The 544,789-nt window shown below is 42.3% G+C and overlaps 1 protein-coding gene across 1 annotated transcript; it reads right to left on the reverse strand.

Annotated features, from left to right (window-relative positions):
- Positions 1 to 78,763: 78,763 nt before the first annotated feature.
- Positions 78,764 to 380,655, reverse strand: LOC126470803 (coiled-coil domain-containing protein 63). The gene is made up of 8 exons (XM_050098816.1): positions 380,507 to 380,655; positions 367,959 to 368,127; positions 287,693 to 287,833; positions 212,593 to 212,774; positions 153,221 to 153,408; positions 145,249 to 145,418; positions 127,613 to 127,871; positions 78,764 to 78,882 (listed from the first exon to the last, which is right to left on the reverse strand). Exons 1-8 carry the CDS (start codon positions 380,653 to 380,655, stop codon positions 78,764 to 78,766), a joined length of 1,377 nt encoding a protein of 458 aa, XP_049954773.1.
- Between the last annotated feature and the right edge of the window lie 164,134 nt (positions 380,656 to 544,789).

Consider the following 544,789-nt stretch of genomic DNA (forward strand, 5'->3'; position numbering starts at 1 on the left):
ACCCCGCGCCTCCTCTCCGTATCTTCCTATGACACAAGCACGGGATTCTCCTCGCATACCGTTACAGAGCTGTTCCTAGCACAGCTCAGAATTGGCAACATTACGGAACAATGTGACAGTGCAATCGCTTCCGCGTATGGTACTGAACTGACTCGCTAAATTCACTTGATATTCCCTTTCCATTTGTATGACTCGTACTATATAATCCTCATGTAAACTAAGACACTGAGACAGAAAATTCAATTTTTTGCCTAAAGAAATGCTATTCTTCACATATGTGACAACTTTTATTATCTTTCACAATGCGTTATGAGGCTGAGCGACAAATATGATGATGAGAGCGGCGCACAGGCAGCAGTGTATCCGTAGTCCGGTGGTACCGCTCGCGTCTCGGGTCAGAACGGCTGAATTAGTCGTCAGTTCTAACCGTCATAGAGGCCAGCGGTTGCGAGCTTTTTTTTCTGATATATTTCATGGAGCTGCGAATTTCCAGAAAAAATTCTGCATCGAAATCGGAAGAAAACCTTTACACATCAAATCCTCTTGGTAGCACGACTCAGTAAGTTGTGTTAATAGTCATAGATCTTGGCTTTCTGACTGCCAAGCTGCTTCGCAGTACCAGCGTCTCTGAAAAAATTCGAATCGACCATCAGCGATACGAATTTCAATATTTTTCTTCACTTAAGACTCACATGCCAGGATGGTAAGTATAAAGGAAATGAACCTCTTGATTACTATAGGGCCTCTAAGCTAAATTTCCACAGTAGCAATTAGGAACTCACTGCAGACATTTGCTAACAGCGGCTCTAGCAACTTACTTTTTCTCTGGGTACCTTCAAATATGGGCAATTTTGTCGCCTTAGATCCAATTGAATATTTTAAATATCACTTTTGAACAGCGTTCACTTCTCCATTAATTAAGATATAGACCTCAAAACAAGCCATTTGCCTGAGTAGCTATAGAGTAGGTTCTGATAGGTATTGACACAATCTTTTGCATCCATTTACCATAGAGAATCAGAGAAAGAAACCAAACATATTACATTGCATTTACTCGTTGTGCCTTGACTAACACATATGAATCCATTACAATAATAAATTATTAGAGGAACCTCCCGTGAAAGGAAAAGGAACAGAATGTGACGCTTTAATTGTAGTGCACTTCATCAGAAACAATGAAATTAATTCTGTGGCACACTGATGTATTGCATTCTAGTGCAATAAAATAATCATCAAATAAAAACGGTTTTGTGCCTTCTTTGCTATCAAGAGTGAAACACAAATCGTAGACAGATTTTATGGGTCACCACTCAACAACATTAAGGCATTTTACATGGTCGAGAGTGCGGAGTGGAGCAGACGTTGTCGGTAGAAGGCGAGACAATGCAGTGCCTCAGCCCCCGCCGGTAGGCAGTAAACGAGTCCCAGAGTACTCAGATGCATGCGGTGTTCAGAGGCAGATGGTCGGCAAAGAAATCTTTCGCTAGAACATTGTTGGACCAAACTATTATTACCAGTGTGACAGAAAGCGAAATCTGTTGTAGGTTCGATTGAATTACACTCATAGCTTCAGCATCGAGAGGAAAGGAGCGATAAAGACTATGTCGACATGTGCTTTTAGTTACCAGACGTCGTATTAGTTAGTCTCGCGTTTTTCATCAAGACTACGGTCGTAGTCAAGAAGAAATTACTAAGACTGAAGTTAAGACTTCCTCTGGGAAGTGCCGTAGTGTATAATGTTGACAGGACGAGCATATTGCCGGACATAGGATTCTTAGAGGAGCACGACTATATTGCCCACCTTACGTGAAAGACTCGGCGGTCAATTTTTTGCTCTAAGACTGTATCTACAACACATATTGCACGCTGAAGACCCAGAAGAATTAAAAAACAAAAGTAGTTTATGAGAGCAACGTTAACTATAGCGTTCGAAGTATTCATAGTATTGTATACGTGTGTGTAAACGCCTTCCAATGCCCACTCAAGGAAGACAAGGATACACAGTCTAGCTTCAATATTATAAATTCGCCTCAGTTTGCGGATGAACTCAGACTTAGGTTGATAATCATGTTGAATATTTAGCAGTACTGTACCCATTGGTGTTAAACTCGTTTTCAACCAATGTTTCCCACAGCTACAGGAACAATACTTGTGATACCTCATAGACAAAATACTTTCGCAGTGGTATCAGACGAACAGATCAACCTGACACAAATTGTGGGAAGTTTGTTTTACAACGTTCGTACCTCGATAATGAGCTTTTTCCTATTTGAGATGTCTGTGAACGTTGCTGCGTGAGACGATTTAACACGAAACTAAATTCCTTCAGCAACGACAGTGTTTAAATAAATCGTCTTAACGGCACTAAATCGTGGTTTGTGAATCGTTTACCGTCCGTACTCTCCCGCATTTCGCTGGCTGGAATGCAAAAAGCTTACTGACAAATTTCACACAAGAAAAAGGGGATCGAAATGTCTCCCACTGGAAGGTCATGCTTTATTTGAATGATTACAAAATCAGGTAAAACGAAAAGTCAGGTTGTCAGTATAAGCACATTACTGTTGTCAGTATGATGTTGCACTGCCCAGGGACTGTAATGATGGGCCCGTTTAGGTCAGGCATACTGTATACAGAAGTGGAAGAGAGAGCACCACTAAATTCTAATTCGTATGCATTGCTTGCACACAGAAATTACTGTTACAGTGTACTTATGGAGCCCGGTGAGTAAATTGCGTATTTTCCGGTGAGAAAGAGCACTGGCAAACAGTCTTCGCTACATTAGGTTACTTAAACTGGTGTCACTCTGAGCTAGAATTTATGGGCAGCGACTAAGTGTAAGGTCAATGAGTCGGATGCGAGTTTTGCAACTGCGAAATACTTTCCTACATTATAGAAGCGAATATTAAATTTGAAATAATATTGCGAAAATTTTGTACTTGGATAGCTTAGACTGAAAATCTTTCTGTTTATTGCAAAGGAAAATAATTGATTTTTTAAAACATTGTCTGTCATACACAACTTGAAACAGGGCATGTCGACCAAATCATATGGAAGAACTGAGAGTGACGTATATAGGAAGGCAGTAAGTCTCTTGTCTTTTGGCAACACACATTCTTTTTTTATTTTTATTTGTTTGTTGTGCTCGACTATCGGCGAGGCACGAAAACGTCTGTGAATGAATTTCTTAGTTTTGAGTACACTTACGAAAGAAATATAAAAACAACTATGAGAGTTACTGATTTATGATACTTAGTTTGCAGTCAGTTCTGAGTATTATTAGTAACTACGCTCCAGTCCCTAAACCTAGTTACAGAAACGCGAATCAGACGCATTACGTATTCCAGGCCGTAGCAGCCGCGACTGGGAGACACGAGCTATGGTCACTTCCCAACCCGCTGTAAGATCACATCTGTTTGTCTTCTTCCTGCTGGTATTGTAACTGAGATTTGGCAACAACGCAAGGTATGTTTGGCAACTCTGTGATCGACGAGTTACTTCCTGGTGTGCACGGAATTACGCCTAAAAGTTCACTTGATTTTACCTTTCATTTCCATTGAATAATCTAGGTTATTATCGCTTGAGGTTTAACCACAGATTGTAAATTTACGGTTTCCAGCACAGGAAAGTCGTTGCACGTGGAAATCGCAACTAATATCGTCCTTCAAAAAGCGATTTACGAGTTGTAGCCACTATTGCTCTCGTAAGAGGAAGCCATGGTACATACTTCTTCGCCAGCTCTGTGGTAACGTGCTACTCTATGAAAAAGCGCCTGTTATGGTTCGCACTTCCAGTCTCACTGAGTGTAGCGGTTTTATCCCTTCTGTGAAAGAGCTACAAGCAGTCAGATCAAACATCGATAAGGAAATCGCAAGAAAATACTCTGGCTCATAGTGCAATGGTGAAAAACTTACAATGCTGCATAACAGGTAACGCCTCTTTCCGCTGCTGACAAGCAAATTTTGGGTTTCTAGGAATACATAATTTTATTTATGAAATGCCAAATTTGCATACCTCTTCAGTATGACACAGCATACCAATTAAAAACAGACCCAATCAAAATCGAAGTGAGTAGTATTTTACGAATTCGTGGCAATAGAGGCACGCTTTTGTACAGATATTCAGTTTTATTAAAACAGACTTTCGTCGTTAGGTTATCGTGGGTAGTTTTATTTCATTTTTTGTAATACAGTTCACAATTTTCGTAATGTTTCCTTTAATGTTGTTAAAACAATAGTAAACATGAGAGAGAAATTAATCATCATCGATATATGCGATATCTCTGATGTTATCTATAACAGTCTGACAATGCACATGCAGTTTATTGATTACATGCATGTAGAAAACATCTTGTGAGTTAAAGCTCTCAAACAAGGTTTGAAGAAGAATAAAATGCCACTACCAGACGACAGCTAATGTAGAAAATACTTTTCCGACGTATTTTGGCACGATGCGCTCTACCCATACATAACACAAAAGTTTCCAGATGCATCTACTGTCTGGCTGTCTATTAAACCTTAAATGAACAAAATGTCGCAGAAGGTAGCCCTTTTTCCACCTACGACTATATTGGGTTGAGAAATGAAGGGAATTATGTTACAAGTTCCATTAGATTGATGACTTTAGCAGGCAGCAGAATTGCGTTTTAAAATATATAGCAATGGATGTACTCGAACTCGCGACATCTTATCTACCGTGCGCGACACTTATCACTCCGCTAGTAGCTGACACAGAAATGCAACAGCTCCACAACTGAGAACCAATCCCTCCAGAACTTCTGCATTCCACAGCGCTGTGAGATAATGCATGTGGCCAGGTTTACAATTCTGAGAGACAAACAGTTACACCTTTTCTTTTGCACTGCATGATGTTTTCAACAAACAGATAGCGCAATAGAGTAGCTCAAGTGGAAAGGAACACTTCCTATTAAAATTTTTCCATCCTGTACTGTTGACAGTTCTGTGTTGGTGGCAGTTACATGAGTTTATTTTGGTGATTACAAAATAACGCTGAATGTATGCACTGGGTAGCCGAGGCAGCTAGTTCATGGTGATTCGGTCAACCAAGTAATTGAATTTACTGAACATGCTGCAAATTGATACAGGGAGCCCGTGTGTCAATTCTCAACCAGTGCGGCACCACGGCGTTATGATAGAATAATGAGCCACTCCGAAGAGGAGTTGGTGGTCTGTTGGGCTGATGATAGGTCCATAGATCTGTGGTCTGCGTTCGATTCCACCTTCGGTCAATGATTTTAGATAGGGGGAGACAGATTCCATTCTCTTCTGGCTACACCAGGTGAAGAAGATAGAACAGCATTGTGGTCTGAAATTCACATTAAATATGATATTCCTTCTTTACCAAGTAGACGTTAGGTTGAACCACAATAAAGTCTGGAGTGGCGACATGTAGAAACTCTATCACCAGTAACCTTTCTTATACTAGTTATTTACTTCTAGTGACGAAACAAACGCTATGTAGGCTCACAGGACACTTATTGCATCTTTTATCTGATCTTCTGTATGTCGATAAAATTGGTTCTGAACTGGGAATGCAACTCAGACCGCCCTTAACGCGGAATTTGTTCGCTTCGTGACAATACAGCTCGGCTACAATTTGTTGTTTGTTCAAAACTGCAGCTTCCTCAACATCTCCACATATTGCGCGTGAATGGGTTCGAATCCTGGCCCGGCACTAAAGATTTCATTATGTATTATCAAGATCTAGCATGAGAACACCTATCTGCTGGGCGATTATAATTTCGATTTTTAATGTATTTTCATTCGTTGTCAACACTAACAATATTTGACGTTTTTGTCTCCCAGTGAGACACAGAACTATTTGCGAGATCACTGTAAGTTCAAGATGTTATTCCGAGCTGCTGGTGGAGAAAAATTTGGTAGCTGACATCTCTTTGTGTGTAGTCAACAACGATATGTGTGGAGCTCTATTCCCAGTCAGCACTGAACTCTTCGTGTTACTATTTCTAGTTCAAACACGCTCACATGTCGCTGCTGGTGCAGCCATCCCATTTTTAACGTTCGTTTTCTTTAGAATATAACAACCATAGGTGCCTGGTTGGAGTCCTGGGAAGGAAAAAATTAATGTTTCGTCTCGTCATTTCAGTTGAAACATCTAGCTACTGCCGAGAAAATCCGATATGTCACAGTTGATTGTGCTTCGATATCTATCCGATTAGGTTCTGGGTTCGAATCCCTGTCCAACACAAAGCTTCACCTCACGAAATTTCAAATACTTTACTTGTTAAGAAGCAATATTTAACATCTCTCGTAGTTCGTTAACAGGGATAATGGGTACTGGGTCGGAATTCGCGTCCGTTAAAAATGTTGGCGTTATGTAATTTAAAGTTGGTATTTGCTAATTAGAACATTCTAAAATCGAGGTATATCACTCTCTGTATGCCTAATCAGGAATAACCGTTAGTTTCCGTCAGTCACGAAATCTTTGCTTAGTCTGCATGACCTGGGTTTGAATCCATATGCAGAACGAGACGGTTCGTCGTGTCATTTGAAGTTCATACATATTCTCAACTAGCTGCTCGTGAATAACTTAAATTTTTAATGTCATTTTGTGTTAAATAATTTGCACGGTATGTTAGTTTGAAGAGGATATCATGAATACGACGAACTTACTGCGTGCATTACCCATCTGATGTAATAATGGGAGTGGTAACATTTCAGGTGTGTCATTTATTGTAATAAATGTGAGCTTACATGCCTTACGGACAGTCTTACCTGTGATAAGGTGTTCCCTGAAATTCGTAGTATCGTAGTATTGCTTTACATCTTGAGTTATTGCGATACAGAGCAGTGTTTTCTAGTGGTGACTTGGTGGAACCATTCTCAATAGTCAAACGACTGTACCAAGGAGCGCTTAGAGGACCTGGTAGACAGCTGCGTTATGTGGGTTGCATGCGAATCAGGCGAAATGCAATTCAGGTCGTTCGGATACTTTTGAGTATGACTGTACATGTACATACATTTTACACGGTTATGATTAAATTACTTTTGACCAAAACTGGGCCATTTCCAGTGCATTTTCTGTAGCTTGTTGAAGGTCATCTTGTGTACACAAGCGACACCGAAGCATGTGCCTGACTGTCTGTTCTTCTCCACAGTCACACCGAATATCATTTTGATCAGTGTATCCTCATTTTGCCAGGTTAACTTTTGATCTTCCAACTCCGGATTTCAGCCTATTCAGGGACGGCCTGAAGGTAAAGCTTCAACAACTCTTTTCCAACCAGGGGGGAAGGTAGGTCGTAGCTCTCCATAGTTGTAACCGAGCTTTTTCAGCAGTGGTTCTAAGTTCCTTTGATGTCCTAAGGGAACTCTTCCTTGATTTCGCTCGTTGCGGATGCGGTTCATGTCCATACAGAGGATGAGTAATTTCCTGTTCCACAGCCTTTCTTTCCTTGTTCGCAGCTATCTCTCTTCAAACAGATGGTAGTGCTATTCCTCCGAGGTGGTAAAGCCATTCGACTGGAGTGGGTTTCTAGCAACCTGTTATAATTATGCAGGTTTCGTTGAGAGCCACATCCACCTGTTTGGCATGAGTTGAATTATACCAGACAGGACAGGCATACTTTGCCGCAGATTAGCTTAGTGCCTTTGCAGATGTTCGGATTGTTTCAGGTTGACTGCCCCACTGTGGTTACTGACAGTGTGAGATAGTGGTTGCTTTCCCCCTCCTATTGCATTGTCCGTTGTGTTTGGTTGTTAATTAGAGATGTAAATAAGTAATTGAGTAAATAAGTTTTCTGGCCACCTCTCAATAATTATCAACAGCAAATATTGAATCAGAGAGAGTAGCATGAGTGTTAGCCACTATAGAAACTTTAATGTCCACCGTCAGGCAACTTCATATACTATTCTATGCACAATTAAGTCACGTCAGTATAATTCAGCCCATGCAGAAGTAAAAGTAACAAAACCGGTAGGCTTTCAACGTAAAATTTACCACTGTCTAGAGTTCATGACTGAATGCCGAAGATGGAACATTACTCATCATAGGAACATTAAAATGTGTCTCACATATGTGTCGTAGCCACATACAATACCGGAAGTGCCGGATAGGTTTCACGTCAAGCGTCATCCGGGAAACAGTCACTGGCGTGGATAGCCAAGAGCGCTGGTCGGGATGTTAGATAAAGTAGAAAAGAGAGTTTTTTCATGTGGGAGATGCACTTTCAGAAAACACCCATCACATTACCTGTGAAATGTGCGCTTAGAAGCATACAACGCTGACATACTTGTGGTGCAGCAATCCTACTATCGTACACAACGATTCAAACCCTGGGGTCAAATGATTCTGAGTCTAGAATCCTGACGTGCTAGGTACATTGTCAAACTTAGTAAATAAATTAAGTAATTGATATTCTTTAACAAATTTTGATTAATTTTAATAGATAATCGGTTTCATCTTTATCACATATCTATAAGAGTGCATAAATAAAAAGGTATGTAATAACACACGCAACATAAACATGAATTTACACGGAGAATAGATTAGCTATTTACCTCAGAAAGAGCAGCGACGCATAGGACGTATGATTATATAATGAACTCATTAATCGGACGCGAAATATGTAAATAATGGGAAAAATTTACAAATCTTGGCTCTGGCGACGCTGTAGGGAGGAAGGGTGACAGACTTTTAATAAGTAAATATATATGTGTGACCAGATTCAGAGAAAGAATAATCAAAATTAAGATTAATGCATTAGCCAAATATTACAGTTTAGTAAAATATATTCAATGTTCGAAAATGTCCTGAAACTGTAAATTTCTGAATTTAACGAATGAGAATGATTTAGTTGCATAGAAAATCGTACTGACATATTAAAAGTAGCAGCAGTAATGTAAAATATGCCAAAAGGGACAAAAGATAAGAAACAATGTTTTCAAAAGGAACAAACATAAGTAAGGTGAGGAGCGGTTGTGCAAGCTGATGTTAGCAACCGTGTCACTGCGTAGCAGTCCATCAGACGTATGCAGAGAGCGCAGCAGCAGTAGCGTTGGCAGTGGCGCTGGCAGTTCATCAATTTGCAGTGTACCTGGAACCACGAGCGCCTGTCGATAGCAGTGGGTTGTGTGGATTTCCTCGTTTCCGGCAGACACCTCACAGCATAAGAACACTGGCTCATACTCTGTTATAGCTAGCCCTTAAAAGATATAGACGTAAGCGCTGTGCCGAAATTCATACATCCAAATTTTTGTGAAACCACGATTCGAATGATTACCATTTGTCGTGATTTCGTCGAAAGATTTACTAATGCGATCAATTCCAGTACGTAATTTTAATGGGGGAAAAGCGGGGAAATAGCCAAAAATGTTGAAATTTCAATTGTCGCTCCTTTATCTTGGACGTGAAAAGTTAAATTACTGTAAAGAGTAGTTTATGTTGGAGCCTATCACAGTTACAGTCACCCCTTGCCACATGATTCTTAGAAGTAGGGGAACCCAATAGCTAATTTTAATACGGAATTACACCGATGAGCACAAATGCGAGGGTTATTTGGAAAGTATGGCCCGGTCAGTCACAAAATGGGAACCACAGTGATAATCAAAAATGTTTTATTTGCAACAGTTAGGTACACCTTCCACCTACTTCTCTTCATAGTCACCGCTCCGACTTAGACATTTAACGTAGTGTCGTTCAGACTTTCCGATACCCTCTGTGCTGTTCTGCAGCTCGTTGGCCTTGCCATAATGTTGTATTCACAGCCAGCGGTTCAGGAAGAGCATCTTCATTGCCCCTGCAGAGTGCGGCCGACAATTGTCATGAAGAAGGAAATGCATGACAGTTACACTAAGGGGGTTTCATGAAATCAGGCTAAATCTCTTAACAGGCACTCGTACTTGGTGTGACACACTATTTTTTTGGCATTTTTTCATGCTCACTGTGGGCTCAGAACAGAAAAGAGCGACGTGACTCGATCGGCGGGCATACTAGAGAAGTCGACTGACACATCTGTGCAAAGCTTCATTGGATTTTCACTCATCATCATCATCATCATCATCATCATCATCATCATTTGACTGATGACTATCAGCGCTCAGTCTAGAGCATAGTCCCCCTTATAAAATTCCTCCATGATCCCCAATTCAGTGCTAGCATTGGTGCCTCTTCTGATGTTGAGCCTATTACTTCAAAATCATTCTTAACTGAATCCAGGTACCTTCTCCTTGGTCTGCCCCGATTCCTCCTACCCTCTACTGCTGAACCCATGAGTCTCCTGGGTAACCTTGCTTCTCCCATGCGTGTAACATGACCCCACCATCTAAGCCTGTTCGACCTGACTGCTACATCTATAGAGTTCATTCCCAGTTTTTCTTTGATTCCTCATTGTGGACACCCTCCTGCCATTGTTCCCATCTACTAGTACCTGCAATCATCCTAGCTACTTTCAAATCCGTAACCTCAACCTTATTGATAAGGTAACCTGAATCCACCCAGCTTTCGCTCCCATACAACAAAGCTGGTCGAAAGATTGAACGGTGCACGGATAACTTAGTCTTGGTACTGACTTCCTTCTTTCAGAAGAGAGTAGATCGTAGCTGAGCACTCACTGCATTAACTTTGCTACACCTCGCTTCCATTTCTTTGACTATGTAGCCATCCTGTGAGAATATGCATCCTAAGTACTTGAAACCGTCCACCTGGTCTAACTTTGTTCCTCCTATTTGGCACTCAATCCGTTTATATCTCTTTCCAACTGACATTACTTTCGTTTAGGAGATGCTAATCTTCATACCATAGTCCTTACATTTCTGATCTAGCTCTGAAATATTACTTTGCAAACTTTCAATCGAATCTGCCATCACAACTAAGTCATCCGCATATGCAAGACTGCTTATTTTGTGTTCACATATCTTAATCTCACCCAGCCAGTCTATTGTTTTCAACATATGATCCATAAATAATATGAACAACAGTGGAGACAGGTTGCAGCCTTGTCTTACCCTTGAAACTACTCTGAACCATGAACTCAGTTTACCGTCAACTCTAACTGCTGCCTGACTATCCATGTAAAGACCTTTAATTGCTTGCAAAAGTTTGCCTCCTATTCCATAATCTCGTAGAAGAGACAATAACTTCCTCCTAGGAACACGGTCATATGCCTTTTCTAGATCTATAAAGCATAAATACAATTTCCTGATCCACTCATAACACTTCTCCATTATTTGCCGTAAGCTAAAGATCTAGTCCTGACAGCCTCTAAGAGGCCTAAGCCCACTCTGATTTTCATCCAATTTGTCCTCAACTAATACTCGCACTTTCCTTTCAACAATAGCTGAGAAGATTTTACTCACAACGCTGGTTAGAGAGGTACCTCTGTTGTTGTTACAATCTTTTCTGTTTCCATGTTTAAAGATTGGTGTGATTACTGCTTTTGTCCAGTGTGATGGGACCTGTCCCGACTCCCAGGCCATTTCAGTTATCCTGTAGCCATTTAAGACCTGACATTCCACTGTATTTGATGAGTGCCGACTTAATTTCATCCACCCCAGCTGCTTTATTGCACTGCAATCTATTGACCATTTTCTCCACTTCCTCAAATGTGATCCTATTTCCATCATCATTCCTATCCCATTGTACATCGAAATCTGAAATATTGCTGATCGTATTTTCACCTATATTGAGCAACTCTTCAAAATATTCCCTCCATCTGCCCAAGGAATCCACAGGATGCACCAGCAGTTTTCCTGACCTGTCCAAAATACTTGTCATTTCCTTCTTACCTCCCTTTCGAAGACTGCTAATTACACTCCAGAATGGTTTTTCAGCAGCTTGACCCAAAGTCTCCAACCTGTTTCCAAAGTCTTCCCAAGATTTCTTCTTGGATGCTGCAGTTATCTGTTTGGCTTTGTTTCTTTCTTCAACATAACTTTCTCTGTCTACCTGAGTTCTAGTATGTAGCCATTTTTGATACGCCTACTTTTTCCTTTTACAGGCTGCCTTGACTGTGTCATTCCACCAACTGTTTGCTTCATCCTACCTTTACACACTACTGTTCTAAGACATTCTTTAGCCGCTTCTAGTACTGTGTTCCTGTAACTTGGCCATTCCTTTTCCAATGACTGTAGTTGACTACATTCAACTAACTGGTACCTTTCTGAGATCACTGTTATGTACTTGTGCCTGGTTTCCTTATCCTGAAGTTTCTCCACTCTTATCCTCCTACATGTGGACCTGACCTCCTGCATTTTCGGCGTCACAATACCAATTTCACTGTAGATTAAATAATGATCAGTGTCATCAAAGAATCCCCTGAATACACGTGTGTCCCTCACAGCCTTCCTGAATTCCTGATCTGTTACTATATATTCAATGACAGATCTGGTTCCCCTGCCTTCCCAAGTATACCGGTGAATGTTCTTATGTTTAAAAAAGGAGTTTGTGATTACTAAGCCCATACTGGCACAGAAATCCAAGAGTTGTTTCCCGTTCCTATTGGCCTCCATATCCTCTCCAAATTTACCCATAACCTTTTCATACCCTTCTGTTCGATTTCCAATCCTAGCATTAAAATCACCCATGAGCAGAACACTGTCCTTGTCCTTTACTCTAACAACTACATCACTGAGTGCATCATAAAAACTATCCATCTTATCTTGATCTGTCCCTTCACAATGCGAATATACTCACACAATCCTAATTTTCTTGCTAGACACTGTCAAATATATCCACATCAGTCATTCGTTTACATACCTTATTGCAACTACGATGGGTTCCATTTCTTTCCTGATGTAAAGCCCTACACCCCATTGTGCTATTCCTGCTTTGACTCCTGACAGGTATACCTTGTATTCTCCCACTTCCTCTTCTTTCTCACCCCTTACCCGAATGTCACTAACAGTTAAAACGTCCAGCTCCATCTTGCTTGCAGCCTCTGCCAGCCCTATCGTCTTCCCAGAGTAGCCCCCATTGATATTAATAGCTCCCCATCTCATTACCATTTGTTTGCCAAGTCGTATCTTAGGAGTCCCTGGTTTGTCAGAGGTGGGACTCCGTCACCTCCAAAGGTCCGAGGCATTTTGCTCTGATTGTTGCCAACATCAAATTTAAAGTTGCAGGGAAGCAGGTTGCTAGCCTTACATGCCCCGAGTCCCATTGGGTTTTACCCCTAACGGTTGAGAGACTAACCGGTGGATTTGGTAGTCTTTGCCGTATGAGCACAAAGGTGACCACGACTCAGAATATGTTCGAGATGTCCTGCCTTATTCCAAAGTAACTGGTATCACGACTATCGGAACCACTTACCAACCGAGCAGACTTACTTTCCGAATAACCCTCGTATCATTATAACTGCACACTGTGAAACTGAATGCCATCTGGTTTCACTGCGGGCACATGATATGAGGTTAAGAAGAGTATCTAAAGAGAAATAGATGGATGGGGAATTATTTTTGCGACGATGCTAGTCGTAATTAGGGAAACCGACTGGCGTAAGCCACGTTGACAAAAAGCGGATTGTTATGGCCCAGCGCTTCGGAACGAGTATCTTGGAAACCGCGGAGCTGGTCGGCTATTCGCATGCAGTTGTCGTGAGCATCTACCGAGACTGAGTGAAGGACGGTGAATCCACAAGTAGGCGACATGTTGTTCAGACAGTGAAGGTGGGAGGCTTGGGCGCTCTGTAAAACAGCACAGGTGGCGATCTTTAGCATCTGCCTATAAAGTATAACGCTGGTGGAGGCACAAGTATTTCGGAGCACATCGTTCAGCACACGGTGGCGAACATGGGGCTACGCAGCAAATGATCACTTTGTTTCTAAGTTGACCCAACCACAACGTCAGTCACGACTGCAGTGGGCACGGGATGATGAAGATTGGGCCATGGTTCAATGGACACGTGTAGCTTGGTCATACGTGTTCCGGCGTAACGACAAGCGCCGACACGAAAATCAAGAAAGTAACCGCAGAGATGGCTGTGAGTCGACGTCGCTCAATTGTAAGCTGACTAGGACCGCACCATGACAAGAGCGGCCTCTATCTGAAGAGAATATAAGCGCCGCTCCTGCCAGCCACGTCCGGATAGTAGAAGAGAGGCACTAGCAGTGATTGGATTCAAGAGTTCCTAGATAACAGAACGGTGTATGACATTCTCAATGGAGAGAAGTCTTCTGAAGTAAGAGGGATTTCAGGTGTGCTGCAGGGGAGTGTCGTAGGACCGTGGCTATTCACATTATAAACGACTTTGTGGACAACATCTGAAGTTCACTGAGGCTATTTGCGGATGATGCTGTAGTATATCGAGAGGCTGTAACACTGGAAAATTGTACTGAAATGCAGTAGGATCTGCAACGAATTGACCCATGGTGCAGGGAATAGCAATTGAATTTCAGTGTAGACAAGTGTAATGTGCAGCGAATACGTAGAAAGAAGAATCTTTTATCATTTAGCTACAATATAGCAGGTCAGCAACTGGAAACAGTTAATTCCATGAATTACATGGGAGTAGGCATTAGGAGTGATTTAAAATGGAATTACCATATAAAATTAATCGTCGGTAAAGCAGATGCTAACTGAGATTCATTGGGAGAATCCTAAGGAAATGCATTCCGAAAACAAAGGAAGTAGGTTACAGTACACCTGTTCGCCCACTGCTTGAATACTGCTCACCGGTGTGGGATCCGTACCAGATAGGGTTGATAGAAGAGATAGAGATGATCCAACGCAGAGCAGCGCGCTTCGTTACAGGATCATTTAGTAATCGAAAAAGCGTTACGGAGATGATAGATAAACTCCAGTGGAAGACTCTGCAAGAGAGACGCTCAGTAGTTCGGTACGGGATTTTGTCGAAGTTATGAGAACATACCTTCACCCAGGAGTCAAGCAGTATATTGCTCCCTCCTACGTATATCTTACGAAGAGACCATGGGGATAAAATCAGAGAGATTAGAGCCCACACAGAGGCATACCGACAATCTTTCTTTCCACGAACAATATGAGACTGGAATAGAAGGGAGAACCGATAGAGGTGCTCAAGGTACCCTCCGCCACACACCGTCAGGTGGCTTGCGGGGTATGGATATAGATGTAGATGCGTACGCATACTAGTAGACCTGGACGCTGGAAGAGAGGATTGAGCCGTTACTTGTGATCCATATGAACTTGTGTGATTTATTTGCGTGAACATTGTATATAGCGAAGGATACTGATTATTTGCATGTCGCCGATTGCTTTCAGCCCAAAGTTAAGTATTGTTAATCCACTTTACTGTAATAAAAACCATTAATGTGATTTGCTTGAATTGTTGTTTAGCTACCCAAGAAAGCAGCATCCTTTAGGCACCCTATAAGAGACGAGTGGGCAGGACACGACAATATGAATCACGTTTGTAGCCACCCCATGTCGATGGTCGTGTCCAGACAATGTCATCCAGGCGAACGGTTGCTCAAAACATGTACCACGCCACGGACGCAAGCTGATGAGCGCAATATTATGCTGTGGGAAACATTCACTTGAGTTTCCATTGTAGCCGTTCTACGAGCAATGGAAGGTACTGTGGCAGCTGTGGGCTACATGATCATTACGGCGGTCCACCTGCATCTCTTCATTCTTTATGTCTATCCCTACAGCTTGGCTTTTTCCAGCGCTATAACTATTGATATCACAAGGCCAGAATCATTCTTCACAAATAGAAGGAGCATGATACTGAACTGACTTAAACGTCGTGGCCACCAAATTCTTCTGATCTGAATCAGATTAAACACAATCTCTTACATATCGTTCTCATAGGGACCGAAAAGATAAATTACATTAATTACAGCGCGCACAGAGGCGTTTAAGCAATCATTCACACCGTTTATCTGCACGGTAGTGAAACGGGAAAAGCCTTACTGGATGCTAAAATGAAACGTACCTCCGCCATACACTACATAGAGTTGTATAGTATCGATGTAGATGCACATGTAAGAGCAGAAAACAAAGATATGAAATGTTTGCATCTTGAACAGACTTCTTCGAAAGTCTTCACAGACCCATTCTTACTTCCCAAAACATTTAACATAATGGTCTTTGGTAACCATAGTATAACTAACTTCCAGTGTACTGTGACTCACAAGATCACAAAGAAAGACACAACACTATATTAGTGAAAATTGCTCCTATCTTAAGCATACTGAATATATACCAGCCTTCTGCCACTACCAGCTTAATATCTACATGTCATGTTCATATTTGTATTTATGTGTGTGAAATAGTTAGCTACTTTGGGAACAAAAAGACAAAATTTGCCTTCAGGAGGTGTAACGTGCGATATTGCTGATAGAAACAAGCAAATCAGCTTAGCATCCATAACTAATAGTTCCTTCGTCAGGCTAGAGAGAGGGGTATTCTGGTAGGGTTAAAAAGGAATGGCAAGTCATACACACCCCAATGTGATAGGAACCCACCTGTAGTGAGAACATGGGAAGTAGAACTATCCAGAACCAAAAACGGCGCCCAGTGACTGCAAGAGAGCACAGGTCACCCCTGTCTGCAAAAAGGGAACAGGAAGAGATCCACAACTATCTTCTATCTAATTGATACCTGTCTGTTGTAGAATCCTAGAACATACTCTGGGCTCGAACAGAATGATCTCCACCATGCCAACCAGCACTGATTCGGAAAATATCGATCACGCGAAACACAGCTAGTACATTGCTCACGAGATCCTAAAAAGCCATGGATCAAAGCAGTCAGGTGGATGTTGTATTTCTTGACTTCCAAAATGTGTTCCACTTCTTGCACATCAAGGATTTTTATCAAGCGTAACATAATGTGGAGTATCAAGAGCTGTAGCATAAACAGTAGCATATCTATTTTTTGTAAGTATGTATTCTTGTTATATGACATGTTCTACATTCTTGAGGATCTCCACGCTGTGGATGTTTGGAACAAAAAGTACATCTTATCTAATCTAACAACAAAATTTATGAATGGATTGAGGCTTTCCTCGGAGAGAGGAGAGGAAGCGGTACGTTATCTTTGATGGGAAGTCATCGACAGAAGTAGAAGTGTCTTCCAGCGTGCACCAGAGAAGCGTGTTGAGACCCCTGTTGTTCATACTGTATATTAATGACCTGACAGACAATTTTAGTCATAATCTCAGACTTTTTGCTGTTGGTGCAAATTACTATAATGATGTACTACTTGAAGAAAACTGCACAAATATCCAGTCAGAGCTACATATAATTCCAAATTGGTATAAATATTGGAAATTTTACACTCCATGAAACTTCATCAGTGAATCACAATTGGAATTAGCTGACTTGTACAAACATCTGGGTGTAAGAATTTGCTAGAATCCTCCTTTCCTTTTCGGTACACTATTTCCAGCCAACACCAGAACGGGATTGGCATGGTGCATCTCCAACATTCGTGGAGAACAAACCATGTTTTTTTATACGCTGTTACTACGGTGGGGTCGCCACTCCCAAAGAGAGTTTACAAGCTACTGCCGGCACCCTGGGAAGTTATCTGTGTACTTTTCAGTCTGCGACTACAGTTCATTGCATGTCGTTGGTCAAAGTGTTTGCGCACTATGTAACTGCGATGGGACGTGGGGACTAGCTCAATATGTACCTAGGTGAATGTGTAAATTTACCTAAAAGCACGGACAGGCTAGCCTAAACACAAGCTCCCGTCGTTAATCCACGAGACTGATTCGATCTGGGGCCGGCACGTCTCCTCATGTCCCGGAAGGCACTCGGGTATCCGGGGAGAATAATTTGTAGGCATATGAAATCGAAAAATAATGTAAGCTCAGTCATGATAAGGCAGGCGGTAGACATCAATTCATTGGCAGGATACTGGGAAAACTTTAAGCTCTCTACAAAGAAGACTGGTTACGAATGATCTGTGCGTCCCATCTTAGGTTGCCGATAAAGTGCGTGGAACCCATGCAAAATAGGATTAAGAGGACACATTGAATGACTGCCAAGAAGAGTTGCACAAATTATCACACGATAGTATGACTCATTGTAGAGAGTAACAGAAATGCTGAAAACCCCGAAATTGCAAAGCTTGAAGATGGATGACTCACAAAGGTTCGACAACCACTGTCGTTCCCATACGAATTGTGAAGACAATATTAAACTAATTACAGCGCACAATGAGCGTTTAAGCAATCATTCTCCACACAAATTACTATTGGAACGGGAAGGAACCGTAACATGTGGTATCGTGCTAAGTACTCTCAGTATGCTCTTCACAGTTGTTTGCAGAATATGTATGTAAATACAGATGTGGATCTAGGTCTAGGATGCTGTCAGGTGCTTGCTCCGCACCCACTGACAACCTGTATGTAATTTTCGGAAATTTCGTGTTCTGAACGTCTGGTGCCACACGTCTCCGGCAAGTTACCAATGACTTGTCGATCGATTCCAATGCAGAACTGCTGCTGTATTGTGTTCGAAAGTTGGACCAAAATGCTATTAACAGATGGTCATAATGTTTCGGCTCATCACTGCAGCTCTGAGTTCTGCAGTGCATAGCTGTGAACTAAAATACCGAATCCTGCCTCGGGCATGTATGTGTGTGATGTCCTTAGGATAGTTAGGTTTAAGTAGTTCTAAGTTCTAGGGGAATGATGACCTCAACTGTTAAGTCCCATAGTGCTCAGAGCCATTTGAACCATTTTTTAAAATACCGAGAATAATGATTCCAAAAGATCCCAACGAAGGATCGTCAATCATTGCATTGTGAACGTAACATCATTTGAAATAAGCTGATGTCGAGTAAAGTCTTTATATCTGTTGAACATAATTTCCTTCAGAGTTGGCATGTGACTAGCGCCATGGAAATATTCACATCTGGTAATATAGTAGTAGCATTAGGAGTAGGAGGAGGAGGAGTGGCTGGCGAACGTGGTGGTGGTTTGCAAGTTTTTTATCACTGTCCCTTCATATTGTAGTGCAAGGTTTCTTCTTTTTTAGTATTTTTGTACTTACCCTTGACGTAACTAAGACGAAGTTTGATAGACGTTCTTTCATATGTCTTGTAAATATACCTGAATGTTGTATTTCATTATTTTTTATAACTGTTATCTCTCTACGAAGTTTTATATTTCTGTTAGTTACGTACATTTCTAACCTCAATAGCTGCGTTGTAACAGGTTTTTCCATATTCTTCGTGCATGCTACGATTACTTACGGGGACATAAATTCATTTTCTCAGTTCGTATTTATATTTCGACGTCTTCACACATAACAGATGCACGCTGATTATCTCGTGAGACGCAAAATATTCGCAGTCAAAACTGTTTGTTTCATTTATGTCACTTTCTATTTTCAGTAATTTGTTAGAGGTATCTCTTTTGCATTTATTTGTAACGTAACATATACTCATATCAGAGAACCAAAAATGGGTGCCGACAGTTAGTTTATTGATATATTACATTTTATTTTCTTAGCCTCCTCGTGCAAACCCCCACTTACTGCAAGAAACCGATATTTCGGAGTTTACACATAATTTACGCCAAGGTGCGAGGGGCGACAATAAGTAAGGCAAGTTTTCTTTGTTTGATCGGCCAATTCCGATTGGAAATAAATGTAGAATTTGTTGTGGAACATAGTGGAATATTACCGCTTCAGCTCCTATAGTTTCGTGAAGTTGCGATTGGTAGATGCACTGTACGTAGCCTTCAAAATGGCGTCTAACAGAGAGCTGTCGTTGACTTCCTTTTGGCGGAAAACCAGAGTATCGCAGATATTCATAGGCACTAGCAGAATGTCCATGGATACCTGGCAGTGAAAGAAAATACGGTATGTCGTTTGACGAGGCATCTGTCATCTTCGCAATAAGGTCGCATAAACCTGTCCCGTCTCTCACGTGCTGTCCGGCCGCACACAGCTGTGACCGCTGCAATGTTGGAACGTTAGAAAACTCTCATTCGAGGTGATAGACGGATCACAATCAAACACCTCACTGCTCAGCTGGACGTCTCTGTTGGTAGTGCTGACAAACTCGTCCACCATTTGGGGTGCTCAAAGCTATGTGCCTATTGTATTCCTCAACGCCTAACAGAAGACTATAAAGAACAGCGAAGGACCGTCAGTGCGGGAATGATTGTGCGTTACGTGGCTGATCTTGACCATTTTTTTAGTAGAATATCGTCACAGACCACGAAACGTGGGCTCATCTCACAGAACCGGAAAGAAAACGCTAATCCATGGAATTGGGTGACATGATTCTTCGAGGACTCTGAATTGGTTATTCTGTTTGATATCCTCCCTCATAGTGCAACGATCAACTCTGAAGTATATTGTGCTACCTATAGGAAACTAATGAAACTAACTTCAGCATGTTCATTGCCACAAATATGCATGCGGACGTCTCCTTTTCCATGACAACGCAGGGCCTCACACAAGTCTATGAACCGGAGAGGACTTAACATAACATAATTGGTCTGTTCTTCCTGATCCAACCTACAGCCCAGATCTCGCACCTTTTGACTTCCATTTGTTTGGTCCAGTGAAGGATGTACTCCACGGGAAGCAGCACGTGAATGATGGAGAGGTTATTGATGCAATAAGACGTTTGCTCCGACGTCGACCAAGATGGCTAAGGCCGACGCATTGAACGAAGATTATGTTGAAAAATAGGGTTTTTAGCCGAAAGAGTTGGGAATAATATGGCGTACTGGACTCCTGATTAAAACCAACCTGCTTTCAGAAAAAAATGTGCTGCTTTACTTACTTAACGCCCCTCGTGTAACAGCCATAGCCGGCACGTTCGTAACGTAGATTTGATGCACAACCATGTTATTGATTGCGTTACTTGACAAACAAGAGCGCTGTATCAAAATCTTAATTTTTCCACTATTTTATTTATATGTTGTAATTTGGGATGATAAAGCAGTTGACTCATTTGCCACATAATATTTATAATGTGTGAAATATGCTTAGACTATTTATCAGCTTCGATCAATTTTTTTCTACTTTACATTCCCTTTTCTAAAGAAGACCTGTTACGGTTGCGTTTTTACACAGAGGAAAGACTAAAAATAAATTTCTGAACATTTAACAACTGGAAACTGAAGTGACAGGAATTTTGAAGAGTTGTTTTAAACGTAATCACTGCGCCGCTGACAAACAGAAATTATGCCAAATGAAAGCAACTGTCAAAAGGTCAATGAGAGATTCTTTTAACAAATTTGAAAGCAATATTTCATCTGCTGATTCTAAAAATAGCCCCAAAAAATTTTGGTCGTACATAACATCTATGTCCGCAGCTCGTGGTCGTGCGGTAGCGTTCTCGCTTCCCACGCCCGGGTTCCCGGGTTCGATTCCCGGCGGGTTCAGGGATTTTCTCTGCCTCGTGATAACTGGGTGTTGTGTGCTGTCCTTAGGTTAGTTAGGTTTAAGTAGTTCTAGGGGACTGATGACCATAGATGTTAAGTCCCGTAGTGCTCAGAGCCATTTGAACCATAACATCTATGAACGCTACAAATAATTCAATACCTTATCTTGCTCACAGTATGGGTAATGTAACGGATGATGATAAACAGAAGGCCGGAATTCTAAACCTAGCTTTCAAAAACTCGTTTACGGTAGAGGACTGCAGCACCATTCCCCCTTTCAGTTATAGAACAAACGTAAGGATGGCTGACAGTGTTTAGTGTATGTGGGATTGTAAAACAGTTAAGATCCTTAGACGCCAGGAAGGTATCTGCCCCAGAGATAAGATTTTATGTTGACTATACTACAAATATAGCAAGATTATTATCCATCATCTATCAGAGTCAATTGGAACAGCGGAAAGTTCCACGGAACTGGAAGAAGGCACAGGTCATAGCAATCTATAAAAAGGATGGAAAATCGTATGCACATAATTAATGGCCAATATCACTGACATCGATTTGTTGTAGATTCATGGAACATATTTTGTGTTCAGACATAATGACCTTTCTAGACTTTGAGGAGCTCATCTGCAGAAACAAGCACAGTTTTAGGAAACAGCGGTGATTCCAGACACAGCTGGCCCTCTGTGTGCATGATATTCATCAGGCTCTAGATACCGGCTCCCAGGATGGTGCCATATTCCTCGACTTTCTAAAGGCGTTCGACTCTGTTCCGCACTGTCGCTTGCTCCAAAAAGTCCTCGCTTACGGTCTATCCGATCACATATGGGGTTGAATACAAAGTTTTCTAACAGACAGAGAGCAGTATGTCGTCCTGAATGGGGAGACTTCCACAGAAATAAGCGTAACATCAGTTGTGCCAGAGAGCAGCGCAATAGGTCTGCTGCTTTTTACGATTTACTTAAACGAACTGGTTGATGGTATTGACAGCGGCATTAGACTGTTTGCCGATGATGCTGTAGTCTACAGGAAAGTAGTATCACACGAAAGTTGTGAACAAATCAGTGAGGATTTGCAGAAAATAAATGCGTGGTGTAATGACTGGTAAGAAGGGGCTGCTCACTAAATTCCAAAATCCGATCTTCGTCGATGCTGTAGAGCAGATATTGTTACCACCAACTTTCAAATCTCGCAATGATCACCATTCAAAGATAAGAGAAATTAGAGCTTGTACTGAGGCGTTCAGACAGTCGTTTTTCCCTCGCGCGATCCGCGTGTGGAATATTAGCAAGTGTAACCTGCTGCGTATAACAAGGCGAAAATACCTATTAATGTGCGAGTACAAAATAAATGCCCAGTCTTTGGAAGCGGTAACATCCTTCAAGTATCTGGGTGTCGCTATTCGAAATGATCTCAAATGGGCCGGCCAGAGTGGCCGAGCGGCTCTAGGCGCTACAGTCTGGAACCGCACGACCACTACGGTCGCAAGTTCGAATCCTGCCTCGGGCATGGATGTGTGTGATGTCCTTAGGTTAGTTAGTTTTAAGTAGTTCTAAGTTCTAGGGAACTGATGACCTCAGCAGTTAAGTCCCATAGTGCTCAGAGGCATTTGAACCATTTGATCTTAAATTGAACGATCAGATTACACAAGTAACGGGTAAGGCGAGCTCTATATTGCGGTGTATTGGTAGAAGCCTGAAGCGATGCAGTCCTTCAACAAAGGAAATTGCTTACAATACTTCAGTTCGTACGGTCTTAGAATACTGTTCGTCTGTATGGGACCCTTATCAGTTGGGTCTGGTTCAAGTGATTGAGAAGATCCAAAGAAGAGCGGCAAGATTCGTGACTGGTACATTTAGCCATCACGAGAGCTTTACAAATCTCATAGAAAGTTTGAAGTGGGACACACTTGCAGATAGACGACGCGCTAAGCGGAAGGGGCTGCTCACTAAATTTCAAAATCCGATCTTCGCCGAGGATGTGGAGCATATATTATTACCACCAACTTTCAAATCGCGCAATGATCACCATTCAAAGATAAGGGAAATTAGAGCTCATACTGAGGCGTTCAGACAGTAGTTTTTCCCTCGCGCGATCCGCGAGTGGTACAGAGGGGGGGAGGGGGAGGGGAGGGAGGGGATATATTACTTTGGCGCGAATAGTGCCCGCCGCCACACACCGCCTGGTGGCTGGCGGAGTATATATGTAGATATGTAGATGTAGATGTTGACTGGAGGTTATTCTAGAAAATGTATCGAACGCAAATGAGTTGTTTAATCCAGTTCAGGAATTGACTCTCATAGACGTATGAAACAATCGTGTCATTAAATCAGAATAACAGAAACGAGACGAATGTGAAATCAACATTAATAGCGATAAAAATTTCATTTTCGGAACGACTGCGCGTTACAACGCCGCTTCAAGGTTTCCGGAAAGCTCACAGCTCCGAATCGAATCCACCATATTTGAATGTGGTTTTTCGGCAGGTTCCCACAACCGAAAATGTGAATTCTTGGCTGGTATCCACTGCTCGCTTCAGCTGAATGATTCACAAACACTTCGAAAACGTTCTCACACTTTCAGGTGGGATAATACTAGACGCAGACAGATGGGGTACACAAATTCTGGTTCAGAAGCTACTGCCAATGGCATTCCCAAATCCAGGTTAACGTGATGACCCCGTGAAGATACGATATAAGGCCAGGATAAAGAAGTTCCACTGACACCCACCCAGAGAGTGTGTACCGTAATGAAACAATACTAACATTAAACACATTTGCAACGTAATGAATCCTGTAGACGGCTTCTAAAATAATATTTTTATTCAGTTTACTCATCTTTTTTCTCTATCCGTAATGCAGTAATTAACTTTAAATTTTAACATTTTGCTCACGTCGAACTGATTAAAGACGGTGATATTTTTGTGTGCATGCCTCTGGGTTTTATCTTTGTGCAGACTGTTTGATGCAATATTTACAAGCAAACCTCTGTAAAAAATGCTCCACTGGTAATTAAATTTCTCTTTTCACACGGAAAATCAATATGTATCGTTACACATCTCTGATGCAACCTACAGCGCAATAAACACGGTTTAAACTGCAGTGGAACATTACTATGCGTTTGACTAAATACGAGCCATTATCTGTGATGGCATTTAAACACATCAGCAACACTGAAGGATAGGTAACAGTCTGCTCAATAGCCAAAGCTGCGGCAGTGGCCAACAGTGCTGTAGCAGGATAACTGTAGGAGCTACAGCGTGTGCACTGATCCCGGATTATTGGAATTATTGCAGCTGACGGACGATCCTGTGTACCCAAGTGGATTTCTGCCTGTCGCGAGCTACTGTGATGAACGCGTTTCTCCGGTTCATGGCATGCAGCAGGCAGTGCAATAACTTATAGACATACGTCACGGCAGGACTCTGTAGTGACAGAGATACAACTGCTTCTGGTTTAAATGAAGGATTTGTCGAAAAGTTTGACTTGGTGAAGCACATACTGTAAAAAATGCCGAATCCGTAGAGTTCAAATGTATAGCTGATATTTAGTGTCCCTTTGATGTGTTCTTAATTTTTCTACGGTTTACAGTCCCTTGGTGATTATGCAATTTACCTCCTACAAAGTTCATTTAGAAAAAGCAGCATGAAAAACAAAAATGAACGAAGTATGTGAAACACTGTAATCAGCGTTACCAATAACTTAACTTATGTTTTATGATTCTGCGTAAAATAAAGAAACTTCTGAACTGAAGGGGCTGATGAAACTGTGTTAAGTCTTTCTGACCACAGCTTCCCCACACGCACCTCTATCACAGCACCAATGCCAGTATGAACCGAAATGTGACGCTACAGCTAATCCATTTCTGGATCATCGATTTTTTTGGCCGGCGCGAACTCATTCGTACACTGATTTGCGCTCTCTAACGACGACAGTGCACAGGGGCAATTTCTGTCACTGCTCTATTTCGTTTGACGACCCTCTAGTGCATGAGCTTTATGTAACTCGATCTCAACAGCCACAAAAGAGAGAGCGCTACTGGGCTTACGAGTGGCCAGTTTTTCCTCCTGCTATACCCTGAAGTTATTTATAGTTTAACAGTTCCTACAGTGTTTTAAATTCTCACAAACGTTAGTGTGTATGAAAACTTAGTAGATTTTTTGAGTTACTAGTATCTAACGCATTATTTTTCGACGTAATTTTGTGCACACTCAGGCTCCCATATCAGTCCAGCAGCAGTTTATCCCAACTCACTGTCAAATACAAGGGTTGGACAACATGAGGAAAGACTACGAGAAATGTATACCTGAACATAAATGCAGACGTTTGCCAACTCCGCAGGTTGCGCTGTTGTATCTGACCACGAACAGAATCTGTGCAATGTCCTCAATACGTTGTAAGTGTCAGTCGTGGTCAGAACAGAGTTCTGTGTAGTTGTAAATGCATTAGGCCAGTTAAGTGAATTAGAGTGTTGGCAAATTGTTGGTGCTCATATGGTGGGTGCTTTCGTAACTGTGGTAGCCGAGCTGTTTGGTGTTTCAAGAGGTGACGTATTGAAGATTAATCCCGCATACAGGGAAAGTGGAGAAAGACCATCCGCTATGTCACAACGCTGACGAAAATGTAGCTTAAGTGTCTTTGAACTAGATTATGACGAAAAATAAGAGGACGACAGCTAAAGTCACTGCAGAATTGTATTTCACAGCCGCGAACACAGTCAGCACCAAGACAACACGAAGCTAGCTCCCTAAACAGGGTGAGTTGCAGAAACAATCATCAGTGATGCAAATGCTCGTAAATGAAAAACATCGTGCAGAATGAACTGTGGATTGATCGAAGAAAGTCATTTGGTAGGCTGAGCCTTGTTGCACATTTTTCCCATCTTCTAGTTTTCGTCTCAAGAGTGAAAATTGGCAAGGGCTCGGTGATGATTTAGACAGTCATATCGTGGTATTCCATGGGCTCCGTGTTTACTCAGTAAGGTTGCATTACTATCAAGGATCATGTGATCATAGTAGCTGGCCAGTTCCTTCCCATGGTACCCACCCCTCCTCAAAGGCGATGCTGTGTCCCTAGACGACAGAGCCTCTGTTCACACACCTCACATTGTCCAAGACTGGTTTTGTGAGGTCGAGGATGCTTGTCGCATCTCCCCTGGCCTTCACTGTCACCAGATCTCAATATTATTGTGCATTTGTTGCGTAATTTGGAGAGTATGCTGCCATTCACCTCCGTCACCGTTACATGAACTTACCGCCATTTTGAAGGAAAAAGGTTATAAGAGACCATCGAAAGGCGTATAGGGCCTGCATTTAACCATTCCAAGACGTGTGGAAGCCATTCTGAACGCTAACGGCTTCCCTACAGCGTATCAGTCGTAATAATATGTTTAATATGTTGTGTTGTCGGTGTTTCCATACTTTTATCACCCCTCCCTCTGTATTCACGACTTTGATCTTCAAGGACATTCCCGCCTGGAGAACCGAACCACAACAGTTCTCTAGTATTCGGCATTGAATTACCTTTAGTGCTTCAGAGACATAGGTGCAGTGCTCTATTTTAGAAAAACTGATCGATACATGCTCGGTAAAACGTATCCAGTGCATATTATTGGATATCAAACCTTTTTGCCTAATCCTACAAAATCACAACATACGCTTTCCATTGACGTCATATGTCCTACAGACGCCCATGTTTATATCACGTATGCTACTGCAGTCATATTTAATTGGCAAGGAGAGAAAATCTGGTGGCGTTATATCTCTGGTCACCAGACTGTGCGTCATTGCTCTTCGATAAATTTCAGCTGTTCCGCGGCATTTTTTGAAATTAGGTGGTCAAATTCCGTTAAAGGGAAGATTTCACTTGGTTGTTTCGTAGGTTTCATAGGTTTTATTCGAAATAAGTAACCTTCAAGTGAGCTCCGAATTTCATCCCACTCCTCCTCGATGTCGATGTCAACAACACAAATGCGATACTAGAAACTAGAAGCGTTCTTTACATACAGTCACATCAAACACTGACACGTGAGACCAACAGTTACACTTAGTAAACAAAGGACCAATAATCCTGGTGTTAGAAGTACCTTCCCGATTACCCAAATGGACAACAGTCCCCCAGCCTGTTACGGTATGCAACTTTCTTTCTTAGGTAGTAATCCGAGCTCAGTGCTTCACAGCATGCGTTCATTTCCTATCTTTTGCCGAGGTGCCTTAAATTGTGCGGGAGAATTAGATGCTGCTTCCTCGAAAGAATAAAGTGGCTTCCTGATGCATAACAATACTCAGTTATTTGTGTATCCACTTTAATAGTCCGGGAAACTAAGCTGGACCAACTACGTTAAACACTAGGCCAAATGTTGTGTAATGTAGTGAATAATATAATGTCGCTAGGAACGATCATTCGGCAGTGAGTTTTGAAAGATACCTTCTTCTGGGAGCTTTGCAATGTTATAGGTCTGCAGTGCAGGAAAATACTTTTTGGATTTAGTAATGCAACACGCCTGGTGACAGGGTTAACATCGTAATTACGAGCACGTGTTAGATAAGGATAGCGTTTGAACTGCCGATGTATCACGCCTCAATCATGGCATAGCATTAGTGTGGACATAGCACTCGTAATACACCGATTCACATACGATAATTTAACCGCTTTAAACGAAGCAAAAAATGAATTTTCAAATTTGATGCGATCATTTATATAAGAGATACAGGAGAGACCCGTCCAGCTGCTGCACCTGTTAGGATAGTAGCTTCAAGTGATGACTATTTCTCGTAGTTATAATCTGTGAATGGGTAGTATTGCAAAGTTTCGGGTGATTTAGATTCTTCATCGACATCTACATCTATATCTACATAGATACTCTGCAATCAAGCGTACGAGGCGTGGAGGAGGGTACGCCGTACCACTGCTATTCATTTCCTTTCCTTCTCCACTCTCAAACAGAGCTAGGGAAAAACGATTTCTATATGCATCCGTATGACACCAGTATCGTGTAACATATCGAGGTAAAACGGTCAAGAACATTTCAAGATTTTTGCGAACAACTTCTCCCCTTTACATACTATGTATACATTTATTTACCACATATATTTAAATAAATAGGTAACCTGTGTCTGTTCAAACGTACCATCTAAAAATCTTAAGTAAATCGACAAAGAACTTTTTGAGATTTTTGCTAAAAATGCTTCCCTTTTACGTATAATATATACATTTATGTACTACAAATGTCAAGGAATTATCTAGCTTATATCCATTCGAAAGTATGTTGCAGTATAATATAAAAATTCGAAATTAATCGGGAAGCACTTATCAAGATTTTTGGTAAAATATAAACAGATACACATAGATAGCAGATATACAAGTATAGATAGATACTTATCACTTATATATTTTCTAAAAACATACAGCCTGAGTCCATTCGAACGTTTATTAGACCATCGTGTGAAAATATGAAGTTAATCGGGGAAGAAATTTGCGAAAATTTTTGTAACTAATTTTAACCCTGTCCGTCCGTACGTTTATCAGTATCTCACGTTAAAATTTGAAGTAAATCGGTCAAGAAGTTTCCGAGATTTTTACTAAAAACCTTTCCCCTTCATATAGACTATGTATATTTAAGTAAGACATATGTTTAAAAAATGTGTATCCAGTGACCGTCTGAATGTTTATTCGGGTACCGTGTATAAATTTTAAGAAAATCGGTCAATAACTATTCGAGATTTTTGGTAACATCGATAAACAACGACTTATTTTTAAATTTACATTAGATTTTTAATCTAGAATAGATATTGTTTTTATATACCATATATTTAAAACATATGTAATCAATTTCAGTACGAACGTTTATTAGAGTATCATATAAAAATTGGAATTTGCCTTGCTGCTAGCACAACAGGTACATAGATGTGTTTGAGTTACTGTAAATTGTCAATTAGTATGTAAAATAATCACATACAATATACACATTTCTGGACATACCATGGTATTATGCTTCTATGAAGAAGATATTGATATGTGCTAAACCAATACTAAGCTTCTGAAGATGATAAATTAACTTGTCGAAACAGGTAAAGGAAAACAAAATTTATTTGCAACTGATAACTCAATATTATCCTGGAAAAATCCGTTCTTCTGAAAGTATATCAGTGCAGAGTGTAAAAATTTGAAGTAATTTCGTCAAGACCTTTTCGAGATTTTTGTTGCGAACCTTTCCCACTTATATACTGTACATGCAGTTATATACCGTATGTATTTTTAACAAATGTGTAACCTATGTCCGTCCAAACGGCTATTACAGTATCATGTAAAGATTTGAAGTAAATCGGTCGCGAAGTTATCGATATTTTTGGCAATAGCATCAAACTACAACTTTTCTTTGTCTCGGATATCTCTCCTAAGAGCCGTCAAGCACTTTTTCCTCTGTTAGTAACGCAGATATTTGAAATTTTGTTTTTGCACTATGTAGCCGGATCCAGACCAAAAAATTTGTGTTCGTCGCATCATTCGTGCGACGCCCAGTGTCAACAGGAAGTGTTGGTCTGTATCCCATTACGAACAAAATTATTTTTAAACCAGAATTTTACGCGTCCATCCGATAGAGAGCTCCAAAATTAGTCTAATCTGGTATCCAAATTACGATGTGTATTAACAATGACAGTAAGACACGAAGAATAAATAGCAACCCAGCAATAACTCAGTAGCGCTGCATGCTTGATGGTAGCAGTCAGCGTGGATCAGGACATTTCTGTCGCTGCTGAAGTACCGGTTATTCTTCGACTTTTACTGTCTCTGTTAGTACATATGAATAAAACTAATGTTCGGCTGGACTAATCTGGGACAGCTCCATTGAATGGGCACGTGAAATACCGCTTCAAAAATCATTTTGTTCGAGACGGAAAACAAACTGACGCTTTCCGTCGACACGGGGCGTCTCATGTAAGACGTGATGAGCACTATTTGCTTGGGCTGACTCCAGCTACTCGACGCTGACACGAAGTTGCGAATATCTGCCGAGACATCAGAGGAAGTGCGCCTGACGACTCTTAGGAGAGACACCCTGTATAGTATCTTGAAGCTACATTTTGTCAACGTTGTTATAGTGAAAGACAGATTGAACGTGCGTTGCGCTATCGACCAGCTGTGCGTCGGGTGATTCATGATAATACTGAGTCGACACATAAGTCTGCTGCCTTTTTGCCTTACGTAGGAAGCACTTCCAACAAGGTCGGTCGTATTTTACAGAAATACGGTGTGAAAAGTGGTTTCCGACGTCCATCAACAATTAGAGTCCTTTCGGGTTCTGTTAATGATGATCTTGGCTTGCGTAAGGCGGGTGTATATCGCATTCCTTGTAGCTGTGGCACGGCATATATTAGTCAGACTATCAGGACCGTGGAGGACCGATGTACTGAACATAAACGGCACACACGATTACAGCAGCCAAGTATATCTGTTATTGCCGATCATTGAATACTGGTCACCCTATGTTATATAACAATACCGGGATATTGGCATGCACGTACAGCTATTGGGACAGTGTTTTTAAAGAGGCTGTTGAGATTAAATTAGAGAGCAACCTTGTAAACAGGTATGCAGGCTTTTGTTTAAACTCTGCTTGGAATCCTGCTCTCTTCCTTGTCAAAAAAACAGAGGGACAGAGTCAATGTTACCTCACTTGCTAGTTCGTAGTCTTTCATTACCGGTACCTTTGACTTTGGTCATCTTTGGTGGCACTAGTGTTCAGTGTGTGTGTATTATTTTTCTTGAATTACTCCAAGAACCGAGGTTTTAAATTTGCCTCTACATCGCCGGTCCGTTGCAGTTTTTGCCTTGAAAATGGCGGGGTGTACTCCTGCCGATACATCGGTGGTCGCTGTAAATACTCCGTGGCTGAATTCCCGTAAGTATACCTTCTATAGTACTATAGATTGGCGATAATTGCCACACGAACGGGTATGACTTCAAGCGAAGCGCAATGTATACCACATATAAACTAAAATGGTTTACCATTAAATATGTACACATTAGCTCTGACTGGGAACACAATACTGACTGAAGCCCCATGTATTGCACTCTGAGTCTACAAGCATTGTGGCATAGACTGATTGAAGGCTCGTATATGTTACTCAGGTATTTCCCTCCAGCAAATTTGTGCGCATGAACGTAAAGCAGTAAAAGTAACTTTGCGCTCCGTAACGAATGAGTTGCTGACCAATCATAAACCAGACATGTTCGATGGCTGACGAGTCAGGTGGACGTGGAAAATAAGGTACGAGAGGTACCCGCCGTTCTTCGAGAAATGCTTCCATATTACTTGAGCTTGTGACAGGGTATTTTCATGCTGAAATATGGAATCTAGGTTTACCTGAAGGGGAGGGGGGGGGGGGGAGAGGGTACTGCCCTGGGCTCCAAACCGTCCATAATGTAGTGTTTGCTATTCAGATGCCTCTAAGTACACAAGAGTCACGCACACATGTTAAATACTATTGTATACTTGATCGTAGTTTTTCCGCTTGCGAGCTAACATCCCAAAGATGTTCGGGCTCACATGCGGTTCTCTTCGTCGAAATGTCTTGGCTCAAACTCGTCTAGCGGTTGAACCGCACGTGTCGCGTTACATGCCCTAAATCAGACACTTGTGACCCTTTGGTTAAATTTTCTGGCTGATGGCAAGTTTGCGAAATACAAAATTAACGTAACACATAATAACAGTAATAATAACAACGGGAACTAAATTAACGACCCATAAATTTTGTAGGCCACACAGTTGCGATTTGGTTAGAATAATGTTTATTAGGAAAGCAAACTATTAGCGAAAGTGCTCGTATTTAGAGTTGCTGTTATACTTGAGCGCATGTCCATTTGACACAGCTCGATCATTCACAATCTCATCGCGAAATACAAATTATCTACGCGAAAAGTTAGAGTTCACACCAGGCGCGCGGCTGCTCCCCGCTCAGAGACTAAGTCCCGCGATACCACACAACGCGAAATTTTCTAAGCCGTTTCACTTCCTAGCTGCATAAAGACCGACTGTCCGCTTTCGCGTCAAAATCCGAACTGTTCTCTTTGGTGTCTCCAGCCGAACTGTCAGCTTTCGTGTCTGCACCAGCGCTGACTCTCTGCCCGTCCCCTGCCGCGTTTCACGCGCGCCGCATATCCTCACTCAACTGACTAGGGCAGTTCCCGTTCCTGAAGCCGTCCATCTGATTGGCTACAGCTAATTCTACATTATTTTACATTTTAACATATTTAAATAATCAAAGCTTGACCACCTTCACGTTCTAAATAAAGTAACAATAATATCCATTACATAATAAACGTTAAATTCGTTTACATAAAACCAATACTATTTCCTTTTTAACTTTGAATTTCACGGCCAGTAGTCTTGCACCAATGTGCTTTCTGATAAATAAATAAAGAACAAAAGTAACTAATATGCACTAAACTTAACAACAAATATTATATAACCTAGTGATTCAATAAGATGTCATGCTGTCATCGTTCAGTGTGTTTTGTGTGGAGGAAATGATGATCTGATGCTTAATTGAAAATACTGATAATATAAATTTACTATATCTTTAAAAAAATAAATTTACAGAGTCGATATTTACAATGTTTGTCATTTTAATGATGCTCTTCTATATGAAATATTGATCGTTAAGATCGACTAAAGCGTTCAGGTTTTAGCATTCAGGCCTTTGTTACAAAACTTAATTTCACTTTTATGGTAAATCCTAAACTATTATTGATATGATAAATATTCAGGTTTTATTGGGATCAGAATTAAATTTTATGATAGTTGGTAGATTAAAATTGCTGTGGTTTCATTCCCTGACATACTATAGAATTAAGTATTTTTCATAAATATTTCCCTGTATGGCCGATCTTAGGTCAGCCATATTTAACACTGCTACATTTACTGGGCCACAAATGGTTTCTACGGAGTTTCTCTATGACGTAGGTTGTCGTCTGTCTCACTCGCACACTACAGAGCTTAGGTCTCAATAGACAATAGACGCCTGTGAGTTTCCCCATCTCGTGGAGAATCTGCGCCCTTTGTGGCACGCGGTCCTGGACGACAGGGTTCGCTTCACGATTCCTGTAGGCTGACTCTTTCGGCCATATACTTAGATGAGAGCGCAATGCTCGTTAACTCACACGCTATTCTGACGAGAGCTTTACGTTGGAAAAATTACTATGGTACTTTCTACCACGCGTACTATGATCACTCTAGGATAGGGTCATGTGAGGCTCGTCTGAAAACATTACATTTTGCAACCCAGCACACCAATGAATATGTCTTTCTAGCAACTGCAGCTTGAGACGTATTAGGTTTCTGGGTAATGGAAGCTAACACAATGGCAAAAGTACAGCCAACAGCAGCAGGCGTCGATCCGGTGACGCAGACATGTCCATACCCGGTGCAGTTCCAACTCTGTGTAGGATGTTGCACATTCCGTCACGGCCAAACGCAAAATATGACAGTTATCCCGCTGCTTAGCCTTCCCTCAGTAATCAATCTCACTTATTACTGATATGCTATTTAGCTCATCCTATAAGATTCTATTTCATAAACGTTGATGTAAATAAATATCCAAATATTAATTATTTTACCAGTGTATCTACGACCTCCAGCTGGTGTTAATTAGACGTATAGAATCATATCACGTTAGTAGCTAATATCGTATTTATCTTGAACAGGTGAGGATTCGATTGCCTTCCGGGCGTGTGGAATTTGCCTCCCGTTACTTTCTAGACTGCTTCATAGGATCTCCGCGTGGTACCACGTGCTTCCATTTTCACGATACTCTGCAGAAAGACAGGGCTCCGTCTCTACAGACCTAAATACGGGGAGACGATTAATTCCAACCTTTCTAGTTGGATAATTTGCATCATGTGACCAAAACGAGGTTCAAAGGAACATTTAATAAGATAAAAATTATTTCAGGGAGTGAATGCATTATTCTAAATTAACTTTTGCATTATGACGTAGCACACTGTATTCTGATCTAGGTTAGTGTTCCACCTATACACTCACAAACAGGGCTGAAATTGGCATGCTGGTAGATGCAGGGTGACAGTTATTGAAATATGTGAAACAAAATCGTCAGAACTTCTGAGCGGTTTGCGTTAGGACGTTCAAACTAAACACTTGGGCGCTGGGCGTAATGGGAAATAGTACGGTTTGGTTTACCGAAAAATCACACTTTCATTTGGATCGGTTCGTCAATAGGCAAATGTGGCACATTTGGGAGACTGAGAATCCGCATTTCGCGATCGAGAAGTCTCTTCATCCTCAACGGGTTACTGTGTGGTGTGCAGTGCCCTGCCACGGAATAAACGGTGCGACATTCCTGATGCCACGGTGAGTGCCGAACGGCACGTGAAGATTTTGGAAGAAGATTTCATCCTTGATTTCGACAAGATGTGGTTCATGCAACATGGAGCTCGATCCCATCGAAGCAGGAGAGTGTTTGATGTCCTGGAGGAGCACTTTGGGGACTGCATTCTGGCTCTGAGGTACCGAGAGACCACTGGCATAGGCCTCGATTGGCCGCCGTATTCTCCGGATCTGAAAACATGCGACTCCTTTTTGTGGGGCTATATCAAAGGAAAGATGTACAGCAATAATCCCAAAACCATTGCTGAGCTGAAAGCAGCCATTCAGAAGGTCATCAACAGCATCGATGCTCCGACACTTCAGTGGGTCATGCAGAAGATCGCTATTCGTCTGTGCCACATCGTCGCCAATAATGGGAGGCACGTCGAACATGCCATAACTCAAATCCGAATATCTACCGTAACGTTTACATGTTGAATAAAGTGTGTGCACGCGAGAGTTTTTAATTCCTTTACCAGTCGTTTAATGTAGTTCAATAATTGACACCCTGCATTTACAATACATGTCACCACACTCCACGGCTTTGCGAAGACTACACAACACCACGCATTAATCACGGGTTGACATCTTGAAAGCGATTAAAACTTTTTATCCCTTAGCAACAATCGTGGAAAATGTAATAAGTTGTCGTTTCCTATTAATCTCTAGTCCACTGAAATCACGTTTCTTAGATGGAGAGCAAGAGGGCGGTCGCCTTGTAACTAGACGGTCCACAATACTGTTGTGTATGCAGTGTGAGCTAAGCTAGGTGACGGTACTGTTCTGTGTGCTACAACTGTAACCAAGCGATAACCGGCCTGGCGATTTCCCAAAATGCAGGCACTTAATTATTTATTAAATATTATCCGCATGAAAGAGGCAAAGACACTGACATAAAACTCTAGTGTTAATGTTTAAATTACATTGTTGTTGTTGTTGTTGTTGTGGTCTACAGTCCTGAGACTGGTTTGATGCAGCTCTCCACGCTAATCTATCCTGTGCAAGCTCCTTCATCTCCCAGTACCTACTGCAACCTACATCCTTCTGAATCTGCTTAGTGTATTCATCCCTTGGTCTCTCTCTACGATTTTTACCCTCCACGCTGCCCTCCAATACTAAATTGGTGATCCCTTGATGCCTCAGGACATGTCCTACCAACCGATCCCTTCTTCTAGTCAAGTTGTGCCACAAACTTCTCTTCTCCCCAGTCCTATTCAGTACGTCCTCATTAGTTACGTGATCTACCCATCTAATCTTCAACATTTTTCTGTTGCACCACATTTCGGAAGCTTCTATTCTCTTCTTGTCCAAACTATTTAGTGTCCATGTTTCACTTCCATACATGGCTACACTCCATACAAATACTTTCAGAAACGACTTCCTGACACTTAAATCTATACTCGATGTTAACAAATTTCTCTTCTTCAGAAATGCTTTCCTTGCCATTGCCAGTCTACATTTTATATCCTCTCTACTTCGAGCATCATCAGTTATTTTGCTCCCCAAATAGCAAAACTCCTTTACTACTTTAAGTGTCTTATTTCCTAATCTAATTCCCTCAGCATCACCCGATTTAATTTGACTACATTCCATTATCCTTGTTTTGCTTTTGTTGATGTTCATCTTATATCCTCCTTTCAAGACACTGTACCTTCCATTCAACTGCTCTTCCAATTCCTTTGCTGTTTCTGACGGAATTACAATGTCATCGGCGAACCTCAAAGTTTTTATTTCTTCTCCATGCATTTTAACACCTACTCCGAATTTTTCTTTTGTTTCCTTCACTGCTTGCTCAATATACAGATTGAATAACATCGGGGAGAGGCTGCAACCCTGTCTCACTCCCTTCCCAACCACTGATTCTCTTTCATGTCCCTCGACTCTTATAACTGCCATCTGGTTTCTGTACAAATTGTAAATAGCCTTTCGCTCCCTGTATTTTACCCCTGCTGCCTTTAGAATTTGAAAGAGAGTATTCCAGTCAACATTGTCAAAAGCTTTCTCTGAGTCTACAAATGCTAGAAACGTAAGGTTGCCTTTCCTTAATCTTTCTTCTAAGATAAGTCGTAAGGTCAGTATTGCCTCACGTGTTCCAACATTTCTACGGAATCCAAACTGATCTTCCCCGAGGTCGGCTTCTACCAGTTTTTCCATTCGTCTGTAAATAATTCGTTTTAGTATTTTGCAGCTGTGATTTATTAAACTGATTGTTCGGTAATTTTCACATCTGTCAACACCTGCTTTCTTTGGGATTGGAATTATTATATTCTTCTTGAAGTCTGAGGGTATTTCGCCTGTCTCTTACATCTTGCTCACCAGATGGTAGAGTTTTGTCAGGACTGGCTCTCCCGAGGCCATCAGTAGTTCTAATGGAATGTTGTCTACTCCTAGGGCCTTGTTTCGACTCAGGTCTTTCAGTGCTGTGTCAAACTCTTCACGCAGTATCGTATCTCCCATTTCATCTTCATCTACATCCTCTTCCATTTCCATAATATTGTCCTCAAGTACATCGCCCTTGTATGGACCCTCTATATACTCCTTCCACCTTTCTGCTTTCCCCTCTTTGCTTAGAACTGGGTTTCCATCTGAGCTCTTGATATTCATACAAGTGGCTCTCTTTTCTCCAAAGGTCTCTTTAATTTTCCTGTAGGCTGTATCTATCTTACCCCTAGTGAGATAAGACTCCACATTCTTACATTTGTCCTCTAGCCATGCCTGCTTAGCCATTTTGCACTTCCTGTCGATCTCATTTTTGAGACGTTTGTATTCCTTTTTGCCTGCTTCATTTACTGCATTTTTATATTTTCTCCTTTCATCAATTAAATTCAATATTTCTTCTGTTACCCAAGGATTTCTACTAGCCCTCGTCTTTTTACCTACTTGATCCTCTGCTGCCTTCACTACTTCATCCCTCAGAGCTACCCATTCGTCTTCTACTGTATTTATTTCCCCCATTCCTTTCAATTGTTCCCTTATGCTCTCCCTGAAACTCTGTACAACCTCTGGTTTAGTCAGTTTATCTAAATTACATTAGTTTTAAAATAAGAGCTACCTGGTTACAGAATTTGTTTACTGTCTGAGAAACCCACCTTCATTTATGCACAAATGTGACATTGGAATTACCAGCGTGCATTCTCACACCCTATAGCGTATTGAGATTAGTTTGAACACTTAGCCACTTCTCCCAGCTTCTCTTGACTTCTCTGCGATGGAGGTCAGAACCGTGACGCACAGCGTTGAAAATGCGCGGTTTTGTTACGAGTGGCTGAAGAAACCATTTCAGACACACTGCCGCACATAAACTAAGCGGAAAGGCATCAGGAGATGGCACAAAAGGCGTCAATCGAACCACCCCTCCACTTTGGAGTGTAGCGTGACCATAGTTTTTGCAGTGCTATGCAGCGTGGAACCACTTAAGACCGTTAAAAAACATTGACATATGCATGAATAAAATGTCAAAGACTTCCTCTAAAACACCACCCACCCTCGTTCAGCATCACCCTCGGTGCCATCCACGCAACATTGTTGAGCACATTAGAAATGTGCCTGCACAGACACAAACTTTGACCTATTTTTAGGAGCCTGCAAGCCTTTCTGTACTCCTCAGACTCCTATGGCTGCAAGCAGGCTGTACAGCAGCAACGTAACGCCTGTCAGCTAAGGGAACTTTTGTTCTATCAGATTTCCCTCATTACTGCCAGCCTTGACATGATGTCATACTCGATGGTATCCCAAATCGTGACACCAGGTGTAACACTGCTGCACCTGCTAATTACATTGCAAGGATGGGATCTCTGTCCATTTCGTCGGGATATTCATCGAAAATAGTCATCCAGAGTAGTCTGTAACATAAATAAATCGCTGAAGGAATGTGATGCCATCAGCAGACCCTGCCTTACTCACACGGCACCAGTTCAACTGCAGTCGTTTGTGTTGAGGTGTTAACTGTAGAGTGCTTTTGTAACGATAAGTTCTTAGTTCGGCTGCTGCTTGTCTCCAACCAATGGTGCCTAATGACGAATGTTGTGGGGAGTCCATTACTTGTTCTCGGGTGACCGGGAAGATCTGAAGGGGTTATAGTGCACCTGGCGCACAATATGGTGATCCAATCTTGTGATGATCAGATGTGGTAGACCGAAACTTTGATGATGAGTATGCCTATCCTCAGGTTCCCATGCTGTCCAATACTGGTCGCGTCCAATGCCATGTCCAGACATGGATATTGTACAGTTCGACAGCAGGCCAAATGGAGACCCACAATGAGGCCACTTTCGACATCTGTCAGGTGCTGATAACGATGCATCATACGAGTACCCGGCATATCTGTGTCATTCACAGAGATATCTCTGACGCTGTTAACACCCCTTGTGTCCCTAACCGGAACTGTAAGAACACAAAACACGAAAAACTCTAATGAACTCTGGTGACTGGTCTAACACAGAACTGCATCTGTAATGAATCATTGTGAGGAATTCTGTACTTGTATAAAGTTCCATTCACATCTGACCATGTCTTCTGGGTGCTTCATTTTACTTCTCGTGTATAGGGGGCAGTCAAATCAAAACTAGAAATATGGAAAAAATAAATGTATTGTTTATTATTTCAAAATTAACTGCTGTAACTGATAATACATTTGTCCAACTGTGTGACGAGACGATAAACGCATTCATGGAAAAATGTTTCCAGTTGGCTACGGAACCATGATTGTACCCAGACATGCACCTCTTCGTCCGAAGCAAATCGATGGCCGTAAACGTCTTTCTTCAAGACTCCAAAACTATGGAAGTGGCGTGGGGACAGACCGGGACTGTGTGGAGGCTGTGAAAAGGCTTCCCAGCAAAACGTCTGCAGTGTAATCCAAACAATAGTGGCAACTTATGTTTCCACCAATATGTTGCCAATGTTGTTTCAAGTACGCTAGAGAAGTATCACTGGGAAGCACTTTCACAGCCCCCATGCAGTCATGACGCCTCATCAGACCAGTTCCAAATTTTTGGAGCCAACAGAGTAAATATCAGCAGCGATCGACTTTCTTTGGAATAAGAGGAGCCTGGGTACAATCATGGCTCTATAGAAAACGACAAACACTTTTCTATCAAAGCATTGGCCATATTGTCTGAGAATGGGCTAAATGTATTAACAGTTATGAGCATTACTTTTGAAATACTAAGCCGTTTAGTAACTTTTTCTTTTCGTTTGACTGAGAGAGAGACGGGAGCGGTAAGAGATAGAGAGAGAGTGAGAGAGTGAGACAGAGAGAAAGAGAGAAAGAGAGAAGAACTTTGCGAATGTATACTCCTTCATACTTTTCGCATATGCATAAACAGCTACCAGAACATAAGCATAGAAAGAGATGTATGTGTGTTACACTGGTGGAAATAAGCAATACTACAATACTAGTGTTTTCTACAGGCTAATTAGAAGAGAATAAATAATTCTTTATAACACGCTATAGCAGTAGTACAGGGTGACAATTATTCAACTATGAAAAGAAACGAAAATTAGTTAAAAACTAACAACACATGTATACATCACTATAGATATTGAGATGTTGGTTATCACATGTTCCATATCCCTTCCATCTTTGGCGATGATGTGGCACAGACGAATAGCGAAATTCTGCATGACCCGTTGAAGTGATGGAACATTGATGATGTCGATGACCTCCTGAATGGCTGTTTTCATCTCAGAAATGGTTTTGAGGTTATTGCTGTATACCTTGTCTTTAATATAGCCCCTCGAAAAGGAGTCGCATGTGTTCAGATTGGGACAATATAGCCTCCAATCAAGGCCCATGCCAGTGGCTTCTGGTTACACCAGAACCAGAACCAGAACCAAAGTGCTCTTCCAGGACATCAAGCACTCCTTTAATTCGATGGAGTCGAGCTCCATCTTGCATGAACTTGATGAAATCAGGGACACTTTGGATAATGGGGTTGAAATAATCTTCCAAAACCTCCACATACCATTCGGTAATCATTGTACCATCGAGGAATATCGCACCCATTCGTCCGTGACTGGACATTGCACAACACACTGCCACAAGCTAAGGGTGAAGAGAGTTCTCGATAGCGAAGGCATAGTGCTTCAATGCTGTTACAGATAAAGCTCACAGGAGAATGATTCCGATGGTCTGCGTTGGCCGCTTTTATACTGAGCGCATGACCTTGATTACATAAGAGCGCTGATAACCGACTTAGCCGCTGCGAGGGCCGACGCGGGCGTGCTATCCCGTACGTGTGCTGTGGTCTCTTTAGCAGTACGCGTACCCGCGGGCTGAACGGCCCAAGCGGGTTGCATCATGCAGCCTCGCAGGCGCTCAGCGTCCAACGCTGCACTATGTTTTCGATTTTTTTCAAATTGTTGCATTCTTGAGCCCCCGTTCACCAGATGTACGTCTAGCGATTGGTGGCTCACGCTACAGATCACACTTTAATAATAATTGTAACACAGGGTTACATCACCAGTTACAGTTATATTCTCAGCCAGTACAACAAGTCCTTTCATCCATACACGTATTTTCTCATCATTACTAACTTTACGACAGGAGCTGGTATACAATGTAAAGGGCGTATTACTATATACGTAACTAGATCTAGATTGAGTCTTAGCATCTATCCCACAATGCCAGGTCTTGTAAGCGATGACATCTCGGTTGGCGAATGATTCCAATACAGGTAGCGAGGCATTCTCACATTGGACGATAGCGAGAGTAAACCATCCACTTCCAGTACTCCCTGTTGCAACGTCAAGACTGAAATTAACTCGACATCCATGGAAAAAAATCGGTCAATTCAATATGACACTTTGTGCATTTCCATTTGTGCCAAGTTTATTCTCCAGGCTTATTATATGTTTGTAGACTGGCATGTGATGGCTACGTTGACGATACACACGTCGGTGAGGCGTAGTGCTTAAATGCTGTTGTAGATAGAGCTCACAGCGGAATGATTCCGCTGGTCTGCGTTGGCCGCTTTTATACTGAGCGCATGACCTTGATTACATAAGAGCGCTGATAACCGACTTAGCCGCTGCGAGGGCCGACGCGGGCGTGCTATCCCGTACGTGTGCTGTGGTCTCTTTAGCAGTACGCGTACCCGCGGGCTGCCGGCCCATGCGGGTTGCATCATGCAGCCTCGCAGGCGCTCAGCGGCCAACGCGTATGTTTTAGATTGTTTTCAAATTGTTGCATCCTTGAGTCCCCGTTCACCAGATGTACGTCTAGCGATTGGCGGCTCACGCTACAGATCGCACTTTATTAGTGATTATAGTACAGGGTTACATCACCAGTTGCAGTTACATTTGGCTGCTGATTTTTTTCCGTGGATGTCGAGTTAATTTCAGTCTTGACGTTGCCACAGGGAGTACTGGAAGTGGATGGTTTACTGTCGCTATCGTCCGATGTGAGAATGCCTCTCTACCTGGATTGGAATCATTCGCCGACCGAGATGTCATCGCTTACAAGACCTGGCATTCTGGGATAGATGCTAAGACCCAATCTGGACACCCGCTCCTGTCGTAAAGTTAGTAATGATGAGAAAATACATGTATGGATGAAAGGACCTGGTGTACTTGCTGAGAATGTAACTGTAACTGGTGATGTAACCTTGTATTATAATTATTGATAAAGTGTGATCTGTAGCGTGAGCCGCCAATCGCTAGACTTACAACTGGTGAACGGGGGCTCAAGGATGCAACAATTTGAAATTACTTTCAGCACACTGCAAATCAGATCACAGAGAGGTAATCAATCAATCCATAGCTCATGAAGGAAATGTGCACGCAACATTAAAACACCTGCAACTACAGTGTGTTTAAAGATTCAAATCCCCCTCAGATTCATTTAGTAAAAATGTAAACTAATAGTATGTATGTATTCCCTTGCATTACTTAATACAAATAAATGAGATATTATTCTGAATTTCATACCATAGTCCAGCTTTGCCTAAAATGCCTCGTCAGGTTTTGGCAGATAAGAGAAAGACAAGGTTCAGCAAATGTTCACTTCAACTGTCCATCAGACATGCTCCTCAGAGATATGGACGACTATTTCGATGGATTACAGACTGCGACGTTAAAATTACTTATTAAGTTGTTAAATATTTACTTCAAAGATCCACAGCGTTAGCAAGCGTGGCAAGCCTGTCGAACTTCAATCGTAAACAAGTGCTGCTTAACTAAAAGTTATTATCAGAAGCACCATTATGCAAGAAATGACTATTTTAATAAGTCATACAGACATTTAGACATTGCAAAATACACTCCTGGAAATGGAAAAAAGAACACATTGACACCGGTGTGTCAGACCCACCATACTTGCTCCGGACACTGCGAGAGGGCTGTACAAGCAATGATCACACGCACGGCACAGCGGACACACCAGGAACCGCGGTGTTGGCCGTCGAATGGCGCTAGCTGCGCAGCATTTGTGCACCGCCACCGTCAGTGTCAGCCAGTTTGCCGTGGCATACGGAGCTCCATCGCAGTCTTTAACACTGGTAGCATGCCGCGACAGCGTGGACGTGAACCGTATGTGCAGTTGACGGACTTTGAGCGAGGGCGTATAGTGGGCATGCGGGAGGCCGGGTGGACGTACTGCCGAATTGCTCAACACGTGGGGCGTGAGGTCTCCACAGTACATCGATGTTGTCGCCAGTGGTCGGCGGAAGGTGCAAGTGCCCGTCGACCTGGGACCGGACCGCAGCGACGCACGGATGCACGCCAAGATCGTAGGATCCTACGCAGTGCCGTAGGGGACCACACCGCCACTTCCCAGCAAATTAGGGACACTGTTGCTCCTGGGGTATCGGCGAGGACCATTCGCAACCGTCTCCATGAAGCTGGGCTACGGTCCCGCACACCGTTAGGCCGTCTTCCGCTCACGCCCCAACATCGTGCAACGCGCCTCCAGTGATGTCGCGACAGGCGTGAATGGAGGGACGAATGGAGACGTGTCGTCTTCAGCGATGAGAGTCGCTTCTGCCTTGGTGCCAATGATGGTCGTATGCGTGTTTGGCGCCGTGCAGGTGAGCGCCACAATCAGGACTGCATACGACCGAGGCACACAGGGCCAACACCCGGCATCATGGTGTGGGGAGCGATCTCCTACACTGGCCGTACACCAGTGGTGATCGTCGAGGGGACACTGAATAGTGCACGGTACATCCAAACCGTCATCGAACCCATCGTTCTACCATTCCTAGACCGGCAAGGGAACTTGCTGTTCCAACAGGACAATGCACGTCCGCATGTATCCCGTGCCACCCAACGTGCTCTAGAAGGTGTAAGTCAACTACCCTGGCCAACAAGATCTCCGGATCTGTCCCCCATTGAGCATGTTTGGGACTGGATGAAGCGTCGTCTCACGCGGTCTGCACGTCCAGCACGAACGCTGGTCCAACTGAGGCGGCAGGTGGAAATGGCATGGCAAGCCGTTCCACAGGACTACATCCAGCATCTCTACGATCGTCTCCATGGGAGAATAGCAGCCTGCACTGCTGCGAAAGGTGGATATACACTGTACTAGTGCCGACATTGTGCATACTCTGTTGCCTGTGTCTATGTGCCTGTGGGTCTGTCAGTGTGATCATGTGATGTATCTGACCCCAGGAATGTGTCAATAAAGTTTCCCCTTCCTGGGACAATGAATTCACGGTGTTCTTATTTCAATTTCCAGGAGTGTATATTTGAAGCTTCATTGCGCTTGCGAATTAATATAATACCACAGATTGTAAATAATTTTATTTATTTTCGAGATAACGACTCTGATATTAGCTTTGTAGATGTATTTCTTTGATAAATAAGTCAGGTCATTACGATACTTCTGATCACAGCCCAAATGGACTTCATTGTAATTGACCGTTGCCTTTTAATACAATGTTTTGATTGGAGGAGAGAAAAGAAAGAGAGATGTAACACTATGCAGTGTATGTGTGTGCGCACGAGAACTTACATATACGGTGGATATGTTTGAACCTGCAGTAAGTTTTGTATTACGTCAGAGATATATATGTGTGTAAATAAATAATGTAATTTGACAGTTTTTTTACGTCAGAGGTGAATGTCTTTCAGTAGTAACGAATATCTTTTACTTTAATCTGATGGTTAGTAATTTTTGCGTCATATTTGGCACTGTTTCCAATACTACGCTGAGATTGGTTGGTGATAGGGAAGTGTACGTCAGACGTATTGAAATCTGACACCGTTTTTAAACATCCTATAAATACTGAGTTCCGGCTCGTTGGAAACAGAAGGAGGCATGTAGTATAACACACACAATTGGTCGATTTCGATCAACTTGGATTTTAACACTGCAGTGTGATTGACTGGAATTATGAGAGTGAGGGGCTTTTAATTTCACATTAACACAATTGGGCCATTTCTACCATGTTGGATTTATTTAATAACGCTCTGGAGAAAAGCAGTACCGCACTTTCTTTGGCTGGAGACGCGGGCAGTAGACGAATGGAGGGGAGTTGGCAGGGAGGGGGACATAGTGCTTCTAATTTACAATTTTTGTTGATTGATTGATTTATGACATCATGAGTTCAAGGCCATCGATGGTGTCAATCATGGTCTAGAAAAAGACAATGACTGAGTCCAAAGTCAATGTCCAAGTAGTGTGTCTATAAGGGTTCCAGCTGTGCTGATTAGTTAGGAGACACACTACTGTACTTAAACCGTTAGTAATAGATGTTATAAATCAGTTTATTAACAACTGGTTGCTTAATAAAGTAGCCATAAATGTAGAAACATAAAAGCAGTGGTCTTGAATTGTGCAGTGTGATTCAATCCCTAGTCAGCTATCGTGAATGTAACTTCCTTAAACCACCTAAGGTGAATGCCTGTATAGATTCTTCAGCAAGGTCACTACAGGCTACTACCATACTTGTCCAAATGAGCTTTCAGATGTCACCTAATAAGGTCCTGGTAAACTACAACCCATTAACAATGCTAAAAAGTTCAATGTACAAATTACATTTTTTGTTTGTACAAAACTGCATATTAAATGTCGTTCCAAATTATTTCATGAGAAAATTTACTTCCGCTATTTCTACAACTACTTCTATTACTGCTGCTAACACTTTCAAAATACATGTACATTTCTACAACGATTTAAAAGGTTCGAGGAACCACTGTGTTGCCATTGATCCGTAGCCGCTCTATCTTCTGTCCACCAACAAATCATTCCAGAATAGTCAGTGTGTATCAAACATTTACAGAGTAACGACATATTTTTGTTAAACATGAGAAGAGGAATTATATTTTGTGTCTGACTGCATGTCGGATTAATATGACCATATTTTACGGGTCTCTGTCAGGTAACGCTTCAATTTTAATGTGAGCTAAAAGCAGCCGTGCGTGTTTTAACTTATACCGTGTAAAACTCATATCGTTGCCAAACTGTCAGGTATTACACTTCATAAAGCAGCAGCAAAAATAATAGAGCGTCGCCAGCTTTGAATCTTTTTATTCTGGAAATGGTGATACGCGACCATTTATACAACGTTAAAACTCTGTGTCGGATTAAAATTTGAACACAGGCGCTCAACTTCTGTGTGTAGTACTCTTCTGACGCCTCTCAGGAAATGAATGTCCAACAGTTGTAGGATGACATCACCATAGGCATCGTACACCACATTCGTGAGTACACTGAGGTGACAAAAGCCATGGGATAGTGATATGCACATATACAGACTCATTTATACTAGGATGATTCATGTCAAAAGGTTTCCAGCGTGGTTATGGCAGCAAATGTGGAATTGCGGTTGGAGCTAGGCGCATGGGACGTTTCATTTCGGAAATCGTTAGGAAATTCAATATTCCGAGATACATAGTGTCAAGAGCGTGCCGAGAATACCAAATTTTAGGCATTAAGTTTCATCACGGAGAACTCTGTAGCCGACGGCCTTCACTTAACGACCGAGAGCAGCGGCGTTTGTGTAGAGCTGTCAGTGCTAACAGACAGGAAAAAGTGCGTGAAACGGCCGCAGAAATCAATTTAGGGCGTACGATGAGCGAATCCGTTATAGAAGTGAGGCGAAATCTGGCGTTAACGGGCTATGGCAACAGACGATCGACGCGGGTACCTTTGTTAACAGTACGACATCGTATGTGCTCGTGACCATATCGGTTGGATCTTAGGCGACTGGAAAACCTGGTCAGATGAATCCCGACGTCAGTTGGTAAGAGCTGATGGTAGGGTTCAAATGTGGCGCACACTCCACGAAGCCATGAACTCAACTTGTGAACAAGGCACTGTGCAAGCTGGCGGTGACTCAGTAATGGTGTGGGATATGTTTACATGGAATGAATTAGGTCCACTGGTCTAACTGACAAGAGTTATTGACTGGAAATATTTGTGGTCGGATACTTGGAGATCGTGTGCAGCCATTCATTGACTTCGAGTTCCCAAACAAAGATGGACTTTTTATGGATAGCAATGGGCCATGTCAGCGGGCGACATTTGTTTGCTATTGCTTGAAAAACAATCAGGACAAATCGAGAGAATTATTTCGCCGCCCAGAGCGCCCAACTTGAATCCCATTGAACCTTTATGGGACATAACTGAAAGGTCATTTCGTGCACAGAATCCTGCACCACCAAACATTCGCAGTTATGGACGGTCATGACGGCAGCACAGTTCAATTCATCTGCAGGGGACGTCCAATGACTTGTTGAATCCAAGTCACGTCAAGTTGTTGCACTGCGCCGGGTGAAAGGAAACCCGACACGATATTAGGAGGTATGCCATGACTTTTTTTACCTTCACGTAATTTCTCCGCAGAGGATACTCTACAATTTACAATCAGTGTGGCCAATAAGTACAAAGACTCACCCTATTAATGAACTCTGCTGAAACAATTCAAATTTAAGGGAATTAACGCAGCGCAACAGGGCATCAAACTGTTTTTGTAAGGGAGATCAGCAGTTTCTGTTCGAAAGCCCCCTTGCCTATAGGTCAGTGCTTATGTACCCGCATCGCAGTAGTGTTCGGTTGCATATACCCTGCATCTGTGCCGGAAAACGGAAACGATTTGATCACCCCTTGTACTTTTATTACCAAGCGTTGTTCCTGAGGCTTTGCTCCAACTTCAGATGACGGTTTCGGTGTTTAGACCGGCATCATTGATTCCGGGATGTCGTAATAACTGCATTTCAATGAATCTGTGCTGCTTAATTTTCTGGATAGCTCTGCATTCGATCGTTACACTCTCGCTTTTCAGAAACAGAGGACATTATGGCTCAAGTACCAAGTCTCACGGCGAGACCACGTGTAAATAGCAATCAACACTATGTGATCAAAAGTATCTGGACACCCACAAAAACATACGTTTTTCATATTGGGTGCATTGTGCTGCCACCTACTGCCAGGTACTCCATATCAGCGACCTCAGTAGTCATTAGACATCGTGAGAGAGCAGAATGAGGCGCTCTGCGGAACTCACGGGCTTCGAACGTGCTCAGATGATGGGGTGTCACTTGTGCTATACGTCTGTACGCGAGATTTCCACACTCCTAAACATCCCTACGTCCACTGTTTCCGATGTGATAGTGAAGTGGAAACGTGAATGGGCACGTGCAGCACAAAAGCGTACAGGCCGACCACGTCTGCTGAATGACAGAGGCCGCCGACTGTTGAAGGGAGTCGTAATGTGTAATAGGCAGACATCTATCCAGACCATCATACAGGAATTCCAAACTGCATCAGGATCCACTGCAAGTAATATGACAGTTATGCCGGAGGTGAGAAAACTTGGAATTCATGGTTGAGCGGCTGCTCCTAAGCCATACATCACGCCGGTAAATGCCAAACGACGCCTCGCTTGGTGTAAGGAGCGTAAACACTGGACGATTGAACAGTGGAATAACGTTGTGTGGAGTGACGAATCACGATACACAATGTAGCGATCCGATGGCAGGGTGTGGGTATGGCAAATGCCCGGTGAACGTCATCTGCCAGCGTGTGTAGCGCCAACAGTGAAATCCGGAGGCGGTGGTGTTACGGTGTGATCGTGGTTTTCATGGAGGAGGCTTGCACCCCTTGTCGTTTTGCGTGGCACTATCACAGCACAGGCCTACATTGATGTTTTAAGCCCTTCTTGCTTCCCATTGTTCAATAGAAATTCGGGGATGGCGATTGCATCTTTCATCACGATCGAGCGCGGCCTGTGGCGGAGTGGTTACACGACAATAAGGTTCCTGTAATGGACTGGCCTGTACATAGTCTTGACCTGAATCCTACGGAACACCTTTGGGATGTTTTGGAACGCCGACTTCGTGTCATTCCCCAAGAAACCTTCCAGCACCTGACTGAACGTATGCCTGCGAGCGTGGAAGCTGTCATCAAAGCTAAGGGTGGGCCAACACCATATTGAATTCCAGCATTATCGATGGAGGGCACCACGACCTTGTATGTCATTTTCAGCCAGGTGTACGGATACTTTTGATCACATAGTGTACGTATGACATCAAATAAACACCATCATTTCCCACCACTTCAAGTAATTATTTTGCCTGCCGTGCGGGATTAGCCGAGCGGTCTGAGGCACTGCAGACGTGGACTATGTGGCTGGACCCAGCGGAGGTTCGAGTCCTCCCTCGGGCATGGGTGTGTGTATTTGTCCTTAGGATAATTTCGGTTAAGTAGTGTGTAAGCTTTGGGACTGATAACCTTAGCAGTTAAGTCCCATAAGATTTCACACACATTTGAACATTTGATTTTTTGAATTATTTTGCCCATTCTCAAATTATGCTGTCGACCATCAAATAACAAAAACTTAAATATATCTTTTGTAGTTGACCTTTCACTTATGCTCTTTCCAGCATCAGCCATTCTTTACAAAACCATTTTCACGGTCATCCGCTCTACCATTGTACTGTTCTAATTTACAACTGTATAGGATTGCCGATTCTTAACACAACTAATATTAGCCATTTAGGCAGTGATTTAGCTTTTTTTCTCGTTTATCATCTTACCCTGCACGATTCGGCTGAGTACGCTTCAGTAATATCATACTGTAAGCGTTTGGTGTCTGCTTGTTCGAATTACAATCTAACCTTATCATGATGATTTCTGTACCCCTCACACTACGAAGAAAGAATGTGAGCTAATTTACTTCCCCTCAGCTGCTCACGCCTCTCACTGTTTATTGCAAGCTGTATATCGCGTATTTAATTCATCATTGTATTAACTAGTTTACTGTGTATTTATTTTTGTTGTGCATTTGTTGATTTCTATATTTGTTTTCGTTAATTTTTCTACTGTACACTTGTTTACACCTAGTATTTTGTACACCCTACATTAACAACTCTACATTTTTTGGGTGCTTTAAAAACTAGAATTTTTCTACTCTTACTCAGTATTTAATTCACTATAACCAGTAATTAAGAGTATATTGTTATCACTCATACATATCGCAGTATTTTTGAAATGTCAAAGAAACTACGTGACTAACTATGCTGAAAACATTAAGTGTAACGCCAAACATTAGCCAGAAGGAGTCTGCCCTTACTCATCTAGCCTGCTTTTTCCTCTCAAAGGAATAAATGTGTGGTACAAAAATCAAAAAGAATATCTCTATACCTTGCCAGAAGATGACCTGTTTCTTTGAAGATTTTGTTTGGTTGGAAAGCCGAGAACTTTATATTAATTCAAACTTCAGGGAGAGTCAACATGCACATATTAATTGCTACACGGGATTTCCCCTTTATCCTGACTACCCCAAATAATATTTGTCGAGATGAAACATGAAAAACGTATCAATAAAATGTAATTTAGCTACCAACGTGACATTAACCAGCTTGAATACATTTATTATATCTTATTTCCTTAAACAGCTCTCTGTCCTTTTTATTCGGTACACCACTTTCTCTTGTCAATATTTATTTAAAAACGTATCACAGTATACCACTCATTTAAATATGACGCTATTGTAAACGAAACACAAAACTGACATTTACTCTCCTGGGGCAACGTAATTAGTCCACTTGCTAAAGTCTATAGTAAACGAATGGAAATTACTCATAGACCTCCTCCACCTGATTAACATCACGTCTAGCCTCAACCGCAATAAAAGAAAGCACTTAGGATGCATTTTTCAATCAAGGACTGCCTTACTGTGCAGAACCTCCCGCTTGAAAGTACTGCAGTGCTTAACTGATACTGTCCATAGAAGAGTAGAATATACAACCTCTCGTTGTTGATATAAACTGTACCAACACAAACTTGCTTGTCAAAAAAGATGTACTGCGCTTAATATATTCGCAGGAACGAGGTTACAAGGAAAGCATTCACGCCCGGTGGTGTCTTCCTGTTAGCTAAACAACATTTTCTCGACAAAATTTTAAATTTTTTTCTGGATGAAAAGTTATTTCGGACGGTCAAAAGACGTGGGAAACACTGTAAATTATTCAGCGTTGCTTCTCATGGTCACGTTCGTTTTATGCGTGTAACGTGCTTTATGCATGTATTTCACAGAGATTAAAAAAATGCACCTTCAAAGAGCCAATGTATATAGTTAGTAAACTTTTAGTTTTCTCACTACTCACCTGGGGAAGGAAAGGTACTGACGAAAAGAACTGGCGGCAGACGCTTAATAGGGTAATTAATGAATTATGAATGAGATAGACAACACTGGTGTAATATATTCCAACTTTTATCAGGAGTTAACCAAGTTGTTACAGATGACATAAGGTTAGCTCTGAAACTTGTCTCAGACAAAATTATTTCCGTTTCAGTGGCAGGATATACAAACGGTTGGATTGTCTAGCTAAGGGATCCCTCTCAGACCAGTCCTTGCTGAAATTTTCAGGGAAAATTAAACCTACTTTTCAGGTACTTTGTGATGTGGTGTGCTTATGGACATCTGCTACCAGACAACTTCAAAAATTCCCCAAGCAAATAATTTCTAAACACAACAGTATAAATTTCAAAATGGACTTTTGGGGGTAACTGCATAAATTATTTAGATCCAACCATCGACATCAGCAACAATACCCATAGTTTCAATATTTATGGGAAACCTACCACCATAGATATGGTAACTTCGGCGAATTCCCAACACCCAGTGCCGTTCACTCAATGATACATCGCCTAACACACTACCGGCGCCGGCCGAAGTGGCCGTGCGGTTAAAGGCGCTGCAGTCTGGAACCGCAAGACCGCTACGGTCGCAGGTTCGAATCCTGCCTCGGGCATGGATGTTTGTGATGTCCTTAGGTTAGTTAGGTTTAACTAGTTCTAAGTTCTAGGGGACTAATGACCTCAGCAGTTGAGTCCCATAGTGCTCAGAGCCATTTTGAACACTACCGGCCATTAAAATTGCTACACCACGAAGATGAGGTGCTACAAACGCGAAATTTAACCGACAGGAAGAAATGCTGCGATATACAAATGATTATCTTTTCAGAGCATTCACTTAAGGTTGGCGCCGGTGGTGACACCTACAACGTGCTGACATGAGGAAAGTTTCCAACCGATTTCTCATACACAAACAGCAGTTGACCAGCGTTGCCTGGTGAAACGTTGTTGTGATGCCTCGTGTAAGGAGGAGAAATGCTACCATCACATTTCCGACTTTGATAAAGGTCGGATTGTAGCCTATCGCGATTGCGGTTTATCGTATCGCGACATTGCTGCTCGCCTTGGTCGAGATCCAATGACTGTTAGCAGAATATGGAATCGGTGCTGGATCCCAACGGCCTCGTATCACTAGCAGTCGAGATGACAGGTATCTCACCCGCATGGCTGTAACGGATCGTGCAGCCACGTCTCAATCCATGAGTCAACAAATGGTGACGTTTGCAAGACAACAACCATCTGCACGAACAGTTCGATGACGTTTGCAGCAGTATGGACTATCAGCTCGGAGACCATGGCTGCAGTTACCCATGACGCTGCATCACAGACGGGAGCGCCTGCGATGGTGTACTCAACGACGAACCTGGGTTCACGAATGGCAAAACGTCATTTTTTCGGATGAATCCAGGTTCTGTTTATAGCATCATGATGGTCGCATCCGTGTTTGGCGACATCGCGTTGAATGCACATTGGAAGCGTGTATTCGTCATCGCCATACTGGCGTATCACCCGGCCTGTTGGTATGAGGTGCCATTGGTTACACGTCTCGGTCACTTCTTGTTCGCATTGACGGCACTTTGAACAGTGGACGTTACATTTCAGATGTGTTACGACCCGTGGCTCTACCCTTTATTCGATCCCTGCGAAACCCTACAGTTCAACAGGATAATGCACGACCACATGTTGCAGGTCCTGTACGGGCCTTCCTGGATACAGAAAATGTTCGACTGCTGCCCTGGCCAGCACATTCTCCAGATCTCTCACCAACTGAAAACGTCTGGTCAAAGGTGGCCGAGCAACTGCGTCGTCACAATACGCCAGTCACTACTCTTGATGAACTGTGGTATCGTGTGGAAACTCCATGGGCAGCTGTACCTGTACACGCCACCCAAGCTCTGTTTGTTTCAAATGCCTCTGAGTACTATGGGACTTAACATCTGAGGCCATCAGTCCCCTAGAACTTAGAACTACTTAAACCTAACTAACCTAAGAACATCACACACATCCATGCCCGAGGCCGGACTCGAACCTGCGACCGTAGCAGTCTCGCTGTTCCGGACTGAAGCGCCTAGAAGCGCACGGCCACCGCGGCCGGTCAAGCTCTGTTTGACTCAATGCCCAGGCGTATCAAGGCCGTTATTCCGGCCAGAGGTGGTTGTTCTGTGTACTGAGTTCTCAGGATCTATGCACCCAAACTGCGTGAAAATTTAATCACATGTCAGTTCTAGTATAATATATTTGTCCAATGAATACCCGTTTATCTTCTGCATTTCTTCTTGGTGTAGCAGTTTTAATGGCCAGTAGTGTATCTATCCCCATGAGTGAAGGCAACTCCCACGTGAAATTAAACGTAATCAAACAAATAGCATCAAACAATGGCTATCCTCCTCGCCTATTGGCTCCATAATGCACAAAATGCGGAAATAATCGGTATACTCTCTTTTTTTACCCTGTCTTTAACACCTAAAGAACGTAATAAATGGTGGAAAGTCTCACTGGATATAGCCAGAAATCTTAAATCCGGGAACGTAAATACATCATTTTACGTACGCATGTTGGATATTTTAAGTCCAATGGTAAGACAGCACGCCAGCTTTAGAAAAGAATGGGTTACGTAAAACTAGCTGGAGTACCCGGCATCGCTCAGGCAGTTGATATGAGATCTTGTGGTAGCTGGAATAAAAGGATAAACTTTAAAGCATAAGAGGTAAAAAAATTTTGAAAACATATTCTAACTATTGACAATACTTGTTTATAAATAAAATTTTTCATCTTGTCATCCGGGGTATATATGTACACATTTTTCGAATTTCCTGCTCGAGAGCAGGCCACTTATAGTTGACCGTGAGAGAAGCGGGAGTCTTTGAGATTGGTGGCACAATATTTTAAAGTTTGTCGTTGAACTGTGTTAACTGTAAAACTGTGGGATAATTTGTTTGGAAACTGTAGTCTTTTAAATTGGAATGGCAGTTCAGTAGAGCTCAATGGTATTCTGGGAATAAATAAGAGGTGTCCTCTGTATTTTCCAGTTGTAAGTTCGACTTAGATGATGTTATTCGATAGCTGTTTTACGATCATCCTTGTTCCATTACATAGTTTTGGTGAGTTGAGATTTCTGCGTAGTATGATCGGAGACGCAGTTTTACGTCGAAGGCTGTGTAATGGCTGCAAGGAGTTTAGAAATAATGTAAGGAAGGTCGCACTTTCTTCGCCGTTTACCATTGTGTCGATCGATTTGTAGATTCTCCCTTCACTGGAAATTTTCTTTTGAATGTTAAACTTGATATCGCCCACAGTATTATTTTTAATTGTCAGAATTGGCCTTTCAAATAGCCGTTGGTCGATTAATTCGTTTTCACCAGTGGATATGTTGCAGAAATCACTGTTGAGTATAATGAGACCGGTCGTCTGGTCAGTAGGGTATGTTCCACATCCTATTAGTAAAAGTTGCTGAGCAAAATGTGCTGTTGTTTCGTCTTTTGATTGTTCAGATCTCATATTTTTTGTTAGCCGCAGTATTCGTATATGTGGCCAGAGACGTCATTTTCTTAAGCATGCATTGACCTCGTCTGCTGGTGTTGACTCCGTGATAACTGGAAGTTTTTGTCGAAAATCTCCCGAGACTACGAGTAGAGCTCCTCCCATTACTTCAGAGTTTCCTCGCAAGTCTTGTATTGTTCGGTCCATGTCTTCGAGTGATTTCTTATGTGCCATTGTGCATCCCAGCAGACAATCTCAGCCTGCTTTAGCAGTTTGCCTCATCCAGAGCTCTTGAGATTTTACATACCAGGAATTGTTCTTCGGCTATATCCAGCGATAGTTGTAGGGCAGAATGTGCAATTCGTCCTCCTTCCATAAGTGTGGCTGCAGTGTCGGATGTTCCAATGTAAGCGCAATGTGTTGCTTAGTACGTATTTTCGCCAGCGATAGACGTATCAGAAACGTTTTCCCGGTGCCGCCTAGTGCGCCCAAGTAAATAATTCCGCAAGTGTTGTTGTCGATCCGGTCCATGATAACGTTGTAAATTTTCTTTTGATCGTCATTGAGGAGTGGATTGTCGTGATCAATGTAATGAAGAAGTTCATTGTGTTATAGCTTTTTTCCTTTGTAATTACGAATTTTAGCACAGTGATAGCATCTGCTCGTGGTGCTTGCATCCCAGGCTGTCAGTTCTGGGTAAGCCTGTTGGATTTGGTACAGTACGTTATAACTTATATACTCTTTGAAGGAATCCCATAGCGGTTTTGGAGTCGATCAGTTACATGTTGTTAGAATTGTGACGAATATGTCTCTCATTTGTTCAGCTGAGGCTGTGAGTGAGGCTTCTCGTATTGATAATTCCCAGTGGTTGTCGTTTTCCAGAAGTCCTAAGCGTTTCCATGCTTCCCTATATGTCTGTCATAGATAAACGTCAACAGTCTAGAGATCTGTGAAACGTGTTGGTATCCGTATTTCGTGCAGCAACATCCGGAGATAGAAATATGTGGCGTTGTTCTGATGTACGGTGTATACTCGGCATAGTTCACCAGTTTTCATGATTCCTGGACGATCTACTACTGGAATTGCTTCTTTTCGTCGTTGAGAGAAGGTAGGGACGTCGACATATAGGAATATTTCCACGAATGGATCCGTTTGGCACAGTTGATGAAAAGCTGTAAATGTTGTGTTCTGAGGTGGTTCGCTTGCAGTTTTTCTGGCGGTGTCTATTGTGAAGCGTACTCTCTGTCGGTTCTCCAAATGTACTGCTAGATGTTGCACAGTTGATTCACGTTCAAATGTAGGAAAACCAAAAACTTAGCCACGCTGCTTCGTTACTGTTGATGCATCTTCCCATTCGGTACATGAGGATTTCATCGTTTGTATTTTGTTGTTCGCTGTCTTTTGCTATTTGAAATGCTGCCACGCCACTGCCTTTTATCACACACTTTAAATCAAATCAACATTTTCTATCAGATACACTAAGTACACTTTACACACTTTTCCCACTTTATTGTCGCTTTATATTCAGTCACTGTATCAGATCAACTACTCACACTTCACTGTTTATTTTTATTTACTCACTACACTACTTTTTCGGTTCCTCCCTTCCTCACTAATAACAAACTGACGTTCGAACCCACGAGAGGTCTTTATCAATGTGTAACTCCACCAGTGGCGAATTCCAGAAACATACTAAACAGGCTTCGAATGGTCCACAATTTTCCAAACATTTCACAATATTACTGAGTGTTCTGGAATGTTCCACAATGATCTGAGATACTCCGGGATATTTATAAAAATCGTGGAACTTATCAAAATGTTCCAGACTATTCTCGAACGTTCCAGAACATCCTGGAAAATTGTGGAACATTCCGAAACATTCTGGAATGTTGTGGAATGCTCTAGAATACCCTAGTATTTTCTGGAATGTTCTCGAATACTCTCAAATGTTGTGGCATGTTCTAGAAATTTCTAGAAGGCAAAACTTCCCAGCCATTACATCTTCAAAACTGGGCCCTTATGGTAAAAACTGGAACCTTCTTCATGGGCGGGGGATAGAGGACCATCACACATTGATCGTACCGGGACTCGTTTCTGAGTTCTAGCGGCACGCACACTGTACACTTACTTTTCTAATACCACTTCTAACTGCAGATATACTCATAATTCCATCCAGGCCATGTTGTAAATTACCCCTCTTACTCATATGCCCCATTTTCAGTAACTATGATTTCTCTCGTTGTGTTAAAAAAAATTTACTTCGTATAATCACAGCTCCTTCACTCACCTGCTTATTATTTCTATTACATCTTATCTGTTTATAATTTAGGACCTATGAAAGACAACGTTATTTTGTTCAGCCATATCTTTGGAATATGCCACCAACGTTTATTGTTCAATTATATTCTCCTATGCAGAACTGTTGTAAATTGTCTATGCTTCATTAGTTAATATCACATATTTTATCTTAGTTAAATAATCTTACATCGCGTTTAAACTGAACTAATGCTTCTTATTATATTCCTTACATTAACATTTTCATCTCTGGAAATCGAGATACTCTGTAGATGCACTAGTTTTTAGTTTTTGATCCAACAAAATTTGTCTGCACCACATATTTATCTTTGTACCTGATGATGGTGCAACAGTCGAAAACCGGTTCGTATAACAGATAACAAATATTGTGTAATATTACACCAGTGTTGTGTGCGTTTCAATCACAGTGTATAAAATATTCTACCAAAAACCGACGTAACAGTCAATCAATGTAAATACTTCCTGGACAAAATACCAAAATAAAACAATGATGATTCCAGACAAGTTATTTTTGTGCGACGTATTCAACGACTACAGCTACGTCCGTGAGAGTGACAGTGTAAAATTACTGTCCTGTCTCTGCGACAGAAGTAAAGCTCCTCCTTTCTGTTACTTAAGTTATTTTGAGGCTATATGACTCGAGTGCAAAGTCCTTAAACAGAGAACACGATCCGTTGCGATATAAACCTGACCATGTGCCTAATACGAACACGGTCTCTTATACTTTTCTAATATTAAAGTTGTTCAGTTGAGAAATGGAAAATATCACTCTGAAATAACAGCAGTAGACTTCAAATTACTTTCTATAATTGTCCCTTAGCACGTAACACACTTCCCTAACAACGCCTAACATACCCAGCCTCGTTTCACATTCGTACTGAAGTAACCATTGCCATGTTGCGTTTCCATGTTCATTAATGAGGTAACAACAGATCATCGAAGCCTTTTCATTTGCGTTCTATCAATATGTTTCTCCAAAAATGTTACTGATGAACAAAAAACGATACTGTTTAAACCAAGAGTAGCGTAACAAATCACGCGCGCCTGTGCTCGAAGTGACTGAATTACCCAAACACTTTTCTCCTAGGAATTGACGTAACACTTTTAACTCTTAAATATACTTTCTAGCAAATTAGTCACACAATTTATCCACGACGTGGCTGCGCGCCACCGCTCCGTGCTGAAGCTCAAATACGACGTAATTCGGCGGGCGACCAGTGAAGCTGGAAAGGAGATTCTCCCTCCTCAGAAGTGGCGCGCTCTGCTTCGAAAACTTCTGAACACAGCGTACGTAAAGTGTGCGATATTGCTACATCAAACATAGCAGTACTCTTTACGTTAAGAAGATGAATATGAACATTAGAGGTAAAGAAAGGAGGCACAATCACATACTAAAATCAAAAAATATTTTCTTCCAGTTAATCGTTTCAGGGACTGCATGATTTCTACAAATCATAATTTTCCTATAAATTTCATTATTTTAATTATATAATTACTGATGCGCCAAACAGCAAGTCTTTATGTCTGATATTGGGAGCGAGAGCTAAACATTTAACGAAATTCATTGCAAGTACTCCACAAGTTTTACTACCGGTTTCAATCAATCAGCTTGCTCAGATATTTAATTGTCATGTTGATAAAATTAATCTTACTACATCAGTGCCATTCACAGTGGTTTAGTCACGTTCTAGTCCCAATATCGTTGGCATGGATGCTTTTGATTTAATCGGTTATATACACTCCTGGAAATTGAAATAAGAACACCGTGAATTCATTGTCCCAGGAAGGGGAAACTTTATTGACACATTCCTGGGGTCAGATACATCACATGATCACACTGACAGAACCACAGGCACATAGACACAGGCAACAGAGCATGCACAATGTCGGCACTAGTACAGTGTATATCCACCTTTCGCAGCAATGCAGGCTGCTATTCTCCCATGGAGACGATCGTAGAGATGCTGGATGTAGTCCTGTGGAACGGCTTGCCATGCCATTTCCACCTGCCGCCTCAGTTGGACCAGCGTTCGTGCTGGACGTGCAGACCGCGTGAGACGACGCTTCATCCAGTCCCAAACATGCTCAATGGGGGACAGATCCGGAGATCTTGCTGGCCAGGGTAGTTGACTTACACCTTCTAGAGCACGTTGGGTGGCACGGGATACATGCGGACGTGCATTGTCCTGTTGGAACAGCAAGTTCCCTTGCCGGTCTAGGAATGGTAGAACGATGGGTTCGATGACGGTTTGGATGTACCGTGCACTATTCAGTGTCCCCTCGACGATCACCAGTGGTGTACGGCCAGTGTAGGAGATCGCTCCCTACACCATGATGCCGGGTGTTGGCCCTGTGTGCCTCGGTCGTATGCAGTCCTGATTGTGGCGCTCACCTGCACGGCGCCAAACACGCATACGACCATCATTGGCACCAAGGCAGAAGCGACTCTCATCGCTGAAGACGACACGTCTCCATTCGTCCCTCCATTCACGCCTGTCGCGACATCACTGGAGGCGCGTTGCACGATGTTGGGGCGTGAGCGGAAGACGGCCTAACGGTGTGCGGGACCGTAGCCCAGCTTCATGGAGACGGTTGCGAATGGTCCTCGCCGATACCCCAGGAGCAACAGTGTCCCTAATTTGCTGGGAAGTGGCGGTGTGGTCCCCTACGGCACTGCGTAGGATCCTACGATCTTGGCGTGCATCCGTGCGTCGCTGCGGTCCGGTCCCAGGTCGACGGGCACTTGCACCTTCCGCCGACCACTGGCGACAACATCGATGTACTGTGGAGACCTCACGCCCCACGTGTTGAGCAATTCGGCAGTACGTCCACCCGGCCTCCCGCATGCCCACTATACGCCCTCGCTCAAAGTCCGTCAACTGCACATACGGTTCACGTCCACGCTGTCGCGGCATGCTACCAGTGTTAAAGACTGCGATGGAGCTCCGTATGCCACGGCAAACTGGCTGACACTGACGGTGGCGGTGCACAAATGCTGCGCAGCTAGCGCCATTCGACGGCCAACACCGCGGTTCCTGGTGTGTCCGCTGTGCCGTGCGTGTGATCATTGCTTGTACAGCCCTCTCGCAGTGTCCGGAGCAAGTATGGTGGGCCTGACACACCGGTGTCAATGTGTTCTTTTTTCCATTTCCAGGAGTGTATTTAGGACAATGTGCATGCTCTTGATATGCAGCTTTCCCATGCCAGTAATCATGAGTTGTATGAAATTTATGGATATTTGTTCGACGGCATGCGAAGAATATTCACGCGCATATTATGCTCAAGAACAATGCAACACTTAAGTTTTACTGCTCTCATCCAGAAGCTCACGCCATTCGCGATGAATCTGGCTTCTGAGCTCGGCAGATTAGAACAAATCAGAGTTCCGAAACCCATTTCTGTAAGCCAGTGGGCATCCCCTCTTGTGATCACAAGAAAAGTGAACAGGATGTTCAGAGTTTAGGCATACTTTCAAACTATAGTTAACGATAAAACAGATGTTTATTCCTTCCCACTTCCACGTATTATCGAGCCTATGCATCACTCAGCAGTTGGACGATTAGTTTCAAAAGTTGACTTTTCTTATGTTTCTCTTCAAATTTCCCTGGATGACAAAACAAAAAATTTTATGGTGGTTAACTAGCGCATCGGGTTGTATCAATACCAGCACCTTTCCCTCGGAAGAATCTCTGCACCAGGGTTATTTCAACCCTTTTTTTAACAAGGGATGTCGAAAGTTCTGTCCTGTTCAAATTATTTAGATGATATCAATGTCTCTGGACAAACACCGGAATAGTGCCTCAAATTTTTTAAGTTTCTTTTCCAAATATTAACTTCAACAGGACTCAAGAGTAGTTAAAGAAATGTTCATTTTTCAATGCTGAATTTGAGTATTTGGGACAGATTATTGACGCCCTCGGCGCTTATAGTTAGACTAAGCATTTAGAGTCCATACGGAGATTACCGTCACCTACAAACGTATGAGAACTCCAGGCTTTTCTATGCAAACTAACATGCTACATCAAATACATTGCGGACGCGCCGCAAATAGCCACTTCTTTGCATTACCTCTGGCATAAAAATATTTCTTTTAAATAGACTGGAGAAGGCAATCAAACTTTTCAGAACTGGAAACATGCATTGATTAGTCGCCTATGTTTTCTGAGTTTCGCTCCACAATAAACATAGCGCTTGTAGTTGACGTATTATCACACTGAATAAGGCCAGTTTGATCTCGCAAGTTTCGCAATACGGAACACTCTGGAGACGTTCAACAATGCTATAGTCAACTACAGTCAGCTGGGAAAAGAAGATTTAGACATATTTTACTGTGTCACAAATTTTCACCAGTAGCTGGAGGATAGGAAATTATTTCTTGTAACTGATCATAAGCCGCTGACTGCTCTTATTCATGCGCAAAGGATATATCTTATTGTACAGCACAGAAGCTGCAACGTTGGCTGCTAGTTGTTTCCAGTTGCCATTACGAAATTTCTTATCGTTCTATTGCACAGCACGCAAGTGCAGATATGTGTCGCTTATCTATGGGAAATGATCCGGATTTCGACGCATGGGATGTTTGTCTTCAAATTGGCAAAGCTTTTCCCATTGATTCTCAGCGGTTCGCATAGGCTACTGCACTAGATTAATCACCACGTTTGATCAAGTACTACAATTGGATAGGTTGGATGCATAATCCGAAATCAATCTCAATTGTAGTGGTTCGCAGATACAACGCACAGCGCAACAGCATTTCTGTCCAGTTCGGTGTAATTTTATTACATTCTCGTAATGAACAAATGTGAGTCCTGATTCCTACATATGTGCAACAATTGGTGTAGGAAATAGTACATGGAGGGCAATGGGGTATCGTCAGAAGTAAGCAGCTGGAGCACCAGCATTGTACATGGCTCAGGCTGGATTAAAAAATAGAAGAAATGGCCGCTCGTTGCCGTGTTCAAATGGTTCAAATGGCTCTGAGCACTATGGGACTTAACATCTGTGGTCATCAGTCCCCTAGAACTTAGAACTACTTAAACTTAACTAATCTAATGACATCACACACATCCATGCCCGAGGCAGGATTCGAACCTGCGACCGTAGCGGTCACGCAGTTCTAGACTGAAGCGCCTAGAACCGCACGGCCTCACTGGTCGGCGTTGCCGTGTCCCACCACGAATTTTTCAATTGGCCACTAACTGATGGTCGTTGGCAGTGCATTCATATTGATTTTTTGGTTCTTTCTGGATCATAAGACGTCTCATTATCGTTGATGTACAGAGAAAATATCCTTTTGTCATTTGAATGTACTCGTCTACTAGCGCTATTACTGTCGAAGTACTCGCTTCTGTCTTTTGCTTAAGTTTACCACAAACTACTGTTTCAAACAATGGTCCGCAGTTTGTTTCATTGTAAGTTTCAAATGTTCAAATGTGTGTGAAATCTTATGGGACCCAACTGCTAAGGTCATCAGTCCCTAAGCTTACACACTACTTAACCTGAATTATCCTAAAGACAATCACACACACCCATGCCCGAGGGAGGGCTCCAACCTCCGCCGGGACCAGCCACACACTCCATGACTACAGCGTCCTAGACCGCTCGGCTAATCCCGCGCGGCCATCATAATTTTAACAATTTGGCTAACAAAATAGAATTCAAAATATCCGAATAGCACCGTTCTCTCCTCAATGGGAGACATGCGTGGAAAAACGGGCTAACCCTCAAGTTTAAAAGTTTACAATAAATGTTCTCATCTGTTTCTGGGTACGGCAACTATCAGAATTGGCTTTGGTCTCACCCCTAACTGACACTTTGTTGATGGTACTGAGCATCAATCGCACTACACATGCTCACGAAGCTTCAGAACTCTTATATGTTCGTCACCGACGCTCTCTGCTGCATTTCTTTCACCGTCGCCACCCTGATTCCGCCGCTAACTTCGCAACGAAGTTTCACACGAAGGAAAAAGTTTTTTATTAAGTTATAACAAGCCTCATAACTGAGAATCCGGAATCGTCACACAGACGTCTGGACGTGTTCATTATAGTGTTCACGACGCACTGAGCACCCATCGACGATACCAAAACCAACTTCGTTTCTGTAATTCGCAGCGACGGCAGTCTCGGATATCGAACCTGCACCAGCTGTACAGTCTTCTGCGTCCTCAGCAGTGCCAATGCAGCAGCCATCGGTGCCGTTGGATGTACATCTTATCTCTGGTCTCTGGACAGATATTCTCATTGTTTCGCAAGACGAATGTCGGGACGCGACATGGTAGTCGCCATATGCCATCGCGTCACAGCCACCCCGTCAGCAGCACCATGGCACGGAACTTCCCTCGTCGCCACAACACACACACACTATGCAACGATGGTGCGCAATTTTGAGGGGGAGGGGGGTATGAGGTATCGACAGCATTTTCGTAGAACATCTCACAGCTGCGCAAGATATGTCACTTTCAAACTTCCCGCCAGTGCGGCCCCAGGCGAGAATCGCCATCTCATCGCTTGCTGTTCTCCGTCGGGTGGCGCCACATATATACGTCAACACAGAACGCGGAATTGAAAAGTTGTCTCTGCGTGCAACTCTGATTGGTCGACTCGTATTTTTAAGCAGTTTCAACCCTGAGCTTCACCAGGAATTTATAGCATCTACAGATTTATTAACTTTAGTGTGGAAGACTGCTGCAAGTACACCGTTGTAGCACGACGCTACAAATCAGTACTAATAATCAGGGACTTGTATACGTGTTCAGTGTTCAAACCTATTTGTTACTATCAAGAACTTTAGTCTCTTCGTAGGTGATAGTTACAATTAACATGCAACAACTCACGGAGGTCCAATGTGTTTTAACTATCGTATGACAGTGAAACTTTGTAGATATATTAACGCGTTAATATGGAAGCTGATGTGTAGGTCGATGGCAGCATGTCCTGACCTCACACAAATGGAGGATGCTTTTCGATCGGTACCCCTGGGATCTGCAGTGGGATGATAGAGGTTAGAACAAGTGGGGTGGTTTTAGGAATCTGGAACATTCTATAATAATTGGTTCTGGAATACCTTAGTAGCCGGCCGCTGTGACCGAGCGGCTCTAGGCGCTTCAGTCCGGAACGGCGCTGCTGCTACGGTCGCAGGTTCGAATCCTGTCTCGAGCATGTGCCTTTGTGAGTAGCTGCTCTTCAATTACGAAGAGCCGGTATTTAACTCAGCACCGCAGGAGAACCTACAGCACTTCAAAGCTGTGCATAACTCATTTTACAAGTGTACACAGTGTGAATATGTCAGTAAACTTATTGATCTGTTACACTCTTGTGGATGTCTGTTTGTGTTAATTGGTCACCTCCACTACCGACACAGCACGAGCGTAATCAGTTATCACTACAACATCAACATGCTGGGATTCAGTTGACTGGGAATCGACCGGTGATGAGGAACAGGAGCTATTAACGGTGAATATAAACAGTAGTACAAAAACTGATAATGACCATATTGTAAACGGTGTACCTCATTTATAAGAAACGGAGAGAGAAATAGCATGCCAAGAGGATAAAGCACCACTGATAACACCAACAGTGGTACCTAAGGCAGATGACATATATAGGACAGGAAAATCATTGGGTTTCCACCATGTGAGTCATTTGCAATTGTATAAAGGGTAAGCAAAAGAAAAGAGAATTACTCCACACGAGAGTTTAGTTGTATTAAATGTCCAGAAATCAAAGAGTATGAAAGACAACAAAATACACACAGATAAAACTTTTAACTTGTACTTTTCTCAGTTAAATAAATAAAACAAATTTCGTAGGATCGTAAAAGGATATTGTGAAGAAAAGACAGGGAAGTAACAACTAAAGTAACTCTTCTACAAACGAAATGTGTTCTAGGGAAAGAGTAGAAAGCAAGGTGGAAGATAGAGATCAGCATGTGGGTAGTTCGACGATATAGTAGTAGATTCTCTCTTAATGACGTACTGTAAAGGAGAAGGAAGGTAATTTTTGTGGACGAAAGGAAGTTAAGAATTAGATAAGAAGGAGATAGTCGTTTCTAATTTGTTCCGTCGAGGACGGTGAACAAATAATTGAGGAGATATTTTGGGGGAATGTGTGAAGCATATATGATTTGTGGAAGGTACCACAAACTGATACTGAAAAAAAGTTATGAGGGAAATAAATATAATAAGTGGTTAGGAGGTAATAATTCGAAAAGATAATTTAATTATTAAGCTAAGCAAGAAACATGCTATTTCGTGGAAGGAGGTAAACAGTAGGAAGTGAGATAAACCCAGAAAAGATTTCAATAAGGAAGAGTATGAGGGGAACGGAAGGAACATAAAAGGTCACTATCGATAAAAAGGAGAAAGGGATAAGTGCAACTGAGAAGAAACTTTTTAAGCTTTAAAGCACTGCAATAGAACAACTGAGAAACTTTTTGAAAAGGAAGGGAAAAGAGGAGAGATATATATTATATTTTGAAGTTCTGTTACAGCTAACACCAAAAAGAAGAGATTGCAGACAAAAATACGCGGGAGTCGGAGTCGAGGCGCGAAGTTTTCAAAAATAATATGAAGTACTTGTAGTAAAAATAGTAATTCGTTAACTTACTAACCGTCATCACCATCAATTTCACTCTTACTATCCATCGTGACAGAGATGGGGAAATCATGACCTGTATATTAAGAAAATCAAGTAGAATGGGGAGAAGAGATGAATAAATAAAAACAGTGATAAGAAAAACATTTTTATAGAGTAAATGATAACTTTTGTAAAGTTTATTAAAATTTTAATGTTTATAAAGTTGTAGCGTAATTTAGGGGGGTAAGGGTTATAATAAAATAGATAATGATATCATGTGAAATAGAGAATAGGTAGGGATGTAATAGCAGTAAGATAATCAGATCAGGGACAAACATTGTATTAGATATGAAGTCAGCAGACAAGGTACAGCATCATTGCGGCCAGATCGACGGCATAACTGAGGAGAGATGTTAGGCGTGAGAGGCAGGGACACCGAGTGTGAGTGCCTGGTATGTCACCTTACGACATGACGAAAAAAGAGGCCGTGGTGGAAGCAACGGTCCAAGAAGATAACTCCTCTGGGGAAAGGTTTGGAGAGCTACGACGCATCCTGGATGCAAGCAAGATGTACCCTGACGTGAGCTTTATTCATACGAAAGCCACATACAAGCGTTATAACAATGGTTTTGGGAAAGTGTTAGATACTTGGTACTTCTATCGCGAACTGTTTAAAGCAGCAAATGGAGAGATGATGGACGTCCACCGAACCGGAACGGAGACGGACATATTATAACAAGCACGAGCAGGTTTTTAAATTCACTACAGGAAGAAGAAGAGACGCGTTTCTGTAACTCAACGTGCAGCATAGCTGAAACTGTTATCAGACCATACGGAATTCAACAACTGCAAAAGAACCCCTGAATAGTCATGGGACTAAGCAAGAAAACGATAGAAGGCTGTCCAATCTATCTAGATGAACAACCGAATACAATAAAAGAATACACAACACTTTCAAAGAAGACACCATAAGAACGGATTGAACGATAACGAGATTAAACACGTCTTCAATCCCAATTCACGGTCCAGAAAAGAACGAAGACACAAGTGAGAAGACGGCAAGATGCACCAAGAACAGAAGACACCATGTAGAAGATTTGGAAGAAGAAAGAGTGTGGACCACAAGAGATCAAGAAACCTTTTCAAATCCCTTTCCGTACACGACCATTATTGGATTTAACTAACAAAGAGAATCCAATTTAACTGTTTTAGCAGTATAAATATCCGATATTCCTTATGCCACATGGCAACATCCTCAGATGTCATACCTAGAAATAGGACTACTCATATGAATACCTAGAGACGAATAGACCAACGATGAACCAACAAAGATTCGACGAATGAAGAAGAAAAGTTTTATACTGCCAAAAACGGATCTCCAATACAACGTCACCACGGGCACATGAAAAATGGAACAAAGGCAACCACGCATTCACAACACACTCAGATCTTCGGCAACCTTTCTCTCTGCCGACATTCACTCCATGCTCAGCAGAAACGAGGCGAGGCGCATGCCAATCGTCATTCCATGCTCAATGGAGAGATAAAGTGAAAAATATTTAAAAAGGACAGGATAATATTAAATGAAGGTGTCCTCAACTTCCATACATATCGATCATCATTTAACATAACTTAGGTAATCGAAAACCAGAGCAGTCTCAAAGTTAAAATTTTGGGGATGATACAAATTTATAGATATGCTCAAATTGTTTGAATTTAAATTACAATTAAAAGGTAGACTACTATATGAAATAAAAGGACCTTAGATTAGTTAAAAATCAGAAAATTAGAAAGAATGTTAAATTTTGAGTGAAACACTACACACCGAAAACACACATATGTTGATCACCAAATGGAAAAATGGAAATTTGTGTAAGTTCTCAGGGACCAAACAGCTGAGGTCAACGGTCCCTGGCCTTACTCACTACTTACTCTAACTTAAGTTAACTTACGCTCAGGACAACAACATACCCATGCGCGAGAGAGGACTCGAACCTCCGACAGAGGGAGCTGCGCGAACCGTGGCAAGATGCCCGAGACCCCGCGGATTCCTCCCGCGGCTCACCAAATGGAAGTGAAAGTGTAACATGTGATGTGACAAATGTCTTTAAGCAACGCCAGAAAACGGGCAAGTTGGAATATGAATACCAACAAATACATCGGTAGGAAAACATACATGTGTTAACAGCACTGGAAATCGTAAGTAAAATCGAACGATACATTCACAATACGGAACTTGTGATACAAAAGTTGCTTCTAACTTAAAAACTAAGAGAAAAACGCGGCAAAATGTAATATACCAGCATATTATGTCTATCAAATAATACGTTTTTGTGTAAAAAGAAACATGTATTTCAAGCCACTGACGATGCTTCCCAAATACATGAAGTGAAACGCGTATGGCAACAAGGCAACAAACAAGTTGCCTACATTTAGCTGCATAAATCATACATACTTCCACGTATTTAGAGCAACCAAGGGAAAGATGGAAAACAGATAAAAATTACGACCTTCAGACATTTTTTGATGCAATGACTTAAATTCTCGATTGAAATTTTCAGACAGTTTTTGATGTGATGATATTTGATGCCAGTATAATCCGCCTTGGAATTCTCTCACGAAATCTTCAAACGGCGTTTGATATTTTGATACGTGAAGCCACTATAATTTGTCTTGAAACTCTCTAATGAAATCTTCAGGTTTTCTGCTTCCATGCTATTGCATACAAGTCTAATCTATCTTTGAATTCTCTGATGAAATCCTCAGATATTTCCCGATTATATGATATTTCATCCAAGTCTACTCTATCTTGAGATTCTTTGATGAAATCTACAGACACCTTTTTTTTTTCTTTATTGTAATTTTAATCACCTCATACAAAGCGGGCTGTCAGCAGCATATTACGCTGCTCTTCAGCCTTGAGTGGTACAATGATATGACATATAGGTGGCACAGATAAGACAATAAAAACGGCGGGCAAAACATGTAGACACGAAAAACAATAAACATGAAGCCGTTCACGCTGGACGAGAAAAAACACTAACACTTGTTGACACGGCGCACATAACACTGATGACTGCGACGGCACACGTGAACAGTGGTGGCGTGACGGCGAAAGAACACTAAACACAAAAACGAAGGCACACACACGAGACACTGATGGCGATGATCTCCGGCGCGCGAAAGTCTACTGAGCGTGTACGAATCCGGGGACCTGCCAAGCGAGGAGGAGGGGGGGGGCGGGTGGGAGAGGGAGAGGGGAGAGCAGAGATGCCACAGGCAGGGGAGATAGGGGGAAGGGAGGAAGGGAGAGGTGAAGCCCGGGGGAAGAGGGGTGGAGGAAAGGGGATGGGAGGAAAAGGAGAGAGAAGGGATAGAGGGCGCCTAAAGGAAAGGACACAGGAAGTGGGGGGGGGGGAGGATCAAAGTTGATAGGAGGGGTAGATGGAGGGGAGGAGGACATCATCAGGGAAGGGGAGCTGGTGGAGGCCACCTTGGGAGAGGGTAAGGAGGGTGGAGAGATGGAGACCAGGTGGGACGTGGGAATACAGGTGCGGCAGTGGGCGGGGGTGGGAGAGGATGGGCGAGACAAGTGGGTGAGGAGGATTGAGTTTACAGGAGGTGTACAGGATCTGTATCCTTTCAAGGAAAAGGAGGAGGTGCGGAAACGGAATGAGATCGTAGAGGATCCGCATGGGGGAGGGGAGACGGTTGCGATAGGCGAGGCGGAGAGCATGACGTTCAAGGATTTGTAGGGATTTATAAAAGGTAGGGGGGGGGGCGGAGATCCAGGCCGGATGGGCGCAACAAAGGATAGGGCGGATGAGGGATTTATAGGTGTGGAGGATGGTGGATGGGTCCAGACCCCAAATACGGCCGGAAAGGAGCTTGAGGAGATGGAGTCGGGAGCATGCTTTGGCTTGGATTGTCCGGAGATGGGGGGTTCAGGAGAGGCGACGGTCAAGGGTGACGCCAAGCTACTTAAGGGTGGGGGTGAGGGCGATAGGACGGCCATAGATGGTGAGATAGAAATCAAGGAGGCGGAAGGAAGGGGTGCTTTTGCCTACAATGGTCGCCTGGGTTTTTGTACAGACACCATTTTGTTATTTGATATATGAAGGGCTTCTTTCACTAGTGGTACAAGTCCATTTTAGTTCATTCTGAGATACAAAGCGCTGAGAAACCGGCAGTTGAGATACCAGAAATATTCAAGTATATATACTTGAATTCAAATATACAGGGTGGTCCATTGATCGTGACCGGGCCAAATATCTCAATAAACAAGCATCAAACGAAAAAACTACAAAGAACGAAACTTGTCTAGCTTGAAGGGGGAAACCAGATGGCGCCATCTTGCAGGCCAACCAAAGTGCCATCTGGTTTTCCACTTCAAGCTAGACGAGTTTCATTCTTCGTAGTTTTTTCGTTTAGTGCTTATTTCGTGAGATACTTGGCCTGGCCACTATCCATGGACCACCCTGTATATACTTGAATATTTCTGGTATCTCAACTGCAAATTTTTCAGCGTTTTTTAACTTTAGGACTCTGTATCTCAGAATGAACACAAATGGACTTGTACCACTATTGAAATAAGCCCTTCATATGAACCAAGTCTAAACTGTCTTGGAATTCTCTCATGATATCTTCAGACTTTTTTGATTATATGATATCTGTCTTGAAACTTTCTCATAAAATCTTCACAAATATTTTGGATACATGATATTTCAGTCCAGTCTAATTTGTCTTGGAAGTCTCTCATGAAATATTCAGATAGTTTTTCTCATCTTGTTATAGATCTCCATCTGGCACGTTTAAATGGATTTTCTTTTTTTATATAATCAGCAATTATTGCAGCGTATATTTCACTTGTTAAATAAAATTCGTATAATTGTTCAAATTTTGAAAATCTACTCATTTGTTTAATCATCTGAATAAGTTTCTGTTGTTCAGTCAGTGGCTGAATATGTTCTTCTTCTTCTTCTTCTCTTCTTCTTGCCGTTTTTCATTCACTTGATAATTATTAATAAGGTCAGTATGTTGCTGCTTTTTCAGATCTGAATAACCTCTGGAACCCATTTTTTTCGCTTCATCTTTTAGTTCTTGCATAGCAAAATTATTCAATCTATATCCTTTCTTAGCCGTTTTATTACATACATACATAAAATATTTAAATAACGCAATTCAATTTTCATATAAGACAGCTCACCAGTTGCTGCTCACCGGTGACTGGCTGGGACCGATTGGAAGTCGCAGAAAGCGGCTGCCAAAAAGTGCTCCCAAGAAAGTGGTCGCACAAAAAGGGGTTCCCAAACAGTCGTTCCAGAAAAAGGGATGGCCAAAAAGTGCTTGCCAAAAAGTGGACGCCGTAAAGTCGCCACAAAAAAGCGTCTACCATAGAGGCACCAACGTTTGGACGACCGACTTAAAATCGCCAAGGTTTCCCAAAAAAAGCGCCCGCCAAAAAGTGCTCGCCATCTTTTGGTCAAAAAGATCCGGGTTTGTCCTCAGCCACCGCCCTTACTTAAAGTCGCCCTAATTTCTGCAAAAAAAGCGACTGCCAAACAGTGCTCACCATCTTTTGTCCAAAAAGATGCGGGTTTGTTGTCAACCGTAGCCCTTACTTAACGTCGCCAACATTTCGCCAAAAGGAGCTCGCAAAAAAGTGGCCGCCATCTTTTGCGCAAAAAGATGCGGGTTCAGGGAGGCGGCAACTTTTGCGCAAAATGTTGGAGGTTTCCTCCCATACCGACCCATATACTACTGATACTTTATACTCCTACTTAGTTTTAAAAACAGCTGGTTATCCAACTCCTGTCACAACCGTAATCTCATTTGCAAACTTGTCTCCTACTTCACTGTAAGTACTCCCATTCACTGTAAGTACTCCCATTCACTTTTTTCCTTAGCCACACAGCCTTCCTCAAGTTTAGTCTGCCTTCTCTTTCACAATATCCAAAACCAGCAATTACAACTTAACTTTCTCTGTCATGGTTTTTTAATGCGGTATCCAAAACCAGCAATTACAACTTAACTTTCTCTGTCATGGTTTTTTAATGCGGTATTAATGTGGTATTAACATGGTTTTTAAAATAACGAGGTCATCAATACACTCCAAGACAAAGAATACTAGTTACCCAAAAGGGACGGAAATCGGTAGATGTTGTGCACTCGTACAGACAAAAAATTATTACAGTTGTAGAGAAGTTGGTTCACTGATTCAAGAGAAAGAGCTCCCGAGAGCGAGCAAGTAAATAAGTTGTTGGTCCACCTCTAGCCCTTATACAAGCTGGATATTCTCTGGAGGGATATCGTGCCAAATTAACTGCAATTGACGCGCTAGCTTGTTAGAATCCCTACATAGTTGGACGTCACTGCCCATAATGCTCCAAATGTTCTCAATTGGGGCGAGATCCGGCGACCTCGGTGACCAATGTAGGGTGTAACAAGAACAAAGACAAGCAGTAGAAACTCTCGCCGTGTGCAAGCGGGCATTATCTTGCTGAAATGTAAGCCCAGGGTGTTTTTCCATGACGTACAATAAAACGGGGTGTAGAATATCGTCGACGAACCGCTGTGCTGTAAGGGTGGCACGGAAGACAACCAAACTTGTCCTGCTATGAAAAGAAATGGCCCGCTAGATAACCACTCCTGGTTGTCGGACCCCACGGCGAACTGTCTCCAGACACGTCTTGGGCCTGGAATCTCATTGACTAGAGTAGAATTGTATTCAGTACTGAAGCCCGTTTCGAACTGAGCCCCGATGACAACCTGTTTTGTTGCCCTTCATGGCAAGCCATCCTGGGATTACATTTAACGATCTAACGCGCCAGCTAGATTGAATTTGGCCCGACATCCCTCAGAATGACTTCCAACAATTATTTCAGTCAATGCCAAGCCGAATAATTGATTCCGAAAGGGCCAAGAGATAGAAGAGCAGCCGCGCGGGCTTGGGTGTCTTGTCACGGTCCGCGCGGTCACCCCCGTCGGAGGCTCGAGTTCTCCCTCGGGCATGTGTGTCTGTTGTCCATAGCGTAAGTTAGTTTAAGTTAGAATAAGTAGTTTGTAAGCTTAGGGACCGAAGACCTAAGCAGTTTGGCCCCAGAAGACTTTACTTTTTTTTTTTTTTGCCAGAAGAGCGCGTTAAGCTCTTTCTCTTGAATAAACCATCTACCTATTCTGTCGTGTTGATTATGTGCTATGTCCATTCGGGTTTTCAGCATTACAGTTACTATTGATCTCTTTGACTAATACTACACTGAAGAGCAAAGGAAACTGATACACATGCTTAATATCGTGTAGGGCCCCAGCGAGCACGCAGAAGTGGCCAGCAGCGGAAGTGTTTAAACTAAGAAGAGCGCCCTGGAGCCCCTCTGTAGCAATTCTGGAATTGTGTGGTGTCGCATGGTCCTGCTGGAATTGCCCAAATCCATCGGAATGCACAATGTACATGAATGGATGCAGGAGATTAGACAGGATGCTTACGTACGTGTCACCTGTGATAGTCTAGACCAGGGCCGCACAAGGTGCATGCACCGGTGCATCGCACAGTGCAGAAGACGGCTGCGCTATGTTGACGACGGTGCAGACCCCCCACTCCTCGGCTTTGCGCAACATCGCTGCCTCTCACTTCCTTAGCTTGTCTTCATCATTGCCAAATACTAATGTACACTAGGTGGAGAGCTTTGTTTGGTGCACCGGTACAAAAGAGATTTATATAATAACTGTAATGGTAGCAATTTTAAATTTGGCTTCAACGCAAATGTATCTTCCTATGTGCTCTTTATTTTATTTGCAATTATGCTACTAAGATCTGGAACAAGAGACTGGCTGACAGCAATTCTGAGAGAATTTTTTAAATCACAATTAGAAATACACGCACGCAATCTAGTTTTTGTACAAGACAAAACAGAAAAATACCTTGTACATACACAAGTGGAACCAAACAGAAATAATCTTCGCTGCTTCTCTGTGTAACTTGGGAAATTCTTCCTGCGGCAAATTCTTGTAGAATTGGAGCAAACCTTTTGTATTGTAAAACTCATCATTTCGGTGAACATCGCTTTGCTAATCAATTAGTTCGAAATGTAAATCTGAAGGTGCACTTTCAATATGCATAGAAAAAGGTTTCACAATAACATCGAGAATTGGCTGCAGGTAGGTTATTTCCTGAAATAATAACAAAGCCAATATTAATAAATGAAAGTAATGTAAGCCGTTGTTTCGACGTACTAAAATGCTATAGACTTTAATAAACATGTAATGTGTACTATTGGTTTTAATGTAATGTTACACTTGCATATGTAAAGCAATCCCCCTTATTTAGCTGTGTGTCATATACCGGCACATTACCTGGAATCGGTCGTTAAACGCATTTTCAAGGGATTGTAGCACCTCGACGTATTTTTCAAAGCGTGCTCCTTCCTGCACAGATGCTGTCAAACAAAAACATAGTACCGTTTTGATTAGAGCGGCTATAATAATCAGGCTGTTTTAATAAAGGTACAATTTATATCTCGCTTACCTAGTTCAGGAAAGTGTTGTGTATTTTTCTCTGAAAGGTTGTTTTTGAGGAGCTTCAGTTTATACTGGAAAGCGTTTATTTTGCTGATCATATCGTTGATGAGATTGTTTTCTTTTTGGAGTTTCAGACTTAACTCATTTAGGAGAGACATAATGTCTGCTAAAAATCCTAAATCAGCTACCCATTCAGGGTCATGAAAAAGTGGCTCCGGACGTCCTTTGCTCTCCAAAAACTGAGCCACAGTGTGGCGTAGTCGAAAAAATCGGTAAATCACTTACCCTTTGCTCAGCCAGCGCACCTCAGCGTGGTAGGGAATATCTGGATACTCCTCTTCAAAGGAAATCAAAAATTCTTTGAATTGATGATGAGCGAGTCCATGAGAACGAATGTAGTTCACGATACGCACCACTACCTTCATCACATCTTGAAGACCGATAATTTTCGCACAAAGAGCCTCTTGGTGTGCAAAACAATGAACGGAAGGTAAATTCGGCATGTTAAGTTTTTTCCGCAGTAGGCCAATAAACCCTATTGCTTTACCGCACATTGCTGGTGCCCCGTCTGTGGTTACGGGAAACAGCTTTTCCCAAGGGAGTCCAATTCCTTCAGCTGCCATTTCAACAGCTGCTAAAATATCCGCCCCTGTAACAGTGTCCTTCAACGAAATCATATCCAGGAGCTCTTCCGTTACATGTAGGTCGTCGTCCACGCCACGCAAAAATATTGCTAACTGAGCCGTGTCGTTAATATCCGTGGAGCCCGCATCTCGTGGTCGTGCGGTAGCGTTCTCGCTTCCCACGCCCGGGTTCCCGGGTTCGATTCCCGGCGGGGCCAGGGATTTTCTCTGCCTCGTGATGGCTGGGTGTTGTGTGATGTCCTTAGGTTAGTTAGGTTTAAGTAGTTCTAAGTTCTAGGGGACTGATGACCATAGATGTTAAGTCCCATAGTGCTCAGAGCCATTTGAACCATTTAATATCCGTGGACTCATCAAGTGCGATGGAGTACGCTAGGAAGTTTTCAATTTTGGCTGCCAGTTGTTCATGTAAATTCTCAGCAATGCCGTTGATTCTCCGATGTATTGTCATTCTGGAAAGTGGTATTCTGCTGTACGCGGGTAATGTGGGATTCATTGTCTCTACTACGTTCAACATAATGTTTTTTTTTTATTGATGACCCGTCCATAAATGGTCTCCCAGCTCTTGCTAAACGTAGAGCAACTTTGTAACTAGCTCTGAGAGTCCTCTCGCAACACCCCTCATCTTCTTCACCTTAAAGTAGAGTAAAAAAGATACGTTAGAAATAATTTATGCGAAAACGAAAACTAATGAATCCAAACAAAGGTTATTTCGTTTCGCATGACCTTTAACCAAAATATACATGCTAAAGTACTTGCAACAAACCTCGTTTGTAGATACAGAATTCTCTTCTGCAAGAGTTTGCAACTTCCGTAATTCTTCCTCTCTGGCATCCCCTGTTATATCACTATACTCTTCTGAATGCAATTTGCTGTAGTGCCTTTCAGTAGACGATTTTCTGACACACGTAATTAGTGTACCGCAGATTAGACATTTGGCTTTATCGTCACAACGCACAAAAAAGTAGGAGAGTTCCCATTCCGGTTTAAATTGACTTTCGGCAATTTTCCCTTTTTTTGGAGCAGATGGTTCCATTATTCCGGTAATTGTCTTGCGCTTACGTATTCCAATGTTGACTAAGCCGTCTGGCAGCGCATTCGGCAGCGCACAGCGTCGGCCTCACCTAGCAAGCAGAGTTGAGGCGAAATATGCCGAGTTGAACCGATGCACTGTGCAGGCACTCGCTGCACCTCGCTTTGCACTCGTACGGTTTTCCGTGTTTGTGCGGCCCTGGTCTAGACCCATCAGGGGTCCCATATCACTCCATCTGCACTCGCCGCATGTCATTACAGACCCTCCACCAGCTTGAACAGTCGCCTGCTGACATGTCTTATGTAGGTGTTGCCGGCCTCAGTGCCGTATTCTGCCTGTTTACATATCTGTGTATTTCAATACGCATGCCTATACCAGTTTCTTTGGCGCTTCAGTGTATAACAACAGTTGTTATCTCCGTCATGAAAACTATTATTCATGTTGTAATTATAGCTGTCATTGAGAGTGTTACTATAATGCTTAGAAAAATTTAAGTCAGACACAAGGATGAACTAGAACTTGAGATATGGTACTTTCTATGTGTTTCATACGTTCTGCTATGGGTCCATTGTAAGAAGATGGTTCTAACCTGCTCAGACTAAACAAACCACAAAAAAATATGTTAGGTGTGTTTCTTTAAAAACAGCTGAGCGCCAGCATTTTTTCGGACCTGAATCTGGACTTTATTGGACCTACCTGCTGATGTGTGCGTTTTATTTCCGCTCAGAAATTAGTTTGATTTTTAAACTGTTTTCAGTAATTTAGTATCTACATCATCCATCATTAGGATAATTTCTTGTGATGCACAAAATATTACGGCAAGTAAAAAAGAGAAGGGGAGAGCAATGTTGATAAATGCGCGAGTGTGATAAAACCCTCCCCTCGAAAACTTCTCTCCTTCATACGTCCCCTGTGTTACCATAGATGATGTGTCACTCATCTTACTTGTACTAATATTGCAGTACATGCGAGGTGCCTATTTGCTTCCACCGCCTTGAGTGGAATGCATAAGTTATAATAAATGTTCACCAACCACCAATCTTATTTAATTGTTGCCCTTGAGCAGAAAACAGCACGTAGGTCGTGAATCCGTTATCTTGAGACTGTAACAAACTCTTAGCGAGGAACTGATATTACGCGAATAGTGAAACTTTCAATTTTTTTGTGTATACGGAATGCCATTCACTTTTAATTAGCAGAAAACGAGAAACTACACAGTTACATTCCACTTTAGAGTCGCAAGTAATTTCCATTCTTGAACAAAATAATGAACTGCGTGTTTTACTAATTACTGTCACACTGCTCTCAACTATATGTCGAAATAACCATCAGTGATCTTACAGCCGAACCACTTCGCCCGCAATCCAAGTTAGGTGCGATCCGAAGATTGCCGAAGTGCTTCGTCTGTCTTTTCGTTTAGCCGTTGTTTATTATTCAGCTTGTTAGTAATACTTCTGAAATAATGGAATGATAGCACGCTATTGAGAGATGCTTTAAAGCCGGCCGGTGTGACCGAGCGGTTCAAAAAAATGGCTCTGAGCACTATGGGACTTAACTGCTACGGTCATCAGTCCCCTAGAACTTAGAACTACTTAAACCTAACTAACCTAAGGACAGCACACAACACCAAGCCATCACGAGGCAGAGAAAATCCCTGACCCCGCCGGGAATCGAACCCGGGAACCCGGGCGTGGGAAGCGAGAACGCTACCGCACGACCACGAGATGCGGGCTCCGAGCGGTTCTAGGCGCTTCAGTCTGAAACCGAGTGACCGCTAAGGTCGCAGGTTCGAATCCTGCCTCGGGCATGGATGTGTGTGATGTCCTTAGGTTAGTTAGGTTTAAGTAGTTCTACGTTCTAGGGGACTGATGACCTCAGATGTTAAGTCCCATAGTGCTCAGAGCCATTTTTGGATGCTTTAATATGAAATGCAAGTAAATACGCTCATTAGTTTTTCTAAAATTAGTAACAAGATTATTGTTTTGGCGGGCAACTTCGGAACGCAGCAGCCAGTCACGGAGAAGGACCACAATTTAGGCGGTCTTTCTCACGATAACCGTACCGAGCAAGCCGTCTGTCATCGGTACCTCACACCAAATTATGTCATCTTGTCCCTGCTGCCTTCTCAACCGCTCTAAGAGCTTCTTGTAGCAGAATATGATGGCTGTAAAGCCAGAAACGTTACACCTTGTCGCGATTTTTTAAAGAGAAAACGAGAATTTCTGTACCTGTAAACGCGAAAAGATATCCCTCCCCGGGGAGTGTATTTCATTCCCTGTTGTGGAAAAAAGAAGAAGATAAAAAGAAGTAGAATGAATCCCTGTGGCTTCAGTGAATCAGAAGAAGAGCGCCTTTGAGATCCCATTAGAGGCTCTCTGCTGTGAAGTGATTTGCGCGCCGGGAAACGGAACGGCAGTGTGCTGGCGAAGTCGGCTGCTCGTCGCTCTCTACTTACCGACCCACGTTTCCTCCCTTTCTGTTGCGATCGCTGAAAGGAAAAACTCCACGTATTCAAAATGACAAATTATTCTCACTGATTGAAAAATTACATGCTGTGAGCCTCTGAATAAATTAATATTGCAAACCATAAAGGAATTTACTTTATTTTTTACCTGTACCTCAGTCACGCGGTCTGTTAGAGGAAAACAACATGAAACATAGCGCAGTTTTCAGTTTTTAACTTTTTCAGTAATTATCACACAACTTCATTTGCAAGTTAGTCAGGACACTACTTTATTATCATAAACTTTTCGTATGAATTCTCAGTTCAACAATAGTAAAGTAACACGCTTTACGACTAGTAATGTATTGTGAAACGATACGCTGATGCATTTCAAACACCAAATGCCTGTAGGAGAGAAGATATTCAATAAGGCTTTATTGTTAGGAAGAATGTAGTAGAAAACATTAGTTACAGTGAAAGGAAGCTCATGACACTGTGTTTGCATCCTGATCATTATTTAAGCTGTTAGCCAGATCGTTGCAACACCTTTCTATTATGCCAAGATAGAGCATAACATTGTGCGTCGTCACTCGTGTCTCCTCACCTGTAACACGGAGAAACAAAACAATACGTTACGTTACAGCTAGTACAACAGAGAAAATAATTGTATATTACTCGTATGTGTTACGACTAACATGTGAGCCACTCAATCAGTCTTCTGGCTAAACGGATTTTATACGTTTAGTTAGGATATATCCGCGACGTGCATGGTACAAAACGTTATTAACACCAATCTAACGTTGAAAATAGCGGCTTACATTCCTCGTATTTTTTATAATTATTGCAACATTGTCTATATCCTGAGAAAGCGGTACGAAAAACGTTTATAACTAGCCAGTTGTAAATCGTTCCTCCAAATTGTGTGATTCACCGCTGGAAGGTGTGCTTTTCCTCGTTCGTTCGGCAGAATTCCGTTTCTCCTAAGTTTCTCTATGAGTGGAACAAACTGCTGATGCTACGATTACTTTAGCGATCGTACTAGGAACATAGTTGTAAGTTCACGGTATATTGATAATTTTTACTTATGGACCGTCTGACAGCAACTGAATAAAGCACAATTTTAGTGCCATATGCGTTTCGCCTTTATTTTCTGCAAGGCATCATCAGTGGCAGGTTGCGTGTACAATTTCTTACATATTACGCTCCTGTTGCATGTTTGGTGTTGTTCTTCTTCTTATGAATGCCAATTTGCGGTTTTTTCCCACATTCCACAGCACTATGAACTGAACGCTCGTTTCAAGAACAACACCAAAAATGCAATTTTGGTGTTGTTCTTCTTCTTATGAATGCCAATTTGCGGTTTTTTCCCCACATTCCACAGCACTATGAACTGAACGCTTGTTTCAATGCAATGCATAGTGCTGTGGAATGTGGGAGAAAAAACCGGAAATTGGCATTCACAAGAAGAAGAACAACATCAAAATTGCAACAGGAGCGTAATATGTAAGAAATTGTCCACGCAACCTGCCACTGATGATGCCTTGCAGAAAATAAAGGCGAAACGCGTATGGCACTAAAATTTTGTTTTATTCAGTTGCTGTCAGACGGTCCATAAGTAAAAATTATCAATATACCGCAATATTACACGCAACTGAGCAAGACAGGACTAAAAAAGTTGAAAATGTCATAGTTGTAAGTGTTTACGAAACAATCCAGTTGCGCTAATTTCACTCTTCTGGTTTCAAAATGACAAAAACCAAAATTAGTTCGAACAGAAACAGTTTCAGTATTATTTATCTCACAAACGCCAGTTCGAGAAAAGAAACGTGCAAATCTAGAACGGACAGGGTGTGCGTTTAAAGCTTAGAAGTTCTTCACATATCGTTTAAATATAATAATACTGACAATAACTGATATCTCTTTTAATACGGGGCACCCTAGCATAAAACAGGATAAAACCTCTAAGGCTAAGAATACAGTCATTATCTCTCTACTGAGTTCAGTTCCCGTGAAATTTTCAACGTTATTTGTAAATTGTGATGGAAGCAACATTTCCAAAGTAGCGCGTCAAATGATATTTTAAGGGTCAGTCCAACGAAGTCGAGACAGGCGGAAAATAATAAGTAAACTGGTTATTATCTCAAACGTAATCTCCATAACTCTTAATACACTGATAATGTGAGAATAGTTTTGGAGCCCTGAAGAAAGTTATTCGTGGGCGCCGATTTGCTTCGGTCGAAGAGCTGCACGCCTGGATACAATCATAGTTCCGTATGCTAACAACAAGCGTTTCTCCAGGTAGGTAATTACCGCCTTGCTCACAGATGAATAAATGTATTAACATTTATGGCGATTACTATGGAGATAATAAGAAGATTACTTCATTTTTTCTGTGTCCCGCTTTCATCTGACTGCCCATTATACTAAGCAACAGTTCCTCAAGAAAGTAGTGACGTCATATACAATTCTGTTGGAATAATGTCAAATGAGAACAAGCTGTCGGTATGCAGTCCGAAGGGAAATTAATAAACGCAGTACGCTGAAGTTAAAGATCTCTTTTCCATTTCATCGTAGATTTGAAAGCTGTTAATTTTTTCCTTTTCTTGCCATGTTTCTCATTTTCCTATTTAAGTTCTCATCATTGTTCACAATGCTAAATATTAAATGTTTTACTGTGCCCCTGATTTCGTTACACGATATAAAATCAGAATGTCTATGTCATGCGCCTTTATCCATTCGCAGTGGGATGCAGTGACAAATGTGAATGTGTTGGGAGTAATTTGCTTCTGGCGCTTATTCAGGTACTCCAATCTAGGTCATGTAAAGTTGTTTGGCACTGTTAGCCAGCAGTACACAATAATGGATCGACAGCATGACATTACTGATAAAAGTTTCTGGCCGAACGAATATTGCGGCAACTCGAGGACACCTGTTGCTCGCGTAGCAGGAGAAATTACGTAATTTTGCATGCCACCAATAAACGCTTTGTCTTTCTAAAGACGAAATTCCCATCTCAGATTAGCGTTTGAAAATGCTTTTTATCCCACTCTGCGGTAAGCACGTAACACTTATTGTAACAGTGCAAGGCAACCAACATATCTGTGAGTATGAAATTATTTTACTGATATAGAAGCCCACACCCTCGAAATTTTTTTTAAAGACATAAATGAGTGTCAAATTCTTAACCCTGTTTTTGTGCAAATCATCATTATAGATACAAAACAGTGACCGTAGATTGATTCTTCAGCTAAAGTCTCAAGACTGATAAACAGTAAATTTCGATCATGAAATTTTATTGTTGTAACTACTATTATGAAGTAATCTAACTAAAATCTAGCGCATTCCAAAACAGCACCGTGGTTATTAAGTCAGACTAGCTGGTCCCTAGATACAAGTAGTGTTTTTTATTGTAAGAATGTGCACTGAAATAGCTCAGACGAATCTAAGCGTTGATGTGATTTATTTTCGCATCTTTCACGTCACGATTTTCACCGTTTTCCGAATGAAATAGTTTCTGTTTTACTCGAATCTCAGGAAAAATTTGGCTACCACAGGTTTACCTCTATTAGGTATGATAGATATTAGTCTAGGATTTAACTAGATAGTTCTTATGAATGAGTATGGGCAGAGATTTTACTTGGCAACCGGAATAAATTTATAATTCGTTACCGATCTCCTGACCGACCATCTATCCTTGGGGATCAGGTCCACCACTAGATACAGTTTGTTTTTCCTCGGCACAGTGTCATCTACCAGCAGGACAATGCAACGTGACATGCAGTTTGCAGTGTACGCGCGTGGTTCAAAGAGCACCAGGACGAGTTTGTCATACTCCTCCGGCCACCAGAACCCCCTTATTTAAACCCAGGCGAGAATCTGTGTGGCCACCTCGATAAGGCTGTTTGTGCAATGGATCCTCCATCAACCGAGAAACTTAGCAGTCTACATGGCTCCACATCCCTGTCGGTACCTTCCAGACCCACGCAGACTCTCGTCCTGCACATCTTGCAGCGGCCTGCGCTGTAAAAGGTGGTTATTCAGGCTTTTGATAGGTGGTCACATAACATGACTGAACAGCGTATATCTGGAACGGGCAAACGTTCTCTCATCGGATTGGCTGGCGCATACTATAGCCGCAGCCTATAAGCTTCGTAATGTGTCTCATTGACTATTTTCCAGTTCCGAATTCATTATAATCCGTTTCCAAACTTTGTATTTTCCGTAAGGAAATAAACTGCGGATAATATCAACTCTGCTTGTCTTACATAGAGAAGAAAATATTTGTTCTCTATGAATCTTAAAATTGCCACTTTACATTAAGCATGTCTTACCCTTGTATGGTACATACGCTCATTCATAATTAATTACTAACAAGTTTCAAGGTTCGACCGTCACATTCAAACTGCATTCGTGCCATCACTCTTTGTAACAGCATAACAAATGAAAACAATAATGTCAAACATCTGGAAGAGCAATTACTACTTGAAAACTGAAATATTACGTAACTTTTAACATTATAAGCAAACTACTGTCTAATGAACTATTTAGACCAATGTGTTTAAGTCATTTTCTGCTGTATGTAAAAAAACATATTATGCGTCAGGATGTCGCTTATAGTGGAAGTTATATAATTTACGGTTTTTTCTAATTTTAGGTGTCTTCAAAATTATTTCAAGTATACACTGAAACTTGCTCAGCTGTTAACTATTGTTATACTGAAAGGCTATATAAGATTTAGTCTACATTGGCGTATGAGAAATCACTTTATTAATTCACAGGTATTTGTGTAATTTAAATGATCTGGCAAAGTGTACTCACGTGACGAGGCCTGCAACCAACAAGCGAGGACAGAGGCGATAGATGACAAATTCCCAATGCAAGAATGCGTTCTGTTACCCACGAAAACAAGAAGAATTCTACTGCCACTTTTCGCATCACACAGATACCTTGTCTAAATCATTTAGCAGTTGGTTTTGATCTCCTGAGGACTTTACGAGTCTGTAAATGACAGCATCATATGGAAACAATCTAAGATGGCTGCTTAGATGGTGTCCTAAAACATTTACATGCATATGAAACAGTAGCGGACCTGTAACACCTCCTTGGGGAGCACCAGATATTACTTCTATTTTACTTGGTTCCTTCCTTCCAGCAACCACGAGCTTTGACCTTTCTGACAGGATATCACAAATCCAGTCACACAACTGAGACGATATCCTCTAGGCACGCAACTGATTAGGATCCGCTTGTGGGGAATGGTTTCTAAAGCCTTTTGGATCTCTAGAAATATGGAATAAATTCGAGATCCCCTATCGAAAGTACTCATTACTTGGTACGAATAAAGAGCTAGTTCTGTTTCTCAAGAACGATATTTTTTGAATTCATGGTACTGTGTCAAGAGATTGTTTTCCTTGAGGTAATACATAACGTTTGAACACAGTATAAGCTCCAAAATCCTACTGCAAATCGACATTAGTGAAATTGGTCTGTAATTCTTAGAATTACTCCTACTTCCTTTTTTGAGTGTTGGCGCGACCTTTACAACTTTGTAGTCCTTAGGTGCGGATCTTTCATCGAGTGAGCCGTCGTATAAGATTGCTAAGTACTCAGCTATTATATCAGTATTCTCTTAAAGGATTCTATCTGATGTACAGTCTGGAACGGAGGACTTGCCATTATTAAGTGGTGTAACGTGATTTACTAAACCGAGGATATCTTCTTCGAAGTTACTCCTATTGGCAGCAGTTCTTGATTCGAATTCTGGAATATTTACTTCCTCTCCGTTGGTGAAGTAATTTCGGAAGACCGTCTGTCGCAACTCAGCTTTAGTGGCACTGTCACCGGTAACATTACCACCGCTATTGCGCAATGGAAGTGTTGACTATGTGTCTTCACAAGTTTACTTCACATACGACCAGAATCTCTTTGGATTTTCGCCTGATTTCGAGACAGTGTTTCGCTGTGGAACTATTAAAAGCATCTTACCATGAAGTTCGCACTAAATTTCGAGCTTCTGCAAAACTTCGCTAATATTAAGAATTTTGTTTTCTTTCAAATTTGATACGCTGACTTCATTGCTCCTGCAAAAGTGTTGTGACCTGTTTTGTGTTTCATGGTGGGTCAGGTCCGTTTCTTATTAATTTAAGTGGTATAGATCCCTCCACTGCTGTCGATACTACTTCTTTGAACTGAAAGCCATATCTCGTCTATTCTTACGTAGTTAATTCGGAAGGAAAGGAGGCTGTCTCTTAGGAAGCCGTCGAGCTAATTTTTATCTGATTTTTTTTAAGTAGATGTACTTCCCGGTTAGTTTTGGTTTCTTTGGATGTTAAGGTGTTCAGTCTTGTTACAACGACCTTATGGTTGCTAATCCCTGTGTCCGACATAACGCTGCCTCTATGCTCGGGATTCTGTGCCGCTAAGAGGTTAAGTATGTTTTCGCAACTATTTACATCGAGTGGTCTCCTGAAAAAAGAGTTGAAACTAATTTTCAGAGAAATGATGTTTTACGCCTACCACCGAATTTAAACATGTATTTTCTTCAACATGTCGAGCCTAGATCGAAATCACCGTGAAGTATCATTGTACGAATACGTATTTGAATTGTATGTGTACCTATATGAAATGAAATTCAAGTCTTATTTGAACTGCTCACCAACTCAGATTCTCGCCTGTGTTTACATCCGGGGGCTCCGATGGCCAGAGGAGTATGAAAAACTCATCCTGGTGCTCTTTGAACCACGCGCGTACACTAGAAGCTGTATGTCACGTTGCATTGTCCTGCTCGTAGATGCCACTGTGCCAAGGAAAAACAAGCTGTATCTAGGGATGGACCTGATCCCCAAGGATAGAGGCATACTTGTGTTAATCCACTGTGCCTACCGGAACGGTGGGATCACACCAAGAATGCCATTACCTAGACCATAACGCTCCCCTCTCCTGGCTGGGCCCTTCTCACGGTCGTTTCAGGGTGTTTGCTTTCAAACGTTTCACGCCGTACACGCCAACGGCCATCTGTGCGATGGAGCATAAAACGTGATCCTTCCAAAAAGTGCACCTGTTACCCCTCAGTGGACGTCCAGTGGTGGTATTGCTTTGCAAATTCCAGACTTTGTTGCCGATGAAGAGCGATCAGCATAGTCGTACGCACAAGGCGCCCACTGCGGAGGTCCGTACGAGCAACGTCCGCTGAGGAGTCACTGGTGGTAGCCCCTTGGTTTATCTGGACGGTCAGTTGCTCAACAGTTGCATGGCTATTCGCCCGTAGACGTCTCTGCAGTCGTCTTTCACCCCTGTCATCTGTGACCTGTGGCGCACTGCTGTAGCCTCGGCGCCGAATTTGGAGAGCGACATTTTGCTACGCACGGTATACGTTAACCACGGTCGCATGCGTATTCATCTCTTGGTCTCCCTCTACGTTTTTTTCCCTCCATGCTTCCCTCCAATACTAAATTTGTGATCCCTTGATGCCTCAGAACATGTCCTACCAACCGATCCCTTATCTAGACAGGCTGTGCCACAAATTCCTCTTCTCCCCAATTCTATTAGGTACCTCCTCCTTAGTTACGTGATCTACCCATCTAATCTTCAGCACTCTTCTGTAGCACCACATTTCGAAAGCTTCTATTCTCTTCTTGTCTGAAATATTTATCGGCCATGTTTCACTTCCCTATATGGATACACTCCATACAAATACTTTCAGAAAAGACTTCCTCACACTTAAATCTACGTTCGTTGTTAACAAATTTCCCTTCTTCAGAAGGGCTTTCCTTGCCATTGCCAGTCTACATTTTATATCTTCTCTACTACCGACCATCATCAGTTATTTTGCTTCCCAAAGAGCAAAACTCATCTACTACTTTAAGTGTCTCAATTCCTAATTTTATTCCTTGAGCATCACCAGATTTAATTCGACTACATTCAATTATCCTCGTTTTCCTTTTGTAGATGTTCACCTCATATCATCCTTTCAACATTCCATTCAGCTGCTCTTCCAGGTCCTTTGCTGTCTCTGACAGAATTACAATATCATGTGCTAATCTCAAAGTTTCTATTTCTTCTCCATGGATTTTAATTCCTACTGAAAACTTTTCTTTTATTTCCTTTACTGCTTGCTCAGTATATATATTGAATAACATCGGGGATAGGCTACAATCCTGTCTCAGTACCTTCCCAACCACTGCTTTCCTTTCATGCCCTCGACTCTTATAACTGCCATCTGGTTTCTGTACAAATTATAAATAGCCTTTCGCTCCCTGTATTTGACCCCTATCACCTTCAGAATTTCAAAGAGAGTATTTCAGTCAACATTGTCAAAATCTTCCTCTAACTCTACAAATGCTAGAAGCGTAGGTATTCCTTTGCTTAATCTGTCTTCTAAGATAAGTCGCAGGATCAGCATTGCCTCACGTCTAGGCTACAAAATTCTACGTGGCATGCTATGCAACCATAATTCCGACAATTTCATAGTACTAAATGTCAATGAATTGCATTTTAGTGAGCGAGCATATCAAAACTGATAACAACTGTTGAACTAAATGGTTCAAATGGCTCTGAGCACTATGGGACTTAACTTCTGAGGTCATCAGTCCCCTAGAACTTAGAACTACTTAAACCTAACTAACCTAAGGACAACACACACATCCATGCCCGAGGCAGGATTCGAAGCTGCGACCGTAGCGGTCGCGCGGTTCCAGACTGTAGCGCGTAGAACCGCTCGCCACCTCGGCCAGCTCTGCCACCAGGTGCAAGTCTTAGTTCAGGTGACGCCACAATGGGCGACTTGCTCGTCGGTGATGATGAGATGATGATAGCACAACACGCAATCCACGAGCGGAGAAAATCTCCAACCCGGCCGAAAATCGAACCCAGACTCACTACATCGTAGGCAAACACATTAATACTTAGCTAAGCAGACGGACAAAAGTTGTGGTTATCTGGATGGTGATTTTATGCGCATTCTGAATGCTATTGTTAAATTATGATATGTGCATGAACGTGACGCTACAAACTACTAGCAAGTGCATGATTCTAAGTCAAGAACTGTGAGTTAAGACAAAATGGGGTAGCAGTTTGTGTATTGTTAAAATAACAACATAGAACGTACAGTTTATAATGTAACTGGTTTTACTTAGTAGCCTCAGATAAACCAGAGTTTACAAACCTGTTTCACGAGGCACTACTGAAAAAATTGAGAGAACCGGCACACTGAAGAACGGTTCTGCAACCACCAGGGTACACTACTTTAAGGACCGCGAAGATACCATGAGACAAACTGGGGCTTGTACGAAGGCATATACACAGTCGTTTTTCCCTCGGTCCACTTTCGAGTGGAATAGGGAAGAAAATGATTAGTTTCAGCACAAGCTACCGTCCGCCATGCACTACTCGGTGGCTTGCGGATTATGTAAATATAAATAAGGAATCCTATTTGCAGAAGTGAGCAAAGTTTTATGCACCGTGCTGACAGACAATGCAGCCTGTGTTTTAAACTGGTTTTCCTGGTTGAACTACGTTTTATATGCAGCTCCAGGTCAGGATCTGGTGCTAAAGAAACTCACAGAGATACACTATGTGATCGAAAGTATCCACACACCTAGCTGAAAATGACTAACAAGTTCACGGCGCCCTCCATCGGTAATGTTGGAATTCAGTATGATGTTGGCCCACCCTTAGCCTTGATGACAGCTTCCACTCTCGCAGGCATACTTCAATAAGGTGCTGCAAAGTTTCTCGAAAAATGGCAGCCCTTTCTTCACGGAGTGCCGCACTGAGGAGAGGTATCAATGTCGGTCGGTGAGGCCAGACACGAAGTCGGCGTTCCAAAACATCCCAAAGGTATTCTATAGTGTTCAGGTCAGGACTATGTGCAGGCCAGTCCATTACAGGGATGTTATTGTCGTGTAACCACTCCGCCATAGGCCGTGCATTATGAACAGGTGCTCTATCGTGTTGAAAGATGCAATCGCCATCCCCGAATTTTTCTTCAGCAGTGGGGAGCAAGAAGGTGCTTAAAACATCAATGCAGGCCTTTGATGTGATAGTGCCACGCAAAACGACAAGGGGTCCATGAAAAACTAGATCACACCATAACACCCCGTCTCCGAATTTTACTGTCGGCACTACACACGCTGGCAGATGACGTTCACCGGGCATTCGCCATACCCACGCCCGGCCATCAGGTCTCCACATTCTGTACCGTGATACGTCACTCCACACAATGTTTTTCCACTGTTCAGTTGTCCAATGTTTACGCTCCTTACACCAAGTGAGGCATCGTTTGACATCTACCAGTATGATGTGTGGCTTATGAGCAGCCACTCGACCACGAAATCCAAGTTTTCTCACCTCCGGCCTAGCTGTCATAGTACTTGCAGTGGACCTTGATGCAGTTTGGACTTCCTGTGTGATGGTCTGGGTGGATGTATGGCTATTACACATTACGACCCTCTTCAACTGTCGGTGGTCTCTGTCAGTCAACAGACGAGGTCGACCTGTACACTTTTGAGCTGTACGTCTCCCTTCACGTTTACACTTCACTATCACATCGGAAACAATGGACCTAGGGACGTTTAGGAGTGTGGAAACCTCACGTACAGACGTATGAAACAAGTGACACCCAATCACCAGACCACTTTCGATGTCCGTGAGTTCCGCAGAGTGCCCCATTCTGCTGTCTAACGATGTCTAATGACTACTGAGGTCGCTGATATGGCGTACCTGACAGTAGGTGGCACCAAAATTCACCTAATGAAAAACATATGTTTTTGTGGGTGTTCGGATACATTTGATCACATAGTGGAAGTGAATAAATTCTAGTAGACAGAAAAACACCATACCATCGCAGAAGGTATCACTCCAGTTGCTGATCAATAAGCAGGCGCTAGATCAGGAATGCGAGACGCAGTTAAAGGTGAAGAAAAAGCCTTAAGTACATCGATTTCCAGGCAAATATCCTACTTGTATACAGGGCACTGGGGGAGTAGATGGGCGTCAAAATGATGCAGCACTCAAAACAGTCACGATAGGTGATTGTCATGTATGCCGCAAAATTTTAATCATTGCTAGCCGTTTAGACGAACGCATACTGAGCGCGTTATAGTGTGGAATTAATCACTTTACGATGTGCGTATGGCAGTCGCTAAATGTTCCACGACTGGGCAGTACGGTAGAGGATCAGAAGCCCAATACGACAGGTGCTGTAGATACCTGTAGTGGCAGCAAAACAAGGCCAGAGGTCATAGGTCACTCACGCAAAATGCTGACTGGCGGAATCACGACATGCGAAGTTGCATTGCGTCGCCGCAAGTACACGGAAGGGTAGAAATGAGACAGCAGTAAGGTGTGAACGAGATGGTCATACCACAGCCGACGTGAAGGACAATACAACAGTTACACCGAAAGGGTAAGGTGACCGAAAACAGAAGCGTGTGTTGAGAAAACATCACGACTAAACTACAGTGAGAAAGATATGGGGACGCCGGCCACGAATAGAAGTACAGGCACTTCTTGAATTACGTTACTGGGAATCTGTTATGCTAGAAGGTATCGATTATCAAGTGCAAAAGCTAGTTTGGAAGGAAAAGCCGATATTCAACGTGAGTGAGAGCCCACTGATATGTCGACAGAATGTCATCACAATGAACTGGTAAGAGGCCCAACTAAGGTGCTAGAGTCACCAGCGTCGAATGCGCGTCGAAAAACAATCTACATGCCGATACAGGTCATACTGAGTAATGGTAAAAGAACTTCAGGTAAATGCGTTTGGAAGTAGTGTCCTGTCGCTCTACTTATTTTTTGGCAGTGGTGAACTGACTGAAAGACCCGTGGGCATTAGTTGGATTATAAACACGGTCAAACATACAGGATGTACATTTTAACTGAGGACACTGAAATATCTCGAAAACCACACATCGAATCAAAAAATGTCTCGGAGGGGAACATCCAATGATACCGCACTCGATCCCCCACCCCATCCCGTGCGTGGGTAGCGGGGGCCAACTTTGAAATCTTCATAGGCAACCCTCGCTTTTTATTGCAAATTACGATTTTACGGCAAAATATACATACGTTTTGTCTGAAGCATTTTCTTCGTTTCGCCGCAGATACCGCTGTAATGGGAGAAACAGAAATGGATACACAATCGTAATTTACGACATTCTACTCAGTGGCCCTTGAATATAAAATGGCATGTGGGATCCAACCTCCATGCTGAGAGGATAAGACAGGCCAGTATTTCATAACGTCTGATGCAAAACGCCATTCGCAACGTTGTATTCCTCTGGTATATCGAACACGAGACTACTCGATGCTCCACTTTGGCGGCGGCTATAGGCGAACCCTACTCTACTTTTTCACTTGGGGTAAGTGTTCAAACTTAGTATTTGCAACTTCAATACACTTAGTGATCCGCTTTTCAAATCACCGTACTCAAACAGAAGCATATCTGCGGGAATGTCAACACAAGTGTTTATGGTGCGGTCGACCATGTCTTGACAGCCTGTTAGCACTTGTTGGTACACCTTATCTCTTAAATATCCCCGCAGAAAAAAATCCGTCTACGGTAAACCCGGCGACCTTGCAGACCAATTAATGGGGACACCTCTGTCCATTCTATGTGCCGTCGATAAAATACCAACAAATGAGTTTATTCCCCAAGATACCACACCATACCTTAACCAGCCATGGACGCTGATGGTCAACTTGCCGTAACCAGTGTGGATTGTCCACGTCGTCATTCACGAAACACTACACAGTTATAGAAATAGGGGCCATGGATTACGGGGTATGGATGATACGAGGGTTGGAACTTAAACAGTGGCAACTATTTATTGACAACCGATACAAAAGAGTTACGTGTTTGCACCTGTCACTGTCCTTCAAAGTAGTCACCAGCGTTGTGTAGAGCCCGTTGCCAGCGATGAGGAAGGCGTAGTATACCGTTAGCGGAGCCTGTTCTGTTGATGGTGCGAATGGAACAGTCTACTGCCTCACGAATCTCTGGAACAGTCCTGAAGTGACTGAAACGCTAATCCAACGAATGGCGTAATTATGGGTCACCGCCGAAAGTCGAGAGTGCGTCAGAGCCCCAGTATGGTGAAAGTTATGATGATTCTCGTGTACGATTGTGATGGTGTTATCCTAATGCATACCGTCAATGCACGGTTTTCGGAGCATCACCTGAGACCAGTTTTGCGAAAGAGGCGGCGACACTTTCTGTGCAACCTACCCGTCATTTTGCACGACAATGCGCGGTCGCATACAGCGCAAGCTGTGGCTGCTCTGTTCGGTCGACGAGACTATGAAGTACTGTACCATCCACCATACCCCCCGGACTTAAGTTCTTGTGACTTTGATTTGATTCCGAAGATGAAGAAACCACTTCGTGGCATTCGCTTCAGAACTGTTCCAGAGATTCGACAGGCAGTAGACCACTCCATTCGCACCATCAACAGAACAGGCTCTGCTGCTCTACACGACGCTGGTGACTACTTTGAAGGACAGTAACAGTTGCAAACATGTAACTCTTTTGTATCGGTTATGGATAAATTGTTGCCACTATTTAAGTTCCAACGGTCGTACTTATGACGATGGAGTATTGTGATAAAACTACCTACAGACATATCGGACTAGCGGTGTAATTGCCGGACGCTTATCCGTGGATTGTGGTACAGTGCCGCTAGTACAGCTATTTCATTAGCTGCTCATGTGACAGGTTTGCTTCGTTTCCTTTTGTCTATCTGTGCAGTGATATACATAAAAGTGTTCACAACCTTGTAAGAGAACGAACGAGAGCGACCTTTCTCTCGAAAACGCTTAGCATACAAGCAGTCTCAACATTTCTCCTTCATTCTCCTCAAATCAGGATCATTTCAATATTTTCTTCTGTGGCTGCAACATTCATCGTCCACTCCCACGTCTGTTCCCCAAATGATAGATACATGTGCAGGCAATAAACACTGTGAAAGTATTGTAATGATTAGAGCCGCTACATGTTATCCGTCTGCACGGTACGTAAGCTCTGGTCGCAGTTCGCTACACGGCCACGGTGTCCCATCGAGTAGTCCCCTGTTCGATATGTTAGAGGAATGCAACGTTGCGGATGGGGTTTCCAATTACGAGTTATGAAATACTGGCCTGTCCTACCCACGTAGCATGGAGGTCGGGTTCCACGTGTCACTGGATATTCAAGGGCCATTGAGTAGAATGTCGTAAATTACGAGTATGTACCCATTTCTGTTCCTCCAATTACAGCGCCATCTGTGGCCAAACGAAGATAAGCCTTGCTACAAAACATATGTAGATTTTACCGTAGAATCGTAATCTGCAATAAGAATCAAAGTTGCCCTCCACGACCCCCACACGTGGTAGGGTGGTGGGTCGATTGTGGTATCGTTGTAGGATATCCCCCCTCCCCAACCCCCCCCCCCTCCCCCCCCCCGCACCAAAAATTTGGAATTGTAACTTTTGTAACTTTTTTGATCCGGTGAGTAGCTTCCGTGATATTTCAGTGTCTTCAGTTAAAAAGAGCATACTGTATATTCAAAGGTATGGTCAGGGGAAAAATATAGATGTGTGTCCAACGCGCACAGTTGTCATGAACCCGAATGGCAATAGGACAGTGAAAGGATGGCCCACTCGTGTAATCGTATATGTTTCAAGAAGGATGTGGTAATCTGGAGTAGCTACAGAACTCATCTGAGGAATGAGTAATGGTAGGTGCATAGAAGTTGGGTAACAGGAAAGCGAGTGAGGTGGTAGGAATTTTGGATTTGCCTCAGGGAGAAGAAGCGAGAGGAAAATTCTATTAGGATCTGATACTAGGCTCGAATGGTTGGACAGTATTCCTTTATCATCCGACTGTGCCCATTAGAACTCTGCAGGCCCATAGCCCATGCGAGTTGTCTGCACCCAAGTGAGCCGGCCGGAGTGGCCGTGCGGTTCTGGGCGCTACAGTCTGGAACCGAGCGACCGTTACGGTCGCAGGTTCGAATCCTGCCTCGGGCATGGATGAGTGTGATGTGCTTAGGTTAGTTAGGTTTAATTAGTTCTAAGTTCTCGGCGACTGAAGACCTCAGAAGTTGAGTCGCATAGTGCTCAGAGCCATTTGAACCATTTGCACCCAAGTGAACTGTGCAAGAAAGAGAGCGCGAATAAACTTCGCATAGCTTAGCGGAAGTTGCCGAAGATGACTAACGCTGCCTTGTCGTATGATACAGCCGACTGAGCCTGCCCATGGCCACATGGACGTCACACGCTAGCTCTCACACGCACACAGGCTGCGAATTACTGATGTTTGTATTCGCGATGCGCTTCCCTTTCCACTTCGCCTTGTACGTCCTTCCTCATTCTGGTCAGTGCAGTTAACGTCATCAACTTTAACGAGTGCTATTAGTTCATTTGCTCGACTAACTAACAAGGCCAATTATGTAACTAAATTGAAGATTTTTGTTAATTCTAAACATTGTTGATACTCATAATCAGTTGCCACGTGTAAATACTTTTCATTTGTTCTGTCCAAACTATTTCCCATTGTAGACTAAATGCGACCATTATTTCATCAGCCATTCATTCACGCAAATTTACGGTTCCGCTGCTAAAACGATGACTTTCAATAACATTTTGCATTCGATTACAGCTTTAATTTTCGTTATAATTTATCGTGCTCAGTGTCCAGTATACAATTTCTCCATAGAAGACTTGAAAAGTCGAGAGATAAAACACATTCTAATTCTAAATGCATTATAACGCTTGCCGTCCCATTAGAGCCGTTACCTTGGATGTATCTGGTTAGAGTCAGTGTTTCCTTAGCCGCGTTGCAGTGCCACTCGCCTGCTGCCCCGCTCTCAGCGAGTGGTCGTCCGCATGATGGCTACTAAGTAAACCGCCGGGCGCGTGAATCCATACCACCAGCAAAGCGGATAATGAGGAACGAACGTCGCTTACCCGAGTTCGCCACATAGATGCGCTGCCCTAATGCCGTAACGACGGCCTGCAGATATGCCAGCGAGAGACATATCAGTGGTAGGGGGGAGACGTCATCTCCATATCACGAGGGAGACGAGCCCGCTGATAATCATAAAACAATCTTGAAAGAAGTATAAATCTACATGGGACGTCAGATGATCCATAAGCGGTAAAGAACTCGAAACAACATGTAATGACGCCTGCAGAGTAGAAGGAAATCATTAATCAGTTAATTTCCAAGGAGAAAGATGTTGAAACAGATTTCAGAAATGAGGAACCATCGATCAGTTATAAATGTCACACACAAGGTAGAACGTCTCAGAACAAGGCAATATTTTAAAGTTTTGTTTGTTTTTTGAATAATCACATTTTCATGACAGAGTCACAACCGGTTGCGGCCATAATCGCTATCTTCAGATGCTAAAAAAATCAAATGCTTATATTAATTGTTAAACCAAGTAATAATATTTTTACCAGGCCTTCTTGCGACCTAAGAAAAGTGCTATTTGATATTCAGGGTAGTTATAATGAAGCTTTCTCTGCTTGAGAGTGTCCCCATGAAAAACAAGTGATCGTAGGACAAGGAAACTTCGCGGAAATATTTGTAAGCACACGTGGAAGAGAAATAACGAATAAACAACTGAAAGAGTCACCTTTTAATTTACACGTGACAGGGTATCATATGTTAATATTTATTACGTTTACGTTCCAGATTAACAACGTTGCTCATTGTGACGACCATCTGCATCCACGACAGCCGCGAACCGCATTATAGCTTGTTTGCAGCACTTTTCGAACATTGGACCATGGAAAGTTCAGCTGTTGTGACACAGCTCGTGCACTGCTTGCTTGATGATCGCACACTTTGTGGACCCACGGGCTAATAATAAGAAATAAGAAATATTGTTCACCGTCTTTACGAGCTCCTGAAAACTATTTTTGTGGTCAGCCTGAAAGCGGTGGAGAACATACCACGGTTTCCAGCCTGCAAGTCCACATTCTTGTTTTGTTCCCTGAAATAAATGTTTCTACTTTCTCTTTTATCAGCAGGATCAGGAACTATGGTTATCAATGAAAGTTTTAAGCCCTAACTGACTGATATATCTGATAAACTTTCACACGCACTACCTAGTAATATTCCTCATAATAATAATAATAATAATAATAATAATAATAATGTCTCTATGAGTAGTTCAGAGGTGACCTCTACAGTAACTTCCCAATAAATGCTCTTTCATCCTGACTTCTAATGATCTAAGTTAATTGCTCGCCACAAAAGTGGAAGATAATCTCACCACTTGCCACGCGGTTTTGTTATCATTACGGGCGGCACACAAACAGTAACTTCCGCGAAATATAAATAAAAATATCCATGGCGGTGTACAGTCCTCGGGAGTTCACTTACTACTTGTACCGAAAACATGCGTTTCAGGCCGTATTTATACATGGGCGTAGCGGACGGCCGAAGGGAACTCCTACCGTCATCCGTTCTATAGTAGCATCTAAATGGCTGCTTCCTCGGACACATAATATTTTATAACACTGTTGTGTATTAATTCAGAACATTCAGAATTTTAGTATGAATGAAGTTAAGTAGCCTTTAATCAGAGAAAAAGTTTTAGCCCGCCTGCGTTTAAACTCTGCCACCTAGAATTTTTAGAATGGAACTGACAGTAGAACATGACCTCTGCACTACGACTTTAAGAGACCTTGTAGTGATTGTTATTTACATCAAAGTCTTCAAACTTGTTATAATTCTAATATTTAATGGGTTTAATCACGTGCTGTAATCCAGCATTAACATAACTCATACTTAATCTACTACAAATAAGGACGTTTTTGTTCCAAATTTAGTTTTCAGTAAATTATAGGAAACTATTAGAGGTAACTTAATGGGGTTACATAGTTAGGGCTTATATATCAGACTGAAGCTTCACACGAATTTTTGGCTTTCTAGCTTTATTATTTAGGGCCACCTACTTTTTCTTAAAACGACGTATTAGGGAAAGGTATTCATCTCATCACTCTGATGTTTAACAGTTTAATCAATAATATACTGAAGCACGTGTATGGGTTACTACCTAATTTGGAAGGGCCACTTTAACTTTTAATTTCATCGTTAGATTATGGTGCAATGGCCAGCCCGGTTAGCCGTGCAGTCTAACGCACGGCTTTCCGGATTGGAAAGGAGGGCCTGGTCCCCGGCACGAATCCGCCCGGCGATCTTGTGTCGAGGTCCGGTTAGCCGACCAGTCTGTGAATGGTCTTTAGGCTGTTTTCCATCTACAATGTGGGCTTGTTCTCCTTATTCCGCCTCAGATACACTATGTTGGAGATTGCTGCGCAAACAAGTTCTACACGTAAGCGCACACCACAACTACTCTACCACGCAAACATAGGGGTTACACTTGGCTGGTGTGAGTCGTTCCCTGGGAGGGTCCACCGGGGGCCAAACCGCACAATAGCCCTGAAAGAGTGGTTCGGTGTGGGGTGGCGGAGGGGTGAAGTGGACTGCGGTAGTCGTCGTGGGGTTGTGGACCATTGCGGCTGCGGCGGGGACGGAGCCTCTCCGTAGTTTCTAGGCCCCCGGTTAACATACAATACAATACAATGGTGCAATACTTCCATGTTACGCAAAGGCGCGTTATAATGACGTGCAGCTTGTAGCAGTGAACTGGGGTACGTCCCGACTCACCTACTCGCCTCTGTATCTCTCAAGTGATACAGCGTTTGTTTCGTCCACAACTGCGTCCAACATTCTCAGCCATACCAACAGCAACTCTTCAACAATCTGTGGCACAACTGGATGTCAGCCTCTCCAAGGAGCAATTCCCAAGTCACCAATTAATTCGAAATTCCAAATCATGTTCTTCAATCTCCGTGCGGAAAGGGGATCTTCCGTATGCCTTTAATGCGTTCATACTCACGAAGAGCAGCACCACTATTGCTGTTGTGATAAAAACGCTTTACGAGTAAAGTCCTGCTCACTTTGTCCAGGCTTATGTTGACTGCATGGTGCTGCAATGCACACTAATGTTTGTGTTTCAACCCTGCGTCGCCGTACCACTACCGGCGCCTAACAGTAAGACACGAAACTAACACTACTAACAATGCAACTCCTGCAACGGTGTCTGGACGTCATCCCTATAAAATTGTGTATCTATACAGTCGTTAGTTTTCGGCGCCGTACATCTGGCTGCTAGACGTTTAGCCACTGCCCATAAACTTAGAAGAGACGATAAGGAGTGGAAGACAAGGGCAGTATTCTGCTTTAGCTCGCTATACCCTTCTTCCAGCTGCGAGGTGTGTTTCATTTGCTGGGCAGATGCTAGCAGATAACGGAGCGGACCGTGCAGCACTCGGTCGCAGGAAGGCCACATCGTCAGCCGGAGTAGATATGCAAGACGCAGTGACTGCGTCAGCTGAATAAATTGTCGTAAACAGTATAATGTGCGTCTGTTGCAGACTCATTCTGCTCACTAAGAAGTTTGTCTGGATCCTTCCGTTTCGTAATACGTATAAATCTCCAGTTCTACTAAAATATCTAACCGTTAATTTATTTCAACTTTATGTAAAATTTCTAGTTGCTCGTCAAAGTTACCAATATTAGTCCCTCCTTTGGCACATGCAAGCCTAATGATGTCTCATTGATGGACTAGGTGTGCTCTTTAAATCTCATCACGGCATGATATTTTATAGACTCCAAATTTACCGTATTTATTATTCTTATTTGTCAATTTATGACGCAGTCGTCGGCCGTGGTGGCCGAGCGGTTCTAGGCGCTATAGTATGGAACCGCATGACCGCTACGGTCGCAGGTTCGAATCGTGCCTCGAGCATGGATGTGTGTGATGTCTTTAGGTTAGTTAGGTTTAAGTAGTTCTAAGTTCTATGGGACTGATGACCTCAGAAGTTAAGTCCTACAGTGCTCAGAGCCATTTGAACCATTTTTATGACGCAGTCGTGTTTTTATATCACTGGATCTCCTGAACGCAGTTTTAACCTCTCTTCTCCGTAATGTGTGCTCAGTTCTCTCTTATGCACTGAAGAGCCAAAGAAACTGGTACACTTGCTTAATATCGTGTAGGACCCCCGCGAGCACGAAGTGCCGCAGCTCGACGAGGCATGGGCTCGACTAATGTCTGAAGTAGTGCTGGAGGGAACTGACACCATGAATCCTGCAGGGCTGTCCATAAACCCGTAAGAGTACGAAGGGATGGAGATCTCTTCTGAACAGCACGTTGTAGGCATCCCAGATCTGCTCAATAATATTCATGTCTGGGGAGTCTGGTGGCCAGCGGAAGTGTTTAAACTCAGAATAGTGTTCCTTGTAACGTAGTAACTACGTTAGTAGTACTGTATAAATATCTCCACTCTATTTTGCAATTTTATTTAAACTCTTCAACAGTAATTTTAATAATAATAATAATGTAAGGGCTTTACCCAAATTTATACCAAAATAATTCAGGCCACCCAGAAGGCGACGTGAATTAATATATTTTCGTTATTAATCAAAGTAAATGTAAACGAGAGTATGCGGAAGGCAGTGGGCAGGCATACGTCGAACGATCGGTATAGAAGGCAAAAGTCATATCGAGCCGGAAGGCGCACTGGTTGAAGTGGCCGGATGTAGACGGAAGTGGCAGTTGCGCGGGGAAATTATTGGTTTCTAGTACCTTATAGAACGATTTCAGCGTAGTAATACCGTTCCGGTATCAGAAAGCGCGAGGGATTGTGAATGCCGAGGGGAACACCCAACCCCCCCTGTAGAACTTCGATGGCGATATTGCGAGATATCGGCGTCGAGAGAAAATAGGCCCACTTGTTCTTAACTTTTCAGGTCAAGAAAAATATATTTTACATGTAATCTAAAGCGCATAACTGAGGACAGGGCTTAAGAAAACGATCTTCTGTCTTACATGCTATTTTCTTTCATTAGTTTATAAAATAAGTAACGACATAATACTCATCGTGACAGAGGTACGAATAAAGTAGAGGGCAGCGCTCCTTCTGGCGCTGGCGCTTTCCCTCTGGAAAGTCGCTGTCGATCCTTCATGGTGGACAGACCCGTACCTGACCGCTCCGATGAAAATCTAACTTTATTCGGTCAGTACGTACTATTACAGTACAAATGACTTAGGCACTGCTCCGAGTGTCTGGAACACCAGCTGAGTAGCAACAGGTTATTCCGCAATTTAATACGCCAGTAAAAGCGTATGCGAGGCTGTGATTTTGATTGGGAGATTTGAGGTCTCATTGGAACTGTGGAACTTTAGAACAACGGTAGAACCGCATATCATACTCACGATGCAGTCACATCGTCATGGGTAAGTGATTTCTTGCATGGATCGGTGCTGGTGTAAATTTCCGATAAGTCATGGAAGGGGCCGTAATGTCTGTACGATACGTGAATGTCATCCTCCGACCGACAGTGCAGCCATATCGGCTGCATATTGGCGAGGATAACAACATCACTCGTGAGATAGATGGACTTAGTGACCCACCAACCACTGTGAGGGATCTACGCCGAATCGCCGTTGAGGAGTGGGACAATGTGGACCAGCAGTGCCTTGATGAACATGTTGATAGTATGCCACGACGAATATAGGCATGCATCAACGCAAGAGGACGTGCTACTGGATACTAGAAGTACCGGTGTTCACAGCAATCTGGACCTCCAATCCTGAAGGTCTCGCTGTATGGTGGTACAACATGCAGTATGTGGTCTTCATTAGCAATAAAAAGAGCGAAAATGATATTTACGTTGATCTCTATTCTAATTTCCTGTACAGGTTCCGTAGATCTCGGAACCGAGGTGATGCAAAACTTTGTTTGATGTGTGTAGTATGCCACTCATGTTATATCACCTTCCGGCATTCGGTTTATTCATAATGGTAGTCACATGGAATAAATCTCAAAGTAATAAACTGCGCCTCCGATCCTCCTAACTTCCATCCTGGAGCCATTCCGTAGCTATTCTGGACATGTAGGGTGTCGCGTTGTCCTGATGGAATTGCCCAAGTCCGTTGGAATGCACAATGGACATGAATGGATACAGGTGATCAGACAGGATGCTTACGTACGTGTCACCTGTCAGAAATGTATCTAGACGTATCAGGGGTCTCATATCACTCCAACTGCACAATCTCCACACCATTATAGAGCCGCCACCAACTTGAACAGTCCCCTGCTGACACGCAGGGGATTCATGAAGTTGTCTCCACGCCCCTACACGTCCATCCGCTCGATACGATTTGAAACGAAACTCGTCCGACCAGGCAACATGTTTCCAGTCATCAACAGTCCCCTGTCGGTGTTGATAGGCCCAGGCGAGACGTAAAGTTCTGTGTCGTGCAGTCATCAAGGGTACACGAGTGGGCCTTGGGCTCCGAAAGCCCATATCGATGACGTTTGGTTGAATGGTTCGCACGTCGACACTTGTTGATGGCCGAGCATTGAAATCTGCAGCAGTTTGTGGAAGGGTTGCATTTAAGTATTTCTGTCACGTTGAACGATTCTCTTCAGTCGTCGATGGTCCCGTTCTTGCAGGATTTTTTTCTGGCCGCAGCGATGTCGGAGATATGATGTTTTAGCGGATTCGTGATATTCACGTTACACACGTGAAATGGTCGTAAGGGAAAATCCCTGCTTCATCGCTATCTCGGAGATGCTGTGTCCCATCGCTGGTGCGCTGACTACAACATCACGTTCAAACTCACTTAAATCTCGATAACCTTCCACTGCAGCAGCAGTAATCGATCTAACAACTGCGCCAAACGCTTGTTGTCTTATATAAGCGTTGTCTTATATAAGCGCCCTATTCTGTCTGTTTACATATCGCTGTATTTCAATACTCATGGCTATAACAGTTTCTTTGACGCTTTAGCGTATTTAGCTTTTGTATTTCATAGTTGCGTACTTGATCCTATTGGATGCTGTTTGTACATGTAGTTTACTTTTTATCTTTATATTCTTTTCAGTTTTGTTATAGGCCTATATGGTGTTTACTTTCTTCAGAACATATTCATTTGCAGTGGCACCTCTCTTAATATGCTGAGTTCTTTCTTCACTTCCGCTGGGCATAATGCAAGAGTGTTACTCTATGTGTTATAGAGTAAATGTATGTCCCTCTCCGACGTATCGAAAGATTGGAATGGTCGTTGATAATCACTTCTGTTCATGTCGGTTTCCTAAATATTTGAAATGCATATCTGTGATTTCTGTTATAGAGTGTCAAACCTAGAAAATTTACTTTCCCCTCTACTTCACGTTCTGTCGTGAATTTGATCTTAGAATGAATACTGCACAATTTTTTACCCATGTTCTCTGTTTGCGATTTGTTGCCTCTGTAAAGAACAGCTGAGTCATCAATGTACCCTTTATTGTATACAATTTTGGTAACAATTTTTAGATTCGCCTTAAAAAAGTCTTTTCTAAGTGGTTAATAAAAATATCTGCTGAGTTCGCACTAAGTAGTATCACGCAGCGAGTCCGTCGCCTGGTTTGCAACATTTCTTGTTAAACAGAAAATAGTTACACGATGCAACAAACTGCCATATTTATGTCAGTTCTACAATTTCGGCTTGGCCTAGTCGTTTATTACAGAACAGATTTATTTTTGTAGTATCAAAGGCTTTTTCAGTAGGGTAAGTTGTATAAAGTTGTCGATATCCATTGAAGAGAAAAAAAGCATCACCTTGTATCTCAATATCTTTTATTTCCTGGAGGACATACTGTTTGTAATATCATACAATTCTTCGTAAACAAAATTTTCTGTACATACTTTGTTGTGCTCCTTATTAATTTTATATGTAGGGCTGTCTATGTTGTTAACTACCAGCATGACTGATTTGCTTTCTGTATGCAGTTGCTCTCAGGACAGATTCATAAGCTTTAGGTCTCATTTATCTTTATCTGAAAACACATAAATCAGATTATCCATTTTATTCTTTAGTTCCTTCTGGAACCTCTTTCTTAGCGTTTTGAACTTCTACATTGTTATTGTTCTAAAAGACTTCTGTCTTTTCAATTTTGTCGTTATCATTACTCAATACGGCTGTGTTCCCCTTGTCCGCCTTAATAACAAGAGGTTTCTGATCTTAAAGTTTGTTATTCACTTTTCCTATAACCTTATCCTGTGTGACTACTTTTGGTGAAACATTTTGCGGCCTTTGTGGGAACTTTTCGCTTCTGACTACTGTAATGAACTGTTCACATCTGCTCTATTTTCCCACCTCACCTGCCATCTTAATCTCAGCTACCGTATTTTTAATTGTAGCTCTGTGTTGATTTTTCTTTACATCATATTGTGAATCTTTGTTTAAAACTGTTTCTTTGTCACTGTTTAAAACCTTAGTCTATAAATGTTCAACATGTTTGAAAAAGTTGGTGGATTTCTTGCACTTCACGTCTTGCTTTATGTTCTGGCTAGAATATAAAAATTTTCTCTTCATGTTTCCTCTAAACTGAAACTAGTTTCTTTCAGCCGTAATCCACAACCATATTTCACACGTCAGCAAACTGTACTGGTAAATCCACATTACTGAGTGATAGGTTCCCTCTCATAATTTTTTCGGTTAAATACACTTGTGACTTGTAGGCCTCCTTGAATTAGATTTTTGCCCATCTTAGCTCACACTCACGTTGGATTTTCTTAGCAGTCTAGGAACGAATATTTATCTTTATGTATATGTTGTGGTAGGAAGAGAATAGAATATATGAGATTGGCTGAAGACATCGTATTAGAGGCGCAAAGTAAATGGACTGTAAATAAAGGTTGGTGCATAATTTCATATTGTTTTTGTTTCGCATGTTGGTGGTCCGATTGCTATGCGTTTATTTATCGATTGTCACGTTTTTATTTACAGTTCACTGTTGCTACCTGAATGTACGTATTGTCATTTTGTCGTTTCGAGATAGCCAGTGGAGATGTAGACGCTAGAAAATGGAGCGCCAAGTGGATGAATTGGAACATTTCCGATATATTCTTCTGTTTGTGTTCAGTAGACGGATGACAGCAGAGGAGGCAGCCAGAAAAATTTGCGCCGTGTATGGTGATAACGCCACTGGACATAACATGGCAAGAAAATGGTTTTCTCGTTTTAAGGATGATTGTTTTGATATTAATGTGTCTCCAAGTTCAGGAAGAAAAATTTTTGGAAATTTGTGGTAATGTCATATGGGACCAAACAGCTGAGGTCATCGGTCCCGAAGCTTACTCACTACGTAATCTAACTTAAATTAACCTACGCTAAGGACAACACACACACCCATGCCCGAGGGAGGACTCGAACCTCCGACGAGGGCAGCAGCTCGGGCCGTGACAAGGCGCCTCAGACCATGCGGCTCAAGGAGACGTTCTAGGTTTGTTGAAGACCGTTTAGACGCATTAATCCACATGATCCACGTCATTGTACTCGAGAACTTTGACATTTGATGGCTGTGATCATTCCACCATCATGCGACATTTGCATGCAATGGGGAAGGTTAAAAAATCGGCTGTATGGGTACCACAAGAACAATGCCAAAAATCACAAAAATCTGCGGGTGACAATAGTGCATCATTGCTTGCTCGTCATCAATTGGCTCTTGGTTAACACGACCATTCCTATCCTGTATTGTCACTGGTGACGGGAAACGGTGTCTTTATGTTAACATGAATGAAAGGAGGGAATTGTTGAACCCAAACAAAGCAGCACTCCCCGTACAAAGATCTGCCCACATCCACAAAAGATAATGTTATGCACCTGATGGAACAGTGGTAGTGTAGTGTTCAAAATGGTTCAAATGGCTCTGAGCACTATGGGACTTAACTTCTGAGATCATCAGTCCCCTAGAACTTAGAACTACTTAAACCTAACTAACGTAAGGACATCACACACATCCACGCCCGAAGCAGGATTCGAACCGGCGACCGTAGCGGTCGCGCGGCTCCAGACTGTAGCGCCTAGAACCGCTCGGCCACTACGGCCGGCGGTAGTGTGGTGTACTACAAATTTCTTCCCCGAGGTGTAACCATAACCGACGACATTTATTGTTAACAACTGAGACGTTTTGCAGACGCAATCGAGACTGTAGGAAGTGATAGCACTCCATGATACCGCCTGACTGCATTCTGCTAGACTGACAAAAAGCACTACACAGGAGGTGGGTTGGGAAGTCATTCCGCACCCACCTTATTCACCTGCTTTTGCACCCTGAGACTGTAACCTTTTCCGCTCTATATTAAACAACCTTCAAGGAAATTCCTTTCCGGATGAAAATGTTCTCCGAACATGGAGTGATGAGTACTTCGCCTCAAAACCACGTGATTCCTACATTCGCGGAATCGAAAAAGTGTTGGCAGACTGTTGTAAATAATGAAGGAGAATATATTATTGATGACTGAAGTCTCTCTTACTTGTATCTGTTGTGTTTATTAAGCTTATGGGAAAACGCTATGAACTTATGCACCAACCTAATAAAATGCTAAAAGGTCCTAATGAAACTTCTGTGGAATATGGGATGAGAAAGAGTGTGTCAAAAACAAAGAGTATGGACATCAGCATATGAAGGAGAATGGCAAACACTAATATAGTGCAAGGTATTATTATCGAGGTAAGAGCATTTAAATATCTTGAAAGTACGATCAGCGCAGACTTGAAATTTCATCAGGAGGTGGAAACTTGCATTGCTATATTGAAGGAGTCATGCAATAGAACGAGGTGATTGTTATGTGACAAAGTAAACAGAAGTCTGAAGAAATGGCTTGGCAAGTGTTTTGTCTGGAGAGTGGGACTGACACATGGGTACTGGGATGAGAGGATGAAAAAGAATGCTAGAAACATTTGAAATGTTTTGTGGTGGAGGATGGATAGGATAAGCTGGATGGAAAGAGTGAATAACGAAAGAGTAATGGAATGGTTCGTGAGAGGAGAAGACTGCTGCATGTTATAACAAACAGGAAGAAGAATTGGTTCGTACATTCGTTGAGACGGCAGTGCTTTCTAACAGACGCTTCTGGGAGGAGACTAAAAGGAAGGAGAAGACCATGATGATACACGACATAAAGGGAAGAGAAAATTATGCAGACATGAAAAGAGTGGCAGAGACAGCAGTGCTTGGAGAGATACCATGTGGAAACCTGTCTTTAGGCAAAAGCGTGGTGATGATGATGAATCTCGCATATTTAAGAACTACCCAAAACATAAACATTTCTTGTTAAAGTGAATTTTAGCATTGTTCCTAAGTAGTTCAAGCTTTAGATCCAGAAAAGCCCTAACTTCATTACAAGCCTGTCTAGGAACAGTATCCGAAAGAAAACGATATTTCGTTTAAGTAGATGTTATCTAAAATAAAGTTTCGTTTATTTCTTTAAACAAGCACTTTTTTATGACACAATCTTAACCGGTGTCGGCCACAATGGACATCTTCAGATGCTACAAATTGTAAGATATTTATATTAAAACCTTAAAGCCAGTAACAATATTTCTACTAGATCTGTTTGTGAGCTAAGTAAGGTGCTTCTTAAATGCATGTGTATCATTCTAAAAAGCGGAATTTGGTGGATACATGGTCATGTGCTGCAAAACTGAACGTAAAACCAAAAATAGGAGCATTAAATAGGTACAACAAGATTTAATTCTGGTAACATTGACAAGAAATTACAAATTTTAAAACGAAAAAAGTAAACGAGCAGACATATTAGAAGAACTGGACATTAATACTACGAAGCGGAAGGAGCCAGACAGATTCCTCAATGAGCAGGAAGAGTTTGCAACGGACGCAAATTATAATATCTACGACGATCTGTTCAGCTGAGGGAGTTGCTGCGTGCTACCTGCAAGCAAGTACTGCCCTATGCCGTCAGGGTCCCTAGCATCCCCCCAGCAAAAGTAAATGCTCCTCTCAAAAGGAAGAAGAGTCCAGCGAGCTAAAGCAGAATGCTGCCCTTTTCGTCCAGTCCGTATCGTCTCTTCTAAGCGTTGTAAACGTGTATCAGCCAAGAGCGAAGCGCAATTAGACGTCGAAAAGGTGATAAGGATTGCTTCTTTTTTACTTTTATTGTAAAGACCTTACACTGTTTTTAAACACAGTTGTTTTGGTTTAACGACCAGTACTTTGCTTCTGTTTTACTAAAAAATGATTGAAATACTCTTTTCAGGAGTAAAGACAGTTTTATAGAGGACTCGCTCATTTAGCGCGAAATGTAGGGAAAGAAAAGTACACCTATCTGTACCTTCATATTTCCCTTATTTTTCATTTTACATTCAGTGTCACGATAAATGAACGTTTGTTCATCAGATGCTGCTTTTAGGTATTTCGATAGCACATACTTAACTCTGAACCAGGTTGCTTTAATGTTTAATATAAGGTTTCTATTTTTTGTACCCGCCTCCGCAAACGAAATGTCGTTTTTTACAAAAGAGGAAACGTCGTGTGAAAGCAGAAGCATAAGGACAGAGATATCGGCATGCTTAATTCTTGGCATCTGAAGCGATAGATTTCTTCTTAGCGTTATCAGTGCACGCTGTACGTACTTTTAATATGTCTGTGGAAATATACTAGCTAGAAGATAAACAAAAATAGTGTTAGTGAGTGTATTTCACTTGTGTGTTTGTCGTTAGTCTGTACGTGTCTACAGTATTAAGTTGTTCTTACAATCATAGGAATGGATGTTGTCATCGTTTTTTGCCTGATTGTGGGGGCCAGCGATACGAAGTGATTGCAGCACATCACGTGATGAGCACATCTCACATTCTCAACGTACTAAGTCACTGCAAGTACAGTGCTGAAACCGTGTGGGTTGGTGTGACGGTAGTAGTGGTAGCAGTAACGATAGCAGTATAGTGTGTGTGTGTGTGTGTGTGTGTGTGTGTGTGTGTGTGTGTGTGTGTGTGTGTGTCTGTCTTTCACAAAATAATTCATATGGATAGCAATGGGATAGTGTTGAAAGACCGCAACGACAGACACATATACAGGGTGTCACAAAAACGTACGGCCAAACTTTCAGGAAACATTCCTCACACACAAGGAAAGAAAATATGTTATGTGGACATGTGTCCGGAAACGCTTACTTTCCACGTTACAGATCATTTTATTACTTCTCTTCAAATCACATTAATCATGGAATGGAAACACACAGCAACAGATCGTACCAGCGTGACATCAAACACTTTGTTACAGGAAATGTTCAAAATGTCCTCCGTTAGCGAGGATACATGCATCCACCCTCCGTCGCATGGAATCCCTGATGCGCTGATGCAGCCCTGGAGAATGGCGTATTGTATCACAGCCGTCCACAATACGAGCACAAAGCGTCTCTACATTTGGTACCGGGGTTGCGTAGACAAGAGCTTTCAACTGCCCCCATAAATGAAAGTAGAGAGGGTTGAGATTAGGAGAGCGTGGAGGCCATGGAATTGGTCCGCCTCTACCAATCCATCGATCACCGAATCTGTTGCTGAGAACCGTACGAACACTTCGACTGAAATGTGCAGGAGCTCCATCGTGCATGAACCACATGTTGTGTCGTACTTGTAAAGGCACATGTTCTAGCATCACAGGTAGAGTATCCCGAATGAAATCATGGCGGTGAATCGAGGAAGTACAGTACATACTGACGAAACTAAAATGAGCTCTATCATGGAAATTAAGCGTTTCCGGACACATGTCCACATAACATCTTTTCTTTATTTGTGTGTGAGGAATGTTTCCTGAAAGTTTGGCCGTACCTTTTTGTAACACCCTGTATACAACAGTCATCTACTTACGTTGCCACATTGGTGGTGGCTAACCTCAGTGTAATATAATATTTCTTCGTGGTTGTATATAATGTAGGCGAGAGTAGGTAACAAGTTCGGAATTTTAGGCACGTTCAACATAAAAGCGCTATACCAGTCTCACAACTGTGCTTAACAATCAGTTTATGGTAAGAATGTAAGTATGATCACAACTATTATGTAAAGGTTCGATCGATGGGTTAAAGAACAGAATCCTGTAGTGCTAGACAACAATTCGGCAAGGCCAGTGCAAATCATTGGGACGTAACAATGCTTTGTAAGAAAAAATTGCTAAGGCACCAAAGAGTACAACGAATACGTTAAGAAATAAGTCTATATAAAAAAGATAAAATTGTGTTGTACGCCTAAGAATAGTTATATTTAATTACAAACGTTGAAGAAAAGGTTAAGACGATCCAGAATCCGGCCACATAAACCTAACATTGGTAAGGACATACCAGATTTTCCCCTTGTTTTCCATTAACATATGCATTCATTTTTAATTAGTTTGTATTGTGAAAGAGATATGTTTCATTAAACGCACCCGTCCAAACCTTTTATTATAAAGGTCGCATGTTATTTATCTACATCTACATGGTTACTCTGCAATGCACTCTTAAGTGCCTGTCAGAGGGTACATCGAACCATTTCCATACTACTTCTCTACTATTCGACTCTCGAATGGCGCGTGGTAAAAAGGAACACCTAAATCTTTCCGTTCGAGCTCTGATTTCTGTTATGTAATTATGATGATCATTTCTCCCTATGTAGGTGGTTGTCAACAAAATATTTTCGCATTCGGAAGAGAAAGTTGGTGATAGAAATTTCGTAAATAGATCTCGCCGCAAACCAAACCGCTTTTGTTTCAGTGACTGCCACCCCAACTCGCGTATCGTTTCAGTGCCACTCTCAACCCTATTGCTCGATAACACGAAACGAGCTGCCCTTCTTTGCACATTTTCGATGTCCTCTGTCAATCGTATCTGGTAAGGATCCCACACCGCGCAGCAGTATTCCAGCAGAAGACGGACAAGTGTAATGTAGGCAGTGTCTTTAGTGGGTTTGTCGCATCTTCTACGTGTTCTGCCAACAAAGCGCAGTCTTTGTTTCGCCTTCCGCACAATATTATCTATGTGATCTTTCCAAATTAAGTTGCTCGTAATTGTAATTCCTAGGTATTTAGTCGAATTGACAGCCCTTAGATTTGTGCGATTTATCGTATATCCAAAATTTATCGGACTTCTTTTAGTACCCATGTGCATGACCCCGCACTTTTCTTTGTTTAGTGCCAATTGCCACTTTTTGCACCATACAGAAATACTCTCTAGATCATTCTGTAATTGGATTTGATCGTCAGATGATTTTACTAGACAGCAAATTACAGCGTCATCTGCAAACAATCTAAGAGGGCTGCTCAGATTATCACCCAGATCATTTATGTAGATCAGGAAATAGACCACCTTGCGGAACGCCAGATATCACTTCTATTCTACTCGATGATTTACTATCCATCACTACGAACTGTGACCTCTCAGAGGAAATCAATAATCTAGTCACACAACTGAGACTATGCCCCATATGCACGCCATTTGATTAATAGTCACTTGTGGGGAACGGTATCAAAAGCTTTCTGGAAATCTAGGAATATGGAATCAATCTGATATCCCTTGTCGACAGCACTCATTACTTAATGGGAATAAAGAGCGAGCTGTGTTGCACAGGAACGATATTTTCTGAATCCGTGTTGGTTATGTATCAATAAGTCATTTTCTTCTAGGTGATTCATGATGTTCGAGTACAGTACACGCTCCAAAATCCTACTGCAAATTGAGGTCAGTGATATGGGTCTGTAATTCAATGGGTTACTTCTATTGGTGTGACCTGTGCTACCTTCCAGTCTTTAGGAACAGACCTTTCGTTGTATATGAGCGGTTGTATATGATTGCTAAGAAAGTCGCTATTGTGTCTGCATACTCTGAAAGGAACCTGATTGGTATACCATCTGGACCAGAAGACTTGCCTTTCTTAAGTGATTTCGCAACACCTAAGATATCTACTTTTATGTCACTCATGCTAACAGCTGTTCTGGTTTCGAATTCTGGAATATTTACTTCGTCTTCCTTCCCGAAGGAATTACGAAAACTGTATTTAGTAACTCCGCTTTAGTGGCACCATCATCGGTAACATTTCCATGGCCATCGCGCAGTGACGATATTGACTGTCTTTGCCACTGGTGCGCGCAGTGAGCGTATTGACTGTTTTTGCCACTGGCGTACTTTACATACGACCAGAATCTCTTTGGGTTTTCTACCATATTTTGAGACAATGTCTCATGGTGGAAACTATTAAAAGCATCTCGCATTGACGTCCCCACTAAATTTCGAGATTCCGTGAAACTTAGCCAGTCTTGAGGATTTTGCGTTCTTCTGAATTTGGCACGCTTTTCTTGTTGCTTCTGCAACTGTGATCTGACGTGTTTTGTGTACCATGGTGGGTCAGCCCCGTCTCTTATTAACTTATGCAGTAGGAATCTATCTATTGCTGTAGATACTGTATCTTTGAATTTCAGCCATATCTGGTCTACATTTACATACTTAGCTTGGAAGGTCCGCGGCCCGTGGTCGTGCGGTAGCGTTCTCGCTTCCCGCGCCCGGGTTCCCGGGTTCGATTACCGGCGGGGTCAGAGATTTTCTCTGCCTCGTGATGACTGGGTGTTGTGTGATGTCCTTAGGTTAGTTAGGTTTAAGTAGTTCTAAGTTATAGGGGACTGATGACCGTAGCTGTTAAGTCCCATAGTGCTCAGAGCCATTTGAACCATTTAGCTTGGAAGGAATGGGGACTCTCTCTTATAAAGGCATCAAGCGAATTTTTATCTGCTGTTTTAAAGAGATATATTTTGAGTTTATTTTTAGAGGTTTATGTTGATATGGTACAATAATAATGCCACGAATAAGATATTCTCACCCGTGGACCGATTATTACATGCATACCTAAGTCCAATGACTGAAATAAGACATACACTAACCAAGGTGTTCTCAGTGATAAGTTTAAGCCAGTCAAGAAAATTAACAATGCAAGGTGTAATGTCACTGTAACAAGAATATGGAAGTATTTCAGAATCGACCGCACCACAGTATATATGTACACAGCAGGATGCAGCATCACAGTCCTGTTGCCTCTTCTGTCCAGATTTATTGAACTTCTTCCCATTTGTCTGCTCTTCACGTTATTGTGTTGTAGAGAATACCTTTGTATTTCTTTATTTTTATGTTGTTGCGTGCTTCTTCGTCTACATACTGCATAACACAGAATATCTGTTGTAGTCTATTTATTTTTAACTATTGTTTCCATACGAACATTCGTGGCAGAATCCGTAAGCCGTAGCTTGCAATGAAAATTCAGCTGAGAATGAAATCTTCACCACTGCAGTCAAATCGCAGGTAGATGTATACACTGATTGCAGGTCAAGGGTATTGGCAGTGATGTGGGATATGTCACTACAAACCCCTCTCCTTCTAGGACAGAAATACAGAAATACTGACGTTTTAATAAAGTTGTGTGGTGAGTACATTATGTAGGTTGGCTTGGAGAGCCGGATTAGAGTTTACGTTGGACAGCGATACAGTATTACTGGGTCATGTAAAGGCGTCTTCCGGCGAGCAGTCACAGGGGCCCGCAAAGCACAGCGGGCAAAGAGGTTGCCAGAGCTACACTGGAAATGCACTGACAGAAAAACACCGCTACACCAAGAAGAAGTTCTGCGACACAGACGAAAAATGGTAGGCGTGTTTCTACATATGAAAGACGATGTCTAGTCAGTTTTCGAGCCAGTCATACAAGAGTGGCGCTAGTTGCCCACTATGAGGATGTAAATCAGATTTCCTTTAAATAAACACTGCAACAGTCGAGAGAGTCAGTTACCTTTGAGATTGGACGTGGTGAATTCCCGTTAGTTAAGAACGCTTTTAAGGTGAAAAAGACGCCATTATCAACACCTTACTGTGTTTGAACGAGGTCATGAGATAGGCTATGAGAAGCTGGATGTTCCTTCTGCGATACTGCAGAAAGACTTGGCAGAAAAATAGGCAGTGTACATGATTGCTGGAAGTGATGGTCACCTGAATGTACGATCACAAGACGACTGGGCTCCGGACAGCCAGGTGGCACTACCGACGAGAAGACCACCTTATGCCGTGTATGGCTTTGGCGAATCGTACTGCTCTGCAGCAGCAATTTGAACAACAGTTGGGATCGCTGTGCCACAAATAACCGTTACAAATCTGTTACTTCAAGGACACCTACGAACCTGAGGCCCTGTAGCTTCTATTCAAATGGTTCAAATGGCTCTGAGCACGATGGGACTTAACATCTGAGGTCATCATGAGGCGTAGCGCCGTATACCGATCCTGCCTTGGAGGCGGTTAAGTGGGAGATGTGTCTCAGAGCTGGATAGTCACAGATGGTGACGCGAGACTGGACGCGCACTTAGTTTACGTATCAGCCGATAGAGGACAGTATTGGATAGGGGACTGTGATTTAGTTTCTATTGTGCCCACTAGAGTGCACTAAAGTAATAGAATGTTTTTCATAAACTGGTCTAGTATTTTTATACAGTGTTATTATGTCTTTTTGTGTATGTAAAATGTTATAAATGTGTTTTAGCAGTATGAATGATGCGTGAGTGTGGGTTAAGGTTAATATGAAGATAATTGTTTCACGAGTTACGTAGTAGCATTTAGTGTGGGAACATTTCGAAGAAGTATGTATGTGGACAAAGGGGATTTTTGTAGAATACATTTGTAAAGTAAGTTTATGGTAAAGGGAAAGTTAATTCAGGTATAAATAACAATAGTAAATAACTTTATGCATAAACAAGACTTCAGCATATTAGGTAATTACGTCGGTAAAAAGTGCAGTCGTTAGGTTTACTATTTTGCGATTGGTTATTGATGAAAAGCGCGGACTGACGCGGGAGAATGTTGTTTTGCTATTGGATGTTGAGTTAACTGACCAATGGTAAAGCCATATTCTTCGCGCGGCTTTTTCTGCTGGTAGAGAAGACTTAGAGTATTCTAGAGAGGAGTCGGAGCCTAGCCATGAAACAGTTCGGACGTGTGTTGTAGTAGTTCAGATGGAAATGATAAGTTGCCGGATCTAGCAGTGTTTCATACATCAAAAGTGATCAAAAGTGATGTAAAGTGACGACATAATTATTCCGTTGGGTGTGTAGGAATTTCGGAATTTTTAAGTGAATTTTGTGACGAGAAAAGACATAAATTCCGCGTGGCGTATTGAGCAGGTCGGTGGCTAAAAACTGTCACTGCATTAGGTACCGACGGACTTAATATTGGGCGAGCGTTCTCAGTCAAAAACAATCCGTATTTTTGTAGCTATTATGTTTTCGGGAAATGCAACACCATAAACTTGCTAACGTGAGGAAAATCGATTGTGAGTGACTGTGTTAAGACTAACACGGGCTCGGCGGTGATACTTGTTCACCTAAGTTTCAGAATGTAATAGTTAAAGACAAAATTTCCAACCTTTCATTTCGTGTGAAAACTTTCTCTCGAAACGTAGATTAGTGACTATAATTGCAGCCTCGTTCACGTCGAAGTACAGTAGTTTTCGCTCGGCTTCCCTACTGATGATCTACTGAGACAATGTTCACAGGTAGGTGCAGGAACGTCGAAAAGGAACGGAAGGAACCGTGCCGTCACAGTCAGTCCCCTAGAAATTAGAACTTCTTAAACCTAACTAACCTAAAGACATCACACACATTCAGGTCCGAGGCAGGATTCGAACCTGCAACCGTAGCGGTCGCGCGGTTCCAGACTGAAGCGCCTAGAACTACTCGGCCCCAACGGCCGGCCGTAGCGTCTATTCGACTGACGCCAAATCACATCTGTGTGTGACCTCAGTGGTGTCAAGCGAGAGATCATTGAAGGGCAGGTTGTAGGTCTGTTGTGTTTTCTGATGAAAGCTGTATCTGTCTCGGTGTCAGTGATGGTTGTCTGTTGGTTAGAAGGAGACTAGGTGAGCGCCTGCAACCAACCTGTCTGCGTGTTAGACACTCTGGCCCTACACCTGGAGTTATGGTCTGGTGTGCAATGTTGTATGATAGCAGGAGCACTCTCGTAGTACCCCCACTCACCCTGACTGCAAATTTGTACGTCGAGCGTCATCCACAAACAGCATTACCCGTCGCTGTATTGACCGAACAACTGCAGCAGGCATGGAACTCTAGCCCACAAACCGACATTCGCCATCTGTAGAACACAGTGCGTGCACGTTTGCATGCTTGCATTAACATTCTGGAGGTTACACCGTTCATTAATGTACCAGCATTTCACAGGTGCGATTGTTTATTTCACACTTACATTGGTTTCTGATCTTGCAGTGTTATGTAGACAAGTGTGTCCACAGAAGTTTCATAACTCTACGTTGATTATTTTTAGTACTGCGATTTTTTCCATCAGCGTATATCCATTGCAGAGCGTAATACTCACTGCGGTTAGGGCGACATATACATGGTGATCACGAACACCACCAACCAAATTTCAGAGGTTCTGGAGGGATATTTTCTATTTTGGTATAAAGAACCCATGGTCTCTGATGGATCTCAACAGAGTAATAATGTAATTATGATTTATTCGATTCATACTGGCTTTGCGTCTTACACAGCGGCGATCAAAACGTTACCGTTCGAATGCCAGACAAACCCCTTACCTACATGTCGGTGCTTATATACCCGCATCAGAGTCGCTCTGTGTGGCATATATGCCGTAGCAACGATCTCAATCGGAAACTTTTTGGTCCCCCTTATACTTACTGCAGCAAAACAATGTAATTTTTATCAGATGCATTTTCGCTTTTATTTATATAGCTTGCTCTGTTGTCTTTTCTGAAATAAGGTACCTTATACCTAATACATCAATACAGATTCCTATTTATAGCTTATTAATTGTTACCACGATGATTTGGGCGCTCAAATTACTTACGGTGTGTTCGTCTCTTGCTACGAGTTCTCAAGTCCTCTGTTCGTCCCTTCGTTGTTAGCGGCGGTTGAAATTGATGAAACATGGTTGTCTTCTCAGCTTTTGCAATTTTTTGCCTTTTATGAACAGACTTTCTATTACGCTGCACCTGTGATATTTACACTTCACCTACCGACCGAGGTGACACAATGATTAGCACACCAGACTCGCTTTTGGAAGGACGACGGTTCACATTCCTCGTCCTGCCGTCCTGATTTAGGTTTCCCGTGATTTCTGCAAATCGCTCCAGGCAGATGCCCTTGAAAAGGGCACAGCCTATTAGAGTGAAACCAAGAAAATGAATAGCTGGCTTCAAAAGCAGATATACTGATAAACATATGGCTTCCTGTACACTACGATTTAGGCTGCTCAGACCTCAAAGAAATATCAGGTAAGAAGAATCCAAGCCAGTAAACCCATTCTCAGGAACTGTAGAGGAAATATGCTGATCCTTAATCTGGATAAAGAAAGAGGAATACCTGTTACTTAACACATGTGATGTTCCTTAACTTTTCTGATGATACTCTACGGTTCCAGTGCTGATACGAGGGCTATTCGGAAAGTGAGAAACGATCAGTCGCGAAATGGAAACCACTGTGAAAATCCGACGAGGCTTTTCACAGACATTTTGGGCAGTGTCTCTAGTATGCCCGTCAATCGCATCAAGACACTCTTTTCAGTTGTGAGCACACTGTGAGCGAGTAAAGATGCAAGTAGGAGGGCCCTCTGAGAGCCTTCACCTTAACGAATGCAGCCCACCTAACACAACTGTCACGCACTTCCTTCTTCATGGCAATTCTCAGCCACACTCTGCAGGGGCAGTGAAGACGATGGGAAGTGTCCGATGAGAAGTGTTCGATCACTCACAACACAGCCCTAATTGGCTCGTCCTGAGTATCATCTCTATTCACGTGAAACGCTGGATACGAAGACAACACTTAGGCATAGGCTACGCGCTATAGACCAGCATAGAGAATTATCAGAAAGCACAGGCGGCTGCCTTCTATGACGATGGCGTTGGAAATTTGATATTACGCTCCGACAAATGTCTAAGTCGCAGCGACGACTATGTAGAGAAGTACCTGGAAGGTATAGCGAAATGTGCAAAGAAAACAGTTTTGATTTTCACTGTGGTTTCCAATTCTCGACCGATCGTTCCTTACTTTTCGAACAACCCTCGTATATTTCAATAGTGAATGGAAGGACTCACTAGAGGAAGGTAAAATACACGCATAAAAATCTATTAAAATATAACTAAAATAATATAGAATAAAGGCAATGAAAAGGGAACTATACTTCGCTTCACTTCTTAGATACAACTGAGCAGTTTTTGCTTTTAGGGCAATTGATGACAACGAATGAATGGGCATGAGAAATGGTAAACGAGAGAGTTAAATGTTGGAAGTACCACTCGCTACTTGCAGCGTGGAACCCAGTACCGATCGCTGTCCGGTGGTTTGAAGACGAGACTTACAAAATTCTGCAACAAACTTGGGTGCAGATTGTTTGAACTTCGCTGTGGGGTGGACCACTGTAGGACGTCTCCTCAGTACGTCAGACTTACACACGGTAGACGGTTATTCAGGTTGCAGAGTATGTGTTTCGGGTGCATTGGGGTTATTTAGGTTAAAAGAGACCCGTACTTCCTACAGTCAGACAGATGGGTTGTATCAGCCACATAACTGGAAGGTAAAAACAAGGCTTCTTGCATATCAGAAAGAAAAAATGCTAATCTGGTATTAGTTACTTGGAGGATCCATCAAGGTAAGGTCCCAGAACCGTCTTAGTTATTAGCGATACTGATACCAACACAGTTTTAGAATCTTGTAACTAGGTAAAAGCAGAAGTGAACAGCGGCGAAATCATAAATTCGGAGTCCAACGTGAACTGCTCAAAAAAGTTTCGTACCATCCTCATGACCTGAATAATTCGAATTTTGTGATAAAACGTATTCCTCAATGCTCCCGTCCGCAGCTCGTGGTCTAATGGCTATTGTTGCTGCCTGTGGATCACGGGGTGCCGGGTACGATTCCCTGCGGGGTAGGGGATTTTCTCTGGGCGGGGACTGGGTGTTTGTGTTGTCCTCATCATTTCATCATCATTCGTAAACGTAGCGAGATTGGACTGGGTGAAGATAGGGGCTTTGTAAGGGCGCTGATAACGGCGCAGCTGAGCGTCCCGCAAACAAAACATCATCATCATTATCTTCCTCATCACTGCTCCCAGGGAATCGCTACGTACTCCGCGAAAAATATAAAAAACCACCTGATGCCTTTTTGGAAGCAACTGGAAGGGTTATGTGGAACTAGTACGCAACTGTCTCCAAACGACAATTTGGCCTCTAGGGGTCCATTATGAAAAATAGTACAAAACACACAGTACCGTAGTACACTAACAAGGTGGTTAAGGGAACACCTGGAATTGAACTTGAACATCTGCCATCTCGTATACCTTACCGGTGTGTGCAGAATTTGTTTTATGATCTTCGTGGAAGAATGTGCCGGATACCAGCGCAATGATGAGAGATATAGCCTCACGGATTCAGTAAGCAAGAGGTTCAATCATGTTTTGAACTAGTGCTCCCTGCCGCCGTTGGATAAGCAGCTGCAGCAGCAAGTCGTATACTCCTAGCTCACTCATTTGTTACATAGTTTAATTCTTAATTTCTTTGCGTGTTTTTGGTACTTGCATTATTTAATTCATAAATTTTGGGCGTATTATAGTATTTGAGAGTTGTAGCATCGTGTTTTAGTACCTGAATAGTGTAAATTCGCGTAGTCTCCTTCCGCCGCCGAGTAGTGTCAGCAGTGCGCAAGTAGCAGCATTACTGCATTTACTAGGCAATCTTGTATTTTAATAACCGTTTAAATTTTGTCGATTTGTTTGCGCTATCTGTAGATTAGTTCAGACGTTCTTTGCAAAACAGTTTTAGCATGGATAGGGACTGCAACTGCTGTGTTCGGATGCAGGCTGAGTTGGCATCCCTTCGCTCCCAGCTTCAGGCAGTGTTGGCGTCGGTCACACAGCTTGAGGCTGTTGCCAATGGGCATTACTGTGGGGGTCCGGATGGGGGTTTGTCGGGTACGGCCAGCTCGTCCCACGCATCCCCCGATCGGACTACGACTGTGGTTGCCCGGGATACTGCCCGCATTGAGGCTGATCCCTCACCTGTGGTAGAGTGGGAGGTCGTCTCAAGATGTGGCAGGGAGCGAAAGACATTCCGGAGGGCTGAACGGAAGGCCTCTCCAGTTTGTCTGACGAACCGGTTTCAGGCTCTGTCTCAGGCTGATACTGATCTTCGGCCTGACATGGCTGCTTGTCCTGTTCCAGAGGTTGCCCCCTCAGTCTGCAAGATCCGGGCGGTCGCAGAGGGTGGGCTTACTGGGAGTTGGGAGCTCCAACGTCAGGCGCGTAATGGGGCCCCTTAGGGAAATGGCAGCAAGAGAGGGGGAGAAAACCAATGTGCACTCCGTGTGCATACCGGGGGGAGTCATTCCAGATGTGGCAAGGGTCCTTCCGGATGCCATGAAGGGTACAGGGTGCACCCATCTGCAGGTGGTCGCTCATGTCGGCACCAATGATGTGTGTCGCTATGGATCGGAGGAAATCCTCTCTGGCTTCCGGCGGCTATCTGATTTGGTGAAGACTGCCAGTCTCGCTAGCGGGATGACAGCAGAGCTCACCATCTGCAGCATCGTCGACAGGACTGACTGCGGACCTTTGGTACAGAGCCGAGTGGAGGGTCTGAATCAGAGGCTGAGACGGTTCTGCGACCGTGTGGGCTGCAGATTCCTCGACTTGCGCCATAGGGTGGTGGGGTTTCGGGTTCCGCTGGATAGGTCAGGAGTCCAGTACATGCAACAAGCGGCTACACGGGTAGCAGGGGTTGTGTGGCGTGGGCTGGGCGGTTTTTTAGGTTAGATGGCCTTGGGAAAGTACAGAAAGGGCAACAGCCTCAACGGGTGCGGGGCAAAGTCAGGACATGCGGGGACCAAGCAGCAATCGGTACTGTAATTGTCAACTGTCGAAGCTGCGTTGGTAAAGTACCAGAACTTCAAGCGCTGATAGAAAGCACCGAAGCTGAAATCGTTATAGGTACAGAAAGCTGGCTTAAGCCAGAGATAAATTCTGCCGAAATTTTTACAAAGGTACAGACGGTGTTCAGAAAGGATAGATTGCATGCAACCGGTGGTGGAGTGTTCGTCGCTGTTAGTAGTAGTTTATCCTGTAGTGAAGTAGAAGTGGATAGTTCCTGTGAATTATTATGGGTGGAGGTTACACTCAACAACCGAGCTAGGTTAATAATTGGCTCCTTTTACTGACCTCCCGACTCAGCAGCATTAGTGGCAGAACAACTGAGAGAAAATTTGGAATACATTTCACATAAATTTTCTCAGCATGTTATAGTCTTAGGTGGAGATTTCAATTTACCAGATATAGACTGGGACACTCAAATGTTTAGGACGGGTGGTAGGGACAGAGCATCTAGTGACCTTATACTGAGTGCACTATCCGAAAATTACCTCGAGCAATTAAACAGAGAACCGACTCGTGGAGATAACATCTTGTACCTACTGATAACAAACAGACCCGAACTTTTCGACTCTTTGAGTGCAGAACAGGGCATCAGTGATCACAAGGCCGTTGCAGCATCCCTGAACATGGAAGTTAATAGGAATATAAAAAAGGGGAGGATGGTTTATCTGATTAGCAAGAGTAATAGAAGGCTGATTTCAGACTACCTAACAGATCAAAACGAAAATTTCTGTTCCGACACTGACAATGTTGAGTGTTTATGGAAAAAGTTCAAGGCAATCGTAAAATGCGTTTTAGACAGGTACGTGCCTAGTAAAACTGTGAGGGACGGGAAAAACCCACCGTGGTACAACAACAAAGTTAGGAAACTACTGCGAAAGCAAAGAGAGCTTCACTCCAAGCTTAAACGCAGCCAAAACCTCTCAGACAAACAGAAGCTAAACGATGTCAAAGTTAGCGTAAGGAGGGCTATGCGAGAAGCGTTCAGTGAATTCGAAAGTAAAATTCTATGTACCGACTTGACAGAAAATCCTAGGAAGTTCTGGTCTTACGTTAAATCAGTAAGTGGCTCGAAACAGCATATCCAGACACTCCGGGATGATGATGGCATTGAAAGAGATGATGACACGCGTAAAGCTGAAGTACTAAACACCTTTTTCCAAAGCTGTTTCACAGAGGAAGACCGCACTGCAGTCCCTTCTCTAAATCCTCGCACAATCGAGAAAATGGCTGACATCGAAATAAGTGTCCAAGGAATAGAAAAGCAACTGGAATCACTCAATAGAGGAAAGTCCACTGGACCTGACGGGATACCAATTCGATTCTACACAGAGTAAGCGAAAGAACTTGCCCCACTTTTAACAGCCGTGTACCGCAAGTCTCTAGAGGAACGGAGGGTTCCAAATGATTGGAAAAGAGCACAGGTAGTCCCAGTCTTCTAGAAGGGTCGTCGAGCAGATGCGCAAAACTATAGACGTATATCTCTGACGTCGATATGTTGTAGAATTTTAGAACATGTTTTTTGCTCGAGTATCATGTCGTTTTTGGAAACCCAGAATCTACTATGTAGGAATCAACATGGATTCCGGAAACAGCGATCGTGTGAGACCCAACTCGCTTTATTTGTTCATGAGACCCAGAAAATATTAGATACAGGCTCCCAGGTAGATGCTATTTTTCTTGACTTCCGGAAGGCGTTCGATACAGTTCCGCACTGTCGCCTGATAAACAAACTAAGAGCCTACGGAATATCAGACCAGCTGTGTGGCTGGATTGAAGAGTTTTTAGCAAACAGAACACAGCATGTTGTTATCAATGGAGAGACGTCTACAGACGTTAAAGTAACCTTTGGCGTGCCACAGGGGAGTGTTATGGGACCATTGCTTTTCACAATATATATAAATGACCTAGTAGATAGTGTCGGAAGTTCCATGCGGCTTTTCGCGGATGATGCTGTAGTATACAGAGAAGTTGCAGCATTAGAAAATTGTAGCGAAATGCAGGAAGATCTGCAGCGGATAGGCACTTGGTGCAGGGAGTGGCAACTGTCCCTTAACATAGACAAATGTTATGTATTGCGAATACATAGAAAGAAGGATCCTTTATTGCATGATTATATGATAGCGGAACAAACACTGGTAGCAGTTACTTCTGTAAAATATCTGGGAGTATGCGTGCGGAACGATTTGAAGTGGAATGATCATATAAAATTAATTGTTGGTAAGGCGGGTACCAGGTTGAGATTCATTGGGAGAGTGCGTAGAAAATGTAGTCCATCAACAAAGGAGGTGGCTTACAAAACACTCGTTCGACCTATACTTGAGTATTGCTCATCAGTGTGGGATCCGTACCAGATCGGTTTGACGGAGGAGATACAGAAGATCCAAAGAAGAGCGGCGCGTTTCGTCACAGGGTTATTTGGTAACCGTGATAGCGTTACGGAGATGTTTAATAAACTCAAGTGGCAGACTCTGCAAGAGAGGCGCTCTGCATCGCGGTGTAGATTGCTCGCCAGGTTTCGAGAGGATGCGTTTCTGGATGAGGTATCGAATATATTGCTTCCCCCTACTTATACCTCCCGAGGAGATCACGAATGTAAAATTAGAGAGATTAGAGCGCGCACGGAGGCTTTCAGACAGTCGTTCTTCCCGCGAACCATACGCGACTGGAACAGGAAAGGGAGGTAATGACAGTGGCACGTAAAGTGCCCTCCGCCACACACCGTTGGGTGGCTTGCGGAGTATAAACGTAGATGTAGATGTAGATGTACCGTAAATGGATGTCAGATGCCTCTCGTCATTATCGAGGGTTGTTCGAGACTTGTGCATTACTGAGATAAGACCCGCCAAACGACTGCCCAGTTCGGCAGTAAACATTTCGGTAATGTGGTCGTCTTTCAAGACGATAATGAACCAACACATCCCACCCACCTCTTGAACATCTTCTTCAATGTGATAGGAATCAACCGAATGGAATGCGCATTGGTATCAGTTTACATGATCCCATGTCAGTATGCTTGAGACTGGTAGTCCGTCCTCGTAGTGTCCTTCGTCACATTTTGAATGACCTCAGGTGGGCTGCCGTCGAAGAGTGAGACAGCATAACAAGAGAATCCACTCATGTTAAAATGCAGGCAATGGAGCATCAAAACATTAAATGTTACTCAATAGTTAATTTTGCTTTCAAGCATATGCAAAAATAAGCAAGATAAAAAAAATGATTTTGTTTTGGTTATTTGCTTCTTATTATTTCAAATCAAAGTTATTTTTTCTTAACTTAGAAAGACTTATTCTTGCTTTCATTGCGCCCCTTTGATTTACGCCCTCACGCATTCGCAGATATGCTGGTGGTGCAAAACATTTTTTGGGCAGTTTCTAGCGCAAGCTTAGGCTAGACCTTGTATGGACACAGTTCATATCATCAAGAAACCAAGATCTTTTTCTTTCTTTTTTTTCAAGAATGAGCAGGAATTACATACAGATTCTACACTCATGCTGATAAATCAAGCATAATTGCAGAATGTGGTGCCACACAAAGTGGCACTACACAAAAATGGCACTAATAGCATAGATACATAGGGAACACACACGACACAGATCTCTAAGTCCACGGTATTGGTGATAAGTTGAGAAAATCGTCCCGAAACACAAATGCCACAAAACGCCACTGTTTCCTGCGCATGTACCCCGACATCAATATTAGATATGATCACCCTGCACACGTACACGGGCCGCACAATGGGTTGGCATACGCTGGATCGGGTGTTTGAGCAGCTCCTGGGGTATAGCCTCCCATTGTTGCACCAGTGCCTGTCGCAACTCCCGAAGTGTCCTGGGGATTTGAAGACGTACAGTGACACGTCGGCCGAGAGCATCCCAGACGTGCTCGATGGGGTTTAGGTCTGGAGAACAGGCAGGCCACTCCATTTGCCTGATATCTGCTGATTCAAGGTACTCCTCCACGATGGCAGCTCGGTGGGGTCGTGTGTTATCATCCATCGGGAGGATACCAATAACAATCTCCAGATGACGATGGAAGATGATGACAGTATTTTCTTTAGAGTACACTGCTGGCCACCGTAAATGCAACACCAAGAAAGACAAGAGGTAGCACAACAAAATTTATTTTGTAGATAACATGTTGACCAAGTATCAAATGATTACGTTTACAGACGTCTGCGACATGTGGTTCCTGCCGGAATCAGTAGCCAGAGTAGCCGCCATTGTTGGAGATCACCGCTGCCACACGTCTCGGCATTGAGTCAAAGAGACGTTGGATGTGTTCCTGGGGTACAGCAGCCCAAGCAGCTTCCACACGTTGCCAAAGATCATCTGGTGTGGCAGCTGGGGATGTAATCTGGGTCACTCGTTGAGCAACCATGGACCACATGTTTTCTATTGGCGAAAGATCTGGAGAGCGAGCCGGCCAGGGAAGCAATTCAATCTGGTTATTGACGAAGAACCTTTGGACAATGCGTGCCACGTGTGGTCGCGCATTATCCTGTTGAAATATGGCTGTGGCCGAGCCCTGAAGGTAAGGAAGGACAACTGGCCCCAGCACCTCGGATATGTAGCGCCGGCTGTTTAAACTACAGGCAATGCGTACTAGAGGCGTGCGAGAGTAATATCCAATACCGCCCCATACCATAATACCCGGTGCAAGACCGGTGTGGCGGTGCGTAATGCAGCTGTCCAGCATCCTCTCTCCACGGTGTCTCCACACTCGAATCCGACCATCGTGGTGCTGCAGACACAAGCGTGCCTCGTCAGTAAAGACAACGTCATTCCATTCTGCCGTCCACATCCGTCTGTCATCACACCATTGGCGACGGAGAAGTCTGTGGTTCTGCGTCAATGGCAGACGAAGCAATGGACGTCTTGCGGACAGACCACTCTGCTGTAAACGGCGTCGAATGGTACGCGCAGACACTGGATGATACGTTACAGACGCAATGTGCAGTGCTATGGTTCGGGATGTCACTGAGCGATCCGTCACTGCCATACGCACAATTTGCCTACCAGCACGTGCAGTGGTGCACCGAGGTGAATGCGATCGACCACGTCGGTCCGTCGTATCCTGCTGCATCCAACGGTCACATATCCGCATTACAGTTGTTTGGTTTCGTCCACCACGACTAGTGATTTCTCTGTATGATAATCCACAATATCGGTAAGCCACTCTCCTTCCTCTGTCGAACTCGGATACTTGATCAAAAGATGTTCGCTGTTTTCTACGAGGCATAACTGATCGTCGTGTGAAACAACCACAAGGTAAACACACGTGCCGAACGTACACTCGTCGAAATCGCCAAGCCTTAAATGGCGCTATGAGGTGGCGCCACAGGCGCGCGTGATGTGCGTCTGCGCTGAAATTCTAATCAGTTGCATATCTCATCGCTGCAAACTCATGGTGTAAATTTCACTTGATTCGGATGCTTCCTTCAGGGTGTTGCATTTACGGTGGCCAGCAGTCTATAAATCCTGCTGGAACTACAATAACAGATACTCATAGACCCGACAGCAATAATCGGTAAATGAAGCTACCGTTTTGAACTACAGTGTACAAATATCCTACTAGATAGTAAATGGAATTAAGTATCAACATGAAAACTTCAGACTTACGCTAATCCACGCTAGTAAGATTACCCATTTAAGCTGAGTGCTGGTGAAAGCAAGCCTCAGAAACTCGACCAATAACTTATATTCACTCTGCGGTATAGACGGAAACACTGCACTGTATTGAACAACGACGCTAAAGGCATACTGGGAATTTTATGAAAGTGAAAAACTTGAGACTAAATTATTTCTAATAAAATAAAAATTTAATTCCACATGCATGAAGAAGTCAATTTACATATGCTAATTCCAGAAAAAAAGACCAGGAATGGGGAACAGCTGACCCAACTCCGCAAAGACAGGCTGGACAGTGAAGGGGGAGGCGTGTTTCTAGCGATAAGAAGTGCAATAGTATCGAAGGAAATTGACGGAGATCCGAAATGTGAAATAATTTGGGTGAAGGTCACGGTTAAAGCAGGCTCAGACATGGTAATTGGATGTCTCTATTGGCCCCCTGGCTCAGCAGCTGTTGTGGCTGAGCACCTGAAGGATAATTTGGAAAATTATATGTCCCCACCATGTTATAGTTCTGGGTGGAGATTTTAATTTGCCGGATATAGACTGGGAGACTCAAACGTTCATAACGGGTGGCAGGGACAAAGAATCCAGAGAAATTTTTTTAAGTGCTTTATCTGAAAACTACCTTGAGCAGTTAAACAGAGAACCGACTCGTGGCGATAACATATTAGACCTTCTGGTGACAAACAGACCCGAACTATTTGAAACAGTTAACGCAGAACAGCGAATCAGCGATCATAAAGCGGTTACTGCATCGATGATTTCAGCCGTAAATAGAAATATTAAAAAAGGTAGGAAGATTTTTCTGTTTAGCAAAAGTGACAAAAAGCAGATTTCAGAGTACCTGATGGCTCAACACAAAAGTCTTGTTTCAAGTGCAGATAGTGTTGAGGATCAGTGGACAAAGTTCAAAACCGTCCTAGAATATATGTTAGGTGAGTATGTGCCAAGCAAGATCGTAAGAGATGGAAACGAGCCACCGCGGTACAACAACCGAGTTAGAAAACTGCTGCGGAAGCAAAGGGAACTTCACAGCCAACATAAACATAGCCAAAGCCTTGCAGACCAACTAAAATTACGCGTAGCGAAATCAAGTGTGAGGAGGGCTATGCGAGAGGCGTTCAATGCATTCGAAAGAAAAGTTCTATATACTGACTTGGCAGAAAATCCTAAGATAATTTGGTCTTATGTCAAAGCGGTAGGTGGAACAAAACAAAATGTCGAGACACTCTGTGACCAAAATGGTACTGAAACAGAGGATGACAGACTAAAGGCCGAAATACTAAATGTCTTTTTCCAAAGCTGTTTCACAGACGAAGACTGCACTGTAGTTCCTTCTCTAGACTGTCGCACAGATGACAAAATGGTAGATATCGAAATAGACGACAGAGGGATAGAGAAACAATTAAAATCGCTCAAAAGAGGAAAGGCCGCTGGACCTGATGGGATACCAGTTCGATTTTACACAGAGTACGCGAAGGAACTTGCCCCCCTTCTTGCAGCGGTGTACCGTAGGTCTCTAGAAGAGCGTAGCGTTCCAAAGGATTGGAAAAGGGCACAGGTCATCCCCGTTTTCAAGAAGGGACGTGGAACAGATGTGCAGAACTATAGACCTATATCTCTAACGTCGATCAGTTGTAGAATTTTGGAACACGTATTATGTTCGAGTATAATGACTTTTCTGGAGACTAGAAATCTACTCTATAGGAATCAGAATGGGTTTCGAGAAAGACGATCGTGTGAAACCCAGTTCGCGCTGTTCGTCCACGAGACTCAGAGGGCCATAGACACGGGTTCCCAGGTAGATACTGTGTTTCTTGGCTTCCGAAAGCCATTCGATACAGTTCCCCACAATCGTTTAATGAACAAAGTAAGAGCATATGGACTATCAGACCAATTGTGTGATTGGATTGAAGAGTTCCTAGATAACAGAACGCAGCATGTCATTCTCAATGGAGAAACGTCTTACGAAGTAGGAGTGATTTCAGGTGTGCCGCAGGGGAGTGTCGTAGGATCGTTGCTATTCACAATATACATAAATGACCTTGTGGATGACATCGGAAGTTCACTGAGGCTTTTTGCGGATGATGCTGTAGTATATCGAGAGGTTGTAACAATGGAAAATTTTACTGAAATGCAGGAGGATCTGCAGCGAATTGACGCATGGTGCAGGGAATGGCAATTCAATCTCGATGTAGACAAGTGTAATGTGCTGCGAATACATAGAAAGAAAGATCCCTTATCATTTAGCTACAATATAGCAGGTCAGCAACTGGAAGCAGTTAATTCCATAAATTATCTGGGAGTACGCATTAGGAGTGATTTAAAATGGAATGATCATATAAAGTTGATCGTCGGTAAAGCAGATGCCAGACGGAATCATTGGAAGAATCCTAAGAAAATGCAATCCGAAAACAAAGGAAGTAGGTTACAGTACGCTTGTGCGCCCACTGCTTGAATACTGCTCAGCAATGTGGGATCCGTACCAGATAGGGTTGATAAAAGAGATAGAGAAGATCCAACGGAGAGCAGCGCGCTTCGTTACAGGGTCATTCAGTAATCGCGAAAGCGTTACGGAGATGATAGATAAACTCCAGTGGAAGACTCTGCAGGAGAGACGTTCAGTAGCTCGGTACGGACTTTTGTTGAATTTTCGAGAACATACCTTCACCGAGGAGTCAAGCAGTATATTGCTCCCTCCTACGTATATCTCGCGAAGAGACCATGGGGATAAAATCAGAGAGATTAGAGCCCACACAGAGGCATACCGACAATCCTACTTTCCACGAACAATACGAGACTGGAATAGAAGGGAGAACCGATAGAGGTACTCAAGGTACCCTCCGCCAAACACCGTCAGGTGGCTTGCGGAGTATGGATGTAGATGTAGATGTGGATGAACTCACCCAGTAGCTGCAAGACGGGTGACTGCGCACAGTGTGCCAGGGAGAATATGCGCTCTATGCCCTCGAGCACCTTGCTGAGGACATCATTGCGATCCTTCAGGACGTCCTCCGTGTCCTGCGCCTCCTTCGTCCTCTCCTCCAGCTGCGACCGCAGATCTGCCAGGCAGTCTTGCTGCTGTTGTGCCCGCTGCCGGTTCAGCGCCCTCTGCTCATCTATGCGCGTCTTCAGAACATCCACTTGGTCCTGCAGCGCCTCTAACTGTAACAAAGCATTTACATGCCTCATTAACGGCGTTCGTCGGCCGAAGAAATAACATAACTTTATCGTGTTACGGCATCAGTCAGTCCCAGACTTAAGGACAGATATCTGATGTTTCTGTTCTGAACAAAATAGTAGTGCAGGTATTTCACCATTGATATCCTCTTACGTGTATTAAAGTGTAAACTTTGTAACTCTCTTGTGTGTATTAATTAACAAGTGTCTGTGTGTGTGTGTATGTATATGTGTGTATGTGTGTGTGTGTGGTACTGTATTTTGTCTACACGAATACATATGAAGGGATATGGTAAATCCACAGCCGGAACGCAGCACTCTCCCCATAAATACTCGAAAGATGCTGTCTAGTTACCCATTTTCAACCCAATTAGAGATTTTACTCCTAGAAACTGAAGATTCTAAACTTAGCAGTCTTATTGGAACTCATTATGAAAAGCAGTATAAGATACGAAATAACACATCATCTGCCTCTCCTGGTTTTCTGGCCCATCACGTGTCCTGGCATGCGAGATGATTCGTTAACTTCAAGCAGTTTCGAAAAATAAGGTAAACGGCTACCAGTGACACTATTGAATTGTACAGAGATTCAACATGACTATTTCATGTTGCCTTACGTTTTACTTACTGAAGTGTACTTGATTATTTACGCAAACCTTCAAAAATAACAATTAATTTCGAAAATATGCGATGTGGTTGGCGTTCTAAATCTACTTAATTTATCAGTGACAAAGCTAGATAACTCTGTTGCGAATTTCTCTCTTCTAATATACTACTTTTAGCCTTTATTCCCTAATACAGCTATCTCAGAAGTGTGTATAAAACTTTAACACAATATAAAATGTGTCTGTACTAAACGTTAGTGATAAGTGAGTTTTGGTGTCGAGTTACACATGAATTTAGTGATCGTTGTAAGGACTTGTAGCCATAGCTTAAATTCTAGGCTGAACTACACTGAGAAAAGGCTAATAGACGAGATCGCCTACGATTTATTTAAAACACAATACCATTTTCAATTTAATTACGTGGAGTGTTTGAAAATTCACGCTATAGACTTAGCGGATTTTTAGTGAAGACGAGACTGCACAGTTTTTAAAAGTAACAGTGATCAGTAAACTGACCATTTCCGTACCTTATGCACAATGTATTCCACACTCTCGCGTTTATGGGTTGAAGTAATGAAAAAGAAATTACTGTTACCCTGGAGGTTAATTACATTTGTTACCAAATACAAATTCTACAGAGCGAGGTGGCGCAGTGGTTACCACAGTGCACTCGGATCCGAGAGGACGACGGTTCAAACCCACGTCCAGCCATCCCGATTAAGGTTTTCCGTGATTTCCCTAAACTGCTTGAGGTAAATGCCGGTGTGGTTCCTGTGAAAGGGCACAACTGACTTCCTTCCCCGTCCTCCCCTAATACGATGGGACCGATGATCACAGACTCCTCCCCCGAAACAATCAACCAACCATATACAAATTCTAAAAGAGAAATGATACGTAGTATATTCGAGTTTTACACCGTTTATATTGTGTGTCCCCTTCACTGATAAACAATATCAAAACCTATTAACGTTAGGAATCTTTGTAACATAAATCAGTTAGTTGTGAATGTGCCATTTAACAAAGTGATAGTGCATAACCACCGCCCTTTCACCTAAAATAACGGAGCAATGTGACACAATCGCAGGACAACGTATTTACATTTGGGAGAATGGCGGTTCCAATGGCCACAGAGCCATGCACATAAATATTTACCTAGGTTCACCTAAACAGTGTGATGTTTGGGAAAGATGCCGCTAATTTCCTTCACCAGCCATCTCCAAACCCAGCATATGTTCTGTCTCGAAAGACCTCCTGGTTTCCATTAAGCTATTAAAGCAAATACCTTGATGGCTCCACTGGAAGGGAATGGCCGATTTTCTTTCTCTCCGTTTCCTAATCTAAGCTTGAACGTCGCTAATAAAGTCCTCGTCGTCGACGGGACAATAAACCGTTATCTTCCTTTCCTCTTTACACAGAAGTCCCAGCCGTTCCTTAAGCACAAATACGAAATATTCCAAGATCTGGATTTATTTCTAAAATGGCAACTACTTCGTCAAAGCACATGTCTTCAAAGCGTATGATGGAAACCTAAAACTTAAAATGCTCTATTTCCAAAACCACGCCAATCTAACTACAATCCTCCTCTGATGTTTATTTATAAGTGTCCCAAGCGTGCTAGAAAACCCCCATCCTATCCAATTTTGATGAGTATTTACTTTTAAGGACGGGAATGGTGATTACTTACGAACACTCGTTGTGTGTAGTTTCCGTAGTAAATGAACTCTTCTGCAGAAGACGTTATGCTTAGTTCGTCACAGTGCTCAGTTTTCTCAGTTAGTTTTGATGTAAATTTTCTTCAGCACTCCACGAATCCGGGCGCTCGTATCAGTTGGTAATTCAAACGACGGCGTACGAGAAATTCAGAAACTCTCGTTATGTATCTAAAGACAATTTTCTCCAGATAAAAGGCTTAGAATATATCCACAAATCATAGTTTCTTGGATATTTGCTGGTATGTGACGTTCGTACAGTCCCTTGTGCTCAGACATCTTAATAAGGAATATGTTTGTAAAGGAATATAGCCCTAGTTGTTTTTACAGAAAAAAAAATTGCTGTGTTCTCCTAGAGTTTCGCACGCTTTTGCTGTCATCAGCAATTATCTAGTTTATTTACTATCCGAAATGGTATTTTATTAATGCTGTAATAAAAAGTGACGAATACCTTCATACTAATACTATGAAACTCTTTGAATTGGTTTTATCTTCATTGCTGTTTTTATTGTCACACAGTTTCCATCGTAAGTACCTGTGTAGCCTGTTACATGCAACAAAATACCACTTCCAGAATTTCCGGTGAAAATAAATAAAAAGCTATTTATGCTGTGTGAGTGTGTGTGTGTGTGTGTGTGTGTGTGTGTGTGTGTGTGTGTGTGCCAGGGGGAGGGGGGGGGGGGGGGAGAAGGGTGGACCGCCAGAGGAAAACAGTGATGTTTCAGTAAACCGGCTAGGAGCCCAGAAATTGCGAGCGACGAGCAGGCCACGAGGGCTGCATATTAATTGTGTACACTCGCGCTCGTTATCCATATTTCGTTACAGTCGAGTAATGCGCGTCATTTTTTAGACTTAACAGCACTTTTCTCAGAAGAAGCGTATTTGAATCTAAACACAATGCAATCAGAAATGCAGCCTTAATGACTCTGCCCTCGATGTCCAGAGCTTCAGACCTTTGGAAGAAGCGAAAATGTATGAAAATATGGTAGGAGAAGAAACGGTTAAAAATATGAATGAGTACCTACGCCAAAGACTTTATAATCTCTTGTTTCGTAACCTATAGTGGGTTACATGTGGCGCTGTAACAAACACCGTAAGACTCCTGACAACTTATCTTGTTTGTACGTCGCAATGACAAAGACACGGATGACAGTGACACATACGGCCGTTGCGTCTCGTGAGTTCAGTCTTTGCCCGAAGAATTACTGTTGAAAGCCGTAGAAGTTTCTGTTATTAATTTACGAATGTTCCTCATATACCTCTTTTCGTTTCCGGGTATTGTCGACGATTCCACCTACTGAGTACTTCGCTTACTCCCATGACGAGGATCCTATTTCTAAGTACGAAAACGGCGTGAATCCATATCACACTGCAAGGGGAAAAGTTTGTGCACAGTTCACATTCCTCATATGCATGCCTCTGTCTCAGTTTTGTACGCCAACTTGGCTGAAAACAGTTGCTGGGATTCCGGAGGCATTCCATAATCAGTGGTTAAGTAATGGTTCAAAAATGGCTCTGAGCACTATGGGACTCAACTGCTGAGGTCATAAGTCCCCTAGAACTTAGAACTACTTAAACCTAACTAACCTAAGGACAACACACACATCCATGCCCGAGGCAGAATTCGAACCTGCGACCGTAGCGGTCGCGCGGTTCCAGACTGTAGCGCCAGAACCGCTCGGCCACCAGCGGCCGGCGGTTAAGTAATGAAAACAAATAGAAAGCACTTTGTGACTTACTTGTTACGTTAGTTTCAATGTGGCAAGGTTAGAGGAAGAATACCTTTTTTCCTCTCCTTTTTTTTGGACGGTTTCCAAAGCTGATTTTTAACAAAAAAAATATTTATACAACTTTGAAAGTTAACATATGGTGTTTGGTTTACATAGTCTCTTAAGAATAACTACGTTATCCAAGTGGCGGCCATTCTTTCGAATACAATTTTCAACTTTGCCAGATGTAACTGACAACTCAGCTTGACAACTGTTGGTCAATCAAATCCTCTTCTTCCTTAACGGCAGCTGTCAGGTTCACTACACTTTTGGTTTTGTTAACATAGTTTCGCTCGGTGAAATACCGTCACAAGAAAAAGTCACAATCTGTCAATTCTGGCGACATAGGTGACCTCAGAACGTCATCGCAACGAGAAATGAGGCGCCCAAGGCAATGTTGCTCACGACGGCCACGTGTGTATTCGGTGTATTTGTGTGCCTAAAAATCAAGAAACACCGGAAACAGAAGGCCATACTGGATCTTCTGAACACTGTGACGTGCAGTTAACATATCTGACGTTATATGACGTATGCCTGTATGTCATGCATGTTTCCCACAGATACTGTGGTTGAAAATGTTGCAGTGACTATCTGAAGAAGGCAACCTGTAAACCATCAAAACCTGGCGCTGTATCATCCTATCGGTCAGCCTTGACCTCGATAGTGTCATCGTACCAGTATGTAACAGTCACGAGAGACACAAATAAAGAACTGCAGCTAAAATCTCCACTTAATGGCTGGCTACGGAACTGCGCCACATAATGAATCAACGGTTCTCCGCATACAGGAAAATTCAAGCGAAACCCAACTCCTGAATTTTATTTAGTGTAAAGGAAACAAAGCAAAAGCAAGCGTGCACATCGCGAAATCACGCGTTTCTCCTTTGTTTTACGCACTATTGTGGAAAATACTACTCGACTTCAGTACTGGAGAAGCAAAACCTGATGCAGTTATTGAAGTATACGCAGACGAATTAAAAGGCGCATTCTCGACAGCAATTAGCTCTCAAGCTACGACTGATTCTCAGCCACAGGCAGATACTTCTAATATATCAAGCTGTGGAGTTCATTTTTCACGAGCAGTTGACCGATTATATTAAAACATATAATGTCCACGATAAATATCCGATAACACAATAACACAGCAAAGTGCATTTAAAAAGGCGACTGACGATATCAAGCATGCCATGGACAGCAGTGATGCAACCATCCAACATTTCTGAACTTCGTCAAGTCTTTAGATACTGTAGGTTTCGACATATGACTTTTAAGGGACAGTCAAATGAAACTAAGACACGAGGATAAAAGGTAAGTAAGCCGCGCGGGGTAGCATCGCGGTCTGTGGCGTCTTGTCGCGGTTCTCGCGGCTCCCCCCGTCCGAGGTTCGAGTCCTCCCTTGCGCATGTGTGTGTATGTTGTCCTTAGCGCAAGTTAGTTTAAGTTATATTAACTAGTGTGTAAGCGTAGGGACCGGAGACCTCAGCAGTTTAGTTCCATAAGACCTTACCACAAATTTCCAAAAAGGTAAGTAAACATTTCATTATTTCAAAATTAGTTGCCATAAATATTAATACATTTATGCTACTGTGACACTAGACGATCAATGTCTGCAAGGAAAAATGTCTGAGTTTGGCTACAGAGCCATGATTGTACTCAGGCGTGCACCTCTTCGTCCGAAGCAAATCGACGACCACGAATGCCTTTCTTCAGCGCTCTAAAATGTAAAAGTCGTCCAGGGAGAGATAGGGACTGTATGGAGGATGTGTAAGCGCTTTCCGGCGAAACTTCCGCAACATACTCGAAACAGCATTGGCGTCTTGTCGGCGGGCCGTTGATTTACTTTGGGCGAAGACGTGTACGCCAGGGTACAACCATAGTTCGACAGGCAACCGCAAACATTATTTGTTGATGGCATTGGTCGTGTTGCCTCACAGTGGGATAACTGCATTAACAGTTCTGGCCATTAATTTTGAAATAATAAACAGTTTAACTACTTTGTTCCCACGCGATTCGTTTTCATTTGACTGTCCGTTACATTACTTAAGAAAATGAAACAACAACATTTTTCAAAGAGTACAATACTTTGTTTCAGTAGCTGTCTCAAAAACTGGCAGCGAGTCATCTGGAGTTCAAAGAAGCCACTATGGTTTCCACCAGGGTTCAGTCCTTGGTTCATTCCTTTTCTCACTGTACATAATGACACTTCATGTGTGCTAAATTCTTGTAGATACTGCTTATATGCTGGTGACTCCTGTTGTATCTAAGTACCAGCTATAGTTTGTTAGCTCTGAATAACACCATATTTCAGTATCACGTTGGGGCCGTTCGCTGTGGCCGAGCGGTTCTAGGCGCTTCAGTCCTGAACCGCGCGGCTGCTACGGTGGCAGGTTCGAATCCTGCCTCGGGCAAGGGTGTGTGTGATGTCCATAGGTTGGTTAGGTTGAAGTAGTTGTACGTTCTAGGGGACTGATGACCTCAAAAGTAAAGTCCCATAGCGCTCAGAGCCATTTTATCACGTTGGGCACAAAAGTTAAATAATCTCCACGTATCACACTGGGTCTCAAACTTAGTTCTAAGAAGTCAAAAGTAATCCGCATATCACACTTTTTATTGTTCAGGATCAATAGCCACTTTTCGCACCACGCAAATATCTTTTCCAAACCATTTTGTAATTCCTTTTCATCTTACAGTTACTGTACTAGTAGGCAAATTGCTACATCACCCGAGAACAATCTAAGACGTTTCCTCATAATTGTCTCTGAATCATGTTGTAAACCAAGCACAGCATTTGTAGCACTTCTTTCGGATATCCTAGATATACAGGGTGATTACAATTGAAGTTAAACTGTCAAAACGCTGCAGAAATAACACCATTGGTCAGAATGACGTCAAATTGCAACGTAATATTATCGGAGAAGGGGAAGAACGTATGGCAGAACAAAAAAAATAGGGTGAAAATTGATTAACAGATGGCGCTTTTTATGTCCGAATACGTAAATGAAAACACTTGTCATGCGCACGGGTACACGGATTTTCCTCCTTTCGCGTCAGCGACGTTCGCCATGACTGTCTCAATGCAGGAACGAGCTCGGCTTATAAAGCTGTATTACAAGAATGATGACTGGGCACACGTCGCTCTGCAGAAGTTCCGGTCACTGAAGGGCTTGAAAAACAACGTTGGTCCAATGACTGCCGTCGGTATGGAAAAATGTTTTGGTAATTCGAAAAGACGGGCTCTTTTGGTGTGCAGCCTGGTAGAGTGAATAAACGAATTGATTCGACGTCAGTGGAAGCAGTGGCCACAGCAATGCAGGAGGAGACGAGTGGTGGTGTGCAAACGTGCAGTGCAATGAGAATTGCCCGAACGTTGGACATACCCAAGAGCACGGTGCGTAAAATCCTACGAAACATCCTTCTTTGTATCCATTCAAAATTACACATGTGCACGAGTTGCTTCCTATTGACCTGCTAGCAAGAGAGACCTTTGCTTTAGAATTTCTTGCTCGGATGGAAGTGGAAAATAGTTGGCTCTGAAGATTTTGGCTACGAAGCCCACCCACTTCCATCTGACAGGATACGTCAATACACAAAATTGTCGAATATGGGCAACGGAAAGTCCACGCGCAAATCAACCAGTACCACTTCATCCTGAAAAGGTCACTGTGTGGTGCGGGCTTACGGCATCATTTATCACAGGGCCATATTTTTTCGAAGAGACTGGTGTTTCCGTTCCTGTTACCTGTACCGTCACTGGTAAGTGCTATGAGTGTCTTTTTCGCAACCACGTCATTCCAGCTCTCCAACAGCGTGGATGTGTAGATGGGATCATTTTTATGCGAGATGGCGCACCTCTGCACACTGAAAATATCGTTAAGCAGCTGCTGAAAAGCCATTTCGGAAATGGTAGAATTATCAGCCGCCATTTCCCTACAGCCTGGCCGTCCCGATCACCTGATATTAATGCGTGTGACTTCTGGTTGTGGGGCTATTTGAAAGATGTTGTGTTCCCATTGCAAACTTAATTGCGCTGAAGGCACGCATTGCGTAACACATTCTGAACGTGACCCCGTAAACACTTCGTTCAGTTGTGGGACATGCTGTTTCTCGATTTCAACTTCTTGCAGAAAACAGTGGACAGTACATTTGACATGTTTTGCGCCAGTTACACTGAAATTAATAATCCAATTTGATTTTGATTTATGCTATTTATGCGGTTTTTGACCTCAGGACACTTAAAAACCGACGTGATTGATACTTTTTATACGGTTTTTGGCCTCGGTACAGTAAAAAATCGATTTTTCCCATCCGACGTGATAAGACCTTGCCGTGGTGGATGGGCTTACGTAACTAACAGTATCACAACTGAACACCCATGTACACTGAGTAGTACAGTTTCTTTAACGTTAGACGTACGCCTTAGGCATTGTAGTATAATTCACTTGTCATTTGCAGTCGACCACTATTAAATTATGATGTTTACAGTGCCATATATTGCTTCATTTTGTAACTATCTATTTTTCTTCTGCCATAGGATTTTCCCCTCCTCCGATAATATTCCGTTGCAATTTGAAGTCATTCTGGCCAGTGGCGTCATTTCTACAGCGGTTTTAAAAGTTTAACTTTAATTATAATCACCCCGTATATTTTATCTCACTAGCTGACCTCCGATCAGCTGCGAATTTTCTGATAGAAAATCATGAATCCAGACGTACAGCTGGGACCATACTCCAGACGCATGCAGTTAGAAGCTGCTTGTGAGACATGATGGCAAAAGCCTACTATAAACATCAAATCAGCTTGATATCCCCCGTCATTATTTCGTACGAATCAAGCCAGTTGTGTTTCTGAGTCCATGCTGGTTATGTATCAATAGGTAGTTTTCTTCAAAGTGTTGCATAATGTTGGGACACAGTAGGGTTGGAATGCTAGCTCATATCGAACAGTGGGTGTAAAATCGATCTGGCCTTTCTAAATTAATCATCCTGGTGCTTGCGTTACATGATGGAAGGAAGTAACGGAAACGTTACGACGGGGCTTTGAAATTTCATCCCCCAAAATATGAATATTCTGCTTCAGTGGCTGTTGTATCTCCCTGGGTGAGAATACAAAATATGGTGCAGTGTCCCTTTGCAGACAACATCAGCTACTTAAAAAATTGGGTTGTACAAGAGATGTACTCATCTGAATTGCTGTAAGGCACGCAAGTTGCAGGAAAGCTTAGAGAAGGCTCTCTTCGAATAACATCAAAAGGCTGTGATTACTCCATGACCGCGTATTCTGCTAGTCGTCTCTCGTACTGAGAGTGACAAAGGTCAGACAATGAAAAAGGGTACAGCGTATTTCGTTCACATTAACTACGAAGGTGACGAACTCTACCTCCTGCGTACACCATTATTCACATTCGGAAGCGACGCCATTAGGTATAGACCTAAGGTATTAGGGTAGTTTACAGCAAATTCTGAACAATCGATGGACAATGGCTGTAATTTTTGACCCACGGAAAGTTTATTGTTCTAATTGCAGCAATAATGCTACGTTTCTACCTAGTTTCTCGTACGTCTCTGAGCGCGGCTACGACCTTTCCCAGAGCTGCGCACCGATATGTATCAAAATTCTTTCTTTGCCAGATCATACTCTATTTCCTTGTTTACCTGCTTCCTGTCTCAGCCCTGCTTGTCGGCATTTTGTTTCATTTGAGATGTAATGTTTTCTTCAAGCGTCAGTGTCTTCACATCGTTTTGCAATTTTATGCTGGTTTCAATTTTGAAACTTACTTATATATCAGAAAGAACAGACACTGCTCTCGATCCACAACTGAACGAAATACTTCGAAATTTGCTCAAAGACTGCGAATTCCTTGACGGCAACTCTATTAGGTATAGATCTACAACGCAACAGTGACATCTAGAATATTTTTTAAAATTAAATCCTTATTTATCTCCTTAACTTCCTACTTTATCTGCGCTTGATATTTTGAGACACTATCCTAAGAAACCTTTTCGTGCGATTCCACTGTAATGTTACTAGACACATTCTCCTGGACTGCAGTCATACCGACGCCTACGAGGATTGTTCGGAAAGTGGGGAAGGATCGGTCGCGAAGTGGAAACCACAGTCAAAATCAAAACAGTTTTCTTTGCACGTTTAGCTGTAGGCCTACCTTACAGCTCCACATAGTCACCGCTCCGACTTAGACATTTGTCGGAGCGTTATACCAGATTTCCAACACCATCGTCATAGAAGGCAGCCGCCTGTGCTTTCCGACAATTCTATACGCTGTCTATAGCGCATAGCCTGCGCCTAAGTGTTGTCTTCGTATCCAACGTTTCATGTGAATAGAGACGATGCTCAGGGCGAGCCAATTAGGGCTGTGTTGTGGGTGATCGAACACTTCTCATCGAAAAGGCTTCAGAAGCGTCTACACTGCCCCTGCAGAGTTCGGCTGAGAACTGCCATGAAGAAGGAAGTGCATGGCAGTTGTGTTCTACATCTACATTTATAGTGTGCAAGCCACCCAACGGTGTGTGGCGGAGGGCACTTTACGTGCCACTGTCATTACTTCCCTTTCCTGTTCCACTCGCGTATGGCTCTCAACGGGCCCTCCTACTTGGCGGGAGACATTGTTGCTCTAGGCATCTTTACCAGCTCACAGTGCGCTTACAACTGAAAAGAGCGTCTTGATGCGATCGACAGACACAGTAGAGGCACTGCCCAAAACGTCTGTGAAAAGTCTCGTCGGATTTTCACAGTGGTTTCCATTTCGCGACCGATGGTTCCTCACTTTCCGAATAGCCCTCGTATATTAGGCGGTGAATCCGGTCCCTCCATTGTCCTTGGTCGCAACATCGTGCAGTTGCTTCACACATCCCGTACAGAAGTATCTACGTTAGTTTCAAAATCGATGAAAAGAAAATGGTTTGCCGCTGCAGCAAGAAACAATCATAGACAATGCTATAAGTGTCTGAAACAATAATAAAGGCAAGAAACGAGTCCGTGCATTTCAATACACATGTGCCATACACAAGATTTTGGTACAAAATCGAACATACACTGACCTTGTTGCCTTATATAGGCCTATTAAATGCTTGCTGAGAAAGACAATACACGATCAGATTATAAGTAACCAGGCACTAATTATTGTGCATTAATATGGAGTGTGATCAATCTACGCATTTATGTCTGCTTGAAATACGCTGGGACGCTCATGAACTGTCTTCATGTCTGTGGAGAAATGGCAAACCGTTCTCCCTCGAAACTAGAGAAAGTAGGAATGTTGGGGACTGGGGTCTGGAGCGAAGGCAACGTCCTAACTCATCCCAAAATCTTTCCACTGGGTTCAGATCGGGACTCTGGGCAGGTCAGACCTTTTCAGGAAACCATTCACACATATATGCTGCTTTATGACAAGGTGCATTGTCATTTGATATAAACAATCATCGTCTCCGAGTTGTTCCTCTACTATAAGCATTAAGGGGGGTATGACGTCAAACTGGCCGACTTGGAGCAGGAGAGGCGCCACACGACATTTTAATTTCCACTGACTATACTTTTACAAATAAATTCATGAAACTGTCAACACGACCAGGAAGGATTCAGGATTCAAACTCATAGCAATGTAAGTTCAAAATCATATCAAAATAATTTTTTTTACGTGTGAAATTTCATCATTTTTTCACTTACTGTTAGCTGCATTTGTTGCTATAGATACACTTCTCTTCACAAGTAAGAGAGTCTTCGATGAATTTTTCGTAGAATTTATTTAATTAATGAAACAATGAATAAGCTGTTGCATTTTAAACTTCATGTTTAGGAAAAACTCAAATTTTATGATTAATTATCTCAATTTTTAGCACAGTTTTCAATAGATTTGGAAAATTCTAAAGTTTCATACACCAGTAAGTATGGTTTGTATGCTGTCCAAAATTCATTGAAGAATCTCCCTTCCTTATGAAGAAAAGTGTACCTATAGCAACAAATGCAGCCAATAATAAGTGAAAAAATGATGAAATTTCCCATGTAAAAAAATATATTTTGTTATATTTTTGTACTTCCACTGCTATGAGCGTGAATCCTGAACCCTTCCTGGTCATGCTGACGAAGTTTTATGAATTTATTTGTAAAAGTATAGACAGTGGAAATTAAAATGTCCTGTTGTGCCTCTCCTACTCCACGTCGGCCATATTGACGTCCTACCCCCCCCCCCCCCCCTCAAACAATTCTGTGAAACAGGTTCATATCTTCCCTATTTACTGTCTTATTAATCGCATTAAGGGGATCACACACTATTTTCAAAAAACACACCCATACTGTAACGCCACCTCCTGCGTAATGGCAGGTAACGTTCTCCTCACATTCGTCAAACCCTTCCATCGGACGGTCACAGGCTACAGTCACCCAGTGTCCAATGGTGTCGCTCTGTACACCGCCTCAAGCGTCGCTTAGCATTCACTAAACAAATGTGTGGCTTATGATGAGCTGCTCGACCATTATACCCTATAGCCTATCCTTTTTAGCTCCCTGCGCATTCATTGTCCTAGCTGCGCTGATGGTAGCACTTTGGAACTCACGAGTGATTCCTTACGCTAATATCATGCATCCACCCTCTGCAGCACTAAGTACATGAGGTCTGACTGGTTTTGGTTTAGCTCTGATTGTTCCTTCGCGTTTCCACTTCACAGTCACAGAAACAACAGTAGCCTTGGACAACTTTAGAAGGGGAGAAATGTCCGTGATGGATTTGGTACTCAGGTGACATCAAGCGACTAGTTCACGTTAGCAGTCACTGAACTGTCCTGAGCAACCACTTCTGTTGTTACTGCTTCTCTATTGACAGCTCCGTACTCCCAGCCTCCTTTAACACTGCCACGTCCGCCTCTCATGACATCTAGGGTTCGATTCCGCATTGCTTAAGGGTTTTCGTGTATGTTTGGTCAGTCACATTAACCTTCAACATGGCTATCATACACACGTACATCACGCTTGGGCGATAATGTGGTGTAACAAGAGTTAGCAACCGAGATGGTGGTGGTGGTGGTGGTAAGTTCCTATGGGACCAAACTGCTGACGTCGTCGGTCCCTAGGCTTACACACTACTTATTCTAGCTTAAACTAACTTACGCTAAGGACAACACACACACCCATGCCCGAGGGAGGACTCGAACCACCGACGGGGAGAGCCGCGCGAATAGTGGCAAGGCGCCGCTGACCACGCGGCTACCTCGCGCGGCAACGGAGATGATAATTATAGCATTAAACTGATTTGTATCTGATGATTGACTGATATCACTGTACTGTAATTACCTCCAGAGCAGGGTGGCATGCCATCTCACAATCACAAAATTAAAATTTTCTGACAGAAAAATGCATTCGCATGTGGTAAACTAACCTGGAATGTAACTATCAATATTTTCACATTTACTGACCAATAAAATGAATTATGGTAATTAGAATACTAAATGTACATGAGTCTAAGACGGTAGAATTCTTTTTCTTTAACCTAAGGTTGAACAAGGGATGAGGGACCACATTCGAGAGGAGTGCGGTTTAAATCGTTATCCGGCAACCGTAATGTCGGTTTTTTACGGCTTCCCTGTAATGACCATAGTGAAAGTCAGGATGGTTCCTTTGAAAAAGATACGGCCGTTTCCTTCAAAATCCTTGGCCTTTTCGAGTTTTTCCCCTTGTATGTATTGTATGTTAACCGGGGACCTAGAAACGACGGAGAGACTCCATCCCCGCCGCAGCTGCAATGGTCCACAACCCCACGACGACTACCGCAGTCCACTTCACCCCTCCGCCGTCCCACAACGAACCCAGGGTTATTGTGCGATTTGGCTCCCGGTGGACCCCCCAGGGATCGTCTCACACCAGACGAGTGTAGCCCCTATGTTTGCGTGGTCGAGTAATGGTGGTGTACGCGTACGTGGAGAACTTGTTTGCGCAGCAATCCCAGACATAGTGTAACTGAGGCGGAATAAGGGGAACCAGTCCGCATTCGCCGAAGCAGATGGAAAACCGCCTAAAAACCATCCAAAGACTGGCCGGTTCACCGGGCCTCGACACTATTCCACCGGGCGGATTCGTGCCGGGGACCAGGCGCTCCTTCCCGCCTGGAAAGCCGTGCGTTAGACCGCACGGCCAACCGGGCGGGCGTTTTTCCCCTTACTATCTCGCCGTCAATGAGACTTTACACCATTAACTTTTTTTGCGACCTTCGTTCAAGGGCATTCGACCTATGTAAACTTGGATAGTATGTATACAACTAAGCATTACATTTGGAAGAGTGTCCTCATCAGCAAAACATTATGGCTTTCGCTGACGGCTGGCAGCGATGCTTGGCTGAGCCCAGGTCGGTACGAGTAGAGCTGTGCTACACATCTCGTGATTGGCAAGCGGTATGTTGTAAGGGACTCGTCCACAGCAGTTATCCCGCCAACATACGTACAGGGACGTAAGAAATCACCATAGTTGACATTTGATTAGCTTTGTATTATGCCGACGCAGGTTTGGTCTCAAGCATGCGCCGTAACTGCCGAAGAGGTCATTACTGTGAGATGTTTACTGCAAGCGTTCTCATGTAGTCATCGTTTGCATAAGGCACGGTTCGGAGATTGCATTTCATCGCATCTGGCTGGAATGTTTTAGTTTTATCGTCAATCGTAAGCTCATGTACGTCCTTATTACCTCTTTATCTACAAGTGTTCGTTGGCGGTTTCCTTTCATTGCTTGTGTTATAATATTTACGTAATACGTCGTTTATGTTGTATCTGTAACCATTAATCTCATTCATGCAAAGATGAATATGAAATTTTTCTTAGTTTTGTAAATTTCTGCAATGTTGTAATTTCCAGTAAATGTCGGTTTAAAGAGTATATTTTCTAGTAGAATGTATGCGCCAATTGTTAAAGAATGTAGCCGGCTCACATATAAGAACTGTAGTATCGTCTGTAGCAGAAAAAGACAAGAGGATGTTACTAGTTGAGTATCATCATTGCTCTCCTACTCAGTAACAACAGAAACCTACTACACCGAATTATTTTGCTTACCTGTTTTACAAAGACCGGATGTGAAACATGAACGAAATACATCGACTTGTCCACGAGCAGTACTCAGTATATAAGGAGCAAAACTATTTGCTCACAGCTATTAAGAAAACAACATGAAGTAAGGAAAGATACAGCACATTTATACTATTTATCCATAGCTGAAGCTAAAATTAGTACTGTATACAGAAAGGTATGAAATACACTTGCTACAAGAAGATCTCAAGAGGGATCTATCTATATAACTGGAAATTCAAATACTCAGACACTGAATATTCTGTGTGCTAGGTCGGGGCATAAATGTGGAACTTTGCCTTTCGTGGACAATACTCTTAGCAACTGAGCTATCCGGGCACGACTCGCGACCCACCCTCACAGATTTACTTCCACTAGTACCTCTCTCATACATTCCAAACTACGCAGAAGATTGCTTGGGTGCCTTGAAGGACTAACACACCTAAATAGGAGTCTTTTATGGAGCTTATTAGGTTTTTTTCTAAATGTGGTAAACATTTGAACAGAAGTAAATCGTGAAATGTGTTGTACAGATTATCTGGGCCTTGATTGAGAAGAAAACTACATACAGGTATAGCACGCTTGTGACCTCAATATCGAGCGCCATAAAACAAAGTAGCTGCAATAGCAACAGCAACAGCAAAACTGGCTAAAAGGAAACTAGTGTCGTTTTAGTTTTCCGATACTGTGTATAGCATTGAAAAACTGCATCCAATTCAACAATAATGTCTATACAAAAGTCATCATGAGGTAACTGGAGTCTGGAGCATGTAATAGCACCGACAGTATCTGAATGTACTGCAAAGCCCCCTAATGACCCATTTATCTTCGACCATCATAATGCTTATTGGTGCAATATCCTGGTGGTATTAACTCTCTGGCCGTGTATTGACGTCGGTGGTAATGCGACAATTGTAAACGCTGGCTTCGCCCAGGTAGACAGTAAACGGGTATTAGTGCATGCCGACTCTGAGAGCAAGCTATTGAGGTGGGTAGCACATGTTAACACGAGTCATCGAAGAACTTAGCGGATTGCTACGGACGAAACACCATCTGTGGGAACTCTGCTTTCAATGAGATTACGTCGAGGATCAGCGGTGTATCATTTAGAAGCAACAGTGAATACGACAGAATGGGCACCGTGTCACTGAATTCGGTTCGGCTTTAAACGCTCCACATTCGAAATGAATTTAAATTCGGGAATGATGTAAATTTAAGTATGTGCATTGTACGAGGTGACATTTAGGCTGATCGCTAAATAAATGTCTCTTACGCCACTCTTTTTTGTGCAAGTGTGATATATTGTTGGCACGGAAATGTATAAATGAAACATTTTTGCGCAAATATGATAAACGTCATGAAAGTCGGTAAGCCTTACTTTTCTTGATGATCTTCATGAAACTAGGATGTGTTTCAGGAAAGCCCTCGCCCAGTTTCAGTACTACAAATATTAAAGAGAAACTGATTGTGGCCAAGGTATATAATTACAACATCCAACTAAGTACTGTAACAATTCCAATTTGCATTGGAAACGATATTCTTAAAGTTACAATTAGCTTACACCGTGTGGTTCTATTTTTATTATGTTATCACCCGGATACAGCAATAGTTTATTTTCGCATTTATTTTATCGTAAACAATCTGTTATTTCACTGATCGTTTACAGATCACGAGAGATTCGTGTGCCGATAATTTCCATACGTTACAAGAAGTTTTGTTGAACTGATGACGAGTAACTATGTCTGAGGTTATTGCATTAAACTGTATTCTGTGAGAAAATATAAGAGGACAGAAAATGCTGAAATTTAAAAATAATCGCCATATTTCATGTTTCAGGTACGTCAGAGTTGTAGTGCTGACTTTATTTAGATGAGACAGGAAATTAGAGAAGAAATAAAGAGTATATCTACACAGGCATTAAGTTAAATCAAATACTCCATTTCACAAAATAAGAGTACCAGTTTCGGCTAATTGAGGCAATATTACTATTCTGAACCGTTGACGCAATGTAACCTACTGAAAGCTAATTGTGTTCAGACAAATTTTATTCCTGATAGTTTATTCTATGCAGCAACGTCAATGCAAGAGTTTGAGGGAGATCCCTCTATATAGAGAAGCATCATAACAGCTTCGTCCCAGTTAATAAATGAACTGCACACAGGTAGATACTACTGGAACAGTTATTGTTAGTAAATCAGTACTTAAAGAAAGCTTCAAGCTTACCTCGTTATTCAGCTCATTGACGTAATTAAACAAAGCGAAGTTTTCCTCCTCCTGTTTGAGAAACTGTGCAGCTAGCCTGTCCACGTCGTCCTCACCGGAAAACTCCTTGATCTTCTGTAGGATACTGTGGTATGACTCGATCATCTTCTCTGTCGCCTCTCGTTGCATTTCTGTAAACAAGACATGACACTGAATTTTATTAGTTTCATTCTATTTACTTACATTTCTTCAAAAAAGGCTCTGAGCACTATGGGACTTAACTACTGTGGTCATCAGTCCCCTAGAACTTAGAACTACTTAAACCTAACTAACCTAAGGACATCACACACATCCATGCCCGAGGCAGGATTCGAACCTGCGAACGTAGCGGTCACGCGGTTCCGGACTGTAGCGCCTATAACCGCACGGCCACTCCGGCCGGCTACATTTCTTCCTTTTTGGCTAGTTTTGGGGACGCAATCACTTCTTTCTGGACAGATATGTCTACCAAGTTTGGTTAAAAGCGATCGAGTGGTTTAGGAGGAGCTTTATACCCATGTCTTTGCCCGAGTATGCAAGTGTAACTTACATGTCACATATATTTAACATATTTCACATTTATTTGTACACATGTTTCACCTGCATCTCTAGCGAACTTCGTCTTGCAGTTTCGTTTGCACGCAGCTCCATTTTTATGATGTCGTATCTTTAGAATAATGTGTTGTACAAATATATAACTTTCCATGCACATTCAATTTTTTTTTTTTTTTTTTTTCGTGTGATTATGGCCTCCCGTCGAGCAGACCGTTCGCTTGGTGCAAGTCTTTCGATTTGACGCCACTTCGGCGACTTGCGCGTCGATGGGGATGAAATGATGATGATTAGGACAACACAACACCCCAGTCCCTCGGCGGAGAAAATCTCTGACCCCGCCGGGAATCGGACCTGGGCCCTTATGATTGACATTCCGTCACTCCGACCACTCAGCTACCGGGGGCGGACTGTATATTCAGTGGTATATTTGGATACTGCCTGCGAAATTTGTTGCAAATAGGGTTAGTAGGAAATAAATAATAAATTTAAATGTCATACCTGATGCGGCTGTGCTACTGCATGCACAGCGAAAATGTAGTAAGCAACAAGCTTCTTTTCTTTCATCATTTTGTGAGGTTGTCGGGGCGAAAAAGTTTCTTAAGGCTTCGAAATTAAGTGTAAGGTTTTTATAGGTCAATAAATGATCTTATTCTCAAATACCGGACCAATAAGGTTTGGGAATTGGAGCGTCATGGACTACATTGTTTTCTCACCTCCAAGCTCACACCCACCCCTTCGATAGGCAGGTGCTTCTTATCCCCACAGCTGTTCTTTCCAGACAGTAAGTGATTCGTGTACCAAGTTTGTTTATAATTGGCCTAGTGGTTTAGGAGGAGATGCGGAACATCATACATACATACACATATATGTATCCATTTTAATATTATTATGTGTGGATATGGGAACGTTGTGGCTCGGTAGCTAAGAGGTAAAGCGATAGACTACAAATCCAAAGGTTTCGGTTTCTATCCCTGGACAAGCTTAGGATTTTTATCTGATACTTATCACTACTTTCACCTCTTGCAATGCTTTTTGATGTGAAATATACTGAGTTCCACTGTGGTTCGGAATCCACTTTATAGCCGGCCGGAGTGGCCGTGCGGTTCTAGGCGCTACAGTCTGGAGCCGAGCGACCGCTCCGGTCGCAGGTTCGAATCCTGCATCGGGCATGGATGTGTGTGATGTCCTTAGGTTAGTTAGCTTTAATTAGTTCTAAGTTCTAGGTGACTGATGACCTCAGAAGTTAAGTCGCATAGTTCTCAGAGCCATTTGAACCAATCCACATTACAGATCCCCCTATAACTGGCTGGATAGGTCAGTTCAGAGATCAGGGGAAAGCAATGGCATACCACCTCCAACAGAACCATACCTACTAAAGTACCGTGGTCTTCGAATCAATATTCAGGCTGATGACGGTTTTCTTAGGGATACAATGGGACATTAATCCGTACACAGCATAAAATGTAGTTTAGGCTTCAGAATAAAGCAAATATGATGCACTAAAAAGTACTGAAACTACCAAGAAAGAATGATAATTAACGACACAATCTAAGTAAATGTATAATTAACATTTATTTTTCGAAGCTCAACTTATCACGTCGACATGTATTTTATGCAACAGTAAAACTCGATGAATGCAATTATGTTCACGCTTAACACCAGTATATGACGGGATAGCACGGAAAGCGGCGTGATCGACAGATTCCGCAGTTTGTCCTACCGTCCGTTGAACTATAAATGACATGTTTATGCTTAAAAACAGTGCCAAACGTTGAAATACACAAAAATATCTGTCAGTTCTATGTGAGTCACTGGATTGCGTACCTTTTTCTTCGTCTTTTTCCGATTCCCTATGAGAGCGGTGTTGTTATATGTGTTGAAGCAATGTTTGTAACATCTGGTGGCCGGAAGCCCTTCCCGACGCCATCACTCCCCCCGGGACGGAAACTACGTACCCCACATGGCTGTGTCTAGTGCAGGTCTTCTGTTCAAGTGTGAGAACGTTCTCTAAATGTTTGTGTAGCAGAAATCCGAGACGGGGCGGAGGTACCAGCCCGGTATATACCTGGGGGGATGTGGGAAAACGCCTAGAAATAGCATCTAGGAGGGCCAGCACATCAGTCCTGGTCTTCAGTCTGCCAGGTGGGATTGATCGCCTTCCCGCATCCCGGGAGCAGTGAGCCAACATGCTCTGTTATCCCGGCCGACAGTCATTGGATCATGTATATTACACACTTTAACGGCAATTTAGGACTGTTACACTATAATTCACCAAAAGTTCTATATTTGTTCTGAGACTTATTCTTTATGTATCTTGAGAATAGGGCTGCGACTCCGAAACTAGCCGCAAAGAAAGAAATATAAAGAAATGAAATAAAGGCAAGAAAGTGATGCTACGCAAGTGCTGTTTACAGATGAATACTTTGTCAGCTACGGACCTACAAAGAAAGTTCCCCACCTAAAACAATGTTGAAGAACAAGAAGAAAGAACATTTACAACTTCTATTCAACGACAAAGAACTCTTTAACTACACTATTATCTGTAATACTATTATCTATGATCATCTTCCATCACAAAATTGTACAGTGCGTTTGGAATGTTACATGCTTCCTACGAAAGAAAGTGAAACAGTAATTTCTTACAAAATTATTAATTGCATCGTTACAGACATTAGTATTGGTTTGCAGGTTCTCAGTGAAGTAATACTCTCCGTTTTAGCCACTTATTTATTTGGAAAAAATGCTGTCTGTCAGATGCTGCAGAAAATTACTGTTAAAAATAATTTTTTCTTGTTGCTCATATAAGTGATTGGCGAAGTTATATATTACGACAGCAAAAGGAAACGTGAAACAAATGTAACGAACACTAAGCAAATACAGCTTGAGCAACAACGGAAAAGCTGACTCACATGCAGTGCCAGCGGAGATCAACGGTGGAAGCTTACAGCCCTGCAGCTGTTTCATTAGACTATGGCCCTTCTGTCTTCCCATTATTTTATTTTGAAATAAGGCGTTTGTCGCGGGTAATGAGAAGTTTGTTTGTAAACAAGAACGAATGCACGTCGTCGCTTTATTCCCAGTTGTCTGCCGTACTGCTGTCTTTACTCCTCTTTCGTGTACCAAAAATTGAGAAAAGAGACTAAACGCCGTGTTTCGATGTTGTCATGTTTAGGTGATACCTGAGGAATCATCTCACTATGACTTTAAATAGTGTCTATAATTCCACATAAACTTTTTCTGCCAACACTACCTAAAACGTCCACATTTTCATGCTGAGGAGCTTGTCAACGGTGCCTCTTTGACGATAACTTTCTTAGGCTCTTTTCAGGAAAGGCGTTTGGAAAGGAACGGCAAAAAATGTGGTGTCACCGCCAGACACCACACTTGCTAGGTGGTAGCTTTAAATCGGCCGCGGTCCATTAGTACATGTCGGACCCACGTGTCGCCACTGTGTGATCGCAGACCGAGCGCCACCACAAGGCAGGTCTCGATATACGGACTAGCACTCGCCCCAGTTGTACGGACGACATTGCTAGCGACTACACTGACAAGCCTTTCTCTCATTTGCCGAGAGACAGCTAGAATAGCCTTCAGCTAAGTCCATGGCTACGACCTAGCAAGGCGCCATTAACCATTTTAAGATAGAGTCTCACTTGTATCATCAAGGAATGCTGTACACAAATAATGGATTAAAAGTTAAGTATTATAGCAGCTACGTACTTTTCTTGTTACCATTTATTACGTACCCAGTTTCAGACCTTTCTTTAGCGTAAGTGAGATTATGCGTGCCTTTCGGCTACTTCAGTGTGGCGTAGCTGTCTTGTTACGCCACAACAGAAAATAAAATCCTTCTACACCTCCGTTTTGCCACTGCATGTGGCAAGCTTAATAAATCTGGCAGTTACAGAATGAGATTTTAATTTTCACATTAATATTTGTCATTTCCGTCGACCATCATAGTAAAACATAGAAGTAGCTATCCTGGCACGCATCCCAACGGGGTAGTACAAATTATCAATTGCTTTAACCTTAGTCTCCTTCTATGGTTCATCAACTATGAAAAGCGTCTGAGATTGGTGCGGCTTCTTCAAATTCTGACAGGTTTTAGATAACATGAACTTCACTTTTTCTTCAAAGTTACCATTAAGTAAAGACAGATGTCTAAGGTATTATATGAGACATATGAAACTTGTACCATATTGGCAAAATTTCTGAAGAACTGTATATGTATTCGACGGTTACCCAAACGTCTCTCAATATTTTTTCTACTGTGGATTCTGGACGTCGATGATGTACCGTTTATGAGAGTCTGTCGACTGACATTTGGTAGAATGGATTTCGGATACGTTCTGCAGGGAGTAAATATTATTTATACAAAGCGATTTATATTTTTTTCCGTTTGGCGGCACAAATGTTAGTGCAGTAGTATGGATTTGGTCTACAGGTGCAGTTGTGTTAAGCAGACATTTATATATCGTAATTACCACAGATTTGTGCGCTTCATGACGAAAAAATAACACAACTTCCACCAGAAAATTTTAGATATTTTAATAGCCTTCCAGTAACATAATTAAATAATAATTACAAGAAATGTACTCTACGCTTGAATACCCCGTCGGCAAAGGACTCATTTTGTCTTCATTTAGAAGAAGACGTATGTCACACATCTGGAGTTTTGACAGAACTGCTAATATATGAATAAATGATACACATCATAATTCACGAATAGAGTATACAAGTTCAGAATCATAACGGTCAGTAGCGGCCAAAGTAACGTTTCTAGGTTTGTGTTGCGACGCCACGTAGGCATAATAACAACGCGTATGCGCCTGTGGCTGTAGGTCGGGGCCGGGGAGGGGATGGATATAGACTCCCTTGGGTGATGCAGGGATAAAGCAAGGCATGGATCTTGATGTGCCATCCTTAAGGTACAGTATCGTCCTTAAGGTACAGTATTGTCAGAACTACCTTACTTTCAGGAACATCTAAGGTTGATGCAAGTTTGTTTAGACTAGCAAGTTTCGTTAGCTAAAATGAGCAGGCACGCATGTTAAACAAACTTCTGGACTATTGAGGTTGATATTGCACTTTAATGTAGTCGCTGCAGTGTGGATGTAGCTAATTATAAACCAGATGTTTACTGAAGTGTCATTGTCAGAACAGCAGGCGAGTAGATGGTCCCTACAATTTCGTCAGTCACCATGACCATCAGTCACTTCTGGATACTATTTTCTGGTCATACCAAAAAGACAACTTTGATTATCAGCAGTAGTTGGACGTGGATGTAGGGCCCGGCGTTCTCTTTAGGGCTGTTCGGGAGAAGCAGGCTATGTGCCTATGTCGTGTTTTGCTCTCGCCACCATCAATAAACCTACTGTAATCTACCCTTTATTTATAAAGCCAAAATCAGTAATAAAAGAGAGAATTAATTAACAAGGAAATACGTATTAATTCCATCTCATGTCTCAAAGAATTGGACTTCTACTGTCGCACAATGAAATATCGTGGCACCTTGATATATTCACAAATTGCACTTGAAATTTCTCTCTCGATTTCACACACATCTGAAATCTACGAACCAGTGTATTACGCAATGTTTAAATAATTATTTAATACAAAACTGAGGAACGCTGATCAGAGTAATACCAGTAACGTAGCATAACGAAGCTATGGAGATACAGGAAAACAAAAATACGTATAATTAATTAATAATTATGATACTTTTCATTGTAAACAAAATTTTTAATACATCTCTCTGTTGAAATTCTATCATTCTTCCATCAACGTTCCACTCTTTTACTTTATACAGTAATCAGCACGGCTTACGAGGCACTGGCAGTATCAGATGCAAAAATACGTGTGAGAGAACACCTGGGTATTGTGTAGATGCATCAGTGCACCTGACAGTAAATTTACAACTCCTGAAATATGACAGTGTGTGACTGAAATTAATTTGCTGTGAATTAAAGGCAGAATTTATTTGAATAACACAATCAGAACAGTTATATTGCTTTCATTATAGTAATCGACAATATGGAAGGCAGAATTACAGTTTGACGACTCAACTAAATACAAATTCATGTGTACCAAGACGGGGATGGGGATCGCCCATGTTCTTGTTGAATAAACTATCATCACATGCACAGTAAGAGGTTTCTGGAAGTACGAAAAACAGGGTGAAATGACTCGTTACTTAACTCCACGCATCCTAGATTCGAGTCAAGTGACCCACTATGCTTGGTTACATTTAACAGTCACTTCTTAAGACAAAACATTCACACTCAGTGAAGAGAAGACTCCATTTTCAGGACAAAAGCTGTTTTCTAACAATACGGCTGAAGAATGTTCGTGAGTTTTTACTTCTGAAAATGTATTCGACTAATGACTTCATTAAAGAAAAACTGTGTGAGTGGTAGGCGATTTTTTCTTAATTTTTTTTTTTTCATCGCTGGCTGGGGTGGCAAGCAACAATCCAACGTTTCACGCATCAGCCACAGATAAATTGGCAAGATTTTTTTTCAGAACATAAATAATAGTAATGGTGAAACATTTTATGGTACGTTGATGATGTGCGTTATTCCATGACACATGGGGTTGATGTTACTAGGGCTATCTATTTATGTGCTAGCAATGTGCATTGTGGATAGGATTGACGCAGATGTTCAGTGTAGATGTGTGTGTGTGTGTGTGTGTGTGTGTGTGTGTGTGTGTGTGTGTGTGTGTGTGTGTGTGTGGGTGTGTATCTATGTGTCTGGGGGGGGGGGGGGGGAGGGTCGAATAAATGAGCTGTGTGTGTCAGCCTGTGGATGGAGTTGTGACTGAGTAGAGGTTAAGGCTGAAAACTTCGTTGCATGAGATGTGGAAAAAAAAAGTTACGAGTGATATGTTGAGTGGTTTGTTGAGTGGTTTTCCGGAGTTGGTGGGAATCAAAGAAAGCGACGGGGCAGGAGGAGAGAGAATATTGGCTGTGACCGCGTATTTGGTTTAGGAGAGAATGGTGTGACTTGTGAACAGGTCGAACTAATGTTGATTTGTGGTTGAGAATGAGATGGGCTTGGGTGTTGAAAATGGTAATGGTTAAACTTTGTTGGAAGACAGATAGGACAGCTAGCAAGACTTATTTTCGGGTTTTTTTGGGGAAGGTATGTTTGATGTTGTCGAACTAATTACTCTGACCCTACGGTCGCAGGTTCGAATCCTGCCTCGGGCCTGGATGTGTGTGATGTCCTTAGGTTAGTTAGGTTTAATTAGTTCTAAGTTCTAGGCGACTGATGACCTCAGAAGTTAAGTCGCATATTGCTCAGAGCCGTTTGAACCATTTAATTACTCTGAATCATCTGGCAACGGCCGCTGGCAAGATTGCCCGGAAACGTTTAGGATATAGGTGGAGTTTGCTCACGTTTCTTTTGCGCCTCCCTAGCCTCGAGGTCGGCCATGACGCGGCGCTGCGCCTTGACTGCGAGGAAGTCCTGCAGTTTGGTATCGTAGTCGAGGCGGCGGTGCAGCTCGCGCATCTCCTGGCCGTGAAGCAGCACGTCCAGCCGCCCACGCTCCTTCAGAGCCTGCAGCTTGTTCTGGGCCTCCTCTCTGCCAACACAAATTGCATCTAATTCATTGCTGGTAGCTGGATTTCGTCATAATTTGTGCTATAGACCTAGATGTAATAGTATATTTCGACCTTTATTTATCGTCCTTATTTTGTAAGATATTTTCGCAGACGTGTTAGGTGGCGTTGCCGAAACCGCCTGTGGCCAAGCGCTCCGCTCTGTTGCCCGCGACGCGGGTAGTCGAGCTCTAGTAGAAGCATTCACTGACGGCCAAATGTTAAATTTGCAAAAATATTCACTGAAAACAAAAAAGTATAAACGTATAGGAAATTAAGTTTTAAATAACGTATCTTTTTCAGAAAACTCCATACTAGATGGCGAAAACAACGAAAAAAGTTTAGGAAATTGTAAGAAGTTGTTTTCCTTAAATAAGTAAAAAACTATTGCTCCGATCAAAAAATGTTAAAGGAGAAAGTTTTGGGGCTTAAAAAGATCTGTCGATCGCTTTTTTGGGAAGTATAGATTTATTTTTTGCGTTTCGAGATACGTCGAATAAACCTTTAAGTATGACATTAACATCCACGCTAGATATCTCGTTAACACTCATGTTACAAATCTCCTAACATTCACGTTTCCATACTTGCTATTTACTGTAAGTATAGCCCAAGGTAAGTAAAAGAAGTACCTACTTGAAAAATTTTAAAAAGTATTACTTATATTTCGAGATATATCGATTTTTTAAAAAAAGGCATTGCCGATAATTGGCTACATGATCTCAGAGGATGGTCCAACAGTAACGATTTTAGGCTTAGTTCATTCGCAAAGAGTTGTGTTACTACGCAATTAAATAATTTTTACCGTTTTATTAACTGAATGGATCAAAAAATGACATGAAAACCTTGCACGTCTACTGGGCGTGCTTTCTTACTAGCAATTTTAAAGAAAGAAATTTGTGACATTTTTCAAGAATTAAAGAAAAATTTCTATGACCTTCTGAAGCCTAGATAAATTAAAGAAGATCTAGTAGCCGCAATTACCGTTTTATAGCGACGTCCTTGATGGAGTATAATACTGAATACTTATATTTTCAAGAAAAAATGCTAGGATATGATTCACTGATTTTTAGTATTAGCAATTGAATAATGAAGTGAAGTGTGCAAGTTTGAAGAGCGTCAGCTGGAACGATCGGCGGAGTGGAAGCAACTAGCGCGCGTTCGCTCTTTAAAACTCATTCAGAACGGCACCTGCATAATCTTCGATGTCTCGGCACGCTCCGTTGTTTGCCTGAGAACCAGAAAACTTCCAGACAGACCCTTCGCATAGCACACAATACCTAAACCCTGTCTACAAGCGAACTACAGTTCTGAACTGAATTTGTTTTGTGAATAATTTTCGATATAGAGAATGAAAAGTACATGCGCTACAAACGACAAGATACCTTTATAAATGTTGGTGAGTATAAATTTTTTGAAATATAGGGGTCTAGGATTCGGAGAGAGCCTAAAAATGATAGTCTACAGAGGCATAATTTTCTCCACTAATAAATTCTACACGAATAATTACTGCACAAAGATTCTCTACACATATTTTTCATTATTTTACTCCACTGCAAATCTGTACTCAAACAGATATCTATTACGGAACGTCGGTGCAACAGTAAGTTCGCAGACTATTTCTGTACTGAATTTTTGTAAACGAACTATATTTGCACGACTTTTACACGTAGCAAATAAAATATTCGTATTTATCTAGTCAAGCTACGCCAGAGTAAGTGCAAAAGGATGTTTGTACGGGTTCATGGAGCTGCTCTATCAAATATCGTGCAGGCGTGGGCCGTTTATAGTGTTTTCAGAGCAAGAGCGGCCCTGTTCCCATCACTTCACCGCCCGCTCCAGCTGACGCACTCTGCGCTTGCGTGATTCACTTTTCACTCTGTTAGTAATACTAAAAATCAATTAAACCGATCCTAATAGTTTTTCTTGAAAATATATGTATTCACTATTATTCTCCACCAAGCGCATCACTGTAAATTGTTAATTGGGTCTACTAAATTTTCTTAATTAGTTATCTCGTCTCCAGAAGGCCGTAGAATTTTTTTTTAATTCCTGAAATAATGTCAGCAATTTCTTTCTTTAAAAGTTATTTTGATAAAATAAACATTGAGATAATTATTAAGGAATGTGATAGGTTTTCGAAGTCTTTTTTATCCTTATAATTAGTAAAATCGTAAAAATTAGTTAATAACATGGTAGAACAACTCTGTGCGAAGTAACTAAGCCTAAAACCGTTACTTTAGAGCCTTCCGTTGAGTACATCTAGCCAGTTATAGAGAGCACCATTTTTCAAAAAATTCGTCATACCTCGAAAAGTAATTAATGTTTTCTAATGTTTCTAAGAGGTACTTTTTTGACTTACCGCAGGCTGTAGTTACAGTAAATAGCATGTATGGGAATGTGAATGATAACGAAATCTTTTGCGGTTTTTCGATACATCTCGAAACATAAGAAAGCAACCGATACATCCAAAAAACAATCTATAGATCTTCTGAAGCCCTACAACTTTGGTACTTCAAATTTTTCGTCTGAAGTTATAGTTCTTTACTTAAGAACAACAGATCTTTTTATTTATTTTGTTTACAACTTTGCAGATCTTTTTGGCCCTGTTCGCCATCTTGGATTGGCTTTCATGAAAGAGTAACTCTGTTTGAAATTTAATTTCGGGTAATAATTTTTGAAATCAAGCTTAGATTACTCAACCGTACCGGACCAGTGCGCGAGCCGCGATGCGCCATCGAGGCCCACGGCTCATTCGGGTACCCGTCCCAGCCCGAAAGTGAACATGATTCGGAGCGACGGGAAATAGACAGCACTAGGAAGAAAGAAATGACTGGCCACACAAGAGCGGATTTGCTTTTTGAAGCTTCGGCAACCCTCTGAGATTCGCAAAGGTTTTATATACTGTGAAGAGGGCGTAATTGAGCCCTTGTAAAGAGAATAACTGTAGATTCTCTCCAAGTAGCCGAACATAGCCATTTCCAGTCAATTATCGGTTCCTTAGACAATGTCACGTTGATTATCTGGGCCAATGGCTTCGTGGTGTCTGTGCCACACTCAAACCCCACCATCTGAAATCGGGACTCATCTGACCAGGCTACAGTTTTCCACTCGTCTAGTGTCCACTCGACACGGTCACGAGCCCGGGAGAGGCGCTGCAGGTGGTGTAGTGCTGTAAGCAAAGGCACTCGCGTCGGTCGTCTGCTGCCGCAACCGCACTGTCCAAAAGCATACACTCGTCGTACGTGCCACATTCATTTCTGCGGTTATTGCACTCGATGTTGCTTGGCTGTTAAAAGTGAAAACTATGCAATTGTCGTTGCTCTCGATCGTTAAGGAAGGCCATTGCAAGCTGCGTTATTCTTGGTAAGAAGTAATACCTGAGATTTAGTATTCTCGGCACCTCTTGACACTAAGGATATAGTAATATAGATTTCCCTACCGATTTCCGAAATGGAATTTCCCGTGCATCTAGCTACAAATACCATTTCGCATTCACAGTCCGTAAATCCCATCGTACGGCCATAATCACGCTGGAAACCTTTTCACTTGAATCCAAATGAAAGTTCCGCCATTGTACTGCCCGTTTATTAATTGTGTACGCAGTATGCCATCTGTATATGAGCATATCGTTATCCCATGATTTTTGTCACCTCAGTGAATATCTCGAGGCAGCAACGAAGTCAATGACAGAGGTTATCAAAATATTAGAAATATTTAAATACACGACCCAGCTTGGTGCCTGAAAAACTTTCTACAATGGCTATCGAGGAAGGAAAATCAGTTTCCCGGTTATATCACATGGTTATGTTCAAATGGCTCTGAGCACTATGGGACTTATCTTCTGAGTTCATCAGTCCCCTGGATTTTAGAACTACTCAAACCTAACTAACCTAAGGACACCACACACATCCATACCCGAAGCAGGATTCGAACCTGCGACCGTACCGGTCTTGTGGTCCCAGACTGTTGCGCCTAGAACCGCTCGGCCACTCCGGCCGCATGGTTTTATAATCACTGGTTTGTACAAATGCGCCGACTAGTACGATCTACCAGCATGGAAGATGCGTCACTGTTGGGAATGACAGGAACACCGATATTTCATAGCAATATATGAATATGCCCAGTGCATACGAAGTGCTCTCAATCATATAGGCTAGCTTCTGGATGTACAGCATATGAAACAAGCTCAAATGCGTCATCATATTTGCGAAGCATGTAAACAATCGCTTATGAGTGCTTCAGTGGTATGGAGATGGGCAAAATGAAAGACAGGGGGCAAGGCGGTAAAGAAGGGTGATAAAAGGTGTGGATGAATGTCGCAGTATACATTTTTCTCTGTTTACAGACGTATTCGATTACGCTATGACTAGAAGATGAAGGATAATTTAAGATTGAACGGTACAATTGTCTGTAGAGTTCCCACAGATTTCCTATTCGCTAGTAAATGGAAGTCTTCCTGACAAAAAACATATCTGCAAATTGTGTTCCTGCCGGACTCGTAATGCACAATCGGAGAATCACATGATTTGTCGAATACAGAGTGCATTGCTGTTTCTGATGTGGACCGGTGATGACAGTGGTTGTATCTTGAACCACATCATGACTGTGTTCCATATATGTGATAGTTCTGGTGCTGAGGAGCTAAATAGAGTGTCAGTCATATGTAGGTGGACGTTCTCTTTAGGGGTTTCCAAGCAAAGTCAAAGTGTGTGTGATCACACAGAAACTGGACAACATTTATTTTCTATTGGCTTGATAGATTGTCTTACAACCGTCCACACCAATATACAGAGTGAATCATCAAAAATTTGCACCGAAAATATGGAAAGTGCGGTTTTCACAGAATGGATTGGTAGTCAGTGGCTCGTATTCTTAGCCAATCAATAGGTTGTAAGAATGCATACAAAATATACTTTTCTGTGTGAACATACACTTTTTGATTGGAACAATGCGTATTTACATTAACAACCCAAAAGCAAGGTAAATTAGAATGACAGTGGCGTTTGTTGCAGAATTCTAGTACGAATCGTTTACGAGATATCGCATTTTGAAAAGTTTCCACACCGACACTTGTTTTTGCTATTCAAACTGAATATGGTTCAAATGGCTCTGAGTAATATGGGACTTAACATCTATGGTCATCAGTCCCCTAGAACTTAGAACTACTTAAACCTAACTAACCTAAGGACATCACACAATACCCAGTCATCACGAGGCAGAGAAAATCCCTGACCCCGCCGCGAATCGAACCCGGGAACCCGGGCGTGGGAAGCGAGAACGCTACCGCACGACCACGAGCTGCGGACTCAAACTGAATAGTTGCAGGGTATGATGTTATGTTTGCTTACAGTGTGTGTGTGTCCCCCGAGTGCACTGTGACTTGCTAGTCAGTGTGCAATAATCCAAGCAGTAGGTCATGAGTGGACGATGGGGTTTAGCAATGCAGAGAAAGCCGACATACTAATGGCATGTGGAGGATGTAGGAAGAATGCAGTTCGATCTTGTACAATGTATGCGGCAAGATATCTCAATTGACGTCAACTATCTCGGCATTTATTTATCAATCTCTTCATCTAGTTACGTGAAAGTGATAGTGTAACATCTAGACAACGTAACAGACGGAAACAAGTGACGACAGAATAGGGGGAATTAATGTTCTTGTTGCTGTTGCTGTTGCTGTTGATCAGCACGTTAGCCTCTGCGCAGTCCCACGAGGAAGTGGCATGAGTCAGACAAGTGTCTTATGCATTCTCCTTCGACATAGATTCCATCCCTATCACATCTCCCACCATCAAGTGGCTGCATGGCACGGTTATGAGAATTGTGTTAAATTCTGTACATGGGCATTAAGACAGGATACTCCAGCTGTCTCGTGTATCTTGTTTAGTGACGAAGCCACATTTACCCATCAGGTTAGGTAAACCGCTGAAACATGCAGTACCGGACTATTCAAAATCCCCGTTGGCTTCGCCAGGTGGAACGTCTGTGTCCGTGGAGTGTTAGCGTGGAATAGTGAACTATTAGCTCATAGGCCCATTTTTCATAGATGGAACACTGAACGGGCACAAGTTTTGCAGCCCCCTAACGGATTATCTTCCACAGACGCTGGAAGACGTGGGAGGAATCTGTGGTACCAACATGATGCCTTTCCAGCCATAGTGCACGAAGTACTACAGTGCGTCTTCACGAATTGCTTCAAAATCCTTGGATTGAACACAGAGAAGCTGTACCTTGACCAACCTGTTACATGGATTTGACGATTGTACATTTTTCCTGTGGGGAAATTTCAAGGTGCCGACTATAAGGACATACCAGCTACACCAGATGATATTTAATGACATATTACTGCAGTCTGCTAAGACATCTCCGCTGAAATGCTAGTATGTGTGCAGCAGGCATCTCATACCAGACTGGAAGCGTGTATTGCTGCTGCTGGTGGTCATTTTGAACAAAACCTGTAATTGTCACTTTTCTCGTTACTGGTCATAATGCACATAACTTGAGTATGCAACTGCATTGTTCTTTAGTATGTCCTACTACAGGTGTCAACATGGGCACTATTCAAAATACGATATCCCGTAAACGACTTGAACTAGAATTCTGCAACAAACACCAAAGACATTTTAATTTTCCCTACTGTTAGTTTGTCGACGACAATAGACAATGTTCTGGTTAAAGAAGTGTATGTATGCACAAAAATACACCTCTAAATATTATTAAAATCTGGAGATTTGCTTCTGAGCCCCTGACTACAAATCCAGTCTGTGAAAACTGCACACACTTTTCATTTCTGCAATATCTGAGATGGAAGTTTCAAGTGATTCACCATATGTATACAATATTATAACATACCGTGCCAACTCAGTTGTCCAGTCCAAAACAAGAAACATGCCATGAATAGCAGGGCAAACAGAGAATGAGGACAATTTGTTTGTGAGGGTTGCATACATTTATGGACAATGACTCCCTTCCTTAACCTACTGTTATGCTGATTGACTTATGTTCCCCTGGGGGTTGATTTACTACACCGTCGGGATAATCCATCCTTCTGAGAAACCCCAACCCCAACCACATCCCCCGCCCCCTCCCCAACCCCCTTGGAAATCCCCAATATCTCCCCTATCACTCTCACTGATACAAGCACACTTTTGGTATCAAATTGATTGATTAATTAATTGAACCTACCAAATAATTAACTCCTCCCCCTCTGGGAAATCCCCCCACCTTCCCCTTCCCTGCCTCAATCCCTCTTCCCACCCTATCTGAAAACTAGTAGGAAAAAGTCTCTATCTGTGTGGAATCCTTTAGCTGGCGAGAGAGCGTTATGGATATACTAAACAAACTCCACTGGCAGGCGTTACAAGAGAGACGTTGTGCATCACAGAGAGATTTCCTATTGAAATTTGGGGAGATCACTTTTCAGGAGTCTGACAACATATTACTTCCACCCACATACACCTCGCATATTGACCACGAGGAGAAAATGCGAGAAATTAGAGCCAAATACAGAGCCTTACCAACAATCATTCGTCCCACGCACTATTGGCAAGTGGAAGAGGGTTGGAGAGATCACGTAGTTGTACCAAAAGTACCCTCAGCTCACATCATTTGGTGGCTTGCGGAGTATGATGTAGATGTAGATGTGGAGAGGAAGGATCTCATGATACGAAGTTGAGGTCGACGTCAGTTACAGAGCAAAGGATGTTCTGTTCCATTACAAAATTCAGTTTTCAGGGTTGGATCTTTTATTTGTCGAGAAGGGCTTACATACAGTAACTGCAAGTCTTAATTATGTAATGATACTGCCGCAGACTGAAGGTGTTGTCTTGGTGGAAAATTTTTGTGTGGTGCTCACCTTTGTGTGCAGGGATTGGCTGAGCTAGTGAACAATGCAACCGCCAAAGTAGGTCACGCTCCCTCACGCCTCGGTCTCTTCATCCACATCCCTAACAGAAAAAAATTGTGGGAAAAAGACTCCGTTTTTTTCTGAAGAGAAAGGCTCTCACGACATGAAATTCAAACCATTGTCGATAATATATTGATAAATATTCTTTATTTAATCACTTTGCCGGAGACAGGGCTCTCCCCCATGTGTAGAGCTCATGTCTGCACCCCTCCCCTCACCCCCACTTCCCGTGACTAATAACTGTAAGCACTGAGGAATGGAATGAAGTCGGGTGTAGTAGCCACTATTTGGGGTTCTCCACCCATGTGTCTGTCATCCAGGCACCGCCATAGAGGTCAAAAACCGCCTTGTGTCCTAATTACACATCAAGACACTAATTACCATCAACCACGAACCGGACATTCGATCTCATGGCCCCGAACAAAGCATCAGGTGGTGGCATTCTGTCGATCAGGAAATTCCAGAGTCGCTTCCTGTCTCTGTCTCTCTCAAGTGGCTACTTCCTGTTTGTATGTGAACCATGGTCTCCAAGCACACAGATATAAGTTTTCATTTCTCCTCACAACACTGTGTTCCTCTTGCCTAATGTTGGGGATAAAGGGCAAGCTGACGCAATTTCGATATCAAAAATAAAGGGAAATGGTCCACTTGCACAACCCTATCAAATTAATTGTTTACCAGTTTACAGGAGTCAAATACACTGGTGTCCAAAATTAAAGCAACAAACCACTATTTCCCCATCCTGCATGCATATTGCACGCAGGCCGTGGCCTGCTCTCTCTCTCGATGTGTATCCCATAGAGCACATCTGGGATGCACTTGGGACACAGGTTGGAACACATCAGCATCCACCAACCGTTCTCCAAGATTTGCAAGCAGTGCTGCAGGGAGGATGGTCGTTATTGCCTTATCATGAGTCCGGTGACTTCATTCACAGCATGCCCCATCGTTTTGTCAGGCCTGTAATTGTCAGGCCTGTATTGCTGCCAGAGGTGCTCACACCCCATACTGACCGCATTAACCAGTTGTGGGAATGTGTGTGTAAACCTGTCAAGTCGGAAGAAACGAAGAACATTTTTGTCTACCATTATGCATGTTGCAGTTATTTATGTTCTGTATTCTATATACTATTTCTTCTATACTATCACTTTATTACACTGTTTTGTGCCAAAACAAACGCAACCTCCCAAAATTTCTGTTTGTTGCTTTACTCTTTGACACAAGTGCAGATCGCTTGAAACACTCCTACCAACTTACAATGACCCTTCTTCATCATAAAACGTATTTTCTGCGTTTGAGTATCCCAAACAAATGTTATGCAAATCAAGTAATTAAATTTCCGCCATTAACAGATCATAGCGCTAAATATGTCCAAGGTCTTCTGTGCAATGATGTTTGATAACAGAAGCATCCTCCTCCACCACGACGTTTCCACTGAACATATCTGGCAAAAAAAGGTTTACGATTACGATCGCGATTACGAAGCACATGCCATCAGCTGTCTGCTGGGCCACACCATGCGGCATCCACTGCCAGGCTCATGACCACACCTCACCATGGAGAAACATCTATGCCACAAACATCGATCGCATTGGCAGTTAAGCACAAATCTCCTGGTATTCACATGACTGCCACACCAAATGCTCAGGAGCCAGAGAGAGTACCACCATGGATGCCCAGCTGTCAACTGATCAGTTTAGATAAGGGGGAATGATTTTCCAGCGCAAACACTCGTGATACTGAATCTCCTCATGCAACACACATGTCAGCTTCAGTTGCCGCTCTATCAACGTACTAGTTAGTTCACTATTCAGCTATCCAGATGGCGCCACAAAGGCCGCCACTAGGACTTTTCCCCACGGTTGCATGCAAGAGCAGACTAGCCGGTAGCCTGAATATTTTTATCAAGAAAACAGAAGACTCAACTTCAGCTGCTGATTGACTCTTGGTAAAAATCTTCATATTGACTCCTAATATTCTCACTGCACTCACCTATGAGAGGTATGTGAGAGGCTGGAATATGTTTACACACAACAGTTTGAAGAAGCGATATAGAGCACACCCCTCAAATCCTCTTTCGTCAGAAGACAGCTTGCGTGCCGTATTTTCACGAATCTTGCAGTCTTCGATGTACAGTATTTGAATCCACATGGTTTCCATGAGTAAGAGATGTGACCCATCGAGACGCAGACATCTGCTAATTCTCTTGAAATCCCATCATGTTCAGACAGCACTGTTAGAATAGTTAGGTGTCTAGCCGTCCATCCATCACTGACTAGGTAGAGAACTATCACATCAATAAAAATACCACACTAACGATCATGAGAAAATTCACAATCATTCAGAGCATACCTGGACTACGCAAAGGAATTCAGAAGTATAACACCTACAAATTATAGATACTGAACGAGGTCTATAAATATCACCCAGTACGTATCCTGATCTCCTGTATCATATTTCTATGATTACCACATTAGGAATATGATAGTGTAATGGCGTTAGAGACTTCATTGGCAGCCCAGTCTATCTCTCTCTCTCTCTCTCTCTATCTATCTCTCTCTCTCTCTCTCTCTCTCTCTCTCTCTATCTCACACACATACACACACACACTCACACACACACTCCTCATTATTTTTAGAAAATCCAACGGAGTAAAGTATGAACTATAAAACTTCGATAAGGCCACCTGGTAGGGAACTCAATAAGATATTACTGTGTCCCTCTCTTTGGAGTTATCTAAAACAAATGCCATCTGCATGTTGTCATTGAGCATATGTGGTGATCCTATTAAATATACACGTATTGGTATTGGTCCACTGCAGCAGGTGGTGAATTGTCCAAGTCGCTTACTCAGACCTGTGCAAAGTTTTGTCTCTCAAACTAAGTGATGAACATATCCCACAGACTATCAGTCACAAGATAGGGTCAATGTGTTGTTCTTTCATAACATGACTGATATATTCTTTTTTCTTTTTTTGGTGTAACATATGGAAGAAGTGTATGGCTACCGCCATACATTTTGTTTTTCCACCATGACTCTGAGATCTGTGTCAACTACTAAACCAGCATTAAGGGGACGTTGTATGTCCTATGCTGCCAATATCAAATTATCGAATTCTGTGACCCATTATCTTGGAAACTTTTTAAGACATCAACTTACAATTTTTCATAATTATTGAATGCACCTTTCTAGATACACTGAACTAGAATTATTACTAAATTGTATGTTATGTATGTATGTTATCTTCTTTTCCAAACACTCAATTTTTTGACAGAATTTTGTAAATAAATGAACATCAAAACAAAACAACTCAGGATATTTTATTTATTCTAATTCTATATGTGTTGAATCTCACTCTTGGCATCCTGTGAAAATTTCATGTCTCTACCATTAGTACTTTTTTAGAAAATGGTTCATTTATTGAAAAAATAGTTCAGAGATATTAAGGTTTAAAACTTTTTTATTACAATTTCTTATACAGACTTATATTTCCGGTTCTTTCATGCACTAGAATTGCCGTGTCCCATAGTATGTTGTCTGTGTCAACTTCAGTGTCACAACAGCCCAGTGCTTGCCTCCTCCTTTTCTTTCTTGCTTCTTTTGTCAGTTGCTGAGAGCTAACTCTGCTTCATGTACACGAAGCTCATCCAGTTCCCACAGTCTTTTAGCTGTATTCTGTCCAAATCTTACTCTAACTTCTCCAGAACCTTAAGTCTTTCATAGTTCCCGCCATTAAAATCAATTACAGCATCAGACGCTGCTCACTTTAGAGTCTTAAAGGTAACCTATCCCATGTATAAAGTCACATTGTATGACGAATGTACAATTTGCATCTAACACTTCACTGCTATCTACTGCATTACTGTGAAGCCTGGTTATGATATACCCTTAGGGGTTGCAGATCCCTCGGATTCCGTCTCATCCCTCAGCCTAGCTACGTTGTATGTTCGGTAAACTGGCGGAGAGCTGCCACAGAGGACAATCTTGGTTCATTCGACTCGCCAGCTGTTATCATCTGCACATCTCAGAGCGAGGGTACACCGGCTGCAGCCTTTGCAGCTCCGCACCTACGGCCAGTCTCCACATCACCTGGTGGGCTGTTCATTGGTCAGCATATCGGCAGTCTGAGCCTATTAGCAATCCTTATCTGAGGACTTAGTCTTCACTACGAGTCCATCTGAACTACAGCTCTGTATTTCAACCAATCTAGCAACCTACCTCGTACTGACCTTCATCTAGCGGTTCACAATCTCTGTCACTACCTCACATATAATCAGAAGGCGTTGTTGCTATTACCTTAAGGAATGCATCGTTTTAGCTTGACCCCCCATGTATTTTGTCTTGTGTTTATTTTTTTGTAATTTGATCTGTATGATATTTGTGGGAATGCACGTGTTGGATTTGTAATAAACTAAGTCTGAAAAGAGCATATTTCGTTTCAGTACCCTGTTCATATTGACCATTTGAAATACAATAAAATTTTTGTGAGCTGAGTGTCCATAGTACAGGTATGAAACATTAAAACTATGTTTCACAAGTGAACACCGTTATGCTTGTAGTTTCTGATCCCTGTATTTTACCTTAGAGAGTTAGAATTGTGAAGCATTTGGTTAACATAGCTTTGTGAGTTTCAGTAAGAAAAAGAAGAGGGAACTCACGATGAGGAAATTTTCAACTTACGTACAAATGGGCATGCCAGCGGTGTAGCCACAGGACAGTCAATTCAAGGCACATGATGCATCGACCTATGTCGATAACTATGCTCTGAAGGAAAAGGGTAGGAGTAGAATATGGACCAGACTCTTCGAGGCCAATTATGGCATGTCGATTTTCATGTTTTTTTGTGTCCTCTATCTTGTTGTTCACAGAGGGACCAAGGCAATCATCTGGGCTTGTCCAAGGAAGACAACGATGAGCTGGTGAACAGAGAGGAACCATGCGTAGTTGCGATCCCAGCTAGTATTACATTTAGTTGAATTTGTGCATGATAGGCTTAGTTGCCATGCTTATTGGTAATAGGAACTGCATTTCTTTTATTCATGGTAAAGGCACTAATGTTTCAACAGTGATGGGTAGGTTATTGACATGTGAGATTGGAGTCATTTTGACCCATAATGTGCTAGCAGACAGCACAGTAAGGACTACCCAATTATCTAACTCTGACTCCACACAGTTACTCCCACATTACATTTTACTTTTAGTATTATTATTGGTATGGCGAAAGGTTTCCACTAGTGCACTACTTTAATTCTATAACGCATAACTAAAAGTGCGTTAAATATTGGAAGTATGTACTTGATTCGCCCTTTATATGATTTGCAAGAGACTGATCACTTATGCAGCATGAAAAACATTTGTCCTGGCAGTGCCCGGGAGATTGATGACGTGAGGTACGTGGTTTCGTGGAGAGCAGAGAGAGGCAGGCATCCCAGAGGCCTCTTGAACAAGCGGCCCTTGTGGAGTGTGGACGGCCATAGTGCTACCCGGCTGGCATACTGAGAGACATCTTCAGCCGTGTGCCAGACCGGCAGATCCTTATCTGCTGCTAAGACAACGGTAGATGGACTGACGTGTGCGAGAGTTGTGAGAGACATGCGTCACCCCTTTCACCACGAAAGTGAGCGGGGAGCAGCAACAAGGCAGGGCTCTAATGTAGACTGGTTCCTCCACTAAAGGCATAATGTAGGAACAGGAGCTAGACTTGTGTGAAGAGAGGCACAACATTACATCCTTACAGCGACAGTGTATGCAAGTGATCATTCAGGCAATCTGTGACGGTTACACGGATCTGTGCTACGAATAGAATTCCCATAATAACCAATTTTCTTCTTTGGAGAGCAATGCCCTGCTATCGTCGATAATTATGTTCTTTATGATCACCACTATCAACACATCTACCAAACTGTAAGGTGTGCTTACAGCTCAAGAACTATTCCAACTCTCCGCTGCCTATTTGCTCGTACAGGAGTCATTCCTTCTCACTGTCATCTGGTAGCTGAAAGTAACACCAATCTCCCAGACAACAGGTCAATGACGTCACTACAAAATAACAACCCTCAGTCGTACCCTTCTCAAAGAGCCCCTATGCCGATCCTTCCATGCTGCCTCTCAAGTCGTCGGCCTCGCTGCTTGCTGACGTCTTGTGTGGCTCTGCTATCGCTGAGAGCCACAAGGTCCAGTCAAGCAAACTCCCACGTCTGAAGGAAGGATGTCTCGTACAACTTAGGAATGCATCACACTCTGTGGTACAACTGCAGATAATCCTGCCTCTGCCAGTGAGAGCTGCAGTCTCCCTTTGACACCACATCCAGGCGCAAGTAACGTTGACAGCTGGAAGTAAGAAGAATACAAAAAAAAGTGTTGTGTGTCATATGAATGAGTGACGAAAACCTCATGTGTCGGTAACATTTATCTCCATGATTAGGGCGTTGATGTGACAGCGATCGACGGGTGTCACTTTTTCGAGTAGTCTGTTTAATTAGGTTGTAGTCATGTTGTCCCTCATGTAAATCTTGTCCTTTACCTATCGCGTAAATGATTTCCTTCTCACATGTGACACAGAAACAGACGATGTTCAGATTAAATACTCACTGTTCTTGGCACTGTTTGGTAACCTATTATTCGTTATTTTATTGCAAGATATTAGTACATGTGTGAATGTGGCGTGAATGGAGTTACGAAAAGTGTCAGATATGAAAGAACATTTAATCAAGGATAAATTTTGTATGGATTTGGTTTTTTCAAGATCATTGTCAAAGTGGTTCAGTATTTTTGTAAACGTAATACATATGACTGTACTGCAATAATTATAGCACCGACCTCAAAAAGTGAGTGGACTCGTTGGTGTACCCATGTTAATTCTGATTGTTAACAAAAAATGTTTGTTGGAAGGACTTACTGTGATCAGAAGGTCCATGAATTAATTCATTGCAGATTCCTACATGGCTTTCAGTCCACATATTTAGAGAATAAGTGTGAAACTGATGAGTAGATTGATCTCCTTGCGTATGTAGCTGTGTTGGGTTATATTTAGATAACAGTAGATTTAGATGATTGACAAAGCATTCCCCACATTTTTCCCTTTTAGTTAAAATGGATAAGAATGGTTTCATGCAATTTAATTTTTTTTCTCTTTTTTTGACTCACTACAGTAATCTAAGTGTGACACTTCCTAAGCGAAAACTAATGTCTGCCAGTGAAAGGAGGGGGGGGGGGGGTTAGTGAAAGGTGGCAACAGTTCGGCACTTCGGCATGCCATCTTTCAACCCTTTTTAATTATGCAGAGGTATTGCAGACATCTCAGCTACACAATGAGCCATCAGAACGAGTAGTTGCATGTATGACAGGGAATGACAGAGTCTGTTTCCCGTTAGCAATAATAGTAGAGGCACTAGAATTTTCTTTGTCAGCGAGGATGGCAGGGAGATGTCGCCAGGGCGGCAGAGGTTAAAGAAACAACCGTAGGCTCTTCCAGGAAAACGTCTGGGCTTCAACAAAAGCATTACCGCTGTGCTTGTGAGTACAGATGATGGCATCTCGTCAAAAAGTCGGGCCATGAGGGCAGTCCAGTCTTCAGCAGGACAATGGCCAGCAGCCTGCATTCCAGAGGGGTATTGTTCACCTCTGATGTGCAACCGACAGACTGGCGCCAAGCTTTGTGATTGGTCTAGAAAGGAGATAATTGTCGGCCGCCGGGGCGGAATGCACACGCATTTCTCTAGTGGCAACTTTAGTTGGGGAGAGCATAGATTTTGGCGGCAAATTTTCTCATTGGAAGAATACCGCTATGTGATGTGGAGGCAGGAGTTTTGGTGCGGTGTTATATGTATGCGCAATTTGCGTCAGAAGCTTAGCCATTGGAAGGGGCAATTTTTGGCGACTCAATGTGGGTTTTGCATAGAGGGGGAAAGAGAGGAGAGATTTTTGTGGCATTCAGTGGATGTCCACTGTAGAGGACAGTCTGGGCCGTTCGGCCGAGATACGCTGTAAAAGTGGGACTAAGAGAGAATCAGGGCGTTTTGTTAGCGCGGGTTCCCTACATCAGGGGCAAGTTCCCGTTCAGGGGCAAATCTATTGTTCTCCTTTGATTCACAGATCCTTAACCTATTGTTTGGTTAAGTGGTTATACATATCACCTCTCAGCTCCCACACCCCTGCAGTTTTGCAGTTGTGCGCCTATGGCCAGTCTCCACATTACCTATTGGGCAGTTCCATGGTAAGCATACCGGTAGCCCGAGCCTGTTAGCAATGTTTGTCTAAGGACTTAGTCTTCACTGCAACGAATCTATGTGAACTGCAGTCCTGTATTTCAAGCAACCTATGTTGTATTGACATTGAGCTGGCAGTTCACAATCTCGGTCAGTACCTCTCATTTAGTCAAAAAGCATTGTTGCTGCTACCTTCAGGGAGGCATCGTTTTACCTTCACCCCTTCCCCTTTAATAACTTTGTCAGTCATCAACATCGTCTGTCATTGTTATTTTGTCTCGTATTTGTTTTTTGTAATTTGATCTTTATGCTAATTCTGGGAGTGCACGTGTTGTATTTGTATAAATCCAAGTCTGAAGAGAGCAATATTTCATTTCAGTGCCCTATCCATCCTGACTATTTGCATTGTAGTAAATTTTTGCGAGCTAAGGTACATAATAAGAGAAGGTCTTACACTTTCTTTGTTCTAAGTGCAGCATATGACATGTTTTGGCTGCTTTACAAATTATTACAACTTGTCCCGTGCAGACGGACAACAATTAACTGACAACATATTATGCAGTCTCTCTGGAAGTATCGAATAACGCCTTACCATAGATATCTGTCCTTACTCCTCTCTTGTTTAATTTGTATGTCTCTGACATTCCTGCTACAGAGTTTAGAAAGTTCGGCTATGCGGACGTCAGGACACTAAGAACCCAACACAAAACTATGAAGCAACTGAAGAAATCCTACATTCTCACCTATGAATCCGTCCGCCCCGATAGCTGAGTGGTCAGTGTGACGGATTGCCGCCCTAGAGGCCTGGGTTCGATTCCCGGCTGGGTCGGAGATTTTCTCCGCTCAGGGACTGGATGTTGTGTTGTCTTCATCATCATTTCATCACGATCCAGCGTGCAGGTCGCCCAGTGTGGCGTCGAATGTAATAAGACCTGTACCAAGGCGGCCGGACCTGCCCCGCAAGGGGCCTCCCGGCCTATGGCGCCAAACGCTCATTTCCATTACCTACTCATCCTAAGCCAATATTTCCGTAAATGATTGTTAGAATCAAACTCAAATAAAACAGAAGTTGCATGTTTTATCTGTCCAACAGACAGATACCCAGAGTCCTTGATGTCTATTTTGAAGGGAGACATACTTCATCATAACATGCATCCAAAACGCCTTGCAATCACGTTAGATAGAACACTTCTTTTAAGGGTGACATGACATGAACATCTGCTAATCTTAAAAGTATTAACAACATTCTGCATATACTGTGTGGCACACGTTGATGGGCGTTAGCAGATACTCTTCGAGTACTGGCACTCAGGTCGGGATACTCAACAGTAAAGTACTGTACACCGGTCTCGCTTTATAATTCATATGTAAAAAACGTTAGACGTACAACTTAACAAAGCCATGCACATTCTTAATGAATCATTACTATCTACCCTCAAATACTGGTTACCTACCTTGAGCCACATTCCACCTCCTGACATCAGATGGAAGATCGCGCAACTACTTGAATACCAGCAGATTTGCTGATAACCCCGACCTTCCAGTATTGAAGACCCGACCGAAAAAGATGAAGATCAACATGTCTCAATTTTATCTCAGCCATTGCTCTCACGGAAACTGAATTCAGTGCCACCAATAACTGGAAACACTGCTGGCAACAAAATTGTCCTCCACAATGCCTGGAACTGCCCGGCTTTCAGAAGAAATCTTGAATGTGACCAGTCTTGGGCAATTTGGACTAACTTGAATAACATCCGAACGGGCCATGGAAGATCTGCAGATGTTCTCCACAGGTAGGCCAAATCTTCATCACCACCTTGTGATTGTGGTCCAGACCGAGAGACATTCATGTCATATCAACATGTCTCACACGTGTCTATAACGGTACTTTCGAAGATATACTGACAGCGACGAGTGGTGTGATAAAATACAAAAACAACCTTGATATCTGTTTATAACTCTTGTCATTTGCGTTATTTTATGCTGAAGAGCTGTGTTTAAATGCTGACATGTAGTAATTTTGTAATCTTTGTGCATGCATTGCCATTCGGTAAATAAATAAATTTTGAGCTAACGTCACAACAAACGTGCGGTACCAGTTCATGTAATCTCGTTCACTGACCGCAGATTTCAGAATTTGACAAAACAGCGCACAATAAGATTGACATCGTCCCTTAATTTTTATCTACAAAGCGCTTACTATTGTGGACATCCACAGGTATTCGCAACAGCACACGCTTTTATCCGCAAGGTAACAATTACTAGGGATGTCTGCATCAACACAGACATCTAGATAAGGCATAAGGTCCAAAATGTGTTGTGATGGATTAAAAAGCAATAGCAGTTTTCTTCTCTATGTTGTAATTTCATGCCACGTACGGGTAAGGCCAGCAGTGGCCTACATATGCCGCTCTTTGGCGAAAAGAAAAACAGATAGTAAACATGGAGATAGAAAAACATACACGAATCGTAAAAACAGGAGACATACATGAGAAATGAAATGAAGGCGTTCGTGGAAGACACTGGTTTTACAAGCAAGTTCAACAGTGTACACAAGCGTAGACAAACAGTTTTATATGCGAATGAAGGAGCACACCGAAGAAAACACTGAAACACATAGATGAAGAGAGCAGTGTAGCACATTGGCAACGATTTTCGGCACACTGAACACACTGATGAGATGGGGGGCCTGCCACTGGGTGCTGGGGACAGGCAGGGGGGACGAGGGGGCAAGAAGCCACTGGGAGAAAGGAAGGGTCATGGGAGGGGAGAGGTAGGGTCGGGTGTGGAAGCCCAGGGAGGGGGGGAGATAGTGGGAGAATTGAGAGAGAGAATGGGGGAGGGAGAAAGGAAGGTGAGGAGGGAGAGAGGGAGCCCTGAAGAAAAAGGGGAAAGGAGTCCAGTGCGCTAACCTCTGCGGTACCTCGCTCGTTCATGTGATACGTATGAATGATAGAAAATGAATTAGAATACAACAATATTTTTGAAAGTTTTTCTGTGAGTGCTGAACAGTGACTGTAACACTATGTTTATTTTCAAAACAACGAGATTTATATCTATTACCAGTCAGCCAATGTTCTCCGTAGCAAGGGATATAGTACACATACATTAAAACAATAACGTCCACATAACATCCATCAGTTGCTTCGAAACGATGTGTAGCAAGATAGCGCTGATAGCCTCTACGATGAGGACCCCTAACTCTGACTCAAAAATGAAATTCAGGTACACAACTTGGCTGGGGAGAGTATATACGATGAAATGCTGTTTCAGAAGGTGGGCTTGGTGTTTTTAACTTCATTGGTCGTTTACTTGAATCTGAGCCTCAGTTGTTTCAAAGGTGGTAGTCGAATATGCTTACAGGTGATGAAGATCATTATTCCCTTAAGGTAGAGAGTATCAAAAAGTATCTAAGAACTATAATATGCAATAACTTTCAGAATCAATACAGCAATACAGATAGGACACAGCAGACGATGTTCTTTATGTGATTAAACGTAAACAACTATATAATAACAGAAGCTGGTTTCCCGTATGTTCTTCCAGTTCTAAAGAATACCGTAGTGGTCTACAAACCGATACTAGTAGAACAACAACGACCAAGAGTTTTAATGATTCTTTGTATAGACGCAAATACATTTTCAATTGATCACAAAGCACGAAGAAAAGAGAGATAACAGCACAGTCCCCCATCGTGCGATATATTAGCTATACTCTATACTGTTTCAGATAAATTTAATTACATTATTAAATTACCTCTGCTACTAAAAGGGAAGTTCAAATACAATTTCCACGCTATTGGTGATTACAAAACAGTATATTGAAAAGTTAGTCAACTGGGATTGCGTAGCTGCGAGTAAACATTTAATTAATTTGGTTCCAGGTTACTGAGAATTTTTCCCCAATGACCGAAAGTTTAATCTGAGTCTAGGATGGACACGACGATTCTGCACTGTTTAACTAAATTTCATCTTGAGGAGTAAGCAGGCTTTGGATTCTACAACCCTTCAACACCCTATTAACATGTCAGCTAGACTTCCTTGTTGTCAGCGTTTGGCTTAATTTCGTAAACCTTGGGCAAGATGGAAGACAAATAATATCATAGATACGCCACAATGTGACAACAGTGAAGTAAATTGAAAAACACCTCGCTATGTTCTATAGAGTCAAAAAATGTATGGTATACGAGGGGAATTCACAATGCAAGTAACACGTTAATTGTGGCTGGTCAAGGATCGTTTATTGAATGTTACACTACACTTCAAAGTGACAGATGCCTGAGACTATCTTTCAACATGGTCACAAAGCCTCTGTAAAAAAACCGTCGGAACGGTCTACCCGTCGTTTAATTCCTCGAAAGTAGAAAGACGTTCCTTGGTCACGTAGCCATTCGAGAATCCCAGAATCTCGTTGCGAGAGTCCTCATCGGTGGAAAATCTGCAGTTGCTGCGAATTAGTTCCTCGACCGCCTCGACATTGTTGTCTGTGATGATGTTGATGGTCTTCCTTCCCGATCAGAATCACCGGCGTCTCTGAGGCCACGGCAAAATTTTGGCACCATTTCATTAAGGATGGACGCCGCTATTGCATTTGGTCCGTATATAGCCCGAATTTCGTCTTGAATCTGTGTGCACTTTAGACGTTCTCCCCCCAAGAATCGTGCTGCCCGCGTGATTCAGCTTTGTAGTACATTTCCAGTTGACGCGCCATTTCACTTGCACACTGCGATGCGCCTGTTGTTCGTACCACAGCAGAACTGTTTCTGTAGGAAACCCAAAACATGTACTGTCCTTTGACAATTCACCACTCTTGTTGCCCGTGGTTATAGCGAGCAAATTACTTTTTGAAGTCCCCTAATACGATAAACATCTCAGGAAAAAATAGAAACAATGTTATGAAACGTGCTACAGAAGAATGCTGAAGATTAGGTATGTAGATCGAGTAATTAGTGGAAATTTACTGAAACGAATTGTGAAAATAACAAAGTTAAGCCACAATCTGACTAAAAGAAGGCATCAGCTTATAGGACACATCATGGGGTTTCAGTTTGATAACGGACGGGAGTGTGGAGGAAAAAAGTTGTTCATGGAGGCCAAAGCTTGAGTACGAAATGTAGGTTCCGATGGTTGTAGGCTAAAGTATTTATGTAGAGATAAAGAGGTTTAAACAAGACAGACCAACGTACAAAGCTGTTTCAAAGCAATCTTCCGGCTGAATAGCACAATAACTACTACTACCACTACTAAAAATGAAAGTAATACGTACTGTGTAAAATAAAAAGAGTCAGTCATTTTTAACTTTTATCTTATGACAATGAAAGCCGTTAGCTATTCCCGATTATACTGAATGGACAGTTCACGTATTTCGTAGGTCAGTAATTTCAATAACATGTATGTTGTTATATACTGCAGCTTCAGACGGACAGCTGCGTGACGTTTACAAGGAGGAATCAAGGTTTGGAATATTTAGTTTAGGACCAGTCATCATGCGTTTTAGTTCAGTTTTTTCTTTACATCTTTACGTCCTGCGACGTTGTCTGTGTTGTGCTTACACGACGAATCCCGGAGTCGTAGCAGTTGGCGGGGCGAAGAGCTATGTCGTTACTGGACCGGTGCTGCCGGCGTATGATGGCTTAAGTGCCGCTGGTGAGAACCACAACGAACTGCCGAGGTGGAGCGAAGGATGAAATTATTCTTACTGCCACTCGTAGCTCTGAAACTGAACTGTTGATTCCACCGGACGGAACTGCTGGTACTGCCTACTTGAGGTGTAACTGACTTAGCACGGTCCGGTGGTAGCCTAAACCGTCGGGCGCGGATGGATATCCGAGTGGCGGTGCGAGGGCACGTCACCTAGCGTAGCTAAATAGAGCCCTGCCGACAGCGCTCTCTGCCCCGACATGCACACTGTCTGTCGGCATATATGGAAAATACACTGCAGTGATAAAAGTCATGGGATAGCGTATGCACATATACAGAAATCGATTGTATGGCTCACACAAGGTATAGGACAGTGGAGATGTCATTTGTACTCATGTGATTCATGCAAAGATGTGCTCGACGTGATTATGCTCGCACGACTGCAATTTACAGACTCTGAACGTGGAATGGTAGTGGGAGCTAGACGCACGACATTACATTTAGAAAATCGTTATGGAATTGAATATTACGAGATCCTCAGTGTCAAGAGTAAACCGAGAACACCAGATTTCAGCCATTAACATCTCACCACGAACAATGCAGTTGTCGAAGGTCTTCACTTAACGACCGACAGCAGCGGCGTTTCCGTAGAGTTGCACTATTAAAAACAAGTAACACTGCGTGAAATAACCGCATAAATAAATGAGAGATGTATGGCGAACGTATTCGTTACGACCGTACGGCGAAATTTGGCGTTAGTGGGCTATTGCAGCATTCGACCGGTGGGATTGCCTTTGCTAACACCATGCCATAGCCTGCAGCTCCTCTCCTGGGCTCTTGACCTTATCGATTGGACCCTAGATAACAGGACAAGCGTGGCCTGATCAGACAGGTCCCAATTTCAGTTGGTAGGAGCTGATGGTAGGGTTCGAGTGTGGCGCAGACCCCACGAAGCCGTGGACTCAAGTTGTTAACAAGGCATTGCGCAAATTGGTGATGGCTTCATAATGGTGTATGCTGTGTTTAGATGCAATGGACTGGGTCCTCTGGCCCAATGAAACCAATCATTGACTGTAAAAGCCTATGTTTTGACTTCATGTTCCCAAACAACTATGTAATTTTTATGGATGATAACGAGCCATGTCACCAGACCATAACAGTTAGAGATTGGTTTGAAGAACATTCTGAACAATTCGAGCGAACGATTTAGCCACCCAGATCACCCGACATAAATATTATCGAACCTAGCGGTCAGTTCGTGCACAGAATCCTACATCGGCCACACTTTTGAAATTATGGATGGATACAGAGAAAGCATGGCTCAGTGTTTCTACAGAGGACTTCCAACGACTAATTGAGTCCACGACACGTCGAGCTGCTGCTCTATACCGGCCAAAAGGAGGTTCGACACGGTATTCGGAGACATCCCATGACTTTTGTCACCTCAGTGTATCTCGGTACTGTTGAAAGCCGTTTACGTACGTCTTCCCGGCAGGGGGGCTGCCCACACGGCCTGCATGCTATGCGGAGGAATCGACTACCCGAACGATACAATAACAAACTTTGGCACTGCTAATAACGTCGAATGTTTCAGAACTTCACTAAGGACATTGTGGGACTTCATCCCTATTGAAAGTGATCGCATCCCCTTGAAGTGCAGCTCAAGTGGTATTTTTGCTCTCATGTACATGATGGAAACACTAGGGACCGTTCAAAACCATTCGAAGAAATTTAAACGTGATCCGAAGCAGCAAAGTATACTTACGCTTTTTCAACCATCCTCTTACCCACCATCCTGTAGAGTAATCAGGTGGTAGTGCAAAAAAATGTGTGTGAAATCTTATGGGACTTAACTTCTAAGGTCATCAGTCCCTAAGCTTACACACTACTTAACCTAAATTATCCTAAGGACAAACACACACACACACCCATGCCCCAGGGAGGACTCGAACCTCCGCCGGGAGCAGCCGCACAGTCCATGACTGCAGCGCCTCAGACCGCTCAGCTTATCCCGCGCGGCAGGTGGTAGTGCAACATTAACATGTGTGTGAATAAGACGGCAAAGGTTCCCTCCAATACCCATTAATTCATCGACACCCTCGGTGCCACACACGCACCTTTGTTGAGCACGTTACAAATGTGCCTGTCAGAAACGACGACACCAATAAATTTAGCTTTGCGGCTGCTCTAGCACCTGAAGGGGGGCAGACCCCACCCAAGGAGTGTCGAAGAGGTTCCATAACCCTCAGGGCTGATTTGGTATCGAAATTTCTGAAGGTACACTTCTGACGTACTCAGCAAAGTGTGTGGTTGGCTCCGAGGGTGTTGCCGAACTGGGGGATCTTAGAGGGGCCCTTTGCCGTTTTATTCACGCACATTTTTATGTTGCACTCTTCCCTGATCACAGCAATGGAGGTTGTTTCCAGCATGAACACGAGAGCAAAACTTGCGGTCGATCCGCACTCCATAGGGTTGCAACCACGTTACGGATAGCCCGACAATGTGCATACAGAAGGGTTGAAATGTCTGGGGGCGTCAACAATGTCAAAAGTTGTCAAGACCATCTTCCTGTTGCTCACTGCACTGCGAAACTGTTCATCTCCGGGTGCGAAATGGTGGGAATCAACACCGCGCGGGAAGCGATGATTTAACTGATGCCCTTTATGTCACCTCCTGAGGCCTTTTCGTGTCGATTCTGTGCGGCAGTGTGCCTCAGACATTTTCTTCGGCCACGCATAAGAGAACCACTTAATTTCATCGCTGGATGTTGCGGTTCCGGCCTCCATCGCAACTACGTCAAAAGGAGGTGTGAAATGTGGGTAGGAGGGGGTGTGACGACCTTCTCAACGTGTGGCACGTCCACGGTGTCGTTCGGCAGAATTGTGGTTACATTTGGTGCAAACAAGATACCCACCTTACAGCTCACATTAAGGTCCGAGCTGTGGCTGTTTTTTCGCACGTCTCGTCACATTGCTATTTGAAGCGTCCCCAGGGCAGAGGGTGAAGTTGCAGGGCGCCATTCTTTTGCACCATTACAGAGGAAGGTTGTAGGCACCTTTGGTCAACATTCAAACTTATGCGTCGCAGTGGAATACATACACGAGGGTTTGAACAATTGATCCTTTAATTTTGTTTCACAATGCATTATTTATAGTCGACTGACTAAATACATACTCAACTAAGTTCACTTACGTGACGAATATCTGTCCAGGTTTCGTGATTACCACTGATTGACCACTGCCGTAATTATTGTAACTAATGAACTGCAACATGCCAAAGACTAAAGTGTGGAAATAGTGTTGAAAATATCAGTCTGCGACAAAGTAACTGATGCTATCAACTTTGGCAAACCACTCAAAGAAGGGTGGTAGCTAGAGCTTTCAGATTATACGTTGAAGTGGTTTGAGAGCCTAGGCACCAGCGAGCACTTGCCCACGAGAGGCAAACGTCCTTGGTTCGACTATCGGTCTGGCACTGCCAGGAAGTTTTAATACGGCGTATTGCCTATGGGAATTAAAAGCAGCCCTGGAAACAAATTTTCTCAGGAATACAGTTGGGCTCTGTATTCGAGCATTAATGTTCTTATTGCACGTCTGTGGCATCACATGAATCCTGTCCTCATTTCAATGTCGATAACCTTCAGTTTTATTTTAGGGTCACGTCACAAGACACCAATACTACAATTTTTCACATGAATAACGACCTGTCTTTATTGTTAAGGTGGGCTGAAAACCTGGGTGTCTAACTACACTGCGCAACAGAATGAAAGGATTACCTTTTTGGAACCCCGTAATTATTTCTCATTGCGACATATGCAATTCAAATTTGGCTCAAAGGTGCCTACAATGTGTCTTTGTAATGATGAAAAGCGTGGCGCCCTGTGATAACACCATTGTGCTGGGCGATGCTTCAAACAGGATGATGTCGACATATGCCAAGAAAAGACCACAGCTCAAAAGTTCGTGTAAACAGTGTGGTGGGTTAATGATGTCGCATTGGCACTAAATTTCGCCAAAAATCTGCCCAACGCCACCTTGGACACGTAATACGATGGAAAGATCGTCGCATCCACTCTTACCCACATTTTACACCTTCCTTTGACGTTTCCAAGATGGAGGTCAGAACCACAACGCCCTGCTTTGAAATCACAAGATTTCCTTATGGGTGACCGAATAATACATTTTAGACACACCATCGCTCAGAATCAACACGAGAAGACCTCAGGCCGTGGCATAAAGGGCGTCAATGGAACCACACCTACCCTTGGCTCCCACACATTTCGCGGTCTAAAACAACAGTTCCCAATGCGATGAGCAACAGGACTACGTTCCTGACCGTCTGTAACACTGTTGGAACCCCACGGGTGCTTCAAAACTCGCCTAAGGATATCGTGGGCCACAAAAACCATTGCAAGACAGCACACATCTTTGTAATGCATTGAGACCGCAATTTTTGTTCTGGTGTATAGTGTGGAACCAAAATGGACCGTTCAAAACCATTCAAAGAAATATGAACGCCATTCAAAGCAACAAAATATCCTTATACTGTTTCAGACGTCCTGTTTTGAGCCTTACTGTGATGTGGTCATGAAGGCGTATGACATAAAACAACAAAGAGCCGCCTGAGGCTTCTCAGTTCGGCAACTCCTTCACTGGTACCGACCAAAGTTTCTTGACAACTTTAAAAATGTACCTCTACAGAGAAAACACGTGATGACGGTCCTAGACGCCTGCAAGTAGACATCCACTTGACACCTCTCCGATCCAACATTCCTACTAGCAAGCAGTCAGGACTCTCACCTGTTTTCTCTGTGTAGATACAATTTTTAAATGCTCAACAATCATAGGCGGTTTCCACTGACAGTATCGTCATTCTAGATACCTTCGGCAGGGGAGGAGGTGGGGAAGGTGTCTTAGGGGGAACCTTTGGCATTTCATTCACGCATGTGCCAGTGTCGCACCCCTCCGTGATCGCACTGCGGAAGAGTGTGAAACAGAAAGGCTGAGAAAGCATAAGCACCCTTGGCAGCTTCGTATCGTGTTCAGATTTCTTTGTTTGCTTTTGAACGGTCCCTGGTGGTTCCACACTGAACACCAGAGTAAAAATTACAGTCGCTCTGCTCTGTGTGATATTGTATAATTGAGTTGCTTTCCCAAGATGGTCATAGAGAAGGGTAGAAGCATCAGTGGGATGTCAGCAGTGTCAAAGATGGCCAAGAACATCGTTCTGTTGCTAATCCCACTACGAATCGCCGCTTTAGACCGCTAAATATATGAGAATCAACGCGTTAATGGAAGGGGTGGTTTCATTGACGCCCCTTACATCACCTTCTAAGTTCCTGTCATGTCGATTCCGAGCTGCACCGTGTCTGGCCACACATAAGAAAACTGTGTGTTTCTCCAACTCTATCGCAGAGACGTAAAGAGAAGGGGTTAAATGTGGCTAAGAGGGGCTGTGATGATCTTCTCATCTTCTGACATGCCCACGGTGGCGTCGGGCAGAATTGTGGTGAAATTTGGTGTCAATATAACATCATTAACCCACCATACAGCTCACATGAAGTTTTGAGCTAAGACCTTTTCTTTGCATATGTCGACATCATGCTGTTTGAAGCATCGCCAAGCTCCAGGGTGACGTCACAGGGCGCCTCGCTCTTGTACCAATACAGAGGGAGATTGTAGGCAGCTTTGAGCCAAATTTGAAGCTTATACGTCACAAATGGAAATAATTACGGGGTTTCGAAAAAGCGATCCTGCAATTGTGTTATACTGTGTAAATGCGAAGAATTCCCAACTAATATCATTATGTCAAAGGTAGTTAGAAGTGAACTGTGCGAACAACTGCCTCCTGTTCCCAATAACGTATCGGGAAAATAGGAACTACTTGCGTGTAACTATGGGTGACTACCTCAATTCGACGGAAAATAGTGACGCTTCATGCAGGAAGGCATTCTCTTATCTGTATAACGCCCAAAGGTTTGCACAAGGAGTGAAACGTGAACCAGTGCAGTCAGTCGTTGTGCCGAATGTCTAACAGTTTAATGTGTTCCAATACGCCACGAGAACCGAACATTCTGTGCAATTAGAATTGAAACAGATGGTTCAAAACTCCTTCTCTATAGCTGTCGTTTGCACCTGGATTGACCTCCCACCAATCTATGCACTATTCAATTACCTGGTCCCTTTAGGAAAACTTGATGCACTTATATTTATCAGCCTCAGGACTTAATCCTAAAATTTTAATATGTCTGTCTATATCTCCCTAATAAACAATGAAATTATTTTACCGTTTGCTAGTCATTCGTTCCATTTTTGCTCCTCTCTTCACTGCATTTGTTTTATCACTTTCTTCTTTAGAGTTCCCGTCAATCGCTTCTCTCGCATCTACTGTTGTCACAGCGCACGTTCGTTTCGGTCAATGATGTGCACGCCTTGGTACAATCACGGTTCCGTATGCACCCCGAAACATTTTTATACGAAGGCACTAACCGTCTCATGAAACATTAGGATACATTTATTAAGAGCAATGGCGATTACTTGTGAATTAATAAACAGTTTATTTACCAATTATTCATTTGTCTCATTTTCATTAACTGCCAGTAATAAAACATTTGGAGAGAACACAGAGTTATAGGAACGTGTTAGTAGGTCAGATTCATTTAAAATTATGCCTCCTGACAAGACGAATACACTGAGAAGCTTTTGTTGAAAATGCGTTGTCGATATTAATGCCTTAGCCACAGCAATATTCATTGGAGGAAGGCATTTTATCGGACCATTTATCATTTGACGATTATTCAGCTCAAAATTTTGTAAATTAGCATTCGGTGTTCACTTGTACTAGAGGATTCGGTATCTTAGTCTAATACACACTTTTGACGTTAATTTATACTGAACCCCTCCCTCCCCCTTAGTATTTCATGTATCACCACCGACGACAATGCATGCCCTGCAACGTGCTCTCATGCTGGCCACCAAGTTGATAAGGAGTTATTGTGGTAGGGCGTTCCATTCCTCTAACAGTGCGCCTGACAACTGCTGGATTGTCGTCGATGCATGTGGACTGCAGCAATATGTCTCCCCAACGTGTCCCGCACGTGCTCAATGGAATTTAATTTGTGGGAACGGATTGGCCAGTGCATTCGCCAAATATTCTGTCGTTCCATTAGCTCTTCCGGCTGTACGATTCGATGAGGTCGCGCATTGTCATCTATAAACATGAATTCAGTGCCGAGTGCATCCCTGAAAAGACGACATGGGGGAGGATTACAGTTTCACAGTAATATTGACCGGAGAATTTACCGTGTTCAAAGATTTGGAGGTCAGTACCCCCATGCAGTATTATGCCTCCCCGCAACGGAACTACTGGTCCATCAAAGCGATCATGTTCGACAATGTTACTGGATGCATTAAGTGTTTCCACCTCTTTCCATATTAGGGTACGTAATGCATCGCCACATAATACAAAAACATGATCAAATATTTGCAATGCACGCTCATGGCTCGTGATGTAACTGTCGTTACAGTTGAGGGTACTTGGTCGCTATGTATCGCTAACAGTAAGCAACTCAGAGATATAATGTTTAAAACTATACATGTTCCAAAATGGGAAGAGTTAAAAATTTAACTAAAAAGGAGCTATAGCTTAAAAATAGCTCCACAGTAAAATATTAGTTACAGTTTTAAACGCCTGCTCTCAGATAGGCATCTGCGAGGTATGTAATACACAATGAAGCTAACATGAAGGTAGGGTGCTGAAACACGAAAAAAGACACAGACACAACGGGCTGAGAAATCACGAGGTGGCACAGTGCCAGACCCAAGGCCAGGAGAAAAGACAAATGGATAGAGTCAAACTATCAGGAAATTCAAGAACTATAACATGCAGTGAAAAATAGGTGTTCGGTGTAAATTCATTTTATTTATTCATAACTTTAGTCGAGTGGCGTTTCTTATACGAGTAGATCTCTACTTCCTCCAGAACGTTCAGTAGACGGCCCTTTAGCGCAATGTGTTCGACTTGCATGTTGTAATCTTTGTTGTCTTCAGTCACATGTTGTCCAAATGCAGTTTTGTTCTACGGCTGTGTATGTTGCCTAAACCTAATATTAAAATTTGTAGTCATCTATCGAACATAATATTACTCACAATTATCGAAATGCATCTTATAAACGCCAGAATATGAAACGTTATTACGTTTCTTACGTAACGTATCAGCCGCAGTTTCAGAGTGCTACTAACTTGAAAGCCGCTTCTGACGGTTGTGTTATTCAGTTGTTTCTCTAGCTGTTGAGAAACTTCTGTGTAATTTGTTATACAAACAAATTTTAATTATAATTTCTTGCCTCCTGTGCTCTTGAGTATTTGTTCTTTTCGCTTTATCTTATTGTATGATCGTATAACCAGAACTATTTCTTTTAACATACTTAATTCTTTAGGTATCCTTTGCTGTCTAATGGCAAGCGAATACGTCGGTATGTCATGGAAATCAGAAAAGGCTCTTTTATACTGCAGTGGGTGACAGGATTTGGCATGAATAATACTATCGGTACACGTAGGTTTTCTATAAATACTGCACGTATGTCTGTTGATAGATTTAGTGATCGTCGGGTCTAAATAGTTAAGAGAGTCATTTTCTTCTGTTTTGGTGGTAAGGATAATTTTGGGATGCATAGAACAGGATCGTTGTACGAGGACAGCTATGTCGTTTGCGCTACATTTTAGTATCATCAAGACATCATCTACATGAAGCTTATATTGAATGGACGGCCGGGGTGACCGAGCGGTTCTAGGCGCTACAGTCTGGAACCGCGCGACCGCTGCGGTGGCAGGTTCGAATCCTGCCTCGGGCGTGGATGTTTGTGATGTCCTTAGGTTAGTTAGGTTTAAGTAGTTCTAAGTTCTAGGGGACTGATGACCACAGCAGTTAAGTCCCTTAGTGCTCAGAGCCATTTGAACCATATATTGAATGACCTGGTCATTACAGTCTGGGAATTGAGTAAAAAGTGTTACTTCCAACCCAATAATAAAAATAGTATTCAGTGTTCCATTGGTTAATGACTTAGAAACAAATTTGTTAATAAATTTCCAGACTGTGAAATTCAGTTCATTTATTAAATTGACATACAGAGAAATTAAAAATGGATCTATTATTGATATCTGTGGCACTCCTGCACGAACATGCTTCCAGAACGACTTTTCGTTCTCACAGACTACACACTGCTGTCTGTTTTTCAAGTAGTTTTCAAACCACTTCAGTGTACTATACGAATCTTTTAGCTACCTTATTGTTCTCAGCATTTTGTCGAAGTTGACGTTACCAAACGCTTTTCTGAAGTCTACTAGTGTTAAAATTTGGGCAGCGCCGTTTTCCATGGCATATTTAAGGTTCATCAGCTATCTTATTTGATGCAGTGTTTGTGCTAAGACGTTTAGGAAAACTGGACTGATATTTTACATATATGTTGAATCAGTATAAGTGTTCAGTAATCTAGTCCTGAAAAATATAGAGGGTGATTCCGTGATGTTTCAAATGTTCAGGAACGATGGAGAAGGGTAAATGCATCGCTTTGAGGTAGGAGACCCTGTTCCAGAAACAACGGCGTTGAAAATTGTTCTGATACATCTGACAGTGGAATACATGTACCGGTACAGTTTTTGTTAAGACTGTAGGGTATGCAGCTTTCAGAGGAGGTAGTATGAACTAAAACAAGAAAAAAATTCTAGAGAACGGAGGCTCAAAAATGCGTACCTTAAGAGCAACGAGCACTTGTTCATCTTCCCTACCGTTAAAAACAGGTATTCTACTGAAGCAGTGCCTATAGCTCTTAAGGTACACATTTTAAAGCCCGTATTTAATCGAATTTTTCTCTTCTTTTGATCCATACCACTGATTTTGAAAGTTTCGTACCCTGCAGTCTTAGCAACAACAGTATCGGTACATGTATTGAACTGCCACAGGAATCAAAACGATTTTTCTTTATAACTTTCAACCCGATCGATTCCAAGTCAGTATTCCCTTCTCCATCATCCCTGAACCACCCTGTGTTTCATAGCTTTGGATGCACCTTATAATATGCTGAATGGTTGGTAAACACAAGATGATAGTGGATTTTAGACCTTAGGATTGCGTGGGATATGTTCCAGTCACGAGAGCTAAACATGTCTTAAAACAGTTACTAAGCTATCTGCAATATTGTTTGTCATGGCTATGGTTACATCATAGTTGTGTAGGGGTCAGAAAAGACTCTCATTATGCTTTCCTTGTTGTATTTATTGTTACGCGTTTAGGTGGGAAGTGTCGTGGTTAGTTACGTGATCGGGGGATTCTTGCAGGCGATAGTTCCTTGCAGCATGAGGATCGACTAGTGTGAGAAAAATTTGTTCAATTCGTCAGCTGAAACATGAGAAATAGTTTCTGATTATGTCTTTCTAACATACGATGGCGGCAGTAGTGTAATGTTTGTTAAGTTCGCCTCGAAAACGTTCGTCGAAGTAGATGGTGTTCTACCAAGCGCCGTTGTTTATTGCTAGTGGAACCTGTGTAACCAGCAGTGCTCATCGTAGTAGTACTACATTTTCTATACTCCACCAATACCAACACAGGAATAAATGGTAAACCAGAAATCTGGTAACAGCACGTCCAGCAGCAGCACAGCGAGAGGTGCCGTAGCCAGGCCTGTGGTGGGAGGTGAGGCCTCGATTCCATGCATAGGTGAACTGGTCCACTCCGAGGTAAGTGCTGTGCTCCACAACCGAGCTACACTCGGTCTGATTGCGTACACTATAACAGACACAGGATCGGCAGCAATCTCAGTCAAAATTCGTGAAAAAGTTGTAAGTAAAACTGCAGATATTAGTGCTCTAAAAAGGCTGTGTCTGATTATAAGGAAAAGACCCGCGATCTGGGAGAAAAATTTTCGCCTAGGATGGGATGGGATGGACCAGTATCAAAGACGAAATAGCATGACACTATTTGTCGAAGCAGAGAATGAGGTGGAACATACAGACAAATTGCCTATACACACTGCGCATGAAATATTAGGCATGAAAGTAAGTAAGGCGGGCACTCAGGAGCCAGTGGGCGGGATGAAGGATATAAGGTGCTACCGAACCTCGACAAACTATAGTAAATTTTGTCCCATACCGAAAAAGAGTGGAGCTTCTTAGCCAGAAGAAAAATTTAGCAAAGACAGGGTTAACAATAACAGAAAATATGACACGCGAACAACTAAAGATTAAGTCAACACTGCATCCCATTTTGGCATTCAGAGACTGTGTATCCAGGATGGTAGAGTAATTATCAAGATTACAGCTAGAAAAAAGACAGTCAAAAATATGACAGCTAAATAACATTAAGTAACAGTACGCGAGCCAAGCAGTAAACTTAACACTGCTTCCTTTAGTATGCTACTAAACAAGTGTAACATTCTCTATACTCTTAACATTATTATGCAGTTGTGTTAATACAGTAATTACCTTCGTACTTGTGCCTTCACCTATTGTTCAAATTACAGTAGCCTTTACTATACTTATTGCTTAATTTTAGTTGCTGCTAGCACCTGTAGCTATTTTAATTTTGCCTAAAACATACCCTATCTGTTTTCAGTAGTAGCACTGTGACTATCACTTTTTTCTTTTATTACGTTACTCAGGTGTCTTCGTCGACATATCCTTGTTAGAAGAATCATTATAGCAACTTCAACATAAATTGTAGAGTTCTACGCCAATGTTGTAACTACTAAGTTTACTTTTCTCTGCTGGCAGCACTGGCCTTGTACATCACTCTCTTTTTCCTTCTGCTCTCAACTGTTCACTACAGTCATTACGTTTCATCGTTTAAGATGGAGCGTTAATTGTTCCAGAGCCGTCACCACCTCAGTAATATTTCCTCTACAAGAATATTCCTACTCTGTTTTCCATACGTCTGTAATACCAGAAAAATCTTTAATTTATAATCTCCTGTACTTTACCAATAATACGTTAGAACCAGTTCAACTACTCAAAATCTTAATCATCCCTGAGCTGTGCTGCTTCGCGGAAAACTGTGTCACTCTCGCTTGCCACAGTTGGGGGGAAAACTTTCCATACGCCCACCTGCAAGCCACCCGGAAGCATGTGTCAGAGTTGTTATTAGTGCACCGTGATGTAAAGTCCTTATCTACACATTATGAAAAACTGAGGCGTCTTCTCCACCAAGTAACAGATGCATGTAGTATCAGTGAGCATGCTGTCCGTGTGTATAATGGGTAAGGCATGCGATGTATCTTAGTTTGACCGAGGGGAGACTTTGACGGCCCGGAGGCTCGGCACGATCATTTCGGAATCTGCATGACTTGTCCGCTGTCCTGCTTGCCAATTAATCATGAGTAATGGAGCCCTTTGTTACCCAACACTGGCCACAGTATGCTTGCAGCTATTCAGATGGTTTTAAAGGTGAGCCTGGTGTGGGATACAACTTCTTCAGGCCCTCTAACGACACAAACTAAATGTTTGCATTGTAGCCTGGATCGTCTGTCTGCACGGTGGAGTTACTGGCCATCAGGGAGGCTATTTGTTGTCGCAATCAGACTTTTCAGCTTGTATAGATCCTCACATACACCCAAAGTGTGTTGTAAGCCTAATTTCAAGAAACTTTGGATCAGTAGCACCCTCACTAAGTGCGATGCATCAGTAAACACACGGTAGGTTGGGTACCTCGTGCCAATTTTCTGTCCACTCGAGATAGGAATGCCTAAAGCACGGGTGGGTAACCGGTGGCCTGTGGGCTGGATCCGACCCGCTCCTGGTTTCGATCCGGTCATTGGTGGGAGAGACAACCAGGAGCTGCAGAATTCTGCAACGGAAGTTTTTAAGATAGTTATTATAAACCGTCTAAAGCAGAGAAATCATGCCACGACACGTAAATCAAAGTAATCTTTTGAAGATAGGTTGAACATAAAATGAATGTACTATAAAAACGTGCATTTTTAACCACAATTTGTTAGCGTGTGGTACGGGAAAAGAGGCACCATCTACCCCATAAACAATAATTTCACAGACGCTATAGTTTTAATTTAATACGCTAAGAACGCTGCTGTCGCGTTACGTGATGAGGTGGCACACGAGCTTGCATAAATACCTGAATCATGCACGTCGGACACTAAACGTAGCCCTTACTTGGAGTAGACCATAAACAGAGTAAACGTCGCCAGCTGTGAACTCAATGTATACCAATAGTGGAAAATCAGATAGTCCCAAAATAAAGCAGAATTGTTAGGATGTGACTGACAAGACGCTTCAGGCAGCACGCAAAAAATTGCAGAGGCTGTCCGCCAGCCATAGTACCAACGCCCACATCACTATCTGGTCTTGCCTCTTGCGGCTGATCGTCGCCTGTCACCTCCCTGCTAGTGACTTCCATCATCTCTGACCATCGCTGCTGTCGGTACCCGCTGTAGTCGGGCATACTAAAATTGTCAGAGCTGACCGCTCTTTGATGTCCTATCTGTGGAAAATAGCACTCCGCTAGCTTCAGTACTATGATATATCTCGAGCATATTCACGAAACGTCGAGCCGATGTCAGTGGTGGCACTTGTAATCTGGCCGTCAATGTTGTGTATGTCATGGCTGTCACTGTGACTCGGGCACTGGCATAACTAAGGTAACTAGGCCCCACGATAAACTTCGGTTCTACGAACCACATTACCCCACACCGATACCTTTCCGTCACCATCTAACATATTTCTTTAATAATTATCGCCGACCAGCAATTTCATCCCTTTACTGAGATGAACATGACTTTACAATGAAGTAAACTGTCCAGATTTCAGTATTTATTTTTTGTGTCGTAGAATGTAATGTATGAAACAACATACAGTCCATAGTTGTTCGTAAAAATAACATGATTCATTTTTCATTGCTGCTTAGATAAATGTCGTAATAATAAAACAATAAGAGTAAAAACATTATTTACACTTTTTGCCTTGGATTACTCTGCATAAAGCAAGATTTTCCATCTAACAGCAGAAAACAAGTACTAAGCGTCTCCATACCAGATAAATACAGCTCTTACGAAACTGTTACCGGAAAGAGTCTACTCAGATTCTTGTCATGATCTCCTGTCATACATATGCATCCCCCCCCCCCCCTTCATGAACATCATGAAACTTGCCGAGGTGGGGAGGCTCGCGTGTCCCAGCGACATATAAGAATTTTTCTGGTCAAAAATATTGAAACACGGAACGCTTGAACATAAATACATATCCTATCCAGGTCTGCTGGTTGCTCAGTTGTATTTGATCACGAATGGCACCGGTGCAATATCTTCAGTATGTTGTGTCAGTCGTGGTCAGAGCAGAATCGTACGTAGTCGGAAGTGCATTATATCGGAGTTAAGTGAAATCGGATTTGGGCACATTGTTGGTATTCTTATGTTGAGTGCTTCAGTAACCAATATGTACGAGGTGTTTGGTGTTTCAGAAGACATCATATCTAAGATTTATAATCCATACAGGAAAAGTGGAAAAACATCATCCGCTACGTCACAACACTGAAGACAGTGTGTGCTGAGTGATCGTGACAGATGATCAGTGAAGAGAACTGTGGCGATAAAGTAAGAGGACGAGAACTGCAAAAATGACTTCTGAATTGTATATCACGCTAGAGAATCATGGAAGCACCAAAACAACACGAAGGAAGTTCCGTCAGCAGCGAGTTGCACGGCGAGCTGGAATTCAAAGCCCACTCACCAGCGACAGAAATGCCCATAAAATAGACTGTGGAGCAACGTAAGAAAGTCATTTGGTTAGATAAGTCTTGTTGTACACTATTTCAAAATTCTGACCGAGTTTACATGCCAAGTGTGAAATATGGCGGCGGTTCGGTGATGGTTTGGACAGCCATATCGTGGTATTCCACGATTCCCATGGTTACTCTACAAGGTCACATTACTGCCAAGGATTATGTGACCGTTCTGACGGTCAGGTCGATTCCATGATACAGTACTTATTCTCCAATGGTGATGCTGTGTTCCAAAATGACAGCGCACCTAGTCACACAGCTAGTATCGTCCAGGACTGATTTTGTGAACACGAGAATGAAGTGCACATGCCCCCTGGGAACCATAGTCACCAGTGGTCGTTTTTCGAGAGATGGTGAGTGATCTCTATTCACCTCCGTCATTGCTACATTAATTTATAACCGTTTTGCAGGAATAATGTCATAACTGTGCGACTGGTCCCGGCGGAGGTTCGAGTCCTCCCTCGGGCATGGGTGTGTGTGTTTGTCCTTAGGATAATTTAGGTTAAGTAGTGTGTAAGCTTAGGGACTGATGACCTTAGCAGTTAAGTCCAATAAGATTTCACATGCATTTGAACATTTTGAAAAATGTCATAAGATTCCCTTGAAAACCATACAGGACCTGTATTTATCCATTCCGAGACGAATGGAAGTTGTTTTGGATGTTAGCGGTTTTCCTACACCGTGGTAATGTGTTGTCTGTGGCCGGCCGCGGTGATCTAGCGGTTCTAGGCGCTCAGTCCGGAACCGCGCGACTGCTACGGTCGCAGGTTCGAATCCTGCCTCGGGCATGGATGTGTGTGATGTCCTTAGGTTAGTTAGGTTTAAGTAGTTCTAAGTTCTAGGGGACTGATGACCACAGATGTTAAGTGCCATAGTGCTCAGAGCCATTTGAACCATTTGTTGTCTGTGGTATTTTCATATTTTTATCTACTCCCTATAGATATTAGAATGGAAGGTTCACCCACAATAAAGGAGGAATGTGAAGAAGCCAGACCAACCCGGTGTTGCTGAAGAAGGGGAGCATCTTTTCAGTAATTGTAAGAGTAACAGCTTGGATGATTGACGATTCAACATGCTCTTACTGTGCTGGTATTGTGAACGGCTGAAAGCAGTCCGAAACATGATCAATTTTTTTTACTCCCGAGAGCATACGGCTCTACTGGTAGGCTCAATGATGATGCTACACTCTTGGGTAAAATGTTACGGAGGTAAAATAGTCCACCACTCGGATCTCTGGGCGGAAACTGCTCAGGAGGAATTCGTTAACAGGAATAACAAACAGGTATTCCGTGTGTCGGAGCGTGGAACGCTAGATCTCTTCATTGGATAGGTACGTTAGAGTACTTAAAAAAGAAAATGGATAGGCCGATGTCACGTATAGTGTAAATTAGTGTACTTTCGTGGCAGGAAGACTAGACATATAATACGTCAGCCTCAGTTTGCAACTGACGCTGACGTGTTATATGTTTAATTAGCCCAGTTGTTGACGGGGCTACACGATGTTAAAAATTCTTAGGAAGAACAGAATTTCTGGTCAGGTCAGTGCAGGACTATTAATACAGAATTGAGCAATGTAGGGATAGGCTTAATAATGAATTTAAAAAAATTGGAATGCGGTAAGCTACTATGAGCTGCATAGCGAATGCGTTGTCTTACGGCAGATATACACGAAACCAACGCCCACCACATTAGTACACATCAGTCGGTCACCTAGCTCCGCAGACGATGAAGCGAGAGGGAATCATGAGATAAAGGAAGTTTTTGGAGTACAATACTTAAAGGAGCTGGATATTTTATTCTGATGGGTGACTGGAATTCGGTAGTAGAGAACAGAAGAGAAGGAAAAGTAACAGGAGAATATGGACTGAGTGAAAGGTATGAATGAGGAAGCCGTTTGGTAGAATTTTGCACATAGTATAATTTAACCATCACTTTACTATTGGTTTAAGGAACATGAAAGAAGGTTGTGTAAATGGAAAAGACTTAGGAACACTGGAAGGTTTTCAGATCGATCAGATTTATAAACAAAATTTTCGCTGTAAGACTTTTAAAGTGGCAGATGTGTGCTGTGACCTGGATCAATTAAAGGAACCGGGGGTTGTTGAGAGTTGCAGAGAGATCATTAGGCAACAGTACGGAAACAGAAGAATACAATAGAAAATGAATGAGTAGCGTTGGGAGATGAAATGGTGAAGGTAGCAGAGTATGAAATAGGTAAAAAGACAAGGCCTATTAGAAACCCATGTATCACACAGGAGAGACTGAATTTAAGTAACGAAACTAGAAAATATGAAAACAGCAGATATAAAGCAAGCGAAATGGAATATAGACGTCTAAAATGAGATTAACAGACAATATAATGCAGAAGCAAGAAATTCAAGGTTGTAGAAGAATACAAAACCGAGGAATGCCACCTATAGGAAAATTAAACAGACAATTGAGAAACGAGAAGAGGCTATAAGAATGTCAAGAACTCAGATTGCAAACCAGTATTAAGTAATGAATGGAAAGCCGAACAGTAGAAGAAATATATACAGAGTCTATAAAAGGGAACGCACTTGAGGAAAATGTCGAAGAAAGAGAAGAGGCAGTAGGTGAAAATGTTACAGGAGATATGGTACTGCCGGCAGAGTTTGCCTAAACACTGGAAGATGTACAGTCCTGCTCAAAAGTATCCGAACGACCTGAATTGCATTTCGCCTGATTCGCATGCAACCCACATAACGCAGCTGTCTAGTATGTCCTCTATTCGCTCCTTGGTACAGTCGTTTGACTATTGAAAATGTGTCCAACAAGTCACCACTAGGAAACACTGCTCTGTATCGCAATAACTCAAGATGTAAAGTACTACTACGATACTACAAATATCAGGGAACACCTTATCACAGGTGAGACTGTCCTAATGGCTTGTAAGCTCACATTTATTACAATAAATGACGTACCTGAAATGTTACCACTCTCATTATTACGTCAGATAGGTAATGCACGTAGTAAGTTCGTCGTAGTCATGATTTCCTCTTCAAAGTAATATACCGTACTTATTATTTAACTCAAAATGACATTAAAAATTTATGTTATTCACTAGCAGCTAGTTACGAATATGGATGAACTTCAATTGACACGACGAACCGTCTCGTTCTGCATATGGATTCAAACTCAGGTCACATGCAGACTAAGCAAAGATTTCGTGACTGACGGAAACTAACAGTCATTCCTGATTAGGCATACAGAGAGTGATATACCTCGATTTTAGACAGTATCAGTTAGCAAATACCAACTTTAAATTACATAACGCTAACATTTTTAACGGACACGAATTCTTACCCAGCACCTATTGTCCCTGTTAACGAACTACGAGAGGTGTTAAATATTGCTTCTTAACAAGTAACTTATTTGAAATGCCGTGAGGTAAAGCTTTGTGTTGGACAGGGATACGAACCCAGAACCTAATTAGATATCGAAGTACAATCAACTGTGACATATCGGATTTTCTGGGCAGTAGCTAGATGTTTTAACTGAAATGACGAGACGAATCATTAATTTTTTCCTTCCCAGGACTCCAACCCGGCACCTATCGCTGTTATATTCTAGGGAAAACGAACATTAAATACGGGTTTGTTGCACCAGCAGCGACATGTGAGCATGTTTGAACTAGAAATAATATGACGAAGAGTTCAGTGCTGACTGGGAATAGAGCCCCACACATATCGTCGTTGACTCCACACAAAGAGACGTCAGCTACCGAATTTTTCTCCACCGGCAGCTCGCAATAACATCTTGAACTTACAGTGATCTCGCAAATAGTTCTATGTGTCACTGGGAGTCAAAAACGTCAAATATCTTTAGTGTTGACAACGAATGAAAATACATTAAAAATCGAAATTATTATCCACCAGCAGATAGGTGTTCTCATGCTAGAGCTTGATAATACATAATGAAATCTTTAGTGCCGGGCCAGGATTCGAACCCATTCACGCGCAATATGTGGAGATGTTGAGGAATCTGCAGTTTTGAACAAACAACAAATTGTAGCCGAGCTGTATTGTCACGAAGGGATCAAATTCCGCGTTAAGGGCGGTCTGAGTTGCATTCCCAGTTCAGAACCAATTTTATCGACATACAGAAGCTCAGATAAAGATGGAATAAGTGTCCTGTGAGCCTACATAGCTTTTGAATCGTCACTAGAAATAAATAACTAGTATAAGAAAGGTTACTGGTGTTAGTGTTTCTACATGTCGCCACTCCAGACTTTATTATGGCTCAACCTAACGTCTACTTCTTAGAGAAGGAATATCATTTTTAATGTGAATTTCAGACCACAGTGCCATTATATCTTCTCCATCTGGTGTAGCCAGAAGAGAATGGAATCTGTCTCTCCCTATCTAAAACCATTGACCGAAGTTGTAATCGAACCCAGACCATAGATATATGAACCCATCATCAGCCCAACAGACCACCAAATCCTCTTCTCAGGAGCTCATTCTTTTATCATAACACCGCTGTACCACACTGGCTGAGAATTCTGACACACAGGCTCCCTGTATCAATTTGCAGCATGTTCAGTAAATTTATTTACGTGGTTGACCGAATCACCATGAACTAGCGGCCTCGGCTACCCAGTGCATGCATTCATCATTATTTTGTAATCACCAAAATATAATCATGAAACTGCGACCAACACAGAACTGCCAACAGGGTAGGATGCAGAAATTAAAATAGGAAGTGTTCCTTTCCACTTGAGCTACTCTATTGTGATCGGTTTGTTGAAAACTTCGTGCAGTGCAAAAGAAAAGCGTACTTCTATCGTCACGAATTGTTAAAATACTACTCACTTAGATTTTGATTAGGTCTGTGTTTAATTGGTATGCTGTGTCATACTCAAGGGTATGGAAACGTGGCATCTCATAAATAAAGTTATGTATTCCTAGAAACCCAAAATTTCCTAACAGCAGCGGAAAGAGGCGTTACCTGTTGTGCAGCATTGTAAGTTTTTCACCATTGCACTATGAGCCGAAAGTATTTTCCTGCGTTTCCTTATCGACGTTTGATCTGACTGCTTGTAGCTCTTTCACAGAAGGGATTAAAACGCTACACTCTGTGAGACTGGAACTGCGAACCATATCAGACACCTTTTTACAGGTCAGCACGTCACCACAGCGCTGGAGAAGAAGTATGTGTCTTAGCTTCCTCTTGCGAGACCAATAGTGGCTAGAACTCGTAAACCGCTATTTGAAGCACGAGATTAGTTGCGATTTCCACGCGGAACGACTTTCCTGCGCTGAAAACCGTAAATTTACAATGTTTTTTTACACCTCAAGCGATAACAACTCAGATTATTCAATGGAAATGACAGGCAAAATCAAATGATCTTTGAGGCTTAATTCCGTGCACACCGGGAAGTAACTCGTCGATCACAGAGTTGCCAAACATACATTGCCTTGTTGCCAAATCTCAGTTAAAATACCAGCAGGAAGAAGACGAACCGATGCGATCTTACAGCGAGCTGGGAAGTGACCATAGCTCTTGTCTCCAAGTCGCGGCTCCTACGGCCTGGAATACGTAATGCGTCTGATTCGCATTTCTGTAAGTAGGTTTAGGGACTGGAGCGTAGCTACTAATAATACTCAGAACTGACTGCAAACTAAGCATCATAAATCACTAACTCTCATAGTTGCTTTTATATTTCTTTCGTAAGTGTACTCGAAACTAAGAAATTCATTCACAGACGTTTTCGTGCCTTGCCGATAGTCGAGCACAACAAACAAATAAAAATAAAAGAATGTGTGTGTGTGTGTGTGTGTGTGTGTGTGTGTGTGTGTGTGTGTGTGTGTGTGTGTGTGTGTGCGTTGCCAAAAGGCAAAGAGATCTTACTGCCTTCCGATATACGTCGATCTCAATTCTTCCATATGATTTGTTTGACATGACCTGATTCAAGTTGTGTATGACAGACAATGTTTTAGAAAATCAATTCTTTCCCATTGCAATAAAAAGAATGACTTTCATTCTAAGCTATCCAAGTTCGAAATTTTCGCATTATTAGTTCAGATTTAATATTCACTCCTATAATGCAGGAAAGTATTTCATAGTTGCAAAACCCGCATCCAACTCATTGACCTTATACTTAGTCACAGACCATAAATTCTAGCTCAGAGTGACGCCAGTTTAAGTAACCTAATGTAGCGAAGACTGTTTGCCAGTGCTCGTTTTCACCGGAAAAAAATGCAATTCACTCATTGGGCTCCAATAGTACACTATAACAGTAATTTCTGTGTGTATGCAATTTCATGCGGATTGTGGAATTTAGTGGTGCTCTCTCTTCCAGTTCTCTATACAATATGCCTGACCTAAACGGGCCCTTTGGCATTACAGGCCCTGGGCAGTGCAAAATCATACTGACATCAGTAATGTGATTATACGACAACCTGACTGTTCGTTTTACCTCATTTTGTAATCATTTAAATAAAACAACATGATCTTTCAGTGGGAGACATTTCGTCCCCCTTTTCCTTCTGTGAAATTTGTCAGTAAGCTTTTTGCCTTTCAGCTGCAGAGTACGGCAGGTAAACGATTCAGAAACCACGATTTAGTGCTGTTAAGACGATTTCTTTAAACATTGTCGTAGCTGAAGGAATTTAGTTTCGTCCTAAATCATCTCAAGCAGCAACGTTCACAGACATCTCAAGTAGGGAAAAGTTCATTGCCAAGGTATGAAGGTTGTAAAACAAACTTCCCACAGTTTGTGTCAGGTTGAACTTTTCGTCTGATAGCACTGCGTAAATATTTTGTCTATGAGGTATCACAAGTAGTGTTCCTGTAACTGTGGGAATCATTGGTTGAAAACGAGTTTAACACCAATGGGTAGAGTACTGCTAAATATTCAAAATGATTATCAACCTAATTCTGAGTTCATCCGCAAACTGAGGCGAATTTATAATATTGAAGCTAGACAGTGTATCCTTGTCTTCCTTGGGTGGGAATTGGAAGGAATTTACACACACGTATACAATACTATGAATTCTTCGAACGCTATAGTTAACGTTGCTCTCATAAACTACTTTTGTTTTTTAATTCTTCTGGGTCTTCAGCGTGCAATATGTGTTGTAGATACAGTTTTACAGCAAAAGAATTGACCGCCGAGTCTGTCACGTAAGGTGGGCAATACAGTCGTGCTCCTCTCAGAATCCTATGTCCGGCAATATGCTCGACATGGCAACATTGTAGACTGCGGCACATCCCAGAGGAAGTCTTGACTTCAGTCTTAGTACTTTATTCTTGACTACGACCGTAGTCTTGAGGTAAAACGAGAGACTAACTAATACGACGTCAGGTAACTAAAAGGACACGTCGACAAAGTTTTTATCGCCCCTTTCCTCTCGGTGCTTAAGCTATGAGTGTAATTCTAGAGAATCTACAATAGATTTCGCTTTCTGTCACATTGGTAATAATAGTTTGGCCCAACAATGTTTTAGCGAAAGATTTCTTTGCCGACCATCTGCCTCTGAACACCGCATGCGTCTGAGTTCTCTGGGACCCATTTACTGCCCACCGGCGGGGGCTGAGGCACTGCATTGTCTCGCCTTTTGCCGACAATGTCTGCTCCACTCCGCACTCTCGACCATGTAAAATGATTTAATGTTGTTGAGTGGTGACCCATAAAATCTGTCTACGATTTGTGTTTCACTCTTGATAGCAAAAGAGGCAAAAAACCGTTTTTATTTGATGATTATTTTATTATACTAGAATGCAATACATCAATGTGGCACAGAATTAACTTCATTGTTTCTGATACAGTGCACTACAATTAAAGCGTCACATTCTGTTCTTTTTCCTTTCACGGGAGGTTCCTCAAATAATTTATTATTGTCATGCATTCATATGTGTTAGTCAAGGCACAGAGAGTAAATGCAGTGCAATGTGCTTGATTTCTTTCTTTGATTCCCTATGGTAAATAGATGCAAAATATTGTGTCAATACCTATCAGAACCTGATTTATAGCTACTCAGATAAACTGCTTGTTTTGAGGTCTATACCTTAATTAATGGAGCAGTGAACGCTGTTGACAAGTGATATTTAAAATATTCAATTGGATTTAAGGCGACAAAATTGCCCATATTTGAAGCTACCCAGAGAAAATGTAAGTTGCTAGAGCCGCTGTTAGCAAATGTCTGCAGGGAGTTCCTAATTGCTACTGTGGAAATTTAGCATAGAGGCCCTATAGTAATCAGGAGGCTCATTTCCTTCATACTTATCAACCTGGCATGTGAGTCTTAAGTGAAGAACAATATTGAAATTCGTATCGCTGATTGTCGATTCGAATTTCTTCAGAGACGCTGGTATTGCGAAGCAGCTTGGCAGTCACAAAGCCAAGATCTATGACCATTAACACAACTTACTGAGTCGAACTACCAAGAGGAGTTGATGTGTAAAGGTTTTCTTCCGACTTCGATACAGAATTTTTTCTGGGAATCCGCAGCTCCATAAAACATGTCAGAAAAAAAAGCTCGCATACGCTGGTCCCTACCACGGTTAGAACTGACGACTGATCGGGCCGTTCTGACCCAAGACACGGGCGGTACCACCGGGCTACGGACACACTGCTGCCTGCACGCCGCTCTCATCGTGGTATTGGTCGCTCAGCCTCATAACGCATCGTGAAAGATAATAAAAGTTGGCACTTATACGAAGAACAGCATTTCTTGAGGCAAAAAACTGAATTTTCTGTCTCAGTGTCTTAGTTTACATGAGGATTATATAGCACGAGTCATTCAAATGGAAAGGGAATATCAAGTGAATCTAGCGAGTCAATTCAGTACCATACGCGGAATTGATTGCCCTGTCACAGTGTTGCCTAATGTTTGTGACAATGTTGCCAATTCTCAGCTGTGCTAGGAACAGCTCTGTAGCGGTATGCGAGGAGAATCCAGTGCGCGTGTCATAGGAAGATACGGGGAGGAGGCGCGGGGTTTGGTTAATATGCAGCGTTTTCTCCTACCAGTTGTGTCTAACATTCAGGTGTACAATCTTCCATCACGATTACAGTTTCCTACAAAATAGATACGAATAAAACACCTCGTTACTTTGTGACAAAAGATTATTTCAGTACAATAAAAAGTCTTTGCAAATCATTTATTCCCACCTGTCACAAAAGTAAGATAACAAACACTTTTCACCTCGAAATCGATTGCACTTATGTGCAGTCTTGTGACGTTTAAATAAATCGTCTTAACGGCACTAAATCGTGGTTTGTGAATCATTTACTGGCCGTACTCTACCGTATTTCACTGGATGGAAGGCAAAAAGCTTACTGACAAATTTCACAGAAGGAAAAGGCGAACGAAATGTCTCCCACTGGAAGGTCATGTTGTTTTATTTAAATTATTACAAAATCAGGTAAAACGAACAGATAGGTTGTCAGTATAAGCACATTACTGTTGTCAGTATGATGTTGCACTGCCCAGGGCCTGTAATGACAAAGGGCCCGTTTAGGTCAGGCATATTGTATACAGATGTGGAAGAGAGCACCACTAGATTCTAATCCGTATGCATTGAATACACACTGAAATTACTGTTACAGTGTTCTTATGGAGCCCAATGAGTGAACTGCGTATTTTCCGGTGAGAAAGAGCACTGGCAAACAGACTTCTCTACATTAGGTTACTTAATCTGGTGTCACTCTGAGCTAGAATTTATGGTCAGCGACTAAGTGTAAGGTCAATGAGTCGGCTGAGAGTTTTGCAACTGTGAAATACTTTCCTACATTATAGAAGCGAATATTAAATTTGAACTAATATTGCGAAAATTTTGTACTTGGATAGCTTAGAATGAAAGTCTTTCTGTTTATTGCAAAGAAAAACAACTGATTTTCTAAAACATTGTCTGTCATACACAACTTGAAACAGGTCATGTCGACCAAATCATATGGAACAACTGATAGCGACGTATATCGGAAGGCAGTAAGATCTCTTGTTTTTATGTTTGGCAGTACTCGATAGCCATTTCTAGGCGCAAGTAAATGAAGAAAGGCAGCGCGTTTTTGTTATCAAGTAACGTCTTCATGAATTACTTTAGTTTTAATGTAATCTACGAGTTATTACTGATGTTTGATATTAACATGAAAAGGATTCCGTAGACAGGGAAAGAACCTGTTCATCGGAAACTAGTTCTATAATGACCAAAAGGCATCAAATGATCTTCAAGCACAGTGTTCCAGCAGCGGTATGCAGAAAATAACAGTAATAATGACGGTAATAATCGAATTATTCGGTAACTTCACACTTCCCAGTGGATTTTCTCGAACTAAGAAATTTGCTGAATTTGTGAAAATTTCAAAATGGCTTCACATCGAGCCTATGATGACTAGAAGAGTCTTTACATCCTGGTGACATGAGAATAGCATAATCTCCGCTTCAGAAGCTTGCTTCTACTTAACCATTTAATAGTCTCGCGTTTTTTCACCGTGACTAATTTTGTAAGCTAAGCACATCACCTGTTACAGCACACTCCTGGGGCTGGGAAATGTGGCCATAATGGTCTGGCGGAACGAACTATCACAGGTGCAATACATGGGTTCAGGCATTTACTTTTAAGAGGCACAAACAGATTTACTTTACCCCCGGTAACATCAAGAGAAAGACGTTATAATCCAGAATCCACATTAAACATCACGTTCGTTCATTACCAACTGGGCAGAGCTGGTTTACGTTAGGAAATGACATAGCGGAAGTCATGGTAAACAGAAATACAGTCGCCAGTAGACTTACTTACATTAGAAAATTTTATTTTATTGGATGAACCGATAGCCATTTAAAGGAACTTTGGCTCTTACTTTGCTTGTACTTGCTTGAACTAGAGACGTTGAAAAATTTGGTGCTGGCCTGTGATTCGAATTCGTATCTCCTCTTTCGAGGATCTGAATCTCTCGGAACAGTATAGTTCAATCATTTTGTTCCTTTTCTCAAGACTGCAGTCTTCTCTAGGTGTCCTCCAAAGGTAAGTGCATGAGTCCGAATTCCGATCCAGTAAAAAAGTTTTCATAATTTCATTTCAAGCCCTATCACGTGCACACCGGGCTGTTAGTGAAAATTAACGTATATTTCTAATGTCTGTTCATGTGTTGCCAACAGTCGTAATAGGTGTCGTTATTTGTGGTCAAACACGCACACATCTTACTATTGGTGAGTAAGCAACTGATACTTAAGCTATATTCGTGGATGCAAGGTAGGTGAGCAGTTCGATTGTCGCTTGGGCACAAAAGTTTGTATCCTTATTTTAGAGTCAAACTCCTAGCAGCTGGTAAGAAAAACTGATACGTAACATTTGATTTTACTTAGTTAACAATCCGATTACGTGTAGGGTTCGTATCTCCGTCACAGAACTTCACATCATGCACTTCATCTTAAAATGCATGAACACTTTGTTACTTCAGAATAGAGGTATATCAGGCATCTTTCGTCGTTAGTTAACAGGGACGAAAGGGTCTTGATAGAAGTCCCGGATTATTACAAAAACTGTCGTCTTTTATTTTCAAATTTAGATTTGGTTACTGGTATTGGCAAAAACTTCGGTAATTCATGACTCTTCATGGCTAGTCATCAATATGATATGATTAGATTAGGTTACATTAGATTAATTCTTGTTTCATAGATCTTGAATACGATTTTTCGTAATGATGTGGAACGTGTCAGTTTAATGATAGATTTCATTACATACCATGATTAAATTCCTTTACAATTTTTTACATACCATGATTCAATTTCTTTAAAATTTTTTACTCTCTCTCTCATTATTTTTGATTTTTATATATATATATATATATGTATATATATATATATATATATATATATATATATATATATATATGTATGTATGTGTGTGTGGGTGGGTGTGTGTGTGAGACATATATATATATATATCTCTGTCACACACACACACACACACACACACACACACACACACACACATACACACACACACACACACACACACACACACACACACACACACATTCTTTTCTTATTTTTTTATTTGTTTGTTGTGCTCGACTATCGGCGAGGCACGAAAACGTCTGTGAATGAATTTCTTAGTTTTGAGTACACTTAAGAAAGGAATGTAAAAACTATGAGAGTTACTGATTTATGATGCTTAATTTGCAGTCAGTTCTGAGTATTATTAGTAACTACGCTCCAGTCCCTAAACCTAGTTACGTATTCCAGGCCGTAGGAGGCGCGACTTGGAGACACGAGCTATGGTCACTTCCCAGCCCGCTGTAAGATCACATCTGTTCGTCTTCTACCTGCTGGTATTATAACTGAGATTTGGCAACAAGGCAATGTATGTTTGGCAACTCTGTGATCGACGAGTTACTTCCTGGTGTGCACGAAATTAAGCCTCAAAGTTCACTTGATTTTACCTGTCATTTGCATTGAATAATCTGATTTATTATAGCTTGAGGTGCAAAAAAACATTGTAAATTTACGGTTTTCAGCGCAGGAAAGTCGTTCCGCGTGGAAATCGCAACTAATCTCGTGCTTCAAATAGCGGTTTACGAGTTCTAGCCACTATTGGTCTCGCAAGAGGAAGCTAAGACACATACTTCTTCGCCAGCTCTGTGGTAACGTGGTGACCTGTGAAAAGGCGTCTGATATGGTTCGCAGTTCCAGTCTCACAGAGTGTAGCGTTGTTATCCCTTCCGTGAAAGAGCTACAAGCATTCAGATCAAACATCGATAAGGAAATCGCAAGAAAATACTTTCGGCTCATTGTGAAATGGTGAAAAACTTACAATGCTGCACAACAGGTAACGCCTCCTTCCGCTGCTGCAAGGAAATTTTGGGTTTCTAGGAATACATAACTGTATTTATGAAATGCCACATTTGCATACCTCTTGAGTATGACCCAGCATACTAATTAAACACAGACCCAATCAAAATCTAAGTGAGTAGTATTTTACCAATTCGTGACGATAGAAGTACGTTTGTGTACAGATACTCAGTTTTGTTAAAACAGTCTTTCGTTGTAAGGTTATCGTGGGTAGCTTTATTTCATTTTTTATAATACAGTTCACAATTTTCGTAAGGTTTCCTTTAATGTTGTTAAAACAATAGTAAACATGAGAGAGAAATTTATCAACTACGATGTATGCGAATTCTCTGATGTCATCTATAACAATCTGAAAATGCACATGCGGTTTATTGATTACATGCATGTAGAAAACTTGTTCTGAGTTAAAGGTGTCAAACAAGGCTTGAAGAAGAATAAAATGCCACTACCAGACGACAGCTAATGTAGAAAATGCTTTTCCGACGAATTTTGGCACGATGCGCACTACCCATACATAATACAAAAGTTTCGAGATGGATCTGCTGTCTGGCTGTCTATTAAACCTGAAATGAACAAAATGTCGCAGAAGTTAGCCCTTTTTCCACATACGACTATTTTGGATTGAGAAGTGAAGGAAATTATGTTACAAGTTCCATTAGATTCATAATTTTAGCAGACAGCAGAATTGCGTTTTAAAAAATACAGCGGTGAAAGTACTCGAACTCACTACACCTTATCTACCGTGCACGATACTTACCATTACGCCACTAGCTGACACGGAGCTATAACAGCTCCAGAAGTCATCAACAATTCCCCCAGAACTTCTGCATTCCACAGCGCTGTGGGATAATGCTTATCACCAGGTCAATACTTATGAGAGACAAACAGCTATACCTTTTCTTTTGCACTGCACGACGTTTTCAACAAACCGATCGCAATAGTGTAGCTCAAGTGGAAAGGAACACTCCTTATTTTAATTTCTGCATCCTACACTGTTGGCAGTTCTGTGTTGGTCGCAGTTTCGTGATTTTATTTTGGTGATTACAAAATAATGATGAATGCATGCACTGGGTAGCCGAGGCAGATAGTTCATGGTGATTCGGTCAACCAAGTAAATAAATTTACTGAACATGCTGCAAATTGATACAGGGAGCCTGTGTGTCAGAATTCTCAGCCAGTGTGGTACAGCGGTGTTATGATAGAAGAATCAGCCCGTTAGAAGAGGATTTGGTGGTCTTTTGGGCTGATGATGGGTTCATACATCTATGGACTGGGTACGATTACAGCTTCGGTCAATGATTTTAGATAAGGAGAGACAGATTCCATTCTCTTCTGGCTACACCAGGTGGAGAAGATATAATGGCACTGTGGTCTGAATTTCACATTAAAAATGATATTCCTTCTCTAACAAGTAGACGTTAGGTTGAGCCATAATAAAGTCTGGAGTGGCGACATGTAGAAACACTAACACCAGTAACCTTTCTTATACTAGTTATTTATTTCTAGTGACGATTCAAAAGCTATGTAGGCTCACAGGACACTTATTCCATCTTTATCTGAGCTTCTGTATGTCGATAAAATTGGTTCTGAACTGGGAATGCAACTCAGACCGCCCTTAACGCGGAATTTTATCCCTTCGTGACAATACAGCGCGGCTACAATTTGTTGTTTGTTCGAAACTGCAGATTCCTCAACATCTCCACATATTGCGCATGAATGGGATCGAATCCTGGCCCGGCACTAAAGATTTCATTATGTATTATCAAGGTCTAGCTTGAGAATACCTATCTCCTGGTGGATAATAAATTCGATTTTTAATGTATTTTCATTCGTTGTCAACACTAAAGATATTTGACGTTTTTGACTCCCTGTGAGACACAGAACTATTTGCGAGATCGCTGTAAGTTCAAGATGTTATTGAGAGCTGCCGGTGGAGAGAATTTCGGTAGCTGACGTCTCTCTGTGTGTAGTCAACAACGATATGTGTGGAGCTCTATTCCCAGTCAGCACTGAACGTTTCGTCATATTATTTCTAGTTCAAACATGCTCACATGTCACTGCTGGTGCAACAAACCCGTATTTAATGTTCGTTTTCCCTAGAATATAACAGCGATAGGTGCTGGGTTGGAGTCCTGGGAAGGAAAAAATTAATATTTCGTCTCGTCATTTCAGTTAAAACATCTACCTACTGCCCAGAAAATCCGATATGTCACAGTTGATTGTGCTTCGATGTCTATCTTATTAGGTTCTGGGTTCGAATGCCTGTCCAAGACAAAGCTTTACCTCACGGCATTTCAAATAAGTTACTTGTTAAGAAGCAATATTTAACATCTCTCGTCGTTCGTTAACAGGGACAATAGGTACTGGATAGGAATTCGTGTCTGTTAAAAATGTTTGCGTTATGTAACTTGTAGTTGGTATTTGCTAACTGATACTGTCTAAAATCGAGGTATATCACTCTCTATATGCCTAATCAGGAATGACAGTTTCCGTCAGTCACGAAATCCTTGCTTAGTCTGCATGACCTGAGTTTGAATCCATATGCAAAACGAGACGGTTCGTCGTGTCATTTGAAGTTCATACATATTCTCAACTAACTGCTCGTGAATAACATAAATTTTTAATGTCATTTTGTGTTAAATAATAAGTACGGTATGTTACTCTGAAGAGGAAATCATGAATACGACGAACTTACTACGTGCATTACCTATCTGACGTAATAATGAGAGTGGTAACATTTCAGGTATGTCATTTATTGTAATAAATGTGAGCTTACAAGCCATTAGGACAGTCTTACCTGTGATAAGGTGTTCCCTGATATTTGTAGTATCATAGTATTAATTTACGTCTTTAGTTATTGCGATACAGAGCAGTGTTTTCTAGTGGTGACTTGTTGGACATATTTTCAATAGTCAAACGACTGTACCATGGAGCGATTAGAGGACATACTAGACAGCTGCGTTATGTGGGTTGCATGCGAATCAGGCGAAATTCAATTCAGGTCGTTCGGATATTTTTGAGCATGACTGTACATGGGCATAAAGCTCCAAAGGTAGACCACATTTCCTCAGAATTACTGAGATCCTTGGGAGAGCCGGAGGAGACAAAATTATATCACCATCTATGTAAGATATGAGATACAGGCGAAATAGCCTTAGACTTCAAATAAGACTGCATCAATTCCAATTCCAAATAAAGCAGGTGCTGACAGGTGTGAACACTAACAAACTCTAGGTTTAGTAAGTCATGGTTGCAAAATATTTATACGAAAGTGGGAAACTAGTAGATACGTATCTAGGAAAAGAGAAGGTAGAGTTCCGGAGAAACGTAGAAATATGCTAGGCTAAAGTGACCCTACGATAAATCCTAGAAGACAGGATGAAGAAAGGCAAATCTATGTTTATAACATTTGTAGACTTAGAGGCAGTTTTGACAATGTTCCCTAGAACACACTATTTCAAATGTTGAAGGTAGCAGGAATAAAATGCAGGGAGCGGAAGGTTATTCGCAACTGATACGGAAACCAGACTCCAGTTATACGAGTCGAAGTACAGTAGTTGAGAATAGAGTGAGACAGGTTTGTAGTCTAACCCTCATGTTATTCGAACGGGACACTGAACAAACAGTAAAGGAAACAAAGAAGAGTTTTGGAAAAGGAATTACAGGTCACAGAGAAGAAATAAAACTTCAGTGTTTCTCGTGATCATCAAAGGACTTGGAAGAGCAGCTGAATGGAATGGACAGTTTCTTGAAAAGACATTGTAAGATAAACATTAACTAAAGTAAAACAACGGTAATGGAATTTAGTCGATTTTAATCCAGGGACGACTTCTGGGTATACGTTACAGCGGTTGTGTCATCATGGGCCATTGGGAACCGTTTGCTTACAGCATTAAGCCCCTGGTTACCACTGACACCAGACACCATTAAGCATTGCTGGTCTGGAGTCGTAAAAGAGTTGACTGTAGGGTGGGAATGGCGGAATGGCTCTGTTGTCCACAATGATGAGAGTAGATCGGTGTTTTTGGTGGATAAAACATCCATGCCCGCTACAGTGCACAGGCTGTTATCCCACTGCTGCCATTTCTGCGATAGGAACGTGATGTGCTTTTTCAGCAGGATACTACATGTCTATATACGCCAGCTGTGATCGCCAGTTGTGATCGTTTGCATGCGAGAATAGATGCTATCGTTTTTGCCAGAGGAGGGGTGCACTGTGTACTGATGCGATTGTTTGGGCACCCTTTACTGTTTAATGGATGTTTCATTTTGTGTGAATTATCACATACTCTTACAATGGTTTGAGAATAAAATGACGTTGTCCTTGAAAGTATTGTATTGCTTTTCGCAGTATATTATCTTACTACATTTTTAAATGATGGCATTAACTTTTTATGTGCTGCATTATTTTGCTGAAATTACGAAAACTACTCGGAAAATTAAAGTTTGTTTCCAAATGTTAAAACATGTTCCAGGTACAACATGATCACGTGTCAAGGAAAAAATATTCTACCGAAATTCAAAAGCGTACACATGTTCCATGGTAGAAATCCTTCTTCGGTTTCAGTGTACAAGATGGTGCACGACCAACGAAATATGGCTTAACCGTCCACTCCTACGGTGTTCCAAGAGCAAAAATGGCTCTGAGCACTATGGGACTTAACATCGGAGGTCATCAGTCCCCTAGAACTTAGAACTACTTAAACCTAACTAACCTAAGGACATAACACACATCCATGCCCGAGGCAGGATTCGAACCTGCGACCGTAGCGGTCGCGCAGTTCCAGACTGAAGCGCCTTTAACCGCTTGGCCACACCTGCCGGCTTCCAAGAACATATAGAATTTTATTTTTCATGTAATTTTGTAACTGAAGAATTAACAATATATTCCAAATGACTAATACACTCTGTGACAAAGGAAAGATGAAAACGACGCATCAAGAAGGAATCATTCGAATGGGGCGGAAAGCGGTAGATGTGATGTACATGTACAGGCGAACAAACAACTACATTTTCATGAAAACTGGATAATTTATGCAAATGAAAGAGCTTCGCAAATTAAGCAAATCACTAACGCGTTGCCCCACCTCTGGCCCTTACGCAGACAGTTATTCGGCTCGGCAATGGTTCATAGAGTTAGAGGATGTCCCGCTGAGGGATATCGTGACAAATTCTAATTGGCGAGTAATATTGTCAAATCCCAATCTGTTCAACGGGGTTCAATTCTAAGCGAAACTCATCACTAAAAACAACTCCAGTCAATGACATTCCGAGCCAGGCCGAAGATGCTTCTAGAGACGCCCAGACAGCAGTGGGATACCAATCTCCCACAACTGCGAACGTTTGGGGCATTATGGACAGTGTCCTCTAACCAGCTCGGGATTTGACGACCCAACGCGCCAATTGGACAGAATTTGGCATGATATCTCTCAAGAGGATAACCAATAACGCTATCAATCAATGTCCAGCCGAATAATAGTTTGCATAAGAACCAGAGGTGGACCAACCCGTCTTTGGTTTGCTAAATTTGTAAAGCTCTTTCTCTTGAATAAATTATCCAATTTTTCTGAAACTGTAATCAGTTGTTCGTCTGCACATCACATCTACCGATTTCCATCCCATTCAGATAATTCCTTCATGGTGCGCAGTTTTCTTGTCTAAGAGTGCATATTATACGGCACTTGAATACGTAGAACTCGAAATATTTACAGGTGTTGCAGGAAACACTGCTTTGTGCCAAATAACAACGAATACTGTAGAAAATGTCTGTAACTGCTGATCGCGGCCTCTAGTATGGATTTCTTCATGTAATTCTAAAACCAGTACCAGACTGAAGTACCGACCACAAAACGTATGTTCCTAGGTGCACGGTCCTCTAGGCACGACTCTCCCTTACTGAACAGAATTGGTGAAATAGGATGTTTTTGGTATTACTTGACTGAAGAATGGATATGTCGGTAGAAAACATCCTGAGGCACAAGAAATTGTCAGTTTAGTAATTGGAGGAAATTTGGAGGGTAAAAATTATAGAGGGAGACCAAAGCTTGAATACAGTAAGCAAACCTATAGAATGGAGCATGCGGTGGCTGTGCTGTGTTGAAGAGGCTTGCACAGGACAGACTGGAATGGAAAGCTGCATCGAACCACTTTTAGTACTGTGAACAACAACAGCAACTACGAGGGTTACCCAGAAAGTAATGCACCGCATTTTTTTTTTTCCTTCTTCAACAATTCTCTGCCCGCATCTCGTGGTCGTGCGGTAGCGTTCTCGCTTCCCACGCCCGGGTTCCCGGGTTCGATTTCCCGGCGGGGTCAGGGATTTTCTCTGCCTCGTGATGGCTGGGTGTTGTGTGCTGTCCTTAGGTTAGTTAGGTTTAAGTAGTTCTAAGTTCTAGGGGACTGATGACCATAGATGTTAAGTCCCATAGTGCTCAGAGCCATTTGAACAGTTCTCTATTGAACATAACGAGAATTACACACACGGAAGAATTGTGATTTACCTACACATCTTATTTTTCCACGTAATCTCCATTCCGTTCTATGGCCTTCCTCCAGTGCGAAAAAAAGGCGTGTATGCCCTGTCGCTACCAATCCTTGTCCTGGTGGCGGAGCCAGTGCTTCACTGTGTGAACTTCCTTTGTTCATTGACAGATGCACCACCAACTGCCGAGTCGTAATGCGTCTGTCCTCGCGAATAACATCAGCTCGCAGCAGCATGTCAGGTGTGACATGCTACTGTCACTTTATTACACTGTTTTCTGCCAAAACAAGCCAGCTAGCGTGGCCGAGCGGTTCTAGGCGCTTCAGTCTGGAACTGCGCGACCACTACGGTCGCAGGTTCGAATCCTGCCTCGGGCATGGATGTGTGTGATGTCCTTACGTTAGTTAGGTTTAAGTAGTTCTAAGTTCTAGGGGATTGATGACCTCAGATGTTAAGTCCCATAGTGCTCAGAGCCATTTGAACCATTTTTGAACGTCTCCTCGACCGCTGCAAATCGTGGAGCTCCGCCGAACCGATTTCTAATGACCTTACCCTCCGTACACTGTATTTCTGTCGACAGCAAATCCTCCATAGGCTTTGCATAAGCGTTTGTGAATAATCCCTACAGTTTCTTTCTCTGAAGTGAGAAATCCAATGACGGCACATTGCCTGTAACGTACATCACCTACAGACGCCATTTTGAAACGGTCTTGCAGATATTCCAGCTGTCGGGAGTGAAGAAAACTCGGCGTGTTCAGTCAGGAGACTTCAAATAATACATACGTAACGATTGGCATTCGTAGAATGAGAAAAAGAATGCGGTGCATTACTTTCTGGGCAATCCTCGTACAACAACATATCCATCCCGTTATAATTTTAGTGTCCTTTAGTCCATTGCGTTTTCTTTTTCTTCTGAATCTTCCTGTTACTTCTACACACTCCTTCCTCGTCGTTTTCCCTTTTGTCCTTCCTGTTTTCTTTCGCCCCTCACAAAACTGCATCCACGACGGATACAGTGCTCAAGACTTACACTCCTAGATATGCCACTGATCAGGGTGATCAGGAAACCCGGCAGGCCGAATAAGTAAGAATAGGTCACTTGTCTGGGAACAGTATTTCTCGTGCGCAGTGCTAGTTGCTAGCATACCTCTCGCTTACCAAGTCGAACAGTGACGTTAATGGGAGATCAGCCATATCAAGAACGTGTATGGATGTTAACTATTAGTATCATGTGAGCGACGAGAAAAGAATATATTAAATTAGAATTTCTGATACTAATGGCTAATCGACCTATAATCTAATTGGATAATTTGTTAGAAAAACTGAAATCTTCCAAATAAAAAAGAATAAAGCGATCAGTAAGATGGGTACTGGTGATTCTACTCCAACGCTGTCAAATTATATAGACACATCTGCAATACAAGGTTTTATTTGGGCGGCCGATGCTGTACACTGTTAATGGATTTTAATACTTAATTCCAAGTAACAAAGGAAAGAAACACGAACACATGAAACGGAATGTCTTGTGATTAGTACGTGATACTGTTAATACAACTTAAAATTTATAGATTTATGTGTTTTGAACTAATTACTGTCACTGGAAGCTTCATGATAGTAATTACGTTGATTGAGGGCAATTAGCTCGAGGTATTTAAATTTGAAACACACCAAAAGTATGGTAATGAAAACTCTCTTCGCGATGTCAAACTGTATATCTGTCTTCCGTTAATTTTCAACGAGTTTATTTTATTACACTAAAAATTACGCTACATGAGAACCCGAAATTAAATATTAACTAGAAACCCGACATAACAGACATGTTACTGGCATCGGCGCGCCAATGGAATCTTTGTTGTAAATTTAGATTAAATGTAACTTGCAGAATTTAAATGTCGAAAAAAATTGTCTACTGCAATAGTGCATATGACACAGGAAATATCATAACGAAATGCACGATAGCACATCAGGTAGTTCAATGTAGTGAGTGCCATGAGGAGCAATCTCAGTCAGTCTGGGAAGCAGGTTTCCCAAGTGTCAGCTTAATTTAGCGTAATTCCTGTTTCTTCAAAACTTAGTCAATTTCTGAGCGGTGCCTCAGGACTGAATGATTTTGGCGCGAGTTGCAGTTCGTGAAATCGAGGATTTGGAGCAGTTTTGAGCTACAGTGTATAAACTGAAATTAATTCTTTATGCGCATTCTGAGTCTTTAACATTACTTGATTGGCTTCTGAACTCAGAATCTGAACTGTATGGAGAAGCTTCACACTTAGAAATACTTCAGTGAGTCACTGAACACTGTTAAAAGAGGATCAGATTCAGCAGTTTCTTGTGAGTTATGAAGCTAACCTTGAGAACATCGGTGATGCACTTCCATGCAATCGAGCTTATAATTATTAGTGAATAGACCAAAAACTAAGCACTCCTAAGTAGCAGTTTATGCTTTTGTTTTGTGGTGACTGAATAAACAAACTGGTGTGTCTAAGATTAATTCTTTGCTAGTGCCTCAAGTCCTTTCAGTCATAATACTACAGTTCTACAATTTTTAATTTAAGCTTAGGTAGCTAGAGATAGCCAATTTCAGGAGAATGCACTACAATGCAAAGATGAAAGTGCGGATTCACGAATGTGAACAGCGGATCTGCGAGAGCAATCAACGTAAACAGTGGCCTAGCACGGGGAATTCGAGAGCGACCAAAGCACCGTAGGGAAAACCTGTAGCAGTTATATGGCAGACGCAGGGTTCCCATAGCAATTAACAAGAAAAACGAAGAGAATAGAAGAGCCGACATAACAGTTCTGATATGGCACGTAGTAATTGACTTCTTAGCTAGTGTACTGACTGCTGGTGCGACGTGCCGTCGGCTTTTTACGCTGGTCTCCGGCAGAGAGCGTCGCTAATATAGCTTTCTTAAGGTATGGGGACCAACCCTAGAACGACGTAGCTAGCAAATTTTATCGATGCTATCACGCGCGGAAATACAAGGTACTCTGCGACGGATAGTGAGTTCTAGCTAATCACAGTTAACTTTTCAAAATACGATATCTTGTAAACGATTCTCACTAGAATCCTGCAACAAACATTACGAACATTTTAATCTACCCTACTGTAGTTCATTAATGTCAATAGGCAATCTTCCATTTTAAAAAAAGTTGATGTTTGCACAAAAAATACACTTTCTAGGTATTATTACGATCTGCATACTGGCTAGAGAGAGCGAGAGAGAGAGAGAGAGAGAGAGAGAGAGAGAGAGAGAGAGAGATATCCGGAAAGACATGAAAGTGAAAAAATTAAGGCAATAGTGGATTCACTAACTTTAAAATGTCATTTCACTTACCTTTGGTCATATGCAAGAGACGCTTGCTCTATGAGATCGAGCATTATCTTCTTTCCAGAGTTGAGCTCGCTTACTAACTGCTGGTAGAGGCTGTTGAAGTGATTCCTCTCTTTTAGAAGATGGTTTATCTCCTCCCGTAGTTTAGAGTTTTCTGCTAGAATCTTATTGAATTTCACCGTTACCTGGCAAAAGCATACAATGTGTAACAGAAAACAGTGAATAAATACGTTATTCAGGTAAAAGATTTAAAAGGACCAAAATAGATTTCAGTTGTATAAAGAAATATTTCAAAGATATTTGAGGTTTTTTAACATCGATAATCCACAGCCAAGTTTAATGACTAAACCTGTGCTGCTCATTTAATGGTAATGTCTCACGATACAATTTAGAACAGGTGCTAGGAACAACAGAGGTTAATTTCTGTCATCAAACTGAGTTTTTTCAGCTCTTTATGACTAAAGTTGACACTTTCCTCTAGTTGTTTGACCCAGACACTTGAGGAATCTGGTGGATACTGTAACTTTAGGCGTATCTAGGTGAGCTAATGGGCCAGCTACAACTCCTTCGAGGTAGACTGAATTTAGTGCATGGATGAACGCTAGCGGGCCCAGGTCACAGGACGCGACGCGGCCAGGCCGGGCAGTTGAACGTTTGCGGCTAGCCACGTGCAGAGACAATGAGCGTGTCGCCGGAAACGGGTAAACGCCAGAGCTAGGAATTTGGATTGCTGATGCTTGCATTGTCTTTGTGGAGAATATGCTCCAGGAAATGGTTGAGTCTCAGACTTTCTTAAAAATGGCGATATTACAGAACTCTTTGAGATTCGATAGTGACTCACATCAAATATTAATGCCAATCGGAATACATTTGCGATCTCAGACAAATGAGGCACATCCAGTGACACTACAGTGTCTCAATATCTTTAAAACTACAGAAGTTAATATCACCAGGGAATAAACATTTTTCACAAAGTCCCTGTGAATTAAAAACTTTTAATCGCTCCATGCGATTTCAACAACCGATATTTCAGATGATAGCATAGCACTGTATCTGTCATTCTTGGAAGCTATGTACCTGTATCTACTTTATTTATTGACTTACGACGTTTTTTATATCTTTTTCATTATGTAAATGTTTGTCAGAACATCTTATTCTCTGTATTTACGCAGCATATGAACACAGCATCAGTACCTCACATTTTGGCATACAGGTTACTATTTTGCCAGTAACTTTTTTCAAATGTTGGTTGCAAGTGCTGTTAAAAAACTGTGCTAAATTAAAAGTAGTCAATCGCGTGTGGCAGTGGACACCACAATTGAAAAGTTAACCAATAGACTCTTCTGTCAAGATTGCATAAATTATTGTTTAAAAAGTATCTAACGACAATCTGTTGTCATTTAACGTGAGCGCACTTCCACAAAAATACTAGAATATTTATTTATGAACAAACCTTTATTTACAATTATTGTGAATTATCTGTGTGTTACAGAATGTTTATAACATTCCTTTTCTTTAAATATTGTTATAATATATTAATTTACTGCTGGAAAGGGGTTAAGTGAGTCAAATCATGTCTACAGTGTTTGAGAGCGATTTATTTTTGAGGGGGATGGCCTTCAACCAATGAGAGTTGAACAGCGGCGCAACACTTATAATTCGAAAGGTTTGAATGTGCTCCAGAGTAGGATAGCTTTTGCCCCTTGATTTATGGAACTGAGAATCGACAGAGTATGACTTACTATTGTTCGTATCGTGTGTGTTAATTTGTGAATGATGATGTAGAACTCTGAACTGTTTTGAGCTGTTGAATATTGCGTGTATTGTGATTACGCAATGGACTTAGTTTTCGAGAAACTTTGATGACTTATGTGTGGAGATTTTGCTGCCATTCTCGTAACGTTATCAAAGTAACTTTACTGCTATTTCCTGTCTGTATTTTAACTGAATATCGTAGGACCACTCCTCGTTTATTTGAGATGTTCTTTCTTGAATAAACATAATTCAGCATAATTTTCTGTTGTCTTAATCAATTACAGACGTTAGAATAGAACCCTCTTTATTCAATTATTTGTCTATCTTTTATTTTATATTTTTATGTACTTGACTAACTCACAATTCTAGCCAATTCATAGACTATTTGACTGCTGGATCACAGCTACAGATTATTATTTGCAGCGAATTGGCTGTTGGACATGAAAGCAGACGTGCGCGGCTCGACCCTGTGACTATATCGAGCTATCCTTTTTAAGACAGAGCCTTGCACTGCCGAAGTCGGGATATTAGCCTAATCCCTTTAGAACTGCAATTGCAATTCTTTGATCCAGGTCCCAAATCTATTGCATAATAGGCAGTTTGTGTGTGGACTCTGAGCATAATATTTTGCACCTGTTGCGTTCTTCAGAATCGGTATCAAAAGTTATGTGTTAGAAAGTTAGCCGCTGAGCTTAAAAAAAGAAGCAGGAGACTATGTAGAGGCGCGCTGAGTTCGAGTCTGCAAACAGCGCTGACCTCGACGGCGTCGTAGTAACACGGCACGGCAACGCGGGCCACTGGCGGTAACTTCGAGTTCATCGACAAAATTCAAATGGTTCAAATGGCTCTCAGCACTATGGGACTTAACTACTGTGGTCATCAGTCCCCTAGAACTTAGAACTACTTAAACCTAACTAACCTAAGCACATCACACACATCCATGCCCGAGGCAGGATTCGAACCTGCGACCGTAGCAGTCGCGCAGTTCCGGACTGCGCGCCTAGAACCGCTAGACCACCGCGGCCGGCAGTTCATCGACAGCATCCACACTTTCGGCAGCAGCAATATAGCAGAAGCAGCCAGCATGACCCACAAGTTAAGTACATGCGTCAATAGCGTTAATATGTGTGAACCCACATGGTCATTGTCAGTGATGGAGCTTCTAACAATTAAGCAATCACCCAGCATGTGTGGTTCCGATAATGTCAGTGGGCCACGTAGTCCAAACTCTGAACGTTGTAATAGGTACCTTGAGAGGGACGATATTAGTGGAGCAGATAGTATGAAATCAGAGGAAGGAGATGTAATTGCGGGTGGTTCTATGGCATGGGTGAGGGAAATTCTGACAAACTTTAACTCTAAAATGGAGATCTTGGATACAGAGACAGGTTCAATAAAAACAGACATAGGTTCAATAGAGACAAGTATAGCAGAAACAGTAAAAGTTGAGGTGAAGAAAATTAAATCAGATCTAGAAGCGATAATTTTGTCAAGACAAGAAGCTATAAGGGCAGATGAAGGAAAAATTTCTGAAGAAGTTGGCCTGGTGAACACCAGCGTCGTCGACACAGTGGAGAAAAATTTCGGGGACAAGTTGGAGAAGATACAGGACGAACTGGGTGGCGAAATGAAAATTTGATTGCAGAGGCAAAATACACTTGAGGAATTGACCACTAAGTCTATTGACAATTTGTTAAGTAGAGTAGCAGAATATGAAAGAGAGGTGCTTAAAAATAGAGAACATTTGGAATCAAGATTAAATAAAGCAGCTGTGCAGCACGAACAGCAGTTTAAAGACATGACGGCAGAATTGAACTACTAAGCAGCGAATGAGGTTACTACTGTGTTAGATATTCCATGGTTTAATTCAAGAACTACGAAGTGTTTTGCAAATGATGCAAAATACCATCTAGTTGATTTTCTCGCTGCGTGTGAATATAGTTTTCTGAGAGGAATGTCGGAAGCGACAAAAATTAAGTTTGCTAAAATACATCTCGAGACCGATGCAGACTCATGGGCAAATTGATTGCGAAAACTGCTCTGACCTCTACGGACACTTGTAATTGAGGGTACTGCGCAGGTGCCGTTCGTGGTCAAATACAGCAACTCAACATGCAAGCTCGGCTAGCTTTTTCATTATTGTTCAAGCATGCATTTATCACCGTGTTTTCAAATTTTTGTCCAACCCTGTATCACTAATCGCCGTTCTTTATTCCATAGATGCATGGGAACTTGTAGCGTGAAAAGCTGTCGCCGACAGCCGCATTGCAGCAATGTATTTCCAGCAAAACTTTCGAAATAGAGCAAAATTTGTAAGTATTTATCGGCAGTCTGATGATGCTATAGCGAATTATACAGCGTGGTTAACAGTTTCATTGGGTTGTGGAGGAGATTCAGTAGATAGAGATTTGACATGGAGCCCATGTGCCGACCGGTGTGGCCGAGCGGTTCTAGGCGCTTCAGTTTGGAACCACGCGACAGCTACGGTCTCAGGTTCGAATCCTGCCTCGGGCATAGATGTGTGTGATGTCCTTAGGTTAGTTAGGTTTATGTAGTTCTAAGTTCTAGTGGACTGATGACCTCAGATGTTAAGTCCCATAGTGTTCAGAGCCATTTGAACCTTCTTTTTTTTTCTTTTTTCTTTTTTTTTTTTTGAACCCACGTCCAGATGTACCGTTTAGATGTAAAATAACTTTCCAGAACGGATCACTTTCAATTGTCCCGCTTTACTGTACGCACACAACGTAGACAATGGGATCTGACATGCGTGTTTGGAAATTTGTGGTAAGTTTCTGTGGGACCAAACTGCTGAGGTCATCGGTCCCTAGGCTTATACACTACGTAATCTTGGGAATACACACACACACACACACACACACACACACACACACACACACACACACACACACACATGTCCGAGGGAGGACTCGAACCTCCTACAGGGGAAGCCTCGCGAACAATAGCAAAGGGCACCTAGACTGCGTGGCTACCCCACGCGGCACATGCGTGTTCAAAAAGTGTCCATGACATGTGAAATGTTACGGGAACTCATTGTCGGATTCTCTTCTGTGTTACGAAGGACGTTCCCTTCAAAGTCGAGTGCGTATCGTGTCCGTGTAGCACCACAGTCAACTTGCGAACGTACCAGTTTCTCCCAGCCTTTGTTGCAGTCGGACGAAAATGGTATGTGATGTCATTTACAATCGGGACTGACCATGGCACCCTCTTCTCAGTTTGTGTGTGTGCCATAAAGCAGGAAATTTGGAAGTGATCCGATCTTATTTCATATCGAAACGGTAAATTTTCGAACATGTGTCCCTGTCTAAATTTTATTTACGAAGTCCCCTCGACTACTCACAGAAGCCTGTAATACGAATTATGAAGCACGCTGTATTCAACACAGTCTGAAAAAAAATATACGCGTCAAAGGAATTATATGCAGGAAAGTAAAAGTATTCCAGAATCAATTTTCACTCTGCAGGTACTCTGATTTAAAACTGTATGGGAGCCGACACCTCTGCCTATCGCAAGCAAACGCTCTACCAACTGTTAACCGAGCACGACTTACGAACCTTCCTCATAGCTTTACTTCCGTCAGTACCTCACTCATTTCCTGCCTTCAAAACGTCGCCGAAGCTCTCCTGCGAAACATGCCGAACTAGCATTCCTGGAAGAAAGAACATTGCGAAGAGAAGGCTTAGCCACAGCCTGGGGGATTGTTTCCAGACTGAATTTACGCTCTTCAGCAGGTTAAGGTCCCGGTCTAGTACACAGTTTTTATGTCAGTAAGTTTCAAATAGATATTTGCTCCCCATGTCCTCGATTTAGAAGTTGAAGAGGAGACCAAGACATCTCACGCAATATTAAGCTTCTTCGGCCTATAGAGAAAGAAAGGAAGCGACATTTGTTGGTTAATCTGAATATGAGATACACTGTGTCGAAAACCTGAGCGTTAGAGAAATATTTGAGATAGTAGGTCCACTGGGTATTGTGAAGCAAGATTCCGGCTGATGTTGTCAAGGATAGGTTCAAGAACCCTGCTCAAGAAGCGGTGTAAGAAAATTTCATAAGGAATGTCGTTAGGATTTTAGTCTTCCACGTCTCAGTATAAATTCAGTGCAGACAATGACATGCACTATCATCTGTGACTTACACATTATCGGAATATATCGTGTAAATGAAATTCAAGATTTTCCAACAAGAGAAAAGTGTAATATCTGTATTAGAAAAAAGTTATTCTTAATATGAATAAGCACACGTGTCCTCCCTTCTGTTGTGTGCAGAGTGTTGTCTCTTCGTGAAGTTTACAACACAATGACACAAAGACCCCATCTGCATGCGGCTTACAAGTGTATATCAAGCAGCGCGTTAGCACGCCCGCGCACATGTGAGTACACACAAACACACACACACACACACACACACACACACACACACACACACGCACACACACACACACACACACCGGAGTCTCAACAGCATTCAGAGTAATTGGAGACTTCGGTGAAAGTTTAGAATTACAGGGTATCTTCCTCGTAAACGAGTACTCATTGGACGAAGAGAAACCACATCACATGATGACCAATATCAAATCTCAGTGGCACATTCGTATTCACAGAAGTACGACTAGCCGATTTCACCTGTCTCAGGACTTGCAATGTCCCGATAGACTACGTACCGGAGGCTCTAGTCCTCCTACGGTGAACATCAAGTAGAGTGAACTGCTGGAGGACTGGTTATTCCTCCTGGTTTACTGTCCCTATTAAGACATAACCCTGAAAGTAATATCACACTAGACTAACGTTGGACCGCTCTATCCAATGGGCAAGTAAAATTCCACATTATTTTGTTTGTCTCTGGAACCAAACCGACTTTTTCCGCTGTGCTCCAGGCTGCGTGATTGACGCAGCGTACTGTAAGCAGCAGAATGGTCCGGCACTTATGTCGGGAATAAGCCGAGACGATGTTTGTGTACGGCCAAGTAGATGGAAACGGTCGAGAGGCAGTACGGCTATACAATACAAAAAAAAAACGAGACCCTCACAGACACCAACCACGCCACACAACATTTCAAGCCCTTTCTGGGCATTTGTGTAATTGTGGGTGGTTTCAGACAAACGAACGTGCAGGGAGACGGCAGATTGTGCGGCCTCCAGATCTGGAGGACCGGGTTCTACGGGATATTGAGACGAACCCGAGTACAAGCTCCAGGAAAGTGGCCCGCCAACATACTGTAAGCCAAAGTACCATTATGTGTATCTTGCATGACAACCGCTACTGTTCCGATCACCTGCAATCCAATGGAAGCCGCTTTGAATTTCTGTTGTGATGTGGATGCAATGCAGCTCTGTACCGTATTCGTTGTCGCACACCGTCAATTTCCGCACACATGTTAATAGGACCTGTTTTCCTCGTTTTCCAGTCATGAACCCGTCCCTGCAGTTTTTCTGTTTTATTAATGTTCACCCTTTATATTTATCTATATATGTCAGTAGCGCCCTTTGATTGCGATAGAACTGGTTTGTTGCACGTATTCTACACTTTCTTCCGCACATCACCATTGCCAACAGTGAAAATGTCAAGCTACAGGTCACCCGAGATGGACGCACACATCCTATACTTTAAAATCACCTCCTACAGTTTCAGGCTGCAAAAACTGCTTCTTTGATGTGTGAAGCTGTCGAAGTAGTGAGAGATTTATACATTACTTGTATAGTCCAAAACTAGCACGAAGTGTCCAGACGTGTGGGGTGTGAGTCATATGCATACATTATGAGGTAACTACAACATAGAAAAGTTGATTGTAAACTGACGTAATTTTGTTCGTTGCAGCCCCACGTGCATGTTTTCAGTGACTTTTATCACAGTGTTGGAAATACTATTATGAAGGTGACTAGTCATTTCATTCTAATTTCTGAGACAGTACTGCATCGCTGTGATATGTTCTCGGAATTGTCTGCATGTACTTGCGATGTAGGGATGTTCTGTCATGAAGAGTATCGAGAAGTTAAAACTTCAGGTACTGAGTCTAAGCATATATATCCGGGAGGAAACTTAGAAGCCTTAAAAGACCTATCTGAACTTGGTCAAAGCAGCGGAGTTACGGAGTTTTGTTACACAATGAAAGAGGGAAAATACACACGTCCACCAGCACTTCTGCTTCATCAGCCTACCATTTTACCGTATATATATTAGCTTGTTCTAAATTTCCTGATATTCGTAAGTAGGATACAAAAGTTGTTACAACCATCTTGAAAATTAGCTTCGTGTCAGTGCCTTATATTCGATATTTATGCCAAAATACAAATTGTTTTTAATTTTTATCTTGGTCACGTGAGCTTAAACTCCTCAGTGGGAGGGGTGCATGTGATATTATTGTTCTCAGGCAGTGGCAGTGGCACAGGTTCCGGGATTTGGGCCGGCCGAAGTGGCCGTGCGGTTCTAGGCGCTGCAGTCTGGAACTGCGAGACCGCTACGGTCGCAGGTTCAAATCCGGCCTCGGGCATGGATGTGTGTGATGTCCTTAGGTTAGTTAGGTTTAACTAGTTCTAAGTTCTAGGGGACTAATGACCTCAGAAGTTGAGTCCCATAGTGCTCAGAGCCATTTGAACCATTTGAACCGGAATTTGGCTTGGTTCAAATGGCTCTGAGCACTATGCGACTTAACTTCTGAGGTCATCAGTCGCCTAGAACTTAGAACTAATTAAACCTAACCAACCTAAGGACATCACACACATCCGTGCCCGTGGCAGGATTCGAACCTGCGACCGGAGCGGTCGCTCGGCTCCAGACTGTAGCGCCTAGAACCGCACGGCCACTCCGGCCGGCCATTCTGGAATTTCTGTCATTGGAAGACTGGAACTGATGTTCTCAGATGCAGAGAGAGTTTCGAGTGGGAAATAACACTAACCTACTACTGATAGGGCCAACAAACCAATATTATCAATTGCTTTTACTGGACTTTAAAATGATGTAAGGAGCTGATGTGCATTGGGATCTCGGAATATTCAAGATGGCTGTGTAGAAAAACTCTTTGGCTAACCTTATCATAAACCGAAGTGAATTGTAAATGAAGTCAACGTTAGTTACGAAGCAACAGCTTTTAATTACAATTTTTAAAAAAAATGGAGTATCCCTGTACCCAGCAAGGGATTTCTAATGGTGTTGAAAACGAGAAATGTGAACTAGTCACAGCGCTTTTCCATCTCTGAACTTTGTTTCTATATATTTTACGAGGAAATACAAAGCACCATTTACAATCATATACTGTATCATATACTGAAGTAAACACCATAAACACAATTTACAATTAAGTAGCCACGTGTTTTGCAGTAACATCAATTGTGTTTGATTTTCAAGCCTGGAGCAGTTTAGGGACACCAAGGAAAGCCTTAAAAGCAATGAGCAGAATGTGGAACACACTGTCGACATACAGTGGGTTGGAATAGAAACCAATAAACTTCACAAATAATATATGTTTTGGTCTACAGTCGCAGTTGTTTATATTTATCTGGTACAAGTGGCTCTGAGCACTATGGGACTTAACAGCTGTGGTCATCAGTCCCCTAGAACTTAGAACTACTTAAACCTAACTAACCTAAGGACATCACACACATCCATGCCCGAGGCAGGATTCGAACCTGCGACCGTAGCAGTCGCACGGTTCCGGAATGCGCGCCTAGAACCGCGAGACCACCGCGGCAGGCTATATTTATCTATTGGCTACTGGTTTCGGTAAACAGCTCCATCCTCAGACCACACTACTATCAAAAAGTTCTAGGACTTAGTTAGAACAACATTGGAAGAGAAATTTCCAAAATGTTTCCCTCTACGACAGGATACGTATGGTATATTGTGCGTAGGTAGCCCTTACGACTGGCGCGCAGTCGCTACCCAAGTAAGTGTGTCAAACACTAAAAAATGAACTAAAATCTCCGCCTGAACAGGCCATGAAGGTCCTGCGGTACCGACCGGCCGCCGGGTCATCCTCAACCCACAGGCGTCAGTACATGTGGATATGAAGAGGCATGAGGTTAGCACACCGCTCTCCCGGCCGTTTTGTCAGTTTACGAGACCGGAGCCGCTACTTTTCAATTAAGTAGCTCCTCAGTTGGCCTCACCCCGCTTGCCAACAGCTCTCGGCAGAGCGGATGGTCACCCATCCAAGTACTAGCCGAATCCTACAGCGTTTAACTTGGGTGATCTGACGGGAACCGCTGTTACCACTGCGGCAAGGCCGTTGGCTCAAACACTAAAAGTAAAAATCAATTTTTATCTTGAAATAGATGTGAATTCCGGCCAGCAGTGATAAAAGTATCCTGTACGTATAGAGTGGCATGTTTTTTACCTCTTAAAGAGTCACATAAAAATATATCTAAAAAAACAGGAAATTAAGCAATTTCGTAATAACATAGTCCCTAATGTTATACAAATTAAAATTCAGATAGCATAACTATGTAGCCAAGTTTACATTGCCCGTTTTATACCGTTTGCACCACTATAAAAGATCGATCTAACCATGAATTTGTACACTGCGCAGGTGTCTTCATAATAATAGCATTATATATAAAAGTCGCCAAATTAATTTTATTCAAAATAAATCCAGCATCCGGAGGGAATAGTGACGCAGTGTGGCTATGTATTACTCTCTAACCTCCTGGCGATGTTGCATCGCACCTTATCCACGCCATGTCACAGCTCATCGACCGGTCCCAGCCGACGTAATCACGCCTCGTAGGTGACCTGCAGTTCTGACAGGCTGCATTAGTAGGCTTTGGTACTAGGCGACCACAAACTAACAGATACAAACGCCTACATAAAAACCAAGGTTCAGGTGCTAAAAACTATTTAAAATACGTAAGCATGACTTACATGAGAAGAATTTCAATAAAATCGCAAGGTTTTTTCGGAAGAATAAATTTAAGATAGGCTTCAAAAACAAAAGCACGTTGCTTAACACGCTTTCCCGTAGCGTTGATTGTATACAGAAATGTACAAATTCAGCTGTTTACAGAATCTCCTCGAAGGAGTATAATAATTTTTATACTGGACAAACAGAGTGCTATTTTCTGACTAGGTTTAATGAACATACTGGAGTGGTACCTAAAGAAAACTCTTTAGTACTCACCACATTCAAAATAAGCACACGTTACAAGTTGAAGGAATAATCTTGAAATTTTATATATTGTTCCTAAGAGCCAACTAACGACCATCTCTGAGGAAGTTAAAATCTACTGTCACATGAAAAGAACAGAGGGTTAGTTATTCGATGATCAAACAGGGCTGAGGGAAAAACTATTTCTAGAACTGTTCACAAAATGGATAATACGTTGCCTCGCCAATTTATTTACTGGATCCAATCCTGATTAGCAATTTTCTGGCTTAATTATTAAGCTCCATTCCCCCTCCCCAAGTTTCGGCCTTTGACCACACATGCAAAGTTTTATCAGGTTGTCCTCCCCGTATGGCTGTTTCGTAGCACCTTCCCTTTTTCAGGTTACCTTTCATTAGGAATATGGGTGCACTCAACGACTGTGATATTACTTTCAAATGACAGAGCACAGCATTCAGTCGTCCTTTTCTTGCAGGTTTTATTAGGCAAATGTAGATTTTGGCAAGTGCCTAGCCGTTATCAAGGAGCTGTTTCATGGTATCAATGCATGTCCTAATACATCAGTCCCCTGTTGTTCGGGCTTCTGTCACATTTCGTTGAAGACTATATGACAGAAGCCCGGACAACAGGGTTCAAATGGCTCTGAGCACTATGGGACTTAACATCTATGGTCATCAGTCTCCTAGAACTTAGAACTGCTTAAACCTAACTAACCTAAGGACATCACACATATCCATGCCCGAGGCAGAATTCGAACCTGTGATCGTAGCGGTCGCGCAGCTCCAGACTGTAGCGCCTAGAACCCCTCGGCCACCCCGGCCGGCGAACAACAGGGGACTGACGTATTAGGACATGCATTGATACCATGAAAAAGTGCATTGATAATGGCTAGGCACTCGCCGAAAACTTTACCTAATAAAACCTGAAAGAAAACGGGAACTGATTGCTGTGCTCTACCATTTGAAAGTCCTTCCCTTTTGTCTGCCCCCTTCTCCCCCTCTCACTTCCGTGATCAACATACGTATTCAATACTATCGTACGCAAATGTATAGTATTTAGTCTAATATGCCCCACAGTTTACTATGTTTTACGTAATTGAATTAAGAATTGATTTTAAGATGATGGGGACTTTAGCACGATGATATGTTTATTGTCTTGACTTCCTGTTTTATGTTGGAGATACTCTACCTATATATGGACTTAAAGTGGTATCAGCATTTACAGACGTACAGCATTGCCGCCGTGGATGATCGATAAACTGCGACACAGTGTGGACAAGACGCTAAGCAGCACGGACGGTAGCCCCAGCGTACTGATGGACTCTTGCTTGGATAAACATGAACCTGTATTTGTGGCCAAAGATCGTTAGCTAGCGGTTGCAAAGTTTACATACCACACTGCGCCACTGGATGCTTTATTTCCTTCCGAAAATAATTATTTTTTGTGTTTTTAATGCTCAGAATGCTTATAATGAAATTTTCGCTACTTGAGACGGCACCCATGAAAAACGAGTGATCTTGTGACAATGAAAATTGGTGGAAATATCTGTAAGAATATGCGGAAGAGCATTAAAGAATAAGTCATTAATCCGCAGCTCGTGCTCTTCTAGAGGCTAACGTTACTGCCTCTGGATCACGGGGTCCCGGGTTCGATTCCTGGCCGGGTAGGGGATTTTCTCTGCCCGGAGACTGGGTGTTTGTATTGTAATCATCATTTCAACATCATCATTCGTGACTGTGGTTAGACTGGACTGTGTACAAAAATTTTGCTCTGTAAAAATTAGGACTTTCTACGAGCGCTCATGACCCCGCAGTTGAGCACCCCACAAACTAAACATCATCATCAATAAGGCAAAAAACTAAACACATTTTAATTTCCACAGAAGAGGGAAACATTCGTTAAATCTGTAACACGTTTACGTCCCAGGTTACAAACGTTGCTCAATTTGAGTACCGTCGGCATTCACGACAACCTGTAACCGCACTTGAGATATCATAGTGTGCTCAGCCGTCGTAACACGGATCTTGCATTGCTTGAAGAACTTACATTGCGTCCAGCATCGTCAGCTATGGTCACAGTAACTTCAACAATTTGTGGCAGAATTGGCCGTTGGCCTCTCCCAGGACCAATTCCTAAATGGCCAGTTAATTCGGACTTCCAAATCATGTCCTTCATCCCCGGTGAGAAAGGAGAACCTCTCTGTATACCTTCAATGCGACGATACTCACGAAGGGTAGCAGCACTATTGCTGTTGTTTTGAAAAAGTAGTTTTACGAATAAAGTCCTGTTCACCTTGTCCAGATCCATGCTGACTGCAGTTGTAAAGCACACTCATGCTTGCGTTTCAACCCTACGTCGCCGTACCAGCACCGGCGCCTAACGGCAAGCCATGACACCATCGTTATTAAGAAATCAAATCCTGCAGCACACACTCAGAACGTCTGTTTTCTGTCTACACTGGCTAAAGCAGCGAAAGTTTAATTATAACCAACCTGAATAATGATATTGTTATGACGACACTTGATTGATGTAAAGATGTTTTATAGTTCGATGTTTTATAGAGACATAGGCTTTATGAAGACGGTAATTTAGCTAAATAGATACACTATTTTTCTTTTAGTGTTGTATTACAGTGCGTACTATTTTAACACTTCTTTTTAGGTTGCATTCTTGTATGTTTGTTCGGTACAAATTATAAAACTAATATTAAATCACCCTCTCGACGAACTAGACTTGAAACTTTCAACATAGCTTAGAACTGGATGACAATGAAAAATAAACATCCCGTCCGCCTGCTTAGGTGAGTGGTAACTAACTTCCGTGCCATGCAGCGGGCCCGGGTTCGATTCTCTGCTGGGTTGGAGATTTTCTCCGCCCTTGGACTTGGCCTTGTGTTGTCATTATCTCATGATCACCGACGCCCAAGTCGCCCAATGTGGCGTCACCTGAAATGAGACTTGGTACCTGCGGCCGAACACCCCGGAGACGTTTCCCGGGCAACAATGACTCTCGATCATATAATGTTTTCATTAACTCCGTTTCATGTCTGGAGTGGGGTGGAGGGTACATAGTTTACCACTATCATTTCCCGACGAGTTTGAGAACTGAAACTTTCAACGTAGATCATAACTTGATGACAATACAATATTAAGCCGCCTTCGTCTCTGGTGTGTGACGGAAGGTACGTTGTGTACCACTGCAATTTCCCTCTTTCCCTGTTCCACTTGCGAATGTTTCGTGGTAAGTATGGTTGCTGGTAAGTCCCTGTGCGAGATCGATTCTCTCTGATTTTGTACGTTCGAGGACTTTTCGTGAGATATTCGTGTGAGGAAGCAATGTATTGAAACTGAAATAATTCTTAAATTACCACACGTCCCTGTTGTAATCGCGTCGAAATGTCTGAAATGGACTGCAAAATTTGACACACGCAAGACTAAAAAGCAGAAAATAATTATTTAAATAAAAATATTTTTAATATATCGCGTTTTTAAAGTTCACTAAAATATAAATTCGGGAGATTTAGCGCAGGCCAATCATAAAAATTAGTAGGCTTCGAAAATCTTAGATGAGAGTGTCAGAAAAAAAGAGAAAAAAGGAAATGATTGTATGGCATTGTTCGACGGTAGGCCCCATGCGGGGGACTTCAAGCCGTCGTATTGCAAGTCCTCTTTAGTTGACGCCGCATCTGCGACTTGCGAGTCAATGATGATGAAAGACACACAACTCCCCTGCCGGGAATCCAATCCCGGCCCCCTGTGTGGTAGGCGGTAACGCTACCGCTACGCTACGGAGGTGGTGACGTTAGCAACATTAAGCAACGCATAAGGCTCATTTTAAACTCTGATAGGAAAGCAAAGTTTAAAATAAGCCTTATGTGTTGCTTAATGTTGCTAACGTCACCTCTTCGGTGTGACAGACCTGACAGCTAAATCCAGTGAAGCCAAGTACTTTGGCACAGCGACAAAGATATGCAACCATATACCTATGTATATTACTAGTTTTTCCAGTTTGAATAAGACACGCACCAACCCAGTAACAGAGGTAGTATTCGGACCACAAAGCCTCGCGTTATTATGCACTGACGCTATTCCAAATTCCAGCAGCCCGCTCGGTATTCTTTACCGCATCCACGTCACCACCCGTCCTTAAAGCAGACCGTAACAAGAGTGCTTATAGAAATATACATTTAGCTGTGGGAATTAAGTATGTAGGTTAGATTAAGTATGTAGGTTAAATTAATATTGTGTTATTAAGATATTAAAGTACGTCCAGGCTTCAAGATTTTGTAACTAAAAGTCAAAGTAGCCGACTTTGCCTAGGGTATTGGACGGGTCACAGGTGGCGGATACTGAACGTTCCGTCAGATATGGTGGACAGCTGCGAATACAGAATGAGCAGTCCTGGACCAAGGCAAAACAAAACCAAATACTCTTTGCGTCTGTGTTGTAGCAAGCGGCAAACTGTTCAACGCTGTTCACCAGTTCTGCGGCTGAAATTTATGTTCTGGAACTAACCCTTCCGTTCTTAACACTTTGAGTTCACTCAGTGAGTCGACTAAACCCCACCTGATCCCAGTGTAATCATCATAATCACAATATTACCTCAGGTGGTCAATCCACCGCCAGTATTACAGGCATAACTAGTCTTTCGGACTCTTGGGCGGCCAGGTTAAAATGCAGTGTGATTCAACAGAGGAAGTCGGAGTCCTCTGATCAGCTTAAAACTAAAACAAATAAAGTTTTTGCAACACTTAAAACGCAAACACTTATGCAACCAAGTAAACTTCATAAATTGAGAACTACGTAGAAAGAAGAGAAGATTCAAATGTTGGCACTTCAAGAAAAAAGAATGACGGACAATATCTACATCTACATCTACATTTATACTCCGTAAGCCACCCAACGGTGTGTGGCGGAGGGCACTTTACGTGCCACTGTCATTACCTCCCTTTCCTGTTCCAGTCGCGTATGGTTCGCGGGAAGAACGACTGTCTGAAAGCCTCCGTGCGCGCTCTAATCTCTCTAATTTTACATTCATGATCTCCTCGGGAGGTATAAGTAGGGGGAAGCAATATATTCTATACCTCATCCAGAAAACGCACCCTCTCGAAACCTGGCGAGCAATCTACACCGCGATGCAGAGCGCCTCTCTTGCAGAGTCTGCCACTTGTGTTTATTAAACATCTCCGTAACGCTATCACGGTTACCAAATAACCCTGTGACGAAACGCGCCGCTCTTCTTTGGATCTTCTCTATCTCCTCCGTCAAACCGATCTGGTACGGATCCCACACTGATGAGCAATACTCAAATATAGGTCGAACGAGTGTTTTGTAAGCCACCTCCTTTGTTAATGGACTACATTTTCTAGGCACTCTCCCAATGAATCTCAACCTGGTACCCGCCTTACCAACAATTAATTTTATATGATCCTTCCACTTCAAATCGTTCCGCACGCATACTCCCAGATATTTTACAGAAGTAACTGCTACCAGTGTTTGTTCCGCTATCATATTATCATACAATAAAGGATCCTTCTTTCTATGTATTCGCAATACGCAATAACGTCATGAATTTAGGCAACTATAGTCTTTTTAAAAGTGAAATTCATGAAGGAACACTTGACAGTACACCACACCTGAGAGTTGCTTTTGCAATATCCAGAAATATTTTAAATTCAAAAAAATGGTTCAAATGGCTCTGAGCACTATGAGACTAAACATCTGAGGTCATCAGTTCCCTAGACGTAGAACTATTTACACCTAACTAACCAAAGGACGTCACACACACCCATATCAGAGGCAGGATTCGAGCCTGCGACCGTAGCAGCAGCGATATTCAGAACTGAAGCACCTAGAACAGCTCGACCACAGCGGCCGGCATTTTAAATTCAATAACCGGGGTAAAACTCATTAATAACAGACTAATGACAGTTTACCTTAAATGTTCAAATAATGCATACACTTTAATTTATGCCCATATGCACGTCAATAACGATAACCGTAAAACACCTGAGAAGTAAATGAAGCTTAGGAATCGTTAGAAAGCATGACCTTGAAAATTCCCTCAACCCATGTCAAAATTTTAATGAGTGATTTTAATGCTCAATTAGCTAAAGAGAAAAATTATGAGAAAACGGTGGGTGGATTTGCTGCGCATAGATGGACAAACCAAAGTGGCGAAAGACTTGTCGAAAAGTGCCGAAATTTAACCTTAAAATAATGTCAACACATTTTAAAAAGAATCCTTCTAAACAAAAAACTTGCCGGACACCCAACGCAGTTATTGGGAAATTTCAAATCGATCATGTAGCAATTTTGTACCATAACTACAGAGAATTTTAAATGTCCAAGTTAGGAAAGGGGCTAATATTTATTTTGGCGAGTGAATAAAAGTAAAACTTCAACCTTAAAACCTCTTCAAAACAAAAAATGTTATCCCAAAAAATGACACTGCTAAAATAATCCCGGCTCTAACAAGCGAACGTGACAAAAAATATTCCAACAATTGGCAAAGCCTGAAAGAAAAGTTCTTTAAAACAGCCCAAAATTTAATTCCGCTTCGAAATAAACAAAACCACTCTTGGTGGAATGCGTATACTGAAACAGCAGTTAATTCTAGGCATGAGGCACTCAAAAATTGGAATAGTAACAAAACTGAAAACACTTACAACACCTTTCTAACTGTACGAAGAGAGAAATTACGAAAATGCCCAACTTTTAGAAATTGAAAAAGACTTCCAAAAGAACAATATAAGAAACTTCTATAAAACACTCAAAACAAGACTAATCGGTTACCATCCTCAGTCTTTGCTTCAAAAATGAAAATGACAGAGTGGCTCTTAACAACCACAAAGATTGTAAGAAATTTGCTAATTATTTTGAAAATCTATTAAACTGTCCAGAACCAGCGTATAAATTTCAACCATAGCAAATTAATAACACCAACCTAACACCTGGCGAAATCGGAATAACTAAACAAATTAAGAGACTTAAAAGCAATAAAGCATTCGGAGAAGACGGTAGAATTGCAGAACTACTAAAATCAGCTGGCCCTAACACAATAAAAGAGGTCGCTCATGTAATGGGACGTATCTGGCAAACTGAGAAAATACCTAAGGACTCGAAAACTGCCATAATTCATCCATTTCATAAAAAGGGGTGGAACCGAAGTTAATAATTACCGAGGAATCTCTCTTCTCCCGGTCACATATAAAATTCTCTAGCAATGTTTACTTGATCGAGCCCAAGAACAGTTAGTACCTACAGCTGGTGAATATCAAGCAGGTTTTAGACCAAACAGATCCTGTCTGGAACAAAGTCTTAAATTAAAACTAATCCTTAGGCACCAAAGGTATTCTGGTAACAAAATTGTATGTGCATTTTTTGATTTTAAAAAGACATACGACTCAGTTGATCATGAGTCTCTCTTCGAGATTTTAAAGGAACAGGGCTAGATAATAAAACTCTAACACTAGCTCTAAAATCAAATTCATGGGAGAAATTTCTGAGCCATTTTATATAAAGACTGGTGACAGCAAGAGTAGAGTCAAAACACAGATCAATCAATCAACTTTGGTAGAAAAATTATTAGAGCAGATTGCCTCACCTTTGCAGATGATCTTGCAGTTTTAAGTAGGGATATTACCATAGCTCAAAAAGAGATTGAAGTTCTTAAAGAAGTTACGGAAAAAGTAGGACTACAAACATCATTCGGAAAAACGGAATATATGACATGCAACAAACTAGCGCCAAAGTTTCTGAACAAGAAATATGGAAAGGTAAAAAGGGTTTCTCAGTTGTATACTTGGGAGAAATCATAGAAGAAAACGGTCTGGAAAAAGCTGCAAATGAAGTTCGCTGTCAAAAAATGGCAACTGCATTCAGATTAACACAAAACACTTATAACAAAAAATCACTTTCTAAACCCAGTAAACTTAAGCATTATAGCACTGTAATCAAACCTGAATGTCTTTGAGGATCAGAAACGTTAATTTTAAACAGAAAGAGTGATATTGAAGAAATTGAAAAGAAAGAAAATATTAGGCCCCAAAACTACTGATGGAGAAACTAATAGGCTGAGAAGTAATAAGGAAATAGAAGAACACACCGACATACATGGTGACATGAAAAAACGAAGACATATTTTATGGGTAACGAAATGGAACTGGTCTGATGAAAGAAAGAGACTTCATCCTGAAAGGATGAAACAAATTTGGAGACAAAGGAAGGCCAACCATAAAAAGCGGCATTAATGGATAGTACCTCGCGTGGTCGTATTGGCCTCATTCGTGAATAATATTAAATTACAATACGACTCGCGTGGCAACATTAAAACCTTAGCTTCTTCATACGGCCTTTACCTTCGATCTGTGGCTGCTACTTTCTTTCCTTAAGATATGTTTGCCTCTCACAGTGGGCACTGTATGTAATTTGTGCTCTTCTTCACCTGTTTCTTTTTTTTCGAATATTTCATGGGCGTGATCTGCTTGCAGCAAGCCGGCTGGATTATTTATGACTTCGTTCTCAGTTCTCTCAGAGGTATTCATTTGTCTGCTTTCTACAAGCAGCCCCACAAATTTTCTCTTTGTTTCCTTTCTGCGTTGGTAGGTATTCCGTGTAGTGTTGTGTGTTCTTGTGTTGTCGGCACTCTGCGTGTAATTTTTTGTTAATATATATGCGCTTACTATACCCGTGAGAACCTGTGAAATATTTTGTGCATAACAACACGGGAGAAAGAAACGTATTTTTTGTGTAGAAGTACTGTGTTTCTACATCTACACATTACTCTGCTATTTATAGTTAAGCGCTTGGCAGAGGGTACAAGACTCAACTTTCAAACTATATTTCTAACGTTCTAATCTCGTGTCCGCAGCTCGTGGTCTAGTGGGTAGCGCCGCTGCCTGTGGATCACGGGGTCCTGGATCCGATTGCCGGCCGGGTCGGGGATTTTCTCCGCCCGGGGACCGAGTCTTCGTGTAGTCCTCATCATCTTATCATCATTTCGGGATGTGTCGAGATTGGAAATGAGAAGAATGGTAAGTCGTACTGGGGGATGACCATGATGTTGAGCGCCCCACAAACGAACATCATCATCTAAACTCGAGCAGTGTGTGGGGAACCGTGAAAACTTGGGTCTTTACGTGTGAGTTCCGATTTCTTTAGTTTTTCCGTGATGATAATTTCACTCGACGTGGGGACATGAATATATTTTTGCACTCGGAGAAGAAATATGTTCACTGAAGTTTCGTGAAATGATTCTGCCGCAGCTTTATTTATTTATTTATACAAATAAAAACTTTTGGAGGATACGGCGGCGCATCTTTGATTTTGCTTCTTTGTGTTTAATTTTAGTTCGTTCCAGAGTTCCTTCTTCCTTTGCCAGTGTCGTTTCTTTTCTTCGTCGGTTCATGTCCTTTCTTTTGTTATCATTTTCTTTCGTGAAATCATGCATTTTGTGTCGCTTCTCTAAAAAGTGTTCTGTTATCTATTACGTCCACTGTAATTCCAGTGTTTTTCATGTCTTTGTCAATTTCAGTGGACCATGTGGGTTCTGATTTGTAGCTGTTTAATAAATTGAAAATCTGCTTGGTTAGTCTTTTTATGCATTTGGTATATGTGTCCGTAAAATTGTATTCTTCTTTTCCTCATTACATCATTTAGTTTTTTTCATTTTCGAATGTAGCTCTCTGTTGGATCGTAATTTGTAGTCTACATTACTATTACTTCTCGATCCCAGTATAAGCCAGTTTTACAAGCTCCCCAAATCTTGTTAGTTTAAATGTTTTCCCTGCATATAGGCCTTAACATTGTTTGATAGTGGCTTAGTTTTGTGTTCCATGACAAAGATATTTTGTTATATTTTGTTTATTTTTATGTTCGTATTATTCATTTAACCTGATCTGACTAGGGCCTGATGGCCCTCTCTTATATCGGACCAGAGTTTACACATACAGTACCTTTTTTACATAATAGTCATCTAAGAAATAGCAATGTTAATGTGAGAAATGCTATTAAAATTATCTGAGTGTCTGAAGTTACAATATGAGTAAATAATACCAACTATGAAGTAATGAAGTTAATATTGGCAGTACTTGTGCTACAACAGCTACTGCCACTAATAGTGATAATAATAAAAAAAAATAATAATAATGACAGTAATAACAATAATGGTAGTGGCAGATATGTCTTTTTGCCATATGGAATGCCCTTTTCATTTTATGTACTCTATTTTCTATTAATACCTCTTCTTTGTATCCCTTGTTATCCATTTTCCTAAGTATTTAAAATAATTTGGTATACAAACTTTACTGTTCTGAATTTTACGACTGGGGACATCATTGATATGTGTTACATAATGTGTTTTTTCCCAATGATATTTTTACTCCTCTTTAGTCTGCTTCTTTCTGTACATCTGCAATTTGTTCTTTGGCACTATTTAACGAGTCAGTAATTAATGTCATGGCATCTGCAAAAACTAGACAACCTATGATGATTTTTCTTGGGTGTCTTCCCAGCTGAACGTCTCTAGAACTGATGGATTTCCCCCATTCTCTCACTACCATCTCTAATGCACAATTGGAAGTAGAGGTGATAAACCACCTCCCTGTCTTATTCCTGATTTTATTTCAAAAGTTTTTTACAGTTTCCCCATAAATTTTACTTTCGATCTTAGGTTTGTCAAAATCCTTTAATTATTTCTGTTGCTTTACTGTCAAGTCCTAATTCATTTATAATGTTGATTAGTGCATCTCTATCAACTGACTCATATTCCTTTTCAAAATCTACAGAAGATTCCATATACTTCAAGTTCCTGATTTTTCTCGTTTATAGTATGTTCCTTAGATTTAGAATTTGCTTAGCAGAGGACCACCCCTTCCTAAATTCTGCGTGATAGGCACTTAGTTGTAGGTTGGGTATTCTTTCAGTTCTTTTTAAAAATGCCATGGACAAGATTTATTATCTTACCGGCAACACGGAGATTCGTCTATAATTGTTAGTGTAAGTTTTCTTTCCTTCTTTATGCAATGGATGTATTAATGCCGAAGGGTACTCTAATCGTAAGCTGTTGTACAAATTTCATTAATGATTACTGTTAGACGTAGAATAATGTTGGTACTAGAGTGTTTCCACAACTCAGCAACTATATTGTTTGTTCCTCATGCTTTGTTTTTTAAGCTGTTTTATGATTCTCTGACTTCCTCTAGTGATGGAGGCTTTGAGTCTGTTTGTATTTGGGTTACGTTATGAAAATGAAATTCCTCTTTTTGTGGACCGAAGTTGTGTAATTCTCTGAAGTAGTCCGGAAGTACTCTGCAGTTCTCGGTGTTACTATATACAATCTTCTGTGCTTTTGGATCTATAAACTGTTAACTTGGTGGCGTGTACTTCTTTTAACTACTTTTGAATGTTTTATAAAATTATCTTGTATTGTTCTGCATAAAATATGACTCACTCCACGTTAGTGGATCTTTCATATGCTGTACTCTGCACTTTTTGAGACCTTTTGATGCACGTTTCCTTTCTTCTATAAAATTTCCCCTATTCTTATCATTTTAATTTATGTTCCAGATATTCCAAGCTCGTCATCTCCTTATAATTAACCCAACACAATCGTCATGCCACCAGCCATGTTTCCATGTCTTTTTACGAGGAACAGCTTCTTCTGCAGTCTGAATAATGTCTTTTTGAAATTGTTCACTTGTTTAGTTAGGGGAACACGTCCTCTAAAAATACTACTGAAGGTTGTTCGTTCTGAGGAATACGTTTCCAGCCCCACCTCCGGTGAACGGTAGCCGACCGCTTTGCCACTTATTACAGTATGGATTTTTTCTTGTGTTGTTTCTACCGCTAGTTCCACCGTTCCAAGATACATTCTTCCCGCCTTCAATATTGTTGAAGTCTTCACTGTAATCTCAGCACGGGGCCGTCACAGGATGCTGTCACCCGGACGAGATGAGCCATAGTCTTCTTACGAGGTTGTTACTCCTCCCCCTAAGTCCTTCCTAATCACCTGCACGATGAGGCACCGAGTTTTATTCTTTATTTACACGTGAAGTTCCGTAGGACCAAATCGAAGAGCAAATCTCCAAGGTCATGAAACGTGTCAGTACATGAAATTACAACATAAAAGTAATAACATCTAAAAATAAAACGTTTATGAACCAGAAAAAAGTCAAGCTATAACTTTAAGTAAATGGAGTAAACAATACAACAAGCCGGCCGCGGTGGCCGAGCGGTTCTAGGCGCTTCAGTCCGGAAACGCGCGACTACTACGGTCGCAGGTTCGAATCCTGCCTAGGGCATGGATGTGTCTGATGTCCTTAGGTTAGTTAGGTTTAAGTAGTTCTAAGTTCTAGGGGACTGATGACCTCCGATGTTAAGTCCCATAGTGCTCAGAGCAATTTGAACTATTTTGAACAATACAACAAGAATTAGCTTAATTTTTCGAGGAACTCCTCGACAGAATAGAAGGAGTGGCCCATGAGGAAATTCTTCAGTTTTGATTTGAAACCGCGTGGATTACTGCTAAGATTTTTTAATTCTAGTGGTAGCTTATCGAAAATGGATGCAGCAGTATACTGCACACTTTTCTGCACAAGAGTTAAGGAAGGGCGATCAAAATGCCGAATATTAACTGAGTGAAAGCTGCTTATTCTTGGAAGTAAGCTAATATTGTTAACAAGAAATGACTGTAAGTAATATACGTATTGAGAGGCCAGCGTCAAAAAGCCCAGACTCGTGAACAGGGGTCGACAAGAGGTTCCTGAACTTACCACCACTTATTGCCCGAATCGCCTGTTTCTCAGCCAAAAATATCCTTTTAGAATGGGAAGATTTATCCCAAAATATAATACCACGCGACATAAGCGAATGAAAATAAGCAAAGCAGACTTATTTTCGCGTCGAACGATCACTCACTTCAGGTACTGTTCGAACAGTAAAAATGGCAGCATGAAGTGTTTGAACAAGATCCTGAGCATGGGCTATCCACGACAGCTTACTATCTATCTGAACACCCAGAAAAGTATGCCTAGCGTTGTTTAACCCATCCAGTACCTCACAGAGAAAAGAGAATATAGTATTTTCCGTTGTTAAACGACGTCTATAACCGAACTGTACATTTAATAGCATATCGTGTGACTTAAAATAATCAATTATCCGGTATACAGCTTTTCTAATAACTTTAGCAATCATTGGTGGCAGAGAAATAAGTCTAAAATTGTCTACATTATCCCAGCCTCCCTTTTTATAAAGCGTCTTTACTACTGAGTACTTTAGTCGTTCATGGAACGGACCATACCTAAAGGAAAAATTACAAATATCACTAAATACAGGGCTAACATGTGCAGCACAGTACTTTAATATTCTGCTAGGCACTCCATCACATCCATGAGATTCCTCAGTCTTCAGTGATTTAATTATTGACTCAATCTCCCACTTGTCTATATCACAGAGGAGTATTTCAGACATCAATCTCGCAAAGGCATTTGCCAAGAGAGTTATATGATTCCCTGTGGAAACTAATTTTTTTTAATTCGCCAACAATACTGAGAATATGATTGTTAAATACTGTACGTATACCTGATTTATCAGTAACAGAAATATTTTTACCTCGAACTGACTTTATATCGCCGACCTTGAGCTGCTGACTAGACGCTTCCTTCACAACTGACCATACGGTTTTAGTTCTATCCTGTGAATTAGCTATTCTACTTGCATACCAAATACTCTTTGCCTCCCTTATAACATTTTAACCATCTTACAGTACTGTTTGTAATGAGCTACTGTAGCCTGATTGTGACTACTTCTAACATTTTGATATAATTCCCGCTTTGTTTTACATGATATCCTTATCCCACTAGTCAGCCATCCGGGCTGGCTTTTACTGCTAGTACTGCGTTTAGAATGTTCTAATGGAAAGCAGCTCTCAAAGAACATGAGAAATGTGTTAAGCAAAGCATTATATTTGCCATCTATTTTATGGGTACTATAAACATCCTGCCACTCTTCTTCCTTGACGAAGTTTGGAAAACTCTCTATTGCTGTTGAATCAACTTTCCTACATAGATAGTTTGAGTACAAAAGCCTTTTAGTGTTAAAATTTGTGCATCATGATCTGAAAGGCCATTCACCCTTTTGCTAACAGAATGCACATCTAGTAATTAAGAATGAATTAAAATGTTGTGGGACCAGCGTAGTACCGCAGCCTTATTAGCTGCCATTCCGACTTTTTTTTATCGTACCCGTGGCATTTCCCACACGTTTACTTTACGATCATTCCTAAGTCTTAGTTGTCTAGTCCTAAGTCTAAGTTGTATGATAGGAGTTCAAAGTAATTCTATTAGTATTTGTGGTGTCACCGCCAGACACCACACTTGCTAGGTGGTAGCCTTTAAATCGGCCGCGGTCCATTAGTATACGCCGGACCCGCGTGTCGCCACTGTCAGTGATTGCACATCGAGCGCCACCATACGGCAGGTCTAAAGAGACTTCCTAGCACTCGCCCCAGTTGTACAGCCGACTTTGCTAGCGATGCTACTCTGACAAATTACGCTCTCATTTGCCGAGACGATAGTTAGCATAGGCTTCAGCTACGTCATTTGCTACGACCTAGCAAGGCGCCATTACCATTTTATATTGAGCTTATTATTAATGTACCGTCAAGAGCGATGTACACCACTTATGGATTAAAGTTAAGTATTACATCAACTACGTACTTTATTTGCTACTAAAAATTCCCTTAACTGTTCCAGACCTCACGCCAGTCTGCGTGAGCTTAACGCGTGCCTTTCGGCTTCCTCTCATAGTGACTTGGCTGTCTTGCCAAGTCACAACAGTATTCACGTGGATAACTTCATTTTCTTTTCTTTTGTTGAAGTGCAATTTTCACTTTTCGTAGACTTCAGATGTCTCACCTAAACGGTTCTGTAATTCATGTTGATCTTACTTTGGTTTCACTAAATAGTAAATGATGACATTATCTGATAGACAATCTAAGACGCTGGCTCGGTTTATGGTCCTACTAACTACCGATATTTATGAGATGGATTTGCTTTAATAATGGTCATCCTTAGATAAAAATTCTTTACTTTTTCAGGTATTGTTTTCCATTGTTACAGTATATTCACCATACTGCAGATCTAGCATGTCTAAACTATTTACACTAATACCATTTTGTGTCATTACATCTTCAGTGATTTCATAACCGTTGATCAGTAGATTTAATTCAGTTGAATTACTAACCGTTTATAAGTTAACGCTGTTAGTCAATAAAGGCATTTCTTACTTCGATCATCTTACTATATCAGCGTGAAATCTGTCAGCTCTTTTCACTTTATCAACACCACAAACTGAGTTTTATACTCACTAATTGGATTTACCATTTCTTCTTCCTTTCGTAGCTTTTTACTCTCATTGATAATGAATACACCTGAAACAGAACGTTAGGCCAGTTTTGGTAAGTGACAGATCGGAAAGTCGATGCGATCCTATTAAAAGAATGAAACTTGCATTCCGCCACTAATCTTCAACGATTTTAAATGCAGTGTCTTCCAAACCCGGTAGTCTCTGTTCTCACTAAATTTTCCTGTACCTGACTTTTTTTCTGGAAATCCATTCATTCGTGACTCGTCTACACAGTGTCAGGTGGAAATTTCATCTACTTCTAAATTAAACTTGAGGACAGCTTGACAGTATTTCGTAGGGAACTGTCGTGATTCAAGTGTGATTCGGGGTATGTAACACATATTCGAAAATGGTAACTTACTTGCTCAGGTTTTGGGCTAGTTGTTGCAATAGGTTCAAAATAAACCCTTAAATTTTCCCGGTACTTCGTTGTTGATTGGTAGCATAATACCAAAACCTGCTTTATGCTGTGTTTATCTGCCACCGTCTTACACAGTTATGGCCTGAACCTTGACGCAATGTCTTTGAAAATATTTCTAATTTGGCGTAGTTATTGGAATAATATTTAAAAATTATCTTTCCACCATTGGATTGTCACTGCTCCGAGCTGGAAGAGCTCTAAAAATTTCAATAACATGTCCAAAATAATCATTACATCCAGGAAAACGGCTACTCGAAACATGCACCACTCGATGGACGCAGGCTGTGTGGAAAATTTACCTGGGTGTCTATGGCACCTGTGGTAGCTCACAGAGTTACTACAACTGTGGACTGCGTGAACATTATTGGGACCTACCTGCATTTCTTCATGTTTATTGACTTCTCCGACAGCGATGGTATCTTTCGGCAGAATAACCGTTCATGTCACAAGGCCAGAGTCGTGCTTTCTTTGTCTGAGGAGCATGACAGTGAACTAACATTAATGTCTTGACCACCAGATTCGCCTGATCTGAACCCCATGAAGCACATCGGGACCACTATCGGGTGCCAGCTGCGCGTATACACTCCACCGAGCCGTAATTTGTGGAAATTAGGTGACTTTTGCGTTGACATCAGCAACCTGTTACCTCCAGAAACCTGTCAATGGCTTGTGGAATCGATGCCACGCACAAACTTCAGCTGTATTTCGTTCTTTAAGTGGAACAACTCACTATTCAACAGATGGTCATAATTATTTTGGTTCATCAGTGTATGAGGACGTGCTGAAAAGTAATGTCACCGGATTTTATATTCTGTTCTCAACGTCGGTTGAGATATTACGTGTCATGCATACTAATCGGTCGAGTTTCCCCCTTCGCTGATGCAAGTTGCAGCTCTCTGCCGCTAGAGGGCTCAGAATTGATGCTTGTAACATGGGGATGTGTAACTTAGTTATGTCAATGAGTGAGGAACCATGTGCTGCAATCGAAAGCGCAAATTCTAAAAGTGCATCCACACATGGAGCACCCTCTCCCACAGCACGACTGCCACACCACATACGAGCGCTGCGAAATCTGCAACAATCCGACGCATTGGGTTCACTGTCATCGATCATCCTCCATACAGTCCCGATTTGGCCCCATCCGATATTCATCTGTTGCCAAAACTTAAATGACGCCTTCGAGAATTTAGCTCTGATTGTGATGAAGCGGTGAAAGGAAAGGTGAGGTTGTGGGTCAGTAAACAAAGTCAAACATCCTACAGTGACGACATAAACAAACTGGTCTGTCACTGGGAAAACTGTGTTCTATGTAAATTGAAGGGAGTCAGTGCTGTCAGCTGCAGCGTGGCATTACGCGGAATCAGTGGCGACGAGTGGAAATGTGTACCGGACCAGGATTCGAACCCAAGATGTCCTGCTCACTAGGCAGGTCCGTTAGCCACTGCGCCATCCTGGACACCGACTATCTCCGCACGCCTCACGGCCGACCCACATTCCCACCGAGCGCCTCCTATCCGCAGCCCCTGTCCATTCTACTCCCATTCGCTACTCTGAGGTTCCCACAGGAGATTGGACGTATTTGTGCATCCGCACTGAAGAGGGTGGATCCACTGCCCAGCTAGGCATACCACTTATATGAATGCATGGTGTCTTCTCCTCTGGACCTGAATCCAATGGATCTACCTTCTTCAGTTCGAATGCACAAGTACGTCCAACCTCCTGTGGGAACCTCAGAATAGTTAACGGAAGTAGAACGGACAGGGACTGCGGACAGGTGAGGCTCGATGGGAATGTGGATCGGCCGTAAGGCATGCAGAGTTAGTCCGCGCAATTGCGCTAACTCTTTGGTCCAGGTAACGGACCTGCCTAGTAAGCAGGACATCTAGGGTTCGAATCTTGGTCCGGTACACATTTCCACTCGCCGCCGCTGATTCCGCGTAATGTCCTGCTGCAGCTGACAGCAGTGACTCACTTCAATTTCCATATAATGTGTCACAGTTGCAGATTCTACGTGGTGTCTGTTCTTTCAGATATGTCAGGAAGGATAGACACCAGGCATTCACATAAGAAATGTGTTCGATACCATGGTTACTATGTTGAGAAATAAATATGTAAATACGAAGAATAAAGATGTGTAATGTTACTATATTCTGTATTATTTGAAAAGCTTTAACAGTTTTCACATCAAAAATTCGGAGGTATCACTTTTCCATACGACTTTGTGTCATGAAAAGTTGCGGGATGCTCATCCCTTCAGCGATGTGTGTGAGGCTTTGTTGAAGCGGCAGTGGAGGAAATATACGCGTAGGTACTACGGTTACATGTAAATAGCATATATCAGAGACAACGGGAGCCCTTAGAAAATTTCTTGCTTAGGTTTAGGAAACTGAATATCAATAACTATGTCTGGAACCGCGCGACCGCTACGGTCGCAGGTTCGAATCCTTTCTCGGGCATGGATGTGTGTGATGTCCTTAGGTTAGTTAGGTTTAAGTAGTTCTAAGTTCTAGGGGACTGATGACCTTAGAAGTTAAGTCCCATAGTGCTCAGAGCCATTTGAACCATTTTCATCAATAACTATAAACTAACGGAAAATGCAAGCGCTAATAACGCCCGAACATGAATCACAACAAAGGTCGCTAGACGCATTCCTGCGGAGCTTGACGGGTGAAGTTTCCCATAAGCTCTGAACTGAGTTTTTTAAATCATTGAACGAAGCTGTAGCTGCTTCAATGGCCCTGGAACAAATACAGACAATGATAAGATCTAAAGAGACAAGGGTACTATGTAACACTGAAGTAAAGTGTTACTAGTGTGGTTGACTTCTTAACCTTCATCACGACTGCAGGGAACCACGGTTTATTAATTATAGGCTGATCGGCTATTCAGAGGTTTACATGTGAGGTGGGCAGACAGACATCATATGGAATTCATGTTCCACCATGAAATGAAAACGGGAGATTGCGAGCACTTGCGGCATTCCCCGTAAGCACTGGAAGTCCGCGTGGCTAACAAGTGGCAAATTACGGTATGAGTTGGTCTGTAAGAGGAAGAATATGCAAATTTTTGTTGATTATGCGTCCGTAACATGTCCAGAATCACACAGAGTAAGAAATTTTGACAAGAATCATTTTACACTGAATGGAGAAGGTGGGACTTAAGTGCACTCGCTCAGTTCTGTGTTCAGTTTACCTGCACAGCAGTAGGAAGTATCTGTTTACAGGAAAGTGGTAGAGCGTATACGAAAAAATGAAAGAAAACGTTAGAAGAATATGCGAAATTGCTTAACTCTCCAAGACAATTGCCAGAATCCATAAAACGAAACACAGTATTCCCACTGCCAGTGAATCAACAGTGTCCAAGGAACCACACCAAGTTGCACATCACCTTCAACTGTTAATACAAGTGTTTATGAATCAGTGGTTCCATGATGTGATTATAGAAGGAAGTACCAGCCCTTTGGGGGAGGGGGTGTACCAAAGATAACTCTTGCCAAAAATAGCACAGATGGTACCAAGGAATATCGTTATATTTATAACTGTAGATATTTAAATTAGCACATGGTCATGAATATGAACTCACGGCCGAATGTTACGGAAAACTTTGGATAAGCTAAAAGACTGCTAATATTTTCAACTATCGATTTGCAAAGGGGGTATCATCAGTTATTATTAGCGCTGGGGGATCTATCAAATATGTCTTATATATTTCAGTCTGGTCATTACCAAGGTTTGAATACGCTGTTTGGACTGAAATAAGCGCAGAAAACGCTACAGCGCCTGTTATAGAGGATACTGAATGATGATGCAGAGTTCTACAAGTACATACGAAGCTAATCGACGGCCACGAATGTCTATCTTCAGGGTTCCAAAAATATGGAAATCGTGTTTGGGGAGACTGGGACTGTATGGAGGATATGGACGATGTTAAGGCTTCCCACCGAAACTTCTGCAGCATACTCGAAACAGCTTTGGGAACATGTAGGTGTTCTAGGCAACTTAAGACTGAAGAGTGTCCACACAACATCAGCGAGAGTTTATAGCTGTACTAAGATTGTTCTTCCAAAGATGTGTGAGGAGTTTTGCCTCAGTAGCATCAATCCCACTTTGTTTACGTTACTTATTTTGGTCTATTTTGTTTACATTAGTGGCGAAGACGAACCCTCTATATGACATCATCGTCATGTGAGATTCAACACACCTCCTCCACCATTCCCCACCCTTCCTCTCCCACCCACCCTCTCCCTCTCACTCTCCCTTGTTTCCTCCTCCTCCTCCTCTTCCTCGTCCTCGTCTTCTACAGTCAATTGCATTATGGTATTAAAATGAGGCAGCCAATGAAAATGCAGTTTTAATAAATAAATAATATCGGTAAATAAAATTAATTTGAGAAATTTAAGATGGCAGACCTACCCCAGTAGCAGTAGTGGGAAAATAAAAACCATTTAAGACGGTGCAATTATGCAGCTGTGATTGGTAACCCCTCCAGTCTCCTCCAATCAGAAAATATTATTTTATCCGCCATCAAAATTAAATCTCAATGTATCCCGAGAGAATCCGACTCGGTTGTGTTCAGAAATAATCCAACGACCTTAGTTAATTATCAAAAAATTAGTTCTGCAGTAAAACACGCAATCAAAATATACACATGTTAAAAATACGTAACCTCCATCTGAACTGTGTAAAAGAACGCCAGATTAAAAACACATTGTCATCCCTGACTACAAAAAAAGTTTTAGGACTGTCTTGCCAGTCGTAACTGCAATTTTTTTTCTTAATTATTATTTCATCCACTCCCCACCCCCCGTTCCTTCGTAACCCATATGGGTAGGGGAGTGGGTTCAACCCGCTCTTCAACCATTTGACAGTAAAAAATTAAATAAGATGAAGAACAAGAAACAGATAGTGGATATATTAACGTTGAACTTAAAACATGTTAAAGGTGAAAAGTGAAATGTAAGTTTTTAGATATATAATAGATGATTTGTTGCATTGATACTTAAAATCAGTAATATCAAAACCTAAAACCAAATACAATACGGGCACATTTAAAAGATGTTGCCGAAACACTGATATATAAAAGAAGCACTTCCTGCCACTGGAAACTAGAAGGACCTGCCATGGGGTAGGGAGTCAGTTGCTGAAGGGAGAAAGATGGCCAATGATAAGGGTAGGAATTTTGTGGTACAAGGATGAAGGACTGGTGCCTAGCAGCGATGGAGCAACAGTGGCTGTTGGCACAGAAGAGGCGGTGGAGTAGAGAGGGGAATTGGTGACAGTAATAGTTGTTGGGAAAAGTGAGAGTGGAAAGAAAAGCAGATGGGGAAAAAGGGGGTTAGGAAATGTGGGATAAGATGGATTTGGTAGGGTGGACCTATAGCTGGGAGAATGGCTAAATGTTGACGTGGAGTTCATAATCTGGGAGGGAGAGACGGTTGAAGTTTCTTTGGAAGAGCATGTAGAGGGTGTGTAGGTGGAGGGCTGGTGGGGTGTGTTGGTGGAGGTGAGCCAGCAAGTGAGGATTGGAAATCGGAGGGGAAACAATAAAATTATTGCAGTCAAGGTTGCTTATGATTTAGACTGTTTGGAGGTGTTCATTGTGAGTGAATAGAGGAGGCAATTTGATGTGTTGGTAAAGGATCCTTGTGGGGGAAGATAAACGGATGTAGAATGCGAGCCAGAGAGCATGGCGTTCCAAGATCTGGAGGGACTGCTAGAACTTTGGTGGGGCAAAGATCCATCCATTATTCACATAAAGGATGGGTCAGATCAAAGAGTTTTAGGTGTGGAGGGTTTCAATCCCCAAATTCAGCCAGTTATTAGTTTTAATTGTTTTATATATTGTGAGTTTTCTGTTAGAACGTTAGTGGGTGGGATTCCATGTTAGTTGCCGGTCTAGGACGGTCATAAATGGTAAGGTATAAGGCACGAAGGTGGGAGGTGTGGGTGGTGCTTCTTGTAAATATTGGTTGGGTGTTGGAAGTGCTGATCTTTAGGAGCCATTAGGAGATTTTCAATCTGCAGCGGAGTGTGTGCTGATATGAAACTTCCTGGCAGATTAAAACCGTGTGCCCGACCGAGACTCGAACTCTGGACCTTTGCCTTTCGTGGGCAAGTGCTCTACCAACTGAGCTACCGAAGCATGACTCACGTCTGGTCCTCACAGCTTTACTTCTGCCAGTTTTTTAGGAGCCATTAGTTACACCAGGAAGTAAACTGATTGAGGTAGATTTAGAGGGATCGTTGGGATTTCTGGAGTGCATGACAGAGAGTGAAGAAAGCAGTGTTATCAGCATACCGAAGGAGGTGGACTGGTGAAAGTGGTTTGGGCATATTATCCGTGTAGAGAAGATAGAGGAATGGAGTGAGGACAGAGCCTTGGGGTATGCCTGCAGTGCGATGGAAGGTATGGCCACTGGTGTCGTTAATGGTGACAAAGCACAGGCGGTTACTGAGGAAGGATGCAATAATGCAGGCATAATGAACTGTAAGTGCATAAGTCTCGACTTTGAAATGGAAACTGGGATGCCATACATGGTTATAAGCTTTCTCTAGGTCCAGGGATACAAAAATACTGGATTCAGGGGTGTTGAGTTGGTGGGACAGGAGATGGGTGAGGAACTGGAGCTGGTCATCAGTTGAGAAAGTTGGACAGAAGCCACATTGGTTAGTGGGAAGGAGGTGGTGTTGGTTCAGATGTTGATAGATACATGGGGAGAGGATGGATTTAAAGTTCTTGTTGAACACTGAGGTGAAGCAGATGTGGCAGTAGGGGGTTTCTGTGGTTTAAGGAAAAGTAGGTTTCTGGACGACAGTAAGCTGTGGAGAGGATAGTGGTGTTGAGGGTCACAAGGGGAACAAGAAAGGAGAAGGGGCAGTCTATAAGGTGGCAATACGTGATGTGTTAGTGACCAGGGTATGTGTTACATTTTCTGTGAAGTTTATGTTTTATGTCATGTGCTGTGATTGTTGTATTCAATTCTATTTGTGGTATGCTGTCCAAGTACTAGAAGCTGAACACCAGGGGCTGGACAGTATTGCTAGTACATTTGTGGATGGTAGGCAACTTGGAGTAATCTATATGAGGATCATCAGTGATGGAGAAGACATGAGGGAGATAGGATACAATGTGGTCAGATTTACTCAGATTATCAAGCATGAGGTGGTTGTTGTGGAGGATTGGGTAGTCTCTGTATTTGCTGGTGGCATGTAAGTGTGTCCCAGTTACAAGTTCGAAGGAAGGAGCAGTACATGCGATGATATTCTTGAAGGAAGAGTAGGACTTGTGGTGGGAGGGGAGGAGGATGCTGATATATGGTCTTGGTAGGGATGTAGGTAAATATGGCATCTGACAAGTTCTGCTGCAGGAAGGATATGACGCGCAGTACATCAAGAGGCTGTTGGAAGGTTACGTGGTTGCTTCCAATCTGGGTTGCTACGAAGTCCTGGCAGGCATTCCAGTTGGTATGGGTGTTATTTTGGATAACTCTTGGGTGGAGAGAAGGATGTGCTGCACAGGGATAAGGTTCGGTGTAGGAGATGGTGAGGAGTACATGTTGGTGGTTACTTCCAATTGTATGGAGGACTTCTTCAGTAAGGCATCCAAGGAGGTTGGGAGATGCTAGGATGACATCGTGGTTATTGTTGCTTTCAGGACAAGTGTAGTGTGGGATGGGAACAATGTTACCTTACAGGGAGCCGGTAAACCGACAACTAATGGAACTCTGCTACTGATCTACTATGGATGTTGAGGTCAGTGGCAATGGTACTGTTGGAATAAGTGCGATCTAAGTACCTCTTACTTTCCCATATTGGTATACTTATTTAATGCACAGTTTCCGATTTTGCCAGCAACTTTATTTAAATGTTGATTGTGCTTTAAAAAGCTGTGCTAATTTAAAAGTAGTCAGTCATATGTGTTAGCAGACACCACAATTGAAAAGAGAGCCAAAAGACGCCTTTATCCAGGTGGCATAAATAATTCTTTAAATAATACATAATGATAATCTGTTGTCCTTTATCATGAGTACACCTGCGCGAGAATAGTGGCATATTTATTTATGAACAAAGCTTTATTTGTAATTATTGTAAATTATATGACTATTAAAAATAGTTTATAGCATTTCCTTGTTTAAATATGATTGTAATATATTTGTTTAGTGCAGGAAAGTGGTTAAAGTGAATCAAATATATCTGTAGAGCTTAAGGACGATGTACTTTTGGTGAGGATGGGCTTCAGCCAATAGAGAAGCAGATAGTAGCAGAACACTACGGTAGGCAATTGGAGACTGGGAATTTTCAGGTGACGAGCTCGTGAGAGCCTAGTTGGACACTTTGTGTCGAGTGCTCGAAGAAGACAGACATACCTGCGGTAATGTGCGCCATTCAGACAGATAGGTGGTAGACGCTGGGCTGTGAACAACCACTGTGAGACTTTCACTTTGGAAGAGACTTTTACATGAGTTCTGGAACAAAGCAGATCTCTCGAGATTAATGTGTACGATTCTGTTATCTGGATGACTGATTCTGGGGAGTGATTGGCAGCTACCATACTTTAACTCCTGAAGGGACTTTATATCTCGAGGGGCCTGAATGTGCCCCATAGTAGGACTTTAATTTTTTTGCTCTTGATTTATGGCATTGCGAGTAGAAGAGTATGAATTACTATGCCTTTCATCACGAGAGTTAATTTTTGAATCATCATGTTGACCTCTGAACTCTTTCGAGCTGGTGAATATTTCGTATATTGTGATCACAAAATGAGCTTTGTGTTTGCGTATCCTTCGCAGTTTTTTGAGGATTTAGCTACGATTCACGTAACCTCAACGTGCCTTGACTGCATTTGATAGAGGTATTTTCTGTCTGTGTTTAAATTAATATCACAGCACCACTCCCCATACATTTGAAACGTCTTTTCTTAAATAAACATTATTCAACATAATTCTCTGTCATATACATCAACTACAAATGTTAGAATAAACCTTTTTATTAAATTATTCATTTAACTTTTATTTTGTATATCTTTTTATTTTATTTGCTCACAATTCTAACCAGTGCATAGACTATTTGACTGCAGAATCACAGCTATAAGTCATTATTTGCGGCAAATTAGCTGAAGGGCATGAAAGGAGACATGTCTGGCTCGACACTATGACTACATTGAGCTAGTCTTGTTAAGCAGAGCCATGCATAGCCGAAGTACCTAAAGTATGAACGATATCAAGTAAAAGAGCAACAGGTTTGCCCGTATGTGGGTGCTGTTTGGAATAGCAACTACATTCAGCAGTAACTGTTAGGTAACGTCACAATGGCAATCTGCCATTCTATCTCTGGCAAGGGGAAGGGGGTTATCGGTGCCGTGGATACAGGCAGAAGATTGAATGGTGTGACAGGGTTGGAGGAACGTTTCATTAAGGATAACGGTATGGACGTTGTATTGGGACAGGGTACGCATCAAAAGATGTTTACTGGTGGGAAGGAACAGGAGTTGTGGTACAAGATTTTGCAGTGATGTCGTGCCATTATAAGGAAAGTAACAGTCGCGTGTGTGGGTGAATTTGGATGGACTTTGGACTGGGGTGCCGAGGTAGGTGAATAGGGAGTTTCCCCGGTTGTGGGAGTAGGTGGCTTGGGTGCTGAGACGAAAGACGGAGTGAGCAGTAAGCGAGTTTTGTTGATGGGTGTACAGACCTTGGAATGGATGAATATTTTGGAGGACAATTGATAGGAATTTGATACTGTCTTCAGCAATGGGGGCTGGATGGAGGGAAGTGCTGGGAAGAATGGGAGTTTCAATGGGACAGATTGGGAAAGTGAGGTCTGGTTTGGTTTGTTGAGGCTTGGCATTGTACTTTGCGGTATAGGTGGTGTGGAAGTCATTGCAGGTGTTGCAGGTAGGAGGGGAATCTAGGCTAGGGGACTGTTTAAGGAAATGGGAGACTTTGCACAGTGGACATGTAGGTGGGTTTTTACAACCCGCAGTTAAGTATTCATTATAACGAAGACGCTTTTGACAGTGGTAGGACTAAAGATGGGATTTTTAAGGTTCAACCTTGTGGCGGTGGTTGTATATCAGAACACCCTCTTTAAGTATAGGGCCAATGGTGGGAACAGATTCAGTAAATACATGGACAAAGTGATCATTAATGACAGGAAGGGCTTTTTGGATTTTAAAAAAGCGGGTTGATGTTCAGTTAGGATTCAACTTACACATCAGTGACCTCAAAGTCAACCCTAGTGATCATTGCAGTAAGAGTAGGAGTACGGTGGGGAGGTTGGGAATGTGTGGTACATAGTATTGTGGTAAACGGTGTTAAGGAGGCATTGGCACCAAAGGTAATGTGAGGAATTTTCGAGAGGAGGTAATGTGGAAGTGGTGTTTGAGGGACTTAAGCAATACAGAGTCTTTTCTAGGGATGATTGGTTGGATGTGGAGGTTAGTTAAGTATTTTTTGATCTCGAGGGGGAAGGATTTGGGTTTGAGAAATTTTTGGTCTGGGTTCGAGAGGACAAAGGTGTGGATGACAGGGGAGGACATTGGAGGGGCAGGAGTTGTGTTCATATATTTGGTGTCGTCAGGATCCGATATTGGTATTTTTGGTGTGGGAGTAGGGCTGACGTCAGTTTTTTGGTCGTTTTGTTGATTTTTTAATGGTGGTTTCAGGGAACGGTGGTGTGGGACGGGGGCTGGCGGGATGTGACTTTACTGGGTGTTACCTTTGAGTGATGCAGGTCCTTCAGTATGGTATACGTTGCTTGGCGCAGTGAGTCTCGATGAAGCGATGCTGGTGATGTCATCTGAGACAACTGTAGCTTGACGAGCTGTTACATGTGCGGTGGTGGTAAGTGTGGTGGCTAATGAGTCGTGGATGAAAGAGAAATTATAAGGGGAGCTGGAAACACAGAGAGATTCTTGAGTTACAGTTACTGTGGAAGAGGTTACTATATGTAAGGCCAGATAGGTGTAAGGATGGGGTGGGAGGGGGGGCGGATGAGAGGACGTGTTCCATGTGGTGACTGTGGGAGCAGTATAAGGAGAGGTATAGATGACAGTTGTTGTGGGATGATCCATGATGGCGGACAGTGATGAGCGGTGTTGAGTGGAGTGAGTGGCCGCCGAAGCAGCGCTGAGATGGGATGCAGTGACGGCGATAAATGTATAGATGCGGCGCCAGTGACAAACAGACGACGAAACGGCGCTGACTGGCTGATGCAGGTGAAGACTGACAGTTAAGGTGCGGGGTGGTGATGATAAGTGGCGAAGGCGAGGTCGGGATGCGACGATGACGATTGGCAGCATACGTTATTACAGATAGCAAGTATTTCCAAGCAAAACGATGACTGGCAGCTTAGACTGGCAGTAAAGGCAAAGGGGACGGCGATAGCGATAACGTAGACGGCTGAAAACGTATGTCTATCGGAATTGTAACCCCGGGAGGAGCCCTGGGAGTTTTTATTCCCGAGAGGAAGAGGAGTTCCAACCATTGAATGTGTCACATCTGTAAGTTTCTTTGGAAACTATGAGGCATTTGCTATGCTGTATGAGAACGAGTATATAACATAATCTCCATAAATAGGAAAAACCCAACTATCACTTATGCAATGTAATTAAAAAATTGGAAATATGTGAATGTCAAAGATGAGTTTTGCTTTTAATTTTACTCCACAAAATTTGCAAATGCGAAATAAAATCCAACGCTATTTTATGCATCAGTTGCTTGTTATCACCAATAGATGACAGTACTTCTGAATGTCTAAATAAAGTTTATTGCACCACGCTTCGTTTAAGACAGACCAGAAAATCAAATTAATGCTCAGATAGATTGATCTTAAAATGTTCCTAGATTTGGATTGGTGTGAAAGCTCAGTAGTGCCTTCCCCCATGCCGCTCGACTGGGAGTGGTTTTTATAACTAGTGGGCCTCACAGAAATCCCATAATAAGCCATGTAAATAACGGTCCACATGGAAAGAGTCCCGCTTAGCTGGGTAAGCCTTATACAACTGGGATGTGGCATATCCCCCAGTGGATCACCTCAACAGGGTGCAGCACACCCAAGGACTGAAACTGCATATGTGTGTGAAACATGCCCAGAATGTACGGTACTAGAGACCCTGTGGCGTTATGCAACTTCTATATCAGAAAGCCTGGATTCGCCAAACAACAACTCAGTCAATAAATACTGAGCTCCCTGAGTCCTGCTTTTAGGCACGACCCTGGAGAGAAGCACGATTTATTGAGTGCTGCGGCCACGACAGACATTCCCCACCACTCCCCCTATGCCCATAGTGTTTTTATGTTTTTACCGTATAATAAGTAGATGGTTCTGGATGATACGACTGCTCACCGATTCTTGTAGTCCATTTTTAACTGAAGAGACGTGGTTCTTCTACACGTTGTTCCAATCAGGGATCTGGTACATTTAAACCTAGTTGCAGTTGTGTTCCTAAAATTGTGGAAGAGGAGACATACCATTGAGAAAATGGAACGTGGAAAGCCTAGCGCCTACATTTTCTTGGAGGTCCAGTGTTCCATGCACCATGTTCTCATAATGTTCAAATGTTATTCCAAAGTTCAGTTAAAAGCTTGATGAGATTCCAGTCATATCACACGCGGAATTGTTCTATTTGGATCGCGAAGGAACAATCTGTATTCTCAACAACTGTCTCTAACTCAGTTGCTTTCGACTCTAAGCAATATGAAGATATAAAGTTATTTATTTGTTTATTCATGTGCTTATTGCTGATATAAATAAAGAGCGGCCAGCTAGAACCTACATCAGACCATAAATTTTCCTGGTTTATTATAAGTAATATCATTCTATAATTTCATTTATTAACGATTTTCAGAGATGTAATATTTCCCAGCTACTTCCCTAGCGACTTGAATCTAGCAGAAATCAGATGTTTTGCAAGATCATGTCTTGAGAGAGATTAGGTGTAGCCTTACCAGTACAAGTATCTGTGCAGCTAAGCAAGTAGTGGACGGAAATAACCTGCGAGAAACGTGTATGTTACTATTAAAATGTACAAATGGAGGATGGATTAAATTGGTTATTTCAGTTTAAAGAGAGCTCCATTCCTTTAACGTTTAACTGTAGACCCACTCACTGCTTACATCGTATAATCATTTAAAAGGAAAGCGCAACGGAAAACTATCTTTTATATCTGACAGGTCAACCAAGGAGACAAAGCAGAACTTCTAATTTATTAATGAGGTTTTCAATTCATTCTTCCATAAATACGCCAGAGAAAAGGGGATGGAATTGCAACATAGAAGTCGTGAATTACCTTTCAACATGTGGTCCAAATGGTTTATTTAAACAATTTTAACGTGGACCGAGTACAGACAAAACAGCAGCATTTACAAAATAATAAGTTGGTGTAGTCCTCTACTTTACACGAAGATTTACGGAAATAACATCAGTGCTCCAAATCGAACAGTAGTTTGGGTTGGCTTGGAAACCAAAGAGAACAGGACTGAGAAAACGAATCTAGCGCTTACACACGCGCTAATACCACAACGCATGAACACACCAAAATAAACACTACCAAAACTGTCACGAAACACAATGACTACACACCAGAGAGTATCGTGGCTAGGGGCGTGAGATAGAACATGAGCTGATCAATACGTGGCCGCATGTGGCACAATACATACAAAGAAAAGTTCCATCGATAGCTTCGACAAAATTTACAGAAATGTAGTAAAGCCTACAAACGATCCACGAACGCTGAAGGCATGAGCAGTTATTGGAAAACTAACAAAATGACGAACTAAATGCCATCAAGTTCCACAAACAGCGAAGGTACTATGAAGTACTCCATTCCTGAATCACAAAATAACTCGGCTAAACAGATACCAATTCCACACTGCAGATTGAAAGCAGTCTAATGATTGATTTTAAAGCTGAAATATACTTTACTCTGCTCACACGTGGTTGAGAAACCAAAATTTCCACAGTGAAAGCCATCGATTTACAACAGAAAAAATCACTAGAAATTGGGAACGCATTTCATACAATATCCAAGTGCACACATTTACCATAGGTTAACAAAGAATGGGCTTAGACTCCGCTATCGACCACGTGGTAGTTTAGCTACGCATACCAAGCGACGTTCAAGTTAAAAATAAATAAATTCATGAACAATCTAACATTCAGTTTCACGCCTTTCGTAATACCCTTTACTAAATTTATGCTATTCACTGAGAATGAATCCGCTGCACCACCTGTCTGGGAAACCAAAGTCTTTTTCTTATGCCCTACAATCCGGGCCCAGTTCACTTAAATACGAAATATACTTACTGAAAAACTATCTCACGATAACTAGCATGATTACTCCCGACTACCATAGGAGCTGAATTAAAGTAATTGAAATTCATGCGCTAAATAAGTCAGATGTCTCCATCATTGGACTGCCGACATATCAGTCTTTACTCGCGAGGCTCCAGCGGAACAGTAACCCTTTCAGCCTCCAGTCTGCCGCTTCCGCTAAGGCTTTAGTGGGAGCGAGAACGGAAAGGACTTCCTGTATCTCTAATAGCACTCACTGAGTGCATGTGTACATACAAGAATTTTATACCTTTAAATCAATTATGTCCTTTCGGAGAGCTTCGTTACACATGTTTAGTTAGATTCCCTTAAGTGAGCCCAGGACTGTTACACGTTTGATAACTGGTGTAATTTTGTCAGCAGTAATTCTTCACAGCATTTGAGATGTCTATGTAGCTTTGTTTTTTTTTTTTTTTTTTTTTTTTTTTGGTAAAGCAACCAAAAAGAATGTACACTCCATCTACATGTCCAGCAGAAAGTGGAGTAGTTACATTCAGTGCACAAAGCATACTGAAAAAAGAAAGCACCTACAGGGATTCGTTGTGCCCTGGCAGTTAACAGGTTGTGGGTGAATTAAAATAACTATCCTCAAAAGGAAACATATATTTCAAGTAAACAGTGTCTTACACTGCACTAACTTGTAACCAGAGGAAGTATGACAAGTACTACTTCCTTATCCTATTGCATTGAGGGGGGGGGGGGGTTAACTGGCCGTATTAAAATAACTGTTCCCCTATGAACATGATATTTTCTGAGAACATGTAAGCCTATCTTATATTAGTAATTAAATATGGATGACAAAATGAACCAAAACAACTTGTGGCAAACAGAAAAACTAAGTCACCACCAGCCATTTAAAGCAGTGATTCCAAGCCTTCCTGGTAACCACTGCCCACAAATGTAATCATAGAATATAATACTAGTGTAATTGCCATTACCATAAGAAATTTGCCAACATACAAGTTCGTATTCTGAATCCTGTAGTATGGGAAACAAAAGGATGTAAGTAAACACTTGTCATGTTTCAAAATTAATTTCCTTACTGTCCCATCCAATGGTCAGATCAGGATCTGGAAACGTTGGTACATACCGCACTGATGGTACTGACAGTAACTTGGCTCACTTTAGAGGGGAGGAGGCCAGGCAGCAATATTTCATATTGGTGAAAGTAAGCAGCATATCATACTCATAACCACTGTTGGCATGGGCACCTCAAAGCACGATCTGCTCAATGCATTTGAATGTGAAACTAAACATTTAACTCACAGTTTTAAAGTGACGAATATTTGCAATTGATTTGCTCAGAATTTTAATTCCAGTACCAGTAATTTAACTGCTCTAATGGTCAACCCGTTCAATCACGATTTTGAGACAAGCAGGTGACATTTTGAAGAGTATAATAGTCGTATTTTGCCTAAAACTGACATGGTGAGACCGTGGCTGTGTACAATTAATGTAGGTTGATTCTTGCAAAGAAGAAGACAGCAACCAGGCACTATTAACCATGCTATTTATTTAACTAAATAGCTCCAAAACCGATTTCGAACTGACAAGTTCATCATCAGAAGGCTGGTCACAAGATTCACAAGATGCCCTTTACATAATCGTCAGTTTTCGATTTTTATTCTCCCGCTGTAGCGAAATATTCTTGATGTGATGGTGCTATAAGGTAGAAAACAATGTTAGAAGCACCCTATGTGAACATAACTAACCTCCAAACGATGTAATACAGAGTAAGCAAACATGTGAGGTTAAGTGGTTATGGTACTTACATCGAAAATTCCGCAAAATTTTGTTGCATAGTGTAAGGATTGTATTTTTGAAATATTGGAAAGTATATGAAGCACTTATATGATTTGCATATCACCATATTGTGCAAAGCAACACACACACAAACACACACACATACACACACACACACACACACACACACACACACACACCACACACACACACACCAAAAAGTATTTGCCACATGTGAAGTTGACACAAAGTTGTGTGAATGCTACTTACATGGTATTGTGTAAATACTGTGCTATATACAGGGAACAACATAGAGGTGAGATAAAATGAATAATACGAGAATAGATATAGTATTAACATAGAATGGCGCACTGAAATTTTGAATTTTACAGTTGCAATTATATTTGACTGAGCAGGCTGCTATATTTTGGTGTAAAACAGTGACTAAGAACTTCATGTATTACAATATATACATTGTTTGACTTGACAGTGGAATTTTTTTACAAAGAATCAAGGTAACATTACAAGCATTTAGATTACAAAGAATAAACGTTACTTTGTGAGCATACAATATTCAGTGAGCAGCAATTAAAAATAAATTCGGAAAATGTAGTAACTAGTTTGTGTGGATGTTACTTATATGGCACTGTATAATTTTTTAAAAAATTTGTTTTACGGTTCCAGTAATGTGTGTCTGAGCATGCAGCTATATTATGATGTAATATTTTGTTTGTATTATTGATTGCATCTTGTTGTTAAAAAAACTAGTGTTTATTTGTGTTTTAAACAAGAAAACAGGAGAGTGAAATTTTGTAGAAAGGTTGCGTTGGCAAGCTCTGTCTATTCATTGAGGATATGTTCTGGTGATTTGCTTTTATGTGTATGTATTTCTATCTCTTCAAGTAGATTAATGAGGCTACCTTTCTCAGTATGATGCAATATTTGGATGTGGCCTAGACTGTTGTTTACTCCATGTTTACGGAGAGTGTCAAGGATTGTTCAAACGTATGGCATCTAAATGTTCTTTGAATCGAATCTTAAAGTTTCTCCCAGTCTGTCCAATATTCAAAGAACATTTGGATGCCATACGTTTGAACAATCCTTCAAAATAAATAAACACTGCTCCTTTTAACAACAACATGCAATCCAATATCCTAATACAAATCTCTGGGGAAATTGTAACTTACGCCATTCGATATGGGATTTGGATTTAACCAAATGAAATTAAATCATATGACGTTCATAATCGGTGCTAAATTGTGTCGTGCACGATTCGAAAGATACATACAGTGTTTCGACATTATTAAGGACATACTGAAAAACGAATATTATTATTTAACATCCCGCCTGACGATGGGATCGTTAGAGACGCAGCAGCAGCTCGAATAAAGAAAGTATGAGATTGGTGGAAGGAAGCATTTGCCTTGATCGATTTTCGGAAACCAGGAAGTCTGTAGAGACCATATCGAACGAAACTCAACGTCAACAAAAAGAGGTTTCACCAGAAGGTAACATACAATTAAAGTATAGGAGAAAAAGTGCAAATGAAGCGATTACCAAGAAAGGTCATTTACAGATCTGTGATTCTTCAGTTTCTCCCGGCGTATTTCTTGCTCGAACAGTCCACTGGTCGATAGTGTCTAACGGGCACAATATTTCGGCGATCAGACATGCCGCCATCGTCAGGTGCGCTGACGAACTGACCTCCTGGGGGCGGGCGGCCGTCTTAAATCCCCTCCCCTCGCGAGGCGTTCTCTCCGCGGTCCGCGCCAGCGCGTCAGTGATCGCTGAGACGCTGGCGTCGGCGTCTGTGGTGGCGTTGGTGTAACTGCCTCGTCCGCCATAGTCGCCCGTTCGTTTCCTTTGCTGACCGTCTTTTTAATTAGACTCAATGCTGGTTCTCATGCCCTGCTGAGGTTGTAGCCGCAATCTCTGTTGATGAATCCGTCCCTGGTACGAATTTCGGTAGCCTCTCTAACGACGCTGTCCCAGTATTTAGATGTGTGTGCCAAGACCCTGGTATGTAGGTAGTCTGTTTCGTGATTTTCGGGCAAACAGTGCTCTGCGACCGCCGACTTGTTGGGGTACCCTAGTCGAGTGCGCCTCTGACGGGACGGACTAACTACGAAACATTAGTTGCAAGATCCGAATCATTGCTCTGCACTGATAAAGTGTTACAACCAGTGTAATTAAGGGCCACTAGATTAGCTTCGACTCGCAAGACTTATCGTTGGTGTGCGGTTGGTCCCGGCGGAGGTTCGAGTCCTCCCTCGGGCATGGGTGTGTGTGTTTGCCCTTAGGATAATTTAGGTTAAGTAGTGTGTAAGCTTAGGGACTGATGACCTTAGCAGTTAAGTCCCATAACATTTCACACACACACCTGTCGTTGTTCAAAAACCCGAGGTATAGAACTGTATTCAGATTTGACCAATGAATTGGATAACGTGTACCACCAACAGCTACACACTGGTTCCTCGTAAATTCTACAGATAATCTTCGCCAATAGTAGACAGCATAAGTTAATACATCCTACGTCACACAAGCATAGCACACTTCAAGTTTCCACACAAAAATTTAATTTATGGGCTTCAATTAAACTCCGGCCAAGCTTGGTTTTCTTGTTAAACACTACCTCCCGCTAGCTAATGGCTCCGCGCTTTGTTACAATGCATCTTCTTATAGAGCACGTGTACGCTCAGTGAACTGCAACAAACGACTCGAAAACTGTAAAAGTGGCTAAGCAGACTTCCACGCATCCACACGGGAAAGCTAAAAATGGTTCAAATGGCTCTGAGCACTATAGGACTTAACGTCTGAGTTCATCAGTCCCCTAGAACTTAAAACTACTGAAACCTAACTAACCTAGGACATCACACATATCCATGTCCGGGGCAGGATTCGAACCTGCGACCGTAGCAGTCGCGCGGTTCCGGACTGAAGCGCCTAGAACTGCTCGGCCACCATGTCCGCCACTGGAAAGCTCTTCAAATTCTTGAAGAACTACTATATTGAGAAATCATCTTTTGCTATCATGAACGATCGCTAAGTCCCGGCTTCAGAATTAATGTTAAGCACTTCAGAACCGCACCACTGCCCCGAAGGGTAACTAAATTGCCTTCTACATCCAAGACAGTGGCCAGTCGACATCCTACCTCGCGAGCTCCCAAAACTCCACGAAATTGCTTTTACACTCACGCATCAGACAATCAGCTTCCGAGCTAAAATTTGGGCACTTTCTGCTCCCCCTAATAGCATTTCTCTGCATAGTGCTGTTTCCTGCCCGGACTTGTCATACTCTTATTTCCAGCAAGTTCTGGAAAACACATGCAATCTTTGAAAAGTCAATATACCTTAATCCAAAATCGATGAAGTTGGTTGCAAAACGATTAACTCATCGACTCCAGGCAGAACATATCGAGTCCTGTTTTCAAGAAGGGACGTCGAACAGATGTGCAGAACTATAGACCTATATCTCTAACGTCTATCAGTTGTAGAATGTTGGAATACGTATTATGTTCGAGTATAATGACTTTTATGGATATTAGAAATATACTCTGTAGGAATCAGCATTCGTGTCGAAAAAGACGATCGTGTGAAACCCAGCTCGCGCTATTCGTCCACGAGACTCAGAGGGCCATAGACACGGGTTCTCAGGTGGATGCCGTGTTTCTTGACTTCCGCAAGGCGTTTGATACAGTCCCTCACAGCCTTTTAAACAACAAAGTAAGAGCATATGGACTATCAGACCAATTGTGTGATTGGATTTAAGAGTTCCTATATAACAGAACGCAGCACGTCATTTTCAATGGAGAGAAGTCTTCCGAACTAATTGTGGTATCAGGTGTGCCGCAGGGGAATGTTGTAGAATCGTTGCTATTCACAATATAATAAATGACCTTTTGGATAACATTGGAAGTTCACTGAGACTTTTTGCGGATGATGCTGTAGTATATCGAGAGGTTTTAACAATGGAAAATTGTACTGAAATGCAGGAGGATCTGCAACGAATTGACGCGTGGTGCAGGGAATGGCAATTGAATTTCAGTGTAGACAAGTGTAATGTGCTGCGAATACATAGAAAGAAAGATCCTTTATCATTTAGCTACAATATAGCAAGTCAGCAACTGGAAGCAGTTAATTCCATAAATTATCTGGGAGTAGGCATTAGGAGTGATTTAAAATGGAATAACCATATAAAATTAATCGTCGGTAAAGCAGATGCCAGACTGAGATTCATTGGTAGAATCCTAAGGAAATGCAATCCGAAAACAAAGGAAATAGGTTACAGTACACTTGTTCGCACACTGCTTGAATACTGCTCACCGGTGTGGGATCCGTACCAGATACGGTTGATAGAACAAATAGAGAAGATCCAACGGAGAGCAGCGCGCTTCGCTACAGGATCATTTAGGAATCGCGAAAGCGTTACGGAGATGATTGATAGACTCCATAGGAAGGCTCTGCAAGAGAGACGCTCAGTAGCTCGGTACGGGCTTTTGTTGAAGTTCCGTGAACATACCTTCCCACCGAGAAGTCAAGCAGTATATTGCTCTCTCCTACGTATATCTCGCAAAGAGACCATGAGGATAAAATCAGAGAGATTAGAGCCCACACGGAGGCATACCGACAATCTTTATTTACACGAACAAAACGAGACTGGAAGAGAAGGGAGAACCGATAGAGGTACTCAAGGTACCCTCCGCCACACACCGCCAGGTGGCTTGCGGAGTATAGATGTACATGTAGATGTAGCGTCCACAACAGCATAGAGGATGATTCAATGGCAAGGTCATAAATGATATTTTACAGACCAAGTGCAAGAAAACTAAATAAATGTTTGAGAAATTTCTGTGTCAGGTACATCCCATATTGCAGAATCACAATTATGGTGCAACTATATTCAGCACTAGAGTTTGCCTGCAGTAAATAGTTGAAGAAAGAAACATGCCAGTAGTAGCGATGTATCACCTGAAATTACAAGATGCAGAGACGAGGTGCCGCTTACATTGAAGTAAGAGAGACATGATGCACTCCTATCAACGGCTTTAGATATTCATAATATTCGTCAGAATTTCAATATTTCAAAATATTACCGCTTCAGCCCCTATAGTTTCACTAAGTTCCGATAGTTGGCAGCGCTAGAAGTAGCCTTCAAAATGGCATCTGTAAAGCAGGTGCGTTTCAAGCAGAGAATGTTATTGAGTTTCTTTTGGCGGAAAACCAGATCATCGCAAATACTCTTAGTTACTCGGTGAATGTCTACGAAAACCTGGCAGTCAACAAAAGCACGTTGAGCTGTTGGGCGAGGCGTCTGTCATCATTGCAACAAGGTCGAGCATACCTGTATGATCCCATTCCTGCTGGCAGGCCGCACGCAGCTATGACTTCTGCCCTGTTGTAACGTGCAGACACTCTCATTCCATGTGATCGACGGAACATAAACATATACCACGTTGCACAACAAGACGTCTGTAGGTAGTGCTGACGCACTCATTCATCAGTTGGGGCACTCAAGGGAGTGTGCCCTCTGGATTCTTCTCCGTATAACCGAGGACCATAAAGAGCAACGAAGGACCGTCTGTGCGGAATTTCTTGCACGTTACGAGGCTGATCGTGACAATTTTTTGTCGATCGTTGTCACAGGCGATGAAACAGGGTTCATCACCTCGAACAGGAAACAAAACTGCGATCCATGGAGTGGCACCATACCACTTCTTCTCGGAAGAAAAAGGTCAAAGATGCACCTGAGCCTCTAAAGTCATGGCGACGACCTTCTGGGACTCTGACGGACTTATTCTGTTTGATGTCCTCCCTTATGGTACAATGATCAATCTGGAAATTCATTGCGTTACCCACAAGAAACTAAAGAAACGACTTCAGCTTGTTCGTCGCCACAAATATGCAATCCAACTTCTCCTTCTCCATGATAACACAAGGCCTCACCCAAGCCTAGCACCTTCCGGTTTCCATTTGTTCGGCCTAATGAAGGATGCACTTCGCTGGAAGTAGTACGTGGATGATGGGGAGTTTATTGGTGCAGGAAGACGTTATCTCCGACGTCGCCCAGTTGAATGCTACCATACTGGCATGCTAAGATGGCGAAAGACTGTCGCACTGAATGAAGATTATGTAGAAAAACAGGATTTTGTAGCCAAAGAAGTGGGGAATAATATGGTGTATTGAAACCTGAAAAAAGTTGCTTTCAGAAAATAATTACTTATTGAACGCCACTCGTTAATTTTCTACTGGTTCAGTAGCCATCTGAAGCAGGACGTCTTAGATGGCCTGTGTTTACAGCGGTGATGTATCAATGGCATTGTTGATACTATGCTACTAGACGTTTTAGCAACAGTCACGTGAAAGGAATTATTAATGTATAAATGCTACATCCCAGATAATGTAGAGCCATAGACGTCATCCACAACAGTTCATATGTTACAACTCTGTCCTAATGTCACTTACTGCACATTATTGCCAAAGCGGAGAAGGAACATTCCTTACATGGAGTGTACTAGCCGGAGATGGAAATTGAAATGCCCTGTGATTAGGACCTCCTGTCGGGTAGACCGTTCGCCTGGTGCAAGTCTTTCGAGTTGACGCCACTTCGGCGACTTGCGTGCCGATGTGGATGAAATGATGAAAATAAGAACAAAACAACACCCAGTCCCTGAGCGGAGAAAATCTCCGACCACGCCGGGAATCGAACCCGGGCCGTTAGGTATGACACTCCGACATGCTGACCACTCAGCTACCAGGGCTGGGCGCTAGCCGGAAATGGAAAATTTAGATCCAGGAGGCTTTACAAGATATGATAAGAAGGTATAACTGTCGTTTCAGGTAATGCTGTATCGCGAAATCCTATCAAACTATCGGGATGGAATGGTAGCATTAGGCGCGAGCGAAGAGAACCGGCAAAATTATAAAGGTTTGTTACACATGCCAACATCAGAAACATGTTAATATGATGAGCTTAAACCTATAAAATTGTACGGCTCTAATGAACTGATACGTGTGCTTTTCACCGAGTCAATTACTAAAGGATTATTTAGGCAAAAGAACCCGCTTTCTCTGGTGGATGCATTCACTGAGAATACCCGTTAGTATGCGACCTAGCGCACTACAACCTCTCAATTCTACGAATTCTTAAATAATGGTAATAATAAATTCGAATTGACAGAAGGTGGGCCGGCCTGTGTGGCCGTGCGGTTCTAAGCGCTTCAGTTTGGAACCGCGTGACCGCTACGTTCGCAGGTTCGAATCCTGCCTCGGGCATGGTTGTGTGTGATGTCCTTAGGTTAGTTACGTTTAAACGTGGTCTAGCGGCAGTCTGCTTTCCGCAGCCCTGCGGCGAGGACGTCTTGTTTACGTCCCGTCCGCGCGGTCGCGAGTGCCCGTAGTTGTTTACTACTTCGTCGCCGCTAGTTTAGAGTCCATCACTACCGACGCAACATGGCACATTCATACAGACAAACCACCATCAAGATCAGTTTTCAAACCGATCATGCACGACCGCGAGCTTTTGAAGTGGAACGTTTTCTACGTGACGACGTTAAAATTGACCCGCGAGACATAATTGGTATCCATCTCTCTATCACGAGCAGTGTTGTCTACGTCAAGCTAGTAAGTGACGAGGTGTGCAACAGAATCGTGAGCGCACATGCGAACGATCTTAAATTCAAACATTCTGATGGACATATTGGGGCGGTCTCTATCGATCACGCGGGGCTTGGCCTCCGTACGATACGCGTCTTCGAACTCCCTTTCGAAGTACCACCGGACGTAGTCACCGCGGCTTTCCAGCCCTACGGCAGAGTGATCAGCCATATGGCCGAAAAATGGACCTCCTTTACAACGTACCCCGTTCTTAACGGGGTACGACAGATTAAAATTGAACTGACCAAACATGTTCCGTCATATCTTGTCATCGGCGGATGTAGGGCGATCATTATGTATGACGGTCAGCCACGCACTTGTTCTGGTTGTGGCCAAGAAGGGCACGTCCGGTCGGATTGTCTCCGACGACGGCTTACTCAAATCCCGACAGGTGAATCTATGACTCCTTCTACGGTGACGACCCTTCCTCTCAATTACGCCGAAGTTACACGGGCAGCAACTCTTTCCGATGCTGACGACAGTCGTCCGATAGCCGCCCCCGATGGAGAGACCCAAATGGCTTCTGCAGTACAGGATCCGGCCTCTACAACGGCGCCCCCACCTGAAGATAATCACCGATCGACCTTGCAAGAAGGCGTGGATGCCAGAATGGACATTGACCCACGGGTTGTGCCGACAGCGGCTTTTCTTCCAGACACCGGAGCAGCTGACGAAATCCACCCACATTCAGATACTGAAACACACGTCCGTAAACAGCGTTCCCCGCGAAAACACAAGAGACGGCGGCGTGCTCCATCGGACGAGTGTTTGCAGCGATCGTCTGACATGGACTGTGGAAATTCCGACGACGGTACCGGCGGTACAGAGGCCGCTGTAACTTCAAACTCAACAGATCGCCGTGGTGACGGCTTCAGCCCCTCAGACCCCACAGCACAGCAGGATCACAAGCAGACATCCGCTGCCGATTCCCAGCCAGCAGAGCCGATGGAGTCAGCGCCGAGTGCCGCAGCAGCCACTAACAGCCACCAACAGCCGATGGTGTTTCACGGCGACTGGGCGGACGACTGTGAGGAACACTCCTTGCCCATCGTGTCGGACGACACGGGGGGAAATTTACCCCACCAGTGTTGATCCTTTCCCGCCGTCAGTTACAGTGACGAGACAGCCTTACCAGGGTATTGATGGCCAACACGGATGCTGTGGATAGACCTCAAACTTATCGCGTTGCAACTATAAACATTAACACTATACGGACGCGCGCTAAGTTATCCTTGCTTCAGGATATGTTGAACTCTGCTTCCATCGACATCGCCCTTCTCCAGGAAGTGTACGTCGACGACTTCCCAGGCATGTACGGTTACGATGCTTGCGTCTCTCCAGCTTCCCCAACAGGCAGCGGTGTCGCTGTACTTCTTCGGGAAGGGATAGTGGCGGACGATATCCTGTTTCTGCCTGGGGCAAGAGGAATGGCACTCACAGTACTGGGGGTCCGCCTTATCAATATCTACGCACCTTCCGGGACGGACAAACGTCGCGAACGTTCACGATTCTTTGCGGAAGACGTCGCCCCGCTCTTCCAAGGCCGCCACGACCATCTGGTGTTTGGAGGTGACTACAATTGCGTACTGGCGCCCAGAGATCAACTCCCACGACATAATCCGTGCCCGGAACTCGGGACGCTAATTCGAGACCTGCAGATGGTGGACACTTGGGAACATCTTCACGGCCACCGACCGGGATTCACGCACTTCACAAGTCACTCTTCCAGTCGTATCGATCGGATTTATGTCTCACGCTCTCTCGCCGCTGGAACACAGGATGCGGAACTGTGGCCTGCAGCATTCTCGGACCACTCAGCTTACATTTGTGCCGTCACCCTGCAGCGGCAACAAGTGTGGAGAAGCCGCAGCCCGTGGAAATTAAACATCGCTCACCTGTCGTACCCGGATTGCCGCCAAGCCGTTGAGGATACGTGGCATTCGTGTGAAAATCGCCTCCGTGCATATCCCACAACGATCCGCTGGTGGTTGGACTGCGCCAAACCGGCACTGAGGCGAACGTTGATAACATACGGTCGTGACCACGCTACCTGGCGAAGACATACACTCGACTTTTACTTCCGGGTCCTGCGCGACTGCGATGCTATGGCGCCGTCTCCGGAACGACAAACGGCGGTCCACCGTGCTAAGGCTCAGATCCTCGCTCATATGCGACGCCACCTAGAGGGGGTAGTCATCCGCTCGAGGACGCAGGATCGGATACCGAGCGAACGCCCGTCAATGTTCCACGTCCTTCGTGAACGTAAACGACGCCAACGAGCGCTGATACGCTTCATCGACACGGAGGACGGTCATCGCCTCACCACGCAACACGACATAAACACAGCGTTCTACAATCATTACTCCCAACTCTATTCCGCTCAGACCCCTGATCCGACAGCACTGGAGGACGTCTCTCAGACGAATTACGGCACCGTCACCCCGGCAATGGAAGCGGCCTTGATGGAAGAAATTACAGAAGAAGAAGTGATCGACGCCTTTCGAAAAGGTGCTGTCAACAAGTCTCCGGGTCCTGATGGCCTCCCCTTGGAATTTTACCGGACTTTTCAATATTTATTAGCCTCCCGATGGACGGACATCTGTCGCGAACTCCTATCCCCGGACGTGCCGCTCCCTGCGGCCCTTGTGGAAGGAATGATTATTCCTATTCACAAACCGTCCGGTGGCTCACGACTGCAGGACTACCGCCCGTTGACGCTATTGAACTGCGACTTTAAGATCTTTTCTCGACTGTTGGCGGCGCGGATACACCAGACCCTACGAAATGTTATCTCACCCGATCAAACGTCATTAGGAGGCGACAATAATATTCAAACAGCACTCAGTGAATATCGTGACTTGATCTCACTGGCGAGGGCATGTCGTCTGAAGGGTGCACTGGCGGCAATCGATTTTAGTCAAGCTTTCGACCGAGTGGACCACAACTATTTGGAAGCGGTCCTCCAACATATGCTGTACCCACAGCCATTCGTCACTGTCGTCATGCGACTCCTCCGTGGCGCGACGTCCAAGGTGATCGTCAACGGCCGACCTTCGCAGCCCCTCACCATTTCTCGATCGATACGCCAAGGGTGCCCTCTGTCCACTTTACTTTACGCTGTGGCCATGGAACCTCTCCTCTGCGGCCTGCGCCAACGACTAACGGGTATGACGTTACGAGGCCACACTTTCCGGTGTAAAGCGTACGCTGACGACCTGGTGATTGTCATCCGCCACGGTGACGACACCGCTAGCGCACTAAATTGGATAACGAAATATGGTATGGCCGCTGGTAGTCGTATCAACGTCGCAAAATCGGTGGCGATGAACATCGGGGTCGGATTGTCTGAGAACAGTGTCACCCCCTTACAGCTCAGAGATAGTTTGAAATGTCTCGGCATTGACTTTACAGACGATATACGACGGACCGCTGCTCACAACTTTCGACGGCTTTTACGGAATGTTCGGACTGGAATTGCCAACAACCGCCTACGAGCCCTGGACATCGTCCAACGGACCCAGTACGTTAACTCACATTTAGCGTCACGCATTCCGCACATCGCCCAGATATTACCTATACCGGTGATGTTAGCACGCCGTATACATGCGGCTTTTGGGTCCTTCGTGAGTTCAGGAATGCTTTTCAAGATCAAATATGAGACTCTCACCCTTCCTCCGGATGGGGGAGGGCTTGGCCTTTATCACGTTTATGACGGAGCGGTCGCCCTATTTGTGAGCACATTAGTCAAACTACGGCACCGCCGTCCGGACAGTCTGACCAGTTTGTTAATAGAAGAACTAGCACCGCCCTCCCTGTTGCCGCCTGTGCCGATACACCACGTCCCCTCCTCGCTCTTCTACATCGGTGTCTTTTACCTCGAACTCAGTTACGTTCGACTTGCCTTACCAGCGACTCAATTGGCGACGACAAAGACGGTTTATAGGGTCCTACAACGTGGACGACCCGATAACGTCGTGGAGAGGAAGCACCCGAACGTCAACTGGCGAGTAGTGTGGAGGACAATTCACCACGTAACACTGGACACTGACGTCACGTCGATGTGGTATATCACTGTCAACGGTAAGCAGGTGACCAGATCAAGGCTACATGCGATCCACATGGTGGACTCACCCACGTGCACGTACTGTGGCGTTCAAGACGACGATGAACACCGTCTTAGCTGTGGCGAGTCTACGGCAGTGTGGCACTTAGTGAGGCAAATGTCAGCATACTTCCTTCGGGTAACGCCGAATCATATTGACCCCAAGACTATCTTATTCCCGGATGAAACGTATTACCCACGCACTAAAACTAATGCAATGACGTGGCTTCGTGGACATGCAGTGCATTATTTGTTTCAAGACGGCACTAAGGACACTTTAGACTTTTGGAACTATTTGCAGGAACGACATTGCAAGATCCTCCGTAACCCTAAGTATCGACAATATTTTTCCAATTTTTTGTGGAGTGCGTTCCACGACCCTCCACGTAGCTGGAACATCACGGGTAAGAGAAGCTAAAATTACAATACGATGATAGAACACTACACGGTACGACGTGGGATCTACTTTCATCATTACGAGAAGTCATACCTGGATGATACAGCAGATGGAGAGTTTCGTTGTGAACCCTCACACTCTGTAGCAGTATTTGCCCCATTTCCTCTTTTTGTCCCCGGTGCGAAAAGGTCTTCGCAGTTTTAGTTTCCCCATCCGGTGCAAGATGTAGCACTGGTTAATGGTGGTATGGATTCCACCCTTCAGTTTTGTTTCATGGTTTCCTTCGCCCCGCAGTTTGTTCTCTTTCTTTATGCCTTTTTCTACAACTATTAGCATGGTTTTAGTTATGTGCGTCCCCAACTCGACGCAAAGAGTGCACTTACTAGTTTTCAGTTCCTTACTGTTAAAAAAAAAAAAATTTAAAAAAAAAACAAAAAAAAAACAAAAAACCAAAAAAATTTTAAAAGAAAAATTCAAAATAAATAAATGAATAAATAAAATTAAAAAAAAATCACAATAATACACCAACTGCATCCTTTGTACCACTTCACATCCCCAGGATGGGAGGGGGGAGACATCGTGGACAGGCCTCGGGTCGCGACCCCTGCCCACCTTGCCTCCTCCAGCCCACTACCTGATAAAAAAAAAAAAAAAAAAAAAAAAAAAGCGGTAGAAAAAAAAAAATAGTTCTAAGTTCTAGGGGACTGATGACCTCAGAAGTTAAGTCCCATAGTGCTCAGACCCATTTTTGAACAAAAGGTGGAATACCAACAACGGATTCTTTCTTACAGTGTTCGGAGTCCTTATCATGTAGGCATGACAACAGACATATAACGAATTCAGAGATGCGCTTCTAGAAACCTAACCGATCGGTATAGCCCATACGAAACTGTGACAGATATGCTCAGGAAACTTGAATGGGAATGCTTGGCAAAAAGAGGGTGACGTCGACTGAGGGACCATTGCGCTTCCACTAACACGTATCTCGCGTAGAGTTCATGAGAATAGGTCTCGTACAGTACCATACAGACAGGCATTTGTCCGTCGCTCGATACGCCAATAAAATGCGAAAGAAAGATGTACAATCCTTATGCTCTGTACAGAGGCTTGTGGAGTATTTATATTGAGATGAAATTCATAATCGAATAATAATTAATAATATATACGTCATGTAGGATCATAATTTGAAAGGAGAAATCTTTATACGGTAGGTTTCTCCCAGGAAGAGAGAAATAGGTCGACGAGACAGTTCACTGCAGTTTTGGCTATAAGTCCACTGAGTGGAAATCCGCTGAAGAGATCTATCAGTATCTGAAATTATTTTCAAACTCTTTACGTGAAGTACAGTCACGAAATTCTTGTAAATTACGGACCGATGGTTTGTGGGCGTGGAGCTGATTGCGTTCCTAGTGTGCTCCATCGGCCCACAGATCAGGCAAACTTGGTGGCCAAGACATCGAAGTTAATTCACTGTCTTGTTCCTTAAACGATTCTAGCACGATTCTGTCCTTGTGACACGGACAGTAACCCTCCTGAAGAAACCATCGCTGTCTGGGAAGACATCAAGGATGAAGCGATGCAGATGGTTCGCAATAATGTTCACATGTTCCACTTCTGTCTTGGGTCATTCGATTAATACCACAGGTCCGCGGAAGTCAAGATGGATATCATCCGTTTTATAATCCTGCTCCCACTCGCTTGCATCAGTTAAGCGGTGCACATTGGCCCATCCTGCTTTACACAGTGGGCCAGTCACCATGTTCTGTTTTCGCCTACACGTGCTTTTTACCGTCCTTCAACTGCTGTTCATAGATGCTCAAGACGGTATCATGCGAACAGCCAGCCAACTTCGCCGTTTCAGAAATGTCCGCTCCCTGGCGACAGGCCATGTCATGTTTTTAGAGTTACGCTCAACCAAAACTACGATTCAGTAGGTCTGGTACACAACATAAATGACGCAGTAAATGGTGGGATTACTGCCAGCACTGGTAGAATTGGTAGGGAAAGAAACAAATGAATTTGTAAGAGAGAAACAGGGAGCCGACAAATTATTTTTGTTTTTTGTTTGTTTGGTTGTTCGTTTTGCACGTAATTAGAGACGCACGTTATTCAGTGTAGGTCTGGTACACAACATAAATGACGCAGTAAATGATGGGACTACTGCCAGCACTGGTAGAATTGGTAGGGAAAGAAACAAATGAATTTGTAAGAGAGAAACAGGGAGCCGACAAATTATTTTTGTTTTTTGTTTGTTTGGTTGTTCGTTTTGCACGTAATTAGAGCCGCACGTTATTCAGTGTTAGTCCATTGCGTATTTTATATCGTTACAGATTGTAATTAGCGTTTTATAGGCGATAAAAATTAGTTGATTGCATAACTTTGCGTTTCTATGTAACCAAGTACAGTTCACACACACAAACAACAAGAGAGCTTCTGTAAAGTCTGGAAGGTAGGAGACGAGATGCTGGGAGAAGTAAAGCTGTGAGTAGCGGGCCTGAGTCGTGCTTCGGTAGCTCAGATGGTAGAGCACTTGCCCGTGAAAGGCAAAGGTCCCGAGTTAGAGTCTGGGTCGGGCACACAGTTTTAATCTGCCAGGAAGTTTCGCATCAGCGCACACTCCGCTGCAGAGTGAAAATCTCATTCTGGAAGAATATAATTGTTGTGGTTTTTTGTACTCAATAGAATGTTCTTCACCATGACCAAAGGCAAGAGTTTTCTGTTATTATTAATAGATGCAAAATTTGCTTATGAATAACAGAAACATTTTTTTTTTACAAGTTCGGTGAAATACTGAAGCGACTTTTTCTATATTTTGATTTGCTGCTTTTTATTTTACGTTTTTGTTGAATAAACTGCTTTTTCTAGCCCTATGTGACAAATCTGTATTTTTTTCTTTATTTTTACTACAATATAGCTCTCTTTCATGTTACAGATTGTAAGTAGGCTGTTTAGGTTTTCTTATTGGTAATGCCACGTAGCACTCTGTGTGAGAATCACTGGCTGTGCTGTGTGCAGTCTGTGGCTAGTTTGCATTGTTGTCTGCCATTGTAGTGTTAGGCAGCGGCAGCTGGATGTGAACAACGCGTAGCGTTGCGCAGTTGGAGGTGAGCCGCCAGCAGTGGTGGATGTGGGGAGAGAGATGGCGGAGTTTTGTAATTTGTCATGAACTGCTATATATATTATGACTATCAAGGCAAATACATTGTTTGTTCTCTATTAATATCTTTCATTTGCTAACTATCCCTACCAGTAGTTAGTGCCTTCCGTAGTTTGAATCTTTTATTTAGCTGGCAGTAGTGGTGCTCGCTGTACTGCAGTCGTTCGAGTAATGAAGGTTTTTGTGAGGTAAGTGATTTCTGAAAGGTATAGTTTAATGTTACTCAGGGCCATTCTTTTCAGGGATTTTTGAAAGTCAGATTGCATTGCGCTAAAAATATTGTGTGTCAGTTTAAGCACAGTCAGTAATAATTGTTCAAAGGGGAAGTTTCATATGGCGACCCTGCCAGGATATCTCACTGGAATCTTCTGATTTTTTCTTGTAGTTTGTGAAATTAGTGTAGCTTTTGTTTATTGCTAGCCCATAATTATAGAGAGAATTTCCTTTGTAGTTGTAGTTTTTCATTGTTCTACAGTAAAACAGTTGTGGCATGCATGTAGATTTGCACCAAGTATTTCGCAGCTGCGCTTGCAATTAACGAGATATTATTTTCAGTGCTATGTTAATGTGTTCTCTTATTTTTGCTCTTCAAATTGTGCTTTCCTGTGTTATCATGTGAAATATCGTGAGAATAATGGCATGTGAAAAACGTAACACTAAGCTCCAAAGTAAACTGAGAAATGACAGCGAAGACAAAAGCAGTGTGTTAGCGCCACCGTGTAATGAATTAACTAATGTTCAAAGTAGTAATTTGGTAATTGTGCATAGGGAAATGGAGTGGGCGGCAAACAATGGCGTAGGCAGTGAAACAATTAGTGAACAGGGAAGCATTATCGATCGATCTCTCGGCAACAGCTCGCCTCAGGAATCCGAAATGACAGGACACAATTTTGCAAATACTGTAGATTTAGGTTTTGGTTCCTCACCGTTTTCACAAATAAGTCAAGACACATTTTCTGCTTGTCAAAATGTAAATGTTGCCGGTGCAACTTCACTGCCGAAAAGCACTGTGGAACATGTTTCAGACACCAGTGCATTGTTATTACAGTTAATGCAACAAATGGGACAAAGGCTACAAAAGTTAGACACAACGCTTGAACGAAATCAGAAGCAAATGGGACAAAATCTTCAAAAGTTAGACACAATGGAACAAAATCTTCAAAGGTTAGACACGATGGAACAAAATCAGAGACAAACACAGCAACAGCTTCAAAAGCTAGACTCATTGGAACAAACTCTTGAACAAACACGTGAAGATTTAACTACTGAGTTACATAACATTGAATCGAAATGTCAAAAAGTCTGTAATGACGTAAAAACTCAAATTTGTGAGCATTTTCAACCTATTTTTTCGCGGCATGAAAATGCATTACAGAATCACGAAGCAGCCATAAAAGAACTGCAAACTATTGTTCATGAAAATCATGAGACCCTGCAAGCTAAATTTGACTCAGTTGCATCTACCGATTCGGTTACGGAACTTGCAAAAACTCAGGAAAACTTAAAGGACAGAGTAGATTCGATTTCAACACAAATGGAAACTCTGAAACGTGGTTCAGAAAAACACACTGAGGAAATAAGTACACTATCGGAGAAAGTAGCCAAACTTTCGGATCAATTCACTAATTTATCTACGAAGGTAGATGATAATCTGAATGACACAAAACCGGCAGTCTTTAATGACACAGAAGGGAGCGAACAAATTAGGAAACTGAAACAAAATCTGAATCAAATTAATATGCAACACCAAAGAGAAATCCGGGAAGTACAAGATCAGCTGACACAGCTAATACAACAATTACGTATTTCAGCGGACACTCGCGCTCCAACACGGGAAGAGGGACTTACAAATACGGAAAAGCCGCAAAATAATAACACAGGGCATTTCGGAAGTTATGAAAGAAATTGGCAATGTGCACCCAATTTTGAGATGGAACGGCTGACACGACCTAACAATGACCGATATGCGACTCGCCGACATGATGATTTTGACTATAAGCTGTTCATTACTACACGTAAATTCAAAACATTTAAGAATTCTGGCAATGACATTCATCCACAAGCATGGCTCCATCAATTCTCTCATTGTTTTCCTCCCAACTGGTCATTGGAGCACAGGTTAGAATTTATGTGTGGCTACTTAGAGAATGAACCAGCTGTAAGAATGCGATCGGTCATTCACGATTGTCACAGTGAAGGAGATTTTTATCATGCCTTCCTCTCTGCATATTGGTCTCAAACTACACAAGACCGAGTAAAACATAGCATCATAATGATGAAACGTTTCGAACAATCTGAATTTTTCAGTCTTATGAAATATTTTGAAGACATGTTGCATAAGAATCAGTATCTTTCAAACCCATACAGCCCCTCAGAACTCATCCGCATTTGCTTAATCAAATTACCTGAACATTTACGACATATTATTTCGGCAGGACGTTGCAAAGACGACATTGAAGCTTTTCAGGGACTCTTACAAGAATTAGAAATTGACACTGACAGTCGCGGGATGCGAAAACAGGCAAACAACAATTACAGGTCACATCTGTCACAATTCCGCGATGAAAGCAATAATAACTGGACACGACAAGGCTATTCTCACAACACAAATCGTGACCAAAACAGACACCACCCTTTTGACAACCGCTGGCAGAATAATAGTTACAGAGAAAGATCGCATTTCCGTAGCAATGAATATGACAGAGACAATCACAGAAACAGACAATATGGCAACCAGAACTATTATTATCAAGGGAGACAGAATAACTTCAGACGCAACGGTCCGCGTGCAGTGATAATTCAGGGAGAAATTCTCCACCACTTAACCGACAAGAAAGAAACTACAGGAACTACCGACAAAACGATAGACCTGAATTTCATCAGAACTGGCGGGATTCTAACAGAGCTGGGCCCTCTCGGCAAGGCGAATTTGTAGAAGTTCGGTCTCCTAATCCCAATAATGGCGCGCGCCAACAAATAGACAGACAATGACTCGCACAGCAGGCAGCCGCGTGCGCCCGCTGGCTCCGAGAAAAATAACATAAGACGCTAGCCTTGAGAAAAATTTTAGCATTCTTTACCGATGTATACATCATGATAATTGCGTTGACGTTGAAACTCTGTGTACTAGGAAGAGTAAAGGTTTACACCACATTTCACATGTAAAACCGTTTATTGAAAGATAATCTGCTTTTTAACTTTGTCTTTGCCACAAAATTTTTCACTTCACATTTCTAGTATGCTTTGTCAGACTTAGAATCTGTTAACATGCAACAATGTTTGAACTTAAATATCCAATCAAGAACCAAGAGAACTTATTTAAACAGAAATTGCGAATGCATTGTTATAGTGAACAGACGTCACAGTGTCATTGTGTGTGTACATTCTTGCGTGTTAGTTGCACGATTACGTAATGATTATAAGGCTTACATACTTAGAACATTTACCAGTACTGCTAATGAGATTTTAATGCAACATTTTGGTTTATTTGAAAATACATTCTGGATTTAAGGTACTTTCTGTGAGATACCAGATGAGACAGTGGTTAGTTTATGTGACAGCTACACGATTTTATCATGACGCTACTAATGAGTGACAATTTACAATGTTGCTTTTGCGGTGTTTCTGTTTCATATCTGCACAGTTTTTCTGAATTCTTCTGTAAAGTAAAACATGTTTTAGTAGTAACTTTTGTGGTATAGCTACAATGAGACAGCCTTCTTCGTAGTACAACAATACGTTACAACACAGTAATTTCTTCATCACAACAATAAGCGTAATAACTAAGACATCTATACGCAAAGCATTTCACTTTTGTTTATCATGAGGTAAGTACATTGACTTTTGCGGAACTTAGCTTTCAGAGGACGATAACTACGACACTTCCACAGAGATTATCTTACAACAAGCCGCACAGTTTAGCGCTACAGGACACGCATTTCAGTGATTAATTTTGTACTTAAAACATTTATTTTTAAAAATTTTTGAATTACAAAGAAAGTTTTCCGTGATAGATTTCATTCCATTGCTGTAACCTGTAACAGCTGAGGGTATAATTAAATTAATCCTCAGGGGGGTACATGCCTACTTTGTGTACCATGTGTTTAGCAAGCACAAGGAGCCCTAGCTAATATGGTATTTGCTTATACAATTTTACACATCGGTACCATGTTTCTCTAACACAGAATTACACAGCTATCTGATCATTTAACTGAGAGATACAAACTTTTTTACTACGTCAGTGACACATGTTTACACAGTTACAGACTTGGATTACTTCACACTTAAGAAATTGTATTTTGTCTGTACTTTGTGAACTGTTCATATTTTTTCGGACCCATTGTGATATTATGAGAGCTTTGAATGATATATTTGGTATGGGATCACGATTTTTAAAGTACGTTTGAGGCAGATGACACTTTTGACATGAGCAGAGAATTTTTTTAGGTTTTGAAATTATTGGAGGAAGCTACAACGATTTTGAGAGTTGACTGAGGTGTTATGATGTTATTATTACGATGACTATGTGTATTATGCTGTTGAGGTATGTTTATGATCAATAAGCTGATGCTATATGAGGAATTTGATTATGCTATATATTTATTATGATGAAATATTGAAGAAGTGTCGACAAATATGTATATATGTAATAAGGTAAGGAATAATGAGTAGTGGTTAGGGACTCTGATTTATGAAAAGGATGTTGGAAACCTAGAATCGTACTTTAAGAGTGAATCTATCACAATGCCGACGAAAACTTTTTGAACACTGTTATATTTATAGGATTTTGTTTCTACACATTTGTAACGCAAATTCTCGACCTGTGAAATTTTTTTAGGTGAGACTGTCACTGCTGTCGTAAATATTTCGGTAAAAAAGTTAAGTGACCTTCACGTAATGCGTCGTGGACACCCAGCTGTGCCACCTGCCTGGAGAAAAAGCCATTAGGCGGAGAAAAAAAGAGAGAGACCATTAACCTCGCTATTGACATTCCTTTGTCGAAAGCATCGCAAATACGACACGCTCAAACTTGAAAACATATGATAACACTGTGGCGCTCTTAATTTATTATATTTACTGAAATGTCTAATGAAATGACGAGAAATATTTTATGTCTATACACCTGATTATGTCTATTGTCTTGCTAGTTGAGAGAATTTTTTACTACTTATGAAATGCCATATGGCTAATGAATGATGTTTCATGCCTTCCTTTGTACATATTTGCTCATTTTCTTTAATATCTAGTTTCTAGCTGCACTGCAGCACTGCTTATTATAAAATTTAATAGATGTACTCATATCACTATTTTCTGTCTACAGACCCAGTAAAGAATACGTTTCTGATAAACTTTCTTAGAAAAGAGATCACAAATAGACATTTCCCTTCACAGGAATTGTATAAATACTATTTTTAATGACTTGGTAATTTCTTTTGTAGAATAAATTGTGATGCATCACTCTAGTGTTAAGATGTGACATAGGTATTAGACATGGCCAATTTTAGTGTAATATTTTTTCTGCTTGAGCTATGTCATGTTTAGATATATGTTTTATTTATTTGCTGCTGCTGTTTGCCACGCATAATGTTACTGAATTTGACTTTGTATTACGCTGTTAAGCCAGTTACTACGCATTTATTTTTCTTGTTTGCTGCACAGTGCCTTATATTAGTGGTAATGTTGCAATTGCTTTGCCAGTTTGAATTTTTTGTCATTGATGTTTGTGTTAATTGTTTTGTGCTGCTGCATTGCCTCGTCCCTTAGTTCAGCATCTGAGCTCAGTAGATTTAAGTTAGCTTAAGAGGGGGTAGCCTATAAGAGAATGAGTTGCGATGAATTTGAAGAAATGTACTGTGAGGCTATACGAGAAAAGTACAGAAAGCAGGTATAGATAGGACTTTTGTAAATAATGAAGAACGAAGGGAGATCTCCGAGAAGTAAAGAAAGTTTTGTTTGCAAAATACTGCAGTGAAACAAACCCTGTCCTTTCCTTGTATTATTCCGCTATATGTTTGTGTACCCTTGGGTATTTATGTTTTTCCTGTATTTATATGTTTATCTGATAAGACTTACATTGTAGAATTTTTCTAATACTAAGCTACATTCACTATGATGAGGAATACTGTTAGCCTCAAATATAATTTGCATTTATAATACGTTATTTTCTTTGTAAATATGCTTAGACATTATTTATTCCGTTTTGTTTTAATGTTCATGTGTGAAGTTGATGTTTCAAAAGTTATTCTGATCTTTTATGTATGTACTTATGTCATAATTCCTGTAACACTGTTGTATATGTTATTTCGATTCTTTTGTAAAGCCTGTATTACTACAAATGTTATCTGTATTGTTATGTTCTTTAATGATGTATTTTGTACCTTTGTAATTGTATTTTTATGTTATAAAATTGTAATTGACACCAGTTTATCAAATTAAGTAACTTGTAAGTTACATTTCACTGCACACGTTTCTGTTGGTCATAGTATATGGACAATATGTGAGAAGTAGGGACTGTTAGTGTTTGCACGTGTGTTAATAATTCTGCAAGGGACTGGATAACAGCATTGCTGGTTCTAAGGACAATTCCAAAAACCTTGTGAGTGCACAAGTGGTGGTTATGGACTTGCTATATTATCCGCAAGACTCTTCAATGGTGATTGTGCACCTGCACAGTCACAACAGATGGGTGCTGGCCATCTCTACAAGGACTACAGTGGGTCTGCATGTTTGATGACCCACCAATGCCATTATTTCTACAAGGACTACAGTGGGTCTACACCTTTGCTGACTCACCAGTACCATTATTTCTACAAGGACTGCAGTGGGTCTGCACCTCTGGTGGCCCACCAATACCGTAATCTCTACCAGGACTACAATGGGTCTGCTCTGTGATGACCTACCTACCAATATTCTTCAAAACGTCGAATGACTCTGCTGTGGGTTTGCTCTGTTGTGGACCAATACATGTCTGCATGTCAAGATCCAGCACTGTCTTTCCGTTGGAAGGACAACACTACTTCTTCAAGATTGCATGGAAATCCACTACTTCGGTGTGCATTTTCTTTTACTGCTCAGACTTTGAGAAAAACACTGCTACTTTACTGTGATGAACGATTAGGACTGTCTTTATGGACTGTGAGAAAGTTTAGCTTTTGACCAACATTGTATCAATAAGTGTGTGCATTTGATATCTTTGTTATTGTAATTATGAAAAATTTTATCAAATCATTATTGGCCACTGCCCAAAACAATTTGTAAAATTTTTTGTGGGGAGCATGGGGGCTATGTAAGTAGGCTGTTTAGGTTTTCTTATTGGTAATGCCACGTAGCACTCTGTGTGAGAATCACTGGCTGTGCTGTGTGCAGTCTGTGGCTAGTTTGCATTGTTGTCTGCCATTGTAGTGCTAGGCAGCGGCAGCTGGATGTGAACAGCGCGTAGCGTTGCGCAGTTGGAGGTGAGCCTCCAGCAGTGGTGGATGTGGGGAGAGAGATGGCGGAGTTTGGTAATTTGTCATGAACTGCTATATATATTATGACTATCAAGGTAAATACATTGTTTGTTCTCTATTAATATCTTTCATTTGCTAACTATCCCTATCAGTAGTTAGTGCCTTCAGTAGTTTGAATCTTTTATTTAGCTGGCAGTAGTGGCGCTCGCTGTACTGCAGTAGTTCGAGTAATGAAGGTTTTTGTGAGGTAAGTGATTTCTGAAAGGTATAGTTTAATGTTACTCAGGGCCATTCTTTTGCAGGGATTTTTGAAAGTCAGATTGCGTTGCGCTAAAAATATTGTGTGTCAGTTTAAGCACAGTCAGTAATAATTGTTCAAAGGGGAAGTTTCATAAGATCAACAATTTTGGAATAAAACATGAATTAATCGTTGACAGTTACAGTTTTGTCATAAATTCTGTTTATTCTAAGTGACAGACAGGAAGAAAACTTTGTAGAACAAAAACGTTCCGTATGTTACCTGGCCCTTCATATACATCCTCACTCAGGTTGTAGACGGTTCACTGATTCCGGTTTTCAGTTGAACCTAGTAAAGCCTTAACTGACCAAGGCAAGAAGTCTACGCTTACTTATAGTCTTCTACGGTAGCCGACGGCACTTTTACAATTCTACACTTGCCTTTGTCCAAGTCGCTTAATGTCGCTAGAATGATCCCCTTTTCGTTCCTGTTCTGCTTATATATTTCGTACCGCATCATTTGTCTTCCTTTCGCTCATAGCTTTCTGTGTTGCATGAAATTAACGTTCCGCTGTATGGAATTCGTACAAACTTTCTCCGAATTGTAACGTTCAACGTCATGATGAATGACATGTCATATCTTGTATTTTATGAAGCATAATATCGTAATTAAGTACACACATGATACCTAAAGAAAGCAAAACGTAACAGGATCTTCACGGGGAATTCAGCAGTTTCCGCTAAAACACAAGAAATCGTCGTGTACTCTGTAAACCAAACAGTGATCTGATTTCAGAGTTATGTTTGTTTCATTTCTTCAATAATAATTTGGAAAATAAAAAATGATTTGTTCGTATGTCCCACTGTCATTAACTAACGGTTTAGCAGATGCTTATTCCCGATAAATATTTAGACCTTCTCACTTGATTTGCATAGCCGAAGTATTCTTAACCACGTCAGTTTAGAATTTACGTTGGTCATACAGAAATTCTCTTGTGTAGTGTGTGTTGTACGTAATCGTCAGTACGATACATCGCATATTCACAAAATAATACATCGCTACCAAGTTATTTTTCAGTATTAAGTAGAAATGTCGCTGCTCAGAAAATTCTAGTTCCTGCACGTGCATGTAATTACACTAACTTCAGGTTTATTTTTTGAATTGTTGCTGCACAGATATATAAGATATATCACACGATTGACAGAAAAAATAGGTAAGATGAAAAATGTGGCACTGTTGTCGTCATGTGAGTGACATGTAACATAGGATGTTGAAAGGCGTCTATTGACACACATTTCAAGCCGCGAGTTCGCGAGCAAGTCGATATGCACTAGCCTGTCTCAAAGGTCTGTAGTGACTTATCCATCTGCTGGGGTAGTACATCTTTGGGTGGTAAATTAAGTTATGTCTTAGCAAGTCGTACAAGGTGTGACGGGATTGAGCCAATAGAGAATCTTCGGGGGAGAGTTTGTTAGCAAGGCCTAGTGGTCGGCTGACAAAGAATCACTTTGCACACACTCTACGCTTTAAATGCGAACATTTTAGGTTAGGCTACTGTGCTTGTTATTGACATTAAATGAAATAACAAATTTACTGTTACCAGTCACTGTTTATTTATCTCCACAACGCGTTTCAAAGGTTTGAACCTCCGTCATCAGGTGGATTTATATTTGTTAGTATGACATTTGTGCGTGTTGTGTTACGATTTTTTGGAGGAACTTGTAGTACTCTCTAGTAAAGAAACAAAACACTGTTTCATAACATGGTTTTGAGTTTCTTTTCATAAAAAATTTAACGTATATCTAACGGTAAACATAAAATAAGTAAAATAGAGTACCTCCAGTGGTCACAGGTTCCTTTCACTGTCGTAACAAATCACACGTACACTGTCATATTCTGTAAACAAATATGGCGTCTGGTAACATTTGAGTGCAAGGATCGTATAGCAGAAGGGGAAACGTTATCAAAAAAGTACACAGAATATCATAACAACATTGTTACAGAATACATTTTAAAGGATTTGGCGGTGTTTGTTTTGAGTTGTCGAATACATCCGCTGGAATAAATATTTCAGGTGGTACATAAATCCGATTTTGACAAGTTAAAATAGCTTAAACTTCATATTCGTTAATACAATCAAGTGAAACGTTACAAACTTTAAATACAATAATAATATTGGCTACAGTATTAAAATTACACACAAATAACAATTTTTGGTTGTGATTCATAGATGGATATGAAAGGCTGCAGGCAGAGGGACAGGACGAGAAAGAGAAAGTGAGAGGGAGAGAGAGGATTTAAACAGTGATTGTATGAGAACAGCCTTTACAATGCAAGGGGCCTGAAGATCATATCTGTTACATGTAATGACTGCCTAAAAGTTGGGGTAATGCATTGGTTAATGCTTTAAAATATGCAGATGGAGGTTCAATTTGTGCCAGTAGTTGTACATATAGCTTGAAGCTGACAAGGGGTACAAGCTATTGGGGTGATGATACATCTGTAAATGAGGTCAATCTCATGTACACTATGCGACAGTCATGATAACATAACTAAATATTTATGCTAAATATTAAGGTGTATGTGTGTGTATGTGTGTGTGTGTGTGTGTGTGTGTGTGTGTGTGTGTGTGTGTGTGTGTGTGTATTGCATATTGCAATTTATTGACGGTGGCAGTTGCTGAAAACAGAGATAATACTGTTATTATAAACATTGTCATTTTTGTCATTTAACATGGATTCAGGCCGTTTTGTTTGGTGTTTGTATATTTGGAGTGTTCCAAGGATTGGTAGCCGTTGTGGCCAAGCGCTTCTACGCGCTTCAGTCTGGAACCGCTCTGCTACTACGGTCGCAGGTTCGAATCCTGCCTCGAGCATGGATGTGTGTGATGTCCTTAGGTTAGTTAGGTTTAAGTAGTTCTAAGTCTAGGGGACTGATGACCTCAGAAGTTAAGTCCCATAGTGCTTAGAGCCATGTGAATCATTATTTTTGTTTCAAGGATGTCTAGTTTTCTGCCTTTTGGTTTAATGTGTAGGATGCTGAAACTTGTGTTGTTAATGTGGTGTTTTGTTTCATGCAGGTGAGTGGCTATTGCTGATGTGTGGCATTTTTTCTTTTTTAGTTCTGCCACGTGTTCTTTGAATTTTATCTCAAATGATCTGCCTGTGTGGTGTATTCGACACCTCAAAACAAACACCTCCAAATCCTTTAAAATGTATTCTGTAAAAATGTTGTCATGACGTATATTCTGTGTACTTTTTTGATAACGTTTCCCCTTCTGCTATACGATCCTTGCACTCAAATGTTACCAGACGCCATATTTGTTTACAGAATATGACAGTGTACATGTGATTTGTTACGACAGTGAAAGGAACCTGTGACCACTGGAGGTACTCTATTTTACTTATTTTATGTTTACCGTTAGATATACGTTAAATTTTTTATGAAAAGAAACTCAAAACCATGTTCTGAAATAGTGTTTTGTTTCTCCACTAGACAGTGCCATACGTTCCTTCAAAAATTCGTAACGTAACACACACAAATGTCATGCTATCAAACGTAAATCCACATGATGATGGAGGTTTAAACCTTTGAAGCGCGTCGTGGAGATAAATAAAAAGCACTCTACGTTCTTGTGTTTTTTCACTTAAAATTACTTTACCGGCAAAAACATTAAACTTTACTATCTTTTTTCATATACATTGCTTATACAATTCACAGCAGATCAATAACTATTACATCACTGCGTTACATTTATCACATGATAAACAGTGGAGCAAAATTTAGTCTCACTAAGAACACCCAAATAAAAATCCTAGCTGCTGTCTCATTGATTTCTATTCTAGTAATGCGTGAAACAATCAAATTGCGAACTACACAGGTTTTTCCCTCAATCAAGTTGCAGGACTTAAGTTTTTGGGCTTTATGTGTAGTTCATGCACAGATCTTTCCTTATAAATTGCCTTCTGTTTCCGCCTATGATGTCGACGAACTAATTCCGTCACATAGTGTAGACGCTTGCCTTACGATAGTGAATTGGGCATATTCAACCGTTCTTGTTCTGGATTACGGTGAGATGGTTGCTGGCTCCCTCACTTGCGCTGCACTTACATGAATTTACGAGGGGCGTACAGTAAGTAATGCAACACATTGTTTTCATCGGCCAGTTTTGGTTGAAAAAAAATGCGGAATTTGATGTGGGACACCGTTTCAGTCCCTATAGTTCTATGAAGTTTAATATGGCGGCGGCGCTAATCGTAGTCTTCGAAATGGCATCTGCAATGGAGGTGCGTTCCAAGCAGAGAGCTGTCATTGAGTTTCCTTTAACGGAAAACCAGAGCATTGCAGATATTCATAGGCACTTGCTAAATGTCTACGGATACCTGGCACAGAACAAAAGCAAGCGAGTCGTTGAGAGAGGCATTTGTCGTCATAACAACAAGGTCGCGCAAACCTGTCCGATCTCATGCGTGGCGGCTAGCCGCACACAGCTGTGCCTCCTGCAGTGTTGGAACGTGCGTATACTCTCACTCGACGCGATCAACGAATCACAATTAAACGGTTCGCTGCCCAACTGGACGTTTCTGTTGGTAGTACTGACGCTCTCGTCCACCAATTGGAGTACTCACTGGGTCTCTCGCCACCTAACAGAGGAACGTAAAGACCAACGAAAGACCTCCTGTGCGGAATTGCTTGCGTGTTACCAGGCGTTCGTGACACTTCTTTACCTCAAATCGTCACAGGAAATGAAACATTTGTTTATCATTTCGAACCGGAGACAAGACGGCAATATATGGAGTGGTACCACACCACCACGCCTCAGAAGAAAAAAATTCAAAGCCACACCATCAGCTAGTAAAGTCCTAGTGACTGTCTTCTGAGACCCTGAAGAAGTTATTTTATTCTGTTTGCTGTCCTCCCTCATGGCCGGCCGGGGTGGCCGAGCGGTTCTAGACGCTACAGTCTGGAACCGCGCGTCCGCTACGGTCGCAGGTTCGAATCCTGCCTCGGGCATGGATGTGTGTGACGTCCTTAGGTTAGTTAGGTTTACGTAGTTCTAAGTTCTAGGGGACTGATGACCTTAAAAGTTAAGTCCCATAGTGCTCAGAGCCATTTGAACCTCCCTCATGGCGCAACGATCAATTCTGAAGTGTATTGTGCTACCGTCACGAAACGGAAAAAACAACTTCAGCGTGTTCGTGACCACGAAAATGGAAACGAACTTCTCCTTCTCCATGACAATGCATGGCCTCACACAAGTCTGCGCACCCGAGAGAAGTTCACAAAACTTCGTCGGAGTGTGCTTCCTCATCCGCTCTACAGTCCAGATCTCGCACCTTCCGACTTCCATCTGTCTGGCCCAATGTAGGATGCACTCCGCGGGAAGCAGTACGTAAATAATGGGAGGTTATTGACGCAGCAAGACGTTGGCTCCGGCGTCGACTTGTAGAGTACTACCATGCGGGCATACAGGTTCTGCCAGTAAGGTGACGTAGGGTTATCGCATTGAACGGAGATTATGTTTAGAAACAAGGTTCTGTTGCCAAAAGAATGGGGAATAATATGGTGTATTGGATTCCAGAATAAAATGAACATGCTTTCGGAAAAAAATGTGTTGTATTACTTATTGAACGCCCCTATACGTCATGTGATTTTCAAATTATGCAGCAGTAGATGTCTTCGTGCGATACCTATAGCAATGGTCTTTTACCTGTAAATGTAAGATCTTTCCTTTGCAGATTCAACTTTCCAGAGCACGTTGTATCAGCAGCTAACCTCGGTTCAGCATGTGTCCTGTTGCCTTGTAGGCACAGCGTCAGCTACGGGCCCTGATAATTTGATCCACGCATGATTGCATCGACGCGTATAACGTGTGAATGTAGTCCTGTGATAGCGTCCATGCTGCATTCACCTATCTCCAAAGTTCATCTATAGTGGTTGGAATTGGCACTGTACCCGTTGTTTTACTATGTATCACACAATTGGTTTGGTGCCAAATCTGGTGATCTGACTGGCCAGGGAAAAAGGCTGACATCCTGTGACAACAAGACACGAGTTCGTGCGGCAAAATGTGGTCGGGTATTGTCTTGCTGAAAAATGGCATCTGGGGTGTTGCGCAGAAATGGTATGGCTACAGATAGTGGGATGTCATTCACGTAGGTCACACGTCACAGTGCCGTGGACACAGACCATCTGTGATTGGCCTGAGTTGTCCCGGAGTTGACATCGTATGTCTTGTTGCAAATGCAGTCACTGTGATGCCACTCCCTTGTCTACAGCGAACCAAAATTTGGCCATCGTTTTCAAACAAACAGAACTTGGATTCGTCCGAAAACTCCTATCTGATACCATTCCTGTCTCTGGTGACGTCGTTCTATCCACCATTACCGTCTAGCACGTTTCTGCACATTCGTCATAGGTAGGCAAAGAAGTGGACGAAGCGCACGTAACTCATACCGCGATAAACGGCCACGGATTGCCACCCCTGATAGTGTACGATGTGTTCTACTATTCCACTTTTGCCCCGCAGCCGAGATGGACTCAGATCTGTCCAGCAATACCATTAGGATGAGGCGTCGATCTTCTCGGGGGATGGTCTGGGTGGTGCGACTTGACCTATCCCGTTGTGTTCTACAGCCGACCGCGAACCATTCTGCACACACCCGTTGCACTATCGAAACACTTCGTCCCACACGAGCAGCAACTTCCCGGATGGATGCATCACATTCTCTGATGACAATAATGGGCCCTCTTTCAAAGTCACTTATTTGACAGTACGTTCGCGCACACGTCTCCAAAGCATCCTGCACGCCTGCTCAAGTCATACTGGTCCACTGCCTTTGGTTTAGAGCGAAACGAGGCCCGTAGGCACGTTTTACCGGTAGGTGGTGTTGCGCCGCAATATCGATGTTGACCTAAAACACGCTGGCCGACATGGTTCAAATGCTAATCATTTCTGCAGAGCATACTAATGTACATGTCCTGTGAGTACGAACGTACTATCTCTAGTTGTTCAAGGTGTTCTGTCTTTTCTGAACAGGATTGTAGTTATTCTTCTGCACCTAACTCTCAAACTAGTTCCTCCCACCTAGTCATAATAAAGCATTTTACAGACTTCCCTGTAAAAAATCACATCTGTTGCTAATTTCACGAACATAAACTATAGTAATGATTCGTTTCATCCCATTACATAGCACGCACGTCCAATAATAACAAATAGTTACAAATGAAAAAATTATGATAAACAGTGTTTCGGCACTAACGCTACATCAGACAGCACAAAGTTCAGCTGAAACTACAACCGTTGTTATACATCCTGTAAAAACTTTGTCAAATTTTTTATGAATGAGAAAACTGTTTTTTTTCGGAGAGTGTAAAAGGTTTCATTCATGGAATTCAGATTACACAACAGCAAAACTGTTGCCCCACTCTTATTTACATTATTCAAATTTAGCTGTTACAAATAAATGAAGAAAATGTAAGAATGAAAGCTGAGGAAGGAGGGGCAAACGAAGGATTAACGATGGATATAAGTAGAGATGAAGTCGAACGGGCAGTTGAAAAGATGAAAAATGGGAAGGCAGTTGGCCCAGACCAGATCCCCGTTGAGGTATGGAAGTGTCTCGGTAAAAAGGGAGCTGAGCTCCTTTGGTATTTAACGAAGAAGATTTGGCGACAGGAGGAGATGCCAAACGAGTGGAGAACTAGTGTACTGATCCCAGTATTTAAGGGGAAAGGTGATGTGCAGGACTGCAGTAACTATAGAGGTATTAAACTGAAGACACACACATTGAAAATTTGGGAAAGAGTTATAGAAGCAAGATTACGCAAGGAGACTGTGGTGTGTGAAGAACAGTTTGGGTTCATGCCTGGAAGAGGAACGACTGATGCAGTACATGCTTTAAGGCAGATAGTGGAGAGACACGGGGAGCTACAAGTCGATCTACATATGGCTTTCATTGGTTTGCAGAAAGCATATGACAGAGCCCCGAGGGACGAAATATGGAGAAGCATGAGGGAGCAGTGCGTGCCAGAGAAGTATGTGAGGTTAGTGAAGGAAATGTACAGAGGAGCAATGACACAGGTGAGAAGTAGTGTGGGCATGACAAAGGAGTTTCCAGTAAAAGTATGGTTACATCAAGGGTCTGCGCTTAGTCCCGACGTCTTTGACCTGATTATGGATGTGCTGGTGAAAGATGTGAAGAAGGAAGCGCCGTGGAATATGATGTTTGCGGATGATGTGGTTCTTTGTGAGCAGAGCATCGACAGACTTGAGGAAAAGCTGGAGGATTGGAGGAAGGCACTAGAAGAAAGAGGGATAAAAATTAGCAGGACAAAGTAAGAATATTTAGCACTGAAGGATGTGCGGATGAGGTATTCTAAGATCCAGGATGACGAACTGAAATCGGTCTGCAAATTTAAATACCTGGGGTCGTACATACAGAGGGACGGAGGACTGGAAAGAGAGATACAACACCGAATACATTGTGGTTGGAACAACTGGAGGAAAATGAGTGGAGTGTTGTGTGACAAAAAGGTGAGCATTGGGTTGAAAGGGAAAGTGTACAAGTCGGTGGTAAGGCCTGCTATGATATACGGGGCAGAGACATGGCCAATCGCAGTATCCCAGAAACGGAAGATGGAAGTGGCGGAAAGGAGGCTGCTGAGGTGGATGTGTGGGGTAACAAGGAAGGACAGAATTAGAAATGAATTTGTTAGAGGAGCTGTGAAAGTGGGACCCATGGGGAAAAAGATACAAGAGAGCAGACTAAGGTGGTACGGACACTTACAGAGAAAAGGGGAAGAGTATATCGGAAACAGAGTTGAAGATATAAAGATTGAAGGAGCGAGAAGGAGAGGAAGACCGAAGATGAGGTGGAAGGATAAGATATCCGGGGACCTAAGGGAGAAAGGATGGAAGAAGGAAGAGGCAATAGAAAGAGAACTATGGAGGAGAAGGAGCCAGAAGAGCAACGCCGATCCTACGTGACATGGGACAAGGCGACGATGAAGAAGAAGAAGAAGCTGTTGCATGTAAAAGTACTTGTTAGATGTTATTATCGTGTCTACACTTATCCCTTCTCGTGGCGGAGCCCGTGACATTACATTCGGTATAAGTTTTAAGTTTTCACTATCCCTAATTAGATCATCATGGTGCATCTGACGCGATGGAAGTTAATTCACTATCACGATGACATACGTTGGAGAAGTAAGAGAAGAATTTAGTTAGCCTTCGACGGGAAATTATAATCCGCCACTTGAGCTTTGATATTACAGACATAGAAAAAGTATCAAACTTGAAACTAGTTCTTGGATTCAGTGAAATATTACTGTAAGTACTTACCACATCCAGCCTGTTCTCGAGGGTGCTCATCTGCTGTGGCAGAATGTTCTGATGGCTGTTTTTGTTGTCCGTTGCCTCCTTTACACGTAGTGAGGCGACTTCTTTCTCAATTTTGTTTATTTGTAACAGCATTTCTGACAGCTGCAAAAAGAGTAACTGATTACTCCTCAGGCAAAATTTTCTCAGATTAACTAATTACTTTCCCAATTTTGTTGTTAAATTAACTTTGTTAATGTGATGTGTTCTACATAACTCAACAATCGAAATAATGTAGTTCGTGAATGCAATTATCCTTTGTAGTGGAGCGGGCGCTGATATGAAACTTCCTGGCAGATTCAAATTGTGTGCCGGACCGAGACTCGAACAAGAGACCTTCGCCTTTCGCGGGCAAATGCACAGTTTTATCTTCTAAGAAGTTTCACATTAGCACACACTCTGCTACAGAGTGAACATTTCATTCTGGAAACATCCCCCAGGCTTTGCGTAAGCCATGTCTCCGCAAAATCCTTTCTTCTAGGAGTGCTAGCCTTGCTAGGTTCGCAAGAGAGCTTCTGTGAAGTTTGGAAGGTAAGAGACGGGGCACTGTCGGAATTACAGCTGTGATCAATGGTCGGGAGTCGTGCTTGGGTAACTCAGCTGGTAGAGTACATGCCCGCGTAAGACAAAGGCCCCTAGTTCGGGAAGTTTCAATGTAGTCCGTCTATATCATAACAATTGATTGCAATGAACCAATGGATAATTTCAATCTACAGTTGTCGGTAAAAGTAAAGTCGAATGACGTTTATCCGCAGGCACCTTTCCTTCGAGAAATGTGAATGTTGTGTGTGGTTGAAGTGTAACTGATAACTGTAAGTGACTTGAATGTGTGTGTGTGTGTGTGTGTCTGTGTGTGTGTGTGTGTGTGTGTGTTTCCTGTCCTGCTGTCACGTATGTGTTGGATGACGATCAAAAAAGAGAAGGGTGAAGCCCAGTGCCGTCATATAGCCGACTCCACTCGAAGAGCAACAAGGTGGCAGCCGAGCTCAATGTCTCCATCCAGCGGATGGAACACCATCAACAGTGTGTACAGTTGCGATCTATCAAAACTACGGTTCGGTAGTTTTGATATAGTACGTAAGTGACGTAGTAAATGGTAGGATTACGGAAGGCATTAGTAGAAATTGTGAAAAAGAAATTTATATGTTTGTGTAAGAGATAAATAGGAAACTGACGACTTTCGTTTGCTTTTTGTTTGTTTCGCACATAATTAGAAGCGCCCATCGTTCAATGTGATTCCATTGCGTATTTTATATCCTTAGAAAATATGAATTGCATTTTATAAGTAATATAAGTTATTTGACCACATCACTGCTGCACTTTCATGTTACTTTTGATACAAATACAGTTACTAGAACAAACACAAAATACCTATATAATTATTGTTGTTATTTTATACTCAATAGAATTTTCTTCTTTATGATCAATGGCGATAATTTCCTGGTATTATTATTTATAAGTAACAACACCATGTTTTATACAAGCTGAACGAAGTACTGAGGCGATGTTTGATTTTTTCTTTTTTCTTACTTTTGCGTTTTCTACAACAGTATGAATTTCTTTTTTTTTTACTACAGCAAACCTCTATTTCATGTTATAAATCAACAATTTTCGAATAAAATCCGATCCCAGCATTTACAGTTTCAGTTTTGCTATAAATTCTGTTTAATTTTAATTGACAAACAGGGGGGTAACTGTGTACCAGAGGATTATAGTTAATGTGCAGCTACTGACAAAGCCCCATTGTGCGCTGTAATTATTATATGGCCGCAAAATATGGCAGATATTCTAATGCGTTAATGCGGAACTGATTTACGCTGGAAAAAAACTTAGTTCCAATTTTGACCACCATGTGAAAATCTGGCGCTGTAAATGCAAGATTCAAAATGGTTCAAATGGCTCTGAGGACTATGGGACTTAACTTCTGAGGTCATCAGTCCCCTAGAACTTAGAACTACTTAAACCTAACTAATCTAAGGACATCACACACATCCATGCCCGAGGCAGGATTCGGACCTGAGACCGTAGCGGTCGCTCGGTCCCAAACTGTAGCGCCTAGAACCGCTCGGCCACACGGGCCGGCGTAAATGCAAGAAAGACATAGAAAAATTTCCGTATGTAATGGATTAGGAACAGGCTTCGTCAGGAAAGGTGAAACAAGTGTGAAAGACATAACGTTGATTTTACTACTAACCACTGCTTACACAATTTGTTCAATATGACAACGGAAACTTCAACGATGTTCTGCACAGCCCCAGATTTACACCTTATGGCCTAAATTTCAACTATTTTTTTCCAGCTTAAATCAGTTTTTCCCCATTAATGCATTAGCATATGTACCAATTTTTGCTGACATACTATAATTTCAGCCCACACAGGATCTATGTGAGTAGCTTAACTTTACTTATAGAAACCCATCAAAACAAATGTGTTCCATAGGTTATGTGGCCCTTTGAATTCCTCACTCACTTTCTAGACGCTTCACCACTTCCAGTTTCTAGAAGAATCTACAGTGAGCAACAGAATTAAAGGATGAATTCTTCGAAACCCGGTAATTCTCTCTAAATCAATGTATAAGTCTTAAATTTGACTCAAAGGTGCCTGCATCCTTCCACTGTAATGGTGAAAAGCATGGCGCTCTGTGACGTCAACCACAGGCTCGGTGACCCTTCAGACAACAAGGTGTTGACACATGCGAAAAAAGGCCACAGCTCTGAAGTTCATGCGAGCTGTAAGTTGAATTAATGATGTCACGTTGGCACCAGATATCAGCACAATTCTGCCAAACACCACCGTGGACGTTTCACAGGATAAAGAGCTCTCCACATCCCGTCTTATCCACATTTCACCCCTTCTTTTGACGTCACTGAGATGGGGATCAGAATAGCGACACCCTGCGTTGAAATCAGATGGTTTTCTTACAGGTGGCTGAGGGAAACATTTCAGACACACGGCCACTTAGAATCAACACTCAAAGGCCTCAGGGAGTGGCAGAAATGGTGTCAATGAAAGCACCTCTTTCTCTGGGGCGTTGATACCCAAACACTTGACGGTCGAAAACGACTGTTTGCAGTCCGCAGAGGAACAGAAAGATGTTCTTGACAACCTTTGAAGCTGCTAACACACTCTGACGTTTCTCTAAGAATACTGTGGGGCTACATCCTCACTGAACGTGATTGCACGCCCTTGGTACGGAGCGCGACCGCAATTTTTGCACATGTGTGCGGTTTGGACCCACTAGGCACCATTCAAAACCATTCGACGAAATCTGAACGTGTTTCGAAGCTGATCGTGCGGTGGTTCTGAAGAAATTGCCACAATTCCTTGGGCTATGTCACTCATGAAAGGTTGTGACGTAGTTCTGTCGGCAGTCGAACTTTCCGTTAGCAATTGGACAGGGCACCCACCCCTCAACCCCGCCCCCCCCCCCTCTTTACTGGAATAGTCATTCTGAAGGTGGCCCATCGAGTTACAGATTCCACATGTATGCAGTTGTCCACCATATGATATGCACGGCCCGCCCGATGAACAAGTACGATGCGATGTGCTTAAGTAAATCATTTCGAACAAACCGAACGCCATTGTCTGCTCGATAGACGTATACAACGGACAATTTTTCATTTGGTATACAAAGAACAACTCCGTACGAACGTAAAGCGTTAGCTGTCTCCTGGTTCAAACATCTGAAAGGTAAGTTAAAACTCGCACAGTTCGAATGCATTAACCTGAGTGTTGCACAATAACATCGCGATTGTTGCCGTCATTGTACTTGAATTTTCGGATTCCTTCATTTTCCGACATTATCGATTCTCAGATATCGTGGGTGGTAGGATAAAGCCGTTTATGGTGCACTTCTAGTATTAAATTAATTAGCAAATTAATTAATTGATCACTTAATTACGCCCACTCACACCCCCTAATGACGCCACGAGTTTTCACCAGCCCGAACGTGGGTCCCCCTAACGGACCTCCCAGGTCCCTCCCCTCCCCCTCCCCCTCCCATGACTTAAATGGCGGGAAATTCGCGCAGTCTGTATCGAGCTGCAGGACTGGGAGGAAGTCACGACAGTAAGCTAATTTAGTGTCAGTTATAATCTATTAAACAATTTGCATAGATAATGTTTATTTATATCTAATACACTTCGAAATTGTCGCTGGTGTTTAAAAAATATGCAACTGTATTGGTCATGCAGGATATTGTTCCACACACACACACACACACGAAAATTCACAACTAGTAGCAGGCTGACTAAAAAGATTTCAACTAAATGTGGCTTAGAATATTTAAACGATTTGTGGGGATATTGTTTATGGAATATTGTAAATTGTACAAAATTATATACCTGTGCTGGAAGTCGCAGTACACCTAGCCATGGCATAACGCCTTGGAATGCATGGCGGCCCTCTCAAGTATTTAGTTCCAGAAGCCACTACCTGTCGCCACTCGCCCGCCGGGGTGGCCAAGCGGGTAAAGGCGCTACAGTCTGGAACCGCGCGACCGCTACGGTCGCAGGTTAGAATCCTGCCTCGGGCATGGATGTGTGTGATGTCCTTAGGATAGTTAGGTTTAAGTAGTTCTAAGTTCTAGGGGACTGATGACCTTAGAAGCTAAGTCCCATAGTGCTCAGAGCCATTTGACCATTTTTTTGTCGCCACTCGCGTGCATCGCTGTCTTCTTTGGTACACGTGGAACGAAAATACAAAGCGTAAAAGTAAATGAACTCAAATACAATCGAAAATACATAGCACGGGAATATTGTTTATAAACCGAAACTAAAATATATGAGGATGACTACATCGCATTGAAACTTTTAAGACAATCCTACATCGCGTGGAAATATGGTTTAAACATTTTCTCTAAAGTTAATGAGCGCAAATACATCGCGTCGAAACTCTAAAGACGATCCTACATCACTTAAAAACCTGTTACACGGGGCACTGTCGTAACCCGGGACACATGAATGAATGCGTCCGTCAGCGGCTGCACCTCGCCACAGAGTGAACTGGCTAGCAGCTCTCTGGCCGGATCGATGAGCGCGTGCAGCACGAAGAAAGGATCACTGGAACAAGTGGGTATTTCCAGAAGGCGCCAAAACGAATATATAAAAGTGCACGAAATCCGTGGCCATCAGACGAGTACGAACTCGATCTGTGTGCTCAGACCAGCATTCATCAGCAGGTGGGAAGAAATGCTGTACTCCTAATCGCTTCCTGGATGAAGTGGTGGGTTGAGATGATAGAGGTTATATAAACACTTGTCGTGGTACAGTCGCTCTCATTCTGCAATCTTCAGCTCTCCTGTGTGTTTCCTTGTGTGTTCTAGCATCAGTTTTTTTGGGAAAAATGAAGCACTCTATTTCAAACGACAGTATCAGCAGTGGTAGCAACAAACGCCCTCGTCACAACACCCTGCCATGTAAGTTTATTCAATGTACCTGTGTGCCCCGTAATTTTAGTCTCTCTCACAGAAACTCTTTAGGTAGCTGGTATTGGCATACCTCCATACTAGCGAAATTTTGAATGGTTTACCGTTGCAATTTAGTGTGTGACGAATTTTTATTCTGTGGTGGGTATTACAGTCCTTCTTTTTGTTTCTTGTCATTTCAGCCTTCATCCCCAAGATGTTGGCCGATCTAGACCGGCAGCTGGAGGCTGAGAGATTATTGCAGCAACAGCCTCCATAAATAATTGAGTCAACTCAGCAAGAAAGTAAGTCTCCTAATGCATTGTGGTTGTAATGATGAGGGCTGCGGAATGTATATACATTTATTTTTCATAACATGTTGCATTCAGTTGTCTGAAACGTATTCTTTGCTTTGCTAGGTGTTTCTATGAACGATGAAGTAGCAGTATGTGTTCAAGACCAAAGTCAGGAGCCATCGGTTCAGTCTTGTTAATAGCAGAATACGATTTTAAAATTCAGTGTGTGTGTCTGTGTGTGTGTGTGTGTGTGTGTGTGTGTGTGTGTGTGTGTGTGTGTGTGTTTTACATAACAGTAATTTCGATGAACTAAAGAATATGATTTTCTGTTTATATTTCAGTGACCTAATGAATACGATTTCCAGTAAGAATTTCTGAGTATGACTCTAACATTTTTAAGAAATAATTATGTTCAATATCTTATTGATGTTGTTGTAGGCAGCATCAGTGAGCTGGATGGATGGTTTCAAGGTGAGTGTGAAATACTGGATGGGCGCATGAGATGCTGAGGAAGCTGGAAGGCAGTGCCATTTCCCCCTTTTGGATAAGGAGGAGGAAATAATGGATTGCGTGGAGAAGGAATAGCTGAGAGAACTATCGGAAAGCCTGACTGAACGGCTCGATCCTTTGACCAAGAGTGTAAAAGGTAACTATTATGCAATCATGGTCGCTACAGCATATAATTATTATTCTGAAATGTTATTTGTTTACAGCAATATTTTTTAAAAGGGTTTGAGTGCTGTACTCAATTTTATTCGTTATTCGTATGTTACAGAGGCACCACAGCCACCACCATCACCACAACAGCTACCTGTGGCACAGGTGCCTAGGGTGGTGGTTATGGGGTCAGGAATGAAACACGTGCCCGAGTGACAAGCACCGATGTGCAAAGCACTGCTCCTGGCTGTGCGAGAGACAGCGGACTCAGCTGTGGCCGCTGCAGCGTCGGCCACCGCACCATCGCATATCCTGTAACGTCTGTGGATAGTTCAGTCGAAGGAAGAAGAACAACAGCGGTGTCCCATCCTGCAGACTGGCAGTGAAGAAGGCTCCAGCATGCATCGGCAGCAGCTTCGCTGTACACCATCACTGCAACCTGTGTGCCACCACTGGACCTCATCACCACCACCTCCTCCTACTCTGATCTGACTGTTCACCCTCGCCGGCAATGAAAGGTATACGGGCTTCGGCGCATACTCCTCACTCCAGCAGGCATCTCCTCCCCTACACCATCATCCACTGGGTGGGTGCAGTCGTCGGCATCATCTCCTAGACACAGTATTAATGACAGTGTTAATTATAATGAACCTGTAGTTAGCGGTAGTGCTCTGTCCCATCCTGATAATAAAGGACATCAGATCAGTAGAATACTCTAGAATACTCGGTGGTTGCTAGCGCCTTCAAGGGGCGTATCTCTTTCACTAGACTTGAGAATACGGTTGGGGGGTGTCAGGACCTAGTCAGGTTTTTTGAAGCATACCTCCTGGTGCTGGAGAAGGAGATCCTCAAAGCACTAGATTATTCGAGGTTTAATGCCATTAAATGTAATGCAGTACTCTGCTGCGAGTTGACTCACCCTCCCAAACAGCAGGATGCTGCTGAAGAGAAAAGCACGCACTACGTCTGGGGTGATAACGGCGTTATATCTCGGGGCATTTCAATCGCCGAGTGGTATCGTGAATCCACCTTGGGTGTTAAACTGTCCCGGATTTACTTGATGGAAGTAAGAGAGTTAGCTGAACCACTCAGCCAAGTACCATACCTCGACATCTATATTCATGCCTATGATCTGTTAAATGGAGGATCCAGTTACATCAAGCTCCCTAAGGATATAGGTGATAAGAACACATGTTTTTCTATTTCATTTGTTTATTTGTTTTATTTTTTTAATTTTACACGTCTACTTCTGTAGGACAAAACACGAGCAAATCTCCATGGTCATGGAAAGTGTCACTGCATGAAATTACAACATAAAAGTAATAACAGATAAAATATAATCTTTACGAACCTAAAAAGGCAAGATATAAGTTTATGTAAATGCAATCAACAATACAACACAGAAATCAGCTTAATTTTTCAAGTGACTCCTCGACAGAAGGGAAGGAATGACCCATGAGGAAACTCTTCAGTTTCTACCTGAAAGCGTTAAGACTTTTGAATACTTGTGGTAGCTTATTGAGAACGAATGCAGTGGTATACTTCACACCTTTCTGCACAAGAGTCAAGGAAGTGCGATGCAAATGCAGATTGGATTTCTGCTTAGTATTAACTGAGTGAATGCTGGTAATTCATTAGAATAAGCTGATATTGTTAAAAAGAAATGACAGTAAAGAATATTTGTATTGAGTGAATTGTATTGAAAAGCCAGACTAATGAACAGGGGTCGACAAGAGGTTCGTGAACTTACACCACTTACTGCCCGAACCGCTCATTTCTGAGCCAAAAATATCTTTTGAAAATGGGAAGAGTTTCACCAAAATATAATACCATACGTCATAAGTGAATGAAAATAAGCACTGTAAACCACTTTTCGTGTCGAACTATCACTTACTTCAGATACTGTTCGAATAGTAAAAGTGGCAGCATTAGGTCTTTGAACAAGATACTGAACGTGGGCTTTCCATGACAGTTTACTATTTATCTGAACACCTTGAAATTTGAACTGTTCATTTTTACTAGTCACATGCCGATTCTGTGAAATTAAAACGTCTGGTTCTGTTGAGTTGTGTGTTAGAAACTGTAAAAACTGACTCTTACTGTAATTTAGCGTAAGTTTATTTCCTACAAGCCATGAACTTATGTATTGAACTGCACAATTTGAAACAGTGCCAACGTTGCACACAACATTCTTTACTACCAAGATAGTGTCACCAGAAAACTGAAATATTTTAGAATCACCTGTAATACTAGAGGGCATATCATTTATATCGATAAGGAATAGGAGTGGCCTCAGCAACTTACACCCCACGTCACAGCCAGTCTCAGCGCTGTGGAGAGTGGCCTTTTGCGGTCTGATATTAAAGTAAGAGATGAACCAATTGTGAGCTACTCCCCGTATTCCATAATGGTCCAACTTCTGAAGCAATATTTTGTGATCAACACAATTAAACGCCTTAGTTAAATCAAAAAAGATGCTTAACGGTCAAAACCTTTTGTTTAATCCATTCAGTGCCTCACAGAGAAAAGAGAATGTAGCATTTTCAGTTATAAAACCACTTCCAAAACCGAACTGTACATTTGATAGCATATTATGTGAAATAAAATTATCAATTATATTTACATACACAGCGTTTTCAATAACTTTAGCAAACACTGTTGGCACAGAAATAGGTCTAAATTATCTACATTATCCCTCTCTCCCTTTTTATAAAGTGGCTTTACCACTGAGTACTTTAATCATTCAGCAAACTGACCATTCTTAAAGAAAAATTACAAATGTGGCTAAGTAGAGGGGTAACATGTGCAGCACAGTACTTTAAGACTCTGCTAACTTCTCCATCATATTCATGAGAGTCCTTAGTCTTCAGTGAGTTAATTATTGACTCAGTCTCAGTATTTTGGACGTATTTTCCAATATAGTTGTATTATTCCCTGTAGAAACTATGTCTTTATTTAATTCACTAGCATTGCTCAGAAAGTGGTTGTTAAATACTCTACATATATCTGACTTAACAGTAACCGAAACATTTCTACTTCAAACTGACTTTATATCGTCGACATTGTGCTGTTGACTGGACACTCCCCTTACGACCATATAGTTTTAATTTTATCCTGTGAAGTAGCTATTCTGTTTGCGTAACTCATATGCTTTGCCTTCCTAAGAACATTTTTAAGTAGCTTACAATTCCGTTTTTAATGGGCTCCTGTAGCTCGATTGCGACTACTTCTAACATTCTGATATAGTTCCCACTTTGTTCTACATTACATCCTTATCCCACTCGTTAGACACCCACGTTGCCGTTTACTGGTAGTACCCTGTTTAGAACATTCTAATGGAAAGCCACTTCCAAAGAGCATGAGAAATATGTTAAGGAAGCATTATATTTATCATCTATTTTATCGGTACCATAAGCATCCTGCCACTCTTGTTCCTTAATGAGGTTTGAAAAAATCTCTATTGGAATTGGATTAGCTTTTCTATATAGTTTGAAATTATATATAACACTTTTTGAGTACAAAAAACTTTAGTGTTAAAATTTGTTCATCATAGTCTGTAAGTCCATTCTCCTTTTTACTAACACAGTGCACATCTAGCAATGAAGAATGAATAAAAATATTGTCAATGCTGTTGGTACCAAGAACCCTCTCTAGCTTTAGCAGTAATGCTCTGAAGTCAGAGTTAGAAAACCTATAGATACTAGCAATTTGAAGTTTAGTTTCACTAAATTCAACTGCCCCTGCACGACATTCAAATACCTGTTCAGTGCAAAATGGCTCAGAGCACAATGGGACTTAACTGCTGTGGTCATCAGTCCCCTAGAACTTAGAACTACTTAAACCCAACTAACCTAAGGACATCACAAACATCCATACCCGAGGCAGGATTCGAACCTGCGACCGTAGCGTGTTCAGTGCAGTATCGTGATACATCCACAGACTCAAATGGAATACTGTTTGTTATGTACATGGCCACTACCCCACTCAGCAAAGAACCCTTTGAAAAACAGCCATCTAATCTGTATCCTGGTAAACGAAGCCTCTGAAGTTTCAAATTATTTAAGTGGTCCTCCGATATACCAGTAATGTCAGAGTCAACCTCTATAAGCAGTTCACTAACTTTATCTCTAATACCTCTTACATTTTGATGAAATATTCTAATTTCTTCACTACTTGGACACATGACCTCCTTTAAAGGTGATTCCTTTGTTAGAGGAACTTCCTTTAATCAGGGGTTCCCATCAGCTGACTTCAATCTTAAAAATGTGCAGCTCTAACACTAACTACTACGGGAATTTTTCCATGAGTGATCCCACCAACGCCCACTCATTGTCACCTATAAGCTTTGCCAGCCACCCCTTCCCATACCCATTGAGGTGAGGGCCATACCAAGTTAAATCCGATCTATTGATAGATTCAACAAATGGGCACCACTGTAACGTGAGCTAACAGTGCCTTCTCCAGTCCCATGTTAACAGGCCTAATAGCAGCATTAAGAGGTCAATCATGACATTGAAACAGTTGGAGAAAGTGCACATTAGTGCCACCACTTTGAGTAGCTATCGTTACCAGATCACTACCTACATCGTGTATTACTGTCCAAAATGAAAAGGATCAGACTGTTTTTGCATGGTCATTCCTGGCTTGTGAAAGAAAAATTAAACAGAATCCAGAGCACACCTCTAGATACGGAATGGACCTTAACATTCGTATATGTTCCCTGTACGGATTTAGAACATACCTAAATTTGAGGCGCAAAATCCCGCAATATCGGCTCAAATTTATGGAAAAAGAAGCAGAAATGCAAGACAAATGAAGCTGATGATGATGGTGACAGAAATAGAAGTAGAACAAGCATACTGTAGTTGGACCACGCCATTTTCCGACATATGCATGTGAGCGTGACCTTTATTGCTCTTCTCTGAAGGTGAAAAGATACGTCCTATCTCCTTTCATTTTAATTGAGTAAACATGTACATAAACAGCATTCTTGCTTCTGCCGTCTAAATATCTTTTTGGAAGAAAAGTATTTAAAGGGCACCTAAAGGACTCTGAATCCAAGGAACTAGCACGTGTTGTTATGCCTACAGAAGTAAACAAGTTCATTAAATTCATGAATGCTCACCACCAGGAACGAGGCCCATTTGTTGTATACCATGAATTCAAGTGTCTCCTTGCCCCTATCACTCGCTGTGAGGGTATCCATAGCCTCACATACCACCTTCACTTAAAAACACGTTCCGTATGCGGCAGCATACCAACTTGTATGCTCATCTAATTCAAATCTTAACCTCTATGAATCTTATGTCGGGGATAGTCCTGCAGTTTGGTTGGTCACTGAGCTTGACAAATTCTCATGGGATGTTGAAAGGCTTTACAGCACCAACATCAGCATCACCGAATCGGAGGAGGATATAAAAGTATTCAATGATGCAGTTAACTGTCGTATTTGTGAGTTGTCGTTACATAGAAAAACTGAAACTCCCCGTACAGATCGTAGTCATCTTACGGAGAAGTTATCCAGTGCAACTCACAACGCTTGCAATTTTCTTTGTAAGATACCACTACACATACCCGTTATCAGGATCCCACAGTACTGATGCTGATATTTGTTGTGACACACTGGAGGCCCTGACAAGTCAGTGGTCATTGCTGCTACTGGTCTGGACACATAAGAGGTCACGACTGAACAGAGAACGAGAAGCAATAAGCATCAACACAGACAAAGAAAATGGAGTGGAATAAAGGAAAAAAATGGAATTGCAGGACAGTTCTTCCCATTCCGTTGCTGTGGTGTGCTGCATGATCTCGACTGCTCGTGGTAATTCTTCATGGTTCATCTTCTTCCAGAGGCTGACTGAGAGTGGCGAGCTGCTGCATCTGCCCTTTATAGCCGACGCAGTGTTCACATGACTGGAGACAGCATTCCTGCATTCCTATTGGCCCCTGAGGGATCTAGTAAAGGTGGATGACAGCGCTGTCTGATGGTGATGTTATAAACTAACTCACTAGGGGCCCAAACACCTCTGGCAATTTCAGAAAAGGTAGGCAGTTTGAGCACAAGCATCTATCTGTGTGAGTTCTGAAATCCATTTTCACCCAACCTCACTGCATTGCCATTATTTGTCTAAAGATATTCGCCCTATGTGTCCACTATCTTTCCTTTCCACCCATTGTGTAGGAGGCTACAGCTGCAGTCTTCAGCTCTGTTCTTGCGTGTAGTACACTTATTAAAATCATCCCTGCTCATCACCAGCATTTCCTCAATTTTACTCATGGATGTTTGCACCAGAGTGGTTGAACATTTTGCCTCTTGAACTTCGAAGACTGACTGGACTCTTCTTGAATGATCTACAGTCCAGCACATGCATTTATCAGCATAAATTGCGCCGTGTAGCTCATCCATATACCACGTCACCTTTATTATTTGATGAAGTGTATTCATGTTCTTCATATGCTCCTTAATTATCATCGCTTTCCAAGCATTGTGCAGATGGACACAATCCTCAGATACACAATTACACCTAATATACCCATTAAGCTATTCCTTCTCAAGCAAAGACATCTCATTCATTGAACACATAGTATGAAGTAAACACTTATGTCCATCCTCTCAGGGAGTTCAGCACAGACTGAAGCTACCTTACAAGTGGAGGAGGGAGGGGTTTGGGGTAGCGGCGGAGGTGTAGTGGTACAGGTGGGGAGGGCAAACAGTTCCCTCTGGTGGTGGTGTTGTGAACTAGCTCAGTTGCTCTCTGGACCTCAAGATGAGCGCAAAATTTGAATTTCCCACCATTTTCCCCAGTCCGCCATCTTGGGTTCCGTTATGTTAGGGGGGGGGGAGGGTTGGGAGAGGGGGAGGGGAGGATGCTAGGATTTCCCTGAGGGGGACCCACGTGCTGACTGGGGAAAGCCAATGACGTTACCAAGGAGTGGAAAGTGGTGGTAATTAATTGATCAACTGATTAATTTGAATGCCAATTGGATTCAATTTTATATCAAAACTGCACCAAAAACGGATTTGTCCGACTACGATCCCACTTGAGAAAACACGAATAAAGGCAGAAGTCTGACTGCATTCCTACTAATTCGTCTCGTGGCAAACACAAAACATCTCGCATCCAAGTACGGATTCCGAATCCTGTTGTCCTTTGTGCATTTCTGTCGAAAGTGCATAGCAACGTAAAATTTCTACAAGCTTTTCCAGTTATTTCACTCACGGTTTTTCGAAAAAGTCACCAAAACATCAAGAACATCGCTGAGTGTAGCAAAGTCGACGATGCTCAACTGACAGAAATCGGTGTCTCAATTGCAGCACGGCGTTGACACAGCTGTCGGTAAATAGATCCTTTACTGCCAATAAAGAGACCACGCGCAGTACGATTTACAAGCATATATGAAATCGAAGCGACAGAACTGCATTTCACATTTTTAATGCTCGAAATGATATGTTGCTACGCAAATTACTGACCAACTGAAGTATCAGAACCGAGTAGTCATGCGGGAAGCTAAAATTACATAAAATACATAAACTGTAACCGTTGTGTTACTAAATGTGACACTTCTGTCACTCAATGTAACTGGGTTTTCTCTTTTGATGCTGTCAATTGTCAGGATGAGCATTCTAAAGCATTCTGTCAGGGTGAAAATATTAAATAAATTAACTTCTCTCTCTTAATAACATGTGGGCAGGGTGGGTTCTTCCTTGGCTCGGGTATGACGTCGAATGAAACATCATTTTTACATAAGATAACTTTTATTGAAGATTTGTACAACTGTATCTTACGGGATGTTCTGCTTCGGAGAGCGGCAGCTGTGTCGTTTGTGAAGTCTTCTGCTGCGGCAGCGGCGGCGGCGGCGACGGCGGCGGCGTCTGATTACGCGTAGCGGTGTGAATCTCGTGTCGCCGTCTCGCCCAGCTGACTGGAGACGCGCAGCGTGAGGTGGCCGGTTTAATTATTGCGAGCGAAGTCATGCATCGGATGATACCTTGGGTGTGGCGTCCCAGTGTTTCTCTTCTCTAAGCGGCCGCGTGTGTTGTGCGTCGGCCAGCAGAGCGGTGCTGAAGGCCGGTGTCGTGGACTCGAACCACGGACTCCCGCTTGCCAGTCTTAGGCTGTCAGATCTTCATTCCAGCTCACAGGTGACTGCTGATGTGAGGCCATCTCCTTCCCATCCTCACAAGTCACCCGGGTACGTAAAAATCAGACTTCAAATACCTTTTAACTTCTGTCTCCTGGCGCCGCGGCTGCTGCTTGCTATTCCATTACAGTGGCGGACTTGGTGCGTCTGTGCATGATGCAGTCTCTTCTTGCATGACGGTCTTCAGCACCGAAACTGACTGAAAACTACTGCTACTCTTCTTTTCTTCCTTCGTCTCTCGTCTTCGTCTCCGTCCACGTCTCCGTCTTCGTCTTCGTCCCCGTCTTCATCTTCGCCTTCGTCCCCGTCTTCATCTGTCGGGCCCACCGCGTCTCGCGTATTTATTCACTTCAGTTAACTGCAGGTGAACGACTTCACGGCCATTGCCTCTTCTGTCACGTTGAAAAGCTTCTCGAAGAATCTTCTTGACCTGGGTCATTGGCTCTTGGAATGTAGGCAGGGGCCTCTGATCGCATGTGACGACTGAGAAACACGTGAGCCGGTCATTGCCTCTTCCGTCACGTTGAAAAGCTTCTCGAAGAATCTTCTTAACGTCGGTCATTGGCTCTTGGAATGTAGGCGAGGGCCTTTGCTCACATGCGACAACTGAGAAACACGTGAGCCGGTCAGGCGATGCCCTGACGGCTGAATCGACAGCGCCCGCTTATGTGGAACTTGCTGACTTCACGGTCATTGTCTCTTCTGTTTTGCTGTTCTGCCCGCTGAATGCCAGTATGTAACTCTCTAAACTAAACCAAGTTTTCCATTTATATTATAATTTCTAGTTCACTTTGATTTCACTAATTTATTTACTTAAGTACCACTCAACATTCCTCCACCCTTCAGAGAAATTCGCCCTCGAATTTACCACTCAACATTCCTCCACTCTTCACACGGAAAAAGCACAAGCACTGAAAACTCTCGACTTAGAAGATTACACACGCTTCACATTAAGTATGTGGAAAATACTTTATCACTTTACAAAAGCACTGTACGGTCAGGAATCACATAGTTCTTACATAAATGGTTGTAATAAGTGTAACAAATCTTGATGACAATGAATAAACAAAAAATAGATTTTGCACATAGAAAATTACAGAGCAACAGCTGTTTAATCTACCCTATACTAATGCAAGAATATCTATTCTATAGTATTGTTTACGTTAACAAGAGACTGTTTAATAAAGAATGAAGTACAATAAACAAAATTAATACACTAATGCTCAAAAGTAACTACTGAAGTACACCAGTTAAGAGTGTGGTATACAGTTAACAGGGATTTGATGAAGTGGTATATTATTATTTGGCTTATTTTTTCGTCTTAAATAAACGAAAACGGTACAAAGCAGAAACACCAACACAAAGGTTCCAGATATACCCGTTCCTAGCATTATAATTTTAGTTTTGCGTTCACCTTTTAATTTTAAGACATGTTGCATCATAACATTGGCATCAATTTTGCCTTGCTGTGAGTTTATGACTTCAGAAGGGAACTGTCAAGGGAGTCATTGAGGTAGGATAGGTTTTGTGTAGGAAATACTTGCATGGCGTTTTCTGAAAAAAGCAAACATGGTTATAGACCTACGAACCTAGTAAAAACGAAAACAAAGAAAAGAAGGAATACATTGTTAACTGCAAGATCTACCTGTTTCTACGTTCAACTTTTTTTTTAATAATAAACCATTATCATTTAGTAATCATTCACATTTGTATATTATCCACAGTCTACTAAGATTCCACTAGGACATTCGCACTCTTGGTCGAAGATTGTATGGTGCCAAGTCTGTATGTTGTGCCGGCGTGGCCACTCTTCTTCCTCTTCTGGAACTTCCTCCACCCTTCGGAAAAGCAGATACTATTGTTGAAGGAATTACATCTGGAGCCCCCTTAAAAGGTTTTAAACGACTTGCATGGACAATGGTAGTTCGTGTGGGCAGTTGCAATTTAACGTTGACTGGTGACGTGATCTCAATAATTTGATAAGGACCTCTGTAGTTTGTTACAAATTTCTTCGTTTTTCCTCTCGCAATATATGGAGTTGAAAGCATTACCCACTGACCGATTTTGTAATTTGGATATTTAGCTTGGGTATTACCTAATCTTTCCTGTCGTTCCAAAGCCTTTGTATTAGATTTTTTAACCTTTTTCCATACATCCTTCATCATTCGACTGAAATCTCTTACTGTTTCTCCAACTTTTCCGTTTTTCTGCCTGATTACATCAAAAGGGGACGGCATTTTTCTCCCATAGACCACTTCATAAGGTGACATGCCAGTTGCTTCATGCGTTTTGGCGTTGTATACCGACACGATTATTGGTGAATACGTATCCCAATTAGAATGTTGTTCGTTAGTATAATAACTAAGCATCTTGCCAATTGTCCGATGAACTCTTTCTGTGCGCCCGTTGCACTGAGGGTGTAACGGAGTTGTGCGTAATTTGCGTAGTTTTAATAAGTGGCATAGCTGTTTCATTAATTCAGACATAAAATTAGATCCCTGATCTGTGATAATAGCTTCAGGTACTCCAAATTTAAGTATCCAGTTGTTAACTAAAGCTTGGGCAACTGTATGTGCTTGCTGATCTGGGAGACTCACCATAGCTAGATAGCGTGAAAAGTGATCTATAATTGTAAGAACATACTTATTACCAGCAGGTGTTTTATGAAATGGCCCGTAGAGATCCAGTCCACAGATTTGAAATGGACATGTAGCCTCGGGGAGCCTCTGTAAGGGTATTTTTGAACGAGAAAGTTCAGCTCGTTGTGCGCACGCAATGCAATTACGAACGTACTGCGCAACATCCTGCTTTCTGGTTTGCCACCAAAATCGCTCTGCTACTCGTCTTTCGGTTGTCCGCTGTCCACCGTGTCCTGCAAGGATATGATCGTGGGCCTCTGCCATTATTTCTTGTCTAAGGTGTTGGGGAACAACAATTCGCGGTCCAAGTTTTGTTTTACGGCATAATACACCATCTTCAAAGCGAAATTGTTTTTGAGTTGCGTATTTTTTACATTCTGTATCCTCATCTTGTGCCTTTCTCCAGTCCTCAGTATCTCGGCCTGTTGCTTCCAAAAGTGCTATTTTCCGACTTAGGCAATCTGTATTCGTGTGTTTTTTGCCTGGTATATGGATAACTTCGAAATCCATTTCGGAAAGACATAGGGCCCAACGGGTAAGACGACTAGATGGATCCTTTAATCCAAGCAAACATTTTAAAGCTGCGTGGTCTGTAATAACCTTGAATTTTCTACCATACAAGTGGCATTTAAAGTATTTGATACCATAAATAACACTTAACAAGGTTCTGCAAGGTTCTGCAAGGTTCGCAGGAGAGCGTCTGTAAAGTTGGAAGGTAGGAGACGAGATACTGGCAGAAGTAATGCTGTGAGTGCCGGGCGTGAGTCGTGCTTCGGTAGCTCAGGGGCAGTTCGGCGCTAGCGGCCGTGCGAAGCGGAGGTCCGATACTTCCGCCTGTGCGGCGCGTGCGAGTGTTTGTTTACTTGTGGACTTAGTCTGCGCGCGAGCTAGTAACAACGATCATGGCGAACAAGTACAGGAAAACTACATTACGGTTCAATTTCTGCAAAGACTACGAACGACCAAAGGCTTTAGCAGTGGAACGATTCATTCGAGAGGACGTCAAGATACCGCCAAACGATATTGTTGGAATTCAACTGTCCATCGTTAGTCCCACGGTGTATGTTAAGATGGTAAATGACGCGGCGTGTGAGAGAATTCTACAGGCGACAAAAGCAGGTCTCCGATTTTGCCATAGTGACGGGAATGTCGGCACGGTAACTGTAGAACATGCTGGTCTGGGTGTACGGACAATACGTGTGTTTGAGCTGCCATTTGAGCTCCCGGCTGACGAAGTTATCGAGGCTTTTAAGCCATACGGCACGGTACACGGTCACACAGCAGAACGCTGGACACAATTCGCCACGTACCCTGTTCTTAACGGAGTGCGACAGATCACTATTGATCTTCAGAAACATGTACCGTCCTATCTGACAATTGGTGGTTGTCGGGCGGTGGTGATTTACGATGGTCAACCACGTACATGTTCTGGCTGTGGCCAGGAGGGACACCTCAGGTCGATCTGTATGCAACGGCGGATTGTATGACGATATTGAGGAGGCGCCGGACGTCATACAGAGGCAGCCGGCACTCACGAAGACAGCCTAATAATTGCTGAAGGTGAAGGAAGAGGGGCGAGAGAACGTCTTCTAACTCAGCCCCCGGCGCCGGTGCAGGGAGATGTTGTTGCGCCTCGACAGAGTGGGATTCAACGCCATGCGAACCGTATTGCGACATTAAATATCAATGACGTGCGTTCACCGGCCAAAATACACCTATTGAAGGAAACGGTTTGGGCATCTGATGTGGATATTGCTTTGCTGCAGGAAGTCCACATAGCTGCACTCCCATACATCGCAGGCTACCAATCCTATTCGTCACATGGAGATCACAATGGGAGTGGGGTGGCAGTTTACGTGCGAGATGGCTTCCCAGTGGAAAACGTGTGTTACCTTCCGTCGGCCAGGGGAATGGCTTTCACGACGTTTGGGACACGCATCATCAATCTTTATGCACCGTCGGGAAACAATCGGCGGCGGGAAAGGGCACGATTTTATGCAGAAGACATTGCCCCACTTTTCCATGGACGTTATGAATGTGTAATAATTGGTGGAGATTTCAACTGTGTTCTCAGTCAGAAAGACCAATGGCCGCAAGCAAACATCAGCCAGGAGTTGCGAATCGTTGTCAACGACCTTGCACTTAGTGACACGTGGGAATTACGACATGGAGATGCACCGGGATACACCTATGTGACCAGTCATTCGGCGAGCAGGTTAGATCGCATTTATATCTCGCGGGCTCATGCAAATGATGTCCAGGACGCGGAACGCTGGCCATTGGCATTTTCAGATCACAGCGCTTACATCTGTACGGTGCTTCTTCCCCGTAGAGAGGTGTGGAACAGTAAGGCCCCGTGGAAATTAAACATTCAACATCTACATGATCCTGAATGCCGTCACCGGATCCTTGAGACATGGACGATGTGCGAGCGAAGGGTTGGAAGGTATGCGACGAAGCTTGATTGGTGGCTGACTTGTGCTAAACCGGCGCTTCGCCGTACGTTCATCTCATATAGCAGGGAGATGGCAGAATGGCGCCGCCGTACGACCGACTTTTATTTTGCAGCACTGCGCGACCTGGACGATGGTCCACCGGGACAGGACGTCTGGATCGAACGCAAAAGGATAAAAGCTAAACTAGTGGCTTTAGCTCGGAAACATCTTCAGGGAACCATGGTGCGCGCCAGATGTCACGATACGATAATGCACGAGATTCCTTCCATGCACCACGTCGTGAATGAACGAAAACACCGACGACGCGTTTTGGTACAGGAATTAATTACCCGCGAAGACCGAAGAGTGACGCGTCAAGCGGACATTGTCTCTGCATTCGTCGACCATTACCAACACATCTATCGGGAAGAAGCAGCCCCTGTCGATGACCTCGACCGTATAGCCACGTACGTCTCCCGTACACTGACGGTGGAAGCCGCGGGAACCTTACTGGAAGCCATTAGCTGTGAGGAAGTACATGATGCGATCGCAAAGGGTGCGTTGAATCGGTCCCCAGGCATTGATGGACTTCCTGCTGAATTTTATCGAGAATTTCGCAACGAAATGGCACCGCGATGGACAGAAATGTACAACGAGATGTTAAATTCCGATGCGCCTATTCCACCGGCTTTTATGGAAGGCCTCTTGGTGCCGGTACATAAACCGAAGCCAGGAATTACGGTCACACATTATCGCCCCATCACCCTGCTTAATGCCGACTATAAGATCTTTGCACGGTTGCTAGCGTCCCGATGTCGTATGTTAATTCGTAGCGTTCTCTCTCCAGAACAGACGACACCGGGTGGATCGGTGAATGTGCAAACAGCTACTGCCGAATGCCGTGATGTGATAGCGCTAGCGGAGGAGTGCCGGCTTAAAGCGGCGATGGTGGCGGTTGATTTTGACAGTGCTTTTGATAAGGTGCGCCACAACTATCTGTACGCTGTACTGGAACAAATGGGATTTCCAGACCGTTTTACTGGTCTCATTAGAAGGATTTATGGGGGCGCACAATCCTTGGTACAGGTTAATGGGCGTATAGCAGGGCCCATTCAAATTCGACGATCCATTCGCCAGGGCTGCCCTCTTTCGATGCTGCTGTTCGCGATAGCGTTGGAACCATTAATTGGGAGGCTAACAAATTCTCTTTCTGGGATGGAACTGCGGGGCTACACCTTCAAATGTCGTGCCTATGCGGATGACCTCCTGCTGCTCGTTCGTTCTGAGGAAGAGGTGAAGACGGTCCTTGAACTGTTGTTGGACCACAGTGTGACGGCGGGTAGTGCAGTGAACATGAACAAATCGGCAGCAATGCCGGTTGGAAGGGGCCTTACGCCGGAAGAAATCAGTCCGTTTCCTTATGTGCAACGATTCCGCTATCTCGGCATAGACTTTACCTCATCTGTAAAACATACTGCGACAGTTAACTACCGACGTATTTTACAGACAACACGTACCATGGTCCGACAACATCTCCTACGGCGCCTTGATCCTTTGCAACGAGTCGAATATCTGAACACATATGTGGTTTCTCGAATGGTGCATATTTCGCAGATCCTGCCCCTACCACTCACGCTCGGACGTCGACTTCAATCAGCACTAGGCTATTTTGTGATGATTGGATCGCCCCTCAAGGTGCGATACGCAACGCTCACGCTCCCTACGGACAAGGGGGGACTCGGACTTACAAATGTTCACTGCCGAGCGACGGCGCTCCTTCTAGCTACGATGTACAAGCAATGGCGTAGCGGGCGTGATTCCCTTACATCCCGCCTACTGGATCTCCTAGTTCCAGCGTCCCTCACACCTCCGGTGGCGGTGGGCAACATTACGTCACATTTTGCGCATGTATCAACATTTATCGTGGAACTTAGTTATATCAGAGACGAGCTTCCGCGCACGAGACTACCATGCGCGAAGGATTTTTATGTTTGGCTGCTACGACGGATAAGTCGTAATGTCATTGAACTCAAACACCCCAAGTTGCATTGGCCGAAGATTTGGAGACATGTGCACCAAACATTCCTTCCTACCTTCGTTCGGGCACTGTGGTTCTCTGTCACCTGTGGTAAGTTCAACACCAACCACCGACTCCATGCAATTGGACTAGTGGACACTCCACTGTGCCCGAAATGTCGCCAAGTGGATGACGACCATCACCGCTTAACTTGTATCGCGGTGGAGGAGGTATGGCTCCTAGGAAGACAGATGGTGGCTTGCTACCTCCGTGTGACCCCGCAACATATTACACCTGCTTCCTTCTTACATCCGAAGAGTGACTACTTTCCGGCGACTAAATCACACTCGATCATCTGGGTCAAAGGTTGGACGATCGCGTACCTCTATGGGGATGCTGCCAAGTCGCGACTCGACTTTTGGTATTTCTTGCAGCAAGCCCACAATGAGGTTCATAGATGGTCTCACTATCGGAAAACCTTTGCCAATTATCTTCAGGCAGTCATCCTCGACCCCCCACGCAGTTGGGAGGTGCCGGGTGCAGTCGGTGTGCACATTTGACAGCTGATAATGAACCTCACGTTTCTCTCACCGCTCCATATATAATGCACAACCTATACCACGAAATGATCTACGTGTTCCTTTTAACAGAGTGATCTTTATGAAAAATAAATAAATAAATACATAAAAATAACACCCCTGTATCCCTGTTCCTTTACATTTGTGATTTGTTTTACAATGATTTTTTTTTGTTTTTGTTTTTGCAGGGGATGCATTTCATTAAAAAAAAAAAAAAAAAAAAGATGGTAGAGCACTTGCCCGCGATAGGCAAAGGTCCCGAGTTCGAGTCTCGGTCGGGCACACAGTTTTAATCTGCCAGGAAGTTTCATATCAGCGCACACTTCGCTGCAGAGTGAAAATCTCATTCTGGAAACATCCCCCAGGCTGTGGCTAAGCCATGTCTCCGCTATATCCTTTCTTTCAGGAGTGCTAGTTCTGCAAGGTTCGCAGGAGAGCTTCTGTAAAGTTTGGAAGGTAGGAGAAGAGATACTGGCAGAAGTAAAGCTGTGAGTGCCGGGCGTGAGTCGTGCTTCGGTAGCTCAGATGGTAGAGCACTTGCCCGCGAAAGGCAAAGGTCCCGAGTTCGAGTCTCGGTCGGGCACACAGTTTTAATCTGCCAGCAAGTTTCATATCAGCGCACACTCCACTGCAAAGTGAAAATCTCATTCTGGAAACATCCCCCAGGCTGTGGCTAAGCCATGTCTCCGCTATATCCTTTCTTTCAGGAGTGCTAGTTCTGCAAGGTTCGCAGGAGAGCTTCTGTAAAGTTTGGAAGGTAGGAGACGAGATACTGGCAGAAGTAAAGCTGTGAGTGCCGGGCGTGAGTCGTGCTTCGGTAGCTCAGATGGTAGAGCACTTGCCCGCGAAAGGCAAAGGTCCCGAGTTCGAGTCTCGGTCGGGCACACAGTTTTAATCTGCCAGGAAGTTTCAACACTTAACAATTCTTTCTCCGTTGTGGAATAATTTCTTTCGGCCGTTGTTAGTTGTCTCGAAGCGTAGGCTATGGGGTGTTCCGCGCCATTAATATTCTGACTCAAAACAACTCCTACTGAATGACCACTTGCATCACAGGATAAAATAAATTCTTTGTTATAATCTGGGTAGGCTAATACTGGACCGTGTGTTAACTTATCTTTAAGGGTTTGAAATGCTGATTCACATTCTTCAGACGAATGAAATTTTGCACCCTTTTTCAATAATTGGGTTAAGGATCGGGCAATTTCAGCAAAATTTTGAACATATTTTCGGTAATACGATGCGATACCAATGAAACTTTGTACTTCCTTAACGCGTTGTGGTGTTGGGAAATCCTTAACTTCCGAAATTAATCGAGGGTCTGTTTTAATTCCTTTTTCACTAATGACATGCCCTAGGTATGTAACCTTGTCAATGCAGAACTACATTTTTCCATATTTAATGTTAATTTAGCTTTTCTAAGTCTCTGAAAAACATTACACAGACGCACAGCATGTTCATTAATGTCTCTGGAGAATACAATAATATCGTCTAGATATACACAACATTGCTGAGTTTTGAGTCCTCGCAATACTCCATCGAGTAGTCTTTGAAAAGTTGCTGGTGCATTTTTCAAACCGAAAGGCATTCTTTTAAATTGCCAATGGCCTCCAGGGGTAGAAAATGCTGTTTTATGCCTATCTTCAGGTGCAACTTCCAATTGATGATATCCGCTACGTAAATCGACTGTTGAAAAGTATTTACTGTTACCCAAACTGTCAATGATATCTGTAATGTTGGGAAGAGGATAAACATCTGAGATAGTTTGTTTGTTAAGGTGTCTGTAGTCACAACAAAATCTATATCGTTTCGTACCGTCGGGAGACTTCTTTGGAATAATTACGATATTTGAATTATAAGGCGAATCAGAATATTCTATAATTCCATCTTTTAGATGCTGTTCTATAAATTCCACTCCGAAATTGTCAATATGTACCATCCAGTACTGGCTGTAAGTGATGCGCAACTCTATAAGGCTTCCTATAAACTGGGGGGCTATTTCCTGTTGGGATCCTATGCTGTGTGATGTCTGTTGCTGGCAATGGACCTTCTGCATTAAATAAATCTTGGAACTCAACTAAAACTGCTTCTATCGTGTCTCTATCCTTTCCTTTCAAATGTTCAATCTTCTGGCGCAATGCGGTTTTATAGGCGTCTGGTTTCTGACCATCAGTAATATCTGACCAAATGAAATCTTCTTCTTCAAAAGTACTGACTGTAGCCACTAATATTCCCTTATGCAACTCTTTGTCCTCCACTCCGAAATTGTCAATATGTACCGGTACTTTTCTTTCTCCCTCAACGTCTTGAACCCGTACAACACTCCTACGTACAAAACAATGTGATACATCTAATTCCTCATTTTCCTCTAAAGGCTCTATTAGACACACTGTATCTGTAGGTACTTCGTGGTCAACGGTCATCCAGAGAAGTTTTCCTGAGCCAGATGGTATCTGATCCCGCGAATCAACCTTCAAGGACGTTACTCGCAGTATAGTTGATTTCGCCTTCCGATTGGGGAAATCTTGCGGCAGAGGGCCCTTTGCAGCGGTGTCACCTAGCCGAAACACTATTCCGCTAAGTTCTACAGTTTGCTGTCTGAGGTCGATTTTAGCGTGATGTTTATTCAGGAAATCCAACCCTAGGATCGCGTCGTACCCGTCAGTTACCTTTGTTACCACTTCTACATCTTCTTGAAATTGTACACCGTGAATATAGAAAATCAATGATGTACATCCTAATGACTTACCACTCAATCTATACCTTGGAGGGTCATATTTCTTTTCTCCAATACATTCATTACTCACTATTGATACGTTTGCGCCTGTATCCACCAGTATCCTTGCCTCTTTATCCTGTATGGTAGCAGATAACCAGCATTCCGCCTTCACATTCGCCTTAATGGCATGAAATTTTATTGGGAACGCCTGGCGGCGGCTCCGACATTCCCGTTTGAGTTTAACTGATTTCTATTTCCAAAAACTTTCTTAGACCTGCATTCCTTGAATGTGTGACCTATTCTTTGACAATTAGTGCATTGAGGTTGTCTGCAGTTTTTTGCTATATGTCCGTGTCGATCGCACCTAAAACATCGTACTCCTGCTGAAAATATATTTCGCTTCTCCTTGTATCTGGTGGCAATGTCAATTTCTTCAAAAGCTGTCACCACAGATACAGCTTCTGCTAAATTTTTAGGAAACTCGGCCCTGACACGACGGGACGTTTCAGGAGGTAACCCACGTAAAAATGTATCCAGAGCTCTATCTTCTGCCTCTTGTAAAATAACCTTATTTGCTTCATCACTAGTTGTCAACTGATAGGTGTTAATATCAACTTTTCTAATCCTATCTACGAAGCTTTCTAACGACTCGTTTTGCCTCTGAGTGATAGTGTTTAATTTTTCCCTATAAAATCTACAGCTGTTCTGTTTTTGAAAACGTTTAAGCAATCCTTTCTTCAATTCCTCAAATGTTGGAGCATTCCGTAATTCTTCATGGTATAAGACGTGTGCTTTAGCCTCTCCTGTCAATCTTAACTTTGTCATTTGTAAGAGCTGTTCATCTGACCATGATCCTAACTTTGCAGCTGCTACTAAATCATCAAAAAAGGCTGTTATGTCCTCGCCAGGTTTACCTGAAAAAGGAGTTACTAAGACTGCTGCTGAGGAATCTAGGGTAGGAGGGATTGAACTGGTTTGCATAACCTCGCTCAACTGTTTAAATAATGCATTGTTATCGTTTTTAAGCTCTGCTATCTGATTAACTAAGATCTGAATAGCTTCATCAGTAGAAACCGCTTGTGGTGCTGACTCTGACTTTGTACGATTTATTGTCATCATTTTACAAACTATTAGTTACACAATCTTACTACACTGAATGAAAAGGATGTTTAAATATTTTCGACAAACTCTTAAAATTATGAGAGAGAACAAACTCCTAAATAAAGAAAATATTACGACTGCTATGCAAACCTCTATCCCTTCACACATTAAAAAATACTAACTGTGGACCTTTAGTGACTGTCATTCACACCTCATATTGAGCCAAGGGTTTTTTCTCTGACACCAAATGTAACAGTTGTGTTACTAAATGTGACACTTCTGTCACTCAATGTAACTGGGTTTTCTCTTTTGATGCCGTCAATTGTCAGGATGAGCATTCTAAAGCATTCTGTCAGGGTGAAAATATTAAATAAATTAACTTCTCTCTCTTAATAACATGTGGGCAGGGTGGGTTCTTCCTTGGCTCGGGTATGACGTCGAATGAAACATCATTTTTACATAAGATAACTTTTATTGAAGATTTGTACAACTGTATCTTACGGGATGTTCTGCTTCGGAGAGCGGCAGCTGTGTCGTTTGTGAAGTCTTCTGCTGCAGCAGCGGCGGCGGCGGCGACGGCGGCGGCGTCTGATTACGCGTAGCGGTGTGAATCTCGTGTCGCCGTCTCGCCCAGCTGACTGGAGACGCGCAGCGTGAGGTGGCCGGTTTAATTATTGCGAGCGAAGTCATGCATCGGATGATACCTTGGGTGTGGCGTCCCAGTGTTTCTCTTCTCTAAGCGGCCGCGTGTGTTGTGCGTCGGCCAGCAGAGCGGTGCGGAAGGCCGGTGTCGTGGACTCGAACCACGGACTCCCGCTTGCCAGTCTTTGGCTGTCAGATCTTCATCCCAGCTCACAGGTGACCGCTGATGTGAGGCCGTCTCCTTCCCATCCTCACAAGTCACCCGGGTACGTAAAAATCAGACTTCAAATACCTTTTAACTTCTGTCTCCTGGCGCCGCGGCTGCTGCTTGCTATTCCATTACAGTGGCGGACTTGGTGCGTCTGTGCATGATGCAGTCTCTTCTTGCATGACGGTCTTCAGCACCGAAACTGACTGAAAACTACTGCTACCCTTCTTTTCTTCCTTCGTCTCTCGTCTTCGTCTCCGTCCCCGTCTCCGTCTTCGTCTTCGTCCCTGTCTTCATCTTCGTCTTTGTCCCCGTCTTCATCTGTCTTCATCTGTCTTCATCTGTCGGGCCCACCGCGTCTCGCGTATTTATTCACTTCAGTTAACTGCAGGTGAACGACTTCACGGCCATTGCCTCTTCTGTAACGTTGAAAAGCTTCTCGAAGAATCTTCTTGACCTGGGTCATTGGCTCTTGGAATGTAGGCGGGGGCCTCTGATCGCATGTGACGACTGAGAAACACGTGAGCCGGTCATTGCCTCTTCCGTCACGTTGAAAAGCTTCTCGAAGAATCTTCTTAACGTCGGTCATTGGCTCTTGGAATGTAGGCGAGGGCCTTTGCTCACATGCGATAACTGAGAAACACGTGAGCCGGTCGGGCGATGCCCTGACAGCTGAATCGACAGCGCCCGCTTATGTGGAACTTGCTGACTTCACGGTCATTGTCTCTTCTGTTTTGCTGTTCTGCCCGCTGAATGCCAGTATGTAACTCTCTAAACTAAACCAAGTTTTCCATTTATATTCGAATTTCTAGTTCACTTTGATTTCACTAATTTATTTACTTAAGTACCACTCAACAAAACATATCATTTTTTATGTGGAATGGAGATCAATAACTATTTCGACTGGCTCGGGTACAACAACACAGCACTGTTTCTATCGAAGTGGTGAGATAGATGCTGTCTCACGAGTTAAAGCTACATAATTCATTAACTGAGAGCATTAAATCTGGTAAAACCGAAAGCCTGTGACTTTACTCTAGCTGGTTCGTACGTATTAAGGGAAAAGTCATAAAATTATAAACATAGGAAAATATCATGTAAATGAGAGCCAAGATTATTATTTTTCGTCACAAAACTACCTACCACATGGAAGCCATCGGTGTCATAGTATGCTCTCTTTATCAGCACATAATAAAACCAGCACATGTCTAAGAGTAGGAACCCCACTGCTACGGTCTCAGGTTCGAATCCTGTCTCGGGCAGTAGCAGTCGCGCGGTTCAGGACTGAAGCGCCTAGAACCGCTCGGCCACCGCGGCCGGAGCTGATAGCGAAACCATGAGAAATTTGATGCATTTATGCTCCACCGATTTAGAGTGGCGACATGTGCGACGACGGACATTCCTGTCCGTGCTTCCTGCAACATCAATAAACTCGCTCAAAACTAAGGAATTATAGAACTTTTAAAAATGGGTGCGTACATTGTCGACTATCTGTCATGAGTTACGACTCAGAGTACAATAAAATTATTCTTGACAAATCTTTGTGCTTATTTCCTATGTAGACGACACTCAGATACTACATGAAGCAGGCGCTCGGTGGTGCAATACATAGTGCATTTGACTGAGATCAGTCCGCCTTTGACGTTCTAGCGGCTTGGATGTGCCTAGCGCGCCGGCCGCGCCCCGGTTAGCGCTAGCTTTTTTAACATCTGCGAGGCTTCGCATAGCGGTGCATTGATTATTACAGATCACGATACCTCTTTCTTACCGGAAGGCGACTATCAAGTTGACGTTAGACGCACAATACACAAGACTAAAAACACACGAAATCAAACGTTTCGTTCCTCGAAGTGGTGAAACTAGATCAGCAGGAGCTCATAAGAATCCACCTATCCATAGTGGCCAGCGTCGTATACGTAAAGCTCATAGAAAAGGCAGCGTGCGCAGACTCATTCGTCGAGCCACCGACGGTTACCGTTTTTGCCACTCCGACGGGAACGTGGGTGTGGTTTCTGTTGATCATGCCGGTCTCGAAGTTAAAATTGTACGTGTATTCGAACTTCCGTTGGAAGTTACTGCGAACATGGTTGTTGCCGTGTTTCGCCCCTATGGCACGATCCTTAATCATGCTGCGGTGAAATGGACCAGCTTCGAGACGTATCTCGTACTCAATGGAGTGCGCCAAATAAGAATTGAACTCCGGAAGCACATACCATCTTACTTGACAATGGATGGCTGTCGAGCCATCGCTATAAACGATGGTCAACCGAAAACCTGCTCTGGCTCCGGGCACGAAGGCCATGTCCGAACTGACTGTCTTCAGCGACGTCTTCACAGTTACCTCGGGACACCCAGCACCTGCCACAGCAGGTGAGGTCGCTGCCTGTTACGTACGTGGAAACGCTACGGAACGACGTGGGCGAGGCGCATCACAGGCTGTTGCTCGTAGAGTCTAAGAGTATCGCCCCCGATACCACGTCAGTGACGACGCAAATGACCTTGTCACACTATCAGCCAGACGCCATGCAATAGCTGCGGAGCCACGGTCCTTCCACGCTCCAGTCGGACCCATCTTCAGATACGAAGCGGATCCGCAAGAAGATCGCAATGAACAGCATCCCTCAGCACACGTGGAGGCTCCATTACGAAAACAGCGGTCGAAGAAGCGAAAGAAGCGGTGGCTGACCACAGAAGACGAGCAGCACAACCGAGGTCATGAACAAGATAGTGGGAACGATCATGATTCGTTTCCACCGACTGGCCAGGACGACGTCACACCCAGAGTGTCTGTTCTACAGACCGTGGAGGAGCCGCCACATCAGCGAGACGCGATGGATACAATTATGAAACAGGATGATGTCCTCTCTTGCAGGTGAATGCCCGTCAACAGAGAGAATCCTCATCAATTCATTAGGAGACTGGGCACAAGAAATGGATCAAAGTGGCGCCCACCGACAACGATTCGGGAGGGAACCTTGTCCATGGTGGCCAATGAGGCGGTGCCGTGTGGTCCCAGTGTAGGAAAAATGCTCCGTAGGCTGCCGATTCGTTGGTGCGTGACTTCCTAGCAGTGTACAGTAGGTACGATGTCACACTTCTACCGTTTTGGTACAGTTAACATCAATGGTCTTTACACCCCGGTAAAAATCCAAATGCTACAAGACATGCTGTGGACAGTGGTCGTCGACATAGGTTTTATGCAGGAGCTACGAAACGATGCCTCAGTTGAATTTTACGGTTATGACGTCTGTTGTTTAATAGGTTACGACAGTAACGGTAGCATAGCCATACTGTTACAAGAAGGAATAGTGGTGGAAGATGTGAAATACTTGCCATCGACCCGTAGTGTTGCCCTGACTGCAGGGGATGTCCCCTTGGTGAATGTTTACGCACCGTCTGTCTCGACGAAGAGACACGAACGCACAACGTTTTACACGGAGGAAGTATCACCGCTATTGAGATGACGTCAGGAGAATTATATTGCCGCCGGCGACTTTAACTGCGTTCTGCGGCCCGAGGTCCCCCTTACGTTTGTAGACACGATCTTGAGGTTGATTGATGGCACGCACTAGAGAGTCTTTGTGAACGGTTTTAGCTCAGAACCTATCACGATCGAGCGCTCAAGCTTGCCCCCTTTCGGCCATCTCATTTGGAGTCGATCTTGCAGCTGCATTACAGGACCTTCGACGGTGCCTTGAAGGCGTCCGACTACGGACTGCTTCTTCCCAACGCCATGCATACGCCAGCGACGTCGTTCTTTTGATCAAGTCAGGAGGGGAAATCCAGGCGGCAGTGGAATGGCTTCAGCAGTATGGAACGGTGAGGAGTAGTGTCATTAACTTACGAAACACCCGATGTATGGAAATGGGCAGAGGGCTGCCACCAGGGACAGGTCCCCACTCTCAAGTGTTTGAGAGTGGTGTTCAATGGAAAGATACGACGTACAGCAGCGGATAATTATCGATCGCCACTGCGACAGATTCGCGCATTAGTACAAAACACACTGGGCGCCACAGATATGTTCCAGTGGGCACATTATGCCAACGTCTATTTGGCACGCATACTGCCGTTGCCCACCAAGGTCACGTCAAGACTTCAGTCGGCCTACGGACATTACGTGATTGATGACCTCCTCCTCAAAACCCGCTACGGTACCGTGACGCTGCACCGAAAGGAGGAGGCATCGGACTTGTAAACGTGAGGAACAGGGTGCGTGCGTTATTCCTTAGTACGACGCAACGATATTGGAGAACCGAGCACGTCACCTTAATGGGCGCTGTGATCAACTAAGTGGCCCCCCCATTCACTTCGTCCACTAGTCAATTTTGGCAACATCACGGCATCGCTCGCACATCTTCGGGACTTTTTCGTCGATTACAGTTACGTTCAGGACAGTGTGCCGGAGACCGGGCTGCCCACAATGAAAGACGTATATCGAAGCTTCCTTCAGCAGTGTGGTCGAACAGAAGTACCCGGTGATACAGCGGCAAAGAATATGGAGAGCAGTTCACCTTCTCTCTCTCCCTACAGAGGCACGTGGGTTGTGGTATGTACTGGTGAACAGCAAATTCCCGAACTGTCAATGACTGCACTCTGTTCACCTGGTCGACAGGTCGATATGCGCCCACTGCGCGGTCGTCGTCTCCGACGATCATCGTTTGGTCTGTACCAAAGCAGTTGACTGTCGGTTTCTAACGAGGAAACTGCTGGCCCTTTTACTGCGTACGGTGCACACGGCGATCAAAGCTGACTACCTACTGTTCCTAGGAAAACTATACTTTCCCACCGCCAGGACAAACACCGTAAACTGGATAAAGGGGATGGTGACGTATTATCTGTACCGCACGGATGACAAGAACATCATAGACTTGTGGAACATACTGCAAGAGTAACATGTGTTCTTGCGGCGTCACGTGAAATGTAAAACATATATTTCCAATTACTTGGATTCGTTATTTGCGGACACTCCAGCTAGAGAAGAGAACAGAGGAGATAGCTCATCGTTCAGGAACTTACGTTCAAGCCTGATGTACTTATAGTTTTTAAGGAAGAGAAAAGTCGACCTGGATACGTGCCAACTAGGCCGTTGCCGGATCCCGTTTTCCTTTTGTTATTGAACTGTTTAAACCTAGACGGCGTTGGGAGCCGATTTTACGTTTGGCTGTGTTGAATGGCACCTTCGATTTTTGTATGTTGTATTTTGCAATTGTAAAAGACAGAAAAATCAATAACCACAAAAAAACTAAAATAAAAATTTAAAAATAAAAAATAAATAAACCATTTCATCCCTTGGACCACGTCCGCAGAGAAGAGAGGGAGGAAACATTGTAATCATTCCTCGGGTTGTGACCCCTGCCCACCCTGCCTCCGCCAACCTCTGAGCTGATCCCTTGGGAAAAAAAGAGAACGAAGAAGTCACAACGAAGAAGTCACGTGTTCAAATCCTGTAAGAATCATTTATTTTCAAAACTTTTACACGAAATACGAAAATAGCATTGGCAACAACTGATTGTAGCAGTTGTTTCGGTGGTCAAAAGTGTTATACACTATGTGATCAAAAGTATCCGGACACCCCCAAAAACATAAGTTTTTCATTTTAGGTGCATTGTGCTGCCACCTACTGCCAGGTACTCCATATCAGCGACCTCAGTAGTCATTAGACATCGTGAGAGAGCAGAATGGGGCGCTCCGCGGAACTCACGGACATCGATCGTGGTCAGGTTATTGGGTGTCACTTGTGTCATACGTTTGCACGCGATATTTCCACACGCCTAAACATCCTTAGGTCCACTGTTTCCGATGTGATAGTGAAGTGGAAACGTGAAGGGATACGTACAGCACAAAAGAGTACAAGTCGACCTCGTTTGTTGACTGACAGAGACCGCCGACAGTTGAAGAGGGTCGTAATGTTTAATAGGCGGACACCTATCCCGACAATCACACAGGAATTCCAAACTGCATCAGGATCCACTGCAAGTACTATGACAGATAAGCGGAAAGTGAGAAAACTTAGATTTCATGGTCGAGCGGCTGCTCATAAGCCACACATCACGCCGATAAATGCCAAACGACTCCTCCCTTGCCGTAAGGAGCGTAAAAATCGGACGATTGAACTGTGGAGAAACGTTGTGTGGAGTGACGAATCACAGTACACAATGTGGCGATCCGATGGCAGGGTGTGGGTACGGAGAACGCCCGGTGAACGTCATCTAACAGCGTGTGTATTGCCAACAGTAAAATTCAGAGGCGGTGCTGTCATGGTGTGGTCGTGTTTTTCATGGAAGGGGCTTGCACCCCTTGTTGTTTTGCGTGGCACTATCACACCACAGGCCTATACGTATGTTTTAAGCACCTTCTTTCCTCCCACTGTTGAAGAACACTGCGTCTTTCAGCACGATTGAGCACCTGTTCATAATGCACTGCCTGTGGCGGAGTGGTTACACGACAGTAACATCCCTGTAATGAACTGGCCTGCACAAAGTCTGACCTGAAACCTACAGAACACCTTTGGGATGTTTTGGAACGCTAGCTTTGTGCCAGGCCTTACCGACCAACATCGATACCTCTCCTCAGTGGAGCACTCCGTGAAGAATGGGCTGCCATTCCCCAAGAAACCTTCCAGCACATGATTGAACGTATGCCTTCGAGAGTGGAAACTGTCATCAAGGCTATGGGTGAGCCAACACCATATTGAATTGCATTAGTACCGATGGAGGGCGTCACGAACTTGTAAGGCATTTTCAGCCAGGTGTCCGTATACTTTTGATCACATAGTATATATTCCTTCCCATTGATCTTAGTCTGAGGAATGGAAAACAGAAGATAAATCCATTAACTTAGCGAAAAACAGTTCAGTCTTTTGGAAAGAATTACTAGTTGTGAAGATATCACCATACGCCAACACTACAACTACGTGTAGGATGAGGAGGTTTTCTATTTGGGGAGATATAAAGCGTGTACAATATGCAGGTAACACCAACGTAAGGGCTGTGATGTTTGACCCCGTAATCTATCGTCAGTGTATGAAACAGACTTAGATTACGTTTATTTAAGATTATAAAACTTCAAACGAACAGAACGATCATAAAAATTAAAAACAAAACTTTGGATCTAATAAAGTAAAAAGATTAACTAGAAAATATCTTTTTGAACTGACGTGTTTGAACAGTGATTTCGAATGTGAGTGCATGTAAACAGCAACGAAAACACGATAATTCTGTTTCTGATTGGTGTGATAAAGTTTTGTAATTATGACTTAGTTTTAATATGAGAGGACTGTTGAGCTTTTTTACAAATAAGTTGAAATTGTATTGCGGGGTAGTTTCGAACCAGCGACCTAGGGACATCTGATAGTATTCAAGATTCTACCGCTCTAACAACTGAGCTACCGAGTAAACAATCTAAAGACGGTTAGTACGACAATTTTCACTGAGAGTTTAGTTTCGTTTAATGACGCTATCCATCCTTGTAAGAGTGGTAAAGTATACCTCGGAGGGAAATTAATGTTAACTTCACAGCGCAAAACATTTGTAATTAAGTTACGGAATGTGGTGGCAATTCGCCAGTATAGTACAACTACATTTCACGCGTCTTATCATTCTTTGGAACACTGAAAAAGAGTTTTTTGCGAGTTTTTATTGATACATTTGTACAATATAGTACTACACACCATCTGTATTCCATTTTCCGAATTGTAAATTCCGAAGCAAGACGTCACTGTGCATTAGCATTATGACAATAGTAGCACGGAGCTAGCTTGTGACGTCACGAGCATCACATGACTCGAATGGAGAGTTTTAGTGGGCTTTCAAATTATTTGAATTTCAGTTCCGTTTTTATAAAATGATATTGTAATTCAAGAGGAAAACAGCAAGTTAGAAGCATAAAATGACATAATGAATCACTTAAGACAGTTACCAGTAAACAGTCAAATATCCTATTGAATAAATTTTTACTTCATTAACTAACTATATGCAACCTTTCAAACGAAAAAAATGAAAACAGTTTCAATTTAGAGTAATAAATTAACTAACCAATGGTTACACATTTTAAATTCTGCTGAGTCACTATTCCTATTACCATAATACAGGGTGGGGCAAATAAAAGTTGCCAGCACGAGTCGACACGATTGGACGTGAATTTGTGGCAGCATTATGCGAGGAGGAAAAGATCTACAGCTACTTCCAACAGGATGGAGCAACTGCCCATACAGCCGGCCGAACCATGGAGTACATTTATACAATCTTCATGCCTGCCGGAGTTGTTGGCAGAGGTCAGTCAGGTCACGGCCCTGGCTGGCCACCAAGGTCAAATGGTTCAAATGGCTCTGAGCACTATGGGACTTAACTGCTGAGGTCATCAGTCCCCTAGAACTTAGAACTACTTAAACCTAACTAACCTAAGAACATCACACACATCCATGCCCGAGGCAAGATTCGAACCTGTGAACGTAGCGGTCGTGCAGTTCCAGACTGTAGCGCCTAGAACCGCTCGGCCACCCCGGCCGGCTGCCACCAAGGTCACTTGATCTGTCAGTGAGCCATTACTTTGTGCGGGGAACCCTTCAGACTGAGGTGTATCACAACAGCCCTCATAGTCTTCATGAACTGCTGCAGAACATTTCGGATGAGACTGCAGCGATTCCAGCAGGCCAGCCTCGATCCACCCTCAGCAACTTGCTGACCAGGACCCAAAAGTGCTAAGACATGAACGGTCGCCACTTTAAACATCTGCTATAGTAAGGTTAGTGTTATAGTTCCTTCCCTCTGCTGTGTTTCTGTGTAACCTGGAACTCTGTCCTCCAGGCAACTTTTATTAGCCCCATACTGTATTCTTAATAGAGTCACACGACGTAGTGTTTTTCTCCGGTACCATTCAATGTTCACAATGTAGTGTAATTCTCTGTCGCAGAAGTACTGTCAACTATGTTTAAAATATGAGAACGGGCTATTTAACGTGTCTCAGTTACTGTTGTATCGTTATCAAGCACAGTTTAGTCCCATTATTGCCGGCGAAATTACTGATATTACTAATACTACCACTACTATCACTAATACTAATGTCACTGTAATTCTGAGAGGTCCTTTGTGTTCTAACAGGTCCTATAAAGAATATAAGCGTAGTTACTAATTAAAACTGCAGCGTCGACTTCTCTCATCCCTCCTTCCGTTCTTTAATTTCATACCGTCGGAAACCATTGGAAGCAACGTATATTGGCAGTATTCACTCAATAACGGATACTCAAGAACTACAACACGAACCATTCAGTGACTTTCAGTGAAGGACACGTATCTCTTAATTCATTAGGACGGACAATGGGGGACCACTGCAGCAACTGATACTTCAGTTACGCTGGAAGTATGTGAGTTTTTCGTCACTTTAAATTAAGATAGACAAGAACTGAAGCACTAGCACTCAGTAAGACTGAGTATTGTGTGCGGGATAGTCACATGCGGCTCTCCACGCTAGTTTGTGCTCTTCACCTCCGCATAGCTACTGCAACCTACATCCATCTGAACCTGCTTCTTGTGATCAAACCTTTGTCTCCATCGACAGTTTTTACCCCATAAACTTCCTTCCATAAACATATTGACGTTTTCTTGATGCCTCGTGTTTTGTCTTATGAACCGATTTCAGTTATTATTCAAATTGTGCCAGATTTTCCGTTTACTCCTAATTCGATTCACTGTCTCTTCATTAGTTATTCTATGCCATCTTGTAAGATGGCAGGCTTTCTGACACTCCCACACATGGTAGTAATACCCATCACTCCAGTCCATCTTCCATTATTATGCTTGATTCTGCGTATACGAGGGTTGTAACTTAAATAGTGGCAACTATTTATTCACAACCGATAAAAAAGAGTTACATGTTTGCACCTGTTACTGTCCTTCAAAGTAGTCACCAGCGTTGTGTAGAAACCGTTGCCAGCGATGTGGAAGTCGTAGTACACCGTTAGCAGAGCCTGTTCTGTTGATGGTGCGAATGGAGCGGTCTACTGACTGTCGAATCTCTGGAACAGTTCTGAAGCGAATGCCACGAAATGGTTCTTTTATCTTCGGAATCAAATCAAAGTCAAAAGGACTTAAGTGCGGGGAGTATGGTGGATGGTACAGTGCTTCCCAGTCCCATCGACGGAACATAGTAGCAACATCTTGCGCTGTATGCGCCCGCACTTTGTCGTGAAAAATGATGGGTGGGTTGCACAGAAAGTGTAGCCGCTTCTTTCGCAAAGCTGGTCGCAGGTGGTGCTCCAAAAACAAACAGTAATACTGTGCATTGAGGGTCTGCCGTGGAGGAACGTAATGGTTCAAATGGTTCAAATGGCTTTGAGCACTGTGGGACTTAACATCTGAGGTCATCAGTCCCCTAGAACTTAGAACTACTTAAACCTAGCTAACCTAAGAACAGCACATACATCCATGGCCGAGGCAGGATTCGATCCTGCAACCGTAGCAGTCGCGCGGTTCCGGGCTGAGCGCCTAGAACTGCTCGGCCACCGCGGCCGGCGGAACGTAATGCATTAGGATAACACCTTCACAGTCGTACCATAGAATCACCATAACTTTTACCATACTGGGGCTCTGAAGCACTTTCGGCTCCCGTGGCGACCCATAATGACGCCATTCGTTAGATTGACGTTTCAGTTTTGGCTCGTACCATGTGGCCCATGTCTCATTCAGTGTTACCATACGTCGTAAGAAAGCCTCTCCTTCGCGCTCATAGCGCTCCAAGTGCGTCTGAACAGCGTCGTAACGCATCCATTTCTGCATTTCCGTCAAGTCATGGGGAACCCACCGTGATGCAATTTTTCGCATGCCCAGATGTTCCTTCAGTATGCGAAGCGCAGTCGTATGTGCTAATCCGGTTTCGTGGGCGAGCTTACGAAACGTATGGCGTCAATCACTGTCCACTAACGTGGCAACAGTTTGTACTTCCTCTTCAGAGACGCTAGGATGACCTGCCCGAGATATGTCTGCTACAGTTTACCGACCTTCGTTGAAGGCTTTTACCCAATATGCCACTGTTCTGTGCGGCAATTCCGATTCTTCGCACGCCTCTTGAAGACCTTGAAGGGAGTGTCGTGATGTACAACCTCTGGCACATTCAATCTTGACCCAACTCCGTTGTTCCTGTTCCTGTTCCTGTTTCGATAACATAGTGACACCGTTACGTTAGACCGCTCGCTCACAAGTGACTGTGTGTCTCCCTCGGTGACGTGGAAAGGGCGAGTCCATTTGCTCGTAGGTAAGGTAGGTATGTCAACAACGGGTGCTATAAGCGACAATAATAGATTCCATTACATAGGGTGTCCACAGCAGTGTTGCCACTATTTAAGTCCCAACCTTCGTATGCCAATTGCCTTTGATATGGGATGGACACACTTCGTTATGCAAATCAGTGCTCGGGTGCTCTGTACGGGCATTTATGGGAAATGGTTTGCTTGGGTGACTGATATCTTTAAAAAAAAATCATTTCTTCTTCAAGCTGCAACCGCTGTGGAGGTTTCACCTGCCAGCTTTGAGCGTGGTTAGAGAGAGGAGAAAGCTGGTGGATTCCTACATATGGCCTGCCTACACAATAGCCGGGCTGGCAGTGGTGAATCCACTGGGGGCGGGCAAGGTTACTGGGCGTAGGACAGGTGCCTAAGACGTTACAACGCGACTCCGCCTTCTGATGTTAGGAATCGGCAGCTAACGGACGCCCTGGACACCGTGAACGCTGTTGTCCAAAAAGGCGTGTTTTGAAAGAGAGGACGGACAGACACTGTGGCATATGACATCGTCTGCTGGGGCTTTGCGGAAGCAGGCTTCCTTTTCGACGGAGGAGGTGCGCTACTGTGGCACCTCACGTAGGCGCTGTAATTAGCATAGTCCGTTGGTGTCCCACGTCGCAGAGCTTTCCAGACAGATATCTCGCAGAGGCTGTGATTCGAGACCTGGCTCACGTTAGCTCATGATTATGGCCGTCGTGGAGATTGGTGGGAAGAACTGCCATTAGCGGCTACGGTGAGGTAACTGTGTAGTGCGAGACTTTCCCTTTTTGTTTACCAGCCGTAATTGCCAGAAAAATTGTTGCTGGATTGTAACTGCCTGATCACTAGCGCAACGGAGCAGAAGCTCTGGTGGCGATGTGGTGAAGAAAACACAGGAAAGCTGTCCTGATCGTCGTAGGAGTAGATCGTTACCTGCTCTTCCGTATTTTTACAGAAGGCATTTTGTTAGAGTCTTACCTGTCCAGTCACACGGATAAATAGAATTTCGTGTTCGGAGCTTGGTTCAAATGGCTCTGAGCACTATGCGACTTAACTTCTGAGGTCGTCAGTCACCTAGAACATAGAACTAATTAAACCTAACTAACCTAAGGACATCATACACATCCATGCCCGAGGCAGGATTCGAACCTGCGACTGTAGCGGTCGCTCGGTTCCAGACTGTAGCGCCTAGAACTGCACGGCCACTCCGGCCGGCTGTTCGGAGCTCTCTACATCGGATGCTATAAACCGCATTGCAGCACACCTGGCCACCAATCGCAACCGTCGTCTACACACCGAAATTTGCTGTTTCTGGTAATATACGCTGCTCCGGCTAACAGAGAATCCGTTAATCGATTTCACGTCCCAACGCAGTAGCCTTTTCTTCACAGCAGATGCTCTTAGCACCAATTTCCTATCATTGGCAATAGGCCGGCGAAGTGTTCGATCACTGACACATTTGCTTCAATTACAATTAATTTGCAGCTTATTGCAGCCCCAGTCATATATAGGTGTCTCACCCCAGTTTACTCAGATAGCTCCCTTACTGAATTTTGCAGCGCCTGTATTTATTTTTTGTCTGTAAATTTGTCAGTATCTCATGGAGTTTTTGATTCTCATACAGCTCATATTTGAATTTCATTCTCAATTTTGTCTTTGAGTCAATAAATGACATTTAAGTACTCTAGGTCAGAATTTCTCTGATGAAATACTCAATTTCCTTCCATTCCTACCGTCATTATTTTGGAGGGGAAATACTAATCAGTCTCTTAATTAAATTTACGTAAAATTTTGCCGGCTCAATACTGGTTGCATTGTGCCAAATTAATACAGCGTCTTTCCTTGCGTGTATTTGATGAGCCCTCTTATGAGTGTGGTACGTATCAGAGCTTCACTCTGGTCTTAATTTGCGGCCACTTAGGGATACCTACACACAACCAAAGACTACCTTCCAAATTTAGCTTCAGAATTCGTCTTTAGCACTATATTTCAAAAGCGTCTCTTCGCTCTTCGTCCACACTGTTTGTCATTCACGTTTCATTTCCGTACAAGGATGCACTCCTGACACAAAATTTCATAAGATTGCATTTGTATTCGACGGTAATATGTTTATTTTGTTTGTTGGGAAAATTTTCTCGTTCTAATGCTATTTTGAATTTTTTATATCCTACCTATTTTACGCTTTGTAACTTCCTTTGATCCCCATCTTTTTTCAATCCAATGACCACAGGATAACCTGATCACATTCGGTTACATACCATTGCAATTGCTTTACTTTTCTTGATAATCATCTGACAAGCTCTTTTTCAACACACTGTCCATCTCATTCCATTCAACTACTGTTTGCGACTCTGAATGAATTACAATGTCATTGGAAAACCTTCAGGTTTTCGAAACTTCCTGGCATATTTAAACAGTGTGCCGCACTGAATCTCAAACTCTGGGGCTCTACTGACAGAGCTACCCCGAGCAGGACTCATTGCCGGTCCTCATAGCTTTACTTCCGCCTGTACCTCGTCTCGTGCCTTCCAAGAGGACATGCCCGTAGAAGGGAAAGGTTGCTAGCTCGAGTCATGATCCGATTCACAGTTTTAGTCTGCCAGGAAGTTTCGCATCAGCGCACATTCCGCTGAAGAAAGAAAATTTCATTCTTTAAGTTTTTATTTCTTCTCCTTTCGTTTGCTGCTTGTTCAATGTATGGATTTTATGATATTGGGGATTAGTTACGGCATTGTCTCACTCCAGAATGAAATATTGTACTTTGTAGCTACGCATCACGAGTTGGTTACTTTGTTGACCGTGCTACGCACAATTGCACATGGCACGCGATTTTTATATAGCACGACGACGACGATGAAGCCATATTTTTTATAGAAGCACTTGAAAATGTGTTATGCCCAAAGCCATTAGTGCTTAATGAAGTATGATTCTTAAAAACATCGCGGTGGAATGATGTCTTTCTTCAAATTTATCGAGGCCGTAGTGCCCACACAAAAAGAAAAAAAAGCTTCCTTTTCATGTCCTTCGACTCTTATAACTGCAGTCTGGTTTTTGTACAAGTTGTAAATAACCTTTCTCTCCTTTTCTTTTTATCCCTGATATCCACAGAATTTGAAATAGTGTGCTTCCAGTCAGCGTAGTCAAAAACTTTCCCTAAGCCTACAATTGATATAAATGAAGGTATACCGTTCTCAAACAGAAGAGATGTGTTTTGCAGTAACGAAGATGAACAAGTGCTCTTAGCTCCTTAGGTATGCGTTTTAGAACCCATATTTACTGGACTTCTTCATCGTTTTGATCCATACTACCATCTCTGAAATTTGCCTAACACACAATTTTAGCAACAACAGTACCAGTATATGTATTCCACTGTCAGAGGTATCAGAACGATTTTCGCGTATAACTTTCGACTCTATCTTTTGCGGTACATAGACCATTATCTCAAGCTGATACGTTTATCCTTCTCTACCATCGTAGAAAGTTTGTAATATCATCGCGGAATCACCCTGCATGTACATACATTTATAGGCGCCGGCACTTATAACTTTAACCATCTGTAGCGTCGTTGGATGACGATCCTGCACATGGGTTCCCATGTAAAAAACCTTTGTCTACTAATTCCCCTCTACAGCTTCTAGAAGTGTGTAACATGAACTGTGAAACACCCTGTATATAGAGTGTATAAAATAAAATGAGCATATTCTTACAGGAGATTTTACTGGTTAGCGTCATTTAAAAACAGTATATATATGTTGAAAAACTATCTATTCTATCTATCGCTTGCGCCTTTGTCCCGCATTTTTCGCGGGGTGGGTGTGGTTAAATCGGATTTGGCATGTTAATTTGAAGGGGTGGCCGGATGCTCTTTCTGTCGCCACCCCGTACCCCCGAGGACGGAATCAGAGTACCCCATCTGTCTGCGTCTAGCGTAAATCATGGAAAGGCGCGGATGTGTTTCAAATGTCTGTGAGTCGTGTAAATGAGACGGGACGTGGGGACCAGCCCGGTATTCACCTAGAGGGATGTGGAAAACCGCCTAAAAACCACATCCAGGATGGCCTGCAAACCGGCCCTCGTCGTTAATCCGTCGGGCGTATTCGATCCGGGGCCGGCGCGCCTACCCGAGTCCAGGAAGCAGCACATTAGCGCTCTCGGCGAACCTGGCGGGTTTATTTGGCGACAAGAACAAATCTGTTAAAGTGAAATTCAGCTTGTTGATCTTGCAAGAGAGATTTAGTTGATACTGAAGAGAGGTTAAAGAAAACCAACACTATTTGTAGCTATGCAGTTCACAGCTCTATATAAAAAGATAATTTTCCATTTAGTGTGACTACATATATTTTGATGTAACACTGGAATAAGCCGAAGGTATCTATTGAATATAGTTCATCGGTCAAAATAAAGACGCATTAAAAGTAGATAAAATTGTAAAGAATGATTTCGTGACAGATTACAGTCTGAGGTGGGTCCAGACACGCTTGAGGATCTTTGCCACATGTGGGTAAGACTCCATCGTATAGGCTCTCTACGCATGTCACACTCCGATATTTAATTTCCGAAAGTTCACATAACATTCAAACTCGCAGCAGTGTCAAAGTTTTGTCCTGGTCGTCCCACAACGTACACATTAAAATGAACCGTAAAATAAGTCTTCTATACACTGCAGATGTAGTACCTCATCGCTTACTTTATTTTCACACGTTTTTGCAAAGTCGTGAAGACAATGGGGAGTCTGCTAAAATAACTTTATCTAGCTCTCTTTCTTAGGGTCGCCCACACAAACACGATATATTTTGTGGCTAAACTTGAGAGATTAACATTTAAAATTTACAGCAAAGTTCAAAAATGGTTCAAATGGCTCTGAGCACTACGGGACTTAACGTCTGAGGTCATCAGTCCCCTAGAACTTAGAACTACTTAAACCTAACTAACCTAAGGACATCGCACACATCCATATCCGAGGCATGATTCGAACCTGCGACCGTAGCGGTCGCGCGGTTCCATACTGACGCGCCTAGAACCATTCGGCCACGTCGGCCGGCACAGCAAAGTTCTTTAGTGCAAGTAATATGCTGAAAATAACTTTCACATACAAAGCTTTACGTATTTTATCTCGGTTACTCATTTACAGATAGCTCTAACTGAAGTTGCAAGAATCAGTCAGTACTCAATGATTTTAGAACACTCAACTGTGAGCAGATCGAGTTTCACCTAGAAACGCCTACGAATTGTTCATACTCATACATTAATAAATGTTCAGAGTTATTCAGATAATTTCAGTATCAAATCTTCCTGCAAAATAGTCTATCACAAAACTAGCAGCCGTATCGCTGCTACTAACAAAGCACGTCAGACATATACAGCGACCCTAGTCCACCTGTAACCCTAACGGTCTGCTTTTTTCGAGGCCGTTTGAAGCGTCCCCCCAACATTTCACGTGCTAATGGATTCATCTCATTGCATGTCATTCTGTTAATAATTATTTAATTAAATTAAACTAGAAACATGTTAATCGTATTCTTGAATATGCACTGAAGCGCCGATGAAGAAATATACATCGGTAATAAAATGTTCAAATGTGTGTGAAATCTTATAGGAGTTAACTGCTAAGGTCGTCAGTCCCTAAGCTTACACACTACTTAACCTAAATTAGCCTAAGGACAAACACTCATACCCATGCCCGAGGGAGGACTCGAACCTCCGCCGGGACCAGCCGCACAGTCCATGACTGCAGCGCCCCCAGACCGCTCGGCTAATCCCGCGCGGCACCGGTAATAATTTTACATTTAAAATAGCTATCGAAAATTATAAATATTCGAAATTATGCCCGATACTCATATGACGGAAAATGGAAAAACCAATACTATAACGATTAGGTGTGGCATATAAATTCACACTATTACTGACTGCTGTTTTCAGAGGATCAGTTTGTTGTTGCTTATTGTGTATCGTTTCCGAATGACGCTGATCGTTTAAAGGGTAAATTTGGCGCGAAACATTTAATAATGACTTCAAGAAACATAGAATATCTGAATACGTTATTATATAACTGCCTTACTCCTACTATGTGCTGTTGCTTCTTTGCATTGTGATGATTAAATTGTGCTCCAAATTGTTTATAGCAAACAGATGCACTGTAAGGTCTTTAAGAGATGTGTGTGGGTGCGTGTAATATTTGTACTGAAGTATTGTAGAAGGAATGCACTCCCCCCAAATGGCTGTTATATGAATCCTCGTATGATGTATCTTTCTTTAAATTTAAATCAATTTACAAATATTTGAAAATTTTGCAAGTCTTGCATGCGTGTGCCGTGCAAATTAAAAACAGCAAAGGCTGGGAATTTATATCACGAGAAGGGCCTTGAAGAGAGCTTCTAAATATTACATCTGCTTTCTTAATCCGATGCTTCCTTCCGTGACTTCTTATTCGAATACACGCCACTTCTGCTACCTCGGATGCAGTCTCCATAATTACCTGGCTGGATGACTGTTGAGCACTGAGTTTAGCAAACGCTTCCGTCAACTCGTTCTTAATACGAATCTTTCAAATACTATGGGGCCAGCTGCATACTGTTCTTTACCGGAGTCTGCAACCCCGAGCCCGCTCTCCGTTTCGGCTGTACAGACATAATGTCACACGATGAATTCGTCTCATACAGCCAGTGGCCAACGACCCTAGGTTTTATTCGAAAAATAGACAGGTATCTTTGGTTTTGTGGGCTCTTGTAGCCCACAAGAAGTGTACAATGAATCACTGATATCTAGCCTGTCGTTTTGAGTTGGGAATTATTAGCGAATCTAGCTACGGTGAGTGTTTCCGAAAAACAGATTTGCCCTCCACATACCTGTACATACTACTCGGCAGAACTCTGGAAAACGTAATGGTGACGAAGACACCATTCGACCAATGTCGCTGTAAAGGCCTGCCTTTTGGTGTAGCTGGAGCACCGACAATATTTTAAAGACTTTTTGACAGATCACGCAATCCGTTCGACCCAACGTAATTCACTTTGATGGTGTCAGTGTAACAGGTAGGGCGGCATAAAAACACACGAATACGGACAGTTACACATCATTCTATGTTAAGAACGCATAAAATTCAAAAAATGGCAAATGACTGAGACTGAAAATCTACCTGGCCCCAGAGAAAACTAACTAGCAATTTATTCATCCATTAGGCAGTAAATATCGGGTGGCTGTAATTAAAATGCAAATACTCACAGAGGTCTATTGTGGGCTGTAATTATCGTATGGCATCGAAACCTGGTGGATATTCTAAGGCGTTGATGCGGATCCGATTTGCGCTGGAAAAAATCAGTTCCAATTTTGGGCAGCAGGTGCGAATCAAACGCTGTGAATGCAAGAAAGGCGTATGGAAATGTTTCCATGTGTAATGGATTACGAAAGGCAGAAAGGGTAAAACAGGTGAGAAAGGCATAATGTTGTTTTTATTATTAACAACCATTTACCCAGTTCGTTCAATATGAGCACCGGAGATGTCGATGAGACGCTGTACGGCGCTAGATTTGCACCTGGTGGCCAAGATTGGAACTATTTTTTCCCAGTGTAAATCAGTTCCCCACTAGTACATTAGAAATGTACCAAGTTTCTCTGACATACTACAATACGTGGCTCACACAGAACCTCTGTGAGTAGCTGCATTTTAATTATATACAACTTTTATGGAAGGCCTATAATGATTTCTATAGTGTAACCTTGGTGAAAAATGTGGTGTCACCGCCAGACACCACACTTGCTAGGTGGTAGCTTTTAAATCGGCCGCGGTCCGCTAGTATACGTCGGACCTGCGTGTCGCCACTGTCAGTAATTGCAGACCGAGCGCCACCACACGGCAGGTCTAGAGAGACGTCCTGGCAATCGCCCCAGTTGTACAGCCGACGTTCATAGCAATGGTTCACTGACAAATACGCTCTCATTTGCAGAGACGATAGTTAGCATAGCCTTCAGTAGAAGTGGATAGTTCCTGTGAATTATTATGGGTGGAGGTTACACTCAACAACCGAGCTAGGTTAGTAATTGGCTCCTTTTACCGACCTCCCGACTCAGCAGCATTAGTGGCAGAACAACTGAGAAAAAATTTGGAATAGATTTCACATAAATTTTCTCAGCATGTTATAGTCTTAGGTGGAGATTTCAATTTACCAGATATAGACTGGGACACTCAGATGTTTAGGACGGGTGGTAGGGACAGAGCATCGAGTGACATTATACTGAGTGCACTATCCGAAAATTACCTCGAGCAATTAAACAGAGAACCGACTCGTGGAGATAACATCTTGGACCTACTGATAACAAACAGACCCGAACTTTTCGATTCTGTATGTACAGAACAGGGAATCAGTGATCATAAGGCCGTTGCAGCATCCCTGAATATGGAAGTTAGTAGGAATATAAAAAAAAGGGAGGAAGGTTTATCTGTTTAGCAAGAGTAACAGAAGGCATATTTCAGACTACCTAACAGATCAAAAGGAAAATTTCTGTTCCGACACTGACAATGTTGAGTGTTTATGGAAAAAGTTCAAGGCAATCGTAAAATGCGTTTTAGACACGTACGTGCCGAGTAAAACTGTGAGGGACGGGAAAAACCCTCCGTGGTACAACAACAAAGTTAGGAAACTGCTGCGAAAGCAAAGAGAGCTTCACTCTAAGTTTAAACGCAGCCAAAACCTCTCAGACAAACAGAAGCTAAACGATGTCAAAGTTAGCGTAAGGAGGGCTATGCGTGAAGCGTTCAGTGAATTCGAAAGTAAAATTCTATGTACCGACTTGACAGAAAATCCTAGGAAGTTCTGGTCTTACGTTAAATCAGTAAGTGGCTCGAAACAGCATATCCAGACACTCCGGGATGATGATGGTATTGAAACAGAAGATGACACGCGTAAAGCTGAAATACTAAACACCTTTTTCCAAAGCTGTTTCACAAAGGAAGACCGCACTGCAGTTCCTTCTCTAAATCCTCGCACAAACGAGAAAATGGCTGACATCGAAATAAGTGTCCAAGGAATAGAAAAGCAACTGGAATCACTCAACAGAGGAAAGTCCGCTGGACCTGACGGGATACCAATTCGATTCTACACAGAGTACGCGAAAGAACTTGCCCCCTTCTAACAGCCGTGTACCGCAAGTCTCTAGAGGAACAGAAGGTTCCAAATGATTGGAAAAGAGCACAGGTAGTCCCAGTCTTCAAGAAGGGTCGTCGAGCAGATGCGCAAAACTATAGACATATATCTCTGACGTCGATGTGTTGTAGAATTTTAGAACATGTTTTTTGCTCGAGTATCATGTCGTTTTTGGAAACCCAGAATCTACTATGTAGGAATCAACATGGATTCCGGAAACAGCGATCGTGTGAGACCCAACTTACTTTATTTGTTCATGAGACCCAGAAAATATTAGATACAGGCTCCCAGGTAGATGCTATTTTTCTTGACTTCCGGAAGGCGTTCGATACAGTTCCGCACTGTCGCTGTGATAAACAAAGTAAGAGCCTACGGAATATTAGACCAGCTGTGTGGCTGGATTGAAGAGTTTTTAGCAAACAGAACACAGCATGTTGTTGTCAATGGAGAGACGTCTACAGACGTTAAAGTAACCTCTGGCGTGCCACAGGGGAGTGTTATGGGACCACTGCTTTTCACAATATATATAAATGACCTAGTAGATAGTGTTGGAAGTCCAATGCGGCTTTTCGCGGATGATGCTGTAGTATACAGAGAAGTTGCAGCATTAGAAAATTGTAGCGAAATGCAGGAAGATCTGTAGCGGATAGGCACTTGGTGCAGGGAGTGGCAACTGACCCTTAACATAGATAAATGTAATGTATTGCGAATACATAGAAAGAAGGATCATTTATTGTATGAGTATATGATAGCGGAACAAACACTGGTAGCAGTAACTTCTGTAAAATATCTGGGAGTATGCGTGCGGAACGATTTGAAGTGGAATGATCATATAAAATTAATTGTTGGTAAGGAGGGTACCAGGTTGAGATTCATTGGGAGAGTCCTTAGAAAATGTAGTCCATCAACAAAGGGGGTGGCTTACAAAACACTCGTTCGACCTATACTTGAGTATTGCTCATCAGTGTGGGATCCGTACCAGATCTGGTTGACGGAGGAGATAGAGAAGATCCAAAGAAGAGCGGCTCGTTTCGTCACAGGGTTATTTGGTAACCGTGATAGCGTTACGGAGATGTTTAACAAACTCAGTTGGCTGACTCTGCAAGAGAGGCGCTCTGCATCGCGGTCTAGCTTGCTCGACAGGTTTCGAGAGGGTGCGTTTCTGGATGAGGTATCGAATATATTGCTTCCCCCTACTTATACCTCCCGAGGAGATCACGAATGTAAAATTAGAGAGATTCGAGCGCGCACGGAGGCTTTCAGACAGTCGTTCTTCCCGCGAACCATACGCGACTGGAACAGAAAAGGGAGGTAATGACAGTGGCACGTAAAGTGCCCTCTGCCACACACCGTTGGGTGGCTTGCGGAGAATAAATGTAGATGTAGCTGATCCTAGCAAGGCGCCGTATTCAAAAAATGGTTCAAATGGCTCTGAGCACTATGGGACTCAACTGATGAGGTCATAAGTCCCCTAGAACTTAGAACGACTTAAACCTAACTAACCTAAGGACAACACACACATCCATGCCCGAGGCAGGATTCGAACCTGCGTCCGTAGCGGTCGCGCGGTTCCAGACTGTAGCGCCAGAGCCGCTCGGCCACCAGCAGCCGGCGCGCCGTATTCAATTGATAATTAATATTATGAAGCATTTACCGTAACGAGAGATGTTCTACAATTGTGGATTAAAGTTAAGTATTATATCAACGCCCGCATCTCGTGGTCGTGCGGTAGCGTTCTCGCTTCCCACGCCCGGGTTCCCGGGTTCGATTCCCGGCGGGGTCAGGGATTTTCTCTGCCTCGTGATGGTTGGGTGTTGTGTGCTGTCCTTAGGTTAGTTAGGTTTAAGTAGTTCTAAGTTCTAGGGGACTGATGACCATAGATGTTAAGTCCCATAGTGCTCAGAGCCATTATTATATCAACTACGTACTTTATTTGCAATTCTCAAGATATTGTCCTGTTCCAGACCTCACGCCAGTCAGCGTGTAATTAAACGCGTGCATTTCGGCCTCCTCTAGAGAAACAGTGTTGGCTCTTCTGCCAACACTACGAAAAATCTCTCAGAAAGTCCTTCGAAATTTTGGGCAAATGTAAACCCAGGAACCGAATCCAAACCTTCAGTTCAGTACCTTATGGATCCGTCTGGTGTTGAAACTGAGAACAGCAGACAGAAAATAGAAATATCAAAATTTGCATTTAAATCTTCACACATGCGGGTACTACCGTGCCAATTTTTACCTTGCCACAGAATCACAAATGAGAGATACTGATAAAAGCACAATCGCTAGAGAAAAAAAATTAAGACCAATTAAAGCGAACAAGGCTCCAGGCCCTGGCAGGATTCCAGTTAGATTTTACATTGTAGTAGCAACTAGATCCGTGCAACCTCTTAGCCTTTCCGCGTGGCCCACATGCTCCTGCGGTGTGAGAGTGAGAGAGCTACTTCGCTTCTCGAACGTTGGCTGAAGTTGTCGGAGGTTACCGATGCTTACGACAGCAGTGTGAGCTTATGTACACGCGGCTGGCACAGCCGTGTGAGCCACTAGATTTCACACGCCTGCTCTCACTTGCGAATTTACAGTGTTAAAATAATGGCTCTGAGCACTATGGGACTTAACTTCTGAGGTCATCAGTCCCCTAAAAGTTAGAACTACTTCAACCTAACTAACCTAAGGACATCACACACATCCATGCCCGGGGCAGGATTCGAACCTGCGACCGTAGCAGTCGCGCAGTTTCGGACTTAAGGGCCTAGCAGCGCTCGGCCACCGCCGCCGGCCATTTACAGTGTGGATATGCGCGATGCGCTTCACTTAGCACCAGACTTGGGTGAACTTTATGCGAATGACTGATAACAAGTACAGATATAAATCACTATTCTTTATTCGTGAATAACAAATATTACATGAATAAAAAAGCTTATTCGTCATCTGTGAATAAAAAATCTTTAAGTTAAAAGATAAAACTGAAATACAGTTGCATTTGTAGCTCCAATTCTTTGTCAGTTATTAAACGAATGTACTTTTCGTTCTCTTTAAATTACTTTTCAGAACAACTCCTTTTTTGAAAAGTCTCATCAGAAACTTTATTTGATTTACGGAGATTTACCGTTGTGACACTAAAGAAAATACGTTCTGCACATGCAGTGCACTTCTGAATTCGTTTTTAATCATGACTTCTTTGTATGACTTTCAGCTCATAATCTTCTTCGGCAGAAATTGAGAACTCATCAATTCCGGTGTAGTTTTTGGCAAATAGTTCGTTGTGATATCACTTTAATTTCACTTCTCAAATCACATTCTTAACATCGTTTTACGTCACAATATCATTCTAAACATGTGACCCGATTTCTTTCACAATTCTTTGGCTCTTATCTTACAGTCGTCTTTTGACACTTTCACGATACACAAGTTGCAAGTATGCTGCAATATTACGAACACTTTTGTATACTCGAACACAGTCTCTCTTCCAAAATGTTTGAATCTCAAAGCTCTACTTAACTGCACAGACAGATGTCGGATCGAAAATCTATTCCATATTCTATCGGAAAACTCAAAAAAATGTACAAATGTGTGTGAAATCTTATGGGACTTAACCGCTAAGATCATCAGTCCCTAAGCTTACATACTACTTAACCCAAACTATCCTAAGGACAAACATACACACCCATGCCCGAGGGAGGACTCGAACCTCCGCCGGGACCAGCCGCACAGCCCATGACTGCAGGGCCCCCAGACCGCTCGGCTAATCCCGTGCTGCTCGGAAAACTCACTCAGAAATATTTCTTAAATACTTTGGATGACCGTGGACGTCCAGCAACATTCCATAAAAGTATTAGAAGACTAAATTAAAAGTCTGGTGATGTTAATCGTCAGGAACCACCGAGTTCTTGCTTGGTTCATTCATTTTGTAGCACTACAGCCACGAATTGCGTAATTGTACTAAGGAGACGTGCTGTGTGATTGTGTCAGCAATCTAAGAAAGGTGTTGAAGACTGAGAGTTTTTATGGGCTGCATTCTCATCGTTGGCTGCTTACATAGAGTTCTTGCGCCATGTTAGCTGTGGGAAGATGAGTCGCATTGGTAGGTGCAGAGACACATGAAGGAGGTGGGGTCGGCAGTGTAGTTGGGCTGTAGCGCAGTAGGCGCTGCGACAGCCACCTAGCTCCACACTGATAGTTGTGAGTAAGTTGTCTTGTGAAGAATTTATGTGGCCGCCTTCAGTGTCCATGCTCTTATCGAAAGCAACCAGACCTTCTTAACGTCCTGAAAAAAATTCGTGATGACTTTCGGCAGCTTGTAGAACCTGGGGGAATTTCCATTCCTAGAAGGACGTACAGCCTGTCTTCATATTTAGAAACATCTCCGTCTGACACATTATTTTGTAAAAGACAGCATGCATTTGTTGCGCCAATTCTCCGTTCTTCATTTATTTGCAAGTTTGTATTCTATAAACTGCCTAGTCCGAGACAGTCGGTTTTTAAAGGTTCTTTTATTGTTTGTTAAACTCTTTCCTCCAAAAGGAATCATTCAACTTTCAGATATGCCAATTGCCTTGTCTCCGACAATGACGCATGTGATCGGCACTCCCTTGTTAAATAGGGAGCTTTCTCCGATATTTGAAAATTTTTAATAATGAGATTTTCATGCAAAATTGATTGCATAAAAATAGATGAGTCTCTATATTTTTTGTATGCTACAACATTTATGAAGTGAACTTACAATCAGCAGTGCATGAAGCAAGTAAAACGATGGAAAAACAATTTTTGTAATTATGGTCAATTACGTTTGTTATGAGAAAAAAGGTGTAGCATATTCAACGTCCATCTCGCTCTGCTGATCGGTCACGACTGACTGTCAGCTGGCTGACTAAATGTCTGCTTAACATTGCGGTTGCCTAATGCATCATGGCCCAAACTACTGAGGCCGTCTGCCCATAAGCATTTTTGTTTCCTTAGTTCAGCTGTAACTCAAGTAAAGCTGTACTCAATTTGAAGAATAATTTCATAACTGCAGTGCTTTGCCAGACATGGTGGTGTGCCCTTGACTTCCTCTCAGTCCGCAGCTCGTGGTTGTGCGGTAGCGTTCTCGCTTCCCACGCCCGGGTTCCCGGGTTCGATTCCCGGCGGGGTCAGGGATTCTCTCTGCCTCGTGATGACTGGGTGTTGCGTGCTGTCCTTAGGTTAGTTAGGTTTAAGTAGTTCTAAGTTCTAGGGGACTGATGACCATAGATGTTAAGTCCCATAGTGCTCAGAGCCATTTGAACCATTTGAACTTCCTCTCACGTGTGAACAGATACAGCCAGTTAGAAGGGGATCTACATTTCAAGACGTACTCCGAAATATGATGCAACTTGACTTGGCAGAATTGTGATTGTTGTTGGGGAAAGAAGTGATAAGAGCAGAGAAAATCGTGGGACCAACCAGTAATCGAAACCTAAGTCTAAGTTTGGAAGTATAGAACTTAAGCAACTGAGTCACAAAGGCACATTTCTGGGCAAACCATTAACAAGTTATTTATAAAACAGGAACTGCACTGGGCAAAGAGAATAAATACTAATTCTGTACAAGAAGGAAACAAAGAAAATACAGTCGCATTATATGTAATTCGTTATTTAATTTACAGAGAAATTATTTGGGAAAAAATTTGTTTGAATGACCTACTTCTTGGAATAATTATGCAGAAAGAAATGTATTCGCATAAGACCCATCTTTTTTATCACTACACCTTATACTTAATTTCTCCTTCTGTTAATATCATCAAATGTAACGAGTCCTACTTGTTTACTCACTCGATTTACTCACGAAAGCCTACTGTGAAGCTGAATTGAAGTTTTTAGTTAATTATAAACAAAGTTGACAATTATAGTCTGTTGTCACACTTTCAACGTACACCTTTTTAATTTGTTCTGTTCAAAATACTTTATGTCTAAATGTCACTGCGGTTTTAAATGTTGACTGAAAGCGAGCATTAATATATTAGCTATTATTTCACGGAAATATAAAGTTCCACAACTGAAACAATGGCCTTCAATTAAATTCAGTATTCGGTTATCTCTTTCATTTTCGTTATATTGTGGTAACACTTAATTAATCTCAGGAAGGCATCACACACCATTTCCACAGTAAACATGGAAAATCTACAGCTAAAAAGAAATTCTGATTCTAAATGCATTTAAACGCTTGCTGGGCCTGTTAGTGCCGATACGTTGTGTAGAAGCTGTATAAATAGCGTCTATGTTTCTCACCCGCATGGCAGTGCCACGCAGCTGTTGAATGTCACTCATTGAGAGAGCGCCGAGTGATACCTAGTCAGTGTTTCCGCGTGCATAACAAGTGATGTATACCGGTGCTATTCACGCGGATTAATGACGCGGCTGAAGCGCTCTAATAGCAAATCCCCCCCCCCCCCCCAATCCCCCCCACCCCACACACACACACACACACTTGCTTCCTGCCTCGGCTTCGCACAGGTAACACTAACTGTCTACGGTTAGACGACTTGTTTGGCGTAGGCGTAATAAAACATATATACAAATCATCATCGTTAATAAGTCTAATTATGAGTGGAAACTGTATCATTAATTCCTGAGATTAGCCTTGACATGCACAGCAAAACGAGGATGGGAAACTTATAATATGTATAGGTAAGCTATGACTGAACACCTTCCGTAGCGCATATTTATTAAGAATCTCTTGTACAGCGAACAGTCGTAAGTGACTGGAAAAAGAGAGCAGTTCACAACTGTTTACAAAAATTGGTAAAAGATCAGATGCACAGAATTGCAGACCAGTACCGCTAACGGTAGTCTGTTGCAGGACTCTAGAGCACATTCTAAGCCAACGGCCTTGCCGCAGTGGTAACACCGGTTCCCGTCAGATCATCGAAGTGCTGTCGGGCTGGGCTAGCATTTGATTGGTGACCATCCAGTCTGCCGAGCGCTGTTGACAAGCGGGGTGCACTCAGCCCTTGTGAGGCAAACTGAGGAACTACTTAACTGAGAAGTAGCGGCTCTCGTCTCGGAAACTGACATACGGCCGGGAGAGCAGTGTGCTGACCACATGCCCCTCCATATCCGTAACCAGTGACACCTGTGGGCTGAGGATGACACGGCGGCTGGTCGGTACCGTTAGGCCTTTATGGCCTGTCCGGGAGGAGTTTATTTTAGTTTTTTTGAGCACATTCTAAGGTCAAACATTATGGCATTCCTAGAGGAAAACAATAGTAGCCCAAAGAATCATCACAAATACAGCAACGCACCTTGCTTTTGTCACATACAACAACTTGCCAACAATAAAGACAGCTGAACTGGTAGATTCCATCTTCCTAGGTTTCAGAAAGGCATTCCATACTGTTCCACTTCGTCTACGACTGAAAAAATTAAGGTCATAATGAGTACCTTCGCAAATACGCTGGTGTCCAAAATTAAAGCAACAAACTGCTATCCCACGTCCTGTGTTTTATTCACGATATAATTATACAAACTGTCAACAGATGTCCGTAAGATCACGTTCCGCATGGAAGATGGCAACGGACAACCACGCCAATGATGACGTCAGGGCACCTGTCAAATGGGGTAGTGTTTCCTGGTTAGTCCCATACCCACGCAGTCACAGATGGTGCAGCCTGGCAGAGAGAAGACGCCAACCGCTCTGTCTGCGGTGGAGAGTGTAGGAAGAATGTCTAGAGTAGTCAACAAGCCTCTTGGATGATCGAACAGTGGGCCAATGTTCTTCTCGTAGTCCCGATTTCGTCCGGAGAGTGATTCTCAGCGGACTTGCATCTGGAGGGAACGTGGAACTCAATTTCGGGATCCAAATATTATGGAAAGAAACCAAAGTCGCGGAGAATCCCTAATAGTGTGGGCAGGGATTATGTTGACCACTCAAACATCTCTTCTTGAGATGGAATTGACTGCTGCTAGGTATCGTCAAGAGATCTTGGGACTACATGTGCGGTTGCTGCGAGATGCTGTGGGCCCAGACGTCGTAGTGATGGATGATAACGCTCCACCTTGCAAGTGGCTCATGTCGTTTTGGAGACGGATGATATTGCACGGATGGCGTGGCCTGCTCGCTCTTCCGATATGAATCTCATAGAGCATGTCTGTGAAGCACTAGGGAGACTGGTTGCAACACGTCAGCATCCACCAACCACTCTCCAAGACTTGCGAGCAGCTCTGCAGGAAGAATGGGCGTTATTGCCTCAATATGAGATTGATGAAATCATCCAAAACATACTCCGTCGTTTCCAGATCTGTATTGCTGTCATAGGTGGTCACACCCCATACTCAGTGTGTTAACCAGCTGTCTCAATGTGTGTGCAAATCCGTTAAGTTGGAAGCAACGAAAAGCATTTTTGTGTCCTGTTATGCATGTTGGAGTTCGTTTACATTATGTATTCCTTACATTATTTCTACTTTACTATCGCATGTTTATACTGTTTTGTGGCAAAATAAATGTAACCTTAAAAAAATTCCGTTTGCTGCTTTAACACCAGTGAATGTGACTGCCTCGAAGAATATGTTAGTAATAGAACCCAGTACGTTCAATTGGCCTCCCAACGTTCTACAGAAACAAAAGGGTTACAAAGTTTATAATTTAAGCTGCAACAAGCCACGAGAAAGGTTTAAAAAAACTTATGTAACTCGAACGATTACTGGTTTCGGATTTATACAAATACATCTTCAGATGGCTTCTTACAGATTTCCTTTCTTTCCTCATGGTGCATCAGTAACGAACTCAAAACTAGACCCGGCAGAAAAGAAAGGTAAGCTATTTGAGTCAGATTAACTTTCTTAAACAATATTTGCCGCTGGTTGCTGTTTAAATTATAAGCCTTATACGAGAGCGCGGTGAAAAGTAACGTCTCCCAATTTTTTGTGTGAAAAGTCTTAAGGCTTTCTGAACAAAACGAACGTTGTTAAAATTCTGCATCGTCATTCTTCATGTATTCGTATTTATTTATCAACATAGTCGACTGGCGACGAACACATTTCTCCCAACGAGAGTTCGATTTGTTGATACCGTCACTGGACAGTGTATTTATTTGTTGACAGAGTCACAACCTCAACTCTGCTTACAGCTCTTGATGAGTACTAAATTTAAGTTCTCGGAAATGTTCTTTAAGTTTTGGAAACAGATGAAAATCGATGGGGCCAAGTCGGAACCGTAGGAACCCTTCAAATTCGAAACTCGATTACAGCACTCTTGTTTCTCACGCGCCGACATGGTTACGTTACACACCGCAATGTTACACGCTACAGTTTGGAGCCCTCTAGCGGCAAGGGGTTAGCACTATGCAGACATGAAGAATAAAGCTGTAGTATGTTAATAACGCTTGTTTTCTTAGAAAGCTTTGAAAGTTTTCACATAAAAAATTTGCAGACATTACCTTTAGGCACTCCCTCGGTATTGTAATGAAGCCCATTTCTCAATATGTCAACTGTTGACAAGATAACGAAATGGTCGTCGATGACGCCATAAAAAGAACGTAAAGAAATTCAGAAAGACTTACAAAAATTTTCACTGAGTGTATGAATGTCAGAAATGTGAGCTGTCTTTAAATGTAGACAAATGCAAGACAATGCATCAAAACAAGAAATTTCCCGATAAAAACTAAACTTGTAGTCGAGGCCGCCAGATAAATACTCCACTACTTAGCAAACGAAAGGCCACAACATTTGTCCGTCCCAAGGAAGAATCCACTCAAAAATTACTGCACACGGACCAACAGGTTCGCAGCAGTAGATAAGCAAACTTGACTCCTATGGTGCTATTTAAAAATTTATACGAACAAAATGGAATAAAGAAGGACACTGTGCATTGCAGGATTATATATGCCCTTCACTGTCTTAGTCGGCAAGTGCTAAAATTAGGAGTAAATCTCAGGTAGGTTTTATTCTGCTACCTAATGTCGCAGATCCCATTTGAGGACACAGAGAAACTCTTTTCTAGAAAAGATATATAGCTCGATGCTTTGCATATGTATAATCACACATACGAACCCTGTCTCTTCGAATCACTCCTTCAGATCAATATAGTCACTAAATTCGGTATAGTACCAACTTATGAAATATTCGTTTATGGTTTGTTTCATGCTAAAATGCGCAACGTATTGACTAGTAGCACTCTGTTACGTGCCTTCGTCTCAGCTCCTGCACATGGCTTTATGGAATCCCAACATGTTTCAATGTGTGTGTGGTGTTCTTCGCTCTAATTTTGTGTCACTTTGAGTTTTCTAGCTATATTCCGGCACATTGATGCCACGTTGTCCGGTATTTCAGCAGGTGCGATATATGATCGACGTAATGCTAAGAAATAAAATTCTAGTGGATGCCTTTGTAAATTAATTTTGCCCTCACGTGTGACCTTAGACATGCTATTAAGGCTACCTTGGCTGCTTTGACCACTACTGGCATCCGAGAAAAATTGCACGAGTTTGTTTTACACTCTGTACCAGATCTGCGCTACCAAAGATCACAATTCTGGATCCAGCAGCATATTGCATTGAAGTTTCCATTAGCTTCTTGTACTTAGTTTTGCTTAAAAGGTTCTAAGTTTAGATGATACGCCGAGTTGACGGTTGAGGGCGGTCGACCAGATCTCTGCTGCGTACCTACGATCATACAGGGATTATGAAACAAAAAGCTTACTGATGCGAGTCTGTGCTGCAGTTCTCATAAATGAATAACCTACCTTATCGAGATACGATCATCTACATCTATCATGCGGCATTTTTGGACTAATGCTTGCAGTTCACTGACACAATTGAAATCTGATGCCTGTTCTAATTTTTGCAACAAGGGATGGAAGTCGCCGGCTATGATGTCCGAACCCTGAAGGAGGGAGATCGATTTCGTGATTCCCGATGTGAAGGGATCTCGCCTCTCTTGTTTAGAGTCGCCTCCAGAGAGAGCGCAAACCTTACAAATTTAATGCCCAGACTCGTAAAGGTGATGCCTCGTTCGAAGTCCAGCAAAGCGAAATCCCTGTCTTACAGAACGGCTCTGGCCGTCTTGAAACTGATTGAATAACATTATACCTCAGCACGTCCAGTATTTTGGGCGATCTGGATTTGATACCTCTTTATAATATCATGAATATTAGGAATATGTTCCTGAAAGTGTATTATTTTTGTAGAAGACTCAATTCAACGAAAGTAGCAATGATATTGGTTTGTTGCATGTGGAATGCGTGTTCACTCTGCATACTCTGCCAAAATACAATTTTGCATTGCCATCGATACCGAAAATACATCATTTTAAACTCGCCGTTGCGAATGTTGATAACATTCCATTCCACATCCTCTCTGTCTTTATTTGGTTTGCAGTCGAACTTACAGGAGTTCCAGAAACGACGTAATTACCTTTCACGTCCTTCATCCTCTGTGTCTTCTCGCGGTCTGTATGTTGTCGGACAATGTCTTGTGAGCATGACAGATATTCAAGCCATTGTACTAGTGGAATTCGTTGTTTGTGGGAAAGGGCCGCGCTCTCAATAGACAAATAAGCTAAATTTCATTTTGTGGTGCCTCTCATACCTTTGATTTCAGAAACCGTAATTTCGCGCTCTTTCAGTGATATTTCTTACACCCTCTGCATCGCGTTTTCGTTTATCATTACAGCTCTTTTCTCATTTCATCCACGAGCCGCGATTTTCTGCTGGTTATCACTCTCCGGTTCGGTACCGGTTTCGAGAGGTTTATTGCTGTTACGTGACTGCTGACATAACCTTTGCACGTAAGGGAATGTACTGAAGTTTGGCTGTATGTTCTTATGTTTATTTCACATAGGTCGAGACCTCTATTAATGTCTGCACACGATTTTCTTCCAGATCGGTAAGTACATCTACACTCCGCAAGCCGCTTCAATATGTGGGGCGGAAGGTTGCAATAACTGCCAATGGAAATTAGCCTTGTAGGTTTTCCATTAGTCGAGAAAAAGCGCACTTGCGCGACTGCCCTTCCAAGATTAATAACACATTCTAACATTAGGTGTCAAAATGCGAAGAGATGTGCTTCTTTAAATCCATATAGGTAACACAATCTCGACTGTCTACTTTGAAATATCTGTTATTGGCCAGTCTTCGTTTGAAATCTGTCACACTGTATAATATAAGTTAACAGTGCCTAAGCAGCATCATCATCTATCTCGCATGTGAGAGCCTGTACACGTAGTGTGAAACCCCAGACTCAGCTTGGTAACTGAAACCTTGCTGATTTCAACCGAGGCAGTAATGAAAATCTAAGACACCGTCATATTCTGTGACAATCAGTTCCCATCTCTCTCCATGAGATTTGCATATTTTTCGAGACATGAAGAAGGACATTTGTGGCTGTCAATTTGCTTCGACGAAAAGGAGCACGCCTAGGTACAGTCTTGGCTCTACAGGCAATCGCAAACATTTTACCGTGAAGGCACTGAGTACCTTGTCTCACTGTCGCATACATGTATTAACACTTATGGCGATTACTTTTGAAGCAATATACAGTTTAAGAACTTTTTTCACATTTTCTTTGTTTTCTTTGATCTTCCCCCTATACCGTCACGTGTCAATACTGTTTTACAGAACACAGAGATCCATTACTCCTATACTCAGCTATCCCATTAACCTCTAATACTCCATTCTCCGTCTGGAACCGCGTGACCGCTACGGTCGCAGGTTCGAATCGTGCCTCGGTCATGGATGTGTGTTATGTCCTTAGGTTAGTTAGGTTTAAGTAGTTCTAAGCTCTAGGGGACTGATGATCTCAGATGTTAAGTCCCATAGTGCTCAGAGCCATTTGAACCATACTCCATTCTCTTCGACGTCTCTACGTAGAATGTAAATCACTTTGCCCACTTTTGTGGCAACGTCTTAGCGGGATTCTCTCTCACTATTTTCACGAGTAAATGGTGTCTTTTCCCTAAAAGACATCCTGTATTTGGATATTTAGGTAGTGGCAATTGTAGTGGAAAATTCAAAACCACTGGCACAAAGTACACTGCTCAACAGAATTAAAGGATCAGATTTTGAAACCATATAATTGTCTCCCATTGCGACGGCTAAGTTTGAAAATTGGCTTAATGTTGCCTACAAACGTTTACTGTAATGGTGCGAAACCGTGGCGCTCCGCGACGTCAACTCGTGCTCGACGGCGCTTCAAACAGCAAGGTCACAACTCCGAAGTTCATGTGACGTGTAAAGTGGGTCAGTAATGTCACATTTGCAACAAATTCCACCACAATTCTGACCAACGCCACCGCAAAGATGGTCGCCATAGCACCTCTTATCCACATTATACCCTTCCTTTCGACGCCTCTGTTATGGAGGTCAGAACCACGACTCCCACCGTTTAAATCACGCAGTTCCCTTATTAGTAGCCGAGGAAAATATTTCATACACATTTTTGGTCAGAAAAGGCTTCAGGGGATGCCATAAAGGGCGGCAATGAAACTTTTCCATTCCTTGGGACGTTGATTCCCACACAATTCGCAGTCGAAAACCACAGTTCGCAGTGCAAAGAGCAAAAGGGGGACGTTCTTGACAATCTTTGTACTGCTGACATCTCCCTGATGCTTCGACTTTTCTCTAAGGACGTCACGGGCTAGCAACCCATTTAATGTGATCTCATCTCTTTGGAGTGCAATGCGACCACATTTTTTGCAGTGAGGTAGAAGGTAGGTTCACTTGGGACAGTTTAAAACCATTCGACGTAATTGAACGTGATCCGGAGCGTCAAATGGGTTTTATGATTTTCCAGTGCTTCGGTTCCACACTCTTCTGTTTCGTCATCAGAGAGTGGTGCAACATTGACACATGTGTGAATAAAATTGCAAAGTGTACCACTAAGATGCCCAGTTTGGCAATAACTTTGGTGTCATATGCCCACATTTATGCCTGCAGGTAGGCAACCACTAGACACATTTCCAGTACCAGTTGTCTTCCTTCAGGTGCCTAACACTGCTTCCAAGGTTTTCTCTGCAGAGGCACATTTTTAAAATCTCAGTAAATGTCGACCCGTGTCTCCTAGATTGTTGCGGAACTGTGGGTCTTAGCGGGACTCTTCGCCATTTCATTCACATGTGTGTCAATGTCGCACCACTCTGTGTACAAGCTACAGGAGGATGTGAAACAGCAGCACTGAAAAAGCATAAGAACCCTTTGTTGTTTCAGATCACGTTCACATTTCGTCGAATGGTTTAGAACGGATCAAATAGTTCAAATGGCTCTAATCACTATGGGACTTAATATCTGAGGTCATCAGTCCCTTAGACTTAGAACCAGATAAACCTAACTAACCTAAGGACATCACACACATCCATGCCCGAGGCAGGTTTCGAACCTACGACTGCAGCAGCAGCGTGGTTCCGCACTGAAGCGCCTAGAACCGCTCGGCCACAGCTGTTGGCTTAGAACGGTTACTATTGGTTCCATCCTAAAATACCAGAGCAAACGCACTGCACTCCAAAAGGACAATATCATATTCAGTAGCGCTGTTAGTCCAGGATGTTCTCAAAGAAGGATTGAAACGTCAGGGAGATGTCAAAAGTATCAAAGATTATCAAGAACGTCTTCCTGTTGCTCATGACACTGCAAACTTCCGTTTTCGATCGCTAAATGTGTAAGAATCAATTCCCAAGTAAAGGGATGGTTTCATTGACGTCCTTTACGTCACCCCCTAAGGTCTTTTAGTGTCGTTTCTGAGCAGAGGTTTGCCTGAAATGTTTTCCTCGGCTACTTATAAGGAAATTGCGTTGTTTCAACGCTGGGTTTCGTGGTTCTGGCCTCCATCGCAGGGGCGTCAAAAGAAGGGATGAAATATGGGTAAGACGGGGTGTGACGACCTTCCCATCGAGGGACTTGTGTAGGGTAGAATTTTTGTGGAATTTGGAACCAGTGTTTTTTGTGGAATTTGGAACCAGTGTGACATCATTAACCCCCTTTACACGTCACATGAACTTCTGAGCTGTTGTCTTTTTTTTGTACTGTTACAGCGGAATATTGCAGGAACCTTTGAGACAAGTTTAATATTTATTCGTCGCAATTTGAGACAGTTGCAGATTTTCGAAATAAGTGATCCTTTAATTCTGTTTCGTAGTGAAGAAATCGAAAAAGAAACAATTGCCGGAAGGAGTGACTCAGCATATAGGAAAGTCAAAACAACCTTCGGTGAAACTAAAAGCAAGGGTGTTAACATTAAAACTGAGACACGAATTCCACTGTTAAATGCAGAGGAGAGAGCGGATAGTTGGAAAGAGTACATTCGTCCGATGTGATAGTGGAAGAAACAGGCGTTGATTTAGAAGATATAGGGGGCCTAGTATTAGAATCAGACTTTCAAGAGCTTTGGAGGACCTAAGAACAAATAAGACAGAAGGAGTAGATAAAACTCCTTCAGAATTTCTAAAATCGTTGCCTTAAGTGTCAACAAAACGACTATTGACGTTAGTGTGCAGAATGTATAAGTCTGGCGACGTATCATCTGACTTTCGGAAAAATATCATTCACACAATTCCAAAGACTTCAAGAGCTGACAAGTGCGGGATTTATCGCACAATCAGCTCAACAACTCATGCATTCAAGTTGCTGACAAGAATAATATACAGAAGAATGGAAAAGAAAATTGAGGCTGTGTTAGATGACGATCAGTTTGGCTTTTGTAAGGTAAAGGCATCAGAGAGGCAGTTCCGATGTTGCGGTTGATAACGGAAGCAAGACTAAAGAAAAATCAAGACACGTTCATCGGATTTATCGACTTGGAAAAAGTGTTCTACAGTGCAAAATGGTGCAAGATGTTCGCAATTCTGAGAAAAATAGGGGTAAGCTATAGGGAGAGACGGGTAATATACAATATGTTCAAGAGCCAATATGGAATAATCAGAGTGTACGACCAAGAACGATGTGGTCTGATGAAATAGGGTGTAAGACAAGGATTTAGTCTTTCGCCACTACTCTTAAATCTGTACATCGAAGAAGAAATGATGGAAATAAAGGTTCTGCAGTGGAATAAAAATTCAAGTTGAAAGGATATCAGTGATACGATTCGCTGATGACATTGCTATCCTGATTGAAAGTGAAGAAGAATTACATGATCTGCTGAATGGAATGAACAGTCTAATTAGTACAGAATATGGATTGAGAGTAAATCGAAGAAAGACGAAAGTAATGAGAATTAGCAGAAATGAGAACAGAGAAAAACATAACATCAGGATTGATGGTCATGAAGTAGATGAAGTTAAGGGATTCTACTATCTAGACATCAACGTAACTGATGACGGACGGAGCGAGGCGGACAACAAAATCAGATAGCACTGGCAAAAAGAGCATTCCAGACAAATATAGATCTACTAGTATCAAACATAGGCCTTAATTTGAGGAAGAAGTTTCTGAGAACGTATGTTTGGAGCACAGCGTTGTGTGGTTGTGAAACATGGACTGTTGGAAAACCGGAATAGAAGAGAATGGAAGCATTTTAAATGTGGTGCTACAAACGAATGTTGAAAATTAGGTAGACTGATAAGGTGAGGAATGAGGAGGTTGTACGCGGAATCGGAGAGGAAAGGAATATGTGGAAACACTGACAAGGAGAAGGGGCAGGTTGATAGCGCATCTGTTAAGACATCAGGGAATGATTCCCATGGTACTAGAGGGAATTGTAGAGGGAAAATCTGTAAACGATGACAGAGATTGGAATACATCCAGCAAATAGTTGAAATGAAGAGATTGGCAGAGGAGAGGAATTCGTGGCGGGCCACATCAAACCAGTCAGAAGACATGACTCAAAAACAAAGGTGTACATTCAGGAAGACCGATTATCTTTCACACTCCTTTATTACTTCATTACCTTCTCTGCTGTTTTCCCACAGCGCTTGCGAAACCTTCTTTGGCTGTTTTTTGTCCTTCGTAGACTTGATCTTCAACTAGTTACTTGTAATGCTTACCTATTCTTTTATCACCATGGTCCTGCAATTCCCAGTACAACGTATCTCACGACAGACCTATTCTATCTATCTACATCAGTGTGTGTGTAGGTAATTCAAGACTCCATGGGGCTTCATATGCATCTGAAGCCAAGTTTCGCACATTTCTTGCACTTTTCGGGAGGCTTTCCCTCTTGAAAATATCTTTGCAACAAACTTCTGCTAACACAACAAGAGTTAGATTCAGCAAGGGCAACCTGATTCAGTGTTATATATTTTGTAGTTATACGCCAATTACAAACTACTCGTTGGACCCTCGCAGCGGAAATAGCCGTATGTCCTCTTGCTCAAACTGTGCACAAAAGACAAACCAAATATATGTCAGTAAATTATGGAAATAGCTTGTTCTTACGAAAAGCTTCCTATATGTCATATTCAAGATACTAATTTTGCTGAGATGTCCTGCTTTTCTTGCATTTACTTGTCTGTATCGGAACATAACAAACATCGTGTACCCGCAAGAAATATTTTATGATTCCCAGCTCTCCAGGCAGCATGAATACGTGCAGACGAAATCGTATGAATGTGCTCACAATGGCGCCAAATAGTAATTATAGACAACGTTAAAACTACCTAAACTAACAGTACTGAAACTTTTTTCTAGAAATAACTTTTAAGTTACAAAATGAAACTCTTCTTTTCAAATGGCAGATATTAGTAACGTAAAGCAGATTTTAAACTTTAAAATCAATGCAGCTACAACAGGAACATTTCTCAAATATGAAACGACTAATTACAGAGCTACGTGTACGTCGGTTTGACTAGTATTTCTCTTTCGTAAATCTCTGTCAATTACGAAACGTGTTGCGCGTTGTGTTGCTGCATAGCGACGCTGATAAAATTGTGCTTTCTAAACGAAGTGGATTCAACACGTATCTTCACTAACAAACTCAAAGTATTGTTTCATTCGTGTCAGGACTCGTTGTTTTGCAAGGGCTGTGATAGAATTCCTAAACAATTTCAAATTCAAGAAATTTTACTAAACTGCAGTATTTCCACGACTGGCATGGGCTTAGGTGTAATTCTTTTAAGCAAGGTGATGGTGGCAGTGGCTGCAGAAAGGGGAAATAATAGTCCGTTGTTTTCGTGGAACATTTTTTTAAATCCATGACTGAGAAACAGAGCCCACCCAGTTGTAGGAGCTGGCAGAATAGTTAAGGAAGAGAGTAAGGGCTGATCTTTCACGGTGGAAGGAAAACGTTTTTGTCCTAAACAGCAGATTCGTATTTCTTACACGAAATCGAATCACCATCGTCATTACTCACACAGAGCTGAGTGACAACACTATCAGCATGCTAAGTACATAGTTCAATGGTCACATGCACGTGGATTCTTGGAGTGGGTTCTTTGAAATAAGTGGAATTTTAACATCCAGTTCTCTCGAAATTCCATCACGTTACGAGTTTGACGGTACACACTTCGATGCTGTCATCTACAGGAATATTTTTCAAATCTTCGCGTTTCAAGAGAAGTATCACAGATAGCTCTAGGTAAGTCGAAAGTACTGTGTTTTCAGTTTTTACGAGAAAATACACCAACTGAAGGGGCCCGTAGATTAGCACTGTGTACTTCTATATATTTAAAATGGTTCAAATGGCTCTGAGCACTATGGGACTTAACATCTGAGGTCATCAGTCCCCTAGAGCTTAGAACTACTTAAACCTAACTAACCTAAGGACATCACACACATCCATGCCCGCGGCAGGATTCGAACCTGCGACCGTAGCGGTCGCGCGGTTCCAAACTGAAGCGCCTAGAACCGCTCGGCCACACCGGCCGGACCAATATGTTAACACCCTTGCCACTTGTCCGTTATTTACACATAATTCTAATACGTAAGAACAACTTCAGGCTTCGCGAGCTTACGCAAAAGTCAGATTCTTGATTGCAGAACAGTTCAATGTCTAGAGTCACATTAACATTACTAATTGCATGAGTAAACTGCCCTAGCAGCTTTAAAGCGTGACGTGAATTTCCGGGTAATGTGGCACGCCAATGGCGCAAAAACAGAACAAATATTCATATATTAGTGGTCTTTTACTGCACAAATTCTTGTCAGCCCTACAAATGCGTTATACCAGTGAATTCGTCTCAAACAAATGTGCTATTATGGCGCTAAAGCCCTATATCCCCTCTTGTATTCCGCCGCACGGCAATACTGATATGTACTCCACAGCCGGCAGACACTGTAGGCGCATCGCGCCGGCCAGGTACTATCCTATTCGACCGTCGATATGAGAACAGAGGCGTGAAATGGACACCTCGCTGGCCAGATCAAATTGCATCTCCTTATGAAACTTAATGGTTCGCGCCGTAACTGTCTGCTGATAACGATCCTGCTGGTGTATTTGGATTTCACATTAAATTGCACTGTTTGCTCTGGCTCACAACAGCCATGGAATTCTGATACTTCATTTGAAAGTTCGTGATTTGAAATGGGTTGCATTTCTGCCACGCTCTCGGGTATCCGTGCTCTGCACACTGAGTTTTTTGAACCGAGTCTACGAAAGTGGGCGACGAGGCCTGTGATCTGTGTGTAATATGGGCAAACGATTTTTCAATTTGTAGCAGCAGCAATTAAAACTGCAAAAAGAGCAGCAGCAGTAGCTTGAACAGCTATTATTGCAACAAACGGAACAGCAGAAACAGCAACAGGGTTATTGCGACAAGTGATTCTTCCACTTATCTCATTCGATACCTTCAGTAAGTCTAAAGAAGCTTGAGATACACATAAAGTGGAAATCAAAAACGGACTAAGCGAAAAAAAGTTTTCTTTGGGTTATACCCGATAAACCAAGCTAAGTGCCTTTGCCAACAAGCTGTTGATGATGATGATGTTAGGTTTGTGGGGCGCTCAGCTGTGCAGTAATCAGCGCCCTTACATATTCTCAATCCAGTCACTTTCATGAATGATGATGGAACGAGGAGGGTAACACAAACACCCAGTCCCCCGACAGGGAAAATCCAACAACCTGAAAACCGGGCGAAGCGCTACAATCATTTCCAGTAGTGCATATATACTGAAGCGCTAAAGAAACTGGCACAGGCATGCGTATTCAAATTCAGAGATATGAAAACAGGTAGAATACGGCGCTGCGGTCGGCAACACCTATATAATTCAACAAGTGTCTGCCGCAGATGTTAGATCGGTTACTGCTACCAAAATGGCAGGTTATCAAGATTTAAGTGAGTCTGAACGTGGTGTTACATTCGGCGCACGAGCGATGGGACACAGCATCTCCGAGGTAGCGATGAAGTGGGTATTTTCCCGTACGACCATTTCACGAGTGTATCGTGAATATCACGAATCCGGTAAAACATCAAGTCTCCAATATCGCTGCGGCCGGAAAAAGATCCTTCAAGAGCGGGACCGACGGGGACTGAAGATAATCGTTCAGCGTGGCAGAAGTGCCAACCTTCCGCAAGTTGCTGCAGATTTCAATCAACAAGTGTGAGCGTGCGAACCATTCAACGAAACATTATCGATATGGGCTTTCTGAGCCGAAGTCCCACTCGTGTACCATTGATGACTGCACGACGCAAAGCTTTACGCCTTGCCTGGGCCCGTTATTGGACTGCTGACGACTGGAAAGATGTTGCCTGGTCAAACGAGTCTCGTTTCAAATTGCATCTAGCGGATGAACGCCTACGGGTATGGAAACAACCTCAGGAAACCATGGACCCTGCATGTCAGTAGGGGACTGTTCAAACTGGTGGAGGCTCTGTAATGGTGCGGGGCGTGTGCAGTTGGAGTGATATGAGACCACTGATAATTCTAGATACAACTCTGACTGGTGATACATACGTAAGCATTCTGTCTGATCACCTGTGTCCATTCATGTCCATTGTGCTGGAATAGTGTCAGTGCGTCGAATACCTAAGGACCTTATAGAATATAAGGAGAATGCGACACCTAACACTCCATTTTTGGTTACTATGCTCCGACTGCATGACTTTTTTATTTACAAAAAGCATCCGATACACTATTAACTCATCGAAAATAAAAATTACCTAATTTAGTTGAATTCGACCGAAAAGTAATTGCACCTGGTGTCGTCAAGAGGAGATCAATGTTTAACGAACTCGAAGACTGAAGAATTTACAAGATTTTCAACAAAGGGATTACTACTGACATAATAAAGAAGTTCGTTTTACCGTTACAACAATGAAAAAACAACTTATCGGTCGAAAAGAAAAAGGGTCCACAATAGTTGCTGTAGTATTTAAAAATAGCTAGTAGAACATTTTTCGAATAGTTTATCAATTAGAATTGTTTTGTGCTCTATAAATTTAAAAGAAGGATTAAAAATAAGTTAATCATAGGCTCTCACTGGGACGTACCTCGTTTTTGCTGATACCTGCATGGCATTTAGCATGTTCTGTGTTTTTCAGAATAAAATATTTATTTTTATTGATGAAAGGATGAAAACGTAGATTTGCAATAGTTGTGTGAGTCTTACCGTAGACAATCAATAAAAAATATTGTTGAGGTTTTCTCATTAAAATATTTTTGTCAAAGCAAAACATAACTCGGAGTCAGTTTTTTTGTGCACATAGCCTCCTGTTGATTTCCACTCTATATTAATCCGGTCCTTTCTTTATTTTGAGGTTGAGGGGTTGTTATTCCTGTTTCCAAGAATGGTATTTTACTGTCAGAATGTCGTCAGTTATACAAAGTGATCAAGGAACTACAGCTAGTCTCCGATTCTAGCAGAAATGCGTTCAGTGATACTTGTGATTTGTTGACCCACCACTATGGAAGCTCGACGACATTTCAACCACTCTGTTAAAACACTTGTTCAAGCATTTGTATCATGGACTGCCAACTTACAGTAGCTCTGTGGAATGAGTATAAGATGTCTTACCCGGAATCACTTACCACAAGGTTCGTCTCCCGACCTTGGCATTCGGTCCAAAATTCTCGCCTTTCAGACATAACGCTCCACAACGTTGCCCACATCGTGAAACCGTTTGAAATAGCATCGTTCACGCAACAGGCGTTCTATGATAACACAGAAGTAGCAAACCTTATAATTCAGTCTAGTTTATAGCAGTGCGGCATCCTCTCATTCTCACCATCAGACACAAAGAAACACCTGGCTGACGGTTCAAACCCGTGTCCAGCCACCCTGATTTAGGTTTTCCGTGATTTACCCACATCGCTTCAGGCAAATGCCGGGATAGTTTCTTTGAAAGGGCACAGCCGACATCCTTCCCTAATCCGATGGGACCGATGACCTCGCTGTTTGGTTTCCTCCCCGGAATCAACAAACTAAGCAACACCGGACGAGGCGGTGGACTGGTTAGCACACTAGACTTGCATTCGGGAAGACGTCGGTTCAAACTCGCGTTCAGCCATTCTGATTTAGGTTTTCCGTGATTTCCCTAAATCACTTCAGGTAAATTCCTGGATGGTTCCTTTAAAAGGGCACTGCCGATTTCCTTCCCCATCGTTCCCTAATCCGGTGGGATCGATGACCTCGCTGCCGTCGTTCGCTGTCGTCGGAAACCAACGGGCACCCCTTCGGTGACACTGCCTGCAGCCTTGTACTATTTCATTCACAACAGTAACGTCACGTAAACCGCGTCCAGAGAACCACTGCAAGCTTAGCACGTACCACTCCCCGCAATGGAATGCCTAACACGAACGCAGCAATGTCATTTATCAACGTGGATATATTCTGGCGTCAGGACTCGCCTTTGTTCTAAGCCCGGCAGCGGAAAATGGTCGACTATAATAATAAAGTATTAGATCTATTTTGGCAGCCTATTGGTATTCAGCATTGAAGATCACACCATTCCACCCGACATAAAGTTTGAGGTGGAGCAGTTAGTCAAGACGTTCAAGATGCAGCTGACGAAAACGATTCAAGTGACGTAGGCGTAAGATGCTTTCTACATCTACATCTACATCTACATCTACATGGATACTCTCCAAATCACATTTAAGTGCTTTGCAAAGGGTTCATCGAACCACCTTCACAATTCTCTATTATTCCAATCTATTATTCAATCCACCGCGCGGAAAGAATGAACACCTATATATTTCCGTACAAGCTCTGATTTCCCTTATTTTATCATGGTGATCGTTCCTCCCTATGTAGGTCGGTGTCAACAAAATATTTTCTCATTCGGAGGGGAGATTTGGTGATTGGCATTTCGTGAGAAGATTCCGTCGCAACGAAAAACGCCTTTCTTTTAACGATTTCCAGCCCAAATCCTGTATCATTTCTGTGACACTATCCCCCATATTCCGCGATAATACAAAACGTGCTGCCTTTCTTTCAACTTTTTCGATGTACTCAGTCAGTCCTATCTGGTAAGGATCCCACACCGCGCAGCAGTATTCTAAAAGAGGACGGACAAGTGTAGTGTGGGCAGTCTCCTTAGTAGGTCTGTTACATTTTCTAAGTGTCCTGCTAATAAAACGCAGTATTTGGTTAGCCTTCCCCCACAACATTTTCTGTGTGTTCCTTCTAATTCAAGTTGTTCGTAATTGTAATTCCTAGGTATTTAGTTGAATTTACGGCCTTTAGATTAGAATGATTTGTCGTGTAACCGAAGTTCAACGAGTTCCTTTTAGCACTCACATGGATGACCTCACACTTTTCGTTATTCAGTTTCAACTGCCACTTTTCGCACCATTCAGATATTTTTGCAAAATTGTTTTACAATTTATTTTGATCTTCTGATGACTTTATTAGTCGATAAACGACAGCGTCATCTGCAAACAACCGAAGACGGCTACTCAGATTGTCTCCCAAATCGTTTATATAGATAAGGAAAAGTAAAGGGTCTATAACACTACCTTGGGGAACGCCAGAAATCATTTCTGTTTTACTCGATGACTTTCGTCAATTACTACGAACTGTGACCTCTCTCACAGGAAGTCACAAATCCAGTCATATAACTGAGATGATATTCCATAAGCACGCAATTTCACTACGAGCCGCTTGTGTGGTACAGTATCAAAAGCCTTCCGGAAATCCAGAAATACGGAATCGATCTGAAATCCCTTGTCAATAGCACTCAACACTTCATGTGAATTAAGAGCTAGTTGTGTTTCACAGGAACGATGTTTTCTAAACCCATGTTTACTGTGTGTCAATAGACCGTTTTCTTCGAGATAATTCACAATGTTCGAACACAATATATGTTCTAAAATCCTGCTGCATATCGACGTTAACGATATGGGCCTGTAATTTACTGGATTAATCATACTACCTTTCTTGAATATTGGTGTGACCTGTGCAACTTTCCAGTCTTTGGGTACTGATCTTTCGTCGAGTGAAATTGAGAGGTTCCCTCGCCACATATCAGTTCACTCCGATCCGCGGCCACTGACTGCCATGGCTGCTAACCACACCCGGCTCAGAGAGCTCTGGGTTCACAAATGAACACGCTTCATCCCGTAGGCTTCCATAACGGGGTCAGCACATTTGGCGGCATTTCTGCGTGGATTTAATTATGTCATATGCAACGATATTAATGGTGAACATTATGGTTAGGTAATTCATGTTGTGCAGATCGATTTATATTTTGCCAGTGTGCTAAAACTGTCCATCAGTCGTAGTTATCACGGCTTGTTACTTCCAGGGTCTCATCTATAAAGTATACTGGCCTTTGTAACTAGTGTAATGTGTCATAAGTGGAGTTGTTTATCATAGACGTTGGGATTCGTCTTGCCCCCCACCATGAAGTTCAGACCCACGGTGTTGCCTCAAAGGAAAATCGTTTAAAGTAGTGTCACCGGTGCACCATGTTTTCGATTACGACTTAGAGAACTAAAAATTACTGGTAGCGTATCATTTTCTTACCGCATCTGTGTGCTTGTCCTGTCTCAATTCTGTACACTAAATGACCATTTTCTGGTATTTGGAGAAGAGGATTTTGTTCGACGCAGAGTTTCCCTAATCCTCATAAATGGTTAGTGGCCTGTGTGTATAAGGCCTACTCAAGATTGAGTGTTTTTCCCATGACGGCCTCTGTTTTCCAACACCCGTTACAAAGAAACTTCTAGAAGTCCTTGCAGGGAGCAACACCATATAAACGCACTGTAAGTGGAAGCAGGAAGGCTCAGTGACAACACCTACATACTGCACCACATTTAAATTGGCTGAGAGACCTCATGTTAAATAATTTTGTTGTATAGTTTGAAGCTCGTGAAATCGAGCAGTCGGGCATCAGCTCCAGTGCTGTAGCGTTGGGAAGCCGCAGGCCCTCTGGAGCAGATCCTTCGCGATCAGCGAGGTTACCCTTCCGGTACGGGAAGCCTACGAATCATTCGAAACTGCGTTCCCGTGCGCGGGCGTGAAATTCTGTGCAAGTATAATGGGCGAGCAAAAAGTTTCCGTTCGAAGGCCGTACAGTCCAAAATCGGTATGCCAATAAGGAAAAATCTCAGTGAGCATTGACACAATCATCCCACCTACGCACCAGATAGAAGATACCCGTTTGGTAAAACATCGTGTCCTGCTGACCGAATAAGTCCTTAACTCGGTGCCGCACTTCCTCGTCCCACAGGAATCGTCGACCTTGCAAGGCCACTTTTAAGGGACTGAAGGAGTGATAATAGCATGGGGACATATCAGGACTGTAGAGCGGGTGCTCGAATGGCTCCCACTTAAGATGGCGCAACTTTGCGCCCACATCAAAGGAACATTTAATGCACTAATACACATCTATGTCCTACTCCGTGTCCAGAAGATTTTCAGTCAAAATTACCCGGGATTTACTGTTACTACTTCTCCAACACGGACGTAGCAGTTCCATATTAAGAACTGTCTGTGGAAATAGCACGCAAGATAAACTCGTATTAAACGTGTGTCGACTGAGATGTGCAAGTACACTTACCAGCAGAAAAGTTGGAAAACTGGAAATTTGTGGGAAGGTTGCGGCGGCGCGGTTCCTTCCGCCCCTTTACGACGAACCTGCACCTACCTGTGAACATTGTCTCAGCAGATCATCAGTAGGGAAGCCGAGCGAAACCTACTGTACTTCGACGTGAACCACGCTGCAATTAGAGTCACTAATCTACGTTTCGGGAGAAAGTTTTCACATGAAATGAAAGGTTGGAAATTTTGTCCTTAATTAATATATTCTGAAACTTAGGTGAACAAGGATCACTACCAAGCCCGTGCTAGTCCCAACACAGTCACTCATAATCCCTTTCACTCACGTTAGCAAGTTTATGGTGTTGCATTTCCCGAAAAGGTAATAGCTACAAAAATACGGATTGTTTTTGACTGAGAATGTTCGGCAAATATTAAGTCTGTCGGTACCTAATGCAGTCACAGTTTTTAGCCACCGGCCTGCTCAATACGCCACGCAGAATGTCTTTTCTCGTCACAAAATTCACTTAAGAATTCCGAAATTTCTACACACCCGTCGTAATAATTATGCCGTCACTTTACAACACTTCTGATGTATGAAGCACTGCTAGATCCGGCAACTTATCATTTCCATCGGAACTACTAATACACACGTCCGAACTGTTTCATGGCTAGGCTCCGACTCCTCTCTAGAACACTCGTAAGCCTCCTCTACCAGCAGAGAAAGGCGCGCGAAGAATATTGCTTTACCTTTGGTCAGTTTACTCAACAGCCAATAGCAAAACAACGTTCTCCCGCGTCAGTCCGCGCTTTTCATCAATAACCAATCACAAAATAGTAACCCTAACGACTGCACCCTTTACCGACGTAATTATCTAATATGCTGAAGTTTTGCTTATGCTTAAAGTTATTTACTATTGTTATTTATACCTGAATTAACTTTCCCTTTACCATAAACTTACTTTACATATCTATTCTACAAAAATCCCCTTTGTCGACATACATACTTCTTCGAAATGTTCCCACACTAAATCCCACTATATAACTCGTTAAACAATTATCTTCATATTAACCTTAAACGACACTCACGCATCATTCATACTGCTAAAACACATTTATAACATTTTACGTACACAAAAAGACATCATAACACTTTATGAAAATACTACAACAGTTTATGAAAAACCTTCTCTTACTTTAGTGCACTCTAGTGGGCACAATCGAAACTAAGTCACAGTACCCCATCCAATACTGTCCTCTATCGGCTGATACATAAACTACGTCACTATCCAGCTCTGAGACACATCTCCCACTTAACCGCCTCCATGGCAGGATCGGTATATGGCGCTACGCCTCAAGGGCTTATGAGACCCAACTGCTAAGGTCATCGGTCTCTAAGCCTACACACTACCTAATCTAACTTAAACTAACTTACACTAAGGACAACACACACACCCATGCCCGAGGGAGGACTCGAACCTCCTACGGGAGCAGTCGCCCGGACCGTGACAAGGCGCCATAGACCGCATGGGTACCCAGCGCGGCCAGAAAAGTTGGTCTGCGAAGATCGCACCCAGAGTTAAAGTTCGGTACAGCATTGACGTGAACGAAGTGCAACATCCCATCTTTTTCTGTTTACCATGGAAACATTCAGACGAGAAAATATTACCTCAAAAATTACAGGAAACTGATCCTGGCAGTATTCCATATCTGTTCCAAAAAGGCACATAATCTATTCTGAAAATGTAATATAATGAATAGATTTAAATTAGTATATTGTCACCGTAGCAGAATAAACGACATACAGGATTTGGATGTAAAGTGTCTCATGCTCGAATCCGTGTAAATCTCTGTTCTTCCGCCACGAGAGACACATTCTTCTGGTTCAAAAATGTGTTGTCTATGAAGCCCTGCAGTGAAGTCGTATTGTATGAAACACATTTAGATGACACGCAACTCATTTCCCACAGAAGACGAGATGAAATTTTGGCTATAAATCAGTAATGGTTACTTCTGGTGGAGAAAGATCTCCATGGACTTAGTAACTTAAATTTACTACTTCTGTCTGACATATTACGCCGGTACTATTCACTCTGTTTCATTGATATTACAAGGTAACAACTGACAGCCTGTCGCTGCGAGCTATTTTTGCACAGTTCATTCTATAAAAGCCTATGGCAGTACACGAGCAAGGTCAAATACCTGCACCACATCACTTCTTTCAGTCGAGTCACATTATTCATGTGCCGTGCCTCATCGTCTAAATCGTGACCGCGTCATTGCTCTTGTGGAGGAGAAAATTTGACGGCGTCTGCGGCCGGGGCACGGTGAGGCGTTCCTGAGCGCCCTGCGCGATGATGGATAAGACGTTATCGAGATACTGGAAAATCCATTAGGCGTGTGGGAACTGAACTTTGGCATCTTACAACACCTGTCCAGGATAATGACTTTGTCAACACGTCACGGTTAAATTCTTTTTTTAATCGCGGTGCAGTTGGAACATACTACTGTGTTTCCCTTATCGGTGGATACGGTTCGATGCCGGTTTCGGAAGACCGGGCTACTTAGAAAATACGAGGCCATCAGTGAGAGGCTCCGTGATGATCATCGGCTCTACCGATTAGCGTCTGCCGAGGACTGTGTCAGTCGGTACTCACGGAAAGTGATATCTTCCGACGAACTGATGTCTTCAGCGAGTGATGGTCCGGTACTAGTTCACAGACAGCAAGGTGCCCGTTTCGACTCCAGTTACACCCGTGTACCATATCGCAGTGGCCACCTGTCTATGGCATGAGGGACAGATCTGTTTCCGGTAGAACAAATCTCCTACATCCATGTCAGCGATGATGTAGGAGTGGTTTGCAGAACAGAATGAGATTTCTCTTCTCGACTGGCCTCATCTTGCATCATACCTAAACCCTATTGAAAACGTATAGGCGAAGATGAAACAGACCATGCGAGAAAACTGCGCTAATCCTGAACCGAGACCCCGTGATTACCTTTGGGACGTCGCCATAGCTGGATGGGAGGATAAGGCAGAAAATACGATATTTATTACCCGTCTCAGAGACTCACTTCCTCACACAGGCTTTTGGACGGGGTATTAAATGGTAAAAAAAAAACACATGCTGTGTCCCTCTGAGAGCCGAAAATATCTTAGTAAAATCCGTCACTTTTCTTCCTATTAATTTCGCGATTTCTTCAGATCAAACAAATTAACCAATTAACACAAATATTATTGCACGAAGTCAGATACGAACCAAACCTTGAAGCCAGGCAGCTATTTACCAGATCGCCTACTACGCCTCTGAGCTGCGAATACATTATGCTACATCTACCGATATTTAACTTCTTGTCGTTCTTGTCTCCACATGACGAAATGAGATCCTTAGAATGACGCAGAACAGTTTTCTTGCGTGTTTTTAGAAAGTGCCTAGTGTTAAGTGTTAAAAAGTTGTTAATTCCACCACTAAACTCACAATTAGAAGTACTGTTTACTTTTAAGAGCAGATTTATACGCCCCATAATGTCATTAGCTCCTTCATAAGATGACGAGTAATTCAAATTTCAGCCACAGCCATTTTTTAATTTCTCAGTTGTATAACAAAGACGTAACAATTGGGAATCGCAAGTACACTCACAATTTTTTCAGAAATACTTAGAACAACTCATTCAAGGGATATCAAAGTGTGAAAATCACTCCAATGCTATTACAGCTTCTGGGGCTACGTTGGAGCAAGAATGTGAAAACCTACAGCCAGAGCTTCGGTCGAAAGATCTCCTCTGCCGAGTCAATGACTGCAGTTTCCTTTATATAGAATTTAGTATATGAAGCATACATTAAATACATTGAGTCTTACACTGACAGCAGACATCTCGATGAAACTGCTAATCTGATAAAAAATTAAAAAATCTCCATTATTTCAAGGTTATTTTACGTATATAATACGTGGTTGCGTCCCTCAAAAATCTTAATACCATAAACCAACGACCTGTGCATGCCTCCAAAGTACTATCGGCGGTGCCATCCATATTCAAATTGATGAGGACGCTTTGGCCATTGTTTATGAAATTTCTTATGTACCTCTAAAGTATGCAGTTTCTTTTAATGATCGACAATAAGCCCCTGGTTTCATTGTTTGGATCCTAGTCGAACCCCCATCCCCGAAGAGACAGTGTTACGTTCTCCGGCAGTAGGCCCTGTAACTCAGTAGTTACCACCTGATATCCACTATCATTCCACTGCTCAACATGCGCACGACATTGTCCTCTGTATGAGTATAGAAGCTGTCTTCGATCAGCAGACAGCTGTATGTTTTCAAGTGGACTTCTTTAGGTGCCTAGTGTGGGACGAATTGCCCATCACATTCCATGAAATACCCCAAATCACACAACAAAACCCATATCTTCATCGTGTAGCTGCAGCGTCTGTCTAAAACAGTAGACATTGGACTCTGGCTTCTATGAGTATTTTTCCTTGCTCTATCACATGAGTGCAAGGAGAAGCGTACTATTCCAGACAATGGAAGAAGTAGAATGAACGGTAGTTATTTCAGTCATGTATTGGCCATGTATGCTCCAGTTGCCCCACCAAACGCTCTAGGTGTTGTTCTGCATTAAGGCGATGGTTCAGCTTCATGTTTATAGGTTAGTTGTAAAGGCTGACACTGAAAATCCCTTCTGTACCTGTGTTCCTAGCACACGGAATCAGGTAATATCTACTCATCATTCCTGAGAGTATATGCGCACTGAAAATACTCTACAAGTTAAAGAGCAATGTTCTGTTTGTGCTATATACTCTCTCCAACTTCTCATGTGTGACCCACAGGCTAGAACCACAACAAAGGCTTCGATCTCGGCCCTCTCAGTTATTTATGTTTTTCAGGAAGGTCCTCACACCATATTATCACGTAATGGTCTATGATTCATTCCATCTGTTTTTAAACAATTCTGATCGCATGATGGTATTAAGCACCTGAGCACTGCACCATTCCAACTGCTGTCCACTTTTGAGGTGGAACGGACAAAGTGCAGTTGATTACAGAGATGTGGGAAACTATGAAGGAAGAAGCCCAGATAAATTTCATTGCTACCTACTATTCTAACTAGTCAACAGCTGCAACCCGATGTAACTGCGGCATAGTCACATATACTGCATATTCCTGCATATAGCATAGCAGTCCAGAGCCTGTACGCCATCCTAAGTTATCCTGTTTGCTACTGCATTACGCTGTGCAGCATGGACCCAAGGAGATGTCAGAAACAGTTCGTCAAATATTCGGAATGATGGTCGCATGGAATATATCGCACTAGCAACTCCAACACTGTCCTCATTCTACTACGAGACACGACCACCTCTGCCTATTCCTCAGTATACCAGTTGACATAGGCTAGCTCCTTCGTCCCAGCCTCCCACTTCACGTGACACGAACTCCACCCTCGCCATGGTTCCTGAGCATAGTGCTAAATTAAGGTTCTTATGATCGGGTATTGGACCCTATGGAATTAGTTCTCATGTCAGCTGGCCACAAACAGACATGGGCGCATCCTCACTAAGGCAACCCCTGATATGAAGCCGATAAGGGCGGACGTACAGAGCCCCAGGCCCGACACCCTTAGGCCTGTCGTGATCTCCTGATGCCTTTACTGTAATAACTGGACTTCTCTATCCTATACACTGTTGGTGTAGGCCGTGTCACAGACATAACCGGCGCAAAGTGCCTGTTAAGTGGGTGACGAGTCTTATATTCCCACTTGACAGTGCTACTGATATGGATTTTACGACCAGCAAAGATGCTGTACACATAGTGACTCGTTCAGGTCGAACCAATTCCGCCCACTTCAACCGAAAAACAAGTGTGTGAAATAGATGGAGCTTATCTAGTTAAATGCCAGGGCAACACGATCGCCGAATTAGATCGTTATAAATCCAGTTACAGCCCTGTTTGTATGTTTAGATTTCATATGAAATATTACTGAACCGTTTTGCACCAGCCTTGCCAGTCTCTCATTATTTCTAACGTTCGAAATCTGGACTTGGCTACACCTCTGCTTTGCTCTCATGCGTAATTTGCTATGTACAGTGTTTAGGAGTATTTGCAGAGGATTGAAAAGTCACATTTTAAAAACTGGTGATGACCATTTCATTTAGAATATATTTTATATAGAGCAAGTAGAGAGGGCTTTCTGGAGCACTTAACATTTGTTTGAACTATTTTTTTATCAGATAAAAATAAACTTTATTGTTTCAGAAACAGAGTTATGTTGGGTAATTGATACATTTACTAAGACCCTAAAGTTTGTGACAATTAACCTAGAGGTACAGTGGCCCCATGCTGTGGTCTAATTCCGTATTCAGTGACTAATGTACACCAAGCCCTATCATCATAATCTTCATCATAATCTCTCATTCTAACCCCGTTTGAAGAAGTAGACGTATTGATCCAAAAACAGAATTTTAAAGTTACTTTTATTTGTTTTAGAACTTGTCTCTTTTTGAATTTATTTTTAATATTTATTGCAACAAATTTTTCATTTCTTGTTATAATAATCTCTTATTACATATTACATTTACCGATAATCTAAAGCTTGGACATTCATACTAAACTGTGCTATACACGAAATGGGCAATCCACTAGTGTGTCCTGAGCCCACTAAAAACCAGACCTACACCAAATATACACAAGGAGAAAACGCGAGACTTAATATTGTTTTTAAAAAAGTCTTTTAACCGCGGATACAAAGTCGTTAACTTTATAATAGTAATAAATAAATGAATACTTCTCAAGAGTCCATAATAAATTTAATAATCTGTAAAACCTCATAAAAGATCCACAGGTACTAAAATTAATGGGTAATAAGGTAATCAAATTTTTTGGAATTCATGACAGGTACACTACTTCAAATGGAATACCTTCGTTGTGCACATTAGTGTAGGTCTGTAAGCAACCTATCGCTGCTTTGTCCTGTTTCTTTGGCACCAGTGCAAACATTGGTGGAACGATATGAGTTCATCATATTCTATCCTGCAGCTCAATGGATTTTAATCAGAAGTAATTGTCACCCTCAGTGATATTCGTATCAGGACTCATAATGAAAATATCTACCTGATGCAACATAACATGCTAAAAACACTTACATTTGAGATAAACATAATTAAAAGATAAAGATAACAGTTAGACAGATCCTCCAAAAATGAAAATGTCCTACCTGTTCCTTTTCTGTTTTCATTTCTGCTTCGTATCTGTCGCCCTCTGCAATCAGCTGTGCTATATTAGCTTTTAGTTTGTTGTCCCTCATTTCATTCAGCGTTGATTTCGAAAGTCGTAGATTCTGAAGCAACTCCTGTTTTTCCTTCTCCAGTGCTGCTATCATATTCCTGTTAAAGGAAATCATTGGATGGATGGGTACACTACTTCGTGTTTATTGTTATTACATTATATGAAATCTAAATCAGACGTATGCAGTCATTTCATATAAATATTTCTGGGGAGATTACCCAGTAATACAGGCTTTGTTTTAATCTAATCTATGCTGCTTTAAGCAAAGATACGGTACAAAAATAGTGGGGATTACAATTACTATGCGTACACAAAGATAGAACCTCATATGCCAGTCTATCAAAATCCCCGAAATTCTATATTGTTTGTATGAGCCTCGTGAATAAATCATTATGAATGCAGTTCTGTGTATGTCATACTCAGCAAGTGAGCTGGCGTCGACTGAAAGGTAATGCGAAATCTGTAAATGCATACAGATTTTTGGATATAATAGCTGGGCTGTACCCAGCGAGGATTCAGTACTCCTTTCCACACTAGTAAAATTATCACCTGTCGCTCTTCGAACGATATCCCTTTATCACTCATTCTCTTTTACCAATATCTTTCCTACCACACCTGTCTTGGCAGAGCGATCGGTGTGGTGCACTTCTTACGACACTTATCTCTTATTCACAGACAGTGAACTCAAATTCATATTACGTCATTACGATTTGGGTTTAACTGATTAATCTAAACCTTTTTAGGCGCATTCCGAAATTTTTCCTTCACTAAAGCCACGACCGATTTCTCTTTGCAGTAGAACTAATGTGGTGCCGCATCTCTAATTATGTGGACGAAATGTTACACTCTTATACGCCTTTCTTTATAAATACACTTTAGAAAGTAATTCTCAGTTTTGAAGGTGCACCTCTGTAGGGCATGAGTCATTGGGGTTTAACGCTCTGTGACGACTATGTGGTGGCCGTGCGGTTAAAGGCACTGGAGTCTGGAACCGCAAGACCGCTACGGTCGCAGGTTCGAATACTGCCTCGGGCATGGATGTTTGTGATGTCCTTAGGTTAGTTAGGTTTAACTAGTTCTAAGTTCTAGGGGACTAATGACCTCAGCAGTTGAGTCCCATAGTGCTCAGAGCCATTTGAACCATTTTTGAACGACTATGTGATTAGAGAAGGAGCTCTAACTCTCGATGGAGAAAGACGAAGTAGATAATGTGCAGTGTCCTTTATAAAGGAATCATCCCCGCATTTACCTTAAGTGATATGAAGCAACTGTAGACAGGTTCTGCCTTGTAATATGAATGTGTGTCCATGATTCTAGTCATGTCGAAGGGTCATTATATTTAAAATGTCTAACTTTACTGTTTCCGAAAGCTTTGTATTAAAACTGAGTTTATATCAATGTTTGCTGCATTAGTCTCCGCGTAAAAACTTCGTTTGTTTGAATCCAAACGAAAAACTGTTTCTTCGACTGTTCTGAAATTGTATTGTATTATGTTTGCCTCTTCTTCCACGAATGTTTTGAATAAATACGAAATGTTATCTCAACGTTGTTTTTAAGGTTTATAAAGCCGAACCGAAACTCGTTCTACAAGCATAAGCAATGGTGACATATTCCTTCATGCAGAACTTCGCACATACTCTTCAAGTTTGTGTAAATCATCAGTCTGTGGCGCCGTACTTGTATATACATTCGCTTGTACCACATTTGTCAGCTGAGTAAATTACGAGCAGGAAGAAAGAGGCGAATGTTTAGTAGTCAGTCGAGGTAACTTCATATGATGTGGTTGCATGCATGCACGACAGCAAAGCCTATAGTGCTCGTACCAAAATTTTATGAGACTACAGCGGCGGAGTAAGAAAAAAAACTGTAATTAAAATGTAAACATGCCGTAAAGATGTGCTAATGCTCTAGTTCGCACGCACGCACACACACACACACACACACACACACACACAGAGCCAAATACGAAAATCACGCAACTACTCAGATAAAAGGATTAAAATTGTATGGGAGATTGCTGTGGAAGGCTGATCGCTGGGATAAAACAAATAAAGCAGCTATTCTAAACCACACTGAAATTTCCAAACAAAAAGCTTAGTGGTGTTCAGTTGAAACGTGACGTACAGTGATTTGTACGCCACAGCCATCACAGGCCGAGCGATGCTCTCGGGAGAGTTTCAAGCCGACTATACCCTATTCGGAGACGTGCCAGGGTTATTTCATCCAGTCGGAGTGACTGGGTAACTGGTATGAGGTACACCATGGTCAGTTGCTCCACCGACCCCTGTTTATTGTTCCCCACAGCTAGACATTAGTGGCCGTGGTGGTCCAGCTAGTAGAACACCAGGCTACGGTCCTGGAAGGTCCTGGTTCAATCTTGGATTAGGGGTGCGATTTTTTCTCGTTTCAGGCCCTCCATGACGGCCGCAGGTCAACACAGCCTACTTTCAAATGAATACCGGGCACCTTTCCCACGATAAAAAGGCGGCTGAGGAGATGTGGCCACCACCGTGGCGAATAAAGGCTGCACTCTATCTGCAGTCAGACCAATAGCTTGGTCACGTGTCACGACCAATGCTTCTCTTACAGTCGCACGTCTCTGATCCAAATGCTGTAGGGGAATGGCCCGCTGTGTCAAATTGTATTTCCTGCATGTACCCATGGGTACTTTGTTCGCTTGCTCGTTTCTCCAATTTCCGACATTCCTTGGTACGCTACAGAATGAAACACGTTACCCTTCCTTCTGAATAATAAGAAGGGTGTGCAATACATTTAAAATAATTTTCTCTGCTGGATACATTTTCTCCAGTGCTAGTAGGACACTAATGGAATCAGACCAGATGAGGAAAAAATTTTCAAATCTAAAATAATGCTGGGCCCCTTTAGAGGCCACGAACGAAAACTGCACCAACGTTGATCCAAAACCTTATAATCAGGCACACTCATCTCTAAGATCCAGTAGGACACACTATGTTCAGAGATGCAGTAGATGCAGAAAACGGCTACGAACCAGCAATGAAATGCTAACTGGGCCGTCAAATATTGCTCTATACATGGTCGTCGCTGTTCCATTAGATACAATGCTTAAAATTTAAATTTTATAACGCAGTTATGATTTTGGCGGAAGACTTGGCTGTATAATCAAACTGTTTCCTTCCGTCACCCAGCTATACTTCAATTACCATTATTAACTATTAAGTGTGTCATACGTAATGCTGACACATCTCCGCAATGTCTTGGCTACGGGACTCCTCTTATCTAGATTTGACGCACGTTTACAACAGCTCAAGTGCTAATTAGAGATAGAACATTTATTTACCCTTGTTTGTAGCTACCTACTACGAAATATAAAATCCTTTGTGGCTATTCGTTGTGGCGTACTACCATGACACAATATGTTACTAAGCAGTGGTTGTCAGATGCCATGTACACACATCAAAAAAAGTTTAGCACCACCCTGGTTCCCAGAACTCATGAAGATAGACATTGACTGTGGATATTGTATCACAGACACAGTCCCTTTGACTGTTCAGAGATGTCACTAAAACCGCCCAAATATATAAACAACCATGCATGAGCAGCGCCTAGTAGGCGGAGGAGGTCCGACAGCCGATCAGTTCCAGTCATTCCACCAGAAAGGAGGTACACGGCTCGTGTTGTCTGTAATTCAACCATGCCTAGACGGTCAATACCGCGGTTCGATCACGTCCACATTGTTACTTTGTGTCAGGAAGGGCTCTCAACAAGGAAAGTGTCCAGGAGTCTCGGAGTGAACCAAAGCGATGTTGTTCGGATATGGAGGATATACAGAGAGACAGGAGCTATCGATGACATTCCTCGCTCAGCTCGCAAAGGGCTACTGCTGCAGGGGATGACCGCTACCTACGGATTATGGCTCGGAGCAACCCTGCTAGCAATGCCACCATATTGAATAATGCTTTTCGTGCAGCCACAGGACGACGTGTTACGATTCAAACTGTGTCCAATAGGCTGCTTGATGCACAACATCACTCCCGACGTCCACGGTGAGGTCCATCTTTGCAACCTCGACACCATGCAGCGTTGTACAGATGGGCCCAGTAACATGCCGAATGGACCGCTCAGGATTGGCATCACGTTCTCTTCACCATTGAGTGTCGCATTTGCCTTCAACCAGACAATCGTCGGCGACGTGTTTGGAAGAAACCCTCTGAACGCATTAGACACACTGTCCAGCAAGTGCAGAAAGGTGAAGGTTCCCTGATGTTTTGGGGTGGCATTATGTGGGGCCGACTTACGCCGCTGGTGGTCGTCTAAGGCGCCGTAACGGCAGTACGATTCGTGAATGCCATCCTGCGACCGATAATGCAACTATATCGGCACCATATTGGTGAGGCATTTGTGTTCGTGGACGACAATTCGCGCCCCAATTGTGCACATCTTGTGAATGACTTCCTTCAGGATAACGACATCGCTCTACTAGAATGGCCAGCATGTTCTCCAGATATGAACCCTATCGAACATGCCTGGGATAGATTGAAAAGGGCTGTTTATGGATGACGTGTCCCACCAACCACACTGAGGGTTCTACGCCGAATAGCCGTTTAGGAGTGGGACAGTCTCGATCAACAGTGCCGTGATGAACTTGTGGATAGTATGCCACGACGAATACAGGCATGCATCAATGTAAGAGGACGTGCTACTGGGTATTAGAGGTATCGGTGTGTAAAAAATGGTTCAAATGGCTCTGAGCACTATGGGACTTAACTTCTGAGGTCATCAGTCCCCTAGAACTTACAACTACTTAAACCTAACTAACCTAAGGACATCACACACATCCATACCCAAGGAAGGATTCGAACCTGCGACCGTAGCGGTGGCGCGGTTCCAGACTATAGCGCCTAGAGCCGCTCAGCCACTCCGGCCGGCTATCGGTGTGTACAGCAATCTGGACTACCAGTTTTCACGAGCAATAAAATGGGCGGAAATGATGTTTATGTTGATCTCTATTCCAGTTTTCTGTACAGGTTCCGGAACTCTCGGAACCGAGGTGATGCAAAACTGCTTTTGATGTATGTACTAGGCCACTCACCAGGATGTTTATGTATGCAAGTTCTGTAGTAGCATTTTTGTGCATATCTTTCTCCCGGAAGCGTAACTAGCCGCTCGATTAAGATCTGCCATGGACTCACACAGAGATAGGAGAAGGTATGGTATAATGTTCACTCTAAGGGAAATTGAACTATCACTTGCTTGCCGCCTACACATTTTGAAGCTACATGTCATAAGGTAGCATAACACATACTTTTAGATGCAAAGGAAAATATATTTGGGAACAACATGCGTTTTTCTAAAGGATTATATAGTGGCCACTTTTCTCTGCCTTGGGGGGGGGGGGGGGGGGGGAGCGTGGTGGTGTTACATGGCCAGTGCCATTGCACAGCAGCATGTCATGTCTGCGATTTGTGCAATATTATCCGGCGTAATTCCCGGGAACCTATCAAGCAGTTGCAGCGCCGGGAAAGCCTCAGACAGCATGTCATGTCTGTTTTTCGTATACATTTTCTGGGCATCTTGATGCCCTAGTGCCTGAAACAGTACTAAGCAACAGTTTTCAACCGTATTTTTGTATTAGGTCAAATATGACAGAACAGCGGCCGTTTTAAATAGTCCTTTAATGAATTCAAAATCGTCACAGTGGGATATAATGTCAGATGATATCTCTCTATATAAAATGACTTGGGAGTCGATCTTATCGTTAGTACTACGCGTGCTACATGGAAGTCATAACTCTTGCTGGGACAAACTCCTTTTCCGCATTTCCCGACGAGTAGTGGGACCACTTTTCCTGAGTGCACACCATATAGGCATTAGTGGTTCACGTGGGTACCTTACAAACCGATAAACGACAAAGAACTGTATTTGTAGGCCAAAAGTGGTTGTTCGAACTTTGATGCGGTGGAAAAGTATTAGTCTAAGTATAAGTGAGATACCGAGAAAAATATAAAAGACTTTCCTTACATTACACAGTTAAAAATCAGAAGAGTTTTTACCAAAAAATAACATAACAGGCTTCCTCTATCAACCTCACTAAAAAACTAGAGATGTAAATTAGAATTAGTCTGTCCTCTTCTCGGCAGGCATAAATACTGTCCAGAGCAAAAATTATAATGGCCGATTTTCCCGCCCTGACCACCTATCCACCTCCCCTACCCTCTCAGTTTATTGATTTTTAATGCAGTAATTAATGAAACCACAGAATCTCTCTCTTACTATTTTTATTCTGCCTCAGAAAGGTAAGCGGTTATGAGCTTCTCGGGTTAGCAGACTGATCTGTCATACTGCCATAAATTTCTATGGCCCAGCAGCCAGCGCTTGCAACTGCATTTGCTGTATGCTTTTGCGAGAGATGGTTTGAAAATCGACGCAGCAAAGTGCAATGCTTTTTCAACTGTCCCTGTGGGAGAAGCAAGGTAATTGAAAATCCTTAGTTACTGTTCTTTGAAGATGGTGGATGGCGGTTTGGCTCAACCGCTGTGAAGTGTAAAGTATTAGAAGCCTAAAGGCGTATGATAAGGACCCGAATGAGACTGCCTCATCGAATACTGACATCCATCAAAGGTTACGAACCATAATGAGGGACCCCTTCAGTGCTCATAATTGGCTCGTTATACTTGCAAAACACCTGTTCCCTATAAATTACTATATCGTGAAACTATAGGATGTTTCCAGAGTAAGTCATTCAATTATGGTTCCTTTGAAACGGCAGCGCCGATTTCCTTCTCCATCATTGACGCAATCCGTACTTGTGCTCCTCTAATTATCTCAATGTCTGCGGGACGTTAAACACAATCTCCCTTTCTTCCATCAATCTTCTTCTGTCATAGGAAAAACACTGCATCTGTAGCGGAACCATATTTCAGCTGTCACCGGGTATTTCCGTGTATACTTTCAAGTTTTTCGATTGAATATGTGCGTAAAGCTCATTCAGTTAAGGGTTTACTCTAACATAAATACGTGAATCTCTACCCAGTATTTAAGGACAAATCTCTCACTACATTCTTGTCATATTATTAAAGTAAATGGCACGGATTATAAGACAGGGTGCTGAAAATTAATGCCTCCCAATTCCTTTATGGGGAAATTCTTAAAGTTTTTAAATTAAAAAGAACTTTAATAACATTCTAAATCTTTATTCTTCATCTCTGGCCATTTGTTTCTCAAAATAGTTACCCTGACGACGAACACAATGATCCCAATGAGAGACCCGTTTGTTCATACAGGCACTATAGCATGGTTGTCTATGTTGATGGAACCACTAATTTATCTCTGCTTTCACCGCTTCATCAGTATCAAAGTGAATCCCCCCGAAGGTGCTCTTTCAGTTTTGGAAACAGCTGAAAAACGGATGAGGCCGAGTCGGGACTGTATGGAGGGTAATCTATGGCGTAAATCCAAAGTGTGGGATGTTGCAGATGTCGCAGCGTTCGTGTTTGGTCTGGCATTGTAACGAAAGTCCATGTTTGGACGAACTCTTCGTATTCGTGCTTTCAGTTTTCTGAGAGTTTATAGCAGGCTGTTTCCCACGCACTGACATACTTACGTTACACACCGTTATGTTACACGCCACGGTCGGAGTGCTCTAACGGTGCAGGGTTGCAAGTTGCCTCAGCGAAGTGGGAAAGTCGAAAGAGTAATATGCATGCGATGTAGCACCTCAACCGATATTGAGAACAGAATAACGAAGTTTGGATGCATTACTTTTCAGCACGCCCTCGTATAATGTGAAGTCGGTGAAAATGTGGTTTTATTTCACTGAATAACATACAACAACAACTTGCTGCAATGAGAATCTATTGGGGTAAAATGCCTCGGCATTTATAAACTGGTTCAAATGCCCCGGGTAAAAGCATGGGAAAAGTCCCAAAATTCACAAATACCCTAGAATTAATGCATTTTAAAGATTAGTCGATAAGTGGCACTTATACAAAAAATTTAAGCTGATATTTTCTATTGGAAACGGTGTTTTGCAACAATGCTTGTTTAGTGGTTGGTTTGTCAAGCTGAAAAAGCTGCTTCAGAACTATGGGAGAGTTATTATGGGAAACAAAGAGGACTATAAGCATAAATTTTTACTTCTTTGATGAGGTCAGCTCTTGGGGTACTACATACTAAAAAAAGAAAGTAACACTTAAGTTAAAAATAATTTTTGAAATAAAGTGTAATTTACATCAAGTAGCTAGCCTGTAGGTAGTATTTTACTTGTACTATGGTGCTGCAAAATCATTTAAAACATTATTCTCAGTCAGTTTCTTGATCTTCACAAGCTGAAGAAGAATCGTGAAGTTTCGACTCTGCCTCACATTCTCCTGACTCTGATATCTCGCTAACTACTGGGTTCCCTTCCATTTTCTTTTTGTTGGACAGTTCATTATGGTTTTTTTTCGGGGGGGGGGGGGGGGGGATCAACAGGCTTAGATCGTGTACCTGTTCCATTTATCAACTTCGTCATAGGAGAGCTGTGCCCGATGTGAATCTGTTCCTTTTTCCTTTCATGTGGATCCACCCAAAAGCGCTGAAGAAATGCTCTGTAGCAGCTGATGTGACTGGCACGCCCAGAATTTTTATTTCAACTTCCTCCAATTCACAAGTTCCTCTTAAACGTCCCCAACACAAAAAAAGATTTACACAGCGATTTCTATCTTCCTGCAGGTGAGGAGCCACTCTTTCCTACACCAATTGCATGGACTAAATTCTTTGTTTGTCCCTGAATCAATCAAGCACTCTCTAGCCTAGGTAACATTTAGTCCAGTGTTCTTTGCCGTGACACAAACCTTACTGCATCGGGCACCCCGATAGGCTTCAGGTTAAGACCCTGTATTACTGGATCAAGGAGATTAGCTGCAAGGTGGACAGAAGATATACCGAATTCCTTTAAAGCTCGAAATTTCAATAAGACTGACTTTTCTTTTGGCGATTGCAGTGGAGAGGACGGTAGTTACTCACTCAAAATTTCAACTACTATTTGCACTAATAGGAATAGCATTAATATTTACTTAAAATAACTGGAATTACAATAAAAAACGTTTATTGATAATTATTTCAATTGGGGATGCAAGAATCGCCGATTCCCTAGGAACATACCAGTATGTAGATCCAACGATTCCAGTGTCTTGGGCATCGACTCTTTGTTATTAAATATTTTGTATGTTAGTGTTCTCATTTTACCTTCGCAGCAGTGCAGTCGTACGGAAGTAGATAAAGAAAGATGACCAGAAAATTACAATCTGTCTCAGATGGCGCTACATCTGACAAAAAAAATGCTTCAAATGGCTCTGAGCACTATGGGACTTAACATCTATGGTCATCAGTCCCCTAAAACTTAGAACTACTTAAACCGAACTAACCTAAGGACATCACACAACACCCAGTCATCACGAGGCAGAGAAAATCCCTGACCCCGCCGGGAATCGAACCGGGGAACCCGGGCGCGGGACTACATTTGACAGTAAAGCATTTTTTTTTTCACTGAAAACAGTTTAACGTTTAAGAATACATTTATCATCAGGAAACACAAGCCAGCTATCCAATACTTTCACTAATAATTTTGTTATCAGTAATCATTCTTCAGTAATATTTAGAGATTTGACACGAATTATAAGGTGTGCTATAATTCAAAGCGACGACCTAAGGACAATGTTTTATATATATATATATATATATATATATATATATATATATATATATATATATATATGTATATATACCAACTTATCACGACGCAGCTGTTAACGCAGTGTGTATGTATGTATGTGAATGTGTGTGTGTGTGTGTGTGTGTGTGTGTGTGTGTGTGTGTGTGTGTGTGTGAGAGAGAGAGAGAGAGAGAGAGAGCGAGAGAGAGAATGAAGAGTAGACTTGGTAAAAAGGAAAAGGACAAATGACAAGCAGCTGTCAGCAATAAGCGATCTTTCTTGGACCAAGTTGGAATGCTAATAAAAAATAAATAAACAAGTAAATCCAATGAAGATACGTGTAGCTAACGGCCTTGCGGCAGTGGTAACACCGGTTCCCGTCAGACAACCGAAGTTAAGCGCTGTCGGGCTGGGCTAGCACATGGGTGGGTGACCATCCGGTCTACCGAGCGCTGTTGGTCAGCGGGGTGCACTCAGCCCTTGTGAGGCAAACTGTGGAGCTACTTACTTGACAAGTAGCGGTTCTGATCTTGTTAACTGACATATGGCCGGGAGAGCGGTGTGCTGACCACATGCCCTTTCATACCCGCATCTAGTGACGACTGTGGGCTCATAATGACGCGGCGGTCAGTCGGTACCGTTTGGCCTTCATGGCCTGTTGGGGCGGAATTTCGTTTAGTTAATGAAGATATGTGTAGGTTTAAGTGTAAACATTTACTAACTTTTAATATCGGGAATATACTCCCATCCCTTATTTTGTCTGATCTGATGTCTCTGAATCACTCCACTTTGCTGTTATTCGACTCCTTGTGATACTGGCAACATTAGCCGAATAACCGGACAACCAATTTATGGCCTTCACTTTTAGAAGCAGATGGCAAGTTCGTGTTCTAGATTTGTTACTCTGTTTCTGTATTTCTGGCTACTACACAGTGTTCGCATTTATCATACTAGCAGCTGAGTACCCGTGTTGCTCAGCTGCGTGATCTGTTAGTCCACCTCTTTCTTCGCCTTCTCTCCTTTCCACCTACTCCTTTCTTGTCTTTCTGTCCCTGTCCTCCTGTCCCCTCTCCATCCCCCCTGCCCCCTCTCCCTGTCCATCTCCTTCTGACCATCTATCCGCCCGCCTCGTCCTACCCCTCTCCCTGTCTACCTATTCCTCCCCCTCTCGCTGTACATCTGCTCCTCCCCATCCCTCTCTGTGCCTATCTCCTCTTCTTTCCTTTCTCTGTCCATCTCCTCCTCCCTCCTCAACTTATCCATCTGCCCCTCTTCCCTTTCATTGTAAATTTCTCGTTCCCTCTCACTCTATCCATCTCCTCCTCCCTTCTGTGAGTGTCGATTTCCTCTTTCCACCTCATTGTATGTCCATTTCTTCCTCTCCTACCGTCTCCACACTATCATCCCCCCCAAACAGGAGGGTGCTGGTTCTTACTCCCTCCCTCCCCCCCAATCCCACAGTATTTTTTTCTAGAAAGTAAGTAATTGTGTACGAAGTTTGGTTGGAATCGGTTCAAGGGTTTAGGAGAAGCTTTTATCCATGGATTTGGCCATAGAAGCACATATATTTAACGTATCGCACTCATATTTGTACATATATACCACCTATAACTCTAACGAATTTAGCCCTGCAGTTTCTTTCCCACACAGCCTGGAAGTTTATGACATATCTCCTGAGCTACATGTTGTACAATGACATAATTTTGCAGGTTAATCGCATGATATATGTGCATACTGTATACGAAGTGTGTTTCGCATAGAGTTAGTAGTAAATATGTAATAAATTAAAAAGTTATGCGTGATGCGGCAGTTTTTCACGCACTCAGTGTTTTTGAGGTCATATCTCCTGAACCGGGGCCCACGAGAAGTACGAGCTCCAAACGAAAGTCAGCCTAGGCGGTTTGTCTGCAGCGCTACTAGAAGGTTTGGCTTTGTGCAGGGTCCACGGGAAATCAATATGCAATTGAGAAGGTACTCACTAAAGGTCTTAACTTTGCCGTGTGCTACCCAGAGCTTGAATGCATTACACGCGTAGTCACTAATTATTAAACTCTTCTGAAATAGTTACTCACTACTCACCGGAGACGGCTGCTGGCACTCGTAAGACCTGGAGTGCCACGTGCTATGGTATACATGACACAGCCTGTCTTTCTCGTGGGCCTCTTCCTGAACTACAGCATGTGTCGTGCAGTCATATATTTTTTCAGGTATATTCAGTGGTATGTGTGAATACTGTCTGCAACACGTGTTGCGAACAGAGTCAGTAGTAAAGAAGTAATAAATTAACACGTCATGCCTGAAGGGACAGTTTTACAGCATAAACACCAAAAATGTAGTAAGCGATAAATTTGTTTCTTTACTGATTTTAACCCCCACCTCTATTCCTTTGCGAGGTAGGTGGTTCATACCCCCGCCCCCAGCGGTTCTTTGCAGGCAGTAAGTCATATGTGTATCGAGTTTGAATGAAATCGATCCCATGATTCACGAGGAAATTTGGAACTTACGTACATACATACACTTGGATGGGTTCAGGTACCAAAATCAAAATAGCTAGAAGCAAAATGAAAGATTATTCATTAAATACTTAGCGTAGCAAGTTAAATGAAAAATTATGACAGACTACGACAATGCACTAAAATTAAATAAGCAGTATTCAACAAGCGCCACTGTGCAGATGTATGATTACTACAAATACAGGAAAGAAAAGCAACGTGATAGAGTATTCAGTTAAGACGGCAAGCCTCCCTAAGCATCTGTAGTCGTTATCTCTTGCTAAGGTATAAGTGCTAAACGTGACGACGTACCTCTGCTTCTGCAGCAGCAATCTCGTTTCCTGGGAGTAGGCTTCGCGGTCGCCTTCCATAATGCGATATTGCCTCTGCAGCCGAGTGAGCTCCGCCTCCGCCATTTGATCCATATCGAGGTCTTCATGAGACGCATTTTTACGAGCCATTGAGCAGAAAGAGCTGAAAATAGTACAAACTTTTGTCTTAGTAGGTCCACTGCAAGGCATCTCCTGCAGGCAGTTATCCTGACCCAAAATCAATGTGAGGCAAGCGAGCACAGTTACATCTCATAGCGATAAATAAGGCTTATCCTACTGTGCCTGTTGTCCAGTTTATCAGCAGAGACACACACGCACGCGCGCGCGCACACACACACACACACACACACACACACACAAATTTCTACTCTTCCATTTACCTTATTCCGTAGTCTGACGTACATTAATGTTATTAATATTGTACATATCAGATGAATGGTTGCACTTGAAACTCTACATTCCGGTTATTGGAAGTGCGCTACAATGTTGAGTAACAAATGTGTGTGTGTGTGTGTGTGTGTAAGTAAAATATTTACTTCTGTGTGAAGTTATCAGTAGCAAAAAACAGTAGTTTCAGAAATAGTAGATATAAATGTTGTCTTTTTCCTGTCATAATCTGTGGTACACAACATTACAATGGGAGTCTTGAAGATTTAAAATTTTTGCACGAAATGAAGATTCAATAATGAAGTAAAGACATGAAGCTTCATGGAAAGGACGTCATTCAGAAAATTATCTTGGAAAGGAATACTTACGGAAAACACTCACAGAAGGTAGAACAAACTAAAATGTTTCAGTTTCCCCTATGAAAGTTTTGTTGTTTTTTGTTGGTTCCTATGACGAGTCCTCTAATTTCTCTCACAAAGGAAATCCAACGAAAGAATCCCCTTTGGTGCAGCCTTGGAAGCATCACAGTCGAGGTTCCTTACAAGAGCTGCTAAGTTCATTCATTAACAAGATTAATCATAGTGATGCTGGTGAACAGTTATAACACAGGAATGAGTCTAAATTGGACTAGATTATTCAAATGTATTACGCACATTTACATATACTTAACCAAAACGAAAACATCTGAACTGAAATCAGAGAAAAAGACTGTACTAATATTAGTTATAAGGTTACACTGGTGAACAAAAACATCAATTAAAAGTCCGCAGCTCGTGGTCGTGCGGTATCGTTCTCGCTTCACACACCCGGGTTCCCGGGTTAGATTCCCGGCGGGGTCAGTGATTTTCTCTGCCTCGTGATGACTGGGTGTTGTGTGCTGTCCTTAGGTTAGTTAGGTTTAAGTAGTTCTAAGTTCTAGGGGATGTTAAGTCCCATAGTGCTCAGAGCCATTTGAACCATCAATTAAAAGAAGTTTTCAAAATAACATTTCTTGATACTTCGAAAGGCACTGTAGCGCTGACATGCGCAAGATAGGAGTTTTAGAAATTGTAGTATTACATGCTGGCGTGTTACCTATATAGTAGACGGCAGCATTTCAGATGTTTTGATTTGATTTTGCGGAAGAGACCAAACAGTTAGGTTATCGGTCTCATCGGATTAGGGAAGGAAGTCAGCCGTGCTCTTTCAAAGGAACCAACCCAACTTTTGCCTGAAGCGATTTAGGGAAATCACGGGAAACCTAAATCAGAATGGCCGGATGCGAGATTGAACCGTCGTCCTCCCGAATGCGAGTCCAGTGTACTAACCACTGTGCCACCTCGCTCCGTGCAGCATCTCGATGTGTTGTTATAGCCTAGAAGCCTGCGATTCGTCTTACGATCACTAACATGATAAATTAATTTACACCTTGCAAACGGTTACCGTAACGCTACACGCTAGATACCTTATTACGCCTCGGAGCTCCAAAGCTCTCACAAGGAAAGTGCGTGACCTAGAACGCTCAAAACCGCTCGACAATGTAATAAATTTCTTATGCTAAAAGCAGTGGTATGAACCATTCGGATGGAACACTACGTATCTTACCACGAGAGAGCCCGCCCTGTTGGCCGTGCGGTCTAACGCACAGCTTTCCGGGCGGGAAAGAGCGTCTCGTCCCCGGCACGAATCCGCTCGGCGGATTTGTGTCGAGGTCTGGTGAACCGGCCAGTCTGTGGATGGTTTATAGGCGGTTCTCCATCTGCCTCGGTGAATGTGGGCTAGTTCCCCTTATCCCGCCTCAGTTACACTATGTCGGCGATTGCTGCGCAAACAAGTTCTCCAGGTACGCGGACACCACCATTACTCTACCACGCAAACATAGGGGTTACACTCGTCTGGTGTGAGACGTTCCCTGGGGGTCCACCGGAGGCTGAACCGCGCAATAACCCTGGGTTCGGTGTGGGGCGGCTGAGGGGTGACGTGGACTGCGATAGTCGTCGTGGGGTTGTGGACCACTGCGACTTCAGAGGGGACGGAGCCTCTCCGTCGTTTCTAGGTTCCCGGTTAAAATACAGTACAATACAATACAATGTGACGAGAGATATTTGAATGACCATCTGAGTAAGCTCTAATAGAGGGACTTCAGCAACACAAAGAAACAAAATATCGATATAATAGCATCAAAAAGACACACATTTCAATGTCGTGACTTATTGCTATATTTCGCTTTTCTTAAAATAATAATTATGCTAACTGAACAATGAACTTCTTCTACTGATCTCATAGTGTAGCACAACTATTCAGTCTTCACAGTAAAGGTGTGGGATCTCAATGAAGTGGTCGGAACAAAATGGACAGAACAAGATGCACATCTGACTGAAACCACTTTTTCACATTCAGCATCACTGCTGCATTCAAACAGTCCAATTTCAAATACCGCAATATTCACAATTTTACACGATGACATTGGTATGTTCCCTTGATAAAGCCAGGTTGTCGGCAAAGTAGCGCCTAGCATGAGAACACTGTGTTTGACACTGGCTGCATGAAGGGGATGTTACGCGTTGACTGCTTCAGAAAACCGCTAAGACCGAGACGGGCGATCCTGTTGCTTGGTGTTTAAAGACTAGATTTCAGCGAGAAAAGAGTCCACAACAATGAGTGGCAGAGTTTTCTATTGCCATACTGAATGGAAGTCCCTATAAAACAACTAGATCATTTTTACAAGTTCGGAAGGAACTCTAGAGATCTGCTAGCTTGTCATTATCTGGCTCGTGTTACGCATCAAGTACTTCTCGTCATAGCATCATAGGAATCCCTGCGATCATGGCGTCCTCCATTACTCCAAGTAAAGCAGTTAATGGTCTCCGCCGAACTGGTGAACATTATTAGTTATACATTGAGAGGAGTTACATTAAAATTAACATCACCCACAAATAAGTCCGTGTCTGATGATTAATATTACGTGATTTCTAACTTTTCTTACTAGCAAACCATTCTGCAACATTTTGAACATATTAATTAATGGATTACTTATCGAATACCAAAAATAAAGGATACTGAAAAATATTAAGACAGTACAAGTTATTACTATCCAAGTAAGGGCATTTAAATACCTTGGAAGTACGGTCACTGAAGAACTAAGACGTCATCAGGAGGTGAAAACTCGCACTAATATAGGGAAGGAGGCATTCAACAAAAAGAGGAGACTGTTAAGTGGCAAGTTAGATGAAGGTCTGAGGAAAAGGCTTAGAAAGAGTTTTGTTTTGAGTGTGGCACTTTATGAGGCAGAAATATGAAGAATGAGGAGAGAGAATGAAAAATGGACAGAGGAATTTGTGATGTGGATGTAGATGAGGATGGAGAGGATAAGCTGGATTGAGAATGTGAGGAACGGCGGAGTAGTGGAAAGGGTCAGCGAGAGAGGAAGACTGCTGCAGGTTATAAGAGAAAGGAAGAAGAACTGGATGGGACATTCGTTGAGACAGATGTGCTGCCTAATAGACGCTTTGGAACGTCTAGTTTGTTGGCGTAGATTGAATGGCAGGAGAGGATACAAGGTGACAGACAACATAAAGGGAAACGGAATTACACAGACATGAAGAAAATGGCATAAAACTGGAGAGCATGAAGATTTACCATGCGGAAACCTGCATTTAAAAAGAACACTAATGATGATGATGTCAAAAAAATATCACAAATAACTTTCATCTGAATGTAGTGTTCGTATTAAAACCTCCACCCCTCCTGGTGGCACACTACACCAACGCTACGAATGCACCGAAATGCTGAGTACCAAACACACCACTGAAATAAAATCAGAGGGTATCATATTTCCCTAAAGCAGATATGTTGGCCTGATGAGAACACATTTTTGTGGTAAGGAACTACCATATGAATTTTCCACACTCCGTATTTTCAACCAGAGAAATGAACTTGGTAGTACTGCATGTTGAAGAAGTTACCAAAATAAACATAAAAAATTAGATTTTAAAAATAAGCTTTGAAAATAATTATCACAAATTGAACGGCACAAAATTCTAATTTCCATAGCTTTGCACATTATTTCGATATTTACCGCCTATTAGGTTTCAAGAAATAGTAACACAAAAGGAAATTAGTAGTGTACTGTTGCGCGGATATTTTGAGAATAGTTCCAGCCACGGGATTTCGAAAGCTTTCCTTACAAAGAACGTATTGTCACCATCCTCAAGAATTATAAGGGTTGTATCAGGTTTCACAACCTGAAATCCCGATGCACACTGCCCGCTGAAACATACATACACCCATCACACGTACAGGGTGCCATAAAAAATGTCGTGTCAGTCCATGGGAGAAGATTTCTGCCGTTACCTTGAAAGAGAGTGCCATCACGGACGAGCCTTGCACGTGGCTACTGCCAACAATCAGATGCTACTACCTTCTCCACTACCTCTTACGAAAACTACAGAACTGTCCCAATAAATCTTAGTGTACATTATTCATTTTGTTCATACTATATCTTGTTAATAGGAATCAAGCGATTACCTAGAACTATTTGATCTCTTTCATGTAATAAATAAAAGCTGCAGTTCCCTTTGTTGTATACGTTTCCATTTCCACGTCTCCGTGTCTTCTTTTACCTTTTCGGTATAGATAACCATTGTATAAATGTTGAATATCTGCGGTGATAAGCCAAAATATTATGACCACTACCTATGGCGAATTCAAATACCGCCTGGTGGCACTGTAGACACATGATGCGGCAAGAAAAGTATGCAGTTATATTGTTGAATAGAAGAGAAAAAATGCTCATAGGTCTTAAGGTATGTACTTTAGAGCTCATGTTTACAGGACTGTTTTGCTTCGAATGATCGTTACATTCACATCCCTGAATATTGACCATTCCTCCTGGGGTACCCTGTATACTGTATGTAGTCCAAGAATCATCGAGCTATGTTACCTGAAACTGACACTTCGCGCGGAAGTTATTTTTGCACACTGCTGTGGCAACGATACGGACCGCTAATTGGAAATCCATTGACACATGTGATGGACGTAGGGAGTAGTGAGGACAAGAGAGAACGAGTCCAGATAATGATCTAATCTCCAGGTCACCACCTCCACTTCTTGGGCAATCGCGAGTGGTGTATTCAACGTCAGCATGTAACCTGATACTGAACATGTGTCAAGATAAAACACATCCTTTCGCTGCCGATGCCTCTAGGTCAAGTATGTGACATACAAATGGCAGAAAAATGAAGGTCATCCATCCGATGTCACAGTTATAGCCCCAAAATGAACATCGCACTTCCCCTAGTGACTTAGGCCAATAGGATTAAAAAAATGGCGGAATAAAAAGTTCTCCCTCCTCCTCACCTCTCCCCTCCCACAACACTGTCTAGCCAGTAGGATGACTCAAAAGTGGCGAGAAAATCAGACTCCCCTCTCCAACTCCTACGTCCCTCTCTAGTCCAATTTTCATAGGTATCATCATTCAAGGTCTGTACACTGTAGTCGAAGGATCCTCATCATGAAGCACCATCTGGGTTCAACCATTACCTTCGGACAGAATAAAGAGAATTTGTAAGTAAGTAATAGCATATCCATCTCTGTGACACTCTCTCCCATATTTCACGATAATACAAAACGTGCTGCTTTTCTTTCAACTTTTTCGATGTACTCACTCAGTCCTATCTGGTAAGGATCCCATACCGCGCAACAGTATTCTAAAAGTCGACTGACAAGCGTAGTGTAGGCAGTCTTCTTAGTAGGTCTGTTGCATTTTCTAAGTGTCCTGCCAATAAAACGCAGTCTTTGGTTAGCCTTCCCCACAACATTTTCTGTTTGTTCCTTCCAATTTAAATTGTTCGTAATTGTAATACCTAGGTTGTAAGGTGTCAGGCAAATCCAACACCTTCCATGAAAACCCTGACATGATAAGCAAATCCAGTAGTATGTCACATAGCTCCGAATAAATCGTGACATTAAATTAACCAAAGTAATACGAGTAACGAGTGAGAAAATGGAATACCACAGACTAACACAAGAATGCCTAAATGCATGTCATACCTTCCCACCGTGAGACAGACGCAGTTCCGTGGGGAGAAACGAGAACAGAAGCCGAGAGCAGAACCGTGTTAAGCGAGAAGGCCCTACGATAAGGGACTGACACCCACGTCGCCAGCTAACCGCTACGACGACACCACCCGCAAGTTTTTAGCGTGAGACTTTTTCGCGTCTCTGTTACGTCAGGACCACCCCCCAGCCCATGTTAAAAGATACAGCGCTCCAGAAGAACAGTATAGATCTTATGATAACGCTAAAAGGACCACACCAGCTGCAAGTTTTAGCGTGAGACTTTTTCGCGTCTCTGTTACGTTGCAAACTTAAAAAAAAACATTGCCCCACCACGAAATGTATAACGTTTCTCATTGGATAGACAGAATTTTTGTAGGCGGAGCTTAAGGTTAACATTGAGACCCTGATTGGTCAGATGAAAACACAGCCAGATAGTTTTTTTTAAACCAATTTCGGTAAATTGTAGTAAGGAGAAGTTAGGACAGAGTTGCTTCGGAGATGGCGAGGTGAGCGGAGCTGTGCTGCCAGCCGCCCCCTGACGAACACCGACAAGGTAATGAACGCACACGATGCCGTATAACAGCGCATAAAGCTTCACTCAGAACTGCAGAAGTCTCATCTGTTACATCCCCTTTTTGCGTAATACTAGTGTCGATCGTCAACTAAAGCTCATGGTGTTCACATTTGCCACTTGAAGTAAAAATCTGAAACGCGATGATTTTTCTGTTATATAGTTATTGAGAAGCCACATCAGCCACTGTAATTTACGACAAGTTAGATAAGTAATTAAAGATAATTGAGGGTCACTGTAGACCATTTTGATAGTTTTCTCTCTTGTGATACTTAATTTAAACCTAGATTATAGATGTGATATGGCATAGGTCACCCTTCGATCCATTGTAGAACTTGGAAACCCATTCAGGGAATATTCGTTCACATTTTTGTTGAACGCAGTTGGTTTTTACCATCCTGTATTAAAACATTTCCTTTTATCAACAGTGCAATTTATAAACGATGTTTTGTGAGTAGAATAAAATTTCCAATGGTAAACTTAGCTGCTTTTTCGACGTTATTTTACCAGATAACTAAAAAATAGGAAAACCTTGAACCCCTTCCACTAAATTTAGTTAGTGTTAAGATTCTTTTACAGGGAGTGCAGTGGAGCTGATGCTGAAATCATTAAGTATTTGGTTATATCATCGCTAGTCTCACTGAACTCTTCTGAATTCTACATTTCATGTGTGGTCTGGAATCTCCTTTCCAGCAACAGGTCCCATGTTCAAACTAGTCAATTCCCTAAAAAACACGCTCAGAGCGTCGTTGCGCGAAAGTTGTAGGGAGACACGATATAGAACAAACAGACACCACGCAGAATGTTTACAAGGTATTTAGTTGAATTTACGGCTTTTAGTTTAGACTGATTTATCGTGTAACCGAAGTTTAACAAGTTCCTTTTAGCACTCATGTGGATCAACTCACACTTTTCGTTATTCAGGGTCAACTGCCACTTTTCGCACCATTCGGATATTTTTTTCAATATCGTTTTGCAATTTGGTTTGATCTTCTGATGACTTTATTAGTCGATAAACGACAGCGTCATCTGCAAATAACCGAAGACGGCTGCTCAGATTGTCTCCAAAATCGCTTATATACATATGGAAAAGCAAACGGCCTATAACACTACCCTGGGTAACGCCAGAAACCACTTCTGTTTTACTCTATGACTTTCCGTCAATTACTACGAACTGTTACCTCTCTGACAGGAACTCACAGATCCAGTCACATAATTGAGACGATATTCCATAAGCACACAATTTCACTACGAGCCGCTTGTGTGGCACAGTGTCAGAAGCCTTCTGGAAATCAAAAAATACGGAAACGATCTGAAATCCCCTGCCAATAGCACTCACCACTTCATGTGAATAAAGAGCTAGTTGTATTTCACAGGAACGATGTTTCTTAAACCCATGTTGACTGTGTGTCAATAGACCGTTTTCTTCGAGGTAATTCATAATGTTTGAACACAATATATGTTTTAAATCCTGCTGCATATCGACGTTAACGATATGGGCCTGTAATTTAGTAGATTACTCCTACTACCTTTCTTGAATATTTGTGTGACCTATGCAACTTTACAATCTTTGGGTATGGATCTTTCGTCGAGCGAACGGTTGCATATGATTGTTAAGTATGGAGCTAAAGCATCAGCATACTCCGAAAGGACCGTAATTGGTATACAGTCTGGACCAGAAGACTTGCTTTTATTAAGTGATTCAAGTTGCTTCACTACTCCAAGGATACTTAGTTCTATGTTACTCATTCTGGCAGCTGTTCTCGATTTGAACCCTGGAATATTTACTTCGTCTTCTTTTGGGAAGGCATTTCGGAAGGCTGTGTTTAGTAACTCTGCTTTGGAAGCACTATCTTCGATGGTATCTTCGTTGGTATCGTGCAGAGAAGGCATTGATTGTTTCTTGCCGCTAACATACTTCACATACGACCATAATCGCTTTGGATTTTTTGCCAGGTTATATTCTCCATTTGTGTCCAGAATTATCCATTATCCATACACTGTGTTTAAAGCGCTATGTAAGTCCCGTTTCGACACCTGAGATGGCTTCTCCTTCTTCTAATTGCAGTATGTGGGTTGTTCCATTTCACTTCAGACACCAGAAAACCATACATTGCTTGCTAGTCTATTTTGTGTCATCTATAGTAGATGTTAAGTTAATATCTTTTTCAAACTTGCAGCTACGATGAATAAGTGCTTCTGGGATTTTTAAAGATCAAAGTTACTGTGTTTTGATAAAATCACATGGTTCAGAGACTCATAGTCAAGAAGGTATTCAAAGTAATATTCTCGAATAAAACTGAAAACCATAACATTATATAGTTATGTCATAACGTTCTGCATTTGGTTTAAAAACAATATTATAAATATTTATGGTATCTTCAACGAAAATCTACAGAGAAAATAAAAAGTAAATAGAAACAGTAGCAACACCAATTAATCACGATGATCGACTGCTTTTTATGTTTCACAGCATCCCATTGCAACCTACGTCCCTAATGAATTTCAATATTTATTACTTTTTTGCATGTTTCAGACAAGAGGCTTCACAAACTTCAAACTTAAATCAATGTGAAATAAAAAGAGATTCACTTGTACGTAAGTTTAATCTCTACGAAAACTGTTTTTATGCTCAGTACACAAATAATAGGTTTTTAAATATTGTATTAATTATTGTTGCAATATTGTTATACACCTCCCTTAACAAACATCCAGTTTCAAAATGAAACGTAGTTCTCTGAAATCTGATACAAGGTTCTTGAGTTATATGGCAGACAACTTGTTGCAATCGGAAAATATCGCAAACTTTACCGGATTTTAGATTTGAAACAAGGAAACAGTGTAAAGATATCTTTAGGAATGTTGTTCTCTCATACAGAAATTGACATACATAAGAATTATTAATTATTTCAGAAAAGAAGAGGTAAACTTTGTCTTTTTCGTCCGATTTGAAATGGAACAATGGAACAGCCGTTTATTCGTCCGTTAAAGCTACTGTTTTCGCCATATACGGCAATTTTTTTAATTTACTACATTTCCAGTTTTCTTTTGTTTACACATAAATCGTTAATTACACCTGAATGAGTAATGTCATTAATGGGAAATGATATACTTCTATGCAGTACATTTACTTCTTGTCTTAAGACCCGTGGAATAACGTTTTTCATGGAACCAGTTCTAATCTGCTAATATCAATATTTGATGGTACTGTGGAGAATATTGACCAAGATCGAGAAAATATGTTTTTCTGTTGTAATACATCACTTATGTGTTATACTTATGTCACGTTTGTTGTAGTCCTTGTTGAGAATCTCCATGTAGTTTACAGGTAATTATTTAAAACTATAGCCAATAGATCAAAGTTTATAATCTTTCATCAGTCCAGACTGTACAGAAAGTTTAGTTGAGCACCAGTCAGTTTTCGAATATTCTTATTACTCCATTCGCAAACTGTGGAATCCGTTAAATACCACACAGCAACTGTTCTGTAAGTTATTCTTTAGTTGACACAACATAGAATCACTTGGCTCAGAGTACAGTGAAGCATATTGTAAACACTGTTTATTGGTGTTTACTACACTTGCACAGTCTTCCACCAATTGCAAAGACATATAACAAATTTGTAAGTGAAATGACAAGCCCAGAACTGGAAAAAATGGTAACCCCCTTATTAATTTTATATCGTTACCATAAATGCATCTACAAGAAACGTTTGTGTGTTCATTCGCGAGAGAACGTGGTATTACCAGTTTGTAAACTACAGTACACAGCTATAGAGTGGATAGTGTGTTTGAACATGTGCAAGTCAATATAAGTGTAATACACACCAATAAACAGTATTGACAACGTGTTTCACCGTTTTCTGAGCCAGTCGCTCCTCTGTTGTGTCAATTAACGAATAACTTACCGAACAGCTGCTGTTTGGTATTTAACAGTTTTCTTCCGTTTGTCTGTCGGAGCAATAAGAATATGTGAAAATTGTCTGGTGAACAAATAAACCTTCCAGACATTCAAGACTGAAAAGAGATTATAAACTATGCTCTCTCCGTCTAGGCAGTTTCAGTTGTTTACCTGTAAACTCCATAGAGACCATTAACACAGATGACATAAACAATATGTAAAGTGTTATATTACAACAGGAGAAATATATTTTTTTCTAGTCTAGGACATCGTTCTCCACAACACCATCTAATATAGGTATTATCAACCTACGTTAGTTGGTTGGTTTGTGGGGTAAAAAGACTAATCTACAAGGTCACCAGTCATCAGATTAGGACTGGTTCCCGCAACAAACGGATCTTAAGAAAGTAATTAAATGTGTCACATAGAATTAAACTATTAGAGACATTACCACTGTAAATGCAGTTAAAAATTTATGTTTATGTGAAAGAAAACTGGAAATGGAAGACATCGACGCAACAAAACTGAGAACGTTTTGAAAACACATGCTACAACGAAAGAATTATTTCTGCAGTTAGAAGAAGAATAAGCCATCACAGGTCTGTAAGCAAGCCTTGCATGTTACTTGAAACAGCGTATATGGAAAATTTAGAAACAACTGGAGAATATAAGCTACCAGCATTTACTGAAAACAGCTGTGGAGAATTTTCAGTTTTAGGAGTACTTGCAGAAATCAGTCGATCCAAAGAAGTTTAATATATTTAGGGGCGCATGAATTTGTTTTATAAACATCCATTTGCATATGGACCAGATAAAAAGGATGGTTGCATTGTATGAAAACGTGTTGGAATTGTCATTGTGCATCTACAAACACAACTGCTATTTGCAGAGATTAAAACTCGTGGAATAATTACATTTAATGGGCACTCATTTGTAAAAGTTATAAACTTAAATGTCTCTATGAAAATTCCACAAGAACGTGGAGCAGAAGGTTTGCCAACAACACTTAAGAGGATGAGGCCTGTTTCACCCAGAAGAATTGCAGAAAATAATGAAGCTAAGTCTTAAAACTACAAAAAAGGTATTTTACAGGAACAAAATTAGTTGTATATTTGAATTCGAGAACAAACTTTCTTTGTACTTATCAAATTACAGGCCAGAGAGAGACTTAGATAATTTGGACATAGATTAAAAAAGCACGAAATGTATTCGCTGTTACAAATATGAACAATCATCAGCTGTATAATGGAATGTCGACAATGAAAATTTGTGCCAGACCATGACTTGAAACAAGATAACTACCTCATCGCGAGCAGTCGCCTTACCATAGGCTATCGGAGGACGACTCACAGTCATACAGGAACTTCCATAAGCCGTCACCCATGTTTTTATAGCCTGTACTAGTATGTACATTATATATATTTCTGTACAGAGGAGACATTTTACTTGAAAGTCGCTTGCTCTGTGTCAGCAGATAAATATGGTATTGACATGCCTGTGTTACTCCCAGTTATGTGCATCAAAACAGCGTAAGTGGGGAGTACTGTTTAACATACAATTTTATGATTTTGTGTATCTTTTTCAGTGTACATTGCTTCTACCCGTATTTCCCAACCATTATTTACAAGTCTACCATAATCTTACGCTGTCTGACACCTTTACAGCATCCTGTTAGTGAGTATTTTCTCTTAACATACTATGATGTCACTTTTGTGCCAGTGGTGGTGGTACGTAGCACAGGTGGATTGGGGGTAATTGTTTTTTTCTTTCTTTTTTCTTTTTTTAATTTTTTTATCAGACGCCACCGCTGCCGCAGCAGAAGGCTTCGCAAACGACACAGTTGCCGCTCTCCGAGCTAGAACATCCAGTAAGCAAACGGTTGTACAAAACCTTCAATAAAAGTTGTCTTATGTAAAAATGCTGTTTCATTCTACCTCATTCCCGAGCCAAGGAAGAACCCACCCTGCCCACATGTTGTTAAGAGAGAAAAATTAATTTATTTAGTATTTTTACCCTGACATAATGCTTTAGAATCAAATGCCATTGCAGTAATGCTCATCCTGACAATTGACTAGCATCAAGAGAGGAAATCCAGTTACATTTAGTGCAGAAGTGTTACAACAGCGTAAAATTTAGTATTTCCATGTGTATGTATGTATGTGTGTGTGTGTGTGTGTGTGTGTGTGTGTGTGTGTGTGTGTGTGTACATATTTGGACTTCCAGCCATTATTTACAAGTGTACTGTAATCTTGTAATGTCAGACTCATCTAAGGTAGCCTGGTAGTGCCATAACACACGGAAAATTTGCTTGTAGTCTTGGTCTGTATCACGTGCATATTTCTTGAGTTTAATATGGAATATAGGCGTATTTTTTTAAATACACATTGTGGCAGTTGCGAAACATTAAAAGTCTCGTATTTATTTATCTTTGTGTACGATCTTGGAAAGTGGGAGAAAATGGGTAACATATTAACCTAAACCTATAAATGGCAATCGAATGCAGTCATAAATTAGTGTTTACAAGAAATGCAATTGTTTTTAATACATAATTATAGTAATGACAGGCAGGAGTTAACGGTAGTACTTTCATTCCACTGCGTAATTATGTGCATGGATGTTGTCTGTTCTTTCGGACATCTGCAGCTGTTATACGTTATATGTAAATTGAAGGTGGAAAAGGCAAGAAAGGAAAGGAGAGGGAGGTGTTCACTGCTGTCAGCTGCATCGGGACATTACGTGGTATCAGCAGTGATGAATGAAAACGTTTACCGGACTGCGATTGGAACCTGGGATGTCCTGCTTTCTAGGCAGGTGTGTTAACCACTGTGACATCCAGGACACAGCGTTATCACACCTGTCTCGGCACGCCTCACGGCCGATTCACATTCGCATTGAGCGCTATCTATGTGCAGTCCCTGTCCCTTTCCTCCATATTCGTTCTCTGAGATTCCGACAGTGGGTCTGACGTATTTGTACATCCACACTGAAAAAGTTAGATCTATTCCCCGGCTAGGCCAATTAAATTATATCAATGTGTGGCGTCTGTTCTTTCGCACATGTCTAAATGTAGGCAAGTTAAATGAAAGCACTTGAGAAGAATTGTCGTTAGTCATATTTTTAAATCCCTAGGTTACTATTTTAACGGAATTGCATATAACGCAAATAACAGAATAAGCATCGTTCGACAAGCCAACAATCGCATTTTCATAAACAGTGTTATTATTTTTATTTTCAAAATTTTTTAAAATTTTGTAAATAAGGCACCATTATGAATCGGACACTGTTAGTCAATTTTCTGCAGGATTTCAGAACTTATAAGTGTATCAGAACTGCATATAATACATGAATCTTTCGCCAAGACATGCCCCATATGCCTCGGGCTGTTCACCTAAGTAATTTTGAAGAATGTAAATCCAATGGAGTCTCAAATCATATAATGTTATTTCACATATCTTTATAGGTAGCCTACTGTTATTTTTATGTAACATCTTACTTACCAGTATAATAAAAAAAACGCTACTTTCACTTACACCATTCTGGTCAGTTAGGTTTTTGAAGTACCATTTTATATAGTCGTCTAAAAGCGGCTAATGACTTTGTACATGCAAACGCAGGTAAAACACATTGCGTACTTTAATATGTACTTAGAATGAAATACAATCTAAACTTTCACTGAAAAAAACATACTGCTCAAATCAAAATTACACATGACGCAGACTGAAACAGAACATAGGTGATATTACAAAACTTCCGAAATTAGCAGGTAAATCAGTGAATCGCAAATGATTCACTTTGAAGCTATGGTATCATAATTTGTGTACCGATGTTTCTTTCAGCTTTTATCACTGAAACAGCATTATTAAAGTCTTTTAACTGACTTCTGCGATGACCCGAGAGAGGCAAAAATCAATCAGAAATTCCTTCAACATTAATGTGCTGTCAGTAATTACATATGGAAGGCTGAGATCTGAAAGGAATGAAATATAAGCAGGTAAGCTTTCACGGAATCCGCCACTGGCACAATATTAAAAATACCCAATATATGAGTACGAGATGCCTCACAGGAATGGTGAAAGAGGCTGCAGGTATATTTCGCAGAACGTTAAATTTCATATACGTGGCACAAGCAGCAAGGGAACTCAGCTGTTGACAGACATGGATGCATATTGAGATTATTTAATCTGAAATTTGTAAAGGACTGAAACAAGCGTGCATCTCTCTCCATCTCAAACATAGACCTGATTTAGTATATGTTGTTTAAATATACAAAGTTCAGTAATAATCAAGGATTCAGTATCATATACGTTAAAAAATAGCCGGCCGGAGAGGCCGTGTGGTTCTAGGCGCTACAGTCTGGAACCGCGTGACCGCTACGGTCGCAGCTTCGAATCCTGCCTCGGGCATGGATGTGTGTGATGTGCTTAGGTTAGTTAGGTTTAAATAGTTCTAAGTTCTAGGCGACTGATGACCTCAGAAGTTAAGTCGCATAGTGCTCAGAGCCATTTTATTAAAAAATAAATAACTATCCGCAGCACATTCAATGCAGATAGGAAATTTCAGCGAGTACAGCAATAGCATTTGAACACAGAGGAAGATAATCGAAACAAAATTGATTGTGGCACCTAATAGCCAACAGCCTGCTTTTCTTACAAATTAGACATATTTATAACAACTGCACAACTTTTCTGACTGCATGCTTAGTCAATAGGTACTATAAAACCTTTCTGAAAGAAATCATATTTCAAATGTTAAAAAGAGTTTGAGCATCCCATATTTTGCATCCATGTATTGAGGTTCTGTAACAGCTAAAAGCCATAATGGGATAATATGTTTCATGGGACACTTACTCATGTCAAAACTGTAGCACACATTAACAATTCAAGCAGTTGTGCGACATTAAAATTCAATTAAACGATTGTTTTGAAAAACAGCATTTATTCAGCAGCTGCTGGGGGACACATACAACCGTAGCGCAAACCCATTAGCTGAATTAGTATTACTAAAATACAAGTCATAATGTTAAATTCTCTTTAACTTCAGAAATATTATAGACTCGTAAAAACTAAGATCAATTTTTAAATTGGAATGAAGAATCCATTAAGTATAGGCACTTAACTCATCAATCCTAAGTCATTTTAAATTGTATGAAAGTTTATTTATTTGTTTCGTTAAAATAGAAAACAGGATTGTGAAAACAATAGTGGACTCTAGTATGGTTACTAGCACATTAATATACATACAAATAAATTTAATATGCACAGGAAGAACCATTTCAAGTGAATGCTAACATAAATTAAAATAGCGATAGCCTTCAGGCATCGTAATTCTTTTATGAAACAAGTTTCTATACCTTGTAAAATATAAACTTTCGCTGTCGAAAATATCGTACTTATTAAAATATTCCGCGTTATTATTCAGTGGTAGGAAAAATATCTTGTTGAAATACAATGTTTCGTCCCCATCTGCAGAAGACGTCTTCAGTGAGATTGTAGCTTTTTGGTTGACGCAAGTGGCTATTACGAAAGGCTGTACAGAGAGACCACAGAGGTTACAAAACACCCCAATAATATTACTCGGAAGGACAGTGTGTGAAACTAAATGATATTTTGATTCCAGGCTGAATATGTTGTATACCACTCTTCCACTACAGAGTGATAGCAATAGCGGACGATAGCAACGAACAAGAGCAAACTGCGCTCGAATGATCGAAACATGTTAACGCCACGTCTATGGGTGGAAACATGCAGAAAAGGAATTCTACTTTAGTTAGCTGCGAGTAAACATGTGCATCAGACCTTCAAAAAAACTACAACCACCTTGAAAATGTCCTCCTCGGATGGGGACGAACTGTTGGGATTTCACAAGAAATTAATCTGGCCACGGTATAATATTTATAGTTCGTCTTGCGACTTCAAATCACTTCAACTTTAGAGCAGAGGGACATCTTTAAACATGTTTCAGATTGACTCCAAGCATCACTTCAGTGTGAATTGATGTTACAGTAAATCGTGTAGGCCTGCAATATTTTCAGTTTTTGTGTAGGTTGGCATCAGTGCATAAACACATCCAATGTCAGTTGTTACTGTGGATGACTTTTGTAAGCTGTTTAGCAAAAATATAATGTGCTTCAAAGAAATGTTTGGACTTACCAGTATTTACATGGCACATATTTAGAAAGACCTTACATCAAAATTCATCACATCTACAATGCAACTAATGAATGTAGATGTAGATGTAGAAATCCACAAGTTGGACTTGGAACATCTTTGGACGGATTTGTCGGAGGGTGGTCAGATGTTTTGCCATCCTGCATATCCTGGAGAGACACTGGTAAATGAGCAGGTGAACAAGATAGCTTCCTGTTTTTGAGAGAATTTTGAAGGTCTATGGTGATCAACCAGCTTTATTGTAATTCCATGCTCCCGTCTCATATAGACAGGGGAGAGCTGCCAGCGGTACAGTCCGCCACTTTTCAGTTAAGTGGCTTTAGAAAAAAATATATATAAAATGGGGAACTCATACATAAAGAAGGGGAAAAAAGGGGGAAGTAAAAATATAGTAAATGGAAATAATGGAAGTTAAAGTGGACACTAATATGGGGACATTTACTGGGGGACAGTTCAAAAGTTGACATAAAGTTAGAAGAACACAGCTGACAAATTGTGGGGCACTTAAATTACACTGGCGTCAAACACAACTTAAAAGTCGGCCACAGTATAAAAAACAGGGCGAGACACAAAAAACTCTGTAAATGTAGCACACACGAAGAATAAAAGCTACTGGTAGGAACCTGCCAAGGGATGGGAGGCCAGAGAAGATGGAAAATGGAGGGGAGGAAGGTGCAGTGGAGGGGAGGGCTGGGGGTGGGAAGGAAGAGGAAAGAGGGGGGGAAGGGGGTGCACCAAGAAGCAGATGATGGGCAGTGTGGGCGATGAAGAGGGAAGACAAGGCAGGAGGGAGTGCAGAGACACAGAAGGGTCGCAAGGGAAAGGAAGGGGGTGTAGGACGGAGGAAAACCACCTAGGGGTTCAAATGGCTCTGAGCACTATGGGACTTAACTTCTAAGGTCATCAGTTCCCTAGAACTTAGAACTACTTAAACCTAACTAACCTAAGGACATCACACACATCCATGCCCAAGGCAGGATTCGAACCTGTGACCGTAGCGGTGGCGCGGTTCCAGACTGTAGCGCCTAGAACCGCTCGGCCACCACGGCCGGCCCACCTAGGGTAAGGGAAGGGGAGGGGAGAGGGAGTTCTGAGGAGTAGGGAGAGAAATGTGGGGTTATAGCTGGTAGAAGGGGTTGATGTTATGGTGAAGTAGCAGAGGGAAACGAGAAGAAGGGTGTGGAGATTGAGAGAGGATTGGACACAACAGTAAAGGCCCAGCAATCGACTGGGGGTGGAGAGGAAGGGGGACACCAGGGGGTGGGGGGATCGAGACAGCAGATGATGTACAGGGTGCAGATGTGACCGAGGGAAAGATGAATGTGGGGGAAGGGGATGAGGTTGTAGAGGATGTGTGTGGGGGATGGAAGAGGGATAGGGAAGGAGAGGTGGAATGTGTGGCGTTCCAGTATTTGGAGGGCTTTATAGAATCTGGGAGGAGTAGAAATCCAAGCGACTCTGGCATAACAAAGGATGGAGTGGATTAAGTATTTGTAGATGTGGAAGGATGCAGTCCCCATGTCTGGCCAGACAGGAGTTTCAGGAGGCGGAGTCTATCTTGGGCTTTGTGTTGGATCATAAGGAGATTGGTAGTCCAGCTGAGATGGCTGTCAATGGGGAGGCCAAGGTATTTTATGGTAGGAGTGAGGTGGATAGCACAGCCATAAATGGTTGGGTAGAAATCATGGAGACAGAAGGAGTTGGCTGCTTCACATCTCCTGTGCAGCAAGCTACATAAATTTAAGGACTAACTGAGTTTTTCTTACTTGTCACTTCTTTTAGCGTATGTTTGTGCTTTTAGGAAGCTTTAATTTTCGAGTAGTAGTAATAGTGTTCCATATAATTCGTGTTCGTTTTGAATACAGTCCAGAGACAGTTGGTGCTCATTTTCATTGTTTCCTACAAGAAGTGTCTAGTAACCACAGGTTAGTCAGCTATCAGCCACCTTTAGTGAATTAGCAGTCTAGTTAAGTTGATCACTTAAGTCTCTAAAGTAAACTGTTGATTTATTATGATGGATAGGATGTATGACTGCTGTGTACGGACGCGGGAGGAGCTGGCCACTGTTTGCGAATAGCAGAACGTGCTGATGGCCCCGGTCAGCCGTCTTCAGGCTGCTGCCTCGGAGTGTAGCGGCAGTGGGAAGTCTGGTGCGTCGCATGGTACACCCCAGGTGTTACATACTTCACCCACGGTCCCTGCTGTCTAGACATCTTCACAGGTACGGGGCGCGGTTGGGCCACTCTCTCCCCAAGGGAGTGGCGGGTTCAACAGCGTTCGCATTGCACAAGGCGGAGGCTCAATGTGGAGGCTGGCCGTGTGGCATCGCCCGCTCTGCCTGTGAGTGGGCATGTGGCCGCTCCTTCAGCAAGGTCCGAGCAGGCACATGGGGGGGGGGGGGGGGGAGGGGTTTATTAGTGATTGGGAGCTCCAATGTTAGGCGGGTGATGGAGCCCCTTAGGGAAATAGCGGAAAGGTCAGGGAAGAGGGCCTGTGTTCACTCTGTCTACTTGCCGGGGGGTCTCATCCGAGATGTGGAGGAGGCCCTACGGGTGGCGACAGAGAGCACTGGGTGTACCCGACTGTGAATTGTTGATCATGTCAGCACCAATGACTCCTGCCATCTGGGTTCAGAGGTCATCCTCAGTTCTTACAGGCGGTTAGCGGAGTTGGTGAAGGTGGAAAGCCTCGCTCACAGGGTATAATCTGAGCTAACTATTTGTAGTGTCGTTCCCAGAACCGATCGCGGTCCTCTGGTTTGGAGCCGATTGGAATGCTTAAACCAGAGGCTCAGACGATTCTGCGGAGATCTGGGGTTCAAATTTCTCTGCATTCGCTATCGGATGGAGAAATGTAGGGTCCCCTGAATAGGTCAGGTGTGCTCTACACGCAGGAAGCGGCTATAAGGGTAGCGGAGTACGTGTGGAGTGCACATGTGGGTTTTTTAGGTTAGAGAATTCCCTCCTAGGCCCGATAAGACGCCTCCTGAGACGCAGCAGGCATAATGCAACAGGGAATAACAATATTAATGAGGTAATAGTAAACTGCAGGAGCGTCTATAGAAAGGTCCCATAACTGCTCTCATTAATAAACGGTCACAATGCACACATAGTACTAGGGACAGAAGTTGGCTGAAAACAGATGTAAACAGTAATGAAATTCTAAACTCTGACTGGAATGTATACCACATAGACAGGCTGGACAGTGAAGGGGGAGGCGTGTTTATAGCGATAAAAAGTGCAACAGTATCGAAGGAAATTGACGGAGATCCGAAATGTCACATAATTTGGGTGAATGTCACGGTTAAAGCTGGCACAAACATGGTAATTAGATGTCTCTATAGGACCCCTGGCTCAGCAGCTGTTGTGGCAGAACACCTGAAGGAAAATTTAGAAAATAGTTTGAGTAGATTTCCCGACCTTGTTATAGTTTTGGGTGGAGATTTTAATTTACCAGATATAGACTGGGAGACTCAAACGTTTATGACGGATGGCAGGGACAAAGAATCCAGTGAAATTTTTGTAAGTGCATTATCTGAAAACTACCCTGAGCAGTTAAACAGAGAACCGACTCTTGACGATAACATATTAGACCTTCTGGTGACAAACAGACCCAAACTATTTGAAACAGTTAACGCAGAACAGGGAATCAGCGATCATAAAGCGGCTACTGCATCGATGATTTCAGCCGTAAATAGAAATATTAAAAAAGGTAGGAAGATTTTTCAGTTTAGCAAAAGTGACAAAAAGCAGATTCCAGAGTAGTTGTTGGCTCAAATACAGATAGTATTGAGGATCAATGGACAACGTTCAGAACCATTGTACAATATCCATTAGATGAGTAAGTGCCAAGCAAGATCGTAAGAGATGGAAAAGAGCCACCGTGGTACAACAACCGAGTTAGGAAACTGCTACGGAAGCAAAGGGAACTTCACAGCAAACATAAATATGGCTAAAGCCTTGCAGACAAACAAAAATTACACGAAGCGAAATGTAGTGAGAGGAGGGCTATTCGAGAGGCGTACAACGAATTCGAAAGTAAAGTCCTATGTACTGACTTGGTAGAAAATCCTAAGAAATTTTGGTCTTATGTCAAAGCGGTAGGTGGATCAGAACAAAATGTCCAGACACTCTGTGATCAAAATGGTACTGAAACAGAGGATGACAGACTAAAGGCCGAAATACTAAATGTCTTTTTCCAAATCTGTTTCACAGAGGAAGACTGCACTGTAGTTCCTTCTTTAGATTGTGGCACAAATGAAAAAATGATAGATATCGAAATACATGACAGATGGATAGAAAAATAATTAAAATCGCTCAAAAGAAGAAAGGCCGCCTGACCTGATGGGATACCACTTCGATTTTACACAGAGTACGCGAAGGAACTTTCCCCCCTTCTTGCAGCGGTGTACCGTAGATCTCTAGAAGAGCATAGCGTTCCAAAAGATTGGAAAAGGGCACAGGTCATCCCCGTTTTCAAGAAGGGACGTCGAACAGATGTGCAGAACTATAGACCTATATCTCTAAGGCCGATCAGTTTTAGAATTTTTGAACACGTATTATGTTTGAGTATAATGACTTTTCTGGAGACTAAAAATCTACTCTGTAGGGATCAGCATGGGTTTCGAAAAAGACGATCGTGTGAAACCTAGCTCGCGCTATTCGTCCACGAGACTCAGAGGGCCATAGACACGGGTTCCCAGGTAAATGCCGTGTTTCTTTACTTCCGCAAGGCGTTTGATACAGTTCCCCACAGTCGTTTAATGAACAGAGTAAGAGCATATGGACTATCAGACCAACTGTGTGATTGGATTGAAGAGTTCCTAGATGACAGAATGCAGCATGTCATTCTCAATGGAGAGAAGTGTTCCGATGCGATTTCAGGCGTGCCGTAGGGGAGTGTCGTAGGACCGTTGCTATTCTCAATATATATAAATGACCTTGTGGATAACATCGGAAGTTCACTGAGGCTTTTTGTGGAACACGAACAATACGAGACTGGAATAGAAGGGAGAAACGATAGAGGTACTCAAGGCACCTTCCGCCACACACCGTCATGTGGCTTGCGGAGTAGGGATGTAGATGTAGATGTAGATGTAGATGTAGATGTAGATGTAGAGAGATCAGGGCTAACTGATCACCTCCTATTCTGCAATGGACGCGATATGCCAACACCTACACGGCGTCGCACATTCTCCGTGTTGCGCAGACACTTCCGATTCCGCCATCTATGATCCGCAGCATGCTGGAAGTTTTGTGATCCTTTGTTAGTATGAGTATGCTTTTGAGATCCGCTATTAGTCCCTCACATTCCCAAGGGACAGAGGCGGTTTAGGCCTTTTTTAAGTTCAGGGCAGAGCGAAGGCACTATGTGTAATCTCTCAAATGACAATGTGGCGATGTTGTCCAATATGTGCTACAACCCTGATACAGGAGACCTTAATGTCAATCTCTCTCTCTCTCCACCGGTGCTGTTACTGGACATCCCACCGCCTTTTTTTTCTACTATGGTCAATTGTTCCTTGAACTAAGTTGCATCCACACTGCACTATTGCCCACACGCTTGACATTGGCAAGAGCGATATAAGTAGTGGGATAAGAATGGCACGATAGCACGGGTTGCCTACTTCAGAGGTAAGAATGAACTCAGGACTAAACTTATTGTTCTCTTTTGTTTGACAGGTTATGGCTCGCTGGAAATAACCCTTCCTTTTGATTGACAGGTCCTTAACCGATTGCCCCCCGCCTCTCCCCCTCCCCTTCCTCCTCTCAACTCCTCAGGAAAACTTGAAACCTCCCCCCCTCCCTCCTCCCACACACTGACACAGGTACACTTTCAGCTCTGAATTATTCGAATAGCCACCTCTCACTCTATCAGTTTGATTGACTACTTAATTAAACTGATCAATTAATGAACCCCTCCCCCTCTCGCAAACCCCTCCTTCCCTCGCATCCACTCCCCTGCCTGGAAACTGGCAGCTCTGTGCTGGAGACAGACAGGAAATTCAATTACATTGCCGAGAGTATATTGTTTATTTACATAAAATTCAGTTTGCAGGGGTTGGATTTCTCCTGCTCAACATTCTCTGTTGTTTGTGAAGATGCAGGTCTTGTAAAGAAGTAATTAAATCGATTCTGATCACGCAAGGAATACCGTCATGATACACCCATCACACATAATTATTCTCTTAAAATTCGTTCGATCGTGAAGCATGTGCCGTCTGCTGGACCGCACAGAACGCCACCCGCACAGGCTTCCCCGAGTCGAGGCGCATCGTCGAGAGCCCGAGAAGTGGCCACGTCACGCTCAGGTGCCTGCTTGGGCCCCGCGATTGACAGTCCGGATGTCATGCTAACCCTCAAAAAATAAAGCATCCTAGAAATTCCTGTCAAAGCACATCTGTTTCTCTTCGTGTCCTGTTGGGCCTGCACTTGTCGTCGGTTGCAGTCGAACCGAACCGCAAACAAAACAGCGTTCACCCAGTAAACGCCTGTGGAATACCGACAATCGCGAGAACTCTGTCCTTCCAAGGCGAATGGCTGATTGGGAATCGTTCCAGAAATACTGCTGAAGTCAATAAATAATTAATTTCTGGTCACATGATCGTGATATAGGGGATATAAGGTGAACGCGATAGCTCACCAGTCTCAGTCACAGTATGTCACTGGAAGAAGAAGAACCATGAAGCGTCGCTGGCAGTCGAGATCCCCATCTGCTCTCCATCGCAGAAGAAGCGTAAAAGTAAGTATTCATTACATGTCGTTGCTACTATTACTGCATGTAGCAGTTCCCTTTCTTTATTCAACTCTATGTCATCGTCTGTGGATTCTTATTGTTCCTTCTTCTTCTTCTTCCTCTTCTTCTTCTCTCTTCAGTAACCTCTGGGGTGTCTGCAGTGGACTCTGGCCTGTCAGGATCAGCAGTGGCAGCAGCACCGTGGGATCCTGTAGAGCACTTAGCTCACTTGCTGGAGCAAGACAATGAGCTGCTACTGTCTGTACCGCTCATTTATTTAGACACCCAGCAAGTCCCACGCCCTGAGAAGAACTGTGCTGGGGGCACTACAACACACGGTGCGGGTCAGTGCTGGTCTCCAACGTATGCAGCAGCACAGATCATTCCAGTGTTACTGCAAGGACAAAGTGTTGATGTGGTGGATTACAAGCAGCCGATTTCGCGCAGTGCTCTACTGCTTTTCATTTCAACTACTAATTTAACAGCGAGTGGTTCAAAGCTCTTAAATATTGGTATAGAAGCATCAGTGGACATTGACTAGCGTGTTGTGTCAGAGATTGAAAATGCATCGAGAAGTGTTAAAGTGCAGTTTACCGAGCTGCAATGGCATGAACTGTGTCGTGCAGAACATTACATCAACGAGCAGATGATCTCTGAGTATTCCCCACCTCCAGACATTTCCTGTTCGGGCCTAACGCTTTCTACAACATCATTGTACGACGGCGCGACACTCATGCTGAGATCTGGAAATTGATCCATTTATCTGCAACACTCCACTGTTACAAACTTGTTTGGTCTACAGAAGGCGCTATCCCTTGTGCTGGAAAGACTGAACCGTGGGCTGCCTTGGGTTCAAACTGCGTGAAAAGGCATCGTCAACTACCTCTGTATGTACAGCGCGCATGCAGATGATATAGAACAGTACATCAATACACTGTCAAAAGAAGAAGCTAAAGGAACTCCCATCAATTTGAGAGAAATATGCTGAATTTCCTGCGTACAAGAAACAGTTATTCGGGAAATAGCGTAAAAAATGAATCAGTTGATTTATTGTTGCTCTTGATGTAATGCAGTCAACCTGTATTGTAGCTCACTCGGTAAGATGATTGCGCTGTAGTGGCTACATATATTATTATTATTATTATTATTACAAGCGTTCATTTTTTCTATAAAAGCCGTGACATAGTCAGAATCATGGCCTGGTGTGTGAAGTATCAGGACTTTGTTGTCAGTGACTGGTCCTGCGAAGGTGCAAAAGAAGACCTGAAGAAGAAGAATGGAATACTCCTTCCTGATAATATACGAGCAATTATTGTAGGCCCCTCCAATTGTGGCAAGACTAATGTCCTCATGACGTTGCTAACACATGTTGATGGAGTCCCATTTGAACATGTTAGTGTATTTTCAAAAACACATTTTCAGCCCAAGTATCAGCTATTACAGGAGATATTGCACGGCGTAAAAGGCGTTACATACGCGACATTCAGTGAAATCGGTGATATCGTCCCACCTGGAAAAGTAAAGCCAAACACTATATTCATATTTGACAGCCTTGCTGCGGAAAACCAAGACCAAATTCGAAAATATTTCTGTTTCGGTCGTCATACGAATGCTGATGTATTTCGTCTAAATCAAACACATTCCAAAATCCCGAAACAGTTAGAGATAATGCAAATCTCATTATAGCCTTCAAACAATAAACATTTACCAAGCACATGTAGGAACTGACATGTCGTTCAATGATTTTTGTATGGATAGGTGCCGATTGCTGGAATCATTCACAGTATGGATTTCTCGTTATCGATAAAAAAAAGAAAACTGAACGATGGTAGGAACAGACGAAACTTCTAAGAGTCTCTTTATATATATATATATATATTAGCCTGGTAAGAGAGGTGAGTACATCAGTATACGCTTACGCTGCACCGTGGACCATGGACTTAACACGAGAAAATGGGTATACATATAAAGAAAATTCTCTTGTACATGGTTGCGAAAATTCAGGCTATCGTGCATAAAGTAGAAGGTATGCGCAGGAAGCTATAGACGTATTAAAGGACTCTTCTGAGAATTATCAGTGCATTAAATGAGTTACTTAATGAAATCGGTAAGAAAGTAACCGACTTAACTGAGAAGATCGAGGCTATTGAGGGGAAAATAAATGTACAGGCTCTTGTTGTTGTGAAGGGGACCAGACACACAATAAGCGGAAGAAGTGCGAATCTATAAAGCGTCACGCTGCAGAGATGTATGATTAGTATACAACGAGATGTGAACGAAGCAGAAAATCATTCAGGCGTGAAAAGTCGTTCGAGAGAAATTACAGTTGCTAAGGTTTGGATGGACAGCAAATACCAAGAGAAACCATCAAGTGGGTTACTGAATCTCTCAGGCATCTATCAACAAAAACAAAACCACACGATAACATTGGTGTTTCCAATGACGAATTCACTATCCGTCACATCCCTGGCCAGGTGGTTACAACATTCGGCGTCAGGAGGGAAAGACTATGTAGGGAAGCAGCCAACTCACGCCGTATAAAATTCACATCAGTCTTTCCATTGTGTGCCAGCCTAGTCCGCTGTAACTAGCTCTGACGTCATAAATGTTGCACAGTACTTTAAAAATCAAGTAAATAACCTGAAACGTTTCTAGCATGTCAGGAGTAATACTAAATCAATATGTGTTGGATATCAGTTCAATAACTTTAACCATTTTCGAAATTTGGACGTTTTTCTGTAAAAATCATTGGCGCAACAGAAAAGAGCTAGAAACATAAGAATTTATATTTAGATTCCTTTTGCATAATAATTTAGTAGAAACAGTATTCTGGATCTCACAAATTAAAATTTTAGTTGAAATTCATGATTTTCTGGTTTTTGTCTTAAAAATTAAGGAAGCAAGATAGATTAAGTAGGCGAATAAATAAAGCTAGGACGTTTAAATTTAAGTAGAAGGGAGATCCGCTATAGTCATAAAGATGTGAGAAGTTTCAACTGAATAACTATAAAACTATAGCGATAGTGTATCTCCAAAGAGCACGTTCAGAGCTCGTCCACTGCGTGTAGTGTAATTAAATTAATTCTGTCGCCCAAAATATTTGACTTAGCCACGTCGGACTTTTCTTATGATTACTTACCTGTGTGCTGATAGCACATTTAAATTGAGAGCTTCACCAGCCATCAGCGAAGGAAGAAATGATTTATTTGATAACTTAAAGTGGTGCATTACTAGCCCAGCGGCTAGTCGGGAGAGCGCATTTGATCAGGCGTTCCCTTAGCCATCCACACCGCGGCTTTATATATCTACATCTACATCTACATTTACACTCCGCAAGCCACCCAACGGTGTGTGGCGGAGGGCACTTTACGTGCCACTGTCATTACCTCCCTTTCCTGTTCCAGTCGCGTATGGTTCGCGGGAAGAACGACTGTCTGAAAGCCTCCGTGCGCGCTCTAATCTCTCTAATTTTACATTCGTGCATCTCCTCGGGAGGTATAAGTAGGGGGAAGCAATATATTCAATACCTCATCCAGAAACGCACCCTCTCGAAATCTGGCGAGCAAGCTACACCGCGATGCAGAGCGCCTCTCTTGCAGAGTCTGCCACTTGAGTTTATTAAACATCTCCGTAACGCTATCACGGTTACCAAATAACACTGTGACGAAACGCGCCGCTCTTCTTTGGATCTTCTCTATCTCCTCCTGCGCGAGAGAGAACGGCCCCAGTTCTCTCCAGATGCTGATTAGCGCACCACCTGTGCCAGGAGTCGCGTCGCGTCGGTATCATTGCTATGAACAGCCTCGGATGCCGTAATAAGTTACTCGGGATACGCGTAACCTTGAAATCGTTTTCGAGTGAAGTGTTAATTCTGGGATGACATTAATGATCTATCTTCAGTTTGCGTATGCCGTGTTTTCATGTGCCGCCGCGGGACAGACATTCTACCATTATTTAGCGTGGCGTTTGATGAACATTATCATCAAATTATGGCGAGCATTCACTTAAACATTTAATCTGAACAGTTATAGTTGCATCAGCTCATTAGACTCTGAACTGCTCTGGTAGTTGGATTGGGTGGATTCTTTTTTGGTCTGTGACTTTCAGAATATAGTGAACATTTTAGAGAGAATCGTTTTTGATTATGAATCCCAGACAATATCCTAATTCCTCAGAGCTATAAGCTGTAGCTATAAGTTTATTTCTCAGATGAAGTGGGCACTAGGAATTCTAATTTCAGGCTTCACGTTTTGCTAATCACTTTCTGGTTGGCAATATTGTAGTTAGAGAGCCAGTGTTGAGAATGGCAAACAACAGCATTAAATAAATAAATAGTAGGAACATTTTAAATACAAAAACATCCACCCGCCGCCCCACATATGGTGCATCGGCCGGGAAATGCATCTTTTCTACATTACATTCTACATTTTATAACAATTAAATCCACCCGCCGCCCCACATATGGTTAATCGGCGGGGAAAAAAACTGGGTAAAAGTGAAAGTGATTTTTAAATACTTGGATTCGGGAGTGAAATGCGACACGCAACCGAGTAATAGAACAGTGATAGTGTTACGTGTGCATGTGGACGACGCAATTGGATTAACAACGCATCTGGATTGACGGAGCTGGCACTGAGTCCAGCGGCGCTGCCGGCATCGCGAGAAGCCAGTTTCGCCTCACCTCAGCAATCGGAGCCGCGCCTGCAGTTGCGGGCCACGCAAACACACAGCAGCCGTCGAAGTGCCGTCTGCAGTTCAACGCGCCGCGTCGCATCAGTAATCCTGGTGCGCCGCACTGGCAACGCAATACGTCGTGCAGAAGGAACTAAGTCAAGTGAAAAGCTGTTAAAAATTTTACTAACCTGCACTAAAAGACTGTCAGCGATGGAACCGCCAGAAGAAACTGAGGTTAAACTTAAATCAGAACCTATGTCTGTTGAGGGAACTGTAAATCCAGACAACGGTTCAAGTGTAAATATGCATGAAAATAGTAATGTTAAAGTGAAATATGAAGTATTGTCTCCTGACAGTAGTTTGAAAAGAGGCAATGATTCAATAATAGAGACCCCTGTAGTAAAGCAGAAATCAGAAATTGTTAATTTATTGGATGATAGTTTCTCTGATGAAGTAAAAATGAAACAATCATCAGAGATGGTAGAGTTTAAAAAGGAGAAGTTAGATATGACTGATCAATCAGAAGTTTCATTTAGTTTTGATGATTCTGGTGTTGGAGCTAGTTTTTCGTCACCTGAGTGTGATAAAAAGCCAGCTAGTGAGCAACCCAAAGATACTGGGGCTATTGATTTAAATGTTATATTACAAGCAATAGCTACCAGTAATGTTGAATTAAAATCTGAAATAACTGAGGTCAAAAGCAGTAATGCAAAAATGTCAGCCAGTAATGCTAAAATGACAGCTGAATTAAAGTATGAGATTGTGGCCAGCCAAACTAATTTCAATAAACGATTGGAGGTAATGGACAATACCTTCAAGGCTGCCGGCCGGTGTGGCCACGCGGTTAAAGGCGCTACAGTTTGGAACAGCGTGACTGCTACGGTCACAGGTTCGAATCCTGCCTCAGGCATGGATGTGTGTGATGTCCTTAGGTTAGTTAGGTTTAAGTAGTTCTAAGTACTAGGGAACTGATGACCTTAGAAGTTAAGTCCCATAGTGCTCAGAGACATTTGAACCATTTGAACCTTCAAGGCTGGTTGCAATAAGTTGAAGGAGGATCTGGACAGTTTCAATTATAAAATTGATTGCAATCATGAGGATATTAAGAAAAAGGTTGCTCAACAATTTTCTGAAATGTATAAAACAGTAAAATCCGAAGTTGCTGAGGTTCGCAGAGACTTCCAAATGGAAGATACGAAGCTGGAGCACAAGTGAACAGAAAAGATCGAGGCGGAATCTGAACTGTGCTCAGATAGGTTTAAAGATGTTAATATAAAAGTAAACATATGTCAAGCAGAAGTAGATGCAATCAAAACTGATACTACTCATATTGTGCAAAGAGTAGATAATGTTGAAATGAGAGTAGAAAATATTAGTACTAACATTGCTAACATTGAGAGAAAATTAGCTTCAGTAACTTCTGGTAATGGTAGTATGCAACAAGTTGGAGCTGCAAACGCCGCTTTTATCGGGTGTCGGAAGTTCTTGCGGTTCGATCCAGATAAAAATATCCACCCGCTAGATTTCTGGAACGATTTTGAAGATGTGATTCCACCAACTTGGTCTGAACGAGAGAAAATCTCATTTATTAGAAGCCATTTAGCAGGTGACGCCATGCGTGGGTCAGCTGATGTTATGTTGGAGTGTAAAACATTAGCGGAATTTAAAACAGCTTTCATTAATGAGTATTGGTCTAGTAATAAGCACAATGAAGTGTTGAGAGAATTTTGGAGTGGAAAACGCTTCAATGCAGGCAAGGAATCTATTAAAGAGTTTGCTAGGTCATGGCTCTCATGTTTGTCACATTTGGCCGAAAAGCTAAAACCTGAAATGATACTAGGTCTTGAAGCCAAACTGCCATGGTATTGGCAAACTAGAATTATATCTGCCCCTAGAGACAGTCGGGATCGTTTCATTGAATATTTGGAACGTGTATAGCGTGTTGCTGCCAATGAGGAGCAAGCACGTAATAACAGAAATGCTAATAACACTAGTAGTAATTTTAAGAACGAGCAGAATGGCAATGTAAACATCAGAACAGTAGGTGTTCGCCATCCTAAGAGAGGTAGGAATTGGAGAAATAATTATCAGAACCAACAATGGCATCCAAACGATAGTAATTTTGTGCCGAACAAAATTATGCAGGTAAACAACAGTGCGGAAAGCAATGCTGTGCCAGTTAACTGTAATGGGAATAAAGGAAACAGTAGTAGGCCGAGGCAGGAAAACTAGTTCCCGTCTATGAGGACACTGGCGCTCACCAGGCGGTTACTTTTCCTAAGCCAGTAATTACAGTAATTGGTAAGACAGATCAAAATACTCAGACTGAACATGTGGATGAGGGGTCGGTAGCATCTAAGGATACAGCAGAAATATTAGATCACTCACAGTATTTGATAGATACAGTATTAGAGACGATTTCTAAATGGGAAGAGAAAGAGAAGGCGCAGCAGTGTAACAGTAGGGAAGAGCTACAAAATACTGAATTGACAGATGAAGAAGCAGAAGAAATTCATGCTTATATTTACGATGAGGATGATGTGCTCTTATCTAAAGTGCCTGTGCAGGATGTTGATACTGTACTAATAGACTTAGGACAGGAGGTAAGTGAGAATGTAGAGGATAGCCTGTTGGGGGTCGATGAACGCAGTAACTGTGACCAGTTGTCACTTGAGAGGGAACCCGACGATAATAGTGAAAGTGGTTTAGCTGTAACTAGTGTTATGCCCGGTCTGGAGGCGCAGAATCGCTCAGACTACAGTAATTTGGGTCATGTTCAGCAAACTAAATGTAATGAAGTCGTGCGGTGTTACGATTTGAAATTAATAGACCGACTGGAAAAGGCAGCTGAAAATGTAATTCAGGAAACCCCTACACACTTTGACCTAAATGTAATGAAGACAGATATCGATCACTTTAGTTGAAGACAAATCCAAAAGGAACTATTGGATGAGTTTGAGGAACCACCTGTACAAACTAGAATAAGCCACCCTATAATAATAGTGAATATGTTGGGTATCAATGTACGTTGCCTCTTAGACAGTGGAAGTGAGGTGAGTGCGATATCTCATTATTTCTTTGATGTATTACCTGGTAAAGACAAGCTTACAGTATTGAGGGTATCAGGACTAAGAATAATTGGTGCTACTGGCAAGGTGTCAAAAACGGTAAAACAAGAAGCTTTGCTTCCCTTTAACATTAATGGTAATTTAATTGATCATCCATGCTTAATTGTAAATAATCTCAGTATTGAGGTTTTAATTGGCATAGATTTCTTGTCTGAATATCAGAGTGTTGTTGACTTTGAAAGAAGCCAGTTAAAAATGGTCTTGCCAATAACCGGAGTAATTACGGTACCTTTTATTGATAAACATGTAGTAACTAATGATGAAACTTGGGAGCTGCCTATACGAGTTCTGAAAAATAGGAGATATTGGGACGAAGGTGTTAATCTTAGTAAATGCCAAGGACCTTTCAGGATCATAGGAAAACCACATGCCAATGCATATAGGCTAGAGTACCCTAAGAGTAAAAAGCTATTAGGCCTCAGGAACGTGATCGACCTAAAGAAGTTCATAAGTAGTGAATGAATTCTGTAGGGAGGAGGTTATTCTATAACCTCTACACAGTGTGACAGCTGTGCAGTCACAGCTGTGTGAGATCTTCTTTCCCATTTCAGATTTCACTCTATCTTCATCTTTCCTATCCACCAAAGTTTCGACCTCTTCTTTCCAACACATTAAATTTTCCGTCATGGCCATCAAGCCATGAGTTCTGTAACCATTCTATCCACCGATTAGTGAAGAAAATACCTAATGTGACAAACCTAACAGTGACATAAACAACAGAGAAGTATGATGTAATTAAGATACAAAGGTATTTGAGTAACAAATATGTATAGAACCCTGGTAATATTATAAGTACAAAGTTGTTGTTTTATTGGAAATGGTCCACCAACAGTGATTTAAAAAAATATACAAATTCCTGTACAAGCAGGATCTGAAGTGGCAGTGAAACCTATTGTATGCTGAAGAGCTAACTAATTAATAGTAAAAGAGATTGCTTAGTGTTATGAAAAATATGCAGATAAGTTGTAAAAATGAACTCACCTTGTGTAGCAAGGAATGGCAGTGTGATAGAATTGAACAGTGTTTGTGGTTGAGACGTGAAGGACACGTCCCTGAAGTATTTATAAGGTTGGAGCTGGCCGTTATTTGGTGTAGTGTGTGACAGGACACACCTACACGAATTGATGTTATGAGTTGGAGGCGTGAATGCGACCATAGGTACCCTTATGTTAGATGAGACAGAGTAGCTCATGGTGTCCTATAGGTTTAAGTAATTTAGAATTACGCTCGTCCATAATTACTTAATGCACTTTAGTGGTAGGTCGAGAGAGACTACCTGTGGTTTCAGCGTCCGATCGAGTGGAAATGGATTGCCACGTGAGCAAACTGATCAGCTGCAATACACTATAGATACGAAATAAATGTGCTATCCTATGCGTTAAATGTTAATAGAGTGAGTTTTAAATAAGTACATACACTAGCAACATAATTGAGTAACATAATGGCAGATGTGAAACATTGTTTATAGCCCAGCATAAATACACTTCGATGAAGTAAGTACATAATTGCATATGTGGAATTGACACAGCAGCAGAGGACCAATAAGTGGATTTAGTAGTCAACTAAACGTAGTGTGTTTTGAGCACTCAGAACTGTACTATTACCACAAGTTACTCACATGTAAAAAGAAGCTGAGAAGACAACTACTAATCAAATATACTCATACTATCTCTAAGAATAAGGTAATCGAAGATGAGTTAGCTAAGTAAATAAAATACAGATTTGTCAGGAATGTACCGAGCATTGGTTCAGTGTTCCGGCCCAGAAATAATAAATTGAAATTCAAAATGGTTCAAATGGCTCTGAGCACTATGCGACTTAACTGCTGAGGTCATCGGTCGCCTAGAACTCAGAACTAATTAAACCTAACTAACCTAAGGAGATCACACACATCCATGCCCGAGGCAGGATTCGAACCTGCGATCGTAGCAGTCGCGCGGTTCCGGACTGAGCGCCTAGAACCGCTATACCACCGCGGCCGGCAATAAATTGAAATTAAATAGGATTTAGGATTGTATGCCTTGAGCATAAATTTTCTCTAGTACGTGACTAACGGCGTTTTGAGCCATTTGTTTACCGATTTTATGACAGTTAAGTAACCGCGAGAGTAAAATTGAAAAAGTTCTGTTAACTTTGTTCCAGTAACATATTGAAAGATAAAATGTATATGTCCCCATTTCACTGTGACCCACCCTTAGATATTAAGTGAACAGAGTCCGAGGCACTCTTTTTGTTTGTTCTACAGGACAAACCAGATAATGGCAGCCTGGTAGCTGCGTGAAAGCGTGGAGTGACTTGGACACAACTCACAGTGACCCCTCCCCTTTCCCCATGTAATTTAGAGTGAACGTGAAAGACGCACTCCATAGCAACTTCCCCTCCTCTACCCTTGTGAATGGAAGTGTAGAACGCCTACATGCATCTTTTCTACATTACATTCTACATTTTATAACAATTAAACCCACCTGCCGCCCCACAACTGTACATGCTGGGTACGCAGCCTGTAAATGTAACTGATGACTCAATACAGATTGGTCATAGTCGGTTTGAGATAAAACGAGGCTTAATTAATCTTATTTTCCTAAGACTCAGGAAAAAGCCCATAAATTATTCAGTTAATGATGGGAAAATGTACTGTGAAATACTGCATTTGACTGATGTACATAAGATCGCAAAAAGCCTGAGCAACAAGAAATATAAAACCATTATAAAACCAATATTTGATTCTGGAAACAGCTGCAACAGAAGCAGCAGCAGTGTCGATGGTACTGACATTGGGTATAAAGCAGCGAACAATCGAATCCCGCAGTATATATATAATGACGACGTTAACGAGCTAATAGATCGACTACGTTTGCTTATGGCCTCGGTTGCCGCAGGTTATACACCTCGTTCTAATGAGGTTGTTTCAGTAATCTCTAAGCATAAAGAGGGAGGCATCATCGAATAAGTATGGAGACAGTAGTTCGCAACTGCACAAATCAGCTTGCAAAATATACCCTCGTAGGCATGTTACGATAAAAAGGTTTGGATGACTTATGGCAGGCTGATCTTGTAGATATGAGAGAATATTCACATGAGAATAATTGTTTCAAATATATTTTAATGGTTATTGATACATACTCTAAATTTGCCTGGGCATTATATACTCAAAGAAAAACGGGGAGAAATGTCGCGGATGTGTTTAAGCGTTTTCTGGATACGGGAACGAATCGATGCCCGGACAACCACCGCACCGATCATGGTGGAGAGTTTTACAACAGGTATTCCAAGACCGTGATGCAGCGGTATGGAATACATGACTATTCAACATTCACCCACCTGAAAGCGAGTATCATGGAACGTCTGAACAGAAAAATAAAAGGTCAAATGTGGATGCTTTTTAATCTTCGCGGCTCATACAAACGGGCAGATATCCTCTCAACCAAATCGCTCAGTATAATCGAACCAAACATAGCACAATAAAAATGAGACCAATCGAAGTTAGTGATAATGGACTCACGGATATGGTGTACTATCGCATTAAAATGTTAGATCCACGTAAACAGAAATTTAATGTAGGTAATTAGGTATGTATCTCAAAACACAAGGCGGAATTTGAGAAATCATACCTAACGAACCAGTCAACACAGATATTTACAGTTTACAAAGTGCGAAGAACAAATCCTAGTACAAAATTGTTAAGGCTTTCGTGGCCACTTGTTGACAAACTGCCTATTGGCTTCTGTCTCGGGTTCTTCGGCCTACGTTCAACTAATGATTTTTCTCACATTTCGCCTGCACGAGTGGCTGGCATTGTCAAAGCTTCACCCTCCATTGCCGGTGATGAACTGGAGCCGAGCTCGCGGCCGCAGACTATATGTACCTGGCGCGCCAACGTCCGAGGGCTTCTCCGCCGTCATTTCCGGTGCGGTTCTCCTCTTGCTACCTGTGACGGTCGTTCGCTGCAGTACGGGAAGCCAGAATCCGTTTACCTTAAGGCTTTCCTCTTTCTTGTTCAAACTGTTCGCGTGTTTTTGTATATCTACAGCTTCTCTGAAGAAGCGCGTGTGATAGTGCTTCTCCACAGCCAGAACTTCCGTGTCGGCGAATTTTATTACGTGGTCGGTCTCATTCAGTGCGTGCTCTGCCACGGCCGATTTCTCCAACTGCCCCAACCTGCAATGTTGCTTATGCTCTTTGATCCTGGTGTTAATTGATCGTCCAGTCATTCCGACATAAACTTTTCCGCATGTGCATGGTATACGGTATATTCCCGACATTGCAAGTGGGTCTCTTTTCTCCTTCGCCGATCTAAGACACTCTTTGATCTTCCTTGTCGGTTTCAAAATCGTCTTTACTCCATGTTTGCGCAATATACGTGAGCGAATACATACAACACAGAGAGACTTGGCAAAAACTAAGTAGCAGAATGCATAGAGAAGACGGGGACAAGATCGACAACATCACTCACAGGAGCATGCAGAACGAACTCGAGCGCTGCACCGAGCGGCAGAAGAAAAAGTTTGAGAGATGCCGGAAGAAGACCGACAACGCGATTCCCGACATGTCACACACAGTGGTCAACCTCACTGAACGACAATTGAGTGAAGAGGAAGTGTCTGTTCTTCAAAAAGGAGGGAATTTCGCTATCATCCCGAGAACTATACCTATGGAGGACATCATTGCCAACACCGAAGCAGCCATTCGGACCCTTCCTTGTGAAAGGGCAGAGGAAATACGCACTGAAACAGCCAGGATACTGCGCCGAGCAAAACCACCAGCTTGCAACCTGAAGAAAGAAGAGGTACAAGCCATTAAGAATCTCAACGCCGACAAGAGTATATTGGTACTGCCTGCCGATAAGGGGAATGCGACCGTTGTAATGAAGACCGAGGATTATGAGCAAAAGATCCGAGACCTATTAGATCCGACGACGTACCGAAAACTAAACGCAGATCCGACGCAGCGTATCACACGGAATACGAATCGATTAATCAAGGCGTCTTCTCTGCCGGCGGACATACAGAGAAACCTGCGCAACACAGAAGTCCTACCACCTCAGCTGTATGGATTACCCAAGATCCATAAGAACAACGTTCCACTGAGACCTATCGTTAGCGCTCCTGGCTCACCAACGTACAAACTGGCAAGACACTTGGCCTCTCTGCTCCAGCCACACGTGGGGAAGACCGATACACACATTAAGGACTCAGGACATTTCATTGAGAAGCTGAAGAAACTGAAACTTGCACCAAACGACATCGTGGTCAGCTTTGATGTTGTTTAGTTATTTACGAAAGTGCCACTCAGTGACGCTCTGGAGCACATCAGTTCCGTGTTCCCGCAAGACATCAAAAAGCTCTTCCATGCATGTCTCACCACGAGCTATTTCACGTGGAATGGCGATTTTTACGAACAGCTGGAAGGCGTCACCATGGGTAGTCCTCTCAGTCCAGTGGTGGCCAACTTCTTCATGGAACAATTCGAAGCACAGGCACTGGACACGGCGACTTGCAAACCTAAGGTGTGGTACAGGTACGTCGATGATACTTTCGTGGTGTGGAGCCATGGTGAAGAACAGCTCGGTGACTTCCTAAGACTCTTGAACAGCCTCCATGCCAACATAACATTTACCATGGAAGTAGAAAAGGACAAGAAACTGCCATTTCTAGATGTGCTGGTCACAAGGGACGGCGAAAACCTGGGACACAGCGTGTATCGAAAACCGACACACACGGACCGATATCTGCACAAACTGTCAAACCGCCACCCGAGCCAGAAAAGAGGCATGATTAGTACGCTCGTAACGAGAGCAGGACGAATATGTGAGCCGCAACACCTCAAACGAGAAATGCAACACCTGGAAACTGTTCTGAGGAGCAATGGGTACTCCACAAATTACATTAGAAGTGTAACAGAGCCAAAGACTCGGCGAAGTAAGGAACCAGAAAAAGAAATGTCGAGTACGGCCTTTCTGCCATACATTCCCAGAGTTACTGACAGAATCGGCCGTATATTGCGCAAACATGGCGTAAAGACGATTTTCAACCCGACAAGGAAGATCAAAGAGTGTCTTAGATCGGCGAAGGAGAAAAGAAACCCACTTGCAATGTCGGGAATATACCGTATACCATGCGCACGCGGAAAAGTTTATGTCGGAATGACTGGACGATTAATTAACACCAGGATCAAAGAGCATAAGCGACATTGCAGGTTGGGGCAGGTGGAGAAATCGGCCGTGGCAGAGCACGCACTGAATGAGACCGACCACGTAATAAAATTCGCCGACGTGCAAGTTCTGGCTGTGGAGAAGCACTATCACACGCGCTTGTTCAGAGAAGCTGTAGAAATACAAAAACACGCGAACAGTTTGGACAAGAAAGAGGAAAGCCTTAAGGTAAACGGATTCTGGCTTCCCGTACTGCAGCGAACGACCGTCACAGGTAGCAAGAGGAGAACCGCACCGGAAATGACGGCGGAGAAGCCCTCGGACGTTGGCGCGCCAGGTACATATAGTCTGCGGCCGCGAGCTCGGCTCCAGTTCACCACCGGCAATGGAGGGTGAAGCTTTGACAATGCCAGCCACTCGTGCTGGCGAAACGTCAAAAAAATCATTAGATGAACGTCGGCCGAAGAACCCGAGACAGAAGCCAATAGGCAGTTTGTCAACAAATCCTAGAACTTACATCCTGAACGATAGCGAAGGTGAAGAAATTGAAGGTTGCTTCTGCACCGAGGAAATGCAGAAGTGCTCTAAACCGGATATGTTTCTCGTGGTGAGAGTCATAAGACGTCGGGGAAATAAAGTACCAGTTAAATAGCTTCGTTTCCCTGCACCACACAACAGCTGGATTGACGCTGATGATTTTCTATGCAATGGGATGCATAGAGCACAACCGGCACAGTAGTATAACATGCGTGCTAGAAGACGCATTATGGGAGGTGGTGGTATTCTAGACAAACTGCCAGTGGAATTACACATTACAGGATACAACAACTATGGAGCTAACAAAGCTACAGAAACGCTTGGTTCGAGGTGATAAGGGGGTTAATCTGCTGGACGAAGCGTATATGGACCACGAAATTGCATACGCTGCATGTAAAGATATCCCAAGTCGTCACATTTCCGATAGGATTTTAGATGATAAAGCCAAGGCGCTACGCAGAAGAAAGGATATTGGTAAAGGTCAACGCACTGCAGCATTTGTAGTTCATAAAACCATGCGTGGAAAAATTAAGTTGGGTTTAGGAGTGGTGAGTTTCAAGCGATTTATGAATGCTGCACGTCATGCACTGAAGAAGAAGAAAAAGAAGAGGAAGACAACGTTGAAGAAGAAGAAGGGCAGGGTAAAAAACTGTATCCTGATAGCGATGTATGCAGCTAAAAATACTCTGAAGCAGAAGGGTGCGGGAAGAAGAAGAAGATCGGTTAAAGCATTTCGAGTCCCACCAGTACCCAAGACGTCTGGTGGTTTTCTTCCACTCCTAATCCCAGTCCTCTCCGCTCTCTTAGTGGTGGGTTCACTGGCTGGTGGTGCTGTGGCTATTGCCAGAACAGTCAATAACCCTAAAAAACCCCAAGGGCAGTTAGAAGAGCCAAGAAGACATAACTGCCTGATGGAAGCAGTAGGCATCGGAAAAGAACTATACATGAAACCATACAGGAAAGGATTTGGTGTATCCATAAATTTAAAAAAAAAGCCCATTAACAGTTCTACCAGATGGGCCACTCACAAATACTGATCTTCTTAAGCTTGTTAGAAAAAAAATCAACATTCGAAGATACCGTGGTATGCTTATGGGGGATACATTACCGAAGACTATGTGGAAACGTGGTGAATGTGGTATTGTGAATTCAGATGTTGCTGGAGATCCCAGCACCCACAGGGTTTCATACGCTATGAAAAATGCAGATACCGTCTACTATTTCGACTCATTTGGTAACCTGCAACCTCCAGAATAATTACAACGATACTTCACTGTCAGAAGACCTGGGTTCTGCAATTTTCTGCGCTATCAGGATTTTAATACACACCTCTGCGAACATCTACGCATCATGTTTCTCTTGACGTTTACATAGACGAAGAAGAGTATATAAGAAGGAGCTTTGAACATTCCTTCATCAGTTGACGTTCAGGTGCAATTTTGTACATTTTGACTTCAAAAGAACGTTCATCTGTATTACGTGCAAATTACTTCCCACCAATTTATGTGACTACTGGTGATTGGAGTACTGAATTTATTGGACTCGAGACGTACAACAAGATCCCAAATATAGCCTAGACTCACAAAAAGCTGCATCTGGATGTTAATGGTGAAAAAGACATTGTGGAAATAGAATCTTGCGCATACGATATCGACGATTTAAACGACGTCTTAAAGCAGTTTGGAAAAGGTATTGAGTTACGTGCAAATACCAACACACTTGAATCTGAAATAAGGACTGTGAAGGCAACGATTGACTTTAACCACAAAGGCTCAACAGTATGCCTACTGGGTTTCACAGAAGGACAGGTTTTGAGGAAGGGTCTCAGTAAATTTTACAAGTCACATCAGCCTGTAGACATACTGCCTGTCAGCACTGTCCGAGTCGAGTATAACATTGCAACGAACTCCTGTCTCAACGACAGTCTGATTCATACTATTTACGGGTTCTTCCCCTCCGTTGCAACAGGGTGTAATATTCTTGAGACTTCCACCAATGGAATATACCTTCCATTGACAGTTCAGACATTGTACTATTTGGAGTTTCATATTGTGGACCACAATAATCAACTTGCTGATTTTCGTGGTGAGGAAATCATTGTACAATTACGTCTAAGGCAGGATGGGCTTACGGTATGAAACAAGTGCACGCAGTCCACAGCACGTCACTTCGCTGCCGAACTGCAAAGTGATAACACTAACGAACTACGAGTTTCTTGAATCAGTTGGCTTGCAAACATGCAATGACGTCCTCACTCAATGTAACCAATCAAGTAGAGTATGATGAGCGAATTATACGTCAGGAATACTTCTCGCATAAACTTTACGCTTCAACCACATTTAACAAGAATAATGAAATTAGGATTGTCATCCAGCACCAAGACGTGTTGACACTTCCATGCGAGAGTTTCATACATTTGTAGCGATTAATAATAATTAAAAAAAACGACGGTAGCGCTACAGTGGGATCAAAGCTTAAACGTAACGCTTTAGCATTCTTGTTTCAAGAGATACACTATGAACTCCATGGGTCTGAGATCGACCGTATACGAGATGTCGGCATACCATCAACTCTTAAAATATACGTCTCTGCATTACCCGTGGATTTCAAGGGTTTAGAAAATGCGGGATGGTTCATGGACGATCCGACCTATAGAACAGTAGTAGATCACAAACGATTTACTGCATGCATGACTCATACATTCAAGCAGCTGAAGAGGAGAATGTGATTACAATCAGCAAGATAATACGGAAAATGCCTCATATCAGGGTATCAGACGAGGAGCGTTTGAAGCTTGTAAAATTTCTGAATTCCGGTACACATCTAACACTAAAATTTCGCTATTGCAAGGTTTTCCAGTACACAGTAATACCAACTGGAAGCAGACAAACATGGGCTATTAAAACCTCTTCGCATCTAGAAACGCCTAGATTAATCATACTTGCGTTTCAGACTGATGGTAGGGGGAATATAGCAAATGATTCCACTGCATTCGACAACTGCAAGTTAACTAATGCCAGAGTCTAACTGTATTTAGAATTCCACCCTTATGACAATTTACACCTGCAGTGGGATGGAAATGTATACAGTCTAGCATATGACATGTATGCGAGGTTTCGTGCTTCTTACAATGAAACTCACTCCACGGAAATTCAAGGAGCTATCACCGATCACTGTAACAGACTGCTCGAAACAGAACGAGATGATTAATTCTGGACCTATACATGTACGAATTGAATTTGAGTCTTAGACAAGTATTCCGGAACACACTGCAGCCTATGCTGTAGTTCTACCCTGAAGAGCCAAAGAAACTGGTACACCTGCCTAATATCGTGTAGGGCCCCCGCTAAGACGCAGAAGTGCCGCATCACGATGTGGCATGGACTCGACTAAGTTCTGAAGTAGAGCTGGAGGGAACTGACACCATGAATCCTTCAGGGCTGCCCGTAAGAGTAAGAGGGGGTGGAGATCTCTTCTGAACAGCACGTTGCAAGGCTTCCAAGATATGCTCAGTAATGTTCATGTCTCGGGAGCCTGGTGACCAGTGGAAGTGTTTAAACTCAGAAAAGTGTTCCTAAATCCACTCTGTAGCAATTATGGACGTGTGGAGAGTCGAATTGTCCTGCTGGAATTGCCCACGTCCGTCGAAATCCACAATGGACATCAATGTACGCAGGTGATAAGACAGGATGCTTACATATGTGCCACAAGCAAGAGTCGTATTTAGACGTATCAAGGATCCCATACCACTCCAAATCCACACGCCCCACACCACTACAGTGCCTCCACCAGCTTGAACAGTCTCCTGCTGACAAGCAGGATCCATGGATTCGTGAGGATGCCTCCATATCCGTACACGTCCACCCGTTCAATACAATTTGAACCGAAACTCGTCCGACCAGGATACATGTTTCCAGTCGTCAACAGTTGGGAACAGAAAAGGCGAAAAGCTTTGTGTCGTGCAGTCATCACGCGTTCACGAATGTACCTTCGGTTCCGGAAAGTCCATATCGATGATGTTTCGATAAATGCTTCGCACGCTGACATTTATTGATGGCCCAGCATTGAAATCTGCAGCAATTTGCGGAAGGATTGCACTTCTTTGACGTTGAAGGATTCTCTTCAGTCGTCGTTGGTCCCGTTCTTGCAGGACCTTTTTCTGGACGCAGCAATGTCGGAGATTTGATGTTTTACCGGATTTATGATATTCATCGTACACTCGCGAAATGGTCGAACGAGAAAATCCCCTCTTCTCGGAGATGTTGTGTTCCATCGCTCGCGCGCCGACTATAACATTATGTTGAAACTCACTTAAATGTTGATAACCTGCCATTGCAGCAGCAATAATCGATCTAACAATTGGGTTATGGGAAAGGTAGGCACACAGCTACGTCCGCTTCCAAAGACATGTAGCAAACATATCTAAAATTATATCTCCTGTGCTTGAAGAAATCCACGGACATAGTATCTCGGTAAAACCGTACACTGTCAAAACGCGAACAGGGTTGAAAAAAGAGCACAGAGGTTGTGAGGTAACAATTCATTTATTTCTCGTCCAACTTAAAAGTAACTTTACATTTCCATAAGCACTAATGAATTATTCATTAATTTGTAAAAATCTTTCCCAAAGCTACACGTCTCGGAAGCTCTCTGTCCTGTATTGAAATCAATCAGGGAGACTGCTTGAAGGAGAGAGCCCGGATGACTCTAATCAATTCCATCCCAAAACTGAGACACTGCTGCAGATTACGATAATGAATAACATATCTCCGCTTATTCCTCAGCGTTGTCATCAGTTTTGGGATGGAGCCTCCCCGCGGAAATAGTTGTTCTGGACACAGCGCCAAATCGGCGTGCGCATGATGCAAACTAGTAGGGTATGTGAGTTCTGCCTCCACCACATACCCCACATCAATACCAGCTGTCATACCCCCCATGATTTTCCCCCCAATCCCTTGCATTCGTCTTCAGGCACCCATCGAAACTCAACAATCGGTCGTGATTGCTGCATGGCGTACCCGTATTAGTTATTTACATCCAGGTAAATTGTATAATTCGAATCAAGGAACACGTTGAACCTGCCACCCATCTGTGAGTTATTTGGCTCCGCATGGCTGTGGAAACATGGCAAAGTCCCCCCCGGATCTATCGCTAAAAGAAAAGAAACATGTCAGCGTCGATCAATAATTCGATACTGCACTTCGTTTCCTTGAGCATTGCGTCCTGAGACAACCCTGGTGTCGTGAAATAAAAGGCGGGATTCAGAGAATATGTAGGCATGCATAGACTCCGGAATTTCCTGAAAACGCCCGCAAGTAAGCGCACTTCTGTGCCCATGTAAAGCCATGCGAATCCTCCTAAAGTCAAGATGTTGAATTCCCGCCCAACATTCGCGGCATGCTCATACTCTGCATCCGTTATGGCATCGCAATTAAGGTTGCTGGAGAATGCAGTTATGTCGGATAGCCAGGTTTTGTTCAGTTTCGCCATACTATACATATAATTGTATTGGAAAACCCCATTCCTAGTCACAAATTGAACCTTTTCCTCGTCGGGAAATGCAGCTCGAATGATATGCACATCCTTCCAAGGTAGAGTTTCAACGAGTTTCTGAAATGGCACCTGCATAAAACACAGCGTATCAAGGAAGCAGAGAGTAATTCTTGGCGTGATTCGTTTGGAGAAATGTATTTCTCGGCGCTCTCAGGTAGGACACTGCCCTGATCTTCCTCCCTACCGAAATCAGCCAAGTGGTCAACTAGAAAGTGAGCGAAATACCCTTTCAAATTATGGAAGAAAGTTGGCATGTGCCTTGGTAGCTGTTATTCCAAATTACACGTATTGTGAGCTGCGTCACAGAACACTTCCGTAAGATGACACTGGTCCCTACGCGGAGTTTCCGCTTTTCTATCTAACAGCGCCGCATAAATATGACAATCAACCGCGTTATTGTACAACATTCTTCTTCTATTTGGTCATGGGAACGTTGTCGCTGTAAAGCTTATCAATCTCTCGTGAAAGCTCATCGAGGTCAGTGAGCAACCAAACCGCAGGATTATCCGTGACGTAAGATTTGTAGCGGTTTAGACTCGAATCATAGGACGATACAATTTGGTACGCTGCCGCATATTGTACGTGTTTTTCTGTAAAATGGTATGCAAGGTCGTGGGTTCACCTTCACAGCGGCTTACAGAAGTGAGGAGGCATTCAAAGTCGGCATACACTACAAACGGGAATCGCTTCTGATGGTGAGCATTTTTAAACTTACCGGTAGTGAATTTGTTTTCTCAAGTAGGCATAATAACACGTACTAGGTACTTGGAAGCACAATCTACTAGATGCGCCGCTAATGACTTGTCTGAGGAGAAATACACTCCTGGAAATTGAAATAAGAACACCGTGAATTCATTGTCCCAGGAAGGGGAAACTTTATTGACACATTCCTGGGGTCAGATACATCACATGATCACACTGACAGAACCACAGGCACATAGACACAGGCAACAGAGCATGCACAATGTCGGCCCTAGTACAGTGTATATCCACTTTTCGCAGCAATGCAGGCTGCTATTCTCCCATGGAGACGATCGTAGAGATGCTGGATGTAGTCCTGTGGAACGGCTTGCCATGCCATTTCCACCTGGCGCCTCAGTTGGACCAGCGTTCGTGCTGGACGAGCAGACCGCGTGAGACGACGCTTCATCCAGTCCCAAACATGCTCAATGGGGGACAGATCCGGAGATCTTGCTGGCCAGGGTAGTTGACTTACACCTTCTAGAGCACGTTGGGTGACACGGGATACATGCGGACGTGCATTGTCCTGTTGGAAGAGCAAGTTCCCTTGCCGGTCTAGGAATGGTAGAACGATGGGTTCGATGACGGTTTGGATGTACCGTGCACTATTCAGTGTCCCCTCGACGATCACCAGTGGTGTACGGCCAGTGTAGAAGATCGCTCCCCACACCATGATGCTGGGTGTTGGCCCTGTGTGCCTCGGTCGTATGCAGTCCTGATTGTGGCGCTCACCTGCACGGCGCCAAACACGCATACGACCATCATTGGCACCAAGGCAGAAGCGACTCTCATCGCTGAAGACGACACGTCTCCATTCGTCCCTCCATTCACGCCTGTCGCGACACCACTGGAGGCGGGCTGCACGATGTTGGGGCGTGAGCGGAAGACGGCCTAACGGTGTGCGGGACCGTAGCCCAGCTTCATGGAGACGGTTGCGAATGGTCCTCGCCGATACCCCAGGAGCAACAGTGTCCCTAATTTGCTGGGAAGTGGCGGTGCGGTCCCCTACGGCACTGCGTAGGATCCTACGGTCTTGGCGTGCATCCGTGCGTCGCTGCGGTCCGGTCCCAGGTCGACAGGCACGTGCACCTTCCGCCGACCACTGGCGACAACATCGATGTGCTGTGGAGACCTCACGCCCCACGTGTTGAGCAATTCGGCGGTACGTCCACCCGGCCTCCCGCATGCCCACTATACGCCCTCGCTCAAAGTCCGTCAACTGCACATATGGTTCACGTCCACGCTGTCGCGGCATGCTACCAGTGTTAAAGACTGCGATGGAGCTCCGTATGCCACGGCAAACTGGCTGACACTGACGGCGGCGGTGCACAAATGCTGCGCAGCTAGCGCCATTCGACGGCCAACACCGCGGTTCCTGGTGTGTCCGCTGTGCCGTGCGTGTGATCATTGCTTGTACAGCCCTCTCGCAGTGTCCGGAGCAAGTATGGTGGGTCTGACACACCGGTGTCAATGTGTTCTTTTTTCCATTTCCAGGAGTGTAATTGCGGCACCTTAAGCAAATATGCTGTTTATGTTTATGTTTATTCATCTTGGAGACGAGAAGGCGGGACATGTCTTTGATCCAAACATAGTGATAATTATCGCCTTCAGAGAAGAGCAGCATGTTCACATGCAACTCACACTCACCGGCAATTTTTCAGAAATGGAGGGGGCCAACGACAGTGTGCTTGTTCTGCTCATTTGACTTTCTTTTCTTCTCCAGGCCATAAACACGAACCGATATTCCGGTAATCTGCACCTAAAATTTAGGTATTTCCTGGATCTTTACGGCGAATTCGATACCATCGAAGTTATAACATTTATGAATGTCAAGATATCTATCGAATCGATATGTGCGCTGCTGGTTTTTTGTGTAATTTCTCTCGCAAGCGAGGATTGACCATGCAAAACAAGCCTGATTCTTTCTGTTTTCGACATTAATGCATGCCTGCTTATTAAATATGTCTTTAGGTAGCTTGATATAGCTAGACCATCCATTTACCGTATCATAGACATGTGTATGGATGTCCAGGTGTAGTATTTGACCGAGCGCTTTAGCTGACCCTCTCACTTCCATCTAGGGCAGTATAGCACTCAAGGTGAATTTAAGAAACCACTCGGCGATTGACGTGCTCCGCGTTACCACGCCATTTTCTCCCCAAACATAATGAAGACTTCTCTCTTCAACCCCTAAAATAAACTTTCGGGGATGCTGCAATTCGATGCAGAGCACTGCACCGCATTTAAAAGTGGAATACGCAGGAGCATTAACTACTTTGAGGTGCTCCTTTTCCATGTCAGGAAATCACGCGCTTAGAAAATGAACAGGGTCTCGGTACCCTCCTGCTGGATTTTCGATCCTCGTGAATGTGATTAAATCTTCAATGGCGCCTCCAATCGCCGAGTATTCTAACTGCAGTATGGTGTAACTGACCTGATGTCCTTCACTAAAAGGACGGGAGAGGTAACTGCCACTAGCCACAGGATTATGTCTGTTATTAGTACTATGACTATTGCTTGCAGTGATACGTTGAGAAGAATGTACTGTACTTCACGAGATCGGCGAGCACGTGACGGCGGAGGAGGAGGAGGAGAATCAGGCCGCTGTGAGCAGCCTGATTGCTGCAGCCCTGACCCGCTAGCCTGAGAAAGGGCGGTCCATGGACGCCAGAGCGGTGCTGTGACGGCCGCTGCGGGGGTGGTGGGTGTTGAGGCGGGGGCGGTGGCAGAGGCGGCTTCCCGAGAGGCGACTAGCGGCGCTCTTGCCGGCGAAGCACGCCGCACAGGAGCACGTTTCGATGTTATAGTCTTCACCGCCCCCGGTACTCAAGCCACGCCGTATTGTGAGAGTTATCCTCCTGACAAAGCCGCTGTAGAATAATGAGAAAAAAAATAAGTGGAACATCTTAGACAGCGCCTGTTTCACTGCTGCTGGAGGGAAAGAGAGAAGTGACTGTTTGTAAACAGAGTGAGTGTGTATTACCTATTTCACTCTGGCTCCTTGGCATCTCGCTCATCTGCTCGCGACGACGAATGTCTTCCTCCATCTCCTCCACCCATTGTGGCATTTCGCCCTCACCTGAATTGGTGAGGGCCCATCGATTCTTCCCCCTTACATCACCTTCAACATAGTGATCTAATAATAATAAAAAGAACATACACAAGCAAAAATTACAGGAAACAGAATATATATATATATTTTAGAATATACACTCACATGAGATCTGCAATGGCTCCTGCATATCTCCAGCACATACCCCTTCCTGTCCTCCTCCTTCATCTGCCAGTAAATCATTTACAACAATAAAGCATGTACACCATATTACATATATGACGAAATTCAATTACTTATACACATTACTATGGAGATGAAAAAAAAAGAATGGATATATACACTCAAACAATACGAAATTCTTAGGGAAATGAAAAAAAAAGAAGTAACGTTTATCGATTTTGATCCTCGAAATCATCTGCAGCAACAACATAATACATAAATGATGAAAAATATATATACAACTTATTGCTGCCACTGTTGGGCCTCTGCCTTCAGCACTTCCATGGTTTGGTGTATGTATGTTGAAACAACAAGAAAAAAAATTAACACCTAAATGTGAATTTGATCTACGAAACTGTACGAAAATATACACTATGGAATCCGAACTCATGTTATGAAATTAATTATATGCTTACCTGGTAATTCCCAAGGACGTTTGCCGCCACTCTCACTGCCACTGCCGCTTGTTGCAGCTGATCGCTTTATTTATTTATTTATTTTTGCAAATAAACCGATAGCACACACACGCACACACGAGCGACAACAACACAGTCAAGCTGACCCAGTCCCGGACCATAGCAGAATGAGAGCGAGTGCACCATGACGAGGGTTTATATAACCTCCACACCCTCCGCCCGCCATTTTACCCAGGAAGGCAATAGGAGTATAACATTTTACTCCACCTGCAGATGAATGTTGTTCTGAGCTCGCATGACAAAGTTCGTGCTGGTCTGGCCGGCTGCGGTTTTCGTGCGCTCGTGTATCCGGTCGGAAAAACCCTGACTTCAGGTCTGCGCAACGCTCTGGTGAGCTGCGGCCGCGGGCAGATGTGCCGCCGCCTTGCAGGTTCTCAGTTATGACTGTACCTCATGTAGCAAACGACTGTGACGGTGTATGCCACAATATTTTGCAGGATCATCTTCAGAGTTTAGACGCGGTCTGTTTGCTCTCATTTATTTTAGCGATGTATTCTCTTTTTTCTGAGTACATTTTGCCATACTGTACTTCCGTTCCAGGTGCACCTGAGAAGACAGTACAGTGTTTTGTGAGCGACTGTATTTGGAACAAATTGTTTAAAGCAACACTTGCAAATGTTTTGAGGTGTTAAATAAACACTTTACCTAATTTGTTTATGCACACAAATGTTTTGGAGTAGTGGAGGAAGACAGAGATTTCATAAGTATGCCGCAATCTTTATTTAAGAGTCAGTGGCGGTATACATAGCAAAACTGACGCAAGATTTTGGGCAGCGATCTTGTTGAACGTTCGTTTAGAGCCATATCCAATTGTATTTAATAGTTACTGAAGAAGATCGTGCTCAAAGACAATTGTATTTCCCACAAAAGCGCGAAGTGTCTCAAGGATGGTTTCACAAGTGTGTCGCCATGTTTTCTTTTACAGTATATGTTCAAGTGTGGCGGTGGGGTTATTCCTTGAGTTGTTTAGATATTCTCTCGTCATCTCCAAAGCACTCTCTTTCTCATTTTATGTAATGGTACATTTAATTCCCTTGATATTCTGAAGTTATGTGTGTGACAATGTTCCATAACACCAGATATAATAACTCGGAAGCAGTTCCTGAAATGCAACACAAGAAAGTGCGCCAGGTGGGCTGTGGCAGTTTAGAGCCCATAGCAGAATCGATTCTCAGACAGGCATTTGCCTTAAAAGGGTAGAGTTCCCACATCCATCAGTATTACACAGGTGTTTGCTGGGTTTTAGCGCGACCGACCAACGATGTGTGCAGACCCAGCAGGATATGAAGACAAAAGAGAAAGAGCACATGTTTCGACAGGAATTTCTTGGATGCTTTTGTTAGAGAATTAGCATGACATCAGGTCTGTCAGTCACGGGGCCCGAACAGACACCTGCAAGTGAGCAGGCTGCTTCTCAGGCGCTCGCTGGTGCACCCTAACTCTGGGAGGCCTGTATGGGTGGCGTTCTGTGATGTCCAGTGGGCGGTGCATGGTTTGCATCTTCCCAAACAGCAGAGAATGATGAGCAAGAGAAATCCAACCCATTCAAGCTGATTTTTTTATAAATAAACTATATACCCTCTGCTATGAAATTGAATTTCCTATCATGAGATTCTTCCTCCCCAGCACGGAGCCATCAATTTCCAGGTAGGGGAGCGGTAGGAGGGAGAGGAGGGGTTTTACCAGAGGAGGAGGCGTTAATTAATTGATAAATTGAATTAAGAAGTCAATCAAATTGATAGAGTGGGGGGTGGCTATTCGAATAACTCATGCCTGAAAGTGTACCTGTATCAGTGAGGGGGAGGGGGGATGGTTGGAGGTTTCCTGAGGAGTTGGGAGGAAGAGGGGGAGGGGAGGGGTGGGTTTACAATAGGTTAAGGACCTGTCAATCAAAAGGAAGGATTATCCCAAGGGAGTCATAACCTGTCCATCAAAAGAGAACAATAGGTTTGTCCCTGAGTGCATACTGGCCTCTGATATAGTTAACCTGCACTAACAAAACGCGCTCAAGCTGGCCTTGCCTCACTAGTGATATACACCACCCTGCAACTGTAGGCCACCGAACGTGACTGAAGGGAAAAACTCCCTTATAGAGTGGCGTGTTACGTGGCAGGAGATCAGCACCACCACTTTTGATATGAACATTCCATCTGCTTTGTACATAACAGTTAACGGGAAGCAGGTGTACCAGTCTCACCTACATTAAGTTCAGCTTGTGGACCCTCCATTGTGTGTCTCCTGTGGAGTGATGGATACCGATGGCCATCGCCTTGTCTGGGGATTGCTGAATGATATTTGTAGTTTGGTGCCCCAGATGTTGGCTTTCCTTACATGCGTGGCTCTCCACCAGATAACTGCATAATCGCTCCTCTTCCCGAATTATGTGTATTTTCCGAGAGCAAAAACCAATTGTTGACGTGCCTACGCGGCCACGCCGTCCACTACTTGTTTAGTGACGGTGAGAAGAGAGTTCCTGATTTTTGGCACTACTTAAACGAACGACACTGTGCAATCGTATGGAACCCCAAGTGCCAGCAATATTACTACAACTTCCTCTGGAGAGATTCCTATAACCCATCTCGCAGCTGGATTATCCATGACAGAAGTAGAACTACGAACTTTTTTTTTTTTTTTTTTTAAGATTAAACTGCCAACGGTAACCACATTGATACGACAAGACATCGTCGTAATGTTTTTCTTCCTGTTCGTCAGCGGAAGAGGAAGAGGAACGGCTTTCATTTACCGTCCTCTAGGTATTATGAGGCATGCCATAGCACGAGCATTTGTAACACATTTGTAATGTTACGAAAAATAGGAAACACACATACATACACGTTACATATACGATTTTACAAAAAGTAAAACAAAAAATTGAAAAAAATTCTTTCCTACTTCTTGTTGATGCATTTTGACCCTCTTGAATCCAGTGCCCTGAACCGTTCTTAGTTCTGAATGGGGAAAACGGGAAATCATGGCGAAGCCTCGGGTTGCGTCCCCTGCCCACTTTGACCCCAACCCTCCCCCCACCACCCCCCTTGCAATAACAAAAAGAAAAAAAACGAGGTAGAGAAGGTACCCGATAATGAAAAGGCTCCGAGATTGAGTACACTGTTTTAATCTGCCAGAAACTTTCATCAGCAATAGTTTTCACACGGCACTTTATTCTTCAGTTTTCAATTGCTTTATATCCATTTTGTAAATTAATACATCATAATTATTTTTTTTAAATACGTTACACGTCTAAGGTGTCCACTTGTACGAAGAAATGGCAGATGTCGTCTACATCAAGTCTGCAGGCTGTACGATGTGCTGCTCATAATGAAGAACTAGGAATACTGAAAGCGAAGAAAACTCTTAGAGTAACAAGTTCAAGAATTCTTGACTGTATTAGAAAACTGAGGAAGGGGGAAATGAAGCAATTTCAGCGTAAAAGAAAGAAGATCAAGAGGGAAACGACTGTTGACAGTAAACTTAGAAACTGAGGATGCTAATCACAGCATTGATATGGAAATTAATTTCTGGAGCCTTACTGGAAATGATAATCTCCTCTAGCTATTTCCTAAGGAGAGCAACAGAGCTGGTCTAGAGTGATTGGTTTCGTAACCAATTCGGAGGCAAAGGTGGAGAGAAACTTGAATTGCCCAGTTCCCCATATAAGATAAAACTGGAACATTTTTATCACTGTAGGGAAAAACAAAAGTCTCTTAGTGAGTCGAGAACTAATTCTGCACCAAATAACACGTCATCCACCAAAAATAAGAAGCTTGTTACAGGAAGAAAGGTCACGGTTTCATTTTCCTCAAGCAGCGACGACTGCGAAGAAGCACTTCCAGCTGTCGACTCAAAGAATGTTCACAATAAGGATGCGGACATAATGGACGTCACCTCTATTTTTTACCACGGAAAATACTCGGATTGTATCACTGGGCACCTGTGGGTATGTTACTTGGAGTGTAACAGGTTCTTTTTGTTTTTTGTTAAAGGGTTTTTGGGAAAAACAAAAAGTGCTTCAGTCCGAAAGGGTCCAGATGAAACATGGCAGGAGGGAAGACCTAGGAACCATAGGCATAATACTTGTCAACTGTCGTAGACATGTTTGGAAAGAACGGAAGCTCCAGGCGCTAACAGAATGCACAGAAGATGAAATCGTTATAGGTACTGAAAGATGGCTAAGCTGGAAGTAAGTTCTTCCGCAGTTTTTACTGAGGTGTTCAGAAACTATAGACTAATTACAGTGAGTGGTGGCACGTTTCTCCCTGTTAGAAATAATTAATGTTGTACTAAGATTGGAGTAGATAGTTCCTGTAAGTTTAGTATGGATAGAGGTTATACTAGAGAATCGGAATTAATTAATAATTGGTTCCTTTTACCTATGCCACGACACAGATGATACAGTTGCTGAACAGTTCAGAGAAAACTTGAGTCTCATTTCCAATTGTACCCCAATCCTACAATGGTACCTGATGATGTTTTCAATCTACCCTCGATATCTCGGCGAAAATACATGTTCAAAGCCGGTGGAGGCATAAATAATCGTCCACAACTGTATTAGATGCTCTCTCCGAAAATTATGATCAGCAGGTCGCTTTAGCGAGACTAAATAATGTAATATCCAAGCCCACGAAAAGTAAACGTAGGGTAAAATAAATTTATTTAAAATATCAAATAACAATTCGTTGGACGCCTTCCGCACTAACTATGTAAGAGCAGACCAGATGGCGCTCAAATGCGTAGAAATTGCATCGACAGCAATTGGGAGACTTATACTAAAAAAATTAATAACAGACCAAACTCGTCCCCCATGGTGCAGAGAACAGAAGACTGCTGCAGAGGTAACAAAAAAAGCTCGCTGAATTTAAAAGAACACAGAATCCCCAAGATTCGTGAAAATTAGAGTGGACTTCAATGCGAGATGCTTTTAATAGCTTCCACAACGAAACTTTGTCTCGAAGCCTGGCAAAACATCCAGAGAGATTCTAGCCGTACATACGGTACATCATCAGCAAAACTGAATCAATACCTTAAATGCGCAATACCGATGGTAATATTATCGATGAGAGTACCATCAAATCGAAGTGACTTCGTACGGTTTTCTGAAGAAGTAAATCAAAGCCTCCTGTCCAGATTTTATACCAATTAGTTTTCTTTCAGAGTATGCTGATATGAGGGTTGGATAAAAAGTAGTGGCAACGCTGCCGTACCATGCCGGTTGTGTAACAAATTACATACACGCTATGATTATGTGATAGCTATAGCAGTTGAACTAGTCCAGTGAACGGTGGCAGTTGTGTTTGAGTCATTTGCAGTGTGTACTGTCTGAAAGTGCTTCAGATCAGTTCAAGCACCTGTTTAGGAAACACGAACAACATACGTGGTTCAAGACTGAAGTGGCAACAATGTTTTCAGGGACTGCGTGAGGCGTGTGCTGATGCACCATTGCCATATCGTACGGTGGCAAGATGGGTGAAAGTGTTTTGAGGTGGCAGGGATGTCATTCAAGATTGGCCCCTTTCGAGAAGATCTCCGTGGACAACATACAACTGAGTTCCTTGCCTCCCTGTTGGACGGCCTTTTCTGGCACTGCATCACATCATCCATCATGACTATGTCCGATGCCACGCGATGATCCCGTGCAGGCGCTCCAGCATATGTCGGGGAACGGTAGGAACATCACCGTTTCCATTTATAGTAGTGCGTGTGATTAGACCCGTTCGCCAAACTGAAGATATTCTTCGTGGCACAACACAAGAGAAGACATCATCTGCATTCCTTGCGAAACATCGACAGAGATCGAGGAGCTGACAACGCACGCCGCTTTCCATATGTGACCTAGATACGTGCCGATTGTATTGAGGGCATGTACCTGTAATACGGTGAACGTCTGTCAATAAAGCCTAGTGTTAATCATAACAATGTTGTCACTACTGTTTGTCCAACCCTTGTAATTAGCTCCATATTTAACAATCATATGCACCTTTCGCTGGACGAAAGATCCGTACCTAAAGACTAGAAAGTTGCACACATCACACTAATACTCAAAAAGAGAACGGGGATAATCCGCTGAATTACAGACCTATACAACAGACGCCGATATCAGTAGGGTTTTGGAACATATGCTGTGTTCGAACATTATGGATTACCACGAAGAACTTATCAACGGTCGTACAGTGAACGCGGATTCAGGAAATATAGCTTGTATGCAACACAGTCAGCTCTTTATTCTCATGAAGTAGTGACTGCTCTCGACAGGGAATCTTCAATTGATTCCGCATTTCTATGTTTCCAGAAGGCTTTGGACACCGTTCATCACAAGCGTACCTATGGAGTATCGCTTCAGCCGTGCGACTGGGTTCATGATAACCTGTCATAAAGATCACAGTTCGTAGCAACTGACGGAAAGTCATCGAGTAAAACAGAAATGGTGTACGGCGTCCCTTAAGGAAATTTTACAGGCCATCTTCTGTTCCCATTCTATACTGGGTGTTACAAAAAGGTACGGCCAAACTTTCAGGAAACATTCCTCACACACAAATAAAGAAAAGATGTTATGTGGACATGTGTCCGGAAACGCTTAATTTCCATGTTAGAGCTCATTTTAGTTTCGTTTTTCCACCTACTCTCAATGGAGCACGTTATCATGATTTCATACGTGATACTCTACCTGTGCTGCCAGAACATGTGCCTCTACAAGTACGACACAACATGTGGTTCATGCACGATGGAGCTCCTGCACATTTCAGTCGAAGTGTTCGTACGTTTCTCAACAACAGATTCGGTGACCGATGGATTGGTAGAGGCGGACCAATTCCATGGCCTCCACGCTCTCCTGACCTCAACCCTCTTGACTTTCATTTATGGGGGCATTTGAAAGCTTTTGTCTACGCAACCCCGGTACCAAGTGTAGGGACTCTTCGTGCTCGTATTGTGGACGGCTGTGATATAATACGCCATTCTCCAGGGCTGCATCAGTGCATCAGGGATTCCATGCTTCGGAGAGTGGATGCATGTATCCTCGCTAACGGAGGCCATTTTGAACATTTCCTGTTACAAATTGTTTGAAGTCACGCTGGTACGTTCAGTTGCTGTGTGTTTCCATTCCATGATTAATGTGATTTGAAGAGAAGTAATAAAATGAGCTCTAACATGGAAAATAAGCGTTTCCGGACACATGTCCACATAACATATTTTCTTTCTTTGTGTGTGAGGAATGTTTCCTAAAAGTTTGGCCGTACCTTTTTGTAACACCATGTATAAACGATTTGGGATACAATGTGAACTTCCCTTATTTGCAGATAATGCTGTCTTTTACTGTCTAGTGAATTCATCGGAAAATCTATACCAATTATAAAATGTTTGAGACAAGATATCTCGGAAAATATATACTAATTATAAAATGTTTTAGACAAAAAATCTGTAAGGTGCAGAAGGTGCAATTGGCACTAAGTAACGGAAATTGTGACGTCATCCACGTGACTACCAAAAGCCATCCGTTAAATTTCGGTTAGACGATAAACCACCCAAATCTTCAGGCTGTAAATACAACTAAATACCTAGGAATTACAATTACGAACAATCTGAACTGGAACTATCACATAGATAATGTTGGGGGGAAAAGGGGACTAAAGATTGCATTTTGTTGACAGAACGCTTAGAAGATGGAACGAATGCACTAAAGGGCGTGCCTACACTACGGTAGTCTACCGTATTCTAGAGCATTGCTGCGCGGTGTGGTATCCGAATCAGATGGGATTGACGGAAGACATCTAGAAAGTTCAGATTAACGCAGTTCGTTAGTATTATCGCAAAATGGAGAAGAAGATGTCATGGATAAATTGTGCGAATCGGGGTGGCAATGATAAAAACGAAGACGTTTCTCGTTCTGCCGAGATGTTTTCACAAAATCTCAGTCAACGTACACTATGTGATCAAAGGTATCCGGACACCCCCAAAAACATACGTTTTTCGTATTAGGTGCATTGTTCTGCCACCTACTGCCAGGTACTCAATATCTGCGACCTCAGTAGTCATTAGACACCGTGAGAGAGCAGAATGGGGCGCTCCGCGAAACTCAATGGACTTCGAACGTGGTCAGGTGAATGGGTGTCACTTGTGTCATATCTCTGTACGCGAGATTTCCACACTCCTAAACATCCCTAGGTCCACTGTTTTCGATGTGACAGTGAAGTGGAAACGTGAAGCGACACGTGCAGCACATAAGCGTACAGGCCGACTTCGTCTGTTCACTGACAGAGACCGCCAACAGTTGAAGAGGAACGTAATGTGTAACAGGCAGACATCTATCTAGACCATTACACAGGAATTCCAAACTGCATCAGGATTCACTGCAAGTACTATGACAGTTAGGCGGGAGGTGAGAAAACTTGGATTTCATGGTCGAGCGGCTGCTCATAAGCCACAAATGACGCCGGTAAATGCCAAGCGACGCCTCACTTGGTGTAAGAAGCGTAAACATTGGACGATTGAACAGTGTAAAAACGTTGTGTGGAGTGACGAATCACGGTACACAATGTGGTGATCAGATGGCAAGGTGAGGGTATGTCGAATACCCGGTGAACGTCATCTACCAGCTTGTGTACTGCCAACAGCAAAATTCGGAGGCGGTGGTGTTATGGTGTGGTCGTGTCTTTCGTGGAGGGGGCTTGCATCCCTTTTTGTTTTCTTGGCACTATCACAGCACAGGCCTACATTGATGTTTTAAGCACCATCTTGATTGCCACTGTTGAAGAGCAATTCGGGGATGGCGATTGCATCTTTCAACACGATCGAGCACCTGTTCATAGTGCACAGCCTGTGGCGGAGTGGTTACACGACAATAACATCCCTGTAATGGACTGGTCTGCACGGACTTCTGAGCTAAGTCCTATAGGACACATCTGGGATGTTTTGGGACGCCGACTTCGTGCCAGACCTCACCGACCAACATCGATACCTCTCCTCAGTGCAGCACTCCGTGAAGAATGAGCTGCCATTTCCCAACAAACCGTCCAGTATCTGATCGACCGTATACCTACGAGAGTGGAAGCTGTCATCACGGCTAAGAGTATGCCAACAGCATATTGAATTCCAGCATTACCGTTGGAGGCCGCCATGAACTTGTAAGTCTTTTTCAGCCAGGTGTTCGGATACTTTTGATCACATAGTTTATTTCTCCTCCTAATGCAAAAATATTCTGTTGACCCCACATACATAGGGAGAAAAGATCATCGTAATAAAATAAGGAAAGTCAGAGCTCGCACGGAAAGATTTAAGTGTTCGTTTTCCCCACGCTCTGATAAAGAGTGGAACGGTAGAGAAATATTCTAAAGGTGGCTCGATGAACCCTCTGCCAGGCACTTTAGTGGAAAATGTAGCTTAGACTTGTAGGTGTGAATGTTCTTCTCGGTACCAATGTCCCTTGGGATTCTGCGGAACAAGTGAAGAGCCACAGCAGCCAAAGAAGCTTGTTGGAGAGACATGGTAATGAGATGTGCTGTCACGTTGTGAGAAGCTGTGTGTTGCTGTTAAGAGTCAGAAGATCAGGAGCACCTGTGTGGGAGAGTGTCAAGGAAAGATTAGTAATAAACTAAAGTCAATGAAACAACGTTATTCAATCATGGTGCACTACCTTCTAACCACAGAGACGGAACAAAAACGTACTAACCTACCTGTGTATATGACGTTGCCCTTTGCCACGTGGGTTTCTACTGCGGCGAAACGATCCACCTTTCCATGGCGCGTGGATTGTAAGCCTTTACGTAGGCCACATACTAACGAAGTGCAGCTTATTCGTTGATAAGAGGGGAGAAACAAGCTTGAGGAACTATCTCTCTCGATTTTAGTTTACGTAGGAGACTATTTTGTTACCAGTCCAGACTTAACTAAGATTCCAGATTTTAGTATGTTACACAGTTCATGTAGTATTGTAATCGACAATTTTAGTCGAATTTTTGCTTATTCTTAACAGCAGTCTTAATAATCGACGTAATCGAAGCTTACTTTTTATACTGAGTGTCATGATTGCTTGTGTTTGTGTGCGTGATAGATAAATAGCTATATAGAGAGAGAGAAAGAGAGAGAGAGAGAAAGCGAGGGAGCGAGAAAGGGGAGGAGGGAATCTCCTCATTTTATCAAATGTTATTAGACCTTTCGGGAAAACCTTTTCACCACATTCAGCTGGAATACTTTCAGTGGGAATACTATAGAGCGGATGTTGATGATCATGAACCTAATCAGTAATTTATTACTTCATCGACGCTCCTTATAATTTTATAACGTGTTTCACAATTTAAAGGTGGCAGTATTTCTTCGCAAACTTCTAGCTGTCAGACATTAGACTATTCGGGAAATGATGGCGAGTAACAAAAACTCTCAAATTTCACTAGGCGTACTGGTACACCGCACGTCCCATGGCATACTTAGGTGCCCATATTTCTTATTTTACGTAGTGGCATTTGCGTAAAATCTACTTACTATCCAAGTTTAGAATACAGGTTCCCAATAAAGAGTAGCTGTCATGATTTCTGTTGTCAACTTTGCGATAATAGGTCATTGGCTGACTTACAAACTCAGAATTTGAAACCCTCCAAAAAGGTCTCTGAGGGAAGGTCGACAATTTTCATTTCTGCCACCATAAAAGTTACTCGTCAAACTTCCTATAGAAAACTACGATATTTCCTGTTCGTTTGTTACGTCCTGGGAACTGAAATGGTGAAGGAGGTCATCATGCAGATATATGAGAATCAAGAGGAACGAAATAATATTGCTACACAGGCTGAAATACGTATGAGAGGTATTCCAGAACTCAACTGCGTCAAAACTGCGTCAAAATAAATCAAGAGTACTAGTAACAAAGTGGTCTCATGAGAGGAAGGACTGCGATACGCATCGTTGTCATTTATTACGATTTAGGGTTTTTTTTACTCACGAACATGAGAATAATATTTTTAACAAAGGAAAATTGTTTCCTTAGTCCACATTTCTAATAAACTACTCTATTTGTAACAAGTTCTCAATGAATATCTAAGAAGAAAAACTGTTCAACGTATTAAAATATTGCCATCAACAAAAAAGTCTCAGTCGCTAGACAGGGGTTTGGACGAAACAGTTAAAATTAAGTTCAGCTCTTCTCACTTGAGATTTCTTACTATCGCAGAAATCGAATACCCGGATGTTCCCCCACATAGGCTGCAGTCGATTTCTTCATCAATCCTCCATGCTAGAGGGCTCACTGCTTTGAAAGCTTCCGAAGGATGTATATTTTAATCTTTATTCTTTCTTTTTAACGAAGTCAGAAAAACCCGTATATTGCTAAAGGCAAAGAATGCGTTTTCTGTTGTAATGATCACTTCACGAGAAAATATGGCATCGATAAAGACTGACGAGAGATATAGCGGAGGTTCGGTGCAGCGGCGCAGTACCTTACGTCTGGTGTGCCTCATTCTGTATGCGTCACACTCATGCATCTCCGCAGTCGATGACAGGCCTGCACTTCATGCAAGGATGAAAAATTGCTTAATGTATCCCAAGTGATGGAGAAGAATGAGAAACCGATGGAATGATAAAATGGTACTTTGTATTCAACATGCGACGTAAGAATATTGAGTATGCTAAGAAGAACCATGAAGTGTGTTTCAGTCCATGTTTACCGATCAGCTATCATCAATTACAAATGACCCTGACACGAGAGCAGGGACGGTGCATTGTCATAAACTGTAAGTATCTTTTGCGCTATTAGTAGCGTATTTAGAAGACAGTAGATTGCATGACGGGAGCTTCTAAGATGCAAACTTTCCTTAAACTTCCCGATACGTATCACGTATGCACTCTGAATTACTCCGACTTTTTTTTGTTACTAGTCCATTCTGATTTTACTGTTGCTCTGCGGGTTGCTACTGTCGTAATAATTGTTTCCATTGTTATGCTGAAATGAAATTGATTCCAAATGCGATTTTTCAAACAATTTATAATTCATTCATTATGTTATGCCCACATTTTGTTGCAAGTCCTTCTTTCGATGGCTTGGTAGAATGTATATAAAATGTAACTATTTACAATAGCATTGTACTTGTGAAAGCATGTACTGTGGCGGGTTAGGTGTTTGTCGGGAATGATCAACGGGTAAGTAAATGGTCGAATCTGGTGCTAATATGTAGTGAAATCATCTCAAATAACAACGATGGGGCTACCTATCCTGAATTCCGCATTTGAAGAGCGGATCACTACTGTTTTAAATGTCCTCAGTACATAAGGCGCTACACATAGGATTAGGATTTACGTAACATTTACATATCTAAGTATTCATTCCCCGTAGACAGTAATTTTCGCCAATTTCGCGCCAGTATTCTTCATTTTATCACTTCTGTAACTATTTTACAAGTGTCCCATTGATTCCCGCTACCTGTGGTTCAACCACAACAACGGTATTTTACTTAAGTTTTTGCTGTTATTGGCAGTCTTCGTTCAGGTTTTTGTTGGCTCCCATCTTGCATTTCAATTAGACACTTTTTACAATATATAAATAAATTCAGCTTCCGTTAATTCATATATTTATTCCCACGGGTTTGCTGTAAATCACCACTTTCAGTGCCATTTAGCACAATTGTTTCACACTATTCGCGGATTATTGCTTCACATATTTTCATACCGTACAATAATAATATGTATCGTCCATGGCATGGAATACATGCTGTTTGTTATAAGGTAGGAATTGTGTTTTCGGAGGACTATGCAGACAATATTCATAACAGTATCAATTTTTTATGAATATCGGCCAGATTTACTTAGTTTTTGATTATTCAGACTGTGCCATGATGTTTTAGGCATATTCTGGTTTCTTCTCTCAAAGAAATTAAAAATTTGTGCTCATGCTAAGGTGTACACAGCTCCTTGTGTTCCAAAGCGTCGTGGCTGTTGATAGTAGTCCTAGCTTACCCGACTTGGTACGGCTGCTGGAAGGCACGAAACGCTTATCGAGAAGTCTTCCAGCCTTCACTAGCAAAAATGGCATGCTATAATCGTCGGAGTGTACGGAACGTAGGATAAACAACATTAAAATTGATTCTTAACTGGAGATACTTCCTGAATTCTACCGCAAAGAGAGTGCCATTCTCTGACGTTCCAAGAGCCGAATTTGAGTTCACGTGTGCAATTCTACAAAACAAAACAAAAATGCACACATCAACAGCAGAAATTAACATCTTTGTGCACGCCTCTACCAAGAATCCACTAAAATTATGCCAGTCTTTGTTACGTGTTTAAGTCATAAAATAACTGAAGATACTTTTGTAGTGAGTCCTTGAAGGTTTAAAACCAGTGACTACGTGAAACTTCCTGGCAGATTAAAACTGTGTGCCAGACCGAGATTCGAACTCGGGACCTTTGCCTTTCGAGGGCAAGTGCTCTACCATCTGAGCTACCCAATCACGACTCACGCCCCGTCCTCACAGCTTTACTTCCGCCAGCACCTCGTCTCCTACTTTCCAAACTTCACAGAAGCTCTCCTACGAACCTTCCAGAGCTAGCACTCCTGGAAGAATGGATATCTCGGTCCGGCACACAGTTTTAATCTGCCAGGAAGTTTCATATCAGCGCATACTCCGCTGCAGAATGAAAATCTCATCCTGGAAACATCCCCCAGGCTGTGGCTAAGCCATGTCTCCGCAATATCCTTTCTTCCTGGAGTGCTACTTCTGCAAGGTTCGCAGGAGAGCTTCTGTGAATTTTGGAAAGTAGGAGTCGAGGTACTGGCGGAAGAAAAGCTGTGAGGACGGGTGGTGAGTCGAGCTTGGGTAGCTCAGATGGACGACGGCTCGGTAGCTCAGCGTGTGCGCTCAGAGGGATAGCTGCCCTCTGTAATAAAAAAAAAAAAAAAAACTGAGTTAACCGAGCAACAACGAACTTAAACGGATGTCTTACGACGTCCGCCGCGAGCAGATGGAACGAACGAAAACGAACAACATGAGATTTAAAAAAAAGATGGCAGTATGGCAGGAACGATCATTCGAAGCAAAAATGTCTAGTAAACATGGGCTCTTAAGTTCGTAATTTGACAGTTACTAGCACATGTTCACCAGAAGAAATGTGTTTCACAGTACTGGATATGAACAAGTGCTCATAGTTCTTAAGGTACGCAATTTATAGTCAATGTTACCTAGAGTATTTTTTTCCTTGTTTTGCTCCATACTACCACTTCTCAAAATATGGAAAGCAGACAGCTTCGCAGTAGAAAAGATTTGTTTCACATTATCTAAGATGACGAAGTTAGTTTCAAGTTCCATGGATCATTTTTCACGGTTAATCGTAATGATGTGGAAAGAGTCATCTTACATTCACATCGCAAACTGGTGCATTCAGAATATTTCTAAGTCATTCATCGGTGTCTTCCTCGTTTTCCGATTTACTATCATTCTCACTGCACATCACTACAACGAAAGACTGCTACAGGCCAACAGCAAATCAAATTCATCAATTTGGAATAAATTATGGGCATAATTATCACTTTGTAAGAAAGTCTAATCATGTATGAATTGTTCAGATTGTTTCCGGGAACTAACAACATCGCAACATAGTTTGTTTTTAAAGTACAAGCACCATAATTCGTGTCCATTACCAGCAAACAGTGACTCCTATCCAATCAATGTTGAGCTTAACAGCGCAGACCACGAAAGTGCAAATTTAGATAGACACTAGCGCCACTGTTTCTATCGGCAAATAAAATTTTCCTTCAATATGCATTTCATACGATTTGCTGAGGCTGCAGAACAACACACATAATAAATACCTGCAATGTATTTTTTTAACCTTTCCAGAACTTCAGAAGCATAAGGTGAGAGTGCAGACGTCTTAGCTGCACGGAATGTATGATGAATTTTGCATTTTTTACGAGTATTCTAGAGCAACTGAGTCAGTTTTTGACAATTGCAATCGGCATTACTCCAATGAATGTTTTTGTTACTGTCTGATCTCGGAGTGGTAAAGCACGTGCCTGGAAACCGACCGAAAGGTCGTGGGATCGAATCCCGGTCGGACCATATAATATTTCAGTCTGTCTTTAACCTACAGCCTTCATCTCTCGATTACCTTAAGATTCGTCCGGAACGACACGTGGTTCGGATTTCACGTTAAACTCTAGGCCTCTTTCCCTGTCAGGATTACTAGGATACGTTAGGGACTACCAAGTTGCCGAACTTAAGTCCGCTTGAAAGATGTGCACCAGGCCGTTGAGCCATACAGAATTATAACTACTTACTATCTGTTAATACGTAACTGAAGTATGATTTCGTGTCCGAAAATACGACCAACAGGCAGAAAAGCAGGTCATTTCGCGTCAAAGGGTAGTAACTAGTTTGAAATTATAACTCTAGACCTTAAGGGGAGCTCTTTGCACGTAAAAGCGAAGTGTATAATACTCTGAGACAACGAGTTTTCCAAAACTGGGATCTATAGTCTACAAGGTTATTCAGCTGCTTCTACCTATGCTTTTTATGCAACCCACAACACCTTCAAATATCACGCCAATATTTTCTTATTCTCTCGCTCGCTATGTGCAAACTGCTAGTCCAGAAAAAACGAACAGGACCTTTTTATAGTAGTTAAATTTAGTACTGTGATACGTTTTTGCTAGGGGCCGTAGTTTACGACTCGTTTAAGAAAAACTCACAAAAGTGACCTTCAAACGCGTTTTTCTTGAATAATTCAGAACCGTGGCCTCCAGCGAAAACGTATCTCAGTACAAAATTTAACTACATTAAATTTCCTACTGCAAGATCTTGTTCACTTTTTCTATGAGACAAATAGTTCACATCAAGCCAGCGAGAGAATTTGAAAATCTCGTGCGATGTTTTTGAAGTTGTTGCTGGTTGCATAAAACGCATAGATAAGGACAGCTGAACCACCCTATATAATAAGCAGATAAACATATTCAGTAGAAAGACGCTTTGGATAGGTAGTGTCTTAGGTATTAATTTCATGACCTTACTTAAACCAAATACCTGTTTGCATATTCGACTGGATTGGTGTTTCAGGTATTAATGTACTTGATCTATCAGCCGGATTTGTTTCCACATCTACATCTATGTAGAAACTGCGCAAGCGACCGTACGGTCCGTGACTGGAGGTATCCTCCTGCACTACTTCTCATTTCCTTTCTTGATCCGCTCGCAAATAGAGAGAGGGAGAAACGACTGTCTGTAGGCCTACGTATCAGCCCTAATTTCTCGTATCTTATCTTCGTGGTACTTACAGGCAATGTATGTTGGTGACACTAGAACCGTTCGACAGTCAGTTTCAAATCGTGGCTCTCTAAATTTTCTCAGTAGTGTTTCTGCAAAAAAAGGTCGACTTCCCTCTAGGGATTTCCATCTGAGTTCCCTAAGCATCTCCGTAACACTTACGTGGTGTAAGAATCTACTGGTAACAAATCTAACAGGCCGCCTCTGAATTGCTTCGATGTCTTCCTTCAATGCGACCTGGTACGGATCCCAAACACTCGAGCAGTACTCAAGAACAGGTCGCCCCAACGTCCTATATGCTGTCTCCTTTACAGGTGAACCACTCTTTCCTAAAAATCTCCACAGTTCTCACATGCTGTTCCACGTCATATCGCTTTGCAACGTTACGCCCAAATATTTGAATGACTTGACTGTGTCAAGCAGGACACTAATAATACTGTATACGAACATTACAGGTTTGACCTTCCTACTCTTCCGCATTAACTTACATTTTTCGACATTTAGGGCTAGCTGCCATTCATCACACCAACTGGAAATTTTGTCTAACTCGTCCTGTATCTTCCTACAGTCACTCAGTTCAACGCTACTGTACATTGCGGCATCATCAGCAAACAACCGCAGATTGCTGCCCACCCTTCCACCAAATCATTTATGTATATAGAGAACAACAATACTACTATCATGCTTCCTTCGGGCACTCCTGACGATACCCTTGTCTCTGATGAACACTCGCCGTCAAGGAAAATATACTGGATTCTGTTATTTACAAAGTCTTCGAGACAGTGACATATCTGTGAATGTATTCCACACGCTGGTACCTTCGTTAATAGCCTGCAATGGGGCGCCGTGTCAAATGCTTTTCGGAAACCTAGAAATATGGAAACTGGTTATTCCCCTTCATCCATGCTTATCAGTATATCATGTGAGAAAAGGACAATCTGCGTTTCTCACGAGCGATGCTTTCTAAAAAATGGTTCAAATGGCTCTGAGCACTATGGGACTTAACAGCTGAGGTCATCAGTCCCCTAGAACTTAGAACTACTTAAACCTAACTAACCTAAGGGCATTACACACATCAATGCCCGAGGCAGGATTCGAACCTGCGACCGTAGCGCTTCCGCGGTTCCAGACTGAAGCGCCTAGAACCGCTCGGCCACCTCGGCCGGCTGCTTTCTAAAACCATGCTTACTTGTGGATATATGCTTCTCAGTCTCAAGACAGTTTATTATTATATTCGAACTGAGAATATGTTCAAGGATTCTCCAGCAAACTGAAGTTACGGATATTTGTTTGTAATTTAGCAGGTCTGGTCTTTTACTTTTCCTACATACTTGCGCTTTTATCCAGTCGCTTGGGACTTTGTGCTGGGCGAGAGGGTCACAATAAATGCAAGCTAGGTAAGGAGCCAAGTCCATAAAGCTCTCTTTATAAAATCGAACTAGGATTCCATCCGGACCTCGTGATTTATTTGCTTTCAAATCTAGCAGTTGTTTCCCTGTGCGAGGTATGCGGTGTGTTTGTACGATTATCCTGTGTGAACGATTTCTTGAACATGAAATTTAAAACTTCGGCTTTCGTTTGGCTATCTTCAACTGCCACACCAGACTGGTCAATAACGAACTGAATGGAAGACTTAAAGACGCTTAGCGATTTTACATACGACAAGAGTTTGTTTCAAATTCAAATGAAAGTTTATCGCACAACTTAAATGTAAATTTCTTCTAAAACGTTTCCCCTTTTTTTAGGAGTATATCATGTCCTCTTTTGCTATAATCAGGCGTACATTTGTTTCTGGCTGTGCTTGCTGAATATTAGCAGTCGGATGTTATTTCGTAGTTAGTTACCATATTTTCTGCCACTATCCTACAACACATTCGATTGTTTTGACGAGATAAAACATCACGATGAGTATTCAGTTTGCTTCAGTATCAATAAGTTCTGTCCCTTTGATACAAAGGCAGACAAGACAGCAAGGGCGCAGCGCCGAAAGCGTAGCGTTGTTCCTGCCGGGCTCGTGCGAGCGTTCTCAGTCCGGAGGCCCGTTGGAGTTCATACATTAATTCTAGAGGAGGGGAACTTTTGTGGGTTAAGGGGAACCGCTTGACCGCGGAAGCCATTAAAGCAGAGTTTCGGGCTCGACTGGGTGGGTGTCAGTGCCACACCCGCAGCGTCAAAGCTGCTACTCATCGTTTGTACCAACCGTGAAACAGTCTAAAGAAATGCTGCATCCTTCAGTTACACAGAAAAATTATCACTGCCCAAATAAATGGGTTCGGTGAGGCAAGTGAAAATTATTCTCGCAGTAACACTGTAAACCCTCACGCAATCAGAACGCTGAATTACACTGTTTATTACAACCATAACTATTTGACTTTCCCTCTTCATGCATTCAACCAAAGCGACATTCTTAACAGACTTCCATTAAACCACAGAAAAAAGTGTAGATCATCGTAATTCCAAAGAATTTCAGCAGTTAGTATTTATTTTCTAACACATTTCGCGAATTTCTCACTGACTGCCATCTTTGGCATTTGCGGAATTCGAAGTGGAAGCACAATACCAGTGCAATAAACATAGAAACAACTGAAAAAAAACACAGATCCTTGCTGTTAACTATTAAATCGTTCCGTTTTTGATGTACTTCAATATGCGGGTGGAAACACCTTCCGTGCTGTCCATCACATCTATTTTCACCATCGATCTTGCAAAAATTCAGACAGTCACTGTAAGAAAAAACTCATGTTTAAACTGAAGAATTTACAAACGTTCAATGCACTTGACGTAAACACTGAAATACTTCACGCTGACACACAACTGCAAACTAACTTCGAATCCCTTCCTACTACCCATCGAATACACAGCCCACAATAGACTAAAACTACTCATATTGTCTGGACATGGGGATTACATACCATCATCAGTAGCCATACATACGCCGCTTCCTCTCTGCTGGGCCCACAGCTTGCATAAGATAATAACATGACATCTTGTTCATGCTTTTACAAAATTAGCTGCAAATACGTTATTTCTTGTTGTTTACATGTGTTCACGACAACCTTGTTTCAGCAATTGTGCCATTTTCAAGAGTTCCTTTAGGCATTACATCTATAAAACACTTGATTCTACGTCTACGTAATAGTTCTATGATATTTTTATCTTATAGTTATGTCTAGATGGAATGACGTCCATAAAACATATTGGAACGTAATTTCTTTTATTTACTGCCTTCTTAACATACAGGGTGTTTCATTTTAAGTGAATAAATTCAAATATCTCGAAACCTGCACATCGGATCTAAAAAAGTAATAATGCCATTTTGTTTGTCTCGGAGGGGGACATCCAACGACACCACACACGACCCGCCTCCACACCCCATGCGTGGGAGGGTGGCCAGGGGCCAACTTTGAAATTTCCAATGGGAAACTCCATTTTTACTGTAGATTACTATTCTACCGCAAAATCTACATACGTTTTGTCTCAAGCATAATCTTCATTTCCTTCATTTCGCCACAGATGGCGCTGTAATCGGTGGAATAGAAATGTGTACACAATCGTAATTTACGACATGCTACTCAACGGGCCTTGAATATCCCATGCCACGTGGCATCCCATCTCCATGCTGAGAGGATACGACAGGCCAGTATTTCATAGCTTCTAATTGGAAACCAGATTCACAATATTTCATTCCTTTGACATATCGAACTGGAGACTACTAGACGCGCCACAGTGGCCGTGGCTAGAGGCGAACCCTGCTCTACGTTTCCAATTAGCGTACGTGTTCAAACTCAGTACCGTCAATCTCAATCCACTTAGTTAGTGTTTTGTGAATGGGCACATCAAAAACTGCAAATAACCCCCACGTTCTGTGCCAAGGTACTATTTTGGTTTAAGGATGACAGTATCCCAGCGTATTACTTAACTGAAGCACGGAAGGTATTAGACCGTGTTTACACTTGTGGGTGGATCGGCAGAGGTGACCCTATTAACTGGCCCGCTAGGTCGCCGGATTTGATGTTGCCCAATTTCTTTCTGTGGGAATTTTTAAAAGATGTACCAGCACGTGCCAACAGGTCCTGAAGACATGGTCGACAGCATCAGAAACGCCTGTGCTAACATTCCTGCAGGTATGATTCTATACTGTGTACGGTCATTTGAAAAGCGGATCAGTAAGTTTATTAAAGCTGGTGGTACTACGTTTGAACAGTTACTCTAATTGGAAAATAATGTAGGGTTCGCCTGGAGCCACGGACACAGTAGTGTATCGAGTAGTCCCATGTTCTATTGGCGGAGGAATACAACGTTGCGAATGGGATTTCCAATTGGAAGTTATGAAACACGGCCTGTCTTACACTTGCAGCATGGAGGTGGGTTCCCACGTCCCACTGAATATACAAGGGCCATTGAGTAGCATGTAAATCACGATTGTGCGCCCGTTTATATTCCTCCGATTGCAGCGCCATCTGTTGCGAAACGAAGAAAATGCTTGAGACAAAACGTATGTAGATTTTGTCCTAGAAACGTAATCTGCAATAAGAAATGAGGGTTCCCATTGGAGATTCTGAAGTCGACCCCCGCCACCTACACATGGAGTGGGGTGGCGGGTCGAATGTGGTATCGTTGGATATCCCTCTCCGAGACAAACAAACTGGAACTACAACTTTTTTTGACTCAATGTGTAGTTTTCGAAATATTTCAATATCTTCAATTAAAATGAACATCCTGTATATTTCCCTCATACAGCCAGTCATCACCCACACACATGGCACATGGACCTCCAATCCTCCCAAGTTTCATCATTCTCTCTCTAATCCCCCAAGTTTCATCATTCTCTCTCTAAAACCTAAACTACAACGGCTCTGCCTAGCTTTCCGTATCTGACTATCTCCTTCTATCCGTATCATGAACCAGCACATGAAATTCCTACACATACTCACTTATTGGAACTCTTAAGACACCTTTGATTCCCCTACGTTTCCTATAAACTTTTGTCTCAGCATCCAGTTGTACCCCAATCAATGGGAACGACAGCTTGTTGTTGCAACTATAGCTAAGCATATCGTCTCCAAAAACTGGCTCTGAGCACTATGGGACTTAACTTCTGAGGGCATCAGTCCCCTAGAACTTAGAACTACTTAAACCTAACCAACCTAAAGACATCACACACATCCTGCCCGAGGCAGGATTCGAATTTGCGACCGTAGCGGTCGCGCGGTTCCAGACTGTAGCGCCTAGAACCGCTCGGCCAATCCGGCCGGCCATATCGTCTCCCTTTCATCTTAAAACACTTTACATCTTTACCAAGGCAACTATTACTGCCTTCCTCTCGCAACATATAGATTAATTCCTGAAGTACTGTAAGTAGCTGGGCAAAGCTGGTGTCACCCCACTCTGCATTGTTGCCAGTTTATTCAAGAAAGCGGATCCAAGATGGTGGCCATAGATGTGGCAAAGTCTCAGTGATGTCATGGCGTGAAAACATGTAAACTGAGCTACGTCCACTAACCTAATTTATAACTTAAATCCAAATCTGAATCGTCTGTTTCTGTTTCCAACCAGTAATTTGACAAATACAGACAAAGTATATTCTCGAATTCTAATACATATCGAATTTTCTTCTTGAAAATACTTGTTTTATGGCTTTAACTATTAGCTCAGTTTCTTCCCGCCATTGTTCAAAGCGAGAGCATACGAGGATTTTAATTTTTCTTCTTATCTCCTCCATGATGTTATTGTTAAAGCATTCCACATCTTTCTGCATTTATGTTGGCAACTTTTCTGCTCCACATTCTTGCAGGATTTCTATATAGAACTTTAAATTTACAACTTTTGCAGACGAGTGTCAGTGAAATGTAGTTATTCTATCAGTTTTAAACACGGCAAATGGCTGATCTGTTGCTAGATGACAATGTCCAGCTCACTATACTTAAATAAAATACAACCATGCTTTTTAAGCTGATACAAATGGAAATAGAGCTTAATAAACACATTTTTCCTGTATCCCTTAAAGTAGCAAACATTGTTGATACCATTGATTTCGGCCAATACTCCAACACATGACTGTTTCCATTGCTTCTTACTGTAAATGCCAATATTATATATTCCCTCTTCATAGCCAGTTTTCTCCATGCAGTGTGTTTAAATCCATATGTAAACCTGACCTGCACATGTGCAACAGCTTCATCCTTTTCCAATTGCACCTTATATTCTTCATATTCTTCCTTTATGGCATTTTTCGTCTCCAAATACCCCAGTTTCCTTTATTTACGTCGAGGTCCTCCATTTCTAGTGTTCTTTCACATAGACTCAATACGTTAACTGCACTTAAAGGAGCAATTTCTTTAATGGGAAATGGTTTAAATCTGTTTGGTACATTGATTCTTTTTCTTAAGACTTGTGGTATAACATTATTTGTAGGAACCAGTCCCAATTAGACGATATCTATATCGGATGGTATTGCATATACCAATGTTCTAGACTGAGAAAAATTAGTTTCTCTTGCTTTAATATAACACTTCAATGTAATATTCATATTGTCTTTGTTGCAGTCAGAGTTCAGAATCTCCATGTAGCGTATGGATAGATAATTTAAATTCTATGCAAACAGAGCATAAATTATAAGCTTTTTTCGGTCTTGAGTGACTGGAAGACATACCTGCACACCAGTTAATTTTCGGGTGTTCTTATTAGCCCAGTAGACAAACTGCAGAACGTTACCAAACACAACACAACAGTTACTCTGTACTTAATCTGTTAACTGACGCTACATGGAAGCAGGTGGCAGGGTAAGTGGAGCACAATGTAATTATTGTTCGTTGATGTCTAATTACACGTAAATGACCTTGCACAGGGTCGAGTACACGACCCATTCTGCAGTTGTATATTGTAGCCTCCATCCTGGTAATGCCATGCTGCTTAACCAAGGGAGACCTAAAAATTTCCCGTAGAAACATGTCTGGACACTCATAAAATCTATAATGTTGTTAACACTATCTCTGTTCGCTCCCGGACTTGTGATCTGACATATAAGTTTGTTATATATCTTTACTGTACAGTTGGAGCTTGACCACGTTAGGCAGTCTATTCCAACTGTCTTACCGTTGTCTACAATCACACTGCTGTTTCCCTGGCGATCTTTCCATGCAGAAGTCATGGGATTCGTGTTAATTAGTCGCACATCCCCACTTTGTTCAAAATTCCTGCGAAGTCTTGCGTTATGTACAAATCCCAAAGGTAATAGTTGTCTACCCGTAGCTGTTGCAATATTCCAGGTAGCTGTTCCATTACAACACCCGTTTTAACGTCAGCTAATTCCACTTTATATAGTATAACCACAGGATTTTTATATTTCCTCTAAACAGTTTGCAGAAATCCTTACCAGTCTTTTCCCATATCCCTCTTTCTGTCAGACTATCGTTCTCGTGTAGGATAAAAGGCAGCTTCGCCATGACGCCACATCTCGCAGTAACGAAAATGAAGAATTTACTACGGACATAATAGTTAAATGAACCACACATCTCCTCCTTTAATATTACATACCTTCCTCTTTCTAATTGTTCTTGACAGTCCACTTGATCGCAGATTTTAACTGCCACAATGTTATCGCAAGACAGATTTGTAATAGGTGTAAGCACATTTACATTCTTCTTGCTAAGTATTATATCATTTTCGGTGTAATTTATGTTACCAATGTCAGTAATCAGATTATCCCAGTTCCGCTGTAGTAACCACAAACCGAAGTGTTCGTCTGTTGGTCTTGTCTTCCTTCCTAATAGCTGATGGACGTTTAGCACTTTGTAGAAATCCATGGTGACACTTTCAACTACTGTGGAAGACTTACCAGCTACGGTTTTTTTTCCTTTATTGCGATATCATTCCCCTGCCCCATATGGGCTGGGGAGGGCTGGCAGCGGCACAATCCGCCGCACTTCAGCCGAGAGACATGACAGCTAATAAAAGGAGAAAATTATAAAGTCGATAAAAAGGGGGGATATAAAAGCAGAGTAAGGGGAGACAATGGAGGGAAAATATACACTGACATGGAGGCGTTCATGGGGGCACAACTAAAAAAGACTGCATAAAATTAAAAAACACACTTGGTGATTTGTAGAGCACAAAAAAGACACTGACGTCAAACACACAGGGTAAAAGTTAGCCACAGTATTAAAACACTCCAGAACAAAGGCACCTTTAAACCACTTTAAGAAATGAAGCACACACAACAAAGAATAAGACCTGCCAGGAGGGACCTGCCGAGGGAGAGGCCTGAGGGGATGGAAAAGGATAGGAGAGCAAGGTGCTGCGGGAGAGGGGGTGGGATGAAAGGAATAGGGGGGTCAGGGGGTGTACCAAGAGACAGGAGATAGGTGGTGTGGGGGATGAAGAGGGAAGAGAAGGCAGGAGGGAGTGCAGAGACACTGAAAGAGAGCACGGGAAAGGGACGCATTATAGGAGGGGGAAAGCTGCTCAGGAGAAGGGAGGGAGAGAAGAGGGAGCCCTGAGGAGGAGGCAGGAGGAAGGTGGGGTTAGAGTTGGTAGGAGGGGTAGACGTCAGGGCGAGTTTAATCATCCAGGAGCGGTAGGTGCTGGAAGTAGCATTGGGAAAGGAGGTGGAGGGTGTGGAGATGGAGAGAGGGCAGGACACAACAGTAACGGTGCAGCAATGGGCTGGTGCTTGAGAGGAAGGGGGACACCACGGGGTGGGGGGGCGGGATCGAGTCAGCAGGCAATATGCAGGGTGCGGATGTGTTCAAGCAAAAGAAGAAGGCGGGGAAAAGGGATGAGGTCGTAGAGGATGTGCATGGGGGCCATAAGGCGGATACAGAAGGCGAGTCAGAGTGCGTGGTGCTCGAGGATTTGGAGGGTGTTATAGAACCTGGGAGGGGTGGAAATCCAAGCAATGCTGGCATAACAAAGGATGGGTCAGACCCCAAGGATTTGTAGTTGTGAAGGATGGTGGAAGGATGCAGTCCCCATATTAGGCCAGACAGGAGTTTCAGGAGGTGGAGTCTGTTGTAGACTTTGTGTTAGATTGTAAGGAGATGGGGAGTCCAAGTGAGGTGGCGGTGAAAGGTGAGGTGAAGGTATTTGAAGGTAGGAGTGAGGTGGATAGGATGGCCATAGATGGTTAGGTAGAAATCATGGAGATGGAAGGAGCGGATGGTGCAGCCTTTGATGGTCGCCTGGGTCATTAAAACTGTGTGCCGGGCCAATACTCGAAGTCATGACCTTTGCCTTTTGCGGGCAAGTGCTCTGCCACTGAGCTGCCCAAGCACTCAGTTACAGCTCTGAAGCCTCCTTTTATACTCTAAAGATCCAAGATCTTTAGAGTATCGTGATTTCCTGTCATACACACTACTTGACTCCCAGCCCAGTTGCGCTATTTTGTGTGCAGTTTGACTGTGGCCGGGATGGAGGCTATATTCTCACTAGTATCATCCTTATGTATGGGATAGAGCCATTGCATTAGCCAGAATGTGTATTACACACTGTACTTGGACGCGTTTTTTGGACAGGGTGCAATATTTGTACAGTTAAGTACGATACTGTACAAGGACATGATTTCAGAAGTCAATGCAACAGACAGATGCAGTAATGTAGTACTGAACCCGACCATGATTGCGGGATTACGCAGTGTGGGATAGGGTGGTGCTCATGAGGGTGTGGTGTCCACCCCTGCCAAGGACACACTGCACACAAAATATCGCAACTGGGATAGCAGTTAAGTAGTGTGTATCACAAGAAATCACTTGAGCGTAAGTGCCACCATCTTGGATCTTATGAGCATTAAAGGAGGCTTGACAATGAACCCGAGTTAGTGTTCGAGTTTGAATCTGCTATGTATTACTTTTGAATGCATTATGGGAACAGCAGTGATCAATGTCTTATAAATATTTACTATTAAAAACAGTCTTGATCACGATTTATTTATCAAGGTGACCGGTTTCGGCCACTACTGTGGTCATCTTCAGACCATTCAGTAGGAACCTCTTTCTGTTGGAGAATCACTACTTTGTTTGGTAAAATACAATTACAATGTAAAGATAAAATATTTGCTAAAAGTCTTAATAATTTTAAAATTTTAAAATACCTTTTAAAACAAAGGACAGAAGAGTAAACATTCTAAAGCGGATCAGTAGTGATTCTCCAACAGAAAGAGGTTCCTACTCAATGGTCTGAAGATGACCACAGTAGTGGTCGAAACCGGTCACCTTGATAAATAAATCGTGATCAAGACTGTTTTTAATAGTAAATATGCTATGTATTATATCTGGAGCGATGGTGGGATGTGGATCCACAATATGCCACATCCAGGATTGTGGTTACTACAGCGGAACTGGGATAATCTGATTACTGACATTGGCAACATAAATTACTCCGAAAATGATATACTACTTAGCAAGAAGAATGTAAATGTGCTTACACCTATTACAAATCTGTCTTGCGATAACATTGTGGCAGTTAAAATCTGCGATCAAGTGGACTGTCAAGAACAATTAGAAAGAGGAAGGTATGTAATATTAAAGGAGGAGATGTGTGGTTCATTTAACTATTATCTCCGTAGTAAATTCTTCATTTTCGTCACTGGACAGAAAATACTTATAAATCAAGGGAAAATATGCCGTGATGCAGGGAAATTGAGGGAGTACTTGCATGTTTTCTGCTTGGTGCAGGGCAATTCTTGTGCACGAGAACGAGTATATGACAGCAAGACGAAAACGAAAAAAGTTTACATGGAAACACCGGGAACCAGGGAAACAGTCATGTTTCATCGACAGCGATAAGACGGTTGGAATAAAATGTTTAATGTGCATGACCACCACATGTAGAATAATAAATTTATACATGTCTGATCACAAGTCCACATGTGACCCAAAGTTTTCGGCAATAGCCTCATAAATTTTTATAAAGTGTACGTAGCTAAAGAATGTTGCATACCAGCTAGGGTGCCTCCAATGTACAAATATAAAATTGATTGCGTGTTTGACTCTGTGCAGGACTGTTTAGGTGTTTTAAACCCTAACAAAAGGTATTTACAATTTGCTTCTCTGTACTCTCCACCAATCACAACCTTGCGGTATCAGCTAACCAACAGTTGGTGTATGGGTTTTTAACAACATTGTACACTATGTCTAGTGAAGTAATAGTGATACAGGCAAACAGACTGCCATCCTTGATGGTTTCCTAGAAAAGAGAGCCATCTGCCTCTAAATTCGAGTGGATATGCGTTAAAGGACGATAGAAAGTAGATGGAGTGATCGGTTGAGAGGGAGAAAGGTACAGGTTCCGGCAGGTTATTTATTACGGATTTCACCATTTTTTCCCATTATTCCCTCAGGGTGCATTAGTTGTGTGGTATAACCTGTGATCGACTTGTATACAACTGCGTGTTTGGTGTGTGACTTTGAGCACTATCTACCTGCAATCGTTAACAACAAATATCTCCAAACCATAGTCATCACATGAATTCCAACTCACGTGTGATGAAACATGTGCATTCTGTTTCAGTACCCTCCTCTAGAAGAACAAAGATGTATGCAAAATAGCCCATTTCTATATTACATCAGTTTCATGTAGGTATGAAGTGAGCGACTGGTACTACACTTTTCTTGTTCGTCCTATCCCAAATGCATGGAAGTGGATCATCGGGGAAAGGGGATGTCTTAGGATTTTTAGTATACGATGCACAAATGTTGTCGTATAAAATCGAACACCACATGAGCATGTCAGCAATATGACCATATACATATGGAAAACTCTGGAAACAATATGGAAAATGACATAAAATTGGTAAAATTCGAGGAAAACCTGGTATAAGCACCGAAATTGATGTGAGATACGTAAAAATAGAGTGAAATACAATGAAATATATAAAATCGCGAAACCTAGTAAAACTGTGGAAACTGAATAAAAATATGTAAAATTAGAGACAAATACCACGGATGGAGTACTGAGCAAAATCAATAAAATTGCGTGTTGTGGAGGAGTAGAGTCAACTGATGCTACATGTACATATCTTAATAGTGGAGAGAGGAGACATTCGGGAGACCTGATTTCAAGGCGCAACGGTAATATTATCGTGAACATGAGCAATACAGCCTAACATCGGATCATGACTTCCGTGTGGAAGAGAAAGGTTAGCAGGGGTTGTGGTATACTGCGGTAACACTGTTACATATTGTAATTTCCGAGCCGTAACCCGGCTCGAACTTCGTAAACAGCAGGCATCACACACCTCCAGAAATCTACGTAGCGTTTGTGTTACAAAGAATCGATGTTTTCTTTGGTGTACAAGGCAGTTGCTTTATCACCTTACAGTTTGTTACCATAGTTTGACAGAGAGAAACTTGCAGATAGAATGTATGTCATACGTAGGAAACATAGGAAACATATTTCTTAAATTGGAATATTACCGGCATTGCATTACACACGACTAATAGGTCAAGAACAACATAGCTCTAGCATTATGGCATGTTTACATGCAGAACCGTGTAGCACCTGGAATGTGTTTATGTTCCATCATCATTTATCTCTTCCCTATATCTTCTTGATATGGACACCAAACACTGGAACAGTACCTCAGAAGTGTTACCACAAGCGATTTGCGTAAAATGTTTCGAACTCCTTTTCTAAGTCACTGGCAGGGCTTTGTGAGGTACTGCAAACCCTGTGTATGTACATTTGCTAGACAGTTGTTCTTGTTATGCAGTTAGTACAGCATGGTGTGTAATTTCTCGTACGAAATACCGCTGTTATGCATTTGTCTTTTTCCTCATAAGATGCATTCTCCATTGCTTGTGATCATTTTATAGGACTGATGTGAGCATACCATAATTTCTCAACCGTAATCAGATTTGAGCATTGGGAGCTATACACCTCCGAAAAGTATATCGTGTATGTATCATGAAGAATCTATATTTCTCTTTGGTGTAAGATGAAGTACACTCATGTTTAGAAAAACCAGAAAACCAGAACATGCACATTAGTATGTTTCACAGAAATGATCAGCATTTCAGTCATCTCGGTTCAGCATATGTCCTGTTGCCTGTTAGGCAGAGGGTCCACCATGGATCCTGATAACTTGGTCCATGTGTGCGAGTGTCATCTTGTGGTATAGCCATCCATGTTGCATTCACCTGGTTGCTAAGTTCATCTGCATTGATTGACATTGGGTCACAGAACTGTACCCGTCATTTCACCATATCCCACACGTTTTCGATTGGCGACGAGTGCGATGATCTGGTGGGCCAGGGCAAAAGGCTGACATCCTGCGACACCAAGAAGACATGTGCTTGTGCAACAGCATGTGGTCGTGCATTATCTTGCTGAAAAATGGCGTCGGGGGTGTTGTACAGAAAAGGTATGGCTACAGGCCACAGGATCTCATTCACGTAGGTCACATTGGTGACAGTGCCCTTGGCAACCACCAACTGCAATTTGTGGTTGTACCTAATAGCACCCCACACTCCAAGGCCTTGAGGTGGTACTGTACATCTTGTGCTAATTCAGTCACTGTTATGCCGCTCCCCCTGTCTGCAGTGAACCAAAATGTGGCCATCATTTTCAAACACACAGGATCTGGATTCGTCTGAAAACACTATCTGATACCATTCCTGTCCACAGTGGTGTCATTCCATACACCATTGCCGTCTAACTTATTTCTGCACATTCGTCAGAGATAGGTAGAGAAATAGCCGACGCACACGTAGCCCATGCCTTGATAAACTGCGATGGACTGTCACCCCCGATAGTGTACGATGTATTACATTGTTCAACTGTTAAACTGGATCCAAGGAGAATGCAGATCTGTCCTTGAGGTGTCGATCTTCTTAGGGGGGGGGGGGGAGAGGGGGGGGGGTGATCCGGGTGTTTGGGTGGGTGGTGGGTCCTGACCCACCTCGTCGTATTCTACAGCCTTCCATGAACCATTCTGCCACCCATTGCACTGCCAAAACGCTTCGTGGCACATGAGCAGAAATTTCCTGGATAGATGCATCACATTCTCTCATGCCAATAATGCCTCCATTTCAGACTCACTGTTTCGACTGTATGGTTTGCAGGTATATCTGCAGGGTATCCTGCACATCTACTTAAGTCACACTGATACATTACCTTCAGTTTATAGTGACAATGAAAGCCGCAGGCACATTTTATCGATAGGCAGTGTTGAGTCGCGATATTGCTGTTGACCTCAAATCCACAGAACGATATGGTTGAAATGCTAATCATTTCTGCAGAGCATACTAATGTACATGTGCTGTGAATTTGAAAGTCCTATCTCCAGTCGTTCAAGGTATTCTGTTTTTTCTGAACATGAGTATAGTTTTATCACCTTAATGTTTGTCACAATAGTCAGTGGGATAGAAAACTTGCAGGGTGGACATGTATGTCCTGCATTAGACTATTAATAGCATTGCACTCCACATGACTAATATTTCGAAAACCAAATGGTGTAAACAGTATAGCATTTTTAAGTGCAGGATCGTGTTGCCGTGGGAGTGCATGTGTTCATGTGTTCATGTTCTACACCCATTTGTCTCTTGCCAATACCTTCTTGGTACTGACCCCTGACACTAGAACAATACTTCAGAATTGTTAGCACAATCGATTTACACAAATGGCTTCAAACTCAGTCCATCTGGAGCTTCACATGCATAACCACACGTTTCTTCTTAACCATGTGTTTTATTACCATAACACTCCCATATCTACTGTGCACTGATAAGGGGTATGAACAACAGTTCTGGACTCAGCTGGCTCTATTCCTTCATGAGACGTGGAACGTGGCAGGTATAGTACCCTCCTACTTCTGGTAAGTTGCAAATTAAGTCGACGACAGTGTTGCAGGGAAGGTTGGTCAATCACAACGCAGGGAGATCTTTCAACTTTATTCTATGATTGGTAGAATTCTCTGAGATCCCATCTACACAGGGGAAGATGGTCAGTCATAATCGTAAATTCCGTACTATGATCGAATTACTAGAAGTATGTAGATCACCTTATTACACCTGTATAGGACGCTGCCTGGTATACTTTTGTGTATATGTCCGAGAATCAACCATGAATGAACGTACTGTATGATCATCTACTTACATTCGCAATCTTGTATATGGTACCCGCAAAGTAGTGGAGAAATGGTTTAGCAATGATATGGAAATTCGGGAACATGGGGTTGAAATAACAGAAAAGCTGATAAAATTGCTAAAATTGATCGCACTGTCAACTGTGGCGCTTATTACAGTATATCACCCGAGATCAATGGTGTCTTTTCCATCCCATCCGTCTACTGGTACGCTGTTGATTACAACATAATGACTGACTGACACCACTTGCTTGAGATGGACAGAGCCTTGATAGGAGCAACACTTTTTGGGGTGACCAGCATCGAAAGAGTGATCGTGTACATGACTGCAATATGAGGACTCAACGCTCTTGGTTTGTTCAAAACGAAACACTGAGACATCTGCTACCCCATTACCGTGGAAGATGGCGTTAAACGTAGAGGTTATTACCTTTGGACATCTGTTTGGAATCGCTGCATAATGCTGCAATCACTTCCAGTTTGCATATATTGCGATGTCTTCCATATTTTTGTCAATAAGAAACACTGCCTTTGCCTTTCACTTCAACCATCCTGTGTGTTGTGAGAGCAGCATAGTGTACACCATGCAATGTCCAGATTTTTGTGAGAGCAAATTAATCGAAGCGTGTAGCACCTTACATAGACGTCGAAAAAAAAATGTATCGCTCTGTACACAGCTGAAGTCATACACTGCTCTGATGTGTTACAGCAAAAACCAATGTATCAAACTGCTTATGAAACAACAGAATAGGAACCCTCTCCTTGTGACTGACAGTCGATATGGTCCTTCTCCAGTACAGTTGATGAAACTTGACACTGGTCTATAGAAGCGATTTCGATCATTTCTCACCTGCTCCATTGGATCGATACATGTATATTTAATGGGACGACCATATGTAGTCGATGTCAACACCCAGACGGTATTTGTTTCCTCTATACATTGGAAGAGAGAGGTGTGGTAAAATCTTATTGTGTATTTTACCAGGTAACGCTAGCGAAGTTTTTATAGTTAGTAGTCTTACTCTGTTGGATGTTACAAAAACAACAAAGTGAGAGAGAGACATTGTGCTGTCAATGAAGGCTCGGTCATCACTACACTGTCGTATTTCTGGCGTGGTAATCATATGAACACGATAAATGGGATTAGGGCATGTGCAGGGTGATATTTATGGACCATCTTTTGATATCAATGAATTACAGGTGTCGGAACGTGATGATATTTCGAGAGAATTAGCAGGGGTCTCTAACTAGCGGGGAGATATCTTTTACTGGTCAAAATTAGGTGGATTCAAATGCTATATATCAAAGACGGGAAGATTCGTGAGAATACGATAGGTAAGCGATACTCTGATGAAAGGGGAGTTGAGAGGTGAGCTCTTTACCGTTTCTTCTAAGTATTGTGGGCAAACATATTACAAACTCTGACATACGTCTCGCGAAGTGACTGCAACGAGAAAATTAGGGGCTAATACGAAGGTTTCTACAGAGAAACAATCAGCAGCAGAATCTCCGTCTTTTGTTTTCTCGGTAAATAAGAGACAACATTCTTCTGTGAGCTTTGTGTACCTATAAATAAACGAACTGACATTTTAGTAGGTTGACTGAATTTACATTTATATCTATATTCTTATTTCGCAAGTCATCGTACTGCGTGAGGCAGAGCGTCCCCTTCCTGTTCCACTCGCAAATAGAGCGACGGAAAAGGACTACCTACATGCCTTTCTATGAGTGCTGATTTCACGTATCTTATCTTTGTGGTGCTTATGCGAAATGTACGTTGTCGGCAGTAGAATCCTTCAAATGCCGGTTCTCAATAGCGTTCCTCGAAAAGAACAACGCCTTTCCTCCATAGATTCCCATTTGAGTTCTCGAAGCATCCGCCCACTAATTTGGCTAGAGCCAATAGAAACGCGTCTATAGGGTTGTATTCTGAGGGAAACCTAGATCTGTAGACTCGTACATGTTTGGGATCTGCCGGTCAGTAGACAGATATTTTCTTATTGCTCACTGCGTCAGCCTTTCTGGGATATTTCTAAAACACATCTCAGTACGTTTTGATTTGCAGGAGGAATGATGGGAAGCATATTGTTCAACGCACTGGTATTTACCCCGGCTATATTTAAGCATCCAGTCCTACTGGGAAGGATAGGATAAATTTTACGAGTTTGGAATCATTAACAACTGTCCGGCACGGCGAGCGGGTGGTAGTCGGCCGGGAACGGTACAGCCCTGAAGCGCGGGCGGGGGTTCGCGAGCCGGTTGCAGCTGTTGACATGCAGTGCGGTTGCGGAGTCGTTGTGTGTTTGGGGGGGGGGGGGGGGGGGGAAGAAGAGAGTGAAACATCCTACAATCCCCTCACCCCATGGACAGACAGGTCTCACCAGGATTAGTTCGGGAGCAGTATACAAGAATTCTAAATGACTTACTTCCACCGAGATACAGAACGCAATTAGCGTTGAATGTCTTCAGCTATATGACGACAGTTTCCACCCATTTTGGTATGAGAGAAAGTCACTATCCAGCCTGCAGGAAGCCTACAGAGACGTCACAGCAGCGTCTGTAACGGTTACCTGACGAGTGTAATCCGACTGCAGGAAAAAAAATTACTCGCCATGTAGAGGGACTCTCATGATCAATTTAATTAATTATCCTATCAATTTGATATCTGTGAAGTGCCACCAGGCTGGTGGAAACTATGACGAAAGTACCATGGATGTGATTCAAGAGCTGGAGCGGCCGTCAGACGCTTTTTCGTTGCGGCGAGATCTTTTAACGGAATTTCACTCTCTCACCTACAGAGGGAGAAATGGTCATCGCAAAATAATCAGTCATATTATCGAATTTGTAAAGTAATATATGGTATAAACCTGATAGTTATAACTTTTCTGTGCTGTTACCTTGAGAGACTTCGTATGTGACAAGACATTTGTTTACTTTAAGCGAGTTAGAAAGTGAGGAGGTATCCTGTGACAGAGATAGAGCATGCTCTTAGCACTCCGCCGTGAGCCAAAGATGAGCTTAATATTCAAGTCCTGTGATGCAGAACGTGGCACATAAGATCAGATTTTTCTACCTGATGAGAGAATACTTAGAGGAAATATAACATATGCCGTAGTGCTGAACAGGATTTTCACAATAAGTAACAATACTTTACCGATGTAAAAACACGTGTATGGTGCGATTTCTTCTATCTTCGAAAGTAACTACATTTCGTGTGGGAGATTCGAGGAACATGGTCAACAACATCCCTGTCTCAGATTTTTTAAACTGAGGAGTCTATATCAGCGACTGGTCGGGGTGGCAAACAACGGCCTTTGGTGGTGGTATTGTGAACTAGGTGAGTTGGGCTCCGGACCTCAACGCGAACACGTAAAATTTAATATTCCTGCCAATAAATTTGCATTTTCCGCCATTTTTTTAATTTCACGCCAAAATTTCAATTTCCTGTCATTTCAAGGGGAGGGGGGAGGGGCGGGAAACATGTGGACCTCCCAGTCCAGCAGCTCGATGCAGACTGAGCCAATTTATCGTAATTTTTTCCCTGGCAGCCATCATGGATCATTTCAAGGGGAGGGGGGAGGGGAGGGATGTGGACCTCCCACTCCAGCAGCTCGACGCAGACAGAGCGAATTTACCGTCATTTTTTCCCTTGCCGCCATCTTGGATGTCACAATAGGGAAGGCTGGGAGTTCCTTGAGGGGGACCCGCGTGCCGGCTGGGGAAAACCCATGACATCATCAGGGGGTGGGTGGTAATTAATTGATGAATTTAAATAATTTGGGTAATTAATTTGATCTCAATTTTATATCAGAACTGGCCTCATAGCCCTGATACCCCATTACTCACTTTACATTTGATTCGTATGGCAGTCGGGTTTGAAATCTGAAATAGTGAGTATATATGCATGGATGCAAGCCGTCTCCCGAGGGTGTTAAAATTATTTGTGTATTGAGTCGTGTGAACTTTAGATATTCCTGTGTGTCGGTGGCGAATTCTGTAAAATATTTTCAATGTGTGGACTTCGAGTATTTCATATTAGGCGATTTAGTTTGAAAGCTTAAAACTTTACTTTGGTTATTTCTTAGAGAGATCTGAACTCATAATTTAGTTACTTCGCAACTGTGAAACTTTAACTTTAGTTTTGCGCTAAAGGAAGTTTTATTATTTTTCTGGAAGTTTACATGAATGTGAGATACTGTCTCGTTTGACTGAAGCCCTCATTCAGGCGATAATTATTTCGATGTTGAACGATTATTCTGGAATTTTACGCGAATGTGAGTTAATGTTCTGTTTCGTTGAAGTCCTCACTCAGATGATCATTATTTCAGTGTTGAACGATTATTGACTGTGATAAGTGTTGCTTTATTTGAAATAAGCTCTGTTAGGTTAAAATTATTGGAACACATGTATCCAGAAGATAACGTGGTTCAAAAATGGTTCAAATGGATCTGAGCACTATGGGACTTAACTTCTGAGGTCATCAGTCCCCTAGAACTTAGAACTACTTAAACCTAACTAACCTAAGGACATCACACACATCCATGTCCGAGGCAGGATTCGAACCTGTGACCGTAGCGGTCGCACGGTTCCAGACTGTAGCGCCTAGAACCGCTCGGCCACCCCGGCCGGCGATAACATGGTTCAGCTAATACATGAACACTTGGAGTTCCTTCAGCAGCGGGGAAAGCATGCATTATTCTACTGGGTACAGGGGCTTATGGGAATCTGAGGAAAAGAACAAGCCGACCAAGCCGCCGGTGAAGTCTGCAGAGAACATGCTGCGACAAGATTTGTCATTCTCGTGCAGTCTGTCATTTCACTGCTACGTCAGAGGTCCATGTAATTGTGGGAGGAGGACTGGGTGACAGTGAAACAATATGTTGTGTTTGGTGAAACCAACTACCCAGCCACGGCGTTCTCGTGCCGGTCAGTCATGTGGGATGAAGTGAATGACCCACTTCTGAATTGCGCACTGTCCCCTAATGCATGGCTTTTTACTCCCGCAGGGCGATACTACAGTCAATGATGGCTGTGGCGTTCAAATAACTCTACTCCACGTTTTATCTGGGTGCATTTTATATTGTGATGAGAGGGTGGAAGCGGATTTCGGTGGGGATCTGCCCTCTCTTCTGCTTGCTCAGCTGAGAGGAATCGTGTTAGATTACCACGCAGCGAGTCCGGGTTCGATTCCCGGCCGGGTATGATATTTTCTCCGCTCGTGAACTGGGTGTTGTGCTGTCCTGGTCATCATCTGATCATCACCGACGCGCAAAATTGCCCAGTGTGGCGTCACCTGAAATAAGAATTGCAACCCTGTATATTCAGTGATCAGCCAGCTACAGCTCTCCGTTGTATTTTAATCCTCTCCACTGTTTTTTTTTCATTTTTCCTCTCAGTTCTCTGTCTCAAAATTTACATAGGTTGGTCTGTCTCAAAGTATACATAGCTGAGTGTGTGGATGGGTGGGTAGGCGGGTGGGTTGGAATGGCAATGTTTTTATGGCGTTACTTACGTTTTTGCTTGTAGTTCCGGTTTTTAATAATTTTGTACCAATTATCCACACTCGTCTCATACTATTTTATTATGGGCGCTTAAGACCTTGCTGTCGTGCGCCCACACCAACAGTATCATCATCATCACCATCATCATCATCATGTATAAATCCGCCGCAATTATACACACAGGCTGTACCACTGTCACTGCGCAACACAACTAGTTGTGACAAATCGCCATCAGGACACATTTAGGGATGTACTTCACATCCCACATACAGAACAGATCTATCAATCGCTTATTAGAGTACAATATATTGAACCTACGATCCACAAGGAAAACTTGAGACACTAAAGGAAAGATATTTTCACTATGCAGTGGAGTGTGCGCTGATCTGAAACTTCCTGACACATTAACATCGTGACTTGAAATGGAAAGGCAATGGTCCCGAGTTCGAGTGTTGGTCCGGCACACAGTTCTAATCTGCCAAGAAGTTTCATGAGACACTTAGATGGTCTACAGAGAATCTTCTTCTTAAGTAGCTACGTTCTGACGCCCTTACAGCACATGACGACAGTTATTCCTATGTCTGCTGCAAACGCTCGCCATATCCTCGCCACCCATCTTCGTAAGTCTGAAAATTCACGTATTGCAGGTGACACATACAAGCTGTTCCATCCCTTGCAGACTGGGATGGTAGAGGAGAGGGGAAGCAGGGAGCTCTTAATACACTATCGATCCTACGCAGCTCTGATAATCCTCTGGATATGTTACTGTACACTATCAAAATTTCGCGTGCTATAACGAAGAGATCCTTTGAGAATCCACCTCGGCAAACTACAACGCCTTGCTCCTTCTTTTCCCAACACACCAACCAGCACTTAGACTTTCAGTGCACGAGTGATCGACAGTATGGAGCAACATCTTCCATAAAATACTACCAGCATCTGCCACAGCAGCGTGATACGACGTCGTCACTAGCTGGATGACCCCACGAAAAAAGTTGCACCACAACAGTCTGAACTGGACCCCACGCTGCGATCACTATCAGGATTTAGAAATATTCGAACACCGATTCCTGTCTTGGATCAATTGGCTATTTAGAACTGGACCAGTGAGAACCTGGCTGTCAATACACTGGTTGCGTAAACACTGCGACGCTAAACAAGCCTAGGACATTTATTTGCTTATATTACGCATCAAGTCACACTTGTACGACACTCACACGACGACTTCTGACTAAGATAGGTTGTACTAAGCTTAGTTCAGTTGATAACGAAGATGAAAATCAAATATAGGGAAAGTGGAGTATATGTCTACTTTTCTATCGTGTGCCGTGGTACAGTGGTTCAGACACTGGACACGCATTCGGGAGGAGGGCAGTTCCAGTCCACTCACAGCTACTGAGATGTGTGTATCCGTAAACAAACTGTCTCCAGATTATTAGATCATGAAAGCCACACATGAAGTTTTAAATCTGAGTGAAGGCTAGATAACTTATTTTTTCAGAAGATAAAAAAGAAAATTATAACGATATTTACTGATGTTCAATACAAACACTACATTCAGGAGAATTTCAGGTACACTTTATTACTCTTTGATACAAGTAGCAACAATTAAGAAATTTTTCTTTTGAATCCAAAATTTTCTCAAACTGTGGCTCTAGCTTCGTCTGTTGTATGAGTAAAATATGCCGTCATCGTTAGTCTTCTGGATACTCCTGTGTTAAGGCTTTGTAAATCCAGCAACGAAAATGTTTGTTCACACCTGTGGGTAGTGATAAATACAGACAATAAACCTCCTTTATCTTGGTGTAATTTTCTTCTGAAAGGAACTTGTAAAACTGAACTGAGTTTTCATCTTTAAACTTGTCCTTCACGGTATCTTCAGCTTGTAGATCACTGATTTCCGTTTGCAGCGCTGCCTGAACGTCATCTACTTTACAAGAAAAGGGCTCCGAATTTTAGTGTGTAAAATGGCGGAGTGTAACGTAACTGCGGCGGTGCGTGAGAAATAGTATTCTGTAATCGAGTTTCGAAGAGTTCTTCCACGCATAGAGCACCTTCTCCTTCAGTATGTCAATGTCAGACCACACAAGACCGCTGCGACATCTGCAACAATCCGATGCCTTCACTGTCATTCCGACACCTTGGGTTCACTGTCATCGATCATCCTCCATACGGTCGCAACTTGACCCTATCCGATTCTAACCTGTTTCCAAAACTTAAAGAACATCTTCGAAGACTTCACTTTGATAATGAAGAAAATAGGTAAGCAAGGATGAGGTTGTGCTTCCATCAACATAGTCAAACATTCTACCGCGACAGTATCAACAAACTGGTCTCTCATTGGAAGAAATGTGTTCGTTTCCAGGGTGGCAGTGTTAAGAAATAAATATGTAGACATGAAGAATAAACATCTAGAATGTGAATGAGCGTTTTTATTTAAAAAGGTTTAGGGATTTCCATACAAAAAATTGGGAGCCATTACTTTTGAGCACGCCCTCGTATGTTCATCCTTCGACGATCAGCAGTTGGTGAAGTGTCAGAAAATTTTCTGCCTGACGTTGTCCGATAGTCTTAACATGTGCGTTAAGGCTATAAATAATCTTGTCCTTCCCTTGAAGCTTTTGATTGAGCTTATTCAGACGGCGACTAAGAAAGTATTTTCCACAGCCATTCTTTGTTTGACAGGGCTTCCAAAGTTTCTCATTCAGAAATATTTAAACTTCTGTTCTCTAGAAAACGAAGTTTGACAAAATTTTACCATTGGTTAACCATCTGAATGCTATGTGGTAAGGGGTATCACTTAACTAACATTCTACCATTTCTAGAGAAGATTTGAAGAGTCCATGACATCGAATAAAACTAACAAAAGCAATTAGAGGTTTCATCACACAGAAATATCCACTTCCTGATGAATAACTCAGTGAATCGTCGAGGTAACACCACTGGCTTCACTTTCCGAGTTTCGTATTCCAGTGAAATCTGCGTATTTGACACACATTTCTCCCCCTAGTTGTTGTAACACATTTCAGTTAAGAAAGAGGAGGGTGCATTTCCCAGATAAGTGAACTCATAATGAAACAGCTGTACGAAACACATTAGATAATGATTTACTCAAAATAGTTTTCAACTTATGTCTCAATCGATTAATTTCTAAATGATATGTGTCTATTGCAGATGGAGATAACTCTGTAATTTATAAAATTACTTGCTCTTAAATGCGTATTACTTTAGAAACATTAAAGGGTGTAATAGTAATTTCTATAATGGAGTATGACTGCACTACTCCGAGGTTTAAATGATTATTGAATTAGAAGTAAAAATATTAACTCAAGAATCAAGTAATGGGATTGGACGATCGACTTGGCGCACTCCGTGGTGGCTTGTGCTACAGGAGAGGGAAGACAGTGGCGCGGCCTTGACAGAACACTTAGAAGTTGCAACAGGTCTACTAGAGAGACTGCTTACACAAAGCTTATCCGCCCTGTTCTGGAATGTTGCTGTGTGATGTGGGATCCGCATCAGGTGGAACTGATGGATGACATCTAAAAAGTTCAAAGAAGGGTAGCTCGTTTTGTGTTACCATGAAATAGGAGACATAGTGCCAAAGACATGGGATACGTTTTGCCATGCCTGTTCGATTTGTTCACGCAGTTCTGTAAGAGCTGTTGTTTGGCGAGTCACTTTTCGTCCCATCACATCCCACACGTGGTCGATTGGAGTTAAGTCTGGAGACTGCTTGTCAGGGAAGTTGCTGCACATGTTGCAGAGCCCGTTGTGTTACACGGTCAGTGTACAGGCGAGTCTGATCCTGCTTGAATAACATATCACCTTCCTGTTGCAAAAGTAGCAAAAGAACGTGCCTAGCAATACTCTGCATGTACTGAGCGCTGTTTATCATCCCCTCCAGAAATTCCAAAGGTAAATGAGAGTTGTACCTCATCGCAACCCACACCAGACCAGGGGCAGTGCCAGGGTGCCTTTTGGAAGAATGCATTCTACAAGGCAGTGTTCATCAGGTCTAAGTCGAAAGCGCAAACGACCATGACTTGCGTGGAGGTAGAATTTGCTCACATCGTTGAGAAGCACAGCACCCTATTCCAGCTTCTTAATGATCCTCTGGCAGTACCAGTCGTGCGGTGCAATTTGAATCTGTGGAGTGAGTGGAAGACGGGCTACAGGTGTGCATGCCCGTGAACCCACTGCTAATAACCACTTTGCAATAGTTCGTGTCTCAGCTCACAAGGACTCTTATCTGTTCTGACGTAGCTGAACGATCTGCTGCTTCTGCCCTTACAATACAACAATCCTGGCGTTTGATATTTAGAATGAAATAACTGTCATGGTTTTGTTGAATATTGCTTTCTGTTGATTCTGCCAAATCTCATACTGTTTTAAGGTATAGCATTTAGAAAGGAATCTTGCTGTCTTCTGCCCTCATTTTGGGACCTTGTCTTCTCTTCGTTACTTCCTGTGTCTTCGTGTCTTCTTTCTTGGAACTTGCAACTTCTTGGGCATAGGGATAGGATATGTTATTCAGTGAATGTTATTCTGCAGGATTACCAGTAATGTTGTTATGAGTTGAGAGAAATATTCCGAGTTTATTTTTCCAAGCGGTTGTACTACGGAGCTGTTACCGACAGTTTGCTATTATCACACGGTTGAAGTGACGGTGGCGCTGCTTGTGTTCTCTGTTTCACCTGATTACCATGACTTTTTGTTTAATGCTACTACTTACAAGTTTCTTTATCTAAATTTACAATGAGGTTTACACTGAATATTTACATGAATAATACAATGAATATTTAAATAGTTTTTTTCCATTACTTTACAGAAAAATTATCATTTACGCATTAAGTTACTTTATTTTATAAAGGTTCCTTTACTTCTTGAATGAGCATGGATTGATGATATGTAGGTTAGTTATTTAGTTCATCGTACCATTAGTTTTCTTTTATTTTTTTCTGACCTACTTTCACGATTTCGATAATTAGTATTATTGTACCTATATTTGAATATTTACATGTTTGTAGCTCGTACTGTCTGCCTCTTGAGATCTGCTGCTACCTGAAACAAATCTACATTCTTCTCCTGTATCATCTGTGATCCATTTATATTTTTGTTTTCATGGCTAACTGCCGTATGATCACTGCAAGAATTCCTATCCAATGCGTCTGTAGAACAGCACGTCTTTATTCAGCAAATAATGCTGACGAATATCAACTGAGTTCTTGTCTTTCCACCTATGTTTGACCTTTAATACCTCTGGGTCTTTGTTCTGTTTGAATAAGTCATTGTTACCATTGCAACGATTGAGTAACGGCTACGATATCGCCATTAACTCACTCCCACTATCTACTACTGCATTAAAGACAATACCCTTGACTGTTACACGAAGTATCGCACTTATCTCTGAAGTATTCTTGTCTTCTGCTTCCTCCGTTAATATGTCCTCAATTAATTCGTAATTTAACCGATGTATGTTTGTTTGATCTGTCACAACTGGATGTTTATGGACATCCATAGTTGCGTCATTTTCCATCAACATTTGATGGACTTCATCTAGAGTTTGGGGAGAAGTAATTCCTTTTTTTTTTAATTGTTCAACTGTAGTCTCGCTGCTTCTGGATCAGCTTCTATAGTAACCAATCTAGATTTCAAATCCTTATTTTCACACCTTACTACTTCCTGTAAGTGTCTCCTCGTCACACATCTGTGGATTTTAGAGTCTGGCAAGTATTCTTTAAGTGTGACAGTACTTCACACTTACATTCTGGGGATTCGTCAGATTCTACATTAATTGTGTCTGTACTTGAATCCTGATTCGACTCTTTATCATATTTCTTATCTGCCACTGAGAATTGCAGATCCAAATTTTCAGCTCTGCCATCATTTATTACGACCCTGTTTTCTGTGTCTGGTGTGCTAATTACATAGTCTCGCTAATACTGCCGTACTATATCCTCATATGTGCCAAAATTGTACATTTTTTAATCTGATTTATCAGACTGTTCACATCGTTTATATAATCTGGTTCGTTTTCCGATCCAGATGGGATATTTTCCCTGTCATTTTCCTCTACATTATCTCCTTGTTCTTCTCGATGTTGTTCGATTCCCGCTATCCACAACGCCTCATACTCTTTCTGCTTTTCTTTCAAAGTTTTGTGGAAGGATTTTAGTAGATCTTGTAGCGTGTCGAACTTTTGATCAGGTGTCCTTATCCGTACTTCCTCCTTTTTTCTATGACCTGGATTAGCCGTATTTTGTCGGTTAATCCTATCGTCTTGATCAATTGTAGCTTGCAGCTTACAGTAGGATATGTATTATCCTGCTGAAAATCATTTCTCGTCTGTGCAGAATCAAACATCTGCACCGTATACATTAATGCTTCGTCATAATCAAATGGTTCATTACTAGGTAATGTTGGGTATTCATCGTCATCGTCAGTGTCAGTCCAATCTATCTCGTCCCAACACCTCAGTTGTGACTTCCTCCCTATTTGTAGCATCTGTATGGATACTCTTGATGATCGTTCTGTCGTTCCTCTTTCCAATTCCGACTCGTCCCACCTTAACCTATTTATTGCTGTGGTCGCCTTGTCATCCGTTTCTGCAGAAAGTATATTATCTGCTTGAACTCCTGCAAAGTCAGTCAATCCTAAAGCTTCCCAGGATTTGGTGGTCGTAATTCAACCTTAATCTGTGGTTCGTTTCTCTGGTAATTACCCGAAGTGTTTACCTGTGGCTGCGTTCTCATACCACCTCCCCATCTGCTTTCTCTCCATGGACCTGGAGATCGCTGATTAAAATCAGTCTGTCTGTTATCCCTAATTCTCCATTTTCCATTCCTATTTTCGTCTATATTCCGTCTGTTCCAACCACTATTAAAACCATATCCATTACGCTGTGGTCTAGTGTTTCCTCTACTTCCATTTCCGTAATTATTCCCACTTCGTCCAGAATTCAATCCCAGTACCGGCCTACCATCGCTACATTATTATTCTCTTTATTATTACGTGTTCTTTCAAAATTATTCTGTCCTGAATCGCGACGTCTATAAGCGTCTTTTACATACATGAGTACTACTTCGCTCAAAACACCTTTGAAATTTTCTACATTATCGCCCCCACGTCCTATCAAGGCTTGTTGACACTTCATTGGCAGTTTCGTTTTGCATATTTGAATCAATTCTCCGTCGCTATATGGGTTATTTAAGTATTGGTTTGTTTTAGCCATATTCTCAAAGAATTCGACTGCTGTTTTCTAACGCGAATTTTCGAATGAGACTTTTGTAATAATCCATATTTTATTGTCATTTGAGCCTCGGGTGATCAATATCTTGCATTAAAGGCAGCTCTAAACGAATCATACGAATCGCAAGTTTCTGCTATCTTCTGCATAGTTTCAACAACACTTCCGTCCATGCACAAATGAAATCTAACTTATGTTTCAATGGCCAATGTGTCGGTATTTCTATTTTAAATTGGTCAATAAATGTGCTGGGATGGAGAATATTTGCATCTTCCATATAGTGCTGGTTTTCCCGCACTGTAAGAAAGTGGTTATAATCAGACGTCTCTCTTCTCTCTGTGATGTACGCCCTGGGTTTTGAAGACAGGAATTCTGTCCTTGTTTCGCGTCAAATATACACAGTCGTGTATAGCTTGGTTCATTCTGTGACATTCGTGCTGCAGAATCACTTGCAGGTCTCATTGCGCAATAGGCCAGAATAACGCCCGCTACCGGCTCCTTATATTGACGTGTAAGCAATTCTGGCTCGTTAGACGTCGTACTGTAACCCGTCGGTATTCGTCCTACAGGTTGTGGCGCTGCGTAACGCGTCTCTACAGTTTGATAAGCGTATGTCACGCTTTGTGCTTGACGTACTCAATCTTGCTGCAGACCACACTTTTGTATCCCCTATTGACCTGTTATTCTTTCTTGAACAAGTGGTCGCAATCCACACTCTTCTCTACGGTTTCAATGATGTTCTGGCATATGCTGGTTTGGACTAATTTCCCATTCGCGGTTTGCGGTTTCGGACTGGCATCCACATGTGCCTTTCCGTATTACGTCACACGTAATTTCGCGTACCCTTTCTGTCTTATTATCTGCAACTGCTGATTCTGCAGTCTTCACAGTAGTATCTACCGATACTAAAGTGGATTCTGTCGTCGTCTGCGACTCCTCACTAACGCTTTCTACGTTACCTCGACTTTCGATGGAACGTAAAACTTCCGATCTCAGCCGTTGAAATTGATGTTCGTTTTTCTCTTGTATGTTTAGAATATTGCAAGCCTAAGTGATCCAATATGATTATGTTTGGTTCAACATGCTGTAAATCACTATCTACAGACTCAACGTCTGATTCATTAGCAACGCCGTTCTCATGTCCATTCTGTGGACCATATTGAACATCATGTGTTGCATTTTCGCTCTCATTCGGTATTTCCACGTGTTCTGTAGGGTCAGTGATGTGAAGTGGAAGGAAGACAAGGATTTCTGGTCAGATGAGTATCGTGTAATATCAACAGCAGCAGAAAATGGTATAACAGGTGTAGGATTCGTTATGAATAGGAAGGTAGGGCAGGGGGTGTGTTACTGTGAACAGTTCAGTGACCGGGTTGTTCTAATCAGAATCGACAGCAGACCAACACCGACAACGACAGTCCAAGTATACATGCCGACGTCGCAAGCTGAAGATGAACAGATAGAGAAAGTGTATGAGGATACTGAAAGGGTAGTGCAGTGTGTAAAGGGGGACGAAAATCTAACAGTCATGGGCGACTGGAATGCAGTTGTAGGGGAAGGGGTAGAAGAACAGGTTACAGGAGAATATGGGCTCGGGACAAGGAATGAAAGAGGAGAAAGACTAATTGAGTTCTGTAACAAGTTTCAGCTAGTAATAGCGAATACCCTGTTCAAGAATCACAAGAGGAGTAGGTATACTTGGAAAAGGCCGGGAGACACGGGAAGATTTCAATTAGATTACATCATTGTCAGACAGAGATTCCGAAATCAGATATTGGATTGTAAGGTAGATATAGACTCAGATCACAATATAGTAGTGATGAAGAGTAGGCTGAAGTTCAAGACATTAGTCAGGAAGAATCAATACGCAAAGAAGTGGGATACGGAAGTACTAAGGAATGACGAGATACGTTTGAAGTTCTCTAACGCTATAGATACAGCAATAAGGAATAGCGCAGTAGGCAGTACAGTTTAAGAGGAATGGACATCTCTAAAAAGGGCCATCACAGAAGTTGGGAAGGAAAACATAGGTACAACGAAGGTAGCTGCGAAGAAACCGTGGGTAACAGAAGAAATACTTCAGTTGATTGATGAAAGGAGGAAGTACAAACATGTTCCGGGAAAATCAGGAATACAGAAATACAAGTCGCTGAGGAATGAAATAAATAGGAAGTGCAGGGAAGCTAAGACGAAATGGCTGCAGGAAAAATGTGAAGACATCGAAAAAGATATGATTGTCGGAAGGACAGACTCAGCATACAGGAAAGTCAAAACAACCTTTGGTGACATTAAAACCAACGGTGGTAACATTAAGAGTGCAACGGGAATTCCACTGTTAAATGGTTCAAATGGCTCTGAGCACTATGGACATAACATCTGTGGTCATCAGTCCCCTAGAACTTAGAACTACTTAAACCTAACTAACCTAAGGACATCACACACATCCATGCCCGAGGCAGGATTCGAACCTGCGACCGTAGCAGTCCCGCGGTTCCGGACTGAGCGCCTGAACCGCTAGACCACGGCGGCCGGCCACTGTTAAATGCAGAGGAGAGAGCATATAGGTGGAAAGAATATATTGAAAGCCTCTATGAGTGTGAAGATTTGTCTGATGTGATAGAAGAAGAAACAGGAGTCGATTTAGAAGAGATAGGGGATCCAGTATTAGAATCGGAATTTAAAAGAGCTTTGGAGGACTTACGGTCAAATAAGGCAGAAGGGATAGATAACATTCCATCAGAATTTCTAAAATCATTGGGGGAAGTGGCAACAAAACGACTATTCACGTTGGTGTGTAGAATATATGAGTCTGGCGATATACCATCTGACTTTCGGAAAAGCATCATGCACACAATTCCGAAGACGGCAAGAGCTGACAAGCTTAACAGCTCATGCATCGAAGCTGCTTACAAGAATAATATGCAGAAAAATGGAAAAGAAAATTGAGAATGCGCTAGGTGACGATCAGTTTGGCTTTAGGAAAAGTAAAGGGACGAGGGAGGCAATTCTGACGTTACGGCTAATAATGGAAGCAAGGCTAAAGAAAAATCAAGACGCTTTCATAGGATTCGTCGACCTGGAAAAAGCGTTCGACAATATAAAATGGTGCAAGCTGTTCGAGATTCTGAAAAAAGTAGGGGTAAGCTATAGGGAGAGACGGGTCATATGCAATATGTACAACAAACAAGTGGGAATAATAAGAGTGGACGATCAAGAACGAAGTGCTCGTATTAAGAAGGGTGCAAGATAAGGCTGTAGCCTTTCGCCCCTACTCTTCAATCTGTACATCGAGGAAGCAATGATGGAAATAAAAGAAAGGTTCAGGAGTGGAATTAAAATACAAGGTGAAAGGATATCAATGATACGATTCGCTGATGACATTGCTATCCTGAGTGAAAGTGAAGAAGAATTAAATGATGTGCTGAACGGAATGAACAGTCTAATGAGTACACAGTATGGTTTGAGAGTAAATCGGAGAAAGACGAAGGTAGTGAGAAGTAGTAGAAATGAGAACAGAGAGAAACTTAACATCAGGATTGATGGTCACGAAGTCAATGAAGTTAAGGAATTCTGCTACCTAGGCAGTAAAATAACCAATGACGGACGGAGCAAGGAGGACATCAAAAGTAGACTCGCTATGGCAAAAAAGGCATTTCTGGCCAAGAGAAGGCTACTAATATCAAATACCGGCCTTAATTTGAGGAAGAAATTTCTGAGGATGTACGTCTAAAGTACAGCATTGTATGGTAGTGAAACATGGACTGTGGGAAAACCGGAACAGAAGAGAATCGAAGCATTTGAGATGTGGTGCTATAGACGAATGTTGAAAATTAGGTGGACTGATAAGGTAAGGAATGAGGAGGTTCTACGCAGAATCGGAGAGGAAAGGAATATGTGGAAAACACTGATAAGGAGAAGGGATAGGATGATAGGACATCTGCTAAGACATGAGGGAATGACTTCCACGATACTAGAGGGAGCTGTAGAGGGCAAAAACTGTAGAGGAAGACAGAGATTGGAATACGTCAAGCAAATAATTGAGGAAGTAGGTTGCAAGTGCTACTCTGAGATGAAGAGGTTAGCACAGGAAAGGAATTCGTGGCGGGCCGCATCAAACCAGTCAGTAGACTGATGACCAAAAAAAAAACTATCAAACACAAACCCTCAATCTATCAGAATGTTTTAATTTCGCATCCTGGCAGAATCAACATTTATGAGATTCTCCGCACTTTGTATCTCCACAGTGAGTGGACTAACGTGTCCAAACTTGTCTTATCACTTAGCGTGCAAATGGACAAAACATCTGAACTGTCTTCTCAAGCCCAGGGTGTTAAACAGACATTCTGTGTAAATATGGCCCTGGAAGGCAGCTAATATCAGGTGTGGATCACAACAAAAATCATTAGAAATGCTGTTATCACTTAACTAGAATGCGTAAATTAATAAAAGTGAAAGTTTCGGGTCTATTCTAGAAAGACAAAACAGCTACACTCCTGGAAATGGAAAAAAGAACACATTGACACCGGTGTGTCAGACCCACCATACTTGCTCCGGACACTGCGAGAGGGCTGTACAAGCAATGATCACACGCACGGCACAGCGGACACACCAGGAACCGCGGTGTTGGCCGTCGAATGGCGCTAGCTGCGCAACATTTGTGCACCGCCGCCGTCAGTGTCAGCCAGTTTGCCGTGGCATACGGAGCTCCATCGCAGTCTTTAACACTGGTAGCATGCCGCGACAGCGTGGACGTGAACCGTATGTGCAGTTGACGGACTTTGAGCGAGGGCGTATAGTGGGCATGCGGGAGGCCGGGTGGATGTACCGCCGAATTGCTCAACACGTGGGGCGTGAGGTCTCCACAGTACATCGATGTTGTCGCCAGTGGTCGGCGGAAGGTGCACGTGCCCGTCGACCTGGGACCGGACGGCAGCGACGCACGGATGCACGCCAAGACCGTAGGATCCTACGCAGTGCCGTAGGGGACCGCACCGCCACTTCCCAGCAAATTAGGGACACTGTTGCTCCTGGGGTATCGGCGAGGACCATTCGCAACCGTCTCCATGAAGCTGGGCTACGGTCCCGCACACCGTTAGGCCGTCTTCCGCTCACGCCCCAACATCGTGCAGCCCGCCTCCAGTGGTGTCGCGACAGGCGTGAATGGAGGGACGAATGGAGACGTGTCGTCTTCAGCGATGAGAGTCGCTTCTGCCTTGGTGCCAATGATGGTCGTATGCGTGTTTGGCGCCGTACAGGTGAGCGCCACAATCAGGACTGCATACGACCGAGGCACACAGGGCCAACACCCGGCATCATGGTGTGGGGAGCGATCACCTACACTGGCCGTGCACCACTGGTGATCGTCGAGGGGACACTGAATAGTGCACAGTACATCCAAACCGTCATCGAACCCATCGTTCTACCGTTCCTAGACCGGCAAGGGAACTTGCTGTTCCAACAGGACAATGCACGTCCGCATGTATCCCGTGCCACCCAACGTGCTCTAGAAGGTGTAAGTCAACTACCCTGGCCAGCAAGATCTCCGGATCTGTCCCCCATTGAGCATGTTTGGGACTGGATGAAGCGTCGTCTCACGCGGTCTGCAGGTCCAGCACGAACGCTGGTCCAACTGAGGCGCCAGGTGGAAATGGCATGGCAAGCCGTTCCACAGGACTACATCCAGCATCTCTACGATCGTCTCCATGGGAGAATAGCAGCCTGCATTGCTGCGACAGGTGGATATACACTGTACTAGTGCCGACATTGTGCATGCTCTGTTGCCTGTGTCTATGTGCCTGTGGTTCTGTCAGTGTGATCATGTGATGTATCTGACCCCAGGAATGTGTCAATAAAGTTTCCCCTTCCTGGGACAATGAATTCACGGTGTTCTTATTTCAATTTCCAGGAGTGTATTTCCTTTGTTATTCTACATATCATTTATCAACTGTGCTTTCAGGGGCCAAGTAATACACAACAATCATGTTCAATTACTTTTGACACTCAATAACAAAATATTTAACTCTTGGATATTCTAATTGATGATTATTAAAATGGTTATCTCTATATATGAAAAAAAATTCATTAGCTCATTTACATCTACAACGTCGTAGCTGGTCAATGCACTGAGTTGCTGGAGAATAAATTTACTTTTTGAACCAATGAAAAAACTCTCATGTACTCAATGTGAGGGCAGGTTAGTATTCTAGCTTTTGATATTCAATGGCCAAAGTGTACACAAGTTGGAGTGAGCAAAATCTCGACTCAACATTTACTGTGGCCTCATATGCGGTGGTACTTTACCAAGCGGCATCTACAATGGTGTTGTCTCTGTGCTGGATCTGAAACGCAAATTCCCTACTCTGGCCTTGACTGAATTCACTCAGTCTGAACTTTCCTGCGTTCCTTAGAACATTAATTTTTCCCTAGTCGAAATAATGGCAATTGCACACTCGCTAAAGGTTGGAGCAACGTACAAAATTTCTTTGCCAACAAAAATTCCCGCAGGAATAGTTAACTACCTCTTTGCTATCTGTCGCCACGATACATGAAGTGTATCGTCCACACTTCGCAGAAAGCAAAGCTCTCAGTGCCCTCGCTATTTTCCATACACTTGTTCGGTCCACCACGAGACTAAAGAGATATCTAGAAATTTTAGTTCTCAGAATGCTTTTATATAATGGGGATCTTCCCACCGTGTCATGTCTGCGTCACCCAGTATGGTTTCGGTCAATCGCCGTCTTTCAAGAGGTGAATTTGATCTTTCTTGACGGCTCGCAGCCTAGCCCTCTTAAAGCTGTCCAGCCACTGACCCTCGGTCCCGGTCATATTTACGTTAAAAGGAATAATGTACTGTTCTGGTATTATCCCTTTCTGCGCTGAAGCTCGTCATTCTCTTGTTAAGTGGGGTTTTCCGATACCATTAACCACCTACTCGCTTCGTCTCCAGATTCTGCTGCACTGTAACTTATTTATTCATGCCCCTGTCCATATTGGTAGATATTGTTTTGTTAGTTTTCGGTACATAAGAATACTGCAATTGCCTTTTGTTGATATAATATAATTCCTATTTTCTGAGCATCTCATACTATATTGTACTGTCATTATGGATCAAGTTCATGTAAGGTCCGTAAAATCCGGACGCCTTACAAGGTGCTGAAGAGTTCAATAAAACTTGATTGTCATTTCAAATAGGTATCCCACTCATACAATTAAAGTTGGTGGTGATTTCAATCTACTCCCGATACGTCGGCGAAAATATATAAATATATGTTAAAAGTCGGTGGTGGGCATAATACATCATTCGAAATCGCACTGAATCCCTCCTCAGAAAATTATTTTTGTTAAGTAGGTCAGGAGCTCACTCGAAGCGTAAATGGTTGCGAAAATATACTTGACCTCTTAGCAACAAATAATCCTGACCAAATAGGGAGCATCATGGCCAATACAACAATTAGTGACCACAATTCTAGGCTGTATACTGTAACATCCAACCCCCCCACCACTGTCTCTCTCCAAATAAACGCAAAAAACCTCTATTCAGAAAAGCAGATAAAAATTCGCTTGACACCTTCCTAAGACACAGCCTCTATTCCTTTAAAACTAATTATATAAGTGTAAATCTGATGTGGTTTACACTCAAAGAAATAGCCGAAATTGAGAAATTTATACCAAATAAATTAATAAGGGATGGTACTGTTCCCAATGGTACACAAAACAGGCCAGAAGTCTGTTGCAGAAGAGACGAAAAAACATGAAAAATATAAAAGAATTCAAAATCCCCAAGATTTGCGAAGTTTTACAGTAGCTCGAAATTTAGCGTGAACGTCAGTACGGGGTGCTTTTAACAGTTTCCACAGCGAAACTCTGTCTAGAAAGCTGACAGAAAACAGTGACAAGGCGCATTCAATATATTCACTACGTGATAACAATGGCAATGTTACCGATGACAGTGTCACTGAAGCAGAGTTTGTAAACACAGTTTTCCGAAACTCCTTCACAAAAAAAGACGAAGTAAATACCCTTAATTCTAATCAAAAGCAACTGTCAACATGAGTAACTTAGAAGTAGATAACCTCGGTATAGCGGAACAGCTTGAAACTCTTAAGAAAGGCAAAGACATCCAGTCCAGACTGTACGAGTTTACCAGTAGGTTCCTTTCGGAGTATGCTGATACAGCAGCTCCATACTTAGCAATCATATACAACAGCTCGCTCGTAAAAAGTTCCGTACCCAAAGACTGGAAAGTATCTGAAGTCACACTAATTCTCAAGAAAGGAAATCAGAGTAATCGGTTGCATTACAGATCAATATCACTAATGTCGATTTTCAGTAGGATTTTGGAACATATACTATGTTCGAACATTAGGAATCACCTCGAAGAAAACAATTTATTGACACATAGCCGAAACGGAGTCACAAAATGTCGTTCTTGTGAAACGCAACTAGCTCTTTATTCTCAACCGCGCGGTGTATCCGCGTGGCCTAGGGGGGCTTGCCACGGTTCGCGCGGCTCCCCCCATCGGAGTACCGCGTCCTCTCTCGGGCATGGACCTGTGTGTTGTCCTTAGGGTAAGTTAGTTTAAATTTGATTAAGTAGTGTGTAAGCCAAGGGACCTATGACCTCTTCAGTTTGGTCCCGTGAGCACTTACCACAAATTTTCTTTATTCTCGCGAAGTAATTAGTGCTATCGACAGAGGACATCAAAGTGATTCCATATTTTTAGATTTCCAGAAGACCTTTGACACCTTTCCTCACAAGCGACTTCTCATTAAATTGCGTGCCTATGGAGTATCGTCTCAGTTGTGTAACTGGATTCGTAATGTCCTGTCAGAAAGGTCACAGTTCGTAATAACTGACGGAAAGTCATCATGTAAAACAGAAGTAATATCTGGTGTTCAACAAGGAAGTGTTATAGGCCCTATGTTCGGATACGATCTGAGCAGTCCTCTTACACTTTTTACAGATTATGTAGTCATTTACCTTCTCATAAAGTCATCAGATGGTGAAAACAAATTGGAAAATTATTTAGACGCCATACCTGTATGGTGCAAAAAGTGGCAATTGATTCCAAATAATGAAATGTGTGAAGTCATCTACATGAGTACTAAAAGGAAACCGCTAAATTTGAATCACGTGATAAATCCCACAAATCTAAAGGCTTTAAACTCAACTAAACACTTAGGCATTACAATTACAAATAACCTGAACCGGAGCGCCTACTGCTGTAAGTAGCCTGTTTGTATGTTAGCAGAGCGGTAGTCTGTGTTAATATCGCTGACAGCGCTGTGCACCCTCGGCAATAGATTCTGTGGTTGGACGGACTAACAGTTAGCGAGTCGATAGAGAAGTGTATGGACATGTTTTTTCTTAGTGGAGACTCTGTGTTAGTAGGACATACATTATAAAGTGAAACGCAAGGAAATATTGGATGATGGATGTTGTTGTGTTGTTGATAGTATTTGGGCAGTGGAATTATGGACAACTACATAATTTTTGGAACTTGTTGTCACGTGAATAAGGTAAGATTTTCTAAATAAATTGATTGCTCTTCAACAAAATCTTTCTTTTACTAATCATATGCATCCAAGTAGTTAGAGTCTATAGTAGTTAAAATCTTTTTATTTAGCTGGCAGCAATTTGTGCTTGCTGTAATTACTGTAGTTCGTGTTATGAAGTTCTCTGTGAGGTAAGTGACTTATAAAAAAAGATTGGTTTCGTGACTGAAATGAGTTTAGGCAATTAACAGAGTTGGAGGTAGTTTCATATTTCTTTAATTTCATATTTTTTGGAACTGGTTTATTGTTAGGATTTCTTGCAATTCTGGGCCATTCTTTTGTGTTAATTACTGTATGCCATGTTGTCACTGTATAGCAGTCAGATTGCGTTGGGCTTGTATATTCTGGGTAATAAATGAATAGGTTAGGCTTGAGTTGTCTTTGTCAAGGAAAATTATGTAGGTCAGCGTTTAAATGATAAAAGTAAGTAAAGATATAATTTCACGGCCTTGCCGCAGTGGTAACACCGGTTCACGTCAGATCACCGTAGTTACGCTTTGTCAGGCTTGGCTAGCACACTTAGCTGGATGACCGTTCAGGTCTGCCGAGCGCTGTTGGCAAGCAGGGTGCACTCAGCCCTTGTGAGGAAACTTGAGGAGATACTTGACTGAGAAGTAGCGGCTTCAGTTACGAAAGCTGGCAACGACTGTGAGAGCGGTGTGCTGACCACATGGCCATCCATATCATCATACAGTGGCACCTTCGGCTGAGTCGGTCACTCGGTACAGTTGGGCCTCCCCCGAGGACTGTTCGAACGGAGCTTAGAGTTTTTAAATTAGAACGACCACATAGATAATGTTATGGGGAAAGCAAACCAAATACTGCGACGTATTTGCAGAAAACTGAGAAAATGTAATAGGTCTACTAAGGAGAACGCTTACACTACACTTGTCCGACCGCTTCTCGAGTAGTGCTTTCCGATGTGGGATCAGCATCAGATAGGATTGATGGTGGACATCGAAGATGTTCAAAGAAGGGCAGTTCGTTTTATATTGACGTGAAACAAGGGAGATAGTACCATGAATATGATGCACGAATTGGGGTGGCATTTTTCGCTGTGGCAGAAACTTCTCAGGAAATTTCAATCACCAACTTTCTCCTCATAGTGTGAAAATATTTTGTTGGCGCCCACTTACGTAGGTATAAATAATCATCGTAATAAAGTAAGAGAAATAAGAGATTGCATGGAAAGATTTAAGAGTTCAATTTCCCCGCGCGCTGTTTGGGAGTGTACCGATAGACAAGTAGCTTAAAGGTGATCCGATGCACGCTATGCTAAGCACATAGCTGTGACTTGCAGAATAATAATGTAGATGTAGATCAATAGTGAAGTTGTACGATAGTGGATTTCGTTACCTATGCATGCCCAATATGGTACATTTATTTACGTTCATGGTCAACTGTCAGAGCCAGCATCATTCATGAAACCTCTGCAGGTCATTCTGTAAATCGATACTGCCTTCTGGCGTTGCTGCTTTCTTACAGACAACATCATCACCTACGAACAGTTTTAAAGAGCTTCCGATGCTTTCTACCAGAAAACGGGTCCTCAACCCGTCGATCGCAATCAACGCGCCAATCGCCATGGGTCTATGAGTCGATCTTCCAGAACGTTTGTCCTAAAACTATTGAAATGATATATTTTTTTAAAATATCGGTTTTTGGACAGTGAGCGTTTCACGCGGTATTCGTAGGCGGTAAATCTGACACCACTGTCTCCGGTTGTGGCTCTGTGAACATTCCCGGCGTTGTAATTGATGATATCCATATCGGGTCTACAGCCGGAACATAAAGTCAACTTGACACAATATTTCGGCAGTCCACCTGGCCGCCATTTTCAGATGAGTAAGCAGTCGTACTAACTCCGTGGAACTGAAATGAAACCGTAGTGGCGACTCCTTTAATACATCACCTGTAGGTCGGCCGCGCTTGTGCGAATATAACTGCCCTCTAGCGCAAAGGACGACAGCGCACTGGTGGTGAAAAGTCACAGAAACGATGAACTGATATCAAACACTGTTGACTCCTTTTGATGACCGAAACATAGCCCATTGCTTTTTAATGTCAAACAAAACAGGGTTCCAACTCATACTTAAACGATAATCCTTATCTCTGTTTATAATATCGTCAGATAGCCCAATTTCAGTAGCTTCTATCACTTCACAGTCCCAATTACGAGATACAGGGGCAACCACTTGTATCTCATCATACAACATTTTATGTCCTTCAGTAAGACAATATTTCGCAACCGCATATTTTTTCTGTCTGGGATAAACGCATGTCGCGATGGTGCTCCACGCATCGGTCCCGGACCGTACGAACCGTTTCTCCAATATACCCTTCCCGCAATGATATGGAATTTTGTAAGACACCGGACTTCCTCAATCCCTATCATCCTCCACTGAGCCCAGCAGCTCTCTAGTCTTAGCTGGCGGATGGAATACGCTTTTAATATCAAATCTCTTTAAAATTATTCCTATTTTTGAAGATATGCTTCTCGCGAAAGGTAGTAACGCCACCAATTTGTTTGGATGTTCTGTTGGTTTCTGCGAAGGTCAAATCTGTACACATACCATAAACGTATCGTCGACGTATCTCCAGAAACAAGTTGGTTTTAAGAACGCCTGCTTCAGTGGCACCTTCCACAAACAAACTGGCGACTATGGGGTATAATGGACTCCGCATAGCCAGTTCGTCAGTTTGTTCAAAGTATTTGTCAATAAAAAAAATATGTCGACGTGAAATCACATCGACAGAGTTTAGTTGGTCCTTCGTCCAGTTTTTCACCAATTAACTGCAAAGAACGTTTAAGAGGTACTCTGGTAAAAGTAGCGAACAAATCCGTGGGACCGAGATACAAGGACTTCAAATGCTGAATAAAAACGAGAGAATTGGAAATATGATGTTTTCATCTTCCGACATGGGGGCTGAGAATTGATGCTTAATACCTGGCCAAGTTGTAAGTAGGAACACCCAAATTGCTAACAATAATCCGTAGAAGAACCCCTTGCTTGTATACCTCAGGCAAACAGTATAACCTGGGCGAGACTGCAGCATCAGGTCGAAGTTTCTTAAGAAACTCGTCAGATAATGGAAACTTCGTCAGAATTGAAAATGTCTTACGTTTTACACGTCCAGTTGAATCGTTCTGTAATGTTCGGTATGCGAGCCTGCAAGTAAAAGATCCTTTTTACTTACATAGTCGTCTCGCGAACGAAAAATCGTAGCACTGCCATTGTCGGCTGCTAGAATTACTAAATCCTGGTCTTCACTGAAGGACCGAATCGCCAATGTTTCAATCGAGGAGATGTTACTCCTCGGGGGTGACACCTGAGGCAACGTATGCGAAACCTCTTGCCTAATTTGACCTGATGGATCCTCGGGAAACCTGGACACCGCCTTTTCAAGCGGCGGAAATGAATTCAGTAATGAGAACATTCTTGGGAAGTGGGGCTAAATGTAAGTAAATTTAATCCCGTTTCTGATACTTCCAGCATATCATCGTCCCGTTGTTTGTTTGTGAAATTAATCACAACATCGGCACTTGTCATCATCCGTTATTGTAGACTGAGGAGAAAGCCGTTGAAACTTCGAAAATTGCCTAATTGCCTACTGACGGCGTTTGCATGGACCTAGTCTGATATTGCCTAGGACGAACTGTTAACCTATTCCCAGGATGCAGCAGACATCGGACCGGTACTTCCAAATGCACATAAATCTTTGGATATGAATTCCAGTTGTCTGCATGTAAAACAAAAGCGCTCCCTCACTAAGTGTTGTGTACATAGTTCCGCGTAGTCAGTCTGCATTTGTCTGCATTAGTCTGCATTAGTCTGTACCAGCCTATATTCAAGTTTCAGTCTGCGCCTATTAAGATTATCATATTCCTGTACATAGCCATGAAGAGAAATGTATAGAGACTTTCTCAAGTATCAGAGATATGTGAGAATAAGATTAACGTACCAAGACCAAAGGAACTTCAGATTGTCAATTGTAAACAGCATCCAGAATCAAGTTACGTAATGTCTATCCTTTTTATTATTTTAATAAATGTGTGTGAAAATTAATCAACTTCTGTTTAAAGTTGGTCACCGTCAATCTGCTACTCTAAGCGTGCAAGTGGCATTTCTATAGTCTGACCTAACGGCAGAAGATAAACACGCCACGATAAGACCAAGAGACATATTTCTGACACTCGCCTACTTCGTTAGAGCGATAGTCGAATAATCTGATGGTGTGTGTACCGAAGGTCTTACAGTACGCACACCACACTAAGGCAAAACCAGCACACTTCTTAATGTTATTGGCTGTTTCTGTCCCAATGTAATGAACAGTTCTGGCAATTTAGGTGTTATGCCTTCATTCCGGCATCTTAGCAGGAAAGGGTGGGCGCTCAGCAACTTCCGCTCCTTCTTACAAGGTTTATTAAACTTCCTTACATGTTCAAACGTCTCCTCGCCGTAGAGGTTCTTGATGAGGCTCCGTAAGCATTCCCGGCGTTGTAATTGATGATATTCATATTTGGTCTACAGCCGGAACATAACGTCATCTCGACACAATATTTCAGCGTTCCACATCGCTGTCATCTTCAGGTGAGTAAACCGTCACATCAACTCTCGTGAACTGAAATCAAACAGTAGCGGCGGCTCTTTTATACACCACCTGTAGGTAAACCGCGCGTGCGCGAACATAATTGCTCTCTAGCGCAAACCACGACAGCACACCGGTGGTGAAAATTCGCGGAAATTATAAACTGAAATGAAACACCTTTGACACCTTTTGATGACCGAAACAAAGACCGCTGGTTTCTAATGTCAAACAAAGAAGAATTCCAACTCTTACTTAAAGATCCTTATCTCTGCTTATGTTATTGTCGTATAAGCGAATTTTTATAGTTTCTTAAACTAGACAAATCCAATACCGCGACACAGGAGCAACCACTTGCCTCTCATCGTACTACATTTTACGTCATTTAGTAAGACAATGTTCCGAAACTGCATACTATACAGGCTGAAATAAACGCGTGTGGCGACGGTGCTCCACGCATCGATCCCGACTGTACGAGTCGCTAGTCCGATACAGGCTTCACCCCAGTGACAGGGAATTTATAGACACTGGGCTTCCATAATCCCAGTCATCCTCCACTGAGTCCAGCAGCGCTCTAGTATTAACTGGAGGAAGGAATGCAATTTCATATCAAATCTCTCTAAAATTCTTCCCGTTTTTGAAGATATTCTTCCCGCGAACGGTAAGAACACCACCGATTTCCTTGTGTCTTCTATCGGTTCCCGCAAAAGTCTAATCTGTAGGGCATGACAGATCTGATTTTCGGTATAACAATTCTGCGTGAACACTGCTTTTAGATGATCCAGTTCTTTGTAAAAGTATCTGCATCTGAGATGGCATAAGCTTTTTTTACCAGTGTACATAGAACCCCTTTGTATCAGTAGGATGGATGACAACTTGATGCATGAATATGCTGGTCCGTATACGTGGGTCTACGGAAAACACTGTGCCCTAATGTCCTATCATCCCTCCTGTAGACCAAGTCATCTAAAAATGGCTAAAACAGAAGTTTTCCAACATTTTCAGCTTCTATCGTGAACTTAATATTGGGATGCAGACAATTAAAATAATCTAGGAAACGATCCAGAGCACCCTTGCCAAGTGGCCGTACCATAAACGTACAATCTGAAAGAATAAAGCGTAAGACGATTTCACCTTTAAAGAAGAGTTCATTATCTGATGATGTTCACAAAAAACTTCGAAGTGGTGCTGCAGTCCCGCTCAGATTATACGGTTTGCCTAAGTTACACAAGCAAGACGTTCCTCTTCGGCCGATAGTTTGCAATTTGGGTGCTCCAACTTACAACTTGGCCACGTATTTAGCACCCAATCTCAGTCCCCGTGTCGAAAAATGCGAACATTACATTTCCAATTCTCTCGTTTTTAGTTAACATTTGAAGTCTTTTTGTCTTGGTCCCACGGATTTACTGGTTTTTATGTTGTGTCACTTTTTGAAAATTCTTCGCAGTTAATTGGTGAAAAATTGGACGAACGAACAACAAAACTTTGTCGCCATATTTTGACGTCGACGTATTGTTTTTATTTAATAACAAAACTTTGAAGAAAATGGCGGCCTGGCCATCGAAAGTCCATTATACATCATTGTCCCTAGTTAGTTTATGGAAGTTTTGAGGACACAGCACTTTTAAAACTAACTTGTCTTCCGAGATACGTTGACGATATATTTGTGGTGTGGCCATATGGGAGGAATGTTCTGGACAGTTTCCTAGATCACTGTAATTGTCAGCATCCCAATTTTAAGCTCACGATGGAAGTTGAAAAGTTTGGAAGACTTTCGTTTTTAGATGTCTTTGTTACAGGAGGGATGACGAAACATTAGGACACAGTGTTTATCGTAATCCCACGCATACGGACCTATGTCATCATGCATCATGTTGTCATCCACGTCCCGACACAAAGGGGTCCTACATACATTGGTAAAAAAAAAAAAAAAAAAAAAAAAAAAGCTTACGCCATATCAGATGATGGTAGTTCGACACAAGCACTGGATCATCTAAATGTAGTGTTCATGCAGAATGGTTATACTGAAAATCAGATCTGTCATGCTCAACGGATTGGACTTTTGTGGGAACCAACAGTAGACACAAGGAAATCGGTGGCGTTCTTAACTTTCGCGGGAAACATATCTTCAAAAATAGGAATAATTTTAAAAGAGATTTGATAGTAGAAGTGTATTCCGTTCGCCAGCTGAGATTAGAGCGCTGCTGGACTCAGTAAAGGATGATTTGGGTTTGAGCAAGCCCAGTGTCTACAAAATTCCATACCATTGCGGGAAAGCCCAAAATGAGAATCGATTCGTACGGTCCGGTATCGATGTGTGGAGTACCATCGCCACACGCGTTTATTCCAGACAGAAACATATGCAGTTGCGGAGCATTGTCTTACTGAAGGACATAAATTTTATAGGATGAGACACAAGTGGTTACTCCTACGTCGCATTATTGGGACTGTGTAGTGATACAAGCTATTGAAATTGGGCTATCTGACAATATTATATACAAAGATAAGGGTTATTCTTTAAGTAACAGTTGGAAACCTGTTTAGTTTGACATTAGAAGGCAACGGTCTCTCGTTCGGGCATCAAATTGTGTCAACTGTGTCTTGTATCAATTTATCGTTTCCGCGAGTTTTCACCACCAGTGCTCTGTCGTGATCTGCGCTAGGGGCAGTTATTTGTGCACACGCGCGTTGTACCTACAGGGGATGTACACACTTCAAAAAACAGTTTTCCATCTCCTCGGTTACGAGAGTTCCGTAACCTGTACAGTAAACTGGAATAGAAATCAATGTAAACATCATTTCTGCAATTTTTATTGCTCATGAAAACCATATATTGCATGTTGTACCACAATACAGCGAGACCTTCAGAGGTGGTGTTCCAGATTTCTGTACACGCCGGTACCTCTAATACCCAGTAGCACGTCCTCTTGCACTGATGCATACCTGCATTCGTCGTGGCATGCTATTCACAAGTTCATGAAGGCACTTTTGGTCCAGATTGTCCCACTCCTCAACGGCGATTCGACGTAGAACCCTCAGAGTGGTTGGTGGGTCACGTCGTCCATAAACAGGCCTTTTCAATCCATCCCAGGCATGTTCGATAGGTTTCATGTCTGGAGAACATGCTGGCTACTCTAGTCCAGCGATGTCGTTATCCTGAAGGAAGTCATTCATAAGATGTGCACGATGGAAAAGCGAATTGTCATCCGGCACATTTCGTGAGAAAGGAAGCCAAGGAATTTTTCAAAGTGTAAAAGATGTGTCAGATGAAGTTTTAGCGTTTCTGCCACTCGACTGTGTGACAATGTACACTAGGAGTACAATGATACGATAAGTTCTTGACAAGCGAAAGTCACACTGTAACGGGTGCCGAGGATTGTAGTTCATCATTCTTGTCGGACAGACGCGCACAAATCTCAACTGCAATGGAACGTAGTAAAGGACAATCGTTGTCCAAGGAGTTGGCACTAAACATAATTATGCACATGGAAAACCTTCCGCAGCATAGTAAAAATACAGTTGTGAACAGATTTAGAGTCAGTTCCCAGCAATACGACCGTTTAGTGTGTCAGAAAAACTACGAATTTGCAAGGGGATCAAGGCGCACTCGTTAGAAAAACAGGTGTTTGTGCGTTTCAAGAATGCTCGATACAATTTACGAGAACTTCTTGGTAGTGAGCTACTACGTGATGCACAACAGACTGCACACGACATAGATGTACTGGTTTCGAGGGAAGCACCAGGACGGTTGCATAACTTCGATGTGTACTACAAAACTGTAAGACGTAAGATAACGAAATTTCAAACAAAGCGTCAACCTGACGATGCACAGCAAACTGCGGAATCAGCCCGAAAATTTTTAGATGAGATAAACAAACTTATCGCATCGTACAGTAAGGAATTTGTTTTCAACTCCAACCAATCGGGATTTTAGAAGGAAATGCGTATAAAAGGCACCCTGTAAAATAAAGGTACCAATAGAGTTGTATCATGATTAACCCATTTGTATACAGTTATGTCGCTTGTTAAGCTGAATGGTAAATTGGCTGGGAAGTTATTTATTGTGCTGCGAGAAGATGGAGGTGCTCTGCCCCCTACGATTCTTCCTCGTGTTCGTGATCTTACAAGGGCAGTAGGGAATATTTACGTCACAGCAAGCAAGAGTGGAAAAATGGGCGTAAGACAACTACAACTATGGTATGAGCTTTACTTTCGGCCAAAAGCTAATCAGAATAACTGGCTTTTGCTTGATTCCTGGTCTGCGTATAAACATCATACTCCCTTAGAACAAACTATCCCTGCCGAAATGTGTGACACTGCAATTCATACCAACTGGGACCAGTGGACAAATTCATCCTATGGACTTTTTTTGTGCCTATAAAACATATCGCATTATCTGCAACTACGTCTTAAAGGATAGTCAGTTTGGTGATAAGCTTCACGACAGACTGTTTCGCATTCGGTTGCATGCCATCACATTCAACCAGTGTCGCATGACGCCGTTACACAAATATGATTCTACATTATATCTTTAAGAGTGGATAGCCAGCTGAGGGTCGTACACGGTTTGTAGCTCCCAGGGAGTTCGTCTTCCATCTTGATAGTGAGAACATTTGTATCTCTGTGGCGCGCCATTTGTCATTCGGTGTTGATGGTGCAAGTTAATGGTTTGTTTCGAACATTTATTTAATGTCAACGATGTCCATTTTGTGCAGCGTAATACATACATCCCGTAGAAGGTTTATCTCTGCACCTAACGGACACTTGTTTCCTGTTGCCCTCATGATGCACATGGTGAGTCATTAGCAGCTAATATTTCTCCTATCACAATTGTTAACACAATACTTTCAAATGAACCTTGCTAAAAATTGAACTTGCGACTTCGCACTCAAGCGATTCTTTGTGAGATTGTTTTTTATTGACATGCCAAACAACCGCCTCGACACTGCCTTTCGAAACAATCTCGATCAAAAAAATCCAACAATACACGCCACAGCGACAGCACATCTCAGCGATAATGCAGTCGACACCGACTAGTAGTATGCTGTACAGTTGGCAAAGAACATCTCCAAACCACTGCGATGTGAAGTGTCCCGACTGCTGCTGAGTGCTGTCGATCAGAACTAGGGAGTCCACGCTCCAAGTTACAGTTCTGACTTATTAACGTGTTTGTGAAAAACGAGTGCAGCTAAACACAGTTCCATGGTGAGTGGAAGAACAGTTTTTTTGTTACAATGCGTAAAGATATGTGTATTTTGATATGTAATGCTACTTTAGCTATACACAAAAAGGAAAATATTGTACGCTATTTTAGAACAGTTCACAAAAACTGCGAATCGAAAACGGTTTTCTGGTCGTGAGTTGAGGAGAAAGAAACTTTCTATTCTTAAAAGTAAATTACAATACCAGCAGTCGTGTTTTGTAAAGCCTGTACAAAGGGGTCTTACCTCAAACGTAGCACCATTTCCTTCTATATCTACATCTACATCTACATCTACATGGATACTCTCCAAATCACATTTAAGTGCCTGGCAGAGGGTTCATGGAACCACCTTCACAATTCTCTATTACTCCAATCTCGTATAGCGAACGGAAAAAATTAACACCTATATCTATCCGTACGAGCTCTAATTTCCCTTATTTTATCGTGGTGATCGTTCCGCCCTACGTAGGTCGGTGTCAACAAAATACATTCGGATTCGGAGGAGAAAGTTGGTGACTGGAATTTCGTGAGAAGATTCCGTCGCAACGAAAAACACCTTTCTTTTAATGATTTCCAGCCCAAATCCTGTATCATTTCTGTGACACTCTCTCCCATATTCCGCGATAATACAAAACGTGTTGCCTTTCTTTGAACATTTTCGATGTACTCCGTCAGTCCTATCTGGTAAGGATCCCACACCGCGCAGCAGTATTCTAAAAGAGGACGGACAAGCGTAGTGTAGGCAGTCTCCTTAGTAGGTCTGTTAGATTTTCTAAGTGTCCTACCAATAAAACGCAGCCTTTGGATAGCATTCCCCACAACATTTTCTATGTGTTCTTTCCAATTTAAGTTGTTCGTAATTGTAATACCTAGGTATTTAGTTGAATTTACGGCTTTTAGATTAGACTGATTTATCGTGTAACCGAAGTTTAACGAGTTTCTTTTAGCACTCATGTGGATGACCTCACACTTTTCGTTATTCAGGATCAACGGCCTCTTTTCGCACCATTCAGATATTTTTTCAAAATCGTTTTGCAGTTTGTTTTGATCTTCTGATGACTTTATTAGTCGATAAACGACAACGTCATCTGCAAACAACCGAAGACGGCTGCTCAGATTGTCTCCAAAATCGTTTATATAGATAAGGAACAGCAAAGGGCCTATAACACTGCCTTGGGGAACGCCTGAAATCACTTCTGTTTTACTCGATGACTTTCCGTCAGTTACTACGAACTGTGACCTCTCTGACAGGAAATTGCAAATCCAGACACATAACTGAAACGATATTCCGTAAGCTCGCAATTTTACTACGAGCCGCATGTGGGGTACACTGTCAAAAGCCTTCCGGAAATCCAGGAATACAGAATCGATCTGAAATCCCTTGTCAGTAGCACTCAGCACTTCATGTGAATAAAGAGCTAGTTGTGTTTCACAAGATCGATGTTTTCTAAACCCATGTTGACTGTGTGTCAATAGACCGTTTAGTTTATCAGAAGCACTGTTGAAACATACAAAATCATTTGACGATGGCACAGTTTTTAAGACGTCTCTTCTGGCAGCTAGTAAGTCTTTATTTTTCATATGTAAAAGCAATTCGGAGATGATATCAGTCATCAGAGACATGCCTCTGTCAAGACCGACTATAGCATGAAAAGTGGAATTAATGTCGGAAAAAATAAAAGTTCACCTGATAACAGATTGGCAGTCCCGCTTGTGTTTCTCAATGTAATTAGACGACTCAGTAGATTGAATCGATTCACCTCAATTTATGATTTTTGTAAGACTGATATTTTCGGGTTACAGTGTAAAAGGAAACTTGGATACAATTTTCACCTTCGAAGACATTACACAAGGATAAGATGCTTACAATGCATTCATATCCTTCATTTGTGAATATGATATGTCATTTCAGAAACTTGCGTCTATTACTATTGATGGAGCGTCTTGCATGTTAGGCAAACGCGAAGGGATTGTTCCCTTGTTTGCGAACGACGACTCTTTCCCTCCTTTTTGAAGTATCTTTGTATCGTTCATCAGCAAGCATTTTGTATATATTTTTAAAATGGTACACGTTTTGAGTGTAGTCACAAAACCTCTCAATTCCATTCGCTCATAATCACTAAAGAGAAGAAAGTTTAGAGTGCTATTATAAGAATTGGTTAGCCTGTGTGGATAGCTACTATTACATACGGCAGTTTGATGGCTGAGTAGAGGTATGGCTCCAAATAGATTTAGATAACTTCTGTAAGCGATAAAATCTTTTGCGTGTGAAAGAAAATAACATTACTCGCAACTGTATGATTTGAACTGGTTGTTGGATCTGGCATTTGTAACATATGACAGTCAAACTAAATGAGTTAAACAAAAAACTTCAAGGAAAAACCCAACTCTTACGTCTTAGATAAGGTGTTTCATGCAAAAACTTGACCTCTGGATCGCACAGTTACAGAAATTAAATGTGGAATACTTTCGTCAAATACAGTCAGAATTGTCGGACCAACAAAGGTCATTGGATCAAAAAGCTGCAAAGAAATATGTGGCCAGCTTGGCAGAGTTTTAAAACCGATTTTCACATTTAAAGGCAATGGAACCTGTTCTAGCTTAAGTAGATCACCCTTTCCATAAAGTGGGTATGGAAAATATGTCAAACAGAATGAGCAATCTCTTCTCTTGGGTTGAGACTGAACTTGAAGAGGAAATAATTCGATTTCAAGATTACATTTTCTTAAAGCCAGAATACAACGAGGACTACTTTTGGTAATTAGTGAGTGTAAAAAACTACCCTAACATTGTAAAAGTGGTATCGTACGTTTTATCGCATCCATCCTGCCACCCTTCTTGAAAATGGGAACCCCCCGCACTTTTTCCAGTCGCTAGGTAAGTGGAAGACGTTGTGGGGAAAGGTAAACCAAACACTGCGTTTTATTGGCGGAACACTTAGAAAATGCAACAGATCTACTAAAGGGACTACCTACACTACGCTTGTCCGTCCTATTTTGGAGTACTGCTGCGCGGTGGGGAATCCTTATCAGAAAGGATACACAGAGGAAGTTCAAAGAAGGGCAGCACGTTTTGTACTGTCGAGAAACAGGGGAGAGAATGTCATGGATGTGATACAGTGTTTGGGGTTGAAATCATTAAAACAAAGGCGTTTTTCGTTGCGGCGGGACCTTCTCACAAAATTTCAATCACCAACTTTTTCCTCTGGATGCGAAAATATTTTGTTGACGCCTACCTACATAGAGATACATCGTAATAAAAACATCATAATAAAATTATGGGAATCAGAGCTCGCAAAGATAGCGTTGTTAGAGAGTGGAATAATAGAGAATTAGTGTGAAGGTGGTGCAATGAACCCTCTGCCAGGGCTTAAGTGTGATTTACAGAGTAGCCATGTAACTGTAGATGTAGATGTATATGGATGAATGGAGAACAACTGCACCAACGAAATCATGGATTTCTCATGGTAACTAGCACTGCAAAGTATTATTGTGCTGACGCGCGACCTGGAGCTGGGCATCGTTGTATACTTTCTAAAAGAAACTCCAAGATAACGAGAAAACACAGCAGAAAGTTTGTTGGTAAGCCGCAGTCTGCAGTCGTCCTATCTGGAGGTCCGATTAAGGGACCTCTAATAAAAATAAGTGGCCCTGGGGATAATACTTTCATGTTTAAGCTCTGAGAAGAAAAAAGAAAATCAGAAGGGAAACAAGCGAATTTAAAGTAGAAAAACAAAGGAAGTACAACAAGGACATGCGATAAAGAATCCACGTTCTTAACGTTGCGGCCGAGCGAGGACCTGCATCAGTAAAGACATTCAACTCACATTCCGGAGCAGTGGGGTTCATGTCCTGGTCTTACCATCCACATCTAGGTTCGCTGCATTTTCTTTAAATCGGTTAGTGACCTAGTCGCCGAGAAGGTCGGCAGAATTTAGTGTTCCTTCCCACGTTAAATTGGAACCAAAGAAAGACTGCTGCCAACAGCTTACTTTATTATGTCGATTGCGGAGATATTTTCAAACGATTACGTCATTAAATAACAGCTTTAAAGAAAAAACATGATACATAAGAGAAGATTGAATTAATCTTAGATAGTAGGATAGCGCACAGAGTTGTAAGACGCGGCCTACGATCGAGAAAAGTGAGGTTCAGACCACCGTCTAGCCATCACGATTGTGATTTATTTTCTTTATTCACAATAAGAATAGTGACTGTGTGATGAATATAGGCAAATTATATTATTCTCCGTCTGCGGGAGTGAAGAACGAGATTTCTGTTCTCCTTGTTCATCGGCTTCCTATAACGTAAATACTTTTGCTTGTGAGCACTTTTGGATACTTCGGTATTCTGTCACAAATGAGAAATTTGTTCTAGGATCACCATCACATACAGGTGATTGTCCATTTCTATAACGGTATCGTCTACTCAGAGAAGAGGAATATAATTCTGCATCTAAAGTGTATTTCTTAATTTACTACTCTGATTCGTGCTCCCATGTCTCTATTGGAGCAACTTTTAGTAAACTGTGTCCATAACTTTCAGTAATTTGTTTGTAATTCCAATAGGAAACAAAACATTTATTTCATTCTCAGACTATGACATAGAAGTCGGTGCAGTAACTTTCGTAATGCAATCGTGAGCAGTTCACATAACTGTATACATCTCTTCATCTACCGTATAGCACAGTAACTTAATTTGTTAGCTATATAGGCACTAAACTTTCTAGAATCTGTTTCTGAAGAAATACTTAGAATGCCTGTCCTCGAATTCTTCCAATCACATTTCAGTAGACACCAAAATTGCAGTCTCGTGTTAATGATGTTTGACTTCACACATACTACACTTTACCATCAGACGACCAACACCAATCAAAATAAGTGACACACTGAAAGTCTGGGGATCGTAACCCCGCGTTACGTAAAAAAAGTGTTTCTTTATACCTTCGCGCCTGGCTGCCTCTCTATTGATAATCGTGGTTATCTCCTTAAATTCCTAACACTGTCAGTGTAATTTCGTCCCGTCTTAGTCAGAAACTCCACTGTATTTATATATCATAGTCGGCACTTGGAAAGTTTCTGCCCATTTTCAAACCATACTGAGTATTTTTTATTTCATATGAGGGATTTCAGGTTTAGTCATGATTACGAAATAAGTTTCTACACACAACTGCATAATGCACAAAAAGCACCCAGAATCACAATGCAAGCTGGAATCGTTGACTGATAAGGCAAAAAAATTGCAGGCAGCCGTTATTACTCCAAAGTTCATATCCTAATCTAATAAATCGCAATATAATTCATTAATATGCGAAAGGTAGCAAGAAGGACACTTTCTCAATGTAACTGTTACATTCTAAAATTTTTAATTTAATGAATAGTAAATTGTCGTTTTTAAATGATATTTGTGCAGAAAAACAACTGTTGAACTCATCATCAATAAAATGCTTACTTACTTCCAGCATGCTGTATGACAACAAGTCAGCAATTTGAAATGATTAAAAAGAATTGTAAAGAACCGAAAAAGTTGCACATAAGATCGTCTTTATTAACTGATGACTAGTTTGGGACATGCATGAAACACAGTCCGGTCGTTTCGTAAATAATGTATTTCATTCAGCGGCACTCATAGTCTACATGAATGGCTCAGTCTCTAGCAGCTGACACTAATCATAAATAAATATAACACATTGCGCATACATAAGAAAAGGAATTCATTACTGCACAACTACACTATTGATGACAAATTACTGGAAACAGCAGCCGGCCGCAGTGGCCGAGCGGTTATAGGCGCTTCAGTCTGGGACCGCGCGACCGCTACGCTCGCAGGTTCGAGTCCTGCCTCGGGCATGGATGTGTGTGACGTCCTTAGGTTAGTTAGGTTTAAGTAGTTCTAAGTTCTAGGGGACTGGTGACCTCAGATGTGAAGTCCCATAGTGCTCAGAGCCATTTGAACCAGTTGGAAACAGCATATATCGTAAAATATCTAAGAGTAACTATCCACAGCGAGCTTACGTGGAATGGTTACGTAAAGCAAATAGAAAGAAAATCAGATGCCAGACTGAGATTCATAGGAAGAATCTTAAGAAAATGTAGCTCATCTACGAAGGAAGTGGCATACAAGGTACTGCATCGACCGATTCTTAAGTACTGTTCATCTATCTGGGATCCCTAGCAGGTAGAACTAATAGAAGAGGCAGAGATGATCCAACGAAGAGGAGCATGTTTCATCACTGGTCATTTAGTTGGCGCGAGAGCGGCACAGAAATCCTCAACAAACTCCGGTGGCAGACGTTACAAGAGAGGCGTTGTACATCAACGAGAGGTTTACTGCTGAAATTTAGAGTGAGCACTTTCCGGGAAGATTCAGCCAAAATAATACTTCCTCCCTTATACATGTCGTCTAATGACTACGACGAGAAACTAGAGCTAATACAAAGGCTTACCGACAATGATTTTTCCCACACGCCATTGGCCAGTGGATCAGTGAAGGTCGGATCAGTTTAGTGGTACCAGACCTACCCTCGGCCACAGACTTTTAGAGAGCTTGGGGGGTATGCTGTAGATATGTCCAGTATTCTCAGGTAATCGACGTTCTTGTATGACTTAAGCTGATGATTCAAAAATGGACTTAAAAGATCTGAAAATAGTCTTAAGTCAATAAAGACAGACTTCCGCACAACTCTGATGGTCTTTTGTGGCTTATCTGTTGTAAAAACGATGTAACTTTGGAAGCTATAACAAATGCATAGATGAAGTTCAAAACAATGTGCATTTGTTACAGATCTTACGTCTACTTAACGTAATAGTATTACACAGGTGAAGAAGACTGGATAGTCTTGCGTAACACAACAATGGGAAATACTTTACAATTGATGTATACCCTTGATACCACTGGAAAACAGTGCTCTTCATTTTCTTTATACAGGGTGGTCAGAAGCAGTCTGGAAAGCTTATAATGCAGTTGTATGGTAGGTAGTGCTGAGAAATAATTGTTAAGAAAAAAATCGATAGGTTACGCCTTTTTCCGAGCTAATCAGCACTGAAGTTAGCCAATCAGGTCGTTTCACTAGGAAATTCAAAGGGCCCGCCAGAGACAATGTAGCCAAACGTGTTCTTCTTTGGTTTCCTAAAACCGAACAGCAGAGCGATACAAAAATCGGAGATGGGACGGTAGCAAGGATCGAACCCGAACCAAATGCTAAGCAGTCTCGTGTACTATCATCTACATTATGAGAACAACTGACATTAATTGTATCTGGCGGCTAGCTTGAATTTGCACGCGCAACGGCCTGATTAACTTAAAAAATAATTAAATCTGAAACGGCGCAACGTATCGAAATTTTTAACAATTTTTTCTCAGCACAACCTACCCTACAACACCATTGCAAGCTTTTCAGACTGTTACTGGCGACCCTGCGTAAGTCAATGCAGTGTAATATGAGTATTTGTAGGTGCAACTTCACAGAGACATGTTTCCCAATGCAGTCTCCTTCAAACTAGTTATAAAAATCTCGTCTTATTTTGTAATTCTTTTTGAAGATTTTTATTTTCTGTGATGACACGTGTTGGACTGCTGCACCTGCATTGTAACAAAATCGTTTGCCACTTGCATTTTATCGTCTATTGCAAATGGATGTCCAGTCTGAGAAAGAAATGAGCATAGTCTAAGGAGAAGAGGTTTATAAATGGATGTCTGACTTCCTGTATAGCGCCGTATCTCAGTTCACCTACTTACCCAAGAGCAGTAAGCAAAGCGATGTAATACCGCTTTACTAGTAGAAGAAAGATGGTGGTATACTGTACATTTCTTTATCACCAAACTATGCCCTGATTTTAATTCCTGTTTCCACCGTGGTCTATCACGATGTGAAACTGTTGGCGGTAACTCATCCGTCGGCTAGGATCCTTAACCTCAGGTCATTTTTTCGTGAGAGGCAGTGGTGACGTTCTATCACCAGGTTTCATACCATCACTTTCTTCTATGCCTTATTCGTCCTTAATAACATACCAGAACACTCTACATGTAGCCATGAGATTCACACTCAACGATACGTATATGACATTTTACTGACTGGTCTGAAAAAGATGAAGATAAACTAATTGTACTGTACCTTGTGATGGCCTTCGTTCTTTAGAGGAATGTGGGAAACAGGCTTTATAAGATTGTTGTACTACTGTTTATATGGTTATTATAATGACTTTATGTAATACTATCATGAGCGTCAATAGCAGTTACTACAATTACTACGACAACGTACCACCAGGATTATGAATGAGCTCCAGAATTTTAGGCTGTTTCGTAGAGCCACTTGTGTAAACATTACGGAACAGAAATATTACACGTATGACCCATGGAGGTCCGTAGCACCTCTCAGATCTATGTGTTTCTTAAAGAAAGAATAATAATGTATCCACTAATAAAATAAATTACGTGATAATTCGAAGCAATATGGTCAATACGTTGTTACGTGTGTATCTGGACCTGAACTTTGCAGTTCAAGCCCAAAACAGAGTAGTTATCAAAGTAAAAATAAGGGATTATGTCATAAATAAAGTTAGTAATATGTGAGAAAGGGCGTTGCGTCTCCCATTTAATATAATTAGGCTCTACCAACAGTTCCTATTAACTGCAATAATCGACTATGGAGCCAGTGTCTAGGAGGACAGGTGACCGCTGGCGCACCTCGTTTCTGTGGTAACTAGAATACCCTGATTTTGTGTTTACAGCATAACTACAGTCTTAACGGTACTAAAAGACCTCCAGTACTTTGACTCAGAACTTACAAAATGGGTGAATTTACTTTAAAGGGCCCGCCGATGTGGCCGTGCGGTTCTAGGCGCTTCAGTCTGGACCCACGTGACCGCTACTGTCGCAGGTTCGAATCCTGCCTCGGGCATGGATGTGTGTGATGTCCTAAGGTTAGTTAGGTTTAAGTAGTTCTACGTTCTAGGGGATTGATGACCATAGATGTTAAGTCCTATAGTGCTCAGAGCCATTTTTTTACTTTCAAAGAAAAATTACGAAAAAGTATAAGAAACATTCAGCGACCAAACAACTTACCTATGCAAATTAATATTTTCAGAATGGCAACAGAGATAAAAATTCCTTAAACACAAAAATCAGAACGGTTCAGTTTCATCGTCATGTAAATGGAAAGATTCATATGACTCATTTCGAACGAAATATAACGGTAGTCAGGTAATTATTACTAGATAAAGAGCGTATTATACATACATGAACAGAATAAGTATGAGTGCAACGATCTTTGCGACTGTGCAAAATTGACACACCACGCCATGTCCTAAACAAACATTACCTACTTAATGACATAACAAGGACCACGAGTAAAAGAAAGTTTTCATACAAAAAAGTTGTAGGGCAGTAAAATATTCTGGACTCGACTTTATGTACAGTCCTGTACCGAATTCACAGGGAAGATAATTGCAATACTGTTACAATAAAGTGTGTGTGTCATCTTCAGATTAAATTGAGCAGAAAACGAGTATCAGACACATCAGCATAAGCATTAGATGTCAATGAAGTCAAATCAAAGACCCTTTAAAGATAATTGTAGAAGAAGTAGTAATAATAGTAGTAGAAGTAGTTACTGTTCTAATAAAATCAATAATACTGAGTTATAGAACTAAGTGCAAAAGAAATAAGAACAGATATGTCATTTCGAAGACCTGTCACTCAGATTCTGATACGGGAAGAGACATCCTACTGGGACTCTACTTAACTTCAAGGAAAACTTCATAGAGTAGGAGAACTGTAACATAATTAATGTGAAAATTTAAATTATGATTTATTGTTGGGTAAAAATTTAAACCATTAAAAGTGACTAATTGTTTTGGTGAACAGTTATAACTGGCTCGTGGTTCCGCATTGAAACTGTCAAAGAAGCTGGTGTCTATATTGTAACTCATAAAGAACATCTTTTCATAAAGTTAAAATTGTAAAAATTTGTGCAAGAAGTCCTCGTTGCCAACTAATGATGAGCCTAAGGACGAACATGGTTACAGAAAATATATTGTTCATCCAAAAATAATAACATCGGCTGCAGTTTTCTTACTCATCGACATCTGTGAAAACTGCTGCAGTGTCCTCAAATCATGAACAAAATAATAGGAGCACTACTTTTATGTTTGGTCTGAGACGAAAACTTTTATTTGACAGCGGGGAGCATTGTTAACCTGTACCGGTTTTACTGGTTCCCATTGTAGACATTGGATTATTTTCCATGATGCTTAGAACCGATCAAATTCTAGATTACTTCTAAAATCAGACTGATAAGGTAAGGCACAAAAATAACATCCATAAAGACACAATATAGTTCTCGAGATCACTGCTTTGAATGTGAGTAATTGAACCAGAGTTTACGTACGAAAGTGTTACACATTCTCGGGAGATGCGGTAATACATTTAAAATTAAAATTTTAGAAAATCTCGAGTAGCTGCACCTTACCTAAACGATAAAGTTTATTTAAAGCGGCAGCCATTTAACCAAGTTGAACCAGGATTAAAAAAAGAAAGGAAGCACTTACCCAGTAATGAAGTCGTCAGTATATAACTCTGGAACCTTGCACGTAACCTTGTCCTAAAAATATGTGCTCTTCAGGATGGCAACGGACTTTTTTCTTCACAAAATTCTCGGAATTTCAAAGGTGATGTATTCCACTCTTTGCCAATAGCAAAGATGAGGCAGTTTTTATTTATTCATTTACACGGGAGAAATGCTGTCAACTGAAAGAGAATAATAATTAAATATTTCGTCCTACGAACATTTTAAACAGACAGCCAATTACTCAATAAAAATGTATGTTCATATACATCTACCATAAGAACTCCGAACTTTAATCAACGCCATTGCTAAGACATCTCTCAGTTTGTAGTTATTACGGAGGTGACAAAACCGCGGACCGATGGTGGTATCAGGGAAGTTACGTAATTTAAACGTAGTGCTTAATAACTGATTCGAGTAACCTCTACGGTTCATGCAAAAGCAGTCCGCCAAGACGCGTGAAGCTAGCAGTTTGGAAAACGAGGTCAACACTGTAAGAGAACGACAGAAATCCGTACATAAGCACGCACATGGTCTTCGGCAGCGCAGCGCAGCTCCGCAAACCCCGTTTCCTCTCGCGACGATTGGGGGCTGTTTGATCGATACTAGGGGGAGCGAAGCGCAATTGTTCACTCACTGCTCTCGCCAGATGAACTTTGCGTTGCTGTAGTCTGTTATTTAGAGATTGTGTTCACAACACAACACATTGTCATTTATGATTCGTATAGCTGTACTGGTAACTCAAAAGATCTACTGGATTCTCTCGTATGAAATACGTTACGTAGCGTTTCATTTATCAGTAGATATTTCCAATTATCTTCAATTATTGAGATGCACATTTCATTAAATTATTTGTACGTTATCTTAATCATGATATCAATAATAAATAAGATACTGCTCGTGCTATATGTACTACAAATTCCTAAATAAAAATTCTTCAGTAAGCTAGCAACTAGCAAGAGTTGGTATTGAGTTTACAGTTAATGTTGCTTTCTTGTCAAATATTTTACGTGAAGTAAATTTTGTGCCAAAATCAACTATTATGAATAATAATTAAATTATATTAAATCTAGTATTATAATTATGTTAAGGTTTGTATGGAATTTGGAAGGATTATCTATAATCATTTCTTCAGAAGTTATGAATACTGTGAAACTGCACTTAAAACCTTTAACTCTTAAATTATATATCTACAGGACTATTCTACATGGAAATAACACGTTATTCCCAGAGAATGGTTACCTGAAAAAATTGTTCATTACTAACAGTTGAGTTGCCTAGCACATCGCTTCATGGTTATTTCATAAATAAAAATATGCAATGAGTGTTAACGCGTCGATATATATATTTTCCTTACAACAGCCTATTTGCTTGATTGTCTCTCGAATGTATTTATTCTTGTTTCAGTTCTCAAACATGCGCATACCCTAAATTTTGGAAGATCCTGAACACTGTTTACTACTGTTTCTGCGGTTGTATGTCGAATGGTAGTGATTATAATGATAGCAGTAAAACTGCATAACTGCTGTGAATTACGAGGACGATCATTCCAGTATGTGAGGAATAATAGCGAACATCAGTAAAAATGTTGTAGAACTCGAATGATGATTTATCCATATGCTTGAAAGTATATCTTGCTTTGATATTTGATCAATGCTTTTTACTTTATAGCAGATAACTCGACAGAGTCCAATGTAAGTATACCTTTGACATCACTGGGAACATTGGGCTCAGAATCAAAGTCTGAATCATAGACATGGTTTACCGATGCACGTTACAACCTTACTTTATGAATGTAGTACTGAAGAGATGATAAAGTGAGCGAATTTACAGTCACAGCTTGCATCAAAGAATCGAAAACCTTCTCTCTATTTTACGAATAAGACTCTCAAAACAACACAACAGCGATATTCGCACGAACAGTATATTTATAATACAGTCGCTACAATTTTGGCAAGTGTCGTCAACTGTGAAGAAAGAATAGGAGACCTTTAAATGTGAAATATGCGTCATGCGAATCAGTTCCTAGTCGTGTGGAAGATGGTGCTCTAAAAAAGGAATTAATCATGCCAAGTGTGAATCAGGAAAGGGTGCTAGTTCTTGAAGGAATATAAAAAAAAAGATATTGGTCAGGGGATAACGATTGTTCCTCAGTTACGGATCTTCAGTAAGCTGTAAGTATTACGTTTAGGTCTGTTGAACCGCTCCGTCTGCCGATGCTGCTATTGAAAGAGAAGCCATCAAAGACAAGATATAGAAAGTAGAAATTCAAGCAACTAAAGAAAAACATTGACGGTCGGAAGATACTACTTTGGTTGAAGGCGGATACGCTGCTATAGAATAGAAAATGAAGGTAAACTCGGTAGAAACAATCCTGATATTTCAGGCATCTGAACGCCTTTCTATGAGACTGTGTATCAGGTGGCCTATTTACACTGACAGGAAAAAAGTCTCAACACCAAGAAATGATTAACGCAGAGAAGTGAAATTTCGGGAATATGTTTGTGACATATTTAAGTGACTAACGTAGCAAGATTACAGGTTAATATAAGCACGAGAAAACCCATTGAAAATGTGAAATTCTGGTACGTTAATAACCGTTGTAACCGCCAGAATGTTAAACGCAAGCATGCAAACGTGCTTGCATTGTGTTTTACAGGTGCCGGATGTCAGTTTGCGTGATTGAGTACCATGCCTGTTACACTTGTTCGATCAACACAGGGACGGTTAATGCTGGTTGTGGATGACACTGACGTTGTCGTCCTAGGATGTCACTCACATACATGCCCGCTTGGAGACAGATATGGTGATCGAGGAGGCCGAGGCAACATATCGACAGTCTGTAGAAGATGTTGGGTTACAACAGCAGTATGTGCGCGAGCGTTATTCTGTTTGAAAACACCTCCTGGATTGCTGTTCATGATTGGTAGTAAAATACGTTGAATCACCAGACTAACGAACAATTTTGCAGTCAGGGTTCGTGGGATAACCACGAGAGTGCTCCTGCTGTCATAAGAAATCGCATCCCAGTTCGTAACTCCATGTGTAGGTCCAGTGTGTATAGCACACAGACAGGTTGGTTGTTGGCTCTCAACTGGCCACCTCCTAACCAAAACACAGACATCACTGGCACCTAGGCAGAACTAGCTTCCATCAGAATACATAACAGACCTCCGCTCCGCTTTCACTCAACACCATTACAGTAGCAAATGGCGGTTGTTTGGAATCAGTGAAATGCACGCTCCAGGGCGTCTGGCTCGGAGCTGTCCTTGTAACCGATTTGTAACAGCTGTTGTGTCGCTATGGTGCCAATTGCCACTCGAATTGCAGCTGTAGACGCAGTCCGATGAGCTACAGTCATTCGCCGAACACGACGTCTCTCCTCTCAGTAATGGCATGTGGCCGTCCGCGACCCTGTCTTCTTGCGATCGTACCTTACCATGTTCACCGCCGCTAGCAGTCACGTACAATGGATAATTCCTGCCACCTCTTTCTGCAAAATCGCGGAAGTAATATCAAGTTTCTCGTAGCCCTATTACACGACCTCGTTCAAACGCAGTGAGATGTTGATAACAGCGTCTTTGTCGCCTTAAAGGCATTCTTGACTAATGTCATCTCACTACGTCCAATCTCAAAGGTAACTAACTCTTAGGACCGTTACAGCGTGTATTTAAAGCGAACCAGATTTGCATCCTCGCAGTGGCGCTTTTAGCGCGACTGACGCGAAATTGGAACAGACGTCATCTTTCAGACGGAGAAACACGTCCACCAGTTTTCATTTATCTCGCACAACTCCGCTTTGGTGTTATAAGGAAATAATGTACAAGGCTGTGCTATATCTTGATTTAGACAGATCTGAACTTGATGAGAACGCACGGCAGAGTATATGTGCATATCAGTAATCTGCTCATTATTGTTTGGGATAGCTCAAATGTCCGTAGCAATAAGGCTTTTGCTGTTAAATACCATACCAAGTGTACTAGCAATGATGGTATCACGTTAAGCGGTTGAGGAGCTGACAGGAGAAATTGTTTACCTGCTCGAGCCGTATGCTAAGGAAAGCAAAATTTCTCAATTATCACCGGATATGACAAACAATTGATATACTAATTCCATGTTAGCAAATATCGTACTAAATTCTTAATGGCACAATCGCAGTCACAAAAATAAGTTACCTATCCTGTCAGTACATAATGACAGTGGGAGTTCCATTAATGATATGTAGTGGGTAATTACTACTCTTTACGTTCAATAGACACTGAACGTAGAAACCTACACTGAAGCAGTTAGAGGTGATGTATTGTTTTACAGAGGATGAAACCTATTTTTGTTAGCTGACATCAATTCATGTTCGAGATTATGAAATAATACCACAACAAGCCTTCTGAGTAAACTGTACTTGTATATTCTGGATGGAAAAAGGGCAAGCAGGCGCTCACAGTAATTTTGATGTATCAGTAACTAGTTGGTAAATATTATCTTAACTTTCCTGTTGAGTGGTGGTGGTTTCACAGATATCCAGCGATTGTTATATCATTTGCAAGCGACCTCGCCTCGCAGACATGTTCTTGGAGCGTAGATAAATGAAGCATATATTTAACATAAATGCTGGGGCAACTGCAGAGTGTTGTTGAAGGAAGGAAGGTTGGGTTTAACGTTCCGTCGGTCATTCGAAAAGGAGCACAAGCTCGATTTGTGTCAAGGATGGGGAAAGAAATCGGCCGTGCCCGGTTTTGACTGTCGTCCTCCCGAATGCGATTCCAGTGTGCCTCGCTCGGTCAGAGTGTTGTTGCCCACCTCCTCTAAACTTCACGGACCATATAGACCGTAGCGCACATGTTCTTACGAAACTCTTACATTTATCTTTTGGGAGGCCGTCTACTAGCTATGCTCGTTGCAGCATCGGATGCCGTGTTTATAGGTGGTAATTAGGCTAAGAATACTTAGACGTATATAAAAGAACCCCGTATTTCTTCATGTGAGGGGAAGTCGTCTGCTACGCTATATAAACCAGAAAGCAGCATTCAGGGCTTCATGTCCGACAAGCGCTTTGAGAGCTAAATCTAAGTTGACAAATTGGTTATGATTTCTTGACCAGACCTCAAAAACTACTGCCGGATACAAGAGGACGTGGCCCGCCATTATCAAAGATAAGACCTAGAAGGGCTCCTGCTTCTGACAACATATACACTGCGTTATGTAGTGTCACAGTTTGCCCAATTTTTTCAGAGATTTAAAAATCATTGACATGGACTGGAAAGGGTTCCTCAAGTATGAATCTTTGAAAAACTGAACTAAATTCGAATCATGTGTCTGCGCACTGTAAGTGATATAGCTCTAAATGACTAGTCGTTGCACTGGCTAAGGTACAAGAGTGGCTCTTCTGTGACCTATTGCAAGCCCAAAACAACCTTAACCTGTGTCTGGATTTAGTGAATAATTTCGTGATTAACAACTCGATCCAGACTTACGCAGATGCAATTATGATTGACACTGCAGCAACCTTTGAAACTTCTGGTGACCTGCAATGTTCACGTGGCTAATACTCCTGTGGGTTACTGAAACGCCGTATTACAGCGCCAGGGTTTACTAGTGGGGTGTCTTGTTGAATGGCATGCACGGGTTCACAACGTAATCAAACATTCGCCAGCTTGCAAAAAACTAACCTTTACATGTTGCCATCGACAAGCATTCACAGCATTTTATTCCCAGTACCTCCCGGCTATCAAAGACTTCTGGTACTTAAATCTATGGCTCGACAAAAATTTTTTGTTCGTATGTGATGGTAGTCTGTCTTTATGAAGACCTCATAACAGTAGCTCGTCTCAAAATCGCATTGTTGCCGTAACATACAGTTAATAATCAATCTGTCTGTTTACAATTGGATGAGAGTCGTGGGGGAACTTCTTGAAGTTTCATTCAGGATGGACTAGAGGGAAACACTCACTTTTCAGAAGAATGTGTGCTGCCAACCGTTCGATCTTTTAATTTAGGAGGAGAGATGCCTGTCATCCGCTTCGTGCATGATAACAGCCGTGCCACAATTTGAAAACAGTCAGACATTCCCTGAAGAGGAATCGAGGAGTATCGATGTTGGAATGACCCGCAAAGCCTCCAGCCTTAAAACCCAAATGAGCGCGTTTTAGCTGGAGATACGTCAGAGACTATTCGAAATCACATTTTTCCCATGTGGGAGAGCATTAGCCGAATTCAGTACAAGTGTAGTTTTTCTGCTCATCCATCCACATTTCATCTCAATATAAAATAGTCAACAATTTGAATGTTTCTTTGGCAATCCTGCGTAACACAATCACAACAAATATGTAAAACAGCATTCCTTTTTTTTTTACTGCTGGAGATGATTCCAGCAACCAGTCACTTACGAGAACTCTATCTTAAAACAATTATCAATTTTGAGATCTTATAAGTACTGTGGTCTGTCAGATGGCATTAATTTTGTGGTTGCTGCTAAGAAGTCACCATCTAACAAAAATATTATCACGAGTACATTTCAGCCGCAACATTTCATTTAGTCATACTAGTCATGAAATATTCAAGAATAATATGTTGAACTCTGCGCACGTTGTTTCCTATGTATTAATTAGTGAGTTGGTCTTACCTAAAAAAGGCTACGAAAAGTATGTATTAGCTGTGGGTCCCTTATTAATGAACTGCATTTGGGATAAAAACCTACAATTTCCTGCATCATACAAGCAAATATTTCTTCTTTAAAAAGATCTTTGTGAAAGTCAGTACATGTTTCATGATTATTTGTCATAGTAAGAGTTTACTGGAATAACCCCTTATGTTATATATATTAGAATACTCTCGTTTTCAATGAAAAGCATATTGTTTGGTATTTTGAAAGTGCGGCTCTGTAACTGTATATTGTCTCTATTGTTGTTCTTCTACGAAAGAAGACCATGAAAATAATTATGGTTAGATCCTTGACTTCGTTATTTAAGTAAAGTATTCTGCAATAGTAATTTGCTCTCATATCTATGATGTACGAGACTGTTCGTCGTGACAATGCAGGGAGTATAGACGTAATCCGCTTGTGTTGTTAACGACTTCGTACAGACAGGCTGTACGCTAGCACACTGCGTGCCAAAACTGGAGTAAAAATTGTTTCAAACACCGTCTTAGACATGACGACATCCCAGATAGTTCATTTAGTGCTGTCATGTTAGACACACAACCCTGGCGATGACGGAAACCCTCGCTGATGTGACTTACAACGTATGTATAACACATTTTTCTGCAGACATTGAGGTGATTCACTACTTTGGTTCCATGTGGGTAGAACCAGTGATAGTAATTGTGGCTACAGCAGCAGTGTGAGTGATGTGTGTGTCGCTAACTTCAGTAATGGGGTTTCAGTTCAGGTTGTCACGGGTGACCTTTTCTGCATTGTAGACCAACAATGTCAAACATCATATGCTACGCTGGCTCCGTCGCCCACTACAGTTGCAGCTGCAGTCTACGACAACGCCTGTGAAAATAGCGGTTATTCGCAGGAACGATTTTATATGTCTTGTGGAAAATAGGATTTGATATTTAATCTGTATATACAGTTAAGTAACATGTTGTTACTCCATAATGTGATTACAGTGCACTAACCACAGTTCCAGCTTCTTTTAAGCGGCGGGGGCGGGGGGCACAATCAATTTTATTCCACCTTGTATTCGCTAAAAAACACTTTCTCCGGTGCAAATAATAGTGGACCTCCTCAGATAGGCAGGTACGGTACAAAATGTACAGCGTGCCCGTAAAGTCTTTCCCTATTTACTAAAAATTTCTTTGTAAGGAACAATGCGGTTTGTAGTTTCACTCACAATTTTTTTAATGGATTAATTTCGACATGTGCTCCGTTTGTTGCCCCTAGAACGTCTAAACGATTCTCAATTTCTCTCCATGCCTTTGCCAAAACCTATTCTGCCACCAACTCTACTGCATCTCCTATTCGTGGCATAAGAGTTTGCACATCGAGGACTGTGTACAAATATATCCACAAAAAACTTCATGGGTTAAACTAAAATTTGTAGCTACTCTTCTGTGCAGCGTGGTATCCGCATCAGGTGGGACTGACGGAGGACGTCGAAAAGGTTCAGAGAAAGGCAGTTCGTTTTGCATTATCGCGAAATGATACGTGAATTTGGCGGCAATCATTAATACAAAGGGGTTTCCGTTGAGACAGGATCTTCTCGTAAGATTTCAGTCACCAGCTTTCCCCTTTGATTGCAAAAAAATATCATCTTGATAACATTAGAGAAATTAGAGTTTACACAGAAAGATTAAATGCTCGTCTTTCCCGTGCGCCGTTCGGGAGTGGAACGGTAGAGAAATGGCTAGAATGTGGTTCGATGAACCCACTACCTGGCACTTAATTATGAACTGCACTGTAGTCATGTAGATGTAGATGTAATCAGACAGCTTTATCTAGCATTGTTCCTTAGAAACAACTTTTTTAATCAGGGAAACACTTTAATCGCACTCTGTAGAATGTTTTCTTGATGTTGGATTGTTCTTCAATCACTGTATTGCATTAGGATTTCATCTTTCTTAAGCAACTAAAATCTTCCCTCGTCGAAAATTATCCTCGTCTCGAGATAGTATACAAGGTGTTCCCAAAGTCACGTCCCACAGGACAAGTAGTGGGAACCATAACTCCATTGATAAACTTTCAGAAGTTGCAGTATGGGCTAAACAAGAAAAAAAAGTCCAGTAAGCAAGGGCTCTAAATTGCGTACCTTCAGAGCTTTGAGAATTTTTTCAATAGATGAGATGTGTTTCACATTAGCGAAGATTAGCAAGTGCTCGTAGCCCCCATGATATGCATTTTAGAGCCCTCTTGTTTTGTTCCATACTACCACTGCTTCTTCAGTTCGTCAGTGGAGCTCTGGCTCACCCTATTTGCTCTACGTGACATGGCTTTGGAACCATCGTGTATTTTTATTTGTTTTTATTTTCTTTAAATCGAAGTTGCTCTCTGTTGAAAGATAAAATAATCATCTTCGTGTAAATAAATATTCTCACGGCACCAACAGTAAAGGGAGAACAATTAGTGCATCAAGAAGTAAGTGTTTTTAGTAGGAGAAAGCGTAGCGTGAAGAAAAAAATGAGTTTATAATGACTATGCGATAAGTAGAGAAAATTGCGAAGTTATATGAGCTGTGCGAAAGAACGTTAAGAGAAGCCCAAATACTGAATCCAGCAAAGCATACTGAAAAATTCGGAGGTGAAACATCGCGAGCAGCTATGAAAATTCTACAAAAATCATGTAGTATGTATGTGGGGCAGCCAAACGTAAACCGAACACCCGCCGCAACGGGACCATGGAATTGTTCAATTCGAAAGTAACCACCTCACACGTTAAGACATTAATTCCACCGGGAGACGAGACGATCAAGTCCTCTTTTGTGGAACGTGGTCGGCCTCTGACGGATCCACAACCACACCCACTGCGGCATTTCTTCGTCCGACAGAAACCGACGTCCATGCACGTCTTACTTCAGGTCAGCAAAAATGTGAAAATCACACGGTGAAAGATTCAGTCTATACGAGCTTACTACACTGGTTCCGAACCAAATCACTGAAGTGTATCCTTCGTCCTGTTGGCAGTATGGGGGCGAGCGTTATCGTGCCTCGCGATGCTTCCGTCCGACAACATTACTGGCCTTTCGACTTTGTCGCTTCGCAGTTTCTGCAAAGTGTCTTCATAACGCTGCGCAGTGGTTGTGGTTCAACGCTCGAGGAACTCGACGTTCAGAGTAAGCATCCTGTTGCAGGATAACGCCCATCCTCATACTGTCAAACGGATTGAGGCTGCACTTCAGCGATTTGGTTGGGAAACACTGCAACATCCTCCGTACAACCCAGATATTTCACCGTGTGATTTTCATTTCTTTGCCAACCTGAAGAAAGACATGCATGGACGTCGATTTCAGTCGTACGAGAATGTTCAGGAGCAGGTGCGGTTGTGGATCCGTCAGCGGCCGACCGTGTTCTACGAAACATGAGCTGATCATCTCGTCTCCCAGTGGGGTAAATGTCTTAACGCGTGTGGTGGTCTCGTTGTGGCGGGTGTTCGGTTTTCATTTGAATTCCCCTTATATTTCAATTTTTATATGCACTGTATATGAATACTTCGACATTTATCGTATTGTGACGCATTATATAGGTTGTGATGTGGCAGGATGGCCACCCTAGTCTACAACCTGTGAGATATATGGTGTTTATATGTCAGCGGATCCTGGGCATCAATTTCAACTGAGATGCAATGTATGTCGGCAGCGGCGACTTCAGCGATGATGAGCTCAGGTGTTTGGAGCCTCAGGTTCAGTCGACCCTGTTGAGCAAACAACCATGACTACTGCAGTTTCAGTAGAAGACCAGAACAGCTGTGGCTGATTCATAGACGGCAAGACGTCCAGGTCCATGGACTGACGCCACTTCAGCTAACAGGCACCGGCACCGGCTTTGTTTCGGTAGACCGATGGCCATATTTGTGAGTTGCGAGCATGTACAGTATTCGATGGTCAGCGACTTCCAGGAACGGCTGTGGGACCCCGTCATTAGTGTCAACGACTTCCGTGGGTTCAGCTGGCAACGTCCCGCAACAGCGGCATGTAACGGTATAGTGCTCACACGGAAGGCACGTAGGGGTCTCCTTGGCTCGCTACTTTACATCAGCATCTACTAATATACTCTGCAAACCGCTGTGAACTGCACGGTAGATGGTACTTACCATGGTAACACATGTTAAGGTGTCTTCTCGCTCTCGTCGTCTTTAGTACACAGGAATAATGATTGCTTAAATTCTTCAAAAAAAAAAAAAATGGTTCAAATGGCTCTGAGCACTATGGGACTTAACATCCATAGTCATCAGTCCCCTAGAACTTAGAACTACTTAAACCTAACTAACCTAAGGACCTCACACAACACCCAGTCATCACGAGGCAGAGAAAATCCCTGACCCCGCCGGGAAGCGAGAATGCTACCGCACGACCACGAGCTGCGGACTCTTAAATTCTTCTGTGCGTCTCATGATCAGTCTGACTTTGTCTTTGTGGTTCCTATGAGAACGATACATAGAATCCTGGAGAATATCTCTTGATTCTTCACTTAACTCTTCGTCATGAAATTCTCTAAGCAGGGTTTTTGCGGTGTAATTTGTGTCTGTTTAGGAGTTTGCCTATTAACGGCTTTCAACATTTCCGTGACAATCTCCAATGCGTCAGATCTACGACCATTCGTACCACCCATCTTTGTACATGTTTAGAATCCCCTGTTAATCCTCTTTGGTATGGAACCCACACAGTTGATGTCTTAAGGCGGGATGCACAAGTGATCTGTAAGCAGTCTCCTTTGTAGACTAACTGCATTTCCCCAGCATCATGTCAATGAACAGGAAACTGTCGCCTTCCTCCCCTACGGCGAAGCCTAAGTGATTGTTCTATTTCGTATCTCTACAAATTGTTATGCTCAGTTATTTTCATGAGTTGATTGATTCTAATTGTAAATCACTGCTATTGTAGTCGTCGGGTACTACGTTGTTTCATTTTTGAACTGCGTAATTTTACGTTTCTGTACATTGTAAACTTTGAAGTATTATCTGCAGGGTGTCTCGAGCATTTTGGGCCGAAATGAAACAGGTGATACTGAGTCCAGAAGCGACTACATTAAGATGGGGAATCAATTGTCGGAAATTCATGTTTATTGTGTTACGAACATTCACAGCGTACACCGCATAACGTTAATGTAGCTCCTAGTGAATGTTCAAAGTGACGACCGCCCGTCTCAATGCATATGTAGGAACGGAACATGAAGTTCTGCAACACTCTGTAAAGGATCCCTAGTGTCTGTTGTACCAGGAGACAGACAGCTTGCAAACGAGCAAGCACGTCTTCACCCGTTTCTACAGGGGTTCCATACACCAACTTCTTGACGTAACTCCAGAGAGAAAGTCCACAGGTGTGACATCCGGCGATCGCGCCGGTCATGGGATAGGACCTCCGCTTCCAATTCGACGATGAGGCTGCGTCTTCTTCAGTTGTTCGCTGTTATTAACATCAAACAAGGCTGTGCACCGCAGTGTTGAAATCACATCCTTTCGCGGCCAAAAAAAGAAAAAAAAAGAAAGGCTCGGAGCACTATGCGACTTAACATCTGACGTCATCAGTCCCATAGATTTAGAACTACTTAAACCTAACTAACCTAAGGACATCACACACATCCATGTCCGAGGCAGGATTCGAACCTGAGACCTTCCTTAGCGGTCACACGGTTCCAGACTGAAACGCCTAGAACCGCTGGACCACTCCGGCCGGCCTTCGCTGACAGCAAGCGGTACACTCTCTAAAACTGTAGAAGCACATTTACTTCTTCATCTACATACATACTCCGTAAGCCGCCGTTTGATGCCTGGCGACGAGTACCCCGTATCACTACTAGTCATTTCGATTGTTTACACTCCTCCGGAAGAGCCTTGATCTGTCTCATCTGCCGCGCGGCCAAAGGCGCCTTGCCATGGTTCGCGAATTCCCCCCCCCCCCCCCTCACCCCGTCGGAAGTTCGTGTCTTCCTTCGGGGATGAGGGTGTATGTTGTCCTCAGCGTAAGGTAGTTTATGTTAGATTAAGTAGTGTGTAAGTCTAGGGACCGATGACCTCAGACGCTTGCTCCCATAGGAACTTACAACAAATTAAGGTAAAATGTGCGATGGCGGCTGTAAAATCGTTCTGTAGTCAGCCCCAGATCCTGGTTTTCTAAATTTTCTCAGTAGTGGTCCTCGAAAAGAACATGTCATTCCCTCCAGTGATTCCCATTTGAGCTACTGAAGCATTTCAGTAGTACTTGCGTGTTGTTCGAACCCACCGGTAACAAGTCTAGCAATAAAAATGGTTCAAATGGCTCTGAGCACTATGGGACTTAACATCTATGGTCATCAGTCCCCTAGAACTTAGAACTACTTAAACCTAACTAACCGAAGGACATCATACAACACCCAGCCATCACGAGGCAGAGAAAATCCCTGACCCCGCCGGGAATCGAACCCGGGAACCCGGGCGTGGGAAGCGAGAACGCTACCGCACGACCACGAGCTGCGGGCACAAGTATAGCAGCCCGTCTCTGAACTCCTTCGACGACTTCCTTTAATCCGACCTGGTACGGATCCCAAACACTCGAACGGTGCTGAAGTTGACCATTCGTCTTCTCTACTACAATCCTTGCAAGCTTATTCCATTTCATATTGCTTTGCAACTTTATGCCTAGATGTTTAATCGACGTAACGGTGTCAAGCAGCACACTACATCGCCATATTAGAAAATGATGGGTTTGTTTCACCTACTCATCTGAATTAACTCACATTTTTATATGTTTATAGCCAGCTGCCATTCATCACACCAACTACAAATTTTGTCTAAGCCATCTTGTATCCTCCTACAGTCACTCAACTTCGACACCTTACAGTACACCATAGCATCATCAGCAAACAACCGTAGATTGCTGCTCACCCAGGCGGCCAGATCATTTATCCATATTGAAAATAACGGGGGTTCTGTCAAACTTCACTGACGCACTCCTGACGATACCCTTGTCTGTGATGAACACTCGCCTTCGAGGACAACATACTGGGTTCTGTAACTTAAGAAGTCTTCGAGCCCGTCACAAACCTGGGAAACTATTCCATATGCTTGTACCGTGGGCAGTGAGGCACCGAACCAAATACCACACGAAAGTGTAGGAATATGTAATCCACTTACCCTTCATCCCTAGTTGGCAGACTATCGTATGAGAAAAGGCAAGCTGAGTTTCGCAAGAGCGGTGCTTTCTAAAACCGTGTTGATTTGGGGAAGGAAGCTTTACCCTATCGCAGGAACGTCAGCTAACGGTGGCCAGCCAAACGGAGAGGCAGCCAATAAGATCTTTTTAGGTGATTGTTCAAATGGCTCTAAGAACTATGGGACTTAACATCTGAGGTCATCAGTCCCCTAACTAATCTAAGGACATCACACACACCCATGCCCGAGGCAGGATTCGAACCCGCGAACGTAGCAGTAGCGCAGTTCCAGACTGAGCGCCTAAAACCGCTCGGCCACAGCGGCCTGCTTTTAGGTGATCTTGGACAATGCCCTCCGATACGTTGACGTAGAGTCATTGCTTGTGGCCACCGATGTTGATGGCATGGAATTGTCCTCACTCTAGACATGCATGTTGCTGCTGTTGAAATCACCATCACGAGTGAAGGAGGCCTCATCCCTGACCAATATAAACTGTAGGAAGTTCGACACTACAGCACTGCAGTTCTTCGCTGTTACTAACATCAAAGAAGGCTGTGTACCGCAGTGTTCAAAACACATCCTTCGCGGCAAAAAAAAAAAAAAAAATGCTCAGAGCACTGTGGGACTTAACATCTGACGTCATCAGTCCCCTAGATTTAGAACTACTTAAACCTAATTAACCTAAGGACATCACACACATCCATGCCCGAGGCAGGATTCGAATTCGAACCTGCGACCGTAGCGGTCGCTCGGTTCCAGACTGTAGCGCCTACAACCGCTCGGCCACTCCCACCGGCCTGTGTATGTCCATAACACAATAAAGATCCATTGCCAATCATTGGTTCCCTGTTCCAATACAATTGGTTGTGGACCCACTACCACCTGTTTCAGTTTGACCCAAAAGGTTTGAGACACCCTACAGATCTGAATCAAGATTTCTGCCGTATTTTTAGGAAGTATTTCATTGCAGATAACTACATCATCTGCAAAAAAAGTGAGGTTGCAATTAATACTGTCTGCCAGTTCATTAATATACAACATGAACAACAAGAATTCCAAAATACGCTTCTGCAGCCCACCTGAAGTTGTTTTTACTCCTGCCTATGTCCCTCAAACCAAGATAAATTCTGGGTCCTCCCTACCAAGAAATCTTCCACCCAGACACAAATTTTGTTCTGTGATAACATAATAGCACATTTCTTAATAAACGTCAGGGTGGCACCGAGCCAAATGCTTTGGGGAAGTCAGAAAATATCGTATATATCAGAGTTCATTGCTCTGTGGCTTTAAGGACGTCATGTGGGAAAATAACCGACTGGATTTTGCATGATCGACATTTTCGGGATCCATGCTTTTGGCGTGAAAGAGGACCACTTCGAGATACCTCATTATGCCGTCTGAGCTCAGAAAATGGTGTATGAATCTACAATAGATGAACGTCAATGAGAAAAGACGGTAGTTGTGTCGATCACACTGCTACCCCTCTTTAAAAAGGTGTGATTAGTGCTTTTTGTTGTCTTTGTTGTCAACAACTAGGCTGACTTTTTTGCTCAAGGGAACTGTGGTATATTACGCTCGAAATGGAAGCTAACTGAGCAGCAAATACTGCATGCAGGGTGATTCTGTGATGACGCTGCACTCTTTCATAGATCGTGGAGGAGGGTAACTGTATCTGTTTGAGGTAAGGGATCCTGGTCCAGAAACGACAGAGTCAAAAGTTTAAGCAAAAATCGTTCTGATAGCTATGGCAGCTGAATACATGTACCTGTATGTTGTTGCAACGGTTTTTAGGGTAGGAAACTTTCAGAAGTATTAGTGTGGACCCAAACAAGAAAAAATGACTAGTAAACACGGGTTCTAAGATACATACCTTAAGAGTTATCAGCATTTGTTCATGTTTGCTACTGTGAAACAGGTTTCTACTGAACAAGTGTCCCATAGCCCTTGAGTTAAGTATTTTAGAGACATTTTGCCATGTTTTGGTCCAGACTTCCCCCTCCAAAAATAGAGAAACCAGACAGATCGCAGTAGAAAAGATTTGGTTCGCGTGCATTTTAAATCCCATTTTTACTGTGTAACTTTTTTTTATTGTCCGTGCTACCAACTCTGGAAACTGCCTACCTTACAATCGTAGCAATAGCAGTGCCACTACATGTATTGCAGCGTCAGAGGTATCAGAATGATTTTCACTTATAAATTTCGACTCGATCGTTTCTAGGCCATGAGCCCCGGACTCAATTTATCATTCTCCATCATCTCTGAAAGTTTTTTACATCAGCACGGAATCACCCTGTAGAATCTGGCAGGGATCCCATCGTGTCCTGGATCCTTGTTTAATCTTAGCCATTTTATACGTTTCTCAAGAAGTAAACAGTGGCAGGATGTCAGCATTTTTCTTAATAAAGGAACATTTGAGAACGGAGTTCATTGTTCCTGCCTTTGCTTTGTCACTCTCAATATCAGTATCTGTGTCTGGACACTACCTTCAGTGCCTCTTGCAGCGTCCATATATGACTATAATTATTTTGAATTGTGAGAGGGATCTTTCGATAAGATTCTCTGCGCTAGTCACTGAAGGCTTCTTGCATTCGCATTGCCCTCTTGACAGCCATCTTTGAGATATGCCACAATTATCTCTTTATCTAACTTTTTGAATACCGGTATGTAAATCTTTCTATTTGTTTTAGCTTCCTTTTGAACTTCATTAATCATTGTTGATACTTCTACCACATGGTCGTGACAACTTTTTCAATATGGACATCCTCAAAGAGATCTGGTTTATTTGCTGTCATTAGGTCAAATATATTTCTTTCTTGAGTCGGGTCTGATGTACCTGTTGTTGGTAGTTTTCAGAGGAGTTATGTTCCGCACAATGTGTTGTCACGACCATCACTAACAAAACTGTAACTATGCCAGTTGATTGTTGGATGATTGAAGTCTCCTCCGATAATGGCACTATGATTTGGGAACATTCGTACCAGAGAACTGAGATTTTCTCTGAAAGTTTCCGCTTACTTTCGGAAATGAATCTCTTGAACGACAAAATGACCAAATTACAAGTTTTTTCCCACCCTTGAAAATGAGTAGTGTCCAAACAGTCACGCATGCAGCTTCTATTTATTACCTCGGTGAATATGAGTGTCTTGTCTGCTGCAACAAATACATCACTCCCATTTCCCATTAGCCTACCCTTTCAACACACACTTATTTTACCCAAAAAATTTCACTGCTGTCAACTGCTTATTTTAGCCAACTTTCTGTACCTTGTATTATAATTGCTATTTTAATCGTTTCTCTGAGGGACATTTCTCTGAATCTTACCGTAGTACTTCTGTGTCTCGTACAGTTACTGTTAGATGGAAAAATAGAAAACTACCCTATTAAAAAAAAAGACACCTTACATACAGCCTACACTGTCAGCTATTTGCCTCTGATTTGCTGCGCACACCTGACCCAATTTGGGGGAAACACTACAATTCTCAACCCTATGACGTAAGTCTAAGGGAGTCGCAGCTTAGCTTGCCCAACAATCTTCGTAGTTACTGGTTCAAGCCGTCCACTCCACTCACAACGAGGGAACCACGATCTGTTCTGGGAACAATGCTGCAGGTTGTGATCTACGTTGAAACTCCATGAGCAAGACTGGTTTTCTCAACCTTCTCTGTAATATCCCAGACGATCGGCATTCTTCATTCCAACGCTTGGCGCAATTATAAGTCTGTTGCATCTTCTTTCCTCTGTGGCTGTCTGAATAACTTCTTCAGTGTGTTAAATGAGGCCTCTGGGCATACACGTAGACTGCCCAAAATGATCCCTCCTGTCCCTTGCTGCCGTTTTCCTAAGGAGGTACCATCATCCGCCGTACGTTTGCCGAAGATCAACAGACCCGCAAACCTTTTGTGTTTGCCTCTCCTTTACACAGGACACTGCAGGGTTTTCAACATGAGAAGTTTGTCCCATCGGCTTTGATTCAGTTTGAATTGAAGACAGAACGCCGAACTTGTCGGTTAGGAGATGGATATAATACCCCTAGTTCTCCTTCCTTCCTGCCCTCCCCTACGAGTTCTCAAGACCTACCAAATGATACGTCATTCACGGTGAAGTGGACGAGTGGTGATAGGTCTTGTGCTTCCTGCAGAACATTTAGTACCCATAGGAGAAGATAGCACTTGAGGTAACATTGTTATCTTTGGTACATGTCTCTCGGCATTTCGTACACAGACACCTATTCGAAGCAGCTTCCAACGCTTGACAGGAATATGACCGATTTCCAGCTGCTTACGAACAGTAACTAGTTTATCCCATGCTCAAGAACAGTATTCACAGAGGGGCTGCATTCTTACTGTTTCAAAGTTTTTCTGAACACTAAATAATTAACCTTAAATCAGTCTCTCAATTTCAGAGTTTGTTACGCTACGAGTACTAACAGTTTCCTTTAAGTTATGAAGCGACAACGTCGAAGAAGATGGTTTGTGTAAATAACGAAAGAAAAACCTGTTAAAATTTAAAGGTTTCTCTAAGATAACTTTGTTTTCCTATCTTTTTTCGAAGCTATACACACTAACAAACTCGTGTAACAACGTCGAAAACAGTGTTAATGTAAGACGAATACCGACAATATGCTGCAGTGGGAAACTAAATGCAACACTATGCGACAGTTGTAGCGTAAAACAAAATATAGAAACACAGAGCAATTCGAAGGGGCTTAGTTTACGTCGTGATCGTAAAATTTCAAACACTACCTTATAAGAAACACATCAGTGAGCAGCGAGCCGAAATATTGCACTAATTACCTAAGTAACTAAACTAGAATAAGAGGGAAGCAGTTTTCTAAGAAGATATTTCTACCAAAATTTGCAAAATATACATTTATAGCTCACGAATCACCACGGAATACGTTACACACAACACTTGCAAGCGTCTGAAAATTTTCAAAAATACACGTTTTTCACGTAGAAACACGATGAAATTAGGGAACGACTGTTTTCGAATGAGGATATTGTTTCCTTAAGTTTCTATAAAGCACAAATTATGTTCACAATTCACAATATACTACAAATTTTCCGAGTCACTCGCAAATGTTCGAAAATACATGACGATGCCCACAACCATTGACACATTCACTGAAAGATTAAGCGAAAACGAAAGGAACAGTAAAATATTTGAATCTAAAACTTGAAATCACACATCCTCCGGAAACTGACATATATGTACATAAATGTGCGAATTGCGCGAATTTCTTACATAGCTGAATTGTAGTGTTTAGAATTCTAAATTAGACAGATCAACAAAATGTGATCAGCTTTCACTTTAACATCGTTCTTACATTTTTGTCTGATAGAAAAAAATTCTCACCGCGGTTAAGAATTGGCCTGAGTGGAGAGTGCACAGAAAATAACACGGAGGAACAATAATTATGGTAAAAGATACTGCTGCCCAGTACCTTCGAGTACTGTTAAACTGAGATTGCCATAAGTTCTCTTAATGTCTATGGGGGGAATGGTTATTTATTATCACTAAAGAAACTGTGCGGGTACGATCACAGAACAAAATGCAAGTTTTGCAACGATAGCTTGAAGTGAAGACAGATAGCTATGTAAATACTATGAGCGATATACCTTCACACTGACTTTTCGTATTTGTAATCTTTGACATGAAGCTAGCCGCAGAGTCAATGCTCATTACGTTAACGTTCCTGCAACGCAATCACCCTATGGAACGAGATGGTCTCCAGGTTCTGTAGCTGGCACATTTCGAGTGCTAGAGGCATCTGGAGGACATGTCTGTAGCAGAATGGCGGAACAGGTGGCCGATGTTGGTAGGGTAAAGGATTTATCTTATTTATTTACCGATTTATTTATACGTTTGTTTCACCTGGCAACATTAGAGCGTTCAAGCCCAACTTACATCCAATAAGACATCATTATTTAGTCAACATTAGAATACGTGTAATACTTGAATAGTTCATAATAATAATAACCGTCGTGAGACAGGTTAGTTTTACCCTACTGATGACTGTGTCGTTGCGATAGTAATCCTGCTCAGTACGAGAGGAACCGCAGGTTCGGACATTTGGTTCACGCACTCGGCCGAGCGGCCGGTGGTGCGAAGCTACCATCCATGGGATTAGGCCTGAACGCCTCTAAGGTCGAATCCCGTCTAGCCATTGTGGCAACGATATCGCTAAGGAGTCCCGAGGGTCGAAAGGTTCGAAAACACGTGACTTTACTAGGCGCGGTTGACCCACGTGGCGCTGCGCCGTACGGGCCCAACTTGTTTGCCGGATGGGGAACTCGGGCGGCGCTGTCTGTGATCTGTTCCCGGCGCCGCCTTGCCTCTACCGGTCGACCATGGGTGTCTATATTGCGATGTCAGGACTCGGAATCGTCTGTAGCCGACTTAGGTATGTTCTGCCAGTCGTAAAAGGCGACGAGAAGAACAAACCACTAATAGGGCTAACCCCCCCCCCCCCTCCCCTTTTAGTGTGAGTAGTTGGTTCAGGACAGAACTAATGAAGCCTTGGACAAGTGCTGTCATGGTCGGGGACGACCCGTCCACAATGGTAACGACACTGCTAGCCACACGGAAAATGATTTAAATCGAAATAGAGGTGTTTTGCAGGATATGCTTCCTGCAACCACTGTAGAAGGAAAACAAAGACAGAGGATCAGATGGTCAGATGAAGTTAACCGACACCTCATGTTCTGTTATTACCAAGCAACAAACTTAGGAACCAACATAACTGGATACAGATCACAAGTATACACAACATTTATTACCAGATACCCAGAATTAAAATTTTTAACAGAACAACGACTAGCTGATCAGATCCGTGTAGTAATAAAAAATAACAGGATACCCCAGTCATAATTAGAAAACATCAAACAACAAGTACAACAAATACTGGAACACAATAATGTGCAATCAGAAGAAGGAGAAAATACAGTAATGGACTCAAACATCCCAGAGCAAACAAACAAAGAACAACACGCATCAATTAAACAATCAGAGGAAAACTAAATCATAAGACAGCCACCAGAACAAGCACAAACAGAACACTAAGTGACACACATGTTAGATTTAGAAGAAAAATTTCACTTGACATATATAGAATACAAAGACACAAATACAGACATTAGACCATTCTTGCATAGACCACCAAATAACCCACAAGTCGAAACAACAATAACAACTATCAACACAATCATACACAACAAAATAAATGAAAATACAACTATGGAAGAGTTACAACTACTGGTTTATATAGGAGCACTCACTACACTAAATATACTCAGTAGGCGGAGATCAGAACCAACCAACACACAGAAGAAACCCACAAAACCAGCATGGCAACACAGGCTACAGATCAAAATAGAAAAACTGAGAAAAGACATCGGACAGCTAACACAATTTATAAGAAATGAAATATCAGACAAAAAACGAAAAAGGTTAGGTAAAATCTCACAACAAGAAGCGATAGAGCAATTAGATCAAAAGAAGCAGAAATTACAAGCATTCGCCAAACGACTTAGAAGATACAATAAAAATGAAAATAGAAGGAAACAAAACCAAACATTCAACACAAACCAAAAGAAATTTTACCAGACACTAGATAACACACACACATTAAAATAGACAATCCACCAAACACAACAGGCATGGAACACTTCTGGAGCAACATATGGTCAAACCCGGTACAACATAACAGACATGCACGGTAGATACAAGCAGAAACAGACACATAAAAGATGATACCACAAATGCCAAAATGATAATTTTGCAACATGAAGTCACCCGAGCAATTAATTCTACGCACAATTGGAAAGCCCCTGGAAAAGACAAAATAGCAAATTTCTGGCTAAAGAAGTTCACCTCAATACATTCACATCGAACTAAATTATTTAACAGTTACATTGCAGACCCATACACAGTTCCTGATACACTTACACGAGGAATAACTTATCTGAAACGTAAAGATCGAGCAGACACAGCAAACCCAGCAAAATATCGCCCCATAACATGCCTACCAACAATATACAAAATATTAACTTCAGTCATTACACAGAAATTAAAGACACAAACAACACAGAACAAAATTATAAATGAAGAACAAAAAGAATGCTGCAAAGGAGCACGAGGATGTAAAGAGCAACTGATAATAGATGCAGAGGTGACATATCAAGCTAAAACCAAACAACGGTCGCTACACTACGCATACATTGATTACCAAAAAGCTTTTGATAGTGTACCCCACTCATGGTTACTACAAATATTGGAAATATACAAAGTAGATCCTAAATTGATACAGTTCCTAAACATAGTAATGAAAAATTGGAAAATCACACTTAATATCCAAACAAATTCAAATAATATCACATCATAGCCAATACAGATTAAGCGTGGAATATACCAAGGAGACTCATTAAGTCCTCTATGGTTCTGCCTCGCTCTGAACCCATTATCCAATATGCTAAATAATACAAATTATGGATATAATATTACTGGAACATATCAACACAAAATCACACATTTGCTATACATGGATGATCTAAAACTACTGGCAGCAACAAATCAACAACTCAACCAATTACTAAAGATAACAGAAATATTCAGCAATGATATAAAAAAGCTATAAATACTTATGCTATACCAATATTGACCTACTCATTTGGAGTAGTGAAATGGAGTAACACAGACCCAGAAGCACTCAATACACTAACACGATCACAATGCCACAAATATAGAATACATCACATACATTCAGCAACAGAAAGATTCACGTTAAGCAGAAAGGAAGGAGGAAGGGGATTTATCGACATAAAAAACCTACATTATGGACAGGTAGACAATTTAAGAAAATTCTTTATAGAACGAGCAGAAACTAGCAAAATACACAAAGCAATCACTCATACAAATACATCGGCTACACCATTGCAATTTCATAACCACTTCTACAACCCTTTAGGTCACATAACATCAACAGATACGAATAAAGTAAATTGGAAAAAGAAAACACTACATGGCAAGCACCCGTATCATCTAACACACCCACACATCGATCAAGACGCATCCAACACGTGGCTAACAAAAGGCAATATATACAGTGAGACGGAAGGATTAATGATTGCAATACAGGATCAAACAATAAACACCAGATATTACAGCAAGGATCCCAATACCACAACAGATAAATGCAGACTTTACAAACAACAAATAGAAACAGTAGATCACATCACAAGCGGATGTACAATACTATCAAATACAGAATACTCCAGAAGACTTGAAAATGTAGCAAAAATAATACATCAACAACTTGCCATACAACAATGATGAATACAAATTATACTGGAACAGAACCATTATAACAGATAAAACAACACCCCATAACAAACCTGACATCATACTCACCAATAAAAAGAAATTAACACAACTAATCGAAATATCCATACCCAATACAACAAATATACAGAAGATAACAGGAGAAAAAATTGAAAAATACATCCAACCGGCTGAGGAAGTCAAGGACATGTGGCATCAGGATGAAGTTGACATTATACCAATTATACTATCAACTACTTGAGTCATACCACACGATATCCACCAGTACATCAACGCAATACAGCTACATCCAACTGTATATATACAACTACAGAAATCTGTAATTATTGATACATGTTCAATTATCCGAAAGTTCCTAAATGCAATGCAACATATACCGTACAGTTAAAAGGAAGTCACACTTGATCAAGGTCAGAGTCACTTTCCATTTTTAATGGTAGAAGTAGAATTAATGGTTGTGAAATGAGGGTAACGAGAACTACAGCAGAGAAGAAAGTCCCTGTCACGTGCGTGCTATGTGGGTTTCGCGAATTTTTTTGGCCTTGCACCATGCTAATCTGGTTGTATTCTGAGATAATCAGCCGAACTAGTAAGTTGGTATGCTGTAGCCAATAGTGTTCCTTAAGACGGTTAGGCTGAATGTCGCTAGAGCGTGGAGGGACTGGTCATGAAAGTAGATTAGTGACAGAGCTTGGTTTATTCGGGCACTTCCAGTGACAGGAGGTGGTCAGTGGTATGTTTAAATTTGGAATTGCTGCGTGAAAATGAGTCCCATTAAGAGTGAATCCACTATCTGATAATTTCATCCGGTAACTGGCACCAAGTATGTCTTGCTTGATTATAGCACCTAACAGTCGATGTTACATCGTCAGAGGTGTTATATGCCCAATGTGGAATTATCGTCTGGCCTGCAAGGACGCCCCTGTAATATTATTCGGAGGACCAATAATCGAGAAATATAGCGCACTCGTAAGATTTGTGGTTAATGTAGATAAACCCCGTGCAGTAATAATCATACGATTTTTAACGTAACTGGTATCATGGTGTCTGTCAGACTCCAGAAGTTTACTATTGATTTATAAAATATTATCCTAAATTATTAACTGTTTATTGACCTTCGCTAGTTACAATATGTGTTTCCAAATACATGAAAGCAAAGTAACACAAATATAGTAATATTCAATAAGAAAATACGCAAGTGATTTCCAAAAAGTAGACTTTCCTAAGTTTCTCAAAAATCTAGAAATAAAGTTTTTGTGTATTAATCGTGTGCTATGCCAGTCTTTCTTGAACCCTCAAGAATCTGAAACATAAAGAAAAATTATGTAAAGTTTCAAGGATAAATTCACATTTCAATGGTAACTTTTGAATTTTTTAGAGGCCGCAGTGCAGGCGTTATATAATTACTGGGTCCTGTTGTCTGTCATACACTCAGTCTTTAATCCATATTTCGCGGGTTTTTTAGGAGATACATCCTAAATCTACACAGGCCGTGGAAAGGCACTAACATTTCATCAATACACATAGTAAACCCTTGGGAGTAGCACTGCTGACAGTTAACAACAAATTTGTTAAGAATGTTCGAAAAAGCAGCAACCACATCTTGTTTTTCTGTCATACGAGTTCTCAGACAGAATAGCTGTCGATGTGAACGAAAACTTTTTCTTATAATACTATGAAAAATAATTTCCACCCATTGAGAAAAAATTATCTGTTGATTCATTGCCAGATTTTGGGATTGCTGTGAATGAAGTAAGCCTACAAAAATTTTCAGTTCAAGGACATCGCTATAATGTACAAAAGATACGGTCTTATGAGAGTACTTTTATTTTCCCGAGTTTATTCTTCTTTACTATGCAGAATCTAATATAAAATGCCCTGAGTAAAAAATGGACCACATATTTGTTCAACATCGGATTTTTACCCAAGGTGTTAGCTTTAAGTCACAGACCAGGAATCTGCAACTATATGCTACGTTGTCTTGTTCTGGCGTTAGTTGGTGGTTGTGCTTTTTCCATTTGAAGCAGTTTCTCCCACCACACAAGTTGGAATCACAGCATTATCACTGTCTTTTATTCAGATCATCTTTGTCTGTTTGTATGTCCTCTGTGCCATCATTGTCACTATCATTTATTTCCTGCTGAATTCTTATCATTTTCTGTTACGTAATCTGGATGAGTATCACTGTCGCCCAAATCTACATTAATTATTCCTTCCAAATCCATTTCGTAGTTTTTTTCACTTACTCTCAGAATTCGTTGAGAATAACCAGTTTGTTCAGACTGTTTTGAAGAGTGAGATGGACCTAGTAGAGATTCCGTATAATGCAGATAAATTACGAAACACTGTGATTAATAACCATGATATTTAACACCAGAGTTATCTCACTGAACACCAAATGTTGAAAAACAAGTCTGACAAATAATTATCCCACAACTGGTATCATACGCCTGCGAGACGTAACGACGATTTTTCTGTGGATTGACTAAAGCCCAAATAGTGCGATCAACACCCCAACTCCACAGCGAGAAGTCAGCACTATAGCTGAGGGGTACACGGAGAGACAAGGTGAAACGACCCCAGAAAGAGAGAGAGATTTTCACCAGGTAGTTCGACAACTGTCTCACAGACATGTGATGTCAATTATGGGTTGATCTCAACAACAATAAAATGGAAACATACGTCCCCTAAAACTTCAACCATTCTTCCCAGTATCTATCACACAAAAGTAGAAATTTATTGGAGTTCCGGGTCTCAGTTGGCCAAAACGGAACTCTTATGGGATCATTTTGCTGTCCGTCCGTCTGGTCTGTTGAGACCTCTTCTCTCAGAAAATGGTAGCGAAATCAAGTTGGAATTTATGTCAAATAGTAAGGTGTGCGGTCCCTTTACGGTGTAAAAGACTTTATTCTTCTAAGTCAAGGCAGTCAAAAGATACCACCATTTAAATGGTTTAAATGGTTCTGAGCACTATGGGACTTAACATCTGAGGTCATCAGTCCCCTAGAACTTAGAACTACTTAAACCTAACTAACCTAAGGACATCACACACATCCATGCCCGAGGCAGGATTCGAACCACCATTTATGTCTCATATTTTGATACTAGCAAACTCACTCATCAGAAACTATAGCTGAACTATCTACATTCATAATTAAGTTTGTACCCAATATTCAGAGCGCGAGTCCTTTTTTTTAAAATAAAAAAAAAAACAGAAGAAGGCAGATACGAGATCACCTGATACGGCGCAGTGCTAACAAGTTTTGTACGCTGTGACCGAGCGAGGTAGAACAGTGCTTAGCACATTGGACTCGCATTCGCGAGGGTGATGGTTCAAACTGGCGTCGTCCTCAGCTCGTGGTCTGGTGGTTAGCGTTGCTACCTCTGGATCACGGGGTCCCGGGTTCGATTCCTGGCTGGGCTGGAGATTTTCTCTGCCCGGGGGCTGGATGTTTGTGATGTCCTCATCATTCTGTCATCATTCATGAAAGTGGCTCGATTGGACTGTGTGTAGATTGGGAATGTGAACGGGAGCTGTTTACCGCGCAGTTGGGCGTACCAAAAACCAAACATCATCATCATCATCAATCCCGCGTCCAGCCATCCAGATTTAGGGTTGCCGTGATTTCCCTAAATCGCTCCAGGCAAGGCCGGGATGGTTCCTTCTAAAGGGAAGCCCGATTTCCTTCCTCATCCTTGATACATTGCGAGCTTGGTGCTCCGTCTCTAATGACCTGGATGTCGACGGGTCGTTAAACCCAATCTTCCTTTCTTTCTTCGTCTACTGTAAGAATCAAGTGTCGCCTTAAACATAATATTACGGAAGGACGCGTAACAGCAGGTAGCGCGCTGCACCGTTGTCAGTGCGAAGTTCAGATGATAACGCGCAATTGAGATACCATTGTCATAACCCAAGGACACAACCGGCCCGTACCAGCTCACTAGCTTCGTACATCGGACAAATTTGCTCATACGCAACGAAGACCAAAAGAAATACAGTCTTCATTAGAAAATCAGGCGGAGGTAATCTAAACTAGACGGCTATCTTGCACTTCAGTAGGGTGCAGCTCAAGACCGTAACACATATGGTCAGGTACGTGCTGGTACTAGATGGTAGTTCTAGCAGACAATTGTAGTTTTACGTTCATTGGAGACGACATCTTGAAAATTCGGAATGAACCTGTGAATTCGGTCATGAATTTCTTTGTTATACCCTTAGGTGTATATGTATTATTTAATATTATACATTATCCAACAAGATATTTACAAAGCACATTCCTTTTACCTATTTGCCCCTGTTGGCGTTTCAGAACCATGTTTGGGTCCTTGATCTGCCTTCAGTCTTCTGATCCTCTGTACGGAGGAAAACTAATCCTCTGGCGATAATTTTCGTAATTGCAAGCATGATGGCATTTCCCAGCCGTAGATCATTTGGTACAGCGACAGTCAAACAAAAATTGCTCGAAATGACCGCCTCCAGCTACCATTCGCCTCTGAGCCAGCATACCATTCATCACCGTACGTTGTGGAATACTCCTGGTGTGCTCTTTATTTGGTGAAATCCAGTTTGGACACGCCTCCTGAGACCATCGACAGTGGATACAAGAGTTGAGGACACCAAGAATCTTAAATGTCCCCAAAGGAAAAGAATACACTGAATTCAAGTCTGGTGATCGGGCAAGCCATGCAATGGATCCTCCTCGACCAGTCTACCTGTTCGGAAACTAGTTATCGAGATACTGGCAAACTATCCGTGTAAAGTGCGATGGAGCAACATTCGTTGGATGATGTCTAGAGGTGCAGCATCAAGTAAATGTCCAGTAAGACGTTGCGGAAAGAAGTGAAATGATCAAGAATGATTCCTCCCAACACGTTCAGGTTGATGTCTGCCTTGTGGCACTTCATGAGGGTTTCCATCAGTTCAGATGTGATTTTCATAAGAACTGAAACACTCATCATGTGAAAAGCCAGCCTTAGCAAGGAATAAGATAGGAGAGAGTCAGGCAATGTTGAAGTATAATATGGAGTTGCTTTATCGCTTTAGTATCAGATTAAGTACTTTAACCAATCCATTTTTAAAAGTGGCCACTTAGATTTAACCTCAGAATAAGGGGTAAAGAACTATTTTAACGAAGCTGTTGATATACTTTCCGGGATGTGAGGTCGTGGTCCAAGAACTTTTCTGCTCCTTACGTTTCGTCCAGAACTGCGCTGGACTTCCTCAGAGGCGCTGCTCCGCTGAGTCTTGCCGACAGACTGGTCGGGTGTCTGAGAGCGACTTATATATTGTGAGAAAGGGGGGCGTGGTTCAGGTGACACGTGATGAGGAGAGAAGCAGAAAGGAGCAGAAAAGATCTTGGACCACGACCTCACATCCCGGAAAGTATATCAACAGCCATGTCACCCGGTCGTGAAAGCCTTCATTCTATTTTCACGAAGAACTAAATATATATAATTGTGAAACATAATTCGAATTAAATTATTTAGACTTTTCACAAATAAAAATGAAACTGTGTTACTCAACTCCTGTACAGAGTTTGTGGGCCCAGACGGAACACAATTGGCACTTAATCCACTGTTCTTCTGGCCTTGAATCTGAAAATGTTTCTTCGTGGTACACGCACTCTGTCTTTAATGCTATCGTCAAAAAGAGCTTTTTTAGGGTTCGCTTTACTACCTTTCTTCTCTTCGGCTGTTTCCCGCTTTTCCTTCTTTTTACTTTCTTTGTCTTCCCTTTCTTTGTTTGCCGCTTCTAGGTATACTTTTTATAAGGACATGCTGTGAGTATCGCCGCGGAGGCCTTCTGGCCGCTGCTTTTACAGTTTCCCCCTACATAAAAGTGCCGAGATGGGCACTTTTCCCGCATAGACTCCAGCCAATACACAAATGTCGTATATCCCCTAATAGCATGACCGAATTTTCAATAACTAAACTAGCAAGGTAAAAACACTTCCAACGTAATTTCACCAAAAACATGTAAGTCATATTCCTTCTCCATAACAAATACACAAACACACAACTTCTGTTACATCAGGATAAGTAAAACCCACAATAATTATTATAACTCTGACGAGCGGCACAGCAAACAGCTTAGACTTCACGTAGCGACTGGTGCCTCCAGGGGGAAAAGTTGTGACATTTCCCTCGCGATTCCAGTACCTCAAAGCCCCCTGGCCCCCATCAGCCCCATAGCAGCCATGGCCACTATGCCTTGCTCTCCCCTACATGCTAAGATCTGCAGAAACCCCCGGCATACTGCCCTGTAAATGTGCTGACAGATAGTTATTCTTCGCTTGGATCAAAGTTCGCCTCATTTAATCCTTGCAACCATTGAAAATCATACGAGGAGACTTATATAATATTTTCATGCAGAATATTCTAGCTCGTCATGCGATTAATACCTTTCGTTCCCGCAGTTAATGAAGTTTCATCCACTGTACAAAGAACCCGTTATTCAAGCGCTGGCGTTCGTACATCACGTGGTTTCCCATCAGATGCTATTTTATCCTTAAGTAAGTCTGTCTTCCCCAAGCATTCGTGTTGTTGTACAAAGATTCTTGCACAAGGTAACTGTCTGCAAATGTAACGTTCAACGAAATGTTGACGTGCTGCGTCCGAATTGCCGTCTGTTAGGCTGTACAGATAGTGGATATCTGTTCTTGCAGACACTGAATACATCGTTGTCATGTGTTGTGATGGAACTTACTCTGAAACAGAACAAACCACAATCAGACAAAACAAACTAAATGCTATGGCTAACTGTAAACGAGAAAGTGAGTAGAAATGTACATTTGAATGTATATTACACAATCGGAAGTCCCCTCCTGAGATGGCTTTCATACCTCCGTAAAGAGGGATTTTCGGACACATGTTCAATTGAGGTATTTGTAATGTTTTGACGTCGAGAGTAAATTCCTCAGTTTTCTGAAATATGTTTTTATACGCCATGTACGAGGTAGAAGTTCGTCCAGTTATTACGTTTACGCCGGCCGAAGTGGCCGTGCGGTTAAAGGCGCTGCAGTCTGGAACCGCAAGACCGCTACGGTCGCAGGTTCGAATCCTGCCTCGGGCATGGATGTTTGTGATGTCCTTAGGTTAGTTAGGTTTAACTAGTTCTAAGTTCTAGGGGACTAATGACCTCAGCAGTTGAGTCCCATAGTGCTCAGAGCCATTACGTTTACGTACTGGCTCCACATGTGTTGATGATCCGGCGGACTCGCTCATTATGACCATGGCATTCACGGCGCATGGATTAGTCTGCAATTTTATTAATCCCAGAAGCCTACACAATAATGTCACTACTTCCAACATGACGTCGAACCCTTGTCCGTGACAAATTCGTAAGGCGTTCTGGATTTTCAATAGCCATTGAGATATCATAACTGTTTGACCTATTTTCAGTATCGTAAGAAATGGCCAACTACCGTCAGTACTAATTTTCTCTGTGCAGGAGTCCACGCGAACAAACCACAAGTATCTAGTCCTATTATTCGGTATATTATTCTGCTCCTGGTAATAGCTGTAATGGTGGCTTCTGTCTCGTATCACCAGATTTCTCAGAATAAAACGCAGTTTCTTTTTTACGTAGGCCGTTGTTCAACATACTTAATTCTCTTCGTTCAGCATTAAAATTCTAGAACCCGAAGAACAGACGAACACCACACACCTGACGTAGCACTTCGCAGCACAAATTCTCTGGGACGATATTTCACTGGCCATTTAGTTTTCTTAGTAAGGGATTCGTCGTATGCTCTGGATTGGGTCTGAGTCGCAAATAGTTGACACCGGGCCTTCTGGCACTACGAAAGCTTCCATAGTTCAGCGCTCACTCCAACTTGCTGCAAGGAACATATTTTCCGGGACAGACTATCGGGGTTGCCATACCCTTTCATAGCCGATGCTCCAACTCGTTGAGACATAACATTTACCTTGTGAGCATTATAGTGCGGTCTAAGAGATTAAGAAGCAATGTCAAAACTTAATGGTTAGCAATTATTCTGCCGTACATATTGCACCGTAAATGCTTTACTCTGTATACCACGTTCAGTATGTTCTTCTGTGTTGTGTGGCAATTAATTTCAGCTGGGTTCAGCGAACAGGAAACATTTGTGACTGTGTTGTATAATATACTCTTCAGCAAAAACACACACCTAACTTCAAAATTATTGCCATCGTATGATACGATTAACGGTTTATCATAGTCTACAGATGTGAAAATCGGGCTAGACGTTAGTAACTCCGTCAGCCATGCGAAAGCTTTTTTCCCACTGAGCATCCCAGTGGAACTGGCACCTCCTAGGAGCAGACGAGATTGCTTGCAATTTTTGCGCAGTAGGGCAAAATTTTCATTTGTTATTTTCCACACCGAGAAAGGATTGCAACTCTTTACAGTATTAAGCTATAAGAGATTACTCACGGTGTCCACAAGCAGCAGATCGGACTCGGTTCCTTTGTGGCTAATGTCGTGACATAAATCTCGAATCTCCGTCAGAGTGACATTTCTCCAGCCTCAGGCTGAGATGAGCGGCCTGTAGTCGATCTAGCACATTCCACTATCTTCCTACGTGATCTACGATGACCATGGAAAAACAATGGCGTGTTCCAGATAGGCTATGTGTTTCCTAGGTTCGATTCCTCCCAATACACCATCTAGCAAATACGTAGGAATGTCACCAGGGAATTTTTTAATCCAGTGGGCGTGCGATGGTATTGACAGGGCCTCAAGGAAACTATAAACGCTGTTTTAGGCCAATGCTATGATGCTACTTCTAGTCGGTCGTATCCATCCTTAATTCCAAGGGAGTGATATGCCAGCACTGTCCTAAGGTGTCCAATACTTCAGCCAGTGTGGGTTAATTCAGCAACGTATTGTCAAAACATAACCATTACACTTTGCCTCTGTCTGTTCATTTATTAGGTGCGATAACTATGGTTGCCACCTCCGATCTTTCACTCTTCTCTATAATTCTGTGTCGTCGTTACACCAGCTTCTCCTGTAGTAGATCGAGACGGTGAGGAGTAAGATACAGCTTCCCTTAGACCAGTTGCGTGCCGCCCTCGGTAAGGGCGTAACAGGTGTTACCGGAAGTGCTCCATTAGGACTGAGGATGGCGTCGTAACCGATCCCTACGTGAGGATGTTCTTCAAACCAAACCTGGAATTTACGATGCTCTAAAGTAATTCTTTTGACCCATGCGATCTTACAATAGTTCTCCTACACAGCTTAGCATGCAACAAAGAGGATTCATACTGCCCGATTCAAAGATCATATGACTAACAACTAATCCAGTGTGTAAGAAATACTTTCTATCTCGTAATCCCTTTCAGTGGGTTACACGTAAGTCTTCCTATGACATTGCGTAATTTTGACCAGGGGCTGTATTTATGTAAAGCGCTGCCCTGTGGAGACAGGAATTCCGCGAGTATTTAACGCACTCACCCTGCTACACGGTTTACTCTTTGACATTCGATAGTAATGACATGCTCTCTGTTTCCATAGTTCCCACGCGATCCCGCGATCCCGACGAGTGTAACCCGGGTGGTGTTTACAAATATTTCTGGCGACCCCTCCTTTCATTGCTAAATTACAAGAAAGCAGTGAGGACTTCAATATGCCTGCCTCACATCAGGAATCCAGTCTCACTGGCCACCTATTCTGAGGCGAGTGTTCGGTGTAGCGGCGTGTCACGATGCAGTAATGAAATTGTAGTGCCCTCTAGACCGTTACAGTACAAATAACAGAAGAGGAAGTAGAATGATATTTGCGGTTTTCTAATTCTAAATCAACAACACCGAAAGGATGTCAACATTTCTCATTTTATGATGGAACTTGAACTTTTGTTTGGTCATTATTAATTTGTGTAAAAATGAAAACAACAATTGGGTTCATTCATACACACTTCTACATCTACATCTACACTTGACACTTTACTTAATGTTTATAAAATATCTGTAGATTATTAGCAATATTTTTATGGATGGCCGAAATAGCCCAGTAACATTAGACAAATTTTATGAAAATTACATGATTCGTATCTCATGATTACTTTACATATTTCTATTAGCTTCGTCGATTGTGTGATATGATTTTACAAAGTGTTCACTTTTAACTGATTTATCCAAATAATAACACAAAGTATATTTGTTTGGTACCTTCACTGATGAAGTTTTCAGCAGCATACTTCATTGTTTATGTTGGTTATCTTTTTTGACAATTTTAGTTCTTAGGTTTACTCCATATTTTTACAGCATCACAAACAATACATTTTTCAGAGATAGGTTATTCATTTATGAATTTTATTGCTTTATGCTGGGCAGTTATCATTCCTTCTGTAGATTACATCCAATGCTTTCACTCATCTTAATTTTATCTGTTTCAAAATATAATCTTGCTTATGAAGTTATAACTTACATCAAATTTAATTTTGTAACAAATATTTAAATGAATTTTCTTTTTTGTTAACAATAAAACGGACCACTTTAATTCACCTGTCTATTTTCTCACAGTTGTCCGGCTTACACTTGAAGACGGCTCAAGTGTGAGAGACCTATATCAAGTCCCACAACTGGTGACATCGATCGTCTACAAAAGTTGGCGTGGTGCGAAGGGTCACAGGCTTACTTAAATGGCAAGAGATAGTAATAAAAATTTTTAGGAGTTCTAACTCAGACACTCGTAGATAAACACCATTCATCTCCCAAAAGTTTGCTTAGGATGCGTAAAGAAACGTCTTTCATGACACAGATACACAATTGATACTTACCGATTGTTTCAAACTGGAGTTCGTTTTGCTTTCTAACCTCAATTTTACAACGTAATACACATTTGTTCTGATGTAACATGGCGTAAAATTTTGTATGATCGCTTATAATTTTCTGTTTCTGCTGATATGATGCACTTTATACATATTTAGTCGATCAGATATGTGCATGTGAATCTAACCTTCACATTTTGGTGTCTGGCTGAAGATTATTCCCGACGTTACTAACGTATATTGAATCAAGAAAAACTTCTTATACAGTATTTTATATCCTCTATGACACAATATGTCTTGGTGGGGGCAACTTCAATGTTCCAATTCCACCAAACCTAAATTATGAAGTTTATTATACAATACTGTTACAATCTTTTTTTCTTAACTAAATGCTGGGGCTGTTGTGCTACTCATTCGAAACAGAATGTCACTATACAGATATTTGTATTCACTCAAAGAACGACATTTTAACTAACGCACTCTACATAGGCGAAATCTGACTTCAGATTCTTCTTGTCAACATAGAACTTAATCCAGTAATATATACAGTTATACTATATTTGTGATTTACAATTTTGCTTAGTTATAGTTAATTGTGCTTCATGGCGCTGTTCATACAAATGTCCCAGAAGCAACACGGTTCAATCATTATTTTACAAAGATGATCTGCATGCTTCAGTAATTGGAATCCCCTTCAATATTCCCCCATATTACTTTACGTCCAGTTTCCACCTTCACCGGTAAATGCAATTAGTTACAGTGACTCGTTCCCACAACGTAATATTAAGTGACGTAAAATACTGGCGTCATATGACAAGCAAAACATTCGCCTCAGAACAGGTAGGCAGTGAGAGCCTTGACCTCTTTCCTGCAGCCTAGCCAAGAATGGAAGGGTCACCAGTAATATTAGTAAACTATTTCAATTTTAACAGTGGACTATTCGCATTTGAAATTTTAGCTACAAATATGCAACAAATCTCAGGCAAAACAGCCTCGTATAATGCCTCCTGCTATGACTTATAACCTGAACAAGTAACAACCTCAAGCAGTGGGAATCAGGGAATTTGTAGTTGCAGATAACTACACCTAGAGACTTCAGCTGAAGCTGAGTGTATTTATCTACAGCTTATAACGCTATAAGCGGAGCGTGCTGCCTGTTTCCTAATAACCGAACTTCTAGTCCTGTTACAGGAAAGCCAAGTATAACGCTATCGCGGAATGTGTAATGCCAAATATGACTTTAAAATCCAGTAAGCGTAATCCCCGGAGAGTAATTTTGCTGTTTGACGATGCTCTAACCTAACGGATAGAGAGAATCGAACATGAATATCTTGATGGTGGCAGTTAGTAGAAAGCAGAAAGACTATAATTCAGAAAATAATGAAAGTAGAGAAAATTTACGTAAATGAGACAAAAAACGGTCGCCAGCCTAGTTAGGCATAATAACGTGCAAACATTATTCTCAGTGGATTTGTGTATACTCTTGCAAAAGTAACTTTCATAAATTCTTTCTTGGTAAAGTGCAATGAAACCTACAACAACCATACGAACTACACTGTGAGTAACAGTAATTATCAACAGTATAGGTTAGCAGTCACAGAAATGTAAAATAGACTTTACCCCTGTTAACTACAATCATCACCTCAACCTTTATCTAATTCAGCACAGGAATTGTTCCCAAAGACAACACGAGACTAAGAAGCACCTGACAAGAGTTCAAGTTTGACTAATACCCATATACACATCACAAATGCAATAATATAAAACTGAAATAACACACTTCATATTGATTCCACAGTGATAATGTTTCAGATTTATGAGCAAAAACCAGATTCAAATTAACTTCCTCCTGCTGGCATAAATTAAAGTGGTGGCCCTTAAACTGTTCCTTCCTTTATCATCAACTATGTACTTCTTACAGAAACACTTTTCATTACAACAATACTGATTCCACTCCCACTTGATATTAATTATCTTGCAATGCTTTATGGATATTTGCACTGGCAATATACTTAATTAACTTCAAAATGTTTTCAAGTTAGAGTTAGATTTCGGATAGGATCAAAATTAAGTGCCTTATAACACCACTTGTGAAGCAAGTGATTTTAACTAACCATATTTATTCTCTTTAGTTCTAAAACTTTGGCACTTCCAAAGTAAAAGCAATTCACAGTAAATTAAAGCTTTTCATAACTTTAATATAATGTTCCTCTCTCTTTATCTATGAAACGAATGATTTAACTAGCAACTTTTATATCTTTTAAAACTGAAACTAAGGCACATTTAAATGGAAACAAGTTAGAATTTCTTCATAAATAGGATACTCGGTCTGTAGCACTATTAGGATAGGACCCTACTTGATATCATGTTGAGGGTAGTTCAAAGTTCAAACACGTATTTTACGACATTGATTATTATTGAAAAAGCACACACAAACACACAGGTTCATACTGACATACATATCTGGTTTCCAAAGTTGTTGAAGCAGTTGCACAATATTGGTGGCAAGCACGTGGCGGCTATCAGGTCTCCTTCTGGCGGTTTTAAGCTCTATTTAATTTTTCTTGGCAAGGTAATCATCATCTTTAGAGCCTTTCCAAATACGAAAGCACCCTTTTACAGCCGAAACCACATCCGAGGCCATTCCATTACAGATTTAGTTACAGAACGCCTCACTTGGCACCTGCGGTGTTGACTATGCGACTGCTGGCCGCTGACTTCCTAACGTGCTCTCTCGCTTGCCGCCCAGATTGACCGCCACTTCTACCTTACCTTGCACGCCAAGCCCCTTCCGTAATGGCGGGGATTCCCTACGCCTTTTACGTCACATCATATAATTTCCCTAAGTATGAACCAGTTATTTACATACAACTTTTTTTTAACAGACAGACATATTTAATAAAGTTTCATTATTTAAGCACACTGTTAAGTTAAACAAATTATACATCATAAAGTTCCATTTACCTCCAACAATTCAAAGATCGTAACACGTAAAGAATAAACACTCCATAGTTATATACACTTCATTACTCTGTACTAGCTACTCACAATCGATAATAGTGTTACAAGCCCTAACACTGATTGTTTAAAATCTGCTGAAGTTTTAGAGGAAAGTACCAGTTCGCCTCAAAAGGGAGTATGGCAAAGTGAATTTTAGCTATCAGTTTGTTAATTGTTGAAAGTGAAGGAATTTACATTTGAATCTTCGTTGGCAATGCACTGTTAGAAGTAACAAATCTCTTGATTTCACAGTATTCCAGTTTATCTATTTGATCATAAACGTAAAAAACCTAAAAAGTGCATATAAATAAAAGTACTGAGAAGATCTGTTTGACTCTTGACTTAATCTTGTTACGTTAGTCCACGTCATGCAGTATCTCAAATTACCTTGCATATCGTCCCATTTGTCTTCCATGATGAGAAATTAGCTTTCCTGAATATTGTATCCTCCATGTACTGATTAACGTGGTATCCGAAGAAATTTTCTTAGCCAAAGCGTAAAAAATGTCATCTACGTTTATTAACGTTCATAATAAATACCATAAAACACGTCACTAACCATAATACTGTCTCCACCTTCGTGAGATCTTTCAGTAACAATTGCAGAATGTTTTAGAAGCCTATCCTTCGACATGCAGTCACGTGTGTTTGCAGGTACAGTACTTGGGTGCTTACCTCACCTTCAGTTGCTGCTGGTGCTACTGAAATGACAGAAAGGTATTCCAAATCTATGTAAACTGCCTGACAGGAAAGTGGAGCACCTAGAAACGGTCATTAATCAAAATATCGAGTGAAATTTACAAAGAACTTGCAGGATGCAGTCACTCATCAGTATTAGGGAAGGCGCATGGTCGACTTCGGTTTATTGGGAGAGTTTTAGGAAAGTGTAGTTTACCTGTAAAGTAGACCACATATAGGACACTAGAGTCATACATTCCCGAGTAATGCCCGAGCGTTTGGGGTCCGCACCAGGTCAGATGATAGGAAGAGCAATTGGTTGGTTGGTTGATTTGGGGGAGGGGACCAAACAGCGAGGTCATCGGTCCCATCGGATTAGGCAAGGATGGGGAAGGAAGTCGGCTGTGCCCTTTCGAAGGAACCATCCCGGCATTTGCCTGAAGCAATTTAGCGAAGTCACGGAAAACCAAAATCAGCCTGGTCAGACGCAGGGCTGAATCGTCGTCCTCCCGAATGCGAGTCCAGTGTGCTAACCACAGCACCGCCTCGCTCGGTCGAGGCAGTTCAGAGACTGGCTGCTAGGTTTGTTACCAGTAGGTTCGAGCAACACACGAGTATTGCAAAGATGCTTCGGGAATTCAAATGGGAATCCCTGGAGAAAAGGCGACATTCTTTTCGAGGAACACCGGCATCTGAAGCTGACTGCAGTACGATTCTGCTGCCTCCAACGATCATTTAGCGTAAGGACCATGAAGATAACATAAGGGAAATTAGGGCTCGTACGGTGGCGTATATACAATAGTTTTCCTCTCGTTCCTTTTGCGAATGGTATAGATAAGGAAATGACCAGTAGTGGTACAGAGTACCTTCCGCCACGCATCGTACGGAGGCTTGCGGAGTATGTATGTAGATGTATACGTAGATGACGCTGCACCCATTCTAGCCTGTATGGCCCACAACTGATGAAACTGGTCTTTTATATCCTCGATACTGCCACAGGGATAGAACTGACGTCCAAATTGGTGCCACAGACGTTCTGTCGGCCTGAGATTTGAGGATCTTGCTGGCCACAGCTTCACCTCAAAATCACACAGGCAGTTTAAAGAGATACGTTCCACGATTGCTAAAGCATACAAACATTGCTTGATTCAAAACTGGAAGCACGATACTGTTGCATGAGAGGTAACACGCAAAAACGGGGGATGTCCGTGACTTACCCTTGTGCTATAAGAGTTCCCTCAGTCACCGCCATCCGTGACCTGAATTCATACCCAACGGCTCTCAACACCATGGCACCAAGAGTAACACTGCTGTACCTCTCCAAACCATTAGAAGAAGTGCTCGATGGTAGCACAGATCTGCGATTGATCCTGAATACAATGCGACGCCATTCATGAACAGTTCATGCTTTCCAGTCACAGCACCACAGCGAATAAAGTCGCACGTATTGTGGTGTTAACGGCAACCTACGTATGGGACGGTAATTCTCTAGTGCGACTGTTACAAGTATCCAACCAAAGGGGCGGGATGACACGGAATGTTACTGGGAGTACGTTACTTGTACTCGGATGACAGGCGCAGATGTGAAGCAGTTACCACATGCTTGGTGCACAATACGGGTCCTTCCTTTTGATGGGTAGACATCGTCGGCCAGAACCTTGACGACAAGTAGTCCTAAGCTCATGTTCCAATGCAGCCTAAAGTCGGCCAATTGTCACATCCGAATGCCCCACCAATCTGGGTACTGCACGATTAGATCAGCCGGCCACATAGAGACCCACAATGAAGCCTTTTACAAATTCTGTCAGGTGCTGTTAACGCTGTCTCACACGAGTACGCGGTATCTGTGTCCTACACAGTGATCACTCAACATCCGGAGCTGTCCCTGCCTCTTATATACTCCGTCAGGTTTAATAACCACACCAAACACAAACAACAGTAATACACTCGAACAGTCGTTCCACCTATCACAGAGAAATGTAACTGTACCTGTGATCTATTACATGGCTGGATCAAATGGCTCTGAGCACTATGGGACTTAACGTCTGAGGTCATCAGTACCCTAAAACTTAGAACTACTTAAACCTAACTAACATAAGAACATCACACACCCATGCCCGAGGCAGGATTGGAATCTGCGACCGTAGCAGTCGCGCGGTTCCAGATTGTAGCGCCTATAACCGCTCAGCCACACCGGCAATCTATTACATACCTGCCCACGGTTTGTACGGAGCTACACTGACATACAACGATGTTTCCTGGGTGGTCTACTCTTTTGTCAGGCATTGTACATGGACCAGGCGCGTACGTATTTATTTGGTCTGTTACTGGCCGCTCTTAATGCTTCAATCACGCAGCTTGCATGGAGGGACCTGTTCCCCTGTATTTGGCTAATTTCTGCGAATCCGCATATTATCTGCGGGATTCACTCACGCAGATGGTCGTAGGAACCCAGATATTTAGTGTCGGCCCACAACAGAACGTCCTACGGTTCTGTATGGGATGATTTGTCATTGGAGGCATTGGGAAGATTCGCTTGAAAATGTCGTCCTGCTTTCACTTTCCCGAGAGTTGTCGCAGACTGCTTGAAGTGCAGTGGCCATGGCCTGTTATTATGACCTCAATTTCTAAAACTTTAGATTGAAGGCAGCTAGACGGTCTCTTCTGTGATGAATACCTTGGCGTTGAGCCTGCATCCCACTGCCCCTGCTCCCCTGTCAGGCTGAGTTGGTCTTCACACCTCAGTACCCCCTCCTACAATGAGGTTCTTTGCTAATCTAATTTCTGTGGGATGTTTTAGAACTTTGTCCCAGAATTGCTCGGTGCGAACCGGAATTTGAGCCTCATCATATCGTATCTCATATTGTAGTGTTGGCAGTAGAGCCAACACTGTTTTTCTAGAGGAGGCCGAAATGCACGCGTTTAATTACACGCTGACTGGCGTGAGGTCTGGAACAGGACAATATCTTGAGAATTGCAAATAAAGTACGTAGATGATGTAATACTTAACTTTAATCCACAATTGTAGAACATCTCTGGTTGTGGTACATGCTTCATAATATTAATTATCAACTGCTATGGCGCCTTGCTAGGTCGTAGCAAATGTAGCTGAAGGCTATGCTAACTATCGTCTCGGCAAATGAGAGCGTATTTGTCAGTGAACCATTGCTATGAACGTCGGCTGTACAAATGGTTCGAGTGCTAGTAAGTCTCTCTAGACCTGCCGTATGGTGGCGCTCGGTCTGCTATCACTGACAGTGGCGACACACGGGTCCGGCGTATACTAATGGACCGCGGCCGATTTAAAGGCTACCACCTAGCAAGTGCGGTGTCTGGCGGTGACACCACACATATTCTACAGATCAAATTTCAGTGGCCGTATTTGTTTGCTAAACCCATATGTGGTGCAATAAACTTTATTCTTTTGTAAGTCCAAGTCTTCATTCATATTTCTCAGATGGTCAATGATCTCGTCAGGTAGGAGCAATAAAAATCTTACGCCAGGCGTATCCGGCATTCTTGAGATATTAGGGGACATTTCGCAAGTTTAAAGAGCTGTTTCTCGATCTACTGCCTACAGTGGTGCGATCCTCCAGTATGAACTCTCTACGTACCATTTGGAGTCCCCATTGGGTGTGAACACCTTCCATAAGTATTACAGTACAGTTAACTTGGTCTGACAGGGCGTGCGTTCACATAAAAAAGTTATTAATACGCTGCACCCCAGTACTGGGTGGTGGCGACTTGAAGTACGCAATTAGAAGTAGTTTTATGTAAGCATACTGTACATTTTACGTGCAGGGAAAACGATCGGTTCCAGCTCGACGTGGATGTATAAGAATAATAACCCTCCTGCTTCCTTTATTCTATGATGTACGAAGATAAGGTGGTGTAGTAACACATTCAGTTGCTCCATTCCATATGGCAAACACAAGCGTACCAGCCACGTCGTGTAGGAAGAAGGTAGGGTTCCATTAGCTGACACCAGCGCTCCAGATGCTGCATGTATACGTTAGCCACCACTAGAGAGTTGCAGAATATGGCTGCCCAGGGAAACCAATTCTGTCCGTTAACTGAAACATAAAGACAGTCACTACTTTGTATAGAAAACCTGAAGATTGTTCTCCAGTATTTTGCGTCAGAGTTTTCGACGTCTATCGATCCTCTGAAGCCGAAGAAGTGACTGCTAAGAGGACGCTACCCCGAGGCAACTCAAAGAAAGCTAGTTTCTCTACTTGCAGGTGACATACAGCCATCAGCATTGGAAAGAAATCTCTCTTCTTGTCAGAGACAAATACACAGTAGTTTCGATTTACTATTGTGAGCTATACGTGTCTACTTGCCCTATTGTCTATTACGACACTAATACGGCCCGTTTTATCGTGCTGGATGATCTTCATCCCTCTTCTT

Source organism: Schistocerca serialis, chromosome 3, assembly GCF_023864345.2.
Source record: "Schistocerca serialis cubense isolate TAMUIC-IGC-003099 chromosome 3, iqSchSeri2.2, whole genome shotgun sequence".
NCBI lineage: Eukaryota > Metazoa > Arthropoda > Insecta > Orthoptera > Acrididae > Schistocerca > Schistocerca serialis.

Bases quoted from the DNA above. Each gene is read 5' to 3' on its own strand.
- LOC126470803 (XM_050098816.1), bottom strand. From the start codon at position 380,655: ATGGCTCGTAAAAATGCGTCTCATGAAGACCTCGATATGGATCAAATG. The intron at 287,834-367,958 runs GTAGGACATTTT...CTCTTTTTGCAG, and splicing joins TGAAAACAGAAAAGGAACAG to CTGTCAGAAATGCTGTTACA. The intron at 153,409-212,592 runs GTAAGTGAAATG...TTGTGTTGGCAG, and splicing joins TCTCTTGCATATGACCAAAG to AGAGGAGGCCCAGAACAAGC.